The sequence below is a fragment of the Hypanus sabinus genome, chromosome 17 (genome assembly GCF_030144855.1).
Source record: "Hypanus sabinus isolate sHypSab1 chromosome 17, sHypSab1.hap1, whole genome shotgun sequence".
NCBI lineage: Eukaryota > Metazoa > Chordata > Chondrichthyes > Myliobatiformes > Dasyatidae > Hypanus > Hypanus sabinus.
In genome coordinates, this window is record NC_082722.1 from 47,369,377 (window position 1) to 47,820,521 (window position 451,145).

At 39.5% G+C, this 451,145-nt stretch overlaps 5 protein-coding genes and 2 long non-coding RNA genes across 12 annotated transcripts; 4 read left to right on the forward strand and 3 right to left on the reverse strand.

The window, feature by feature from the left end:
• Positions 1 to 9,026: 9,026 nt before the first annotated feature.
• Positions 9,027 to 28,035, forward strand: pdcd5 (programmed cell death 5). Its single transcript, XM_059992993.1, has 6 exons — positions 9,027 to 9,183; positions 16,996 to 17,039; positions 20,868 to 20,929; positions 23,656 to 23,747; positions 24,556 to 24,627; positions 27,234 to 28,035. The coding sequence occupies exons 1-6, from the start codon at positions 9,118 to 9,120 to the stop codon at positions 27,279 to 27,281; spliced, it is 384 nt and encodes a 127-aa protein (XP_059848976.1). The 5' UTR covers positions 9,027 to 9,117; the 3' UTR covers positions 27,282 to 28,035.
• A 992-nt stretch (positions 28,036 to 29,027) lies between these two features.
• ankrd27 (ankyrin repeat domain 27 (VPS9 domain)) lies at positions 29,028 to 134,661 on the reverse strand. Of its 6 annotated transcripts, none has more exons than XM_059992988.1 (30): positions 134,541 to 134,661; positions 129,950 to 130,081; positions 127,291 to 127,410; positions 126,814 to 126,970; positions 121,819 to 121,970; positions 117,806 to 117,865; positions 117,639 to 117,692; positions 117,477 to 117,542; positions 117,188 to 117,264; positions 116,255 to 116,376; positions 112,814 to 112,892; positions 98,675 to 98,807; positions 90,851 to 90,943; positions 85,810 to 85,937; positions 84,513 to 84,595; positions 84,179 to 84,294; positions 83,525 to 83,617; positions 76,878 to 77,075; positions 75,590 to 75,649; positions 75,360 to 75,479; positions 74,735 to 74,854; positions 64,172 to 64,216; positions 57,205 to 57,321; positions 53,980 to 54,177; positions 49,605 to 49,724; positions 47,063 to 47,236; positions 39,181 to 39,295; positions 38,795 to 38,879; positions 36,433 to 36,505; positions 29,028 to 32,326 (listed from the first exon to the last, which is right to left on the reverse strand). In XM_059992988.1, the coding sequence occupies exons 2-30, from the start codon at positions 130,049 to 130,051 to the stop codon at positions 32,015 to 32,017; spliced, it is 3,372 nt and encodes a 1,123-aa protein (XP_059848971.1). In that variant the 5' UTR covers positions 130,052 to 130,081; positions 134,541 to 134,661; the 3' UTR covers positions 29,028 to 32,014. The 6 variants fall into 6 exon arrangements, with proteins under 6 accessions (XP_059848971.1, XP_059848970.1, XP_059848973.1 ...); XM_059992987.1 differs by having other exon boundaries at positions 121,819 to 121,973; XM_059992991.1 differs by having other exon boundaries at positions 32,184 to 32,347; positions 121,819 to 121,973.
• Positions 45,723 to 60,043, forward strand: LOC132406885 (uncharacterized). Its single transcript, XR_009516300.1, has 2 exons — positions 45,723 to 46,781; positions 59,180 to 60,043. It is a non-coding gene; the product is annotated as an uncharacterized LOC132406885 (long non-coding RNA).
• A 194-nt stretch (positions 134,662 to 134,855) lies between the features above and the next one.
• si:ch73-167i17.6 (regulator of G-protein signaling 9-binding protein) lies at positions 134,856 to 136,892 on the forward strand. Its single transcript, XM_059993484.1, has one exon. It carries the CDS (start codon positions 135,179 to 135,181, stop codon positions 135,893 to 135,895), a length of 717 nt encoding a protein of 238 aa, XP_059849467.1. The 5' UTR covers positions 134,856 to 135,178; the 3' UTR covers positions 135,896 to 136,892.
• A 10,747-nt stretch (positions 136,893 to 147,639) lies between these two features.
• On the forward strand, positions 147,640 to 340,215 carry tdrd12 (tudor domain containing 12). Its single transcript, XM_059992994.1, has 39 exons — positions 147,640 to 147,692; positions 182,791 to 182,861; positions 185,391 to 185,555; positions 186,188 to 186,324; positions 190,486 to 190,605; positions 202,795 to 202,850; positions 204,204 to 204,289; positions 205,594 to 205,792; positions 205,996 to 206,158; positions 221,710 to 221,791; positions 225,924 to 225,983; positions 227,041 to 227,154; positions 230,899 to 231,081; positions 233,854 to 234,010; positions 241,020 to 241,147; positions 249,961 to 250,152; positions 252,402 to 252,530; positions 268,897 to 269,014; positions 269,992 to 270,131; positions 275,431 to 275,633; positions 278,972 to 279,074; positions 281,690 to 281,904; positions 284,193 to 284,403; positions 285,145 to 285,237; positions 287,501 to 287,673; positions 300,681 to 300,797; positions 303,005 to 303,146; positions 306,507 to 306,596; positions 308,255 to 308,390; positions 316,695 to 316,878; positions 323,736 to 323,811; positions 327,930 to 328,024; positions 328,198 to 328,319; positions 329,226 to 329,280; positions 329,393 to 329,506; positions 329,700 to 329,853; positions 332,345 to 332,417; positions 333,104 to 333,209; positions 339,073 to 340,215. The coding sequence occupies exons 2-38, from the start codon at positions 182,838 to 182,840 to the stop codon at positions 333,199 to 333,201; spliced, it is 4,707 nt and encodes a 1,568-aa protein (XP_059848977.1). The 5' UTR covers positions 147,640 to 147,692; positions 182,791 to 182,837; the 3' UTR covers positions 333,202 to 333,209; positions 339,073 to 340,215.
• A 13,982-nt stretch (positions 340,216 to 354,197) lies between these two features.
• slc7a9 (solute carrier family 7 member 9) lies at positions 354,198 to 428,811 on the reverse strand. The gene is made up of 13 exons (XM_059992995.1): positions 428,654 to 428,811; positions 411,834 to 411,984; positions 409,606 to 409,753; positions 401,447 to 401,689; positions 399,788 to 399,913; positions 398,021 to 398,120; positions 397,254 to 397,298; positions 395,447 to 395,570; positions 379,238 to 379,341; positions 375,959 to 376,055; positions 369,001 to 369,150; positions 366,745 to 366,919; positions 354,198 to 354,859 (listed from the first exon to the last, which is right to left on the reverse strand). Exons 2-13 carry the CDS (start codon positions 411,954 to 411,956, stop codon positions 354,798 to 354,800), a joined length of 1,497 nt encoding a protein of 498 aa, XP_059848978.1. The 5' UTR covers positions 411,957 to 411,984; positions 428,654 to 428,811; the 3' UTR covers positions 354,198 to 354,797.
• LOC132406889 (uncharacterized) lies at positions 402,125 to 409,181 on the reverse strand. Its single transcript, XR_009516301.1, has 3 exons — positions 408,907 to 409,181; positions 408,349 to 408,484; positions 402,125 to 403,039 (listed from the first exon to the last, which is right to left on the reverse strand). It is a non-coding gene; the product is annotated as an uncharacterized LOC132406889 (long non-coding RNA).
• Positions 428,812 to 451,145: the final 22,334 nt, after the last annotated feature.

Consider the following 451,145-nt stretch of genomic DNA (forward strand, 5'->3'; position numbering starts at 1 on the left):
ATGCCCGACTGCTTAATGTTTCTAGCATTTTCTGTTCTTTCAGATTTTTATTTATGTCTTGCACAGTAGTACAACTGGTACTCAGCTTAAACAACCCAGGTTCAATCGCGAACTCCAGTGCTGTCATGTGGCGTTTGCATTTTCTCCTGAATATGTGTGTTTACTCTGGCTTCCTCCCACTTCTCAGAGGTGTTCACGTCGTTTATTAGCCTCTGTAAATTGCCTTGAGTGGTGGGATCTGAAGGAATGTGGTTGGAATGAAATGGGATTAGTGTGGTTTTTTTTTTCATTTTCAGTGCAGAAGAATCATTTTGTATGCTGTTTGATTCTGACTCTAAGCTGGGGCGTGCTGCCCTCTGGTGCGAAGGCTCAAGCTGTTTCTTGATTAATTTTGAAGTGAATTGAGATGGTGTTGGAAACTTTGTTCAGCTTCATGAAACATCTTTGCAATTCTGTATTGTGATCCATCAGAAAGACAGTTTGCAAATATACTTTTTGAAAGTAAAAAGGACATTCGCCCAGAAGACCTAAAATTTACGCAGGATTTTGGTGAGAATCATTTTCTTTTATATATGTTTTATTGACACCTACAAAACTTGATTTGCTTTAGATTTTGTCTTGTAATTATTGTTTACAAATACTGTCTATTCATTTACAGTGTCCTATCCTATCTTCTGCCACCCCTTCCTTATGTTTTATTTCTGACTTCAATGATGTTTTGTATATGTAACTTCATTGGAGAAGAAGTGCTACCTCAGCTCATCAAGCTTTCCTGTATCAACGCCGACAACCTATAGCTCTCTCTGATACCTTCTCCGACTACCCTAGTTTCTTTTAATAAACCACAGATTTCCTGCTGCCCCCACCACCATTCAGCTCTAACTATCAATTATCAATTTTAATCTCTATGTTTATTAATTAGATGGCTCAGTTTAGATGGCTTAGATAGCATTGAGTAAGAAAGTTATGGATTCAGATCCCATTCTACTGGCCTGGAATCTAGGGTTCCAAAGGATTTAAGTGCAGTGAGGAGGAGGACGGGGGAAAGTGGAAGTGAGGTAAATCAGTCATGAATTTTTGGAATTTCAGAGCATGCATATTTTGAATTATTACATTGCTAGTAAAACCTACATCTCTAATTCTTACTGAAGCCATATTCCAAGAAGCACTCAGATGCAGAAAGTTTAATCATAACATCTGTAAGCCACAATTTGAACTGACCGTTCAGCAAAGACTACAGGACTGCAGTGATTGAAAGAAGTGATTTTTTGTGGAAGGTGTCTCCAGTTGGTAAATGGATCGGGTTGCTGTCTATTCTACATTAGATTTTACTGTTCCTACAATCTTGGCTGGTAATTTAAAAATTAAAGAAGCAGAACTGGTCAAGAACAGGTCAGTCGGTTCTAGGTGTAATGCTGAATGGCAGGAAGGGAAACCAGAAGTACATGGTGCTGATTATACATGTGTAGGAAAACTTAGAAGCAGAGGAGGGATTTGCAATAGTAGGTCTCTAGTGGAGGGGCCTCATTTGGATGATGTAGTCAACTACAACAAAGGCTACAGAAAGGTTGAAAAGATTTGCAAAGGATTGTGCACCAGCACAGTAGGAAGATGTCATTCATCACTTTTATTAATACTTTATCAGGCCTGTGGTAAGGTAACAGCTGTTTGCTGCAATACCTGGTTAACTATTTTTTTACCTAGAACAAGTAGCCTACATACACGTGTATCTTTTTGTGGCAAGCATTTACTTGAAAGCAGTGCAAATTACATCTATATCAGTGCAAGCTTAGCCCATGTTGCTCTGTTTGATGTTGTGATTTCAGAACTAAATCTATAACAATTCCCTCAATCGCAGGACTCTGCAGGGAGTGGTGTGGACAGCCCTGCGCATCTGTAGGTGTGAACTTCCCACTATTCAGGACATTTACAGAGACAGGTACGTAGAAAGGGCACAAAGGATCATTGGAGACCTGAGTTACCCCAACCACAAACTGTTCCAGCTGCTACCATCTGGAAAACGGTACCGCAGCATTAAAACCAGGCCAACAGGCTCCAGGACGGCTTCTTCCACCAGGCCATCAAATTGATTAATTCATGCCGATACAATTGTATTTCTATGCTATATTGACTGTCCTGTTGTACATAATTATTTATTACAAATTACTATAAATTGCACATTTAGATGGAGATGTAAAGATTTTTTACTTGTATGTGAAGAATGTAAGAAATAAAATCAATTTAAGAAGAAATCATTACAACTAATTTGGTTAAATTTAAACTATGTTTTGTTTCTCTTCCTGCATTCAGCGTTACATCTGGAATGTACCAATGATCTGTTCATGCCCACCTGTCTTCAGTTACAGGTTCTCCTTTGCAGAGTTTGAGTCAGTTTGTAAGTAGCAGGATTTTACATGAATTTTGATTTGTGTAGTGGGAGAGACCTGCCAAAAAAAAATCACTGGAATAGTCAAGTATAATGTAGTAAAGGTAACCCTGGGTATATTTATTTACAATACCATCTATACAGCTTCAAATGAAAGTAACTTTAGTGTTAAATGCTTCAAACATCTGTTTAGATGTGTCTGGGGATCCTTAAATTCTACACAGAATATTGAGATTGATTGAAACTTTAAAGAAATCAATTTATCTCAAGTGATTTTCAAACATCTTTCCTAACTGTGTTGTGATTGAATCACTTGTAAATTGAAACTAATTTATGAATATTGTAATTAAAACAAATTTCTTCCCTGTTATATGTGTAAAAATTCAAATATCTGCTGTCTGTGCTCCTAATGCATGGACTCAAGATTTTCACTATCATTCTGAAAATGACTTTGCACTTTGATTGTGGAACCAGAGATTTCCAAATGTCTGTAGGGATTAATTGGAATTGGTTTATTATTGTCACATGTACCAAGATACAGTGAAAACCTTACCTTGCATACTGTTCATACATATCAGACCATTACACCATTCATTGAGGTAGTACAAGTTAGAACAAAGGTAATGCAAAATAAAAGTGTAGCAGGTACAGAGAAAGTGCAATGCAGTTAAGGTCATAATGAGGTAGATTGTGTGATCCATCTTGTGCAAGAGGTAATGTATATCAGAGAGAACAAGCCCTTATACTCTGTCAGCATGTAACTTAGAGCTTGGGTGGCCAATGCAATTTCTTTTCCGTCCCATTGCCCCACTGATCTGCCCATCTGCTTTAATCACTGCCGGGATAAGGGTCAATGCAAATAGCAAAATATTCACCAAGCACCTCTGACCTAGTCTCACCACGTTCCCTTTCCTCTCTTGAGCCATTAGACATAAGATCTCCCCTCTCTGCCCTTAGTCCAGATCACTGTTCTGTCTAAGCTGCACAGACGCGTGGCCGCACAGTAACTGAAATGCTCCCGTGCACATAGCCTTTGTGGCCATGCAGCTGAAATTTCCTTTGATATAATAATATCATTTTGAAATCTGTTAATATTGACAATAAGTGGAACTTTTGGATGATCTAATGAGGATTAAGACATATCCTTCATCTGGATGCAAAATTAATAAGGACTGTTTATAAACAATGTTTTTGTAATAAAGACAGATGTGAAAAAGTTTATGAAACATGCAATAATTTCTTTATTGTATGTTTCATTATATCTTTCAATTAATAAATAAAATCAAAAGTATATGATTTTTAAGTGCCCCATAGTTTTCAGGCTGTGTAAAACTGGGAAAATTGATGGTCCTTGCAGCTGTAAAAAAAAATTAGAGGGAATGTTGGTCTTGATAAAATATTGACAATTCTTCTCGCACTGCGCTCCCAGATGCTGGTTGAGCTGCTGAGTTCATCCAGCAAATTGTTGGCTATTTAATGGTTTGGATGATGATTTAATTATATAGGTCCCCCCCCCCACTTTACAAAGGTAGATTGTTCCTATGAAACCTTTCTTAAGCCAAAATGGCATAAAGCAAAGAACCATTAATTTGTATGGGAAAAATTTTTATAAAAGCGAAAATCCTCTTTGTGATGTGAAAACTGGTTACTAATGTAGGTCTTTTGTAAAAGCGAAGTAGCGTGAAGTGAAATTCGTAAAGCAGGGGACACCTGTATACAGAATACTGAGACTGCTGATCTATCCTGACCAAATTGTGTAAGCAGTTTCTCAAGTGTATGTTTCTGAATGAACTGTCTTGTGATTGAATCACATGGAAATTGAATTTAAATTTGTAGTAATATTGTAATCACTATGAAAGCTAATATTCTCCCTGCTAAATGTAAAATTTGTAATAAAACCTTAGATATAAGGAGCAGAATTAGGCCTTTCTCCCACTCCTTCATGGTTGATCCCTCACAACCCCATCCTCCTGCCTCTCTCTGTAACCTTTGATGCTCTGATTCATCAAAGATCTATTAATCTCCGCCTTAAATATACCAAATGACTTGGACACCATAGCTATCTGTGGCAATGAATTCTACAAATTCATCATCCTCTGGCTAAAGAAACTTTTCCTCATCTCTGTTGTAAATGGATGTCCTTTGACTCTGAGGCTGTGCCCTCTGGTGTTAGACTCCTCCACTGTAGGAAACATCCTCTCCATATCCACTTTATCTAGGCCTTTCAATATTCGATACATTTCAATGAGATCCTGTGTCATTCTTCTAAACTCCAGTAAGTACAGGCCCAGAGGCATCAAACGGTCTTCATGTGTTAACCCTTTCCTTCCTGGGATTATTCTCATGAACCCCCTCTGGACTCTCCCAAATGCCAGCTCATCCTTTCTTAGGTAAGTGGCTCAAAACTGCTCACAATACTCCAAGTGTGGTCTGACCAATGCCAACATTGTATTTGCCTTCCCTACCACTGACTAAACTTACAAGATAACCTTTCGGGAATCCAGCACAAGAACTGCCCTTTGCAACTTGAATTTTTGAATTTTCTCCTTATTTAGAAAATTGTACATGTCTTTATTGCTTCTGCCAAAGTGTAGGACCATGCACTTCACTACACTATATTCTTTCTGCCACTTCCTTGCCCATTCCCCAATCAGTCTTAGTCCTTCTACAGACATCCTGCTTCCTCAAAAATACCTCTTTCCAACTACCGAAGTCAGGCTAACTCGCCTATAATTTCCTTTCTTCTGCTTCCCTTCCTTAAAGAGTTGAGTAACATTTGCAGTTCCCCAGTCCTCCGGAACCATTCCAGCATCTAGTGGATTTTGAAAGATCATTACTAATTCCTCCACATTCTCTTATACTACCCCTATCAGGATTTAGGGGTGTAGTCCATCTGGTCAAGGTGACTTACCTACCTTAAGAATTTTCAGCTTCCAAAGCACTTTCTCAGTAATAGCAACACTCACTTCTGCCCCTGACACTCTAGTACTTTTGGCATTTTGCAAGTGTCTTCCACAGTGAAGACTTTTGCAAAATATTTATTAAGTTCATCACTAATTCTTTATCCCCCATTACTATCTCTCCAGTGTCATTTTTCAGCGGTCTGATATCTGTTCTCATCCTTCTTTAACACTTTATATATCTGGAAAAAATGTTTTGTATCCTCTTATATTATTGACTAGCTTACCTTCATATTTAAACTTTTCTTTGGCTTTTTAGTTGCCTTCTGTTGGTTTTTAAAGGCTTCCCTATACAGCTGCAACATTACCTTTAGTCTCTTAAACTCAATCCCACGATTGATGAAAGCCAATGCACCGTATGCCTTCTTAACCACAGAGTCAACCTGTGCAGCAGCTTTGTGTGTCCTATTGACTCAGACCCCAAGATCCCGCTGATCCTCCACATTGCCAAGCTAAAAAGCCATCTCACAGGCATTCTACAAATTCCACCTCTTGGGATCCAGTATCAATCTGATTTTCCCAACCTACTTGCATATTGAAATCCCATGATTGCAGCAACATTGTTCCTTTTTCATTCCCTTTCTATTTCCCATTGTAATTTGTAGTCTACATCCTGGCTACTGTTTGAAAGCCTGTGTATAACTCTCATCAGGGTCTTTTTACCCTTGCAATTTCTTAACTCTACCCGCAAGGATTCTATATCTTCTGATCCCATGTCACCTCTAAGGGTTTGATTTCATTTTTTTAATCAACAGATCCACCCCATCCCTGCTGCCTACTTGTCTGTCCTTTTTAATACAATGTTTATCTTTGGATGTTAAGCTTCCAACTCTGATCTTCTTTCAGCCATGACTCAGAAATGCTCACAATGTCACCTGCCAATCTCTAACTGTGCTACAAGATCATTTACCTTATTCTGTGTATTCAAATATAATACCTGGGTTCATCACCTTTTTTGATTTTGTCCCCCTGTTACACTTTAACTCATTCCACTGCCTGCAATTTTGCCTTATTATTTGCCTGTCCTTCCTCACAGTCACAACTGTGTCTAGTGGTATACCAACTGACACATCCTCAGCCCTCTCACTGTGATTCCCATCCCTGTGCCAACTTAGTTTCAACCCTCTCCAATGGCTTTAGTATACCTGCCTGCAAGGATATTGGTCCCACTCTGGTTCGGGTGTACCCCATCCTTTTTGTATAGGTCACACCTTCCTCAAAAGTGATCCCAATGATCCAGAAATCCGAAACGCTGCTCTGCCCATATTCTTCAGCCACACATTCATCTGCTAAATCATCCTATTCTTGCACTTACTGGCACACGGCACAGGCAGCAATCCAGAGATTACTATCTTGGAGATCCCGCTTTTCAGCTTTCTACTTAACTCCATATATTCTCTTCAGGGCCTCCTCCCTTTTCCTACATATGTTGTTACGACCAATATGTACCTTGAGTTCCAGCTGTTGACCCTCTGGATTGCTGTGGACCCGATCTGAGGCATCCCTGATCCAGGCACGTGGGAGACTACATACAGTATCTGCTTTCTGCTCCTCTAATTATGGAATCCCCTATCACTAGTACACTTCTCTCTTGCACCCCACCCCCAGCACACCTTCCTTCTGAGCCACATTCAATGCACTGAACATTTTGTTGTTTCAGTAGGGCTTGTGTGTTTTCCTGATGCATAGGCTCAGAATTCTCCCACAATTCTAAATGTTCCTTTCCACTTTGAGTTTTCATGGGTCAGAGATTCCCAATTATCTGTGGGCCTGGTGCATTTTTTAAAAACAAGGCTCCTGGCTCATCCTCGAATTGTTTTCTCTATCTTCTTGGTAATTTCTTCTCTGATTGTATAAAATGCCGGTTTTGGGGAGCAAGGCTTTGGGTATGTGAATTCTAGCTACTTAATAAAGAACTGACTGTATACAAGGCTTAATTCTTATGAGTATTGGTCTGGGGAGTGCACTGATTGATTGATTTATTTATTTGATTATGCTTTCAGTGAATTTGGAAGATTTGTAGAGAAGTTCTTGTTGTTTTTCCCCCCTCTAAATGTTTTAAGGTGTCTACTGTAGGTATCCAACTCTAGGACAGGACAGATCATTGGTGCATGATAAACTAAGTTTTGTGTTAGGTGTAAGGTTGTGCTAGAACACTGCAGGTGATAGTGAAATGCATCATTAATGTCTAACTTGATATCGCCTCTGACTCCTCTGTTATCTGTGACACAAGAGATTCTGTAGCTGCTGGAACTTTTGAGCAACAAACATGTCCTCTGAGTCTTGCTGAAGGGTCTGAACCCAATATGTGACTGTTTATTTTCATCCGTGGATGCTGCTTGACTTGCTGAATTCTTCCAGTACTTTGTGTGTGTTACTCTTATGATATTTCATTGTCCACGTCTTATACAATCTTGCTGTGAACCTTCATTGACAAAGGCCAATATTCTACACCTTGGCTAAATATCTAAATGGTATTTGACTTACAGATGTTGAGTACAAGGCCTATCCTTTCAGGCTTCAGTGAATTCTATTTCTGTATAGTTTTTCATTAATTCAGTTGTATTTTTTGTTCTACTGTGAATGTCTGCAAGAGAGTGAATCTCAGGCTATAATGGTGACGTACTGTATATGTGTGTTGATAATAAGTTTACTTCAAACCTTGAACAAGTTAATGGTGGCTCACAATGTGGCTTGCAACCATGCAACAAAAGGAGTTGGCTCCATTTGGCAGTTGAGTTTTCTTGCCCTTAATTCAGGATATGCATCACAGTAGGCTCATAGTTCAAAGGAAATTTATTATCAGTGTTCGTACGTATCACCAGATACTACACACAAACATTGACAAGCAACCAATCCACAAAAGACGACAAATGGCAGATACCGAAAAATACATTCAGAACAGCTTCTTCCCCTCTGCCATCTATTTTCTAAATGGACATTGAAACCATGAACACTACGTCACTACTTTTTTAATTTATGTTATTTTGACATATTTATTTTAACTTAACTATTTAATAGACATGAACAGCAAATATATTTAATATACTTGATGTAACTCAGCTTTTTTCACTATATTTCCCACGTATTTCATTACCTCCTTCTCGATTGAAGTTTCCTACTAGCTTAGAAGATTAGATTTAGTTCCTCAGTACTGAGTGATCTTTACTGTGTAACATTACACAGTAAAGACACCCTGCTTGCATACCGCTGTCCAAGTATTTTATCCGCATTTTATGCCTGCATCATTGTGGCATGCATGCTATTATTTCAAAGTTCAATGTAAATTTATCTGAGTCCCATATACAACCCTGGAATTCGTTTCTTTGCGGACAAACTCAGTCAATCCAAATATCATAATCGAATCAATGAAAGACCGAACCCAACAGGGCGGACAAACAACGAATGTACTTAAGACAACAAGCTGTGCACATACATAACAAAATAATAATAATAATAATAATAATAAATAAATGAGCAATAAATATCGAGAACATATTATTAAGCTATGCAATTGTCTATAGCATAGTCGGGCGTTACAGACAAAACACGATAGTACTGGCAGCGAAAGCTGAGGACGCAGCCGCTGCAGACTGAGGACAGTAGCCGCTAGGGGCGGTGTTGGCGGAGGTTTGTCCGACGTGGGCTCGGTGGCTGCTGACAGCGGGCAGTAGCCGCTAGGGGCGGTGCTGGCGGAGAGCGCACTCTGGCTGGTGCCTGCTTGGAGTCCTGAGCTTTTCAGGTTTTCTTGGGGATTCGAGTCCGTTCGCGATGGAGGATCAGGAGCTGGAGGCGATCCGGCGCCAGAGATTGGCTGAGTTGCGTGCTCAGCGCGGGGTAAGGCCGTGAACACTAGCTTTATCCATTTCACCTGGAACTGGGCCTGGTGGAGACCAGGCTGCTTAATTTGCCTGGTCTGCACAGCCGGGGCCCAACATGGGGGCGAGGGAAACGGGACGCACATGTGCACTTCATGCAGCTGTTGCATATTTATATATAATGTCAATAAAATCCTATAAGATGTAAAGGCCAATATTCACTGCCCGGAATCTGCCTATTTCCGATCCCCCCACCCCCATTCTCACCGGACAGTTGAAGATCAGGAATGAATGAGCTGCTGCTTCACGTAGCAGAGAAATTAGTTGCAACTTTTTGCACCTCTTTGGAAATACAGAAGATTAAACGCGTCTAGGGTGCCGAAACTGCATGTGGTCTGGGAGCCAGTGAATGTACTTAGGAATTTATAGGGTGGAATTCATCACAAAACTTCCCCCGCCTCCTGGTAAAACAACTCCAAAAGAATTCTCTGCTCAAAATAGCAACATTAGGTTTAATCACTGGCTTATGTTTTGAAGTTTGTTGTTTTACAGCAGCAGTACAACTAAGTTACAGTAAGTATATATAAAACAAATAAGTAGTGCAAAGGAGACAAGAAACAGAGCAACTGTTCTTGGGTTCATCATCCATTCAGAAATCTGATGGCAGAGGGGAAGAAGGTGTTTCTGAAACATTGAGTGTGCATCTTTAGGTACCTGTACCTTCTCCTTGATGGCATCTCCTGGATAATGGGGGTTCTTAATGATGGATATCCCCTTTTTGAGGCGTCATCTTTTGAAGGTGACCAGTGTGTTGGGAAGGCTAGTGCCCATGATGGAGCTGGCTGAGCTCAGAACTTTCTGCAGCTTTTTCTAATCTTGTGCAGAGGCCTCTCCATACCAGATGGTGATGCAAACAGAATGTTCCCCTTGGTACATCGTGAGAGTAAAAGTTCCTCAAAAAAAAATTAAAACAGAAAATGGTGGAAACGCCTAGGATCAATTAGGGTAAAATGACTTTTCATTATAAAAAGATTTGGAGGTGATTTGCAGAGAAGGGGCAGGAGTGAAGAGAACAATATCTGAAAGAGTCTAAACCAGTGGTTCCCAGATATTGCTGCTCCCGGGGGGAGGGCAGTGCGGGGTGCTCAATAGCAAGGGGGGCAGCTGAGGGATTACAGGCTTCATTTAAGAAATTACTTATAAGCATTTGATATTCTACCTCATAATTGATTACAATGGTCACATAATTGCCTCATCTCTTGCTAACCCACTGTTTTCTTAGACTTTGTTTGAAGTGCATTATAGTTGTTGAAAGGAAATGTGATACTTGTGTATTTGGCATATGAGCAATCCGGACTGAAAAATAGTCTTTTTCTGTGCTCCACATTATTGCTGTTCACTACTGTAGTACAGTGTTAGCTAGTACAATTCCCATATAATTACCCTGTGGCGCAATTCCTGAGAATTTAGGATATGACGCACAATGGGATAAAGTTCAGGATCTGCCCTTTTGATTCTCTAGCCCACGGTCCAACTGAGATGATGTTGTCCTACTTCATGTACCTTCAGGCAGAGTCAGGTTTTGCCTGAGCTATGATGATGTCATAATTAACCCTTTATTGATTGCAGCATTTGTGGTTGGACTTAAAAGGTGATTGACCGTGGTTGCTAATTGGCAATGGCAGAAGCAGACCAAATGAAAAAGAAGAGTAGACAGTGTAGTGTAGAGTATCTGAAAAGTTGGCTTATACCAGCACCAAGCAACCAACAGCAGCCTGTTGTAAGGAAAAAGTTTATTTTCCAAATGAAACATTGAAACCATCAAGGTTACTTGAACATTTGAAGAGAATACTTTCTGATAAAGCAAACACAAAATTGTCTTATTTTTCAGTTACTTAGTGAAAACTGTCAGAAATGGAGAACATTTCAAAACATGTTTGCGAGCACTTCACAACAAAACAGTGATGTACATGCTTCATGCAACATTTTATCGCTCATTGCTGATCTAGAAAGCTCCATACAAATAGAGAACTGATTCTGCCAGCTGTAAGAGAGGTTCTGAATACAGTTTTACATAAGTCACCGGTCTAAATAATTAAAGCAATTGCACACAGTGACAACTCTGTTCAAAGACGAATAGATGAAATGTCTGAGAATGTGGAAGACATATTGCCCAACATACTTGGGACAACAGAATCTGCTTTGCAGTTGAATGAGTCAACAAGTATCAGGCAATAAATCTTTGCTTTGTTATGGTTGCTTCATAAAGGATAAAAGCATAATTCAGGAGCTGTTCTTTGCAAGGAGAGTAGAAACAGACATGAAATGGGAGTCAATATTTGAAATTTTTCAAAGAGAAAGATATTTTGCTCACCAACATTCTTGCTTGTGCAACAGATGGGGCACCATCAATACCAGCATGCCACTGGTTATTACTGTCCTGAAAAAAGCTGTATTTAACATACTTACCATTCATTGTAATTCACAGACAACATCTTGTTGCAAAATCTTTTCCACAATTCATTAAATACTGCTATCACAGCAGTAAATAAAATTGAGTCTCGCATTTTCACTTCTCGACTATTTAGAGAGCTTTGCATTGAGAATGATGAACAGTTTGAATGCTTGCTGTTGCACACAGACCTCAGGTGGCTCTCAAAAGGAAACTGCCCGAGACACTTTTATGCATTTCTTTGAAACTGTGTGAACATTGTTTGAGGACATGAATGTTTAATTCATTGATTAACTCAAGAATATTTATTTATCAGAATTATTTGGAAAGTTTAATGAAATCAATCTTCAATTGCAAGAAAATTATGAAAATCTTAGTAAATTCTGTCCAAGTTAACCTTGTTTAAGTGCAACATTGTTCAATACTACCTTTTCCAATTTTTGAACCTCTGAGAAAAAATACTGGATGATTATCTGCAAGTATACTAGGCCCAACAGGTTGGGCTGTATAAAGATATATCAGAGAGATTTCAGGATCATCTATCGATCCAAGTTACAGACTGGGTATTCCGAAGACTTGTAACAAGGAATTAACAGGAAAGATGGAGGAAGAACTGACTTCACTACAAAATGAGCTGAAGCTGAGGTTCAAAATACAGCAAGGCATTTGGTTGTAGAAAGAAATCTCTGAAAGTACCCTGCACTGTGAAAAAAGGTGTGAGGCTCTCTATTGCTTTTCCAATATCGTATTTACTGGAGCATGGTTTCAGTGCAGTTGCCCAACTTCTTTGAAAACAATGAAACAGACTGCAAGTTACTGCACATGGGGATCTGAGGCTCCTTCTGAGTGATGTTGAGAAGCTGATATCACTGCACCAAGCCCATCCATCTCATTGAAAGGTGAAAAACTAATGAAGTCGTGAATAGTTGGACTACTAATATACACTAAAACTGTTGATGAAAATTGCTTTTACTGTAATTAAATAATTGTATTTGTAGTTTTAAATAGATTTGAATAATTTTTGCAGTTTGTCACTACTTTGAATTTGCAGTTCCTGTTTTATTTCACTGTGCATCGTAAATCTAAGTCCTTTATAGTTTTTACATATTGGCTGGAAATGGAGAAGGGGACAGTGGGAATGTGGTCTGAAAGCCAAGGGGGCAGTAACCCAAAAAAAGTTTGGGAACCACTGGTCTGAACCAAGAGAAGCTGAACAACACAAAGGCTGGTAAGGATAGTGAAATCTTGTTAATTGCAGCTGATCTTTCTAGAGGTGTAAATAAGAAACAAATGAGAACTGGAGAGAGAGTAAAATGCCAGAGCTTTGAGATACAAAATAGCAGTTTTTGGAAATCTGAAATAAAAGTACTCATATTTGCAGAGAGGAAAACTGAGTCAGCATTCCAGAATATTCTGTTAGACTGCAGGAGAGGAAGCAGAAATTTTGCTCTGTTTTCACCCAATTTGGTCATCCAACCAATGATATCAATCACTTTGTTGGCATCCAACTCTGTAGAAGATTAGAGTGTTTTCTCTCATCTTAGGGATACGCATGAACATGGCACACTCATAGTAATAGGAAGAGGAAGCAGTTTTCAAGAAGAAGTCTCCTAGCTGAGGGTGGAGGGGATCTGTTGAAATTCAACATGGGAGAAACATGGACGTACCAAAGTTCTGACTGTACAAAACTAGTCCTGACTCATGAGAAGGAAAATAATAGCAAAGACATGTCTGGATTAGACACTCAAATCTTTTAGAAACATCTGAGTATTTTCAAAACTATAGCCATCTGAAACTCTTAGCTGTATTTCTCATAGCCGTTTTCTGAAGTGTTGGCTTCGTGGATGCATTTAGCACAAGTTCCCTCTCCTTTGCTGAACTCAGTGTTGAGTCCATACTCCATTGCTTTATGGCACATTGCAGAGATTACTTCTGGATTTCCTGGCTATATACATGTGCAGAGAAATCAAAGTTGCTGCTGTTATGAAGGGCATGTCTGTGAGGTATGAGTTAGTGTTCTACTGGCCAGTAAATGCAGAGCTTAAGTAACACAAATGTCTTTCAAGTTAATGTACAGTTTTATATTAGACCAGAAGTTTTCCATGACTGCTTGATGTATAAGATCATCTGATCCTAAGACCCCAAGACAGAAACAGGATTAGGGCATTTGGACATTGAGTCCACTGCCATTCCATCATTGCTTATTTATTATTCCTCTCATCCCCATTTTCCTACCTTATCCCCAAAACCTTTGACACTCTTATTAAGCAAGAACATGTTAACCTCCACTTTAAATATTCCCAGTAACTTAGCCTCCAGAACCATCTGTTGCAATGAATTCCACAGATCCACTACTCTCTGGCTAAAGAAATTGCTGCTCGTCTCTTCTAAAGGGACATCCCCCTATTTTGAGGCTGTGCCCTCTGGTCTCAGGCTCCTCAACATAGGGAACATCCTCTCCATATCCACTCTGTCGAGGCCTTTCAAAATTTGATAGGTTTCAATGAGGTCCTCCCTCATTCATCTAAGCTCCTGTGAGTAGAGGTCCAGAGCCATCAAACACTCCTCATTTGTTAACCCTTTCATTCCCAGACTCATTCTTGAAAAACAACCTCTGGCCCTCACCAATGCCAGCACACCTTTTCTTAGTTAAGGGGCCAAAAACTGCTCACAATACTCCAAGTGCCGTCCGACCATTGCCTTATAAAGCCTCAGCATTACATCCTTGCCCTTATATTTTACTCTTCTCAAAATCAATGCTAATTGTATTTGGCTTCCTTACCACTGACTCAGCCTGTAAGTCAACCTGTGGGGAATCCTGCATCCTGCTCTCTTTGCATCTCTGATTTTTAAAATTTTCTCCCCATTTAGAAAATAGTGTTGCCTTTATTCCTCCTTCTAAAGTGCATGACCATACATACACTTAACTACACTATATCCCATCCTAATCTGTCTGCAGATTTCCTACTTTCTCAAAACTAGCTACCTTTGTATTGTTTGCCAACTTGGCCACAAAGAGAAAAGAGGCAATCCCAAAGCCAGCCCCTGTAGAACACCACTAATCACTGGAAGCCAACCAGAAAACATCCCCTGTATTCTCACTCTTTGCTTCCTGCCAGTCAGCCATTCTTCCATTCGTGCTATTATCATTCCTGTAATATTATCTTGTTTAGCAGCCTCGGGAGCGGTCTATCCTGCTTTTTATTTCCTCGAATAATTCTAACAGATTTGTCAGGCAAGATTTCCCCTTAGGGAAACCATGCTGATTTTGACATATTATATCATGTCCCTCCAAGTACCCCAAAACCTCATCTTAATAATGGAATCCCCACACCTTCCCAACCACTGAGGTCAGGCTAACTGGTCTAGAATTTCCTTTCTTTTTACCTCCTTTGCTTCTTAAAGAGTGGAATGAATTTGCACATTTCCAATCTTCTGGAACCATTGTAGAATCGTGATTCTTGAAAGATTATTACAAATGCCTCCACAATCTTTTCAGCCACCTCTTTCAGAACATCGGAATGCAGTCCATCTGGTCCAGGTGTTTTATCTACCTTCAGACCTTTTCAGAATTTGGATTCAGGATTCAGAATTAGCTATCCACTGTCTTTTACTACATATAGTACTGTGTAAAAGTTTTAGGCATCCTAGATTTTTTGATATAAATTTAGATGTTTATGTTTTGTCTTCTGCATTAGTATGTCAGCAGAAAAGAGCAAATTTTGGTTTTCCAGACATTGTTATCAAAAAAAAGTAGAGATTTGTTTATATTTCATTAAGGAAAGCAATGTATTAATTAATGGAATAATTTTCAAATAAAAACTTTGTAGGTATATAGCCCAGTGTATGATTAAACAAAGATAATAAACAGGTGCTAATGATCAATGACATAATGAGTTGAGCAAACTAAACTGATTAACTGAAACAAACAGGTGTAGAAGGAATCAAACAGGGTGAAGGACAACCAAACTAAAAGGTGAGGGTGAAGCAAATGTGACAGTTTAATCTTCAAAATCATCAATTCTTACACCGTGGCAAGAGTGAGCATTGCAACAAGACACTAGGTGGTCATCCTGCATCAGCAAGGTTTCTTCTAAGCTGAAATTTTGTGGCAGACGGGAGTTTCAAGATGTGCTGTCCAAGCTCTTCTGAAGAAGCATAAAGAAACGCAGTGGTTGTCCATGGAAACTGAATGCAGCAGATGAGAGCTACTTAAACTGATGTCCCTTCTAAATCAGAAGTTATCTAGCACTGCTATCAATTCTGAACTCACAGAAACCACTGGAACTCAAGTACACCCTCTAGAGTCCAGAGAAATCTTGTCAGAAGTGGTCTTCATGGAAGAGCTGTTTCTAAAAAGCCATTCCTCCAATGTGAATAAAAAGCCAAGAGACTCACCTAATGCACAAAACACATAAAGAAGAATGGTAACAAGTGCTCTGGACTGACGAGTCAAAATTTGACTTTTCTGGCTCAGCATGTAATTTGTCTGAAGAAGAGCTGGAGAGTGCTAAATGGATGAATGTGCACCAAGAGTGAAGCATGGCAGAGGTTCCCTGCAGGTTTGGAGCTGCATTTCTCAAGTGGAGTTGGTAATTTTATCAGAAGTAATGGGATCCTCAATGCTGATAAGTACAAGTAGATTCTAATCAATCACACTATACCATCAGGGAGGAGTCTGATCGGTCTCAACTTCATTGCAGCAGCACAATGACTCCAAATACATGGTCAAGGTCATAAAGCACTGTCTTTAGCAAAAAAAGAACAATGAGTTCTACAATAGATAAAATATCATTGTGGCTCTCTGGGATTACATGGAGAGGCAGAAGCAAGTGAGACAGCCGAAGTCTGCAGAAGAACTATAGCAAGTTCTCTAAGATGTTTGGAACAACATCCCAGCCAATTTTCTTATAAACCTGCACAACCATGTACCTAAGACATTGGAGGCAATTTTAAAGGCAAAGGGTAGACAAACCAAATATGATTTAATTTTTTACTGTATACTGCACTTTATAGTAATTTTTTTGATATTTAGAAACTTTTCATTTTTAAAACCTGCTTCATTTTACAGAATTTTTTTTACATGTGCCTAAGACTTTTGCACAAATACTGTAATACATGTAAAAAGTGGTGCTCCGATTATTTTATTTTCCGGAGATTGCAGCTCTTTTATCACTTATATCAGTTGTTGACTGTGGTCATTATATATGATGTGTCAATTCTTTAAAATATTTTGTGAATTATATAAAATATCACTGTGCAACAGTACAGGATTCTTCAGTAAATGTCACATTTACATGATATGTGATTTGCTTTTATTTAAAAATTAGGATTTTTTAAGAACCTTCTAACCTTTCTAGTGTACCTATTTTTGCACAGGATGCACCAGATGATCAGCAAAGCCAGCAAGAGGCTAAACAACGGTAAGGATGCCATTTGCTTTAAATACAACTTTTTAACTACATTACTTACAATTAGCTCTATGTTTTACAATTAGTTCTATGTTTTCCATCTGGTAGTGTACAAGTGCCTGTTGGTGGCAAAAGGAAGGTTTGTAAGATTCACATTTGTAAGAACGACCTGCTCTTCACTTTTATCTCTTTTTCTCCCTGAAAAAAAGTACGTAGCCCAATCAGATTTGTTTGTATGAATGTGCTTTATTCTAGAGCAATTGTACCATTGTTTTAAAGCCATAAGAGATAGGAGCAGAATTAAGCCATTTGGTCCATCGAGTCTGCTCTGCTATTTCATTATGGTTGATCCATCACAGCTCAACCCCATTTGCCTGCCTTCTCCCCGTAACCTTTTACACCACGACTGAGTAAGAACCTATCAACTTCTGTCTTAAATCCATCCACTGACTTGGCTTCCACAGCCGCCTTTTGCAACGAATTCCACAGATTCACCACCCTCTGGCGTATGAAATTCCTCCCTATTCTTGTAAGTTTCAGTGAATATAGGCCCAGAACCATCAACTGCTCCTCATACGTTAACTCTTTCATTCTCAGAATCATTCTGGTGAACCTCCTCTGAACCCTCTCCAGTATCAATTCATTCTTTCTTAAATAAATGGCCCAAACTGTTCACAATACTCCCAAGTGAGGCCTCATCAGTACATTATAAAGCCTCAGTATTACATCCTTGCTTTTATATGCTTGTCCTCCTGAAATGAATGTCAACATTGCATTTGCCTTCCTCACCACTGACTCAACCTGCAGGTTAATTTTTAGGGAATCCTGCACAAGGACTCTCAAGTCCCTTTGCACCTCAGATTTTTGAAATTTTTGCCTGTTTAGAAAATAGTCAATGCTTTTGTTCCCTTTACTGAAGTACATGGCCATACACTTCTCAACATTGTATTCCAACTGGCATTTCTTTGCCCATTCTCCTAATATGTTTAAGTCCTTCTCCAGCCTCCCTACTTCTTCACCACCACCTGAACCTCCACCTATCTTCATAACATCCACAAACTTGGCCACAAAGCTATCAATTTCGTCATCCAAAACTCCAACGTAAAAAGAAATGATCCCAACACCAACCCCTGCTGAACACCTTTAGTCACTGGCAATCAACCTAAAAAGGCTCCTTTTATTCCCACTCTTTGCTTCCTGTGAATCAGCTAGTCTTCTAGTTTCTTTCCTATAATACCATTGGCGTGTAAGCAACCTCACAAATGGCACCTTGTCAACGGCCTTCTGAAAATCCAAGTACACAACATTCACTGATTCTCCTTTGTCTATCCGGCTTATTATTTCTTCAATGAGTTCCAATGGATTTGTCAGGTAAGGTTTCCTTTTAAGGAAACAATGCTGACTTTGGCTGTTCTCATCACGTGCCTCCAAGTACCCTGAGACCTCATCCTTAATAATTAACTCCAACATCTTCCCAACCACTGAGGTCAGACTAACTGGCCTATAGTTTCCTTTCTTCTGCCTCTCTTCCTTCTTGAAGAATGGAGTGACATTTGCTAATTTCCAGTTTTCCAGAACCATTCCAGAATCTAGTAATTCTTGAAAGTTCATTGCTAATTCTGTCATAGTCTCTTCAGCTATTTCTTTCAGAACTTTGGAGTGTACACCATGTGGTCCAGATGACTAATCTCCCTTCAGACCTTTCAGTTTCCTAAAACCTCTCTCTAGCTATGGTAACTCACACACTTAATGCTCCCAAGACACCTGGAACTTCGACCACACTGCTAGTGTCCTCCACAGTGAAGACGTAAAATACTTAATCAGTTCGTCCACTAATTCATTGTTCCCCCATTATTACCTCTCCAGCATCATTTTCTAAAGGTCCAATATCCACTTTAGCCTCTCTTTTACACTTTATGCATTGGAAGAAACTTTTGGTAACTCTTTAGTATTATTAGCTAGCTTACTTTTGTATTCCATCTTACCTTAATTACTTTTTTAGTTGCCTTCTGTTGGTTTTTAAAAACTTCCCAGTCCTCTAACTTCCCACTAAATTTTGTTCTCTTAAGCTTTTATGTTGGCTTTGACTTCTCTTGTTAGCCATGGTTGCTGTAGCCTCACTAGCACATTGACATGGGCAGCAGTCCTAAGATCACAACCCTGGAGGTCCTGCCCTTTAACTTAGCATTTAACTTAGCATTTAACTTCCTGAACTCCCTCTGCATTACCTCATCACTTGGCTTGCCCATGTCATTGGTACCTATATGGACCACAACTTCTGGCTGATCACACTCCCACTTAAGAATGCTGAGGACTCTATCTGAGATAGCCTGGGCCCTGGCACCTGGGAGGCAACATACCTTGTGGGAATCTTGTTCTCGCCCACATAACCTCCTGTCCATTTCCCTAAATGCCCTCTCACCACAGTGTGCCTCTTCTTCCCCCTTCCTGCCTGAGACACAGAAGCAGACTCAGTGCCAGAGATGCAAACACTGTGACTCTCCCCCCACCCACCCTGACAATATCCAATAAGCTGTTGTTGAGGGGGATGGCCACTGGCTCCTTAACCCCTTACCCCATCTTGGCTGTCACCCAGTTTCTTGCACTTTGGGTGTAACTACCTCTCTATATGTCCTATCTATCACCCCTTCAGCCTCCCGGATGATCCGGAGTTCATCCAGTTTCAGCTCCATCTCCTTAACTCAGATTGTTAGAAGCTGCAGCTGGACTCATTTCTCACAGTTGTAATAGTCAGCGATACTGGAGGTCGCCCTGCCTACCCACATCCCGCACTCACTTCTACCCCCGACACTCTAGCTTCCGGTACTTGGCTAGTGTCTTCCAGAGTGAAAATGGATGCAAATTACATATTCAGTTTGTCTGCCATTTCCTTGTCCTCCATTACTGCCTTCAGCATCTTTTTCCTGCAGTCCCATATTTACTTTGGCCTCTCTTCACTGTTTACATATCTGAAAAATCTTCTGATTTTATTAACTAACTTACCTTCATATTTCAACTTTTCTCTCCTCTTGATATTTTAGTTGCCTTCTGTTTTTATATTCCACAATGCTCTAACTCCCCTTTATATTTTGCTGTATTATATACTCTATTTTGCATTTATGTTTTTTTTTACTTCCTTCATCAGCCACAGCTGTCATTCAGTCTTTAGAATACTTCTTCTTTGGAATGTATTTACCTGTGCTTTCTAAATTGCTGCCAAAAACTCCAGTAATTGCTGTTTTGCCATCATCTCTGCTGGTGTCCCCTTCCAGTCTACATTGGCCAGCTCCTCTCTCATACCTCTGCAATTACCTATACTCCACTGTAATACTGACTTCTGATCTTCTCCCTCTCAACTTGCCAAGTGAAGTCTATCATACTATGATCACTGACTTCTAAGGATCCTTTTACCTTAAGCTTCCTAATCAAACCCAGTTCCTTACACGACACCCAATCCAGCATACTCTTTCCCCTAGTGGGCTCAACCACAAGCTGCTCTAAAAAGACATCTAGTAGGCATTCTACAAATTCTCTCTTGGGATCCAGCACCAACCTGATTTTCCCAATCTCCCTGCATATTGAATTCCCCCATGAATTGTAACGTTGCCCTTATGACATGCATGTTCTTCGTTTTATTGTATTTTTCTTTATCAAAATTTATAGTAGAAGATACCATTTTTTTAAAAATTCTGAATTGTAGTCCTCATTTTGCTTCTGGTGCAGAAATGTAGTTGCACTTTTCAATGTAATCCAGTGTTTTTATTTTCTTGATTTTGTTCAGAAGCAATGCAATACTGTTCTTATTCATGCCTCCTTAATATGAACAAATTATGATTGCAGGGAGACAGAAATGAGGAACAGTATTCTTGCTCAGGTTTTAGATCAGTCTGCTCGTGCCAGATGTAAGTAACAGAAATCTCTACCGTATAATTTGAATGGAAAAAATGTTGAACGGTCAAGTAGATTGTGTCAATCATCGGTTTAAAGATTATATGGTTAACATGTAGTGATCAGTTTTATATTGTCTAAAGTCAGCTAGAAGCAGGTCAACAAATATAGAGCAGATTAGACACGGTCTTGACCCTTTTGTCGACTTCTGAGATTGTCAAGAAATGTGAATTTTAATTAATAGATCAAATATGTCCTTTAGATTTAGAGACTTTTCAGAAACTATTTAAAAGGAAATTTTAAAATTAGCTAAATATTTTAAAACTAACATTATCCAAGACCTCCTATAATACATACATAACAATAAAGGAAATAGGAGAAAAAAAGCAAGCAATAATGTGAGTAAGACTGGGCTCCTATAGAGTCCAGATTGGCAAATTAGGAATACCAAATCTGTTACTAAGACCAAATATGTGCAAATTTCTTTTCAAATGAATGCTCTTCCAAATGTTTTAATATTGCATCCTTCCTTCAACACTTGCACATAGCAGACTTTATCCTCAGTGACTTCAATCTCCACTGCGTGCCTTTTCTGACTTCACTGTTCTCCTATCATGCTTGAAGTTTTCTTTATTCATTTTTTCAATATGGGAGTGTTGCTGATGAGACCAGCATTTATTCCCCTCACTAATTGCCTTTGAGGAGGTCGTAATGTGCTACCTTCTTGAGCTTCTGCAGCTCTGCTGTTGAGGGTACTCATGCTAAAGACTAGCATCTGTTATAGTAAGGATCTTGGGAAGAAATGGAGATGGACCATTCTCTCAGAACATCTATTAGAACACAGCTGTGAATGCTCAGCCTTGTCTTTTTGCGTATATGTCTGGCCTTGCTGTTGGTGAGGATGGGATGTTCTTGGAGCCAGCCCCTCTGTTAGCCCTTTAAATATCCCACCACTATTCATAACCTCACAGACAGGACTGCAGAGCTTTGATGTGACCTATTAGTGGGAGATTGCATGGCTACGTCCTTTGGGCTTTATTTTCATTGTGTAACATGCATGTGTTGTAGCTTCATTGGGCTGACAATTCACTTTTGGATGTGCTTGATGCAACCTCCTTTATAGGTTTTACTATATATTCATGCCAGTCCTTTTGACCATGTCACTTATAGTGTCTTTCTATTATTTTTGCTTTTCATTATCAGTAATACTTCCCTTCCTGCTTTCAACCCCACATTTTTCTGCATCTTATTTCTGGAAACTGTTCCCTAGCTACTTCATCTTACTTCAGTATACCGGCTGTTAATTTTTGTCAGTGCATTCATCACAGTAATTAAGAATTTGACTGATGCCCATGTATTCAGCACACTCTTACTGTCTGCCTTGGCTACATAGTGATTGGCTATACTATTCCTCAGCTAGAGCTGCCCACTTCTGCACGATCCTAGAATGCAAAGGTACAATCAAACAACTATTCTGACATTGCAGTTTCTCTTACTGACCTCCTTTCAAATCAGCCTTTAAATAACAACTTTAACCTTTCTATTCTCCTAAGCTGCTGACCCATGATAAAACCCTCCACCTCACAAAATGTTACATATGTTGCCCTTTATTTGAACTCTTCTAGCATCTTGCACCTTTTAGTTTTTCCAATCAGATTTCTGTACTTGCTACAGTATTAATTAGATGATATCCTCTGAAGTGGTGCATTATTCTGTTATACTCAAATCTTTTTGTTGCCTTTGGCAGGGTTGATCACACCTGTAGTCTCTGTAGTCTGTTATTCTCCTCTACAGTGGTACCTCGGGAGTTCCCTATATAAGCCCTCTTTATCTACAGACTTTCCTTTGGCCACATTATCCAGACAAAGGGACAGTTTCTCGTGTGCTGCAAGCACCCATTTTTGCCTCTCAACCAATTCCTAAGAAACATTTTATGGCTCTGCATTGTTATGCTGCAAATACAGATGAGTTAGGGAATAGGGATGCCTGTATCACTGCACCTGTCTTTGGCAGCTGGCTAAGTCAGAGTTGTGATTTACCAGCTGTTTAAAGCATTTTCGTGCTTCCATCTGGAGGGGTGGTGTGGGACGGGTGTCAGTAATGCATTATTTAAATACTATGTCAAATATTTAAATACGGATTATGTGTCGTGTATTTCTTGCCAATGTTGTAATCTAACCCCACGAACCAAGACGGCTGTAGGGTGGTTACCTTTACCTCACTGACAGTGCCAGGAAACAAATAGGTATGATGCTAAAAAGCTGAAGTACTGTTTAATCTACTGCTATCAACCATGTGATGCCTGTACTGTTGTAATTAAAAAGACCAGATCTGCAGTGTTATAAAAGGAGCATATTACTGTCAATGTTTTACATCTACAGTTGTAAGTACAAGTGTATTTCTGGTATTAGCTATGTAAATAAGTTTTGTAAGACTTGCTCATTTAAATTTAAGAACAAACTTAAAAGTTAACATGTTTATTAACAGGCAAGTTCAGACTGTTTGCTAAATAGTGTTTTGGACATTGTCAACTCTAGTTTTCTGCTTCTCATGCAACAAGTGAACTATAAAAGTAAAACATAGGCATTGAAGTAAAACAGTGAATTGAAAAATTAAATATAGTGGTACAGTAATCTTTTAATCTCAGAAAACTTGAATCAGTTCACAAACCTGAGCATTAACTGTATCAGAGTATTTTGTTTTTAAGTCCTATGTGATTTTATTTTTGTTTCATTCTCAGTGAGTAATTTGGCTCTTGTAAAACCTGAGAAAGCCAAGTCGGTGGAGAATTACTTGATACAGATGGCAAAATTCGGGCAGCTTGGTGGAAAAGTAAGACAATCAATCTGAATATAACTTAAGTTATATTAACTTAAGTTAATTCGTTTAATTAGATAAATAGCTTTGAGAAACATGTTCATGTATTTGTTTAATACAAAAAATATCACTTTCAGACAGAATAGTTTTTAAACTCGCAAGTTTGGGAATCCAGCATTTGCTTTTTCAGCTCCCCTACCCAGGAAAGGGGAAGGGATGAGACAGGGACTTCTGTTCTGTGCTCCCAATTCTGATACAAAGTCTTGACCGCACTTGTCAACATTTCCTTTCTCTGCATAGATGCTGCTTGACCAGCTGAGTTCCTCCAGCAGACTTGTTTCATATTCCACCATCTGCATTTTCATAAATGTGCCACCTGTCTACTTTGTGGCCTCATGCCCACACTTTCATGGTACACTATGGTTAACAGTTTCACAAATGTAAGGCAAAATCCTGTATTTATCAATCAATGGGAAAGAATTTTAACTTGGAGGCATTTAAGGAACTGGTTTTTGATGTTCTGATTCTAAATAACTAGTGGTGAGGTAGTTTGCGTATTTTTGTATCATCCAATGGCTGATGCTTAAGGGGAAATGTTTTTCTGATTACAGATCTAAGTTTGTCTTGTCAGTTTTGGAAAGCATGAGATGCTATAAGGGTTCCAGAAAGGGAGTGGAGAAAAATTCAACAATTGAAATAATTTTGTGTTTTGAAATGCATTTCTACTAATTTTTAAAAAGTGATATCACTCTTCTGCAGAAGTGAATGAATCCAGCTGCATTCAAATATATCAAACTTCACCTGTCTTTTTAACTGTTTTTAGATTTCAGAATCAGGTTTAATTGAAATCCTTGAGAAAGCTAACCAACAGATGGGAAAGCAAACAATGGTCAAGGTAATTGCAGTTATTTGTAGTTGCTTTTATTTAGTTTGACATTCCTTTGATTTATTTTACCCAACAGGTTTAAAACTTTTCTTGCTATTTCTTTGGCAATCCCAATGACAATTCCATTAAAAACCACATCTGATTTTATCATAATGGCATTGCAGAGATGTGCATCAAAAATGAGTATAATACATCCTTTAAAATATATTTGGTGAATTTGAAGGAAACGTTCAGCTTTTATTATAAAGAAATAGATGTCAAATACAGTCAAAAGTAGGGTGATCATGAACAGGAATCAAAAGTGCATTAGGCATAGGGTCAAAATAATACAGCAAGGACGCACACCCTTCTCTCCAAGTCATCTGTACTGCCTGTTTGAATTATAACATTTGGGCCCATATTCCTTTAAACCTTTATCACCTGTGTACCTGTCCAAATGTCTTTTAAATTAAATTATTTGTACTTGCCCTAATCACTTTCTTTGGCAGCTTATTTTAGATACACTCTGAAGTTGACACCCTTTAGGTCTTTAAATCTTTTCTTGTTGATTCCCCTTGTCTAGAAAAAGACTCTGCTATCACCTTTTTTATGCTCTTACACTGCTGTAAGGTCATCCCTCCGTCTCCTGCATCAAGGAATAAAATTCTAGCCTGCCCAATTGCTCATTATGGCCGAGGCCTTTGAGTCCTGGCAACATTTATAAATTTTCTTTGCATTCTTTTCAGCGTAATGATATGCTTCCTATTGTAGAATAGCCAAAACTGTACATAAGCACAGCCTCATCAACATATTGTACAACTGCAACACAACTTTTATACTCATTGTCTTGACTGATGAAGGCTAGTGTGCTAAATGCCTTTTTAACCACCTATGATACTGCTTTTAGGGAATAATGTGCTTCTACTTCTAGGTTCCTCTGATCAACAATTCACTCCAGGGCTCTACCATTCACTAAGAAAGTAATTCTCTGGTTTGACTTCCCAGAATTTAACAATTCACAGTTATTTGAGTTGAACACCATTTGCCGCTCTCAGCCCACTTACATAGCTGATCAAGATCCCCCTGTAACTTCTAGTAAATAGCCTTTAATGTCTACACCATCACCTATTTTAGTGTCATCTGCCTACTCACTAACCATGCCTTCTACATTTCTGTTCAAATTATTTATATAAATGACACATAATATTGGGCCCAGCACCAATCCCTGTGGAATACTACCAGACATCAGACCTCCTGTCTGATGAAGAACCTCCTACGTTACCATTAAGCCAATTATGTATCCGTTTAACTAGTTTTTCCTGATACTCATGCGATTTATCCAGGCCTTTCAGTATCTAGTAGGTTTCAATGAGATTCACCTCTAATCTTTTTTAACTCCATTGCATGCAGGTCCAGAGAGATCAAACACTCCTCATAATTCAATGCTTTCAATCCTGTGATTCTTATAAACCTCCTCCAAGCTCTTTACAGCCAGTATATCTTTTCTTGGATATCAGGCCCAAAAATTCATATTCCAAATAAAGTCTGACCAATGCATTATAAAACCTCAGCCTTACATCCTAACATAAAATGTTCTAGTCCTCATGAAATTACTATTAATATCTTTACTACCAACTTAATCTGCAAGTCCTGAACTAGGACTCAAAATCCTTTTGCCCCTGATTTCTGAATTCTCTCCCAGTTGGGAAATGGCCAACACTTTATTTTTCTGACCAAAATGCATAACCCCATAGTCCCTTATGCTGTATTCCATCTGAACTTTGCCCAATCTCCCAACCTGTGTCCTTCTGCAGAACCCTGCTTTCACTTTACTCCCTCCACCTATCTTGTATTGTCTGCAAACTTGTACAATCAATCTTTTCAGCCAGATCATTATGTATAAAGTGAAAAGTTGTGATCCCAACGCTGATCCTTGTGAAACTACTTGTCACTGGAAGAGGATCCCTTCATCACCACTCTGTCTTCTGCCAGGCAGTCTTCTATCCATGCTAGTACCTTGCCTCTTACTACCATGAGCTCTGATATGAGATCTTGTCAACTGACTTGCTGAAGTCCATACAGAATATTCACTACCCTTCCCTCATCAATCCTCTGTTACCTCTTCAAAAAACACAAGATTTGTGAGACATGATTATATTGAGATTTTCAAAATTCCTTTGGTAGTATGTTCATTATCCAGTGCTGATATAAATTTAATTGTAGGTATTAAATGTTGAGAGAAAAATGCTTCAAAGAGCTCAGATTGTACTCGAGTTATGTTTGTATCAGGTTCAAGTATTGAATGGTCAGAGAAATCAAAAATAAAAAAACTATGCTATGTATAATTCAATTTTTTTTGTAGTGCTGTTCTTGGTACATTTGAAGTCAACAGAACATTCAAGGCAATACTGCGGTGTTTAACCACTCCTAAATGGCATCTGTAAAGAAAACAGTTGAGGTTTTCTAATGTTAACAGAATTGTCTCCTCAGGTCATCTTAAATTTTGAATTTTGGAGCTGTAACTTTGTTCTCTGAGCGGTAAAATAGAAAGAAAAGTTTGAACCAGGAATTATATAATTGTAGAATACTTGGAAATATTTTTGGTGTAACTTACTTTCATATCTTGTAAATTTCAGTTCAACAGAAGAAAAGTAATGGATTCAGATGAAGAGGATGATTACTGAATTCTGAGCATGAGCCTAATTTATATATAACAAGGAAAATTGAAGCTAGAACAGCGATTGAATGGATTTATTATTTTTCCCCTTGTTTGCAGGAAGAATTCTTTACAGTTCTGTATCGCACAACTATGTGGTGGTTCTAAACACAGTTTATAGTGTATGAATGGAACCACAACAGTTATTTGTGGAGATGTGCTCCAAGATGGAATTTTTTAAAAATGCTTTGAGAACTCTGAATCAATTTGATTTAAAATGCATTGTGGAATATCAGAATAATTGAGTTCTACAATGTGGATATTATAGAAATAAGTGGTTTACAACTTATTTTGCACTCCTGTAATATGGTTTTGTCTAACATTAGTTTTCTGTGCTAATCTCAGGTTGCTGAGAAAGTGTTCCCTCCAGTCCAGTGGGAAAGCCAGCACAAAGCATTTTTTCCCCTCAAATCATCTGGTCACAGTGTGCTTCTCGCTGTGAATACAAAATGAACCATTTTTATTGGAGTTTGTAATATACCTATTATCAGTAATTTCAATTTAAATAAATATTATTACTTTGCTTTCAGGAAAGAAACATCCCTAAAATTAATCCAAACCTCATTGCCAGTAATAACATGTGCCAGTTATATTGTGTTCTCTCTGAAATATTGTTCCCTTGCATCCTGAAGTTACCCTTTAATACTTCATTACCTTTGATTTTGCAACTGCTGGCATTTACCATTTATGAGAGAACCTAGAAATAAATCATTACAACATTCTTCACTGCCTCCTTTTCAATTATCTCTATAAATAAACAGATTAAGTAACATAAGAAATAGAGAGTAGGTCATCTGAGACGGTTACTTCATGGCTGAACTTCCACAGGAGTACCATTTTCAAACACCAAGGGGAAATGTCCAGAAAGCTATTGATCTTTTTTGACAATACAGTAACAGATCCTCAGCTTCCTGGGGCAAAAATTTCTAAGAGAAATTTCTCCTCTGCAGCCAGAAGTGATTAGCCTCAAGTGTTTTAAGTTTTGACAAGGTCTTTTAAAGAAAACTATACCAGTACCTTTAAATCACTTGCATAGTAAATCCAGCATTCCCAGAGACTGCAGATGCTGGAGGCTGAAGCAAAAACATTGCTGAAAGAGCTCAGTGCGTTGAACATCTGGGAGTGGTGTATAGACAAATAACATTGTTGACAATCTGGGCTAAGATACTAATCCTAATGCAGAGTCCCAACCAGAAACCTTTTTCTTTCCCTTACCCTCGCCCCTCCCCCCATTTCTGACCCTCAGCTGATCAACCTGCTGAGTTCCTATAGCAGTGTATTTTCTGCTCCCCCTCCCCCATCATTCCTGGAACCAATTTAATGATTAAGTCAGCCTACAAAGCACCCCCTTTATTGCAAGTACATCCTCTCTCAGGTAAAGTTTCACAGGCCCTTTACCATGCAATATCTCTTCCTTAGCCTTAAAAGCTCACCCTCTTATGATAAAGTCCACCTTACCATGCATATCCCAGACTGCTACTGCAGCCACAGGTGGCTTTCCATGACTTGGGTAGAAGCACACCTACATTATTTGGCCAGTGACACTAGAGTCTCTCACCATTTAACATCTTTAATGTTATACAGTCTTTATACAGAAAGCAAGATTGGTCAGAAAAAAGATAGTCGACAGGTGTCGAGTATGTTTCTACTTGACATCTCCCAAGATTTGGATTCTGTTAATATCAACAAAGAATTAGACAGTAGAAAAATAATATGGGATAAAAATAAATTTAATAGACTGGCAAAGTGGAAAAAAAAAGATCTCCTGATCCGAATAGGGTGCAAACAGTAGTACTTTTAAAGAGTTTCTAATTGCAACTCTTCAATCCTTCTATGGGATCAGTCAGAACAAAGTTTGTATATTTTGTATCCTGTTATATGAAAGAATAACAAACTGTTGCCAGATTTAATCAGCCTACCATCGATGATGTGAAAATAGAAATTTCTCACTTGCAAAAATATAGGTTAATAAAGCCTGATCTCATTTAACTAATTTTGTTTAATTATTTACAATAAGGAATGTTCAATGTACTATAATTGATAAGGTGAAGGTACCCTTTAAGAGTACTTTTATAGATGAATAAACTCTCCTCAGGTTTTCAGCCAGGTACAGTTATCAATTTTAACCAATGTTTTGGTGACACAAACTGCTGTCTTCATCACAGACTATGCCTAGTCTGGTGGCATATATACCCCATTGTCCATCCCTTCTGATTGGCTAGTCCTCATCCAATCAGGTTTCCGCTGGTCCACCTTGTTTACAATGGCATTGCAGTTCTTACTTGGAGCAAGACCTTCATCTTTATTGAAATTCTTTTTCTCTAGTTTTATTTCAGTGGCTTCCTTCACCAGGCGGTCCCAAAAGCCATTGGCACAGCACAGTAGTTTTGTGCTATCAAAGTCAATCCCATGGCTATTAAGAATACAATGTTCTGCCGCCGCCGATTGTGCCGGGTAACCCAAATGGCTACACTTCCTGTGCTCCTTGATGCAGATTACCACCATGCGCCCCATCTAGCCGATATACACTGCTCTGCATTCTCAGGGGATCCTGTAAACGTCAGGTGTCCTGAGCCCCAGGTCACTTTTGACCCACTTAAACTGTGATTTGAGCTTCCTTATGGGTTTGTGGATGGTATTATTCTGGTATTTCTTCAGGAGCCTGGTGATCCTTCCAGAAACCATGGAAGTTTAGGGAAGATGGGCAGCAGCAACAGGTTCCTCGAAAGGAAACTTCTCATAAGGAAGCTCAAATCATAGCTTATGCAGGTCACCCAGATAAATCAGCAGTAGCAGAACATTGCATTCACAATGACCATAGGATTGACTTCAAGGGCACAGAACAACTACTGTGCCAATTATTTTTGGCTCGCCCGATGAAGGAGCAATTTTAACAGACGTAGGTTTCGCTCCAAGTAAGAACTGGAATTTGACTGTAAACAAAGTGGGACAGCAGAAACCTGATTGGTTGGTCCTCAACCATTCGGGAAGGACAGACGACAAGGGCTCATACCACCAGACCAGACGTGCTTTGGCATCATCTCTGATGAAGATGGCAGAGTTTATCACTGAAACATAAGCTGAAATGAATACCTGGACCTGACTGGTAGGCTGAGATGAGTTTATTTATCATATATGTCAGGAAAGCACTTGATACTTTTTTACTTTTACAGATGTTAACAAAATTAAAGTCCAAACTATTAAAGTAGTCGTAACATGCATTTAAAATTGGCTAAGCAAAACACTAAATGATTTTTTTCCCCCCATTCTGGAGGGTATTGTCAGTGGATGTACTGTTCAAATACTAATGCTTTGGGCAACAAGTACTCACTGTGATACTAATGGCTTGAACTTGGATATGAACAGCACAATTACAAAGTTTGCAGATGCAATGATACTAAAATTAGAAAATAGTAACAGACAGGGACAGCACAAGTTTGATGAACAGGAAAAGCAAATGGTGAAAGCAGTTTAATACAGAGAAATGTTGCATTTTGAAAGGAAGATTGACAACCTTTCATTTTATAAGTTCCCAAAATGCTTTGCAGATTTCTAATAATCCCATAAACAAAAATACTTTCTCAATTGTTCCATTTCATTTTGAGCATCGCCATGTTCAGGGTTTTTCCCCCATAACTTATTTGTAGATACCAACGAGATCTTTGGGTATCCCAGCTAATTAAGCAATAATGATTGCTTAAAGGTAATCATTACCTTTGTTGCTAATTGGAAGATATTAAAATAATTTTAGATTGTTGTCTACATTTTATAATTTCTGAATGATATTAGGATTTTCTTAAACATTCAGCACAAAAGAAATTATAAAGGCTCTACCCCTTTAAAAACAATGCATTTCCTTTCATTGTTTTTAAAAACTAAAGTGAACAATCTTATTACAATTTTAAAAGTGAAATCTTGTACATTGAGATATTTACAAATGTACCTTGATACACGCCAGTAACGTGAAAGATTGTATAAAGCTAGTTTGAATTTATCTATAGATATATATCGATAAAACTGTTTTGATAAAGTGAGTCATTAGCTTTTACCATTTAAAGAGTCAAAACAAATGGGTCTATAGAGAAGTGACCTGAATTTATGATTCAGGGACACCTATCAATAGATTAATCTTGACTTGGACTGTCTATCCTTAAAACCTCACTGAAGGGGGGGGTGGTGAAGTAAAAAATTAAATTTTATTTTGAATATGTATTTTTTCAGTCACATTGCTTCCACATATTTATAAATTAAATATAAGGCACATATAGTTATAGAAAGTTCCCTTCAAAAACAGACACAAGAGAAACAACCTTTACAGGAAGATTGGCAAGAGTTTAAAAATACACTTTTGATATGTTTAAGTCTTAAAGTTAAAAACACTATCAATAATTGGGAGTGAATCGTTTTTATATACATATGCACAATACAGATAGCATGGAATACTACATAGCAGCTTATTGATGAAGCTCCATTTCCCTATTCAAGTGCAAAATAAAATATTGCTGCTGCAATACCTTTACCCTTTTGGTCTGAAGTGCTTTTCCCTTTGTGACCTCAGTGGAAGTGTTTTTCCTCGAATTGTGTTCATCTTTATCCAAGGCTTCAGTTTTGAAGTGTTTAGAAGGTTAAACAAGGTGCATTCTTTCTGAATACTGCTGAAATCCACATTAGTTGTCTTATGTTTCTTTTCTGAAGCACCTCTTATTTTTTAATTTCAGGAAAACTTGAATTGTTGTGGTTGTCTATCTTTGCATCTTGAGTCATTTCAAAATCTTCTGAGTGATTACAAAATTCTCCAAGTTTTCCCACAAATTTATTGTTGCCATTAACATCATCCACTTTATCAGATAAACTTGTGTGTCTCTTGCTTGGGTAGTCAGTTTTGCCAATAGTTGTAGTTAGCCTTTCTCTCTCAGTTTCATGTTCAGCTTCGGAAATACAAAGTGATGATCCACTGTGATCTTCCGTTTCAATTTGTTTTAATGTTGTTTTGTCAAAAGTCTTGATCGCCAACTGTTAGAAGAAAAACAGAGTCTACACGAATTAGTTAGAAAATTAATGATTCATTAAAATATATTTATGTTCTTAAGTCATTTTGCTTCATTTTAAAATTACACCAAATCCAAGTTGGCAATAAAGGCAAATGCGAAAGTATCGTTAAAAGATTGGTGTTGAGGTCACAGTAGCTCCACTGTTTCACTAAACAATTTGGGTGCGGCTCACACAGAAATTATTAGATCAGAACATCGCTAAGCATCATCCATTGTATAATGCTCAAGAAGGTGGATTCATAAGGTTTTGATACATGATGGTGGACCAAAATCTGCAGGTTTGGACAATGGTAATTGTGAAAGGCAAAACTGGTCTGGCTAATCACAACCAAAATAGTCGAAGAGACTTAAATTAGAGGTGGGATGGGATTGAAGCGGGGGCACATTCAAATCTAAGAGTCTGGAGCAATTTGTAAGAGTGCAAAAGGAAGAGACAGTTATCAATGAATGATGTCAACTCTTTGGGGGGGGGGGGGTGAAACATTAAAAAAGAAAAATTGGGATTGTTTTACCTAAAAGTGTGAAGCATTTGAAGCACAATTAATAAATGAATGGTGCAAAGAGACACGATTAGTTTTAATAACAATTACACATATGATTGGTTTCCGAAGTCTGAACCAAAATATACTGGGATAGTTCGTTTTAAAATGACACAGGAAAAGACAGCAGTTCTGAAAACAGTCTAATAACTGAGAGCAACGATAATCTCTCAAACAAGACAGAAACAGCATGGATATAGGCAAGACAAATATAAAAGCACAAGAGATTCTACAGATGCTGGAAATCTAAAGGAACAAACAAGATGCTAAACTCATCAGGTCAGGTAGCATCTATGGGAGAAGAATGTTTCGGGCTAAGACCCTTCAGGATCAAGGCATAAACCTGTTGGAAATAGATAACTGCCCCCAACAGCAGGTGTATTGATTAAGGTGGACAGTACATTGATTAAGATAATGAAGGAGAGATCTGTAATTAAAGTGCTATATGAAAGGAAGTTATGGCTATTGAAATTCATAGACTGGACAGATGAATCTGGAAAGCTGAATTAATAAAGTAACTATTTCCTATTACATTCAAAATCAAACATGTAAAGCTACTTTCAGTCATGTCTTAATAGTCTCAGAGGAATCACTAAATAGGAAGTGTGATTGTAATGGTTGTATTTAAATACATTACTCATAAATTCAAACTTATGATAAGAGTTGACACTGATTAAACAGATATAAAGGTAATTACAGTTCTGTGAAATATAGTTTAAAATATATCATTAAATCAGAGATACCTAGCATTTATAAATTATGAGAATTATAACTTAATGAAAGGGAAATAGTGTAAAATAAATATAATAATCACTTTACAATATAGCTGCTGTAGATAGAAGATTCAAAATGGATTCAATAAGATGCCAAACAAGATTACCATTTGAGTTGGAGGTTTAATATTAGCTTAGTTAGAGTATTAACTCGGGAGAAAAAGCAAATCAGCTAAATGGATTTATTTCAGGTGTGAGGACTATTACTGGGGTCTCACCATCAGGATCAGTACTGAGGTTTCAAGATATAAAATATATTAATGATTTGGATGAGGAGTTAAGTGGGACAGATTCAGAATTTTGTTTTTATATACGAAGTATATAAGTGGACAGAAAGCCATTGAAAGAGTGTAAAGGGCCTGCAAAAATGTGGACATGTTAATTGTGTAAGCAAAAGAGCTGGCAGACAGAATGACGTGGGGAAGGAAGAACAGCATAGCACATCAATTTTTAAAAGCGTTTAGAAGACAAGCACATTGTTTGGTTTTACTACAATTCAAGGTTAATGAAGACTAATTTGATGTTCTTGATTTTGCTTTTACTGTTAAAAACAAGAGAGGCAACACGAGTGAATCTGCAGATGCTGGAAATAATTAAAAACACAAAATGCTGGCAGAACTCAGCAGGCCAGACAGCATCTATGGGAGGAGGTAGTGACGACATTTTGGGCCGAAACCCTTCATCAGGGATTGTTTCTTCCCTTTCAACAGCTGCTGTCTGACCTACTAAGTACTTGAGCATTTTCTATCTTTATCTTTAATGTCCAGCATCATAAGATTTCTGTTTTCCAATAAATATAGTTTCCTTAGAGGCAGTTCACAAGATTCCTGGGACATAATAGTTAAACTAATGAGAAATTGTATAAGAATAAATGATGCACCATGGACATTATGATATATTACAGTGGCATGAAGAAGTTTGGGCACCCCGGTCAAAATTTCTGTTACTGTGAATAGCTAAGTGAGTAAAAAATGACCTGATTTCCAGAAGGCATAAAATTAAAGGTGACACATTTCTTTAATATTTTAAGCAAGATAACTCTTTTATTTCCATCTTTTACAGTTTCAAAATAACAAAAAAGGAAAAGGGCCCAAAGCAAAAGTTTGGGCATCCTGCATGGTCAGTACTTATTAACACCTCCTTTGGCAAGTATCAACAGCTTGTAAACTATTTCTGTAGCCAGCTAAGGATCTTTCAATTCTTGATTGGGAGAATTTCTGCCCACTCTTCCTTGCAAAAGGCTTCTAGTTCTGTGAGATTCTTGGGCTGTCTTGCATGCACTGCTCTTCTGAGGTGTATCCACAGATTTCAATGATGTTTAGGTTGGGGGACTTTGAGGGCCATGGCAAAACCTTAAGCTTGTGCCTCTTGAGGTAGTCCATTGTGGATTTTGAGGTGTGTTTAGAATCATTATCCTGTTGTAGAAGCCATCCTCTTTTCATCTTCAGCTTTTTTACAGACGGTGTGATGTTTGCTTCCAGAATTTGCTGGTATTTAACTGAATTCATTCTTCCCTCTACCAGTGAAATGTTCCCCATGCCACTGGTTGCAACACAAGCCCGAAGCATGATCGATCCACCCCTGTGCTTAACAGTTGGAGAGGTGTTCTTTTCATGAAATTCTACACTCTTTTTTCTCCAAACATACTTTTGCTCATTGCAGCCAAAATTCAGCATCAGAAGTTTGCAAAGGAACATCTAAACAAGCCTGATGTATTTTGGAAACAAGTCCTGTGGACTGATGAAGTTAAAATAGAACTTTTTGGCTGAAATGAGCAAAGGTATGTTTTGATGAAAAAGGGTGCAGAATTTCATGAAAAATACACCTCTCCAACTGTTAAGCACGGGGGTGGATCGATCATGCTTTGGGCTTGCGTTGCAGCCACTGGCACAGGGAACATATCACTGGTAGAAGGAAGAATGAATTTTATTAAATACCAGCAAATTCTGGAAGCAAACATCACATCATCTGTAAAAAAGCTGAAGATGAAAAGAGTAAAAACACAAAATGCTGGCAGAACTCAGCAGGCCAGACAGCATCTATGGGAGGAGGTAGTGACAACGTTTTGGGCCGAAACCCTTCATCAGGAGGGTGATGAAGGGTGTTGTCTGGCCTGCTGAGTTCTGCCAGCATTTTGTGTTTTTATTTATTTCCAGTATCTGCAGATTCACTCGTGTTGCCCTTGAAGATGAAAAGAGGATGGCTTCTACAACAGGACAATGATCCTAAACAGACCTCAAAATCCACAATGGACTAACTCACAAGGCGCAAGCTTAAGGTTTTGTCATGGTCCTCAAAGTCCCCCGACCTAAACGTCATTGAGAATCTGGGATAGACCTCAAAAGAGCAGTGCATGCAAGACGGCCCAAGAATCTCACTGAACTAGAAGCCTTTTGTAAGGAAAAATTGGCAAAAATTCCCCAAACAAGAATTGAAAGACTCTTAGCTGGTTACAAAAAGCATTTACAAGCTGTGATACTTGCCAGAGAGGGTGTTACTAAGTACTGACCATGCAGGGTGCCCAAACTTTTGCTTCAGGCCCTTTTCCTTTTTTGTTATTTTGAAACTGTAAATGACGGAAATAAAAAAGTAATCTTGCTTAAAATATTGAAGAAATGTGTCATCTTTAACTTTATGCCTTTTGGAAATCAGGTCATCTTTTACTCGTTTAGCTATTCACAGTAGCAGAAATTTTGACCGGGTACCCAACTTTTGCATGTCACTGTATTTGGTTTCTTGTTTACAAGGTTTCTTACCTGCTGGATTAATTGTTCATCAAATTTAGGGATACTTCTATCTCTTGTAATAGTCTTCCTTAAATTCCTGGATCTAAAAGAAGATTACTTTTGTAGTTTAAAAAGTCATGTGCAGAACAAAACAGAAACACTTAATCGGAAAAAGTTCTCATTCTGACAAAACAATATGTGGACACACATTATGTAAATTAGGGAACACAACACATTATCACAGTTGGATTTTTTACTGCAGAGTATTTTCCCCAAGTTCTTCATCTGGGATCACTCCAGGAAGCTCAACTTTGCACCTTATGGTGTGAAATATACAGTATACTTAAATCCACAGTGTGGAGAGGTTAGAAAATCCTACCTTCTCCAGTGCATTTCAAGCTCCTTGTAAAACGAGTGCAGTGAGACCACTACGCACTAATGGAGTGATTGATTGAAAGCACTGAAGTGAGTGAATGTTTGCCACAATGCTACTTAATGAAACCAAGATGACCGAAGTTTGCCCATTATAATTTAAATCCAAGTATCTAATCAAATGGAGATTCCTATCAGACATAATTTACAAACAAATTCCACCAGGTAGATTGCATTTAAACTTTAATTTCTGCCTTTGTTAAAATGACAAATGAGAGGCATTTTTCAAGAGGAGGCAATGTTCAGTCACCATCAAGAGGGCAGTAAACCTCTTCACTATTATGTTTCAGGGAAATAATAAACTGCAAGAATGCAGAGATTTAGGCATTAAACAGAAAGAATGTAGCTTCAAGATCAACGAAGATTTGGATAAACAGCCTACATCAGACATGTTGTCTTGCTTTCATTAATTTCAGTCAGTTAAATCCAATTAACTATTAGCTTTTCTGGCAAGTGCATCTCACTGTCCTCATTTTGCTGTGAATGGGTGTGTAAAGTAATTATTGATTATGGCTGTAATTTCATATTACCATTGTCAGCCATCAAGAGAACACTTGGTCTTCACCACTTCCTACTTCTTCATACATTTATAGTTCTGTGTGATATCCTTTTCATTGTGTTTCTGGCAGTTTTAGCAACAGTCTTCTTTCCACATCCCTCCCATTTGCCAAGATCTGCAGTGGTCTGTGACTTTCCATGCAAGACTTTTTTTGTTCTTTATATCCTAGCTGTTTGTAGCTTAGTTCTGGAAAGAAGATCACTTTTCCTCAGGGACACAGACTAGTACCCTACAATGTTAAATTCTGGCTGTTGTTTTGAAAACTTCTTGTTAGATTTTCCTAGTAATCTCTGACTACTTCTGTCACATGCCACTGAAGTCAATTTTACCATGATTTAGTCGCTTCGCATTTCTCTCTTAAAACACCATTTCTAATTCAGTTTATATGTTTGCTGCCCCAGAAATGTTTGCATAGCATTAGATGGTTAACTAAATATGACTCATCGCTAAGTTTAATAATTTTGCTTCTCAGTTACATTGTTATTAAACATTCAAGGAATTTACTAATTCAATGACTCAAGATAATCTACTTACACCAGACATTCTGGATGTTAACATTCCACATTAACGTTCTCCATTTTTGCTTTGCACTATTAAATCTCTGCATTCATATTTTATACCACTTGTAAGCTGCTACTAAGAAACAACTTCCACAATATCATTGTGTTTTTGTCATTACAGTACAAAATCTAACCACAACCTCCCCCCACTGACTGCATCTCTCTCTACATCCTCTATCATTGAATTAATTTCATCCTTAATCCATGGTTTCTTAACTACCTCAAACATTTTAACTGTTGCTAATTGACCGTATGTGTTTTGTATTGCATTTCAGTGCCAAAAGTTCATTTAAAATGATAGCAAATTAATCTCAATACTCTGAAACAAATTTGATTGAATTAGTAATAAACTGCAGATGATCTAAGGTGTTTTCTCTGTTACATGTAGATGTATAAACAGGACGTAAAGATAAGGTTGAGTATGCACCTAAATTATGTGCTGAATCGCCAATTGAAAATCAATTGGATTTTATCTCTTTTAAACAGAATGGACACTGCTGAAATTTGGTGGTGTTGCAACAAGATCTGCATATTTCCAAACAAACACTATTTTAATTGGCTTAACATTACAATTTTGATCGTAATTATAATTTGGGATAAAATGAGCCTACTAACTCAGGAACCAGTCAAGTAAGAATAAGTAAAGACAGCGATCACTGATTTGGACTGCTTCATTTCAAGCTGTAGTGGTTTCCCTCTACGTTTGAATTGGCCAATCCATATCCTCCATTTGAAATACATCCTTAAGTTTAGGCTTTACACTTAAAAAAACATCTTGAAAATGATCAATATCACTCAGTCCTAATTTACTGTATATTTCTTATATTTGCATTTTACCTACTTGTCAAATTGATGTATGGATTGTGTGAGCTGTATTCTTTTACTCTCTGATTCATCAGCTGCTTCTAGCTTCTTGAGTTTATCAGCTGAAAAGAAAAAGAAATAATTTTTTTTAACTATATCAGACAAACAAATAAGTTCTGCCCACCCCCACCCCTACTGAATCTTTTTGGAGTACAGTCCAACTCAGCTTGATAAGGCAGTAACAAGTGAGAACCTCTTGCCTTGGAAACCTCTGTAATTCTTTCAGTAGTTCATACAGGGATACAACTGCCATTATTAACATCAGTAACAAGCCTACACAAGTCAACAAGTGACTTAATAAAATCTACAAGCTAAGCTGCTGCCTAGGACAAATTATCTGATTAACGATGAGAAACAGCTTACATTTCTTTTTGACATTTGCAAGCACTGGTTTCCGAACAGCATTTACTCCATATACATTGTCTACTTCCGTTACTTGAGTGGGTACAGTTTCGAGAATCTTCAGAATCTCCACACTCTGAACAAGTGAAAGAGAATACAAAATGAAATGCATTTCCTTTGGCATTCTGTATTATTACTGTGTACTCACATTAGCCTCCATTTACTCTTGTTTTAGCCATTTTAAATGTAACTAATTTGGGTTCCCACAATAGCAGCAGCTGTACATCTTTATAGTAGTTAAGTGAGTTAAAGATAAAGATGTGAATCAATCCTTGTGTCAGGTATTCAGATTTGTTTCTCAACTACGCTCTGCATCCATTAGTGTTCATATATTAGACTAATCTGTTGGCCTCCAATGTTAACTTAGCTGAAATATGGGATGATTCTTTTCAGAGAAGAATTTTTCTAGATTTCCACTAATCCATGAATTTAGTGCTTCCTGGTTTCACTCAGTCTGTGCTTCTTCCTCTGCATATCTTGCAGGAGATTTCATATCAAGGGAATACAAGCAAATCATTACAATGCAAAATATTAACCACTTTCATAAAAAATAACTTGGAACTTCTAGAACCACTGATGTGGTAAAAGTCTCCAGGCCACTTCAAAGGAAGGTTATTAGATAATCAGATTATTACGCGGTCTCATCAGATCATTAGAAGAGATGATACAAACTAGGTATGGTTTTACTTTGGTACATCTTTACAGTATTTCAGCATGAATAAGCTCCCAAGTTCTGTGTCCAGAACTGAATGGAGTCTTTTTATTACCCTGATTATTTTATATAATCCAGGGGAACACAAATAGTTATATCCCATGTAAGACCACTTGCTGTAGGCACCAAGTGTTTTATTTTTCAATTACTTATTAACTGTTGCCAAAGACAGAAAATATGACTGCCATTCTGTTAGACTACATGATATACAGTGCCTATAGAAAGTATTCACCCCCCTCTCCCCAGAAGTTTTCATGATTTATAACTTTGAATCAAAGTGGATTTAATTTGGCTTTTTATTGACACCGATCAACAGAAAAAGACTCATGTCAAAGTGAGATCTCTACAAAGTGATCAAAAAAAATTACAAATATAAAACACAAAAAAATTGATTGTATAAGTATTCGCCCCCTTCAAGTCAGTATTTAGTAGAAGCACCTTTGGCAGCAATTACAGCCACAATTCTGTGTGGATAGCCTCTACTGGCTTTGCACATCTAGACACTGCATGAGAATGGGAAAAATTGATAATCAGTGAGTTAGAAATTTTCTTGTATCCATCTCCTGACTTCTGCTTTTGGATAACCTCTTTACGGAGTTGCTTGGAGTGTTCTTTTGTCTTTATGGTGTAGCTTTTGCTGGGACACTGACTCACAGGCAGTTGGACCTTCCAGATACAGGTGTATTTTTACTACATCGAAATGAAACACCTTGACTGAACACGGTGTCATATTAAGGGGGCAGGGCAGTGAAAACTAATGCAATCAATTATTTTGTGTTTTATAGTTGTAATTAGTTTAGATCACTTTGTACAAATCTGTTCTCACTTTGACACAAAACTGCCTTTTTCTGTTGATCAGTGTCAAAAAAGCCAAATTAAATCCACTGTGATTCAATGTTGTAAAACAATAAAGACTTTCAAAGGGGGTAAATACTTTTTACGGGCACTGTAGCAGCAGAATTAGGCTATCTGGCCTATCAAGAATGTTCCGTCATTTCATCTTGACTGATCCAATTTTTCTCTCAGCCCCAATCTCCTGCCTTCTCCCAGTATCCCTTCATGCACTGACCAGTCAAGAATCTATCAACCATTACCTTAAATATACATAAAGACTTGATCTCCACAGCCACCTGTGCCAAAGAATTCCACAGATTCACCATTCTCTGGCTAAAGAAATTCCTTCTCAAATCAATTCTAAAAGGATGCCCCTCTATTCTGAGGCTGTGTCGTCTGGTCTTAGACTCATCCTCTCCACATCCACTCAAGGCCTTTAACCTTTCAATAGGTTTCAATGAGGTCATCTGTCATTCTTCTGAATATTCGTGAATACAGTCCCAGAGCATGAAGGGATACTGGGAGAAGGCAGGAGCTCTTCATATGACAAGCTATTCAATCGTCAAATCATTTTCATGACCCTCCTTTGAACCCTTGCACTTTCAGCACATCCTTTCTCGCATAAGGGGCCCAAACCTACTCACAGTGCTTTATAAAGTCTCAACATTACATCCTGGCTTTTACATTTGAGTCCTCATGAAATGAATGCTAACATCACATCTGCCTTACTCACCACAGACTCAACCTGCAAATTAATCTTTAGGGAATCATGCACAAAATTTCCGAAGTCCAGCTGCACCTCATTTAGAAAATAGTCTGTACACTTACTTCTTCTACCAAAGAACATGACCATGCATTTTTCAAGATTGTATTTAATCTGCCACTTTCTTGCTCATTCTACTAACCTTAAGCCCTTCTTCATCCTTTCTGTTTCCTCAACACTACCTGCCCCTCCACCAATCTTCATATCATCCGCAAACTTGGCAACAAAACCAAGTCCCAACAGTGACCCCTGCAGAACATCACTAGTCACTGGCAATCAACTCGCTGTCCCCTACCAATCAACCAATGCTCTAACCATGCTAGTAACCTTCCTGTAATACATGGGCTCTTCACTTGGTAAGCAGCCTCATGTGTGGTGCCTTGTCAAAGGCCTTTTGAAAGTCCAAATATACAATATCCACTCCATCCCCTTTGCCTATCCTACATGTAATCTCCTCAAAGAATTCTTACGGGTTCATCAGGCAAGATTTTCCCTTAAGGAAACCATGTTGACTTTGTCCAATCTTGTCCTGTGTCTCCAAGTACTTCATAACCTTATCCTTAACAATCGACTCCAACATCTTCCCAGCCAGTGAAGTCAGGCTAAATGGTCCATAATTTCCTTTCTGCTGCTTTCCTCCTTTCTTGACATTTGCAATTTTCCAGTTCTCTGAAACCATGGCAGAGTCCAATGATTCTTGAAAGATCATTGCTAATGTTTCCACAATCTCTAACGCTACCTCTTTCAGAACCCTAGGGTACAGTTCATCTGGTCCAGATGACTTATGTACCTTTAGGTCTTTCAGCTTTTTGAGCACCTTCTCACTTGTAATAGTAACTGAACTTACTTCTCTTTCCTCACAGTCTTCAACATCTGGCACACCGCTAATGTCTTCCATAGTGAAGACTAATGCAAAATACTCATTTAGTTCATCTGCCATCTCCTCGTCCCGTTATTTCTCCAGCTTCATTTTCTAATGATCCTGTATCTACTCTCAGCTCTCTTTTATTTTTTAATATATTGAAAAAGCTTTTTCTATCCATCTTGACACTGTTTGCTAGCTTGCTTTCATGTTTCATCTTTCCCCCCAATGATTCTTTCAGTAACTTTCTGTAGGTTTTTTATAGTTTCCCAATCCTCTATCTTCCAGTTGAATTTTGCTTTGTTTTATGCCCTCTCTTTTGTTTTTAACATTAGCTTTGTATTCCCTTGTCAGCCACAGTTGTACTATTTTGCCATTTCAGTACTTCTGTTTGTTGAATACATCTATCCTGCAACTTTCTAATTTTCCCCAGAACTCAAGCCATTGCTGCTCTGCTGTCATCCCTGCCAGCAGCTCCTTCCAATTTACTTTGGCCAACTCCTCTCACACCACTATAAATTCCTTTACTCCACTGAAATACTGCTACGTCAGACTTTATTTTTTCCCTATCAAATCTCAAGTTGAACTCAATCATATTGTGACACTACCTCCTAAGGGTTCCTTTGCCTTGCTCCCTAATCATCTCCAGTTCATTACATAACACCCATTCCAGTATAGCCGAGTGGGCTCGAGTACAAGCTGCTCTAAAAAGCCATCTTGTCGGCATTCAACAAATTCACCCTTTTGAAATCCATTGCCAACCTGATTCTCCCAATGTACCTGCATGTTAAAATCTCCCATGTTTATGGTAACATTCCCTTTTTTAACACACTTTTTCTATTTCCTGTTGCAAACTGTAGTCCACATCCCAGCTACTGTTTGGAGGCCTGTATATAACTGCTATCTGGGTTCTTTTACCCAGCAGTTTCTTAACTCAACATCATCTGATGCAAGTCACATCTTTCTAATAATTTAATGCCATTCTTTACAGCAAAGCCACTCCACCCCCTCTAACTACCTTCCTATCCCTCCAATACAATGTTTAACCTTGGACATTCACCTTCCAACTACAACCATCGTTCAGCCATGATTCAGTGATGGCCACATCATACCCCACAATCTGTAAAAGTGCAACAAGATCATCCACCTTATTTCTTATACTTTGTGTCTTGAGATAAAACACCGAGTACAGTATTTGCTTCCCCTTTTAATTTACATCCTAAAGCACTGATAATCGTCCTACTGGCTGCAATTCTGTCCTATCATCTGCCTGCCCTTCCTGACAGTATGAATGGATGCTATTGTTGCTTTTTTACCATCCATCCAATCCTGAGTCCCTTCACTCCTGTTTCCATTCCCCTGCCAAATTAGTTTAAACCATCCCCAACATCTTCTAACAAACCTGCCCATGAGAATATTGGTTCCCCTCAGGTTCGGATGCAACCTGTCACTTTTGTACAGGTCATACCTCCCCCGGAAGAGATCCTAATGATCCGAGAACCTGACCCCAGATGCTTAGTTGACCTGAGCCACAAAGAAATAATGAAAAGTTGTGCACTGAGTTTCTGTGGGAGGCCAAGTACAATTTAAACCAGTTAGGGGATTCAGACAAAGAAAGTTTTGTGAGATATCAAAGAAATGCTTTAGGTACTATAACAGAAGCCATTTGCAACAATCAAGGAATGAACAGGAAAAACTTATTAATCTACTTTGACATAACATTCAGAGACAAAACATAATTGCCCTGGACACAACATCATTAGGCATTGTTTCAAAACTTGATTTGGGGAAAACACCCTTTAAATTCGACAGATTCCAACATGTAACATTCCTTGGAGACTGGAAAGGAAAACAAAAGTCTACATCATCATCAATATTGTCTGGGATGAATTTTCAATGGCTCACCAAGGAGCCATTGAAGCATTAGACTGATCTTTGCAAGATGCAATATACAATATTAATGGGAGGTGTTACTTTAGTGCTAGCATCAAATGCTAACAGTAATTCCACTAGATATTGAAGTAGATGAACTGAAAGCCTGTATGAACTATCATATAATTGTGAAAATGTTCAACAATTACATTTGAAAAAATATGCAAAGACATTTGACAGATGATCCACCTGTGAGTGTGCTTCAACTTTACTCAAATTATGAAATGGAGGAAACAACTGACATGGAATGAAATGTTTAAAATTGAAAGTAAATGTTATCAAAGTACATGTATATCGCCATATACAACCCTGAAATTCATTTTCTTGGAGGCATGTTCAGTAATTCCAAAGAACATTATAGAATCAAAGAAAGACTGCACCCAACAGGGCAGACAAACCAATGTGCAAAAGACAACAAACTTTGCAAATAAGATACAAATAATAATAAATAAATAAGCAATAAATAAGGCAAACATGAGATAAAGAATCCTTGGAAGTGATTGTGGGAACAGTTCAGTGAAAGGGCAAGTGAAGTTATCAACCCTGGTTCAAGAGTCTGATGGTTGAAGGTAATAACTGCTCCGGAACTTGGTGGTGAGTGTCCTGTGGCTCCTGTACCTTCTTCCTGATGACAGCAGCAAGAGGACAGTATGGCCTGAGTGGTGGGGGTCCTTGATGATGGATGCTTATTTCCTGTGACAGTGCTCCATGTAGATATGCTCAATGGTTTGGAGGCTCTTTACCCATGATGGACTGGGCCACATCCACTGCTTTTTGTAGGACTTTCTGTTGAAGAGCTTTGGTGTTTCCATCTGAGGCAGTGATGCAACCAGTCAAAATACTCTCCGCCACATATCTATAGAAGTTAGTCAAAAGTTTCGGGTGTCATGCCAAATCTTCAACAACTTCTGAGGAAGTAGAAGTACTGTTGCGCTCCATTCGTAACTACACTTACATGCTGGGCCCAGGACAGATCCTCCAAAATGATAAAACCGAAAAATTTAAAGTTGCTGAGCCTCAACAGCTCTGATCCTGTGATGAGAACTGGCTCATGGACCTCTGGTTTCCTCCTCCTGAAGTCAATAATCAGTTCCTTGGTCTTGCTGAAATTAAGTGAGAGGTTGTTGTTGTAACACTACTCAGCCAGATTTTCAATCTCCCTCCTTTATGCTGTTTCATTATCATCTTTGATTCGGCCAACGACAGCAAACTTAAACATGGCATTGAGCTTTAATTATAAAGCAAGTACAGCAGGATGTTAAACACACAGCCTTGTGATGTACCTGTGCTGATGGAGACTGTAAATACCATGTTGGCCAGTACTATAACCCAAGTAACACCATGTATAATAGATATTTTATAACTACACACACACACACACACACACACACACACACACACACACACACACATATACGGCAAGAATCACTTGCCTTTCATAGGAAATTATTTCATTAATGATGTAAACTAGCTAAATGATTTTTTTGGTGAATAGGTATTCTGGTTTCGACATTGACTAGATAGGCTGAAGGACCTGGTTCTGTACTGTACTTTTCTTTGACTATGCTTAAGTTCAAGCGAAATTCTGCCCAACTGATATTTTCTTTGCTTTAATGATGACTAAATTCTTCCAACAACAGCATTGAAACTTTTCATAGAATTGAACTTCATGAAATATCAATGAACACTGCTGTGGGATTTCTCTGATACAAATATATTGACCACCAATCCTTTCTGTATCATCTTAAATTAATGTCAAATGACAATTTCAGAAACATTTTACACAAAGTTAAATTAAAACAAAAATTGGTGCAAATACCTTGCAGGCCAGGCTGGACATCACAAACAAGAGGGGGTTTTTTTGTACTTTTAAACTGGGTGTTAACAGAAAGTAAGGTTCAGATCTGAATTAATTAATTTATTCACCAAATTTCTGAAATTCTCCTTCGACTTGCCATTTTAAACACGGATTAACATTACTTTCTGAAAATGCAAAATGATGCATGTTATGGCTGTATGAGTAAAGAATGGATTATCCTTTTTTGTTTGAAAATAACTTTGCAATTACACATAATTAGGCTCATTAGAGACTCCAAAAATATTTACAGGGTATTAGGAAAAAAGAGGGGCGTGAAAATAACTGGACTGATAGTTCCAGTTGCAAATTGCTTTCTTCTGTATTAAATACTGTTCAGACATATCCTAGTATATGAATCGCAGTACATTAACAGCTAGGTAAGGCAGAGCTAGATAATTGTGTGGGCAAATAGAAAGCTGGCCTTTAACTCTAGAAATTGTCAGCAGGGGCTAGTTACAATTCCACAAGGCTTTGTAGATCACATCTGAAGTACTTAATACAATTTTCACTTTTTTTAAACCTCAGAAAGCGAACATCTGTCTTGTAGGCATCAAAAGATTTATACATTGATTCCAGGGACGAGAAGACTGTTTTAACGAAGGTGGGTTGAATAAAGTGGACCTATATTCTCTGAAGTTTAGAAGGACAAAATGTGATCAAGGTGAAGCACATGAAGTTCTAAGGAAGCTGAAAGGATGTCTGCAATGTGACCATGACCCTTGATCAGTGATCCAGGTATAAGGGGTCGTAGTTTTAGGGAACGGGTTTGGCTACCTAGCGACTATCAGGAAGATACGTTCCATCTAGACAGTTGTGAAACTTCATGATGGCATCAGAGGACAATGACTGTTCCATAACAAGCTGCCAGTTTCAAGCTTTTACCTTCCCACAGACTGCTTCTGCAAAGTCCACTGGTGTACACTGTTGTTTATTTCTCAAACTGACTGATGCTCCATTGCACACAAGAAGATGGACAAGAGCTTCATACTGTCCCTTTACAGCCTCATGCAGAGCAGTGTTTCCTTGGTTGTTGGCAACATTAACAGAGGCGCCGTGCTGAGGATTTGGAAAGTAAAACAACATTAGCACAAGTCTGAGCCAGCACACATTTACATAAAAAAGACAAAAAAAAATTGTCAAATACGTCAGTTATTCCTTTACTGCAGGATATAAACAAAAACTGTTGTACGCAAAATTATAATGCTTAGTTCAACTGCACAGAAACAAGTGAAATTTAAATGGAAAGAAATATTGCAAAGCAGCTGAGAATGTGTTCCATGTCTCTCTAGGAGATCAGGGAGAACTGAAGAGGATACATGTACTTATAACAAGATAATATAGTTCAAACAAACCTAGATCTCATTAGTTAAATGCCTTTCACATCCTCAGAACTGAATAAAAACACAAGAATCTGAGCAGTTATTTGGCACCTCATGCCTGTCCAGTCATTCACCGAGATCGTAACTTATCATTTGTCTCACCCCCACTTTCCTGTACGAGCCCTCCAAAAATATCTTTGTTTTGAAAATGCTCAGTGATTAAACCACCATAATCCTACTGTACGAAGAGTTTACTACTCTCTGAACGAAGAAACCTCATCTCACCTCAGTTCTTAAACGCTGATCCCTAATTTTCAGAGCATGAACCTTGGCTGTAAGTTTTCCAGCCAAGGGCAACGTCATTCTACCATCTACTTTATCAAACCCAGTAATAATTTTGTTTCAATGGGATTATCTGCCACTTCTCTGAAATGCAGATTATTCAATAGTCAAGGGACCCTTAGAGAGAAATAATCATAATATGGTGGAGCTGTATGCAAAAATTGGAAGTGGTTTCATTGAATTCAAAATAAGTTTCCTTAACTGGAATAAAGGCATGAAGCAAGAGCCAAGTATGATAGACAGGAAAATAACATTAAAAGGCAAGATACTAAATGAGCAATCACCACTATTCTAAGAACCTCCTCCGATTCCCAAATAGAGTCGGCCCTCCTTATCCGCGGGGGATTGGTTTCCGGGACCCCCCTCCACCCCCCCACCCCACGTGGATACCAAGAAACACAGATGCTCAAGTCCTCATTTAATCTGTCTCAATATGGTGGTCTTTAGGACCCAGTGGAATCCTGGACCTAATTTGACCTGTCTCAGTGCGGTGGACTTTAGGACCCGGCGCAGCTCTGAATCTGCAGTGTTTCTGTTCACAAAAATAATCACGATTGAAAATAAAGTGGAAGTAATAAAGCGATCGGAAAGAGGTGAAACGCCATCAGTCATTGACAAAGCGTTAGACTACAATTGGTCAACAATCGGAACAATTTTAATGGAGCATTTGAAAGGCTCTGCCCCAATGAAAGCTACAATTATTACTAAACAACTCAGTGGATTAATTATTGAAATACATATGTTTCTTAAGTGTTTTATATGCATAGAAAGGTAAAATATATACTATATACTAAGACAAACATTTGACTAACTGACACTAAATAATACCGGCTGTACCTGTTCTGACTTCAAATCCGACTTAAAGACTGACTCAGGAGCGGAACTTGTTCATAACTCGGGGACTGCCTGTACTTTTAAATCAATAGACAATAGCTGCAGGAGTAGGCCATTCAGCCCTTTGAGCCAGTACCACCATTCACTGTGATCATGGCTGATCATCCACAATCAGTACCCCTTTCCTGCCTTCTCCCCATATCCCTCGACTCTGCTATCTTTAAGAGCTCTATCTAACTCTTTCTTGAAAGCATCCAGAGAATTGGCCTCCACTGCCTTCTGAGGCAGAAATCATCTCTAAATTACCTATAATACCTAATACAATGTAAATGCTATGTAAATAGTTGCTATACTGTATTGTTTAGGGAATAATGACAAGAAAAAAAACAGTCTGTACATGCTCAAACACCAAGTGTTGGAGAGAGAACTTCCGGGTTTTCCCGATCCTGATCCGGGTTTGGTTGAATCTGCGCATGCAGAACCCGTGGACAAGGAGGGGCGACTGTATTGAAAGACAGCATATCCAGTCCCACAATTCGAGAAAGGCAAAAGAAGAAATGGAACCATAGATCTGTTAATCTGAAATTAGCAATACAAAAACCACTGGGGGTGCTCTTTGCATATAGAGCCATATATTCAATCCAGCTGAGGGCCAAACAAGCACTGAGAACTTTTGCTATTCAGAGGTCCCTCTCTATTTGCACTGTACTGACACACTAGATTGTGCTGAAGTCTCTGGAGTGGGATTTGAAATACAACTTTCTTATCTAGTGATGAATGCCAGCAAAAATATCGAACTGTACAAATAAATTAGTATGCTTTAACCATAGAGTTTAAAGTGCTAGAGAAAAAAAGACAAAAATTAGACCACCAGAATTAGAAGCAATATCTTAACTATAAAAACAAAATTGACAAAGTGATGTCCCTACCTCCAGCAGCAACTCAGCTATTTCCAAGTAGCCTCGAAGACAGGCATGCAGCAATGGCGTATTACCATACAAATCTTTCTTATTCAATTTTGCATTATAATTCAGCAAGTACTTTACTATCTGTTTAAAACAAAATAAAAAGCTCTTAGATTAAAATATTTCAATGGTAGCCCCATAAGAAAAAAAAATTCAAATGAAATAGGTCCTAAAGGGCAAGACTTAATGGGGTTTCAGATAGAGCACAAAGGACAATGAGGATTCTAAACTTCATACATGCGCTATATAGAGTGAAAGAATGACAAGTTTGCACAAGACAATAACAATGTGAGTATTACATGCTAATTTGCCCATCTCATTACATGCAAATTGGAGTGCAGTTAAAAACTATAGGAAACTAATTCCAAATGTTATAGTTCTACTAGCTTGAAAAGTCAGGCCCTTCTGTCCATTGAATAAGGGAAAATTAAAGTAAAAGCTTATAAAATGTTTCCAAAATCAAGCTTTCGGAGATGGTAAGATTTGAAAGAAAGGAACAGATCACTCAGCCTGATATGTGCTAGCACTCACCATCTACTCACAAGCTGTGGACAATGACTCCACTCACAAACACCAGGCAATCATCTCCCATACTGTCACAGATCTCATTACATCAGGAGATCTCATGCACAGGCTCTAACCTGATGGTGTTACAATCCTGCACTTCCCATTTCTATTCCTTGCCCAAGATCCACAAACAGGACTGTCCTAGGAGACCCAATGTTTCTGCATGTTGATGCTTCACTGAACATTTCTCAGGTCAGACCTCCACTCCATCCTGCATTGCCTTCTCCATTCCCTTCCCACCCATGTCCGGACAAGTCATATTTCATCTGCCATTTAGACAACTTCAGATTCTCTGGCCCCCATTGTGGCATCTTCAGTATGGATGTTCAGTCTTTCCACTTGCCCACCCCCATCAGAAAGGCATTAAAATCCCTCCGCTTCTTCCTACAAAGATCCACCCAGTTCCCCTCAACCAATACTCACATCTACCCGGCTGAGCTTGTTCTTACCTTATATAACAACTTCTCTTTTGTCAATTCTCATTTTCTACAAATCAAAGGTACGGCCGTAGACATTCACGTAGGGCCCAGGTATATACTGGTTACATGGAAAGTCCCCATTTCAAAGCAGCTCTGATTGCACTCCCTAACTCCTTCTCTGTTACGCTGACAACTGAATTAGTGCTGCTTCTTTAACACGTGCAGAACTCAATCTCATCACCTATGCCACTGACTTTCAACCACCAATTCACATGGATGATTCAGGACACTTCTCTCTTTTTTCTTGATCATTCAGTCTGCATCTTAGGAAACAAACTATCTACTGATACTTGCCATAAATCTACCAAACCCATCAGCTACTTAAACTTCATCTCTCTGGTACTAAAAAAAGAGACTACCCTGTCTCTTGTAAGGATGCCATACTTTTTCTCCCTGCTCCTCCATCTCTGCACATCATCCTTAATCATTCCATCAACTACAACGAGATGCCATCACCTCCAACATCTTCTGCTCCGTCCCTTTCCCCCTTCTGAAGGGACAACTCCATCTGTGACTCCCTAGTCCACTCAGTCCTCCACTCCCATTCCCCCTGACCCGTCGCATTTCCTCCTGCGACTATAGTAAATGTACACTTGTCCATACACCCTTCCCTCACCACCATCCCAGGACCTAAAGAGTCCTTCCAAATGAGACAAAGGTTCAACTGCATCTCTCCCAACCTTGTCTACTGCATTCGGTGCTCCTGAAGTGGCCTCCTCTACAACGGGAACATCATGCAGAGATTTTGTGACTGTTTCATATGCTCAGTCTGTAATAGCCATCACGGACTCCCAGTTGCTGACAATTTCAACTCCCCTCCACATTGCCGCACAGATCTGCCCACCTTTGGCCCTCTCTACTGCCAGAATGAAGACTGACACAAATTGGAGGAAGCAACATTTAATACTCTACCCGTTTTTTTGTTTAAAAACACTCTGAAAGTGGTGGGTGGATGAAACACATTGCCAGGGGTGCTGGTGGAGGGAGATACAATAGGGACATTGAACAGACTCTCAATATAGGCACAAAGATGAAAGAAAAATGGGGGATTCAGGGGAGAGGAGGATTAAGTTAGCCTTAGTTAAAATGCTAGCACATCATTTGTCCCGTTTATTATTTATTGTAATGCCTGCACTGTTTTTGTGCACTTTATGCAGTCCTGTGTAGGTCTGGTGTAGCTTTCTCTGTGTTGTTTTTTTTAAACGAAGTTCAGTCTAGTTTTTGTACTGTGTCATGTAACATCATGGTCCTGAAAAACATTGTCTCATTTTTACTATGTACTGTACCAGCAGTTATGGTCAAAATTACAATAGAAGAGACTTGACTTGACTTGATCACAGGCTGAAGAGCCTATACTGTGCTGTGCCGTCTGTGCTATGTTTACCATTCTCTCACAGAGGGAAACGTCCCGGCGGAACGGAGAAAGGGACGGGGAGCAGAAGACATTGGTGGTGATGTCTTCTCATTGCAGTGGATGGATTGAGGCGGGACTGGCCCAAAACATCAACAATTTCTTTCTTCTCACAGATGCTGCATGACCCACTGAGGTTATGAATCATATTAGTATGGTCATTGTAAATATCTGTGAAGGAGGAAAGTCGGTCCAAAAGTGTCTACGATCTTAAAGCAGGATAACAAGGGTCCGAGGGTAATTCATGGATCCTGCTGCCACACAGGATCACTTCTGATGATCCATTTGATTTGCAGATATGCGATTCGATTTTTGGTTAAATTCCATTGGAATAATAACAATGAATTTCTCCAGGAAAAATGAAATTAGACAAGAGGGAACTATTAATTAACTACACACACCTGCTACATAATTGTATTTGAATGTTAATGAATTATTTTATACTATATGGTAGGTACATACAATAATTATATTATAGTAATTATACATATTGATGTGTTGATACAATGAGATGAAATATTAATAGTAATTTTTACATATAGTAATTGCATTTGGCAGTTAATGAGTTGAATTTTTCCCCGCTACATGGTAGAGACAGAGTTACAACATTTCAGGAGCATCAATATGTACACTTGAATACCAATATACAAAATGCTATGAGGTTAATATAGATAGATAGCTGATTATCAACCTCCAAGCAAAGAAATTTATCCTCATTCGGTTCTAAACTGCCCAGTCCCTCCTTTTGAGATTGGAAGCTCTAATTCTAGAATCCTTGGCCAGGGCGAAAGTGCTCTCCATATCTACTTACACCCCTCAAGGATTGACTCACAATTCTCCAGATGCTGCAGAAGAGGCCAAATTTACTTTATTATGCTTCTAATAGGAGGCCTGTCATCTCAGAAACCATGCTGGTGAGTCTTCTCTGGAATAAATATATCCTTTTTCAGGCACTGGAATTTTAACTATTCACTATACTCCAGCTGTGATCTGAGTAGCATCATTTTATGACCTCCTTCAAACCTGTTCTTCTTATCATCACAATCATAGCTAATCCTCACATCATGACAATGCTCCTTTCAAAATGCATTGCTCTATATTCCCTTACGAAAGGCTGTTACAATTTGTAACTTACTATTACTCCCCTTTTCTGGATTTAACTAATTTATTACTATGTTTACTCTATGTTAATATATTTGGAATATTTTAGGCCTCTTCTTTCAACCTAATACCATCCATTTTTCTTCCGTTAATAATGGGTGAGCCATGGTTGGACAGTTTTCCTTTTGTTTAATTATTTGGGAGAATTTGCACTAGCGCAAAATTCAGAATTTTTTTTTAAAATGCTCCTCAACCACTGTAATTTTAATATAATTCCTTAAATAAAGATAGCCTTCTAACCTATGTATCAATATAATTGGTTCAACTTAAGACCGTAATTTTATTTTTAATTACAATGTTCTCAAACTCAAAGAAAAATTCCCTTAATCTAAAATCACCCTTCCTTAGTGGATTCCCCCTATTAAGTACTAATTAACTAATTCAGACCATCTTCTTATACAATACTAAATGTGAAATAAAGGGGCCATAACCATTACCTCAACATATTGTTTTTGTTCCAGCTATTGATACTACTTGCATTTCCCTGATCTAAAACCCTATAGAATGAACAGAATCACAGTGGAAACCCCTTATTTGGAGTTTTGACCTTGACAACCCTGAGAATATAGCTGGCAAATGAGAAACACTTTTTCTTAGATACAAAAGCAAAGGATGTACTACTGCAAGGCCCAGGAGTACTCTTTTTAAAGAATAATCATTGTCAGGAAACTGAGATCCAGTATAATGCACATACAATATACAACTAATTTTCTTTCCTTACCTGCACGTCGTTGTATTGACAAGCCAGGTGGAGTGGGGTTGAATTATTGGAATTCTTCAAGTTTACATTGGCGCCGTGGCACAGCAGTAGTGAAACCAATTCAAAGTGCCCGTGTAGAGCTGCCACATGCAATGGAGTAAACCCATCCTGGTTGGCAGAATTCACACTCAATCCATTTGTAGTAATACTGGAAAGTTTCTATAGAAATTACAATAATGATTAGTCTGAGAATTAACATGATGCACAACAAACCTCAATTGTAACATAACAACGCTAGTTCCAAAAGAGGTGGAACACATTAAATAAGATATAATAAATTGTGATTATTTATTCCGAGGTTGATATTACAGTTAAGTTAAAATAGCCAAATATACATTCTCTTTAATTTCAAGTGTAGAAAGCTTCATTGACCTTAGTAGAGAAAGGCTTTTATACCATAAGATACAGGAACAAAATTAGGCCAGTTAATCCACCAAGTCTGCTCCCCATTCTATCGTAACTAATTTATTAACCCTCTCAACCCCATTCTCCTGCCTTCTGCCCGTAACCTTTGACTTCCTGACTAATCAAGACCCTATGAATCTCCATTTTAAATATACTCAATGACTTGACTTCCACAGCCATCTATGGCAATGAATTCCACAGATTCACCACACTCTGGCTAAACAAATCCCTTCTCGTCTCTGTTCTAACAGACATTCTTCTATTCAGAGTCTGTGCCTTCTGGTCCTAGACACACCCACTGCAGGAAACATCCTCCCCACATCCACTCTATCCAGACCTTTCAATATTCAATAGGTTTCAATAAGATTCCCCATCATTCTTCTAAACTCCAGCCTCAGAGTCATAAAATGCTCCTCATTTGTTAACACTTTCATTCCCAGAATCATTCTTGTGAACCTCCTCTGGACCCTCTCCAATGCCAGTATATCCTTTCTTAGATAAAGAGCCCGGAACTGCTCACAGTACTCCAAGTGTGGTCTGACCAATGCCTTTTTAAGCATCAGCATCACATCCTTGCCCTTATATTCTAGTCATTTTGAAATGAATGCTAACATTACATTTACCTTCGTTACATTTACCTTCGTTACCATCACCGAACCTACAAATCAACCTTTAGTGAATTCTGCACAAGGGCTCCCAAATCCCCTTGTGCCTCTGATTTCTGAATTTTCTCCCCATTTAGAAAATATTTTACATCTATATTCCTCCTAAAGTGCATGACCATATACTTCTCTACACAATTTTCCATCTGCCATTTCTTTGCCCAATCAGCCAATCTGTCCAACTCCTTCTGCAGACTTCCTGCTTCCTCAATACTAGCTGCCCCTCTACCTATCTTTGTATCGTCCGCAACCCTGGCCACAAAGCCATCAATTCTGTCATGCATATTGATAACGTATAACATGAAAAGAAGCGGTCCTAATACCGATTCCTATGGAACACCAATAGTCACCAGCAAACAAACAGAATAGGCCCCTTTTAGTGTGACTCTTTGCCTCCTGCCAGTCAGCCAATATTCTATCCATGGTGGCATCTTTCCTCTAATACCCTGGGCTCTTATCTTGTTAAGCAGCCTCATGTGCAGTACCTTGTCAAGGGCCTACTGAAATCCAAGTAAACAACATCCACTGTCTCTTTGTCTATCCTGCCTCTTACTTTCTCAAAGAATTCCAATAGATTGTTCAGGCAAGGTTTTCCCTGAAGGAAACCATGCTTACTTTGGCCTACTTCATCACACATCTCATAGGAGTAGCATTTGTTATGAGTGATGACAATGGGGTGCAGAGTTAACCATTCCCAACCCCCCCTCCCCGAGAACTACGAACTATTGCTGTTGTTATGTTACTATTGAGAGAGAGAGATAAAGCCCAGACAAGAACATTTGCTACAGATAAGAGGGGGGAGAGAGAATGTTGATTTACTGTATTATGACTTCTACAAGGATTATTTACCTTCTACTACTTTGCTTGTTAACATTCCTCAGGAGATAGCAGGAGTGGCCTGATTTGATAGACACAGTCATTCAGAGTTGATGGATAGCTGAGACCCCGTGAGTGGGGATAAAAAGGCAGGTCTGGAGAGACACCCTTCAGACACACCAGTGGACACTGACTGAGTGTTGGGAACCCACAGAAAGGTGGGGGCTTCAAAGACCCAACCAGGAGATCGGTCAGTAAAGCTCACAATGTTACAGCAGGGCCGGTGGGGACGTGCGTGTGTGTGTGTGTGTGTCCACTCATGCCAGAGTGACGAGTCCACCACAGAAGAACGGTCTAGCTGAAGACCAGAGGGGTCATAACTGAATGACCACAACGATACGACGGATTAAGAAAACAAAGGAAGGTTTGGCTGCTGTAGCTGTTACCTCTCGCTCGCTGACTCTCTCTCTCTCTCTCCAATTACAACACAACAACCATAATTACCTCAGCATGCATGAACTGAACTGAACTTTATACTTTTCTATGACATTTCATTTATCCCTAGACATCGATAGAGCTTGTTTATTATTATTATTATTCCTACACTTTTAGGTTTATTACTGCTAACTTGTTTTATACATATATTTGCATTTTTGATATTGTATTGTGTAGTTCACTAATAAACACCTTTAGTTTGGTACCACCAGACTCCAACGGATACTTCTGTCTTTGCTGGTCTGACACTCAGTTACAGGGTACGTAACACATTCTAATGCCTGAGCTACCATTCTGCCTACAACTTGTTATGCCTCTAACTTCTCAAACTTAACTTCTAGCCCGTGCCTTTTCTCACCCCCAAGCCTGATGAGCCAAAAGCTCTAACACTGACTCATTCATACAATGGCCGTTCCACTTACACCTCCCTTATTTTTTTATTGGCCCCTTGCTAGGTTACGATTAACCCAGGCAACCTCCCACTCTGCAGCAAATGCCAACAGGCTTTGCTCATTTTTTAAAAACTGGCATGTAAAGTCCACAATGAACTGCCTCCAACTCACTCCGTAATTTTCGCCTCGCAGACAAGCCCTGACAGGTCCCAGTTGCTTTTTAAAACTGGCACGTAAAGGCCACATGGATCTGTGTCCAACTCATTTGTGATCCACTGTTCGGCAAACAAGTTCCAATAACTCTTGGGTAAATATTACCTACAGTTCTGAAAATACTCATTTGCTGTGATTATTGTTGTAGAAACTACAACCCTGCATGAATAAACAGCTAGCAGCAGGTAAAGCTACAAAAATACCTTCTGTGCAGGTTCACACTTTGGACACCGACACAAAGGGTGGCAGAATTCTGGTTTCAACACAAGTCCATCTTCCTCCTCTAGATCTTCATCCACCCATTCTAACAGATATCGTACCTGCAGAATATAGCACAGTGGAAAGTTATACTGCAAACAGAAGGGACAGTATACTGGATGAAAAATGCATTAATTAAAACAAAAACTTCATGCCATCTTAAGTTTCTTTGCCCGAGCAATTAATCTGACCAGCCATTCTAGTTAGCTATCCCCACTGTTCTTCCTCTCAATGCCTCGTGGCACATCGGGCAGAACCTTGCTGTTTCTTTAGCAATTGACTGTTTTGTTTTTACAAGGCCGAGTTGCTAGCTCAATGCTCAACCCAGCACAGATGGAAACCGTGCAAACAGCTGACTAGATACGAACCCAAGACCACTCACCTCAAAGTCTGGTGTTGATGCCACTAAAGCACCGGCCTGCTTAAACCATCCCCACCCCTCTATCTATTACCTCAGTCACTGTATACACCTTAAACCATTTTTATAATGCTGTTTACAGTGTAAATACATGATGGCATTTATGCACATTTTATTCCATATCCATATTTTAATCTCCAAGTTTATTTTATACAATCCTTTATCCTTACAATAGTTGAATGTTGTTGTCTTTTTGTTGAATGTCATGCCAACACAGAATGCTGCCACAGAACATACCTAATGCATGTAAATGTATAGGTGAATAAAGTTAATCCTTGTAATTTTTCTCAGGAGGAAAATAATCTCCCAAACAGAAAAATGAACATTTGCTCTATACTTGTACCTATACAGAACACTTGCAACTACCTGCATGTAAACAGGCATTCATAAAATGTATTTAATTGTATGATGTATAAGAGGTACTCAACTTGAAAACTGCTATATATTGTTGGTAACCTACATTCTAAGGATGTGCTACAATGCTTATACTTGTAAACTACTTATTTTTTGCTCATTTTTCTTTCAAAGAATCAACAAATGGCATCTGCGTAATTGTACAGCTCATCATATGTTTTTTTTCTCTGTGATATTATGTTGTCTGTGTAATGAGCTACAAGGAAGAACCAATTCCAAAGTCTTTAAAGAATTAAGAAAATTTACGGTTCATCATTTTATTTATCTTAGAATTTTAAATCACAGTAAACAAAACTGATGCTTGATGCTATGAAAATACTTGAGCTTTTCTATAGCAGCTTCTAAAAATGAGTCATTGCAACACACACAAAACTGTAAAGTTTAATTAATTGCTGAACTCACACAAAAAAATCTTAAGTTAGTCAAGTCAAGTTTATTGTCATTTCCACCATAAACTGCTGGTACAGTACACAGTAAAAATGAAACAACATTCCTCCAGGACCCTGGTTAGTTTCAGAAATGGGGGGAAATTATGGTAAATGAATTATTCAAGAACCTATTTTCAATTTTTTAAAATTTCTATCTCAAACTTCCTGAAGATGGTAGTGAACAGCCTTCATAAACTTCTTTATCCTTTGCAAAATTGGAGTTCTAACACACACACACACACACACAGTTGATAGTAGAGATCCCAGGTTTAAGAGGTACTTTAGCAGCTCCTTGGGCAGTTTTGTATTTGGTATGCACTGATGAAGGTCGCAAGAATTTAAGGTGGTAGGTAGAATGCCAGCTCTGATGGGTTGGTTTAATTAGGGAACGTTAAGTGTTATTGCTATTGGACTACACACATTCTGGTATGTGAAGGGCTTGTCCCTCTTGGATGGCAGACAGACAAGTTATCCACAGCTGGAAACTCCTCATCTCAATCACTCTTGTAGCCACAGTATTTAGGCCCAGCTAGGTTTGTAGTTAATGTGAAGCTTCAAGATAGGGATTACAACAGTTGTAACCCATTTAAGTGGCAAAGTGCCATTGTTACACTCTTTCGCTTAGCATTTGGCTAGTGTGTATAAAATATTATTTTTCAGATCATGCCCTAAAGATCGTGGAACATACAGCTTTATCTGAAAACTTGCACAGGTATAGCCAACAGTAAACATCCCCACTTTTAGCCTCACAGATAGAATGAAGCAAATGGATGAAGCAGCTAAAGACAGCTGGGCCTTGCACACTGCTCTAAGAAACTTCCGCAATCATCCTGGGACTGAGATAACTGACTACCAAGATGGCTCCTGCATACAATGCTCCCATGGTCGGCATCTTCTGGATAAACAATAAAACCATTTATTTCACTTCTTTTATGTCTTTAACGTCTGTTTTTCATCTTGAACGTGTTTCTGGAATTGTTGGAGCCTGTGATTTGCAATTTGGAGATCGTTTGTGTGATACAATGCTTTACTGTCTCCAAGAGAATTCTGGGAGGTAACAAGCGCAGGCCTTGTGGCCAGAAGACTGCAAGGGCACAAGCCAATGCTTAACTCCATTTTGCCTATTAAAGCGATGAGGGAGATTGAAACAGCGAGGCGAATATGGACAGTGAACGCTGGCTGCCTTCTGATCGCTGGTGGGATCGCTCTGCTGCTGCAGACTGTGTGGCCTGCTGAGAACATTACCGAGGTTTTCTGCAGTTATGGATATGGATATGGTTTTTGGACTATGAACACTTTTTTTCAGTCTTATGGTTTTTTTTATATTCTGTTTTTCTTGGCCATTCTTTCTCTCTTTTTTGTGTGGAGGAGGGGAATTTGGATCTGATGTTCTTGCGGCATTTTGTGCAGGGAAGGGGGAGTTGATGATCATGCTATTGTTCTCTTTTTTCTTGGTTTTGTGGCTATCTGGAAAAGAAGAATCTCAGAGTTGTATGCTGTGGTAATAAACAAACCTTTGACTCCTTTGAATTTCTTTCGCTTTTCATAATGACCTAACCAGTTTACACAGAATAAAATCATAAATCCGATCATAATCAAATAAAAAGAAAAATATCTAATGTAATCATGTAGCATTCTTAACCATTTTATATGCTCTTTCTCTACGACATTTTATGCTAATACAACAAATCCCTCACTCACAGCCTACACGACTGATCCAGATTCTCAAGCATCTGTACCACAAGAATAAAATATTATCTAACCAACAGTCAATTTAAGCTACTGCCCTTCTGCTGCAGCAGAAAAAGACCAAGAGGATTAAACGTTAATTGATCTGACCTAATGCTGATGAATTTTCAATTAGTTTATGGAAGGACAGTGATTAGCAGTTGAGTGAGGCTAAGTTCTGCAGAAATCATAAATTGGTTTAGAATGTATTTGTTTTTTCATTTCTGTATTGTAATACCATTCCTCGTACTTTCAGACCTCCTCCCCAACCAACTATATAGTTTGGCTGTACTGTTTTAAGGGAGGTTTTTCTTTGGGTCTGTGTTAATGCTTGCAAAGATACTTACCACACAAAAAAAGTTACTGCACATTGTGCATTTGCACCACTAGAGGGAATTCCATGCCAATATATGTTTGCATTATTTAATTTGTAAATAGATTTACACAAAGGGTCTGTTTATATTTTACATTTCTGAAGAGATACTGGGATATGGTCACTTTGGTGAACTATACATTAGGGAGGGAATCAACTTCCAACTTGGACATGCTGAGTTATAAATGGACCATGTAAAGCTCCACTTTTCCTATCACGCTAAATTCAATTCTTTAATCAGTGATTTGCCATGACTGCAAGACCAGAGAGTTTAAATTTCAGGATATTTGCTTCTGCTTATTAAAACTGATGGAATAAAAATGTGTACAAATATAATCTGCAAAACATGGCTTAATGGTATAAATGTTTAAATTAGGCTAGTTGTATGGATTGAGTATGTAACTCCTATAAAGTTAAATGTTGTAAAACAAAAGCATTAATGCCAAGTCAAACCTAACAATTTTCCAAGTTGCTAACCTCTACCCTTGCTCAAAAGGTGTAAGCTCATTACGTTAATTATAGGGCAGAGGAGCCGGAGGATACAGAGTTACCTTTCATGAAATAGTAATTAACTTCTCTCTGATCAGTCAACACTGTTCTTCCCCCACCCTATTTTAAACTCCAAATGATTACCTTAAAGTGGATACCTTAGATCATGGCTTGGTTAATACAGGTCTGAGCCATGTTACATCGGATACCTGCTGTTCTTATTCTAAACTGAGATAGCTAGTAATTATAACTAATGGAAACCAACCATTCAAGCAACACTGGGCATGTTACCCTTCACTAGACTCTACTTAGAGATTGGAATAAACTAAATTATCTGCTTACATTCACATTAGTCACATGACATGTATGATTATACCCAGTGATACACAAGACAATTATGAAATTAATAACAAGTAAATTAAATAATTTTAATAACCCACATCAGGCTGACAACCCAAAATGTCAGAGTTCTATTCATTAAGATTAAAAATTTTCAATTTTAGGTTTATGAAGAATGGTACAATGAAAGTTGTGCTCCATTAGCCTAACTACATTGAATTTATGTTTGAATTCTCTGATATTTTCAGAAATAGGATTGGTAAAGAATGACATAATAAGAGAACAGATGTTTCTAACTTACTGCCTAGCATTTCCACGATGGCCAGCAGCTGTTGTCTGGTCATGGCTTTGCTGTCATTGCCTTCACTGCAACCTTTCATTGCACCAGAAGCTTGACAAGGCAGTTGACAATCTGCCACTCTATCCAGAGGGGATCCAGATGGCCTGACTGGGTTATACTGTGGCTGGGAGAACCAAGTGAACAGGAGCCTGGTGGCAACAGGTGATCACCAAGGAAGCAGTAAGGAAATCAAAGGCCAGTACTAACAGTCTTGCAAGATAGAGATAGGGACGGCAGTTGGTAATGAAACATCAGGAACATGAGGAATCGCTTGGGAGGAGGAAGGTCATTCTAGGGATGTGTCTATAGTGTTGGATACTCAGGGAGGACTAGGTTTGGAGGAGAGGAGATACTGATTACAAAGATATTTTTTTGTTTCAGATGCTCCAAAAGGAACGTTGCAATGAAAATTATATCATGCTGTGCAACTTAACCAACACAATACTCCCAATGCATGTAGATTTAATGAAGATTTGACAAGTTATAAATGGACAAAATAATGGAAAAAAAGGATTATTTTTAAGGAATTGTGTCACTACTCTCAGATAAGAGATGCAGTTCACTAACGGAATACTTGGGGGAATTATTACTGGAACTTGCATTTATTTATATCCTTTCGCAACCTCAGGATACTCCAAAATGTTTAATAGGTGAAGAAATACATTGTAAGAGTATCTTACAGCATTTTTCACATTGCAATATCCCTCAAAGAAAAATGTAATATTGACTTTCTAATCTATTTTAATATGATGGTTAAGGGACAAATATTAACAAGACACCAAAAATAACTCCCCTGTTGCTTTCTAGAATTCTGTCTCGGGATCTGTTGTCAAGTTCAACCATACATGGATACCCATGAATACAGCCAAACAAAACAGCTTTACTCCAGGGTCAAAGAGCAAAACACAGTACCAACAGTCACAAACAGCACAAGGCACATAAAAGATAGCCAGCACATACAGTCGGAACAAAAAAATATAGTCCTGGACTCTGAGTCCATGAATGTTGTAGTAGTCTGCAGTTGAACAGAATACATCTTGTCGTCTACTGAGCAAACACTGGGGGGAGGGCAACGCCAACTCCAGTTTGGACTCCATGCCCTACTACCCCGGTGGAGTGTGCCAACTCCAACGCTTCTCTCTGGGAGGCTGTGAACAGGTGACACTGTGGCTTGAGGCTAGTCCTTGCTACGACCTAGACCATGGAGCTTCCCCGCTGGGTCGCCCCTTTCCTCTCCACCAGTAAATCAGAGAATTGAACTTGCAGCATTCCACATTACGAATATCCAACAGGATCTTGCGATCACAAGAAAAGCGGTCAAGACAATCACTCACTGTTATAGACTGCACATTGCCTTCTCGTACCGACTCTTCTGACGCAGGCAGCAACATCATCCACACCGTTTCCAGGTCGTTTGGTTTTTCAGCCAATAAACAACTCGCTGGTGGGGTAGACTTGCCGTACTTAAGTTTTTAAATGTGCAGCAGAGTCTTGCCATTGTAACAAGTATGTTTGAAAAAGACACTAACACCTTTGGTTGACCCTGTAGAAGCCGCCGTAATCAAATGCACTACCATCTTACCAGAAACCATGACTTTGAAAGAAGATAGAATTTAATGTTTGAAAAGAATGGCACTGCATGCCAAGCCTAACTGTGTTCTTAAATTTTCTAGAGTGAGATACGAGCCTTCAGTACCACTGAATCAAAGCTAACACCAAATTAATTCCCTGACTGGGAAGTAAAAATGATCAGTGCATAGTGTAGACAACACCATGGTGCAAATACCTCACAGCTTCAAAGAACTCCGGCGCTATCTGTGCAGTTTTCATGTCCTCACTACAACCACCGATTTTCCTCTAGATGCACGGGCCTCCACCTCATACCCAAAAGCATGTTGGAAGACTAACTGGCTGCAGTAAGTCACACACTGTTGCAAGTTAATGGATAAAAGAATGAAAGGGGAATTGATGGGAGTGTGAGAGAAACAGAACCAGTTGCAGGGGGTAAAAGGAAGGAAGGAAGGAAGGAAGGAAGGAATGGGTCTAATCTCCCCTGGGTTCCTTTAGCGTTGTGAAAACGATACTAAATCCTAAACACTTGTTAACCACGTGGGTTCAAAGAGTATTTTTCAGCAATCTTTATTTATGATACTCCTCCACTTCCACTCAAACAACATTATTAGACATGATTTCTTTGCCGAAACCAAATATTAATCCTAGAAAATGTATAATGTGCACAACTTGACTTTTGCTATCAACTATCAGTTTTTGAAAGCACTAGTGTGGATTTACATATTAACACAAAGAAAACCAGAGAAAATCCCAAATTACTCTTCCAAATAATATACAGATCCGGCTTCAAGACTGACAAAATTGTACTTACCATTTCTACATCTCCATCCGCTACAGCTCGCAATAACTTTTCCACCTATAAAACAAGTAAAAACAATATACTAAGCTCCTTCTCCTAAAATAAGAACTGAAAATTAGTGATCTGGTTTAGAACAATTCCTTCCAGTTTATCTGGTCAGCAAGAGTTCAAAATAAATTTTTTATCACTGTACACATGTCTTGTGATTTGTTTTCTTGCAGGCATACTTAATAAGTCCAATAACTATAATAGAATCAATGAAAGACTATACCCAACAGGGCAGACAACCAGTTTGCAAATACATAAGAAAAAAGAAATAATAATAATAATAATAATAAATAAGCAATAAATATCAAGAACATGCAATGAAGAGACCTTGAAAGTGAATCCATCGGTTATGGGAACAGTTCAGAGATGGGCCAGTCAAATTAAAGCTAATGATTTGTTCAGTCTTAAAATAAAAAGCACAACTCTAAATAGGAACAGAAGATTGATTTGGTTTGGAATACAGCTTTAAGTAGTTTAAATGCATCAGGTTAATAGTACTTGAGGATTTGAAGACATCTGTAATAAATCGAAGTTAATTCATCTTTTGTTTTGCTAATCATACTTTTCTGTATTACTTTAACTCAAAAAGTGAAGATCATTTATCACAATTTAAATAAAGCAATTTAATTTTGCACTGTTATTCAGGCTGACCAATAAAATGGAGATAAAAGGATATTGTGTTGTTACATATCTTTTACTTTCTACAGAAGTTTCAATTGCTTTTTCAATTGCCAAGTTTAGCCTTCCAATATTGCCATCACAGTATAAAAATCTCCACCTCACAGAGATAGGTGTTCCATGAGCTTCTAAACAATAAGACTTTAATTTTACATCTGTACCAATCTGAATTTACAGATTACTTGTAGTTCATGTTTTTCATAACAACAGTATTAAAGTTTGCCAAATGCACTCAAAATAAAAATGAACTTCCCTGCCATCCACTATTAATGGGATACAATTTTATGTTGGCATTTATATTGATTGTGGGTAGATATTCATTAGCTCTTTTATGTCACTAGTTACAAAAACAAAATTTTATTTCATTGCAACAATAATATGAAATGACATTCTTACTTGGGGAAATGGTCTGTTCAAATGATTTAAGATCCATTAAAATTCCTTTCTTCCTCCTCCTTGTACGTATATATAATTATACATTTCATAGGAATATAAATTATATGATTATTCATAATTTTGGTTCACTCTCATGATGTGGAAATTGCTGCAAAGGCTTGAACATACTGTCTCTCTATCAATACCCTTGAAGTCAGCTACTTACAAAGGAATGTTAAAGGAATGTCATTCCACCAGAGTTTGATTTCAGATTGTTTATTCAATTAAATCTCAATTTATCAGCTGCTGTTGATTGCAAACTATATTTTCAACCCTTACTCTTGCCTTTATTGCTTGTTAATCCAATAATTTTACAATAATTCTGGTCTACAGAAGAACATGATAACGATTTCTAAGAAACACTGACTCAGGTGATTCATGGACAGCAGTGTTTCAGAAACAGAATTGTGCTCCATTCACCTTCACACCCCTGGATCTTATTACAAATGGTTATAACATACCTGACCAAGAAACACACTGGTAGATAATAAGATTAATTTGGTTTAGTCCACTAGATTAGGCTTTTTTTAAAAAAAAAATTATTGAATTTTCAAATAGGTTACAGAAAGAAAAAAAATTATCAACCCTTACCCCCCCTCCCCCTAACATATCCCGGAAGGGAGAGAGGGAGAGAGGGAGAGAGGGAGAGAGGGAGAGAGGGAGAGAGGGAGAGAGGGAGAGAGGGAGAGAGGGAGAGAGGGAGAGAGGGAGAGAGGGAGAGAGGGAGAGAGGGAGAGAGGGAGAGAGGGAGAGAGGGAGAGAGGGAGAGAGGGAGAGAGGGAGAGAGGGAGAGAGGGAGAGAAAGAGAGAAAGAGAGAAAGAAAGAATGAATGAATGCCTGGATATCGGAAGTCCCCACATGCTCCATGGAGTTCATAATAGCTTTAATATGTATATTTATTTCTTTCCCCAAATAACCAATAATTTTATCTTCGGAGCACCTATATACTTAATCCCATTTTTTTTTGTAAATAAGGGCTCCAAATTTTCAGAAATATTTCATATTTATCTCTTAAATTATAAGTAAATTTTTCAAGTGGAATGCAGCTAAAAATTTCATTCTTCCATCGATCTATACTTAAGTATGAATCCGATTTCCAAGTAACTGCAATAGCCTTTTTGGCTACCGCCAATGCAATTTTTATGAATTCTTTCTGATATTTATTCAATTTGGATTTCGATTTTATCCCTTCAATATCGCCTAGTAAAAATAATGTTGGATTATGTGGAAGTTGTATTCCAATAATTTGTTCCAGTAAAACTCTTAAATTTGTATAGTCAGGGGGGCGGATAGGAGATTTTGTGGGGAAGATCGGGAGTCTCGGATGGTATGTTGCTTCCCTGGTGCCGGGGTCCGAGACATCCCAGATCGGGTGCAGGTTATTCTCAAGAGGGAAGGCAGGAATCCAGATGTTGTGGTCCATGTAGGGACCAATGACGTGGGTAGGATGAGTGAGGGGGTCCTGCATAGGTAGTTCAGGGAGTTAGGTGTGAAGCTGAAGAGCAGGACTTCCAGGGTAACAATCTCAGGATTGCTACCTGTGCCACGTGCGAGTGAGGAAAGGAATAGAAAGATTATACAGATTAATACGTGGCTGAGAGGATGGTGCAGGAGGGAGGGCTTCAGGTTTTTAGATAATTGGGCTTTGTTCCAGGGAAGGTGGGAGCTGTTCCGAAGGGACAGTTTATACCTGAACTGGAGCGGTACTAACATTCTTGCAGGGAAGTTTGCTAGTGCTTCTTGGGGGGGTTTAAACTAAATTTGCAGGGGGCGGGGACCACACGGTTCCGGTCTATGAAGTGCGTAGTAGAGAAAGGTGAGGCGGAACAAGTGATAAGGAGGACACATGTACAGAGGGATGGTCTGACGGAACATGGAGTTAAATGTGCAGAAAGAATAAGTAAATTTAGGAAGGACAACAAAATTCTAGGGGCGTATAGCCCGATGGGAGTTCGGGGAGCTGGGTTAAGCACAATAGGCAGCGATTCAAACAGAGAGAGGGGAAATGGGCTAAAAATTCTATATCTGAATGCACAAAGTGTCAGAAATAAGGTGGATGAGCATGAAGCTCAGGTGCAAATGGGTAACTATGATGTTGTTGGGATAACGGAGACATGGCTGCAGGGAGATCAGACCTGGGAAATGAACGTACAAGGGTATACGTGCTATCGTAGGGAAGAAATGTGGGCAGAGGGGGTGGGGTAGCCCTGTTGGTGAGGAATGATATTCAGTCCTTTGCAAGGGGGGGACATAGGATCAGGAGAAGTGGAGTCTGTGTGGATAGAACTGAGGAACAGCAAGGGCAAAAGGACCCTAGTGGGTGTTGTCTACAGGCCACCAAACAGTAGCATGGCTATTGGGTGCAAGTTGAATAGGGAGTTAACATTGACATGTGGCAAAGGTAATGTCACAGTAGGTTTGGGGGATTTCAACATGCAGGTGAATTGGGAGAATCAGGTTGGTGCTGGACCACAGGATAGGGAGTTTGTAGAGTGCCTACGGGATGCATTCTTGGAACAGCTTGTACGAGAGCCAACCAGGGACAAGGCTATTCTGGATTTAGTGTTATGTAATGAACAGGACTTGATAAGCGATCTCGCAGTAAAGGAGCCATTAGGAGGTAGTGATCATAATATGATAAGTTTTTATCTGCAATTTGATAAGGATAAGGGCAGCTCGGAGGTGTCAGTGTTGCAGTTGAACAGGGGAAACTATGGAGCCATGAGGGAGGAGCTGGCCAAAGTTAACTGGACGGATATCCTAGCAGAAAAGACAGTGGAACAGCAATGGCAGGTATTCTTGGGAATAATGCACAAGGTGCAAAATCAGTTCATCCCCCGGAGAAGGAAGGATTCAAAGGGGGGGGAAGGGGCCACAGTGGTTGACAAAGGAAGTCAGAGATTGCAAAGCATTAAAAAAAAAGTAAGTATGACAGAGATAAGGTGAGTGGGAGGACAGATGATTGGGAAATTTTTAAGGAACAACAGAACTTAACTAAAAAGGCAATACGGGGAGAAAAAATGAGGTACGGACGCAAGCTAGCCAGGAATATAAAGGAGGATAGCAAAAGCTTTTTTTTTTATAAAGGTATGTGAAGAGAAAGAAGATAGCTAAGAACAATGTTGGGCCCTTGAAGAATGAATTGGGTGAAATTGTTATGGGAAACAGAGATATTTTTAGATCTGTCTTCACTAAGGAAGACACTAGCAATCTCCCAGATGTATGGATGGGCCAAGGACATAGGGTAACAGAGGAAATGAAACAGACTGACATTAGGAAGGAAATGGTGATGAGTAGACTGATGAGACTGAAGGCTGACAAATCCCCAGGTCCGGATGGTCTGCATCCTAGGGTACTAAAGGAGGTGGCCCTTGAAATTGTGGATGCATTGGTAATCATTATCCAATGTTCCTTAGATTCAGGATCAGTTCCTGAGGATTGGAGAATGGCTAATGTTATCCCACTTTTTAAGAAAGGAGGGAGGGAGAAAACAGAGAATTATCGACCTGTCAGCCTGACATCAGTAGTGGGGAAGATGCTAGAGTCCATTATTAAAGATGAAATAGTGGCATATCTAGATAGCAGTGTTAGGATTGGGCCGAGCCAGCATGGATTTACCAAGAATAAATCATGCTTGACTAATCTATTGGAGTTTTTCGAGGATGTAATCAGGAAGTTAGACAAGCGAGATTCAGTGGATGTAGAGTATCTCGATTTTCAGAAGGCATTTGATAAGGTCCTACATGGGAGATTGGTGGGTAAAATCAAAGCTCATGGCATTGGGGGGAAGACATTGTCATGGGTAGAAAACTGGTTGGCAGATAGAAAGCAAAGGGTAGCGGTGAATGGGTGTTACTCGGAATGGCAGGTGGTGACTAGTGGGGTGCCACAGGGCTCGGTATTGGGACCACAGCTGTTTATGATTTACGTCAACGATTTAGATTATGGCATTGAGAATAACATCAGCAAGTTTGCTGATGATACTAAGCTGGGTGGCAGTGTGACATATGATGAGGATGTTAGGAGAATTCAGGGTGACTTGGATAGGCTGGGTGAGTGGGCAGATACTTGGCAGATGACGTTTAATGTGAATAAGTGTGAGGTTCTCCACTTTGGGAGTAAGAACAGGAAGGCAGATTATTATCTGAACGGTGCAAAGTTAGGTAAGGGAGAAATACAAAGTGATCTAGGAGTCCTTGTTCATCAGTCACTGAAGGTGAATGAGCAAGTGCAGCAGGCAGTGAAGAAGGCCAATGGAATGTTGGCCTTTATTACAAAGGGAATTGAGTACAAGAGCAAGGAAATCCTCTTGCATTTGTACAGGGCCCTGGTGAGACCACACCTGGAGTATTGTGTACAGTTTTGGTCTCCAGGATTAAGGAAGGACATCCTGGCTGTAGAGGAAGTGCAGCATAGATTCACGAGGTTAATCCCTGGGATGTCTGGACTGTCTTACGCAGAGAGGTTGGAGAGACTGGGCTTGTACACGCTGGAATTAAGGAGATTGAGAGGGGATCTGATTGCAACATATAAGATTATTAAGGGATTGGACAAGATAGAGGCAGGAAATATGTTCCAGATGTTGGGAGAGTCCAGTACCAGAGGGCATGGTTTGAGAATAAGGGGTAGGTCATTTAGGACAGAGTTAAGGAAAAACTTCTTCTCCCAGAGAGTTGTGGGGGTCTGGAATGCACTGCCTCGGAAGGCAGTGGAGGCCAATTCTCTGGATGCTTTCAAGAAGGAGCTAGATAGGTATATTATGGATAGGGAATTCAAGGGATATGGGGACAAGGCAGGAACCAGGTATTGATTGTAGATGATCAGCCATGATCTCAAAATGGCGGTGCAGGCTCAAAGGGCCGAATGGTCTACTTCTGCACCTATTGTCTATTGTCTATTAAATAAGCCCTTAATTGGAAATAACAGAAAAGAGTGTTATTTGATATTTTATATTTATTCTTTAATTGGTCAAATGACATTAATATACCTCCTTCAAAACAGTCTCCTATATATCTAATCCCTTTGTGAAACCAGTTATATAAAAGTTGATTATCCATTGGAAAAGGGATAAGTTTATTTTGAATTAAAGGTCTCTTTGCTAATAAAGATTTCTTTATCTCATCATCAACATTTATCTTATTCCATAAAATCAATCAGATGTTTTAGTATAGGAGATTCTTTCTTTTCCCGTATCCATTTAGATTCTCATTTATATATTAAATCTTCTGGTATATTTTCTCCTCTTTTGTCTAATTCTATTCCAATCCATGCCGGTTTATTTTCATCAAAAAAAGATGCAATAAATCTAAGTTGATTTGCTTTGTAATGATTCTTAAAATTTGGTAATTGTAACCCTCCTAGGTCAAATTTCCATGTCAATTTTTCCAACAATATTCTTGACATCTTACCTTTCGAAAGGAATTTCCTCACACATTTATTTAACTCTTGAAAAAATTTCTGCGGTAATTGTATTGGTAGTGTTTGGAATAAATATTGTAATCTAGGGAATATATTCATTTTTACAACATTTACTCTACCTATTAATGTTATTGGTAACATCATCCATTTATCAAGATCTTGAATTTTTTTCAATAATGGCAAATAATTTAGTTTATATAAATTCTTTATATCATTATCAACTCTTATACCTAAATACTTTATACCATTTATTGGCCATCTAAATTGAGTTATTAATCGACATTGACTATAATCTCCTTTAGTAAGGGGTAGAATTTCACTTTTGTCCCAATTTATTTTGTACCCTGATATTTTCCCATATTCTTCCAAACTAGAAGATAATTTACGCAATGAATGCAATGGGTTAGTTAGGTAAATCAGAACATCATCAGCAAATAAGTTAATATTATATTCCTCTTGATTAACTCTGAAACCCATAATATCTGAGTCAGTTCTAATTAATTCAGCTAATGGTTCTATCGCCAACACAAATAAAGCAGGTAATAATGGACAACCTTGTCTAGTTGACCTTGTTAACGGAAATGATGTTGAAATTTGGCCATTTGTCACCATTTTAGCTTTGGGGTTAGTATTTAAGGTTTTAATCCATTTTATAAAAGATACTCCTAATCCATATTTTTCCAATACCTTAAATAAAAAATCCCATTCCAATCTATCAAACACTTTTTCTGCATCCAAAGCAACTGCCACACTCACTTCTTCCCTCTTTTGTGCCAAATGAATTATGCTAAGTAACCAAGTTACATTATCTGCCAATTGTCTTATTTTTAATAAATCCTGTTTGGTCCATGTGTATTAATTTTGCTAAGTATTTAGATAATCTATTAGATAAAATCTCTGCTATTACTTCATAGTCTGTGTTCAACAAAGAAATAGGTCTATATGATGTTGGCTTTAAAAGATCTGTCTTTTTTTGGCAATACTATTAAAATAGCTGTCGAAAAAGATTCTGGAAGTTTATGCATTCTTTCCGCTTGGTGTATTAGCTCCATAAAAGGAAGAATTAATAAATCTTTAAACTTTTTGTAAAATTCAGGAGGAAAACCATCTTCTCCTGGAGATTTATTACTCTGAAGTGATCCTAGATCTTCTTCGACCTCTTTTAATGTAAAAGGCACATCTAATCCCTTCTGTTCTTCTGAATTCAATTTTGGGAGAGTTATTTGTGATAAAAACCTTTCTATCTCAACAATATCATTTTGTGATTCTGATTGATACAGTTCAGAATAAAAAATGTTTAAAGTTTTATTGACTTCTAAAGGTTTATAAGTAATTTTATTTACACTTGTTCTAATTGCGTTTATCGTTTTGGAAGCCTGGTCTGTTTTTAACTGCCAAGCAAGAATCTTCTGTGATCTTTCACCTAGTTAATAATATCTCTGTTTAGTTCCCATAATTGCTTTTTCTGTTCGGTATGTCTGAAGTGTATTATATTTCTTATTATTGCTTCTTATTAACAAGTTGTCTTTGTTTTTCTTCTGTCATATATCTTTGAGATTCTTTTACTAATTTTGTAGTCTCTTTTTCCAATTGATCTATTTCTACCATATATTCCTTCTTAATTTTAGAAGTATAACTTATTATCTGGCCTCTCAAATATGCCTTCATCGCTTCCCATAATATAAATTTATCATCAACTGAATGTGAGTTTGTATCCAAAAAAAACTGAATCTGTTTTTTCATAAAATCACAAAAATTTTGACGTTTTAATAATACTGAATTAAATCTCCATCTGTAAATCAATTCCTCCTTATCCATCATTATCTTTGCCATTATCAAGGGGGAATGATCTGACAATATTCTTGCTTTATATTCCATATTTTTCACTCTGTCTTGAATATTCGCTGATAGTAGAAAAAAATCTATCCTTGAATAAGTTTTATGTCTATTTGAATAAAATGAATAATCTCTTTCTCTTGGGTTAATTCTTCTCCATATATCAATCAAATTTAAATCTTTCATCAATGATAAAGTTAATTTTGCTACTTTTGGTTTTGTAACAACCTTTATTGACCTATCTAAAACTAGGTCTAGACAAAAGTTAAAGTCTCCACCTATTAATATTTTATCATGTGCGTCAGCCAAATTCAAAAAAACCTTTTGTATAAATATTACATCGTTTTCATTTGGTGCAATAAATATTCATAAGAGTCCATCATTCTGAAAAGATTTGACAACGTATAATTACATATCTTCCTGCAGAATCAATTAATACATTTTATATTTTAATTGGTAAAGTTTTGTTGACCAAAATTGCAACTCCCCTTGCTTCTGAAGCTGCTATAACATTTCCGACCCAATCTCTCTTTAATTTCTGATGTTCTATTTCTGTTAAATGTGTTTCTTGTATAAAAGCTATATTTTTACTTTCTTAATGTATGTTAAAATTCTTTTTCTTTTCACTGGTCCATTAAGCCCATTAACATTAAAATTTAAAAAATTCAGTAAATTAGTCATTATTTTTAACGGGGTTACTCCAGTCTATAATACTACATAATATTTCAACTCTCATAGTACCTTGGGGAATTATTTTAAAATTCTCCATGTTGCTATGTGTCTCCCCTCCGATCATCCAGGCAAAGTAAGAAAGATAAAAGAAAAATAGATTATAAAGAAAAAAAAACAAAAAACCCCCCTGCTAATGTTGTGAATGAAAAAAAACACATTACCCCCCCTCCATTGTGCGGGTCACAGAAAACGCCATGATTACACACGTGAATCCCGTAGCGATCGATCCAAAGTTCCCCCAGCTCCCCCGTAACATGAAAAAAAAATCACTACTCTCGATTAATATTTCTCAAATTTTTACCTTTCTCCCCCGTATCATATAATTAAAAGTATATTTAAATATTCTTCTGTCCTTAATGTCCATCAACTCACTTCAGTGTCTCCGTCTTCATCTTTAATCTGTTTCACTTTTAAATCTTTACTGTGTCCAGCGAATATTTGGGAGTTCTTGTGTAAACTCCTCTTTATCCCGATGATCAGTAAAAAATCTTCTTTTTCCGCCATCCAAAAAAATTATCAGTGTTGCTGGGTGGTGCAATATAAATTTATAACCCTTTTCTCATAAAACTTTTTTCGCTGGGTTAAATTCCTTCTTTCTCTTCAAAAGGTCATAACTTATATCAGGATAGAAAAGAACTGCTTTCCCTTCTATCATCAATGGCTCATTTCTCTTTCTGGCACATTCGGCAGCCGCCTTCAGGATCTTTTCTTTATCTTGATATCTTAAGCATTTTATCAAGATTGGTCATGGGTTTTGATCAGGTTGAGGTTTTGCTCTGTGAACCCTTTCGATTTCAATCAACTGGGTTCCCTCTTCCATTTCCAAATTTTTCAGGATCCATTTTTGAAAAAATTTTATTGGATCCTCTCCCTCTATCCCTTCTTCAAGACCAACAATTTTAATATTATTTCATCTACTAAAATTTTCAAGCACGCCTATTTTTTCCAACAGTCGTTTTCTTTCTGATGTCCAGGCAAGAATATTATCTTCCATTTTATTCACTCTATCAATAGTGTCTCCCGTTATTTGTTGATGTTGCTGCCGATTTCTGTTCTGTGTTGCCGGAGGTAAGATGCACTTGAGTCCGAGGCTGCTTCATGGTGGCCGGCTCAGCTTGTACTGTCTTCAAAGTAGAAGTTTTCTTCTTTGCCTGTTTAGGAGGCATATCTAAGGAAAATCCTGAGTAGTTTAGACGTAGTTTTTAGAAAATATTTACTAACTTTTCTTCACTTAAACATTAATTTATTAGTTTTTTTTTACGGGAGAGCTGGATTTCCACGTCTCGATCCTACGTCATCACGCGACAACCCCTTAGATTAGGCTTGAAGTCTTTAAAAGATTATGCTTGTTGCTTAGTGGATTTTTTGACTTGAAAACTAGAGACATAAAATTGTCAGACATCATATGAAAGAAAAACTGCTTTCACCTCTTTGTACTTTCCTTTCTCTTCCTCTTGCTTCATTTCAACTGATATGGATGATGTAGTGGAGGTAGTTGATTTCTGACTACCAACATCAGTGGAAGATTGAGGAGATCTGCTAATAGACTAAATTTCCATTTTTATAAGTTACTTTCGATTCGTATAATTTTCAGATGTTACTAATTGAAACCTCACTCCACTAGAGTTTGATTTCAGATTGTTTATTCAATAAAATTTCAATTTATCAGCTGCTGTTGATTGCAAACTATATTTTCAACCCTTACTCTTGCCTTTATTGCTTGTTAATCCAATAATTTTACAATAATTCTGGTCTACAGAATAACATGATAACTATTTCTAAGAAACACTGACTCAGGTGATTCATGGACAGCAGTGTTTCAGAAACAGAATTGTGCTCCATTCACCTTCACACCTCTGGATCTTATTACAAATGGTTATAACATACCTGACCAAGAAACACACTGGTAGATAATAAGATTAATTTGGTTTAGTCCACTAGATTAGGCTTGAAGTCTTTAAAAGATTATGCATGTTGCTTAATGGATTTTTTGACTTGAAAGCTAGAGACTTAAAATTGTCAGACATCATATGAAAGAAAAACTGCTTTCACCTCTTTGTACTTTCCTTTCTCTTCCTCTGGCTTCATTACAACTGATATGGATGATGTAGTGGAGATAGTTGATTTCTGACTACCAACATCAGTGGAAGATTGAGGAGATCTGCTAATAGACTAAATTTCCATTTTTATAAGTTACTTTCAATTCGTATAATTGTCAGATGTTACTAATTGAAACTTTAAGTTTAAACTTAACTTTCTTCATTAAAATTAAAGGGATTTACCTCTTGATTGCTCTGTTGCCTGTCAGCATTAATGAAGGTAATTTCCAGCAAATCTAATATCTATAAAGGTAGATAACAAATTTAATAAAAGCACATCTATTAGCAAAACAGTGCAATTAGAATGGATTATTAATGTAAAAAAAAATCAACATCTTATACTTAACACACAGAAAATGCTGGAGGAACTCAGCAGGCCAGCAGGATCTGTGGAAAAAAGTACAGTTGACTTTTTGGGCCGAGACACTTCAGCAAGCTCTTTTCCACAGATGCTGCCTGGCCTGCTGAGTTCCTCCAGCGTTATGTATGTGTTGCTTGAATTTCTAGCATCTGCAGATTGTCTCTTGTTTGTGATCTTGTACTTAAAGCATTTTACTGCACAAGAAAGGCCAAAACTAAACATGAACCAACTGGACAATATTATACAATGTTCCTTCTAGCCACATGCTTCAATTTCCTTTGTTTTACTTTTTTTAAAACATTTTTAATCTTTGAACATATTACTTTTTTAAAAACATGTTTCGAATCTTAGCAAGGCTGTGCACATCCCATGGCAGTTGAAATTTCTTGCTGACCAACTGCCTTATAATTATAGTCTCTTCCAGCAAGGAAGGAACACTGGCAAACAATCTTAATTTAAACTACTGTGGGGATATGCCAAGTCTTCTGATTATAATCTCACAGAAAGCAATCCCAAAGAACAAAATAATCAAATCCCACAAATTAATATTTTCCTGTTAGTACTTCATATTCAAGGTTTTACTTTGAAATTCTGATTAATATCTGTAATAGTTTTCTCTAGGACTTTGAGATTAGAATTTTGGATGCATGAATACACAACCCTCAACTGAAATACTACTCAATGATAAATGAAGTTGACTTCCTGTCAAAATTTTAGTTTAATCAATTTTATTGAAACTCCAACACATTCAAACTACTTCATCCTTCCCCTTTGTCTTTGATGACAGATTTAATCAAATGAACAAGTTTCAATCAGTCTTTGTGCCCAAAATATATAACTACTAATTGGAATGTTTTAACAGTGAATCACTGTGCTTGTAGCACAATGAATGAATTTGGAGAAACAAAAAGTACAGACTTACTAAAATAACCACAATAATACCTCTCACAACATTGATATAGGTTCTGCAACACAGTAACTTAAATAACTCACATTTATTGATCTATATTAATGACTTTTTCTCCTAAATAGTATTGCCAAATGATGTGATCTCTATAAAAGCACCTTCAGGATAAAGCTCTAAGTAGATCAATGTAAGCCTCTAGCTACCTTAGAATTGAGTGCACAATGCAGTGGAGTTTCTTTCATCTTGTTCTGTATTTCAGTATTAGCTCCATTCTCCAGTAGAACCTGAATGATACCATCATAACCCCATCGAGCTGCAATGTGGAGAGGTGTATCACCCTTGTCATTTGTCATGTTTAAGTTACAGGTATATAATTGGTAATATACCAGGGCTTTGACACACTGCAAATAATAAACATAAAACTATTAAATTTCATTGAAAGAGTGACTTTCTATATTTAAATCTTTGCTTATAAGTTTTATCATTCAAATTACAATCAAAAGGGAATTTTAAAGCTGAACATGCAGAACAAACGATATATGCTTGTAAACTGTTTCAGTAAAATTCACTTATATTCAACTTCCTTCATCACGAAATACTTGTGACAAAGATATTGATGAATTTCGATTACATTGCATTAGGTTTACAAAATAGTACAGCTGTACCCCTCCCCCCCTTTATAAAGGTAGAGCGTTCCTATGAAACCTTTCTTAAGCTGAAATGGCATAAAGCGAAGGACCATTAATTTATATGGGAAGAATTCTCATGAAAGCATAAATCCTTTTTGTAATGTGAAGACAGGTTACTAATGTAGGTCTTTTGTAAAAGCAAAGTGGTGTAAAGCGAACATTCATAAAGTGGGGGACCTGTAATAGAAAATTTCAGAACCTAGGCCTCTATACCTCCCTCCGTAACTGGATCCTCAACTTCCTAATCTGATGACCACAATCAGTGTGGATTGGTAATAACAGCCCACCTCACTGACAATCAACACTGGTGCACCTCAGGGGTGTGTGCTTAGCCTACTGCTCTACTCTCTCTATACCCGTGACTGTGTGGCTATGCACAGTTCAAATGCTATCTGTAAATTTGCTGATGATACCACTATTGTTGTCTGAATCTCTGATGGTGACGAGAGGGTGTACAGGAGCGAAATATACCAGCAAGTTGAGTAGTGCTGCAGAAACAATCTTGCACTCAACGTCAGTAAGACCAAAGAACTGATTGTGGACTTCAGAAAGACTAAGATGAAGGAATATACATCAGTCCTCAGAGAGGAATCGGAAGTAGAAAGAGTGAGCAATTTCAAGTTCTGAGGTATCATCTCTGAGGACCTAACTTGTCTCAATACATCGACGCAGCTCTAAAGAATGCAGGACAGTGGCTACATTTCATTAGGAGATTTGGTATGTCACCAAAAATACTCGCAAATTTCTAGCGAGACCGTGGATGGCATTCTAACTGGCTGTGTCACTGTCTGGTATGGGGCAGAGGGGGCGGTGCTACTGCACAGGATCTAAGTAAGCTTCAGAGAGTTGTAAAATTAGTCAGTTTCATCATGGGCACTGGCTTCAAAAAGACGGCATCTGTCATTAAGGACCCTCATCACCCAGGACATGGCTTCTTCTCATTGCTACCATCAGGAAGGAGGTACAGAAGCCTGAGGGTACACACTCAACAATTCACAAACAGCTTCTGCCTCTCTGCCATCTGATTTCTGAATGCACATTGAGCCCAAAAATTCTCTAACTTCAGGTAATATCCTTTTGAGGAACAGCAAGAAATATCCGTAGTCACATTTATTATCTACCAACATCTAAATTAGATGATCTAGTCAGTTACATCATTGTTAATTGTAAGAATAATACACTGTATGCAAATTGATTTGTGTTAGCAGATCTCCTTTGGCAAGACCACTGCACAAGTCAGGAAATTTCATACAGTCACAGAGCATTACAGCACAGAAAAAGGCCCTTCAGCCCATTCAGTCTGTGCCAAACTATTACTCTGCCGAGTCCCATCAACCTGAACCTGGGCTAAACCCTTCCATTCTTCTCCCATCTTATCCAAATTTTTCTTAATGCTCAAACCAAACCCATATCCACCACTTCTGCTGGCAGCTCATCCCACACACTCATCATCCTGATTGAAGCTCCCCCTCATTTTGCCCTTGCATCCTTAACCCACGACCTTTAGTTCTAGTCTCACTTAACCTCAGTGAAAAAAGCCGACTTGCTTTTACCCTATCTGTACCCCTCAATTTTATATAGCTCTATTAAATCTCTTCATTCTCCTTTGTTTCAGGAAATAAAGACCCAAACGATTCAACCTTTCCCTATAAATCAAGTTCTCAATTCCCGGCAACATCCATGTAAAGTTTATCTGCACTCTTTCAATCTTATGGATATCTTGCCCTGATTGTACTGGGTTTTCTGATTTCTTCTAGGATAGTTGTAGGGAGTCACCATCATTAATTTGAATCTCCATTTTTGCTTTCTAACACTATTATTAAGGGGGCTGAGAGAAATCTTATTTTGACACTACATGGTACTTTTAAATGCCACTTTAGTTATATTGCAATTAATTACCAGTCAAATTCAGAAGACCAACTATATCTTTTCCTCATGGTATTTTAAACTTGACAAACAAATCAAACTCTATAAAATCATATGCAGTTTCCTTCCCAGTCAGAAACCCATTTTTGTAATGTCTGCTGATTAATTAAATGTAGTTAATTATAATTCTGGCACTGACTCAAATCAATTATTCTGTACTTAATTAAGTTTTAGATCAAGACCTACAATGGGGGAAGGAGAAACAATTTACCACATGGATCAAACTTGATGTGTCAAATCTTACATCAGTATTTGCTATGCTTAGTTGAAAATGTGTGTGATATTTGGTGCTTACAGGAAGTCAAGAGCACAAGCCACTGATACTGGATTAATAATGTTCAGAAAAGGTAAAAATCTACAAAAGAGAACTAGTGAATTAGAGTTGAGGAAAAGCAGAATACTTCAATCTCATATCAAATGTTTCGGCCATACCCAGCTCCTACTTTGTAATTAGTTTTCATAAATGCAGTGGATTCTGGTTAATTGGACTGCCACATATTTGGGACAGCTCTTAAAAGAACAAAAAAAACAAAAAACAAAATTGAGAAAATAGCTGGGATTGACTTCAATAATTTGAGACACTATGCCACTTAATTGGGCAGGAATCTGTTGCCGAACAGATTTGAGCTAGCGTTAGTCACATGGATTTGCGTGGTCATCGGGTACAACACAGTGCTTAGATCAATTAATTCCTAATTAGCATCAGTTGTTTGTGTTTGTGTTCAAAAAGCAGCAATTTTTAATCACTGATAGTTGAGGAGAAATAAGCAGTACAAGCATTCAGAACTGTTTTGCTCACAGTGGTTTCAGGAATTCAAGCTTGGAGATGCCAGAGACGGCAGGGAGTGAAAAAGAAATGATTCACTATTTCAACAAGTTAGAAATTCTAAAGAATTTTAAGGTAATGACAATCATCTTGAATGGTACAATGAAAATGAAGATTTGAAGGATACAATCGTCAACAGCATTGTAAGAAGCCAGTCTATTATCTGCATCAGGTGTCCCAGTGATTTTGTTCATTTACAGTCAAAAGGACAAGATGTGGATGAATTCCTTTGTTGGTAAGTTTTAAGAACTAATACACTGTTTATGGTACTGCAGTAGTATTGGTAGTGTTTAATTTATTCTGTATTTCACGTAAAACATTGTTTTTTTCAGTTTGTCTTTTTTATACCTTTTTAAACTCATCATTATATGCTGTGTCTCTTCAGAGATTGTCTGCCTGGTGTCACATAACCAGCAATTGTGATATGCACCATCTGCTCATCAAACCTGTAGACTAAGGGGTGCTGTCGTAGTGTGCTGGACTGACCTCTACCTTGCTGAGGCCAGGCTGCAGCTTTTAGAGGCCTCCTCCTACCTATCCCTTGAAGAGAACCCCACTCCTGACCATCAGAAAACTGTCTCCGATGCCATCACTCACCTCATCAAATCTAGAGAACTCCCATCAATTGCTACCAATCTCATAGTCCCCTTACTGCACACTGCTCACTTCTACCTCCAACCCAAGGTCCACAAACCTGACTGTGATTGTCTCTGCTCCTGCTTCACCAAACTCGTGTCCTCATACCTCGACGCCATTCTATCCCCCTTGGTTCAGTCCCTTCGCACCTATGTCCACGATGCTTCTCATGCTCTCGATCTCCTCAGTAACTTTTAATTCTCTGGCCCCAACTGCTTCAATTTCACCATGGAGATCAAGTCCCTATACACTTCAATCCCCATCAAGAAAACATTGTCACTCCGCTTCTTCCTCAATAAAACAATCAACTAGTACCCATCCACCACCCCACTCCGTTGTCTGGCAGAACTGGTCCTCACCCTCAACAACTTTTCCTTCAGCTCCTCCAACTTTCTCCAGACTCGAGAGGTAGCTATGGGCACCTGCATAGGCCCTAGCTATGCCTGCCTCTTTGTCGGCTATGTAGAACAGTCCATGTTCAAAACCTTTCCCAAAAATGCTCCCCAACTCCTTCTGCGATAACTTGACCACTGTACTGAGGCTACCTCATGCACCCATGCTGAGCTCACCAATTTCATCAAAATTGCCTTCAACTTCCACTCTGCCCTTAAATTCACTTGGTCCAGTTCTGACACCTCCCTCCCCTTCCTCAATCTCTCTCTCCATCTCTGGAGAGAAACTGTCACTGGCCTACCAATTCCCATTATACCTCTTCCCACCCAGTCTGCTGTAAAAATGCTAATCCCTTTCCTCAGTTCTTTCATCTCCACCACACCTGCTCCCAGGATATGACTTTCCTTTCTGAGACATCTTCAAAGAACAGGGTTTCCCTTCCTATGCTTTTGTTGCTGCCTTCGCCTGCAACTTCTCCGTTTCCTGAATACCCACGCTCACCCCATCTTACCACCACCTTAACAGTGATAGAGCCTCTTGTCCTTACGTCCCGCCCCATGAGCCTCCGCATCCAAAATGTCATTCTCCACAACTTCTGCCATCTCCAAAAGGATCCTACCACCAGATCTTTACCCCCCCCTCCCACCACTCTCTACTTTCCATAGGAATCGTATGTGATTCCCTTGTCCATTTGTCCCTCCCCATTAATTTCCGTCCTGGCACCTATCCCTTCAAGTGGTGTAAGTGCTACATCTGCCCATTAACCTCCTCCCTTATCATTATTCAGGGCCCCAAACAGTCTTTCAGGTTGAGACAAAATTTCACCCGCAAATCTATTGGGGTCATCTATTGTGTTCCATCTGGGTAGCCTCCAACCTGATGACATGAATATCGATTTTTCCTTCTGGTAAAAAAAAATCCCTCCCCCTTCCCCTCATCTCCTACTTCCAACTCTGGCCTCTCACTTGCCTGTGCTGTCCCCCTTCCCTTTCTCCTACGGTCTACTCTCTCTCTCTCCAATCAGATTCTTTCCTCTGCAGCCATTTCTTTCCTACCCACCCGACTTCACCTATGACCTTTCAGCTACGCTCCTTCCCCTCACTTTACTGGTGCCTTCCCCCTTCCTTTCCAGTCCTGAAGGGTCTGGGCCCGAAGCGTCGACTGTTCATTTCCAGAGATACTGCCTGACCAACATTTTGTGCATGTTGCTTTGGACTTCCAGCATCTGCAGACTTTCTCATGTTTACCATTCATCACCTGCTTGCATGGCTTCAAGTGACCCTGCTTGGGGGGGGGGGGGGGGGGGGGCTAAAAAAGGCACACCTTGCCCAAGGATGACCTACAGACTAGCAGAGGGAAGGAGTGCCTTGCACTTCCTTGGGTAAAGATGTATCTCCAACCTGCCACCCTCCTTTTAACTACTTCCATGAAACTTCTGCTAACTGGGCCAAAATGTGCATGTCCTCATATGTCCCAGTGAACCAGAATCCACTGCTGTACATTATGCTCAACACAGAGCAGTCTTTCAGTCCTAGCACTTCAGAGTTTATGTTAAACTATGCTAAAATCCTCAGTAGTTGAGAATGAGACAGAGGTACGATTCTGACTGAGAAAGCATCATTGCTGATGAGCTTGGATGTTCTTAACAACATTTAGGACAGAATGGAGACCAGACCAAAAAATTTAACAGAGTGAAGCAAAAGTGGACGACAAAGACAAATGTGACAGCGGACAGTGATGCACAAGGCAGAGGTGGGGGAAAGTATGTGGAAAATTGTAATGACTGAAATTTGAAAAAGAAAGGATATCCTGGCCAAGTTAAAAATTTGGAGACAATTCCTTATCATTCTCATGTTTAAATCTCTTCACGATTTCAACTTTCCTAAAAATTGACACTGAAGAGGTGTCCATCAACATTTCCTTTCCTTCTTTAAAAACTGCCATAAAACCCTGTCACCTTGTCAAAACTGCTGATAAACCAACTTTTAATTAATCACCTACTTTTGATCCCCAGCCTGTGAAATGCTTAGAAATGTTTTTCTATGTTAAGGTATTTTATAAATGCAAGCTTTGTTGATGTTGTCACTGATATCTTTAAATATGAGTGTAAGGAGTGATTATTCAAACACCACAAAATCAAATGCTTAACCTATGGGAGCTGGAGGTAGAGAGAGTGAAAGTGGGAAGGGAGAAGAAGATGTATAGAAGGAAAGAAGCAAGTGGGGGAGGCTGAAAAAGAGACAGAGCTAAACAGTGGAAAATTACAGAAGGGGAAAAAAGAAATGAAGTCAAATAACCAAATATCAATTTCCTATGTAGAAACTAGAACTATTATGTACATCACCAACAAACTGAATAATAGACTTTTGTTAAAACTTACATCTTCATGACCATGCATGCAAGCCAAATGAAGTGCTGTATTTCCATTATTATCTTGTATCTCAGTGCTGGCCTTGTAATCTAGCAGCAGCAACTATATAGTAAAAGAAAAATAATTAAAACTGTTGTGTATTAATTGATTAAAATAAAAATAATACAGTTTTACTTTAAATTAGAATTGAAGTTATATTGTTGAAGACTGAAAATGTTGGGAAAACTCAAATCAGTTAATATTTCAGTTCTAACAGAAGGATTATCAATCCGAAACATTAATCTGGTGCCTTTTTCCAGATGCTGCTTGACCTACTGAATATTTTCAAAATTTTCAGGTTTTCCAGCATCTGGAGTGTTTAATTTTGAAAAGAAATGTTATATAAACCAAAATATTCTGGGGTGAATTTCTTACTGCTGTATGTGGATTGGAGACAGTGGGCAATATTATATCACTATTTCTCCAATTACAACTCTCGCATACTTTTCTTTGTTTACATCCAGTGCATTACACACTTATTAGAGTGTCTTCATGGTTAAATAATTTTCCTGTCAAAAACACAATAGAAATATGAGGTATTTTGCTTTACTACATTTACTTAAAATGGAAATACTAACAATAGTTTTTAGGCATGTCTTGAAAATCTTAGTCAAATTTACTTACAGTGACATTTTGATACCCCTTCTGACAAGATAGGTGAAGTGGGGTGGACCCATGATAGTCTGTAGCATTAACAGCACCTCCTTTTGACACCAACACATCAATCATCATTGGTTGACCTTGAGGATAAAGCTCATTATTAAAAGACCATTCCAAACAAAACTATTGTCCATCAAAGCCAAGTTAACAATGTGCTATGTATATGGCCTAATACATAATATTATGCTTAAATTTAATGTTCAGTTTCAAATTTTAAAAGCATTTTAAAATGTAAGGATTAAAAATGTAGTAGAAGTTTGCTAAACATAGATGTCTGATCACAGTAACAAATGCTTACCACAGAAAGCAGCTACATGCAATGGTGTGTAACCCCGGTCATCTCGGGAAGATGGAGTGACAATAGATGGATCATTCATCCTACTACAAAATAGAAAGTTTATCAGGCCAGCTTTCCCACTAACCAATTATTTAAAACTGAAATTTATATAAGTAAATACAGAAACCTAATAAATGGGTCACCAGTATGATGTTTCTGGTAAGGGAGATTCTCAATCAGAAATTCAGTAATAGGCACATTCAATGTTAGTACTAAAAGTGATATCGTGAACATGACAACAATGGGTTCTGGAATCAGGAGTATAACATGTTCATTCAACCAGGACTTAAAACCCATGGTCCCTTCATGATCTCTTCCCCTTCTTTACAGTGTTACACTGCCACTTATTCACCTCTCTAGTTCCTAAATCAATTCTTTATTAACCTCCATTTCCTAGTTTCCTGCTGTCTTCATAGACTTCAGTTAGTTCAGAGCAATTATTTGTATTTTTCTTGCCACTGTCTGAAGCAACCATCGTTACAAGAAAGAACACCACTCTCCTCCTTCCACACTCATTCCCATTCCCTCTTCAATCCTCTCACAAACCAAACACAGTGTTCACTGGAAATTATACCAATGGCTTTCACTTGTGGTATATTTAAGCACTGGCAGGTAACTTGGGTCTTGGCACCAACCATCAGATTCAGTAGTTTCAGGCAAGAGATCTCAATTGCAATATATAAAATAAGGCATGTCATTGTCCTGCTTGATGTTATCAATGAAATAGAAAAGAGTCACCAAAGTGCATTGCACCAGTACCAAATGACTGGATTCACCCTTTGTAAATGGACACCTGTGCCTATTAAGCTTAATTCTACAAAATAAACCCCCGATGGGTCAATACAGCAGTCAAAGCTAAATGAATGCATTTGCTCTTTCCTCTACAGAATATAACTTTCATCACAACTGATAGGTCCATGATAGTCTTGACTGACATATTGCAGTTGCAAAAGACATGGACTGTATATGAACACCTAGAGTCAGCAGTCTAGAGACCTCCCTTGACATCAGTCTCTATTACGCTTCCAGAATATCCTACAGGAATACAAGAGTTGGTCACTTAGTCTTCTAGTCTACTCTGCTATTCCATAAGATAACTGTTCATCTGATAGTAACGTTAATTTTGAACTCCGGCCAACCCTTTCACACACCTGCTAATAAAACATATATCTACCTCTACATTAAAATATTCAAAGACTCTGCTCCTATGACCTTTGTATAAAGTTACACACACACAGTTACTTTATTACCAGCTTACCCTGACACAATCTTTTCACAGCTATCACAGAAGCAGAGGGGATGGCACATCTTTTGAACACTGTCTTCACTGGGTTCACCTTCACTCAACAGTGTTTCCACTTCTGCCTGATTACCAGCTGCAATGTGCTACACGAAACAAGTAGGAGATTAAATTATACAAAACATTTATAAAAAAGATCATATTATAACATAGTATAACTATTTTTGATTTTTTTAGTTTATCATCTCTTTTGCCCATGGTGTCTCACACACACACACACACACACCCCCCCCCACCAAAAAAAAAGGGCAAAGCAATTCAGATCAGTGCTGCTTTCTCCTGTAGCTCAAGATGAATGCAGACTGTTAAGGTCAAAGGATCACATGGTGGCTGAACCTTCCTGAAAAAGGGTCTCGACCCCAAACGTTGACTGCTTCTTTCAATGGATGCTGCCCGACCTGCTGAGTTCATCCAGCTAATTTATTTGTCTTCTGGTGGCTGACTTGCTATCCAACTGCAAGGGGCCATCAGTACCTCCTCCGCCACTTCAATTCTATCACAACATGTGAAGTCATATGACCAGCGGCACACAATGACACCAGAGTGCAGGAATTATCCACCTCTACCGTAAAAGCTTATTAAACAGAAGCAGTGCCTGACACCTGAAACTTCAGAAACTCCTTATGCGTCACAGAAATAACTAGATGTACAGGATTATATACTATTACAGTCAGTTACTTGTGATCTCTAACTAACAGATTGACTTAACAATTCAGAATTAAGATTTAATTTAACTCTTTATTTCAGCCAGTATAAGAAACAGAAACATGATTAGACAGAATATAAGATAGTAACTGAATTGTGATCAGTTTCCAATACTGCCAGGAGTCCCTAAGACCAGAAGGTCATAACAACTAGGAGCAGAATTAGGCCATTCAGCCCATTGAGTCCACTCCACAGTTCTATCACGGCCAATTTATAACCCCTCTCAAACTATTTTTCATTCCTTCTCCCTGTAACCCTTGATGCAATAACCAATCAAGAACCTCTCACCTCCACATTAAATATACCTAATGACTTGGCCTGCATAGCCTTCTGTGCAATGAATTCTAAAGTTTCACCACCCTCTGGCTAAAGAAATTTTTCCTCATCTCTATTATAAATGGATGTTGCTCTATTCTGAGGCAGTGACCACTGGTCCTAGACTCTCTTAATACAGGAAACTTCCTCCTTACATCCACTCTATCAAAGCTTTTCAATATTTGATAGGTTTCAATGAGATCCCCCTTTCTTTCTTCTAAACTCCACAAAGTACAGACCCAAAGCCATCAAATGCTCCTCATATGTTAACCCATTTATTCATGGGATTATTCTTGAGAACCTTCTCTGGATCTTCTCCAGTACCAGCAGAGCCTTTGATAGAATTGGGGGGGGCACATTTGTTCACAATACTCCAAGTGCAGTCTCACAAATGTCTTATAAGGGTTCAGCATTACATCCTTCCTTTTGTATTCTCGTCCTCTCAAAATAAATGCTAACATTACATATACATTCCTTACGACTAACTCAACCTTCAAGTTAACTCTCAAGTCCCTTTGCACATCTGATTTTAGAAAATAGTCCATGTCTTTATTCGTTCTACCAAAGTGCATGGCCATGCACTTTCATACACTATATTCCATACGCCAATCCTTTGCCCATTCTCCCAATGTGTCCAAGTCCTTTTGCAGGCACCCAGCTTCCTCAACACTACCTACCTCTTAATCCACCTTCATATCATCTGCAAACTTGGCCACAAAGCCATCAATTCCATCATCCAAATCATTGACATATAACATAAAAAGAAGTGGTCTCAACAGAGACCCCCATGGAACACCAGTAGTCAGTCACTGGCAGCCAACCAAAATAAGTCCCTTTATTCCCATTCTTTGCCTCCTGCCAGTCAGCCAATCTTCACTCCATGCTCTTAACTTTCTTATAATAACATGGGCTTTGATGTTGTTTAGTAGCCTCATGAGAAGCACCTGTCAAAGGCCTTCTCAAAATCAAAGTAATCAACATCCACTGACTCTCCTTTGTCTCTGCTGCATATTATTTCCTCAAAGAATGCCAATAAAATGGTCAGGCAAGATTTCCCCTCAAGGAAACCATGCTGACTTTGGCCTATTTTGTCATGTGCCTCCAAGTCCCCTGAAACTTCATCCTTAATAATGGACTACAACATCTTTCCAACCACTGAAGTCAGGCTAACTGGCCTACCATTTCCTTTCTTCTTCCCCACCCTCCCTTCTTGAAGAGTGGAGAGACATTTGCAATGCTCCAGACCTCTGAAAACATTCCAGGATCTAGTGATTCTTGAACGATCATTACTAATGCCTCCACAATCTCTTCAGCTACCTCTTTCTGAACCCTGGTCTATAGTCCATATGGTCCAGGTGACTTATCTACCTTCAGAATTTTCAGCTTCCCAAGCATTTTCTCCTTAGTAATAGCAATGACATTAACTTTTGCCCCTTAATACTCTCGCATATCTGGTATTCTGCTAGTGTCTTACACAGTGAAGACTGACACAAAATACTTGATAAATTTGTCCACCATTTCATGGTCTCATTGCAATTACTACATCTTAGTCCTGCTGAAGGGTCTGAGCCCGAAAGATCGACTGTACTCTTTTACTCAGACGCTGCCTGGCCTGCTGAGTTCCTCCAGCATTTTGTGTGTACTACATCTCCAGTGTCGTTTTCCACCAGTCTGATATCTCTTTTACTCTTTATGTATTCAATTTTTTTTTATCCCTTTTTATATTATTGGCTAGCTTCCCTTCATATTTCATCTTTTTTCTCTGGCTTTTTTTTTTAAGTTACCTTCTGTTAAAAGCTTCCCAATCTTCTACCTTCCTTCTAATTCTTGCTACATCTCCTCTCTTTTGCCTTTATGCTAGGTTTGACTTTCCTTCTCAGTCACAGTTGCCTCTTTCTCCCTTTAGAATACTTCATCACTGGGATGCACTTTTCTGTGCCTTCTAAATTGTTCCCCAAAACTAGCCATTGTTGTTCTGCTGTAATCCCTGCTAGTGCCCCCTTCCAATCAACTTTGGCCAGCTCCTCTCTCATGCCCGTGTAATTCCCTTTACTTCACTGTAATATCAATACATCAGATTTTAGCTTCTCCTTCTCAAACCACAGGGTGAATTCTATCATATTATGATCACTGCTTTCTAAGGGCTTCCTTTACCTTCCCCTCCTTAATCAAATCTGTGTCATTACATAAAAACCAATCCAGAATTGCCATATCCTTAGTGGGCTCAGCCACACTACTCTAAAAAGCAAATTCCCTCTCTTGGGTTCCAGCATCAACCTAATCTTCCCAGTCTACGTGCATACTGACTATCACAACATTGCTCTTTTTACATGCCTTTTCTACCCCATTGCAATTTGTAACTCACATCCTGGCTACTGTTCAGAGGCTTGTGTATGACTCCCATTAGGATCTTCTTGCCCTTGCAGTTTTTTAACTCTACCCACAAGGATTTTACATCTTCCAATCCAACGTCATCTCTAAGGACTGGATTTGTTCTTCTCTTAACCAAGAGCCACCCCACCCCCCTCTGCATACCTGTCTATCCTTTTGATACAATATGCATCCTTGAATATTATGCAGCTATGATCGTGTTTCAGCCAACACTCAGCGATGCCGACAATGTCACACCTGCCAATCTCTAACAGCGCTACAAGATCAGCAACCTTCTTCCGTTTTCTGTGTGCATTCAAATATAACACCTTCAGGCCTGCATTCGTCACCCTTTTCAACTCTGGCACCCTGTTACACTTCCATGGTCCACCAGTGTGTTATCTTGTTACATCACTTCAGTCACATGAATATGCTTCAATAATTCTAAATATTATACAATAAGTTTCTTAAAATTCAGTTTATTGAAACCAGACAGTGAATCAAAGCTGTTGCACTTTAAGATACAGTGCATAATACTTCCTGTGGTCTGAATCGAGTTACCGCATCATTAGTATGCTTGAAAGGTTTAGGAGTACAACATTTATCACTATTCTATTTTTGTGATAAATAATGAAAACTTATTTTAAATATTTATGTAATATGACAGCATTTTAGAAAGGGTTTTTAGAATAGGAACAGAACATTTGACTTGAGGCATTTACTAGGAGAGTCATGGAAATGAGAAGCGTGACATCTTGTATAACACAAATATTAACAGCACAGTGTGAATGCTGATGTTCCAGGTTCAATATTCAAAGCTGCCAGATGGTTAATCAGCAGCACACTCGTATGCATTTTGCCCAGAGATTAATGGGTGCTACTGATGACTCCAATTTACATGCTCTTCTGATACGTTGCATTAATTTAAGTAACTACTGAGGAGGGCACATGAGGGAAGTTTAAATTCAATATAAAACTATAACCCAAAATGTAAAGAACTCTCATTTATAAAGAGCCAGGTCTTAATTTTACTACAGGCTTCCTAAATACTCCTCCCACCAACTCTTCTACCAAACCACAAACCCAATTCCTTCACAGGTTCATGCTCATTCAAGAGCCTCCTACCTTTCAGTAGATTGGATATGTGGAGAAATCTTGGCAGACCCTGGGTTAGTGCTAACAAGGCTACCCACAAGTGCAAAGGCTGGGAGATATTAGCTCCAGCTGTTTTATCAATGGACCAGACAATGAGAAGGTCAGCAATTCAGCAGTCGTCTAGTAACCCCACAACTGGACCATCCTCAGAATGAAAGCAAATATCTATACTGACAGCGGTAACCACTAGTCAGTGGGCCATACATTCCAGCCCATTCTTAGAAAACCAGTGCAAATTCCTTCCCCATTACTTTATAATTAACATTAAGAAAATTACTATATTAATTTATAATTCCATTAAGTTCACTCATTTTAATCACATGTAATAAAGATGATTAACTGCCATGCCAAATATTGATCAGTTGAAGAACAAGGCAGAGCACAATGAAAGTACATATCAAACATTTTAAGCAAATACCAGAATTGATTTGTATCATAAATAATTCACACTCACCTCAAACAAAATATCAATTGGGGTTGATGACGGCTGATACAGCAAGTTCATTCTTTCTCTAAAAAATGTTTTATCATTTAGTTCTCCCGATCCCTGTAAATGAAAAAGAGCTTTTAAAAAGTTTAGTTCATAACAATGCAACCTTATTATCTACACAATCTGATTTTTGGTGTAATACATGTGAATTATTAGGTATACTCAACCCTTAAATACAAATCACAGGCCATCTCATATGCAGCATCAAATCATAATCCAATATTGCAAAAATTACTAAGTAAAAATAAACAATACATTTTCCAAATGATATGGGGAAGTACATCAACATTCACAAAAATAAATGCTTTTTTTCTGCTATCATCACTGAAAAAAAACTGTGGATTGAATAGCAACAAAAAGGAACAGGGGGATATTAAGATTTTTTTCCCCCAACAAGACTGAGTAATTTCATGATAACATCTTGCCATAATGGTGCTCTGAGTAGCATGCATGTTTCTGGAATCTGGTGTTCAGCACACAGATGATCAAGCTAGCTGTAGTTGAAGGCTTGAATGCAGTTTATGTTGGCATCATAGAAGATACAGATTTAAATTCACTTACGCAGCCAGGCCATTAAAAAAATTTCAGAGGTATCATTAGTAGTACCTCTCCAGTGCATGTGGATCACCAAATAAATCTCTGAAGCATGCCATTGCTACCCATGAGTTTTGTATCTGAAGTAATGATCTTTTATGTTGCCAAAGGCTGACGTTCTCTGAGGCAATGCTGAATGTCATCACTGACATGTGCTTCAAAGATGACAGAAAGTGGTCATGTTTTCCAGTCTCATGACAGTTTATTGACCCAGAAGGGGAAAAACAGGTTGAACACCCACTGGAAGATGCACTTTGAAAAATTCCTCAACTGAAACAATCCTCGATGTGAGTATCCTCAACTCCAGAACACATGAAATAATGCCATCTAAGTCATCGTCACCCCAGAATGACAACTCAAAAAGCCCACAAATCAACTGAAAATAATTGGCAGAGAGGAACTTCTGTCACTACTTAACAACCTTCAAAGCTCAAAGTAAATTTATTATCGAATTATGTATATATTACCATATACTAACTTGAGACTGATTTTCCTGCGGGCATTTTCAGGGAAAAAGGAAATACAATAGAACTTATGAAAAACTATACATAAACAAAGATTGACAAACACCAAAGTGCAGAAGAAAAAAACCTCTACAAGTAAAAATGATAACAAGAACATGAGTTGTAAAGAGTCCTTGAAAAGGAGTCTGTAGTTTAGAGTAGTGATGAATGAAGTTATTCATGCTGGTTCAGGAGTCTAGTGGTTGGAGTATATTAACTGTACCTGAATGTGGTGACATGGGACCTAAGGCTTCTCAACATCATGCCCCATGGTAGTTGCAAAAAAAAAAGGACAGGTTGGGGTCTTTGATGATGGTTGCTGCTTTTTTATGGTTGTGTTCTTTGTAAATGTACTCAGTGCTGAGGAGGGCTTTGACTCTGATGGACTGGACTATATTCACATCTCTAAGCAGCCTTTTTCCTTCCTGGGTATTGATGTTTCCATACCAGGCTGTGATGCAACCAGTTAGGATACTTAGCTCACAGAAAACTTTGTTTCTTCCAAGAGGCTGTAATTGTGACTACCTTAAAGAAAGGAGATAAATGCAACAGTGGTAACAACAAAAAGAATCTCCTTGTTGTTTAACACAGGGGAACTTATCACAAAGGTCCTCCTCAACCAAATCCTCTGATTGGCACTGAATCATATTGTAATTCTCACCCATTTAGAGAGACAATAGATGTGATCTACTCTGGTTGAAGACACCTAAATAGACATTAAGCAAAGCTGTTTTGTATACTTTGCTTTTGACACTACTAATCCTATTATTTAAAACAATTTTGTTGATAAGATTGCTAAATTGAGACAAATGGTTAACCACAAAAGGTTACTTTCCAGACTTCTTTGAAGGCAGATGTCCCCCTCCACCCCCGCAACAGCAACCAAGAACAGGTGGTGATTTCTTAAGTATATAAAAGCTATAGGTATGATTAAAACACAAAGGCTTTAGAATTCCACTCCTGACTATCCTGCTAGTGAAAGTACTGTCTCTGGAAAGTAAAATTGAAGACTTCGGAGCTTAATTGCTGTACCAGAGGGACATCAGGAACTAGTGTGTACTTTGCATCATGGAAACATGGCTATTCCACAGCACTTTTGGCCATAGTACTGCAGCTCAATGGCTTCACCATTCTCTGCAAAAACAGGATAGCTCAGTCTTCTAAAGGCAGAGAGACTGGACTATGCTTTATGATTAACTTAGCATGGTGCACATAGTGGTTCTGTCTCAGTCCTGCTTATTTTTAATCTGCTGAGGGAGTTTCCACCATCATCCTGGTAGCAGTGTACATTCCACCTCATGCAAATGTCAGGCAGGCACTAAAAGAGCTAAGCAACATAATCAGCAAGCATGAAACTGCACAACTTGAAGACTTCCCTATCATTGCAGTAGATTTCAATCAGACCAGCACGAAGAGGTCCCTGAACAACTACCACCAACATATCACCTGTAGAACCAGAGCAGCCAACACACTGGACTTGTTATACCACCAAGAACACTTACCATGCCATCCCACTTCCTCACTTTGGGAAGTTCAATCACCTGGCTGTACTTCTAATCCAAGTGTAAAGACAGAAACAAAAGACCACAGCATCAGTGGTAAGGACCAAGAAGAGATGGTTAAGGGAGGCAGAGGAGTGCTTATAGGACTGCCTTGAGTCAATGGACTGGTCCATATTCAGGAATTCATCTTCAAGTCTGAATGAACGTGCCACAGTTGTCGCTGACTTCATCAAGACGTGTCTGGATAATGCGTGCCTTTGAGAATATACCGATCATACCCAAACCAAAAGCCGTGGATGAAGAAGGAGGTTCATGCTGAGGGTTAGATCTGTGATTCAGAACTATACAAATAGTCTAGTCCAAGGATGACCTACCGAAGGCTATTTTAAGGCTGAGAAAATAAATCTGATTGAGGTTAGAGACAGAATTGGGTGCACGTCAGCTCTGACAGGGTTTGCAGGCCATTACTTTCTACAAAGCGAAACCTCACATCATGAATAAATGTGATGCTTCACTCCCAGATGAGCTCAACACTTTATATGCACACTTCAAAAGGGAGAATAAAACTACATCTGTGCTAATCCCTGTAGCATCTGAGGATGATCACCCTGTGATCTCTGTCTTGGAGGCTGACATCAGAACATCGTACAAGAGGGTGAATCCTTGCAAGGCGTCAGGCCCTGGTCAGACTCTAAAAATCGGTACCAACCAACTGGCAGGAATGTTCAAGGACATCTTCAATCTCTCACTGCTGCCTATAAAGTTGGAGGTTCCCACCTGCTTCAACAGTCATATCAGTGTGCAAAAAGAGCCAGTGAGATGCTTCAACAACTATGGCCCAGTGGCACTCACTTCTACTGTGATGAAGAGCTTTGAGAAGTTGGTCATTGCCAGCATCAACTTCTACTTAAGGAAGGACCTGAACCTACTATAATTTGCCTGTCACCACAATAGGTCTACAGTAGATACAATCTCACTTGTTCTCCCTTCGGCCTTGGCTCACCTGAACTATAGTAATACCCATGTCAGGCTGCTGTGCATTGATTACATTCAGCTTTCAACACAATCATACCCTCAGTTCTAATCAACAAGTGCCAAAACTTGGGCCTCTGTTCCTTCCTCTGCAAATGGATCTTTGACTTCCTCACCAAGAGACCACAGTCTGTGTAGATCAGAAATAACACTTCCTCCTCACAATCAGCACTGGCACATTTCAAGAATGTGTGCCGAGCCCATTGCTCTACTCTCTCCACAGTCTCAATTGTGTGGGTAGGCACAGCTGAAACATCATCTACAAATTTGACAATAACACAACAATGGAGAAGAATTTCAGATGGTAACGAGGAGGAAAACAGGAGTGAGATAGATCACGTAAACACGAGGAAATCTGCAGATGCTGGAAATTCAAGCAACACACACAAAATGCTAGTGGAACACAGCTGGCCAGGCAGCATCTATAGGAAGAAGTACAGTCGACGATTCAGGCCGAGACCCTTCGTCAGGCTGCGTTCCACCAGCATTTTGTGTGTGTTGCGTGAGATAGATCAGTTGCTTCAGTGGTGTCACAGCAACAGCCTTGCACAAATGTCAGTAAGACCAAGGAATTGATTGTGGACTTCAGGAAGGGGAAATCCAGGGAACATACACCAGTCCTCACTGAGGGATAAGAAATGGAAAGGGTGAGCAGATTCAAGTTCCTAGGTGTCAACATCTTTGAGGTTCTACCCTGAGCCCAATGGCATGGTAGCATAGTGGTTAGGCACAACACTTTACAATACAGGCGACCTGGGTTCAATTCCTGCCGCTGTCTGTAAGGGGTTTGTACATTCTCCCCATGACCTCCTGGGCTTCCTCCAGGTACTCCAGTTTCCTCCCACAGTCCAAAAATTAATTGATTATTGTAAACTGTCCCATAATTAGGCTCAGATGAAATTGCTAAATGGCATGGCTTGAAGGGCTGGAAGGCCTATTCCGCGCTGTATCGCAAAAAAAGATTACAAAGAAGACATGGCAGTAGCTATATTTCATGAGGAGTTTGAGGCGAATTGGTTTGTCACCAAAAGCACTCAATTTCTACAGATGTACTGTGGAGAGCATTTTAACTGGCTGCATTGCAGTCAGATCTGGAGGGGCCACTGCACAGGATTGGAAAAAGCAGCAGTAAATTGTAAACTCAGCCAACTCCATCATGGGCACTAGCCTCCCCAGCATTCAGGATGACATCTTCAAAAGGCAATGTCTCAAAAAGGTGGCACCCATCATCAGGGACTCCCCATCATGTGCCCTCTTCTCATTGCTACTATCAAGGAGGTGGTACAGGAGGCTGAAGGCATACACTCAAAGTTTCAGGAACAGCTTCTTCCCCTCCACCATCAGTTTTCTGAATATGAACACAACCTTAGCTTTTCTCCCACTTTTTTTTTGCACAAATTTATTTATTTATTTATTTTTAAAAACACTGTAATTCATTCATTTCTACAGCACAGGACCGAAAGAAGCTACAGAAGGTTGTAAATTTAGTCGGCTCCATCTTGGGTACTTGCCTACAAAGTACCCAGGGCATCTTCAAGGAGTGGTGTCTCAGAAAGGCAGCGTCCATTACTAAGGACCTCCAGCACCCAGGGCATGACCTTTTCTCACTGTTACCATCAGGTATGAGGTACAGAAGTCTGAAGGCACACACTCAGCCATTCAGGAACAGCTTCTTCCCCTCTACCATCCGATTCCTAAATGGACATTGAACTCATGAACACCACCTCACTTTTAAATATATATTATTTCTGCTTCTGCATAATTTTTAATCTATTCAGTATACATATACTGTAATTGATTTACTTATTGTTATTATTATTAATATCATGTATTGCATTAAACTACTGCTGCTAAGTTAAGAAATTTCATGACACATGCCGGTGATAATAAACCTAATTCTGATCAAGATTTTTTTATTATTTTGTATTGCAATGTACTGCTGCCACAAAACAACAGATTTCACTACATATGCCAATGATATTAAACTTGATCCTCATTTAAATGTGACACAAAATTCCAGGAAGCTTCGAAACAAATGGACTGGATCATCCTTGAGCAGCCCACCACCCAGACTCGATAGCATGGTCTCCACTCATTCATTTTTATTTGCCAGATTCACATAACCAAGCAGACCCTCTGCACCAACGGGGCCCATGCAAGACTAAATAATCTTCAATTAGCAACTTATTATTAAAAATCTAAGACATTCTTCAACTAGCTATAAATGGATTATTTATAAACTCTTAGAATGTAACTGATAAGCAAGGACATTTTAAAAACTATTCAAGAAGGTATTTTTAAAAAGAGTTAAACAATAAAACTAAAATTTAGTTAAAATGCATTAAAGCTTTCAGAGAAAATTTCAAGTGATAACTTGTAAGTACTTTTCTTTAAGATGGCAAACCTATTAAAATGAAAAGGGCCCATCATTCACATGCTAGCCCTCCTTGGGGTAGAACTGAGGGCCAGATACAAGGTGTATCCTAACCCAGTCTTCAGCAAGTTACTGCTGTATCACTAGACTCAATGGGCAGTTCGAGAACAAAGCAGACGGTCAGAGGTATTGGCCTTTGACCTCCAGCTTATTTTGAATTTCCACTTTCAAATACATAAAACCAAGATTTGCTGAACCCCCCCGTCAAAAGTCAACAGTCCCTTTGGAGTCTCCAGCTTTTACTCAATTTAAGTTGCCCCAAGGATCCTGGGAGGAAATAAAAGATGAAAACAGTGCTAAAATATTCACCTTTAGTATTCATCAAAGCAAATAATTAAAAATGTCTGTTCTTAACAGATAATCACTACATAACTTGCAAAAATATTAATCTGAATTTCATTCAATGAAAGAGAGAAGGGATTATAAGGTGAAATAACCCAAGCTTTAATCTTTGGATATTCACTGAAGTTCATAAACTTTGAATATTAAAATCTACAACCACCTTATTTGTACATTGGTGTTAATTGCAAAATCAACTAGATGTACAATTTATGCTTCTTAGCACATTCTGGCAAGATTTAGAAAACTGACATTTAAATTATAGTTACTATTCTATAGATTTGCTGAGTATACCCATAGGAAAATGAATCTCAGGGTTGTATGTAGTGACAACATGGTGCTCCGATAATGAAATCTACTTTGACTTTAACTAAAAATTCTGTTAATATGAACACTTCCCTCCTATAATACTGAACATTTCTGTTCCCAATACACCTGGCACTAAACTTACCAATCATCCACTTACTTCTGATCAAGTGCAATATTCTTGAGTTTTGTATGTGGGAAGTACCATTGTTTTCTTACTTACCCACTAAACCATTCAGTGCACTTTAAGAAACTGCTTTTCATTCCAACAACCAATATGGGCAACTAAAAATCAAGCTTTCAGTTCACTTCTATTTGCTCTGTTCCTGCTGCTCCTTCCACCCCATTCCATCAGATGCCTGCCCCCATTCCCTTTTGCTACCAACTGAATTCAGCTTGCATCCATGATGAGCCTAGTTCCTTCTACTTCTTCCCGTCCCATTCTGTAAAGATTTACCACCTCCAGCCACAACTCCACCACATCATCAATCACACAATTTTTATTACAATGTCTACAGCTCCACTGCTGGTTCTTCCATGTGCAATCCCTCATATTATTAGTGGAAGGCCTTGTAAAACTCCAACACACCAAATCTAACAACCATCCAATCATACCAGCAAATTACACAGCAAACTCTAATGCAGGCCAGTGGTAATGAACACTAACATGCAGAGCTACTTCTCTTCGCACCGTGAACCACTAACCTTCCAAAACTCCCAGAGAATTCAAACCAACACCATTCCACGCACTCCCAATCTGTGTATTCCCCACTACAATGTAGGACTGCTTTCCTAATACTACCACCTCAGCTTGCTCTGCAATTTACCTTCATTCTATTATTTTCCCTTATCTATAAGCTAATTCTTCAGTATTCAGGGTGTTGTTTAATTTTTACTTAAGGCATTGCTTCTTCACAAAGTGCAAGAAAACCAAGATTTAAACCTGAGATTATCACTCATTCTAATGAAATTGATTAGAGCCACTCAATCACTCAGCTCCTATTTTGAGTTAACATTCACACAAAAAAGAAATCCATTGAAATTAACAGATTGTTCAATAATGTAGAAGTGTTCTTACAGGCCGACCAAGAGTCAGGTTGCCCTGATGAATATAATCTACTGCGGCCTCAAAGGAAGTTAAACAGTATCCGAGTTCATCCTTGACTGGACTGCAAAATCGAAAGTTCTTGATATAACTGAGATTAGCCATCCTGTAATAAGAAAAATAAGTTATATAAACATTTCATGAATAGAGTTTTTAAACCACACACATTAATCATGTGCTTCAATTCATGCAACTACTTTCACTGTAGCTCTGTAGCTCTATATTGGATATTGCAAAATACCCCCATCATAAAAGCAGAGCTCAGAGCAGTTGCAGTCAATATCGCCAGGCAAGAGGGCAGGACTGATGTACAGACTTTAATATTTCAAAATTCTTCCTTATCACAGCTATTCTGCAAATTAAAGTGTCAATTAGTACAGTTGTGAATGACCATATTTTAGGCAAAGCTGTTTGGGTTACAAACTTACTCAATATTCTACTGAAATCTTGAAATCATGGGTGTACAAAGTACTGATGTAAACCTTGTGGTTGAGACTGCATTCTTTTAATATTTTGACTGAATCTTTAAGCTACATTTTGCAATGTTTCCAACAATGTGACTTCACTTCACAAGCCAAAGGCACAATAGTGAGCGAAGCTGATATGTACAATTCAATTTACTTTTTTCGGATAATAAAACATCCACAAATTTAAAAGCAGATAGAAACCAACTGCAAGTCCTCCAAGTCAGCGCACTCAAAACCAATAAACAAACCAGTATTAGTTCTGATTCTGAACTAATATTCCTTCCTGAATTATTTTCTTTCCATGGTGAAAATTTCAGCTCATTTCCTGTCTACAAGTTTTTTCATGCATCTCAGCAACATTCCTCCACTTTTTTAATAAAAAAATAATCATCTATTGTGTTATTTAAGTTGAAAAAACAAATTGATCTTCAAAGCACATGAAATACAAGAGCTATAGATGGGAAACAGGCTAACGTCATTCTATTTTCAGGAAGAATAAAGTCGAAACTGATCTAAAAGTTCTAGTATTTTATTTATAATCGTTAGCAAAAAACAAACTAATGAGCTACAGCTTACAATTGTTCCCATTTTACTAAACTGTTATTAGTATTCCATTTATTTATACTAGGCCATCAGCCTGATTAACTTATGCTGATTTGAGTGCATTTCTAGGTTACACTGACTGATCTATTTATTAGAAATTACTATGATTGCACATTTAGATGGAGACATAACGTAAAGATTTTTACTCATGTATGTGAAGGATGTAAAAAATAAAGTCAATTCAATTCAATATTGAGAATATTGAGAATCAATATAGTTTACTTTAGCTACATGCATCAGAAGAGTAGCTAAGTAAAATAGCATTAGTGACAGAATTCACAATTTTTGTTATCTGGCAAAAAAGTATATTTCAACATTGTTTGGTTGTCCTAGCATAAATTACAATCTGGTTTGGTCTAACATAGAAAATCTACATCAAATGCAGGCCCTTCAGTCTTCAAAGCTGTGCCGAACACGTCCTTAACTTAGAAATTACCTAGGGTTATCCACAGCCCTCTATCCCAGATGATGTTAGTTTACTTCCTGATGGTAAATTCCGTGTTCAATAAATCTACCATATCATCCTTCATCTTTGGGACCAGCTGCAACAAGAGCCCACCACTAGCCACATCTTCCCCTTCACACTCCTCTCGTCTTCCACAGGAATCACTCCCTCCAACGACTCCCTGATCCAAATATCTCTCCCCATCCAGCCCCCAGATCATTAGCACTTTCCCCCTCTGAAGGATGTGCAACATTTATCTATACATCGTCTTCCTCACCACCATCCAGGACATAAAATCCCTTTTCAGGTGAGGCATGTACTCATGTGCACCTCCATCAACCTCTTTTCCCAACGTGGTCTCCTCTACATTGGCAGGATCAAGTGCAAACTAGGGATCATATACAGAGCATGTGCACTGTCTGCAGTGGTCATCCTCAGCTCCCAACTGCACGCTATTCCAATTCCCCTTCGCGGTCCTACAATTTCCTTGCCATCCACGGCCTCATCCACTGTCAGGGTGAAGCCCAACGTAAACTAGAGGAACATTTCACATTCCACTTGGATATTCTACAACACTGAACTTTCCAATCACAGATACAGTAACCCTCACCTCTGTTCCCAGCACCAATCACCAGTCCTTCTCTGGAGCACTTTGCCATTCTCCACCACCAAACACCAAACCCAAGTCATGAATCAATCCACCACTCCCATACATTTCAGCCATCGTATTTTTCCCCTGCCCTTCTGGTTCTGGCTCCTCTGTCTCTCACATCTTCCATAATAGTTCTCAGATGGCATCTTCCTTACTCATCACATTCCAGCACCGATAGCTTTTGTGTTTCCACTTACTACTCTACAGCCAGTCTTCAGCTTCACCCTCCCCACATCCTCCTGGCTTCATCATCTATTTTTTGTCTGCCTCATCTATCAGGTCTTCTACCTCCACTTCTTTCCTTCCCTTACCATTTTTCTAAAGAGGAGAGATAGAATGGTGAGACTGAGGGCAGAGGTGATTGGTAAACTGACAGAGGACTTGGTCCAAGTCCCCTGGCAGTTTACCAATCACCTCTGCCCTCAGTCTCACCATTCTATCTCTCCTCTTTATAGCAACTATTTCCCCTCTGCATTCTTAGTCTTAATGCAGAGTTCTGACTGAAAACATCGAGAATGTCTACTCTTCACTTTGCCCCAAATGCTGTTGCTCAACCCGTTCAGTTCTACGTGCAAAATTAACCAGGGAATACATCTGTCATCCACCTGGTGAATGTTTATAATCCTCTGCAAGCAGAAATGCCGAAGGGTTTCGGCCCAAAACATCAACTGTACCTTTTTTCCATAAATGCTGCCTGCCTGCTGAGTTCCAGCAGCATTTTGTGTCTGCAAGCATTGTTGGATTATTAGTGAATGCAAGAAATTAAGACCCTTTCTCATCTTTCAGACATTGTTCAAGCTTCTCAATTGTCAGAGTATGCAAACTAGGAACAGGAATATGTCAATTGTACTTTGAGCAGCTCCGCTGTTCAACATGACAGCCAATATTCTAGCTCATTGCCATCTGCCTGCCCTATCCCTTAATTCCCTTAAATGTTTCTATCTATTTAAATTAATTCAGTCAGTCTCCACAGTTTTCTGGAGTAGAGAATTCAAATGTTTCACTACACTTTAATAAAGAAATTTCTCCTCATCTCAATCATAATATCCCTTATTCTGAGACACTGACCCCTAGTTCTAGACTCCTTGGCCATGCAGAACATCCTCCCTGCATCTATCTTGACAAACATTGCCAGAATCTTTTAAACACTAGAAAAAACAGGTCTAGTCTATTCAATCTCTCCTCATACAGCAATAGAAGCAGCAGGAAATCAGTTTAATGAATCTGTGTTGCACTTTCTCTGTAGGAGGACATCAATTTTTAAGTAAGGGCACCAAAACTGTTTCCTTATTTTCTGCGAAGTTGATGACCTCACATTTTTCTACATTACATTCTATATGCATGAGCTGCCCACTCCATTAACCTACTTGTAACCTCAACAAACCTCTTTACATTCTCTTCATTATTCACAAGCCTGCCTTGCTTTCTATTATCAGAAAACTTAAAAATGCATATCTTGTCCCTTCATGTAACTTCAAGTTCCACTAGTTAACAAATAATAAGGTACATTTGCAGCACAAGTTAAAAATTAAACAATACTAATGGAGCTTCATGCACAGGGCCTGGGTGGCAGATGGGCACTGGGGGAAGAAGCTGTTACCCACACTAACAGTTCTTGTCCAAGTGCTATGGCACCTCCTGCCTGATGGTAGGGGGTCAAAGAGATTGTTGTATGGACAGGAGGGTTCACCGACAATGCTAAGGGCCCCGAGTAAGCAGCGGTCCTGATAAATATCTCTGATGGATGGAAAGAGACCCCACTGATCCTCTCAGTAGTCCTCACAATCCTTCGTAGGGATTTGCTGTTAGACTTACAATCCCCATACCAGATTATGATGATACTGCTGGTCAAGAAGATGCTCCTGTTAGAATAGGAGGGAAAGGGGTGGCTGGAGCCTCACTCACCCTGAACTCTTCAGGAAATGGAGATGCTGCTCTACTTTCTTAACCAAAGAGTTGGTGTTGAGGCACCAGATGAGATGAACAGTTAAGTGCACTCCCAGAAACTTGTTGCTCCTAACTATCGCCGTGGAGGAGCAGTCGATGTGCAGCCAGGACCTTTCTCAAGTCCACGATCATCTCTTTGGTCTTGTTCACATTGAGACTCAAGATGTGCTCATACCATACTACCAGCCACTCTACCTCCTCTTTTTATGCCTTCTCAACATTGTTGCTGATGAGGCCAACCACTGCTGTGTCATCAGTGAACTTGATGATTTGGTTTGAACTCTATTTAACAGTGCAGTTATGTGTCAACAATGTCAACAGCAGCAAGCTGAGCACACAGCCCTGGGTGCGGGGGCGGGGGCGGGGGCGGGGGGGGGGGGGGTTGATGGTGGAGCTAGAGGTGTTTCTGGCAAAATGGACTGATTGTGGCTTTTCTATCAAGTTGTCCAGGATCCAGTTACAGAGACAGATGTTGAGACCCAATGATGACAGTTCACCCACCAGCTTCTGAGGGATGATCACAATAAACGCAGAGTTGAAGTCGATAAACAGCATCCTAGCATATGAGGCACCATTTTCCAGGTGGAACAGGACAGAGTAAGCAAACTGGAAAGGGGCCAATGAAACAGGAAGATGAGATTGAATGCAATACCTAACCAGCCTCTCACAGCACTTCAACATTTTGGAGGTCAGTGTCACTGGATGGTAGTCATTGAGGCCAGTTACTGTCGCCCTCTTGGGCACCAGGATAACAGTGGCCATTTTGAAGTCAAAGGGGCCAATGGATTGCTCCAGAGAGATGTTGCAGATGTTTACTAGAACCTCTGTCATCTGAGCTGCACAGTCCCTTGGCACCTGGCCAGTACACTATCAGGCCCCACAGCTTTACGTGGGTTAACCCTGGCTAGGATCTTCCTCACATCAGCTGCGGCTAGACAGAGTGGCTGCTCCTCGGGGCAAGGGTTTCCTCACTGGCACACCATTCTGTGCATTAAATTGAGCGTAAAATATATTCAGCTTATGAGGAAGAGAAGCATTGCTGTCACTGGCACCCAGGCTGGACTCGTAGTCCATTATGGACTGAATGCCCTGCCACGTGTTCCTCATACCTCTGGTGCCACAGAAATAGTTGTATATTCTCTGTAAATAATCGTGCATTGCTTTCTTGATAGTGCAGGAAAGTGCACCCCTGTTGACCTGAGTGCGTTCTTATCCCCCAATTTGAAGGGAGCCTCCCAATTTCTCAGCTGTGTACAACCTGCGGCTGTCAACCATGGCTTCTGATTTACCCTCACACAGATGTGTTTAATAACAGTGACGTCCTCAATGTACAGATCTTGCATATTTATCAATGTTAATGAGATTGCCGTAAGTAGCCATCTCCCTGAACATGTTCCAGTTTGTGTTTTCAAAACAGATGCAAATTATTGATATAGGTTGTGAATAGCTAGAAGCCAATCACTAATCTCTGTAATAACCCACTTGGTACAGCCTGCTAACTCGAGAAAGATCCTCTTATTTTTATTTCCTGTGTTCCAACCTTGATCTGTGTAGGGTCATATAGACAGCCTTCTGAAGTTCTAAATACACAACATCCACACCTACTAATTACATCTTCAAATAATTCCAATAGATTTCCATTTCATAAGCTTCTGTTCAACTATTTTACACAGTAGATGTTACGTACTTCATTTCATTTCTATCATTTTTCCTACTACTGATTTTAGACTAATAGTTTCAGAGTTCCTGTTTATACTCACCTTAAACGGTGGGGTCAGATTAGATGCTCTCTGATCTACTTATGTTTTGAAATTATCTGTATAAGTGGCATTCAAAACAATGTTTTTCACTGTATTTCAGTACGTGACAATAATGAACCAATTACATAACCATTCTAGAAATTTATATAAATTTTTTAAATAATCAATTCTATTGTCAACTCTTTCAAAACACTAGGATGTAGATCATGAGGTCTCTAATTTTTACCAATATTCAGTCTCCTCAACTTCCCTAGATCTCTACTTTCACTAATATTAGTTTCTTTTAGTTCCTCAATCTGATTAGACTTGGTTCTATTAATAATTCAGGTAGTTTTTTTGTGTTCTGTGAAGACAGACAGGAAACATTTGTTTAACTACTATATAATTTCCTTAATCTCCATTATAAGGTCCCCCATCTGTTTGCAAATGAATCATACCCTCCATGAGAACCACTGTCAAATTTACTATTTTACTTCCTCGTTTTATAAAATTTAACATATATTGAAGTGTGATTTTTTTGAGTTAACCTACAAAAACATTGTGCATCATGTCAAATCAAAAATTCTAAAACCTGTCAACAATTTACTAAAAATTAAAAACTAAAATTGTGAGGATGCAAAAGTATTCATCCCCATTGTAATTATGTTAACTTTCCTCAGGTGCAATACTGTATGTTACCTTACAAATTTGTTGATATAGAAAATTGAAGGATCACCTGTTTTCAATGAATTCATAAGAATGAATAACCCCTCTTTCTATAATGGATTTTCAAAATGCAAATGGATTGTGAAAATCAGGCTGGCAATGGATCTCAAGAGAGTGAGTTTGTTGAATGCCTATGAGATGGCTTTTTAGAGCAGTTTGTCATTGAGTCTACTAGGGGATCAGATATACTGGATTGGATGCCATGTAATGAACCAAAGGTGATGAGGGAGCTTAAGGTAAATGAACCTTTAGGAGAGAGTAATCACAATATGATTGAATTCAACTTGCAATTTGATAGGGAGATAGTCTTACGTAGCAATATTTCCGTGGAGTAAAGGAAATTATAGTAGTATGAGAGAGGAGTTGGCCAAAGTAAATTGGAAGGAGATGGTGGCAGGGATGACAGCAGAACAGAAATGGCATGAGTTTCTGGGAATAATGAGGAAGGTGAAGGATAGATGTATTCCAAAAACAAAGAAATACTCAAATGGCAAAACAGTACAACTGTGGTTGACAATGGAAGTCAAAGTTAATGTAAAAGCAAAAGAGACAGTATACAACAAAGCAAAAATTAACAAGAATGTAGAGGATTGGGAAACTTTTTAAAAACCTACAGAGAGCAACTAAAAGAATCATGAGGAGGGAAAAGATGAAATATGGAAGTAACCTAGCAAACAATATCAAAGTGGATACCTCTTTTTCAAATATGTAAAAAAATAAAAGAGTGGATATAGGACCACTAGAAAAAGAGGCTGGAGAAATAATAATGGGGGACAAGGAGAAGGCTGATGAACTAAATGAGTATCTTGCATCAGACATCACTGTGGAACACACTAGCAGGGTGCCAGATGTTGAAGGATGTGCATTTCTATTAAAGAGCAAAGATACTCAAAAAGCTGAAAGACCCAACAGTACACAAGTCACCTGAACCAGATGAACTGCACCCCAGGGTATTGAAAGAGGTAGCGAGAGATTGTAGTGGCATTAGTAATGATCTTTCAAGAATCATTGGACTCTGGCATGGTGCCAGATAATTGGAAAATTGCAAATGTCACTCCACTCTTTAAGAAACAAGGAAGACAGCAGAATGGAAATTATAGACCAGTTAGCCTGACCTCAGTGGTTGGGAAAACATCAGAGTTAATTGTTAAGCATAAGTTTATTGAGTACAGTTGTCCCCCCCCCACTTTACAAAGGCAGAGTGTTCCTATGAAACCTTTCTTAAGTTGAAACGTCATAAAGCAAAGAACCACTCATTTATATGGGAAAAATTTTCGTAAAAGCGAAAATCCTCTTTGCAATGCGAAAACAGGTGACTAATGTAGGTCTTTTGTAAAAGTGAAGTGGCGTAAAATGAACATTCGTAAAGCGGGGGACCTGTACTTGGTGACACAGGACATGATAGGACAAAGTCAGCATAGTTTCTTCAAGGGAAAATCTTGCCTGATGAACCTGTTTGAACTCTCTGAGGAGATTACACATAGGATAGATAAAGGGGATGTTACATATTTTGATTTTCAGAAGGTCTTCGACAACACTCCACACATGAGACTGCTTACCAAGAGCCCACTGTATCACAGAAAAGTTACTGGCATGGTTAGAGCATTAGCTGATTGGTAGGAGGCAGCAAGTAGGAATAAAAGTATCCTCTTCTGATTGGCTACCAGTGACTAGTGGTGTTCCGCAGGGGTTGGTGTTGGGACCACTATTTTTAGGCTGTAGATCAATGATTTAGATGGTGGAATAGGCTTTGTTCCCAATTTGCAGATTTTACATTGATTTGTGGAGGAGCAGATAGTGTTGAGGAAATAGGCAGGATGCAGAAGGACTTAGACAGATTAAGAGAATGGGCAAAAAGTGGCAAATGAAATATAATCTTGGAAAATGCATGGTCATGCACTTTGACAATAGACAACAGGTGCAGAAGTAGACCATTTGGCCCTTCGAGCCTACACCGCCATTTTGAGATCATGGCTGATCATCTACTATTAATACCCGGTTCCTGCCTTGTCCCCATATCCCTTGATTCTCCTGTCCATAAGATACCTAACTAGCTCCTTCTTAAAAGCATCCAGAGAATTGGCCTCCACTGCCTTTTGAGGCAGTGCATTCCAGATCCCCACAACTCTCTGGGAGAAGAAGTTTTTCCTTAACTCTGTCCTAAATGATCTACCCCTTATTCTCAAACCATGCCCTCTGGTATTGGACTCTCCCAGCATCTGGAACATATTTCCTGCCTCTATCTTGTCCAATCCCTTAATAATCTTGTATGTTGCAATCAGATCCCCTCTCAATCTCCTTAATTCCAGCGTGTACAAGCCCAGTCTCTCTAACCTCTCTGCGTAAGACAGTCCGGACATCCCAGGAATTAACCTCGTGAATCTACGCTGCACCTCCTCTACCGCTAGGATGTCCTTCCTTAACCCTGGAGACCAAAACTGTACACAATACTCCAGGTGTGGTCTCACCAGGGCTCTGGATTTCCTTGCTCTTGTACTCAATTCCCTTTGTAATAAAGGCCAACATTCCATTGGCCTTCTTCACTGCCTGCTGCACTTGCTCATTCACCTTCAGTGACTGATGAACAAGGACTCCTAAATCACTTTGTATTTCTCCCTTACCTAACTTTGCACCATTCAGATAATAATCTGCCTTCCTGTTCTTACTCCCAAAGTGGAGAACCTCACACTTATTCACATTAAACGTCATCTGCCAAGTATCTGCCCACTCACCCAGCCTATCCAAGTCACCCTGAATTCTCCTAACATCCTCATCACATGTCACACTGCCTCCCAGCTTAGTATCATCAGCAAACTTGCTGATGTTATTCTCAATGCCATAATCTAAATCGTTGACGTAAATCATAAACAGCTGTGGTCCCAATACCGAGGCCTGTGGCACCCCACTAGTCACCACCTGCACCATTCACCGCTACCCTTTGCTTTCTACCTGCCAACCAGTTTTCTATCCATGTCAATGTCTTTCCCCCAATGCCATGAGCTTTGATTTTACCCACCAATCTCCTATGTGGGACCTTATCAAATGCCTTCTGAAAATCGAGGTACACATCATCTACTGGATCTCCCTTGTCTAACTTCCTGGTTACATCCTCGAAAAACTCCAATAGATTAGTCAAGCATGATTTACCCTTGGTAAATCCATGCTGGCTCGGCCCAATCCTATCACTGCTATCTAGATATGCCACTATTTCATCTTTAATAATGGACTCTAGCATCTTCCCCACTACTGATGTTAGGCTGACAGGTCGATAGTTCTCTATTTTCTCCTTCCCTCCTTTCTTAAAAAGTGGGATAACATTAGCCATTCTCCAATCCTCAGGAACTGATCCTGAATCTAAGGAACATTGGAAAATGATTACCAATGCATCCGCAATTTCCAGGGCCACCTCCTTTAGTACCCTAGGATGCAGACCATCTGGACCTGGGGATTTGTCAGCCTTCAGTCCCATCAGTCTACTCATCACCGTTTCCTTCCTAATGTCAATCTGTTTCATTTCCTCTGTTACCCTATGTCCTTGGCCCATCCATACATCTGGGAGATTGCTTGTGTCTTCCTTAGTGAAGACAGATCTAAAGTACTTATTAAATTCTTCTTCCATTTCTCTGTTTCCCATAACAATTTCACCCAATTCATTCTTCAAGGGCCCAACATTGTTCTTAACTATCTTCTTTCTCTTCACATACCTAAAAAAGCTTTTGCTATCCTCCTTTATATTCCTGGCTAGCTTGCGTCCGTACTTCATTTTTTCTCCCCGTATTGCCTTTTTAGTTAAGTTCTGTTGTTCCTTAAATACTTCCCAATCATTTGTCCTCCCACTCACCTTAGCTTTGTCATACTTCCTTTTTTTTAATGCATGCAATCTCTGACTTCCTTTGTCAACCACTGAGGCCCCTTTCCCCCCTTTGAATCCTTCCTTCTCCAGGGGATGAACTGATTTTGCACCTTGTGCATTATTCCCAAGAATACCTGCCATTGCTGTTCCACTGTCTTTTCTGCTAGGATATCTGTCCAGTTAACTTTGGCCAGCTCCTCCCTCATGGCCCCACAGTTTCCCCTGTTCAACTGCAACACTGACACCTCCGAGCTGCCCTTATCCTTCTCAAATTGCAAATAAAAACTTATCATATTACGATCACTACCTCTTAATGGCTCCTTTACTTCAAGATTGCTTATCAAATCCTGTTCATTACATAACACTAAATCCAGAATAGCCTTGTCCCTGGTCGGCTCTCGTACAAGCTGTTCCAAGAATGCATCCCGTAGGCACCCTACAAACTCCCTATCCTGTGGTCCAGCACCAACCTGACTCTCCAATTCACTTGCATGTTGAAATCCCCCAAACCTACTGTGACATTACCTTTGCCACATGCCAATGTTAACTCCCTATTCAACTTGCACCCAATAGCCATGCTACTGTTTGCTGGCCTGTAGACAACACCCATTAGGGTCCTTTTGCCCTTACTGTTCCTCAATTCTATCCACACAGATTCCACTTCTCCTGACCCTGTGTCCCCTCTTGCAAAGGACTGAATCTCATTCCTCACCAACAGGGCCACCCCACCCCCTCTGCCAACATTTCTGTCCCTACGATAGCACGTATACCCTTGTACATTCATTTCCCAGGTCTAATCTCCCTGCAGCCATGTCTCGGATATCCCAACAACATCATAGTTACCCATTCGCACCTGAGCTTCAAGCTCATCCACCTTATTTCTGACACTTTGTGCATTTAGATATAGAATTTTTAGCCCATTTCTCCTCTCTCTGTTTGAATCGCTGCCTAGCTCCCCAAACTCCCATCGGGCTATACGCCCCTAGAATTTTGTTGTCCTTCCTAAATTTACTTATTCTTTCTGCACATTTAACTCCATGTTCCATCAGACAATCCCTCTGTACATGTGTCCTCCTTATGACTTGTTCCACCTCACCTTTCTCTATTACACACTTAATATTCTGGAACCGTGTCGTCCCCACCTGTCCTTTATTCTTCATCTCGCTATCCTCTCTCACATTCTGGATCCCTGACCCCTGCAAATTTAGTTTAAACCCCCCCCCACCCCCGCCCCAAGAAGCACTAGCAAACTTCCCTGCAAGAATGTTAGTACCGCTCCAGTTCAGGTGTAATCCGTCCCTTCGGAACAGATCCCACCTTCCCTGGAACAAAGCCCAATTATCTAAAAACCTGAAGCCCTCTCTCACTTTGGTGGTAGAATTAAATGTGCAGACTATTTTCTGAATGGGGAGAAAATCCAAAAATCTGAGATGCAAAGGGACTTGTGGGTCCTTGTGCAGAACTCCCTAAATGTTAACTTGCAGGTCAAGTCAGTGGTGAGGATGGCAAATGCAATGTTAGCATTCATTTCAAGAGGTCTAGAATACAAGAACAGGGATGTGATGCTGAGGCTTTATAAGGCACTGGTGAGGCCTCACCTTGAGTATTGTGAACAGTTTTGGGCTCCTCATCAGAAAAGATGTGCTGGCATTGGAGAGGGTTCAGAGGAGGTTCACAAGGATAATTCTGAGAATGAAAGGGTTATCGTACAAGGAACATTTAGTAGCTCTGGGTCTATACTCGCTGGAATATAGAAGGATGGGGTGGGAAAGGGTAATCTCATTAAAACCTTTCAAATGCTTTAAGGCCTAGATAGAGTAGATGTGGAAAGGGTGTTTCCCATGGTGGGGAGTCTTGGACAACAGTGCACAGCCTCAGGTTACAGGGAGTCCATTTAAAACAGAGATATGGAGAAGTTTCTTTAGCCAGAGGTTGGTAACTTTGAATTTGTTACCACACACAGCTGTGAAGGCCAAGTCATTAGGTGTATTTAGGGCAGGGCTTGATGGGTTCTTGATTGGACATGGCTGGGGAGTGGGGCTGAGGAGAGGGAAAAAAGACCAATCATGCCTGAATGACGGAGTAAACTCGATGGGCCAAATGACCTAATTCTGCTCCTATGTCTTATGGTTTTATTATGATCAAACCAAAATGAGGTAAAAGAGCATTCAAATCAAATCAGAGATTTCAGGAAGAGTACAAGACCATCTCTAAGGCACTGAACATACCTCGGAGCTCAGTGCAGTGCATTGTGAAAACATGGAAAAAATATGAAACCACCGCCACATTGCCTAGGTCAGGACACCCCTCTAAAATTACTCTCCAAAGAATGGCACTTGTAAAAGACTACTTTAACACCAATAGTCAGAAGTCAGTGGCTGCAAATGAAGTTCATGGCTTGACAATCTCTAAGGCCTTGCGCAAAAAGGGTATTTAAGAAAGAGTGACAAGGAAGAAACGCCTTGGCTTAAAAAAAAGCATATCCTTGTCTGTAATGACTTAGTAAAGCCTCACTTAGAAGACACGCTAAAGATGTGGAAAGAAGTCTTGTGGTTGGATGAGACTAAAATGGAACTTTTTGGCTTCAACACTAAGCAATATGTGTAGTGCAAATCTAATACTGTGCATCAGCCAGGTAACACCATCCTTACTGTAAAATATGGTGGAGTTAACACCATGCTGTGGGGATTGTTTCCAGCAGCAGGGACTGGAAATCTGGTCAGGATTGATGAGAAAGTGAATGCTGCTAAATACAGAGAGATCCTGGATAAAAACCTGCAAGCCTCTGCCAGAAAGCTTAAACTGGGAGGAAGTTCGTCTTTCAGCAGGACAACAATCCAAAGCACACTGTCAAAGCGACCATGGGGTGGCTTCAAATGAAAAAAACTGATGTTCTTGAGTGGCCCAGTCAAAGACCTGACCTTAATCCAATTGAATATCCCTGGTAGGACCTCAAGATTGCTGTCATTGTCACTCCCCAACTAATCTGGCACAGCTTGATCAATTTTGCAAGGTGGAATAGGCAAATCTTGCTCCATCACATTGTGCAAAGCTAACAGAGTCTTATTCAAAAAGACTACTGGCTGCAATAGCTATGAGAGGTGGTCCAGCTAAGTACTGAGCAAAAGTGTGGGGGGGGAATACTTTTGAACTGCTGAAATTTCAATGTTTGAACTTTATAGTATAGGGTACTGTATAGGGTGCCTCAGAAAAAAACTATATGTAACTATATTAAAAAACTCAGTGAACGGCAATGGATATTCTTTCACTATTGTAAGTTTTATTTTTGGGATTTTCAAAACCTGAGACACAATGGGCGAATTTAGCAAGATTCAATCCTTGCCTATTTTATAGTACAAAATAAAACAGCCAGACTTTTAAAGAGCGTAAGAAAAATATTTTCTATAACAGTACTACCTTTGGTTCTTAACACAAAATGAAAAAAAGTTGCTGATGCAGGTCAATCAGCATTAATGATTATTGTGCATGTGGCACCGACAAAATAAATATACAAGGGTTATCACAGGGGAGAGACAGAAAAAGCTACATCATTCTGGATAAAGACTACAATTTTACTTGCAATATATTGATAATTCACAGTACAAGAATGAAACAGTCTGTCAAGAAACATGCAGTTAACTTCGAGTAATCGTATTTAATTTGAATATTCGTACACTTACCAGTTTGGGATTTCTGTTTTAACCAGTAAATAAAGCAAAACAGGTAGCAGATCATCAGCTGACATAAAATGTTTGTTAACTGAAAACAGAAAACAAAACAAATTAGACAAGAAATTGTACGATCATGATGGTTAAGTATACTGCAGTAATGCAAGGAAGATTCCTAGGAAGTTCTGGGCATAAGTGCTACTAAAATGGCCTGAGCACACTGTAGGTTTCATTTTGAAGTGCAAAACATAATAGCATAAGTCAGTGATTCCACAATTTCCTCAAAACTTCAAACTGGTCCTTAACTTCCCGCTCCAAAACTATTATTAATTGATATAACTTGCAACCTCCACAATGGTGATCATGAATTTGCTCAATTTGTCGTTGTGATGAATAATGTCAGTTAAAAATAAAAACCCTTATTACTTTGATATAAAATCACACAGAAATGCTAGCTAATTAGCATATGCAAATACTATTTGCTCATGGTAAGGTGGATGAACTGAGGGGATGGACTCAGCTTCTACTGAATGAAATACTGAGTCTATATCAGAAACGTGGCTGAGAGAAGGCAACTCAATATTCCAAGATACCAATGCTTTAGTTGTGACATTGGAACAAGTAACAGTACAGGGCTTGTTGCCTTTTCGATTAGGGAGGTCATAACAGCAGATGATATTCTCGAGGCATTACCTAATGAGCCCTTTCAGTAGAAATAAGAAAGCAATTAGCAGGGCTCTACTATAGAGTTGCCTATAGTTGGTGGATACTTGAGGAACAGATATGTTGAGATATTGCATGTAGTTGTGAGAATAGCAGGATAGTACTTGTGGGAGATTTCAAATCTCTTGGGATCATTTGGGCCACCCAAAGTGCAAAGGGGATCCGGACGGGGCAGAATTTATGCAGTGCATTCAAGATAGTTCCCTCACCTAGTACAAGAAAGGATTTCCTTGGGAAAATGCAATACTAGACCTCTTCTTAGGGAACAAGATGGGCCAAGTAACTGAAGGGGCAGCCGGGGAGCAAATGAGTCCAATGACCACAATTCTATTAGTTTCAAAACGACGATGGAAAAAGATAGAATAGGCCTGAAGTGATACAGAGTCAACTTTGAGGGCAATAGGTTGGATCTATCTGGAGTTAAATAGGCAAAGGAACAATTGGCAAGAGGGAGGGCTTTTTATAAGAAAAAGTCCAGAGCAGCAAGTTCCTGTTAGGGTGAAAAGTAGACATAATTAAGGTGAGCTAACCTGGCTGATGAGACATAGAGGCTCTGGAAAGGAGAAAGGATGCCTTACTTGCTTTTCAACTGCTGAGTACAAATTAATCCCTCAATTTACATAAAAAGTTCAAAAGCGTGTTTAAGAGGGAAATCAGGAAGGCAAATCGAGGGGATGAAATGGTTTCTGCCAGGTTAAAGATAATCTCTTCTTCAGTTGTAATACCAGGAGATGAGATTTTTAATGTCTGTTTCTCTATTTATTAAGGAGAATAATCATGTATGCCAAAAAAATTAGGGTAATAAGTGGAGAGGTCTTGGAACAAATGTATGTTTTGAGAAGGAGGGATGTGCAGCCTTTAATTGCATTAAGGTGCCCAAATCTCCAGGACTTAACCAAGTGCATCCCTTGATCATTTGTGTGAGGACATAAAAGAAATTACAGAGGCTTTTTTTTAAAAAGCTATTTGCTTCATTGTTAGCCAATTGTAAAATTCCAAAAGACCGGAAGATGACTAATGTTGTTCCATTCTTCGAGAAGGGTAGCAAGGACAAGCCAGTGAGCCTGTCTTCATTTGTAGGGAAATTACTGGAGGAATTTCTGAAGGATAAGATCTATCATCACTTGAGTAGGCAGTATGATTCTGTGAGTGGGAGATCATATCTGATGAACCTTTTGGAGTTTTTCGAGAGGTAACTAAGGGAATAGATGAAGGTAGGGCAGTGTTTGTTGTCTATACAGATTTTGTTAAAGCCTTTGACAAGGTCATGCATAGCAAGCTGATTAGGTAGGTTAGATCACATGGGATTCTGGAGGAGCTACCGAGATGGGATTCAGAACTAGTTTAATGATGAGAAGCAGCGGGGGTGAGTTCAGGTTGTTTCTCTGGCTGGAGGCCTGTGACTTGTGGAAACCCCCAGGAGTCAGTTTGGGGGCCCCAGGTGTCTGTTATTCATTATTTATGTAAATGATTTGAATGTGAATATACATGGCATGATTTGTGGATCCCACTGATAGTGAAGCAGATTAAAATCAATAGCTAAGAGATCTTGATTGTTCAAGGAGATGAGCTGGTGCTCAGACTTTGTGGCATGAATGTTACTAGCCATCTCCAACCAGAGAGTTCAAGCACTACCCTTTATATTCAACAGTGATACAATTGCTAACTCCCCCATCATTAACATCTTGTTAATGATCTTGTAGAGCTGGGATTTACCAATGGTCAGAAACTCAATTGGACAAGCCATATAAATACTGTAGCTGCAGGAACAAGTTAGAGTCTAGTATTCTGTGTCAAGTGATTCACCCACATTATCAAATCCTTTCCACCCTTTGCAATGCACATGTGTGGAACGTGAAAGAATACCCTACACCTGTCAGGATCCACGCAGTTCAAACATCATAGAACTATCCCTGACAAGGCAGCCGATGTGATTAGTATCCCATTTACTACCCGAAACATTTCTTCTACGTACCACTGGGTGTACACTGCAGTCAGTGTTCTTATACAAGATACAACAATTATTCACCAAGGCTACTGCAACAGCACCTGGCACCCCTGCGATCTCTGCCAATAGGAGATGTTGTCAACAAGTTCACAGGAAGACCACTATCAGGAGCTGATTGATTTTTCAAATCATTTAAATTGGAGCTGCATCATTCTTTCTTCATCTTTGCTGGATCTAAATACTGGAACTACCTTCTCTCCCACAACATTCTCTCCAACCTTCATCAGACAGACTGCAGTGACTCAAGGTAGCCACTCACAGTCAATTAACAATAAAAATGCTGGCCCTGCCAACAATGCCCAGATCACTTCAAATGATATTTTTAAAAATGTATCATTGTTTCTCTTTGTTGCCCTTCACCTTCAAAATAAATTAAGTAGATTCCTTGAATATGTGCGGGTACTACAGTAAGTTGGTATTCCATCACTGGATTCTGTGAGGATTACAATATTGGAGAGTACACAGTAAAACTCCAGCTAGGGGCTAAAATATTTAGGATATATTGGCACAGTAATCCTGAACTTATGACAAAAATGGCAGAAATTGAGCACAGAACAGCTTGCAATTCACAGTAAGTTTGGCTCATCTATAATCCTTATTATAGACCTTGTGAGTTTATATTTCAAAGTAATTGTAACATACTATTCTAATATGGAGAACAAAACTAAAGCAAAACAGGAACAGTACTCACAGCTTTCTTCAACCATTGCTGAAATACTGACCTCTTTGACTTGGGGCCTGCATGATCATATGTATTACATTTCGTAAGCAGATCAGTTTGTGTTGTGGACTAGTACACTGGTTCAGATGACTCAACTCCCGTTTGGCACGAGGTATATTTATACTAAAACATTAAATAAAGTCATTAGGTTAGAACATTATTCATTTACATAACTACACTATTGCAAAAATAGGGTCAAAATTATACTGCTGCAAATGACATTACAAAAATTATATTGGATTTCAAATTTGGCTGGCATTTAGAACATACTACTTAGCAGTGAATTTACAATCATCAGTATTCTGCAGGTCATACTACATCAGTGTAACAAAAATTCACGTTACATATGTGTTCCAATCTGACATATATCATAATGCAAAGTCTTGGCCCAAAACACTGACTGTTTATTCCCCTCCATAGATACTGTCTGAATTGCTGAGTTTCTTCAGCAATTTGTGTATGCAATGCAGTTATTTCCACTCAAAAATTTCTTACCATGGCATTGAAGGTGAGAGTTAATTAAACTTACCATTTACCAAACAAATCACAATCTCTTAATCAGAGCCAAAAAAATACTTCCTCCTAAGATCCACTCTCATCTCCTATTGGATTCCTTCTTCTCCAACACTTTGCTTTTTCCACTTGTCACTTCCCAGCTTCTTACTTCATCCCTCCTCACCCACACTTCTGGCTTCACCCATCACCTTCTAGCTTGTCCTCCTCCTCCCCTACCTTTTTTATTTTGGTTTCTTCCCCTTTCCTTTCCAGTTCTTTCCAGGCGTGGTGTGATGACACGCGAATGACATAAAAGAAAATATAGGTAATTAAATGGAATACAAAAGGAATTCCAGTTGCATACTTTACAGTATCCAACACAGGTCTGTGTGATTAAAATAACCAAAGCTCAGGGTTTAGATTTATAATGAAAATCTACCTGAATTGTGACTTGATTCCTAAATCTTTCAGCTGAAGATCTTGTAGACTTCGGGTAGTTTTATTAAAAGCTGCATCCTTTAAGTAACCAGACAACACAAACCAGTCAAGAGTGATATCATGCTTTACTCTAAAATGTAGTTACTACAAATATCCACCTACATTCAATTTATTGAAAGATTGTAACAATGATACAAAAAGCTTAAAAAATTGGATTCAAGTTTAGATCACAACTTTATCACATTTTACTTTTAATAAAACAGATTTTATGTTAAAAACAAACGTTATACCTGACTGGCCTCAATAGTTCCCACACTCTTAAAAATCTGATCATGGATACCATGTAGTACATACATCTGCAAAATTAATTAATGAAAGTAATGGAGAATTAATTCCACTATTAACAAATGTGAAAATTGGTTTTCAATGTGAATTTTAAAATGCTTACATACTTCAACAGCTTGTTTCAGCAAGGCCATTTGCACTTCCTGCTTGATCAAGATTTTCTTAATCCCGAGAAAGAAAAATACAATTACTGACGAACAACTTAAACCACTTTATCTAATGTAATTTAACCTCAAGACTACAAGAAGTTCAATAGGATAGACTAATAACTCACCAATTTTGAGTCTCTCAGAAGATACTGAAGGCATTTTGTATAGAGTGCATTTACTTCATCCTGTTTTTTTCCCCCAAAAAATAAAACACAAACTTCAGGATTTCAGCTTTTACAGTCCAATTTTCAAAGCCTTAGCACCAAATGGGAGTTCAACTAACTTGCAACAATATATGAGGAGCTCAACAGGTTCAGGGCTTTCAAACTGGAGTCTAAACCCAAGTACTACTTTGTTCATACTTTTTCCACCTTGCAAAAGAGGTCCCAGAATGCTTTTCTCGTAATGCTCAGTTCTAGAATTTTGTCCCAGTTCCAAAATTAACTGAGAACGTATCTCTACCACTTACTGTTGCTGGCTGGCAAAATTTGATTTATATATTTGTGATGAAAACCAAAATGCACATTTTGTAAAGCATTTGGCCAAATTTAAAAAAAAAACAGATTTGAGGATGTGATTTTCTGCAATTAACTATAGATTATTTACAATAAAATCTACATTAAAATTGGGATATCCAAATACCTTTTTGCTTACACGGTCTTATTTTGATGAGTTACACAAAAACATTTTTAAAGAAAAGCACTTCACAGAGATATTCATTAATTTTCAAAATCTAAGGCCAAAAAAAAGAAGCTGGAAAAACTACAGCAAATCACCCAGCATCTGAGTAGGTAAAGGGATAGTTGGTGCTTTGTGTCAAAATTTCAGTTCTGATGCAAGGCCACAATCGAAAACAATGACCACTCATTTACCTCCATAGATGTCGCTTGACCCAGCAAGTTCTTACATTAATTTTTTTAACTCCCGATTCACGCACCTGCAGTTTCTTATCTCCATTTTAAAATTTATCCTTCTATCACCATTAGAGATAGTTAAGCAGAAATACCTCTTTAAAAATATTTATTTAAAAAGAAAGGATAACTTTAAATTTAGCATTATGCTTCCAGTCACAAGATGAAAGACAAAGAAAATGATAAGATTAAATTATAAGTAATAACAGAATAAAGTAATTGAAGGGAATAATCTAATCTAAGATTTGAAATGACATGCTTAACAATTTTAGCTTTACTTCCATGGTCTAAGTCATCTGAACTCCTAAATTAGATTATAGTTGTATAGCGACAAAAAAAAATCAGGGCATTAAGCCATAACTTTAGAAATTGCTGTCAGTTATAAATGTCAAGCTCTCTGAATGGGCACAGGCCCACTAATACAGAGCATCTGCTGAGGCATAAGGTTTGACGGCACTAGTTTACAGCTTCTGTGGTAACAGCAAATAGTGAATGCATTCTCTGAGGAGGTCTTAATCATCTGTATATGACTTACTTACAATACTTGTGACCAACTGTCATTGATCTAAATGCTGACATTTTCAAACTCTATGTGAAACAGTTACAAAATCAGTCTTTTCTGTGATACTTTATATAACATTCCTATCACTGCTCTGTACGGAAGTCAAGTTAGATATCATCACACAACCACAAACACAAGAGATCCTGCAGATGCTGGAAATCCAGAGCTACATTCAAAATGCTAGCGAAACTTAACGGGTCAGGCAGCATCTACAGAGGGGAACAGTCGATGCTTTGGGTCAAGACCCTTTATTAGGGCTGGAAAGGAAGGGGGGAAGAAGCTAGAATAAAAAGGGAGAGGGGAGGAGGACAAGCTAGAAAGTGATTGGAGAAGCCAAGTGGGAGGGGGATGAAGTAGGAAGCTGGGTAGAGTTGAGTTGAAAAGACAAAGGGTTGGAGATTTGATAGGAGAGGAGAGCACATCATGGGTGAAAAGGAAGGAGAAGGTGATAGCCAGGTAAGAAGAGGCAAGAGGCCAGAGTGGAAATGAAGAAGAAAGGAGATGGGAAAGAAATCACCAGATGTTCATACCATCAGGTTGGAGGCTACCCAGATGGAATACAAGGTGTTGTTGCTTCAACCTTACAGTGGTCTCATTGTGACAGCAGAGGAGGTCATGGACTGGCTTGTCAGAACAGAAATGGGAATAGGACATGAAATCGTTGGTCACTGGGAAATACTCCTTTTTGCGGATGGAGCCGAGGTGCTCGACAAAGTGGTTCCCCCGATCTACATTGGGTCTCATCAATGTAGAGCAGGTCCCACTGGGAGCACCTCAACAGATTCACATGTGAAGTGTTGCCTCACCTGGATCAATTGTCTGGAACCCTGAATGGAAGTGAGGGAAGAGGTCATCACACTGTGTCTTTCTCTGGCTCAGTTTCTCAGCTTTTCTAAAAATATTTTGGCTAATCACATGCTCAAAGTTATAGTCCAGCTAGCATTAAAATAATTGTCAGAAATGTAAAATTTTAAATAATAGTCTTTATTAGATTATTATGATGTGATAAAGAGACTGGTATACCCTCAGCTTAAGGAATCATTCTAACATTGTTTTGATTGATAATTTCCCACCTTTTCAGTATGGATTTTTGGTTTGCTCAAATCAATCACGTGGGCAAGTAAGGGATACTTTACAAATGCTTACATATTAACTTTAACAGTTGCAAAACAAACACAAAATTCTATAATGAGGGACTTTAATTGTAATATTGTGATACATATTCACTTCCAGTGCTAGGGGCATCTTCGTTTTTGCAAAGTTCGGCTTTCTAAAGATGTTAGCTGATGCTTCTGAGGATAAAAGGTTTGTTTTTGAGTAAGATAAACTTCCAACTAATATCTTTTTATTCACCTTCTTGTCAGAAATGGGAATCTGCCTTCTGTTTTTAATGTAAATGGCTAGGAATAATCAGTTTGAAGTTGGAAGGGCAGCTTTGCAAACAGACACATTATCTATAGAAAGCAGGAGGCTGGGTCACTGCACCTGGCTTATTGCTGCTCAAGAGGCACAGTATATGATTGTTTCAAACAGAACAACTCTGGCCAAGTTATTTAGTTCAAGGAAGCCTGCACACCAGATGAAGACAATCACTTAGCACATCAATGACTGATCTATTAATAAGTTGGACGGTTTATGTACTCAGAGAAGTTAGCTTCACAGCATTAACTGTGGGTAACTGGGAGCTGCATCTCACAGAAGCTTTTAGAGTGTTTACGTAAAAAAGAGATATTTGAAGAAATATGGTATACATGTGAAGTCATCCAAGTGGCAGAAAAAATATATATAAATGGAGGGAACAGTTCACGCTTATTAGGAATGGGGTAAGGAACATAAAGCAGCATGAAAGAAACACGGGGTGAACCAGAGACCATTCCCATGGCTGATTTCTGTGATGGGCGATTTGTTCGTCTGCATCATTGGATGTCCTTTTAGCTCATAGGAATTGTACCTGTGTTTTGGAAATCTTGTTTGTTTAAGAAATTGTTTGTAATTTGGAATATTTTTTTTAAAAAGACAGAAAATTCGCCAAACGTTTTAAATTAAGAGTTTTTTTCTGGATTTAAACATGTATCACAAAAAACTTCTTTGTAGCTGGAAATCTCTTCCTTGGTGTCACAACCATGGATTCGGCAGCGCAGTAGATACGACAATTGCGATTGTGAATTTTCAAGTGTCAGTTAATTATTATTTAATCGCGATAGTATTTAACTCCATACTTGTCGTAGTGCTTGTCTAGACTTGGACAGAGCACAGCAACGTTTCGCTACATGTTTGCTTTTGGCCTTCCCTGAGAGAATTGGACTTTTGAGTCAACTGACTCTGAAGACGAGTGGTATTCGTTAACGTTTACATTTTCTTTTCAGCTGCCATGTAGGCTTCGTTTGTCATTTGAGAGTTTTTAAGTTAACGGCCCTGTTTGGCTTAGCGTTTATTGTTTTATTTTCCCTTTAACACTGTTTGCATTAAAGTTTGTGAACCATTGACCTGCTTCAGTGTCTCTCACTCTGCACTTGGGCCATATCTAAACCGGGTAACACTTGGGAGGAAAGGGGGACCCACTGTTCAAATAGGTGCACTAGAAATGAAATGAATTCACCATTCAACTGTAATAATGCAATTACAAGAGAAATTACAACTTATAGAACAAGAACCAGTTACTCACTATATGATGCCGTAGACTTTTTATTTTAAGGTCTTTAAAGGAGTTTCGGAAAGCATCGATGTACTTATCAACTTTGAATAATTGTCGACCCAAAAATTCTTTAGCATCCTCAAAGTTTTTCAGACAGTAGGAATCGAAAGTGGAGGGATTTTCTTCTAGAAAATATTATAACAGGCATAGACATATAAAAGATCTACCACATGGACCACTACTTTCAGTCCTCAATGGTGTGCCATACTTTTAATCTATTCTAAGATCAATCTAACACTTCCCCACCCATATAGACCTGCATTTTTCTTTCATCCACATGTCAGTTAAGTGTTCTTAATGTATTTGCCTCTACCGTCACCCCAGGCAGTGCATCTACAGATTCACCACTCTGTGTAAAAAAAACACTTAACTCTGACATTCCCTCGTATACTTTCCCTTGTACTAGCCATCTCTAACCTGGGAAAAGGTTGCCAGCTGTCCACTGTATCTGTGCCTTTTATCATAATATAAACCTTTATCAACCTAGCTCTCATCCTCCTTTGCTCCAAACAGAAAAGCCCTAACTCACCCAACTATCCTCATAAGGCATGCTCTCTAATCCATGCAGCATCCTCTTAAATCTCCTCTGCATGCAACACCCGGGACATGCTCTCTTCTCATTGTTACTGTCAGAAAGGGGATGCAGAAGCCTGAAGGCAATCACTCAGCAATTCAGGAATAGCTTCTTCCCCTCTTCCATCCAATTTCTGAATGCACATTGAACCCACAAACACTACCTCACCACTCTTTATTTTATTTATTTTTGGTTCTGCACTACTTATTTTAAATTAACTATTTAATATACATACCTATACTTGCTGTAATTCAGTTCTTTTCTACGTTTACCATGTGCTGCATTGAACTGCTGCAACAAAGTTAACAAATTTCACAACATATGCTGGTAATATGAAACCCAATTCTTTTTCTAAAGCTTCCACATTCCTCCTTTAATGAGGCAGTCAGGACTGAACACAACATTCCAAGTGTGGTCTAACCAGAGTTTTATACAGTAGCAACATTACTTCATAGCTCTTGAATGCAATTCCCCCAACTAATGAAGGCCAACCCACCATACACCTTCTCAACTACCCCATCAACTTGCGCGGAACTTTGAGGGATCTATGGATGTAGACCACAAGAACCCTCTGTTCCTCCACGCTGCCAAGAACCCTGCCTTTAACCCTGTACTCTGCCTTCAAGTTCAACCTTTGAAGGTGTATTACTTCATACTTTCCCAGGTTGAACTTCATCTGCTACTTGTCAGCCCAGCTCTGCTTCCTACTAATGTCCTGTTGTAAACTATACCAGTCTTCTACACAATCCACATTTGCAAACTTACCACACCAAACTTCTACTTCCTCATCCAGGTCATTTATAAAAACCACAAAGGGCACATCTCCAAAAACAGATGCTTACAAAACATCACTGGTCACAGACCTTCGGGCAGAATAAACTCCATCTACTACACCCCTCTGCTTTCTGTGGGCAAGCCAATTCTGAAGCCAAGTTTCCCTGGATGCCATGCCTCCTGACTTTCCGAATGAAAATACCATGAGAGCCTTATTAAATGCCTTACTAAAATCTATATACACTTTATCCACTGCTCCAGCTTCATCAATTTGTTTTGTCACTTCTTTGCAGAATTCAATTCAGTTTGTGAGACATGAACTACCCCTCACAAAGCCAAGCTGACAATTCCTAATGTACTGCATATGTTAATCAAAATGGCTTCTTTGTTTGTTAAAAGTAAAACTTCTTCTTTGTTATGCTAACTGTTGAGGGAGTGTTTTTCTTGCAGAGCATTCTCGAAGCTTGTTTAGGTTAAAGTTGCTGATAACGGGGATTGTATTCATTTGTTAACCAATTGGGTTGGATGTTATTTTCTCTTGTGGGTCTGGGAGCTGGGATTGCACGGTCTTTTTCAGGAGTCGGGAAGAAGATGGTGAGGAAGACGGACAGGTGCGGCACTGATGGTCAATCACCGAGGGTGGTCCCAAGTGCGCAGGTTGTGGATGTCAGAGAAGAGAGAAGAATGGTTGGAGGGTTGATGATTGAGCTCCAACGATGTGCACAAATTGACTGAACTCTGATAAGTTTTGGCACATTTTCTTTCCCTTCATATATATTGTATTGTTATTAATCATTTAGTTCTAGTAAGATTTATAAAGTGTATTCTGTAACCGTACCTGGTGTGAGCTTGATATTGTGCGTGCGACTTTGTACTAGCGTGTATTCCACAGCATCCACGTATATGGGAGGCAGGGTTTGGCGGGTGGCTGGAATTTTCCCCTAGACATACACCAGCCTGTCGCGTAAGCGTTACACTAATCAGACTATGCTTCTCCAATTACTCATAAATCCTGTCTCTAAGAATCCTTTCAATAGTTTGCCTACTACTGATGTGAGACTCTGGTCTATAATTTCCAATATTATTCCAATTATCTTTGTTGAGCAAAGGAGTAATACTTGCCAATCTCCAACGTTCTGGTACTACTCCTATGGCCAGTGAGGACACAAAAATCATTGCCAAAGGTGCTGCAATCTCTTCTCTGGCTTTCTGTAGTAACCTGGGGTATATCCCTTCTGGCCCCAGGGAGTTAGCTATTCTAATGTTTTTCAAAAGTTCCAGCACATCCTCATTCTTAAAGTTGACATACTCCAGCACATAGGCATGTTTTAAGCCATCCTCACATTCATCAAAGTCCCTCTTAGTGGTGAATAATGAAGTAAAGAATTTATTAAGGACCTCCCTTACCTACTCTCAGGTACATTGATCCCTGTTCAGTCCTACTCTCAATCTGGTCATCCTCCTGTTCTTCACATATGTATTGAATGCTTTGGGATTTTCCTCAGTCTTACTTACAACAGCTTTTCCATGTCCCTTTCTAGTTCTCCTAGGTTCCTTCTTAAGCACCTTCCTGGTGGCCTTATAACTCTCTAGAGCCCCATCTGATCTTTATTTCCTAAACCTTAAGTATGCATTTTTCTTCCTCTTTATTAGATGTTCCACATCTCTTGTCAGCCATGGTTCCTTCATCCTACCACCCTTTACTGGCCTCAATGAGCGAAACCTATCTAGAATACTAGGCAAGTGCTACCTAAACAACCTTCACATTCCCCGAGTACATTTTTCCCCAATTCATGCTCACAAGTTCCTGCCTAATAGCATCAGAATTCGTCCTATCCCAATTAAATACTTCCCAATACCATCTACTCCTTTCCCTGTCCAAGGCTACAGTAAAGGTCAGAGCTGTGTTCATCACCTTCCGAATGCTCATCCACCGACAGATCTATTACCTGACTAGGTTCATTGTCTAGTATTAGATTAGTATGCCCCACCTCAAGTCATCTGGCTAGTCCAACAGATAAACAAAAGAATACTGTACTATCATGCATTAATTGAGTATTGATTTATGAACAGTATACATATATGGAAAAATAAACAAGGCACCAAGGTATGATGATGGTTCATTAACAATAATGTAATGAACAACAAATAATTCAAATATAATGGCAGAATAACTTATTGCCAGCTGAATGAGCCACCTACAAATCGATGAGAACAATATGCCAGCAGTTGTTCAAATTCCACAAGTTTCTTGATTATCAGATAGTAATAATCTCACTTCCTGAAAACATTTGCCACCTTTGAAAAACTGTGGTTGCCTTTATCTTAGCAACCACTCCACTGGTATCATTCACTTTCACTGCAATCAGTCTCTCCTTTACCACTGTTTTCATCGTGCCCATACTACAATCATGTCCCTCACTGCCACGTCAGTTTCTGCACAAATCTGGAAGTTCACGCATAATGATTATGTTGTCCACCAGCACTCAAAAATACAAGTTCTTGCAAAATACTCAACTTCACAACATGCAGCAGAATTCCATATTTTTCAATCAAAAGATGAAGACTAATCAGTCAAGAACTCCAAATATTCCCAACACGTGAGATAACAAAAGGCCGTGGTAACTCAACACACATCACACACGAGGTCATAAACAGAGAACAACATACCACAATTGGTGGAACACGAATAGGACCAGATATGGTAGAGTAGTCCACTGACCCAAGAAACTGGAGATTCTTGTGTGAGATAAATAGTGTACATTTATTCTTGATGGTCTGTTTTCATTTAGTTTACCATTATTAATGGAGAAATAAAACAAACGTATGATATGTAACATTGGTTTAGTGCTATGCCATGTGGCATCTGCTCTGCGACAACAATAGTGTTTACGGAAGCTCCAGAAAAAAAAGTTACATTGCAATGTCCTGGCTCTAATTTGTAGATTTTAAAACCCCAGATAAATTAGCTTTATTTTTACCCAACGTTACAAGCCACAACCAAAGCACCTCATTATCTTCTGATTTCCATCATCTATTTCTGTAATCTCTCCTCATAATTTAACTTTAGAAAATCACAATAATGCTAGGAGAGCTATACTGAAACCACTCCAAGTCCTGTGTATCCTTCCTAAGCTATGGTGGTCAGAATGTTTACAGTACATCATATGTAACCTAAACAGAAATTGAAAGAGTAAAAACATGCCAACTGTTGAAAATCTGAAGTAAAACAGCAACTGCTGGAAATACTCATCAGATTAGTCTCGTCACATTAATCCTTTCACTTCCTTTTTCAGGCACAATTTAGCAGCAATAGTCTTTGCAACTACCAATTTATTTGAAACAGATGGTGCCCATCTGATACCACCAGAAAAGTTTATCATTCAAATTAAAGTAGGTTAAGATAGCTAAAAGAAAGAATCAATGATGTAAAATGCAAGTCATCTTCTCACTTATATCATTCCATCTTATTCAATACAAACCTTTTCCAAGTTGTCCTGTCCTAATGCGGTACTTACAAAAATTGCTGTATGTTTAACATATACACAAGTTCCTTTCATTTATTATCAAGATAGGCTGCAGTAGCAGGTAAAATGCAAAGTTTCTAATTCACTAACCTGAATAGGAATTCTTTTCCAATGGTCGGGCAATACATAGAATGCTAAAACTTTCTTCTTTCTCATTGTAGAAAGTTTCTTCGAAAAGAATACGTATTGTGCATGGTGAGCTAAATCCAACACCCAGACTAATTAGGTTTCCTCTGATGGTGACTTCCTGGAAATTCAGATAGTATACAGTGAAGGGGGAAAATAATATCTAAACAAGAAATTAAAATCTGGATGCATCTGAAAAATTGACAATATACAAATCATTAGAGCACAATTAGTGTCACTTAATTTCATAATTTTAAATCAAATGTGTAAATCAGAGGGAATTTTCTTTTGCAAATATTTTGCATAATTAATAATTCTGTATTTTATGCTTATAAGCAATAGAAATAAAGGCATTGCAAATTTTAAAATCTCCCAGTAGATATTTAAAATAAGATTGCACACAATGAAAAAACAAACTCAATATATTAGTACACCACTTACTTTTCCATTTAATGTCTGGTAACTGCTACCAGCTTCATCCACAGGATACAAGACATAAGATTCAAAGTGGGCAGCAGCCAGGCTGCCTCTTGACAAGCTGGCTTTGCATGGCACCAATACCTAAATGTGTAAAATAACAGTTAACATACATGACAAGGGTCTTAATAACCAAAGGAAATGAAGACTTTAAGACAAATGTGTAAAATGAATTACTGAAAACATTCTTTTTAAAATATGCATCTTATACAGCAGAGAACCAGATAAAATACAATATTGCATCTTATACCATACTGTGCAAAAGTCTTAGGCACATATATATTGCTAGGATGCCTAAAGCTTTTGTACAGTACTGTAGTAATTTTATGTATTGAACTTTTTGCTGCCCAAAAACAACAAGCTTCATGACAGATGTGAGTGATGATAAACCTGATTCTGATATGGGCCTCTACTGTAGACTGAGCGTAGGAATGAGTCAGGGAGAGGGGAGAGAGCAGGAAGTACTCATATCCAGTCCAGGCCAATGTAAACAGACAGGGTCCTTGGTCCTTTAGATGAATCCAGCTATATTCAGCCTGTTATTTTTCTGTCCATTGTGCTGTAGAAAGGGCTGTCCATGTATTCTTGGAAATAATATGTCGTAGGAAGCTGTTTCCAACACAGAATTTATCTACAGATCTACCCATTCACCAGAAGGCTCCAATTAAGTTAGTACTTTTTAATTATTCTGCTGCTTACATTGTGGCCTGTATATTATTATTACTTAATTCTAAAGAACAGTTTTTCTTCTGATTTATGTTATGACTTTCATTGTTACTTATACGAATTCTGCTAGGTATTAAATTCAAGATGCTGCACAAAACAACTCAGAAATGAATGCTATCAGATCATTTGTAATTGCAAATTTGAATTGTCCACTTTCAGTAAGGATCTTCACTAACCTTTATTTGAGTAAATACTCTGGTCAATCTCTTTCTTGAAGCCATTCTCAACTAATATTGCTTCTTAGCTATAAGCTCACTATACACATTTAATACATGGCTCTTCTGTGTAATTCACTTTTTATAATTAATGTTGCACATGATGAAAAGGTCAGGCTTTTGATACAAATAAACATGATGATGACGATAGATCTTATATTTTTCAGATTTCTTTATAACATAAATGGACATTTTGCATTTCAAGTCTATCACAGCTTTCAGAGCAACTCCATCAATTTCATTTCATTTCAATTTCATTTCTCCCAGCATAATTCCCATGACCTATTCTCTCTCACATGCTCATTAACACCGTTCCAATTCTCCTACAATCAACTACACTAGGGGTTATTTACAGTAGCTAATTCACCAGCACGTCTTCAAGTTATGTGGCAAAGCACCCAGGGAAAACACTCATGGTCACATGGAAAATGTGCAAAATCTTTTCAGACAGCAACCGAGACTAGAATCAAACCCCACTTTATAGCATTAAAAAGATAGATTTTAACTATTATTTTTAGCTTTGAGAAATAAGCATAACATTACGTTAAAATATTAAGGATTGGTTCAGCCTAATCATACAAGTTCCTTATACAGTGGACCTCGTGCTTTCAAAATGCACAAGCAGAGAATGATTTTTTTTGCTTTTTGGAACAATTTGCTGAGGTAACTGGGCAAGTCCATAATTGCATCATCAGAAGGAACTTAAAGTTCCTTAAAGGATTCCAGGAAAAGTGAACATACTTCTTGTTTGTTGAGTTTAAGAATAACTATCAGCAGTCTTAAACTCTCTCCAGTTGGTAGTGGTTGCTTGATACTCTAAAAAAAACTATGTAATATTTCTTCGAAATTGGCAACAGAGTTCACAACTATTTTTGCTTTTCTCAGTAGGGTCCACCTATTTTTAGAGGTAAGAGAACTTAGGTTATAACAAAATTACAATTCCAATTTCATGGGTACATTGACTTTCCCCTGATCTTTTTATTTATTTGCTCATTTCTCTGCAAATGCGTATAAATTAAGCTCATACTGACAGAATCAAAGGTTACAATATATATGGAGGGAGAGTAGAGAGGAGCATGGCCATGGGCACAGATCTCTGCAAAGCTGGGAAATGCAGACCTTGTAACAGATTTAGTATCAGAACCTCAGTAAAATATTCCACTTCTTCTCTTGGCTATTACCTAGCCAAAATGACAGAATGGATCAGAGAATGATCAGGGAAGTTGTACTGAGTTAAATACGTTGAACTCTGCTGTCACCTTATCTGACCTAAATCCTACTGCCATAAATACATTAGCATATGGCTAAACTCTAAATCTCCTATGACCCTTTCCTACCTATTGTGGCAGCTGAGCAGGGAGGTAAAGAAATTTAGAATCTGGAAAACTTGTATTCACTAAAAGTGAAACCAAGTTTAAATAAAATGAAAACAGTAACAACAACTGATATTAAGTGAGAGATTTAGGGCAAAAATACCAAAAAGAAGTTGGAAATTCATTGATGCTGAAGGCCATGAAACACAATACAGGATAAAACCTGAAGAGAAGAGATACGTTTGACCTCCAAATGCTGACTTTAATATCAGCGGAAAAACTGAAATGATTCCATTCCGAACTAGAAAATCTTCCTTTGTGTAGGCAAGTCTCTTCAGACTTTGTTACATGAATGAATAGATTACTCACAATTCCATGTAGTTCTGCTACACGGTTGGCGGCATCAGGTTTCTGCTTCTGAAGGGCTAAATAGAAAGGGTTTCTCGAAATATCTTCATCATACATAGCCATGGACACCAAACACTGTGCACTAAATTTCAACTGTGCAAGAAATGAAAAGTTGTAATTTATTTACAAGGTGCAATATCAATACAACATTTTGTAGCATTATAACAACAGAAAAAAAAAGAGGTTTATGATAGAAAAATGGCAAAATATTAAGGGAGTTTAATTAGGTAACACCTGAAATAGCAGCATTAAAAAAGAAATCCAGGAAGAGTTCAAGTCCCACAAGGTATGCCCAACAGATCAAGTGTATCTACACAAGGAACAATGGAACAATAATGAATGCAATAGGTTTTATGACTACAGTTTCTACTTTTACTTTCATACATTTAGCATAAAAAATATTTTACTGCTTGATTCCCTGTCATCTTATCACCAATTCTACATTCCCTTGAATAACAAACCTAGAAGCAAATAATACTGAATTTAAGGGGCACTTAATAGTCAGAAATCACAAATTTTAATACTGCAATAATTTACTTTGGAAATAATACCAATGATCTCACAGCTCCAGGGACCCAAGTTCCCCTATGAACAATCCCAAGCCCGAAAGTGAAAGGACATGAGGCTAGCAACACTATCCTGTTAAAAACCCAGAGCTACAGAAGTTCCAAAGACCTCATCCCTGGGAGAGGAAGAATCTTCACCTTGCCAACGCATGATGTTATGTGGTGAAAGCAGCAAGCCCATGGAAGCCGCAGGGCCGATCAACTTTCTATCATTCAGGAAAAGTGGCCGCAGGACACCTAGCAATGTGACCTTGAAGCTGACACCAAGAAGTTGGACTACACCTGCAGACAACTCGAAAGGCTGACCCAGGGCAAAGCACTCTGGTGAGCTGCTGTTGGCGGCCCATGCCTCAGTGATTTGCTTAACTAACTAATGCTAGGGTCGCAGGTTCGATTCAAACCTTGGATGCTGTCTGTGTGGCTTTCACATTCTTTCAGTGAACAAATGGGTTTCTGTTAGGTGCTTTGGTTTCCTCCAACATCCTAAAGAAGTACTGGTAAGTTAACTAACTTCTTGTTTATTACAGGTTAAAATAATCAAAGTGAAGAAGTTTTTAGAAATCTCAGGAAGAATTATTTGCAGGGCTACAGAGACATGAGGAGGGAATTGTATTCATGGAAATTACTGTGCTGGGAGCTGGCATAAACTTAATGAGGTTAATGGCTACCTTCTGCATCATAACAAGGAGGTGGATTGATGCAGTCAACAGGGAAATGAACAGTGTGAGCATTTTATAAATATGATAGGAATAGCTAATCTGAAAAATTAATTTTTAGATTATGACTGGAATAACTGCCATTCTCTTCTGAGCATTATAAATAAACTAACAAAGGATTCTTAAATACATATGCTAAAACACTGTGTCCTAAAATGATTCAGGAAGAAGATTACAAAATTACAGTCAAAACAAAAAAACAGGAAAACTTTAAAAGGCTTCTAAACAGATCACACTGAAAAATCTCAATAAACATACATCGCTCTCAGCTGTTGTTTATCCAAATGCTCTAGCTTGTTGCATTCAATATAATGAAAAACCTTTGAATAATCATATGGACATCTAAATTCTTAATGACATTTCTAATTTTTGCCACTAAACGAAAGAAAACATGGTATTGAAAAATTAGTCACTTCTAGCTTGAATTAATTAATTTCCCGAAAACAGAACGTCACACTGTTATAACAAACACTACAGGTGAAAAGGCAAGTAAGTGGGTGGATAGCTGGTTAAAAAGAAACATGCTTACATAGTAGCACATCACAAACACAATTAATATGTAATGGGATCCCACTACTAAAAACATTTTTCCCTCCCCCCTCTTCTGATTTTCGCAGGGATCGCTCCCTACGCGACTCCCTTGTCCATTCATCCCCTCCATCCCTTCCCACCGATCTCCCTCCTGGCACTTATCCTTGTAAACGGAACAAGTGCTACACCTGCCCTTACACTTCCTCCCTCACCACCATTCAGGGCCCCAGACAGTCCTTCCAGGTGTGGCGACACTTCACCTGTGAGTCGGCTGGTGTGGTATACTGCGTCTGGTGCTCCCGGTGTGGCCTTTTATATATTGGTGAGACCCAATGCAGACTGGGAGACTGTTTCGCTGAACACCTACGCTCAGTCTGCCAGAAAAAGCAGGATCTCCCAGTGGCCTCACATTTTAATTCCACGTCCCATTCCCATTCTGATATGTCTATCCATGGCCTCCTCTACTGTCAAGATGAATCCACACTCAGGTTGGAGGAACAACACCTTATATACTGCTGGGTAGCCTCCAACCTGATGGCATGAACATTGACTTCTCTCATTTCTGTTAATGCCCCTCCTCCCCTTCTTACCCCATCCCTGACATATTTAGTTGTTTGCCTGTTCTCCATCTCCCTCTGGTGCTCCCCCACCCCTCCTTTCTTTCTCCTGAGGCCTCCTGTCCCATGATCCTTTCCCTTCTCCAGCTCTGTATCACTTTCGCCAATCACCTTTCTAGCTCTTAACTTCATCCCACCCTCTCCGGTCTACTCCTATCATTTTGCATTTCCCCCTCCCCCTCTACTTTCAAATCTCTTACTATCTTTCCTTTCGGTTAGTCCTGATGAAGGGTCTCGGCCCGAAACGTCAACATCGCTTCTCCCTGTGGATGCTGCCTGGCCTGCTGTGTTCTACCAGCATTTTGTGTGTGTTGTAATATGTAAAGTACAACATTTGGTTAATTTGAAAATCTTCATTTCTGTACTGCGATTGTAGGCATTGTTATCGTATTGTGTGCATCATGAACAAACTGTAACCAAAAATGCTTCTAATGTACATTTTATAAATAGGCTGTATTGGTACAATGGGAACACTATCAAGCTCTACTTCTAGGGGATGGGAGGAAGAGGAGGGTTGGGAAAGCAGCCTAGCAGATAATAAGTTAAAGAAATTGGAGAAGCTATGGAGTGTAGCATCTTCATTCTGCATCATTCAGAAAACAAGATGAGGAGTGAGATAGGGAATTTAAGTGACAGGTAATGGGAATCTTGGGGTCACCTTCATGGACTGAATGCAAGTAGTTCTTAATTGTTGAGCTTTGGACAACAACAACTGGTACTGATTTTACAAAAGCCATTACAAAGGGATAAATTAGGAAGCTACACAAGGACGTTCAGCCCTGACACAGTAAGGTCCCACGTGTGAACTAGAACATGGCTCAACTTGCCCAGTGAATCCCTGTTTGAAGCACAGATATTCTTCTTCCAATCACTCCCTTAATCTGTTAGGTATAAGAGAACCAAGCCGTGGTATAAAACAACTTAGATGTCCAGACAATATGCACAAAATGCTGGAGGAAGTCAGCAGGCCAGGCCTGAGTTCCTCCAGCATTTTTGTGTACATTGCTTAGATTTCCAGCATCTGCAGATTTCCTCTTGTTTGTGATTAGATTTCTAGATATGTTCTTAATACTTAAGGATAAGAGATTTTTTTACGAATCCAATTAGACTAATACATTACTGCGAGATATGCGAATGTCAGAAAATGCTAACACAAAGAATAAATTTCTATTTTTATAACATATTTTGCATAACACCTTTCATGACCAGGAGATCTCCATGCACTTTGCAACCAATGAAGTACTTTTGAGAAGTAATTAGATGTTCTATCGGAAAACATGACTGCAAATACACATATAACAAGATCCCACAATATTGATATTCAATTAGTGATAAATATCAAGCAAAATCCTGCCCATCCCCAAACAGGATTTTTCAAATCAACCGATGAGAACAGAAAAGGTGTTCATTTGAAGTTTATTTCAAAGCACCCCCCAAATGGTGCAGTACAGCCCCCGAATTTATCAAGATTAAGTGCTTACATGTTTGGTGGGGTTCAGGAACCAAGCTCTTGATTTAGATAATAGTAAAGATTGACGTCCCAAAAACAACTGTTCACTGAGAGAAAATTCAGTGATATATTCTTTAGCTGTATCATTTTCTGTAACAATACCAACATGACGTCTATGCATGTTCTGATTCCCAGAGTCAGCTTCTTCTGACATCATATGATCTCTTTTCTAGAAACAGCTCGCAAAACTATTGTAGTTAATTGCGACTCGACGGTCAATATAGTTTGTTAATAATATTAGCAATTAAGTTCAACTGTGGGCCTATTCGTTTCCTTAACGAGCGTTGCAACACACTTCCTCATACATCCAGTTTAAAACGTCAGATACGTCTAACCGAAATCTAGATTTCCCTGAAACATTATCTGACATAAAATTATGTTTTCGTATTTAAATATTAAAACAATATAACCATACCTAGCTGGTGATGCCGCTATCTTCAGTGTGTTCATTGAACGTAGCCAGGCCCGTCAACGAGTCGAACTTAACCCCAGAAAATCCTGGCCATCACTTGAACCCCCCCCCCCCCCACAAACACACACACACACACACACACACACAGAGCCTCTCCTTGATGTTCCGTTTCAAATTCCGACACAACACACATCACTTACCAAATAGTAGTACACTGAATCATTTCACCCTCACTTCGGGTTTAACTTTCCAGCACTGTTTCGTTTTCTTGACAGCGGAAACAATGTTGCTAGCCTTGTGACTGACAGTCCTATTAACCAGTCAAGTGTCGACGTGGAGAAAAAAGTTGCAATCTCCCCCAATGGCCCCTCAACCAACTGGCGCCCCCGTGAGACAGCGCTCTGACTACCAGCTACAGAGAATAGAAACATTCGGCGACAGGTTTCACTTCCTGGTTTAGAGAGCACATGATACGGTGCTGGTATTTAGTGACGATTGAAGCCGACGAAGCTATGTATTGGTTCATGCAGGAATTGCGGCTCATTGTTTCTGTTGTCATTATACGCAGCTATTTATCTGAAATCAAGATATTGTCATGAATCTTGCATGCTACAATAACTTAGAAAGCTGACGTAAAATAGTCAAAAGGCGAGAAAAATCACGATTAACCCGATATGCAATTGGATAAATGGCTAACGGTGGTAAGATTATTGGATCTAGGATAATTACGCAGTTTGAGTTCGAATGCGTATTTTAGAACTATTATCAAAACATCGCACTAATATATTTTGTAGTGATATTATAAACGAATCTGAAAGGATCGTGGCTGGGTATTAAAATGGTGAACGATGAATGTAAAACACTTTTGGATGCCCTAAACAAAGTGTCAGCTTGCTATCGGCATTTGGTTATCTGTGCCGGTGGGACATCCGATTCGCAAAATTTACGAGAAGAATTAAAGAAAACCAGACGAAAAGCACAGGTGCTTGCAGTTGCTAACAGAAACAAGCTAATAACTGTTTTAAAGGACAAAAGTATAAGCAAAAATGATCGGGCTGAATTCGAACGGCTCTGGGTGCTGTTTTCAACGTGTATGGAAGTCTTAGAAGTCGACATGAGAAGGGCTTTGGAACTGGGTCAAGAGTTTCCACTGAATGTTCCCACAAAACATCTGATTCAAACGGGGATGATTGGCGGGACATCTGCTGTAGCCGCCCGTGCTATGAATATTCAGAACATGAACTACGAAGAGGGAAACAACATAGACACAGTCGATCTAAACGATCTGGAGCAAGAGATCTATGAAGTCGGGGAAATGATACACGAAATGGAGATGAAAGTGAACGTCCTTCAGTGGACAGTGGAAGCAAAGCAAGGCCCCGGTTCTGAACTGAAATCAACCGCTAGTGCTGGTGTATCATCACTAGCTGTCATGTCCGTGAGCGGAGATGGCGATAAACTATGCGACACCAGTAAGGTCTTTGCCGGAGCGATGTTCAGCGCTGTATTAATAATTGCCATTGTTTTAGCTGTTTGTATTGTAAAATTTGCTTAACATTACTGTGTTCATTTCTATTTTGTGTAGGAGGAACTTAATTTGGACTCTTTTGACCATGTGAGGTACGATTTGCCTGTGGGAGAAATAGTGTTACAAAAAGTGTGTACGTCGCTGCTGTTAATGCTACAGAGAATAGCATAACGTAAATTTTCGTGTATATCATCTAACATGAATTGTGGCAATACTTAATGTTATTAACATTCAGTAGCAAACGCCACGTTTCATTGTACCTACCCTTAGAGTCGAGTGTTGTTATAATAAATATTTATTTTGATAAAATAGCCACTTACGACAGGTTAAAAATTCGTTCCCTTCAGCTCAGTATTTGCAAAATGTCTTTGGTCCTGGTCACTTGGCGTGATTTGTTCTATGTGTATATGGTAGCGCAAAGAATTTAAAAACGAACTTCACTTGCTGTAGCTAATAGATCAGAAACTGTCTCGACTTGTAGTCAAAGACATAACACATAATTGTTTGGCAAAAGTAACGTATTTTTCCTTAAAGATGTTTTCAACAAGCAGGGTATTTTGTAGATTTTTCAATGTACAAACTTATTTTAAAGTGAAGTTTATATGAGATTTCCATTGAGGAGACCAGCATTGTCTGCTGATTTATCATGGAAAATTGGGAAGAAAAATAACCACGGAATGGAAAGCTAACTGTTAGAGAGCGGTTGGGATAAAATTAACATTTTATGTGATCAAGTAAGCACAAAGCAAAAGGAACCCGTCAAAGTGAGAATGGGAAGAGACTCATGGAACGTACCCGTTGGCTACGCCATAAACATTTTTAAACCCCGGTGAATGGGAAATATAGTGGTTATCTAGATAAATATTAATTTAGGAGCAACGGATCGCTTCTAGGTTTGGACATTCTCTTAAAAAGATCTGAAGACAAATACAATAGCACATTTAATTTGCAAGAATAAAATTGTGAGCTATTCAATATTATTTCCTATATGTTGTTCCTTTTATTTTAAATAAAGTACAACCTAGTCCCTAAGCCTCTCTAATATTGAATACATATTTTACACCTTCCTACATACAAACACACAAGATAATTTTATCAGTGAGATGAGACTTCAGTTTAATCCCATTCTCTATAGCACAACCTACCTAGACACCATTGACAGTGTGAATGGTTCACAAACTGAGTTTCGTTAAAATCCTTGACACGTTATGCTTGCTATCTTCCGCCAACTTCCACTTGTGTTGACTATGTGCTTTCATACAATTCCCTATATCGTTGTTCTACCGCTGAAGCATTTCTAGTTACAGATAATTAGTAACCAATGAACTATGTTCAATTTCAAACAGTCAGATAACTACCAGTGCCACATGTCCAACTAAGTGTTATCATCTATTGCCTTGTTTTCACCTCTGTCTAGCCAATCATAACCAGAGAAACAATTGAAATTACTTCGTTAACACTGACCCTTCATGGTATCTCTGCACCATTCTTTTTCTTAACTTAAGTGCTTATTTTAAAGGTATCACTCAAAGAATTCTACGTGTGAATTGAAAACAATCAGTTATGTTTCCGTTACTTTGATCCCTACTGCTGACTTTGGTCTTTGAAATGCCTTCCATCATTGGTCGCTACACAAAATCTCTCCAGAGATTTCGGCCTCCTCCCCCCATTCTGCCATTTTCTCTTCCTCTGGTAGTTTCTAAACTGTCGATTGTTTCTAGTAGAAATTTTAAAAGTATTTTGGACCCTTTTCCCAAAATAAAAGCCTAAAATAATGCAAGTTTATGTCAAAAGCATTTCACACGTCCCCGTCTATTAATACAGCTGAGCAGCTTTAACAGCCGCAGATCAAAATTCATTATGTCAAAAGCAACTCCAGCCAAAACCTCAGATTAAGCCTCAGAAAAGGCCCTCAATACGATTAAAAACTAATACGGTGTTTCCAATTCAGGACGATGTGGATAATATCTATTGTTTATACCGTTGCGTGGAATTTCCACCGTTTTGTTTTTTTAAGATGCTAGGATACTTGTTTTTCATGGTGTTATGAACGTCAATCCCATGCCAAATGTGATTCTGGAGCAGTAGCGCTTTGGTATAATCTACAAATAGTGTTCTAATTGGATAATATTTGCGACTGTGAACAATTTAGATAAGTACATTACCTCTAAATTAAGATTCCCATCAACTTAGAATGCTGCTGTTCCTGCATATGCAAAACACAACAGTGACGATCGAATAAATTCTGCGCCGCTAGCATTTGGAGTACTGGTAAATTAATTCTCGAAATAAATGAGCTTCGAATGATTCAGAACTTCTTTTCATTCATAGAACATTTCATAATTCTACGTAAAGTATTTAATATTGCAATTTAAATTACAAATTATGATTTGGCTTCAATGATGCCAAGGATCTTTATGGAGGAATTAAAACATCAGCATTAGTTTCCCGTACATTTAAGTTACGTACTGTATTTGTGCTGAATTCGATTTCGCGAATTCAAATATTCAGATTTAAGACGAGTATTTGGCTAAAGTCAACCACGCCATCAAGTGTATAACTAAATCCTATATTTTTGCTTGTTACATACATCTGTTAAGGTGCATTGTCCAGATACCTTATGAGGTAACCGTAGCCTTCAGCCAGGAGCAGATGTCATCAGGTGGTTCCCAACCTTCACAGAGTGTTTTGACCCTTAACCACGACACTCTCCAGTTGTTGGACCAGCACTGGTAGCCAAATCACTGCCCATCTGCTCCTGGCTTCCAGCTTCCCTCCTCTTGCCTACTCTAAATCCAACAAGAGGCTCGTTCGGCCTCTTCGCCCATCCTATAAGCTGCTTGATTTTGCTCCTTTTGTTCAGGCCCAGAGCTGACAACAACCGCCATGCTGATTTGGCTGGGAAACCTCTGCAGCCGATCTCCACAGGGAACAACTATGCCTGCCATCCCTTGTCTTTGCAATCCTGAACTAAGGCCTGGTACTTCAAGGTCTTTCTCTCGTGGGCCTCTTCCCATCCCTCCTAGCACGGCACCGTCAGCTCAACCAGAATTATTTTCCGATCTTCAGTTGACCACAATACAATGTCCGAGCAGAGGGTTGTGTGCACCACCTCCAGGAACTGCAGCCTCCTTCCCACATCGATACATATATACATATTACATGAATGCATATAATATTTAATGCAATACACGCACTTATTCACACATCCATCTCATACATCCAATTTTACACAACAGCGCAATGAAATTGCATACAAAAGAAACTCTCCTTTGTCTGTGACCTATAACTTTATCAGATATATCATCTATAGGCATTTCGAGGGAACGCTGACATTGGATAAATTCCAAAGCACGAAGTATAGTTCCTGTCACGTAAGGACCTCGTAGTCTGAAACAATTTTAAATCACGGGCCAGAAAAGATCGCAGGAGATAAACAGTGGGCCAGAGGTAGCTGCAAAGTTGGAAATTACTCATATAATGCGGCTGACCGGGTTCAGTCTGCGAAGGGTGACCTTCTCAGTGCCTGCCTCTTTAATTTTCCATCCTACTCTCCACTCTGATTTATTGGTTGGTTGTATTTCCGCTCCGTTACAATGACATCCTATGTAAGCTTGTGGAGGTGCATTTCACCTTCCATTTGAGCACGTTGCAGCATTCTAATCTCAATATTGAATTCTACTTCAGATAACCTACTTTCCATGTCTGCATAAGAATTCAACTGTGATTTTGAATCGGCTTATTTAACACCCCCCCCCCCCACCTGTTTTCCTCTGGAAGTGAGGGGCATGTCCAGGCTCACCTGCCAGTCATATCTTCTGCTTCTGTAATTCACAATTCCTACATTCTTTTGTGCATGTTCTTTTATCTATGTCCTGGCTCTCAGACTACTCCTCTTCACTCATTGACAGTAATATTGTTTACAGTCCATCCCTACGCTTCCCATGCTTTTAACCTTGCAGCATCTTATCCCTCCTCCACCCTCCTTGTATCTTAATTGGTTGCAGAAACTTCTTCGTATTTCATTTTGGTGCTGAGAAAAGGTCTTTGACCTAAACCATTAACTCTTTCACTTCCCATTGTTTAGTATTTCTAGCATTCTTGTCTTTATTTGAACATTCAGTGTTTGATTATTGTAACACCAAATATGGAAATGGATTTCTAAATCCAAATCTTGCAGAAATGTTTGTGAAATAGCAGATAACATAGAAGGCTGCCGCAAGTTACAGCAGGACATTGAAAAGTTGGACCCAGAAATGGCAGATGGAGTTCAGTCCAGACAAGTGTGAAGTGATACACTTTGTAAGGTTGAATGTGAAGCAGAGTACAAGGTTACTTGTAGGATTCTTAGCAGTGTAGAGGGATCTAGGGCCTGCAAACACAGATCCCTCAAAGTTGCGTACACTTTGGTTGGATGGTTAAAAAGCACTTATTAGTCAAGGGATTGTGTTCAAGACCACGAGGTAGTGTTGCAGCTCTATAAAGTTCTGGTTAGACCACACCTAGAATGTTGTGTCCAGTTCTGGTAGCTTCATTAGAGGAAGAATATGGTAACTTCAGAGAGGGTGCAAAGGAGATTTACCATGATAAAACCTGTTTTAGAAAGCCTGGTTTATGTGGAAAGTTTGAGTGAGCTGGGGCTTTTCTCCTTAGAATGAAAGAGGATCAGAGGTAATTTGATACAGGTATAGAACATGATAAGGTGCATAAATAGAGTGGACAGTCAGGGAGGCAATGGTTAAAATAAAAGGGCATAATTTTAAGGAAGATTAAAGAGGTAGGCTTTTACACAGGGAATGGTGGATGTGTAGAACGCACTTCCAGGGATGGTGGCAGAGGCAGATACATTAGGAACATATAAGAGGTCTTAAGTACAAGGATGAAAGAAAAATGGAGAGCTCTATGGAAGGGAAGGATTATGTTGACTTGGAGTAAGTAGGGTAGAAGAATGGCATAGCATTGTGGACTGCTACTATTTTATGTTCTATTGTTATGAAGATAGTTAATGGGACCTGCAGTGATTTATTAAATATAAATAGTTCAAACTCACAAGAAATGAGTTATAATTGAAGTTCGATTTGTTACAATCTATTTGTTGTAAAGATCACAATTCATTATGGGTACAGTAGAAACACACTGACCATTAATGGGCGTGAGTAGTTACAAACTATTATCTACAATGTGGCTGAACATACATTTGAGAAAGAGAGAACATGTGAAGTGCCCCTGAGGTCAGTGTTACAATCTGTTATTCATTATTTATGTACATATTTTGGATATGAATCTACACGACATGTTTAGCAGATTTGCTGATGACACTAAATTAGTGGCATTCTCATTACCCCAGGGTTAAAGAGTCTAAAATTAAAGACAACTAAGAACATAGAGTAGCACAGCACAGTACAGGCCCTTCAGCCCACAATGTTGTGCCGACCCTTAAACCCTGCCTTCCATATATCCCCCCACCTTAAATTCCTCCATATACCTGTCTAGTAGTCTCTTAAATTTCACTAGTGTATCTGCCTCCACCACAGACTCTGGCAGTGCATTCCACGCACCTGAGTAAAAAAACCTTCCTCTAATATCCCCCTTGAACTTCCCACCCTTACTTTAAAGCCATGTCCTCTTGTATTGAGCAGTGGTGCCCTGGGGAAGAGGCGCTGGCTGTCCACTCTGTCTATTCCTCTTAATATCTTGTACACCTCTATCATGTCTCCTCTCATCCTCCTTCTCTCCAAAGAGTAAAGCCCTAGCTCCCTTAATCTCTGATCATAATCCATACTCTCTAATCCTGGTAAATCTCCTCTGTACCCTTTCCAGTGCTTCCACATCCTTCCTATAGTGAGGCGACCAGAACTGGACACAGTACTCCAAGTGTGGCCTAACCAGAGTTTTACAGAGCTATATCATTGCATTGCGACTCTTAAACTCTATCCCTCGACTTATGAAAACTAACACCCCATAAGTTTTCTTAATTACCCTCTCTACCTGTGAGGCAATTTTCAGGGATCTGTGGACATGTACTCCCAAATCCTTCTGCTCCTCCACACTACCAAGTATCCTGCCATTTACTTTGTACTCTGCCTTGAAGTTTGTCCTTCCAAGGTGTACCACCTCACACTCCTCCGGGTTGAACGCCATCTGCTACTTCTCAGCCCACTCCTGCATCCTATCAATGTCTCTCTGCAATCTTTGACAATCCTCTACACTATCCATAACACCACCAACCTTTGTGTCATCTGCAAACTTGCCAACCCACCCTTCTACCCTCACATCCAGGTCATTAATAAAAATCACAAAAAGTAGGGGTCCCAGAACCGATCCTTGTGGGACACCACTAGTCACAACCCTCCAATCTGAATGTAATCCCTCCACCACAACCCTCTGCTTTCTGCAGGCAAGCCAATTCTGAATCCACCTGTCCAAACTTCCCTGGATCCCATGCCTTCTGACTTTCTGAATAAGCCTACCATGTGGAACTTTATCAAATGCCTTACTAAAATCCATGTCGATCACATCCACTGCAGAAACAAACCTTAAACCTACAATTGACTGATTTTGTCACAGGACCTAGCATAATTGATAAAATTTGAATGGCACAAACGTATATTTTTCTGTTCCAATTATAAATATAGGAATGTGTAAAGAGCTGTAACAACTTAAATTCTATTAAGCATTTTAGTTATTTATTACCTCTTATTTGATTCTAGGTTGCAATTCAAAGCTTCAAAGCTAATCTGTTTTGTACATAAATATCTTATTGATGATGTATAATAAAGATGTAATTAACTTTCTTTCTATTACTGAATGTCTTATGAAATTATGTACTCAAGCAGTCCAAATTATTTGTAAAGATTATAATTTATGTCCAGAACATTTGCTTTTGATTTTCACTACTTGCATCATTGCCATGTAAATATATACATTAATTGTCAGTACCTCCAGTCGAACTCTGTCTTTTTGTGAGTTTCGCCCTAGCCATCATTCTGTTTTAGTAATGCCATGTGCTTCTGTCCCTGCCCCGCTCCACTCCAGCCCCTGTATCACTAATTACTCCTCTCTCACCTGTTTCTCATTATTATCTGTATTGCTGCCACCTGTATCTCATTGTATCTCAATCATCTGCCTCTTGGTTTATTGCTCCGTTTATTTTAGTCCTGTGTTTTCACCTACGTTTTGCCAGATTGTGCTAGTGAGTTTTCTGGGCATTCATATCTAAACTCTGTCTTTCCAAGTACTGACCCTGCCTTCACCTACTTATCTTGATTGTTCTGGTTTTTGACACTGCCTGTTTCCTGTTTCTGATTTTTGGATTTCTCTGGATTTTTTTGATCTCTGTCTTAACTTTGATGCTGACTTTGTTGCCCCTCTGGATTTATTGCTCTATAAATATCAGTGTGCACAGTACTTGGTCTGCAATTGAGTCCTTGCTCCAGCACCCTGACAATTAATAGTATAATTTTCTGTGTGAAACTATGAATTTATGCCTATAGTTAATAACCCTACATAATTTGAGGTATCACTTTGAAAACAGATTCCAAAATTGAATTTTGGAAAGTTATGATGTTGCTTGAAGCATTTCTCAAAACATACCATTCAAGCAGTAGACATAACATCTGTGGAAATTATTTAAGTCTGAGGACAAAGGCAATTAATCAATGTCAAAATATTCATATTAGAGTTTTTGGAGCTAATTAAACTTTAGCCTTAAACAAATTTAGTGTATATTTTTATAATATGTTTTTGTAGATGATAATTCATTGCACTTGTATTAAAGTTGCAGATTGGTCAATTGAAAAATTACAGATCAATAACAAAATGTGGAAGTGTTGCAATTTACCATTGTCACATCCACTTACAAGACAGCAAAATGTCTGGAAATCTTTTCAAGTTATATTAAACAAATAACATTTTAATACAATTTCATTAGTAAGTTTCAACCATACAAATTGACTCCATTCATTTTGGACTTTACTTTTATCATATTATACCAACATAAATTACTGAAGGCTACACTCAAACTTCAAAGTAAATTTTATTATCAAAGTACCTAGATGTCACCATATACAACCTGGGGATTAATTTTCTTGTTGGCATTCTCAGTAAATCCAGAGAATAGTAACTATAACAGGATCAATGAAAGAGCAACCAGAATGCAGAAGACAAATGTAAATATAAATACATAGAATTAAATAGTGAGACTTTGAAATAATGAGATAAAGATTCCTTGAAATTGTTATAATTTGTTATGGTAACATTTCAATGAAGGGGCAAATTGAAAGTAAGTGTAGTTATCCTGTTTATTCAAGAGTCTGATGGTTGAGTGGTAGCAACTGTACTTGAACCTGGTGATGTGAGTCCTGAGGCCCTTGTACCTTCTACCTAATGAGAACAGCAAGAAGAGAGCATAGCCTGGATGGTGGGATCTCTGATTATGGATGCCGCTTTCCTACGACAGTATTTCATGTAGATGTGCTCAAAGGCTGGGAGGACTTTACCCATGATGTACTGGACCGAATCCACTACTTATCGGAGGATTTTCCATTCAAAGGCATTGGTGTTTGCAGCCATGTTATGATGTAGCCAGTCAATATACTCTCCATTACACACCTATAGATGTTTGTCAAAGTTTCAGATGTCATGCCAAATCTCCACATACTCCTAAGGAAGTCATGCCTCATCCTCACCCTGCAGTACTTAATACTCAAGAGACAGTGAACAGCGGCATATGATATCAGTAGGGCCACACAGGCATAACAGATGATAAACACTTTGTGCATTTAAAGGAGGACAATCGTATCAGTACGTTATTTGTTCTTCACATGGGCTAGTTTCTCCACTGCAAGTCATCTTTCTTTCTCTTTAATGTTCCTATAAAAGAACATTCTCATATTGTCAAACAGGTTTCTCTGTATTTCACTTCTTTATCTTCTACAAATGTAATTGGCTTATTATTATTTTGTTCTGCTGTATTGTGTATTGCATTGAACTGCTACTGCTAAGTTAACAAATATCATGACACATGCCAGTGATAATAAATCTGATTCTGAAATGAAGTAAAAGGCTTGATACAATAGCTCCTTTTGTGATCTTTAAAAAATCTCATCAAGAGTGCTATCAATCACTTGATCCCAACCTTGATCTAAACATGACAAAGAGCTAAATTCCAGAGTTGAAGAGATAATTCCTTCCCTTGATATAAAAATAACAATGGACTAAAATCTGTTAGAACTAAAATCAGTGGGCATCATTGCAAAACATTATCTGAGGTCAATCATCATGGATTAGGAAATCACTGGAGTTCCTTGGCACATCCAGCTGCTTCATCAATAATCTTTCTTCTATTGAAAGGTCAGAGAAGAAGATGTTTGCTGATAATTCCAAACACACATTCCCAGCAAATGAAGCAGTCCCATCTCTGAGTGCGGTAAAACCTAATGGCTTTCAAGGTTGGGCAAATATGGAGTTAATGAGACTGCAATGACCATCTCCATCCAGCAATGGTCTAATGTCCTTGACTTTCAGTGGTATCATAGAAACATAGAACATAGAAAAGCTACAGCACAATACGGGCCCTTCGGCCCATGATGCTGCGCTGAACATGTACTTATTTAGAAATTACTTAGGATTACCCATAGCCCTCTATTATTTTGAAGCTCCATGTACCTATCCAGGAGTCTCTTAAAAGACCCAATTGTATCCACCTTCACCACCGTCACTGGCAGCCCATTCCATGCACTCACCGCTCTCTGTGTAAAAAACTTATCCCTGACATCTCCTCTGTACCTACTTCCAAGCAACTTAAAACTGTGCCCTCTTGTGTTAGCTATTTTAGCCCTGGGAAAAAGCCTCCGACTATCCACACGATCAATGTTTCTCATCAGCACATGCCCAAAACTGCACAAAATCTCAGTTTAACTAGTTAAGTAGGTCAGAGGCTCATTTACTCCCATCCCATACCCTCACCATAAAGCACTGCCAGGAGCATGTTAGAATTTACTACACCCCACTTTATTTGGGGGGGAAGGGTTTGTGTTCCTAGAAAACTATCTAATTTGCGATTTTCCATAACAACATTCAAAAGTTGACATTTGTTTGTTCCTGTTGCATTTTGTGTTTATTTTTCTTTTCTGCACATAAATCATTTCATATCTCAGATTTTTAGTAGTGATTAGTGAATTTCATACTTCCAGCTATCATAAACAGGCATACATTGTACTATCCTTTTTCCTGGGTGAGTGTTGCTCCAATAAAACACAAGCAGCTTGACATAATGCAGCTCACAATTGAAATCCCACTCACCACTGGCTTACCCAGGATGCCATGAATGTTATCTACAAAACATATTCCGGGTACTTATCTAGGTTATTCCTACAGCACCTTCTGAAACCCATGATCCTTGTCACTAAGGACAGCAGGAATATAGGAAAAGTAGAAACCTACTGTGTTTTCCTCCAAATCACACATCATACTGTGCCTTGCAACCATATCAAAATTCTTTCATTATCACCAGATCCAAACACAGGAATTCCCTACCCAATAGCACTTTGGGAGTACCTTCATTTCCTCTAGGCATTCCCTTGAGATGAAAACAACTTTCTTCCCATGTAGATCAGTTATACCACACAGAAATAGAAAACTTCAGTTCACCAGTTCATGCTAAGATCAAGCACCTACTTATAGCAAACTAAATTCTCTCTTTTTCTCCTGTATCCCAGTCAACCCCACCATTGTAACTCCAACCAGCTACCGCAGACACTGAGGACAATTTAGAAACTCTGTTATCTCTTCTAATCTGCACATCTTTGAAATGTGGAATAAAAGAACCATAATCCTTGGTGGAAACCCATGTATACAGAGGAAGAATGTGCAAATCCTACACAGACAATACTGCAGGTCAGGACTGACGCAAGCCCCCTGGAACTCTAATGCAACAGCAGTTCTATTGACTGAACTTCTATATCACCCCAAAGTTCTGTGGGTCATTAGCTGGCTGGTAAGATACACAGATTCGGCCACTGGTAGGATTGGGGCAGGCTTGCTGAGGTGGTTGGGCAGGTGGTTTGACAGATGGTGTTATGGCCCAGTCTGTGAAAAAAAAACCTTGAATTGTTTGTCCCCTTCCTTTGGTAATCTGTTGTTAAGATGGAGCTCAGATTGTCTACTTTGAAAGTTTGGAATTGGGCTAATGGACATCGTGGCATACATCAAGCTTACATGAATAAAATTAGGGTCTCACTGCGACGCGTTGGCTTTGATAACAATCATATTGCTTCACATCCTGCTTCGATGTACCTTTAACAGAAGAACTACAACAGTTACTGAAGACCAATAAATAAATGCTGGTTTTGTCTCCTACACTCACATCTGCAAAATGTGGATAAATAAACAAAACCATTGTACGAGAATTGCATGCCAGAAACCAGGGATGCAATAACTTAAATGTCTTATCTTTACGTTTGAATCATTAACGCGTCGGCCACTTTCTCGCCGACACCCCTATTTGAGCCGGAAAAACGTTTTCTGAAAGACAGAAATCTTTTATCATAAACATGAAGCACCTGACAGAAGAAGTGCTTCGATCAACAAGTATGTAGAGACACGGAACCAGCAGTCGGGTTGGCGTGAATGGCCTTATTTTCCCAATCAATATGAACATAGTTTGACTGCACACGACTGAATTAAACCGCAGGGTTGGTTACCTGGCATCGAGCGGAGAGGCCCCCTAGAGCTGGCCGAGGCGCCTTTAAGAAACTGCGCGTGCGCGTCGGGAGAGCAGGCGAAGAAGGCGCAAAGAGAACGAGATGGTGCAGTAATACTTTGGGTGGGTATCGTTGGATGAAGAAGTAGTGCGAGGTGTTTATCACGAGAGTGTGTCTTTATTGTTAACTTTTCTCTTGTGAGGCTCAGCAGGTGCTGTCGTCCGCGGGGTCATTAGAAGAGTGGCGAGGCCTGAGGGGTGGAGGCACTGAGAAAGCCCGGTAACTTCAAAGTTACTTTTCTCCGACGCTGTATGAAGCATATCGCACTGAGGTTATGTTCATTTTTTTTTAGGAAAGAGGAAACTCTCTATTGGTCTTATTTCGTGTGGAGAATGAGTTCAAATTCTGAATTCTGTTTTTATGGAATGTCTCCTAGGATATTGCCGTAATAAAAGAAAACATTGACTTGAAATGCAAAAAACTCAACCGGAGAAGTAAAATAACGTGTAGTGTGTAAAGGTGAGGAATGGAGAGCTCATGTCCAGGTGAAAATGCTTCCAGTTTAGAGCAGAATAGAACGATTTGGCCCATTGAGTTTGTTCTGCCATTTTATTATGGCTAATCTATTTTCCCTCTTAGCCCCAATCTCCTGCCTTCTTCTCGTATTCCTTCATGCCCTGACTAATCAAGAAACTATCCACCTCTGCCTTAAGTATACCAAGTGACTTGGCCTTGGCAGCTGCCTGTGCCAACAAATTCCACAGATTCTTCTCACTCTGGCAAAAAAAAATCCTCGTCATTCTAAAAGAAACTCTTTCTGTTCTGAGGCTGTCCTCTTGTGTCTCTGGCTCCCCATTATAGGAAACATCCTTTCTATCCAGGCCTTTCACCATTCGATAGGATTCAATAAGGTCACCTGCCATTCTTCTGAATTCCAGTGAGTAAAGGCCCAGAGCCATCAAGCAGTCTTCATATAACAAGCCTTTCAGTCCTGGAATCATTTTCTCAAAACTCCTTTTAACCCTTTCCAATGTTAGCACATCCTTTCTTACATGGGGGTCCAGAACTGCTCAGAATGCTCCCAGTGAGGGTCAACATTACATTAACATTACATCTTTGCTTTTATATTCTAGTTGTCTTGAAATGACTGCCAATATCACATTTGCTTTCCTCACCACTGATTCAACCTGCATATTTACCTTTAGGGAATCCTACTTGAGAACTCCCAAGTCCCCATGCATCTCAGATATTTGAATTTCTCTCCTTTTAGAAAAGAATCTACTCTTTGATTTCTTCTACCAAAGACCATACCCTTCTCAACACTATTCCATCTGCCACTTCTTTACACATTCTCCTAATCTTCTTATGACATTTTGTAACCTCTACTTCCTCAAAACTACCTGCCCCTCCACCTATCTTGGTAACATCCACAAATTTGGCCACAAAGACATCAATTCCGTCATCCAAATCACTGACATACAACATTTTTTAAAAAAGTGGTCCCAAAGCAGACCCCTGTAGAACACAACAGAAAAGGCTCCTTTTATTTCTACTCTTTGCCAATCAACCAATGCACTTCCCATTCTTTCTTCTGCCTCTCTCCCTTCTTGAAGAATGGAGTGAAATTTGTAATTTCCCATTCCTCTGGAACCATGCCAGAATCAATCGATTCTTGAAAGGTCATTACATTACTCATGCATCCAGTATCTCTTCAGCCACCTCTTTCAGAACCCTGTGGTGTATTCCATCTGGTCCAGGTGACCTATCTTTTTTCAGACCTTTCAATTTCCCAAGAATCTTCTCCCTAGTAATGACAACTTAACATACTTCTGCCCCCTGACACTATCGACTTTCTGATATACTGCTCATGTCTTCCACAGTGAAAAATGATGCAAAATACCTATTTAGTTCATCTGCCATTTCCTTGTCCCCCATTATACCACTCCAACATAATTTTCCAGTGGTCTGATATCTACTCTCGCTGCTCTATTGCTCTCTATATAGCTGAAGAAAATGTTGGTATCCTCTTTAATATTATTGGCTAGCTTACATTCATATTCCATCTTTTCCTTCTTTATGACTTTTTTAGTTGCCTTGGTTTTTAAAAGCTTCCCAATCCTCTACCTTCCCACTAATTTTACTCTATTATATGTCCTCTCTTTGGTTATTTTGTTGATTTTGACTTGTCAGCCACAGTTGTGCCATCCTATCTTTAGAATACTTCCTCATCTTTAAGATGTATATATCCTGTGCCTTCTGAATTACTCCCAGAAATTTCAGCCATTGCCGTTCTGCCATCATCCTTGCTAGTGTTCCTTTCAATCAGTTTTGGCCAGCTCCTTTCTCATGCCTGAGTAATTCCCTTTACTCCACTGTAGTACTGATATGTCTGACTTTAGCTTCTTCTCAAATTGCAGGGTGAATTCTATCAGATTATGATCACTTGTCCTTAAGGGTTCCTTTACCTTAAGCTCCTAAACAATTCTGATTCATTGAAAAACACCCAATCACGAACTACTCTAAAAAGCCATCTCATAGACATTCTAGAAATTCCGCCCTTTGGATCCAGCACCAACCTGATTTTACCATTCTACCTGCATACTGAAATCCCCCATGACTATCATAATATTGCCCTTTTGACATGCATTTTTTATCCCCCATTGTAATTTATAGACTACATCTTGACTACTGTTTAGGGGTCTGTATATAACCCATCAGGTTTTTTTTTCCCTTGCAGTTGCCATGCAGTTCCTGAGCACTGCCCACAATGATTCAATGCCTTTGGATCCTATGTCACCTCTTTCTAATGATTTGATTACATTTTTTACCAATGGAGCCACACCACCCCTTCTGCCTACCTGCCTGTCCTATTGATACAATATGCATCATTGGACATATAGGTCCCAGGTATGATCTTCTTTCAGCCATGATTCAGTGATCCCCAGAACGTCAGACATGCCACTCTGTAACTGTGTTACAAGTTCGTCTACCTTGTTCTGTGTAATGCATATGTTCAAATAGAACACCTTCAGTCCTGTGTTTACTCTTTTTGATTGTAACTTATCCTGTTGACTGCAAGTTTGTCCTATCATCAGCCCCTCTTTGCTTCTCACTGCACACTGTCTCTGGTTATAAACCAACAAACTTCATCCTCAGCACTATCACTCCGGTTCCCATCCCCTAGCCAAATTAATTTAAATCCTCCCAGACAGCTATAGCAAACCTGCCCACAAGGATATTGGTCCCCCTTGTGTTCAGGTGTAACCTGTTCCTTTTGTACAGATTGTACCTTCCTCAGAAGAGATCCCAATGATCCATAAATCCAAACCCCTGCCCCAGCACCTGTTCCTCAGCCATGCATTCATCTGTATTTTCATAGACTCCCTTTTCATATTTTCTATACTAAAGTAAAACAATGTGGATTTGAAAAGCATAGCTGACTGAAGTTTAAAATGTATACAATGTGAATTGAGGAACAGGGTAGGTTGATGACATACAATCATTGGTGGCAAGATTGTACCTTAAATGTAGATTTTGAAGTTTGTTACCTTTATAATGAATTGACCATTGGTGTGTTCTGTTTTCCTGTTGCTTTGTTAGTGCTACTTTAGACTCCGCTCAGACCTACAGCATAAGTTAATGTTTCTCCGTTATGTCAGTTTGACTTTACCTGATGATACAAGCAGATTACAATGATGATAATAAATCAAAGTCAAGTTTATTGTCACATGTACAAAATGCAATGAAAACTTGTAAACTGGAGTGCTACAGGCATGTAGCATTGTTTAAGCAGCATTCACAAGAAAAACAAATTAAACATGTTATGTATAATTTTTATAATGAACACATTAAGAGCAAATGAGCAGCCATTTTAATGCCAAGTCATCAAAATGGTTATAGTGTTGCTAGACTGTAATGATTGAGGTTTTGCTCATTGGTTCAAGAACTGAATGCTTGAAGGGAAGTATCTGTTCTTGAGCCTCGTGGTGTGGGACATCAGGGTTCTGTATATCCTGTGCAGCAGCAGTTGTGAAGAAATGACATGGCGTAGGTGGTGGGGATCTTTAAATGCTGCTTTGTTGAAGCAGCACCTTCAGTTGACACTACCAATAGTGGAAAGGGATGTGACCATGATATTCAAATAACATGCTATTTCACTTATTTACTTAATATTTAATTTAATGCAATTGCAATATATACAGTGTAATTAGAGATTAAACTGCAACACCATTTCCATCATAATTCCAGATCAATTTGAATATTAGGTTTATTATCACTGTCATGCTGTGAAATTTGTTAATTGCAGCTTCAATACAGTGAAATATGTTAAAAATTAAGTTGCAATAAGAGATACTAAAGAATAAATAAGTGCAGAAAGTAAACAAAATAGTAAGGTAATGTTCAGCATTCATGGACCTTTCAGAGAGCTGATGGTACTGGGGAAAAAACTGTTCCTAAAATGTTGAATGTGTGTCTTCAGGCTCCTGTGCCACCACTCTAAAGGTAGTAATGAAAAAGGGTCAAGAGGCTTTTTAATGTTGTGTGCCATATTCTTGAGGCATTGCCTTTTGAAGACGTCCTCAATGGTGGTGGTGAGTTGGCTGAGTTTACATCTCTGCAGCCTTTTCCAATCCTCTGCAATGGCACCTCCATACCAGATGATGCAACCAGTCATAATGCTCTTCACAGTACACTTGAAGTCTGATGGTACTATTTTTAACAGTATTTATTGATAAAAATACACAAAAATAATATCAATGCAAACATACAGATAATATACGTTGTCAATACTAAATCTAAAAGCGTGGGTATAATAATAATAAGAAATAGCTCTATCGTTGTCTAGGGGATAATGTATTGTCCAATGGAAATATAAAAGTCACTTTAGTTCATTCAGGCTGCAGCCTTTGGTTGGAGAGAGAGAGAGAGACGATGTTTTTAGAACTTGCCCGTTTTCCTATTTATGATGTTGATCCTTCGAAATGTCGTCGGTGGTGATCTCTTCTTTAGCTAAGCCGTCTTCCGTGGTAAGGCTTCAATCCCGGGCAATGGGAAAGGACACATGTGGGTCTTCCACTGGCTGTCACTATTAAACACTGTCACGGGATTTCCAGTGTTTCTCCTGGTGCATCTAAAGGGGCTGTTCCCCAGACCCTCTTTTATCCTGACTCAGGGTCTCAGATGTCAATCAGGTTGGGATGATGCAATCCCTCCACCAACCCCCTCTGTTCATTGCCTGCGGGCTTCAATGAATAGTACAGTACTCAATACACAATTCTGTCTCCAAGAGATAATGGCCGTTATCCATGGCTTTGTCTCTTGCAGGCCCAGGACACATTCCAAACCTTGAGGAATCTGCGTGTCTCTCTCTCATTTTCTGGGTCCCAGACCCGAATTAATAGTGATCTTGTGATTCTCAAAAAGGAGGGGGCTACGTTGTACCCTTCGGCCCCTCAGAGTTGGGGCACAGGCGTAACACCAGAGAGCGGCAGCATTATCTTCTGGCTCTTCAATTCACTCCCCCAACTAAAGAAGGCAACCACCTGATCAACTTGTGTGGCAACTATCTGTGGAATTGGATCTCAAGATCCCTCTGTTCCTTTACACTGCTAAGAATCCTGGCATTAATTTTGTACTCTACTTTCAAGTTAAATCTATCAAATTGCATTACTTCACACTTTCCTAGATTAAACTCCATCTACCACTTTTCAACCCAGCTATGCATGCAGTCTCTGTTGTAACCTGCAATAACATTCTATGCTATCTACAACACCATGTTGTGTCATCTTGAAGAACGTACCCTTCCATTTTTCTCATCCAAATCATTTATAAAATTCACAAGGAGCAAAGATCCCAGGTCAAATTCCTGTGGAACACCACTAGTCACCAATCTAGGCAGAATGTGCTCCACCTACTCCCACACTCTTTATACTGTGTTAAAGAGACAGTGATAATAAATCTGATTCTGAATATGCTCATAAGGTAATGTGAGGTTAGTAGTGTTCTGACAAACTTGTGTCTGTATACTAAATGCCATGTAACATCACTAAGAAATTTATCAACGTTCATCTCTAATTCTTGACCATTTGTCATGGCAGTGGTTTTAAAACAAGATAGTCTTCCCTTACCTTACCTTCTACATGAACATCAAATTTTGATTTGGTTGGCTGCACTTCCTAAACTGTGTACAGTATGGTAATCACACAACAGAAAAAAATACGGTTGCAGTAGAGGAAAAGCAGAAAAGATTCACCAGAAAGTGGCCCCTATAGGGCTGTAGTTATAAAGAGAGATTAGAAAGCAGGTTTTGTTCTCACTTTAATGTAGAAAGCTGAAGGGTGACCCTTAGGTTTATTATACTGAGGAAGATAAAGAGGATAGATAATCAGTCTTATTCTCAGAGAATGGGAGCTTAGAACTGGAGGTGAAAGGAGAGAAATTCAAATGAGATCTGAGGGGTAAGCTTTACACACACACTTAAGTGATGGTTACCTGGATTGAGCTGCTTGAAGAATTGGTGAAGGTAGATACAATTGCAAAATTTAAAATATACTTGGACAGATACTAGGCATCTAGACAGGATACTAGGATACTAGACAGATAAAGGCATAGAGAGAAATGGACTTAATGCTGGCAAATACGATTAGCTTGGTTAGGCATCACAGCTGGCTTGGATAAGTTGGTCCAAAAGGATACGCTTCGACATTGTATAATTTTATGAAACAAAATGAGATACTACATGGCAGCTGCATCACAAATCATGATACAACACAGTTCACAAGAATGATATCCTTTCATTTCTCTATTGCCATGTGCTTTACATGAATAATTGGGAGTTTTATATATTGCATGTTTGATGGGTTTGCCTAAATCTAAATTGAATAGTTGTAAATGGAATTGTATGACCACACATAGGTGTTATTACTCGTATGGGATATTTGATTTATTATGTCCAAATGGGTTCTTTCTGAGGCAATCCACTCATTCCCATTCTCATAATCATTCCTTTTAGCTCTACAAATTGTTTTCTTTCAAGTGGGGATCAAATTCTCTTCAAAAAAGTTTGACTGTTTGTATCACTCCATGAGCAAGGAATTCCAGAACACACCTACTCCTTTAAACTTAATAAATCTTGTGTTATCCATTCTTACATCAGGTTACAACCATAAACTCTGCGAGATTGTCAAAATCAGCCAGTTCACTGCTGTACTGTATGAAAGGCAGTCTATTTCATTAGCAACTTCATTGCTTATCAGGTTCCAGCACAGGTAGTCATTGTTTTCCTGTTTTTCCACACACCAGCAGCTGTCTCTCCCCTTTCATTTTCCTCCACCCACAACAGTGACAACTGCCTTTATTTTTTTTCTGCCTTTATGATCTATCAGAATCGGGTTTATTATCACCGGCATATGACATGAAATTTGTTAACTTCGCAGCAACTGTCCAATGCAATACATAATATAGAAGAGAAAATAATAATAAATAAAATTAAAAATAGTAAATAAATAAATCAATTACAGTATATGCATATATGCAATAGATTAAAAAAGTACAAAAACAAATGCTGTATATCAAAAAAAAAGTGAGGTAGTGTCCAAGGGTTCAATGTCCATTTAGGAATCGGATGGCAGAGGGGAAGAAGCTGCTTCTGAATCGCTGTGTGTGTACCTTTAGGCTTCTGTACCTACTACCTGATGTTAACAGTGAGAAAAGCGTGCTGGAGGTCTTTAATAATGGATGCTGCCTTTCTGAGACACCGCTCCCTGAAGATGTCCTGGGTACTTTGTAGGCAAGTACCCAAGATGGAGCTGACTAGATTTATAACCCTCTGCAGCTTCTTTCGGTCCTGTGCAGTAGCCTCCCCCCCCACCCCAAACACACCTGAGATGCACCAGTGTTAATTGTTAGCAAGGAGGATATGGTATCACCAATCCACACAGACTGTGGTCCTCCAGTTGGGAAGTCGAGGATCCAATTGCAGAGGGAGGTACAGAGGCCCAGGTTCTGCAACTTCTCAATCAGGATTGTGGGAATGATGGTATTAAATGCTGAGCTATAGTTGATGAGCAGCATCCTTACATAGGTGTTTGTGTTGTCCACGTGGTCTACTGGCGTGCGGAGAGCCATTGAGATTGCGTCTGCCATTGACCTATCGTGGCGGTAGGCAAATTGCAATGGGTCCAGGTCCTTGCTGAGGCAGGAGTTCAGTCAAGTCATGACCAACCTCTCAAAGCATTTCATCACTGTTGATGTGAATGCTACCAGGTGATAGTCATTAAGGAAGCTCACATTTTTCTTCTTAGGCACTGGTATAATTGTTGCCTTTTTAAAGCAAATGGGAACTTCTGCCCATAGTGGTGAGAGGTTGAAAATCTACCTTCCTGAATCTCGGGTTCAGCCCTCTCTCTCCCTTATCATGCCTCAATCTGCCCATCATCCTTCAGCACTACCATGGTCCAGTGTCTGATTCCAGCATCTGCAGTCTCTTGTGAACCTGTTGTATTTGCCTACTGTGGCCCTTACAGACACTGCTTTATGCCCTTGAGGCAATACTCTATTTCTAGGACCTATGCCTCAAAAGCGAATGAAAAAGGGGCTTTAAAAATAGAAATGCAAGATAACGTTAAATAGCTAAGTATTTAAATAATACTCTGCAGTCTAATTACAGTTGAGTTGGTAATATGGCAGTGAGTTGCTTGGACCACTCTTTCAGGTCATAAATTTATCTCAACACCATTTTTCTTCAGCTATCCACTTGTATAGAAAACTTCCAAAAGATCTTTGCAAGACCAAGCAAGTATTATCTTCATCATTCCTGTATACCTTCACCAGCTAGGAGTCATACTTTGTCATGTTTATTCATTTGTGTACCATTTGATGTCCATTCACACATAAGTGTCAGCTTGTTAAAATGTTTAATCAGGAGCAATGAGAAACAGATGAAGAACATGTCAATTGTAACAGTGATAGATTAACCTGCAGTGATGAGTTAGCATTCTGTAACATGAAGCTTCTTACAAGGAGAAAAGAAACCATTTACAAGATGTCACCTTAAACAATTAAATGCACTTATGAGTTTTATTTTCCTTCTGTGTGATATGGGTTTGTTCTCCATTCCCTCATTGAGTCTGTCTAAACTTTTTGGTTACTGAGCCCTTGGATCCCAAACTACATTCCCACTGCCCACCCCATCCATTACATAAAAACTAAAAAAATTTTGATTTATGATGCTCAGTGAAAGACAGTATGAACTGCAAATTCAAAGCAATGACAGATAATTTCAGGAATCATTCATATCTATTTAAAGCTACAGTTACGTACCCCGTAACTGGGTCACTTACCAGCAAAGATAGAGAGGTCCGTTGAAGTCCGATGGTACTATTTTTAACAGTATTTATTGATGAAATACACAAAAAATAAGATCAATGCAAACATACAGATAATATACGTCGTCAATACTAAATCTAAAAGCACGGGTATAATAATAATCAATAAGAAATAGCTCTATCATTGTCTAGGGGATAATGTATTGTCCGATGGAAATATAAAAGTCACTCAAGTTCATTCAAGCTGCAGCTTTTGGTTGGAGAGAGAGACGGAGGTTTAGAACTTGCCCGGTTTTCCGTTTTATGATGACGATCCTTCGAAATGGCGTCGGTGGTGATCTCTTCTTTAGCTACGCCGCTTTCCGTGGTAGGGCCTCAATCCCAGAGCAACGGGAAAGGACACACATGGGCCCTCCACCGGCTATCGCTATTAAACGCTGTCGCGGAACTTCCAGCGTTTCTCCTGGTACGTGTCAAGGGCTGTTCCCCAGACCCTCTTTTATCCCCACTCACAGGGTCTCAGATGTCAATTAGGGTGGAATGATGCCATCCCCCAACCAGCCCACATTGACTGAGGGCTTCCATGAAGTGCAGTACTCAATACACAATTCTGTCTCCAAGAGACAATGACCTGTTCCGTGGCTTTGTATCGCTGGGGCCAGGACATTCCAAGCGTCTCTCTTTCATTTCCTGGGTCTCCTGACCTGACTTAATAGCGATCTTGCGATTCTCAAAAATGAATGGGGGGGGGGTGGCACAGGCATAGCACTACAAATAAAAGTATTTCTTTAATTAAAGTAAAAACAATTTTCATCAACAGTTTTTAGTGTGTACATTAGTGGTCCATCTATTCACAACTTCATTGCTTTTTCATCTTTCAATGAGTGATATCGGCTTGGTGCAGTGATATCAGCTTCTCAACATTGGGTTGTATGTCACTCAGAGGGAGTCTCAGATTCCCATATTAAATAATTTGCAGTCTGTTCATTGCTTTGAAAGAAGTTGGATGACTGCACTGGAATCATGCTCACTAAACATAAAGTTGGAAAGGCAATAGAGAACTTCTTTGTCTTTACCACAGTGCAGGATAGCATTCCGAGATTTCTTTCTGCAACCAAAGTCTTGATATGATTTTTTTTTAAATCTCACCTTCAACTCGAGGTCATTCTGTAGCAAACTCAGTTTTTCTTCTATCCTCCCTGTTAATTCCTCCATTATAAGTGTTCAGGAATGGATTTATTACCCAGTCTGGAATTTGGATAAGAGAAGATGTTGAAATCTCTCTGACATGTCTGTAAGCAGCTCTCCCATTTGGGCACAGTATATTTGAAAATCATCATCAGGTATTCTCTTCCATTTCAATTTCAATTCTTGCAAATTGGAAAAGCTTACAACGGCCATTGTTGCACTTAAATAGGGTTTACTTGGACAGAAATGTGGAGATAATGTTTGACTTTGATGAAGTTCAATCATTTCCTTGCAATTGAAGACTGATTTCATTAAACTTGGAGCATAATTCTGGCAAATGAGCAATGTTATGCCTAATATTCTTGAGTTGATTGATTAATGGAACATTTGTGTCTTCATTAATATTTTATCATGGTTTCAAAAAGTACATTAAAAACATCTTGGGCAGTTTCCTTTTGGGAGGCATCTGACTTCTGTGTGGAACAGCAAGTGTTCAAACTGTTCATTCTTAATACAAAGCTCTCAAAATAGTCAAGGATCAATAGCATGGGGTGTGATTTTATTTACTGCTCATAACAATATTAAATGAATTGTGCAGCTGATCACTTGAATTTCTTTTTAACAAGATTTCTGTCAATTATATAGTGAGTGGTAAATATAAGGTACAACTTTTTTCAGGAAAGTAATAACCCCGCGGTGGTGTCCTGTCATTAATGGTGCCCTATCTAGTGCACAGTAAAAATGTTGGTGAGAAAAATTAATCAACAATTAAAAATACTGACTCCCCCTTCATACCTGTTTCTAGTCCTCTTGCAAATAGCAACTCTTGAACTGTGCTTCCATCTTCTACGAGGCAAACATAACAAAGAAGCAAAGATTCGTTGCCTAGCAAACTTGACTCATACAACTGCAGAGCAAATTTTGTTGTCCTAAGTATGTAGTACAATGTGTCTTCCCCATTTAAAGATGTTTCAAATATTTGTTTATGAACAGAGTTGTCGGTGGATATAATTGCTGTAATTACATCCTGGTTAACAATTTTACTGCTATGCTGTAGATATTTCATTTTAACAGTTCCGTAAGAGCAGTCTGTTCTGCTTTCAGCCTATTTGGGTTACCATTGTTTAGGAATGTGTGTCATCCAGATAGTGGAACTGGAAGAAAGTTCCAGAGAATGCTGGGGAGAGAGGTTTTGTGAGGGGCACAAAGGTTGGTCTTGGTTCAGTGGGAGATGAAGAGAGAAGATGCTGGAGAGAACCTGTCGTAAGATTCGATCCAGTGGGGACAATGATTCGATGGAGCCAAGGTGCAGAGTCTACTGGGGATCGGTGAATATAACCTTTGGAAGATTTGAGCTCCAACCTGTGCACATTTGACTGTTTAATTATAAAGGGCCCTTTTTGTCTTTTTCTTTCTTCTCTCTACTAACTCTTTAGTTAAGTTAATATTCAGAAGTATACTTCTTTCCATTGTTTGCCATGTGCAATCTGTTATTTCCTGCTACGAGCTGTAACAGGACAACAGTCACAAAGCATTCACACAATCCGGGGCTTTGGTGGGTGAGACAGCCCGATCCCATGGTTTTGCTGTGACTGGAGACTAGACACACGAGGCCAGAGAAAGATGGGTTTCTCAGCACTGCGTTGAGCAACTGCCAGTGAGGGCTAACGAGCCATTTACTGAGGTGCCCAGAAAGAAAGGGGGTTTCCTTTGGTCTGGTAACTTATGCAAAACCATACTCAGAACCTTACTTCCTGCTAGCAGAATTAGTTCTTTTCCAATTGTATGGGGCTTTCCAGATTTAACAATGAGCATTGCAATATTGTATGAAGCACACAAACCATCACAGTTTTGTTGAGAAGTTCTGGCGAATATATTTTGTAGCGTTTTCTCTTTTTGAAACTTTCCATGAAATGACTGAAAATAAGTCAAGTTCTTGTTTGCTTTATCAGTGTATTCTGTTCAAATGCTCGAGAACTGTTTCATTCCCTCATTTGAAATTTTTTTTCCATACAACAGGCGCATTGGCTGCTGTTGGTTGCTCAGTGCTAGTATAAATCCATATTTCAGATACTCCACACTATATCATCTACACTTTTTTGTTTGCCATTTTCATTATGGATTAATGATCGTGGTCAATTGCCTGATAAGTCCAAGCTTAAGTTCTGCAAATAATAAAGAGTAAAGTTATGGCGTCAACAGAGCTCAGGCAAAACATGACTCTCTGCTTGAAGGTACATAAATTGGAGCAGTAATACCTTGGTTGGGCTGTGGGCTAGAGAAATGGGGTCAACACATTCAAAAAAGCACATTCTGAATTTTACACCATTGAAAGCCATGCCCTATTTTCTCATGATAAGCCAAATGCAGAAGTGTAGCGCACTTCAAGCAAAGTCTTAAAGGAATGGTGGATTAGCAAGAGTTGAGATGGTTATAATCAATTATGAGGCACTGAGGATCAAATGCTTATAATAAGTAATTAATATCTTAAGTTAAACTTGTAATTCCTCAGCTGCCCCCTTGCTACTGACTACCCTTCATCAACCCCGTTATTTTTATCATCCCCTTACAAACTCTCACTGCCCCTGGGAGGTGGGATGGGGGTACAATACTGCCCACTTTAGAAACCACTTGTCAAGAAAAATGGCTGAGTTTGAACAAGCAGAATTTTCCTGATGAAGGGTCTCAACTCGAAACATTGACTGTTTACTCTTTTCCACAGATGCTATCTGGCCTGCTGAGTTTCTCCAGCATTTTGTGTGTTGCCTAGACTGCCCTAGGTACATTTTTTGGTCCGACATCATAGTTACTTGAGTTCTGCATGATAAATTTGGCAAGTATTTCTTTAACTATTACTTGGAGACTGCAAAGTAGATTTTGTGGACTGACTGGCCTATTATCTTATGGTCTTATTCTAATTTTAAGAAGCTTTGGAGTGTCTCTATCTGATTTTTCTTACATATATTGAAAATACTCATGCAAATGCAGGGTCTCTCTGTTTTAATTTGTGATGTGCCCTGTTTCAGAAAAATTACTACACTGTGGCGGCTCATTTCCTAGCGTATGCGAACCGACTCACAATTAGATAGCCTACGGGGGTTTGCGAGCACAGAGCTTTGGAGCCTCTTCGCCATGGGGGGCCGGTTGACAGAGGCTTAAAAGTGAGGCTGAAGTTTTCGAATAAAGTTTTTCCTTCGACTGCAGTTACCGACTCCGTGTCGTAATTTTAGCGCTGCTTGTAGCACACCGCTACAATTGGTGACCCCGACGGTCCAAACGATTTTTGGACCAGAAATGACCGACGCCGCCTCTGTTCATGCGGTTTCGTTGAAACTGCCGGGTTTCTGGACACAGCGCCCGGACCTATGGTTCCAGCAAGCCGAAGCCCAATTCCACGTTCGCCGGATCACCTCAGAGGACACCCGCTACTACTACGTGGTGAGCTCCCTCGACCAGGACACAGCTGCCCAGGTCGCGGAGTTCGTACAGTCGCCCCCGGCAGACGGCAAGTACACGGAATTCAAAGCCCTGCTCCTCAGGACTTTCGGACTCTCACGGCGCGAGCGGGCTGCCCGTTTACTGCACCTGGATGGCTTGGGCGACAGACCTCCATCGGCTTTAATGAACGAGATGTTGTCTCTGGCCGAGGGACACACAGGCCTCATGTTTGAGCAGGCATTCCTGGAGCAGCTGCCCGAGGACATACGCCTGCTGCTGTCCGACGCGGATTTCAGTGACCCCCGGAAGGTGGCAGCCCGGGCGGACATGCTGTGGAACGCCAAAAAGGTGAGCGGGGCGTCCATCGCACAGATCTCCCAGCCACGCTCCCGGCAGCAAACCAGTCCAGGCCCGGCCGCAGAGCCCACTAACCCCCACTACAGCGGCTGGCCATCGGGATAGCCTCCTGTATGTGTGGGATAGAAGGTCGGGACGCCGGTTTTTGGTCGATACTGGGGCTGAGATCAGCGTTTTACCTCCGACAAGTTACGACACCCGCAGCAGGGCACCGGGTCCCCCCCTGAGGGCCGTGAATGGCAGCACAGTAAGGACCTATGGCACCCGTCAGGTGCAGCTACTGTTCGGCCCCAGCCAGTTCACGTGGGACTTCACACTGGCCGCCGTAGCCCAACCGCTTCTGGGTGCGGATTTTTTGCGAGCTCACAGCCTGCTGGTTGACCTGCCCAGGAAGAGACTGGTACACGCCGAGACCTTTCAGACGTTCTCCCTGGGCGCGGCCCAGTTGCCAGCCCCTCACCTCGGCTCCATCACGCTGTCCGACAACGACTTCACCAGGGTCCTGGCGGAGTTCCCATCGGTTCTGGCACCGCAGTTCACAGCGGCCATGCCCAGGCACGGCGTACAGCACCACATCCCGACACAGGGACCACCCCTCCATGCCCGTGCTCGGCGGCTTCCCCCGGACAAGCTCCGACTGGCGAAGGAGGAGTTCCAGAGAATGGAGGAATTGGGGATCATCCGGCGGTCCGACAGCCCCTGGGCTTCCCCCCTGCACATGGTGCCCAAAGCGACGGGGGGCTGGAGACCGTGCGGCGACTACCGCAGGCTGAACGAGGCTACCACACCGGACCGCTACCCTGTGCCGCACATTCAGGACTTTGCGGCAAACCTGCACGGCGCCCGGATCTTCTCCAAGGTCGACCTTGTCTGAGGGTACCATCAAATCCCGATGCATCCTGACGACGTCCCCAAGACGGCTCTCATCACCCCGTTTGGCCTCTTCGAGTTCCTCCGCATGCCGTTCGGCCTGAAGAATGCCGCACAGACGTTCCAGCGGTTAATGGACGCGGTGGGACGGGACCTGGACTTCGCGTTCATCTATTTGGATGACATCCTCATAGCCAGCGGCAGTCGTCAGGAGCATCTGTCCCACCTCCGTCAACTCTGCGCCCGACTGAGTGAGTACGGTCTTACAATCAACCCTGCCAAATGCCAGTTCGGACTTGATACCATTGACTTCCTGGGCCACAGGATTACTAAAGACGGGGCAACCCCTCTGCCCGCTAAGGTAGATGCGGTCCGCCACTTCCCCCGACCCACCACGATCAAAGGCCTTCAGGAATTCGTAGGTATGGTCAATTTCTACCGCCGCTTCCTCCCTTCAGCTGCCCGGATCATGCGCCCCCTGTTCGCCCTGATGTCGGGTCCGAGCAAGGACATTACCTGGGACGAGGAGTCCGCCGCCGCTTTCGTTCAAACGAAGGAAGCTTTGGCTGACGCCGCAATGCTAATACATCCCAGAATGGACACCCCTACCGCCCTCACAGTGGACGCATCAAACACGGCAGTCGGTGGGGTGCTGGAGCAGCTCATCGCAGGTCGCTGGCAACCCCTGGCGTTTTTCAGCAAACACCTGCGGCCACCCGAGCTCAAGTACAGTGCTTTTGACCGGGAACTGTTGGCGCTCTACCTGGCAATCCGGCATTTCAGGTACTTCCTAGAAGGTCGGCCCTTCACCGCGTTCACGGACCACAAACCGCTTACCTTTGCGTTTACGAAAGCATCCGACCCCTGGTCATCCCGCCAGCAACGCCACCTGTCCTACATCTCTGAATACACAACGGATGTCCGGCACGTCTCGGGTAAGGACAATGTCGTGGCGGATGCGCTCTCTCGCCCTACCGTTCATGCCCTTTCCCAAGGGGTAGACTTTGAGGCACTGGCAGAGGCACAGCAGGTAGATGAGGAGATTCCGAGTTACAGGACTGCAGTCTCTGGTTTGCAGCTCCAGGACCTCCCCGTGGGCCCAGGTGAGAGGACCCTACTCTGTGACGTCGCCACCAGCCAGCCCCGTCCGGTCGTCCCCGCAGCCTGGCGGCGACGTGTTTTCGACTCCATTCATAACTTGGCGCATCCCTCCATCCGGACAACTGTCCGGATGGTTTCCAGCAGGTTCGTTTGGCACGGACTCCGCAAACAGGTCAGTGAATGGGCCAGGACGTGCATGCACTGCCAGACGGCCAAGGTTCAGCGGCACACCAAAGCCCCACCGCAGCAGTTCCATCCCGCCCACCGGCGTTTCGACCACATTCATGTGGATATCGTGGGCCCCCTGCCAGTGTCGCGCGGAGCGCGTTACCTCCTGACTATCGTGGACCGGTTCACAAGATGGCCAGAGGCGGTCCCGCTCACCGACACCACCTCCGAATCTTGCGCCCGAGCCCTGATCGCCACCTGGATATCCCGCTTTGGTGTACCAGCCCACATTACCTCCGACAGAGGCGCCCAGTTCACCTCCAGCCTGTGGTCAGCTATGGCCAGCCTTTTGGGGACTCAGCTGCACCACACCACTGCCTACCACCCACAGTCGAACGGGCTAGTGGAGCGTTTCCACCGTCACCTGAAGTCGGCCCTCATGGCCCGCCTGCGAGGAGCCAACTGGGCGGACGAGCTTCCCTGGGTCCTTCTCGGCATCCGCACAGCGCCCAAGGACGACCTGCACGCCTCGTCGGCCGAGTTGGTATACGGCGCGCCCCTGGCCGTCCCCGGGGAGTTCCTACCAGCCCCGAGGGGGCAAGAGGAAGAACCCGCTGCAGTCCTGGGCAGACTTCGCGAGAAGCTCGGTAACCTGGCCCCCATACCCACTTCACAGCATGGGCGGCACCCGACCTGCGTACCCAAAGACCTACGGAACTGTAAGTTTGTGTTTGTACGAAGGGGCGGGCATCGGCCACCGCTGCAGCGGCCATACGAGGGGCCGTTTACGGTGCTCCGGAACAACGGGTCCACGTTCGTGCTGGACGTTGGGGGGAAGGAGGAGGTTTTCACGGTGGACCGCCTCAAGCCGGCCCATGTGGACCTGGCGCAACCGGCCGAGTTTCCGGCGCCTCGGCGCAGAGGCCGACCTCCCAAGCAGGCTGTGGACATTGGGGGGTGTATCGCCGGTTCTGGGGGGGGGTTATGTGGCGGCTCATTTCCTAGCGTATGCGAACCGACTCACAATTAGATAGCCTACGGGGGTTTGCGAGCACAGAGCTTTGGAGCCTCTTCGCCATGGGGGGCCGGTTGACAGAGGCTTAAAAGTGAGGCTGAAGTTTTCGAATAAAGTTTTTCCTTCGACTGCAGTTACCGACTCCGTGTCGTAATTTTAGCGCTGCTTGTAGCACACCGCTACAACACTTCAATTGAGACTAAACATGCATCTAAGTTTACAGATTTGTGTACAGACTTGTGCAAGTCTTTCCTAACCTTTTTGAGTTGAAAAATGAACTCAAATTTCAAGTAACTGATTAGAGTTTCATCTTATCTTTACACTAGTGATCCCCTTGGAGTCTAGACCTTCCTTGTATAAGGCACAGAAAAATGTTATTTTACCTGTCTCTGCCTCTTTGTGGAAAATGTTATCGCTCAGGTTGTGATTAAATCTTTTGCAACTCATCTTAAGCCAACATGCTCTATTTCTTTAATCCCCGACCATGAGTAAAAGGCTGTAAAAGGCCTATTTATGCCCTAATGATTTTTACAACTCTTTTAGATTAGTTCTGAATCTTCTGTGCTCCAGGGAATAAAGTCCTACTCTGTCCAACGGCTCCCTGTAACTGTGTGTTGTATCCTGGCAACATCCTTCAAAAATCGTTCTGTGCACTTTCCAGCTTTATTATAGCAAGTGACCATAACTGAACACACTTCTTCAAGTACAGCCTCACCAATGTCTTGTACAACTGAAATATAACATCCAGTTTCTGTACTTATTGTTGTGATTGATGACGCTTAGTGTGACAAAAGCCCTTTTCATCACCTTGTCAACCTGAGACACCACTTTCAGGGAACTGTGGACCTATGTCCTTTGAGAGCATTCTGACTGGTTGTATCACTGCCTAGTACGGGAACTACAACCTTGATCGCTGGACACTGCGGAGAGTGGTACGGATAGCCCAGCACATCTGTGGATTGGAGCTTCCCTCCATTGAGAACATTTATGGGAGCAGGTGCAGAAAGAAGGTCTGGGAGAACACTGGGGACACTAGTCAACCCCACCATTAACTGTTTTAGTTGCTTCTGTCTGGCAAATGGTACTACAGCATTAAAGCCAGGACCATCTGGCTACAAGACAGCTTCTTTCTACAAGCCATTAGACTTATAAATTCTCATGTCTATACATTGCAACGGAATCACAATGCAAAGGTTTTTACTCCCTCATGTTGCGGAATGGGTGTAAGATTTAAATAAATTCAATTCAATTCAAGTCCCTCTGTTCAACAACACTCCCCTGGGCTCTACTGTTCACTCATTACCATTTGTCACCTCAGTTACCCAGCTTACGATCTTACTGTAATTCTTGATAATCTTCTTTACAGTTTAGGGATGTTACGTACCCTGTAACTGGGTCACTTACCAGCAAAGGTAGAGAGGTCCATTGAAGTCTGATGGTACTATTTTTAACAGTATTTATTGATAAAAATACACAAAAATAATATCAATGCAAACATACAGATAATATACGTCATCAATACTAAATCTAAAAAGCGCGGGTATAATAATACTCAATAAGAAATAGCTCTATCGTTGTCTAGGGGATAATGTATTGTCCGATGGAAATATAAAAGTCACTTTAGTTCCTTCAAGCTGCAGGCTGCAGCCTTTTGTTGGAGTCAAGAGAGAGAGTTCAAAACTTGCCCATTCCTTTTATGATGTCGATCCTTTGAGAGTCATTGGGGCTGATTTCTCCTTTGTGTCAGCTAAAGCCGTTCTTCCTTGGTAAGGCCCACCAATTCCGAGGCAAATGGAAAAGGACGCACGTGGGCTTTCCACCGGCTTTCGCTATTACGCTGTTACAGGAGTTCTAGCGTTTCTTCTGGTGCATCTGAAGGGGCCGTTCCCCAGACCCTCTTTTATCCTGACTCACAGGGTCTCAGATGTCAATCAGGGTGGAGGGATGCCTCCCCTCAACCAGCCCACTTTTGGTCATTCCCTGAGGGCTTCAAATAAATAGCACAGTATTCAACACACAATTCCATCTCCAAGAGACAATGGCAGTTTCCCGCCGCTTTGTATCGCTGAGGGGCCAGGACATGCCAAACGTCTCTCTCTCTCATTTCCTGGGTCTCCTGACCTGACTGAATAGCGTTCTTGCGATTCTCAAAAAGGAGGGGGCTACTTTGGGACCCTTCGGCCCCTCAGAGTTGGGCACAAGCGTAACACCCTCTTTCTTCAACGAGTTTTTACCATCAGTAAAAACGAAGTAATACAGAGTCTTACAAGATTTTAGAATCTAACACCATACAAAAGGGTTTTTTTCCACTACAGAGTAATACAGTTATACATTCAATTCAGCATTTAAACAGTTAACGATTACATTGTCACTTCCTTTAATATCTTAACATCTTGTACCTTACTAAAGTCTTGTAGCATCAGACTCCAATTTAATAACCTCCTATTTTTAGGTCTTATTTTTCTTTAGCAAACAAAAACTAAAGAGTTGTGATCTTAGCTTACGGGTATAGTACAAAAGTTCATGCAAATACTAATCTTTATGTTGCTTTCAAACTTAACAGGCAGGCTTCCATGGGGTTGTCTTTTATTATTCACATGCTTTATCGAAATCCCTTAAAACCGGCTTCTGCTATTTAAAAATGGCGTCCCCATTAATCCTCGCCTCTTTTTCGGTTAATTCCCACATGGGCAGCTTGTGCACCCTGGCAAAATAGGCTTTCGTCTGCTCCTTTCATAGGAGTTATTTTATCAACAATGTGTTCCAAACTTAGACCATCTTCCAAATTTCCACCCAGTTCTTTAATTTTACGCAAGTTGCTAATTTTCTCTTCAGGACCCTTCAGGCTATTAGTTTTCAGTTTAAACTCTTTGTTCAAATGGCATTTCAAACTCTGCCTTTTCACACCCCACTCTGGAATAACAATAGCATGTGGGGCCCCTTTACCTTCCAATTCAACCTGTAATTGATTCACAGGCTTTCTGGTACCAAGCCATTGTCTCTGTAGCCTGGTTGTTGCTTCTGATATCAGTCCAGCCTTTAAATTTTCTTCATTCAATTTGGGAACTACATATTTCCCTTTTCCTTCAATAATAATATTCATCTCCCCACCTTTGATCTCCTCACTAACTTTTAACACACCTTCGAGCACAAACACCTGGGAACTCTCATTTCCTACTATTACCAAGGTTAACCCTTTTTTCACTGAACCAAGTCCATCTGACCCACAAGGACTGCATTCCTTTTTAACTGAATCAAATACCTCAGACTTTTTCTGAGCTCCATTACTAGGTTCAGTACCATGTGCATCCCCATCTTGGACACACTCAAACGGGACATTTGCCTCTTCCAGGCTTTCAATACCCGTACCCTCTTTAAATTCACAATTCCCCTGATCCTCCCAGCGACTCTCTGGGCAACTCCCTTCCGGAGTAAACTCAACCCCACGGGCTGAAACAACCTCATCTGCCAACCCAGCAGACTTCTTCGAGGTAATGGCATCCTTTTCATCTAGGACTGCCCTCATTTCATTATCGGGAACACCTTTAGAATTTTCAACTTCTTTAAACAGTTCTGCCAAACCAGACAGATCATCCATGCCCAACTCTGGACCTTTTAACAGCTTTTTCTGTTTCTCATCTTTATTTCGTGCCTCTAGAACTTTTCTCCTCGCTAAGGGCAGGTCTACCTCCTCTCCCTTACTCTTTTTCACTTTACTACTCTTTTCTTTTTCAATCTTTTTATTGAGTTTCATATATAAAGAAAAATAACATAACATAATATTGAATAGGATGTACATACATTAGGCTTGAAATTGAATTAGTAATAAGATATTAAATATCTTATTAAAATATCAGAAAAAAAACATCATATGATAATCAGTCAAACCTATATTGATTATACATGAAAAAGGATAATCACTAAAAGAAAAAAAATAAAAAAAATACAAGAAAAAATATATATTAGAAAAAAAAATAAACCTAGACTAACATGGGCAATAATAATAGTTTATATGTACATGATAGTGTCAAGAACTCTGGAACTCCATACCAGAACAAGGATAAAAAGAGAAAAGGTCCGGAAAAGGCCAAATTAACTCATATGAAAGTGTCGGATAAACGGTCCCCAGGTTTCTTCAAATTTAATTGATGGATCAAAAATAGTACTTCTAATTTTTTCTAAGCTCAAACAAGAAATAGTTTGAGAGAACCACTGAAATGTGGTAGGAGGGTTTACTTCTTTCCAATTTTGTAATATAGACCTTCTTGCCATTAGGGTTGCAAAGGCGATCATTCGTCTAATTGAAGGGGAAAGTCGACTATCATCTTCATTTGGTATACCAAAAATTGCAGTAATAAAATGGGGTTGTAAATCAATATTCCAAACTGAGGAAATGATAGCAAATATGTCCTTCCAATAGTTATATAAGGTGGGACATGACCAAAACATGTGGGTCAATGAAGCAACTTCTGAGGGACATCTGTCACATTGAGGGTTAATATGGGAGTAGAATCGAGCAAGCTTATCTTTAGACATGTGAGCTCTATGTACCACCTTAAATTGTATTAAAGCATGTTTAGCACATATAGAAGAAGAATTAAACAATTGTAGAATTTTTTCCCATTTTTCTGTTGATATAGTATATTGAAGCTCTTTTTCCCAGTCTTGTTTAATTCTGCCTGACATTTCTGGTTGTATCTTCATAATCATATTATAAATAAGAGCCACTAATCCCTTTTGACAAGGATTCAAGGTAAAAATCATATCTAAAAAATCTATCGGAGTTGAATTGGGAAAGGATGGCAAAACTTTATATAAAAAGTTTCTGATTTGTAAATATCTAAAAAAAATAAGATTTAGGTAATTTAAATTTGTTAGAAAGTTGGTCAAAAGACATCAAACTACCTTCAAAAAAAGATCACGAAAACATATTATACCTTTCCTTTTCCATACGCTAAAGGCTTGATCTATTAAAGAGGGTTTTAAAAAAAAAAGTTAAATAAGATAGGGCTATCAAGAACAAAATTTCTCAAGGTAAAAAACTTACGAAATTGAAACCAAATTCGTAATGTGTGTTTAACAGTAGGGTTAGATATCTGTTTATTGAATTTGACTAAATCAATGGGAAGAGAAGAACCAGGAACGGAGAATAAAGAATATCCTTGTGCATCATTACATTCCAAATTTACCCACTGTGGGCATAATGGTGAATCCAAATCTTGTTTCCAGTATATTAAGTTTCCAATATTATTCGCCCAATAGTAAAATCTAAAGTTAGGTAAAGCTAAACCACCATCTTTTTTAGGTTTCTGTAACTGTTTTTTTACTTAACCTAGGGTTTTTATTTTGCCACACAAATGAGGAAATTTTTGAATCTATGTTGTCAAAAGATTTAGCTATAAAAATTGGTAAAGCTTGAAATAAATATAAAAATTTTGGTAAAACCATCATTTTAATAGCATTAATCGGACCAACCAATAAGGATAAGGGAGACCATCTAGTAGTAAGTTGTTGAATTTGATGAAGCAAAGGTAAAAAATTCAATCTGAATAAATCTTTGTTTCTTAGTAATTTTTATACCTAGATAAGTAAAGTTATCAGTAACAACTTTAAATGGTACCCTGTCATTCAATAAAGTTTGCGCATTTAAAGGGAACAATTCACTCTTATCCAAATTTAATTTATAACCAGAAAAACTACCAAATTGAGCCAACAAGGTTAGAATAGCGGGAATAGACCTATCAGGATCAGAAATATATAACAAGTCATCAGCATATAGTGATAACTTATATAACTTCTCATTGCGGGTAATACCAAAAATATTAGGTGATTCACGAATAGCAATGGCTAAAGGTTCTAATGCAATATTAAATAATAAAGGACTTGACTTAAAGGACAACCTTGTCTCGTACCACGAGATAATTGAAAAAAAGAGGATCTATGATTATTTATAAGAACAGAAGCAACAGGATTATAATATATTAGTTTAATCCATGATATAAAATTAGAACTAAAATTAAATTTTTTTGACGCATTAAATAAGTAAGTCCATTCAACTCTATCAAAAGCTTTTTCAGCATCTAATGAAATGACACATTCTGGGGTTCTAGATGAACAGGTATAAATTATATTAATCAATTTTCTACATTGAAAAAGGAGTACCGGTTCTTAATAAAACCAGTTTGATCTTCTGAAATAATCTGTGATAGTATCTTTTCTAATCTAATAGTTAGAATTTTTTTAAGAATCTTAGAGTCTACATTTAGTAGTGATATAGGACGATAGGATGCACATAAGGTAGGATCCTTATCTTTTTTAAGAATTAGAGAGATAGTAGCTTCATAAAAAGACTGGGGTAATCTCTTCTTAGTAAATGCATCATTGACAATTTCACGTAACCATGGGGAAAGCAAAGAAGAAAAAGTTTTTAAAAATTCCATAATATGACCATCAGGGCCAGGAGCTTTCCCTGAATTCATTGATGAAATAGCCTCTCCTACTTCGGCCATAGAAATAGGACATCAAACAAACTCTGATCTTCATCTGTCAGTTTGGGAATATTCAAATTATTTGAAAAATTATCCATCATGGACAGAGCGCCATCAGATTCTGATTGATATAAAGATTTATAAAAATCTTGGAAAGTATTATTAATTTCTTTATGATCAGTAGTCAAATTACCATCTTGTTTACAAATTTTAATAATTTGTCGCTTAGTCGAAATAGCTTTTAATTGGTTAGCTAATAATTTACCAGTTTGATCACTATGAATATAAAATTGAGCCCTGGTCTTAATTAGTTGATTCTCAATTGAAGAAGATAATAATAAGCTATGTTCCATTTGAAGCTCAACTCTCTTCTTATAAAGTTCTTTGGTAGGAGTCACGGAATAAATCTTATCAATTTCTTTAATTTTATCCACCATCATAGCTATATCAAGATACCTTTGTTTTCTTTTACCAGCAGAATATGAGATAATTTGTCCACGGATAAAAGCCTTAAAAGAATCCCAGAGTATTCCTCTGTCAATCTCTTCGATATAATTTGATGAAAAAAACAAGTCAATTTGCTGTTCTATGAAGGTGATAAATTCTGGATCTTGAAGCAAAGTAGCGTTGAGTCTCCAAGATCTAGTATTAATGGAGGAATCCGATACCTTAATAGACAACTTCAAAGGAGCGTAATCCGAAATGGCAATAGAATCGTATTTACAATCAATAACATCTGTTAATAAATGGTGATCAATAAGAGAATAATCAATTCTAGAATAACTATGATAAACATGTGAAAAAAACGAAAATTCTTTGTCTTTAGGGTTCAAAAACCGCCATATTTCAGTAATTCCCGAATCAACCATAAAGGAATTAATAAGTGAGGCTGATCTATTCGGAAGAGTTCGAATAGGTTTAGATCTATCCATCACAGGGTTCAAACAACAATTGAAATCTCCACCCATTATCAACATATGTTCATTTAAATTAGGAAGAGAAGTAAATAATCATTAAAAAAATTCAGGGCAGTCAAAGTTTGGAGCATAAATATTTACTAGAGCCACTTTTCGATTAAAAAGTGAACCAGTAATCAACAAAAATCTGCCCTGTGGGTCAGAAATAATTTCATGATGTGTAAACGAAATTGAGGCGTCTATAAAAATAGACACACCCCTAATTTTGGCGGTAAAATTCGAAATTGTTGACCCAGAACCTAAAAAAGCGTTGATTATCCTCCCTCCTAATATGGGTCTCCTGTGCAAAGATAATATTAGCATTCAGTCTATGGAATACTTTAAATATTTTTTTATGTTTAATCGGATGGTTTAAACCATTTGTATTCCAAGAGATAAAATTAATAGACTTATCCATCATGCCAATATTAGTTGTATATATCATAAAAGGTTAAAAAGACACATAACCCATAATTCAGGAAGAAGGAAAAAAGATTCAGGAGCAACCGGAGAGCATGACACCTCAACAATATTAATAATTTAAAGTCAGCCCATAAACTAAAAGCAAAAAAAAAAGCAAAAGCATGAAAAAAGATCCCTACCCCCTCCCCCAAACCCTTGGAAAAAAAGCCAAGCGGCAGGCGCACGAACTAATACTAATATTACCCCCATTTCAAGATGGCAACTCCACGAAAAGGTAAAAAGAGACCATATAACACCCAGGTTTAGATAAAGGGTTGATAAAAAAATATATATCAATCCAAAAGAGGAAAGAGAAAGTAATATAATAAAACAAAAGATCATTAATAAAAAAAGAATAAACATTAGAGTTTAAAAAAAGTGTAATATGCCTTTAAAAAAAATTCCATATTCAAATACAAGTAGATGACATGTTCCAAAGGCAAAGACTTATGGGAAGAAGAAACGACATTTTGAAAAAACCATATTACAAAATATAAATGTAAATTCACCAATCTATTAAAAGAATTTAAAAAAAAAGTCATCAAAATAAAATAGAAAAAGGATTCAATAATCACTACAATATAAAAAAGGTCTAAAAATCTAAAACATTCGTCCCATGTTCAAGTACAAGCAAACAAATAAACGATCACGGAAAGCAAAGTCTTATGGGAAGAAGAAACGACATCTTAAAAAAAAATTAAATCTTATTACAAAGTATAGATGTGTGTATCCAATTCAGAGAAAAAAAATTAAGAAAAAAGACGTTATAGTAAAATTAAAAGAGCGTCTATAACCATGATAGTAAAAAAAAACCAGGTCTACAGACCAAAGTAAGAAGCTATAACGCGGCTTCATGAGTTAAAGCCCAAAACGAAATGGCATCTTCTCTCCAAAAATTCTTCAACATAACACATAGTTCAACTTATGGTAGAAGCTCGATATTCTTCGACGAATTTCTTCGCGTCTGTTGGAGTTTTAAAGAAGCGCTGGCTGTTGTCACCCAAAGTAACTCTGAGATTCGCTGGGTATCTCAAAGCTTGCTTAAGTCCAATCGAATAAATCTCTGCCATCACTGGTTTAAAGGCGATTCTTTCTCTCATCACTTCAAACAAATAATCTTCAACAATGCGAAACTTGTTGTTTCTGTGGAAGATCATACCTTTCTGACGAGCTAATTGGATTAAAAGCTCTTTCTGCCGAGGATAATGGAGGCGAACAATCACAGCCCGTGGCTTGTCGCTCGAGACCGAGAATCTCGAAACTCTGTGGGCGCGATCAATAGTAGGTTTAACTTGCAAAGCTTCAGCACCAAAAACTTCCCACAGAAAGTTAGAGAAAAATTCGGTTAAGTCACCAGACTCAACATTTTCGGGAAGCCCAATGATTCGCAAGTTCTGTCTGCGAGATCGGTGATTTTAAACTTATAATGCTCTACTATTTGAGCAGTCGACAGTACCTTTTTCTCCAATGTTTCAAGTGTACGTATTTTTTCACAAATTAAGTTTGCAAGAGCGTGATCTTAACTTCATGCCGTTGAATATCTGATGCCTGCGATTGAAGCTTGGTATCAAGCGATCTAACAACTTCTTCGAGCTCAGACATTTTCGCGGTAAGCTTATTCTCCAAACTTGCCGTTTTACTTTCCAAACTTGCAAGTTTAGTATCCAGAAGATTAGAAATTGCCTCGAGGGATAAAGGCTCTTTAGACGATTTCTTAGTTGTAGCCATTTTAAGTTTGAAAAGATTAGATCAAGTATTGTTTTAGAAAAAAGTAAGTCGTAAGTATCAACCCATATGATTAAGTACGGAAAGATTTGATTAAAGGGTGATTATAGTTTAAAAAATGAAGAGCGCCTAAAAGGCAGATGTCTATGTCGCCATCTTGAAACTCCGCCCCCACTTTACTACTCTTAGTTTTACCACCCTCTAAACCCTCGTGGTACAGGGTTGGTTAAAAACGTCTCGGCCAAATCGACACTGGCCGGATTTAAACTGCTCTCGTTCCCAGCTGCCTTTCTCGACATGCTGCGAGTGATCGCGCATGCAGGATAGATCTTGGAATCTAAGGGCGGAGCCTCCGCCGGCTGTCTCATCAGCTTCATTGCTGACCAAACCTTACCACCGGCTAAATCATTACCCAGAAGGATGTCCACGTCAGTTCTCGGGAATTCTGATCGCACCCCCATTTCATCTGGTCCAGATACCAGCTCACAATCCGTAATGATCCTATGCAAGGGCACCATTTCCGTCCCTTTTCCTATTCCTTTCACAGCTACCATTCCGGTCCTGCAACCAAAATCAGGTACCTTACTGCTAATCAATGATACTTCAGCCCCCGTGTCTCTGCAGATCCGTACTGGAACTGGTGTGTCTCCCTCCCTCACAGACACGGTTCCGTTTGACATACAAGTCTCAGACCCTTCTTGTACTCTGTCTACCCGGGGCTCCCTTGTCGATTTACCGATTACCACGGCACATCCTATAGGGACTGCTGCTTTCCCTTTTCCTGTCTCCTTCCTCGGAGCAGAGTACCTAGATGCAATAAGCCCCCCCTTTCCACAATTAAAACAGGTCAAGCCCGGAAAACTCTGGCCGTCTTGCCTTTCCCCCTCAATCTTACCACTAGCTCCCGGCGGGACCTCTGCCTCAGCCGGTGGGCTTTCTCTATTGTTCCCACGATCTCTCTGGGAACCTTTTTCGAGGAAAACTTTGTCTTGTGGGTTAGGGCATATTCATCTGTGAACCTAGCAAATTTGGAGATGGACTTATTCGGCTTCTCATGCAAATACATCCGGATATCCTCCGAAACACAACCTTTAAATTCCTCAATCAAAATTAACTCCCTGAGACGCCAAAAATCCTCTTCCACTAGTTCTGCTGTACACCAACGGTCCAAGAGCACACCCTTCTCATAGGCAAACTCGGTATACGTCTGATTCCACCCTTTCTTTAAATTTCTGAACTTTTGTCTATACGCTTCAGGTACTAATTCATAAGTCCAGAGAATGGCCGCTTTTACTTTGTCATAACTCTCCGCCTCTTTCTCCTCCATGGACAACGCCGTATATGCTCGTTGTGCCTTCCCTTTTAACACACTTTGTAACAATGCCACCCACTGCTCTTTGGGCCACTTCTGATTCACTGCCACCTTTTCAAAAAGCAAGAAGTAACTATCAACATCCGTCTCCTTGAACGGAGGTACTAACCTGAACTCCCGACTAACATTAAACCACTCCTCTCGGTCTGACCCTTGAGCTCTTTGCTCTTGCCTTAACTTTTCCATCTCCAAGTCATGTTTCCTTTGTTTCTCTGCCTCCCTCTCCTTCTCGGCTCTTTCCTTTCCTTTCTCAGCTCTCTCCCTCTCCTTCTTGGCTCTCTCTCTTCTTTTCAGCTTCTTCCAGCTGTTTTAACTGAATTTCATGCTCCCTTTGTTTCTCAGCCCTTTCTTTCTCTTTCTCTCTCTCGGCTCTTTCTTTCTCCTTCTCAGCTGCTTCCAGCTGCTTTAACTTAATTTCATGTTCCAACCTTAATTTCTCCAACTCTAACTGAGCCGTCCCACTAGCTGGTACCTTTTCAGGGATATTTTCCAATACCTCAGCTGCAAACACATTCTTCTCAATATAATATTGAGTTATGGCCCTTCGCACCTCCCGCTTTTTCATTGACAACCTCACCTCTGCGAGGTTTAGCCCCTTCGCCATATTTATCAAGTCTGATTTGGTGGCCGCCTCTAGAGTCGGGTTTTCTATAAATTCATCCATGTCCATCTTAGCTGGTTTCCCATCTGGCTACCCACGTAACCAGATCCAAGTTTGGACTTACAAGCCCGATTCACCGGCCTCCCAATTTGGTGTCATATCCCGGATGAGCCCCCAATTGTTACGTACCCCGTAACTGGGTCACTTACCAGCAAAGGTAGAGAGGTCCGTTGAAGTCTGATGGTACTATTTTTAACAGTATTTATTGATAAAAATACACAAAAGTAATATCAATGCAAACATACAGATAATATACATCGTCAATACTAAATCTAAAAAGTGCGGGTATAATAATACTCAATAAGAAATAGCTCTATCATTGTCTAGGGGATAATGTATTGTCCGATGGAAATATAAAAGTCACTTTAGTTCCTTCAAGCTGCAGGCTGCAGCCTTTTGTTGGAGTCAAGAGAGAGAGTTCAAAACTTGCCCATTCCTTTTATGATGTCAATCCTTCGAGAGTCGTTGGGGCTGATTTCTCCTTTGGGTTAGCTAAAGCCATTCTTCCGTGGTAAGGCCCACCAATTCCGAGGCAAATGGAAAAGGACGCAAGTGGGCTTTCCACCGGCTTTCGCTATTACGCTGTTACAGGAGTTCTAGCGTTTCTTCTGGTGCGTCTGAAGGGGCCGTTCCCCAGACCCTCTTTTATCCTGACTCACAGGGTCTCAGATGTCAATCAGGGTGGAGGGATGCCTCCCCTCAACCAGCCCACTTTTGGTCATTCCCTGAGGGCTTCAAATAAATAGCACAGTATTCAACACACAATTCCGTCTCCAAGAGACAATGGCAGTTTCCCGTCGCTTTGTATCGCTGAGGGGCCAGGACATTCCAAACGTCTCTCTCTCATTTCCTGGGTCTCCTGACCTGACTTAATAGCGATCTTGCGATTCTCGAAAAGGAGGGGGCTACTTTGGGACCCTTCGGCCCCTCAGAGTTGGGTACAGGCATAACAGGGATACCATCTATTTTAGTGTCATCTGCAAGTTTATGCCTTGTATATTCTCATCCATATCATTGATATAGTTACAAACAACAATGGATCCGACCCCTGAGGCACACCACTAGTCACAGGCCTTTGCTTCCTACCGTCAAGCTAATTCTGTATCCAGTTCGCTTGTTTCCCTGGATCCCATTTGATCTAATTTTCCAGAGCTTACAAATCCCTGCAGACTATCAGTAATCAATCTCAGTTCTTACGTTTTTTAGAATCCCCTACAATACCTACCACCGATATTAATCTTACTGGTTTTGCAGGTTCTTCTATGTAGCCTTACTTAAAGGCACAACATTAGCTACTCTCAATTCTTCTGATACCTAATCTATTATTTATGATAATACTTAGCCAGGACTCCTACAATTTTGTCTCAATCTTCCCACAGTGTACTTAAATGTACATGATCACGTGTTGGATATTTACCTACCTTGAGCTCCAACCAATCAACATGAGGAAGTGAGTAAATAGAGCTACCTTTTCAATCAGGTTCACAATCAAGATTTAGGTTGCAGGAGACAGGTAACCGGGTGACTGTCAGGAGAAGGAAGGGAAATGCTCAGCCAGTGCAGAGTACACCTGTGACAGTTCCTCTCAATAATAAGATACACCTTTAGATACTGTTGAGGGGGCACCCTATTGGAGGGAGCCACAGTGACCAGGCACTGAGTCTGGTGCTGTGGCTCAGAAGAGCAGAGAGGTGAATAGGACTACAGTGCTGATAGATTCAACAGTCAGAGGAGTGGAGATTCTGTGGGTGTGATAGAGACACACAGATGGTATGTTGCCTCTCAGGTGGCATGGTCAGAAATGTCTTGGATCAGGTCCTTGGCATTCTCAAAAGCGAGGGTGAATAGCCATATTGGCATCAATGACATTGATAGTCAAGGTGAGACAGTTCTGAAGAGAGATTTTGGGGAGCTAGGTAGAAAGCTGAAAAAAGGGACATCCAGGGTAGTGATCTGGCTTGCTGCCTGTACCATGTGCCAGTGAGGGTAAGAATAGGATGATCTGGTAGGTGAATGTATGGCTGAGGAACTGGTGCAGAGGCCAGGGGTTCAGATTTATGGATCATTGGGATCTCTTCTGGAGAAGGTCTGACCTGTATAAAACGGACAGGTTACACCTGAACCTAAAGGGGACCAATATCCTTGCAGGCAGGTTGGCTAGAGTTGTTCAGTAGGCTTTAAACTAATTTGGCAGGGGAATGGGAGTGACAGTGCTTAGGGTGAGATAGTTGGTTTACAAATAAAGGCAATGTGTTGTGAGGCACCTAGCAAGGAGAGGCTGATGATTGGGTAAAATTGCAGTCAACAGGATGAGTTACAATGTAAAAGGCAGTCAAAATAGAAAGGATGAATACAGGATTGAAGGTGTTATATTTGAATGCGTGTAGTATATAGAATAAGGTAGATGAACTTGTAGCACAGATTCAGATTGCCATGTACGATGATGTAGGCATTACTGAATCATGGTTGAAAGAAGATTATAGCTGGGAGCTTAAAGATCAAGGATACACATTGTATAAAAAGGGTAAGCAGGTAGGTAGAGGTGGTGGCATGGCTCTGCTGGTTAAAAAATTAAATCAAATCATTAGAAAGAGGTGACATAGGGTCGGAAGGTATTGTATCGTTGTGGGTAGAGCTAAGAAACCACAAGGGTAAAAAAAAACCCTGATGGGAGTTGTATACAGACCCCTAAACAGTAGCAAGGACATGGTCTATAAATTACAATGGGAGATGGAGAATGCATGCCAAAAGGGCAATATTACAATAATCGTGGGGGATTTCAATATGCAGGTAGATTGGGAAAATTAGGTTGGTATTGGACCCCATGAGCGGGAATTTCTAGAATGCCTATGAGATGGCTTTTCAGATCAACTTGTGATTGAGCCCTCTCGGGAATGAGTTATTGTGGTGGTTTGGGTATTGTGCAATGAACCAGAATTGATTAGGAATTTAAGGTAAAATAACCCTTTGTGGCAAATGATCATAATATGATAGAATTCATCCTGAAATTTGAGAAGCTAAATCAGATGTATCAATTATAGTGGAGTAAAGGGAATTACAGAAGCAGGAAAGAAGAGTTAGCTGAAAATGATTGGAAAAGAATACTGGCAGATATAACTGAAGAGTTGCATTAGCTGGAATTTCAGGAAGCAATTCAGAAAACGCAGGACATGTACGTGTCCTGACATGACATGACATGTAAGAGGAGGAAGTATTTTAAAGGCAGGGCGATGCAACCATAGCTGACGAGAAGTCAAAGCCAACATAAAAGCTAAAGAGAGGGCATATAATAGAGCAAAAAATTAGTGGGAAGTTAAGGAAACAGAATCTAGGACCAGAGAACACAGCTACAGTATAGAGGGACATCCCTGTAGAACAGAAGAAGAAAGCCCTTAACTCCGAGCGGAGTCAGCGGGATGCTGTCGTGATGACGTTATTTTAGAAGGCTTTCTTGTTTTTATGATGCCAAGTTGCTAGCTCAACGCTCAACCCAGCATGCAAGGGAGCCAGCTGGATTCAGACTCTGGAGCTTTGCTCCAGAGTCCGGCGCTGATGCCACTACACCACCAGCCAGCCCTGTAGACCAAAGGTGAGGGGGAATTTTATTAGCCAGTGAGTGGTGAATCTTAAGGAATTCATTGCCACAGGTGGCTTTGGAGACCATGTCTTTATGTTTATTTAAGGCAGAGGTTGATGGATTCTTGATTGAACAGGGCATGAAGGGATATGGAGAGAAGGCAGGAGATTGAGCTGAGAGGAAAAATGGATCAGCCATGATGAAATGGTGGAGCAGACTCAATCGACCAAATGGCCTAATTCTGCTCCTATATCTTGTAGTCTTCAGAAGTGTCCAGTACATCCCCTGCTGTAATGTGAGCTATCCTCAATATATCCCCATTAACCTTCACTAGACTTCATGACTTCCTTTACAGTAAACAGAACAGAAGTCTTCATTAAAGACTTGGCCCATTTCCTGCAACTCTACAGTAGATGTCCATTTAAGTCTTTGAGAAGTCCTATTCTCTCCCGTTACATTTTTTTCCTTCAGTATACATAAAAGGTCTTTGAATTCCCCTTAATATTTGTTGTCAAAGCTATCATATTCCTCCTCTTTGTCCTTGTGATTTCCTTCCAGAGTATACCACTGCATTCCCTGAACAGAGATTTCTTTGATTCCAGCTCCCTGTACGTGCACCTAACCGTGCCTCTTATTTTCTGACTAGAACCTTAATGTCGCTTTATAATCCAGGTTTCTCTACTCCTGCCAGCCTTGCCCTTCAGAGCAGAATCATACAGACCTCTTGCTGCCTTACTTTTAAAAGCTTCCCACTTGCCATGGTCTCTTCTTGCTGCTGCCACAAGGAAAGAGGTGCAGGAGTCTCAAGTCCCACACCACCAGTTTCAGGAACAGTTATTACCCCTCATCCATGAGGCTCTTGAACCAGAGAGTATAAATTCACTCACCCCCAACGCTGAACTAATTCCACAACATATAGACACTTTTGAACACTACAGCAGTTTTCGATTTTTATTGCATGCTTCTCTCTGTGTAAGTTGTGCATGTGTGGGTTTTCATTGATTCTGTTGTGTTTCTTTGTATTTACTGTGAACACCTGCAAGAAAATGAATCTCAGAATAGTATATGGTGACATATATGTACTTTGATAATAAATTTGCTTTGAACTTTGGGGTCTTGCTTGCACATAGTTAACTCCAATCAACTTTTGCAAGTTTTATCTAATGCTGTATAATTAGTCCTGTCCCAAATTAAAATTATAAATTGTTGACTAATTCTATTCTTTTCCATAACAGTGTTTAAAATCTAATGGAACTATGGTCATAGGACCCAGTTTTCCCCTACTGGCTTCTCAGTCACTTGCTCTGATGTATATCTGAAGAGTAGGTCAAATCTTTCCCTCTCCCAAAGTAGAGTTCTTAGTTTATTTCCAGAAGGAACTTTCTTAAATGCACTTTACAAATTCTGCTCCCACTAAAGCCCTTAGTACTATGGCAGTACCAGTCTATATTAGGAATGTCAATGTTTCCTCCTTTTGACAACCCTATTAACTTTACAAAACACAAGAGGCTGGAAAAACTCAGTGGACCATGCAGTATCTATGGGCAGAAGTGAACGGTCAACATTTTGGGTTGAGACCCATCAACTGCATGTGTTTGTTCATCGAATGACTGTTGACTATAATAAGATCATCCTTTGCTTATTTCTCACATACACACATAAAACCTCATTGGATGATCCCTCAAGAATTTAATCTCTGACTTACTGCCATGATGTTCTCCTCAATCAAAAATGCATTTCCCTTTCATTTCTTTCCTTGAATTCTATCTTGTCTACAGCAGCTCTACTCTGGAATGTTAAGCTGCCAATCTTTTTCTCTCTCTTAGCCATGTTTCTGTAAAAGCCCAGTTTATATTAGGAATGTTAATGTTTCCTCCTTTTGCCAACTGTGTTATTTTTGCAGGACACAAGATGCTGGAAGAACTCAGTCAGCCAGGCAGCATCTATGGGCAGAGGTGAAAGGTCAACATTTTGTATTGAGATCCTTCATCTGTGCAGGTCCAGTTGAATGGTCTCAACTCTCCATAGAGTTTCACAAGCATCTTGTGTACTTCATCTGCAGTCTTGTTTCTCTATTAGCCCAGTACCATAGATCTAGCCATGACTGAGTTTGTCCTCTTTTATAAATTCCCTTTTTACAATTCAGCTCCTAAATGAGTGATAGCTCTTGGTTTATCTTGGTCAGAAGAAAGGCTGGCAGTAATTGTATTACTGCACCACAAACGTTGGTATGAAAATTTCCAGATAATGCTTTGCAGATTCAAATCCCATTTCTGAAGTCACCTCACCAGCTAGATGGAATTGTTCCATATATCATAAATTGGTTGCTCTTGGTAAGGTTTATTAGGACATATTATTTTAAGAAAAAAGCCTTGGTGCAACTCTCAAAATGGTAGCCTATTTCTTTTAGTCACAGCACAGGAGAATGCACATTTTCACTTGAACTGTTTTATTGCTTCTCTAACATTTTTAAGAGGTAAGATTAATGTATTGTATTTCTTTTGTTCTCAAAACAGGTTTATTTTTCTTGAAGCATTTGAGATATTGTACTGCTGTACAGAAGATGATTGAAATTATCATTATAAAGGTAACAGTAATTATTGAGTATATTTCAGCCATGCCACCTGTTTAGGAAGATCTGAATTCATCTGATCAGACTGAAATTTCTTCTTGAACTGAGTTTTTTACTTCTGTGAAAGATGCTGTAACAGATATATTTGAACCCTTGTAAAAACAGATGGTACTTGCTATTATGATAAAAGTATATATATTTCTCCATTGTTAATGTGATGTTTGTAAAAACATCCCATTGTGATGTCCGTAAAAATAAACAGTTTCCAAATATTTAAATAAATTTACCAAATGTATGTCAAATTGATAAGTATGGATAAGCAAGTACAATTTGGCCATGATACCATGCATTTGTATATTTTCTACTTAAAATTTAAAAGTAATGGATAATATATTAATTTTAAAACTAAAAATGATTTATCATTCTGATTCTCTGAGGATCATGAAGTGCTGAGCAGTGGAAATAATTGGAAAGGGCCTTCAAAGCACAACATCTCTTTTTAAAAACTTCATTCAGGCCTTGACGCCCAGAAGTCTTACCCATTTTATGAGGAGGATGTGTTCATGGAAAGTATTTCATCAACCAGATTTTTGTATATTGAGAGGGTTAGTGTATTCTTATGGGTGGACAGCACTCTGCTATTCGTTAGAAAGAAAAATGAATCAGTGGTGTGTAATCAAGCAGGGAATGACATGTTATCAAATGTTTAAGGTTGAGTGTCCATGCATATCATAAAGTTGCACTACTTGGGCATCTACAGATGGTCATCTGTACACTTTATTTGTATGTAATGGAGGATTATAATGTGTGTCATTCATCTTCAAGATTTGATGCCAGGCCACATGAGATACTAAAACAAAAATTGTTCAGTTAGTAGGTTTTTAAATATTTCAAGGAAATCCCTTAAAAAGCAAAGAGAATTCAAGGCAGGTAAGTTGTATCTTGGCAGTTAGGTACAAATTTGCCTTTTGTGTGAGTAATTATAAATACATACACAATTGGAGACATGTTGACATCTCAAGAGGGTTGTAGAAATGACAAACATTATTCAGATGTGGATCTGGCAATGCAGGGATACGAAAGCAAGAATGAGAGTTCTGAAGTTGATGCACAACTCATATATAAGCAATAGAGATTGAAAACAGGTTAACATACTATTTACCTTCACTGGCTGTTCGCATACATCTGTATCTTGTCTATCACATCATCAATATTTATTATTTATTTACTAAAATTATTTCTCAGTTTTTAAGCAACATACATAATGTTATATTTTTCCAAGATGTACAATTACCACCTTGCCTGCTCATTTAATGTTTTTATTTTCCTTTGCAGGCTTCAAACATCCTCCTCTCCACTTGCTTTCCCAATTAGCTTGGTACTATCTGCAAGCGAGAATGCTCTGTCTTTTCATATAAATCATTAATGTAAATTATGAATAACTGAAGTCCCAATATGGATCATTCTAATGTGCCACTCCAGTGTCTTGCCATTTCTGCAGCAAATGACACCACTTAACATCTCATATCTTTTCACCATCTTCAAGCACAAGTCAGGATTACTCACTTGGATAAATGCACCTCCAATTCCATTCAGAACTTGATAGTATTCAGGACAAAGCAACCAACTTGTTTATCACTGCCATTCACTATGCCAAATATTCATCCCTTTAAGCTTTGGCACACTTTGGCTGCAGTTGGCAACATCTACAAAATGCAATGCCTAGGTGACTCCAACAGCATTTCACAAACTTGGGGTGTTTACCATCTAGAAGCAGTGTAGTGGTTTTACATCTATTGCATTCACCTTGGCTACTATTCTTAAAATATGTAATTTTAGATGATTATCATTAATGGACATTATTTCTGCAACCATTTCTTTTAAAATTCATTGTTGCAGACAGATGGCTCTGAAGATTTCTGATTTTTTTTTGAATCCCCTTTATTTTCCCAGTATTTGCTATTCAGTTACAATATTGTAAATAGTTCTTAATGTCTTTAGATCCTTCTCCTCACCCCCCTCCCAGCACTTCTATCTCTTTGTAGAGTAAAAATATATAGAATGGTTGGGGTATTAAACAGTTATTTTCTTATTTCCTTTTTGAATTGTCACAATTTTGAGGCTCTATGTACACTGGATATTGGTTGAAAATTAATGTGAGCATTCTGGGCACATTATAATAACTCCCGAATTACTTAATAAAAATTGTTTGAAATGTATATTCATCTTTGCTCCCTACATCATCCTTCTCTATTCCATTGCTGCAATGCTATAACATATGTAAATAGAATGACAGCTCTCCACACAGATTGTGACACAGCAACAGTAAATAACTTTGTTAAACTGGACTAATAAAACTGGAAAAAAAACATTCTTTACTCTTGATTAACATAAACTACCAAGATTGCGATATTGATCCAAACAGTTTCTTCATTTCTTCTGTTTGAAGTTGATATCGAAGGGCCTGTAATGTGCTGTACTATTCTATGTTCTTTAACGTCCATTAACAATTAAACCCAAAAGACTGTTTTTGTGTTTACTTAGGTGGAGGATTCGGGCATTTTCTGGGGAAGAATAAAAAAGGGATTCAATGATGTGGCTGAAAATGAAAATCAATATGAAAGATTGGAGGAACAGATGAACCACTTATATCAGCAGAATAGTGAGGAGCTAGAAGAAATTAAACTTTCTGTTCTGGAACAAGGCCAGGTAATAATTACTTAAAAATATTAGAAAGAGAATTCCATGTTATTCCTATATCAACTCAGTTCCCGTAGTTGCATGAGACCATGTGTCCTGGACATTTTGCTGCTGCAGCTGTCCCTCAAAGTGTAGTCTAGGGCAGCAGATCTAAGGGCCTGGAATGCTTTTGCTTTCTGACAGCTATTTAGCGATTTGAACTGCTTCTAGATGTCTCTGATAAGAAAGATTAAATGCTTAATATTTAGATGATAAATGTAATGCATTTCCTTTGTGCTATAAACTGATTATAAAGGGAGAATCCTTTGATAAAGGATAAGATCAGAGGTGTCAGAATCTGAGCTCCAGACCCCTCTGGTGCTATATGGCAAGGAAATCAGAGCAGCTGAGTTGTAAGGAACATCTCTAAGGCTTTGAAATTCTAACCAGTGACTGAAGGTTAGAATCTATGTGTTGTTTCAGGGATTGCTTGGACGATGTAAAACCTTTGTGAATAATCTTCAATGGTTAATTGTGTTCAAAATCCAATAAGCCTCTTGTCACATTTTTAATTCTGACAATTTTAATGTCTAGCCAGCTGAACAACTAAACAAAATGATAGTATTCAAACTGATATAATTGAGTAATGACTTTTTTTGCAGATCTGTGTTATTTATTGCCATGAACTTCATTGCTGGTGCAGGGCAGTACTGGAATCAATTATATCAAGTGGAATCAGTTACCTTGCAAAGTGTTTCCTAGTTGACTATGCCAAGCACATTTTGGTGAAAGCAAAAGAGTAAGAATTTAACTCTATCCATTTCGAGTTACTAGCAGTTTTGATGTACAAGTATTTAAATGAAATATCCTACTACAAATTGTATTGGTATTGTGTGCCCTTGACACCACACTTGAACACATTGACGAGGGAGGAGATGGTGAAGTGGTGATTTCCAAAGATTAAATGATGATCTTGAGGCTTTAATAAAATTTAATCTAACATAATTATAATACTGGCAAATAGCTGCCCTGCCCATGGGGAAAGAACACGTTTTAAAGTACATGAATAAGTGGGGCATTGATTTTTCAGGTGGAAAGCTTTAGAAATGAGATAGCCAGCATGTTCCTGTTGGAAAGTAGGGCACACCTGGTGAGATTAGAAAACATAGATTGACAAGGGATATTGAGATTGTGGTCAAAAAGAAAAAAGGCAAATGACAGACTAGAGTTAGCTGGGAACAAGTTTGAGGAGTATAATGGATGTAGAAGTACACGTGAGAGTGCAATTAGCAGGGCAGAAAGAGAGCATGAGACATCCTTGGCAGATGAGGGGAAGGAGAATCTCAAGAGATTCTATAAGTGTATGAAGAGCTAAATAGTAAGAATATGTTCCCTTGAGAACATATTTCCCAGTAAGAATATGGGCAAGAATATGTTCCCTTGAGAATCAAAGTGTTCATCTATGCATGGAGTCACAGGAAATCAGTGAAGAAGAATTTGGAAGCTCAGGAATTCATGGAAGAGAAAAATTATGTCATAAAATGTAATGACTTTACATAGAATAGTGCTGGAGGTCTTAAAGCACATAAATGTGAATAAATCCCCAGATTTGATCAAGTGTAACCTAGGACATTGTGGGAAGCCAAGGAAGAAATTGCTGGGGCTCTGGTAGAGATATTTGTATCGTCATCATTAGCTTTAAGCCTGTACTAGAAGATTGATGGGTGGCTAATATTATGCCTTTAATTAAGAAGGCTGCAAGAATAAGTCAGGAGCTACAAGCCTGTGAGCCTAACATTAGTGGTGGGAAAGTTTCTGGAGGAGATTCTGAGAGACAGGATCTATCTGCATTTGGAAAATCAATGACTGATTAGAGATAGTCAGCATAGTTTTGTATGTGGGGAATCGTAACAAATTCATTTAGGTTTTTTGAAGAGGTGTCCAAGCAGATTGACAAGGACAGGTTCAGTAAAGGTCACCTCTGGAACTTTAGCAAGATCTTTGACAAGGTCTCACATGGTAGACTGTCAGGAAGGTTGGATCACAGAGGATCCAGAGCGAGTTGTTCAATTAGATGCAAGATTGGTTTGTTGTTAGAAGTCAAAGGGTTGTAGTGAAGTGTTTTATATTGGTAACCTGTGATCAATGGTGTGCCCCTGGGATCTGTACTGTATCCCCTGTTGTTTGGCATCTATATTAACAATTTGGACATGAATGTAGTTAGCATGTAGTAAACTTGCAGGTGTAGTGTACATTGAAGAAGATCGCCTAAGGCTACAATGGGATCTGGTTCAAATGAGAAAGTGGGCCAAGGAATGCAAATGAAATTTTTAACTCAATTGCAGATTGGTGCATTTGGTAAGTTAAAACAGGGCAGGATGCACACAGCGAATACCAGGGCACTGGAGAGTGCAACATATACAGATCTAGGTGTACAAGTTCTCTGAGAGTGATGTTACAGATAGACAGGTTGGTAAAGAAGGCACCCAGCACACATTGGTCAAGTCATTAAGCACAGGAGTTTGAATATTATGTTGCAGCTATACAAAATGTTGGTGAGATTACATTTGCTGTATTGTGTACAATGCTGGTCACCTTGCCTTAGGAAGGTTGTCATTAAACTTGAAAGGGAACAGAAAAGATTCACAAGGATGTTACTAGAATGCTTGAGTTATAAGGGGAGAGTCTAGATAGGCTGTATTTTTTATTCCTCTTTTTTCTTGTTCCGGGCTGGGGTAGAGCAACAAACTTGGAATGGGGACACTGGAATTCTTTTTAGAGAAAGAAAGTTGAGAGGCAACACTGTTTTTTGGGATGGATGGAACTAATTAATCATACAAATTTTCTGTGTATATGCAATTTAAATTCAGTAGTATATTTGAATAAAACACTGAGACCAATGCACAAGAAACATTGGTAAAGGGCCACATTATTCTGTATGCCTCATGGCCCAGCAAAACCATCCAGATAAGTATTCAGAAAGTTAGGTGCTCCAGAAGTCCATAGTCTACATTCATCCTAAACGTCTGGTACTGTTTAGTGTGTACAATATTATTACACAGCTCATGTTTATTATTGTGATTTATAAAATTAGAGTAATTGAGAGAAAGCTATAGCAATTACAATTTTGCTCTTTTTAATTGAAATATTTAAAATTATAATTGATTTAGAGAGGGTTGAGAGAACCTATTTTTGTTGGTGGATGGTTCAGTGACCTCTATAAAAGTCACTCCTTAGTCTCCTATTCTCCAGGGGGAGAAAATAATCCATCCAGCTGCTCCTTATAGCTCAGGCCTTCCAAACCCAGTACCATCCTTGGTAGATGGTTCATTGTATTCAAAATAGGTAAAAGATGGGGCATGAATAGGGCCATGTGAGGAAAATCCTTTCAGAACAAATTTCATCTGAACTTCCTATCTGTAAGGATGGTCAAGCCTTTCAAAAAGAAATAGGATAGACACTTGAAGGAAATAATTTGCTTAATAATGGAGAAAGACTCTTGGAAGGGCACTGATTAGATTACTGAATTAAAAAGCCAGCATTGATGATGGCCGCTCCCTGTGTTGTAACAATTTGTTACATTTTAATTTGGCTCTAAAAGTTCAATATAAAATTTATTATCAGAGTACATACATGTCACCGCATACAATCTTGAGATTCTTTTTCTGTGGGCATACTTAGCAAATCTATAGAACAGTAACTGTAAACAGGATCAATGGATGATAATCTGTGGAAATGAAAATATAAATAAATAACAATAAATAACAAGCATGAAATAACATGATAAAGAGTGCTAAAAGTGAGACCATCGGTTGTGAAAATGCCAGGAATAGAATGAGTGTAGTTATCCCTTTTTGTTCCAACATTATTTGTTTCAACATTAATGGTTGAAGTATAATAACTGTTCTTGAACCTGGTGGTGTAAGTCCTGAGACACTGGTACTTTCTACCTGATGACAGCAGTTCTCTCTGGGTGCATGGCCTGGGTCATGAGGATCTTTGATGATGGATGCTGCTTTTCTGTAGCAATGTTTCATGTAGATGTGCTCAACGGTTGGCAGGGTTTTACTCATGATGTACCAGACTGAATCCATTATTTTTTTGTATGATTTTCCGCTCAATGGCATTGGTGTTCCCATACCTGACCGTAATGCAGCCAGTCAGCATTCTTCTCACCACACACCTCTAGAAGTTTGCCAATTATTTAACCAAATAATTACATATAATCCAGAAAAATATCCTCTAGAGTTAAATATTCTCTAGGAAAACATCATTGGTTGCTTTGAATAAGCAAAAGAGTTAAGTTATGAATTTTGATTTTCATAAATGCAGTTTGAAGCTGACACCTATTCTGTGTTTTGGTGAATCCATAATGAATTAAATTGTGCACTCCATGACCTTGATCTCTCCTCAAAGCTGCATGCACAAGAACACAAAATAGAAGTAGCTGTAGGCCACCTGGCTCCTCAAGCCTGCTCCATCATTCAATATATTGAGCTCAAAGCTTCCCTTCAATCTGAATATCCCAATCTTTCTACATCTTTAAATACCTCCGAATGACCTGGTCTCCATATATCTCCAAACATTACCTATCCTCTGTGGTACAAAATTCCTGGGCTCCTCAATGTTTTAAAAGATATTCTTCCCTTTGCTTGAGACTGTCCCAGAGTGGAAACATCATATATCTACTTTGTCACACTGCCCAAAGAGCAGTCTCTCAAATGTTGATACTGAGACAATACTAACTGGAGTGAGTTATGAGCATAATCTTATGAAGAAGTAAAGATTAAGGTTGTCCACAATTTTGCGCATTTTCTTGGGAATATATATTTATAATGATAATTTTCCTTATTAATTCCTCTTTAAAGCCACCATTTTATTTGCTTTAAATTATCATGTTACTGTTGTATTTCTGATTCCAATTCTTTCCATTGCCATGATATTCAATGTTTCTGTTTAGTGTTCGAAAGGCAGTTGATACTTTTTGGAAGTTACCATATCGAGCAAAAAAGTTCACATTATTTGGTATACAGCCAGTTACATTGAATATTAATGTTTGTGAGGAGAAAGCAATAATTGGGTAAGTGTGAATGTTCCAAAATGTTAATTATATTTTTATATAATGTTAAGATAAACTTTGATTATGTGATCAAATCTGACTTCAAATGTAAACATCTAGCAGAAATCTAGATGCAATCGGTTAATTAGCCCCTTTAAGCCATCTTTTTTGTAAGTCAGTTGATCTTTACTATCAGAATGTATTCATTTAAAGTGTTAATTTTTAAGCTTAAAATAGCTGCTATGAGTCTTGCTTTAAGGTAGTGTCGGATCTGGAATGTGGACTTCCAAAGTTCAAGGTAAATTTATGATCATAGTATCTGTATCTCACCATATATAACCCTGAGATTTATTTTCTTATGGGTATACTCATCAAGTCCTTAGAATAATAATCATAACAGAATCAGTGAAAGACTGCTCCAATTTGGGCATTTAGCCAGTGTGCAGAAGACAGTAAACTGTGCAAATACAAAAAGAAAGAAAGAAAATTCAATAAGCTATAAATATCGAGAACATGAGATGAAGAGTCCTTGAAAGTGACTCCAAAGGTTGTGGGAGCATTTCATTGATGGGGCAGGTGAAGTTGCCCCCTTTGGTTCAAGAGCCTGATGTTTGAGGGATAATAACTATTCCTGAGTGATTATTATCATACTTCCCTAATGGCAATAGCGAGAAGGGAGCGCGTTCTGGGTGGTGCAGTCCATGCTGATGGATGCTGCTTTCCTGCGACAGCATTTCATGTAGATGTACTTAGTGGTGGGGGTGGGGGGGATCTTTACTGTGATAGACTGGGCCATATTCACTACTTTTTGTAGGGATTTTCCATTCAAGGGCATTAGTGTTTCCATACCAGGCCATGATTAGGCAGTTAATATACTCTCCGTTATACACCTATAGAAGTTTGTAAACTTTTAGATGTCATGCCGAATCTTTGCAAACTCTTGAAGAAGTGGAGGCACTACCATGCTTTCTTCATTATAACACTTATCTGCTGGGCTCAAGCCAGGTCCTCTGAAATTGTCAAATCAAACTAGAGTTTCTAGAAAGTATTGGGACCTAGAGGCAAAAGAAAATAAAATTTAAAAGTAATAGCAAGAATCCACTGGTAGACTGGATAGAACCCACTGCCTGAGTGCTGCTTCTGTCTGGAACATTGGGGGGACCCGCAGTATCACAGTGGCAGTCCGGAAGCAGCGTTGGAATCTGAGGTAAGATGCTGAACTTTAAATAACTTGAGAGACTGTTTCATGGAAAAGAGCACTGCTGTCACTGCGTTTGGGTTAGCGCTAGCTTTGTCACGGGGTTCATTGTGTGCAGGCGCTTCTGGGAAATGACACAAGGTTTAAGAAGAGCTCGGGAACCTTCAGGAGGGTTCACCCGGTTTGAAAACATAACGGTCTATTAGGGAACGGACACTGTGCAGAAATCCATCTACAAAGTCCAGAGAGGCAATCAGTTTTTTCACCTAATGACTAATGGTTGATGAAACTATCAAACTGCCACACTTGTGAAAAATAAAAGAAGGGAAAAGGAAAAGTTGTTTGGTCATTGAATGGAATCCAGTTAAAAACCTTTGGGGTAGTGTTATGTGTGAAGCCAAGCAGAGCTGCAGAACAGATGCTGCTAAGGAGAGAGAGACACATAATTCAGTATTTTGGTGTCTGCTGTGATACTGCTACGGACATTTGCTTTGAACCTGAAATGCTCATTAACACTCCTGCTGAGACAACAGGAAGTGGTGAAGTTTGATGGACAGGTGATACTCCATCCGGGGTGGGGGGGGGGTGATAAAATAGCGGGTTTGCTAAGACACAGGCAGACATGCCATGAAACCCTGGAGAGAGCATTGTGCCCTCACAAGTTGGTGGGAGTTTGGAGGACCGATTCAGGGGAATCAGCCAGAGGCTCACAGGGTGTAAAGGTACGACCAGTGGGGACCTGTTGTGTGTCCACCCTTGGCTGGGTGACGGGTTCACCACAGAAGAATGGTCGCATCTGGAACGGAGGGGGTCACAGTCGGTGACCACAACGGGACAAGAAGACAATGGAAGGTTTGCCTGAAATTTCAACTGTCCCTCTCTCCCCCTCTCCCCCTCTCACTACACTAAACTGAACTGAACTCTGCTTCACTTGAAGACTGATCATTTACCCCTAGACTTCGATAGAGCTTGGCTGATTCCTATTCCCATATTTCTGTGTATATCATCGTTGCTAACCTGTTATGTTTATATCCTTGCATTTAGTGTACTGTATTACTTAATTTACTAATAAACTTTATTAGTTTCTAGTAATTACAGACTCCAATGAGTGTTCCATTTCTGCTGGTTTGCAACCCAGTTACGGGGTACATAACATAAGTGGAGGCTCGTCTGGGATTTTGAACGCCAAAAATTGGCACTGGTTGAAGTGATTGGGTTAAATTCCCATATCTGATTTGGTTGTGGAAAAAAAAAGCAAACTGCAGAAATGGAGATTGAGGAATTTCTAAAGGCGCCAACCTTGGAGGCGTTAAAGGATGCCAAGAAATCAGACTTGGTGAATTTTGCAAAACGGTTGAATCTTTTGAAGGGGAAGCAGGCAATGAGGAGATCGGAGATACAAGGAACCATCATTGAGTATTATGTATCTAAGAATGTGTTTCACGAAGGGGACCTGGAGGTAGTGTCTGAGAGCAAACCTGGTGGGGCTGCGATTCAGCTGCAGATGGAAAAATTAAGGCTTGAGCATGAGTTACAAGTAAAGGAGCTAGAAAGGGAGGGGAGAGAAAAGGAGCGCGAAAGGGAGTTTGAGCTGGAGAAGTTAAAGATAATGCAAGGGGGAGCCGAATGCCGGACCAAGGTGGAGGGTTCAAGGCGACCCAGGAGGTTAAGTTGGTTCCCCCATTTGAGGAGACAAATGTTGATCGGTACTTTCTACATTTCGAAAAAGTCGTTGTAAGTCAGGACTGGCCAAGGGATAAGTGGGCTGTTTTACTGCAGAGTGTGCTTAAGGGGAAGGCTCAGCAAGCTTACTCAGTGTTGTCAACAGAAGATGCAAAGAAATATGTGGTAAAAGAGGCTACACTCAGGATCTATGAGGTGGTCCCGGAGGCATACCGGCAAAGGTTCCAGAATGTGAGGAAGCAGTGGAACCGCACATATTTAGAGTTTGCCCGTGAGATGCAAATGTATTGTGAGCGTTGGTGCACCTCGAAAGGGGTCACTGGGGATTATAACAAACTGCTACAGCTAATGTTGATTGAGCAGCTTAAAGGTTGTGTCCCTGAAGGTATGCGGACCTATCTAGATGAGAAAGAGGCAGAAACCTTAGCTGTGACCGCTAAGTTAGCGGATGAGTACGCGTTAACACACAAAGCAAAGTTTACCTCGAGTAAGAGCTACCAGAAGGGTAGTAGAGAGGGCGGAGGAAGTCCGCCGGCTAAGCCAGAAAGTAAGCCGGGGACTAGTGAGAAGGGTAAGGAAGACAGGAAACAGTCTGGCAGGTGTTCTCTTAGTTCTGTGTGCTTTAAATGCGGGAAAGACGGTCATATTGCATCTAGGTGCTTTGCTCTGAAGGAGACAGGGAAAGGAAAGGCGACCGTGCCGACGGGCTGTGTTAATCCGGTTGAAATGCCATTTAAAGAGGAGGAGCTAAAAAAAGTTCAGGGGGGATGTGAGAAATTCCTTTCAACTGGGTTGTTATCTGTGAAGGAGGGGTCACCCCCAGTGCCAGTAAGAATCTGGAGAGACACTGGGGCTTTTCAGTCCTTAGTCCTAAACATAGTGTTGGAATTCAATAGTGAGACAGATACTGGTGATGTGAACATGATAGAGGGGGTTGGAAAAGGGACTGAGGCCGTACCGTTACATAAAGTATTTTTGACGTGTGATTTGGTATCCAGACCAGTCACGATAAGGGTATGGCCTGCACTCCCGATACCCGATGTAGATGTCTTACTCGGGAACGACCTGGCTGGTGGGGATGTGTACCCAGCAGTGAAGCTGACTAGCAAGCCTGCCAGGACTGAGGACCCGCCCATAGTTTCTGAAGTTAATCCGGTCTGCACAGTAACTCGAAGCATGGCCAGAAAAGCGACAGAGACAGGCGCCAGTTTAAATGAGTCCAGCGTTGATTTAGCTGAGATGTTTTTACCAGCCCTGTACCAAGAGGGGTTAGAGGGTGGTTAAAAGGAGAATAGTGGAGCTAAGGAAAGTAAGAGAGACGAGGCAAATTTAGATTTGTCAAGGAACAAGATTTTGAACCTTACCCATAAGCTACCCCTAGGTGGACATTTTGGAGTGAGGAAGGAATTTATGGAGGCACAGAGCTGTTTGCAGTTGAAGAACTTAAGTGTGTTCCCAATGATGTGAGGACAGTCCTAGATGAAAAGGATGCCGTTACCTTGAGGGAGTCTGCTGGGTTAGCAGACAAGGTTGTCTTAACCCGCAAGGTTGAGTTCACTCCGGAGGGGAGTTGCCCAGAGAGTACCTGGGAGGATCAGGGGAACTTGGAATTTGAAAGGGGCACTGGTATTGAAAGCCTAGGAGAGGCAGATGTCCCGTTGGCCTGTGTGCAGGTTGAGGAAGTACCTGTGGATGCACAGGGTACTGAACCTAGTGTTGAAGCTCAGGAAAAGTTTGAGGGGGTCTGACTTAGTTGGAAAGGAATGCAGTCATTTTGGGTCAGATGGACTTGGTTCAGTGAAGAAAGGGTTAACCCTGGCACCAGTAGAAAGTGAGGATTCCCAGTCACTTGTGTTAAAAGTTAGTGATGAGATTTAAGCTTGTGAGATGGATATTATTGAAGATATTGAGGGAAAAAGTGTTACTGGACTTTTGAATAAAGTAAATTTAAAGTCTGGTTTGGTTCCAGGACTGTTGATCAAAGTGAAGGGACCGTTAACTAAACAATGGTTTGTTAACAAGATGCCTGCTAGTCAATTACAGTTTATTTTGAAAAATAAGGATAAACGACGTGGTGATGTTGTTCAAGTATGTGATTTGGAGAGGAAAAACTTGAAGTGTTGTTTTGACCCGGAGAGACTATCTGCTAGTGTCATTAAGGAAACTAATCAAATTAAAGATCCTGAAGATAAATTTAATAACTTGCTTGAAATTAATGAGTTGTTTGGAAGTTCAGCAAATGGGCTTAGTCTGGACAACATTGGTGATAAGCTAACACCTGTGAAGGGAGTCTCTGAAAGCCGTATCCAGGCTGATAAGCTAGCTGACCACGCAAGGGTTAAATGTTCTGTTTCAGAGTGGGGAAAAAAGGCCAGGGATGAGCAAACACCATTTTTGAATAACAGGATCTGATTTTGCAGGAATTTGACTTTTTTTTGTTTGTAACAAAGCATGTGAAAGATAAAAGCATCATGGAAGATTGGCTGTTAGAATTAGGTTTAAAAGTAAACTGGAGATTAGAGTTTGCATACTCTTCTGTAATGTACCACATTATAATCACACATGTATTGGTTCACACTTTGTAATATACACCTAAGCTAAGAATTAACTCCACTGTAGGAAAAGAATTACTATCACTTATTCGGGTGTTACAACATTTTGAGCTTCATATTTGTCCGGCACGGAAGCCACTGATAGTTTACATGGATCACAATCCATTAGTGTTTTGACCACCATGAAGGATAAAAACAAACACTTGTTAAGTTGGAGTCTGATATTATAGGAATTTGGTATAAAGATAAAACATGTAAAAGGAACCGAAAATGTGATTGCTGATTGTCTATCCAGGTGTTAAATTTAAAGTTCTCTGTATTAGCCAAATAGCTGATGACTACCTGTATATTAGTGTGTATTTTGTAATGTGCATTCGTGTCCTTAATTTTTACCCCTAGTAAAAATTCTTTTCAGGGTGGGGGGTGTTATGTGTGAAGCCAAACAGAGCTGCAGAACAGATGCTGCTAATGAGAGAGAGATGAGGGAGAGTCATTCAAAATGCTAATAAGAGAGAGATAACGAGAGAGAGAGACACATAATTCAGTATTTTGGTGTCTGCAGTGATACTGCCATGGACATTTGCTTTGAACCTAAAATGCTCGTTAACACTCCTGCTGAGACAACAGGAAGTGGTGGTTTGATGGACAGGTGATACCCCATTGGGGAGAATAAAATAGTGGGTTTGCTAAGACACAGGCAGACACGCCACGAGACCCTGGAGAGAGCATTGTGCCCCCACAAGTTGGTGGGAGTTTGGAGGACCGATTCACGGGAATCGGCCAGAGGCTCACAGGGTGTACAGGTACGACTGGTGGGAATCTGTTGTGTGTCCACCCTTGGCTGGGTGACGGGTTCACCACGGAAGAACGGTCGCATCTGGAACGGAGGGGGTCACAGTTGGTGACCACAACGGGACAAGAAGACAATGGAAGGTTTGCCTGAAATTTCAGCTGTATCTCTCACTCCCTCTCTCTCCCCATTGGTACCACAGCAACTACCTTGAACTACACTAAACTGAACTCTGCTTCACTTGAGGACTGATCATTTACCCCTAGACTTCGATAGAGCTTGGTTGATTCTTCTTCCCATATTTCTGTGTATATGTGTATATCATCATTGCTAACCTGTTACGTTTATATCCTTGCATTTAGTGTACTGTATTACTTAATTTACTAATAAACTTTATTAGTTTCTAGTAATTACAGACTCCAACGAGTGTTCCATTCTGCTAGATTGACAACCCAATTACGGGGTACGTAACAGTAGACACATTCAATCTCTTTCAAGTGAGGAAGCTGCGCATGTTCAAAGAAGAAAAAGAAATCCAACTTGACAGTGAAAAAACTGGTTGACCGGGAAACTGGAGGACCAGAAAACAGAAATCTGGGAGTTTTTGAGCTGGAACAGCAGGATCAATAACCTGGAATCCTGAAGAAGAAATAAAATCAAGTTAAGATAAAACAACATCAAAGCATCATTAAAAAGTTGTACTTACCTTCTCACCTGTGAACAGCCTGCAAAGGAAGTCAAACATGGCTGATCAAGCTATTGCAAAATCAGTTGAGCAACTCAAGGTAGAGCGAATGACAGCAAAAAGATTATTTTCTCGTCTAGCCAACAGTATTACCAGGACCTATGAAGACATGTCTGAAGAGGAGCTCAGAATCAGTTTCAATAAACTCACAATAAAAGCCGAGAAAGTCATGGAAGCCAATGATAATGTGGAGGCTGGACTCATTGCAGAATGGGAGGCGGAGCTGAACACAGACGAAGTAGCTGTGTTAACTGAACAGCAAAAAGCCGACCTGGCAAAGACGGCAAATGAGTGAGTTGAAACTAAAGGAGGTGAGAAGCCTAATCCAGAAGACTCTTTGGACCAACTTTGGAAATGTTGAATTGTTCACAGCACTACAAGTTAGAAGAGGATGAATGTAAAAATGTCATTGCTGTACATCCCGATGGCAACCAGGAGGCATATGACTTCATGCTTAACCACCTGCAAGGACTGTTAAAGACAGCGAAGGAGGTCGGTGGAAACAATGGATCCCGCCAGGGGATCAGAAGGACCTTCAGAGTCACCTAAAGGGGCTCAAACTTCACCTCCCCAAGTTGGTTTCCAAGAAGGCCCACTACATACAGGCAAGAGAAAGGAGGATGCTGAAAGACTTAACACCTTAAATTTTCCTCCAATTTTCCCATGCCAGCCATCAGATTGAAACCGACAGCCCTTTCCAAGTTTACTGGCAGTAAATGGGAATTTCACAGGTGGAGAAAGGACTGGGAAGCACTCCAGAGGCAGGGAGAGCCGACCGGTTCAAGAGAGGTGAAAAAGGTTCAACTACTGGACAGTCTTGATGACAAAATCAGAAGAAACCTTCGCCTTACTACTTATAACACTGCAGATGATATCTTCCGTGTTCTAGAAAACCGCATGGAAATCAAACGTGCATTGCTATTGAAATAGTGGAAGAGTTACAGAAAATGCCAGCTGTCAGAAATCATCAGCCATGGAAAATAGTGGAATTAATTCAAGCTGTAGAGAAGGCACTTCAAGATTTGAGTGACCTTGGAGACACAGGTGCTATCAAAAATCCGCTGGTGACAAAATCAATTGAAAGTAAACTTCCAGAAACTCGAAAAGGAATGACTGGTATATGTCGCTGACAGGAGAAATGCTGTGGCACCAGATAATCGGTTTGACAGTCTCTTAGAATTCCTCAAAGGGCAAGAGAGCACATATGAGCAGCTCGAGCAACTGAGGGATATAGAAGAGAAGTCAAGGCTGAGACAAGACATGCCAGAACCAAGTCTACCAAGTCATGTGACAACCATGCAGGGTGTGTAGTCTGCAGTGATGGAAAGCATAAAAGGAAGCTGTACTTTTGCAAACAGTTTCAAGCGCTAAGGCTACCAGAGACAAAGGCTGCAGTAAGAAAGTTGGGGGCATGCAAGAGGTGTCTCGAGGTTCATGGTGATAGTTCATACTGGAAACCCGCCTATCTGTAAAAACCAAGACTGCAAGGATGTGCGTACTCCTGAGCATCATTACTATCTATGCCCCCAATGCTGAAATAAAGAAAAGCAGCACAGCTCAGAAAAAGAGCAGATTTGGTCCAGAGGAAGATAAAGGCAGGAAGAGACATACAGAGGATCAAGAGGAGTTCTTCAGCAAACTTTCAACAGAACTGGCCAAACAATGTCGTGATCTATTTTCAAACACTACATCCAGAGCCTTCAGCACTGTGAAAGATAAACCGAGCCTTCTGGTGGAAAGTGGATTGCAGGAGCTGCCAGTGATTACGATGCTTCTCGAGGTCACAACTAATGCTGGACAAAAAATCGGGACGTTAATTGACTTGGCTTCAGACACCAATTATATAACCCACAAGGCTGCAAGTGAGGAAATCACTCTCATTGTCCATGGATTTGGGGGGGGGGGTGGGGAAATGAAGGTTCAGGTGGAGGCAAAGCAGTACCTTCTAAATAAGAGTAAACACTCCCAAGGGCACTCTCAAATCACACCAATTGGTTTGTTATGGACTAGACAGCATTGCAAATGTCCACAAACATGTGACACCAAAGCAACTGCAGAAGTTCTTCCCAGACATACTGCTTGATGAACTTGTAAGACCCAGAGAAATAAATTTACTCATAAGCCATAGAGAAGGTCAGCTAGTGGCTCAGAGAACCAGAGCTGTTGGAGACCTCGTGCTGTGGGACGGACCACTGGGGAAAACGATTGGAGAAGCATAACCTGATCCCTTTAAGGAGTTCTCTGTGTCAGCCCACATGTTCAAGACACAGTTTGCAAGGTCAATGAGAGCGGCTGCTGAAAAGTACAAGGATTTCACCAGCAGAGTCCCAGAGCAATTTCTACCAGACAGACAGAATGGCTTCAAGCTCCAGGAGTCAGGTACTTCAACCACCAACCGGGACTTCCTAGAGTGGTGGAAGTCAGATAGTATTGGCGCAGCATGTGAGCCAAAATGCTGGGGTTGCTGCTGCTGAAACTGCCAGCCGGGCAGCAAAGGAATGACTCTTGCTGAAGAGAGGGAACTTGAAGTTGTAAGAAGAGGCCTCACCTATGTCATAGGTGACCACCACAGCAAAGAACCACATTGGCATGCCAGATATCTTTGGTTAGGAGATCCAGCTTCCTTGCCAAACAATAAAAGAACAGTTGAGGCTATATTTCTCAGGACAGAAAAGCAACAAGCCAAAGAACCCGAGTGGAAAGCTACCTACACTGCTCAAGTGCATGACATACATGGCCGATAAAAAGGCTGCAATGAAATTGTCCAAAGACACAGTCATCAGCTGGAGTGGACCAATCTAGTACGTGAGTCACATTATTGCTCTGAACCCGCACTCTGTCACGACCCCAGTGAGACTCGTGTGGAACATCAGCCAAAAGTTCAGAGGCATGAGCTTGAACGACCTGCTAGTGAAAGGTCCAGATGTCCTCAACCAGATTCGCACTGTCCTACTCAGATTCAGGGGTGGAGTATACGCTGCCCTGGGTGACATAAAAAAGATGTACAGTTCAGTTTGGTTGAACGACAGAGAAGTACACCTGCATAGATTCCTCTGGCGAGACTCCGAGGACGAAGAGCTGGGGGAAGATGCAATCACAAGAGTGAACATCAGAGGTAAACCAGCAGGGTGCATTGCGCAGCTAGCAATGCGTGAAACTGCTAACCTCCCTCCTTTCACCCACCTCAAAGAGGAGCAGTAGGTGCTCCAACACGACAGCTATGTTGATGACATTCTCGCATCCCACAACCTTGACCAGCTGAAATCCATAACAGCAAATGTGGAGCAGATCCTGAAGGGTGGAGGTTTCGAGCTCAAGCCTTTGTTCTTTTCTGGGCAAAGTGGGAGGAAGGAGTGCAATGACAAGTTGGAGAAGTCCAAGGCAGAAACCATGGTCTTGCCAAACCAAATGTGTGATGATGACAACAAGGCACTTGGCCTGGGCTACATAGTAGAAGAGGACAAGCTCCATGTCATGATTGCCATCAATTTCTCGAAGAGAAAGAAAAAGAAGAAACTTGGCCAAGACCTTCCACAAGAGCAAATCAGAGACCAGACACATTCAATCTCTTTCAAGTGGGGAAGCTGCACATGTTCAAAGAAGAAAAAGAAATCCAACTTGACAGAAATAATAATACTGAGGAATTTAAAGTTGCTGACCCTCTCTACCTCTGATCCTCTGAGTACTGGCTCATGGACCCTGGTTTTCTTCTCCTGAAGTCAATCAGCTCCTTGGTCTTGCTGACATTAAGTAAGAGATTGTTGTTATGGCAATCTCCCTCCTATAATTAAACTCATCAGAGCTTAAAATTGTATTATGTACAATTGGAAATTGCACTTGACGATGGCTAGGGAAATCTCATTATGTAGTCCGTGTAAATATGGAGTTTACAAATAGGCAAGAAGTAACTGAATGGAATAAAAAGAAAAAAAGGCTAAATACCTCAAATATAATCAAAACTATCTGAAGCTAGATAAATCAAATCAGCATTTGTAAAGAGGAAAGGACTTGAGTTAGGGTACCCAAACATTAATTGACTAGAGAAACACTCAGAGATTGACTTGTGTGCAATATTCTAAGTTGCATGTGATAGAATTGGCCATCATTTGTGATCTATTGCCATTATGCCAAAAGTGAGATGGGGAGAATATTGTATATGGGTGGGAAAGAGGGTGGAGGCTGTCAAATGGAAAATTATGAGAAAGGTTGCAAGCAAGTAGAGAAGGTAATGCTGATGATCAGGTAAGTGATTAAGGATGGTCATGGGTGAGTATGGGATAGTGTCAGACAGAACAGGTAAGAAAAAGATGATTGCAAGAGTCAACCGTCATCAGGTATGCGTACTTTAGTTTGGGTATGTGCGTGTATTTGTGGGAAGAGAGAAAAGAGGCTTGGCTATAATCAGTACTGGAAGTTAAAAGTAGTGCTCTCCTGAAGGAAGATGAATGCCTTATAATCTCTGGCATTAGCCAAATTAGTTGGTACCCATTATGGCTAAATCAAGCCTTAATCATGTGGTTAAGACCCCCTACCAGTGAGAAATTCTTGGATCTTCTACAGGCATTTTTTTTTTACATAGCCTATCTATAAGACCATAAGAATTAGGCTGTTTGGCTCATTGAGTCTGCTCTGCCATTCTATCATGGCTGATTTATAATCCCTCTCATATAAAACCAGAAGCATCTCATTGAGTATTGTTTATTATTATGATCAGCATCTTCCATGTGTATACGTAGTATGGGGTTTAATTTATTAAGAGATGACAGCATATGAAAACTCATGAAAGCAGAAATAATGTTTCATTGTCAAGAAAGTAGTCCAAAGGAATTGCATCTTTAGAAAGATTATGCTGACTGTTGATCTAATTGCTGGGGTAACAAATGATGTTGTTAATCATACCATTTTTGTGAAAATGAATAAAAATGCCCCTCGTCAATGCAAAATCAAATACTCTGTACTGGTGAATTGGATTTTCCATGTCTTCTTGAAGATGGTTGTTGATATGCTGAGTGTATCTGTTAATTTAGATTTTTTTGCATCATTTAATCTTTTTCAAGAATCTGTACTATTACACCAAAATGTTTTTAATGTAAACTATTTTGTGTTTTCTTTTTGGTAAAATGTGTCCAAAATAAAAAAAAGTAAATTACCTACTACTTAAAACCTTTTATTCACCTCTCTTTATTTTAATACTTTTATTATAAAAAGTTAAGCACTGCTTCTTTTCCCCCTAAATTTACAGTCCAGCAGTAAGATGGGATAGGGCTGCAATACAGTATTTCCAAAAAATGGCTCAAGGTATGTTGTTTTTGATTCCTTATTGATTTAAGACTCACAAAACATCAGCATGTATTACAGTTGAGTATTCAACTAAATGTTGGTGATTCATGCAAACAAACTTTGTATTCATGTTATGTTGTATTTTAAATAATCTTTTATCTACTCTTTGTGAATCCTACCCCTGCTCTTTGTGATTTTTATAAATGACCTGGATGGGAAGTGGAGAGATGACACAAAGGTTGAGGGTGTTGTGGATAGTGTGGAGGGCTGTCAGAGGTTACAATGGAACATTGATAGGATGCAAAACTGGGCTGAGTAGTGGCAGATGGAGTTTAACCCAGATAAGTGTGAGGTGGTTCATTTTGGTAGGTCAAATATGATGGCGGAGTATAGCATTAGTGGTAAGACTCTTGGCAGCACGGAGGATCAGAGGGATCTTGGAATCGAAGTCCATAGGATATTCAAAGCTGCTATGCAGGTTGACTCTGTGGTTAAGGGAAATGGTGCATTGGCCTTCATCAATCGTGGGATTGAGTTTAAGAGCTGAGGGTTAATGTTGCAGCTATATAGGACCCTGGTCAGACCCCACTTGGAGTACTGTGCTCAATTCTGGTTGCCTTACTGCAGGAAGGATGTGGAAACCATAGAAAGTGTGCAAAAGAGATTTACAAGGATGTTGCCTGGATTGGGGAGCATGCCTTATGAGAATTGGTTGAGTGAACTCGGCCTTTTCTCCTAGGAATGAAGGAGGACGAGAGGTGACCTGACAGAGGTGTATAAGATGATGAGAGGCATTGATTGTGTGGATAGTCAGAGGCTTTTCCCCAGGGCAGAAATGGCTAGCATGAGAGGGCATAGTTTTAAGGTGCTTGGACGTAGGTATAGAGGAGATATCAGGGGTAAATTTTTTATGCAGAGAGTGGTGAGTGCATGGAATGGGCTGCCGGCGGTGGCGGTGGAGGCGGAAACAATAGGGTCTTTTAAGAGACTCCTGGATGGATACATGGAGCTTAGAAAAATGGAGGGCTATGAGTAAAGCCTAGGTAGTTCTAAGGTAGGGACATGTTCGGCACAGCTTTGTGGGCCAAAGGGCCTGTATTGCGCTGTAGGTTTTCTTTGTTTCTATGTTTCTATAATTATTTCCAAATGGCACATTTTCCAGTTATTGTATCAGTCAATAGAACTAGATATTTTTTGCAGCTTTGTATAGTATAATAGCTAGTATTTTGCAAATGAAAGGAAGCTTAATAATAAATTTAGTTTTAAAAAATGTTTTGGTTTAGTCTGTCACAGATTATGCATAAATTTTAAACTGAGACTGTCATCCTGTGGGATTCCTGGTATGATTTATTTTATTGTCTGTAACAACAGAATCTCAGACTGCTGAGGCAAAATTAAAAGGTATTGCTGGGGATACTATTGCAGTTCAGCTATATCTCACTTTGAAGGATGGAAAGGTAAACTCTTCACTTACTCATCTATTTCTATATGTTTTAAAAAATTTAAAATACAAATATCTTTTAAATCAATAAAGCACTCTTCCCAGCCATTACATTTTTCATTATAAAGTGAGCCAGTTTGATTGCATGTATTCTTTTAATGATTTCATGAAATCAGAAAGGCACAGCCTCGAATTAGAGGGATATTCATTTAGAACAGAGATGAGGAGGAATTTCTTTAGCCAGAGGGTGGTCCACAGGCAACTGCGGAGGGCACGTCACTGGGTACATTCAAGGCAGAGATTGATAGGTTCTTGATTAGTCAGGGTGTGAAAGCTTATGGGGAGAAGGCAGAAGAATTGGGTTAAGAGGGAAGTGGATCTGTCATAATGATGGGCTGAATGGCCTAGCTATGCTTCCATGTCTTATGGTCTTATGAGGACTGTATTGGATAGAGCAAAGGCATTTTGTCTGAATCTGAAGAATTTTTGCCCAGAACTAGTTGCATCTCTACACAAGATGCACTAAGAAAGCTGCAGCACTGATATCTGCCTATTAATGTAGAAAATTGTTGTCCACTGTTTAAAAGACCAAGATAGAAGCATATCCTCCAAAGCAAGACACTGTGGTCATACATAGGAGAAATTCAATTTGATTACGACCAGGACCTCATTATTTATAGCTTTGGTCCAAACTAGATTTTTTTTTTAAAAACTTGAATTTCTGATGTGAGAACAAATACTTTGATATCAAAGCAATTTTGGTCAAGTGTGGATGGAATCAACCGAAAAACATTGAGGGAAAACTCCACTGGCTGGAGTCAAATGCAGCATGGAGTGTCATGATTGTGAATGAAGACTCAGTTTATAACAGTAATAAATTCCAAGGACAGCAAAATGGCACAACACCAAATCCTCGCACTGCCAAAGACCCAGGGTCTGGCTTGATCCCACCACTGATATCTTGAAAAGTAAGGGCATGCAATGAAATGCAGGCCCTGATGAAGCACAGTCCCACAAATGAATCAAGTATTCTGCTGAGATCATCTGAGTATGTCTATTTTACTTTTTGGCACAAAGATCATAGCAATAAATATTAAATATTAGCAAAATGTGGTTTATTTGGGGTCAGACCACAGTAAGATATCTGAATTATTTGCTCAAGCCACCCTTTTTAGGAGGCTGCTGATAGAGACGCTATTGTTCTACTTATTGCGGACAGTTTCAGATGTATCATGATTGCTGAGAATTATTGACAAAGAGCATCCAAAATCTTGAACATTGAGTTTTTGTTTATGACAATGTTCAATTTCCTTTCTGTAGGTGTGTTTGAATGATGATTTAGTTGCAAAAATGTTTGCACGTTACATTTCGCCAAAGAATCAAAACCTTGTAAAAAGCCCAAATTCATCAACATTGTGCATGAAGAATGAATCACCAGTTAAGAAAGCAGTTGGTCATAAACCTTTAGCCCTTTGGTCTGAAGTTTTAGAAATGTCGACAATAACAGAACAAAACCAAGGTGAGATACAGCTCTTGTTCAAATAATTGTTCATAATTTCTGGAATGGGTGCAGGAAATTTTAAATAGTATGAAAATTAGAATGTAAGTTATTTCTAAAGCTGCAAATTGTACAAGCTTGGTAATCAAATTGTCTTCACTAGTCATTTGGCCCCTATCTCTCAGCAGTACTCTGATACTTTGGATTTCCGAACTGTTCTATAGGTTTTTCAGACCAGGAATCAGTTGTCCAATGTTTAAAGGACGAAGATAAAAATGCATCCCCCAAATACGTCAGCAAGATACCCTCATCATTACATAGGAGAAATTCAGTAGAGCCACTCCAATCACTTTTTCTCTCAAAAATGCAATCAGATGAAAATTCGAGGTATGTGATGTGTCTATATATTTATAAATATCCAATTTCTGTCCTTGACAATATAATGATTTCACTGGTGCAAGCTGTTTAAGGTATTTTTCCATAATATTTGTTGGATTGTCATTGTGATGGGCTCTGAAATTGGACAAATGTTATATACTTATATCTGCAAGTTTCCAAGTAGAGAACCTAAAATGTTATACACAAATTTGCACATACCCATGTAGAGAACCTAAACTTGTTGGTACTTGCAAATAGCAATGTTGACAGGTACATATAGAACTACCAGTATTTTCCCATAAAATCTTGCAAAATTATGTCTGATAATCGCTTCCCTATGTATAGCAATTTCTTTGTTTTAGCTCTATAATCTGTTAGAAATCCTTAAATTTAACACCTACAAAATCTCTTGCTGTGCATCACAGTGGCATTATTATATTTCTTAATTGACATAGCCTCTATTCCCATCTTGGCACCGTGCAGTTCCCATCTGCAACTCTGACAAGATCCTTTCTCTTCCCTTCTTTCTCCTTAGTCATTCTGCATTCCCAAACTAGTGACCACAATGTCCAGGCTGCATGTGTATTTACATATTTATATGCCAATTTCCACTCAGAGCTGTTGGCTATTAAAATGTTTCTATTTTTCTGCTGTTAATAAAACATGGTTAATTGAATAACTAACCTTTTCTTCTATAGCATCCTACAATTTAAAAGTAGCCTACATTTCTGGAAAATACTTTATGAAGCAAAAAAGCCAAGACAAATTGCATTATCAGCATTTTGGCACAGTGAGCTATTTGCTATAGAAGAAATAGCTTTGTAAATTGAAGAGGTGCACCAGTAAGAGTTAATGATGTAAAAGTGAGAATCCGTTATTTTTGTAAATATAATACAGTGTTGATAGTATTACAGAAAATTGCCGGCTCCAGTATGCGCTTGATGTTCTCAAGATATTTGCACTTGCATTCTACAGTGCAGGAAAGTGAAACTCACATCTGACCACCTTTCTCTAGCACTCATCTGTGACATTCTCTAACATTCCTGGAAATAATGCTGCACTACAAGGTTGGTAATTGTGTGGTGTAAATGCATTGTACATCTGAGGAGCTTGCACAGTGGGAGAGTTGGTTTGTGTAAGTGATCTCATAGTTGAGTGGATCTAGTCAGCTATGATCCAGTCTATTATCTCAATTTCTTTTCATTTTTACAAGGTGAATTATCAATTTTACTTCCTGTTTGGTCCTTTATATCCCATGGCTGCTCCCCTCAATAACAAGTTTTTTTTGATATTGTTGGGGGAGGGTGGTAATCAAGCAGAGTGAAAATCACAGCAGTTGGGTCTCTGGTACTAAGTCTGGTTCTGTGGCTCAGAGGAGAAGGGAGGAGAATAGGCGAACAATAGTGTTAAGGAATTCACTGGTCAGTGGGGCAGACAGGAGATTCTGTGGATGAGAACAAGATTCCCAAATAGTATGTTGCCCACCAGGTGCCAGGGTCAGAGTTCTCAAGGATCAAGTCCATATCATTTCTTAAGCTGAGCAGACAGAGGTTATGGTCCACATCAGAACCAATGATATAAGCAGGAAGAGTGATAAGATCGTTAAAATTGAGTTTGGGGAGTTAAGTGCCAAGTTAAAGTACAGACCTTCCAGAGTGTTGACCTCCAGATTGGTATCTGTGCCATATGTCAGGGAGGCCACAAATGGGAAGATAATACAGTTTAACATATGGCTAAGGAGATCATGCAGGAGCGGTTAGCACAGGTTTTTATATCATTAGGCTGTCTTCTAGGGAAGGTTGGAACTATACAAGTGAGGCAATTTGCACCTGAATTGGAGAGTGACTAGTATCCTAGTCAGAAGCCTGTTCAGGGCAGGCATGGGGTAGAAGGGTTTAAACTAGAGCTACAGAGGGCAAGAACCAGAGCGGCTGAGGTGGGTGGGGTAAGTAGATATTAAATCTACATGTCAGGACGGGAATGGAAAGGCAGAGTATGGTGTAACTAATGGTTTGAGTTGCATAAGTTTCAGTGCAAGGAGTATTGTAAATAAGATGCATAAGATGAGCATGGGAAAGTGCATGAAACCTTGTTTTTTGTGGGATAATGAGGGTCCAGTTAAGAAAAAGGAGGTGCATGTCAGATATATGTGGTTAGGATTAAATGAGGCACCTGAGGAGTAGAAGAATTGCAAGAGAACACTAATGAGGAAAATCAGCAAGCCTAAAAGAGTACATGAGTTTGGTCTGGCGGACAAGGTGAACAAGAATTCCAGATATATATTAAAAGCAAAGGGTAAAATTGTTCATCCTGAAGAATAGTGTGGTCATTTATGCTTGGAGCTAAAAGAGATCGGGGGATCTTAAATGAATTTTTTGCATCTGTATTTACTTGGGAGACAGGTACAGGATCTATAGAACTGAGGCAAAAGAGTAGCGAGGTCATGGTCTGTATCCAGATTACAAAAGACGTGGTGCTTGCTGTCTTGAGGCAAATTTGGCTGAATAGATCTCAGGGCTGACGAGGTGTCCCCTCAGACCTTTTGGAAGGCTAATGCAGAAATTGCAGAAATTACCAGAGATATATAAAATGTCTTTAGCCTCAAATGAGGTGATGGAGGATTGAAGGAGAGCAAATGTTGGACTGTTGTTCAAGAAAGGCTCTAGAAGTAAGTCAGGAATTTATAATACAGTGAGCCTGACTTCTGTTATGGTTTAATTATTGAAAGGTATTATAAGGTTCCGTATATACAAGTATTTTGATCGAGGGAGCCTGATTAAAGATAGTCAACGTGGCTTTGTGCATGGTGGATCATGTATATCAAATCTTGTGTTTTCACTGTTACGAAAAAAGGCAGCGCGCAAAAAAGGTAGTGCAGGAAAAAAGGCAGCGCACACGCCGAGCAACCAAGCTCCTCTGCCCGGAACTGCATTCTAGCTGGCGTTGCTTAAACACGTGCCTGTGAGCATCTGTGCTTTATGTCGATTTATTTTGTGCATCCGTTAGCAAAATGAGTTCTAAGGTATCGGAAAAGCCTAAAAGAGCACGTAAGGGTGTTACACTTAGTGTAAAACCAGACATAATAAAGCATTTCGATCATGGTGAACGAAGTAAAGATATACTGAGTTTGTCTAAGGGTTTGTGGAAGTTGACAAAGATGATGTTGAAGAGGTTTTGGCATCCCATGACCAAGAACTGAGAGATGAAGAGCTGATGAAGAGGAAAGGATAACAATTGAAACCAAATGCGGTAGCGAACAGCCTGAAAGAGAAGTCATCCAGGAACTGAACGGGAAGCAATTGCATGAGATTTTTGCTGTGATTGACAATGCTACAATGATTGAAGAAAAGTATGACTTTAATTTTGAAAGGGTATGTAGATTTAGGGCATATTTTCAGGATGGCTTGAGTGCTTACAAAGAACTATATGATAGAAAAATGCGCAAGGCTAAGCAGTCAAGCATACTGTTTTTTTAAGCCTTCCACATCAGCCACAGCAGACAACGAAACTCGACCTTTGACATCGAGGCAGGCAGACACAGAAGAAGGTGACCTGCCTGCCCTGATGGAAACAGACAGCGATGAGAGGACACCCCAGTCTCCTCTACCTACAACCACCCCAACCTCTGACAACTCAGCCTAGCATATCATCATCAGTGTGCTCACTGTCTTCCCAATTCCGGTAAGTGAAACTACACTGTACATACATTATTTCTACTTTATATAGGCTGTGTATTTTTATGTGTTACTTGGTAGCTTCATAGCTTAAAGGTTACTGGAAAGAGTGCTTCTGCCGGGAGCGCTTGCGTCTTGTGTTTCTGCCGGGAGCACTTGCGCCTTGTGTTTCTGCCGGGAGCGCTTGCGCCTTGTGTTTCTGCCGGAAGCGCTTGCGTCTTGTGTTTTTGCCGTGAGTGCTGTCGAGAGCACTTGCGTAAGATTTTTGCTGCAGTGGACAGTGCTGCAATAATTGCAGAAAAGTATTCCTACATTATATAGGCTGTGTATTTTCAGATCATTCCTGCTTTTACTATATGTTACTGTTATTTTATGTTTTACGTGTTATTTGGCATGATTTGGTAGGTTATTTCTTGGGTCCGCGAATACTCAAAAACTTTTCCCATATAAGTAAATGGTAATTGCTTCTTCACTTTACGACATTCCGGTTTACGAACCATTTCATAGGAATGCTCTACCTTTGAATAGCAGGGTAAACCTGTATACTGCCGATGGTCTGTTTTGGTTTCTGCTAAAAGATGAGGGGCTTTGATGTTCAACTTAGAAATTTTGTGTTGGTCAATCAGGATGGTGGAATTGGGAGAAGGTTCTAGAGAGAACTGGGCAGAGTGAGATTTGTGACAGACAGTGTGGTTCACGGATCCTTTATTTGGGGAGCTGCGGAGAGAGCAGGAGGAAAGATGGCTGAGGAGGCCATGGGAAGGAGTGTCCCCCTTGCACAAAGTGCTTTGTGCAGATGAATACCTCCAAGGAGGAGGGCCAATACTCCCAAGAGAACATCCTTTTATTCGAGATGGATTTCGAGCAATGTTTGGAATGTTGTTTGTGCTTTCACGCAGACTGTGGGTTCCCCACATGTGTAAAATGACATTCAAGATGAGCTCCAACTTTATATGCATATTTGGACTGGGTTAACTGAAATAGGCCCTTTTATTTTTATTTTCTTTTGTTTTTCATACTAACTGTTCGATAAAGCTGAAATTTGTAAATATACTTTCTTGTGTTACGAACCCTGTAACTGGGTCACTTACCAGCAAAGATAGAGAGGTCCGTTGAAGTCTGATGATACTATTTTTAACAGTATTTATTAATAAAAAGACACAAAAATAATATCAATGCAAACATACAGATAATATACATCATCAATACTAAATCTAAAAGTGCGGGTATAATAATAATCAGTAAGAAATAAGCTCTATCGTTGTCTAGGGGATAATGAATTGTCCGATGGAAATATAAAGTTTGTTTCAGTTCACACAGGCTACAGCCTTTTGTCGATTGCTAGTGAGATGGTTGGAGAGAGAGAGAAATAGAAAAACTTGCCGGCTTTCCTTGTTACAATCTTTATCCGTATACGTCCTTTAGCGAAGCCGTTTCGTGGAGGACTTGTCATCCAGGCAAGGATGGACACACACACAAGCCCCCACCAGTCTCCTACATTTCTCCTGGTGTGTCTAAAGGGGTTGTTCCCCAGACCCTCTTTTATCCTTACTCACGGGGTCTCAGATGTCAATCAGGTTGGGATGATGCAATCCCTCAACCAGCCCACTCTGGTCATCCTCTGAGCAGTACAGTACTCAATACACAATTCCATCTCCAAGAGACAATAGCCATTATCAGGAGTTTTGTTTTCGCTGAGGCCAGGACACATTCCAAAACCTTGTGGATTCTCTCTCATTTCCTGGGTCCCAGACCCGAATTAATAGCGATCTTGCGATTCTCAAAAAGGAGGGGGCGACTTTGTACCCTTCAGCCCCTCAGAGTTGTGGGACATTCGTAACACTTTACAATTTTATGCAGTGTGCAATCTGTTATTTCTTGCCGACTGACAATTGTGTATGGGCAGTATTTACATAGTACTCGCTCAAATCAAGGTTTGTACACTACATCCACAATTTTCTCGATTTTCCTTTCTCCATCCTGCTTATTATTTCTTCAAAGAATTCCAACAGATCAGTCAAGGAAGATTTTCCCCTGAGGAAACCATGTTGGCTGAGGCCTATTTTATCATGTGCCTCCAGCTACCCTGAAACCACATCCTTAACAATCAACTCCAACATCTTAACAACCACAGAGTTCAGACTAACTGGCCTAGAACTAGACTAACTTCTTGGAGTGATATTTACAATTTTCTTGTCTTCCAGAACCATGCCAGAGTCTATTGATTCTTGAAAGATTATTAATAATGTATCCACAATCTGTTCAGCCACCCCTTTCAGAACCCTGGGGCGTAGTCCATCTGGTCCAGGTGGTTTATCAAACTTCAGACCTTTCAATTTCCCAACCACTTTCTCCCTAGTAATGGCAACATCAGTCACTTCTGCCCCCGATATTCTTGAACTTTCAACATACTTTTAGTGTCTTCCACAGTGAAGACTGATGCAAAATACTTCTTCAGTTCTCCACCATTTTCTTCTCTCCCATTACTACATCTCTAGTGGTCTGAATTTTACGCTCACTTCTCTTTTTACTCTTTATACGTCTGAAGAAACCTTCGATCTTAATATTATTGGCTAGCTTACCTTCATATTCTATTTTTTCTCTCTTGTGTATGTGGTCTGGTTACACAACAATGCTATTAATAAAAACACTGGAGAGGGGAGCTAAGTTTCATGGTTCTTTACTGGCAGAATCCGAACTCTCCACACATGAACAGATCAATATGTGCCTAATAGCGCTTGCTTAATATGTGCTTAATAGATTCCAACATAAAGTAGTCCCTTATTATACTGTTGGCTATATAGTACACTCCTCCCCTTTTATTAGTGTATCAACTGTTTGTTTTACTGGGGCACTATGCTAAACAAATATGTTTACCCTGAACAGACAAATGCCTACCATTTGTTTATTTAGTAACGTAATAATATCAAATTATAACAAGCCTTTTATTTTACTTTCGGTCTAAGACCCATTTATAACTCAAGTATCTGGTGGGGTCTTCTCTGCCTCTCCGGGTAATATCTGTCAATAAATTTGTTTGTTTTAATACAGATTTCCATATAAAAGCCATGAAAAGTTGACCTCTGAGCATAGGGAGTTAAAAAGATGTGCGCCTCCAACTTGTTAAGAGTTCTAGGCAGCAGATCAACTCCATATAATGAAGACTCCTCTGTGCAGCTGTCCTAGATATATATGCATCTTTGCACTATCACTTGTCTTCCTTACCCATATCCCATTTGTTCCAGCTGAGTTAATTACACAGCCAATCTTTGTGTTCTCCTTAGATTCCAAATAGGTAGCCTGATCTTTATGATGCCATTTCTTATCGTAATGTAACTTTCCACCTTCTTTTTGTGCTTCATATCTTTGTGCTGGTGATTCAGCAGGAGTGCTGGGAAAATGCTCAGGAGAAGACGGAGATGCTGATCTTTTTGGAGATTTAAGCTTATTGAGAGTTCACAGATCTTCTATTATCTGTTCATCTGTTAAGTAATTTAACTGCGCAGGTGCAGGTTTTCGTCTTTTGTCTATTGAGACTTAATGAACAGGGTCATTAATTCTCCTCAATTTCCTAGTCATTATTGGCTTTACCTCCATAGTGAGTTCCATTGTTAGCCTATCATTCTCAATCATCTTTTTCTTCTAACTCAATCTTTTTATCTTCAGATTCCTTCACTATTGCTTTCTTCTCATCAATATAATTCCTTTCCACTTGTTCAGTCTCCAGTTGCAGAAAAAGCTCTGCGTTTTGTATTCTTTCCTTATATTGTTGATCTAGTTTCTTCATCCTTTTCTAATACTCCTGCAAAGTGCCTTCTTGTAACTGCTGTAGCTGTCTTTTGAGAGATGGCAATTTTTCCTGGTATATCTGCTGTTTTACTTCCAGGTAGTCTTCATCATCCTGCTTATTGGCAATATCTGTCTCCTTCACATCCTCTGTATCTTCATCTGAGTCGCAGCTACAGATACTGCGTTCGTCCTCATCGTCGACGCTGTCTAGCGCCTCCTCGTCGTCGTAATAGTTGACAATGGGTGAAAGGAGAGCTGCAGACATCTTCCCTGCCGAGCTGCTCTCCTTTGTTGACACATCTAGTGCCTTGATGATGTGCCAATCCAACTGGATTTTCCTGAGCCATTCATGTCCTAGCAACGGTGATCCTCCATCTTTCAGTACATAGAGGTTCAGCTGCTGTGTTTTGTCTCCGTAGGTCACTGTCACTTTAATTTTACCTTTGGTATGCACTTTCTGTCCTGTGTAAGTCTTCAGCAGTAGTTTAGTTCATTTCAGAGGTATGTGAGAAAACAGTTGTTTGTAGTTGTGTACAGAGATCACTGTTAAAGTTGAGCCTGTGTCCAGTTCCATTTTCAGTCTCACGCCTGCCACTTGTGGAGTGATCCTTATTACTCTTCGATCATCTGTCTCTTTCATGCTGTGAAATTGCAGACAAGACATTACACTTTTGTCTGAGTCGTTTTCATCACAACTGTTTTCTTACATTTTGTATACATTGTTGGGTTTTCCTTTCTGGGGTTTCTTGTTTCTCTGTATTTTGTCCTTTTTCTGCTGTTTACTAGCTTTGCATACTCTGCCAGTACGGCCCTGTTTGCCACAGTTCCTGTATTCTTTCTCTTTAAACCAACAGTCATCAGGGACATGTGACATGTTCCCACAATGGTTACATTTCTTTCCTTCATTTCTGTTCAGTGACATTTTATTGGTAGCATATTCCAGAGATTTTTGTTGTATCTCTGAAGCACCCCGTGCTGCTGTTTCAGTTGATATTGCAATGTTTAGTGCTTTCTCGAATACAAGGTCTCTTTGACACAGAAGCTACTTCTGTGTGGTTTCACAGTGCATGCCACACACTAACCTGTTCCTCAATGCGTCCAGTAGACCAGCTCCCGATGTTCTCAGCACAGTATTCAGAAATACTTTCATTTTTGCTCTGATTCTGTTTGTGAAATTTAAATCTTTCAGAAATGACCAGTGGTTTGGGGTTTAAATGCTGTTGGAGAGTGTCTACTATTCACTTGAACGTTTTGTCAGCTGGCTTTTCAGGGGTTAACAAGCTCTGCAGAAGCCCGTATGTTTTTGCTCCCATAATACTGAGTAAGACGCTGGCTTTCTTGTCATCATTAATATGGTTAGCCTCACAATATAACTCCACTCTCTCAATGTAAGTTGCCCAGTCTACAATGCCACTATCAAATGCTGTAATGGTTCCAATCATCACCATCTTTGTTATGTTAATTTAGCCCTGTTTTCCCCTTGTTTTCTTTTTGACTCACGTGTCCTTCTTACTAGCGCCATGAGCACACTCCCTCTAGATGTGTGTGTCACTCCATTTTATTTCCCTTCTGGGGCAGGCAGACCCTCAGCCCCTGGGGGTCCATGCCAGCTATGGTCTCGCCTAGACATGCTGCAGCTCTGACTGTGTCTCTTGGTCTTCTGTGCTCCTGCTTCCTTTCAGACTCGCGGCCTCGATCTGCCTCCTTCTCCCACTCCTTGGCTCGTTCCTTGCGCTCTTCCTCTGAGTGTCGTTATCAACGAAAACCCGGCATTCTGATAAGATGTAGGGTCATTAACCTGGTCATCAATTTGTTGTGTATGTGGCCTGGTTACACAACAATGCTATTAACAAAAACACTGGAGATGGGAGCTAAGTTTCATGGTTCTTCACTGACAGAATCCAAATTCGAAACACACTTACAGATGAATACGTGCCTAATAGTGCATGCTTTGTATACAGCTTATAGCGCATTCAACGACGTGTTACTAATGCATAAAGTAGTCCCTTATTATACTGTAGGCTATATGGTACATCTCTTTATGACTTTTTAGTTGCCTTCTGTTGGTTTTTAAAAGCTTATCAATCTTCAAACTTCCCACTAATTTTTCCTGTATTATATGTCCTCTTTTTGGCTTTTATGTTGACTTTGACTTCCCTTGTCAGCTGCAGTTGTGTTTTCCTGCGGGAGGATAGGCGGGTGACAGGGGACGCGCTCAGACCAAAGGCTTGAGATGTGTCAATTTTAATGAGTGTTGTGAACAAAGCGGATGAGCTTAGAGTGTGGATCAGTACTTGGAGATATGATGTGTTGGCCATTACAGAGACTTGGATGGCTCAGGGACTGGATTAGTTACTACTTAGTGCCAGGTTTCAGATGTTTCAGAAAGGACAGGGAGGGAGGTAAAAGAGGTTGGGGTATGGCACGGTTGATCAGAGATAGTGTCACAGCTGCATAAAAGGTGGGCACCATGGAGGGATTGTCTACTGAGTCTCTGTGGGTGGAGGTTAGGAACAGGAAGGGGTCAATAACTTGGTGTTTTTTATAGGCTGCCCAATAGTAACAGAGATATCAAGGAGCAGATGGGGAAACAGATCCTGGAAAGGTGTAATAATAACAGAGTTTTTGTGATAGGAGATTTTAATTTCCCAAATATCGATTAGCATCTCCCTAGAGCAAGGGGTTCAGATGGGGTGGAGTTTGTTAGGTGTGTTCAGGAAGTAGATGACACAGTATGTAGATAAGCCTGCAAGAGGAGAGACTGTACTTGATTTGGTACTGGGAAATGAATCTGGTCAGATGTCAAATCTCTCAGTGGGAGAGCATTTTGGAGATAGTGATTATAATTCTATCTCCTTTACAATAGCATTGGAGAGAGATAGGAAAAGAAAGTTAGAAAAGTGTTTAATTGGAGTAAGGGGAATTTTGAGGCTATCAGGCAGGAAATTGCAGGCTTAAATTGGAAACAGATGTTCTCAGGGGAAAGAACATAAGAAATGTGGCAAATATTGAGGTGATATTTGTGCAGAGTTCTGTACAGGCACATTCCAATGAGACAGGGAAGTTATGGTAGGGTAAAGGAACCATGGTGTACACAGGCTGTAATAAATCTAATCAAGAAGAAAAGAAAAGCCTACAAAAGGTTCAGAGAGCTAGGTAACGTTAGAGATCTAGAAGATTATAAGGCTGCTTGGAAGGAGCTTAAGAAGGAAATTAGGAGAGCCAGAAGGGGCCATGAGAAGACCTTGGCAGGCAAAATTAAGGAAAATCCCAAGGCATACTACAAGTTTGTGAAGAGCAAGAGGATAAGACATGAAAGAATAGGACCTATCAGGTGTGGTAGTGGGAAAGCGGGTATGGAACCGGAGGACATAACAGAGGTGCTTAATGAATACTTCAGTATTCACTATGGAAAAGGATCTTACTGATTGTAGTGATGACTTGCAGCAGACTGAAAAGCTTGAGCATGTAGATATTCAGAAAGAGGATGTGCTGGAGCTTTTGGAAAGCATCAAGTTGAATAAGTCGCTGGGGCCGGATGAAATGTACCCCAGGCTACTCTGGGAGGCAAGGGAGGAGATTGCTCAGCCTCAGGTGATGATCTTTGCATCATCAGTAGGGACTGGAGAGGTTCCGGAGGAATGGAGGGTTGCGGATGTTGTTCCTTTATTCAAGGAAGGTAATAGAGATAGCCCAGGAAGTTATAGACCAGTGAGTCTTACCTCAATGGTTGGTAAGTTGATGGAGAAAAACCTGAGAGGCAGGATTTATGTACATTTGGAGAGGTATATTATGATTATGAGAGTTCAACATGGCTTTGTAAGGGGTAGATTGTGCCTTACGAGTCTGATTGAATTTTTTGAGAATGTGACTGAACACATTGATGAAGGAAGAGCAGTAGATGTAGTATGGATTTCAGCAAGGCATTTGATAAGGTACCCCATGCAAGGCTTATTGAGAAAGTAAGGAGGCATGGGATCCAAGGGGACATTGCTTTGTGGATCCAGAACTGGCTTGCCCACAGAAGGCAAAGAGTGGTTGTAGACGGGTCATTTTCTGCATGGAGGTGGGTCACCAGTGGAGTGCCTCAGGGATCTGTTCTGGGACTGTTACTCTTCATGATTTTTATAAATGACCTGGATGATGAAGTGGAGGGATGGGTTAGTAAGTTTGCTGATGACACAAAGGTTGGAGGTGTTGTGGATAGTGTGGAGTGCTGTCAGAGGTTACAGCAGGACATTGATAAGATACAAAACTGGGCTGAGAAGTGGCAGATGGAGTTCAATCCAGATAAGGGTGATGGTTTATTTTGGTAAGTCAAATATAATGGCAGAATATAGTATTAATTGTAAGACTCTTGTAGAATGGAGGATCAGAGGGATCTTGGGGTCTGAGTCCATAGGACTCTCAAAGCAGCTGCACGATTTGACTCTGTGGTTAAGAAGGTGTATGGTGTGTTGGCCTTCATGAATTGTGGAATTGAATTTAGGAGCCACGAGGTAATGTTGCAGCTGGTCAGACCCCACTTGGAGTACTGTGCTCAGTTCTGGTCGCCTCACTACAGGAAGGATGTGGAAGCCAAAAGGGTGCAGCGGAGATTTACAAGGATGTTGCATGGATTGAGGAGCATGCCTTATGAGAATAGGTGGAGTGAACTTGGCCTTTTCTCTTTGGAGCGAAGGAGGATGGGAGTTGACCTGATAGAGGTGTATAAGATGATGAGAGGCATTGATCATGTGGATAGTCAGAGGTTTTTTCCCAGGGCTGAAATGGTTTCCACAAGAGGACACAGGTTTAAGGTGCTGGGGAGTAGGTACAGAGATGTCGGGTAAGTTTTTTACTCAGAGTGGTGAGTTCATAGAATTGGCTGCCGGCAACAGTGGTGGAGGCGGATACGATGGGGTCTTTTAAGAGGCTTTTAGATAGGTACGTGGTGCTTAGTAAAATAGAGGGCTATAAGTAAGCCTAGTAATTTCTGAGGTAGTGACATGTTCGGCACAACTTTGTGGACCAAAGGACCTGTGTTGTGCTGTAGGTTTGTTATATTTCTATGTTTCTAGGACAAGCCCATGAATGGTAGGGCACTGGGGAGTGTGGTAGAACAAAGGGATCTGGGAATACAAATCCTTTAACGAGGCATCACAGGTAGATTGGGTTATAAAGTGACCTTTTGAAACATTGGCCTTCATAATTCAGAATATTGAGTATAGGAGTTGGGATGTTATTTTGAAGTTGTGCAAGACATTTGTGAAGCTGAATTTGGAGCATTGTGTGCAGTTCTGTTCACCTACCTTCAGCTTGGAAGAGTACAGAGAAAATTTACAAGAATGTTGCTGAGACATGAGGACCTGAGCTCTGGTGAAGGATGAATAATATCAAAGAAGATACTAAAAGCTTTTTTAAGTATATAAAGAGTGAAAGAGAAGGGGGTAGATATAGGACCAATACAAAATGACTCTAGAGATATTGTAATGAGAGATGCAGAGATGACAGAGGAACCGAATGTGTAATTTGCATCAGTCTTCACAGTGGAAGATGTCTGCAGTATACCAGACATTCAAGAGTGTCAGGGAGGTGAAGTCTGTGCAGTGAAAGTTATGACTGAGAAGGTGGTCAGGAAACTTAATGATCTGAGGGTGGATAAATCTCCTGGACCTGATAGAATGCACCCTCGTGTTCTGAAGGAAGTAGCTAGAGAGATTACAGAGGCATTAATGATGATCTTTCAAGTATCGATAGATTCTGGCATTGTACTGGATGGCTGGAAAATTGCAAGTGTTTACTCCACCATTTAAGAAGGGTGGGAGACAGCAGAAAGGAAACTATAGACATGTTAGCCTGACATCAGTGGTTGGTAAGTTGTTGGAATTGATTGTTAGGGATGAGATTATGGAGTACCTGAAGGCACATGACAAGATAGGCCAAAGCCAGCATGGGCTCCTGAAAGGGAGATCCTGTCTGACAAAACTGCTGCAATTCTTGGAGGAAATTATAAGCAGGGTAGACAAAGGAGATGTAGTAAATGTGGTGTACTTGGATTTTCAGAAGGCCTTTGACGAGGTGTCGCACATGAGGCTGCTTAGCCAGATAAGAGCCCATAGAATTACAGGGAAATTACTAGCATGGGTGGAACATTGGCTGGTCAGCAGAAAACAGGGATTGGGAATAAAGGGATCCTATTCTGGCTGGCTGCTGGTTGCTAGTGGAGTTCCACAGGGGTCAGTGTTGGGACTGCTGCTTTTTACGATGTATGTCAATGATTTGGAATATGAGATTAATGGATTTGTGGCTAAATTTGCTGATGGTGCAAAGATAGGTGGAGGAGTGGGTATTGTTGAGGAAACAAAGAAACTTAGATAGTTTGGGGAATGGGCAAAGAAGTGGCAAATGAAATACAATGCTGGAAAGTGTATGGTCGTGTACTTTGGTGAAAGAAATAAACGGGAAGACTTATTTAGATGGGGAGAGAATTCAAAATGCAGAGATGCAAAGGAACTTGGGAGTCCTTGTGCAAAATACCCTAAAGGTTAACCTCTAGGCTGAGTTGGTTGTGAAGAAGGTGAATGCAATGTTGGCATTTGTTTCTTGAGGTATAGAATATAAGAGCAGGGATGTGATGTTGAGCCTCTATAAGGCACTCATGAGACCACACTTGGAGTATTGTGTGCAGTTTTGGGCTCCTTATTTTAGAAAGTATTTACTGACTTTGGAAAGGCTTCAGAGAAGATTCACGAGAATGATTCCAGGAATGAAAAGGTTACCATATGAGGAATGTCTGGCAGCTCATGGACTGTATTACCTGGAGTTCAGGAGAATGAGTGGGGATCTCATAAAAACATTTTAAATGTTAAAAGGCCTGAACAGATCAGATATAGAAAAGTTATTTCCAATAGTAGGGGATTCTAGGACAAGAGAGCATGACTTCAGGATTGAAGGACCTCCACTTAGAACAGAGATGTGGAGAAATTACTTCAGTCAGAGGGTGGTAAATGTGTGGAGTTTGTTGCCATAAGCTGCTGTGGAGGTCAAGTCATTGGGTGTATTTAAGGCAGAGATAGATAGGTTCTTGATTAGCCAGGGCATCAAAGGGTATGAGATGAAAGCAGGGGAGTGGGGATAACTGGAAGAATTGGATCAGCCTGTGACTGAATGGTGGAGCAGACTTGATGGGCTGAGTGGCCTACTTCTGCTCCTATATTTTATAGTCTAAGTTGTGTCTTTATTCTCTGGAGCGTAGAAGAATGAGGGCGGATTGGATAGAGGTATACAAAATCAAGAGTGGTATAAATAAGGTAAGGGCAAGCATGTTTATTCTATTGAGCTTGGCTGAAACTAGAACTAGAGGCCTTAGGATAAGGATGAAAGGTGAAATATTTACGGGTAACCTGAGGGGGAAGTTCACTCATAGGAACAAAATGCCAACTAAAGTGATAGATGCATGTTCAGTGGCAATATGTAGGTACATAGCTGAGAAAAGTGTGATGGGCTGTGGTCTGGGTGATAAGATTAGGCAGAAAAGCACGTTGGCATGGACTAGAAGGGCCAAAAGGGTATGTTTCTGTGCTGTAGTGGTCTATGACTCTATTAGTGCCTTGATGACCTTTTTTCATTAAGACATATGCAAAGAGGAGTATCATAAGAAATTCAGCACATGTGTCTGATTGTTTGTAAAGCCAGGTTAAAAACTGGAAATTCTGGAATTATGTTTTTGTATCATTCAAAATTTTTCTATTCAAAACTAATATTAATTTTAGTTTTTCTTCTCTTACTTTCAATGTTTTCCTACATTTTGGAAACAAAAGCTACTCTTAGTTTTTATTTAGTACTGATTTTTAAGGTACTAGTCTCAAGTCGATATTTCAATAACCTGTTGATTACTCTTCCAACACTCCAAATAATTTTCAATATCTCCTTTCAAATCTGTTACAGAAAATGATCCACTAGCTTTCATCATTTCCTCTCAATAAAGTTTTTCACCAGTTTTTCACTCTTTCTGGCATTCCTAAATGAAAGAAACACAAGCTGTCTTTAATATTCCACTTCATGTTTAGTGAATAATTTTGTAGATTGTGTTATTTTGTTTTATTTTCATTGTAGTATTGACCTCCGTAATGACACGTATAAAAGCCAGATCCCATCCACATCAACTCAGATGAGCAATGAAAAGTCAGCATCTACAAGTTAAGTATTTGCTATTGTAATATAATTTTATTGAAAATCTTGTAAAATAGACTTCATTTTGAATGTTCTTCTGTTGAGTTTTAAGGAGTTCTGAGCTCTAAATTGCAAGTCGTAAATTTATCCTTGCTACAAGGTAAATGCATTAGCACAACAGGAACATTGAGTACCACAGAATTAGAGTGGGGAAAATTAATTGGGGTTTTGGCTCCTAAAAGTACTACTGCAGTCGACTTTGAAAATAACCACATGTCAAAATTGTGCTCTGTAATGATTTTAAAAAAGAGATTAAGCTTGCTATAAGACATAGGAGCAGAATTAGGTCATTTGGCCTGTTGAGTCTGCTCCGCCATTCAATCCTGACTGATCCTTTTTCTCCCCTCCTCAGCCCCATTCCCTGGCCTTCTCCCCGTAATGTTTGATGCCGTGTCCAATCAAGAACCTATCAAGCTCTGCCTTAAATACACCCAATGACCTGTCCTCCACAGCTGCCTGTAGCAATAAATCCCTCGTTCACCACCTTCTGGCTAAAGAAATTTCTCAGCATCTCTATTTTAAATGGATGCCCCTCTATCTTGAGGCTGTGCCCTCTTGTCCACGTCACTACCATGGGGAACATCCTTTTCACATGTACTCTGTCTTGGTCTTTCAACATTCGTAAGGTTTCAATGCGTTCCCCACTCATCCTTCTAAATTCCAGCTAGCTCACACCCAGAGCCATCAAATGTTCATCGCACCGTTTCATTCCCGGAATCATCCTTGTGAACCTCATCTGAACCCTCTGCAGTGCCAGTGCATCTTTACTTAGATGATCCCAAAGCTGATCACAGTACTCAAGGTAAGATGTCACCACTGCCTTATCAAGCCACAGCATCAAATCCCTGCTCTTATGTTCTAGATCTCTTGAAATGAATGCTAACATTGCATTTGCCTTCCTCACCAACAACTCCACCTGCAAGTTGATCTTTAGGGCTTCCTGTACAAGGAGCCCCAAGTCCCTTTGCAACTCAGATTTTTGGATTTTCTCCCCATTTAGAAAATAGTCTGCACATTTATTACTGCTACCAAAGTGCATGGCTATGCTTTTTCCAACATTGTATTTCAAATGCCACTCTCTTGCCCATTCTCCTAATCTACCCAAGACCTTCTGCAGCCTACATGTTTCCTCAACACTACCCGCCCCTCCACTAATCTTCATATCACCTGCAAACTTGGCAACAAAGCTATCTAGTCCACCACCTAAATCATTGAAATACAGCATAAAAAGAAGTGGTCCCAACACCGACCCCTGCGGAACACCACTAGTTACTGGTAGCCAACTAGAAAAGGATTCTTTTATTCCCACTTGCTGCCAATCACCCATTGCCCTAACCATGCCAGCAGCTTTCCTGTAATCCCATGGGCTCTTAACTTGGCAAGCAGCCTCATGTATGGCACCTTGTCAAAGAACTTCTGAAAGTCCAAATATACAATATCCACTGCATCCATTTTATCCCTCCAACTTGTAGTCTCTTCAAAGAGTACCAACAGTTTTGTCAGGCAAGATTTTCCCTTAAGGAAGCCATGCTGACTTTGTACTATCTTGTCCTGTATCACCAAGTACTACATAACCTCATCCTTAATTGACTCCAATATCTTCGCAACTTCTGAGATCAAGATAACTGGTCTATAATTTCCTTTCTGCTGCCATCCCCCTTTCTTAAAGAGTGTAGTGATATTTGCAATTTTCCAGTCCTCTGGCACCTAGCCAGAGTCCATTTATTTTTATAATATCGTTAATAATGTCTCCACTATTTCTACTGCTACCTCTTTCATAACCCGAGGGTGCAGTTCATCTGGTCTGGGTGACTTATGTACCCTTGGGTCTTTCAACGTTTTGAGCACTTTCTCCCTTGTAATAGTGTACGCTCACTTCTCTTCCCTCACACCCTTCAACATCTGGCACACTGTTAGTGTCTTCCACAGTGAAGACAAATGCAAAATACTTATTTAGTTTATCTGCCATCTCTTTGGCACCCGTTATTATTTCTCTGGCCTCATTTTCTAGCGGGCCTATATACACTCTCTACTCTCTTTTATTACAAGTATTCTACATACTTGTAAAAGCTTTTTCTATCCACTTTGATATTCTTTACCAGCTTGCTTTCATATTTTATTTTTTCCCTCCTCCTGATTCTTTCAGTTGTACTCTCTTTAGGGTTTTAAAAGCTTCCCAATCCTTTTTCTTCCCACTATTTTTTGATTTGTTTTATGCCCTCTCTTCTGACTTCCCTTGTCAGCCACTGTTGTACTATTTTGCAATTTGAGTACTACTTTGTTTTTGGAATACATCTATCCTGCACCTTTCTTATTTTTCCCAGACCTCAAGCTATTACTGCTCTTCTGTCATCCCTGCCAGCATCTCCTTCCAATTTACTTTCACCAATTGCTCTCTCATACCACCGTAAATTCCTTTACTCCACTGAAATACTGCTACGTCAGGCTTTACTTCTCCCTATCAAGTTTCAAGTTGAACTCAAATCATATTGTGATCACAGCCTTTTAAGGGTTTTTTTACTTTAAGCTTCCTAATTACCTCCGGTTCATTACATAACACCCAATCCAGTATAGCTGATCCCCTTAGTAGGTTCAATGACGAACTGCTCTAAAAAGCCATCTCGTAGGCATTCAACAAACTCACTCTCCTGAGATCTATTTCCAACCTGATTTTTCCTATCGAACTACATGTTGAAATCTCCCATGACTATCATAACATAGCCCTTTTGACGTGCCTTTTTTATTTCCTGTTGTAATCTGTTGTCCACATCCCAGCCATTGTTGGGAGGCCTGTATATAACTGCCATCAGGATCCTTTTATCCTTGCAATTTCTTAACTCAACCCACAAGGGTTCAAGATCTTCCAATCTTACCAACAGAGCCATGCCACCCCCTCTGCCTACCTTCCTGTCCTTCCAATACAGCATGTAACCTTGAATATTTAGCTCCCAATTACAACTGTCCTTTAGCCACAATTCAATGATGCCACAACATTAAACCTGGTAATCTGTAATAGTGCAACAAGATCATCCACCTTATTTCTTATACTCAGTGCACTGAGATATAACACTTTGAGTACTGTATTTGCTACCCTTTTTGATTCTGCAGCCCTACTGCACTGATACTCTGCTGACTGCAATTTTGTCAAAGACCTTCTGAAAGTCCAAATATGCAACATCCTCTGTATCGCTTTTATCTCTCCAATTTGTAGTCTCCTCAAAGAGTTCCAACAAGTTTGTAAGACAAAATTTTCTCTTAAGGAAACCATGCTGACTTTGTCCTATCTTGTCTTGTGTCACCAAGTATTCCATAACCTCATCCTTAACAATTGAATCCAACATCTTCCCAATCACTGAGGTCAAGCTAACTGATCTATAATATCCTTTCTGCTGCCTTCCCCCTTTCCTAAAGAGTGGAGTGACATTTACCTGTACTTTACTCACCCAATCTCCATATTTATATTCCCCCCTCTCCTGATGAAATCAAAAATGTATCTCCAAATGGATAGTCATGCCACAGGATGGACTAAGATATTTGAGTAACCATTACACTTTTGTTGTATGCTTCTTAGACAAGAGGAAACAAGGAAGTGAATTGGTTTGAGATTTGGGTTGGGGTTAGGGAAATGGGTCTTGTCATTATTTGCTACTGTTTTATTTAAAACAGTATGCTGAAATATTATAAGTACATTGGTTATATTAACAACAACACACACAAAATGCTGGTGGAACACAGCCGGCCAGGCAGCATCTATAGGGAGAAGCGCTGTTGACGTTTCGAGCCGAGACCCTTCGTCAGAACATTGGTTATATTCTCTATTCATGCATCTATTATTTTTGATTAAAAGAAATAAATACAGAGATTTTATAAAAGTGTGTGAAAAATATTAAATATGTTCATTTTGTTGCATAAATGCATTAAAATTTAATGTATCATTCTTGTAAATTCTCTATTTTCTATATATGCTAATAAAATAACTAAAATAAAAGGGATGGAATCATTAACCTTTACTCTCCAAAGGTGTTGCCTGGTGTGATTCTACTTCATTGTTTTCATATCTATTCTTCCCATTATCAGCATGTATACAATTGTTTTACAGACTTTTACAGTTTCTGAACCCAGATCCATTGAACACAGAAGTACTTCATCCACAACAGGTAACCTAATTATCCACATTCACTAAAATTTTATTTTATTAAATTTATTGAGATATTTGGTAAGCATGTGTCATGTAGTGGAGTACTAATGTGATGTCAGTGTTCAAGGATAATGATTATAACCTGGTAAGTTGAATATTCATAACTGAATATTAAAATCATGTTTGTATGTTGTTTGAAGGAGAATTTTTTTCTTTATCCTCTCTTGTCTCACCCTTCTCACCTACTACTTTAAAATTCTGCATATATGTTTTGTGTAATCTCAAGACTGTCATAGCAACATTTCTTTCAGGGAATAAACTGTTTAAATGGATGTTTCTGTTTTGAGGCCTGATTCCTTTGGCTAGTTTATGTTTGTGACATAGTTATAATGAGTTAACAATGTTTTTTCATACTGGATTAACTTGTATAATGCAACATTAAAGCAAGGTTGTGTCTATTCTCGCAGTTTGATGTAATAAATATCAGTAGGATTTATTGCATTGAAGGGCAGGAGCTTTCCTGTGTGTCTGTTCAGTATTTTCTCATTACTCATTATTACTGAAACATATTATCTTGCCATCGCTTTTTATGGAGCCTAGTGTGTATAAAGTGTATTTCCTGCATTATAACATTGACAATATTTCCAGAGTACACGGGACACCTTGAAAAATTAGTTTTCCTTCTCCAGTAATGATTACAACCAAGGTCATCAGTGCCCTTGGTTGCCAATACCTTCGGCTGTAAAATTACTGCCTGAAAATACTTCCTTCCTGTCTTTCCTCATTTAAGACACAATAAAATTTGCCAGGTCTGTGCCCTCGTCTTAGTGTAGATGGATTAAATTTACTGGACAACACTTGTGTGAAGCATCTTGGAAACTTTTGTTAAGTTAGGAGCACTTAGTAAATACCATGGATCAGTTTTCTAAAGAAAATCGATTGCTCTTTTTCGTTTAACAATTTTTGTGTTGGACGAACATGTTTTTTGTGTTGGCCATTGATTTTCTTTTTAAAGTTTTAGTAGTTAAGTATAAGTAAAACCCTGGTCATGCTAAATTCTGTATTCTGTTTTCCAGCCAACCTTGACAAATGCTTTTGACCATAGCAATGGACTCCTGGTGCATTCAGTTATCAAACTGACCCCATGTACCAGAATGGAAATGGCACCAATTTCTCTGAATTTAAAAAAGGTAGTTTTCTTTTTTAACACATGTTTATAGCTCACTGAAATTGAGACAAAGTTCAGTTGTAAGCTTATTAACAAAACATTTAACATACACAGCAAGTCCTTTGGTTGTCTCCAACATTCTTGTTTATTTCTATTAGTTTAGATCTTAAGTTGCTTAACCATAAGACATAGTAGCAGAATTAGGCCCTTCGGCCTTTTGAGCCTGCTCTGCCACTCCATCATGGCTGATTTATTATCCTTCTCAACCCCATTCTCTTGCCTTCTCCCCATAACCTTTGACACTCTGACTAATCAAGAACCTATCAACCTCCACTTTAAATACACCTCCGTGGCTGTCTGTGGCAATGAATTCCACAGATTCATTCCTCTGTAGCTCATGAAATTCCTCCTCATCTCTGTTTTAAATGGACATCCCTCTAACTCTGAGGCTGTGCTCTCTGGTCCTAGACTGTAGAAAACATCCTCCCCATATCTACTCTATCTAGGCCTTTCTATATTCAATAGATTTCAATGTGATCCCCTCTCATTCTTCTAAACACCAGTGAGTACAGGTCCAGACCTCCTTGTATGTTGACCATTTCATACCAGAATCATTCTTGTGAAACTCCTTGGACCCTCTCCAATGCCAGCACATCTTTTTTGTGATAGGGATCCAATACTGCTTGTAATATTCCAATTGCGGTCTGACCAATGTCTTATAAAGCCTCAGCATTGCATGCTTGCTCTTATGTTCTAGTCCTCGAAATGAAATGAATGCTAGCACTCCATTTGCCTTCCTTATCACCAACTCAACCTGCAAATTAATCCTTAGGGAATCCTGCACAAGAACTCCCAAGTCCCTTTGCACCTCAGATTTTGGAATTTCTCTCCGTTTAGAAAATACTCTACGCCTTTAATCCATCTACCAAAGTGCATGACCATAAACTTCCCTACTCTGCATTCCATCCGCCATGACTTTGCCCATCTGTCTAACTCTTTCTGCAGACTCCCTGCTTCCTCAACACTAGCTGCCCCTCCACTTTTCTTTGAATCGTTCACAAAGTGTGGCACAAAGCCATCAATTCCATTATTCAAATAATTAACATATAACTTGAAAAGAAGCAGTCCCAATACAGATCCCAATGGGACACTGTTAATCACTTGCAGCCAACCAACCAGATAAAGCCTCTTTTATTCCCATTCTCTGCCTCCTGCCAATCAGCCAAGGTTCTATCCATGTTAATACATTTCTTGTAATACCATGGGATTTTGTTAAGCAACCTTACGTGCATCACCTTGTTAAAGGCCTTCTGAGAATCTAAGTAAACAACATCAAGTTACTCTCCTTTGTCTCTCCTGTTTGTTATTTCCTCAAAGAATTTCAAAAGATTTGTCAGGCAAGATTTCCCTTTGAGCAAACCATGCTCCCTGGTTTACCGTGCCTCCAAGTACCTTGAAACATAATCTTTAATAATGGATGCCAACATCATCCCAACCACTAAAGTCAGGCTAACTGGCCTATAATTTCCTTCTTCCTTCCTCTCTTCAGTGACATTTGGATAAAAATCACGCAGCAGTACATTGTATAAACTTCACAGATGTAATGTAGAAGCACATTAACTCATGGGCTGTTGTTTCCTTATGTATTACCTGCCTTGTTTTACCTGAAGGAATTGTGCTGTAAAAGTACTGATTGACTTCTCATGCTAGCTTACTGCTGTTCAATCACAGACCATGGTTAGAATTTATTTGCAGTTTAGCAAATTTCATATTACTACCTATAAATATATTTATTTTGTGCAACGCAACTTTGGCAATGTTTAGACTAAATTTTAATTCAGTATTATATCTTAAATGGTATTAATTTATTACTGTCACATGTACCAAGATGCAGTGAAAAAGCTTGTCTTGCATATTGTTTATAAAGATCAAATAATTTCAACATGCATTGAGCTGGAAAAAGGTTAAAACAATATCAGTGCAGATTAACATGTTAAAAAATACAGAAAAAAATGTAATTATACAATAAAGTGTAAGATCATAACGAGGTACATTGTGAGGACAAGAGGGCATCTTATCATACAAGAGGTGTGTTCAAGAGTCTAATAACAGGGATAGCAGCTGTTCTTGAAAATGGTGGTATGTGTTTTTTGGCTTTGGTATCTTCTCAAACACAAGATAGTCTGCAGGTGCTGGAAATCCAAAGCAACACACACAAAATGCTGGAGGAACTCAACAGGTCAGGCAGCATTTATGGAAACAATAAACAGTCAATGTTTTGGACTGAGACCTTTCTTTAGGACAGAGAAGGAAGGTGGAAGATGCCTGAAGTTAAAAGGAAGGGGAAGGGCAAAGAGAGACTAGTTGGAAGGTGATAGGTGAAGCCAGGTGGGTGGGCAAAGTCAAGGGCTGGAGAAGAAAGAATCTAATAGGAGAAGAGAGTGGACAATAGGAGAAGCGAAGGAAGAGGGGGCCCAGTGGGAAGTAATTGGCAGGTGAGAAGTATCTTCTACCTGAGGGAAGAAGGGAGAATGGAATGAATGGTGTTTGTGATTATGTTGATTGCTTTACTGAAACAGTGAGAAATTCAGACAGAGTACATAGAGCAGAGGCTGGTTTCTGTGATGTGATGTGCTGTGTCTGCAACTCTCCACAGTTTATTGTGACCACGTGTAGAACAGTTGGCATACCAAGTCATTTTGCATCCAGACAATGCTTTCTATGGTGAATCGATAGAAATTGATTAGAGTTGCCTCCCGAGGAACTAGAGATGTTAGTGACCTTTCTTGGCCATGACATCAACATAGTTGGATAAGGGCAGGTTATTAGTGATGTTTGTACCTAGGATCTTAAAGCGCTCAACCTCAATGCTATTGTTGTAAACAGCAGCAAGTGCACTGAATCCCCTCCTCCGCTGTTCTGAAGTCAATGAACAGCTCTTTAACTTGGATAATATTTAGGAAAGGTTATTGTCATGACATGTCATTAGCTCTATCTTCTTCCTTTAATCGAACTCATTATTATTTAAGATGCATCCCACTACAGTGACATCATCTATAAATTTGTAAATGGAGTTGCAGCAGAATTTAGCCACACAGTCAAAAGTGTACAAGGAAGTAGAGTGAGAGGCTGTGGACAGAATCTAGTGTTTAGAATTGTCATGGCGGAGATGTTGCTGCCTTTCCTTACTGATTAGAGTCTATTGGTCAGAAAGTCAAGGATCCAGTTGCAGAGGGATACATTCACTCATGGGGTCTGGAGTTTGGTGATGAAATTACTTGGAATAATAGTATCAAAGGCAGGAATGTGGTCAATAAACAGTACCTGATGTAGGTGTCTTTACTGTCCAGATGCTCCAGAGGCGAGTGCAGGACCAGGGAGATGGTGTCTGCTGTAGACTTGTTTCAACTGGAGGCAGATTGCAGTGGGCTGAGGTTGACTGAAATGGGTAGCCACTGGGAGAATCTGCCTTTTGCGGCAGACAGAGCAAAGCTGCTTGTTACGAAAATGCAATATAAGACTGTGCATTTTAAAATAAAAATAATAGTCTCTCTTAGTGTTACGATATTTCCTTTTATATTTATGAAAAATATATTTCCTTAATTGCCAGTATTAATCTGTTGTTAGCCTTGCATTTCTTGGGAAATGATCATACTGCAGTATATTGTTTAAAATTCACAGATGATACACTGAATTATTGTTTTCTAAACACCTTAATTCATGAATGCAGTTCTTTTATACATCATCTGGCTTGTTTTATCTGAAGGAACTGAGCAAGAAAAAGATTGATCTTGATATCATCCAAGCTTACTGCTGGCCACCCATAGGCCGTGGTTGTGATTTAGTTGCAGTATCACAGAAAGGAGATAATCCTCTTTTGTACCTCCCTCCATTGTTGACATTTCTACAGTTGCCATCTGTGTACAGTTTCCAACCCAAGCGAAATTTGGTAAGGGCCTAAGTAGATTTTTTTTTGATATTATAATGGAAGCACAAACTTTGGTGTGTAAGTGATGCACTGAAATGTCAACTATTTGTTGCACCATAGATAAAATACAAGCTTCTTAAGAGTTACAGCTTCTGGTATTTAGCAGGATTAATAAAGATCATTCTCTTTGCTTTTGTCCATCCTCAAGTATATTTTTAGTCTTACCAACTGTTGCTTAACTTTCAGAAATAAGTACAGAAAATTCTGAAATACTCAGCAGGTTAAACAGCAACTTTGTTGAGAGAAACAGAATTAATATTTCAGCTTATTGTCCTTTCACCAAAAATAAGTATCATTGGAGGTTTAAAAAAGTTTTTAAATTGCAGAAGAAGTTTATGGGAAATGAAGGAAGTCCATAGCACTGGTGGAACCAGCTGAAGGAGGATAGTAAAGGATGATGAGTTGGAAAGGGTGTGTCTGGGATGAATGTTTCCGAGAGGGGATTTGTGTGTTGTTACCAGAATCAGAAGGTGTTGGAGGAGGAGCGTGGAGTTGTGGAAGTTGGATGTTGAGATGAGGAGTAAAAGGCTGGAGTGGCTGATTCTCTGAAATTTCTGAATTCAGTCTGGCACCCCGAAGGCTGTAATGTGTCAGAATTTGAGAAGTTATTCATTGAAACCATGTAAGCTTTGTGAGAACATAGTAGGAGGCCAAAAACAGAATGAGACCGGTTTTCAAAGCCAGTTAATGTTATAAAGCATTCTTTTCATTATTTTGCTTTTGGAATTGTTAAAGCAGCATATTTAAATTCATTTTAATTGAAGATTTGGTATTTTTAGCATAAGAGAATTATAAATCAGTTACTGCCCTTAATTATTTCCCTTAATTTATTATGTAAAATAGAATAGATTCCTGTAAATGAGTTAGCACAAGGAAATAGCATGTACACCACCTAGCCCCTCAAGTCTGCCCTGCCTTTCAACCTGATCCAGTTTAAGCTACTCTGCCTTAAGATCATCCACTCTGCCAGTTCCCCAAAATCCTGAATTCCCCATACTTTAAAAAACGTATCTGCCTTCATCTTAAATACATGTAATCATCTACTATCACAACCCAATGCGGTTGTAAAATCCAGAGATTTAATATACTTTGCTCAAAAGAAATTTCTGCACAGCTGTTTTAATTAACTTGGTCTTAGCTTGTTTTTCCCTTAATATACAAATTGGTGAAATGCAGCCAGTAACTAAAATGTCCTACAAAACTCTGGTGTGAATATTTCATTACAAGGGTAAATTTTTATTTGTGGATTTCATTGTGTAAAATTGTTCAGTTTAGTTCTTCTGAAATACTTGTTCAGGAGCTGACTTGGTTAACATAATCACATCCTCAACTTCATACAAGGACCTTTACTTTATGACTTTAATAAAATGTCCAAGACTGGTTATTCTTCAGTGGAAATTTTCCACATAGTGCCAAATGTAGTCAAATGCATTTTTATGTTCATATAGGTCCTACAATTCTGATTAGTGGACTTCACTTCCCAAGTTCTCATAGACCCTTCTGTAACCTTCTTTGGTTCTTATTAACAGTCAATATTTGCAGAGAACACTTTTTTCCATAAATAGTTTTTTTCCTTTATTTTTCACAAAATATAATATAGCCATTAATATCCACAAGTATTTCAAAGTTCAAAGTGAATGTATTGTCAAGTACATATGTCACCATATACAACCCTGAGATTCATTTTTGTAGGCATACTCAATATATCTATTGAACAATAACCATAACAGTATTGGTGAAAGATTGCTCAACTTTGGTGTTCAGAGTGCAGAAGACAACAAACTGTGCAAATAAAAAAGAAAGAAATAATAATAAATAAGTAAACAATAAATATTGAGAACCTGAGATGAAGAGTTCCTGAAAGTGAATCCATTGAGTGTGTGAGTATTTCAATGATGGAGCAAGTGAAGTTATCAAGAGCTTGATGGTTGAGTGTATGACTCTTGAGGCTCACCAAATGCTTGCTGCTTCCACAGGACTAGTGAGTAATCATTAATTTAAACAAATAATCATTTACATGTACAGGTTAAAATGTTGTAACCGCTATTGGACACAATGGTTATTATTTTTGCCTCATATATGCAGCCATCTCTATCCAAATTACTGCAGGTCTCTAATGATGGAATATTAAAGTATCCAAGTTAAGACTAGGTTTACTCTTCTAATGGTACGTGGTCATTCCTTTCCACTCAACCTTTTGCAGTAGGTTACTACGGTTAATATTTGAAGTTGGTGCCTAATAGGTTAAGCTTCTGTTGTATTTTTTGCAAGTATAACTAGCAATCTCACCAGTAAACTATTCCAGATATTTGAAAGTGCGGGTAAGTGAAAGGTCAAACATTTAGAAATGAACCTCGACAGTGGACACATTTTGGAGATGTCCAGGAAATTACACTTAAATACTGTAATGGTTTTATTGATTAATTTTAATTCCTCTCCACGACGGACAAATAATTAGATTTTAATACCTAGATTGAAGTAGTCATGATCCTTTTTCGCTGATAGTTTAATAAGATATTGTTATCTTGTTACTAATTTAATTTCAAATCTATTGTATTCATAACCTATTTAATATAATATTATGTTATGGTTTTTTTTAAAAAAAACTAATAAAAAGATTGAAAAAGAAAGATAGATTGAAGTAGTCATCAGTTGCTTTACTTTGTTTTTGAATATCTAATTTTACATGTTATATTAATAATTAGCCTGTATTTGTTTTCATTTGAACAATAGCCAGTAGCAATAATTGTGTGCCCTGGACAACAGAAAGCCCATTTTGTATGCCAGGAATTAATTGATTTGACGAAGTTTTCACGGCCACTTAATCTGTCATTGCTTTTGGGTGGACAAGATCCAGAAGAGAGTAAGAAAATCAAACTTGCCAGAGGTTGTAAGTATATCATTTTTAATTTCTAGCAGAATTGTTCCTGATTAGTGCTGAAAAAAAATAGCATGTGGATTTTAATGAACTCTGCTCAGTTCATATTTACTTAGTCTCGTAGAGTGGCATTAATTCATATGAAGCAAAAATGTAGTTGATTGGAACAAATATATTTTCATGTGCTTTGGCCAATCTTTCTAATTATAAGAGAAAACCAAAAAAAACAGCAGATGCTGGAAATATGAATTAAAACAAAATATGACTGGAAGCATTCAGCAAATCAGTCAGCATCTGTGAAAAGGGAAATGGTTAATTTTTTGGATCCAGAATATGGAAAGAGTGTAAAAGCAAGATAATTTTCAGATGGAGAGAAGATGGGTGGAGGGAGGTGGGAGAAGCGGTTGAGTAGACTAATTGGAATATCTCTGGCAGGGCAGGTCCAAATTGGGTAATGGCAACATTAATTTTCTTTGTGTCATATGTTGCAAATGGCAAATTTCTGGGATGCACACTTCAGATAGCAATAAATATTTTTTAAACAGTTAAATGATAAGTAAAAATCACATTCTGATCCAGAGCAAAAGGAAGTATGAAGTACCTTAAGAATTTGATACTGAATCCAGTGTTTTCTGACAGAGGGTAACATGTTGCAAGCTGGGCGTTCCAAGCATGCTGGAGGCCACTGTCAGAAAGGTCAGAGTAAATAATGAATTAAGTAAGAGCCAATCTGAAGCTCAAATCACATGTGTTCCACAAACTGATTGTCTATTTAGTCAATTGTATGGTTTTTCCAGTATAAAGAAGACCACACTGTGAACCACAAATGTAATTCACTAGACTAGAAGAAATGCTACTGAGTTAATTAGAAAAATTTTTGAGCAACTGGGTGACATGAAGAAAAAAGGACTGAAATGATGTAATGCAGTGTATAGGACCATAAAACATAGGAGCAGAATTAAGCCATTTTGCCCATTGAATCTACTATGCTATTTCATCATTTTCCCCTCGCCCCTAATCTTCTGCTATCTCCCCATATCCTTTCATATTCTGACCAAACAAGAATCTATCAAACTCAGTTTTAAATATACATAAAGACTTGGTCTCCACAGCAGTCTGTGGCAAAGAATTCCACAGAATGTTTGCACTTGAAGAAATCCTACTATGTTCCCACAGCCATTCAGCCTGTTCCTGAGTTGAAGATGAAATAGATGTAGTCTGTTATTCTTGAGTGTAAAATTTCCGTGATCATTGCAGCAGAAAGCAGACTACTGTGAAAAATGGACGAGAACAGCTGCAGCAAGAGATAGGTTTGATGTGAGTGCAACCATGGAGATCTCCATGGGCAAAGCAGTCCAGATATATCCATGGTTTCACTGGAAGTGGTGTCAATAAAACATCCTTTTAGTAAATAATAAGCATCATTTTTCAAATGATTAAGGTTGAAAAATAATTTTAGGTGTTGAGTTCTGGGTGGAAATGTCTTGACATAATATTGGGTAGGTTTATAAAATCATATAATTGTAGAATAGAAAGAGGCCATTTGGCCAACCTAGTAGGTGGCAACTCTTAGAGCAACCCTGTCATTTCTTTCTCAAACAATAGCAGAGATCTAGGGAAGATTGTCCAATTCTAATTGCTTTTCCAATTCCTTTTAAAATGACTCCTGTTCTGTGTTAGTATTCTAATCCGTTTCAGGTCCTCGTTCTGCTATTGATTTTGGAAATTATCCTTCACAATCTCTTTCTTTGTCTTCTCCAAAATTATTTATTTATTTATTTACTTTTACTTACACACACACACACCTACCTTCTAGTCCTTAAACGATTTCTTCATGGGGACAACTTTAATCTATTTATCTTATCTAAACCCATTTGATCATGTGCACCTTTATCAGATCACTCCTTGGTCATTTTTGTTTCAAGATAATAATCCCAACTTCATTCATATAACTCAAAGTACTGTCATTGGCAATGAAGTCTAGTTTGCCATTCAATCACAACTGATTCGGAAGAAGAAGGCAGCGAGAGAGCACCTAAGAATTTCCAGCGGAAAGACATTTTGAGTTCTCGGTGGAAGAGAGAGGCCAGACGTCACAGGCGCATGACATCAGCCAGTTGAGTGCAAACAGTTTAAAAAGAAGGCAACCATATCCAGCAGGCAGCGGAGAGAGAGGCAGCAGAGTGAAAGGGCTTTGGCTCCACAGGCTTCGGCGGTAACAGGAGGAGATGAGGCAGTTGTTGACTGCAATAGGAGGTAGTATGTGTGTGGGGCCAGTTTACTGTGGTCGGTGTCAGATGTGGGGAGTCCTGGAGTCTCACGGTATCCCGGACGGCCACATCTGCACCCAGTACATCGAGATGCAACTCCTAAGGGACTGTGTTAGGGAACTGGAACTGCAGCTCGATGACCTTCGTCTGGTCAGGGAGAGTGAGGAGGTGAGAAGAGAGGAGTTATAGGCAGGTGGTCACTCCAGGGCCACGAGAGACAGACAAGTGGGTCACAGTCAGGAGAGGGAAGGGGAAGAGTCAAGTACTGGAGAGTACACCTGTGGCTGTACCCCTTGACAATAAGTACTCCTGTTTGAGTGCTGTTGGGGGGGAGGGGGAGACAGCCTACCCGGGGGAAGCAACAGTGGCCATGCCTCTGGCACAGAGTCTGGCCCTGTGACTCAGAAGGGTAGGGAAAGGAAGAGGAAGGCAGTAGTGATAGGGAACTCTATAGTCAAGGGTTCAGACAGGCGATTCTGTGGACGCAGGAAAGAAACTCGGATGGTAGTTTGCCTCCCAAGTGCCAGGATCCGGGATGTTTCTGATCACGTCCAAGATATCCTGCGGTGGGAGGGAGAACAGCCAGAGGTTGTGGTACATATTGGTACCAATGACATAGGCAGGAAAAGGGAAGAGGTCCTGAAAGAAGACTACAGGGAGTTGGGAAGGAAGTTGAAAAGCAGGACCACAAAGGTAGTAATCTCCGGATTAATGCCTGTGCCACGCGACAGTGAGTATAGGAATAGAATGTGGTGGAGGATAAATGCGTGGCTGAGGATTTGGAACAGGGGGCAGGGATTCAGATTTCTGGATCATTGGGACCTCTTTTGGGGCGGGTATGACCTGTACAAAAAGGATGGGTTGCACTTGAATCCCAGTGGGACCAATATCCTGGCAGGCAGGTTTGATAGAGCCATTGGGGAGGGTTTAAACTAGTTTGGCAGGGGGGTGGGAATCAGAATGTGAGTGCAGGGATTAAGGTAGAAGGACAAGGGCATGATGCTAAGAGTTCTGAGTTGATGAGGAAGGACAGGCAGGGGACAGAACATAATTGTAGCCAGTTAAAGGGGTTGAAATGTGTCTATTTCAATGCTAGGAGTATTAGGAACAAGGAGGATGAACTTAGAGCATGGGTTAGTGCATGGAATTACGATGTTGTGGCCATTACTGAAACTTGGTTGGAGGAGGGGCAGGATTGGATGATGCAGGTCCCGGGGTTTAGGTGTTTTAAAAGGAATAGGATGGGAGGTAGAAAAGGGGGGGGGGGGGTTGGCATTGCTGGTCAGGGATAGTATCACAACTATAGAAAGGGAGGATGCTGCAGAAGGAGTGTCCATGGAGTCAGTCTGTGTGGAAGTCAGAAATAGGAAGGGATCAATCTCTGTGCTGGGAGTAGTCTATAGGCCCCCAAATAGCCCTCGGGACACCGAGGAGCAGATAAGCAGGCAGATTTTAGAATGGTGCAGGAAATACAGAGTAGTAGATTTCAACTTCCCTCATATTGACTGGCACCTCCTGAGTGCAAGGGGGATAGATGGGGCTGAATTTGTCAGGTGTGTTCAAGAAGGATTCCTGACACAGTATGTGGACCGGCCAACGAGAGGTGAGGCTATACTGGATCTAGTTCTGGGTAATGAACCTGGTCAGGTGACAGACCTCTTGGTGGGGGATCATTTTGGTGAGAGTGACCACAACTCCCTTAGCTTCAGCAAAGCTTGACTGGGGAAGGGCTAACTTTGAAGGGTTGAGGCAGGAGCTAGCAAGAGTAAATTAGAAACATATGTTCAAAGGGGAAAGCACAGAAGTAATGTGGGAGAAGTTTAGGGACCACTTGAGCTGGGTTCAGGATAGTTTTGTCCCACTGAGGCAAGGAAAAAATGGTAGGAAAAGGGAACCGTGGCTGACGAAACATGTGAGGCAACTCGTCAAGAGGAAAAAGGAAGCGTATGTTATATATAAGAAGCAGGTAGGAGGGGCTTATGAGAAATATAGGGTAGCCAGGAAGGAGCTAAAGAAAGGACTTGAGAGAGTTCGAAGGGAGCATGAGAAGGCCTTGGCATGCAGAATTAAGGAGAACCCCAAGGCGTTCTATGCGTATGTGAAGAATAGGAGGATGACGAGAATAAAGAGGCCTGGAGGCGGAGGCGGTTGGGGAGGTCCTAAATGAATACTTCAGTATTCGCAAGTGAAAAGGATCTTGATCAGGATGAAGTTGAAGTAGAGCGGGCCTGTGTGCTGGACAATGTGGAGATTAAGGAAGAAGTAATGTTGGATCTTCTTAAAAACATTAAGATTGATAAATCCCCAGGGCCAGATATGATACACCCCAGATTGTTGTGGGAATTGAGAGAAGAGATCGCAGGAGCATTAGTTATGATCTTTGAATAATCTTTGGCTGCAGGGGAAGTGCCGGAGGACTGGAGAATGGCAAATGTGGTTCCCTTGTTTAAAAAAGGTAATAGGGAGAAACCTGGGAACTATAGACCGGTGAGTCTTACGTCGGTGGTCTGCAAATTACTGGAAAGGATTCTTAAGGATAGGATCTACAAGCATTTGGAGAAGTACAGTCTACTCATGGATAGTCAACATGGCTTTGTGAAGAGAAGATCATGCCTCATGAGCCTGATTGAGTTTTTTGAAGAGGTAACAAAAGAAATTGATGAGGGTAGGGCAGTGGATGTGGTCTACATGAACTTTATCAAAGCATTTGACAAGGTCCCTCATGAGAGACTCATCCAGAAAGTCATGAGGCATGGGATAAGTGGAGCCTTGGCTGTTTGGATAAAAAAATTGGTTTAAAGGAAGAAAGCAGAGGGTAGTTGTGGAAGGAAAGTATTCTGCCTGGAGGTCGGTGACTAGTAGAGTGCCGCAGGGATCTGTCCTGGGACCCCTGCTATTTGTGATTTTTTTATAAATGACCTGGATGTAGGGGCGGAAGGATGGGTGAGTAAGTTTGCGGATGACACAAAGATTAGAGTTGTGCATGGAGCTGTAGGTGGTCGAAGGTTACAAGAGGATATAGACAGGCTGCAGAGTTGGACAGAAAAATGGCAGATGGAGTTCAATCCAGACAAGCGTGAGATGATGCGTTTTGGAAGGACGAACTGGAAGACTGAGTACGGGATTAATGGTCAGTTACTTAAGAGTGTGGTTGAACAAAGGGACCTTGGGGTTCAAATCCATACATCCCTCAAGGTCACTGCACAGGTTGATAGGGTAGTTAAGAAGGCCTGTGGGTTGCTAGGCTTCATTAACAGGAGGATTGAGTTCAAGAGTAGAGAGGTCATGTTGCAGCTCTACAAATCTCTGGTGAAACCGCACTTAGGGTATTGTGTTCAATTCTGGTCACCTCATTATAGGAAGGATATGGATGCTATGGAGAGGGTGCAAAGGAGATTTACCAGGATGTTGCCTGGATTGGAGAACAAGTCATATGAAGCAAGGTTAGCAGAGCTGGTACTCTTCTCTTTGGAGCATAGAAGAATGAGAGGGGACTTGATAGAGGTCTACAAGATTATGAGAGGCATAGATAGGGTGGGTAGTCAGTATTTGTTTCCCAGGGTACCAATAGCAAACACCAGAGGGCACAGGTACAAAATTAAGGAAGGGAAGTTTAGGGGAGACATCAGGGGTAAGTTTTTTTTACACAGAGGGTTGTGAGTGCCTGGAATGATTTACCAGGGATGGTAGTGGAGGCTAAAACATTAGGGGTATTTAAGAGCCTCTTGGACAGGCACATGGATGAAAGAAAAATGGAGGGTTATGGGGTAGGTTGGGTTTAGTACTTTTTTTTAAGGATTATATGGGTCGGCACAACATGGAGGGCTGAAGGGCCTGTACTGTGCCATAGTGTTCGATGGCTCTATGATTTTATTTTCTTCTCTCAACCCCATTCTGCCACCTTCTTCCTGTAAATTTTAATCCCCCTAACCATTCGAGAATCCATCATTCTCTTCCAAAATGCACCCAATAACTTGGCCTCCATGGCCCTGTGTGGTAACAAATTCCAGAGATTTATTACCTTCTGTCTGAAGAAATTCTCAGTTTTAAAGGGATGCCCCTTTGTTCTGAGGCTGTATCTTCTGGCCTTGACTTTCCTAATAAGGGAATCATCTCCTCCATGTCCATTCTACCCAGACCAATCAGTAGTTGGTTTCGAAGAGAACCCCCCTGCCCTGCCCCCCCAACCATCAATCCTTCTGATTTCCATTGAGTACAGGTCCAGAGACATCAAACTCTTCCTAAGTTGAGCCTTTCATTTCTGGGATCAATCATATAAACCTCTTCTAGACTCAGTCCATGGCCAGCATATCTTTCCTTAGGCAGGAAGCTGAAAATTGCTCACAATATTGATATGGACCCAAACTTTATGATTTTGATAATACTGTCACAAGTATCTTTGACAAACAGTGGAGGTTGCAGCACTCATCCCTGCATCAAACTGGTCAGTGGCCTTCAGGTTAGTGTTTTTATTTTTACTAAAGACAACTCTTCATAGAAGTATTCTGATAAATCATTTGGCATCAACAAAAGAACATTAAAACTTTGTATTTAATTTACAGAAATTATTGCCTTGAGGTTTTTTAAAATTTGCTAAAATTAGTTTTGAATTGTTTAGTTGTAAATCAGTAGCTGTCAAATTCATCCTTAGCACAATGATTTAGTGATCGTAATTCATTTCAGCAGAATTTATTCCAAAATACAGTAGCTAATTTCTAATTTTCATCTTCAAAATAAAAATTTAATTACAGGTAATGTAGTTGTTACTACTCCATACAGTCTTGTACGGATCCTCAAGCAACACTGCCTATTTTTCACCAGACTCAGCCATTTGATTTTGGATGGAGTTGATGTGCTATTTGATGAAGCAATAGATGAAGTGAGTAGTGTCACAATTAAATCAAAGGGGCAGTCATATTTTGAATATTTTTCTTGATTTTAAAGTTGAAGTATGTTGCTGAAGGATAGAATTTTTTTTACCTTTTGCACAATAGGAAGTATATTATGTGGCATATTTATGAAAAGATTAATGTGTTTTCCATGCAATTTCATTCTTAACAAGATTTCACATGTGGAGACAATAGACCAGTGTTTTGGGATTTTTGAAGAAACTCCCGTCTCTGGAATCTAAAATCTTCCTTTGGCATCCAGCACAGTGTAAAAGTCTTAAGACTTTTATTCTTACCCTAAGCCTAAGACTTTACCACAGTACTTTATTTGTCAATGTGGAGTGGAGAACGAGTTTGTAAATCTGGCAGGAGTAAAGGATATTGGGAATGGTGAGGGTGGAGCACAGTGAGAGGAGTGTGGACAGGTGGCAAAGTAGCGCCAGGGCAGGGGTGGATCAGGCGCAGACATTCCCAAACAATTGGTTTATTGATCATTACAAAATGTCTCTGTGGTGCTTCCTGCTCCCTACCATTTCCCTTTCCCTTTTCCGAACCATGATTCCCTTCCCCTTTTCCCAACTATGATTCCCCTTTCCCTGCCCCCTTTCCATTTTCATCCACAATAGAGCTCAGTAGTTGGGAAGATGTTGGAGTTGGTAATTAAGGATGAGTTCACAGAGTACTTGGGGATACATAATAAAATAGGCTGTAGTCAGCATGGTTTCCTCAAGGGAAAATATTGCCTGACAAATCTGTTGGAATTCTTTGAAGAAATAACAAGCAGGATAGACAAAGGAGAATCGGTTGATGTTATGTACTTGGATTTTCAGAAGGTCCTTGACAAGGTGCCATACATGAGGTTGCTTAACAGGCTACAAGCCCCTGGTATTGCAAGAAAGATTCTAGCATGGATAAAGAGGTGGTTGATTGACAGGAGGCCAAGAGTAGGAATAAAGCAAGCTTTTTCTGGCTGGCTGCCAGTGACAAGTGGTGTTCCACAGGGGTCTGTATTGGGACCTATTCTTTTTTACGTTATATTTGATTTGGATGATAGAATTCTCAATCCCATAAGGCCATGAGACATGGGAGCAGAATTAGGCCATTCAATCCATCGCGTTTGCTCTGCCATTCCATCAGGATGGCTTTGTTGCAGTTTGCAGACGATATGAAGATAAGTGGAGGGGCAAGTAATTTGAAGAGCAGAGAGGCTACAGAAGGACTTGGGTTAAGAGAATGGGCAAAGAAGTGGCAGATGGAATACAGTGTCATCAAGTGTATGGTCATGCACTTCAGTAGAAGAAATCAAAGGGTTGACTATTTTCTAAGTGGAGAGAAAATGCAAAAAACTAAGGCGCAAAGGGAATTGGGAGTACGTGTGCAGGATTCCCTAAAGGTTCGTTTGCAGGTTGAGTCTGGTGAGGAAGGCAAATACAATGTTAGCAGTCTTTTCAAGAGGACTAGAATATAAAAGCAAGGATGTAATGTTGAGACCTCACTTGGAGTATTGAAAGCTGCTTTGAGCCCCTTATCTTAGAAAGGACGTGCTGAAACTGGAGTGGGTTCCAAGGAGCGTCAGAAAAATGATTCCAGAATTGAATGGCTTGTCATATGAAGTGCTTTTGATGATTCTGGTCCTGGATTCATGGAATTCAGAAGAATGAGGGGTGACCTAATTGAAATCTATCAAATGGTAAAAGGCCTTGGATGTGGAGAGGATGTTTTCTATGGTAGGGGACTGTAAGACCAGAGGTCACAGAATAGAGGGGTGTCTTTTTAAAACCAAGATCTGAAGGAATATCCTTAGCCACAGAGTGGTGAATTTGTGGGGCTGAGAGAAAAATTGGATCAGTCATGAGGAAATGGCAAAGCAGACTCGATGAGTCATATGGCTTTTATTCTGCTCCTCTATCTTTTGGTCTTGTATCAGAATCAGATTTGTTATCACCCACATATGTCATTTTTTTTTTGGCAGCAGTACTGTGCAACTGATAAACTGACTACCTTTCCGGTTTAAAATGGCGCTACTGAAGTTGTGTGACAGGTTACTGGTAGATCAGAAAGCAGGAAATATGACTAAAAACATTAATAACACCTTTTCTGAAATAAATTGTGGTCAACTATCACCACAAGCAATGAAGAAGCAGGTGGTGGTGAAGCTGATTGAAAGGATGTGCCATGCTGGTGTATCACAAGCCTGGAACGCAACAATGTGTTAATGCTAGTGCCTCAAACGGAGTACATACTGCTGTTACTGTTTGAGTGAACAATTTGGACAAGAGTCAATGCAGTTGTTTCAATACCATCTATCTAACTCGGGTGCAAGGTTGGATCTCCAAGAGCTGAGCTGATTTAGTGAGATTGAGAACAGCTTCAGGCTGTGCAGTCCAGTTGAGTCGCTGCATTGGGGCCTGAGTCCAAGAGCGAGGCACTACTTGGTGCTTTGACAAAATAATATCAGCCCAGATAGACTGGAAAGCCTGAAAGCGGAGTTGAGGGTCATGCTGATTTTGCTCACTCTCCTGCGATGTTCATTCCCCTCTCCGGTGGCTGCCATCTTGCCGCATTTTTTGCCCCGCTAATATGATGAGCTTGAAATCGAGGCTTAGGCTTCAGGGAGTCGATCTAAGGACTCAGTCTGGTTCAGAATGTTTTCGTTTGCATGATGCATGTTTCTTTTCCTTCTTCTTCTGCGCAATGGTTATGGTCTTTTTTTAATTGGGTTCTTTGGATTTCTTGCCTTATGGCTGTCTGTAAGCAAACAGTTTTCAAGATGTATTCTTTACACGTTCTTTGATAATAAATGTACTTAGTTTTTTTTGATAAAAAGAAAGGTATGATTGGGGACCTCAAAAACAATCATTGCAAATAAGTAGAGGGTATGCTTTTGAGCTGCAGAAAAGGAGGAAGTCATGGAGTGGTTGTCAGTGGAGTCTCTGTGGGTAGAGATTAGGAATAGAAAGGGGTCGATAACTCTGCTGGGACTTTTTTTTACAGACCACCCAATAGAAACAGGGACATTGAGGAGCAGATAGGGAGACAGATTCTGGAGAGGAGTAATAATAACAGGGTTGTTGCGGTGCGAGATTTTAATTTCCCAAATATTGATTAGCATCTCCCTAGAATGAGGGGTTCAGATGGGGTAGAGTTTGTTAAGTGTGTTCAGGAAGGTTTCTTGACAAAATATGCAGATAAGCCTACAAGAGGAGAGGCTGTACTTGATCTGGTATTGGGAAATGAACCTGGTCAGGTGTCAGGTCTCTCAGTGGGAGAGCATTTTGGAGATAGTGATCACAATCCTATCTCCATTACCATACCATTGGAGAGGGATAGGAACAGACAAGTTAGAGAAGCGTTTAATTGAAGTAAGGGGAAATATGGGGCTATCAGACAGGAACTTGGAAACATGAATTGGATGTTCTCGGGGAAACATATGGAAGAAATGTGGCAAATGTTCAGGGGATATATGCGTGGGGTTCTGAGTGAGTACATTCCAATGAGACATGGAAAGCATGGTAGGGTACAAGATCCGTGATGTACAAAGGCTGTTGTGAATCTAGTCAAGAAGAAAAGAAGAGCTTACGAAAGGTTAAAAAAACTAGGTAATGATAGGAATCTATAAGATTATCAGGCTAGTTGGAAGGAGCTTAAGAATGAAATTAGGAGAGCCAGAAGGGACCATGATAAGGCCTTGGCGGACAGGATTAAGGAAAGCCCCAAGGCATTCTCCAAGTATATGAAGAGCAAGAGGATAAGACATGAGAGCATAGGACCCAATCAAGTGTGACAGTGGAAAAGTGTGTATGGAACCGGAGGAAATAGCGGAGGTACTTAATGAATACTTTGCTTCAGTATTCTCTATGGAAAAGGATCTTGGAGATTGTCGGGATGACATTGCAGCAGACTGAAAAGCTTGAGCATGTAGATGTTAAGGAAGAGGATGTGCTGGAGCTTATGGAAAGCTCCAAGCTGGATAAGTCACCGGGACCAGATGGGATGTATCCCAGGCTACTGTGGGAAGCAAGGGAGGAGATTGCTGAGCCTCTGGCAATGATCTTTGCATCCTTAATGAGGAGAGGAGAAGTTCCGGAGGATTGGAGGGTTGCTGATGTTGTTCCCTTATTCAAGAAAGGGAGTAGAGATAGCCCAGGAAATTATAGACTAGTGAGTCTTACTTCAGTGGTTGGTAAGTTGATTGAGAAGATCCTGAGAGGCAGGATTTATGAACATTTGGAGCGGCATAATATGATTAGGAATAGTCAGCATGGCTTTGTCAAGGGCAAGTTGTGCCTTATGAGCCTGATTGAATTTTTTGAGGATGTGATTAAACACGTTGATGAAGGTAGAGCCATAGATGTACTGTGTATGAATTTTAGCAAGGCATTTGATAAGGTACCCCATGTAAGGCTTATTGAGAAAGTAAGGAGGCATGGGATCCAAGGGGACATTGATTTGTGGATACAGAACTGGCTTGCCCACAGAAGGCAAATGGTGGTTGTAGATGTGTCATATTCTGCATGGAGGACGGTGACCAGTGGTGTGCCTCAGGGTTCTGTTCTGGGACCCCTACTTTTTGTGATTTTTTTATAAATGACCTGGATGAGGAAGTGGAGGGATGTGTTAGTAAATTTGCTGGTGACACAAAGATTGATGGTGGTGTGGATAGTGTGGAGGGCTGTCAGGTTATAACGGGACATTGATAGGATGCAAAACTGGGCTGAGAAATGGCATGGAGTTCCACCCAGATAAGTATGAGGTGGATCATTTTGGTAGGTTAAATATGATGGCAGAATATAGCATTAATGGTAAGACTCTTGGCAGTGTGGAGGATCAGAGGAATCTTGGGGTCCGAGTCTATAGGACACTCAAAGCAGCTACGCAGATTGACCCTGTGGTTAAGAAGGCATACGGTGCATTGGCCTTCATCACTTGTGGGATTGAGTTTTAAGAACTGAGAGGTAATGTTGCAGCTATATAGGACCCCGGTCAGACCCCGCTTGGAGTACTGTGCTCAATTCTGGTTGCCTCACTACAGGAAGAGCGTGGAAACCATAGAAAGTGTGCAGAGCAGATTTACAAGGATGTTGCCTGGATTGGGGAGCATGCCTTATGAGAATAGGTTGAGTGAACTCGGCCTTTTTTCCTTGGAGGGTTGGAGGATGAGAGGTGACCTGATAGAGGTGTATAAGATGATGAGAGGCATTGATCGTGTGGATAGTCAGAGGCTTTTCCCCAGGGCTGAAATGGCTAGCACAAGAGGGCATAGTTATAAGGTGCTTGGAAGTAGGTACAGAGGAGATGTCAGGGTTAAGTTTTTTACAGAGAGAGTGGTGAGTACGTGAAATGGGCTGCCAATGCAGCAGTGGAGATGGAAATGTTAGGCAGGGTCTTTTAAGAGACTCCGGGATGGCTACATGGAGCTTAGAAAAATAGAGGGCTATGAGTAAAGCGTAGGTAGTTCTAAGGTAGGGACATATTCAGCACAGCTCTGTGAGCCAAAGGACCTGTACTGTGCTGTAGGTTTACTATGTTTCTCTGTCAGGAAGGGAATGACTTGCTACCGAGTATCCGTTTTCTGACTTGTTCTTATAAGCATGCCGTTTTGAGTTTCTGTTCATTGATGAGCCTGAGGATATTAATGTTAAGAAATGGCAATGTTAATGCCTTAAAATGTCATGGGCAATGAATGTTGAATAATACTTTCATTACAGGTTATTATTTGCCACTTATTCCATCTGCTGTCAAGTATACTGCTTTCACTGGTATTGCAATATCTAGACAGTCAGCCAAACCCCATTCAAAACTGACATGAGTCAGGATATAGCCTCCTAGCTCCTTGATTGTATTGTAACTCAGTAGCATGACATAGTAAATGAGGAGTGAAACTGAAAAAAACATCAAAATAAAGTGCAATTACCACATTGTTACATTCACACAAGTTAACATACACAGATAATTAAGAACTTAGTTAAGTTTCCTGCAGGTAAATATTATAAGATTCCAACAAGTGAATACTAAAGGTAAATGGTATGTTTAAACCATTAGCATCTAGGTTAGTGTCTAATAAACTCAAAAATAACATTCTACTTCAGCAAAATTTTATTCATACTTTTAAATTGACTTCTAAACAATGTAACATCAACTTACAAGCAATGCTTCTAGGGAAATAACAAGGGATGACCTTAGATAGAAACTAATTTTGCTCCTAACATAATTCTCTGGCCTTCTGCCAGCCAATGTGCTTTCCTACTTACTTAATACAGATCTGAAACTGCTCATTTCAAAATAAAAGCTGAAAATTGTTTAGTTACATAGTTTAAAAAAAAAACAAACTAATTTCCTGAACATTCCCTGCCTGACCTTTTGTGAGGTAAGCACTAAATACTTTGTTATGATGCTTAACATCAATCTTCTTTGGTGAGGAGCAAAACAATTTCTGAGGCAGGTCTGTCCTTCAGTGAAATCAACAAGGCTGCCCAAGCACAAATTCTATCATAGTACTTTTCTGTTATATTTTCAAACAAATATTTTTAAGCAAGGTTAACAGTCCCCTTTATTACTGGGCATTTTGCAACATTTTGAGTTAGAGATAAAAAGTAGCTGGAAGGCATTAAACAAAATGTACAAATATGAGAACGAATAGAATGTATTTGAAAATGCTACTTTTCTTCCTCATCTCAGAGTAGCCCAAGGGTGATTTCCCATTGAACTGCATTTTATACATGTAAGGGTTCCTGAGGTTATAAATGATTTGACATATGGAAATCTGACAATGAAATTCTCCATCCATTTTCAAAGTTAGAGTATAACTACAATACCAAAGCACCAAATGCTAGTTGTATAGCATTATCGAGAAATGGTGCTGTAAAGGTTCTAGGAATGTGCAGCTTTTTAAAATCTTTGCAATGAGTCCCTCCAGGCTTCCCACTTGTCGAGTTTCTCCTTTGGGGGGAGGGGGGTAGATGGGATGTGTCCCCAGTCACACATGTCTATAGGAAGTTCCCTTAGAAGAGCTCTGCCCTAGATAGTGCCTGGAGCCACCAAATCCAGGGGATCAATCACAGTATTCACTGTGGACAACACTCTTTGCTGAATGAATGGATTATTAATGTGTGATACTGCAAAGGTGAAGGTGTCAGTCATCATCTTCCACAGGAGTCCCAAACTGCATTGTATTGGTTTGACTTCTTCACTGAGGTCCACGTCCTTAACAACTACTGCACAACCTCCAGGAGGGAACGCGTTCATAACAGCTTCACTGTTTGAAGCAAAATTATGCAGCTGCAGATTTGACTCTTCAACAAATGCTTTGGTCCTCTGCAGGAAGTTGATAGCTTCAGTATTGGTAGGTACAGGTGCAAGCCAGTGGTCAACATTGAAGTGATATTCCAAAAACTGATCGGTCTCAGCTCCATGTTCACCAGTGCCCTTGGCTGGCTCTTCTAAGCCCATAGGCTTTAGATAGATACCTCTTTCTCCCAACATAAACCCCCGGGTCTTCAGTCAGCCAGTGCTTTCTACTTATTAATTCCTGACTGCACAGGAAGTGACCTGATACAAATCTGAAACAGCTCATTTCAAAATAAAAGCTGAATGTGCTTAATCATGTAGTAAAAGCAAACAAATTGCCTGAAAGCCGGAACACCAAATATACCAACTTTACATTTATTGATGGATGGGACATGATTGATGAATCATTTGAAAATGCTCCGTCAACAATCCTGTGCTGGGAAAGGAATGATTAACTTTCAACCACAGTCATTTGCCTTGTGTGAGATAAAACTCCATCCATTAGAATATTTACTTGTAATACTAATTGGCCTCGGTTTTACCAGGCCACATTCAGCCATCAGGTGAGAGATGGGATTAAAGAATTCTGATTGGAAAATAGAATATAGTCAGACTTTGTCTATGTTATAAGAAAAATATGAGGAGAGTCATCATCGCATCATAATTCCTTCAAATGTTTCCTAAAGTGTGTGATATTCTCATTGCCACGCTTTAGGAAGCACATCAGTGCTCTTGAGAATGGAATTACTTGAATAAATCCAGTGATGAGAAATTTCAGATGCCAAGATTGACTTTGAATCTGGGTATGTTAGTCTTGGAGCAGAGAAGATTAAGAGCAGGTTTAATAAATAATCATTCTGGGCTTTAACTACAGTGAGTAATGAGCTTTATGATCTCCTCTTGTGCTTTATCAATTCTATAGATTTTCCATCAACCATACTTTCCAGTTCATTTACAACAACCTTTATAAAGCTAAAAGTTGCTGTGAAACTGTTTTCGGCATGCATTTTCGTTCTGTCACCAGTAGTGCATTACTTTTTTTTTTGGTATCACTTGTCCAAAATTCTGGCAGGGGAATTCTGGTTTTAACTGGCAAAACATGATTATTAATGGAAGTGAGATTAATTTTATTTCTGTGTGGTGTAGTATTAATTATTAGTAACATTTCAATTTTATTCACTTTAATTAGACTTAAAAGATTATTATCATTGATTATGCATAACTTCAGTGTTTGAATATAAACATGGTGATGCACCATCAATAACTCCCGGAGATGAGAGGCAAACGATAGACTTTTATTAGCTGCAAGATACCACCACACAACATCCTGGAGACTGAGGGGGGGGAGCATTGCCTCCAACCCGCCTTTATACAGGGGTCTGTGGGAGGAGCCACAGGAGATGTCAGCAGAGGGGCGTGTCCAGACAGGTATATGTAGTTCACCACACATGGGAATTCTGAAATATTGTTCTCAAGATGTATGATAGAAAAAAATATAATTTATTTTCAATCATAGACGACTACTATCTTACAACACTTCAAGGAGGCCACTAAGGTTCCGGAAAGATTTTCAACTCCACAACAGCTCATCGCTGTTGGAAAGCATTGGGCAAAAGAAATGGAAATTTTGATAAAAGAAAATCAAAGTGATCCTTATGTTGTTATAACAGACATGGAAGAAGCTGCACTTTATGGAAAAGTGCATCAGGTATGTACAAGAGAAACATGAATATTTTCAGAAGCTTTGCTGTGCTCACCTCATCGTAGTTAAATGCTTTTGTTTTGAAAATTATATCTTGGTTACTGTAATTTATGTACTATGCCTAAGTGCTTTAAACCAACTTGATTAAGGGATGGAAATTGCAAAGGAAAGAGAAAATAGGGAGGTGATGTTAGAGAAGTTGTAAGTGAACTAGGTTAAAAAAAAAACTAGGTCAAGCAGCAAACAGGAGTTAAACTACAGAAAATTGAGAGTGATAAAATGAAAAGCTCTATATCTGAATGCTTGTTATGTTGCAACAAGGGAAATTAATTATTGGCACAAGTATAAGTAAATTGTTCTTGAAATTGGATGCAAGGTGATCAAAGTTGGAAAAATAAATAAATGTGCCAGGATATTTGACATACAACGACTGGCAGTAAGGAAAAGGGGATGATAAAGAATTATTAATAAGGAATACAGAACATGCTTTAAAATTAGAATCAATTTGGATCAACCTAAGAAGCAGCAAAGGGTAGAAAACTTTGGCCCTTTATTTATCAGTTGCAATTACTGGCTGTAATATTAGGAGTGGCATGAATCGGAAAATCAGAGGCTCATATAACAGCAAAGACACTTAATTATTGGAGACTTTATTAAAGCAGATTTATTATCTCTCGGATAATATAGATCAAGTCATAGAATGTGTTCTAGGCACCCTTCTTGATTAATATTTTGATGAACTGAAGAGGAGAAATATTATTTTGAATCTTGTTTCATGCAGTGAAAAGAGGTTGGTTGATAGTCTTGCTTTCCAGGGTCCTAAAAAAAAAGTCTAAATTTTACAGTCAGTTTGAAAGTGAGGAAGTTGAATGCAAAACCAAGCTATTAAATCTAAACAAAGTTAACTATGCAAGTATGAAAGGAGAGTTGGTTGTGGTTGGTTAGGAGAACACACTGAACAACATGATGGTGGGCAGATAATATTGAGCACTTAAAGAAATGTGTATTTTGCAAAAATAAAAATCCTTATAGGCAGAAATGCCCAAAAGGAGAAATGATTTATCTATGACTGACAATAACAATTAGAAGTAGTATTAATTTTTTTTTAAAAGGTTTATAACTTAGTCAGAAATGTGACTAAGCTATTTTAAAATTCATTACTGGAGGCCTAGAAGCTTGATAAACAGAGAGATAGAATTTGAGTGTGAACTTGTGAAAAATGATGTTAGTGGCTGAATGGTATCATGGACAGTACAGTTGCACTGCAATGAGACCTGCTGCTTCACAGCTCCAGCCTGGTGCAGCCTATGTGGAATTTACATGTTAATGTGGGTTTCCTCAAACTCACACCTATTAGAAACATGCCCGATGAGTTCAAAAACCCTTTAACTCTACTACACTTTTTTGTTTCTCCACTTGTTCTCCTTAACTTCCCTCAGATATTTACTATTTGCACTCTAGAGTTAACTTACAGTGACCAATCAACCAGGCAATTTAGGTCTTTGGGACATGTGAGGAAAGCATGGAAAAATTTATCTGATCACAGGGAGACATGCAAGCTGAAAACATAGCACCAGAACTGAAGGCTGAACTGTAAAATTGGGATTGTGTCTGCAGATTCAACCTTGACCTTGTTTTTGCGAAGTCATTTTTTCCTCACTCTTCATTGTCTTTTTTGCAATTTACTTTATAATTTATATTCTGTGTGCTGCCTGTATCTACAGTATGTCTGTGACACTGCTGCAAGCAAGCCTTTTAAGTTCCGGTATCTCATTGCCCATGAAAATAAACTCAATTTGACTTGACTTTATAATTCTCAATCTTGTATCCAAGTACTTTATGGTCATGCCTCCTTTTCTTTGTAATTACCTGCAGCTCTATTAGCTTCCAGGATTACTGTGTTCCTCTAATTCTGTCCTAATGAGCTTTTCAATTTTTGAAAATTAAATATTTGTGTACCTGGTAATGCCAGAATTTGTTGCTCATCTCTTCTTTCTGTAAGTTTTTTCTCTTTCTGTGAAGTTAGTCATTAATATTTTTGTTTGACTGTGCTACTGCAAAGCCCCTTAAATTTTTAAAAGTTAAATATTAAGGCTGTTTTGTGAGTGGAAGTAATTGTGCCCTGTAATACTTGCACTTCATAGGTTCAGGAGAATAGCTGAGAAGTTACTATTATGTTCTGTTTAGTAATATTAAAGAATATTTTTATGAGTCCTGCTTGCTTTAACTGTATGTCAATGATATTTCTTTAATAGATAGTGCAGCTTTGTCTAGACGATGAGAAAACATCATTGTTGTTGACCATGTTGGACTTCACTTCTGAGGTTTTACAAAAGACTTTGATTTTTGCTAATTGTGCCGAGGAAGTTAATCATGTGTTTAAAGTAAGTAACTGTGATTTCAATACACTCTAACAGTCTCTGAGAATACAATGATCTAAGTTATATGTAATTGGCAAAAATAACACACAAAAATAACACAAAAATAACTCTCTGCAAAGGCTGATAACTGTTGTGCAAACATTGTTTTACTGCTTACTTAGTAAGTTGGAGAAAAAAATCTTTATGCTCCTGAAATTTTAAAGGGAATTTAGCAAAACAACATATTGAGAGGCTGAGAGGTAGATTTAGAGGGGATTTGATGGGGAATATTTTTCACAGTGTTTGGAATCTCAAATATGTTGCCTGATGAGATGGTGGAGGCAAACACTCTTATAACATTTATGAAACATCTAGACAAATACACGAATTACCAAGGCCTAAAAGGTTACTCATTAAATATGTATAAATAAATCTGCTAATTGGTATGGACATGGTAGCATGACGGACATGTTCCTGTGCTGTATGACTAATATTTAAAGGGATATATAAAGTTAAGTCAGCAACAAATGGAAAAAATCAATGCTACAGTCATCTTTTCTGAATGATGCTGAGAGATGCATTCTAGGACTTGCTGGGAGACATCATCAATGATGTAACCTGGGGTCATCGGGTGTTTCAGGTCTTTCAACATCAGACTCCCTTGCCCAGACGACCCAGCCAGGGTTGATCAGGCCGTGGCTTTTGTCTCGTCAGTGTTGGTCCACAGTTTATACCTGTTGATTCATGGCCATCTGGAGGCATGCTCAGTAGCCTCTGTGATGGATCTGCTGGTTCTTCTCTTTGCAATCCCTGTAATTCCAAAGAGAGAGTAGGTATTGCAGTGCAAGCAGCCAGCAAAACCTGATGACCAAGAAAGTTATAAGAGGTCAAGGTACAATCTCCAGAAAGCCATCTCACGGCAAAGTGGCAATTCTGGACTACAGATGTAGACTTGAATCAGTGAAGAATGCTTGACCGTTGTGGCAGAGCTTGAATGCTTTCATCTCTTAAAGTCAAGTTAAGTGACATCATTACCAGATGAGCTCAATGCCTTCTATGCTTGTTTGATGTCCAAAACATAGAGGAGCCATCATGAAGTCCCACAGCCCCTGACGATCCTGTGACTGCAGTCCCTGAGGCCGAAGTGCAAACAGCCTTCAGGAGGGTGAGCCCACGAAATTCATTCTGTCCAGACGGGTACCTGGTCAAGTAATAAACAATTGTGCCGAACATCTGGCTGGAGTGTGCACTGAGATCTTTAACCTCGCGTGTTGGCGATCTGAGGTACCCACCTGCTTCAAGCAGGCTTCAATTATGTTCAAGAAGAATGTGGTAACCTGCCTCAATGACTATCAACCAGCAGCACTTACATCCACAGTGATGAAGTGTTTAGAGAGGCTGGTGATAAAACATATCAGCTCCTGCCTGAGAAGTGACTTAGATCCACTTCAATTTGTCTGCTGAGCAACATCTCCACAGCTGATGCCATCTCATTGGGTCTTCACTCAATCCTGGAACATCTGGGCTGCAAAGATGGATACATCAGAATGCTCTTTATCAACTACAGCTTGGCATTCAGTGCTATCATCATCTCAAAACCAATCAATAAACTCAAAGACCTTGGCCTCAATACCTCCTTATTTAATTGGATGTTTGATTTCCTCACTTACAGATCCCAGTCAGTTCATATTGGCAACAACCTCTTCTCCATAATCCCCATCAACAGAGGTACCGTGCTTTACACTTATGACCGTATAGCTAAGCACAGCTCCAATGCCATGTTTAAGTTTGCTGATGACGCCACTATTGTAAACTGAATCAAAAGTTGTGACTGATCAGCATACAGGAGGGAGATTATAAATCTGGCTGAGAGATGCCATAACCTTTTACTCAATGTCAGCAAGACCAAAAAGCTGATTATTGACTTCAGGAGTAGGAAACCAGAGTCAGTCCTCATTGGAGGATTGGGTGAAGAGGGTCAGCAACTTTTAAGTTCCTCAGGTTTATTATTTTGGAGCTCTTATCCTAGACCCAGCGTGTAAGTGCAATTACAAAGAAAGCATGGCAGCTCCCCTACTTCCTTAGGAGTTTGTGAAGATTTGGCATTGATGAACTTCTATAGAGTATGTTGTAGTGGAGAGTATAGTGTCTGGCTGCATCACAGCCTGATATGGAAACACCAATGCTCTTCAATGTAAAATCCTTTTCTTTCTTTCTTTTTCAATCTTTTTATTGAGTTTCATATATAAAAAAAACATAACATAATAATGAATAGGTTATAAGTGCAATAGACTTGAAATTACATTAATAATAAGATAACAATATCCTATTAAAATATCAACAAAAAAAGTACATTAATCAATCAAGCCTATAATAATTATATATGAAAAAAATAAAAATAATCATCAAAAGAAAAAAAAATTAAAAATACAAGAAAAAATATATATTGAGAAAAAAAACACTAAACTAAACTAACATGGGCAATAATAACAGTTTATATGTATATGATAGTGTCAAAAACTCCGGAACTCCATACCTGAACAAGAATAAGCAGAGAGAAGGTCTGGAAGAGGCCAAATTAATTCATATGAAAATGTCGAATGAACGGTCCCCAAGTTTCTTCAAATTTAATTGATGAGTCAAAAATAGTGCTTCTAATTTTTTCCAAGCTCAGATAAGAAATAGTTTGAGAGAACCACTGAAACGTGGTAGGAGGATTTACTTCTTTCCAATTTTGTAATATAGACCTTCTGGCCATTAATGTTACAAAAGCAATCATTCGTCTAATTGAAGGGGAAAACTGATTACCATCCTCATTTGGTATACCAAAAATTGCAGTAATAAAATGAGGTTGTAAATCGATATTCCAAATTGAGGAAATGGTAGCAAATATGTCCTTCCAATAGTTATGTAAAGTGGGACATGACCAAAACATGTGGGTCAATGAAGCCACATCTGAATGACATCTGTCACATTGAGGGTTAATATGAGAATAGAATCGAGCAAGCTTATCTTTAGACATATGAGCTCTATGTACAATTTTAAATTGTATTAAAGCATGTTTAGCACATATAGAAGAATTAACCATTTGTAAAATTTTTTCCCATTTTTCTATTGATATATTATATTGAAGTTCTTTTTCCCATTCTTGTTTAATTCTACCTGATATTTCTGGTTGTATCTTCATAATCATATTATAAATAAAAGCCACTAATCCCTTCTGACAAGGATTTAAGGTAAAAATCAAATCTGAGAAATCCATTGAAGTTGAGTTGGGGAAAGATGGTAGAAATTTATGTAAAAAATTTCTGATTTGTAAATATCTAAAAAAATTAGATTTAGGTAACTTAAATTTGTTGGAAAGTTGGTCGAAAGACATCAAACTACCTTCAAAAAAAAAGATTACGAAAACATTTTATACCTTTCCTTTTCCATATGCTAAAAGCTTGATCTGTCAAAGAAGGTTTGAAAAAAGAATTAAGTAAAATAGGGCTATCAAGAACAAAGTTTTTCAGAGTAAAAAACTTACGAAATTGAAACCAAATTCGTAATGTATGTTTGACAACAGGATTGGATATCTTTTTATTGAATTTAACTAAATCAGCAGGAAGAGAAGAACCAAGAACGGAGAATAGAGAATATCCCTGTGCCTCATTGCATTCTAAATTTACCCACTGTGGGCACAATGGTGAATCCAAATCTAATTTCCAATATATTAGGTTACGAATATTATTCGCCCAATAGTAAAATCTAAAGTTAGGTAAAGCTAAACCACCATCTTTTTTAGATTTTTGTAATTGCCTTTTACTTAACCTGGGATTTTTATTTTGCCACACAAATTAGGAAATTTTTGAATCAATGTTATCAAAAAAAGATTTAGGAATAAAAATTGGTAAAGCTTGAAATAAATATAAAAATTTCGGTAAAATCATCATTTTAATAGCATTAATCCGACCAACTAATGATAAGGATAGGGGAGACCATCTTGTAGTAAGTTGTTGAATTTGATGGAGCATAGGTAAAAAATTCAGTCTAAATAAATCTTTATATTTCTTGGGTATTTTTATACCTAAATAGATAAAGTTATCAGTAACAACTTTAAATGGTATCCTATCATTCAATAAAGTTTGCGCGTTTAAAGGGAATAAATCACTCTTATCCAAGTTTAGTTTATAACCAGAAAAACTACCAAATTGAGCCAACAAGGATAAAATAGCGGGAATAGACCTGTCAGGATCAGAAATATATAACAACAAGTCATCAGCATAAAGTGATAACTTGTATAACTTCTCATTACGGGTAATACCAAAAATATTAGGAGATTCACGAATAACAATGGCTAAAGGTTCTAATGCGATATTAAATAATAAAGGACTTAAGGGACAGCCTTGTCTCATACCACGAGATAATTGAAAAAAAGAGGATCTGTAATTATTTGTAAGAACAGAAGAAACAGGTTTATAATATATTAGTTTGATCCATGATATAAAATTAGGACTAAAATTAAAATATCTCAAAGTGTTAAATAAGTATGTCCATTCAACTCTATCAAAAGCTTTTTCAGCATCTAATGAAATAACACATTCTGGGAATATGAGTGATGAAGTATAAATTATATTAATCAATTTTCTAACATTAAAAAAGGAATACCGATTCCTAATAAAACCAGTTTGGTCTTTCTAACATTAAAAAAGGAATACCGATTCCTAATAAAACCAGTTTGGTCTTCTGAAATAATCTGTGATAGTACCTTTTCTAACCTAATGGCTAAAATTTTTGTAAGAATCTTAGAGTCTACATTTAATAGTGATATAGGGCGATAAGATGCATATAAAGTAGGATCCTTATCTTTTTTAAGAATTAGAGAGATAGTAGCTTCATAAAAAGATTGAGGTAATCTCTTCTTAGCAAATGCATCATTAAAGATTTCACATAACCAAGGGGAAAGCAAAGAAGAAAAAGTTTTTAAAAATTCTATAATATAACCATCAGGACCAGGAGCTTTCCCTGAATTCATTGATGAGATAGACTCTCCTATTTCGGCCATAGGGATAGGAGCATCGAACAAGCTACGATCTTCATCTGTCAGTTTGGGAATATTCAAATTGTTTAAAAATATTATTCATCATGGACAGATCGCCATCAAATTCTGATTGATATAAAGATTTATAAAAATCTTGAAAAGTGTTATTGATTTCTTTATGATCAGTAGATTACCATCTTGTTTACGAATTTTAATAATTTGTCGCTTAGTCGAAATAGCTTTTAATTGATTAGCTAACAGTTTACCAGTTCGATCACTATGGATATAAAATTGAGCCCTGGTCCTAATTAATTGATTCTCAATTGAAGAAGATAATAATAAGCTATGCTCCATTTGAAGCTCAACTCTCTTCTTATAAAGTTCTTTGGTAGGAGTCACGGAATAAATCTTATCAATTTCTTTAATTTTATCCACTAATAAGGCAATATCTAAATATCTTTGTTTTCTTTTACCAACGGAATATGAGATACTTTGTCCACGGATAAAAGCCTTAAAAGAGTCCCAAAGTATTCCTCTGTCAATCTCTTCAGTATAGTTTGTTGAGAAAAACAAGTCAATTTGCTGTTTTATGTAGGTGATAAATTCTGGGTCTTGAAGCAAAGTAGCGTTAAGTCTCCAAGATCTAGTATTATTGGAAAAGTCCGAAATCTTGATAGATAACTTCAAAGGTGCATGATCCGAAATAGTAATAGAATCATATTTACAATCAGTAACATCCATTAATAAATGATGATCAATAAGGAAATAATCAATTCTAGAATAACTGTGATATAATGTGAAAAAAATGAAAATTCTTTATCTTTAGGGTTCAAAAACCGCCATATTTCAGTAATTCCCGAATCAACCATAAAAGAATTAATAAGTAAGGCTGATCTATTCGGAAGAATTCGGATAGGTTTAGATCTATCCATCAAAGGATTCAGACAAAAATTGAAATCTCCACCCATTATCAACATATATTCATTTAGATTAGGAAGGGAAGTAAATAAATGTTTAAAAAATTCAGGGCAGTCAAAGTTTGGAGCATAAATATTAACTAGAACCACTTTTCGATTAAAAAGTGGACCAGTTATCAACAAAAATCTGCCCTGTGGATCAGAAATAATTTCATGATGTGTAAACGAAATTGAGGGGTCTATAAAAATAGACACACCCCTAATTTTGGCGGTACAATTCGAGTGAAATTGTTGACCCTTCCAGAACCTAAAAAAAAACGTTGATTGTCCTCCCTCCTAATATGGGTCTCCTGTGCAAAAATAATATTAGCGTTTAGTCTATGGAATACTTTAAATATTTTTTTATGTTTAATCGGATGATTTAAACCATTAGTATTCCAAGAGATAAAGTTAATGGACTTATCCATCATGCCAATATTAGTTGTGTATATCATAAAAGGTTAAAAAGACACATAACCCATAATTCAGGAAGAAGGAAAAATGATTCAGGAGCAACCGGAGAACATGACACCTCAACAATATTAATAATTTAAAGTTGGCCCATAAACTAAAAGCAAAAAAATAAAAAGCAAAAGCGTGAAAAAAGATCCCTATCCCCTCCCCCAACCCCTCGAAAAAAAGCCAAGCGGCAGGCGCACGAACTAATACTAATATTACCCCCATTTTCAAGATGGCAACTCCACAAAAAGAAAGAAAAAAACTATATAACACCCAGATATAAATACAGGGTTGTAAAAAGAAAGAATATATATCAATCAAAATGAAAAAATAATATAAAAAAGCAAAAAATCATTAATAAATAAAGGATAACCATTGAAGTTTAAAGTAATATGCCTTTAAAAAAAAGATTCCATATTCAAATATAAGAAAATGACGTTTCAAAAACAGACTTATGAGAAGAAGAAACGACATTTTGAAAGGACCATATTACAGAATATAAATGTAAATTCGCCTATCTTTTTTTAAAAAAAAGGTCATCAAAATAAGATTAAAAAAGGATTCAATAACCACTACAATATATATAAAAAAAAAGGTCCAAAAATTCAAGACATTCGTCCCATTCTCAAATACAGGCAAATAAACGCTTACGGAAAGCAAAGTCTTATGGGAAAAAGAAACGACATCTTAAAAAATAAATCATTATTACAAAATCTTAACATGTATATCTAATCCAGAGGGAAAAAAACTTAATTAAAAAAAACATTATAGTAAAATTAAAAGAGCATCTGTAAATCATGATAATAAAAAAAAGCCAGGTCTACAGACCGAAGTAAAAAGCTATACCGCAGCTTCATAAGTTAAAGCCTAAAAGCGGAATGGCGTCTTCTCTCCAAAAATTCTTCAACATAACACATAGTTCAACTTGTACTAGAAGACCAATATTCTTCAACGAATTTCTTCACTTCTTCCGGAGTATTAAAGAAGCGCTGACTGTCATCACTCAACGTAATTGTGAGATTCGCTGGGTATCTTAAAGCTTGTTTAAGTCCAATCGAATGAATCTCTGCCATCACCGGTTTAAAAGCGGTTCTCACCCTCATCACCTCAAATGAATAATCCTCAACAATACGAAACTTCTTGTTTCTATGAGAAATCATACCTTTCTGACGAGCTAATCGAATTAAAAGCTCTTTCTCCCGAGGATAATGGAGACGGACAATCACAGCTCGTGGCTTGTCTCTCGCAGCCGAAAATCTCGAAACTCTGTGGGCACGGTCAATAGTAGGTTTAACCCGCAAAGCGTCCTCGCCAAAAATTTCCCACAATAAGTTAGAGAAATATTCAGTTAAGTCACCAGACTCAACATTTTCGGGAAATCCAATAATACGCAAGTTCTGTCTGCGAGATCGGTTTTCAAGATCGGTGATTTTAAACTTATTCTGCTCCACTATTTTAGCGGTCGATCGTACCTTCTCCTCCAAAGTTTCGATTGTACGTATTTTTTCACAAATTATCTTGGCAAGAGCCGCAATCTTTTCTTCATGCCGTTCAATATCTGCTGCCAGCGATTGAAGCTTGGTATCAAATGATCTAACGACTTCTTCAAGCTCAGACATTTTCGCAGTAAGTTTATTTTCCAGACTTGCAAGTTTAGTATCCAGTTTAGTATCCAGAAGACTGGAGATTGCATCGAGAGATATAGGGTCTTCAGACGATTTCTTAGGTACAGACATTTTAAGTTTGAAAAAATTAAATCAAGTATTATTTTAAAAAAGAAATAAATCGTAAATATCAACCCATGTAGTTAAGTACAAAGAGATTTGATTAAAGGGTGATTATAGCTTAAAAAATGAAGAGCACCTAAAAGGCAGATGTCTACGTCGCCATCTTGAAACTCCCCCCGTAAAATCCTACAAAAAGTAGTGGATATGGCCCAGTCCATCACAGGTAAAGCCTTCCCCACCAACGAGCACATCAACATGAAACATTGTCACAGGAAAGCAGAATCTATCGTCAAGGACCCATACCACCTAGTGCATGCTCTCTTCTCGCTGCTGCCATCAGGAAGAAAGTACAGGAGCTTCAGGAACATTTATTACCCCTTAAACATCAGGCTCTTGAACCAAAGGGGATAACTTCACTCAACTTCACTTGCTCAATCATTGAAATGTTCCCACAACATATGGACTCATTTTCAAGGACTCTTCATCTCACATTCTTGATATTTATAGCTTATTTATTACTATTATCTATTTGTTTGTGTATTTGCACATTGTTATTTTTGCACTCTGGTTGAGCACCCAAGTTGGCACAGTCTTTCATTGATTCTATTATTGATTTATTGATCATGCCCATAAGAAGATGAATCTCAGGGTTGTATATGGTGGCATATTTACTTTGATAATAAATTTACTTTGAACTTTGAACCACACCTCTTAGGTTCACAATGTGCCCTCTACCCCTGTCTATGGCACTGATCTACCAGCTCCTAGTATTTGGCCTCCTTTGCTCGAATGCATTGTCAATCTGTTTTTCTCAAAGCACTGCCATTTCTACTATGACTACTTGCTTCAAGGTTTCTGACAGAATGACCATGTCATCCTTCAGTGATGATGATGTGATGAAGTCAGGGATCTTTAATTGCTTGCCAAGATCAGCTTTCAGTTGCCTGTCAGGCACCATGGTGAACAAGCCTGCTGGTGATCTGGGCGGAGGCTGTGGTTGGTCTCCAGCTTTGAAGAAGGCTATGGGCTTTCTGTGTTGGTGGAGATGCTTATAGTTGTTAATGACCAAAAGTTAATTCAAAATAATGGTGCCTGTCTGTTGCCCAGAGCAAAAGGGCTTGCTGGACTAGGCAGGATGTCATACACAGCCTGGATCACAAACCTGATGTGCTGGGGTTCTGCCTGCCAGGTGTTAGTTCAGAAGATCTTTCACCCCAGTGCTCCCTTCCACCTTGTTCAAACTCCCTGCTATTCCATTCCTCCCATCCTGGTGGTCCACACTTCCTCAGCAGCTGCTCGCACCACTCTTCTTGCAAATGAACATCTAATAAACCTCAGCAGGCAATGATTTTTCCTAATAACTACATCTCTTTGATAATTGCAATTAGTTCAAATTCAAAGATTCACTATGTAGTCCAAACAAAGTTTATTACCTTCTTAGTTACTTAAGCCTTTTAGGTACTTGGGTTTAATTTTGCAACTTCCAAAAGCAGTTACAGGTTGAGTGACCCTTATCCAAAATGCAAAGACTTCTGAAATCTGAAGTTTTTTTGAGCGCTGATATGATATCAGAATCAGGTTTATTATCACCGGCATGTGTCGTGAAATTTGTTAACTTAGCTGCAGCAGTTCAATGCAATATGTTATATAGAAGAAAAGTAAAATAATAATAATAATAAATAAATTGCAAATTACATATATTCAATAGATTAAAAATTGTGCAAAAATCAGAAATAATATGTATTAAAAAAGTGAGGTAGTGTTCAAGGGCTCAACGTCCATTTAGGAATTGGTCGGAAGAAGGGAAGAAGCTGTTCCTGAGTTGCTGAGTATGTGCCTTCAGGCTTCTGTACCTCCTACTTGATGATATCAGTGAGAAAAGGGCATGCCCCGAGTGCTGGAGGTCCTTAATAATGGATGCTGCCTTTCTGAGACACCGCCCCTTGAAGATGTCCTGGGTACTTTGTAGGCTAGTAGCTAAGACGGAGCTGACTGAATTTGCTACCCTCTGCAGCTTCTTTTGATCCTGTGCAGTAGCCCCCCACCCCCCCATACCAAGCAGTGATGCAGCCTGTCAGAAAGATCTGCATGGTACATCTATAGAAGTTTTTGAGTGTATTTGTTGACATACCAAATCTCTTCAAACTCCTGATGAAGTATAGTCGCTGCCTTGCCTTCTTTATAACTGCATTGATATGTTGGGAACTTCAGAGAACTTGAAACTGCTCACTCTCTCCACTTCTGATCCCTCTATGAAGATTGGTATGTGTTCCTTCGTCTTACCCTTCTTGAAGTCCACAATCACTCTTTTGTCTTACTGATGTTGATTGCCAGGCTGTTGCTGTGACACCACTCCACTAGATGGCACATCTCACTCCTGTATGCCTGATGTCACAAATGGAAGATTCCACAAGGCGCTGGGAATGTTCCCAGGTGATGCGTAGATCTCTGTGCACCACAAACAATTCTGAAAAGTGACCTCACATATGTAATGGACAGAGAATTAATGAGAAATAGAAAAATATTGTATAAAGTGAAAAATGGAGATCTCGAACATGTATTGAAAGAGTGGATTAGTCTGTGTCAAAGTGAATGTATGCAACTGAACAGTGCACTTATCATGAAATAAGCCAAGATCTGTCGCATTTAACTGAAAATTGAAGGTTATTGTGAATATTCAGCAGGCTGGTTGTAGAAATTTAAGAACAGTTTTAAGAAATTTTGCAATATTTATGGTGATAAAGTGTCTGCAGTTCACGAAGCAGCAGATAAATGCATTCAGTTTTGCCAAAATCATTGCTGATGAAAGTCTAACATGCTGAGCGGCTGCATCACTCACTGCATATGTGTAATGAGCAAGTGTAAGACAAAGTCTGCTTACCAGTAGCACATAAATTCAGCGCCGGAAATGATGGCAGCCTTAAGCTATTTTATTACATATTCCAAAATCTGAAAAATATTCAAAACACTTGCAGACTTAAACATTTCAAATAAGTGGTCCTCAACTTGTATGTGTATCTGGATGGTATCTACTCAGGTGAACCTGACTGGGGTTCAATTCAGTTAATTCTTTTCCAAGACACGGATCCAAGATTGTTTTCTGTATTGTTTGGTCTCCAGAGTCATTCTTGTCAATTCGCTTGTGACACTCATTTTTATCCATTACCTTGCATGCCTTACATATATTTCTTTGACTCTCCTAAATTTCTCTTGATGCTGTTCCGTAAACACCTTGGACACCTGGTTCGTAAGAACTTTAGATAGTTGCTGTACATATACCAAAGTGTTTGGTTATGCTTTTATGATTTACCAAACTGTCTCTGGCACATGGTGTCCCAAGGTATCTTCTTCTATCAGAACATCCTTGTGTGCTTTTTCTGTGTTCAGGGAGTAGAGAAATGTTCAACACAGTTACAAAGCTACATCAACTACAAAAAGCTAAAGCATCTATGCTCCTATACTGACACTAACCAATTTCCCAATTTCGACATGGCCCAACTTCACTCTGTCCCATTTAATGTCAACCAGGCCTCTATTTCTGATTTATATTGGTTTATTTAACTTTTTTCCTCTCTTGATTGTGAATTCAATGCTACTGTTTACAGAAGTAAGCTCCTTTAATTTTCTTCAACTGGTAAAGTGCTTTTGTAGTCACTTTCTTACCCTTGCCTCAGCATTATTCTGTCAATCCTGATTTGTGGTGGATGCAGATCTCGGCAAGCACACTTCTTCATGTGCCTTGCGCGTTACACATTTGGCCGATCATGGCTCCACATTGAAAGGTCCCTCACAGTGTCAATGATATCTCGCACACCTAGGTCTGTTAGTTCTTTCACAGTGCCTTCCTCTACCTTATTTGCCTTCCTCTCCTGCCTTTCTCAGGCATTCTATTTCTCCCTTTCTGATGACATGGCCCAGGAATTTAAGTTTCCTCTCATTTAATGTTCTCATTAAAGATCTTTTTGTATGGGCACATCGGAGTACTGTCTCATTAGTCACCCTATCTCTGTATGATATTTTCAGCATTCTTCTAAGAAACCACATTTCTGTTGCTTCTAAGTTTCTTTGGAGTTCTGGTGTTATAGTCCATGTTTCAGAAGCATACAGCAAGATTGACCAGATGTAACGTTTTAGTAGCCTAAGTCTTGTTGTCACAGAAATGTGTCTGTTGGTAAAAATGAGTTTCATTTTTCGGAAGTTGATTTTGGCAATGGCAATTTTTTTTCTTCTTTCTCTGTGAGCACACAGGTTAAGAGAATTCTTTAAATAAGAATAGGCCACCTCCAATCAGTGTGCTCTTAATTTTTAAAATAATGAGAATATATTTTTATTCCACGCATGTACAAACATGATGATTCTTTTGGTGTGCAAAACTAATCCTGGAACTGAATATCTTCAATGAATGAAGATTAAAAATTTAAACACTCCTTGCTTTTTCAGAAGTTCTATGCATGTATCCAAGTGTTAACCCTGATCCTGAAATTCTTCCCCATTCTATTTACTACATCTAAAAAAAATTAACTTCTAGTCATCTAAAACCACCTCAGGGTCTGGTATGCTTTGCTGAGATTACTTGTCATTTTTTTTTCTGAAATTTCCTAGATCTCAAGAATTAAGAGATTCATTGTTCCGGATGTATGACTTTTATGCATTAAAGTCTGATTTGTGTCAAAACACACAACCTTTCGAAAATGTATTTGTTTAATCTGGTTATAACTTAGTCATAGCACAAACATGGCCACTTCAGCCTACCATGTTCATGTTGATTTTTTTTTTTCCCAACTTGACTAATCCCATTTAAAGAATTGGAAAAATTGCGAACAATCGTTTAAACTATATTGTTTATTATTGTTGCATGTACCAAAGAACAGTGGAAAAACTTTTTTCATCCTGTCCGTACAGGTCATTTCGTTAAAACAGTGTATTGAGATAGAACAAGATAAATCAATAACATTGCAGGATAAATACGATTACAGAGAAAGTACTGTGCAGGCAGACAATAAGGTCTAAGAATATAACAAGCTGGATTGTGAGATCAAGAGTCAATCTTATCACCATAGAGGACCACTCAGTAGTCTCAAAACAGGATAGAAGTTGTCCTTGAGTTTGGTGGTATGTGCTTCCTTCTGCCTGATGGGAGAAGGAAGAAGAGAGATTGTTTGGGATGGATGGAGTCTTCAATTATGTTGGCCACTTTTCGAGGCAGTGAGAAGTGCAGGGAGGCTGGTTTCTGCAATGTCTGATCTATGTTCACAACTCACTGCGTTTCTTGCAATCTCGGAGAGATTTGCCATACCAAGCTGTGATGTATCTGGATAGGATACAAGTCAAGTCAAGTCACTTTTTATTGTCATTTCAGCCATAACTGCTGGTACAGTACACAGTAAAAATGAGACAACGTTTTTCAGGACCAGGGTGCTACATGAACAATGCAAAAACTACACTGAACTACGTAAGCTAACACAAAAAATACACTAGACCACAGTCCTACCCAGGACTGCATAAAGTACACAGAACAGTGCAGGCATTACAATAAATAATAATCAAGACAATAGGCACAGCAGGGGGCAGTAGGTTGGTAGTCCGATGGCTTGGGGGAAAATCTTATTACATAAATAAACAGCTGAATGGCGGCATCTGGGTTTCCGTCCGTTTTTGTACTCCCGCCGAGTATTTTGTTGCCACAGATGTAGTCCAAATTAATGTCCATTGCAGAGCAGAATGGATGGAGAGCCAGCCAGCTAGGGCTTGCTTTTTTCCTGGCACAGACTTCTGCCTGCTCGCCTCGCTTCCGCTTCCTCGCACACCGCTTACGACATCCCCACCTCTGGCCACCGGCATCAGGTGACTCTGAGGACTGCAGGCCCAATTCCCTCAACAGGAAGCAGAATGGATGGGAGAGCCGGCTGGCTGGGGCTTACTTTTTTCCTGGCACAGACTCCTGCCCGCTTGCTTCACTTTAGCTTCCTTACGACGTCCCCAACTCCGGCCACCAGCATCAGGCAACTCCAAGGACTGCAGGCCTGAGTCCTTCAAAGCCAAGGTCGCGCAATCTAACCAGCAGATTTTCATGAAGGTTTGTTTTTGGGTGATCTCTGTATTGTAGCAGTATCTGGCGATGGTAGATAGTCGCTCTGTTATCAGTTGCCCTAAACCCTAATTGTGCCTTAAAATTAAATTTAAAAAACTAATTTAAAAGTAGCACCAGATCCGAAGGACCGTTGCTGTCGTGTGCTGCGCCGCCTGCTGGAATACATACTTTCATCAGTTAAAAATTGGTGAAGGCCGGAAAGGACATACCAAGTTTCTTTAACTTCCTGAGGTGGTAGAGAGGGAGAAGCTGCATGAAGTTATAAGACCATAAGATATAAGAGCAGAATTAGATCATTTGCCCCATTGAGTCTGCTCCACTATTTCATCATGGCTGATCCAATTTTCCTCTCAGCCTCAATCTCCTGCCTTCTCACCGTATCCGTTCATGCCCGAACCAGTGAAGAATCTATGAACCTCTGCCTTAAATATGCATAAAGATTTGGCCTCCCCAGATGTCTTTAGAAAAGTATTCCACAGATTCACCACTCTCTAGCTAAAGAAATTCTTCTTCATTTCCATTCTAACAGGACACCTCTCTATTCTGAGGCTGTGTCCTCTGGTCTTAGGCTCTCCAACCATAAGAAACATCTCCACAAACACTTTATCAAGGCTTTTCACCATTCGATAGGTGTCAATGAGAGTCACCCCTGATTCTTCTGAATTCCAGTGAATACAGGCCAAGAGCCATCAAATGCTCTTCATATGCCAAGCCATTCAATGATGGAATTCTTTTTGTGAACCTCCTTTGAACCCTCTCCTGTTTCAGCACATCCTTTCTAAGATAAGGGTCCAAACCTGCTAACAATACTCCTAGTGATCCTCACCAGTGCTTTATAAAGTCTCAACATTACGTCCTTGCTTTTATATCCTAGTCCTCTTGAAAAGAATGGTAATATTGCATTTGCCTTCCTCACCACAGCCTTAACCTGCAAACTAATCCTAGGAAATCCTGCACAAGGACTCCCAAGAATCTTTGCACCTCAGTTTTTTGTATTTTCTCTCCATTCAGAAAAGAGTCAACCCTTTCATTTCTTCTACCAAAATGCGTGACCATACATTTGCCGACACTGTATTCCATTTGCCATGTTTTTGCCCATTCTCCTAATCTATCTGTCCTTCTGTTGCCTCCCGACTTCCTCAAAGCTACGTACCCCTTCATATTGTCTGCAAACCTTGCAACAAAGCCATCAATTCCATCATCCAAATCATTGACATATAACGTAAGAAGTATCAGTCCCAATACAGATTACTGTGGAAAACCACTAGTCATTGGCAGCCAGCCAGAAAAGGTTCCCCTTATTCCCATTCTTTGCCTTCTGCCAATCAGCCACTGCTTTTCAAAGAATTCCAACAGATTTGTCAGGCAAGATTTTACATTGAGGAAACCATGCTGCAGATAGCCTATTTTATCATATGCCTCCAACTACCCTGAGACCCCATCCTAATTATCGACTCCAACATTTTCCCAACCACTAAAGTCAGACTAACTGGCCTATAGTTTTCTTTCTTCTGTGTCTCTCCCTTCTTGAAGAGAGGAGTAACATTTGCAATTTTCCAGCCATTCAGTATAATTCTAGAATCTAATGAATCTTAAAAATATCATTATTAATGCCTCCACAATCTCTTTAGCCACTTCTTTCAGAAGTCTGGGGTGTACACCATCTGTTCCAGATGACTTATCTTCCTTTAGACCTTTCAATTTCCCAAGAACCTTCTCTTTACTTATGGAAGATGGAAATTAACAAAAGGACATAATTAGAGGATACCATTCAGGCGGTATGAGCATAAACTAATTAGGTGATGTTGCCTTTTCCTTTAGCACATTCATTGCAATGTGGGTTTATTTCATTTTCTTTCAACCACCATCTTTTTTTTGTCAAATGTTGGCTTTGATTTTTTTCAAAAAATATTGTAATGTTTTTCAGAATATCTTGGGGCATATTTTTACTAATAAATACACAAAGTAAATAATCTCATTTAGCCTGCTAGCTGAATGTGCTTGAAATTTGTGAATTTTCAGCACTGAATTGCCATGTTTAGGATGTTTGCATGTGAGTGAATTTCTGGGCCACTGCATAATTTAAATATACTTGAACTTAAATTCATTACTTGAGTTCACAACTTTCTTCTAGGCTTTGGACAGCAATTCAAATTTTTGCATAAAAGCCCATGAAGGAATGAACTTGCACTTCAGCCAAGTAGTAGAACAGTGGAATAATAAATTCAGCCCTGGCACACATGTCATATTAGGTATGTAAGTTTATTCTATCTGTGCTCATTTCCAGAAAACATGACCGTAAATAAGAATGGTTGGCTCTAATTGGTCTTTGCTATGTCCAATAAGTTTAAAAATATTAATCTTTTCACTCGAACAAAAGCATTCCATCAAGTTTTCCCATGAAATGCAATGAAATTTAAACATTTAAAAGATGATGCTTTCTTGTTTGGTACTTATTATCTTGGAAGTGTATTGTATATACAGTAATGATAAAATGAAAATTTTTGTCATCTTTGCTATGCCAGGATATTACCCATCCACAAGATTCACAGATTATATTCCATAGGATCCATAGAAAAGTCAGCACAGGAACAAGCCATTTGGCCCACAATATATTGTGCTAAACCAGTTAAAATGCAAGTCAAAAGCACCCATACATTAACCCCTTCTACGCAGACCATGTCCATATCCCTCCATCTTCCTCACATCCATGTGCCTGTCTGTCCAAACATCTCTTTAAAAACCTCCAATGTACTTGCCTGTACCACCATACCAGGCAGTGCATTCCAGGCATCCACCACTCTGAGTAAAAAAACTTGCCCCTCGCATCCCTTTTGAACTTGCCCCCTCTCACGTTCAATGCATGCCCTCTGGTATTAGTCATTTCAACCCTGGGAAACAGATACTCTGACCACTCTATCTACGCCTCTCATAATCTTGTAAACCTCGATCGGATCTCATTCCAGCCTCCAGTGCTGCCGAGAAAACAACCCAAGTTTATCCAGCCTCTAAACCAGGCGGCCTCCTGGTGAATTTCTTCTCCATTCTCTCCAAAGCCTCAACATTCTTCCAGTAGTAGGGCACCAAAAATATATTCCGTATTCCAGCTCTGGCTTAACCAGTGTGCAGGCAGAAATCTTTGTGTAATACTATACCATATATTTTCCATATTTTCCATATTCATAAATAGTGAATAAAATTTTGTTTTAAATATTTATTTCCCTAACAGTTACAACAGATGAGTGCCTCCCAGTTCTGAGAATTACAGATGCCACCTGTGTAATCCATTATGGTTTTCCTCCATCTCACAAAATATTTGGAGCTCGTCTGTGTTGTATGGTTGACAATTTTAATAATCTGATTGTAAAGGTATTGTAAATTTTAAGAAAAAACAATTATTTGCAGATTTTATTATTGTTTAACTCTTATCATGAGGCAGTTCAGTTTTACATGTACATGTTGGATGCTGTGTCTTTTTTTTCTTTGAGTGCTAGTTGTTGCTGACTTTTAAACCTTCGAAGTATTTCAGCTAGAAAAATATTCTATAAAGGTATAATTGTGAAAGTAGAATTAACACTTCAGATTGTCTGGTACCACAATATGTTTTGGCATGTAAGGAGCTAAACAATGCTGCTTGTGTTGTTGAATCTCTAATTTGATCTATCTAATTCCATGTTGGTTTCTATTCAAATAACGTTAACTATAATTTGATTTCTCTGACATCTTGCAACAATTGTGCCAAATGTCACTTCATGCAAACTTTCAAAAATCAACCTTGCATTCATCATCGTTATTATCATCATCATATGCCTTAACAGATGACATAGGGGATCATGGTCTATGACTATAATAGTTCTAGGCAAGTTTTTGTGCAGAAGTGATTTGGCATTGCTGTCTTCTGGGAACTGCCTTTACAAGTTGGGTGACTGCAGCCATACTGGAGATAGTGATCACAATTCTATCTCCTTTACCATAGCATTGGAGAGGGATAGGAACAGACAAGTTAGGAAAGCGTTTAATTGGAGTAAGAGGAAATGTGAACTATCAGGCAGGAATTTGGAAGCATAAATTGGAAACAGATTATCTCAGGGAAATGTACAGCAGAAATGTGGCTAATGTTCAGGAGATATTTGCGTGGTGTTCTGCATAGGTATGTTCCAATGAGACAGGGAAAGGATGGTAGGGTACAGGAACTGTGGTGTACAAAGGCTGTTGAAAATCTTGTCAAGAAGGAAAGAAAAGCTTACTAAGGGTTCAAAAAACTAGGTAATGATAGAGATCTAGAAGATTATAAGGCTAGCAAGAAGGAGCTTAAGAATGAAACTAGGAGAGCCAGAAGGGCCCATGAGAAGGCCTTCGTGGATTAAAGAAAACCCCAAGGCATTCTACAAGTCTGTGAAGAGCAAGAGGATAAGATTTGAGAGAATAGGACCAAACAAGTGTGACAGTGGAAAAGGAACAATGAATACTTTGCTTGAGTATTCACTACGGAAAAGGATCTTGGCGATTGTGGAGATGACTTACAGCGGATTGAAAAACTTGAGCATATAGACATTAAGAAAGTGGATGTGTTGGAGCTTTTGAAAAGCATCAAGTTAGATAAGTCTCTGGGACCAGACAAATAGCACCCCAGGCTACTGTAGGAGGAAAGGGAGGAGATTGCTGAGCCTCTGGCAATGAACTTTACATCATCATTGGGGATGAGAGAGGTTCCGAAGTATTGGAGAGTTGCAGATATTGTTCCCTTATTCAAGAAAGGGAGTAGAGATAGCCCAGGAATTATAGACCAGTGGGTCTTACTTCAGTGGTTAGTAACTTGATGGAAAAGATCCTGAGAGGCAGGATTTAATGAACATTTGGAGAGGCATGATATGATTAGGAGTAGTCGGCATGGCTTTGTCGAATGCAGGTCATGCCTTACGAGCCTGGTTGAATTTTTTGAGGATATGACTAAACACTTTGATGAAGGTAGAGCAGTAGATGTAGTGTGTATGGATTTCAGCTAGGCAGGTGACAAGGTACCCCCATACAAGTCTTATTGAGAAAGTAAGGAGGCATGGGATCCAAGGAGACATTGCTTTGTGGGTTCAGAATTGGCTTGCCCACAGAAGGCAAAGAGTGGTTGTAGACAGGTCATATTCTGCATGGAGGTTGGTGACCAGTGGGGTGCCTCAGGGATCTGTTCTGGGACCCCTACTCTTTGTGATTTTTATAAATGACCTGGATGAGGAAATGGAGGGATGAGTTAGTAAATTTACTGCTGACACAAAGGTTGGGGGGTGTTGTGGTTAGTGTGGAGGCCTGTCAGAGGTTACAGCGGGACATTGATAGGATGCAAAACTGGGCTGAGAAGTGGCAGGTGGAGTTCAACCCAGATAAGTGTGAGGTGGTTCATTTTGGTAGGTCAAATATGATAGCAGAATGGAGTATTAATGGTAAGACTCTTGGCAGTGTGGAGTATCAGGGGGATCTTGGGGTCTGAGTCCATAGAACACTCAAAGCTGCCTTGCAGGTCGACTCTGGTTAAGAAGGCATACGGTGCATTGGCCTTCATCAATCGTGGGATTGAGTTTAAGAGCCGAGAGGTAGTGTTACAGCTAGATAGGACTCTGGTCAGACCCCACTTGGAATACTGTGCTCAGTTCTGGTCACCTCATTACAGGAAGGATGTGGAAACTATAGAAAGGGTGTAGAGGAGATTTACAAGGATGTTGCCTGGATTGGGGAGCAGGCCTTATGAGAATAGGTTGAGTGAACTTGGCCTTTTCTCCTTGGAGCATCGGAGGATGAGAGGAGACCTGATAGAGGTGTATAACATGATGAGGCATTGATCGAGTGGATGGTCATAGGCTTTTTCACAGGGCTGAAATGGCTAACGCGAGAAAGAACAGTTTTAACATGCTTGGAAGGAGGTACAGAGGAGATGTCAGGGTTAAGTTTTTTACACAGAGTGGTGAGTGTATGAAATGGGCTGCTGGCGATGGTGGAGGAGGCAGATACGATAAGGTCTTTTAGGAGATTCCTGGATAGGTACATGGAGCTTAGAAAAATAGAGGGCTATGGGTAACCTTAGGTAGTTTCTGAATTAAGTACATGTTTGGCACAGCATTGTGGCTGAAGGTCCTGTATTGTGCTGTAGGTTTTCTATGTTTCCATACTGTTCAGAGATTTCTTCCTGATGTTAGTGGTCACATAATCAGGACTTGTGATGTGCACGAGCTGCTTATACAACCATCCACCACCTGCTCCTATGGCTTCAAATGATCCTGATCAGGGAGCTAAACAGGTGTTATACCTTGTCCAAGAGTGAACTGCAGGCTAGTGGAAGAAAGGAACACCTTACACTTCCTTTGGTTAAGACATAATCTCCACCCCACTACCCCTTGGGCATTGGACAATTCATGTTCTTAATGGAAATTTCCCAAACTCATACTTACGACAAACCAACATATGCTTGTGGTTTCTGAAGAGTAAGAATTCTTTCAGATTCTCCACAAACACAGCTAGCTGTATGGAAACCATCAACATGAAATAAGATGAAAATTAACAATACTTGCTTTACTTGTCACATCTACATCAAAGCGTACAGTGAAATTTGTCTACAAAGGTCTTGTAATTCCATAGATTATGTCATCTTTTAATAACTAACACCAGCCAGTACCAGGAGTATCTGCAATTTGTCTGTTATGCTTCACTCTTCTTCAGCTAGATTAAGTGTTGTTTTAAAAAGATACTTTCCTCTGCCACTCCTTAGATTATACCTTCTACATGACACCAGGTTAATTTTTGGAAAATAAATTGTAAACTGGTATTTCTTGATCAAATTATTTCCAAAATTAAGACATTGCTTACTAGCCTTCTGCTCCTTTTAGAATGAGTATGTGGGGAGATTAATTCCAAAATATAATCATGAAAATTGTTCACTTTGTTGGTTATCTATGCAGGTATTTGTTGAGGCACGTGAGAGTCATCATTCCATTCCACAGGCTGCTTTTGTCAGTAATCTCACGATTAAGATCACAATATATTCAGTTTTGTTTACGTTCATTCATGGAATGTGGCATCACTGAAAGAGTCTGGATTTAATCTCATTCCTGATTCCCATGAGGAAGTGGTGATGTACCACTTCTTGGAGGTGTTTGTGAGCGCGCCTCCCACAGTTCTTTTCGGTAGCAGTTTCAAGATTAAGACCTAGTGATTTTTTTTCTACTTATCAGACTTCTGGCATTAAAGGCATGGCCAGTATTTATTCCCTATCTTTAATCTTAATCTTATTCCCTATCTTTCCCTTAAGAAGCATTTCTGGTTTAACATGATTTGTGAGTCTTTCACCTTTATTATTAGCATTCACATGCTGCCCCCTACCAGCATTGAGAATGGAAATACTTTTTGAGTCTCTTCAGGCATAAGCTATTTAATTGTTCATCATTGTTCAAATTCAAATATGGTAACATTGGAAAGTGATTCTTTGCTTATGATATCGCTTATCTCTGTTTTATGCTGTTTAGCATTCAAATAGTCCTGTGCTGCACCAGCACTAGGCTAGCATTTCATCAGTCTGCCATGAAGGCACCAAGATTATATGACCTATCTTGTCCCAGATCACAGGGTTAAGGGTTAGGGGGAGAGGATGGGAGAAAGGGATTAAGAAAAATGAAGTCTTAATTGAATGGTAGAATAGAATTGTGGGCTGATTAGCCAAATTCTGCTGCTGTATCTAATGATCTAATGTTTTTTATCAATTGCTTAACTATGGTTAATCCTGTGTTCATGGTAAAATGAGGACAGTGCCTGAACAACCAGATCATTCTCATAAAGTCCACTGCACATCATCAATTTTAAATTTTGCATCACTTACTTATCTATTTTAGATTAATAGTCATAAAGCAAAGTAGAAATTATCTTCAATTTAAGAACACAGAACAGTACAGTGCAGCATATATCTTTGGCTCATGAGTTGTGTAAATCTTTTAATGACACAAAGGTCAATTTAACCCTTCACTCCCTTACTACTCTCTATTTTTCTTTCATGTATGTCTCTACCACCATCACTGGCTGTATGTTCCATGCAGTTATCACTGCATGTATATTCTAACATCCTCCCTATACGTTCCATCAATTACCTTAATATTATGTTCTCTCATAATAGTCATAGCCACATTGGGGAAAAGGTGTTGGCTGACTACTCTATACCTCTTAACATACTGGCATAGATTAATGCATTTACAACAAATTGTATCCTTAATATTGATCTTATTGCCTGCTGGGGCCCAGATTGTCTATTTATTTACTGATTATTTAATAAATTTGAATTTATATTTCAAACGTTATACTACTGCACTAAATTTCCATGTTTTAACATCGTAATTACTGCTTAGAAATTGCCTTGAAAGATCCAAATAATATTACCTTGGTTTTTACTGAGATTCTTATTTTTGATAGCTAAATTAACTACTGTCTGTGGATTATCCTTTGGAAGAAGGAAATGGCTGTGGAGAAACTGTGAGGGATTGATATGAATTTAATTCAGATTATTTTGGAGGGGCGTATTTTTTTCTCATGCATTTTTATTTATCCTGATGTAGGCCAAGCTAGAGGTATGTTTAGAACCTTCAACTCAAATTAGACTCTTCTAATTGTGATATAAAAATGCTCTCTTTAACACTAGGAATCAACTCCTCAAAGTCAGTCGATCATAATAATGACTGACAAAAATGTACCTCAGATGATCTCCTTTCTGCACTACCTGGAAAGAGCAGAAGCTAACATCCCTACTGAACTGTATAAATTCATTTCTGATATGAATGACAAAGATGACATTTGCTGTGATGAATATTTATGTAAATACCTTAAAGCCTATGGAATTTGCAGGTAAGAAATTTATTTAACACTTTTCCTTTTGTCAATGAAAAAAATTGGGGTAAATGTCTTTGGGTGCTACAGTAATGAGGCTGTATTTTGCTCTTTGGAGAGCGATATCAAGATAATCCAATATATCTTTTGTTCTACGAAAGGTTAATAAGTGAATTGGCTAACATTACATGGTTTCTGCTGTCTGTGCATTGACCATTATATGACTAAGTATGACCTAATTTTAATTCAGAATTGGGGTTACTATCATCAGCATATGTTGTGAAATTTGTTGTCCTGTGTCAGCAAAACAATGCAATACATAATAAAAGTTTAAAAAAACTGAATTACTGTGTATGTTAAATTAAATAAGTAGTGCAAAAATAAAAATTAAGAAGCAGTAGTGAGGTACGAGGTAGTGTTCATGGGTTCAATGTCCATTCAACAATCAGATGGCAGAGGGGAAGAAGCTGTTCCTGAAATATTGAGTGTATGCCTTCAGGCTCTTGTACCTCTTTTGCTGATGGTAGAAGAGAACAGGGCAAGTCCTGGGTGATGGAGGCTCTTAATGATAGATGTCACTTTTTTTGAGGCTTTGCTCCTTGAAGATGTCCAGGATGCTGTGGGGGCTAGTGCCCATGATGGAGCTGACTAAGCTTAAAACTCTCTTCAGCTAATTTTGATTCTGTACATTAGCCCCCCCTCCTCTACTGGTATTATAACCAGTTATCTGTACATTTGTAGAGATTTGTATTTGTGAATGTCTTTAATCTCCTAAAACTAATTAAGTATAGCTGCTGTTGTGCCTTCTTTGTAGCTGCATCAATATGTTGGGGCCAAGATAGATCCTCAGAGATGTTGACACCCAGGAACTTGAAATTGCTCACTCTTTCCACTCTGATCTCCCTATGATAATAGTGTGTATTCCCTGGTCTTAGCTTTTCTGAAGTCCACAATCAGTTCTTTGGTCTTACTGACATTATAAAGTTGTTGCTACGACACCACTCAACTAGCTGATAAATCTCACTCTTGTGCACCTTCTTGTCACCATCTGAAATTCTGCCAACAATAGTTGTGTTGTCAGCAAATTTATAGACAGCATTTGAGCTGTGGCTAGCCACACAGTCATGCGTGCAGAGAGAGTAGATCAGTGGGCTTAGCACACACCCACGTGGTGTGCCAGTGTTGTAATTCAACAGTAATACAATATCAAATGGAAGAGCTAATGTATAATATGTTTATTTTCAAAATGAGACCTAGATTTAATATTTCAGTATTTGAGTAATCTTACATGTTGATTACGCATTCTTTGCTCAAATAATTCATCAAGGGTTATATGTAAAAGTACATAAATGACATACTTCATTACTCTACCACATAATAAGTGCATGCCTCACTTAAAGTAAAATAGAAACTAAGAATTGCATCTCTCGGCTCCCTTGTTTTCCTTTCAATTAATTTTTATGTTTTGGAGTTACAAAACGTAACATTGGTGACACAGTAATGTAATAGTTAGCACAGTGCTTTACAGTACAGATGACCCTGTTTCAATTCTCGTTGCTGCATGTAAGGAGTTTGTATGTGCTTTCTGTGACCTCGTGAGTTTCCTCTCAGTGCTCCTTGACTCACAGTCCAAAGGCATAGCAGTTGTTAGATTAATTGGACATTGTAAATTACTCTGTGATTAGCTAGGAATAAATTGGAGGATTGTTGGGAGCTCGGCTTGAAGAGCCTATTCAATGCTAAATGCCAATAAATTGACAAGGCCAAATATATTGAGTACCAGATGATAATAAATAAGTAAGTGGAAATGACTGGATACTTCAGAAAGATTGACATAATCTACTGCAAAATAGATAACTGGCTCATATATACTGAGTGAATTGAGCAGTATTTTGACGCTTATGTTTGCAGTCAGGAATTAAAGTGATGAGTGTGAACATAATTGCAATGCCTAAACAGAAATCAGCCTGGCCGAACAAATTATGTTACCGTTGTGGCAATGCAAATTTAAAGGTGAAACTTGCTGAAAATGCAACAAACTAGGACACGTATTAAGAGCATGTTAGGTAGACAAAAATAACTGGACAGAGAAGAGAAAAAGCTTAAAAGTCAACTTGCAGTTTCAAAATAGAGTACTCATCTGCATGGTGTTGATGAAAAATATGATAACAAAGAGCATGATGCAGAACTGGGTAACCTTGGCTTCATCTTGACAGTAGAGGAGGCCATGACCGTTTTGCTGAAAAGACCCGACGCAGACTGGGAGACTGTTTCGCTGAACACTTGCGCTCTGTCCGCCAGAGAAAGCAGAATCTCCCAGTGGCCACACATTTTAATTCTGCGTCCCATTCCCATTCTCATATGCCTATCCATGTCCTCCTCTACTGTCAAGATGAAGCCACACTCAGGTTGGAGGAACAACACCTTGTATACTGGCTGGGTAGCCTCCAACCTGATGGCATGAACATTGACTTCTCTAACTTCTGCTAATGCCCCTCCTCCCTTCTTACCCCGTCCCTGATCTATTTAACTTCCCCCCCCCCCCCTCTTTTATTCTCTCTTTCTGCCCATCACTGCCTGTTCTCCATCTCCCTCTGGTGCTTCCCTCCCCCTTTCTTTCTCCTGAGGCCTCCCGTCCCATGATCCTTTCCTTTAGCTCTGAGTCCCTTTTGCCAATCACCTTTCCGGTTCTCAGCTTCACCCCACCCCCTCCGGTCTTCTCCTATCATTTCGCATTTTCCCCTCCCCCTCCTACTTTCAAATCTCTTACTATCTTTCCTTTCAGTTAATCCTGATGAAGGGTCTCAACCCGAAACATCGACAGCGCTTCTCCCTATAGATGCTGCCTGACCTGCTGTGTTCCACCAGCATTTTGTGTGTGTTGCTGTTCATAAGCATTCTTTGTTTGAATAATTCATTGTTATATGTTTAAAAAGTACATAACTGGCATACATCATCACACCACCACATGATATGTGTGCATTTCGCTTAAAGTAAAAATTGAATGATGGATCTCAGCTCCTTTGTTTAACTTTCAATCAGTTTTCATGTTGTGGAGTTACAAAACATAAAATTTCTACAGGGAAAAAAAGGGTTTTATTAATCTCTTGTACATCTTCCAATATTCGGTAATGTGGGTCTGTTCTTAAAACAAGAGTAGTTTAGTAAAGGATAGAAAATGAATTACCATGTATCAAAGTAACTGTAAGCACTTTCAAAAATACCTTCAAATGATTTTTTTATGCTTATACATTAAGGGGATGTGTAAAAGAATTTTTATATTACAATCATACTTGATTATCAAATAAGCAACATTATGACAAAGTTTTAATTTAATGTGTTAATGTGCATTTCAGGGACATTAAAACTTGTGGAAGTCGTCATAAAATTCATGCAAATGTGGACAAACCACGATATATTTCGGATGAAAAAAGGTTGCCTTCTAGTGGATATGTTGAGGTAACTTTCTATGTGATTTACTTCTGCACTTATTTTTAAAAATTATTTCTTAAGGACAAGATTTTATCTTCTTATTACTTCATTCAGTTTTCTCCTTCAGAAAATAGGAATGTGAAGGTTATTTCCACTAAACAATTGTATTTGGTAATCTCAGTAATATTATAGGTTATGTCTAATTTGTACAACAGCTTCACTTAATCCAGTTGGAAGCTAATAATTAGTAACCCATATACATGCAATCTAACTAGGATGTTGATTTAATGAGTTTTATGTGTGGACCATATTTCAATGTCACTACAGAATGGATTTCCTGTGATCAGTGTGGCCCTCCCCATCTCCAAAGTTGCAAATCTGGGTTTTTCTTTTATATCCATTAAGTCTTGAGTAAAGACACACACTGCTTCAGTCTCCTTGGAGAATTAAGATCCCATCCATTGGTTCATTACTTCAGAACACAATAAATATTTGTTTAATACAGTTGGGTAGGGGAGAAGAAGTATTTATCAGCCTTCAGAATACAACTTTATAGGGAATTAAAACAAATTACATTCTCTTCGATTTGGCGATGTGTTACTGCGTTATGGGGAACTATTTGGGAGAAAAGATACTTGAAATTACTTGCAAAGATTATCAATATGTACTGAATTAGGGTTTCTTCAAATTTATTTACACAACTGACCTAGCAATAGTAGGTAGACAAGTTCCATACAATTTTGTATTGATGGCCAAAGATTTGCAAATCTTCTAAATTAAGTTATTTAAATCTAACATAGTACACATGAATTTAAAAGCTATTATCGAACAAGTTGAGATCAGAGGGCTGGATTAGGTTAGGTTTACAGATGGGTGGAGCTTTTGAGGGATATGGTAGAAAGTTTAAGTAATTTTGATCTCCACTTACCATTGTAATTTAGGTAATGTATCAATAAATTTGCCAGAAAATCACTAAACCATTTAAAAACAAGTTTATCTACTTTTTAGGTTCAAAACTTCTATCTAACAGTCCAGATCACTAATCTCAACTCATTTGATACTAGAAGTTTCTGCTATTCCAACTTAATTTGTTCCTTTATAAATAACAGATGTTCAAACGTTAAATTTTGCAATATTCTCTTCAAGTTTCTGGTGTATATTCTAGTGTGGCTTAAGATCTTGTGTGTTTGTTTAACAATACCCTATTCCAACTAGCTAGTTCAGTATTAACACTGAGCTTTTCAATTTCATGTAAACCTTACATCCTTGTGTTTATTCCCCCCTTCCCTAACCACCCTCTCTTTCTGATCTGTCTCTGGTCCTAGAAATTTTGTTCCCTTTGCTCTACACCCACAGGTTTAATCTACCAACTATCCTTACATTTTACCCACATCTCCCCCATCTGGGGTTCCTTCTGTCCTTCACTCCTTCCCCGAATAGCCATCCTTATCAGATTCTAGCACTGATACCCTTGACATTCCCTTTTATCATCTATGTACCTGTCCCCACTCCCTTTAACTGGGTCTATATGTCTGTCATCTTTTGCCCCTTCTGTCTCTTATCATCACTATCCTATATACTGGGTTTCATCCCTCTCCACTCTCAGTCCTGATCCAGTGTTTTTACCCAAAAACTTTGATTTCTATTCTCCCCCCACCCCGCCACCCCACCCTTGATATGTGCTGCTTGACCCATTGTGTTCATCCATCAAATTTTGTTATTCCAAATACAATGTTTTGGGAGTTGCAGTAAAGGAGTGTTTCAAGATGTCAGTATCAGATACCTGCAAAGAATGAAGTTCTCATGCATCTCTTGACTTTGATCTTGGTGGTAGACATTGTGAATTTGGAAGATGTTGTCAAAGTAGCCTGGTCAAGTGACTTCATTGCATTGTCTTGATTGTTCACACTATGGTCATAATACTGGGGATGGGGGTAGTGTGTTACTATACACATGCTGGAGAATATCAACCTAGTATAGTTGACTGCTTTGTTTCCGATGTTGTTGTCTTTCTTGGATGTTATTGGAGTTGAGCTCATCCAGATTGGATGCTATATTATGTTTCTGGCTTCTGTCTTTATTGTTGATGGGAATACTTGGGGGTGTTAGAAGTTGAATCACTTGGCACAGGATACCTACCTCAGACCTGCTCTGGTAGCAGGAAATTAATGTTATTTTCAGCTAAGTTTGTTCATTAATGGCTAAGAGGTTCAGAAATACAGCTAGAGAAAAATTTAATGTTTTTTTTTTAGCCGAAACAATGTAACATACAACAAATCATTACACCATATATGGGAAAATTATGACTTAATGACACTGCAACGTGAAATGCCCAGTGGTTCTCTGGTAGAGAAATTGTTGTCTAGAAAATCACAAATGAGAAAAACTCTGATAAAAGATAAATTCCTAAATTTCCCAATTTCCACATCCATCATCTACTGTCTTTGTACCTGTGGCTACAAACTTGACTCAATTGTTGTGTTCAGATAGACTTAACTATATTTTATGTGATTGATGCAAAAGATCAGTTGATTGCAATATTGCAATACTTTGTAGGCATTGTAGTGAGACAGAATTAATAATTATGCAGGGTATTTAATAATAAAATAACTTGTATGTGGATGGATTTGAAACTTCTCTAGATAATTCCAACATATGTCAATAATGCTTCCTGTTATTATGGTCGAATAATCCATACAAGAAAAAAATGGGGGGATTCTCCTACTTCAGTGGAAGACAGTTATCTAAGACTTCTGGAAGACATGGCTGAATACTACATGGAAGAAAATCACAGGAAATCGGTGAAGCAATTAAAAGTGTTTTCCCTGTATGCACTCAAGGAAAAAAAATACTGCAGGTATAGTAGGAAATTTTTATAGTTATTAGTAATTTTTTTTATTATAATGATGATAATATTGACAGCTTTGTAATATAATATTTCAGATACAAGTTGTACCACGAGGATTTTTTGGGGAAAAGTATCAAAAATTATGGCAGCTGAACATAATATTTTAATGTAATTCAAAAATTAAGATTGATAAATTAATTTATTAACCAATAGCTCTGTATATTTGGTTTGCATAGCTGCACTATTGTTTGTTATTTGAAGTTAAAAATTGGGACCAAATGTCTAATTCTGAATTGTTTGCAGACATATGCTTTGGAACTACTTGCATCTAGGAACAGAGTTTTCCTTCACCAGTGGAATTCCTTTATTGCAATGAGGCCTTGGGTTTATCGTCTACATTGGGTCCTTTGATATACTTCATTCTTGCCCCTGAAGTTTAGACAAACAAGTTATTAATTATGTGCAGACAATAACTAGTTGTGAACTATGCAAAACTAATAATAGGAATCGACACACATTGTGAAATCTAAAAGTGGATGTGTTAAAATACTATAATAAGTAAATTGTTAATCAGAAAAGTGCTATATATAGTCTAATAGAGCCTTATGGAGAAATTAGTTCCTTACTGTGATAAATGGCAGCGATGTTTTCCAAGGGATCTCTGCAAAGTTGTTCATTTTGATATTCATTCATGGTCAATGAGTGTTTTCCTGTGGTAAGTACAATTGGGACATTCAGCTAATCTCCATAAAATGATGCTAAATAAATTATGGTCAGATTTTATGCATTTTATTGAACAATTGTTATAATGAAATTAAAGCTAATGCACCATATTAAGGTTTGAGGAAATAAAAAACCATTTGAGTTGTAGACAGTTAAAAGTTTAATACCTTGCATTTGTCCTATATGCAAAGTTTAATTCTTATATATACAAAATTGATTATAAAGCATCACAAAGATCAGTCTTTCATAATAAAAAAAAATCTCCCATTGGATTAATGAACGGTGTTTGAAAGAGGATAGAAATGGAGGTTTGCAAAATCAGGGGTCAAGTAAATGAAGCAAAGTGAAGAGCTCGTGAAGAGCATACAAGTGGAGGAACAAAATTACAAAATCTTTTAGATTGATGAGCTTGAGGCCAGACCATAATATAAGGGTCTGCTAAATCCTTTAAATCAAATGGAATTGGATTGTGACAGTAGGGTTTGATGTTGAAAATAAATCTTTGCCTATGAGCCTAATTAATTATATTTAAAACATTTAAAAATGAAGGGGGAAAATCTAGCTTAAAAATGATAAATGCACCCATGTGTTTCATGATGTCCCACCTAAAGAAAAGAATTCTGAAATAACAGTATTACAGAAAATATGATGCTGGCATAAAGTGTTAATGTATAGCACTGGCTTATGAAAATTTCATTACAAATGTCCCATAAATAAGGAATAAAAGTAATTCCTCTGTCACTGTCTCTCTGAAACTAATAAGTATATAGAATGAATTAAACAGAAATGCTGGAAATGTTCAACTGTCACAAAACATATCTGAAGAGAATCAGTTAAAAGTCCAGCTTGGGGCTTTTCATCTGAAGAAGGAAGAGTAAGAAATCAAGACTCAGATAAGGAAATTAGGGGGAGAATAGTAATATATCTATGATTGTGTAAAAACAAAATAATTTAAATGATATAAATTACCACCAGGTTATGACCTAACTTCCACAAACACCATATGTATTATTCATTAAGACAAGAAAATTTGTTGATGCTGGAAATCCAAGCAGCACATACAAAATGATGGAGGAACTCGGCAGGCCAGGCAGCATCTATGGCAAAGAATAAACAGCCAACGTTTTAGGCCGAGACCCTTCATCAGAACCCTTTGTGAATCCTGATAAAAGATCTCAGCCCAAAGCATCGACTGTTTACTCATTTCCATAGATGCCAGAGGCCCAAAACATTGTTTGCTTACTCTTTTCCATAGATGATGCCTGGCCTGCTGAGTTCCTCCAGCAGTTTATGTATTGCTCGTGTTATTCGTTCTCTCCAGTCTTTTCCCCATCTCCATCTCTCATCCTTCTTTGCAACTTCAAACATATCTGATTTTCATCTTTTCCTTGTTTTGTTAAAAGGCCATGAAATGAAACATGAAACTTGTTTGTCTCTCCAGATATGCTGCTTGATCTGCTAGCATTTCTGTTTTTACTCAGATTCCAGCAGTTTTGTTCCTGATTTCAATTCCAATTAAAATGTTTGTTCGGAACATTTACATTTTCTTCATTGCTTATTTTGTATTTTCCAAGGGTCCAATTAATAGCATTACCACAGAAAGATAGAAGTTCAGTTCTTCGTAGTGCAGAAGTGAAATACATTGACAGTGGTCAAATTGGACATGTAATGCAAAAAGATCTTCTTGAGCTCCCTACCAAGTTCCAAGTTCTACCACCACAGATTGTTGAATTTATTGTATGCAATGTGAAACCTATTGACCATGAAAACGATTGGAATCCACAGGTAAAAAGAACAATTTTGTAGTCTGATAAACTGCATTTTGATATATTAGTTTTCATGAGATGTTCCAAGCATCATGTTCACTGATTTTGGTAGAAAGTAGTGCCTGGTAATAATGTGTCTGTATGGTTTGTAAAATGTGAATCTTGTAACTTAATAACAGCATGTTCATAAATGTGAAGTCCTTCATTCCACTGAATTCTCTGTAAAATACATCTGATTTGTTAAGCAAATAAAAGATACTCTTTTGACAGCCATGTAGAATTGATATGTGTGCATTAATTGCCTTGTTTATTGTTTCAAGCAAGCCGAATGGACTGGAAAATAGCTTCTTTTTCATCATTTGGAGAAACAATTCCTCTGGCTTAACTAGCCCACACCACCCAATTACCCACATGTGATTAATTAACCTACTAACCCGTTCATCTTTGGGATGTGGGTGGTCCTGGAGGAGTTGTCAGTGTAGAACTTCATGATAGTTTATCTTCTGTCACATTTTGACTTTTAGCACTGTTATCCATTGATTTATAATCAATTGAAAATTGAATCTTTCCCCATATCCTAGCTACTTTTCATTATATTGTAAAATGTAACTGTTGTCTTTGAAAATGAAAAATTAAATCCAAAGCATGTTGTTAAAGAGGAGTTTTTAATTTAGCTTATTAAATAAGCTGTATGGAGTAAGTTGAAGTATCCAGTAGTACAAATTGGTTTTAACAAAAAACTTCTGTTGGATTTAAACAGGTATCGAGATTTATTCAGCAAAAGATCATCAATAAACCACATGAAGCTAAAATTGCCCTTGCTCTTGGTAATACTTTATGGCTAAACCCTGTGGTAAGAATTAGAAATTAACTGTGTTGTTCTAGGTGCTTAGAGTTAAAATGGAGGACTCATGTCAAGCTGAATACCTTTTAAAGGCAACACGAGTGAATCTGCAGATGCTGGAAATAAATAAAAACATGTTTCAGCCCGAAACATTGTCACTACCTCCTCCCATAGATGCTGTCTGGCCTGCTGAGTTCTGCCAGCATTTTGTGTTTTTATGAATACCTTTTACTTTATTAGTTTACTAGAAAATGTAATTATTGAGAATCATAAATTGGTATGAAATTGTTAGACCTATCAGGTGTTGAAAGACAATTGAATGGATAATTAATATTAAAGAGATGTATAATAAGCAAAATGAAGCAAGAGTTTAGCGAGAATGAGGAATTGAAATAAATATTACTCAACAAATAGCACGTGAAGTTGGTGAGCTTGAAAGCGGTTAAAACCCAAGGCTATCGGAACTATGAATGCTTTAGTTATCTTTCTCCAAAATTCTTTAGACTCTAAAGCTATTCCTGTAGATTGGAGGTAATCACGAACAAGTTTGCTTAACATGAATAGTAGAGAACGTACTAAATTTTTTAATAAAGAATATAGTAAAAGTTCACCTTAAAAAGATAAAGTAGTATTGAACAAAAATGACATGGATACGTGAAAGGAAAATCATGTTTGACTAATCTACTAGACCTATGAAGGTGTGACTAGTGGCATAGGTAAGAAAGAGCAAGTAAATATGGTGTATTTGGATTACTGGAAGGTTTTTTATAAGTTCCCACAAAGTTGGTTATAAATAAGATTTGAGCACATGTAATTGAGGGAAACGTACCAACATAGACCAAGAATCGGTTGTCAAAGAGAAATCAAAGAGTGGGAATAAACAGATTCTTCTCAGGTTGGGATGTTTGTGAATATGAAGGTTACTGCAGAAGTTGATGCTTTTTGGCCACAGTGATTCAAAATCTGTCATTTTAAGTGTTATACTTGCATGTTTATTAGTGTTACTAACCTAGTTGGAATTGTGAGAATGGAGGAGGATGCAAAAAGACTTTAAGGGAATACGAACAAACAAGGTAAGTAGCAAGAACTTAGTAAATGGAATATAGCATGATAAAATTCGAGGGCATCCACTTAGATGAACAGAATATTTGTTAAATCTTGAGTGAATGTGAATATTGTTGTTCAAAAGGTGGGTTATATTTTTAAATGGCAGGCCAAACATGCAATTAGGAGGACAAATGGTATATTATTTCCGTCAGTACTTTGATTCACTCTGAGTTAAACATTCTAGTAAAGACTTGTCAACACTTCACTATACAGTCACCGTATCGTTCGCTGAGACACCATGGCATAATCAATGTACTAAATGCAAAATGTATTCATTTCCATAGATTGCTTCAAAAACTTTTCCCAAACCTCAGAATATCTGTGAAAAGAACAAGGGTAGTGGGCACATAGGAATGTAACTATTTGATTTGGAAGTGCATGCTGATCCTTTATTCTCACTGGATCTAAGCCCGAAAATTATTTTCCAATATATTGTGTATACTTACCAGGAAGTCTGCAGCAGTTAAAGATAAAGGCTCACTCCATGTTTTTATCAGAATTAAAGTTGATATCTTGCAGATTTTTTAAAAATATAAAACATACAAGTTTACTTTAACAGGCAACTCTTGACAATTAAGTAATAAATATTTACATAATGTATATATTGCCTTTATAATTAGTGGGAAATTTGAGACAAGAAGTGTTTGACAAATGCAAGAAAATTTTGTGCACATGTTTGGAAGATGTGATCAATATAACAGGTAACCATAACACAGTTAACGATGACATAGTATTTTAACTTGGTATTAAAACTAACAAAACTAGCAGATAGGTGCAAAGGTACTTGGGAGTCCTCATATATAACTCCCAGAAGATTAATTTACAGGTTGAGTCACACTAAATGTTGAAAGGATTAGATAAGGTGCATGTGGAGAAGATGTTTCCTATGGTGGGGGTATCCAGAACTAATGGGCAGGGGCTCAAAATTGAGGTGCAACCTTTTAGAACAGAGGTAAGGACTATGGTGGAGCAAGTCCAAGGGTATATTTAAAGTTGAAGTTAATAGTTTCCTGATTGGTTGAGGTATCAAAGGATATGGCAAGAAGGCAGGTGTATAATGTTGAATAGGATCTGGGATCAGCCATGGCCTAATTCTGCTCTTGTGTCTTATGGTCTTATCATCTACTTGGCTTAAGTTTTGTTGATTCTATTATTTCTCATTAAGGTACATCTGACTAAATTGCCTGATTTGAAAACCACAATATTTGACTATAACATTCGCTCAGAAATCATGAATTCTGGTTATGGAACTGATAATCTGGAGCACATTGAAAGGCTAAAAGACCTCTGCAGGGCAGCTGGATTTATAATTCGAGATAAGGATTCACCCCAGAAGAAGTAAGTGACTAAATACTCAATCAATCTAGTTGAATTTATCGGTTTTACAATTAATTATAACCATGTAATTTGACATGGGGGATCAAATTGTCCATTCAGCATTCTAAAACTTCTGCAGTGTTAAATGTAATTTGTATTCTGGACTGAATCTGGCACCCTAAGACATCTGATGAACTGCTTCAGCAATATGTGTTTAGATTTACCAATGGTAAGCTAGTAAGCATTTTATCAGTCATTTGGTTGTGAAATGTGTACAGTATATTCAGTTGTCTCAGTAGTACTGCCTGGAAATTCAAGTTCTTCCAAGTGGGCATGATTTGAGTATTACAATGGGATATAATTGCATTTTGTGGTGCTGAGCCTGTCAGTATAAATTTTAAAAGGGCATTGTACTTTTCCATAAAGGAAAATACATTGCGCCTGTCTTGTCCAGTTGTTTGGTGATAGTTGCAGGAAATGGTAGAGTTGTAGATTGGGCGATAGACTTGGGTCTATCAGACAATAATTGAGTGGGTCAAGTGGCATCTGAGGAAAGATAAATTACTGAACTTACAGTCTGAAACCCCTTCAGACTTCAACCTCTGGTGTCCCCCCCCAGTCCTTTACTCCCATGGCACACTCTCTTTTCCCATCAGACTCCCTCAACAGCACTTTAACTTTTCTACCTCTCACTTCTTCCTCTCTCTCCACACACCCATCCATCTTCTCCCTCCCCCAACCTTTTTATACTTATCACCTGCCAGCCTGTACTCTTGCCCTTCCCTTCACATTCTTATTCTGTCTTCTTCCTCCTTGCAGTCCTGAAGAAGAGTTTTGGCCTGAAACATCATCTATTTATTCCTTTCTGTTGATGCTGCCTGACTTGCTGAGTTCCTCCAGCAATTTGTGTATGATACTCTAGCTTTCTAGCATCTACAGAATCTCTTCTCATTATGAGATATTAGCTCTGTTTTTCATCTCACAAGTGCAGCCTGAACTGATGAATAATTCCATCATTTTTTGTCTTATATTTTGGTTGAGGAGATGGCAAAGAAAATTAATGAACTCAGTGAGGTACGTGTAGACTTCAGAAAGGCTTTTGACCAAGACCTGCACGGTAAGCTTGGTAAGTAGGTTAGGCCATACTGGATCTAATGTGTGTTTGGTAAGTTGGATCCGACATTAGCTTGGTGATAGGAGGCAGAAGGTGGTGGTCAGGAGGTGCACAAAGGGATCTTAGAGTGCTGAGTTACAGCTCTCGAAAATGGTAATTGTGGTGGATAGGGTACTGAGGAAGGTATTTGACTTGCTTGCCTTCATAAGCTATGGCACTGAGTCTAAGTATTAGGATGTCATGTTGTAACTACGAAACAGTGGTCAGTTACCACTCCAAAGTTCAAAGAAGATTTATTATCTAAATATGTATATGTTTCCATATACTATCCTGAGATTCATTTTCTTCCAGGCATCCACAGTATTACAAAGAAATACAACAGCATCAATGAAAAGCTACACACAAAGACTGACAAACAATGCACAAAAGAAGACTAATTGTGCAAATACAAAAAAAGCAGATAACAATAATAAATAGATAAATACTGAGAACATGAGTTGTGTAGTCCTTGTAAGTGAGTCCATAGTGAATCACTTCACTGTTGAGGTGAGTGAAGTTATCCATGCTGGTTCAGGAGCCTGGTAATTAAAGGGTAATAACCTGGTTGTGTGGAGCCTAAGGCTCCTCTGCCTTGTTCCCAGTGGCAGCAGCAAGAAGAGAGCTTGGTTAGGATGGTGGAGTCCTTGATGATGGATGCTGCTTTCTTGTAGCAGTGCTTCTTTTAGATGTTTTCAATGTGGGGCTCGATGTGATTGACTGGGTTATACATATTCACTACTTTTCGCAGGCTTTTCCATTCTTGGATCTTGGGTATTGGCCATATCCAGTCCATGATGCAACCAGTCAGAAAACTCTGTGCATCTACAGAAGTTTATCAAAGTTTTAGATGATATGCCTTTTCTATGCAAACGTCTAAGGAAGTAGATGAACTTGGCCCCAGACAGATCCTCTGAAATGATAATGCCAAGGAATTTAAAGTTAATGACTCTTTCCATCTCCAGTCCCCTAATGAGGATTGGCTCATGGACCTCCAGTTTCTTTCTCCTGTGATAAATAATCTGTCCTTTGGTTTTGCTGGTGTTGAATGAGACGTGCTTGTGGTCTCCTTTGATGAGGTTTTCAGCTCCCTCCTATATGCCATTTTGTTGGCCACATTTTTATGTGGCCAACAACAGTGGTGTCATCAACAAACTTAAATATGGTAGTGGAGCTGTACAGTCATAAGTATAAAGCGTGTAGACTAAATGGCTAAGCACACAGCCTTGTGGTGAATCTGTGCTGAACGTGATTGTAGAGGAGCTATTATTGCCAATCTGGACTGCAAGTGAAGAATTCAAGGATTCAGTTGAACAAGGAGATATTGAGGCCTAGATCATGGAGCATATTGATTGTTTCAAGGGGATGGCAGTGTTGAATGCTGAGCAATACTCAATTGAAGAGCTTCCTGATATATGCATCTTCACTGTCCAGATGTTCCAGGGCTGTATGACGAGCCAAAGAAATAGTATCTGATGTTGATCTGTTGTGATAGTAGGCAGATTGGAGCAGATCCAAATCACTCCTCAGGCAGAGGTTTCTTGACCAACCTCTCAAAACACTTCAGCACAGCCGCTGGATGATGGTCATTGAAACAGTTTACTATGTTCTTATTGGACACCAGTATAACTGAAGTATTGTGTCTAGTTCTGATCATCACACTACAAGAATGATGTGGTAGCAATAGTGACAGTAAAGACGAGTCTCACCATGTATTTGCCTGGAATGGAAGTTTTATTGATATACAGAATTTGGTAGGTTAATGTTATTCTTATGCAAGAGGGTGACCTCATGTAAGTTTATAAAATTGAGGGGCATAGTCTCTTTTTACTATGATCAGGGAGTCTAAAACTCAAGGACATAGGTTTGAGGTGAAAGGGGAAAAAGGTGAGGGGAAAGGTTTGCACAGAAGGTGGTGGTTAAATGCAGTAGTCTCCTGGAGGAAGGGATAGAGGTAGATACAATCACAATGTTTAAAAGACATTTTAACATGTACTTTGATAGGAATGGATCAAAGATTTATGAGTCTAATAAGGCTATGGGATGAGAGTAGGATAGGTGGGACAAGGTCTGCCATGAGACACATTAATTTGCTGTCCAACACTTACTGATTTTTGAGCAGTGACTAATCGGAGATCTGAAGTGTGAGAAGACGAGGCTCACTTAGGCTTGCCAATTGAGTACATAAGGCATCGACTCATGGCAATTTGGTGTTTTGAAGAGGCCAGTCAGCAATCAACTAAGTAAAATAAGGCAGGGGCAAGTGGAGCAGCCATCATTGGAGTGGACAGTGTTAGAGCGAGGATTTTGAGGCTTTGACTCTTTGAAGTTTCAACAAGCAGAGGCTTCAGACAGAAGAAGCAAGAAACTATCAGAAGATTTTTTTTCCACAGTTGATTTATTGCTTTTCCTTCTTTACATTTGCTCAGAAAAGTAAGGATGCCAGGTAGGATAGCTGAATGCTTCTTTTGTGGGATGTACAAAGGCAGGGAGACCTCCAGTGTTCCTGACAACTATACCTGTAAGAAGTGCATCCAGCTGTAGATTCTAGTACTCTGCTTTAAGAAGCTGGAACTGGATGAACTCCAGATCATTTGGGAGGTGAGGGAATGATGTGGAGAGGTCGTGACACCCAAGGTGCAGACACAGGTGCCTGGGTGACAGTCAGCAAGGAGAAAAACATTAAACAGCCAGCACAGAGCCACCCTGTGGCTATTCCCCTCAACAACAGGTACACACTTTGGATACTTTTCGGGGACAGGGGGATGACCTAGCAATAGAAAGTCACAGTGGTCAGGACTCTGGCACTGAGTTTGGCTCTGTGCCTCAGAAGGAAAGAAGGGGGAGAAGAGGCGACCTGTGGTGTTAGGGTATTCATTAGTTAGGGGGAACAGAAAGGAAGTTCTGTGGATAAGAATGAGATTCGTGGTTGGTATAGTGCTTCCTGGGTTTCAGGGTCCAGGACATCTCGGATTGAGTTCTCAGCATTCTTAAGTGGAAGGTGAACAGCCAGAGGTAGTGGTAGGTAAAAATGCATAGGTGGGAAGAATGATGATGTTCTGCAAAATGAGTTTAGGGAGTTAGGTGCTAAGTTAAAAAGCAGGGTCTCAGGATTGCTACCTGTGCATGTGCTAGTGAGGCCAGAAATAGGAAGGTTATACAGTTTAACTTGTGGTTAAGGAGCTGGTGTAGGAGGAAGAAACGATTTGCACCTAAAATGAAAACTGGAGGGGGTCTAATATCCTAGCGCCAAGGTGTGGTGAACTATGTGCCTGTCGGGACACGCCCCTGCTGACTGCTCCTGTGGCTCCTCCCACAGGCCCCTGTATAAAGGAGATCTGCGGCCTGACGCTCGGCCTCAGTCTCCAAGACATTGTATGATAGACACTCACTCCTGGTTCCTTCTTCCAGTCAATAAAAGCCGATATCTCGCCTTACGTCTCAGTGTGAGTTATTGATGGTGCATCACAAGGTTTACTTATGCTGTCTGGGGAGGGGGTGGGGGGTGTTAGTAAACTAGAGTAGCAGAGGGATGGTAACCAAAGTGCCAGAACAAATCATGTAGAGGTTGTGGAGACAGATCTTGTTAAGATCTCAGATAAAGTCTGAAATCAAAAGGATGAGCATGGTACAACTCGTGACCTGAGCTGCCTACATTTCAATGCAAGAAGTATCATAGGAAAAGCAGATGAGCTCAGGGTTTGGACACAATACATGGAATTATGATATTATAGCCAATACTGAGACTTGATGGCAGCAGGAGCAGGACTGGCAGCTCATTATTTTGGGGTTCTGTTATTTTAGACCTGACAGAGCAGGAGGGATTGAAGGAGGAGGGGTGGCATTACTAGTTAAGGAAAATATTACGGCAGTGCTCAATCAGGAAAGACTGGAGAACTCTTCTAGTGAGGCTTTATGGATGGAATTGAGGAATAAGAAAGGTATGACCTTGTTAATGAGGCTATATTATAGACCACCCAATAGTCTACAGGATTTAGAGGAACAGATTTGCAGAGAGATCACAGGCTGTTGCAAGAAACCTAAGGTTGTTTTAGCAGGTGATTTTAACTTTGCACATATTGACTGGGACCCCCACGCTGTAAAAGGACTAGATGGGATAGAGTTTGTCAGATGTGTTCAGGAAAGTTCGTTGAATGAGTACGTAGAATTCCCAGCAAGAGAGTGTGCGATACTTGATCTGCTATTAAGGATTGAGACAGACAGGTAAACACTTTGCATCTAGTAATCACAATGCCATTAGTTTCAAAGTAAATATGCAAAGAGATAGATCTATTCCACAGGTTGAAATTGTAAATTGGAGAAAGGCCAAATCTGATGGTATCAGAAAGGATCTTGTGTGGATTGGAACAGCCTGTTTTCTGGCAAAGTTGTACTTGGTAAGTGGGAGACCTTCAAAAGTGAAATATTGAGAGTACAAAGTTTATATGTGCCTGTCAGAATAAATAGTAAAAGACAACAGGTTTAGGGAACCTCAATTTTCAAGAGATATTGAGACCCTGGTTAAGGAAAAGAATTAAGGTGCATGGTAGGTCAGAACAATTGAGGCACTTATGAAATATAAGAAGTGCAAGAGAACATTTGAGGAAGAAAGCAAGAGAGCTGAAAGAAGGCATTAGGTTACCCTAGCAGACAAGGTGAAGGAGAATCCTAAGGGATTCTGCAGATACGTTCAGAGCAAAAGGATTGTAAGGGACAAAATTGGTCCTCTGGAATATCAGAATTGTAATCCATTCATGGAGTCAAAAGAGATGGGGGAAATCTTAAATACATTTTTTGTATCTATATTTACTCAAGAGACGGACACTGATCTGTAGAAGTGAGGCAAAGCAGCGTCAACTTCCTGAACCCTATACAGATTGCAGAGGAGGTGGCTTTGTGGCAAATCAGGGTGAAGCAATCCCCAGGGCCTGACAAAGTGCTCTCCCAGGAAGCAGAGATTCTAGCAGACATATTTAACTCAGCCTTAATGACAAGTGAGGTACCAGATGATTGAAGGATAGCTAATGTTGTTTCTGCTGTTTAAGAAAAGCTCCAAAGATAAATCAGGAAATTTTAGGCCCGTGAACCTGATATCAGTAGAGGGAAATTTATTGGAAAGTGTTCTAGGGCACCGGATACATATGAGTATTTGAAGAGGCATGGGCTGATTAGGGATAGGCAGCATGGCTTTGTGCATGGTAGGTCATGTCTAACCTATCTTACAGAGTTTTTTGAGGAAATTACCAGGAAAGTTGATGAAGTCAAGGCAATTGATGTTGTCTATTGGACTTCAGCAAGGCATTAAGACTATAAGATATAGGAGCAGAAATAGGCCATTTGGCCATCAAGTCTGTTCTGTCATTTCATCATGTCTGATCCAACTTTTCCTCTCAGCCCCAATTTCCTTCCTCCTCCCCATATACCTTCATGCCCTGACCAATCAAGAATCCATCAACCTCTGCCTTAAATATACATAAAGACTTGCCCTCTACAGCTGCCTGGGGCACAGAATTCTACAGATTCACCATTCTCTGGCTAAACAATTTCCTCCCCATCTCCGTTCTAAAAGCATCCTCTGGTTTTAGATTTTCCCACCACAAGAATCCTCCTCTCCACATCCACTCTTATCAAGGCCTTTCACCGTTCAATAGGTTTCAATGAGATCACTGCTTATTCTTCTGAATTCTATTGAATACAGGCCCAGAGTCATCAAACACTCTTCAAAAGTCATTCAATCCTGGAATCAATTTCGTAAATCTCCTTTAGTCACTCTCCAGTTTCAGCACATCCTTTCTAAGATAAGGGGCCCAAACCTGCTCGCAATACTCCAAGTGAGGTCACACTAGTGCTTTATAAAGATTCAACATTATAAACCCTACTTTTATATTCATGTACTCTTGAAATGAATGCTAACATTGAATTTGCTTTCCTCACCACAGACTGAAACTGCAAATGAGCTTTTAGGGAATCCTGTACAAGGACTTCCAAGTCCCTTTACACCTCAGTTTTTTTGTATTTTCTCTCCATTCAGAAAATAGTTAACCCTTTCATTTCTTCTACCAAAGTGTATGACCAACTGATTCTCTTTTGTCTATTCTGCCTGTTATCTCCTCAAAGAATTCCAACAAATTTGTCAGGCAAGATTTTCCCTTGAGGAAACCATGCTGACTATGGCCTATTTTTATCATGTGCCTCCAAGTACCTTGAGATCTCATCCTTAATAATTGACTCCAACGTCTTCCCAACTACTGAGGTCAGACTAACTGGCTTAGTTTCCTTCTGCCTCTCCCTTCTTGAAGAGTGGAGTGAAATTTGCAATTTTCCAGTCTTCTGGAACTATTCCAGAACCTAGTGATTCTTGAAGGATTATTACTAATGCTTCCATGATCTCTTCAGCCACCTCCTTCATAACTCTGGGGTTTAGACCTTCTGGTCCAGGTAAACCAGACCTTTCAGTTTCCAAGAACCTTCTCTCTGGTTATGGTAACTTCACACACTTCATGGCCCCTGACCTGGAACTTCCACCATACTGCTGGTGTCTTCCACAGTGAAAACTGATGCAAAGTACTTATTCAGTTCATCTTCCATTTCCTTGTCCCCATTAATGCTACAGCATTGTTTTTCAGCCGTCCGATTTTCACCCTCGCTTCTTTTATGAAGAAACTTTAGGTATCTTCTTTAATATTATTGGCTAGCTTACTTCCGTATTCCATCTTTACCTTCTTTATGACATTTTAGTTCCTTCTGTTGGTTCTTAAAGGTTTCCCAAACCTCTATCTTCCCACTGATTTTTGCTCTTCTATATGCCCACTGTAATACTGATATTTTAGCTTTTCCTTCTCAAATTTCAGGGTGAATATGGTCATATTATGATTATTTTTCTCTACGGATATCTTAAACTCTCTAATCAAATCTGGTTTGTTGCACAGCACCCAAACCAGAATATCTGATCCTCTAGAGAGCTGTACCTCAAGCTGGTCTGAAAAGCCATTTCATTGGCACTCTAGAAATTCCCCCTCCTGTCATACACCGCCTGCCTGATTTTTCCCACCTGCATATTGAAGTCCCCCATGACTACTATAACATTGCCCGTTTGGCATGCATTTTCTATTTCCCACTGAAATTTGTAGGCCATGCCCTTGCTGTTGTTTGGGGGTCTGTATACAACTTCCATCAGGGTCTTTTTACCCTTGCAGTTCCTTAGCTCTATCTACAATGATTCAATACCTTCCAACCCTGTATCATCTTTCTATTGATTTCATTTCATTTTTTAGCAACAGAGAAACGCTGCCCCCTCTGCCTTCCTGCCTACCCTGTACCAAACGCATGTAGTAAATGTAGAATAAATGATGTTGAAATTGATAAGGTATCCGAAACAAAATTTTTAGGAGTGGTAATAGATAAATAAAGCTGGAAACCAAATATAAATTATGTCAAAGCAAAAATGTCAAAATCTATTGCAATACTGTACAAAGTGAAAGATTTCTTAAATCAGGAATCTTTGCATACATTTTACTGTTCACTTATAGTCCCATACATGACTTACTGTATAGAAATCTGGGGACATACATACAAAACAAATACAAACTAAGTGTGAGCTTGATTTCAATGTTTAAGAGAAGTTGGATAGGTACGCGAATGTTAGAGGTATGGAGGGCTATGGTCCCAGTGCAGGCCGATGGGAGTAGGCACTTTAAATGGTTTGGCATGGACTAGATGGGCTGAAGGACCTGTTTCTGTGCTGTATTTTTATATAACTATTATAGCACCAACAGTTTTCTGATTTTCTTTATCAATAATTTGGTGAGAGTATCAGAGCTGAGAAGAAACAGAGCATATCTCTGGTAGGCAGGTGGTTGGGATGGATCATGTTCTGTACCTCACCATGAATGTTGCCTGGAAAACTAAGGGATTGCATTATTGATTGGAAGGAAGGCTTGGAAACATGAGATAAAGCGGAAAATGCTGGAAATACTCAGCAGGTAAAGCCACAGCTGTGGGAAGAGACACTGAGCTAACTCTTCAGTTCGAAAATTCCTTCATCAGAACTGGGAAGGAGATGCAGGAACTTGGATCGTCATAGTGGCCTCTCCAGGTCATAGAAATGGTGCAAGTGTGTGTCTTAATTGTTTCCCTTGTGATCGGAGGACCCTGTTGGACATTAGTAATACAAATTACTGTTAAGTCCGGTTCATTAGTTCATCGCAAAATTGCCGGAGTTGGGGGCTTCGTAGCCTGGGTAGTTGTGTGGAACTTGCCCTCATGCCGCAGCGTCGTCTGTTACAGCCACCCGGGGAGGAGGGGCTGCAGACAGCGTGAGAGTGAACAGAGGTATGGCGGCTGTGCTGGAATCTATGCAAGGTGGAGGTTGGTCCTTGCAAACCAGCTGACTCATCGGTACTGCTTTCCAGTGTTCAGTTCCTGGAAGACGAATTACCTTCGTCTGAACTGACTCAGTGCGAGATGAAGAACTGCCACATATTTGTTCTTGCAGAAATGTGGCTCCGGGACACCATTCCATGCGGCATCAATCTTCAGACCATGCCACTCAAAGACTTGTTGTAATATTATTTTTATCACCGTTTGTGCTATCATAACAGTATTTGCTGTTTGTCACTGTATGTGTTGTATTTTGCACCTTGGCCCAGAAGAACACTTTTGTTTAGCGTATTCCTGTGTATCATTGAATGACAATTAAACTTAAACTTGAACTTAAGTTGCTTATCCAACAAATCAAGCAGAGTGTGTCCTCCATTGTCAGAGGGGAAACAAAGTTCAAAGTGAAGTTTATTATCAGAGTACATACGTGTCACCACATACAACACTGAGATTCTTTTTCTGTGGGTATTCTTAGTAAATCTACAGAACAGTAACTGTAAACAGTAAACATCAGGAACTATAAACTGTAAAACATAGCAAATGCAGGTATAAGTAAATAGCAGTAAATAACAAGCATGAAATAACAATGTAACGGAGTCCTTAAATGAGTGTAGTTATCCCCTTTTGTGCAAGAGCCTGATGATTGAGGGGTAGTAACTGTTCTTGAACCTGGTGGTGCAAGTCCTGGGGCTCCTGTACCTTCAACCTGTTGGCAGTAGCGAGAAAAAAGCATTGCCTGGGTGGTGAGGGTCTTTGATGATGGATGCTAAATGAAAAACAAGCTGGGCCAATGTCACAGCTGAGTGACTGACATATGCAAATCAAGTTACCTTGATTTGTAGAATTCAATATTGAGTCCAGAAGGCTGCATCATGCAAAGGTAGGAGATGAGGTGCTGTTCCTCAAGACTGCATCGAGCCTCACTAGATACAATATGGTACAGAAGGCCATAGACTGATAAGGCAGAGTGGGAGGGAGATGGAGAATTAAAGTGGCAAGTAATAAGAAGCTGAGAGTCACCCCTGCAGGCTGAACATGGGTGTTCTGCAAATTGTTCACCTAATATGTGTTTGGCTTCTCCACTGAAGAGGAAACCACATTGTGAGTACCAAATGGAAGAAATGAATAGCTGCTTCACCCAGAAAGATGGGTTGGGTCCCTGAATGTGTGAAGGTGTGAAGTTGGTTTCTCAGATCCTCACAGATGCAGCCTAACATTCTGAATATATTCAGTATTTTCTGTTCTTGTTCCAGATTTCAGCGTCAGATTTCCAGAATCAGGCAAAATAACCAGAAATGATCAGTATCATGTTTCATTCACAGTATGGTCAATTCTCAATCGTGCATCAAAGAAAATAAAATGCATTATGCAATTGAGATCCCAGACAAAAGTTTCAGTTAGTAGCTACCTGACATTAGTGTTGGATCAAGATTAACTTAGGATAAAATGGATCATTTGTTTTGATTTAGCACTTCCAGTACAAATAGTAATAAGCAAGTTCCACGCAGTTCATTGTCATGCCTAAGGGCTCGTGCATGGTTTTGACCTAAGAATGTAACATAAATTAATTGACCTACAGCACTTTTGCTACTTCAGAATATTAAGACAATTTAACTGAGTTCAAAAACTTGCTGGGTGTGAGGAGTCATGTGATGAAGCCCCAATTTAAGCATTCTACAATACTAATGATTAGCTTAAATGGTATTAAACACCAATATTAAGAACGGAAGGTTATCAAAAGATGTCAAGATTAAATCAAAATACATGCTGCAGCACAGGTAATGTTGCATAGTGTATTTGAAGAAACTATTAAATCATGTTGGATGTCAAGAAAATATTCCTCTTTTAACAAATTCCAAAAAAAAGCATCAACTGTCATATCTCATAAAACCAAACTCTTTGTAAATTTTCTCATTTGCTTTATAGCCAATCTTATCATCTATGAATTACAGTGAATGGTAAATATGTTAGCTACAGATTTTTTTCAAGAAAGTGGTAGCCACACAGTTGCTTTCTGTCATTAATGGTGCCCCATATATTGCACAAGCAAGAATGTTGGTGAGTGGAATGACCTTTTTGAAAATTTGCTTAACAACCTAAAATATTGATTCTCCCTTTGTATCAGGTTCTAGTCCCCTTGTATAATAGCTCTTAAACCATAGTGTCATATTTTATAAAGTGAACATAACCAAGAAATGAAGATTCATTGCCTGGCAAAGTTGGCTCATCCAACTGCAGGGTAACATCTGTTGTCCTAAGAATGTTGCACAATTTGTCTTTCACGTTCTCAGACATCTCAGCTATTCGTCTTTGAACAAAGTGCAATTGATTTAATTATTTGATCTGTTGACTTATGTAAAACTGTACTCAGAATTTCCCTTACTGCTGGCAGAATCAGTTCTTCTCCATTTGTATGGAACTTCCCAGATTTGGCAATGAGCAACAGAATGTTGTATGAAGCACACAAATCATCACTGTTTTGTTGTGAAGTGCTGGCAAACATGTTTTGAAGTGTTTTCCATGTCTGAAAGTTTTCATAGTGACTGAAAATAAGTCAAGGTCTTGTTTGCTCTATCAGAGTGTATCTCATCACATGTTCAAGAAGCCTTGTAAAAGCTTTTTCACACAACAGATATATTGACTACTGTTGGTTGCTTGCTGCTGGTATAAATCCATATTTCAAAAACTCCACACCATACTGTCTGCACTTCCTTTTCATTTCTTGTGCTTCTGCCATCTTCGTTATAGATTAATGACCACAGTCAATCGTCTGTTGTTTAAGTCGAACCTCAAGAACTGCAGTCAACAAAGGGGATAGTTATGACGTCAACGTAGTTCAAGCTAAACCTGACTGTCTGCCTGAAGATACATAAAGTGGGACAGCAATATCTCAGCTGGGCCATGGATTAGGGAAATGCAATTAAAATCATTTGAAAGGACAGATTCTGAACTTTACCCAATTGAGCACTATGCCCTAATTCACAGGAATAGTGTCACTGTGTGATTAGAGTATGGGAATTGTACTGGCTAACACTGTCCTACAATAGTAAGTGGCAATAATGCACAGGCTATGCCCGGATATAACATGATTTCTTCAATCCAGATTTCTCATGATATGCCATATACAGAAGTGTCACATTGCTTTTCAACAACTTCGAGCTCAGTATAAGAGAGCTCTGGGTTAGCAAGATATTATGAGACTACAAGATCATTTAATCAATAATGAGGAACTGAGGATCAAATGGTTATAATAAGTAATGAATTTCCACCACCCCAAGGGGGCGATATCTCCCACTTTAAGAAGCACTAAGTTTATCATTTCTGATGTTTCTTCTCCAAAAGATTCTACTTACAGTTGGTAGAAAATCAGGAAAAGTAAGTAAAAGTAAATTGTGTTTCTACAGATACTTAAGAATTTCTTGAACAGTGATGCCGGTATTTTAGGAAAATTATTTCTGAAACTGAACTAATGGCTAAAGATTTTTTTTTGCATCACTAGATTCTCTACTCTGGAGGATGAAATTAACCAAAAAGCTAAAGAAAAACAAGATCATATTCCAAGCAGTTACATTCCAGTTGTTGGTGACATTTGCTTGGCACTCTGTACAACAAAGAGGTAACAATCAGACAACTTTATAAAATTTCTGTAGCTTTTTTATACATGTCAGATAGATAAGTGTTTAATTTTTGTTCTCATTCTAAAACCATTATAGTACACACAATAAACCCAACCCAGAACAAAAAGTGAGGTGCTGAGGTATGGATCTTCCTTTAAAACAATTTTCTGAGGAAACTGCATGGAACTTCTATGAAGCAAAAGCTGCTTACGGGTTTTACAAATTCTTTTAATCTATGTTGCATCATGCTAATCCAATAAGTTAAATTTAATGTGACTTGAGTTTAAAACAAAATAGCCTGGTGTACCATAAACACTAGATTTTGCAAGCTATTAGAGCATGTCCCTCCCCTCACCTTTTTCTGGATTCTGTCCCATTAATTTCCAGTTCAGATGAAGGGTCTCGGCCCAAAACGTCAACTGTTTACTCCTCTCCATAGATTCTGCCTGACTTTCTGAGTTCTTGAAGCAATTTTTGTGTGTAGCCTGATGTATCATTTTGATTTGTGCTTCATTAAGGGTACTGTGCCTTCCCCAAGAGCAGCTTCAGCAGAAGAATTCTGGGGTTAGAACAGGGGTTCCCAACTTGGGCTACAGACTCCTCGATTAATGCTAAAGGCCTAGGGCATAAAAAGGTTGGAACCCCTGGGTTAGAAGAATACTTTGATCTGTAAACTAACCTTGAATATTCACAGTACTGAATATTCATCCTGTAACAAAAGGCTCAGCACATGTCACAGTGCTTTAAGGCTCATGTATTCCGGCTGCTAAATATTGATGGCCATGTGGCCACTTCCTAAATGTCTGATTTAATTATTAAAATTAAATAAATAAAAATAAATACAATTAAAATTATTGAAATTTCTCAAGTCCAAGTGATATGTGTCAATCAATGCTTTGATCCTGCACTGTTAAAATCAAAAGTACTGCCTTAGGCCAAGTTCATTTGAAGGTCTAAAAGATGTGGTCCTCATTCCCTAATTGCTTTTGAAAAAATAATACCAACTAGAATATAGGGAATGAATGCTTTTTATAGTATTGTTTGTAGGTCAGCCATGTCATGTGCTTTGTTTAGAAATCTGTCAGTTGAGGTTTCTTTAGTTTCCTTAATCTCCTTTCTTTAAAAAAAAGTAAGTCAGTGGGTAGTGTTTACTTGGATTTTCAAGAGACCTATGGCAAGGGTGTTGCACATGAGGCTGCTCAACAAAATAAGAAAGATTGGCTGACTAGTAGGAGGCAAAGAGTGAGAATAAAGGGAGCCTTTTCTGGTTGGGTGTCATGACTAGTGGTGTTCCACAGGGTTGGGACCACTTCCTTTCACCTTATATGTCAATCATTTGGATAGTGGAATTGGTGGCTTTGTGGCCAAGTTTACAGATGATACACAGATAGATGGAGGGGCAGGTAGTGTTGAAGAAGCAGGGAGTCTGCAGAAGGAGTTAGACAGATTGGAAGAGTGGACAAAAAAAATGGCAGATGTAATATCGAATAGGGAATTGTTTGGTCATGTACTTTAATAGAAGAAATAAAGGCATAGATTACTTTGTATTTTCTAAGCTGAGAAAATTCAAAATTCAGATGTGCAAGGGGACTTGGAAGTCCTTGTGCAGGATTCCCTAAAGATTAACTTGCAAGTTGAGTCAGTGATAAGGAAGACAAATTCAATGTTAGCACTCATTTTGAGAGGACTAGAATATAAGAGCAACGCTGTGATGTTGAGGCTTTATAAGGCATTGGACAAACCACATGAGTATTGTAAGTAATTTTGGGCCCTTATCTAAGAAAAGATGCACTGGTATTAGAGAGGGTCCACAGGAGGTTCACAAGAATGATTCCAGAATGAAAGAATTAACGCATGGGGAGTGTTTGTTGGCTCTGGGCCTGTACTCCCTGGATTTTAGAAGAATGGTAGCAATGGGGTGGGGAGCCGGGAGGAATCTCATTGAAATCTATTGAATATTGAAAGGTCTGGATAGAATGGATGGAGGGAGCATGTGTTCTATCAGACAGCTGTGGAAGCCACATCACTGAGTATATTTTAAGTGGAGGTTGATAAATTCTCGATTAGTCAGGGTGTCCCAAGGTTACAGGCTGAAGGCAAGAGAAAGGGATTGAGAGGGATAATAAATCAGCCGCGACAAAATGGCAGGCAGATTCGATGGACCAAATGGCCTCATTCTGCTCCCATATTTTATGGTCTATTTAAGGTGGTGTAGAGTGAGAATTTTATCAGTGGACTCTTCAAACAAGAACTGCCATGTACTATTTGTGGATTTTGGGACATCCAGCTGGATTTCTTCAAACAGAATTCAACCTTTAATGACAGACGTCCCTGCACTTCCTTTTCAGGTCAGTCTAATTATTACTAATGGCATCAACGTAGACAAATTGTTTAACATGACTTACATATTTTAACCTTTTTAGGCTGGTTATGTGATTAATATAGCATACAATATATGGGGGCTGTGGGATGCAAGAAGTGAAATTGATGGAGCTTTGACATAGATTTCTGATTCTTTGAACCATGGGTCATATATTAGAGGACTAAAGGATGGCTAAAGTTGTACCTTTCTTTAAGAAGTGCTGCAAGGACAAGACAGTGAACTATAGGCTGATGAGCTTTGCATCAGTATTGGGAAAATTGCTGTTGGGGACTTGGAGACATGATTTATTTACATTTGATAAGCAAAAGACTGATGGAAGATTGCATAACTTTGAGTGTGGGAAGTAGCATCTCACAAATTTGATTGTCTTTATTTTTAAAGAGAGGACCAAGAGGATTGATGAGGGCAAGATGATGGATGTTGTTTGCATGGATTTGAGCAAGTCCTTTGACAAGGTCGCTCATAATAGGCTGCATCATAGGACAAGTAGGCAAAATTGATTAGGTGGTAGGAAACAGTGGGGGTTGTGGAAGATCATTGTTCAGATTACAGGTGCTTCTGGTAAGTGGCATGCCACAAGAATCTGTGCTGGGTTCACTCATTTCTGTCAATGATTTTGGATAAGTATATAGGTGGCACGGTTAGTTAATTTACAGATGACACTAAATTTTGGAGTATGGTGGACAGAAAAAAATTGTTCAAAGTTATATCTGGATACTAATCAAATGTAAAGTGGGCAAAGCAATACCAGATGGAATTGAATCCAGATAAGTGCAAAAATAATGTATTTTAAGAAGTTAAACCAGGGAAGGGTATACACAATGAATGACAGTGGTGATACAGACAAAGTGTTGAAGAAGGTGTGCTTGTCTTTATCAGCTGATGAACTAATGAATTGAATACAATAGTTAGGACAATGTGTTATAGTTGTACAGAACTGCAGTATGCAAGTCTGGTTGTCTGGGAGGATATTGATTAATCTTGAGAAGGTGGCAGAAGTGATTCACAATGACTGCCAGGACTGAAGGTCTTGAGTTATTAGGTGAGACTGGATAAGTTGGGGGTATTTTCCCTGGAGCAAAAGAGGCTGATGGTCAGGCTTTTAAAATTATAAGAGACATAGAAAAATACAGCACAATGTTGTGTCGAACCAATTAAATTGGTAATCAAATTGCCAACTAAACTAATCCCTTCTGGCCTACCTAAGTAAAGTTCAAAGTAAATTTATTATAAAATTACTTGCACACCATCATATACAACCCTGAGATTAATTTTCTTGCTGCAATTCACAGTAAATACAAGAAACATGATAGTTCAGTTTAATAGTTTCAATTGTTACATTTAGTATCAGAGAACATATGTAATATACAACCTGAAATTCTTGTTTGTCAAAGACATCCACAAAAACAGAATGCCCCAAAGGATGTGACAGTAAAAACGTTAGAACCCCAAAGCCCTTCCATGCACAAGCAGCAGCAAGTCATCAACCCTCCCCCCTCCCCCAATTACTTAAGCAAAAAAAAATCAGCACCCTCCACCCACCAAGCAAGCAATAGCAAAGCCCCCGAGAAAGACCATGATCTGCAGTACAACAAAAACAAATCATTTACCCAACAATTCCAACATACCCAGGCGTGTCTGCTCTCTCTCACTATCACTCTCTCCACCCCCTCCCCAATAAAGGGACAGAGAGGTGTCACCTTTCACTACGAGAGGGAGAGACATAACAAAACAGCTCACTGATTTGTGTTAAAGTCTGACGTCACTTTTTCTGAGATTTTCTACTCGAGAATTGGCAACAAACTCTCCCCCACCAATGAGAGCAAGAGAGAGAGCGCAAGATTTGTCGAGTACAGAGACCCCGACAGCTGATCCACTATTCCTGATGTTCTGTTTTCTCCCACGATGCTTCATTTGGTGACACCAGCATAGAATTGACTCATCTCCAGGGCCGCAAAGCCTTGGAACACCAAAAGCATGCTTGTCTTCTAGGCCACGTCCTTGGAATATTGAAAAAACAGCCACAAAGAACTAAAATTTGAGTGTAGCTCCAGGTTGGGGTCTTTGACAGGACCCCATCCACCTTGAAAACGAAAAAGAGACAGTCAAGGTAGAAACAAAGCTTTTTCTACAGATGAGCTCAAAGAAGTTGTGGTCGAGCAGCATTATAGCTCCGTGCATATCTGCCGATGTGTGAAAGACAACAAACAGTGCAAATGCAAAAATTAAGAAAGAAAAAAAAGAAATAATAATAATATAATAAATATCGAGAATATGAGATGAAAGTCCTTGAAAGTGAGTCTGTAGATTGGGGGAAACAGTTCATTGATGGGGTGAGTGAAGTTATCCTCTCTAGTTCAAGATCCTGGTGGTTAAGGGATAATAACTGTTTTTGAACCTGGTGGTGTGGGGCCTGAGGCTCCTGTATCATCTCCCTGATGGCAGCAGTGAAAAGAAAGCATAACCTGGATGATGGGAAAGGCTTTATTCACTAATTTTTTTGTTGGATTTCCCTTTCAAGGGTATTAGTGTTTCCATTCCAGGCCATGATGCAGCTAGTCAATATACTCTCCACCGGGCATCTATAGAAGTTAGTCGAAGTTTTAGATGACGTGCTGAATCTTTGCAAACTTCTAAGAAAGCAGAGGCACTGCTGTGTTTTCTTCATGATGGCATTTCTCTGCTGGGCACAGGGCAGTTCCTCTGCAAAGATAATGTGAGAAATTTAAAGTTACCGACACTCACCACTTCTGCTGCCCTGTTAAGGATTGGCTTATTGGCCTCTGGTTTCATCCTCCTGAAGTCAATAATCAGTTCAATATCCTTATCCCTCTATTTTCATCACATTCATGTGCCTATCTAAAAAGTCCCTAAAGCATCTGCCTCCACCACCCCAGGCAGCTCATTCTAGGCACCCACTACTGTGTTTAATATAAAAAAATAACTTGCCCCTCATCTCTTTTGAATTTACCCGCATTCATCTTAAATACATGCTCTCTGGTATTAGACATTTCAACATGTCCACTGAAGCTCTCCCTCTCAGATCTCCCCTCAGTGTCCACTGCTCCAGAGAAGACGACCCAAGTTTGCCTAACCTCTCATTGTAGCACATGCCCTCTAATCCAGGCAGCATCCTGGTGAACCTCTTCTGCAGCCTCTTCAAAGCAATGACATACTGCAGATATGTCCTTACTGAGTCTAATAAAGCTGCAGCATAACTTCCTGATTTTTGAACTCAATGCCTCAACTATAAATCAAAGTTTAAAGTACATTTATTATCATAGTATGTATGCAGTATGCAACCCTGAGATTTGTCTTCCCACAGGCAGCCACAAAACGAAGAAACACTGTGGAACACGTTCAAAGAAAACATCTAATGCCCAACCTGCAAAAAAAGGAACAAATCATGCAAACAGTAAAAAATGAGCAAAAAAACATCAAACCCCAGAGACATTGAAACAATCCAGGAATGTTCACTTTAGTTCATTTCAGTCCAATTTAGTGCTGTGGTTTGTTGACTGCAGACTACAGAGCCGGTCTGCTAGTCACAAAATAACAATCTTTAAAAAAGAGTAACCAAAAAACAGAAACACATATAACATAAACTGCAGAGTCCAACCACAGCCCCAGGTTGATTAAACCTTGCCTGAGATCCAAGACTCCAGCAGCATCAAGCAAGAGGGACAGGTCAAATGCGGGCACCCTTTTCTAAGAGCAATGAGAGAGGGTCCAGTCAAACGCATGCACCTTCCTCTGGCAGCAGTAAGCAAGAGGCAGAAAGAGAGAACTGTCAAATGCAGGCAGATATCGCTGAACACATCCTCACCTTGTACTCTCGTTCTCATTGATTTCAATCTTGCTTGATACTTTGGCGAGGAACGGAGTCGATCATGGGCTCAAGTTCCATCTCCAGGCTCGGAGACAGCAAAGCATCAGATTGCTCAATCAGCTCGAAAATACACAAACAAAATGCAAATTACAGGTTCCAATAGTAACAGAATCCTGTGTTAATTCCATTCTCTCTTTCAATTTAAAAATCTGACAAATTCTTCATTTGCATCTATTTAGCTGATTTGATCTCTGAAGTTCAAGTAAAAGTATTCTGGCTCTCCTTTCCCCTTTAAAAAAGAAAGAAAGAAAGAAAAAAAATGCTTATTTTAGGAGCAAAATTTCTGATCAATTCATACCAAATCAGGCACAAATTCATTAATTCTGCAACATATTAGGGAAATAATCAGAAATTCTGCATAAATAACTTGTATATAAACATAAGGGAAGAAAACATTACAAAAGAATTTCTGATTTATGTCTTCATATTTGTCATCAATTTTGAATGAAGAACATTTTCCTATTTGTAACTCTTTCCCACTAGTCAATGAATAACAAAATATTTAGTATAAATGCCTAGATGAGGGTTTGGATCTACCAATTTGGTATGGTATGTTTTTAGTTCTGGCAACAGTATGTGGAAGTGCATGTTCCATTTAGCTAGTTACAATAGCTATTTTGTAAAAAAAAAAAGATGTATGATTTGTGCAACTAGAAGGAATCCAAATATATTAAAAATACTCACTTGAGTTTTCTCCATGTATTTGCATTCCCCAGGTAGCCTCTTTCTACATTCGTGATCACCTTGATACAAGTGATTGTTGTATTTCTTCTGGTTAGACCATGAGCTTTACCATTCCCCTCCTACACTCCCTGACTTCATATCCAAATTACTGTTTCCACCAGGCCAGTGGATTGGCCTTCCACTCACTGCCTGAAAAAGTAGCAGAAGCAAAGTATCTCATCACATTTGAAAAGTACATGGTTATGTATCTGAAAAGCTGTGAGCTGCAGAATTATTAATCTATGATTGAATTAAACTGAGCACCTGTTTTTAGAACAGGCATAGGCATGTTATACTGACTGGTTTCTTCCTACAGCATGAATTTTCTTCATTGAATTCTTTAAATTGTTTTTAGCATATTTGAGATCCTGTCCTTGGAGCCATTTGACTTTGCCCGTTAGTTTTCCCAAATGATAATTAATTATTATGACTGTACTTCACTGTTGTGCTATTTATTGTAGGCTACGTGCTGTGCACTACCTGGTGTAGACGCTGTGGAAAAAAACTGGAATTCAGAGATTAAAGAGTTAATACGGACTAGTTTTCAGGGCAAGGAACTCCAAGCTAAAGTTATTGAACAGAATAGAAATGTATCAAGTGAGTTGATATCAAAATTCTACAGTAGTTCTATTACATATTTCAAAATAATAATTAGCCAGTTGAGTTCTTTAAATTTCAAATAAGTTTTCTTAACATTATTGAAACATTTTGACTTGAAGTTTACTGTATTCAGGTTGTTCTTCCCCTAGTGGAAGTGAAGGTAGGAGAACTATTTTATTTTGAATCATGGATTTATTTTCTGAAAATATCAGTTTTAACATATAATTTCCTTAATTTGAGAGTTTTTAAATGCCTCTTATGAGCAAAATGTTATGTCTGCATTAGCAATCATTATTCAAAATCAGCATTCTTTTTCTGGAGGGAAATTGCAGATAGTCATTTGAACTAAAGTTTCAAGTAGCCAATGAAAAATTTTTATTGTAATCTTAAGCTACTTAAATATTATGAATTGCAGAATATGAAAGTTTACTTTTTGTTCCTCCCAAGTGTATGAATCAGTTCTTTGGATTTTACAGATGTTTGTGAATTGTTACTATCATATTATAAATATGAGATTAATGACAAACTCTAAGACAGTTTGTTGTAGTACTGTTATGGGTCTTGGAGTAAGGATACTTGGAAAGAAGGATAGAGATTTTTTTTTGAAATACAGTAGTTTGTATATGCAGTGCTCCAAAATCATTTGAAATTCATCTCATTCCAAAGAAAGAACAATGTATTGTAGGAATTGCATGCGCCAATGTAAAGGAGAATGAGGGTTATGTTTTTGAGTTCAGATATTACTATAGCAAACTTTCCACATTATTACTAGAGCATGAAATGTATCATGTGCTCAGAACTACTCCATTTATTCATCAATTCTACTTAGTACACTTGAAACAGTATTTAAAATCCTTATCACTTAAGCATTTAAGAGATCACAAACTATTTTCATTTAACAACTTATGAATAAATGTCAAGTTGTTGTTTTGACCCTGCTTCATAAGATTAAAATGGTTTTTGTAGAAAGTGACTGAATATCTTGTCCAATTTCAGCTAAAGGAATTCATGGTCTGCTTTAATTGAAAGAAGTACTGCACATCACAGAAACTAGCTATTTGACCAATAGCCCACGTTCGTATTTATTTTGCATTAATCCACTTCCCAGCCTCACTCCATCAATTTATAATTCACTTTGAATCATAGAAAAGTACAGTGCAAGCCCTTTGGCCCATCTGGTCTGTGCCAAACCATTTTAACTGCCACTCCCATTGACCTGCAGCTAGACCATTGCCCTCCATACTTCTATCATCCATGTACCTATCTGAACTTCTCTTTATTTATTTAATTTTAGAAATTACAAGGAATAAATGTGATAATAAAATAGTAAGAAAAATAATATTGACCCTCCCCCCTCCCCTTAACCCTCCCCCCTTAACCCTTATCTAAAGAAAGAAAAAAAAGAAGAGAAAGATTGCCTGGATATCGGAGGATCCCCATGTGCTTCATGGAGTTCAAAATAATTTTGATATTTATTTTTACTTTCCCAATTACTATAATTTTATCTTCAAAGGACCTGTGTATTTAATCCTATCTTTTGTAAGTATGGGAGCCAAATTTTCAAAAAATATATCATATTCATTTTTTAGATTGTACGTAATTTTTTCAAATGGTATACAACTATGTATTTCATTATTCCAACGATCCATAGTTAAATATAAATCAGATTTCCAACTAACTGCGATAACTTTTTTGGCTACTGCCAATACAATTTTTATAAATTTTTTCTGATACTTTTTCAATTTAAGTTTCGGTATTGTCCCTTCAATGTCTCCTAATAAAAATAATAGTGAACTATGTGGGAGTTGTACTCCAATAATTTGTTCCAATAAAAGTCTTAAATTTATCCAAAATGGTTGAATTTTAAAACAAGACCAAGTAGAATGTAAAAAAGTACCAATTTCTTGATTACATCGAAAACATTGGTCAGACATATTTGAATTTAATCTATTTATTTTCTGTGGTGTTATATATAATTGATGTAAAAAATTATATTGTATTAATCTAAGTCAAACATTTATTGTATTTCTCATACTATCAAAACATAATCTTGACCAGTTTTTCCATCAATTTTAACATTCAGATCAGATTCCCATTTTTGTCTTGATTTATGAATTCCTAACTTAATTGTTTGCTTTTAAATCAAATTATACATACAAGATGTACATTTTTTTAATTTTTCCTTTCTGAATTAATATTTCTACTTCACTAGGTTTTGGCATCAACATTGTTTGCCCCAGCTTTTCTCGTAAATAGGCTTTTAATTGAAAATAACAGAAAAGAGTGTTATTTGATATTTTATATTTATTTTTTAATTGATCAAACGACATCAATATACTTTCAAAACAATCACCTATATATTTAATCCCCTTTTGGAACCAATTATGTAAAAGTTTATTATCCATTGTAAAAGGAATAAGCCTATTTTGAATTAAAGTTCTTTTTGCTAATAAAGATTTCTTTATCTCATCGTCCATATTTACCTTATTCCATAAATCAATCAAGTGTCTTAATATAGGAGATTCTTTTTTTTCCTGTATCCATTTTCCCATTTATATATAAAATCCTCTGGTATATTTTCTCCTATCTTATCTAATTCTATTTTAATCCATGCTGATTTTTCTTCATCAAAAGAAGACGCAATAAATCTAAGTTGATTTGCTTTATAATAATTCTTAAAATTTGGAAGTTGTAACTCTCCTAAATCAAATTTACATGTCAATTTTTCCAATGATATTCTTGACATCTTACCTTTCCAAAGAAATTTCCTTACATACTTATTCAGTTCTTGAAAAAACTTCTGAGGTAATTGAATTGGTAAATTTTGAAATAAATATTGCAATCTAGGAAATATATTCATTTTTACAGCATTAACTCTACCTATTATGTTATTGGTAACATCATCCATTTATCAAGATCCTCTTTTATTTTTTTTAATAATGGCAAATAGTTTTGTTTATATAAATTTTTTACATTGTTATCAACTCTATACCTAAACATTTTATCCCATTCATTGACCATCAAAATTGAGTTGCTAATTGACATTGATTATAATTTCCTTTGGTGAGGGGCAAAATTTCACTTTCATCCCAATTTACTTTATACTGATAGTTTCCCATATTCTTCCAATCTAAAAGATAATCTTTGCAAGGATTGCAATGGGTTTGTTAAATAAATCAAAACATCATCAGCAAATAAATTAATCTTATATTCTTCATGATTAACTCTAAAGCCCCCAATATCTGGATCTGTTCTAATTAGTTCTGCTAATGGTTGTATTGCCAATACAAATAAAGCAGGTGATAATGGGCAGCCTTGTCTAGTTGACCTCGTTAAGCAAAATGGTGTTGAAATCTGACCATTTGTAACTACTTTAGCTTGAGGATTAGTATTTAAAGTTTTAATCCATTGTATAAAAGATTTTCCTAACTAATATTTTTCCAATACCTTAAATAAAAAATCCCATTCCAATCTATCAAATGCTTTTTCTGCATCCAAAGCAACGGCCACACTCATTTCCTCTCTTTTTTGTGCAAAATGAATTATACTAAGTAACCAAGTTATATTATCCATTGATTGTCTATTTTTAATAAAACCTGTTTGATCCATATGTATTAATTTTGGTAAATATTTAGATATTCTATTAGATAAAATTTTTGCTAGTATTTTAGAATCTGTATTCAACAAAGAAGTAGGCCTATACTGGTAACAAAACCAACTTTATCATTAATGAAAGATTTAAACTTAATTGATATATGGAGAAGAATTAATCCAAGAGAAAGAGATTATTCATTTTACTCAAACAGACATAAAACTTGTTGGTTTTAAAGGGTCTATCTTTTTTTGGCAATATAGTTATGATCGCTGTTAAAAAAGATTGTGGAAGTTTATGCATTCTTTCCACTTGGTATATTAATTCCATAAAAGGAGGAATTAATAAATCTTTAAATTTTTTATAAAACTCAGGAGGAAAACCATCTTCTCCTGGGGATTTATTACTCTGAGGTGATCCTAAAGCTTCTTCAACCTCTTTTAATATAAAGGACATATCTAATCCTTGCTGTTTTTCCAAATTTAATTTTGGAAGGGTTATTTGTGATAAAAATTTATCTATCTCAGCAATCTTATTTTGTGATTCTGATTGATATAGTTCAGTATAAAAAATTTTAAAAGTTTCATTAATTTCTAAAGGCTTATAAGTAACCTTATTTACACTTGTTCTAATTGCATTTATTGTTTTAGAAATCTGTTCTGTTTTCAACTGCCAAGCAAGAATTTTATGTGATCTTCCACCTAATTCATAATATTTCTGTTTAGTTCTCATAATTACTTTCTCTGTACGATATGTCTGGTGTATTATATTGTAGTTTTTTATTAACAAGTTGTCTTCGTTTTTCTTCTGTCATATCTCTTTGAGATTCTTTTTCTAACTTTATGATATCTTTTTCCAATTGATCTATTTCTGCTGCGTATTCCTTTTTAATTTTAGATGTATAACTTATAATCTGACCCCTTAAATATGCTTTCATCGCTTCCCATAGTACAATTTTATCCTCAACTGAATGTAGATTTGTATCCAAAAAAATTTAATTTGTTTTTTCATAAAATCACAAAAATCTTGACGTTTTAATAGAGTTGAATTAAATCTCCATCTGTAAATCGATTCCTGCTTATCCATCATTATCATTGTCATTATCAAGGGGGAATGATCTAACAATATTCTTGCTTTATATTCCACACTTTTCACTCTATCGTGAATATTTTTTGATAATAAAAAAATCAATCCTTGAATAAGTTTTATGTCTGTTTGAGTAAAATGAATAATCTCTTTCTCTTGGATTAATTCTTCTCCATATATCAATTAAGTTTAAATCTTTCATTAATGATAAAGTTGGTTTTGTTACTTTTAATTTTATAGCACCTTTAGTTGATCTATCCAGAACTGGATCTAAACAAAAATTAAAATCTCCACCTATTAATATTTTATCATGTGCATCAGCCAAGTTCAAAAAAACTTCTTGTATGAATTTTGCATCATTTTCATTTGGTGCATAAATGTTCATAAAAGTCCATAATTCTGAAAAAATTTGACAATGTATAATCACATCTCTCCCCAGAATCAATTATTACATTTTGTATTTTAATTGGTAAAAATTTATTAACCAGAATATATTATTTCAATGAAATCACTTACTCTTTTTAAAATTGTAGAGAATAAATGTTAGTTCTACTCAATCTTTCCTGAAAGGACAGGTATCACATAAATTTAGCATAAAAAATTATGCCACAACAACCACTCACTGTACATCAGCAAAATCAAAGAGTTAATTATTGACTATAAGGAGGAAGAAACCAGAGGTCCATCAGCCACCCCTCATTAGAGGATCAGAGGTGGAGCGGGTCAGTAACTTTAAATTCCTTGGCATTATCATTTCAGACAATCTGTCCTGGAACCCAGCATGTAACTACCATTACAAAGAAGGCATGATAAAGCCTCTGCTTTCTTAGAAGTTTTTGCAGATTCTGTATGTCATCTAAAACTTTGAAACACCTCTATAGTTGCATAGTGGAGAGTATCCTGACTGGTTGTGTCACGGCCTTTTATGGAAACATCAATGTCCAAGAATGGAAAAGCCTACAAAAAGTCATAGATACAGCCCAGTCTAGCATAGGAAAAGCCCTTCTCGTCACTGAGCACATCTACAGGAGTACTGACACAAGAAAGCAACATTCATCACCACAGACATTCTCTACACAGACCATGTTCTCTTCTTACTTCTGCCATCGAGACTGAGTTGCAGGAGCCTTGGGTATCACACCACCAGGTTCAGAAACAGTTATTACCTTTCAACTGTCAAGCTTCTGAAACCAGCACGGAGAACTTTATTCACCTCAGCACTGAATGTATGGACTCACTTTCAAGGATTTTACAACTCATGTTCTCAGTATTGATTTGTTTGCTTGGTATTTGCACAGTTTGTCTTGTTTTGCACATTGATTGTTTGTCATTCTTTTTGTGTAGTTTTCCATAGATTCTATTGTATTTTATTTTGTGAATGCCTGTAAGAAAGTGAATCTCAGAGCAGCATATGGGGACATATACTGTGTGTACTTAGATAGTAAGTTTACTTTGAAGTAAGAAAAACGTCTGATCTCCAGCCTTCAGTTGTTTCCTGTACCCATGAATTTTGAAATATTGGGTTTTATTTCCACAGCCCTTCATAAGTGACATTTTGGCTTTTCACCCTATATGAAATGTACAGTGTGCAAAATGCTAAATTAAGTAAGCAACTAACAAGCCTGTTGGATTATTGTCAACAGTCAGTCTTTCACACAGCATTTTCCTGTTTCCTTCAGAATCTTCAAGTTTGATTTTTATTTAATGTACTTAAAGCCAAGAAATTACAATCTGTTCATAATAGACTATACTAAGAGTGAAATTACAGTACTTATTTCCTTCTTGGCACTAATTTGATTTCACTGAGAATATTTCTGCTGAAATAGCAAACTGAAGGCAACACTAGCTATTCACTGTTGCTAGGAATCTGTTATAACCAAAACATATAAAAAGGCAGTATTTGCCTTGTACTTTTAAGAGTTTTTTTTGTTGCAACCAATACTTAATGCTACTATGTTGCTTGCTAGATCTCTGTAATGTGCACTTTATAAAACTGTCAGAATGCATTATATCTAAGGGACTAATGGTCAGAGAACTCCTGCAGCTTTGAATCAATTATTTATGGAATAAACACCAGAAAATAGTCAGAAGGGCTCTATCCTTCACCTTTGTTCATCTGTGTTTGCACTTTTGTAAGATCAGTATTTTATGTGTTGATGTCTGTGTAATTATATGAAAAAAAACTAACTGTTCTAATGCTGTTATACAAATCTGTAGAAGTCAGCAGCCTTTGACCATTTCTGTACTTGGTCTCAACCAAATCTCTACTACCTGCACCCTAATTCTTACTATCAAGATTACCTAGCTTTCTCTTGGATAGTCCCTTGAGATTGAAGTTGACTTGTTCAAGGATCACTGATGAGGCCATATGGGAACTGCAGTTCTTGGTGGTGGTATCTCTCAAGTGCTTTAAGGTGCCTGCTGTAGATATCCCTGTTCTGAAAAGTGTATAGGAGAGCAGGTGTCACTACAGCACAGAAAATCATTAGTTTTGTTCAGATTCTCACTGTAAAATTTATTTTAGTTGCAGCAATATCAGGTTTAACCTTTCAAAGCAGTTTCAGCCTCTTCAGACTCTTGCCCTCACACCAAACCCTGCTTCCAGCCGCAAACCTAATCAGATTCCTGACCCTTGCTGTTGCTGACCCTGGCCCAGTTCCGATGACACACCTGATCCACACCCCCAGAAACCATATGGCTATCTTTGTAGGTATACAGATCCATGGATTGTAGATCTATGTATTACATGGAAATTAGGTACTAATGAGTGCAAGATGCCAAACCATTGAGACCACACAGTTAGATACAAGAGATCAAGATTTATTAACTCACCCACATGTATTAGCTTTAGAAAGTTTGTCTCCTCAAACTTTTTGGAGCATTTTGTGCGATCGTGATGTGCTCCATACCTTAATTCATCATTTCCAACATTTATGTACTTGAATTTTATTTAACAAATTCAATTAACCTAACCTTAAACCTGGTTTAAAAATTTTTCAGTTGTGCAAAAATACTACCTGCCATGGCACAAATCCAAGTTTCAAGAAGTTATTTCCTCTTGTTCAGAATTTCTACCTGCTTCTTTCCATTTATCCGTGTGATTCCTTTTTATCATTTGAAATTTTTCAGTTTAATCAATGCCAATTTTCTATAAATGAGAGAATAAAAAATACTTCAATGCAACCTGACATTGCATTTGATCCTCTTACTACCAAAATACTATTCTACTTAATTTGTGCCACATCCGTTTCTAACCTAGTACATCATCTTTGAGGTACAATAGCCAGAACTGAGCACAGTGTCCAAACAGAGGCTGATCAGAATTTTATACAACCTAACGTTTTCTCCTCTGTGCACTTTGCCTCTTTGCTCCTTTTCCCCTTTATAAGTTATGTTTTGAAAATTCAGCCTTTGATTTTTATTAAGATTGCAGTAGCTTTTAGGCAGGGAGTAAGATAGCTAGGCAGGTGGTTTCCAGATGCGAATATGATGAAATTATGTTAATTACAAAGATGGTTTGCTTGGAGATGGCCCTATTATTTCTTATTAATGTTTTATAAAATAATGTAAATGAATAACTTGTTCTAATAAAATGTAGTTTGAGCATTTTTTTTATTTCAAAGCATCTTCATTAAAAACTGCAATTGTGGAAGAACTCAAAAACTTAATGGTGCAATATCCTGCTGAGGGTGTACCAGAATCCGATTACTTACGCTGTCTCTGCAGATTGCTAAGATTTTTATCTACTCCAAAAGAACAAGCTGATCTAATGGTTGCAATGACTCATTTGGCAAAGATGCAAGTAAGGTAAATATAAAAAGTCATTTCCACACCTTCAATTTGAAGAATATGTATACATTTGATCATATTTTGACTTTTTATATTGGTTGAACTTTTATTTCCTATATTTACTAAATATAGCAATGAATAGCTCATGGAGGAAATACATTGGAAAGCATTTTAAGCAATTTGTGAAATCTGCTAACTAGGCTGTGCAGTTGCAGTATGAAATGTATGATTCCAAAGTCTATTACCAAGTCATTGACAGGAATAAAACAAATGGCAGGATATTTACATATGTACTCACTGTTGTTGATGAATTCTGAATGAAAGCATGACCCAGAAAACATACTGGAAAATTCTCCTGAATTGAGCTACTGTATTCAAACAGTTTGTTTAATAATTTGTAAATAACACTTTAAAAATAAAAACACTTTTCCCTTTTTTCTTACTTTTCCCTTTTGTAAGACTTTGCCCAGCAGGCATTAATGGAGAGCATCATTAAGGAGGCAAAGTCTAGCATTCACTTCTTTTAAAAACATATCACTAAATAGTGATCAGAATTCTGAAGCTTGATTTCTCCTTCTCCAGCCTTTGTTTTGGAGGCCACTTTGTAATGTTGTCTGAATGTGATCAACCAATCTAAAATAAACCAAGAAAATAACTCTAGCCTACAAGAGGAGAGGCTGTGTTTGATCTGGTATTGGGAAATGAACCTATCAGGTGTCAGGTCTCTCAGTGGGAGAGCATTTTGGAGATAGTGATCACAATTCTATCTCCTTTACCATAGCACTGGAGAAGGATAGGAAGAGACAGATTAGGGAAGTGTTTAATTAGAGTAAAGGGAAATATGAGGCTATCATGCAGGAGCTGGGAAGCATAAATTGGAAACAGATATTCTCAGGGAAATGTACGGCAGAAATGCGGCAAATGTTCAGGGGATATTTGGGGTTCTGCATAGGTACAATGAGACAAGGAAAGGATGGTAGGGTACAGGAACTGTGGTGTACAAAGGCTGTTGTAAACCTAGTCAAGAAGAGAAGAAAAGCTTACAAAAGGTTCAAAAAACTAGATAGTGATAGAGATCTAGAAGATTATAAGGCTAGCAGGAAGGAGTTTAAGAATGAAATTAGGAGAGCCAGAGGGGGGCATGAGAAGGCCTTGGCGGACAGGATTAGAGAAAACCTTAAGGCATTTTTACAAGTATGTGAAGAGCAAGAGGATAAGATATGAGAGAATAGGACCAATCAAGTGTGACAGTGAAAAAGTGTGTTTGGAACCAGAGGAGATAGCAGTGGTACTTAATGAATACTTTGCTTCAGTATTCACTATGGAAAAGGATCTTGGCGATTGTAGGGATAACTTGCAGCAGATTGAAAAGATTGAGCATATAGACAGTAAGAAAGAGGATGTGCTGGAGCTTTTGGATTGCATCCAGTTGGACAAGCCTCCGAGACTGGATGAGATGTACCCCAGGCTACTGTGGGAGGCAAGGGAGGGGATTGCTGAGTCTCTGGTAATGATCTTTGCATAATCAATGGGGACAGGAGAGGTTCTGGAGGATTGAAGGGTTGCAGATGTTGCTCCCTTATTCAAGAAAGGAAATAGAGATAGTGCAGGAAATTATAGACCAGTGGGTAAATTGATGGAAAAGATCCTGAGAGGCAGGATTTATGAACATTTGGAGAGGCATAATATGATTAGGAATAATCAGCATGGTTTGTCAAAGGCAGGTCGTGCTTTACGAGCCTGATTGAATTTTTTGAGGATGTGACTAAACACATTAAGGTAGAGCAGTAGATGTAGTGTATAGGGATTTCAGCAATGCATTTGATAAGGCTTATTGGGAAAGTAAGGAGGCATGGGATCCAAGGAGACCATGTTTTGTGGAACCAGAATTGGCTTGCTCTCAGAAGACAAAGAGAGATTGGAGACAGGTCATATTCTGCATGGAGGTTGGTCACCAGTGGTGTGCCTCAGGGATCTGTTCCGAGACCCTTACTCTTTGTGATTTTTATAAATGACCTGAATGAGGAAGTGGAGGGAGGGCTTAGCAAATTTGATGATAACACAAAGGTTGGGGGTGTTGTGGATAGTGCGGAGGGCTGTCAGACAGAGGTTACAGTGAGATATTGATAGGATGAAAGACTGGGCTGAGAAATGGCAGATGGAGTTCAACCCAGATAAGTGTGAGGTGGTTCATTTTGGTAGGTCAAATATGATGGCAGAATATAGTATTAACGGTAAGACTCTTGGTAGCGTGGAGGATAAGAGGGATCTTGGGGTCTGAGTCCATAGGACACTCAAAGCTGCTAGACAGGTGGACTGTGATTAGGAAGGCATACAGTGCATTGGCCTTCATCAATCATGGGATTGAGTTTAAGAGCTGAGATGTAATGTTACAGCCATATAGGATCCTGGTCAGACCCCACTTGGAGTTCTGTGCTCAGTTCTGGTCACCTCACTACAGGAAGGATGTGGAAACCATAGAAAGGGTGCAGAAGAGGTTTACAAGGGTGTTGCCTGGATTGGGGAAGCATGCCTTATGATAATAGGTTGAGTGAACTCCGCCGTTTCTCCTTGGAGCAATGGAGGATGAGAGGTGACCTGATAGAGGTGTATAAGATGAGAGGCATTGATCGTGTGAATAGTCAGAGGCTTTTTCCCAGGGCTAAAATGGCAAGCACGAGAGGGCATAGTTTTAAGGTGCTTGGAAGTAGGTACAGAGGAGATGTCAGGGGTAAGTTTTCTACACAGAGTGGTGAGTGCGTGGAATGGGCTGCTGGTGGAGGTGGATACGATAGGGTCTTTTAAGAGACTCCTGGATAGCTAGATGGAGCTTAGAAAAATCGAGGCCAATGGGTAACTCTAAGTAATTTCTAAAGTACTGTAAGTACATGTTCGGCACAGTATTGTGAGCCGAAGGGCCTGTATTTTGCTGTAAGTTTTCTATGTTTTCAATCAGTATAATTGTACTGTCAATACTATTCAAAGAAAATATTTTATCACTTTTTAAATGATTGTACGAAGTACACTATATACCACACTGCAGATGAGAGGACTTCCAAGCAATTTGCACGTAAACCTCTTTCAGTTCTGCTCTTTAATTGACCTCTAGGTCAAATATTTTTTGATGTCTTGATGGTCCACAGTAGTGCATATAGATGAGTACATTTGCTAAAATATAGCCATTAAATTAACAGTACCGTTAATCTGGAAGTATTGATTTGTCATCCATGTTGAGATATGACAAGTGTTTAATCATTTCTCAAAGTTCTAGTCTCATAAACACATATTTAATAATCTAAAAATATGAGCTGCTCACAAATGTTTCTGAGAAAACAAATAGACTTTATGGGTGGATGGTAGAGTAGGATGTCAGGTGAGGGAGTAGAGAAGTTATATGACCACCAGTTTATAATGTACCTTGTTTCTGTCCTGATCATCACTGGAGACTTCAACCAGGCCAGCTTGAAGTCTCCGACAAGCTTCCACCAGCATGTCCCCTGTGGTACGAGAAGATCCAACACACTGGTGCACCACCGTCAAGAATGTTTAATGCGCCATCCCACATCTGCCCTTTGGCAAGTTTGATCATCTGTCTGTACTTTTACTCGCAGCCTATAGGCAGAATTGGAGGACCGCAGTATCAGTGGTGAGGACCATGAACAAATGGTCAAAGCAGGCGCAAGACTGGACTATATTCAGTGATTCACCTTCAGATCTTTTTGAGTATGTGATTGCTGTCACCGATTTCATCTAGATCTGTGTTAATGAGTGTGTGCCTTCAAGGACATACCACACGTACCCAAACCAGAACCTGTGGATGAACCAGAAAATTTGTAGTCTGTTGAGTGCTAGATCTATGTCATTCAAGACCAGCAATCCAGAACCCTACAGAAAGTCCAATCACGCCCTACAGAAGGACATGGAAAGAATGAAAAGATAATTCCCTTTGAAGTTAGAGGCACAGTTGTACAACAGCTGTGGCAGGGTGTGTATGTTGTTACTTCCTAGAAAGCAATGCCTGTAAGCATAAATATCTGTCATGCTTTACTCCTTGACGAGTTCAATGCCTTTATGTGTGCGTTGAAATAGAATAAAATTACACTTATGCAAGTACCCACAGTATCTGGCAACCTTGTGATCTCTGTCTTCAAGATCAATGTCAGAACATCCTTCAAGAGGATAAACCCTTGCAAGGCATCAGGACCCGATGCTGAACCTGGCAGGTTACTAAAAATACCAACCAACTGGCTGGTGTGTTCAAGAAAATCTTCAAAGTTTCACTGCTGCAGATGGAAACCTTATTCAAAAGGCCAGCAATCATACTGTTGCTTAAGGTAATCAGGTAAGCTACCTCACTGACTATCTCCTGGTAGCATTCACATCCAGAGTGATGAAGTGATTTGTAAGTGGCTAGAATTAATTTCTGCCTGAGCAGGGACCTGGACCCAATGCAGTTTCCCTATCACCATAACAGGCTATAGTGGTTGCAATCTCAATGGCTCTCCACACTGACCACCTTGACAAAAGTAATACCTACATTAGGTTGCTGTGCATCGATTATAGGTCAGCATTCGATGCCATCATTCCAATAATACTAATTAACAAGCTTCAAAACGGGTCTCTGTACCTTCTGCCACTGGATTCTTGACTTTCTTATTGGGAGCCCATAAATAATATCTCCTTCTCGGTGTCAGTCAACATAGGGGCAACTCAAGGATGTGTTTTCAGTCTGCTGGTCTACTCTCTCTACACGTAAGACTGTGGCTATTCACAGTTCAAACACCATCTATAGATTTATTGATGACGCTGTTGACAATTTCAGGTGGCATCAAGGAGGTGTGTGGGAATGAAATTAATTGGCTAGTTGAGTGGTGTTGCAACCAACAATTTTACACTCAGCAAGTCCATGGAATTGATTGCGAATTTCAGAAAGGAGAAATCGAGAGAAGATTCACTAGTCTTCATTGAAAGGTCAGCAGCTACAGGTTCCTTAATGTCAACATCTCAGAGAATCCAACCTGGGCCTAACATATTGATGCAATCAACAAGAAGGCACACCAACACCTATGCCTCATTAAGAGTCTGAGGATATTTGATAAAATAATGGTACACCTTGAAGAAAATGTACAAAACCACGTCTTGGAGGGAATGGAGTTCAAATAGCAGCAAGGGGGAGAAAATTGATTAGGGCACCAGAAGAGCTAAATATGATTAAGCCACTTACCCAGTCTAGATGGAATACATCCTTAGAGGAGATGTTTTTTGGACAATTTTGGCAATAATTCAGACGAAGTGCCATATTATGAAGGACCCCACACACCCCTCATACAAACTCTTCTCTCCTGCCGTCTAGGAAAAGGCACCGAAGCATTCGGGCTCTCATGACCAGACTGTGTAATAGTTTCTTCCCCCAAGCTATCAGACTCCTCAATGCCTGGACTAACACCAACTTAGTGCCCTAATGTCTTGTTTATTATTTATTATGATGTCTGCACTGTTTTGTGCACTTTATGCAGTCCTGGCTAGGTCTGTAGTCTCGTGTAGTTGTTTTGTGTTGTTTTTTTATGTAGTTCAGTCTAGTTTTTGTACTGTTTCATGTAACACCATGGTCCTGAAAAACATTCTCATTTTTACTGTGTACTGTACCGGCAGTTACGGACGAAATGACAATAAAAAGTGACTTAACTTGATAATGAAATGCCCTTGTTCAAATGGACATAAGTGTATGCCAGAGAATTACAATCCAGTCAGATTCCAATGGCCACAGGGAGGCCTTGAATACAAAAATTATGAAAAGTACAACCAAGTACTTGGAGAAATTTATATAGATAAAGATCTAATACATGATTTGTTAAAAGCAGAAAGTTTTTGAAGTTAAGAGATTTGCTAGATATAAAAAGACATTATTAGATAGGGTATTTGAGGGAACAGATTTTAAATTAGGACTTGCATAGCAGAAAACCTTTTTACCTAGTTAACATATGGCACTTGCTGCCTGAAAGAGCAATGGAGGCAACCAATTGCTCAGGCCTTTTAGGAGAAAATTGGGTAAGTACTTGAGGAGAAATGTTTGTGGGGTTTAAGGAATCCTGACCTATTCCTGTGCTGTAACACTTCTAATGTTGAAGTGGTGCAATCAGTAAATGGCAATATTTTCCTTTAAATTATTCTGAAATTTTATTAACAGGTTTTCTGTAATCTGTAAAAAAAAGATTTCAGTGAATAAATCTTAAACGTTGAGTTCAGATTTGATTCAATGAATCTCTTTCCTCTTGATCACCTTGCATCACCCCTCTCAGTTTTTGTCTTCTGTTTGTAATAATCTTCTTTCCCACTGTCATCTTGTTACATTTACCTCACAGTTCTTCCCCCAAATCTTTTCATGTCATCATAATCATTCTTATTCTTTGGTGATACATACCTCTTTTCTCCCAAAAATAACTGGATGCTGACATACTGTTGTATCAATTTCATTTTGTCTCTGAACTTGGAAATCTCTTCAAGGAAGGCTTTGCAATGTGAATCTATTGAAATATATAGCTTTGTGTATATCTGGCAAAACATTCGTAGTTAAGGAAAGTGAAATGCTAAAGGAACTCTGGGATTAGTTTAGATTGCAGAAGTAGAAGACTATCTCCACTGATATTAATCCAGCTCCTCAAACTGTCCCTTAGTAATTCATCTCCCACACTGCCCTGCACTGACTGAACCTCCACTGACTAGATAGTAGATCATAACTTGGAGGTGCCATTCAGCTACAACTCTGCAAATGAAAATTAGTAATATCATGGTCTTCTTTCCTTCAAGGTTGATGAAATGAGAATTTCCTAATTTATGAATTTGTAGTAAAAGATTTAATATTACATGTTTTTCAGGGTTTGTGAAGAAGTTGAAGATCAACAGACTGTCAGCCTCCTTTGTGCAAAGGTTCAGCAGTCTTCAGAGGATGAGGTAAAAATTGAACCAGTTTGGTTTGTACAAGTAATTTGAATTTTATATCAGCACAATGGTGAAACCCATCATGCTTCCAAGGATGAGGCAATCTGGTTAAACTAATCAAGAAAGCTGCTATTACTCTCCTGGGAATAAAAGTGTCAGATAGAGACAAAGTATTTAAAGAGGAAGTATTCCTGTTAGTGGAAGGACCAAGAACTGGACAACGTTGAATAATGGAACTGTGAGAGGGGAAAACTACCTGTAACATAAGTAAAAACATTTTTATGTGATTAGTTGTTAGGACCTGGATCGTCAAGAGGAGCACCAGAGGCAGATTCAGTATGTTTAAAAGGGCATGGATAAGTAGTTGAAAAGGGGAATAAGAGCAGGGCAAACAGGAGAGTTTGGAGTAGGGTATAGCTATATTGCTCTTGTATGTAGCTAGGAGACAAAAAGTTAGGATCAGAGTTAAATAACTAGGTTGGTAAATTATAGGCCAAACACTGCAAAGAAAATTTTTAGAACTTCTGACTTATTAGATGCCTTATCATCTGGAATGTTTACACACCACCTTGTTGAATAACAAAAGTATTTATTCAGTATGCAATATCTTTATCAGAATTTCACTTGTGATTCCTGTATTTTAAGTATATCCATTTCCACTATTTACCACGCCACTATTTTATGATTGTGCTGCAAAGTCTATTTTTTTCCTTCTGAAGAAGGAACCCATTTGATACTTCCTTTGTTCATTTGATACAAGCAGACCAAACTTTCTGATAGTCAAGCACCACACATAATATGCTGGAGGAACTCAGCAGGCCAAGCAGTATCTATCAAAAAGAACACAGTCGACGTTTCAGGCTGTCCTAATGAAGGGGCTTGACCCGAAATGTTGTCTATACCCTTTTCCATAGATGCTGTCTGGCCTGCTGAGTTCTTCCAGGATTTTGTGTGTGTTGCTTGGTTTTCCAGCATCTGCAGATTTTCTCTTGTTTGTGATAGGTAAAATCTTTTTATTCCATTGTCCAGAATTTGTACTATTTTACTTTGTACCCAAAAACCCCCACTTTCCATCAGATTAGTTTTGGATATATTTGTTTTAATACCTCTTGATGTGACCTAACAGATATGTTGTTTTGATTACTAAATTTCTGGTTTTCTTATATGCATTTACTAAATTCATTTGTATCTAAGTGAGGGGAATGGAAAAATGCCTATTTGAAATGTTCTTAAGAATGGTAAATGATAAATAAGCAGTTAGGCCTATGAGCATTCTTAAAACAGTCAATTTCTATGGGGTTATCAATAGCATGGAAAGGCCCACATTTTTCAGTGAGGTAAATAATGAAATTACATTAGCTGATGGTGTTAATTGAAGGTTAATGTTGGTTAAAGTACTAGGAGAATTTTTCCTACTCACCTTCAAATTGTGGAATCTTATACCTCCAGCAACAGTGTCCTGGTTTAATGGCTCTTTTGTTTAATTTCACTTTAAAACTCCACTTCAAAACTCCACTGACTAAAACTGATAAATACTCACATTGGATTGGATTGATTGATGTGGATTACAAATTACAGCAGGAGATAGAAAAGGTGCGTCAGAAGGGCAATGTCATGATGATTGTTGGGGATTTTAACATGAAACTGGATTGGGGAAACCAGGCCAGTACTGGACCTTAAGTGGGAGAATTTGTAGAATGTCTAAGGGATGGCATTTTAGAACAGCTTGTTGCTGAACCCACTCAGGGATCGGCTGTGCTGGATTGGGTGTTGTGCTATGATCTGGAGGTGATAAAAGAGCTTAAGGTTAAGGAACCCTCAGGGAAGAGTAATCACAATATGATCGAATTCACTTTGAAATTTGAAAAGGAGAAGCTAAATTCCAATATGTCAGTATTTCAGTGGAATAAAGAAATTACAATGGCATGAGAGGTGAGCAAGCTAAGGTTGACTGGAAAGGGACACTAACAAGAAGGACAGCAGAACAGCAATGGCTGCAGGTTCTGCGACAAAAGAGGGAAGTGCATGGCAGATATTTTCCAAGTAAGAAAAAATTTTGAATGGAAGAAATATACTACCATGGCTGACAAGTGAAGTCAGATCCAAAGTAAAAGCAAAAGAGAGGGCATACAAGGAAGTCCAAGCTAGTGGGAAGATAGAGGATTGGGAAGCTTTTTAAAACACAGAAGGAAACTAAGAAAGTTATTAGGAAAGAAAAGGTAAATTATGAAAGGAAGCTGGCAACTAACATCAAAGAAGATACTAAAAGCTTTTTTTAAGTATATAAAGGGTAAAAGAGAGTTCAGGGTAAATATAGGACTGATAGAAAATGACGCTGGAGATATTGTAATGAGAGACACAGAGATGGCAGAGGAACTGAATGTGTATTTTGCAGCAGTCTTCACAGTGGGAGACATCTGCAGCATACAGGACATTCAAGAGTGTCAGGGAAGTAAACTATGTGCAGTGAAAATTACGACTAAGAAGATGCTCAGGAAGCTTAATGATCTGAGGGTGGATAAATTTCCTGGACCTGATGGAATGCATCCTCGGGTTCTGAAGGAAGTAGCCGAAGAGATTGCGGAGGCATTAACAATGATCTTTCAAGAATCAATAGATTTTGGCATTGTACCAGATGACTGGAAAATTGTAAATGTTACTCCGCTATTTAAGAAGGGTGGGAGGTAGCAGAAAGGAAACTATAGACCTGTTAGCCTGACATCAGTGGTTGGGAAGTTGTTGGAATCAATTGTTAGGGATGAGATTATGGAGTACCTGGAGGCAAATGACAAGACAGGCCAAAGCCAGCGTGGTTTCTTGAAAGGAAAATCCTGTCTGACTAACCTACTGCAATTTTTTGAGGAAAGTAGGAGGTTCCTAAAGGAGATGCAGTTATGTGTACTTGGATTTTCAGAAGGCCTTTGACAAGGTGCCGCACATGAGGCTGCTTAGCAAGATAAGAGCCCATGGAATTACAGGGAAGTTATTAGCATGGGTGGAGCGTTGGCTGATCGGTAGAAAACAGAGTGGGAATAAAGGGATCATATTCTGGCTGGCTGCCAGTTACCAGTGGCGGGGTTGGTGTTGGGACCGCTGCTTTTTACGATGTATGTCAATGATTTGGACTATGAAATTAATGGATTTGAGGCTAAATTTGCCAGTGATACAGAGATATGTGGAGGACTGGGTAGTATTGAGGAAACAGAGAGCCTGCAGAGAGAGTTAGATAGTTGAGGGAATGGGCAAAGAAGTGGCAAATGAAATACAATGTTGGAAAGTGTATGGTCATGCACTTTGGTGGAAGAAATAAACAGGCATTCTATAGATGAGGAGAGAATTCAAAATGTAGAGATGCAAAGGGACTTGGGAGTTCCTGTGCAGGATACCCTTAAGTTTAACCTCCAGGTAAAGTTGGTGGTGCAGAAGGCGAATGCAATGCTGGCATTCATTTCTAGAGGTATAGAACATAAGAGCAGGGATGTGATGTTGAGGCTCTATAAGGCACTCATGAGACCACACTTGGAGTATTGTGTGCAGTTTTGGGTTCCTTATTTTAGAAAGGATATACTGACTTGGGAGAGGGTTCAGAGAAGATTCACGAGAATGATTCCAGGAATGAAATAGTTACCATATGAGGAACGTTTGGCAGCTCTTGGGCTGTGTTCCCTGGATTTCAGGAGAATGAAAGGGGATCACATAGAAACATTCCAAATGTTAAAAGGCCTGAACGGATTAGGTATGGCCAAGTTATTACCCATGGTAGGGGATTCTAGGATAAGAAGGCACGACTTCAGGATTGAAGGACATCAAATTAGAACAGAGATGCAGAGAAATTACTTTACTCAGAGGGTGGTAAATCTGTAGAATTTGTTGCCATGAGCAGCTGTGAAGGCCAAGTCATTGGGTATATTTAAGACAGAGATAGATAGGTTCTTGATTAGCCAGGGTATCAAAGGGTATGGTGAGAAGGCAGGGGAGTGGGGGTGACTGGAAGAATTAGATCAGCCCATGATTGAATGGCAGAGCAGACTCAATGAACCAAATAGTTTACTTTACTCCTATATCTTATGGTCTTATGATTGGTGTTTTGCTGATGTAAATATAACTCCTTTTTGAATTGATTTTTTAAGGTTTTGGAAAAAGGCCTGGAAGTTCTGTGTCATCTCAGTGGGAGATCGGAGAGTGTGAATTTAATGTTAGCAAATGGAATTGAGTCAACAATCGGGTATGTTTTGTTAAAGAATCTGCCAAATCCATTTGTATTTCTACAGTTCATAGTAATTAGATGCAGTAATAATGAGTGGGTATGTAACAGATTTTGTATCAAATATCTTAGTTTTTGATTAGATGTTTCTTGAACTTTCACAGTTTGATTTACTATGTTTTCTTGACTTTCAGGCTATTATCAAGCACATCCAATGAAAGTGTTTTATGTGAAGTTGTAAATAAAATCAAGTTTTCACCGAGTTCACAAAATCTTCATCTGCAAAATGATTCAGTCTTTTCTGAAGGAAATAATGGTATAGTTAGCAAACTTATACTTTACATTTAGTTATGAAATAAAAATTATTCTATATACCTAAAATGTGTTTGTCAGGTGCAATGTGTTCTGCAGCTCTTTGAAAACTAAATTCCTATAACATATCATGAATAATTCAACAACCTTAGTGTAGATCTTGTAAAATTGAGAGGGAGAACCATTTTATGTTGCCATATAATTTCTTCACCGACCAGTTCCATTTTAAAGTCACTTGAAATGTACATTTTTTTCAAAGTTAAGTTTTATTTTTACTTTCAATAGTGTCTGAAAAGTTCAAACAGATCAGTACTTTTTGTTGCACTGAATATTCAGCTCTGCACAAAAATGGCAATGAGATTAGTTATCTCAAGCACTGTCCACATTTTGCTTGTATTGCCAATAGGATTTGGTTATGAAACCATTTGTTCAGATAACTGTAGACCCTAGTGGAGGATTCTCATCTAATGCATGGTGAAAATCTGATAAAAATTCTATTAAATGAAGACTCCAGAATGCAAAGTCAACAAGGCTCTTTATGTTACACTTTTCACTGAAGATTTAATGAGATGTCTTTCAGCTGAATCGAGGCAAAGCAGTTATGTGGAAAGTGGAAACTGTTGTCAAGTACTTTGAGGATGGCATGCTTGGTCAAAAATCTCTGCTGTGGGCAATATCCGAGAATTAATAATGGTTTATTGCCTTAGGGTTGAGAATGTCATACAAAGCAGAAACAGTGTATATCTTGTTTGGAAACATCAATGTTGTACCATGAAATAATGAATTGCTTAGCTAGTGTCAATAAAGTGCATCCATTTGACTTCATTGATAGGATTCCATGAACAGTATAAAGTTTCAAAGCATTGTACTATTTGAGTTCATCTTATGACATATTCTGTTCTGATCACAGATATTAAAGATATTCCCAGAGAGCAATCAAGTCGTTCGACAACAGATTATAAAAGGTTATGCATTTTGATAATGATTCATTCTGTACTTGGTCATTAATATGGTTATATAATTAGAAAACCTTGTATTTAGTTCAATGTCCTTAAATGACGTCCATTATTTCTTCAGCTTTCACCCTGAAATAAAGTGGCATCAAACAGATGATCATCTTGTGCTAAATATAAAATTGCAAAATGTTGCACAATATTCATGCAGATTTGATCAGTGCAGAGTAATATTCAGGTATGTAGAATAAACATTGCCTGCAAAATATTTGATAACCTTTGGTACATGCAGTAGGGTAATTCTAGGCAGTTTCTAGAGTAGGTTACATGCTTGGCTCAACATTGTGGGCCGAAGGGCCTGTAAGGTGCTGTAGATTTCAATGTTATATGTTCTTTAGTCAATTAATCTTACATTTCCCATTTAAATGCAGTGCCTCTGTTGATGCCAAATTGTACTTGGCAGATTTGGAACTTCAAGGCAGTATTTTAAAAGACAAGTGCTTATGTATCATAAAAAATGAAGAACCTGTCATTACACTGTTTAAAGAGGAGAGATCTGTGTGGAGCAGTTTGCTGAAAATTAAGGTAATAATCAAATAATTTTCTTCTATTAATCACACTAAACAGAATGAAATGTATTTGGTTTAAGATGGCACTGGTGAAACATAGAAATGACTTACTGGCAGCAAACAAAACTACCAACTACTTTATTAATCGCACTTCTTCTGAAAAACAATCACTGCAATCAGTAGTGTCCCATTTGGAATCAAAAGGGATCTGTACAACTGGCATATTTGCTGTATAATCTAAAGCCTTCAAGATGCAGGATGGTTGCACCGTGGCATCTACGGGCCAAATTGTGGTGGCAGGGCCCAGGTCCAAGCCCAAGAACATATTGAAGTGATGGAGCTGAAGTCTGAGAGTGAGGAATGAGCTGAGGTTTGGGTGATTTATGTGCCAGGCCAGATTGAAAAAGTCAGGGTGTTGAGCTGGAGGCAAAGGATGGGACAATGTTTAGCTCGCTGCTCGGCGAGGTTTACTTGACTCCGCATTGAACTGAGGCTGCAGTTCATGGGCTCCTGGATCAGCTGTGACTGGCTTCGTCGCTGTAAACTCAATTTTGTGAACTTTAGATCTGAATGTTATTTGCTTACTTCTAATTGTTTGCATGATTTCTTTTCTTTAGCATGATTTTTTAAAGGGTTCTATTTGGGTTTCTTTGTTTTTAGCTACCTGTAAGGAGACACATCCCAAGGTTGTATATAGTTTACCATATGGAACTGTTACGTATCCCGTAACTGGATCACTTACCAGCAAAGATAGAGAGGTCCGTTGAAGTCTGATGGCACTATTTTCAAACGTTTTTATTTATAAAGGGGGGGCACAAAAGTAAGGTTAATACAAACATTCAGATAATATACGTCGTCAATACTCAATCTAAAGCGTGGGTATAGTAATAATCATCATTAAGAGATAAGCTCTACTGTTGTCTAGGGGATAATATGTTGTCCGTTGGAAATATAAAAGTCACTCAGAAGTCTGCAGGCTTCAGCCTTTTGGGAGTCGCTGGGTTTCACGTGTTTGAGAGAGAGAGAGAGATTGGTGAGAAAAGGAAAACTTGCCCGGGTCTTTATGAAGCAACTCCGTTGAATCAGGAGAGCGTTGGTTCCCCGTTGTTAGTTCGAAGTCCTTTTCAGTGTTATCAGCCACCCGCTCCCCAGGCAAAGGTGAACGGAACGCACGTGGCTTTGAATGGCTTCCTGCTAGCACGGGAGCGCTGAGCGATGGTGTGTCCTTCTGGTGCGTCGCTGGGGTACCGCCTCCTGCAGTCCCCTTTTATCTTGACTTGCAGAGTTGTAGATGTCCATCAAAGTAGGGTGATGCAATCCCCACCCCCACATTGCCCGAGGGTGTCCATGTCCCTGGTAGCTGGCACGTAGCAGGGAGTTGCAATTCACACAGGTGTCTCTAAGAACAATGGTCAAGACCGTTGCATTGTCTCTCATTTCCTGGGTCCGAGACCCGAATTAATAGTGATCTGCCGATTCTCCGGAAGGAGGGGGCTGCTCCCGCCCCTTCGGCCCCTCAGAGCTGTGGTACTTTCATAACAGAACCTTATCAAAGACCTTGCTCTAGTTCATTGTGACTATATCAATTACAAGACTCTCATCAATACATATTTAGTACCTCTACAAAAGAACAATTAAACTGATCAGACAGGATCTCCCGTTTACAAAACTATGCTGACTATCTCTGCTTATCCCAAGTGCAGATTAATCCAGTCTTTGAAGTAACTATCCTATTAGTTTCATGAGACACTCATACCTGTGATTAAATGACTTATCCCTGGAATAATGTTGTTGTCCTGTATTACTGGTGGAAGGTTTTAAAACCTTTCTTGTCTCCCTTTGCAGCCAGGGAAATAACTCATCATGCCCTGGAGAAGTATCCACCTATAAGCTTGCTAACACGTGTACTAATTCCTCATTTTTATGATGAGCTGCCCTATAATTTCAACTGCCGCTTTAGAAGAAGTTTCCATTTAAGAACTCACCCACATCCTCTGATGTAACACACAAATTGCCATTTTGGTTTGCAGTGGACCTTCCCTTTCCCTAGTAACATTATTGCCCTAACAAATTTATAAAATACTCTGTGGCAGCTAAGTATCCAGAAAAGTGTGTGGGTGACAGGACTGAACAAAGAGACTTTTACTGTATCGTAGAAGGATGATGTAACTGAGAGGCCAAATAAGACACCTGTGGATGGATTTCAGGAGTAAGAGCATCTTTGTTCTACTGATTGTGCACTCAGCTACCAAATAGCTGGAAAGATGGGAAAAAAATTTAGAAAACAAAGATTTGCAAGAACAAGAATGTGCTATTGCAGGTACTTTATTGATGCATATTAGGATAATTTTGTAACCAACTGATATTTGGTAAAAATTTATATATACTGAACATTTTGTGTATTCCTTGGAAAGTTAGCACTTCCATGCAAATATATTGCCATTGTGTTGAATGCATGTCAGTCATTAACCCTGTTACTAAAGGGCTTTATTGCAATTTCCTTTCAGAATCCAAATGTTACTTTTGATTTCAACTATTTTGTGGAGTCGACGGATGATGGATCTCTTCCAATTTACAATGGTAAGGCCCTCGATTTGGGGTTAAAAACAGAATATTTTGCTTCATTAAATGTTATAGTGATATTAAAGATAAATACAAAAGATTTCATATCAACTGAATATGTATGCTAAGCCAGTGCAAGAAGGACAATATATTCCAACATAATGATAGTATTTTCAGCAGCAGCAGTTTCATTCCCTGATAATTGCATGGTTGGGAATCACTAGCTTGTCATGCACTAAAGGTTAAAGAAATGCATTTCGGCTGGACATGTCTGCTTTACACATAAAAGTGACTACCATAGTGGGAGCATGATATAGGGAACAGCCTACCGCCAACCTACACACCCACCCTTACTTCACTGATCCAGACATTCCTATCCTCAAGCACAAAATTGAGAGCTGTGCCAAAATGCTCTGCCACAGAAGCCACCAGGTCCGAGTTGTAAAAGAGCCAATAAACTATGGCAATTGAAATTAAGAGTGTACGCACATTAAGTAATGCAGGAAAATATTCTCTAACTTCAGCAAATTTTTTCAAAAGGTGAGTACTATAATTCAGAAGACATTTACCCACAAAAATATTACAAGTTCAGATACTGTATTTATTGAAATATTTAAAAGTTGACATGAACAAAATATTGCTGATATGATGAATTTAGATATTAATTGTTATGCATTGAGGGTTTTTCCTCTTTTATTTGATAGATATAAGAAGAAAAGAGCATCAGCTAGTACTAGAACCCGTGATCGATGAATGGAATAATTTTACAAATGTTTCTGACAGTTCAGAGGAAGATTACTGACGACTGTGGTATATTAACGTCTTGCATTAAATGTTCTCTGGGTTATACATTCACTACCGAATTGCCAAGCAGGCCACTTCAGATTAGATTTAATGTTATATAAGTAAATATCATCTTTGAACAACCAAAATAAAAAAATGTTTCTGCGCATTAGCGAATCATTGTTTATCTGAAACAAGATACAGTAACTCTGAACTGCCTGTAGATTAGATTTCTGATCTGGACCACAGCTGTTCTTGCAGTTTGTGTTTTAAGACTGAATGGAATACGTGTACATTGCTGGAGCTTGTTTTTAAGCATCTTGTATTACAATAGCATCATTGCTGAGAATGCCTAACAGATTACTTGGATTATTCCAAGAGAAGCAACATCAAAGCTTAAGTCATTATCATTTCCCCATCCATTCTATTTGTAAACTGAAAACTCTTTATCATTGCTTTGTAGAAATTGCTTCAGAAATCCAAAAGTGTGGTAGGCACATAGAGAACACACATTTTGGAATATCAGATTACCACACATTTTGCCAAATGCATTCTGTATTAATTGAGCCACCAAAAATCGATATTCTCCACCTCAAACTGAAAAAAGCTCCTCGGTACTTTTTTATTAAATGATGAATATTTTGGGTGAGCCAAGGTTGTGAACCTTAAGAAAACTCATGTTAAATTATTTCACTTAAAGATGACACCTGATATTGTTTGAAAATCTAAATATTTGGTGCAATACAGTTAAATGTACATGATGTGCAATACAGTTAAATGTACATGATTAATATTAATCAATTTTATAAGTGACATTTCTCCATGAGCAGCCATCTATGGTTTGTACATAATTAAATGCATAATCCTTAAATCCCCAAGTGGCATAGAAGGAAAAAGTGGGTACATGGATGATAGAAAAATGGAGGGGTATGTGGAAGGAAAGGGTTAGATTGATCTTAGAGTAGGTTAAACAATTGGCACAAACTCGTGGCCGGAAGGGTCTGTACTGAACAGTAATGTTCTATGTTCTGTACTCTGGCTTCGACCTTCTGAAGTATCACTTAACACTTTTCCAGGCCGAACTCTATCCACCACTTCTCAGCATCCTATCAATGTCCCATTGTAACCTACGACAGCCTTCTACACTATCCACAACAGTACCAACCTTCATCTGCAAATTTGGTAACTTTTCCATTTCCTCAAACATCATTTAGAAAGGTCACAAAGAGTAAGGGTCCCAGAACAGATCTCTGCAGACCACCACTAGTCAGGGTCCCAGAACAAATCTCTGCAGAACACCACTAGTCACCAATCTCCAGGTAGAATATGCACCATCTGGCACCTTCTGTCTTGTGTGGCCAAGCCAAGTCTGAATCCATGCAGCCAAGTTTCCCTGGAACCCATGCCTCATGACTTCCTCTGAGTATACCATGGGGAACCTTATCAAACACCATACTAAAATCCATCTACTACTCTACCTTCAGCAATTTGTTTTGACACTTCCTTGAAGAATTCAATCGCATTTGTGAGGCACAACCTACCCCTCACAAAGCTATGCTGACTATCCCTGATCAGACTATGCTTCGCCAAATACTTGTAAATCCTGTTTCTCAGGATCCTTTCTAATAGTTTGCCCACCAGATATGTAAGATTCATTGGTCTAATTCCCAGGATTAAGGAATAACATTTGCCACTCTCCGATCTTCTGGTACTACTCCTGTGGTTGGTGAGGACACAAAGGTCATTGCCAAAGGTTTAACAATCTCTTCCCCAGTTTCCTGAAATAATCTGGCATTTATCCCTCTAGCCCCAGGGACTTACTGTACCTACTCTAATAATTATAAAAGGTTCCAGCGCATCCTCTTTCTTACCATTAACATGTTCTAGCATAATAGCCTGTCTTCACATTCATCAAGGACCCTTTCACTAGATGAATACTGATGCAAAGTATTCATTAATGACCTTCCCTCCCTTCTCTGACTCCAGGCATGTGTTTCCTTTCATTTCTAATTGGTCCTACCCTCACTCTAGCCATCCTCCTGTTCTGCATAATCATGTAGAATGCCTTGGGATTTCCCTTAATCTTCCTTGCCAAGGCCTTCTCACATTCCCTTCTAGCTCTCCTAAGTACCTACTTAAACTCCTTCCTGGTTACCTTACCCAGAGCCCTGTCTGATCCTTGCTTCCTAGCTTTTAGTTTGCATACTTTTTATTTTCCTATTCCTCCTCCGGTGATATTCATCGATTCTTTTAAATGGATCTTGTTGATGTTGTTATATTTCCACCTATTTTTCTATTTATTACTAAATACATTTTATAATCACTTTTGTAAAATAGCTTGCTTAAGACCATGACTGGAAGAAAAAATATATTTGCACCCTCTGAAGCTAATTAGTGCCAACCTACTCTTGATCTGCATGTGCCCAGGAGGGACCATGGATTTAAATGAAACAAACCTTTGATGCACATAAATTTTGGTCAAGCACATTCTTGTTGTATTCCTTTCCTGTGAGCAGCATTGCCAAGGGGTCAGAATTTATTGATGTGTTGAGCTGTTGATTTGAAACAGCAATGCAGTTCTTCTGGTGAAAGTACTCCCACGAGAAGGAGCTGCTAATTTTGTACCCAAAAAACAATGAAAGAGTGCTAGTGTATTTCCAAGCCAGAATGGTGTGCATCTTAAAGTGCAGAAGGGAAGTAGTGGTGCTTAATTTTACCTTAAACCCATGTCTGCAGTGACAATTTATTGAGTTGAAGCAATAGTGTTGGAATAGCTTGGGTGAGTATTGTAGTGTGCTTTAGAAGTTACAGTGGCATGCAAAAATTTAGGCACCCCTGGTCAAAATTTCTGTTACTGTGAATAGCTGAGCAAGTAAAAGATGACCTGATTTCCAAAAGGCATAAAGTTAAAGATGACATATTTCTTTAATATTTTAAGCAAGATTACTTTCTTATTTCCACCATTTACAGTTTCAAAATAACAAGGAAAAGGGCCTGAAGCAAAAGTTTGGGCACCCTTTTTGAAGTCAGTACTTAGTAACACCCCCTTTGGCAAGTATCACAGCTTGTGAACGCTTTCTGTAGCCAGCTAAGGGTCTTTCAATTCTTGTCTGGGACATTTTCGCCCATTCTTCCTTGCATGCTCTTCTCTTTTGAGGTCTGTCCACAGATTTTCAATGATGTTTAGGTCGGACTGTGATGGGCATGGCAAAACCAACAGCTTGCACCTCTTGAGATAGTCCATTGTGGATTTTGAGGTGTGTTTAGGATCATTATCCTGTTGTAGACGCCATCCTCTTTTCATCTTCAGCTTTTTTTTTTACATACGGTGTGATGTTTGCTTCCAGAATTTGCTGGTATTTAATTGAATTTATTCTTCCCTCTACCAGTGAAATGTTCCCGTGCCACTGGCTGCAACACAAGCTCAAAGTATGATCGATCCACCCCTGTGCATTACAGTTAGAGAGGTGATCTTTTCATGAAATTCTGTACCCTTTTTTCTCCAAACTTACCTTTGATCATTGTGGCCAAGAAGTTCTATTTTAACTTCATCAGTCCACAGGACTTGTTTCCAAATTGCATCAACCTTGTTTAGATGTTCCTTTGCAAACTTCTGACACTGAATTTTGTGGTGAGGATGCAGGAAAGGTTTTCTTCTGCTGACTTTTCCATGAAGGTCATATTTGTGCAGGTGTTGCTGCACAGTAGAACAGTGCACCACCACTCCAGAGTCTGCTAAATCTTCCTGAAGGTCTTTTGCAGTTAAACGGGAGTTTTGATTTGCCTTTCTAGCAATCCTACGAGTAGTTCTCTCAGAAAGTTTTCTTGGTCTTTCAAACCTCAACTTGACCTCCAGCATTCCTGTTAGCTGCCATTTCTTAATTACATTACGAACTGAGGAAACGGCTACCTGAAAATGCTTTGCTATCTTCTTATAGCTGTCTCCTGCTTTGTGGACATCATTTATCTTAATTTTCAGAGTGCTAGGCAGCTGCTTAGAAGAGCCCATAGCTACTGATCGTTGGGACAAGGCTTGAGGAGTCGGGGTATTTATAAAGCTTTGAAATTTGCATCACCTGGCCTTTCCTAACGATGACTGTGAACAAGCCATAGCCCTAACAGCTAATTAAGATCTGAGACCTTGGTAAAAGTTACCTGAGAGCTCAAATCTCTTGGGGTGCCTGAACTTTTGCATGGTGCTCCTTTCCCTTTTTTCACTCTAAAATTGTACAAAACAAAAATTATACACTAATCTTGCTTAAAATGGTGAAAAGAATGTTTCATTTAACTTTATGACTTTTGGAGATCAGTTCATCTTCTACTCACTTAACTATTCACAGTAACAGAAATTCTGACCGGGGTGCCCACATTTTTGTATGCCACTGCACATGTGCAGCCAGTGTGCATTGGTACTCGAAGGAATGAAAGCTTATTCTTTGACAACCAATTAAGAGAATGTTTTGACCTGGATGGTAATGAGTATTTTAAGTATTGTTGGATCTTTGTAATTGGAGAGTATGACATCAGACTCAACCATCAATTAGATATTGTAATGGTTATGAAGAATTAGATTGTGACATTAACAAAATGTTATGCCAAGGCTCTGAAATGTGATTATTCAGTCAAATCTGTCAAAATTAGAGAAATTTTCCTGTTGATTTTTGTGGCTATTCCTCCATTCAATGGCAATTTTTAAAAATTGTGTTTTTTTTAATAAGTACTATATTTGATTCTTCCAGGAATTAGTCAGGGCCATTAATTGTATGAGAATGTAAATATTTGGAAAATTTTAATTCTTTGTGATAACTTCATTTATTGAGCCAGACCTATGACAGTTATGAAAGGATTTTCACATTTCAGGCTTTCTTCTTGTGAAAAGAATTGCAGCGGATCAGTACATTAACTCTACTTAGATGCCCTAATGTTTTTCTTGACCTTTTCAATTGACCTATACTCAACTTAAGAGGATATTTCAAATTTCTGAATAGCCAGTTAATAATTTTTAAGTTTAATTTTACCTCTCAAAAAAGGGAATAGTTATTCTCTTATTCCAAGATTTCATAGACCAGCTTTTTATTCCTAGTATCCAATTTGTAAATGTATTTACTCTTAAATATTGTCCTGCTTTCTTTCCAGAATTTTAACCTGCAAGTAGTAGTACATGAGCAAACATGAGGAAATCTGCAGATGCTGGAAATTCAAACAACAACACACACAAAATGCTGGTGGAACACAGCAGGTCAGGCAGCATCTATAGGGAGAAGCGCTGTCGATGTTTCGGGCCGAGACCCTTCGTCAGGACTAACTGAAAGGAAAGATAGTAAGCTTACTATCTTTCCTTTCGGTTAGTCCTGACGAAGGGTCTCGGCCCGAAACATCGACAGCGCTTCTCCCTATAGATGCTGCCTAGCCTGCTGTGTTCTACCAGCATCATGTGTGTGTAGTAGTAGTATATGGTTATGTTTACAAAAATATCCTTGATAGCTCCAAACCAAATTTACGACACAAATATTTCTTCTTAGCCCAAATGGTCTGTGCTGAGCTTATGCTCTGCAGGACCTCTCACACTTAATCTAAGAATACAATACTCCTAATGATAGCAAACTCGATGTTCTTACCATTAAGATAAAAGTTTCTTCTAAACGTTCTGTTTATTGGTAAATGTTCTGTATTGATGTACTTTGTTCCCATTTCCCATTATGAATACTATGAAAACTCCTGAATTTCCTGCAACATACTTCGCAGTACATTTACATATTATGATTATTGCGACAGCTGGTATTTGTACACGGACAAGGAGGATGTTACATATATGACCCTTGAGAGTGCCTGCTGTTCAGTCAGAATATAAGTAATGTGATTTTTACCTTTTGTTTTCTCTGTAATCTAGAAAGCAACTGTCTTAGCCTTCATTGACACAGACTCCACTACTTGCTGATAAGACCAAGGAATCTCAATCCTTTGGAAAAGAAATTCCACTTATCTGTTTAATCACTCCTTGTAAAATAATTCTCATTTTGGGATTCAACCTGGTAAATCTTCTCTGAGGTATTTTAAATGCACTTATAATCCTACTTAACTTAAGATATGCATAATATTCCAGCCATAATTTACTTCCACAAGGGCAACAAGACATCTCTTCTCAACTAACTTGCAATGAAGGCCAACAATTACTTGCTGTACCTGCATGCTCACAACGTATTTAATGTATAAGGACACTTGTCCCTTTGTACAGCAGTATTCTGTAAATTATAGCTGTTAGTATTCCATATTCACTCTGTTTACCCAGCTTGTGATCACTTCAGTGCTATTTTTTTGTCTAGGATGAAGAGTGGTAGATTGTCAAAGTGAAACTGACAAACTATTTTGCATAAATGTTGGAAAGTGAATGAAAAAGTACAATTTTTAAAGACGGGAGATCTGTCTGTAGCAAGTACCATTTTAAATTGCTCATGGATAATAACACCAATTATTTGTATTTTGCTTATTGGATGTTGACTGTCCATGTAAATGTAAACATTAGAAAACAGTTATTGGTTTTGAATATTTGCTTTTGCATTGGTTAAAGTAACTAGTATTTTCATCTTCAGTTCAAGATTTTTAAAAGGATATTGTAAGAATCTAGATGAAAATATGTGTGTAACTAAAACAATATTAGTGGAGAAATGAGAATAAAAATACATTATCTGAGGTTATCAAATGTTTCAACAAGTATTAAAACAACCACTGGTAAAGTTCATAACACTGCACGTTGTAGTATATGGTTCTTTTAAAAAAAAAACACAGGAATTATTTGGTTTTTAAGCAGAGTTTCCTAAGGGCTTGCAAGAAAGCCAAATTTGAGTTCAGTTGCTTTATAATTGTTCACTAGTGATATTTCTGTATACTGACCGGATCTCCCAAGGACTATCAGTATTTGCATGGCTTTTCCAGAACAACTTAAAAACGTTTGTAACTAAATTTTAATCTATGTTAACATTCATTGTGTGTTTTTCTTCATCAAAATAAAAAGACATATCCTCTTTGGGATTTGTAAGAAAGCTAAATTCTACTTTCCAGTTCTTTTTATTTTTCATAGGATAAAGGATTGTCCAGGCTGAGTACTCTTGTCTGAAAATCCAAAGTTTTTTGAGGACTGTCATGTCACAAATGGAAAATTCAACAAGCAAAGGTCCAGGCAATGCGCAGGTCTCTGTGCACCACAGATCTGAGAAGTGACCTCACATATGTATTGAAAAGAAGTTAATGAAAAATAGAAAAACTGCATAAAGGGAAAAAACAGATTTCGGTGTGTATTGAAAGAGTGGATTCGTCAGCATCAGAGTGAACATATGCTGCCCTACAGTATGCTGATCATGAAACAAGCAAGCATCTATCACGCCAAACTGAAAATTAAAGATAATTGTGAATATTCAGCAGGCTGGTTTGCAGAAGTTTAAGAAAAGGCAAGGCCTTGAATTTTTAAAGATTTCTGGTGATGGTGTCTGCTCATTACAAAGCAGCAGAGAAATTCATTGATAAGCTTGATGAAAATATAACACTGAATGGCTGCATCAGTACATATTTGCGATGAACAAGTACAAGACTAAGATTACTTACCAGAAGCACACAAATTAAGATTCAGGAATGATGCTGATGCCAAACAGCCACTAGTTGCCCACCTGGGTGGCTGAGGTAGTGGTAGCTATTAAAAATATTGTGTAAAATTACCTTAAGGGTTATGTGTATAAGCTTTTGATGTAATGTAAATGGATTTTGTGTTTAGACTTGAGTCCCATTCCCAAGCAAATATTCCAAAATCAGAAACATTTCAGGCCCCAAGCATTTCAGATATGGCAACACACACAAAATGCTGGAGGAACTCAACAGGCTAGGCAGCATCTATGGAAAAGAGTAAACAGTCAACGTTTCAGGCCGAAACTCAAGTCCTGATGAAGGGTCTTGGTTTGAAATGTCAACTATTTACTCTTTTCAGTAAATGCTGCTGGGCCTACTGAGTTCCTCCAGTATTTTGTGTGTGTTGCTTGGATATCCAACATCTGCAGATGTTCTTGACTTTGTGCTATTTCAGATATGGGGTGCTTAACTCGTACTCATCCTGGTAATACAATCTAACCTGGCATATTGTATGGGAATAAAAACATCCAAAGTTCTGTAAAATTGAGGACTTTGACTTGAGAAGTATCAAAAATTAAATCCAGCATTTAATGCATTATTATCCCACACACAATCCTTAGCTCCTACCAATATCTTGCTTCCTCTCACTTGATTTTTATTCCATCAGGACAACATGGAACCAGTCTTACTACCTGCTGTAAAAGAGAGCAAAAGTTCTAATTTTCAGATATGAGGTGAGGGCAAGTGGCCTGATATCAAATCTCAACTCATTAAACAGGATTTCCAGCAGAAAGCACCATTGCTGGAGACAAAGCTGGGACAAAGGAAAATTGTTGTGATCCAATTATGTTAGCTCCCCCACCTCCCTGCAAGCTGACAGTGGTTGTAGAGAATTTTGACATGCAAAGATATTACCATTGCTGAAACCTCCACTATAAACTAGCAGTGGCACACACAATTATCTAAAACTCTTCAGAAGTGGAGTAGAAACAAATTTTTCCTCAACTACAAGGAAGAAAAAATTGAAGCAGTCCTACACATATGCAAACACAAGGAAATCTGCAGATGCTGGAATTTCAAGCAACACACACAAAATGCTGGTGGAACGCAGCAGGCCAGGCAGTATCTATAGGGAGAAGCACTGTCGACGTTTCAGGCCGAGACCCTTCGTCAGGACTAACTGAAAGGAAAGATAGTAAGAGATTTGAAAGTAGAAGGGGGAGGGGAAAATGTGAAATGATAGGAGAAGACAGGAGGGGTGGGGTGAAGCTGAGAGCCAGGCAGGTGATTGGCAAAAGGGATACTGAGCTAGAGAAGGGAAAGGGTCATGGGATCGGAGGCCAAGGGAGAAAGAAAGGGGGAGGGGAGCACCAGAGGGAGATGGAGAACAGGCAGAGGAGAAAAAAACTAAATTTATCAGGGATGGGGTAAGAAGGGAAGGGGCATTAACGGAAGTTAGGGAAGTCAATGTTCATGCCATCAGGTTGGAGGCTACCCAGCCAGTATATAAGGTGTTGTTCCTCCAACCTGAGTGTGGCTTCATCTTGACAGTACAGGAGGCCATGGATAGACATAGTGGTTGACAAAGGAAGTCAGAGATTGTATAGCATTAAAGAAAAAGAAGTATGACAGGGCTAAGATGAGTGGGAATACAGATGATTGGGAAAGTTTTAAGGAACAGCATATCTTAACTAAAAAAGCATTACGGAGAGAAAAAATCAGGTATGAGCTCAGTCTAGCCAGGAATATAAAAGGGGATAGCAAAAGCTTTTTTAGCTATGTGAAGAGAAAGAAGATAGTTAAGAACAATGTTGGCCCCTTGAAGAATGAATTGGGAGAAATTGTTATGGGAAACAGGGAAATGGCAACAGAATTTAATGTATACTTTAGATCTGTCTTCACCAGGGAGGACACAAGCAATCTCCCAGATGTATGGATGGGCCAGGGTCATAAGATATCAGAGGAATTGAAACAGATTGACATTAGGAAAGAAACTGTGATGAGTAGACTGATAGGACTGAAGGCTAATAAATCCCCGGGTCCAGGTGGTCTGCATCCGAGGGTTCTAAAAGAGGTGGCTCAGGAAATTGCGGATGCATTGGTAATCATTTTCCAATGTTCCTTAGATTCAGGATCAGTTCCTGAAGAATGGAGAGCGGCTAATGTTATCCCACTTTTCAAGAAGGCAGGGAAGGAGAAAACGGAGAACTATCGCCCTGTTAGCCTAATGTCAGTCGTGGGAAAAATGCTTGAGTCCATTATTAAGGACGAAATAGTGGCATATCTTGATGGCAGTAATAGGATTAGGCCGAGCCAGCATGGATTTACCAAGGGCAAATCATGCTTGACTAATCTGTTGGAGTTTTTTGAGGGTGTAACAAGGATGTTAGTCGAGGGTAAGCCAGTGGATGTCGTGTACCTGGATTTTCAGAAGGCATTCGATAAGGTGCCACATAGGAGATTGGTGAGTAAAATCAGAGCTCATGGCATTGGGGGCAGGGTTTCAACATGGATAGAAAACTGGTTGGCAGATAGAAAGCAAAGGGTAGCAGTGAATGGGTGTTTCTCGGACTGGCTGGAGGTGACTAGTGGGGTACCACAGGACTCTGTATTGGGACCACAGCTCTTTACGACTTATGTCAACGATTTAGATGAGGGCATTGAAAACTATATCAGCAAGTTTGCTGACGATACTAAACTGGGTGGCAGTGTGACGTGCGAAGAGGACGTTAGGAGAATACAGGGAGACTTGGATAGGCTGGGTGAGTGGGCAGATACATGGCAGATGTCATTCAATGTGAATAAATGTGAAGTTATCCACTTTGGAAGCTGGAACAAGAGGGCAGAGTATTGTCTGAACGGTGTCGAGTTAGGTAAGGGAGAAATGCAAAGAGACCTAGGAGTCCTAGTTCATCAGTCAATGAAGGTGAATGAGCAAGTGCAACAGGCAGTGAAGAGGGCAAATGGAATGTTGGCCTTTATTACAAAGGGAATTGAGTACAAGAGCAAAGATGTCCTTTTGCATTTGTACAGGGCCCTGGTGAGACCACACCTGGAATATTGTGTACAGTTTTGGTCTCCAGGTTTAAGGAAGGACATTCTGGCAATTGAGGAAGTGCAGCGTAGATTCACTAGGTTGATTCCTGGGATGGCAGGGCTGTCTTACACACAGAGATTGGAGAGATTGGGCTTGTACACACTGGAATTGAGGAGATTGAGAGGGGATCTGATTGAAAAGTTTAAGATAATTAAAGGATTTGATAGGATTGAGGCAGGAAATATGTTCCAGATGTTGGGAGAGTCCAGTACCAGAGGGCATGGATTGAGAATAAGAGGTCAGTTATTTAAAACAGAGTTGAGGAAAAACTACTTCTCCCAGAGAGTTGTGGGGGTGTGGAATGCACTGCCTCGGAAGACAGTGGAGGCCAATTCTCTGGATGCTTTCAAGAAGGAGCTAGATAGATATCTGATGGATAGGGGAATCAGGGGATATGGGGACAAGGCAGGGACTGGGTATTGACAGTGAATGATCAGCCATGATCTCAGAATGGCGATGCAGACTCGAGGGGCCGAATGGTCTACTTCTGCACGATTGTCTATAACAGAATGGGAATGGGACGTGGAATTAAATGTGTGGCCACTGGGAGATCTTGCTTTCTCTGGCGGACAGAGCATAGATGTTCAGCGAAACGGTCTCCTAGTCTGGGTTGGGTCTCACCAATATATAAAAGGCCACACTGGGAGCACCGGACGCAGTATACCTATCAGCCAACTCACAGGTGACGTGTCGCCTCACCTGGAAGGACTGTCTGGGGCCCTGCATGGTGGTGAGGAAGGAAGTGTAAGGGCAGATGTAGCACTTGTTCCGCTTACAAGGATAAGTGCCAGGAGGGAGATCGGTGGGAAAGGATGGGGGGGATGAATGAACAAGGGAGACACATATGCAAATTATTTTTCGGACAAGACCTTAAAACTAAATTTGTTTGTCTTTAATCAAACTCAGTATTTACTTCAAACAATAATGCAAGCTGTATAGTATTCTGGATGAATGATATCCCTTGGACTGTTGAAATATATTATTGCAGTTGTAAATGCAATTATGTATGCATTGCTTTGAACAATCACAAATAATGCAAGCTTCTATTTAATATTTTAAAACTAGACCTTCACAGAGGTTTGAGCAATGTTGAACAGTAAGCTTTACTGATTTGCCCATCCTAATGTTTTTAATCTAGTGTTCAGGTGTCTAGTATCTGATAAAGCCGATAGATAAGTGGTACCAAACTCCTCTGAATCAATTTCTGTTAAACCCTCAAAATGTTAAGTCAATTAAATGGATTAACTAAATGAATATTGGCAGTTTACACCAGGGGGCAGTAGAGTATGCTAGCTATTCCCCAATCTATTAACATACAATGTAACTACAGCCACCGCATAGCATCTCCAGATATTAAAATATGTGACCCTTAAGTTCTAAGCAAATAAAATTCAAAATATCATGATTGATCTCAATCACAAATGAAAAAATCTGCAGATGCTGGAAACCAAGCAACACACACACAATGCCAGCAGACCAGGCCCGTTGCTTTCCTCCAGCATTGTGTGTGTGTTGCTAAGATTGAACTCAACACAGAATTAAATAGACAATCTAGGAAAGCTGAAAAGTTGCAGAGACTTGGGATTAAAACTATTTGATCAATTCATTTCACTAAAGTTAGCAAAATATAATTCTCTTTAATTTTTACTTAAATTAAAATGAGAATACTGAAAACAACATAAAACACTGGATACATTCACTTCCTCAGGTAGCATCTGTAGAGAGAAAATTGGGTCTTCAACATCATTTTCTTTGTTTTTTGTTCATAGGTGCTGCAAAATCTGCTGTGCAGTTTCATCGTTTTTCACCTTTATTGCCAGTTTTCTGCATCAGTGGTTCTTTCATGTTTAAGTTATGAGAATACTGAATTTCATGTTTTCATAGAGATACAGCTTGGAAATATATCTGTTCAACTCATAAATATGAACCATACAGTGCCTATAAAATGTATTCACCTCCCTTGGAAATGTTGATGTTTTATTGTTTTACAATATTGAATCACAATGGATTTAATTGGCTTTTTTGACACTGATCGACAGAAAAACACTCTTTCCTGTCAATGTGAAAACAGGTCTCTACAAAGTGATATAAATTAATTACAGATATAAAACACAAAATAATTGATTACATATGTATTCACCCCTTTGAAGAGACTAGTAAATGCACCTTTGGCAGCAATTACAGCCTTGAGTCTGTGTGGATAGGTCTCTATCTGCTTTGCACATCTGGACACTGCAATTTTTCCCCATTCTTCTTTACAAAAATGCTCAAGCTCTGTCAGATAACATGGGGATCATGAGTGAACAGCCCTTTTCAAGTGCAGCCACTAATTCTCAATTGAATAGAGGTTTGGAGTGTGACTTGGCCACCCCAGGACATTAACTGTTGTTTTTAAGCCATTCCTGTGTAGCTTTGGCTTTATGTTTGGGGTCATTGTCTTGCTGGAAAACAAATCTCCCAAGTCACAGTTCTCTTGCAGACTGCATCCGATTTTCCTCCATGCTTTCTCTGTATTTTGCAGCATTCATTTTACCCCCTACCTTCACAAACCTTCCAGGGCCTGCTGCAGTGAAGCATCCCCACAGCATGATGCAACCACCACTATGCTTCATGGAAAGGATGGTGTGTTTTTGATGATGTGTGGTGTTCATCTTATGCCAAACATAACATTTAGTGTAATGGCCAAAAAACTTAAATTTGGTTTCATCAGACCAAAGAACATTTTTCTAGCTGAATTCAGAGTTTCCTACATGCGTTTCTGGCAAACTATAGTTGAGATTTCATGTTATCTTTTTTCAACAGTTGTTTTCTCTTTGCGACTCTCCCAAAAAGTTATGTCTGGTGAAGCATCCGGTCAACAGGTGTTGTATGCACAGTCTCTCCCATCTTAGCTAGTGAAGCTTGTAACTCCTCCAGAGTTCTCATAAGTCTCTTGGAGGCCTCCCTCACTAGTCCCCTTCTTGCACTGTCTCTCAGTTTTTGAGGATGGCCTCTAGGCAAATTTACAGCTGTGTCATATTCTTTGCATTTCTTGATGATTGAATTAACTGTACTCCAAGGGATATTCAGTGACTTGGAAATGTTCTTGTATCCATCTCCTGACTTGTCTGTTTCAATAACATTTTCATGGATTTATGGAGTGTTCTTTGCCAGGACGCTGACTCACCAGTAGTTGGACCTTTCAGGTGTATCTTTACAACAATCAACTGAAACACCCTGACTGTACACGGGTCTCCAAAAACAACTCCATTTAACTAATTATGTGACTTCTAAAAACTGTTTGGCTGCGTCAGTAATGATTTGGTGTGCCATATTAAGGGGGGGGGGGGGTGAATATGTCATCAATTATTTTGATTTATATTTGTAATTAATTTAGATCACTTTGTAGAGATCTGTATTCACTTTGACACAAAAGACTCTTCCTGTTGATCACTGTCAAAAAAGCCAAATTAAATCCACTATGATTCAATGTTATAAAACAATAAAACATAAGGTTAGGAGCAGAATTCTGCTCTGCCGTTTCATCAAGGCTGATCCATTTCCCGTCAGTCCCAGTCTCATACCTTCTCGCCATATCTCTTCATGCCCTGATTGTTCAAGAATCAATTAACCCAAAGACTTGGCCTGTGGCATTGAATTCCACAGATTCACCACTCTCCAGCTAAAGAAATTCCTTCTCTCTGTTCTAAAGGACACCTCTCTCTTTTGAAGCGTTTCAATCCCAGAATCATTTTCATGAACCCGTCCAATGTCAGTACATCCTTTCTCAGACTGCTCACAATACTCCAAAGTGAGGCATCAGTCTGTGAACTTTTTAAGATGATGATCTTATTAAGGATAGAGAAATGATCAATGCCTTCTGAAAGACACAAAGACCTCAAGCATGGTACTGTCATTGTAACTGCCTTCAAGAACATCACATAGCAGCTTATTGGGTCCAGCCCTTCTGATGTTCCTGACCTACAAAATGTAAAAGCCATATTTTAACTGAAAAAAGCAAGGATTCAGGAGCAGACTGTATTCCTACTTAAGTTCTCAGCCAATTTCAATTCCTGAAAGACTGCTAACAAAATAAGTGTTAACAAATTATGCATCATGCTGACAGCTCTCCAAAGAAATGCTTCCATTAAGTACTTAAGTACCAGCAACTTCAAGACTCCAATGGGAATGCTGCAATCATAATATTGTAAGCCATACTTTACTGACAAATTTCTGCTCGGACATCTCCTTTGGACCCTGGATGGAGTTCACTGTTTGAGTAGCTTTTTTCAGTTGCCCAGTACATAAAGTAATGCCCACTATTGGGTCATGTACCACATTGTATCCAACATGCAATACATAAACTCATTAAAATACAGTAAAAAAAAGAGGATCAGAATAAAGTAGGTATTTCTTTCTTAGTTATTACACTTTAAGTGTTTAATCTTTTCAGGATAATCAGAAACATTGGGGAAAAAAAAACTTCTAACAGCAACCTAATCTCTATCTTTGCCATCCCAAGTTTCCTGGGAAATTTAAGTGTATCAGGTTTGCTCCAACCTGGTCATGTCAATTTATTTCAAAGATCAAACAAAGGCTCGATTGTTTTCAGGTCCTTACTGCTTGGTTCCCTAGTAGATTCCATAAGTAAATTGTTCTTTCATTTCTGAAGCCCATAAGTGGTGATTGCTATGGCAATTAGGCCTAATTAGGTTAGGAGATACAGAGTATCTGATGAAGAGTAGTAGAGAGTTCCTGCATGTGGGTAATTTAATAGGAGTAAAAATCACTGAACAAACAACTGTCATCTTAAAGTTTACAGAAAATACATTTTGCAGGCATTGAGGGAAGTACTAGTCCAATGTCAATCATCTTCTTGAATCCTGTCCTTAAATAATTCCAGAGGATCCTCCAGCATTGCCCAATACAGGAATAACATTGAAGATTGAACTTTCAAGAAAGCCTAGATTTGAGTGTTCTACAGAAAAAATGAGGTTCTTGGAAATCACTTTGCTAAACTTGAAATTCTATCATCTCAGAAATAGCAATACTTGATTACCAACAGATGATGAATGGTTAAAAATAAGAATACTAGAAGAAATGAAAGGATTGACTATTTTCTAAATGGAGAGAAAATACAAAAAAAAAACTGAGTTGCAAAGGGCCTTGGGAGTCCTTGTATAGGATTCCCTAAAAGTTAATTTGCAGATTGAGTCTGTAGTGAAGAAGACAAATGCAATGTTAGCATTCATTTCAAGAAGACTAGAATATAAAAGCAAGGAAGTAATGTTAAGACTTTATAAAGCACTGGTGAGGCCTCACTTGGAGTATTGTGAGCAGTTTCAGAAAGGAAGTGCTGAAACTGGAGGGGGTTCCAAGGAGGGTCATGAAAATGATTCCAGGATTGAATGGCTTGTCATATGAAGGGTGTTTGATGGCTCTGGGCCTGTATTCACTGGAATTTAGAAGAGTGAGGGGTGATCTCATTGAAACCTATCAAATGGTGAAAGACCTTAATAATGTCAAGAAGATCTTTCCTATGGTGGGAGAGTCTAAGACCTGAGGACACAGCCTCAGAATAGAGGTACATTCTTTTAGAATGGAGATGAAGAAGAATTTCTTTAGCCAGAGAGTGGTGAATCTGTGGAATTCTTTGCCACAGGAAGCTGTGGAGGCCAAGTCTTTATGTGTATTTAAAGCAGAGTTTGATAGATTCTCAATTAGTCAGGGCATGAAAGGATGCGGGAAGAAGGGAGGAGTTTGGAGCTGAGAGGAAAATTGAAATGGCAGAGCAGACTGGATGGGCCAAATGGCCTAATTCTACTCCTTTGTCTTATAGTCTGAGCAAAGTGAAATAATAAGGATGAACTTTTGCTGACTTAAGAATGCTTGGAGGAACTTGCAACTAGTTTAATACAGAACACAAAGATGCATTTGAGAAGGTAAGTTTCAACAGATGATTATAACATGAAGACAGTCTCTTTATAAAGTGAGGAAATTTTCATAAGTGAATTCTGAAATTAAGATATAAAGTCTGAAGATTCTGTCACTGCTAGTGGGGGGTGGTTCTGTAAAGCCAGCTCAGGTTACCATTGGACCTTTGTTTTGCACATGTTAACAATGAAAGAGTCATTTTCTAGCGTACCTTTAGGAAAGTGACTCTGACTTGAAGGTAATGTAGAGATATACAATACCAATGCTATTAAATCTTCATCTATACTATCCTATTTTGTCCATACCCTTTTGAGTCTTAGCAATTCAATGTTCACTGTGCATTATGAAGGCTCTGCTCTATCACCTGCTCAAATACCTTTGCTATGGGGATTTTTTTTAACCATCTACCCTATCTATGCTTTCAATTTTGTAAACCTGTAAGGGAGTTTGAACTGCACCCGATCAGTGAATGCAAGCACAAGAGGAGGAGGCAAATTCACTCAAGTCCGTATTAAAGATTGAAAAAGCAGTGCTTCACATCAGTTTTCGAGTTTGAACTGCACCCAATCAGTGAATGTGATTCATTAGCAAGGGTGAATAAAAACAAGGCAGGTCCAATCAAGGTGGTCATTGTATGAGTGGGCCAGTGTTAGACTTTGACTTTGGCTCCACAGGCTGAGCCGAGGTAAATTCCTGGTAAGTTTCTTCATTCCTCGTCTGTTAAGGCACATTTAGTACCATGAGAATGGCTCCAGGGGCTGTGTTGTATTTGTGGTGCAAAACTTGGGAAGTCTGGGAGACCTCCATCCTTCCAGATAACCACATCTTGCACCAGGTGCACAGAACTGCAGCTCCTCAGAGTGTGTTAAGGAACTGGAGCTTTAGCTCAATGACCTTCGGCTCATATGGGAAATTGAGGAAGTAATAGGTAGGAGCTGTAGGGAGGTAGTCACCCCGAGGCTGCAGAAGGCAGGTAACTGGGAGATAAGGAAGGGAAATGGGCAGCTAGTACATGGCCATTCCCCTCAATATGATTACAATTTTGGATGCTGTTGAAGGGGATAACCTACCATGGGGAGCCACAGCGACCAGGTCTCTGGCACTATGGCTCAGAAGAGGAGAGAGTGATGAGAACTGCAACAGTGAAAGTTTTAGAAATAGAGTCAAGATTCTGTGAATGCACTAGAGACACCCAGATGGTATGATCCTCCCAGGTGCTAGGGCCAGGGATGTCTTGGATCAGGTACATGGCATTCTAAAGGGGGAAGGTGAGCAGCCAGAAATCTTGGTACACGTTAGCATTGATGACGTAGGTAGGGAAAGGATGGAGGTCCTGAAAAGAGATTTTAGGGAGCTAGATAGGAAACTGAAAAGCAGGACCACCAGTGGTAGTAATCCCTATGCACCAACAAGAGAAAGAACAGGAGCATTTGACAGACAAATGTGTGGCTGAGGAACTGGTGCAGGGGCAGGGATTCAAACTTCTGACTCATTTGGGATGCCTTCTGAGAGAGGTACAACCTGTACGAAAAGACTAGGTTACACCTCCACCCGGGGAGGAGCAAAATCCTTGCAGGCAGGTTTGCCAGAGCTGTGTAGTGCCTTGGTTAAGAACATCTTTTAGTGTATTACTACTGTTGTGCTATAAAGTGTTTTACTTTCTGCAGCTTTTCTGTACAATACAGTGCATTCAGTTAATTAAGCTTCACAGTTCAGTATTTTGTTTTCTGCTGAACAAGGAACCATTTGCTTTGCTTAGGAATCCTGTGTTAGCCAGTCAGGTTTGTCTTGGTCACATTCTGTCCAGTGGGATGCCATAGAACATTCCAAAGAGCTGGGCAGGATCAGACCGTTGGGAGACATGGATTGGTTTTAGCAGTTTGTTGGCAGGGGTTGGAAGGAGAAGGTGCTCACAGAAACCTCCCTGAAGGAGAGACCCCTTTGTAAGAAGTGCTTTGTGCAAACAACTGGTTCCAAGGAGGAAGTGCCAGTACTCCTGAGTTCGTTAATTCATTCCTAATGGTCTTCGGGGGAAGTTCGAATTGTGGCTGGAGTCTTTCATAAAGAATGTGTGTTCAGTACATGAGTAATCAAACGCCTGACTATCCAGAAATTAACTTCAATATCTATGTGCACACTTAGATTGGTTTAACTTCAATGGGCCCTTTTTTTCTATGTACTGTTGTTAAAGTTGAACTATCTGTTAATATGCTTCCATTTTAATTTTATGCTGGTGTAATGTTTGTTATTTCTTGGCAAAGAATAACCTTGCAAAGGACAGTATTGATACAGCATTTACCACAATTTTCATTTCCTCACAGGACATCCCAACTTTCCTATTGGGTTAAATCCTAATCATACCAACCCCTAGACACGTCACTGTTATCCATGCAATACTGAGTCACGTGGCTGTTAGCCAGAGTTAGCTTACAAGCCTAGTTTGTTACATGCCTCAGTGAGAGGGTTACAGCTGTTTGGGAGGATTTGAAATAATTTGGTAGGGGAATGGGACCTGGAGTGATAGGGCTAAAGATGGAGCAGTTGGCTTACAAACAAAGGCAGTGCATAGTGAGACTGCCAGCAAGGATAGGCTGATAATAGGGCAAAATTGCAGTCAATGGGATGAGCTGTAATGTAAGAGAGGGACAAAATTGAAAAGAATGATGAATACAGGACTGAAAGTGTTATATTTGAATGCACACAGTGTATGGAATAAGGTAGATGAATTTGTAGCAATGTTAGAGATTTGCATGTAGATGTTGTGGGTATCACTGAATTGTGGCTGAAAGAAGATTATAGATGGGGGCTTAAAATCCAAGGATACACATTGTTTCAAAAGGACTGGCAGGTAGGTGGGGGAAGCGGGCACAGTTGATTTAAAAAAAAAATTAAATCAAAGCCCTGGATAGAGGTGACGTAGGATCGGAAGGTGTAGAATTGTTGTAGGTAAATAGACCATGATGGGAGTTATATACAGGCTTCTGAACAGTAGCGAAAATGGGGGCTACAAATTATAATGGGAGATAGAAAGGGCATGTTAGATAGACAGGCAATGTTACAATAGTCATTGAAATTTTATTATGCAGATAGATAGGGAAAGTCAGAATAGTGCTGGACCCCAAGAGGGGTAAATTTGTAGAATGTCTACAAGATGGATTTTTAGAGCAGCTCCTAGTTGAGCCCACTGGGGGGATCAGTTATTCTAGATTTGGTGTTGTGCAATGAATCAGAATTTATTAGAGAGCTTAAGGTAAAGGAACCTTTAGGGAGCAGTGATTGTAACATGATAGAATTCACCCTGCAATTTGAGAAGGAGGAGCAGATGTATTTGTAGTACAGTGGAGTAAAGGGAATGACAGAGGCATGAGAAAGAAACTGGCTGAAGATGATTGGAATAGAACACTAGCAGGGATGATGGCAGAGCAGCAATGGCTGGAGATTCTGGAAGCAATTTGGAAAGCTCAGGATAGAAGTATTCTAAAGATAGGATGACACAACTATGCTGGTAAGGGAAGTCAAACCAACATAAAAGCCAACGAGATGGTATATAATAGAACAAATATTAGTGAAAAGTTAGAGGACTGGGAAGTTTTTAAAACCTAGAGAATGCAACTTAAAAAAGTCAGAAAGGGAGAAAAGATGGAATGCAAAGGTCAGCTAGCCAATAGTATTAAAGAGGAAACCAAAAGTTTCTTCAGAGTAAAAGTGAGGAGAGAGTAAATATCAGACCACTGGAAAATGATGTTGAAGAGGTAGTAACCGGTGACAAGGCAATGGCAGACGAACTGAATAAGTATTTTGCATCAGTTTTCTCTGTGGTAGACACTAGCAGTATGCTGGAGGTTTGAAAATGTCGGGGGCTAGGATAATAGAGATGGATTAGTCAGTAATTAATCCAGCATCATAGCTGCCTGTAAAAGTGCAGAAGTTATAGTTAACTTTGAACCTTTTCTTTTGGAGTGCTTGGAACAGGAGTTGCTGGGAATTCATAATTTAACTGGGGCAGTTGCTGGACCAGCACTTTGAAAATGATGAAGCACAGTCCATGAAGACAACATTCCTCTTCCAGTTTTCTTGACCAAAAGGAGGTGCAACCAGTTGTCTTGTTCTTTAAATTGATCACCTCCTGCTGTCCCGTCTCACTAAAAGGTCGCAATGTCAAAGAATCTGAATTTTTGAGCCAGAACTGTTAATGAGGCTATGAACGTATCAGTTCCTGAACTTCACTTTATACAGTAAAAGTTGCTTGTAGGTTGCATTTGAATACTGAGAAGCTGTTGTGCACCTGCTATTACACAGATTCAACAGTGCAAGGTCTTAACTCAGTGGCAAGGGAGATGACTGGAAATCAGACTGCTATATGGGAATAAATGCTAACACAATGATGGTCATGTGCTTATTGATACTGTATTTCACATGTAGGCTTATACACACACTTTTAGACTTCCAGTATCAAATGCTATTCCCAGACTGATGCCACACAGTTCTCATATTTACAAAAACAAACAAAAATTCTCAGTCCCTACCACAAGTAAGATAACTATTGAAGTGGAAAGGATGATTTAGACCCTTCCAGAAAATATTTATTATTTTGCCCAATGCATTGCTCTGCAACTAGATTGAAGACCAGCATTTCCTGCATGGAAAAATAGAATGGTAAACCACTTGATGTTGGTACTTAAATAAATAAATACAGCTTTCAAAGTAAATTTTTATAACATCCACAAACATTCTACACCACATTAACTTTTAATATTAATGTTCTAAATGTACACTCAATTTGTTAATGAGATGGAATATATACAACAGAATGTTGTAAAGAACAGAATTTACTTAACTGTTAGTATATGTATACTCAAGATTAAGGAGTGAGAATTGGTGCTGTTCTCCAAAAATGATGCAGTTAATATATTTGCAAGTACCTTTCTTACCACCTTGAATAATTGAAAACATTAGAAACAGAATTAACAGTGTATTGATTAATAATTTTACTTTTCAGTCTCTTCTGGTCCCACCTCCATCAGCAGCTGCAAATGCATGGTAAAAGGCCCTGGAAATACAATTAATTTATCATCATTATTACAATAATGCACCTGATACAAGTATACAAAACAACTTTATATTTCAAAATTTATGCATTAAAAATATTTCACTGATGGTAAAGATTAGAAATAATCTGCATATGAAATATACACTCAGTGGTCACTTTATTAGGTACACCAGCTTATTAATTCAAATATCCAATCAGCCAATCATGTCACAGCAACTCAATGCATAAAAGCATGCAGACATGGTCAACAGGTTCAGTTGTTCAAACATCACAATGAGAAAGAAATGAGATCTAAGTGTCTTTGACCATGAAATGATCATTGGTGCCAGAGCGGGGTGGTTTGAGTATTTCAGAAACTACTGATCTCCTCGGATATTCACATACAACAATCTCTAGAACTTACAGAGAACGCTACGAGTAACAAAAACACAGAGAGCAGCAGTTCTCTGGGTGAAAGCACCTTGTTAATGAGAGAGGTCAGAGGAGAATGACCAGATTGGTTACAGCTGATAGGAAGGTGACTGTAACTCAAATAACCATGTGTTATAACAGTGGTGTGCAGAAGAGCATCTCTGAAAGCACAACACATCAAACGTTGAAGTAAGTGGGCTACAGCAGCAGAAGAGCACAATGGGTTGCACTCTTGTACCTAATGAGGTGGCCACCAAGTGTATACTCAAAACAAAGTTTGACATTGCAGTATTTCAGTGGAGTAAGGGAAATTACAGTGGTATAAAAGAGGAGTTGGCCAAAGTAAATTGGATGGAGCTTCTGGCAGGGATGTCAGCAGAGCAGCAATGGCATGCTTTTCTGGGAAAAATGAGGAAGAAACAAGATGTGTATTCCAAAAATGAAGAAATACTCAAATGGTGAAATAGTACAACCATAGCTGACAAGGGAGGTCAAAGTTAATGCAAAAACAAAGAGAGAGCATACAACAAAGCAAAGATTAGTGGGAAGATAGAGGATTGGGAAGTTTTTTAAAAACCTACAGAGAGCAACTAAAAGAATCATTAGAAGAGAAAACATGAGCTATGAAAGCAAGCTAGCAAATAATATCAAAGCTTTTTCAAGTATGTAAAAAATAAAAGAGAAGAAAATGGATATAGGACTGCTAGAAAATGGGGCAGGAGAAATAATAACTGGGGACAAGGAGATGACAGATGAACTAAACGAGTATTTTGCATCAGTCTTTACTGTAAAGGACACTAGCAGTATGCTATAGTGTGTTAAGGAAGAGGAGTGGGTGTAGTTACTATTATAAGAGAGAAGATGCTCAAAAAGCTGAAAGACCTAAAGATGCATAAGTCACCTGGACCAGATGAACTGCACCCTAGGGTTCTGAAAGAGGTAGCATTAGAGATTGTGGTGGCATTAGAAATGATCTTTCAAAGTTCATTGGACTCTCGCATAGTGCCAGTGACTAGAAAATTGCAAATATCACTCCATTCTTTAAGAAAGGAAGAAGGCAGGAGAAAGGACATTATAGACCATTAGCCTGAGATCAGTGGTTGGGAAGATATTGGAGTCAATTGTTAAGGATGAGGTGATGGAGCACTTGGTGACACAGGACAAGATAGGAAAAGTCAGCATGGTTTTCTTCAGGAATAATCCTGCCTGACGAACCTGTTGAAATTCTTTGAGAAGATTACAAGTAAGATAGATAAAGGGGATGCAGTGGATGTTGTAGAATTGGACTTTCAGCAGGCCTTTGACAAGGTGCCACATATGAGGCTGCTTACCAAGCTAAGAGCCCGTGGTATTACAGGAAAGTTACTAACATGGTTAGAGCATTGACTGATTGGAAGGAGGCAGCGAGTGGAAATAAAAGGATCCTTGTCTGGTTGGCTGCCGGTGATTAGTGGGGTTCTGCAGGGGCTGGTGTTGGAACCACTTCTTTTTATGCTATATATAAATGATTTACATGATGAAATAGATGGCTTTGTTGCCAAGTTTGCAGATGATACAAAGATTGGTGGAGGGTCAGGTAATGTTGAGGAAACAGCTAGGATGCAGAAGGACTTATACAGATTAGGAGAATGGATAAGAAAGTGGCAAATGAAATACAATGTTGGAAAATGCATGGTCATGCACTTTGGTAGTAGAAATAACTGTGCGGACTATTTTCTAAATGGGGAGAAAATCCAAAAATCTGAGATGGAAAGGGACATGGGAGTCCTTGTGCAGAACACCCTAAAGGTTAACTTGCAGGTTGAATCGGTGGTGAGGAAGGCAAATGCAATGTTAGCATTCATTTCAAGAGGTCTAGAATACAAGAGCAGGGATGTGATGCTGAATCTTTATAAGGCGCTGGTGAGGCCTCACCTTGAGTATTGTAAACAGTTTTGGGCTTCTCAAATTAGAAGAGATGTGCTGACATTCATTGGAGAGGGTTCAGAGGAGGTTCACAAGGATGATACCAGGAATGAAAGGGTTATCATACGAGGATCGTTTGATGTCTCTGGGACTGTACTCGTTGGAATTTAGAAGGATGACGGGGGATCTCATTGAAACCTTTCAAATGCTGAAAGGACTGGACAGAGCAGATGTGGAAAGGATATTTCCCATGTTGGAAGAGCCTAAGACAAGAGGGCACAGTCTTAGAATAGAGGGGTGTCCATTCAAGACAGAGATTCAGAGAAATTCCTTTAGCCAAAGGATGGTGAATTTGTGGAATTCGTTGCCACATGCAGCTGTGGAAGCCAGGTTGTTGGGTGTATTTAAAGCAGAGATTGATAGGTTCTTTATTGGACATGGCATCAAAGGTTACAGGGAGAAGGCCGTGAAATGGGGTCGAGTAGGAGTAAAAAAGGATGAGCCATGATTGAATAACAAAGAGTTGAACTCCAATTACAGTACAATTTATGATTAACTTATCCTATTGAAAGAAACTTGCTTAAATTGAAAAGTGAATTTTGTGTGTTTGGAGATAAAAATAATAAGCTATTAGCATCTCAATTAAAAGCAGCTAGAACTAAAGACAATTTTTAAAAATTCATAAGGGAGATGGTTGTTTAGCATGTAATTATGAAGATATTAATCAATTTTTTCAAGATTTTTATATTGAATTTTATAAATCTCAGTTTCCAGTTGATTCTTTTAAAATGAATGTCTTTTTACAAAAGATTGATTTTCCTCGAATTTCTGCTGAAGATCAACAAACCCTTGATGCTCCTATTACTGGAAGTGAAATTCAGAAAGCTATTTTCTCAATGCAATCTGGTAAAGCTCCTGGACTGGATGGTTATTCTGTCGGATTTCATAAAAAAATTGAAAAATTGCTCTCTTCACATACTGTATGTTGGAAACGCTTAAGGATTCTTTTTTGATAGGAGAGTTACCTCCTACATTTTATGAAGTTTCTATTTCTTTAATTCTTAAGAAAGATAAAGATTCTACTGACTGTGCTTCACATACACCTATTTTATTATTAAATGTGGATGCTAAATTTCTTTCAAAAATAATGGCTAATCAGCTGGAGAATGATATAGCTAAAATTATCTCTCAAGACCAAACAGGTTTTGTAAAGGGGTGTTATTCCTTCTCTAATGTTTGGAGACTGTTAAATGTTATATATTCATCTTTTTCTAAGACACCCCAATGTATTGTCTCTCTTGATGCTGAAAAGGCATTTGACAGAGTTGAATGGAAATACTCATTTAGTGTTTTAGAGAAATTCGGCTTTGGTATTAATTTTAATAAGTGGATTAGAATGATATATAAAAGCCCTATTGCTACTGTTATTACTAACAATTGCAGATCTCCTTTTTTCCAGCTTTCATGGGGTATAAGACAAGGATGTCTGTTAAGTCCTTTGTTATTTAATTTGGTGCTGGACCCCTTGGCCACTGCACTTCATGAAGCTAAAGATGTTCATGGAATTTTCATAAATGGGACTGTTCATAAGATCTCCCTTTATGCTGACGATCTCTTAGTTTATATTTTGAATCCTGAAGAATCCATTCCTAGTTTATTGAAACTATTAAACAATTTTGGAAAGTTTTTGGGATCTAAACTAAACCTTCATAAATGTGAATTATTTCCCCTAAATGATTCTGCTTCTATATATGAAGATAATCCTTTTAGAGTTACAGACTCATTTAAATATTTAGGTTTTATTATCACTAATATCATAAAGACCTTTATAAAGCTAATTTGGTTCTTTTAGTGGATGTTATGAAGCAATTATTTTGTAGATGGAATCCACTTACACTATCATTAGTCGGCCAAATTCAGGCAGTTAAAATGATGATTTTACCAAAAATTTTTAATATGTATTTCAAAGTATCCCTATTTTTTTAACTAAGAAGTTTTTTATCAGGTTGATTATTATTTCATCTTTTGTTTGAAATAATAAAAGACCAAGAATTGGTAAATATCTTTCACAAAAATTTAAAAAGATGTAGGTCTTGCTTTGCCTAATTTAAGAATGTATTATTGGGCTGTTAATATACATTATATGTGTTTTTGGTTATATTGGGCTGATAGAAATGAACGACCACCTTGGGCTGATTTGGAATTGAATGCTGTGAAACAGTTTCACTTAACCTCATTATTAGGAGCTTCTCTACCTGTACAGTTGGCCAAAATTAGTAATTTAAATTTATATCCTGTGATTAAGCAGTCATTGTGAATTTGGTTCCAGTTTCATAATTCTTCTGATTTCAAAAAATTTTAACTTTTTAGTTTAATTTTTCAAAATTATTTATTTAAACCTTCATTAAGTGATCATTCCAAGATGGCTGATTGATGTCTTTTGAGAAATTAGTAACTAAATACTCTCTCTCGTATTCACATTTCCTGCAATATCTTCAGGTGAGACACTTATTACAAAAATACTTAAGTAATTTTCCATATATACAAGATTCTGATCTGGTAGATATTATTTTTAAATGAATCTTTTAGTGAAGGGTTTTATTGGGAAAACTTATACGTTTGTAATTTATTGTTACAACAGCACAGTTATTCTTCCCTTAAGATTAAGCAAGATTGGGAGAGAGAGCTTAACATGACCCTGATAACAGAAGATTGGTTGCAGATTTTGATGTTGGTTAACTCTTCTTTGATTTGTGCCAATCACTCTTTAATTCAATTTAAAATTGTACATCGTTACTATTTAACAAAGGAGAGACTGCCTAAAGTGCTTTCTAATGTTGTTAGTCAGTGTGACAGATGTAAAACCGAGACAACTACATTGACACATATGTTTTGGTCATGTTCTGTGCTGAAACATTTTTGGAAGTCTATTTTCTCTACAATTTCTAAAGTTTTAAAAATGAATCTACAACCTAATAAATTGACAGTTTTATTTGGTATTATCCCTCAAAATATTCATGGTATTTCTCCATCAGACCAACATGTAATTGCATTCGTTACATTATTGGCCAGAAGGGCTATTTTGTTGAAATGGAAAGATGTTTCTGCTCCTACTTTGATACAATGGTTTTCTCAGGTGATGCTATGTCTTAGTTTGGAGAAAATCAGAAGTCGAACTTTTGATCCTTGATTTGATTTTGAGAAAAGGTGGGGTTCATTCACCCACTACTATCATCTGATTTGAGTTAATTAATATGGTTTCCTTTCGATTTTTCTTTAAGTGGATTTGAGTTGGCGGATTGATTTTTTTTAAATGGAAGCTTGAATGATATATAGCTCCGGAGTTGTGCTCCCAATGTTTTTTTTTGTTTTTTTCCAGTTAGTAGGGGTTTTTTTAAAGTTATTAGGGGTTCTTTATTTTTCTCCTTTTTCTTTCAAAAAAAATATTCTTAGCACTTTATATTTTTCTTATCATTATTGATATGTTGCTTAGCTTTGTTAATCAGTTATTTGCTAATTTAATTCCTCATTGTACATAATGACATTGATTTAATGTATCTTTTTTGTTAATCTTCAATAATAATTAATAAAATGATTTTAAAATGAAATGATTGAATGGCAGAGCAGACTTGATGGGCCAAATGGCCTAATTCTGCTCCTATGTCTTATGGTCTAACATTAAAAACACTTTGCACAGCAGAATACTATATATCCTCAAATTTATGGTTTAAATCAGACTGAATTTATTGAAGATGTTATTTGCCAAAATTCTAAGTAAATCTATATAAAAAAAAATCTTGCTGAGTTAGTCAAACCCTGTCAGTTATTTGAATTGAACTTTTGGGATAATACAAGTTCTTAATTGAGGGTTGTTTTATCAAGAAGATTCAAGTGGATTACCCAGACTACAAGATCAAGGAACACTGTAAAGGCAAATAATGAGTGAGTTTTTACCACCAGGAAACATTTTAATAGCATGATACATTTGTATGCTAATGAATTCTGGCATTCTAGAATTACAAATTATTTTAATTATCATTTATGCTATTACCAAGTGGTTTCTGTAATATGACCAAAACAAACACACTTTTAAAAATATAGTTTATCTAATCTGATAACTTTTCCTAAATAATGCTGAAAAAACATGATCTCAAAGAAAAAGCAGCAATTGAGTTCATTTATACAAACTCTTAAGCTAATTGATATTTGTTCGATGGAACTTTAATCCTGCTTAAAAATGAGCAAATACGGCTTAATGACATTTTATGACAGTATCCAAGTCTAGCTTCTTTCTGCCAGGGAAAACATTTTATTCGCTCTATCCAGACCCCTAAAAATCTAAACTATTTCAATCAAGCGCCCTCTTATAATTTCCAGCAGATGCGAAGCAAGCCTGTCCATCTCTTCCTCATTATTGTAGATAAACTATCCATTCCAGGCATTACTCGAGTCAACCTTAGCAGAAATGCTTCCAATATATCAACATCCTTCCTTAAATTAGGCGATCAATGCTGGACACAGTACTGACAATCTTGTCTCACTGATGCCATGTATAACTAATGTGTAATCTTTAATTCTGCATTTACTGCTCATAGCAAAGTTAGCTAGCTTTATGTTACTTTCTGATAGCTTTTCTGATTACTTCCTTCACCTGCATACTAATCCCTTTTCCTGTATTAGGACACACAGATCGTTTTTGCCTCAGAGCTCTTCCTCTCACCATTTAGAAAGTAAATGCTCTTTTTTGCTTCCCGCATTTCTTGCTTGAACATTTTTACATTTTCCCACAGTATTCTTCATTTACAAACTTTTGTCCGCTACGATGCAGATGCATTCTTAGACTTTGTATCATCTTTGCAACTTCAAGTTATCTTTCCATCTTACTTGCAAATTTAGGGAGCATGTCATTTTCATGTATGTCATTTTTTAAAAAATGGAAACCTCAGCATCCCACCTCAGGACATACCAGGAATTAATAAACACAAGAAGGTTTGCAGACGCTTGAAATCCAAAGCAACACCCACAAAATGGTGGAGGAACTCAATAGGTCAGGCAGCATTTATGGAAGCGCTTCAGGCCAAGACCCTTCTTCAGGACTGAAATGGAAGGGGAAAGATGCCAGAATAAAAAGGTTGGGGGAGGGGAAGGAGGCTAGCTAGAAGGTGATCGCTGAAGCCAAGTGGATGGGAAAGGCAAATGGCTGGGAAAGAAAGAATTATACAGACAGGAGAGTGGACAATAGGAGAAAGGAAAGGAGAAGGTAGTAGGCAGATGAAAAGAGGTAAAAGGCTGGAGAATGGAATAGGGAGGGGGAAGGGAAAAATGTTTTACCAGAAGGAGAAATCAATTTTCATGCCATTAGGTTGGAGGCTACCCAGACTATGAGGTGTTGCTCCTCTACCCTGAGGGTGGCATCATCACAGCACAAGAGGAGGCCAAGGAACAACATGCCAGAATGGGAATCGGAATTAAAACGTTTGGCTACCGGGAAGTTCCATTTTAGGCAGATGGAGTGAAGGTGTTTGACAAAGTAGTCCCTCAACTTATTTGTCTCACCAATGTAGAGGAGGCACATTGGGAGCAGTGAATACAATAGGCTACCACAGCAGATCCATAGGTGAAGTGTTGCCTCACGTGGAAGGACTGTTTGGGGCCCTGAATGGAGATGAGAGAAGTGGTGAATGAGCAGGTGTAGCACTTTGACCACTGGCAGGGTTAAATGCCAGGAGGGAGATTAGTGGGGAGGGACGAATGGACAAGGAAATTGTGGACAGAGTGATCACTGTGGAAAGTGGAGAGAGGGAAGAAGGTAAAAATGTTTAGTGGTAGGGTCCCTTTGGAGTTGGTGGAAGTTGCAGACACTGTTCTTTGAAGAAGGAAGACACCTCTGATGTTCTGGAAAGGAAGGCTGCATCCTGGGAACAGATGTGGTGAAGCCAAAGGAACTGAGAAAAGGGAATAGCATTTTTTTTTTCCGGGAGATAGGGTGGGAAGTAGTCAAGATAATGGTGGGAATCGGTAGGTTTATAAGAGATGTCAATTGACAGTTTGTCTCGAGGGAGATATATATATATAAAAGAAATGGACCGAGTGAATTAAAGGGCAGGGTGGAAGTTAGAGGCAAAGTTGATAAAATTGACAAGCTCAGCATGGGTGCATGAAGCAGTCACCAGTGCAGTAGAGGAAGAGTTGGGGAGTATTACTGGGAAAAGGTTCAAACATGGATTGTTCTACGTAGCCAACAAAGAGGCAGGCATAGCTGGGTCCCATGGCTATCCCTCGAATCTGGAGAAGGTGGGAGGAGCTGAAGGAAAAATCACTGAGGGTGAGGACTAGTTCTGCCAGATGGAGGAGGTGGTGGTGGGCAGCTGGTTGGTTCTTTTGTTAAGAAAGAAGTGGAGAGCTTTGAGGCCTTCTTGATGGGGGATAGTAGAGCTAATAAAACTTGATGTTTCAATTCCTATGATAAGTCAGCATTCTCGATGTTGACAGTGGGCTTGGAGTGGTGACAAGGAGGGTAGATACTTCATCGGGGTCATCAGATGGGCACCCTCCTTCTTTGATGTTTTGTTGATAAGCCCATGACGTCTCCAGAGGGCTCAACAGTGCTACCTGGCATCCCTTAGTTCCATACCCTCCTGCCTTCATTTGCAGCCCAGTTGTTGTCTTTCCTTTTAATCCAAATCCAATTACTGTTTTCTTCTGCTGCATTTGACAAGGACTTGATTGCTTGTTGGAGTGAATAACCCCTCACCCCCACCTTCCTCAATAGACTGGTCACAGATGTAGCCACAAAACCCCTGTATCCCACTTCTACAGGGGAAATCTTGGTCTTCCAGCCATTCTGGGCAGCTTCAGCTGCCAGTTCAGAGTACTTGGTCTTTTTCCTCTCATAAGCTTCTTCAACACCATCTTCCCATGGTACTGTCAATTCCACAACATATGCCAGCTTGGCTGTTGTGGACCACAGGACCATGTCTGGCCGGAGTGTTGTAGCTGTAATGTCTGGGGGAAACACAAGCTTTTTCTCCCAAGTCCACGTTGATTTTCCAATCCCGAGCAACATGCAGAATGCTTACCTCTGTGGATGTTATATGGTGCTCTGGACGTTGGCCTGCTGGTACAAATCATGTGATGTGAACATTTCTTGCCGATGTTTGTGGGAGAACATTTGTGGTGATTCACCTCTGGCCCAAGATTGAAGCCAGCTGTCTGAGAACTTGGTTATGCCACCAAGTGTACCGCCCCTGGCTGAGGCTCATGATGCATCCTGTTAAAATGTGCCTTAATGATCCAGGTGCTTGACAAAGAGAGCAAGTGGGGTCTTCTCCCCACCACTGGTTCAGGTTCTGGGGTGTTGGTAGGAGGTCATTAGTGGCTCTGATGACAAAACTTAGCCAAGATCCCTCCATCTCCCAAATGTCACGCCAGCTGAGTTTCCTGTTTTCCAGGCTCTCCCAATTAGTCCATTGGCCTTGCTTGGCCATTGAGACGGCCCTGGCATGTCACTCTGCCTCCTCTGTCTTCTCACCTCCTCCACCATGAGCCGTCTCTTCTGCACTGATGTTGCCTTGTGCCATTGAGGAGCCTTTGGGACAAGCCCGAGCCTGGCTCTCCCAAGTTGGACTTGGCCAACCACATCCCTGAAGCAAAGAGCAGACTTAGCAGTCTGAACGGCTTCAGATGGGGTCCACTTCCTCCCCGTTGCCACATGGGGGGCGCTGCTTGAATAACAGTATCTTCAGATTCAGTGAGGGTCATGACCAACCTTGCTTTGGTGCATTTGAATTCTTCCACAAGACTTGTAATTGGTAATTCTAGTTTGCCATTCCCGTACAGTCCTGCTGCATTATCAATAACTCGCCTCGAGCTATAGGCTTTTATTGGCGAGAAGAAAGAACAAGCAGCAAATGACCACCACACTACATCCTGGAGACTGAGGCCAGGGCTGTGTCTTCAATCCCCTTTATACCAGGGTCTGTGGGAGGAGCCACAGGAGCAGTCAGCGGGGGGGGGGGGGGGGGGAGGGCGTGTCCAGACAGGTATATGTAGTTCACCACAAGTCCAACAGAACTTAAGCATTGTTGAAGTCCAAGCCACTGTTTCACATGTGTGCTGATCACTCTTTTGAGCTTTTCCACCTTGTTGATGGGGATTTCATACACTGTTAAAGGCCGGAAGTATGCCTAACTGGAAGCACCACAGCTTGAGTTTTCCTGGCAACCAGGTCTTGTTGATGTGAGCTATGTACATGATAGTATCCCTTTTTGAGTTGCTTAAACCGCTCGGTGTCCTTGAACTTAGCATCATACCATTGGCCCAAGCTCTTCACTGGCATTTCTGACACAGCTGGGAAAGGTGTTCCGTTAATATGATATAGTATATAGGGACTGTACATTCATGGTGAAAATTGAGTAGTCAGTCCTACCTATCAGAAAACAAATGCTGTGTCCTATTAGCCAGCCTATCTCTACTAACCACACCAGAATGTCACCTCCTGCACCATTAGCATTTTTTTAACATCACCTTGTGAAATACTTTAAGAAAATCCAAGTATGGAGCACCCATTGGTCTCTCTTCCCAAGTACTATTCACTGCTTCAATGAATCCAATAATCAGACACAATTGCCCTTTCATAAAACCACATTACATTTATTAAATGACCTTTAATTTTTCTGTGGCTTGTTTTAGCTCTTTAATAACACCAACTTCTGATATTTTTCTATGACAATTGTTAAGCAAACTATCCAGCAGTTTTCTGCTTTTTATCTCGCTCTTTATTTTTTGAATAAAGGGAATCTTCTAATATAGTGCAATCTTCCATGAACCAAGGAAATTTTAGAACATTAAAATCAACACATCAACAATTTTATTAGCCTCTTCTTTTAAGACCCTAGGATGAATGTTGTCAACACCCAAAGAACTGCTCGCCTTTGGTTCCAACAGATCCCAGGTGACTTTAACTCACTCAAGTTCTTCCCTCACCTCTGAATCCCAAATTATAGATATTTTTGTGATGTTACTTGTATCCTGTAAAGATACAAGTAAAGATACAGCTTGCAAAGTACCTGTTCAATTTAGCTGTCATCTTTCTTTTCATTATTTAATCGATATATCTCCACCCACTGTTTCCTTAACTTAATTTGCCAATTAACCTTGGCTGACTATTTTTATTCCTCAAAGCTGTCTTTATGTGAATTCTAAAAGTACTGATATTACTGGTCATCACAAACATCTCCTTGCTCAATCTATTCCAAACAGTTGCTATCTGGTATGAAGTTTATATCTAATCTGTCCAATTAAACCACACCACCAACTTTTGGTTTTAAACCATGCCTCCTCAGCATTGCCCTCAATTTCTTACGTCTCTCTAATCTCCCTGCATCATTACAGTGATCACAACTCATTAGGTAAAAGTTGTGATACCAAACTACTTACAGCAGAATGTTTCTCCTATAATGAATCCAAATAAATCTAACTTAGATCATATCATATCATGTTTGGTCAGAACTTAACACGAGTTGCAAATTAACAATGAAGACTTAAAGCAACAGATATTTACTACTTACTCATTATTTTATGGATCCAACTGAAGTGAAAATAAATAAACAAGACATAAAACATCAGTCCTCCCACAATGAATAGTGCACAGTACAGGTAAGCCCAGTCTGGCGCATCAATGATAGGAGCAAGAACCAAGTAGACGGCAACAATAGTTACAATGACTGGAAAAATTATGGGAACCTGAAATGGAAATATATAGTTAGATATTAGGAGTTCAAACAAGCAGTTCAAAAGCAGCTAGAAATGTTTTTGTGAGTAGACGTTCCCGTTATTATTCCCAAGAATCGCAGCTAACTAAGTAATCTGTACCCACCTATAGGCTTTCTCTTTGACCCATGTGAAATGTACATAACCCCTTCAGAACACATTCCATTTTCAAAGCCGAAGGTGTTTAGATACAAATTGGCAGAGGCAGTGCATAAGAAAGGGGCACCGACAGATGCACTGAACTGAAACCAAGCAGCTCTAACTTGAACAGTTCAAAAAACCGAATGAGCAATGCTATATTCCAAATTCATTTGACAAATAAGGCAGCACGGTAGCGTAGCGCAGTACTACACCAGAGACCCAGGTTCAATTCCCGCACTGTCCTTGAGGAGTTTGTACATTCTCCCTGTGACCACGTGAGTTTCCTCTGGATGCTCTAATTTCCTTGTATATTTCAAAGACATACAGGTTAGTAGGTTAGTCAGTCACATGGGTGTAATTGGGCAATGCAGGGCAAAAGTGCCTGTTACTGCACTGCATCTCTGAAATAACTTAAAATAAAAAATAGATTGATTGCTAGGGACTAATTAAGGTAATTCGTAGTGTCAAGAGAAAGCCTATAAGATACTTAAGTTGCATGGTTCTGCATCAAGAATAGATAGCAAGTTGCTGAAAGACCATCCTGTCAAAGATTGTTTCTCACTTCAGCTGAGTCTTGGTATAATTCAGTCCCAAGAACACAACAACACAATTTAAAGAGAATGATATGGAAATAAATTCATAAAATTTAAGTGGATACATTATTGGCTGAAATGTAGGAAGCAGAAGATGATGGTGTAAGGTTGATTTTTGGAGGGAGGCTTGTGATTAATGTGCCTATTGTTGTTCATCAACTGCACAAACAATTTAGATGAGAATGCATTAGGCATGGATAGTAATCCTGCAGATAGTGAAATAGGGGTTATTGTCGGCAGTGGAGATTATCAAAAATTACAAGGGGATCTTAATCAGCTAGATAAATCGTTAGTGGGTTGGCAACTGACATTTGTTCCAGATGAGTGCAATGTGTTGCATTTTGGTAAGTCAAACCAGGCTAGAACAGGGGGATCCAGCAGAACAAGCACGCTGTTCGCTGAAGTAGCACCATAGGTAGAGAGAGTGGTGAACATGGCATTTTGACACACCTCCCTTCATCAGTCGTTAAACTAAGCATGAGAACTGGCACATGTATTGCGCTTTTCCAGGACATTGGTGAGGCCACATTTGCACTGTAGTTTTGGGTACCCTGCTACAGGAAAGGCATCATTAAGCTGCAGAGATTGACAAGAATGCTGCCAGGACTTGAGGGCCCGAGTTACAGGTAGAGGTTGAGAAATCCTGGACTTTATTCAGGAGACTAAGGGATGTTATTGTATGAAATCATGAGGGGCACAGATATAAATGCACAGTCTTTTTGCCAAGGAAAGAGAAACAAAAACTAGGTGAGAAGGGAAAATTTTTAAGGGGATCTAAGAGTCAACTTCTTTTCACAAAGGATAGTGCTTCTATAAAGCTACCTGCCAAAGAAAATGGTTGAGGCAAATACAGTAACTTTGTTTAAGTGCACTTGAGTAGATAGATGGATTGGGATATGGGCACTACATAGACAAATGGGACTAGTTCAAATGGACATGTTGGTTGACATGAATGAGTTGGGCTGAAGAGACTGTTCCATGGTTCTATGCCCATGACCATGTCAGAAGCATACTGTACATGCATTCTGATATGTTTTCAATAATGGGGACAATAACAGGCTGCAATAGCACATTTTTGTGGAAAACACAGGCTATGAATGTTGAAAATGAGTTAGCATTACCGTTTATCAGAAATGAAACATTAACTGCTCCATAAAATACAATCAACATGTCAGCATTTGTTTTTTTGTTCATAAAGCTAAAGATATTTTGTGAGCAAAAGTTCATTGAAATTAGAGGGTTGCTGAAAATAAGAGTAAATTTTAATTGACAAGTCCACATCATTACAGCAGAAGGAATGAAATATCATTTACACCTTACCTTTACTGGTCTTCTTAGAGATTTTCTTGTAAATCTCATGACGATCGCTGAGAATATAGTCAGTCCATAAAAAATCCAGGAAGCAAAGCTGAAGTAATTTATAAGGGTGTTGATATCTGCTGGAATTATGTAGATAATAGCTAGAATTCCCTGTAAAATGAAGTATAATACTAAACAATCTAGTGTGGAAAAATAATTACAGATTATTAATTACAGTACCAGTATTTTATTGAGAAGTATTGCATGATTCTTAACAACACCTCGATATTGAGGATAAGGGATTGGCATGAAAAGAATAGTGACTAACAAAAACAAGGTTTTTTTCAGCTGGTAATCTGTAACTAGCAGGGTCTCACGAGGATCAATGCCAGGGTCTCAACTAATTATAATTTATATGCATGAAGGCCCAAGTATGCTGTAGACAAATTTGCTGATGAAACATAGACAATAGACAGTAGGTGCAGGAGTAGGCCATTCGGCCCTTCTAGCCAGCACCACCATTCACTGTGATCATGGCTGATTATATACAATCAGTACCCTGTTCCTGCCCTCTCCCCATATCCCTTGACCTCGCTATCTATAAGAGCTCTATCTAACTCTCTCTTGAATGCATCCAGAGACTTGGCCTCCACTGCCTTCTGGGGTAGAGCATTCCACATATCCACCACTCTCTGGGTGAAAAAGTTATTCTGCATCTCTGTTCTAAATGGCCTATCCCTTATTCTTAAACTGTGGCCTCTAGTTCTGGACTCACCCATCAGTGGGAACATGCTTCCGGCCTCCAGCGTGTCCAATCCCTTAATAATCTTATATGTTTCAATCAGATCCCCTCTCATCCTTCTAAATTCCAGTATATACAAGCCCAGTCGCTCCAATCTTTCAACATATGACAGTCCCACCATTCCAGGAATTAACCTTGTGAACCTATGCTGCACTCCCTCAATAGCAAGAATGTCCTTCCTCAAATTTGGAGACCAAAGCTGCACACTATACTCCAGGTGGGTCTCACCAGGGCCCTGTACAGCTGCAGAAGGACCTCTTTACTCCTATACTCAATTCCTCTTGTTATAAAGGCCAGCATGCCATTAGCTTTCTTTACTGCCTGCTGTACTTGCATGCTTGCTTTCATTCACTGATGTACAAGAACACCTAGAACTCGTTGTACTTCCCCTTTTCCTAACTTGACTCCATTTAGATAGTAACCTGCCTTTCTGTTCTTGCCACCAAAGTGGATAACCTCACATTTATCCACATTAAACTGCATCTGCCATACATTTGCCCACTCACCCAACCTGTCCAAGTCACCCTGCATTCTCATAACATCCTCCTGACATTTCACACTGCCACCCAGCTTTGTGTCATCAGCAAATTTGCTAATGTTACTTTTAATCCCTTCATCTAAATCATTAATGTATATTGTAAACAGCTGCAGTCCCAGCACCGAACCTTGCGGTACCCCACTGGTCACAGTCTGCCATTCCAAAAGGGACCCATTAATCACTACTCTTTGTTTCCTGTCAGCCAGCCAATTTTCAATCCATGTCAGTACTCTGCTCCCAATACCATGTGCCCTATTTTTGCCCACTAATCTCCTATGTGGGACTTTATCAAAAGCTTTCTGGAAATCCAGGTACACTACATCCACTGGCTCTCCCTTGTCCATTTTCATAGTTACATCCTCAAAAAACTCCAGAAGATTAGTCAAGCATGATTTTCCCTTCATAAATCCATGCTGACTCAGACTGATCCTTCTACTGCTATCCAAATGTGTCATAATTTCCTCTTTTATAATTGACTCCAGCATCTTTCCCACCACTGACGTCAGGCTAACTGGTCTATAATTCCCTGTTTTCTCTCTCCCTCCTTTCTTGAAAAGTGCGACAACAATCAGCAGGAACTGTTCCTGAATCTATAGAACATTGGAAAATGATTACCAATGCGTCCACAATTTCTAGAGTCACCTCTTTAAGTACGCTGGGATGCAGACCATCAGGTCCCGGGGAGTTATCAGCCTTCAGACTCAACAGTCTATCCAACACCGTTTCTTGCCTAATATAAATTTCCTTCAGTTCATCCTTTATCCTAGTTCCTTTGGCCACTATTACATCTGGGAAATTGTTTGATTGTTTGTGTCTTGCCTAGTGAAGACAGATCCAAAGTACCTGTTGAACTCATCTGCCATTTCCTTGTTCCCCATAATAAATTCACCTGTTTCTGTCTTCAATGGCCCGATTTTGGTCTTAACTATTTTTTTGCTATTCACGTACCTAAAGAAGCTTTTACTATCCTCCTTTATATTCTAGGCTAGATTACCTTCGTACCTCATTTTTTCTTGGCGTATTGCCTTTTTTGTTATCTTCTGTTACTCTTTAAAAGCTTCCCAGTCCTCAGGTTTCCCGCTCATCTTTGCTATGTTATACTTCTTCTCTTTTAGTTTTATACTGCCCTTTACTTCCCTTGTCAGCCACGGCCACCCCTTACTCCCCTTAGGATCTTTCTTTCTCTCCTGCACCTTCTGCATTATTCCCAGAAATACCTGCCATTGTTGTTCCACTGTCTTCCCTGCTAGGGTATTGTTCCATTGAACTTTGGCCAGCTGCTCCCTCATAGCTCCATAGTTCCCTTTGTTCAACTGTAATACTGACACACCCGATTCTCCCTTCTCCTCAAATTATAGGTTAAAACATATCATATTATGGTCACTACCTCCTAAGGGTTCCTTTACCTCGAGGTCCCTGATCAAATCCGGTTCATTGCACAACACTAAATCTAGAATTGCCTTCTCCCTGGTAGGCTCCAGTACAAGCTGTTCTAAGAATCCATCTCAGAGGCCACAAACTCCCTTTCTTGGGGTCCAGTACCATTCTGATTCTCCCAGTCTACCTGCACGTTGAAATCCCCCATGACAACTGTATCATTACCTTTGTGACATGCAAAGATGTCCCAAACAAGGTGGGAGGGTTAGCAAGTGCCTGAACATAAGTAAAAGGGAAAGGCAATAGATGAAGTGAATTTATTTTTTTTTAAAGATGTAGCACAGAATAGGCCCTTTGAGTACACTGCCCAGCAAACCCCAATTTAACCCTAGCCTAACTATGAGGCAATGTACAATGACCAAGTAACCTACTTCCTGGTATGTCTTTGGACTGTGGGAGGAAACCAGAGTACCTGGAGAAAACCCATGCATTCCACAGGGAGAATGTACAAACGCTTTACAGAGAATGCCAGACTTGAACTCCAAACTCCAATGTCCTGAGCTGTAATAGTGTCACACTAACTACTATGCCACTGTGATGCCATGAATGGGCAAGTTGGCAAATGGAGTGTAATATGGGAAAATAAGGATTTTGTTTTTACTTTGGAGGGAAAAATGTACAAAGTAAATTAGAACTCAAATGGAGTGAGCACACTAAATGTGCTCCCAAATGGATCACAGGCCCTAGTGCATGAAACACAGAAAATTACCACAGGAGGTGCAGCAAATAATTAGGAAGTTTGATCACGTAACAGCCTTTACTACAAGGGATATTGAGGTAAAAGAAGGGGTATTTTGATGCAACTTCACACAGTGCTGGTTAGACCACAACTAGAATACTGCGTACAATTTCACTAAGGATATCCATAGAATCATAGAAACATAGACAATAGGTGCAGGAGTAGGCCATTCGGCCCTTTGAGCCTGCACCGCCATTCAGTATGATCATGGCTGATCATCCAACTCAAAACCCTGTACTCGCTTTCTCTCCATACCTCCTGATCCCTTTAGCCACAAGGACCATATCTAACTTCCTCTTAAGTATAGCCAATGAACCGGCCTCAACTGTTTCCTGTGGCAGAGAATTCCACAGATTCACCACTCTCTGTGTGAAGAAGTTTTTCCTCATCTCAGTCCTAAAAGGCTTCCCCTTTATTCTTAAACTGTGACCCCTCGTTCTGGACTTCCCCAACATCGGAAACAATCTTCCTGCATCTAGCCTGTCCAATCGCTTTAGAATTTTATACGTTTCTATAAGATCTCCCCTCAATCTTCTAAATTCTAGTGAGTATAAGCCTAGTTGATCCAGTTTTTCTTCATATGAAAGTCCTGCCATCCCAGGAATCAATCTGGTGAACCTTCTTTGTACTCCCTCTGTGGCAAGAATGTCTTTCCTCAGATTAGGGGACCAAAACTGCACACAATACTCTAGGTGCGGTCTCACCAAGGCCTTGTACAACTGCAGTAGAACCTCCCTGCTCCAGTGTAAAAAATGGCCACTTGAATGGTTTCTCAAATGAAGGGTTGACATATAAAGAGTTCAGTCTATATTTATTGGAGTTTGGACAAACAAGAGATTATCATCCTGAATCATGATTCTGAGAGGATGCTGAGAGAATATTTCCCCTTGTTGGGTGGGGGTTGGTCTAAGATTAAGAAGCATGGTTTCAGAATAAGCTGGCTTCCATTTAACATAGAAGGAAAAATTCTTTCCCTCTGAGGGTTCTAACTGTTTTGAACCCTATTCTCCAGACAGCTGATGGGCAGTGAAGTTAATTTTGCTGCCTCATACCTCCAGGGATCTGGGTTATATCCTGATCTTAAGTTCTCCATGTGACTGCCTGGGTTTATCCTTGGAGCTCCAATCTTCCCTGCAACATTCTAAAGACATGCTGGTAGGTTAATTATCTATACTGTAATATCATCATTTAAGTTAATGGATAAAAAAATCAAAGGGTGTTGATTGGCATGTAAGAGAAAGAGTGGAAATTAAGGAGAATAGAACTAATGTTATTTCTTCCCTGGAAACTAGCATGGATCCGATAGACCAAATGGCCTCCTTTTGTTTCCTTATAAGACTAAAATGTCAGAGACATTGAATATATTCCAAGAACGACAGACAACTGAGGATGGACTCAAAGGCAATGGAAAGGGAGTAGGAAGGTGGCATTGGGGTCAAGACTAAATACAGAGCAGGTTAAAGTGACTAAATGGTCCAGTCTTGATCTCATGTCTTAAATTCTTCTGTTTTAATGTTTACTGGCACCCAACTTTCAGATGTTCAGTGCCTCTATACTGCAGTACATGATGTGGAAATCAAAGACATGGTGAACAACAAAGAGTGAACCCTACCACTTGCATAAAGCATTATCCAGCACAACACATTGCCTTGGTCTACAGTTTTGGTGGTCAGAAAAGAATTAGAGTTTTATTCGGAATCAATTTTATTATTACTGCATATGTCATGAAATTTGTTGTTTTGCAGCAGCAGTATGTTGCAATACATTATTAAAAATCTATTAATTACAATAAACGTATATGAAAAATTAAAATTTAATAGTGCAAAAAGTGAGGGTTAAAAATAGTAGTGTTCATGGATCCATTGTCTATTCAGAAATCTCAGACTATGAATCTTCTGGTTCATCCATAGCATTTGATTTGGATATGTACAGCATATTCTCAAAGGCCAACACTCATCCACACAGGTCTTGATGAAGTCAGTGACAACTGTGGTGTATTCACTCAGATTCAAAGATAAATCTCTGAATATTGTCTAGTCCACTAACTCAAAGCAGTCCAGTAGGCAGGCGCTCTTCCATCTCCTTTGACCAGATCTTCTTGGTCATCTCCAGTGGTGCTGTGATCCTTAGTCTCTGCCTACACCCTGGGGGTAGGAGTGCAGCCAGGTGATTGGGCTTTCCAAGATGTGGCGTGGTATGGCACAGTATATGTTTTTGGTTTTCAAGACATACAAATTTCTGTCACAACGTACTTGCCCAATTGGAGGCATTGTCAATATGAGTCAGGGTATTGTGGGCTAAGGTCACCCTTCATAGAAAATATTATAAAGACTAATGGCGGATACACCAGAAGGAAGGCTCATCTGTTGGAGCTGCTGTCAATCAAAGGTAAATAATCTGATGGTGCTATTCTAAGGAAGAGCAGGTGAGTTCTCTTAATGTTCGATTTACCTCTCAAAGAAAACACCAAAACAGGTATTATCACATTACTATGGAAAGAACTTGCAGTACACAAATTAGCTGCCATGTTCCCTGAATTGCACCACTTCATAAGTATTTCAATAGCTGAAAAGTATTTTGATATGACCTGGGGGTATGAAATGTACAACTATTTTAACTTCTACCTTTAGTACCTACAGTACGTGATTCAAGCCTGATCAGGGAAATCCAAACCCAATTATTTCTTGGACTATGATTATGGTTTATTTTCAAAAGGGTGTGGAGTGGGTAATTGATAAGAATGAATGTTAGACAACTTCCAAACCTCTAATTATACACATTTTCACCTTTCAGTTATAAGGTGCTTCCCTGTCCAACTTTCTGATCAATTTCAAGTTCAGGCTTTATGATAAAAATACTTGTGTAAAGTTGTGAAAATACATTGTAGCTCAATCTCAAGACTGTATATGGTATACATATTTTGATTATAAATTTACTTTGAATTTTGAGCTCTTTTATGTTGTAAATATATTTTTATCTTGTTTAATACAATAGGCATTGCTGTGTAGTTAGTGCAGTGAATTCGGGATTTGGTGTCATGCCGACATGTGATGATGTAACAGATTAGTAATAACAAATATTAGGTACTAATTAACAAAACAGCATCTAACAGCCTCAATGTATAACAAAAATAATTCTGTTTGAATTGCTCTTTCATTTCTGAACATTAGAGTAACAACAGATAGAAGTTGCTGTCAATTTTCTGTTGTGGTGCTCCAGGTACCTCATGGGTAGGTACTGGCTATAAAACACCACTGGGTAGCTTTCACAAGTCACTGCTCTTCCAGCAATTGTGAGCACTGTCTATACTATCAATAATATTTTAATACAAATTATGAAAGCCCATCATTTCAGTCAACAAAACAAATACACAAATGGTTACATCTTACCAGCATTCTTTCCATTCACACAACAGCACTGTTGTTATTTTTTTTATTTGTAAATAAAAACATGAATTTCTTACATTGAACAGGAGAGCTGGTGCCGGTGTTAAACGTTTGATGTTGATGTATGACAACAACTTAACCATATGACCCTCCCGGGCTGTAACTAATGTAAGCCTGTTAAATAAAAATAAAGTCAAAACAGATCTTCATAGATATTTTAGTTCCAGCTACAACCAACTTGAATGATCTAAATGAAATTTAAAATCTGTCAGGTTTAATATCACTGGTATACATCATGAAATTTGTTGTTATGAGGCAAAAATTGCAATATATTATAATAAAAACTGAATTATACTATATATAAAATAGTTGAATTAAATAAGTAGTGCAAAAAAAGTAGAGAGGTAGTGTTCATGGGTTCAATGTCCATTTAGAAATCTAATGGCAGAGGGGAAGAAGCTGCTCCTGAATCATTAAGTGAATGTCTTCGGGCTTCTGTACCTTCTCCCTGATGATAGCAATGAGAAAAGAGCATGATAGGGGTCCTTAATAATGGGTGCCATCTTTTTGAGGCATCTTGAAGATGTCCTGGATGCTACCCTACCCCCCCCCCCCCACACACACACACACACACACACACACACACACACACACTGTCGTGCTTTCTTTATAACTGCATTGATATGTTGGGCCTGGGATGGATCCTCAGAGATATTGACACCCAGGAACTTGAAACTGCTCACTCTTTTAAAACATTCTGGTCAGATAAGGAGACCATAAGACATGGGCGTGGAATTAGGTTACTCTGCCATTCTATCGTGGCAGATTTATTAACCCTCTCAACTCTATTCTCTTGCCTTCTCCCCGTAATCTTTGATGCCCTGACTAATCAGGAACCTATCAACCCCTGCTTTAAATATACCAAATGACTTGGCCTCCACAATTGTCTGTGGCAATGAATTCCACGGATTTACCACCATCTTGCTGAAGAAATTCTACCTCATGCCTGTTCTCAAGTTACATCCTTCTATTCTGAGGCTGTGCCCTCTGGTCCTAGACTCCTCCACCATAGGAAAACATCCTCTCCACATCCACTCTATCTAGGTCTTTCAATATTTGACAGGTTTCAATTAGATCACCCCTCATTCTTCTAAACTTGAACAAATAAAGGGTCAGAGCCATCAAATGCTACTCATGTTAACCCTTTCATTCCTGGGATAATTTTCGTGAGTCTCCTCTGGACCCTCTCCAATGCCACCACAACTTTTCTTATATAAGGGGCACAAAACTGCTCACAATGCTCCAAGTTCACTCTGATTAATGCCTTATAAAGTGAATAAAACTGCTTTATAAGGCCTCAGCATTACATCCTTACTTTTATATTCTCGAGAGAAGGCATAAGTGTGAGAATATTCCAAATTAGTTTAGGTGGTGGTGGGTGGAAGAGTGGGCAATGGAGAAGTGAATCCCTGCACACCCCTGATAAATAGTTTTCACAGAGAAAAAATGTTTGGTTTGCTTTTTACTAAAATGAAAACCAAGTGCTGACCTCCCTGGAGCAAAGGAGGTTAAGAGAGCACATGATTAAGGTAATATAAAATTATGAGGCATACTATCGGGTAGTCTGCAGGAAACATTTCCCCTTATCAAACATAGACAAAACTAGAGGAGATAGATTTAGAGTGAGAAGGAAGAGATTTACAGGAGTTATGAGGGAGGCCTTCTTCTACCTGGAGATGCATTGCCTAATAGAGTAACTGAAGCTGGAACCATGACAGCATTTAAGTAGTGTCTGAATGAGCAGTGGAATCACTTTGGAATTCCTAAAATTCAGCAATAAATCTTCTCCCTGAGTTACTGGAAATAATTGATGTAAGTGTTGAAACAAAATGAGTGATAAAAACAAGTTTGCACTGAGTCTTCAATGTTGATGCATAAAAGTTTAGTGAAACCTGAAAATGTACAATTGCAGTTTAACTCAACAATCCAGCCACAAAGTACAGACTGTTGTGAGGAACTCAAACAGTCAGGTAGAGGGAAATGAACAGTAGATATTTCCTCCAGAATGAAAGCAAGTGGGGAGAAAGCCACTATAGAGGTGAAGGGGAAGGGCTGGAGCAATTGTAAGCTAGCGATGGGCAGAAACTAGTTGTGAACTTCTGCTGTCAGATATGATATCAAACCTCATCTCATAACTCTGCTGAACAAAAAACAATCCTTAATGAAGATTTGCACAATCTTTATTAGCATTTGATTGCTCAAGATGATATTCGAATCAGTTTGTGCGTCAGAACACCCAGGGTTTGGAGCACAAGAATAGCCTGAAGGATAATTTCCAATATCATTGCCAAGACCAGTGTCGGGATTTCCCCCAGGTCTCATTTAATATCCTGGGCTAGGCTAGACATTTAAACACAGAGTTGCCAGATATATAATTATATATTACAACTGGAAATAGACACCAATAATCTGTTATTTATGGGCTAGATAATTGACCAGGAAATCCAATAATCTTACTGAATTTAATAGACATCTTTATCAATAATTAAGCAAGACAGTGCTGAATTTAAATTTCTATTAAAATATTAACAACGTGGGGAGAAACCAGAACACCTGGTGCAAACTCAGACTGTCACAGGAAGAATGGGCAAAATCTACGCAGACAGCTCCTGAGGTCAGGATTGAACCCAGACCCGTGAGGCAGCAGCATTAATTGTTGTGGCACACTGTCCCACCAAGATGGATTGGCAAAAAAAAATCAATGTACTCCTATTTTAGACTTAAGAATAGCTATTAACAACTCCATGTCAGCTGGTGATGCAGCAGGATATATAACTCAAAACAACAGCAGAAAAATAAACTACTTCACCCAATACTTTCCACAGACACTCCTCCAATCCTCAAATGCATCAAGAGAAGGGGAGGCAAATAAAATTAATTTTAAAACAGTGTGGTCATCACATTTGACTGACAAGGCATTTAAACTATTATCACCTATTAACACTGTGACCGTACTGTGTCCAACAGTATGCAGCAATCCCACCACTGTTTGTAAGGAGATGGTACATTCTGCTCTCTTCGTGACTGTGTAGGGTTCCTCCAGGTGCTCCAGTTTCCGCCCACCTCCCAAAAATGGTTAGTAGGTTAACTGATCATGTGGGTGCAATTGGGCAACTTGGGGGCTTGTTGGACTGGAAGGGCCTATTACTGTGCTGTTTATCTAAATAAAATTATTGCATTCTTAGCAATCTTATTGCATTTGCAATGGTAACTTATTTGCGTAGACCTTCCATCAGAAAATAAATCAGTTAAATGGAGAAATACATATTTTGTTTGCTTAAAAAAAAAATCTTTACCTGCCAGCCGTGAAACAGGAACCATTTGCAGCTCCAAAGGTAGAAAATACAACAAAAAGTGGAACTATCCAAGAGACTGGTGTGAGTACCCGATCTCCAAAAGTCTATTGCAACAAATAAAAATGTTGACCAATGTTAGATGTTCCCGATAGAATGTTTCCGACATATCTATGTTCAAAATTGTCAATAAAACATTCCAAAATTTCTTTTATGTATTATGTATTCATCTATTGTATAGTAACAAACAACTTACAATTTATCAATCACAACTTCCGTGTTCAACACTCATAACCCAACTGGTTTCCCCTTTGCAGCTTTCCGTACAAGAATGGAAATACCTACCTGTTTCCAGGTGAAACAGTACTTCCTTCAGCTTGGTAAGAAGCATTCAATGTCCTCAGCAGAGAAGATAAGAAACTGAAGCACAAATAGGCTATTCAGGCCCTTGCCTGTACTCCACTATTCAACAAGATCATGGCTGATCATTTCCTCTGTGCCACTCTCCTACCTATATCCCTCTGAAACCTCTCTACCTCTGACACCCGGTTTTTTTATCATCAGCAAAATTGAATTTATTACACCTAGTTCTTGTATCCAAATCATGAATAGTGAACAGCTGGGGTCTCAGCAACAATCACAGAGACAACATCAATCTCCCAACCCAAAAATTACCCATTTATTCCTGTTTTCTGTTTGCAGACTAATCCTCAATCCCACCTTAATACATTACTCCCCTGTTCTTGAGCATTAATTTATTTAATAACATTTGGTATGTCATCTTGTCAAAGACTTTACTGAAAAAACAAGTATGATTTATAGCTGATGTGAAAATCAGTATTGCTGCTGATATTCAGGAGGATAAGTATATTGATCTGTTGGAAAATTGGGAAGGGCAGTGGCTGATGGAATTTAATCCTGATAATACAAGGTATTGCACTCTGAGAGGGTAGATCCAGTGCATGGTAGGGCCCTAAGGGATATTGAAAATAAAGGAACCTCATTGTATAAGCCCAAGGGTCCCTGATGCTGAATAAAATGTTGAAGTAACCCATGGAGCATATTCTGCCCAGAGGTCAGTGACCGATAGTGTTCCCTAGGGATCTATTCTGGGACTCCTGCTCTTTGTAATTTTTATAAATGATGTGAGTGAGGAAGTCAAAGAGAGGGTTTGTTATTTTGCAGGTGATGCACCATCAATAACTCTCTCTGAGATGTAAAGGCGAGATGTCGGCTTTTATTGACTGGAAGAAGGAACAAGCAGTGGTTGACCACCATACTACATCCTGGAGACTGAGAGGCCGGGCTCAGGCCTCAATCGCCTTTATACTGGGGTCTGTGGGGGGAGCCACAGGAGCAGTCAGCAGGGGGCGTGTCCAGACAGGTATATGTGGTTCACCACATTCACCCCCCCCTTTGTTTTAAAAGAGAGTCCCCATGTGGCGAAGTTTCTTACAAGTATGATAGACTTACAGGTGAAGCCTATCATTGACCTTGCAAGCTGGTGTGGGGTGCTTTGGTCGACGGTTATGGTGGCCAAAGTTGAACTGCCGTCTTGGTGCCCGGTAAGCACCGGTGGGTCGGGGGCGGGGTATGTTGACGCCGACAAAGATGGCCGCCCACATCTGGGCATGCAAGTTGGCGGCCCCCATGCCTCACACATAGCGCTGCCCGACCCCGCTCGTGGTTTAGACTTACAGACTTTGGCGAAATGGCCATTCTTCCCGCAGCTGGAGCAGGTTGCTTCTTGGGCCGGGCAGCGTTTTCGGGGGTGCTTTTCAAGTCCACAGAAGTAACACTGCGTGGGCTTTTGACTGGCTGCAGCTGTGGTCGGGTTCGAGGAGTTCGTGGAATCGCGACTGGCAGCGGTGTTGGCAAATTTGCTCCTGGGAACTGGCGGCGGCGGGGTCTGAGGCGTCCACAGGACCAGCGGGGAATCGCGCGGCTGGACAGCATCAGCATTGTACAGAGCAGCCTCCAGCGTGTCAGCCGTCTCGACTAGCGCACATACACTGACCTGATCCCCGTAACAAAGGCGCCTCATACTAGCAGCTCCGCATGTTGTTCCGCCGTGAGAGTTTTGCAGTCACAAGTTCGGACGAGTGTCTGTAGGGCTCGGAGAAACTGGGCGCTCGATTCTCCAGGCCGTTGTCATCGTGTAGTTAAGCGATGTCTTGCGTAGATGGTGTTCACCGGCCGTAGGTACTGTCTTTTGAGGGCGTCCAGTGCCCCTTCGTAGGTCGACAGGCCCCTGATAAGTGAGTAAACTTTCAGGGTGACCCTCGAGAGGAGAATTCGGTGCATAATAGCGGGTTCAGTTGCACTAACCTCCTCCAAGTATGATTGGAAGCATGCAAGCCACATGGGGACTCTCTTTTAAAACAAGGGGGGAGTGAATGTGGTGAACTACCTATACCTGTCTGGACACACCCCCTGCTGACTGCTCCTGTGGCTCCTCCCACAGACCCCAGTATAAAGGCGATTGAGGCCTGAGCCCGGCCTCTATCACCTTTATACCGGGGTCTGTGGGGGGAGCCACAGGAGCAGTCAGCAGGGGAACGTGTGGTTCAGTGTGTGTGTGTGGTCAGTAGCGGAGTATGTGGCAAAGACCCACCAAACTGAGGATTCCTGACAGTGAGTGGTGGGAGGGGCTCGTCATATGCCATAGTCACACTTTCGAGGTGGCTCTGGAAGTCCAGCCCCAATAGTACAGGTGCGCACAGTTGAGGCATGACCAGTAGCACAAAGTTCCGATATTCTGTGCCCTGCACCACCAATGTTGCTACACAACCCACCCGGATGTCTGTGGAATATGACCCAGAAGCCAAGGTGACCCTCTGGCTTACCGGCCGTGTCACGAGTCCACAGCGTTGCACCGTGTCCGGGTCAATAAAACTCTCAGTGCTGCCTGTACAGCAGGTGACAGAAAGGTTGGTTGTACTGTGGACAGTGTAGAACAGAGATTTCCAATCTTTTTATGCCATTGACTAATACCATTAAGCATTAAGTTAAAACCCCGTGGTACAGAGGGTTGTCACAGCTTACAGTGGAACATTGACAGGATGCAGAGCTGGGCTGAGAAGTGCCAGATGGAGCACAGCCTGGAAAAGTGTGAAGTGCTTCACTTTGAAAGGTCAAACTTGACGGCAGAATGCAACGTTAAAGTTCAAAGTAAATCTACCATCAAAGTACATATGTCACCATGTACAGCTCTGAGATTCATTTTCTTGTGGGCATACTCAATAAATCTATTGAATAATAACCAGGTTGACAGTGTTGTTAAGAAGTTGATGAAGGTGTGTTGGTCTTCATCAACTGTGGGATTGAGTTCAAGAGCCATGATGTAATGTTACAGATACATAAGACCTTTGTCAGACCCCACTTGGAGTACTGTGATCAGTTCTGTTCACCTCACTGCAGGAAGGATGTGGAAACTATAGATAGAATGCAGAGGAGATTTACAAGAATGTTGCCTGGATTGGAGAGCATGCATTATGAGAATAGGTTGAGTGAATTTGGCCTTTTCTCCTTGGAGCAAAGGAGGATGAGAGGTGACCTGATAGAGGTGTACAAGATGATGAGAGGCATTGATCGTGTGGATAGCCTGAAGTTTTTTTTCCGGGGCTGAAAAGGCTAACATGAAGAGGCATACTTTTAAGGTGCTTGGAAGCAGGTACTAGGGGGATGTCAGGGGTAAATTTTTCACACAGAGAGTGGTGGGTGTGTGGAATGCATTGCCGGCGACAGTGGTGGAGGCAGATACAATAGGATCTTTAAGAGTCTCTTAGATAGCTACATGGGGTTTAGAAAAATAAAGGGCACTGCGGTAGGGTAATTCTAGGTAGTTTCTAGGGTAGGTTACATGGTTGGCATGCACAACATTGTGGGCTGAAGGGCCTGTAACGTGCTGTAGATTTCTATGTTCTATGTTCCACATTCATAACAGAATCAATGAAAGACTGCACCAACTCAGGCATTCAACCAGTGTGCAAAAGACAACAAACTGTGCAAGTACAAAAAGAATAATAATAATAATAAATAAGTAAACAATAAATACTGAGAACATGAGATGAAGAGTCCATGAAAGTGAGTCCACAGGTTGTTGGTACAGTTCAGCAAAGGGAAGCTGAGTAAAGTTACCCCTCTGGTTCAAGAGCCTGATGGTTGAGGGTTAATTACAGGATTTTTAACAGTGTGGAGCAACAAAGGGATCTTGGGGTTTAGTCTGTAGATCCCTCAAAGTTGCAGGTTAAGGAAGAATGTGATATTGGATTTCATTAGTTGGGGAATTGAGTTCAAGGGCTGCAAGGTAATGTTGCAGCCTTATAAAACTCTGGTCAGACCACACGGAGCATTACGTTCAGTTCTGATCACCTCATTATAGGAACAACATAGAGGCTTTAGAGAAGGTGCAGAGGAGATTTACCAGGATGCTGCCTAGATCAGAGAGCATGTCTTATAAGGATAGGTTGAACATATTATGCTTCTTAAGGCATATAGTATACCTCAAAAATGGGCCTAGCCTTCAAGAACAGGTGGGTTGTGGCACAACTTTATAAACACCAGTTAGCTCACAGCTGGAGTACTGATTATGTTTCTGGTTGTCACACAAGAGGAAAAAAGTGAATGCAATCGAGTGGGTGCAGAGGAGATTCTGCCTGGGGTGGTGGAGGAGAGACTGAGTTGGCTGGGTTTGTGTTCCTTGGAGCAGACGAATGTGAAAGGATACTTGATAGGGTTATATAAAATTATGAAAGACATAGAGTAGATAATTAGAAACTATTTTCCATAGCAAATGTATGTAAAAGTAAAGGACATATGTTTAGGACTAAGGTCAAGTGTAGAGGAGAATCCAGGAAGAATGTTTTTTACCCAGAAAATGGTTGTAATCTAAAACATACCTTCTGAATTTCTGAAGTATCTAAGTGAGCATTTGAAATACTAAGACAGAAAAGATTACAGACCATGTGCTAGTAAATGAAATAAGAATAGATGATTAGCATGAATATAGTGAGCAGAAGGACCTATTTCTCATTTCCCTTCCTTATCCTTTCCTGCTGAAATACGTCATTATTTTCTGTCCTTCTACCACTTCCTTAATGATATTCTGGTATTTTCCCTACTACTAATGTTAAGCTAATTGGTCTGTAATTCCCTATCATCTCTACACCCCTGCCTGCCCATCACCTGTCGACATTAGGCTTTTGCTAATCTATTCCTTTTTACTCGCCTAAAGAAACTGTTACCTTCTGTTACATATCTTGCTAGATTACCAATTTGTATAGTATTTCTTTCTCTCTCTTGATCCTCTTTTGCTGAATTCTGAAATTTTCAGGATTGCCTGACATGTGCTATGATGAGACGGTGGACAAATTTGGGTTGTTTTCTCTGAAGCAGCAGAGGCTGAGGGAGATTTGGTAGAGGTTCATAAGAAGAGCAGCTTAGATAGAGTAAACAGACAATATCTGTTCCCCAAGGGTTAAAATGTCTAATACCAGAGATCATGCATTTAAGGTGAGAGGAGATAATTTCAAAGGAGGTGTGAGGGGCAAGTTTTCTTTACACACAGAGAGTGATGGGTGCCTAGAATACGCAGCCTGGGGGCAGAAGCATTAGAGATCTTTAAGAGACATTTAGACACATGAACATGAGGAAAATGGAAGGATATGGACATTGTGTAAGCAGAATAGATTAGTTTAGTTAGCCATTTGATTACTCATTTAATTGGTATGGTACATTATGGGCCAAAGTGCCTGTTCCTATCCGTACTGTTCTACGTTCTATGTTTGTTCCCAATATTCAGGCATACTGACATATTGTGTCTTTTTATTTGATCCAATACTATCTTCAGTTTCTCATTAGACACCACCAGACTACATTTCCTCTGGTTTGCATGCCTTAAAGAAATATATATTTTTGCAGTTCTTCAAAAGTTAGTGTTCCCTCTTAGTTTCCCAATCTTCTGCAGACAACTCATGACCTACATGTTCAGACCTCCATTCAATGTAACAGTTTCTAAGCTTTTAACTATGTGGCACTTCAATTCTGCTTCCTTGTCCCTCACAAATCTGCCCTTTCTCTCTCACTTCTCTCCTATCAGATTCCCTCTTCTCCAGCCCTTTATCTTCTCTGCATCACCTTCTAGGTTCTTATTTCATCCCTTGTCCCCCACCCACCTGGCTTTACCTATCACCTTCTAGCTTGTACTCCTGTCCTACCCTCACCTGGCCTCTTCCTCCTTCCTTTCCAGTTCTAATGAGGGGTCTCAGCCCAAAATGTCTGCTTTGTTTATTTCCACGGATTCCTCCTGACATGCTGAGTTTCTCCAACATTTTTGTGTGGGCTTCCTGTAGAATATCACATACCTTTAGACTGCAGACATCAAGAACCTACCAATATAATTTCTAAATAGTAATTCTGTTCATTTAATTTATATATTCTCTAGCCACTGCTTTATTTATTCCATTTCTTTCATGACAACACCCTTTTATCTTCCATTCTCTTTCCTTTCATCATTGACTTTATTTTGCTTTCGATCCTATCTCGAACCTCTCCCTCTGCACTTTTTTGCCCTTTCCCTTCACGTTAAAGTGTTGTATCCTTATACTTCCCGGTACTGATCAAAGGTCAAATGTCTGACACGTTAATCATGTTTCTCTCCCCACTGATGTGCTGGGATTTCCAGCATTCTAAACTTTTATCAATAATTTATAACTTCACTGGCACCATTCTCTCTCTCTGATGTATGAGTAGAAGAGCAGTGTTGGTACTGGATGAATTAAAAATAGATAAAGATATGGCACTTAAAAGATTGGCTGTCTACCAAATGGAGAAATATCCCAGTCTAGATGAAATAGATCTTGCTGAAGGAAGAAGTGGTAGAAGTTGCAGAGGTTCCTCACTACAGATATGGTACTGAAGGATTTCAAATGTTACATCATATTTAAAAGGGGAGGGGGAGAAGAATCAACCCAACAATAACAAGCCAGTCAACCTAATGGAAGGAAACTTCTACAAGTAATAAATTGATATAAAATAATCTACATTTGGAAAATATAGGCTGACAAATGGAAACCCATATGGATTTATTAAACATAAATCTTGTTTTACTGATGAAGTAACAGGAGGTTTGGGTGGAAGATGGCATTAATGTTATGTGGACTTACAAAAGCCATTTGTATCATATAATAGAATTGTTTGTAAACAATTGCAAAATGGATAGGGACAGAAAGCAAGAGCAATGTTTGGTTACTTTTCCAGGTTTGGTGGGGTTCTGAAATCCTTTTCCCCTTGGACTGACATGAGGGCCACTAATCTTTTTGAGAGAGTATCGGTAATAAAGGCTGTGTATTCCAGGCATAATTACCACGTCTGTTATTGTTAGGAATTCAAACACTGAGTAAGATGGGATAAGATTTAGAGACTCCATAAATTAGTGAAATGGGTAAATTATGTTTCAGGCAAAATAGTTTAAAGTAATACATTTTGAGATGGAAGAAGTCAGTAAGGAAATATGAACTACATGATACAATTTTAAAAGGAAACCCTGAGATTTGGAAATGTACGTGTATATGGCATCTAAACTAGTGAACTGAATTGGATACAATAAGGGAGTGGTAAATTTAGGGTTGAGAGTTGTGGTGAACTACATATACCTGTCTGGACACGCCCCCCCCCCCCCACTGACTGCTCCTGTGGCTCCTCCCACGGACCCCGGTATAAAGGCGATTGGAGACACAACCCCGGCCTCAGTCTCCAGGATGTAGTGTGGTGGTCATTTGCTGCTTGTTCTTTCTTCCAGCCAATAAAAGCCTATATCTTGCCTCAGGCCTCCAAGAGTTATTGATGGTGCATCAATAGTATAAGCCAGAATCCTGTGGCAGGCAGGGGGGTTAAATAAATCTGGCACTTGTTAAATTTGTGGCATCAGTATTGGTAACCACAAAAAGCACGCACACACATGTAAAGGGGGTTTCTTCTTTTTTTCTTTGTTACTGTTGGGAAAGGGTTTCTTCATTTTGTTAACTAGCAGGAATGCTAATTTACTGATAACGAGAATGGTATTCCTTTGTAAACCAAATGGGGATTAATGTTCTTTCTTCTGAGTCTGTAAGCTTTTGTTGATGGGCTTTTGGGCAGATCGGCGCGAGGGGGTCGAGAGAGAGGACGCAATGCTGTAAATTGGGCGAGGATCGGACCCCAAGCGGGGGTCCGAGGCCGGGAGCTACTCCGAGGAGGGGGGGATGAAGCTAGATGTGCTTGGTTGACCATTCGGAGGGTCCTCAGCTGCGAGTCGAGGAGTTCGGAGGGGATCGAATGGTGGCCAGAAGACTTCAGTAAATGAGCTCCAATGGTTGTGCACGAAGTGGTTTGGACTTTGATAAGTTTGGCGCCTTTTCTTTAATTTTCTCTTCATATATACTGTATCGTTATTAATCACTTAGTTATAGTAACCTTTATAAATTGTACTCATTTAATCGCTTATGGTGTACTGTCTGTTTTGGGCAAGGCGGGGACATCACACAGCATCCACACCAGCTGATTACCCAGTTTGGCGGGGCCAAAGGCTGCTCCCCCTAGACAAGAACGAGCTGAGCGAGCCTGAGGCGACCCAGGGGGTTACATTGTGGGGTGCTCGTCCAGGGTTAATTTCTGTGTAAGCTGTGTGATCACCCTCTTTGGATTGTGTCTGCGGTGAAGAGCTGGTGTGCCTTTGTGGGTATGTGATTGCTGGTTATCGCTGCGTGTGTGTTGGGTGGAGTGGCTGCTGTTGGTAGCCTGGAGGTCGTTGTTCGAGTTCCGACTAGTGCTGATGAAATGGTGGTGGGACCATGGGTTGTCCGTACTGTTTGGAGAGTGAGGAGTGACAGGTTGGGATGTTTCAGCAGTGGTGAGCTCCGCCCGGTTGTTGGAATAATGTCCAGCCCTAAAGGGGCGGAGGCGTGGGCGGAGCGGACCCCTCAGTTGTTGGGTGAGTGGCAGCGCTTGGCTGAGGAAAAGCGACAGGGACGGGTTGAAAGTTTGAGTAGGCGGGCTGGTGACTTTGTTAGAACTGTTGGGCGCAACTACCTCAAAGTGACCGCTGCCAGTTCTGGGAAAGTGTGGGAAAATGCGTGTGGTTTGACTGGAAGTCAAATGCCGCAGCTGGGGGGCTTATCATATCCGTGGCAGGAGATTGGTGGGAAGTTTTTAGGGTATCCCTTTTTGCCTAGGGGGACAGATAAATTGCTTGTGGTGCCAAGGGGATCTGTCAAGGGGATCAGTTGTTCCGTTGATTCGAGAGGTGTCGGGAAACTTAGAGGAGGACCAGTGGGGGAACAGCTTGGGGTCTCTGGGGGAGCACATTCCCAGCAATGTACCAAGGAACTCCCGAAAGGAACAGACTCTATTCCTGAAGGCTTAGAGGGGCCACGCGCACAGGTGTTGTTACGGATGGATGGAAGTCAAGTTAAAGCCATCTTCGGCACCGGGGCGCCGGTTAAGTTGCTGTACAGTTTGTTTCATAACCGTTATTGGAAGCATTTACCCTTGCCGACATTGAGGACACTGGAGATTCGGGGTACCAGTGCCGGTGATTATCCAGACGACGGTTGTTGGTCAGTGAAAATAGAGTTCTTAGAGGCAAATGTGGAGGAGACTGAGGTTCATGAATCGTTAATGCTGATGTGTCTGGACCCTGTTGAGACGGGCAGCGTTTCTGTTCTAGAGAGAACCAATATCCTGCTGGTGCGCTTGGGGGCCTGCCCGGAGGAGGCGGGTGAGCGTTTTTTGGAGGCATTGTCGATGCACCCAGAGTTTTGAGCTGCTTGTGCGGACGTGTGTAGCAGCATTGGGCCGATACCAAATTCAAACAAGAGCCAGTGGTGGTACGGCCTGGGGGAAGTATCTGGGGGTGAGACCCTCTTAGTGGACGCTGCGAAATACCACGAGGGAGAGGAGTTGACTGCTGAAGACACCTCGGAGAGAGAGAGGTTGCGGCGACTGGCCCCTACAGCCGTGGAAGACGTAGGCAGCGTGTGTGTGGATTATATTGCGCTGAAGAGGCGCACTATCAGTGACCAGAATATGGCCCTGAGGGCCGAAGAGGCAATGGCCTGTCTGAGTGGTGCGATGTGGTTTAAGGTGCTGGATCTGAGGAGTGGATGTTGCCAGATCCCGATGAGTGAGGCCGATAAGGAGAAGACGGCCGTTATAAATTCCCTAGGAGTCTTCAGGTCCGAAAAGATGCCACAGGGCATATCTGGAGCCCTTGCAACCTTCCTGCGGGGCAGGTGGAAGACCATAGGGGAGTTTTGGTGTATGTGGATGATCTCTTGGTATTTGGATTTGCCTCAGGAGAATATGAAGTGAGGTCGTTGCAGGAGCAGCTGAGAACTACCGAGTTAAAGTGTTTTCTGGACACGTGCCAGGGCTGGCGAAGGTTGCAGCTCATGAGTGACTGTCTCTACGGAATCAAGTTTGAAATGAAGACGGAGAGACTGGAGAAAGTGATCTGGAACCATTCGGAAGACTTACAAGTTGGAGAGAACGAAGAAAGTTGTCTGACTGAGGGTAATAGCAAACTGAGAACCCGGAGAGGGGAGTTTGCGGAGGTGAAGAAATTACAGACAAATCTCAGAAGAGAGAAGCGGAAGCTTGAAGGGAACCTGAAGATGACCATCGACAGTTCAAATGAAGTGCAAAACCTGAAAGTTGACCTGGAAGAAGTCATGAGGAAGAAAAAGCTGGAGAGAAGTGCAGTGAATACTGAACAGGAGGCTGAAGAGACTGCAGGAGCAGTGCAGGCCACGTGTTTCCGTTTGGAGAAGATCAAACAGCAGCTACCGATCACAGAAATGAGGAAGAATACAGATTCGATGGATGATGTGCTGGATGTGTGGTACATGCTGCCTTTTGCTGACTTTCCCTTGATCGAGGAAGAGACCTTTGGCCCTTCTCCCTTTGAGTCAGGTGTAGTGGGGAGGGTTAGCTGTGTGCAGTGTGGGGCATGAGTGAGAGGTTGAGAGAGGAGTTGGTAGTGGGCCCAAGGTATCCCCAGTTGTGTCCGAGCCTGAAGGGTTTAGGTGAGGGGGTACGGAGGCCTCAGAAGGGTTAGGGAACTCCCAGATAGTTGGCCTAAGTAGCGCCTGAGGAACAGGGCGTGAGGGTTACTGTGTGGGGAGGAGATGTCACTGTTTGTGCTTGGGTTACGGTGTGTTGGCAGGAAAGGTGGCGAGTTATTTAGTAGTCATGAGGACATGACTTTTATTTGGTGGAGGGAGAGTGTAAAGGGGTTTTTTTCTTTTTTTCTTTGTTACTGTTGAGAAAGGGTTTCTTCATTTTGTTAACTAGCAGGAATGCTAATTTACTGATAACGAGAATGGTATTCCTTTGTAAACCAAATGGGGATTAATGTTCTTTCTTCTGAGTCTGTAAGCTTTTGTTGACGGGCTTTTGGGCAGATCGGCGCGAGGGGGTCGAGAGGGAGGACGCAATGCTGTAAATTGGGTGAGGCCGGGAGCTACTCCGAGGAGGGGGGGATGAAGCTAGATGTGCTTGGTTGACCACTCAGAGGGTCCTGAGCTGCGAGTTGAGGAGTTCGGAGGGTCCTGAGCTGCGAGTCGAGGAGTTCGGAGGGTCCTGAGCTGAGAGTCGAGGAGTTCGGAGGGTCCTGAGCTACGAGTCGAGGAGTTCGGACGGTCCTGAGCTGCGAGTCGAGGAGTTCAGAGGGGATCGAATGGTGGCCAGAAGACTTCAGTAATTGAGCTCCAACGGTTGTGCACGAAGTGGTTTGGACTTTGATAAGTTTGGCGCCTTTTCTTTAATTTTCTCTTCATATATACTGTATCGTTATTAATCACTTAGTTATAGTAACCTTTATAAATTGTACTCATTTAATCGCTTATGGTGTACTGTCTGTTTTTGGGCGAGGCGGGGACATCACACAGCATCCACACCAGCTGATTACCCAGTTTGGCGGGGCTGAAGGCTGCTCCCCCTAGACAAGAATGAGCTGAGCGAGCCTGAGGCAACCCAGGGGGTTACACACACAAAACCCTGGTTACAAATGTCCTTCTGCAAAGGCAGTCTGCCTTCTTTACTTAGTTTGGCCTGGATGTGTCTACATGTCCATCAGTGTGGTTGACTCTTAACCACCTCCTCAGCTCCTCAAGTCAGTAATAATTAAAAGTGTAGGCTTAGCACATTAGCGCATAAGAGACTTAGCCCAAAGAACTGAATTCCATAGATAAGCTGACAGTGACTGCATTTGATATCACGGCAGTATTTGACTGAATGTGGTATCACAAAACGCTGGCAAAACTTCAAAGGGCATCAGAAGTGATTATACTTTGCACAAAGGAAGACACTGTGGTTGCTTAACCCTAGGACATCACTGTAAAAGTTCCTCAGAGTAGTTTCTTAGGCCCAGCTTATGATTATTCTTCAATCTAAATTCAGAAGTGGATACAATTTCCAAGAGTTGCACAACATTCAATTCTATTTTCAATTCCATTGAAGAAAGTCCAACATTTATACCACAGAAGTGCCAAGCAATAATAATCTCCAACAAGAAACAGTTTAACCATCTACCCTTGACGTATAATAGTATTATCCTTGCTGTGTTCACCGTTGACATTCTAGAAATCACCATTGAACAGATATCAAGGCAGAGAGGCCATATAAATAACAGGTCAGAGAAATCTTGTCAGCCAAAGGCTTTCCATCATCTATAAGGCTCAAGCCAGTAGTGCTTGCCTTGATGAATGAAGTTCCAACTATACTCAAAGTTTTACACCATCTCAAACAAAGCCAGCCCACTAGATTGATAGCAGAAGCATAACTAGAAATATCAGTTCCTCCTTTCACAGACAAACCTCTAGCTTTAGTGCACAAAATACATTGCAAAACTCACTTGGATTACTCTGATAGTACCTCACAAATCTGTAACCTCCACCATTCAGATGGAGCATGGCAGCAGGGGTTTTGAACAGAACCATCTGTGGGTTTCCCTCCCATCACACACCATTCTTACTCTGAAATATATCATGGGTACTTCACTTTTGACGGATTTAAATCCTAATATTGTTTTGCTAATAGCATTACCGGAAGAACTATTCAAGTTCGTCATTCATCACCCCTTTCCAAAGAGCAATAAATGCTGACCTTGCCAATGTCAATAAACAATTGAGGAAAAGCCCATTAAAAATCATATTATATTTATCACTCGAAGAATAGAATGGAAAAGCTAAATATTAATACATTGTGGTTGATTCATAGTTTTGGAAGGATGTCAAGGTTTTAGTGAAGGTACAAGAAAGATTTTACAAAAATGGTATCAGACAAAAGGGATTTTAATCTGCACCTTAAAAGCTGATTTTCTCCAATTATTCCTAGCTCTGATACAAGGTCATCAACATTAAAAACAACAGTTTCCATCACAACAAATGCTATCATATCTCTTCAGTATACCCAACAATTCTCAATTTTATTTCTGATTTCCTGCATTTGTCACTCTATCATTCTAGAGGATGTAGTGATATAGGAAACCTGGGTGAGTGGCAAAAACATGACAGATGGAACATAATGTGGAAATTTATGACAGCATCCATTTGGTGCAAATAATTCCATTTATCAAATGGTGAGTGACTGGACAATGTTGAGATTGAAATGGAACTAGATGTGTTTATACAGAAGTCATAGAAGGCCAGCATATAAGTGAAGTAAGCGATTAGGAGCAGAAATATAATGTTAGAGATGCAAGAGACTGTACATAGTGGAACCTAGAGTGAAAATAAAGTGCAGGAGAGGCTCAGTGGGTAGAACAGCATCAGTAGTGTGTGGGGTGGGAGGAGAAATTGTCAAAGTTTCAGGTAAAACCCTCCAAATATTATGTTAGTCTTTATTATGAAGTACTTTGATTTTAGGTGGCAGATCAGCTGATGATCCGACTGATGATAGCACAGGACAATTGTAGTCCAAGTGTATTTTCAATTCTGATTCTGGTGAGCCTTGGTGAGACCATACTTTGAGTATAGTGTACAAGATTGTTCTCCTTATCCCAACAAAAAGGATGCACTTATCATTAGTACAGAGAAGATTCAATAGAATAGTTTGCCGAATGGCAGGTTTGCCATTAGAGGAGAGATTGAGTAGAGTGGGACTGTATTCATTACAGTTTCAAAGAATGAAAAGTGACCTCATCAAAACAAATTCCCTGGATGCTGGAAGGATATTTCCCTTAACCAAGGAGTCTAGGATTACACAGATGAACTGCTTAGACTGAGAGAAGAAAATTCTTCACTCAAGAACTAGTGAACTTTTAGATTTCTCAGCCAAGAGGACTGAAGAAGATTAATTGCTGAATACAATTAAGACAAAGATCAATACATTTTTTGGATAATAGATCATTCAAGGAATACTGAGTTATCACAACAATGTGGCACCAAGATAAAAGATCACTGACTGTGAGGAATTGCAATGGCTGCAAGGCTATACTTGTTCCTTCTTACATCCTTTCACTCTTATTTCTTATTCCTTTATATGAAACATTCTGCAATAGCAGACTGTGTGCCTCAGAAACCAAGGTTATTGCCCCTTGTAGGGGCAATACTATTTTATGAAGCAATGCCTTACGCTTGGTTGCAGTTCAGCAAATGCTGTTCAGACCAAAAACTTAACAGGCCAAAATAATTACGTAGAATAGTGAAGCATAGAAATAGGCCATTCAGCCCACAATGTCAATGCGGACCATGATGCCAATCAAAACTAATCTCATTTACTTGCACGTAGTCTATACCCCTTCCTCATCTGTTTGTTCATAAACGCCACTCAAACATTACTCTCATATCTGCCTCACCGCTTCCCCTTGCAGCACATTCCAGTAACAGACCACTCTCTGCTTAAAGGAAATACTTCATAAATCTCCTTTAAACTTTCTCCCTCTTGGTTTGAAACTATGCCCTCGAGTATTTGGAGCTATATCGTCCAGTATTTCACCAACTGGAATGAGCTAATGGCTGTTAGAACAGTCATTGATAGTAATGTTCTCTCATCACAGAACAGCCTTCAGAACCAGAAATCCCCTGATCTTTTAAGTAAAGCTGCCTACCAGAACACATCATTAGATCAGGATCAGTGGGACTTGGTGGAGCAGGACAGAAGAGAAAATGTGGAATTTCTCTCTGGGTGACAGCTCATCAGCATATTTGGGTGAGTCCTGCACAGGGAACTGTGCATCAATACCAAAGGAGCTGACATGGACAAGCAATCTAGTTACTGTCTCCAGCAATATTCACTTTGGGTAGGTGAATTCCAAAAAATGTAATCATCCCATGAAGCCCTTAACTGAGAATATTTGTCGCCCTGTTTGTGAGTGGGCAGAAGCTGGTTTACAAACTCTACTGCATTTTAACAGATGTTTAACCTTTGTCACATAACTGTTAGTTTGCACTAGCAGAAGAAGTTATTATTATGCCGCATATTTATTGGAATTATCGTAAAAAGTATTTTACACATAGGTCAACTTTGAACAATGCATGCGAATTACTTACATGAATTCTTCAGAGATATTTCCTCAAAATGGATTACGATATTAACCACAGAAGACCTTGACTTTTTCCCAATTATACTTTCATAGAATCAGTATCACATTGGTTTGATGCAAGAAAGCAAACAATGCTTTAACTTTCACATTGTGTCCTGTTTCACATTGCCATGGAGACATAATTCTGAGATACAAGGATGATACTAAATCGAATCACTGTAGTAATTGAACTCCTAGGACAATCATTTTTCTCAATCAACCCTTAGCAAATCATTGCTGCCTGTTTTTTTTTAAGATATATAAATTTCAGAGTATGTGACCAGGTTCACATGATGTAATGCAAATATATTTGTTTGTAAAGAGAAAAATCCAGTAAATAAAATTAGGACTTGATTATCGGTTATGCTAAATCACTCCGTGTTTGGATAATGTTCTTAATCTCTAAGTAAAATTGTAACTGTGGGCAGTCACAACCTGAGATACTGTGCTAAAAAGGAATAGCTGAATTGTGTGTGAGCTTATGAGAAGAACTTAAATATTAGTAACTACAATTAACAGTGGCTTATGGATTTCTGTGGAATTCTATGGAATTTTTCCAACTGAAATCAGAAAAAGAGTGTCTGGAAAGACTTCCGTGACAGGATTTATTCTGTAGTTTGAAGACTGACTAACAATTAAATTGCACTTACTACAGCGACAGCAGGAGATTGTATTAGTTCAGTGGGAGTCATCGCTGTAAAATATGCAACGTTAACCAGGATGTAACAAACTGTGACCAAAGGAATTCCAATGATGATGGAAAGTGGTAAATCTCTGCCAAAAATAATCAGTTTTCATTAGAATTAGTGAGATCTTCAACTAATGAAAATTATTTTCTTATATAAATCAATGGCACCAAGCTTCAATCAGTCAGGTTAATGTCTTTTGCTTACAAATTTGCATTTGTTTGCAAATCACCAATTAATAGATTTTAGAAACAATATACTTCCTTTTTGTAGATTCCACTCTATAATACAATTAAGATTCCCCTAACTTCTAACCATAATCTAGGATAAATTTGACAATTTATATACTTCAGGTTTACAAGAGCATGTAAAGAAATTCTCTGATGACTCAGCAATAGTTGGCTGTGTAAAGGGAGGACGGGAGGATGAATACAGGCCCTGGTGGAGGACTTTGTCAAATGGTGCAAACGGAATCATCTGCAGCTCAACATTATTAAGATACAGGAGATGGTGATGGACTTTAGGAAGACTAAGCCTGTACTGCTCCCTGTCACTATTGATGGTGAGGATGAGTTTATGGTGAGGACCTACTAGTACCTGGGGGCACACCTGGATGACAGACTTGCTTGGAGTACCTACACAGAAGCTGAGTACAAGAAGGGCCAGAGTGGGCTTTACTTCCTGAGAAAACAGAGGACCTTTGGAGTATGCAGGCTTTTCCTTCAAATGTTCTACCAGTCTGATGTTGCCAGTACAATCTTCTATGTAGTGGTGTGTAGGGGCATTGGCATCAACAGGCTCAATAAACTGATTGGAAAGGCTGGCTCTGTTGTAGGAGACGAACTGGACACACTGAAGACTGTGGTAGAACTATGGAAAATCCTGGCAACTCTGCACCATGTTTCCCACCCTGGGCCTGCCACCTAGGCTGAACAGACGAGCACTTTTAGTAATAGACTAAGGCAACTGTGCTGCTCCAAAGAGTGAGGTCATTCTTGCCCTCAGCCATCAGGCTCTATAATGAGTCAACCAATAGTCAGGGAAGTGATTACTCCCTCCTGTTGGACTGTTTGAAGCAACTTTTTAAAATTCTTTCTTACTTCTCTTTCAGTATTTGTATATCTGTGCGCTTATAATGCTACTGTGACACTGTCATTTCCTTTGGGTTCAATAAAGTATCTAAGCTGTTGCTATCTTGACAGCAAAATTGCCCCATTTTATTTTCCACATAATATCTCACAAATTTTGCAACTGGCTGAAGCAACCTGTTGGGGACAGTGTTGTTGGCCTTTCTTTAAAGTTACCCAAGTGTTTTGTGTTCAGAAGTGTGGATCTTTACCACTAACCATGACATAAAATTATGTGTAACAGTAGATTATAGCTTTTTCAAATATCTTTGAAGCATAACAATCCTTTTTTTATGAGAAGATGCAAATAATCACTTTTGAGATAAGGGTAATGATTATTGTTGATGTATGGACAAATATTGATGGCACCTACACAAATGCCACTTGTAAAACAAAAAATAAGCAACCTTTGCTGTTAACTTGAGACAAAATTCCTGTTTTGAATGTTCATTTTCTGTCTAACCACCCAATGGATCAGGTAGAATAGCCTTAGTTTGCCAGTGAATTTACATCCCCCTGATGTTGCAACACTATTCAAAATTGTCAGTCTAAATTACAGTCATGATTTTGTGCCATTTGTTTTCATATAAACCTCCTGTGCTAGCTACTAATGTTACAGTTAAAGCTGTAAGATTTTATTTTACCTGTATGGATTCTTGAGTTCTTCAGTGATAAAATTGAGTTGATTCCTAGATGTAAGCATAATATGAATAATTTAATTTTAATCCAAATTATTTTGTCTATTTCATTTTTGTAAAATATTTTGGAGTGCTTCTATTAGTTAAAAACTGATGCATCTTGTATTAATAACAGTGTTTATTGATTTAGATTTGAGTTTAGACTTAGTTTTTTAAGCTGGGATATACCTGTATTGGAGGCAGATCTGAGAAGGTTTAGTAAGATAGTTCCAAGGATGATGGGGTATATTATAGGAAATGCTTGAATGCATTGGACCAATAGTAATTGTAGTTTAGAAAAATAAAAGGTATTGATCTCAAGACATCCACAGTTCTGATGTGCATAAAACAAGGTATACATGGAGAGGATTTCCATTTCAATGAGGAATCTAGAAATAGAGGGAATTCATAGTGAAAAGTGAGTGCCAATTTAAAATGATAAGGAAACAGGAATTTATTTCCTGAACAGGTCAAGATTGTTTGAAATTCTCTATCACAGTGATCTATGGGAACTGCATATCTGAATTTATTCAAGATTGGCAAATCAGGCTGTGAAAGCTAATGGTGAATGGGAAAGAAATTGAGTTGAGACTAGGATCAGTTCAGTCATGATCACAAAGCAAGCTTGCAGGTCTAATATGTGTTATGCTCGTCACTATTTCTAATATTATCTACCTAATTATACATGGAATTATGTAATGAAATAGAAAAGTATTAAAATAGAAGCCTCCTACCATCCATCATAAGCCCAGAGTCCATTATAAAATGCCAAACCAATAGAACCAAATGAGGTCTGAGCTCCATCAAAGGAATTTTTAAAGTTGTGTGTATTTCCTGCAAAGATGAATAGTACATTATGTTACTAAATTTATGCAGTAATTGATTTTTCAAACTTTGTAATGTACAGAACCACTATTAAATATGCACTGAACTATATAGGGTTCTCAGTAGTATTAACTGTAATGTTAACTGTTAACTGCTAATAATGAAATGACTTCTCTGTAATGTTAACTGATGAGGTAATGATCTTTGTAGCTGAAACGTTTGGGCTATACTTGTAGATAACGGGGAACTAACCAATGGAAGTCACGTTATTCTATCTGTATGTGTTGAAACCTGGGTGAGTGCACAGGAGATTGGCGAGGAGAGGCAAAGAGGAAGGACGTGCGGTAAGCGCTCTGGTCGACCACCATGGTTGGTCCCAGTCCGAGGGTCGTGGAGTTCGGAGGAAATCGAATGGTGGTTCGAGAATATTGCATGAGCTCCAACGTTGTGCACAAACTGTATAATCCCTATTCTTGGCGCCTTTTTATTTTATATTTTTGTTTCACTACTAACCCCATAGCCACAGTAAAAGTTATAAAGTGTAATCATTTAAACGTACATTGTGTACTGCCTGACATTTTACATTGTGAGTGGTACCAAGTTGCATTACACAGCATCTACGCAAACGTGAGACACAGTTTGGTGGGCAGATGGCGGTTTCCCCTGGACGAACGTGCGTTGATAGAGCTGAGTGTTACAACTATAATTTCATAAAATTACCATAGATTACCATAAATTCAAACCCATCATTAGGGATGGGCAATGGGCTCGATTTTGCTTGGATCACCTTCATTCTAATGACACAAGGATGTGTTATTTGTTTATTTTAAGTGGAAAGTAAAAATCTTGTGCCTCCACTTGAAACAGAACAAAGACTTTTATATTTAAACCAACACTTAGCCCTCACAGATTACAACTATTAAAGCCTTGAGATTACTTATCTCATGGTTTTGGCACAAGAACCGTTCTTAATTTAGTTTAATAATTGAAATATTTAATTGTTTTAAATTTTTTTATTATCCAATTGAATAGTGTATACACATCAACTATTAGCCACTTTAACCACAGACTACATTAATGTTTTACTAGATCTTCTTAACTAGCAAAAGAAGCTGTGAAAATTAATAAAAAGATAAAATGCATGATAAAATATGCCGCAGTCAGCATGGTTTCTCAAGAAAAATTCTTGCCTGACAAATCTGTAATTAAAATAAATTACATTTGTATTGGTTACAATGAATGAACAGACAACATTTTTACTTAAAATGACTTCAATTAGATAAATAATAGCTTGTTTTAACACCTGTTTGCATATTGAATTACTTTACTTAGAAAATAAAATCTAATTACTTGTGTTATCATTGAGACTGTAACCAAAACTTTGCAAGAAGTTTAAAAAACTTCTATATTTCAGACAATTGATTCATAAAAGGAATAATGAGTAACTCCTGGTTTATGGGTAGATTTCCTTTGGAATTTCAGAAAAGCAATTATTTAACCAATCATTAACTGACGTTTCCCCCTAACATCAACTCTGGATAAATCAGGTCAGCACTAATTAGAGGATGCCATTGTATATGATTTTAAGATAGAAGGATAATCAAAACCTATCTGTTCTGCAGAACAAAATGATTTTGTAGTTTATTATTTATTACTGCAGTTCTCCAACTTCCCACCTTGTGCAATCAGAATAATTCCAGCTACTGTGATGACAGCAACGATCAGCAGCTTAGCAGCAGTTAAAAAGTTCTGAAGGTAGGAAGCAAGCTTGACACTCAGGGAGTTCACCAATGTGATTAAAACTGAAAAAGTAAAAATAAAAATGTGTTACAATATCATGAAAGGGGTCAAATTTCTACTTACCAAACCTAAATTAGCAATAACAATATGAGATTTTTAACTGCAAAATACATGAGGCCAGAAATTCTTTCTCCCATTAAAGTGTTAAAATAGCATAGCTTGGAGAACTTGCACTTACCCAGGGCTCACTGAGAGAGCTGCAACATTGTTAAAAATGTGGACACTGATCTCTGTTTAAGAATTCACTACTCATCATTTTGCTAACTTACCTCAATCTGAACAAGGTTCAGATAGAGGGAAGAGAGCAGGGGCAGAGGTTCAGAAAAGGCTCCTGAAGGAAGAGGTACAGAAACACAAAAAGCTGACTTATACTAGAATGCTATGAGGTCCGAAAGCATCACCAGGATAAAGCAAGTTGAGTTGAGTGCTTCCAACAGATGGACGAAGAAACATGCCATGAGAGTACATAAATGCAGTCAGTCATTCCTTGGACATTGGCAGGCTTATAACCTGTTGGTCTCTATCTAAGGAGAGATGTCCTTTCTGGATCAGAGTGCTTAGGCACATCCCTGATTGTGTGCTGTTCTGCTTACTGGAAAGTATACTTTGGATCAGAAAAGACTTGTGGAATGTTTTGATGTTTAAGAAATTCAGGCTGAGATTGCCTTTCAAATCTACAACCCATTGCCCTGGGAGCTGGAGGAAGGGGCACTGCTCACTGTTGGAAATAAACTCTCCCGAAAAGAAAAGCCTTCTTCTACCCCTCCAGTCTTAACCAGCTTTTGAGAACCTTCCTCTGCTTCCTGATCATGATGCAGATACAGCTAAGGCCTGACTGAAGCACCCAAGGCAAAATAGGTACTAAATGTTCGCACTATGTTTACCAAGACCTAACAGTTCTTTTATCTGCAGCTGCCTCCCCAAGGAAGCAACCAGTAGATAATAACTCCATTAAGTAACTCAGATTCTCCTCATGATGTCAATATTGATTCTAATTACTTATGATGATCTGATCTGCTTTCTACTCAGAAATATGGGTCTGAATCTTAATAGAAAGGAAATATGTGAGCTTGGCGCAGTGGTGTTATTACACATATTGTATATATGATTTCAAAGCACAATACAAGCTGCACACAATAAATTTATTCTTCACACATGTCTATTTCTTTAAAATAGACAAGTACCACCTGATAGGATTTCTACACAATTATTTATGATGCTTCTGTTCCAAGTACAAATATTACTTTACACTTAATTACACTTGGAGAAAATATAATGTGCTTAAAGCTTATGTCCTATCCAAATTACAAAACTGTGCAAATTATTGGAAAGTCATAATTTCAGATGCTTTTTAAACTATTGTACTCAGTTTAAGTCCAAGCCTAATTTAAATGAGAAATTAGCTGTTCTGCGTTTGGAACTTTTTCTTCATGATCACTTTCAGAAGACTGCTTCATATTCATGCCAATATTTTTCAGATTTGATAAATAACCAGTGGATATGTTTGCTTAAAAGATTCATTTGTGTGAACTTACTTATAGCAACAGCAGCAAGGCACTTGATGGCAATATTTGGGGGTTCACAGCCAGGATAGAAGGGTGCTGCTGCATATTCAGCAAAACTCAAGGAAATGATAGCAAATGAAGAAGGCTTTACAACAATTATACTCATCCAAGAGTACAGGAAAGCAGGAATTGGGCCAAAAGCTTCCAGGAGATATGAATATTCTCCTCCTGATTGAGGAATCATTGTTCCCAGATCTGCATAGCATAGAGCACCTAGAAAATATAAAAAGCATACCATCATATTCTGCACTTCAAGATATTACATCTACAAGAAGCACCCTCTCATCTGATGTATTCCAGGAAAATTCAAGTTTAAGTTTACTAACATAAGCATATATATCCAGATATAAATTAGTTTTTTTCCCCAATAGCAGTACATTACAAATGTATCAGTTTAAGTTACCATAGAATATATTAACATAAATTATATATAAATTCATTCTGTGAACCATAATGTTCTTCATAGTCACAAAATAAGGGGTTAACTATTCAGGGCTGAGATGAGAAAATATTTCTTCATCCGGGGTTAGTGAACCTTTGGAATTCTTTCCCCTGGAAATTAATGGAAACTCTATACTTCAAACAGGATGATCAAAGCTTAGATATTAATGGAAACAAGAAATATGCAGAGTGAAACTGAGGCAAAAGGTTAGCTATAATCTTATTGAGTAGGTATGCAGCAGCAGAGACCTATTCCTCTTCTATTTCTTATATTCAAAGATTGAGAATTTAATTCTTACTAGTTTTTCTATTACTACAGCACAATAACAATATTAATTACTGTAAAGTAGATCAGTGTAGCACATTATCATTTATCTTTGTGTACAAATATCAAGAGATAAAATCACCTCACTTATGAGGTCTTTGAGGTAATTTATCTCATAGGATTTCAATGACTCCATTGGTGACATTAAGTTAAAATATTTGGGATAAAAAGTAGATACCAAGTCAATTTTAACATAGCATCCTGATCAAATCATTTGAAGTTTAGTGTCATAAGGTTATACAACCAAGAAACGGGCCCTTCAGCCAAAGCATCCATGGCAACCAAGTTGCCAACATAAACTCGTCCTATTTGCCTGCACTTTGACCATTTTCCTCTAAACCTTTCCTGTCGTGTACGGTACATGTCTAAATGTCTTTTAAACAATTTATTGTACCCACTCTGGGACACTACCCCCCCAGTGGAAATATTTGCCCTTTGAAATTTTCCCTCACACTTTAAATCTATGATCAGTAGTTTTAGACATCCCAACCCTAGGAAAAAAGACTGATTGTTCACTTTATCTATGCCTGTCATTATTTATATACTCTATAATGTTACCCTCTGTGGTGAACTACATATACCTGTCTGGACACGCCCCCTGCTGACTGCTCCTGTGGCTCCTCCCACAGACCCCTGTATAAAGGCGATCAAGGCCTGAGCCCGGCCTCTCAGTCTCCAGGATGTAGTATGGTGGTCACTCACTGCTTGTTCCTTCTTCCAGTCAATAAAAGCCGATATCTCGCCTTATGTCTCAGAGTGAGTTATTGATGGTGCAATCACCTTCTTAGCCTCTTATGCTGCAGAGAAAATATTATCAGTCTCTCCAGTTCTGATAATATTCTTGTGAACATTTTCAACATCACTTCATGCTTAAAAATATCCTTCCTATAGTTGGCTGACTGGAACTGCATGCAATAATCCAAGTTTGATTTCACCAGTGTCTCATACATTGTAAGATGAAATCCCAGCTCTTGTACTCAATGCCCTGACTGGTGAAGGAAAGCATAGCAAACACCTTGTTCACCACCCTATCTACCCATGTCTCTGCTTTCAGAAAAATACGTACTTATGCCCTTAGGCCACTCTGTTCTGCAACCCTTTCCAGTGCCCTGCTATTTACTGTGTCAGCCCTTCCATGGATTATTTGCACTTGCCTAAATTAAAATCCAGCTGCCATTCCTTAGCCTACTTTCCCAGTTGACCTAGATGATGTATTAATCTTGGATAACCTTCTTTACTGTCCACCACACTACCGATCTTAGAATTACCAACAGTTTACTAATTTCTTACTCAAATCATTGATGTCTATGACAAATAACATTGGCCCAAGTACTGATCCCTGCAGTGCATTGTTGGCCACATGTCTCCAATCTGAAAACCAACAGTAAGCTGCAACCTGCAACAGCAACCTGACTCCTGCAACCAAGTGAATTTTGTGATCAATTGCCTAGCTCATCCAAGATCCATGTAATCTAACTTTACAGACCAAAGAACTATGCAGGATCTTGGCAACGATCTTGTTAAAGTCCATAAAGACAGCATCTGCTGCCCTCCCCTTGTCAATTCTCATGGTGACCTCTTAAAACAAACACTCAATCAAACTCATGAGGCACCATTTCTCAAGCGTAAAGACAAACTTGACTACCTCTAATCAGGCTTTGCCTTTCAAAATGCAGCTAGATTCTGTCTCAGAATCTCCACCAGTACCCTTTCCATCACTGATGTTAGACTGACTGAACTTATCTCTGTTTGTCCTTGCAGCTGCTTTGAAATAAAGGCATAACATTAGCCACCCTCCACTCTTCCATTACATCACCTGTGGCTACAGACAATACAAATGTAGCCTGAGACCAAGCCGTTTATTTCCTCCCTTCCAACAATATCCTTGGATATATTTGGTCAGGCCCTGGGGACATACCCACTATGTGACTTTAAAACTGCCATCACCTCTGCATTTTAAATTTGGTTATGTTTCAAGATATCACTATTTTCTTTCCAGAATTCCCTAGTTTCTATGACTTCCTCCATAGTAAATCCAGATGAGAAATATTCACTTAAGACCGTATTCATCTCTTGTAGCTCCAGACAAAGACAGCCACGTTAATCCTTAAGGGAATCTATTCTCTCCCTAGTTACCCTTTTTTGTTCCAATATAATATACTCTTCGGATTCTCCTTTACCTTATCTTCCAATTCTATCTTTCCTTCCTGATTCCCCTCTTGTGTACTCCCGGACCCTTTAAATTCCTTAAAAATTTCCCTTGGTCCCAACTGCCTATACCTGACATAGGCTTCCTTTTTCCTGACCAAGGCCTCAATAGCCCTCGTCAGCTAGATTTCCCTCATCCTGTCAGTCTCACCCTTTACTCCAACAGGAACATATAGTAAGAGAGATACAACACAGAAAGAGACCATTCAGCCCACTAAATCCATGTTAACCATCACTCATTTTTACACTAATCCTGTCCTAATTGATATTATTCTCTCAATTTTCAACCATTCTCTTCCACTAGGGGCAATTAATTAATAACAATTAGTCTATCAATGTGCACATCTTTGAGACGTGGGATGAAACCAGATTCCCTGGAAGAGATCCATGGGGTCACTGGGAGAAGGTGCAACTTCCACCCAGACAACATCAAAAGTCAGGATTGAAACTGGCTCATTGAAGCTGTAAGCCAAGAGTACAATCTTAATAAAACTGATCAACCTCTTCTGATTTCTTAATTCAATCCTTATAGCCCGCATGGATGATCCCACAGGAATATCCTCTCTAAGTGATGCCATGATGTTCTCCATATTCAAAGAACTAACTCCCCTTTCTCTCTTACCCCCTCTTGTATCACAGCTATGGCATCTGTACCCCAAAATATTCAAGCTGGTTGTTTTTCCATCTCTTATTCTTGTTTCTGAAATAACTATAATAACCCACTGCTGTGGACCGATCCATGCACTACATTTACCTTCCTTACCACTCAGGCCTCTTGCTTTAAAATAAATATAGTTTAACCTTTCAGACCTCCCTGGCTCCCTGTCCTGCCTACTAAATCTCCTCACTTTAACTTCTATATTTGTCTCAATTCTCTCTCTGCTTTAGGTCCCACACTGCTACCAGATTAGTTTAAACCTTCCCAAGTAACATTAACAGATCTGTCTGCCAGGATATGGGATCCCCTCCATTTCAGGTGCAACCTGTCTGCCGCTGTCCCGGAAGAGATCCTGAGAATTACTCCCTCCTGCATCAGCTGCTCAGACACACAAAATCCTCTACCCTATCCTATTTCTATCCTCACTAGCATTTAGCGTGAGGAGTAATCCAGGGATAGCTCTGGATTTAACCCTAATATCTCATATCTCAGAGAATATTCTACTAATTGGTTTTCGAGAGATCTTTGAGGAGTCTGCCACACCACTAGCACAGAAATGAGTTTGTTATGAACTACAACAGAAAGAGAATTGGTTCACTGGGAATTTCGAGCTAATTTGAATTCTGTATGAGTTAATTACACTAATTTTTGAATGCACTTTACAAAAGCATTAGCCTGGGTTCACCATTCACCAAAAATGCTACTGGAGCTGGTGAAAGACTAGATATTCTATTGCACATGACTCACCTCTTGATGCTCCAAAACCTCTGCACTATCTACAAGCACAAGGCAGAAACATGATGAAATAGTGCCTAAGAAGTTCCAGGTTAAAGAAAATTGTTTGATTAGTAGCCTATCCCACTATCCTGTTCATTCATTTCCACCCTCCCCCTCCCACACTGTGTGTATAACACCTATAATGTATATAGGCTATATCAGGGCTGCAAACCTTTTTGACAGTGTGTACCCAAATTAGTGATAATATTCTAAAAAACTCCTTAGCATGCCATGTTAACTTTGAGCAGAAACCATCAATAAATAATGAATTAGTAACAATACTTATGGACTTTAAGGGAAAAGGATAAGTCCTGTTGCCTACTTATGTGTATTCATTAATAAAAGAGACAGATTGAAATAAATAGAGCATTTTAGAAAACCTGTTCAAAAGTTATTAATATTAATCTTTAAAAAGACAATTTAAGCATAATGTAATATCTAAATAATACTTTTTGTAGCCATTTTCTATCAAAATACTGATATGTACACCAGCTCTGAGAGGATTTCAGAACATATCCAACATCACATGTTCTTGGAAACACTTACTAAAGCAGTCTGAGAGGTTTCTTGTGAAATCACGTCACTGCTCTCAGGTTGTAAAAAACCATTTGATGCTTCATTTAGCACTAAAGATACTGATTATCTGCCTTTTTATTATAGGTGGGGTCTAAAGGACCAAGGGGCAGCACTGCTTACTAAGTGCCAACAAAACTTTTATGTGCATCATCCTGAGCAGACGTGCCAAAGGTTCAGCACCCCTAATATAGTTTACTGCAGCTACCCATTTTCCTATTATATAATCTCAAACATCAATAATGAAAAGAGCATTATGATGATAAAATCACTATCCATACAGAATTTCCAATCACACATCAGCCAGACATGGAACAGAGCTCTGCATATCTAGATGGCAATCACATGAGAATTTTCCCTAAAGTTAGAATTTATTTATCAAACTCATGTTCCTTTCAATGTTATATGAAAATGTGGGTTAGTATAGATTGTTAGTTCATGGGTCAAAAGATGAAAGAGGGAACTGCTCACAGAAAAAATAAAGTCCATTTAAAATACCCTTACAATACTTCCAGGTTATTGATAGCTTTGAAAAAGGTTGAATTATTACCAGGATATAAATAGTTTAAATTGATTAATTATTAACTGAACTTCTTGAAGTTTTTATTTTGCCAAATTATAATTCACCTGATTAATTACATTGGATAACAAAGATTTTGCGTATATAATAAATAAGTAGCCTATATTTGTAATTTCACTTTATAATTCAAATCAATTAAAACGTTGCCTGCAATGTAAGGTGAAATATTTTCTGCCTTGTCCAGGCATGCATGGGCACGCCTAGGCAGGACAGATGCTGCATGGCAGGACAGGTTTCAGAAAAGCTATAAATTTCTGTGAAGGATTTTAATATTTGGGACAGATGTTTCCCAGAATAACTGTTGCCAAGATTAAGGAAGGCATTTTTGTTGGTCCATAAATCAAACAGGTCATTAATGACAGGCAATTCAAAGAACTTCTAGTGGGACTGGAGAAAATCGCACGGAAGGCGTTCAAGTATGCTGTTGAAAATTTTCTGGGCAACTACAGAGCACCGAGCTATGTGCAAACTGGTTGACAACATGTTTCAAGTATACAGACTATGAAGTGCAATGTGTCATTTACTGTATCTTACTACTCAGAGACGAGCATGGTGAAAATTTTCACCAAAACATTGCAGTCATGGAGAAATGGTATCAGGCCAACTGGAATCCATCAGTGCTGGTTGATTATTGTTGGATATTTAAGCAAGACACCTCAGTTCACAGAGTACAAACAAAAATCTTCAACAGGTCATTTTTAGCTTAATTGAATTATTGCAAAGCATCAGCCTTATATTCAATAAAAGTTAATTTCTGGTTTCTCCAAATTCGTATGTGGGGGTGGAGCTAAGGTGGTGCCAAATTGCTGCTTCTTTGAGCTCATCTGAGCAAGCAGCTTAAATTCCTTTCTTTAATATTTCTTTTTCTTTCCCTTTCAAGGCAGCTGTGGTTCTGTCAAAGTCATTGATCTGCCACAGCACTCAAACTGCAGTTTTTCATGCCAGATGAGTTCCTGGTCTTGAAGCTCACCGACCGGCCACTTTTCCAATATTCTTCAGGTGCAGCCTGGAAGATGGCACCTATGGGGTTCAGCCCTGGGGCCTGGGAGAAGAAACACCAGGATTTCACAGTGGACAAGGGATCGCCCTCTCTCTTTCTCTCGATGGTGGGGAGAGTTTGCTGCCGATTCTCAAATCAGAGAACCTCGGAATTAAAAGTGATGTGGCAGATTGTAAGATTGCAGCAGTGACTGTTTGTCTCCCCTTTCGCTGTGAAACGGGTGACATCTTTTTGTCCTTTGTCAGTAAGAGTGAAAGCCTGTGGCACATTGAACTGTCAGATAAACAATAGTTTTATGTTGAATACAAACCTCTTTGGGGGCTTTGCTATTGCTTGGTGGGTGATGGACACTGACACCTTCTGCCAAAATGGGAGGGGTGGAGGGGGAAGTTTGTATGGGGGAGAGGGTAAAGGGAAGTTTGGGGCTCTTGTTTCATCATGGATGTCTACAAAGAGTAAGAATTTCAGGTTGTATATTGTATACATTCTCTGATAATAAATGAACCATTTGATACAAGTAGTCTGGCATTATATTTGTATTCAGCTTCAAGCAGTCTATCATAAACAAAGAGAATTCTGAGGAAGCAACACTTCCAAAAAAATTTGTTGTCTGGTGTTATATTTTTATTCAATTCTCAGAATACTGCATTAGGTTAGTATTCATAAGTAAGTTTTTCTGTAATTTAGATTCCCTCAGTACTAGAGAAATGGGTTTAAGAACCGCAAGAGCAAAAGCATTGGTTAATTGGAATTTTTGAGCTAATTAGAAGACAATATCATTTAAGCTCTTTAAATTTTTGTACAATTCGTTTATGATTGAAAGCAAGAAACTAGTAATGGAAGTTCCAAAATTTAGTGTGAGAGTTACCTTAATTGTTTAAAAGCAACATCTTTATCCAAAGGATGGTGAATTTGTTAACACAAGCAGCTGAGGAGGCCAGGCTGTTGGGTGTATTTAAGGCAGAGATTGATAGGTTCTTGATTGAACATGGCATCAAAGGTTACAGGGAGAAGGCCAGGAAATGGGGTTGAGGAGGAGAAAAAAAAAGGATCAGCCATGACTGAATGACGGAGCAGACTCACTGGGCCAGATGGCCTAATTCCTATGTCTTATGGAAAGTATTCATTCTTAGTTAATGGGGTTTTTTTTTCAGATAGTTTGTTTCGTGCATTACTTTATCTCTGTAGAAGGTATAAAACTATTAATCATGCAGGTTGTCAATGCTTTCCATGCCATTTATAATTTTCTTCAGCTGTTTGGGATGATTGACTTTTTGTAGTACTAGTATGCAGAAGAAGATGGTTTTTCATCCAAACGGTAATGGAGCCTGGAACTCAGTTCCTGAACAAAAACATCATGGCAATTTTTAAACGTAGCTGATGTATCAGTCAAAGGCTTGTAGGCCATATGAGTACAGAGGAGAACTGAGAAATGTAATCAACCAAAACAGCTTTTTTGAATGGCATAGACATGATGTGCAAAGTAATCTTCTTTTCAATGCTGCAAATTTCTATTAGAAATTATTTTTCAAAAATAAATTTTAATAAAATGTTACCAGTTACTTACCCATTGTTGCTAGGACTCCACAAGCTGCCCAGATAGTCAAACAAGGGCCCACCGCTCCAGTATTGGATAAGACAGATTTAGGTGATATAAAAATTCCTGAGCCAATCATAGTCCCTACAATGAGACTGATACCACTAATCAAGCCAACCTTTACATGAACAAAGAAAAAAGTTTTATGTAGAAAATATGGAAGGAACAAAAGCCATTTAGCTCAATTTGTCAATAGCTCATATATTGAGGTTACTCCGATTAAATAGGAAATATTTTAAATTGTCATGGTGCATTGCATGATAAATATGTATACCCATAGATAACAAAAAAATTATATATTTGCCATTGCAATTAGAAGACCAATATCATGTATAAAGATTAAAAATATTATATACTACTAATTTTAATTTCAAGTCTTTTTATTGTTTTGCCATTTATTAAATTAAATTGTACTTTTTCAGTTCATGAATGCCTGGGGTACCTTACAAACCCTTTCACAATTTAGCAATGATCTGGAGATTTTTAAAATTATTTTCTCTCAACTGAGATCAAATCATTTATCAAAAATTAAAAGAATCAGGGTTTGTGGCAGGATTGTTGACAGCTTAGAGGAACAGGGGGATCTTGGGGCTCACAGCCATAGGTCCTTTAAAGTTTCTGCACAAGATGTTAGGGTGGTTAAGAAGTTATATGGTATGTTGGCCTTCGTTAAGCAAGAGTTCAACAGCTACAGGATAAGGCTGCAGTGCTATAAAACTCTGGTTAGACTACACTTTGGAGTATTGTGTTGAGTTCTGTTCATCTCACTACAGGAAGGATATGGAAGAGGGTGCAGGTTTCTTCCAGCCATTCCACGGGATCCTACTTTTCTAACAGAAGGTATCAGATCCATACTACCTTCTAATCAAGTACTTGAAAGGAAGAAAGCCTTCCAGTGGCCTGCTTCTGACAAGCATCCTGTGTATTTTTTACTTGTAATAAGATTGATAAATGGGCTAGTAATGGGTGGTGCATATGAAGTGATGTGTAGCAATGGGTGGTGTGTATTACCTATTTGCAACTTGAGCTCTGTGTGCTTCAGCATGCTGCACCCACATATGCCACTCACTTCTCTTCTGAATACACACATAAGCTAACCTTGGACATACCACCAAAGATCACTGGTTGTTACAACCTTTGGAATAAAAACAACCTAGCTCAATTTGTTGACATATCATTGACACAAAATGATTTTATGAGTGTACTTAAGTGTAATTCAACTTTGTTTGGATGCTAGGTTATCATCCAAACACCAATTTAGAAACTTAATTCAGATAAGGCCAATGTGCAGACCATATTAGAAACAGGAGTATTAGGAGTGTAATTGTAATGGGATCGGAAGAAACTGCTACGGATCTTGTAAAGGAGATAATTAAAATCTGTAAGAGCATAAAATGTGGCAAGCGTAAGTTAATATTAATTAGTGAACTTTGGAAGAATAGATTATTTTTTATGCATATACATTATACCATTGATGATAATGGTTTTAAAATAATTAATAAAATGGAATGTAATCTAAGATCCAATAGCAGATTTTTTACTTATTATCAATGTGGAGTGACAATAAAGAAAGTGTTGAACTACATTGGAAAATTAATTTTAAAATATTAAAGTGTACTGGACAGTTCTCATCTTGGACTTTATTTTTGGTTTCCAAGGCAACATCGGTATTGACATTCAAGTCAAGATGGCCTGCAGAAAGGGCTGTAAGACTGATATGGGTTGATTCAAGATTTAAGTTAATTGAAATAGATCTCATTGGGATTATGAAATTTTGAAACTCATCACAGAAATTAGTAAAACTAGTAAAAGTATGACAATTCAAAGTGTTTTTCGGAAATAGCGTTATCAAAACCCAAGTGGTTTTCTGGACTTACTTGAGCAAGAGGAAAAATAATTTTATATGATGTAACATTTTCCTGCATTGATAGTTAGCCAATTCAAAAATGATATCTTCCTTATCTATACTGAAAACATGAGTTGGAAATTGATCAATATACAGAAAGTAACAATTTTGAATAAGGTGGCAACATCATTTTAATTATATTTTATATTTTTCAAAGAATCAACATTACAATAATTTCATTGCTTGAATAAAATAGGCTGATTAGCTAAGAAGAATCAATTATGCATCAGTTGCACAAGATTCTAAATAAAGTCAGAGCACTTCCACGAATATGTTTGGAAAGCATACTTACCTGTTTCTGTAAAGCTACACTTGTCGCTTTATTCTGTTTGAATTCCAACTCTACTTCAGTGGTTTCTAGGCTCCTGTTCTTCTCTGAGTCAATCTTCCTTTTTGCCACATTCGTTTCATCCATTGTCAGCTCCGAACAATCGCTTGAGTATCTATTGGTTACAAGTCAGCCAGTTATTAAGAAACAACCAACTTATAAATATTATAGTCATTGCTTTTGAAAGCACTGAAGTGGGTTTATATTACATAATAATGATTTATTGATGAAAATTAATTGGTGCAATTATAATCTTAGAAATAGAATGAGGTAGCAGATAAATGTGTGGCTGAGGAATCAGGGCAGGAGGCAAGGATTCAAATTTCTGGATAATTGGGACCTCTTCTGGGTCCAAAAGGGATGGGTTGCACTTAAATCTGAGGGGGACCATTATTCTTGTGGATAGGTTTACTGGAGCTGTTGGGAGTGGTTTAAACTAATATGGCAGGGAGATGGGAACCAGTATGATAGAGCTGTGAATGAGTCAGCAGATTTACAACTAGATGATGGATCTAACATGAATGTAAGAAAGGAGAACACAAAGATTGGGTTCAAATACAGACAGAACAAAAAATTAATTTGCACCACAGAAGCAAAATTCAAAAGGGCAATGAATGCAGGACTGAATGTGCTATGTTTAAATGTGTGTAGCCTTTGGAACAAGATGGACAAACTCGTGGCTCAATTAGAAATTGGTGGGTATGACATGGTGGACATCACTGAGTCCTGGCTGAAAGAAGGCCATAGATGGGAGCTTAACATCAAAGGATATACTTTGTATCAAAAGGACAGGCAAGAAAGGCATAGGTGTTAGCCTTAGGTTGGTAAGAGATGGAATTACGTCTTTAGAAAGAAGAGACATAGGGTCAGAGAATGCTAAATCTTTGTGGTGGAGTTAAGCAACTGCAAGGGTTAAAAAAAAAATTACAGGAATCATATATAGACCTCCAAATAGTAGCCAAGATGTGGGGCTGAGTTTGCAAAAGGAGCTGGAAAAGTCATGTAATAAGAGTAATGTCGCAATTGTAATGGGGGATTTCAATATGCAAGGGAATTAGGAAGAGAGGAAATTTGTTCAATATCTATGAGATGGCTTTTTAGAGTAGCCTGTGTTTGAGCCTACTAGGGAAAGACTATCTTTGATTGGGTATTGTGTAATAGCCCAGATCTTACTGGAGAGCTCAATGTAAAGGAACCAGAGTCAGTAATCATACTATGATTGAATTCATACTGCAATTTGAGAGAGAGAAGCATAAATCACTTGTATCAGCATTGCAATGGAATAAAGGGAATTCCAGAGGCATGAGAGAGGAGCTTGCCCAGGTGGATTGCAGGAGGATACAAGCAGGGATGAAGGCACAGCAGAGTTGGCTGAAGTTTCTGGGAATAGTTCACAAGGCACAAGATAGATATGTTCGTCCCACAGAAGTTGTTTTCAAATAGTATGGCTAGGCAACCGTGGCTGACAAAGGAAGTTAAGGACTGCATAAAAAACAAGGAAAGGGCATATAAGGAAACAAAAGTGTGTGGGAAGTTGCATGATTGGGAAGCTTCTAAAATCTAACAACAGCCAACAAAAAAGCTATAAGGGAAAAGATGAAATATGAGGGCAATATAGCCAATAACATAAAGCAGGATTCCAAAAGTTTTTCAGTTATATAAAGAATAAAAGGGAAGTGACAGTTGATATTGGATCAATGGAAAATGACGCTGGTTAGATAGTGATGGGGGGCAAAGAAATGGCAGATAAACTTATTGGGTATTTTGCATCAGGCTTCTCTGTGGAAGGCACTAGTAGTGTTCCAGAGGTCCGTGAGTCAGGGAGCAGGAGTGAGTGCCATTGCTATTACAAAGGAAAAAGCGCTAGGCAAACTGAAAGGTCTTAAGGTGGATAAGTCATCTGGACCAGATGGACTACTTCCCAGAGTCCTGAGAGAGGTTGCTGAAGAGATAACAAAGTTGTGCCTTCTTATCCTAGACTACCCTACCATGGGAAATAACTTGGCCATATCTAATCTGTTCAGGGCTTTTAATGTTTGGAATGAGATGCCCCCTCGTCCTCCTGAACTCTGGGGAATACAGCCCAAGAGCTACCAGACATTCCTCATACAGTAACCCTTTCATTCCTGGAATCATTCTCATGAATCTTCTCTGACCCCTCTCCAATATCAGTAAATCCTTTCTAAAACAAGGAGCCCAAAACTGCACACAATACTCCAAGTGTGGTCTCACGAGTGCCTTATAGAGGCTCAACATCACATCCCTGCTCTTATATTCAATACCTCTGGAAATGAATATCAACATTGAATTTACCTTCCTCACAACTGACTCAACCTGGAGGTTAATCTTTATGGTATCTTGCACAAGAACTCCCAAGTCCCTTTGCATCTCTGCATTTTGAATTCTCTCCTCATCTAGATAATAGTCTGCCAGTTTATTTCTTCCACCAAAGTGCATGACCGTACACTTTCCAGCATTGTATTTCATTTGCCACTTCTTTGCACGTTCCCCTAAAACTATCTAAGTCTCTCTACAGGCTCTCTGTTTCCTCAGCTCTACCCATTCCTCCACCTATCTTTGTATCATCAGCGAATTTAGCCACAGATCCATTAATCCAACAGTCCAAATCATTGACATACATCATAAAAAGCAGCAGTCCCAACACCGACCCCTGTGGAACTCCACTGGTAACCGGCAGCTAGTCAGAATAGGATCCCTTTATTCCCACTCTCTGTTTTCTGCCAATCAGTCATTGCTCCACCCATGCTAGTAATTTCCCTGTTATTCTGAAATAACTTGGACTGAAAATCCAAGTACACCACATCTACTGCATCCCCTTTTTCTACCCTGCTTGTAATTTCTGCAAAGAATTGCAGTAGGTTTGTCAGGCAGGATTTTCCTTTCAGAACTCAGCGGCTCAGGCAGCAGCTATAGAAATTAATGAACAGGCGACGTTTCGGGCTGAGATCTTTCCTTTCTTCAAGACTGGAAAGGAAGGGGGAAGGCACCCTTCCCCTGCATCAGATCAGCCATTCTGCTCATTCATGGGAGTAAAGATGGAACAGGAATGACTGATTGTGATTTGCATATTATTACCACCTATAGAAAGGTAATGCAAGCTCGGACTCTGATCTCAGCACACAGGGTACCACATACAATAGCTTTCCATTTCCTTTTCATTTGTTTTACTCTGAAGGAGATGATTGCTTATTCTTAGGTTGTACTGTCTGGAGAACCAAGATGCAGAGAAATGGCTAAGAAGGATACACAAATCTTGCTCGGGGCCCAGCACATCTTTCCTTACTCCCCAAAATATTCTTGGATACACATGGTGGGGGCTCAGAGTTATGTACACCTCACTACCAACGGCAGCATCTATTTCAGAATCAGAATCAGGTTTATTATCACCAGCATGTATTAACTTAGCAGCTGCACTTCAATGCAATACATAATATAGAAGAAAGAGAAAAGATAAGAATAAATAAAATGAAACATAATAATAAATAAACAAGTAAATCAATTATGTATATTGAATAGATGATTTAAAAATGTGCAAAAACAGAATTACTGTATATTAAAAAAGTGAGGCAGTGTCCAAAACTTCAAAGTCCATTTAGGAATCAGATGGCAGAGGGGAAGAAGCTGTTCCTGAATCGCTGAGTGTTTGCCTTCAGGCTTCTGTATCTCCTACCTGATGGTAACAGTGAGAAAAGGGCATGCCCTGGGTGCTGGAGGTCTTTAATAACGGACACAGCCTTTCTGAGACACCGCTCCCTAAAGATGTCCTGGGTACTTTGTAGGCTAGTGCCCAAGATGGAGCTGACTAGATTTACAACCTTCTGCAGCTCCTTTCGATCCTATGCAGTAGACCCTCCATACCAGACAGTGATGCAGCCTGTCAGAATGCTCTCCACAGTACAACCATAGAAGTTTTTGAGTGTATTTGTTGACATGCCAAATCTCTTCAAACTCCTAATAAAGTATAGCCGCTGTTTTGCCTTCTTTATGACTATATTAATGTGTTGAGACCAGGTTAGATCCTCAGAGATCTTGACAGCAAGGAACTTGAAGCTGCTCACTCTCTCCACTTCCGATCCCTCTATGAGGATTAGTATGCGTTCCTTTGTCTTACCCTTCCTGAAGTCCACAATCAGCTCTTTCGTCTAACTGACCTTGAGTGCCAGGATATTACTGCCACACCTTTCCACTAGTTGGCATATCTCACTCCCTGTACGCCCTCTCGTTACCACTTGAGATTCTACCAACAATGGTTGTATCATCAGCAAATTTGTAGATGGTACTTGAGCTATGCCTAGCCACACAGTCATGTGTATACAGAGAGCACTGCAGAGGGCTAAGCACACACCCTGAGGTGTGCCAGTGTTGATCGCCAGCAAAGAGGGTATGTTATCACCAATCCACACAGATTGTGGTCTTCTGGTTAGGAAGTTGAGGATCCAATTGCAGAGGGAGGTACAGAGGCCTAGGTTCTGCAACTTCTCAATCATTGTGGGAATGATGTATATATAATATGTACGTTTCGGGATACCTTCGTTCCCAGAATCAGAATCAGGTTTATTATCACCAACATATGCACTGAAATCTGTTGCTTTGTGGCAAAACTACAGTGGAGGACATAAAAATTAATATGTCAAAAAAATAAGATGCAAATGAGGAATGGTGAGAAAGTGTTCATGGACTGCTCAGAAATCTGATGGTGGAGGGGAAGAAGCTGTTCCTAAAACCTTGAGTACGGGTCTGCAGGCTCCTGTACCTCCTCCCCAAAGGGAATAATGAGAAGAGAGCATGATCTGGGTAGTGAGGGTCCTTAATGGTGGATGACCACTTCTTGAGGCACTGCCTTTTGAAAGTGTCCTTGATGGTGGGGAGGATTGTGCTTGTGATGGAACTGGCTGAGATTACAACCATCCAGTGGCCTCTTACAATCCTGATAATTGGAGTCTCCTAACCAGGTGGTGATGTACCATCCGAATGCTCTCCATGGTACATTTGCAGAAATTTGCAAGAGTCTAGGTCACATATGAAACCTCCTTAACTCCTAATGAAGTATAGCCACTGCCAGTCTTCTTCGTGGTTATATCAACGTGTTGGGCCCAAGAGAGGCCCTCTAAGATGTTGATGCCCATGCTCTCTGCTCACCATTTCCTCTGCTGACCCCTCAGTGATGATTCCTGATATTCATCACCTGGATGCTGGAATTAATAACTTTGTAGCCAAGTATGTGGATGATACAAAGATAGAACATTGAACGTTACAGCATTGTATGTGCCCCCAGCAAACAATGTTGTGCTAAACGTTTAACCTGTTCTAAGATCAACCTAACCCCTCCCTTCCAAATAACCCTCCATTTCTCTATCATCCATGTGCCTATCTAAAAGTCTCTTAAGTGCCCCAAATGTATCTGCCTCTGCCAATACCCCAGCAGTACATTCTATGCGTCCAACCCTCTGTGTAAAAAAATACTATCGCTGACATCCTCTGTAAGAAAAAAATCTGCAGATGCCAGAAATCCAAGTAATACACACAAAATGCTGCAGGAACTCAGCAGGCCAAGCTGCATCTATGGAAAAGAATAGTCGAAATTTCAGGCCAAGACCCTTCAGTAGGACTGGAGAAAAAAAGATGAGGAGTTAGAATAGGTGGGTGGGGGAGGGGAGGGAGAAACACAAGGTGAGGTGTGAAGTAAAGAACTGGGAAGTTGATTGCTGAAAGAGATACGGGGCTGGAGAAGGGGGAGTCCAATAGGAGAGGACAAAAAGCCATGGGAGAAAGTTAAATGGGGTGAAGCACCAGAGGGAGGTGATGGGCAGGCCATGAGATAAGGTGAGGGAGGAAAAAGGGATGGGGAATAGAGAAGGGGAGGAGGGGCATGAATGGAAGTTAGAGAAATTGATGTTCATGCCATCAGGTTGAAGGCTACCCAGACAGAATATAAGGTGCTACTGCTCGAACCTGAGTTTCGCCTCATTGCGACAGTAGAGGAGGTCATGTTTCCTTTCATCACATTAAAACTGTGCTCCCTTGTATTAGTCATTTCCACCTTAGGAGAAGGCACTGACCGCACATTCGATCTATGCCTCTTATTATCTTATACACCTGTGTCAAGTCACCTCCTGTTCTCCTTTGCTCCAAAAAGAAAAGCCCTAGCTTGATCAGCCCATCTTCATAAGACATGTTCTCCAAAACAGGCAGCCTGCTGGTAAATCTCTGCACCCTCTCTAAAACGTCCACATTCTTCCTTTAGTGAGGCAACCAGAACAATATTCCAGGTGTAGTCTAACCAGGGTTTTATAGAGCTGCAACATTACCTTGCGGCTCTTGAACTAAATCATCCTCTAATAAAGACCAACACACTATATGCTTTCTTATCAACCTGCATCACAACTGTGAGGGTTCTATGGATATTGATCCCAAGATGTCTCTGTTTCTCCAATCTGCTAAGAATCCTGCCATTAACCCTGCATTCTGCCTTCAAATTCAACCTTCCAAAGTGAATCACTTCACACTTTTCCAGCTGGACCTCTACCAGTCACTTACCAGCCCAGATCTACATCCTATCAATGTCCCATTGTAACACTTAACAACCTTCTACACTATCCACAACACCACCAACTTTCATGTCATCTGCAAACTTACTAACCCATTCTTTCACTTGCTCATCTAAGTCATTTATAAAAATCACAAAGACAGGGATCCCAGAACAGAATCCTACAGTACACCACTGGTCACCAACATCCAGGCAGAATACACTCTCATCTGTAACCATCCTTTGCTAATTCTTAATCCACACAGCCAAGTTTCCCAGTATTCCATGCCTCCTGACTTTCTGAATGAGACTACCATGGGGAAAATTTTATCAAATCCCTTACTAAAATCCACATACCTTCATCAATGTGCTTTCTCATACCCACAAAGAATTCAATCAGGCTCATGAGGCATGACCTACCCCTCCCAAGGTCATGCTGACTATCCTTAATCTGACTATACTTTTCCAAATGTTCGCGAATCTTGTCTCTAAGAATTCTCAGTGATGTGCAAAGAATCATTTGTGATGCACCTGTGCTGATGGTGATTGTGGAGGAGATGTCATTGCCAATCTGAACTGACTGGGGTCTGCAAGTGAGGAAACTGAGGATCCAATTACACAAGAAGGTATTATGGCCAAAGTCTTGAAACTTATTGATGAGTTTTGATGGGATGACAATAAGACCATATGACCATAAAACAACAGAATTAGACTATTTGGCCCATCAAGTCTGCTCTGCCATTTCATCATTTTGATCCATTTTTCATCTCAGTCTCAATCTCCTGCTTTCCCAGCCCTGTCTCCCACTTTCCCAGCCAATCTCTTCTAACCCCCACCCCCAGATCTCTTCATGCCCTGACCAATCAAGAATCTACCAACCTTTGCCTTAAATATACATAAAGACTTGGCCTCCACATCTGGCTGTGGCATAGATTTCCACAGATTCACAATTGTCTGGCTAAAGAAATTCTTTTTCATCTCCATTCTCAACAGACACTCCTTTATTTTGAGGCTATATCCTCTAGTCTTACCTCTCCCACCATAAGAAACATCCTCTCCACATCCACTCTATCAAGGCCTTTCACCATCTGATAGGTTTCAATGAGGTCACCCCTCATTCTTCTGAATTCTAGTGAATACAAGCCCAGACCCATCAAACACTTTTCATATGACAAGATGTTCAATTATGGAATCATTTTTGTGAACCTCCTTTGAAACTTTTCCAATTTCAGTACATCTTTTCTAAGATAGAGGACCCGAAACTGCTCACAATTTGCCAAGTGAGGCTTCTTTACAAGGTCTCAAAATTACATCCTTGCTTCAAATTCTAATCCTCTTTAAATGAATGCTAACATTGCATTTGCCTTCCTCACCACAGACTCAACCTGCAAATTAACCTTTAGGGAATCCTGCACAAGGACTCCCAATTCCCTTTGCACTCCAGTTTTTTTGTACTTACTCTCCATTTAGAAAATAGTCAACTTTTTTATTTCTTCTACCAAAGTGCATGACCATACACTTGACGACACTGTATTTAATCTGCCACTTCTTTGCCCATTCTCCTAATATGTCTAAGTCCTTCTGTAGCCTCTCTACTTCCACAAAACTACCTGCCTCTCCACATATATTGTCTGCAAATTTTGGCAACAAAATAATTTATTCTATCATCCATATCATTAACATACAACGCAAAAAGAATTACTCCCAACACAGATCCCTGTGGAACAGCACTAGTCACTGGCAGCCAACCAGAAAAGGCTCCCTTTATTCCCACTTTTTGCCTCCTACCAATCAATCACTGCTTTATCCATGCTAGAATCTTTCCTATGATACCATGGCCTTGTAGCTTGTTAAGCAGCCTTATGTGTGGCACCTTGTCAAAAGTCTTCTGAAAATCCAAGTACACGACATCGACATCAACCAATTCTCCTTTTCTATCCTGCTTATTATTTTTTCAAAGAATTCCAGCGAATTGCCAGGTAAGATTTTACCTTGAGGAAACCATGTTGACTATGGCCTATTTTATCACATGCCTCTAAGTACCCCAGAAACCCATCCCTAACAATCAACTCCAATATCTTCCCAACCACTGAGCTCTGACTAATTGGCCTATAATTTCCTTTCTGCTGCTCTCTCCCTCCTTGAGGAAACCATACTGGCTATAGCCTATTTTTCATGTACTTCCAAGTATCCCAAGACCTTATCCTTAATAATCAATCCAACATCTTCTCAACCACTGAGGTCAGATCAACTGGCCTATGGTTTCCTTTCTTCTGCCTCTCTCCCTTCTTGAAGAATGGAGTGGCAGTTGCAGTTTTCCAGTCTTCTGGAACCATTAAAAAATCTAGTGATTCTTGAAAGATCATTGCTAATGCCTCCACAGTCTCTTCAGAACCCTGGGGTGTACACCATCTGGTCCAGGTGATCTGTCTACCTTCAGACCTTTCAGTTTCCCAAGAACCTTCTGTCTAGGAGTGGGAACTTCACACACTTTATGACTCCTGACACCTGAAACTTCCATCATTCTCCTAGTGTCTTCCACAATAAAGCTTGATGCAAAATACTTAGTCAGTTCATCTGCCATTCCCTTGTCCACCATTACTACCTCTCCAGCATCGTTCTTCAGCAGTCCAATTTCCACCCTCGCCTCTCTTTTACACTTCATGTGTCTGAAGAAACTTTTGGTATCCTCTTTAATATTATTGGCTAGCTTACTTTTGTATTCCAATCTTCACTTTCTTAATGATCTTTTTCGTTGCCTTCTGGTGGTTTTTAAAAGCTTCCCAATCCTCTAACTTTCCACTAATTTTTGCTCTATTATATACCCTCTCTTTGGCTTTTACATTGGTTTTGACATCTCTTGTTAGCTAAGGCTATGTCATCTTTCCTTTAGAATACGTCTTCCTCTTTGGGATGTATATATCCTGTGCTATCCAAATTGCTTTCAGAAATTCAAGCCATGGCTGCTCTCATCCCTGCCAGTGTTCTTTTCCAACCAGTTCTGGCCGACTCCTCTCTCATGCCTCTGTAATTCCATTTATTCCATTGTAATACTGATACATCTGATTTTAGCTTGTCCTTCTCAAATTTCAGGATGAATTTGATTATATTACGATCACTTGCCCCAAAACCTAAGTGCTCTAATCAATTGCAATTCATTGCTCTACATCCAATCCAGAATATCTGACTCCCTAGTGGGCTCAACCCTGAACTGTTCTAAAAGGCCATCTCATAGACATTCTAGAAACTCCCCTCTTGGAATCCTGCACCAATCTGATTTTACCAATCTACCTGCATATTGACATTCCCTGTGACTATTCTAACAATGCCCTTTTGGCATCAATTTTCTATCTCCCATTGTAATTTGTAGATCACATCCTTACTACTTTTTGGGGATCTGTATACAACTCCCATCAGGGTCTTTTCACCCTTGCAGTTTCTTAGCTCTATCCACGACAATTCAACACCTTCTGAGCCTATGTCACCTCTTTCTAACGATTTGATTTCATATTTAACAACAGAGCAACACCACACCGTCTGTCTTTCTGCTTGGCCTTTCGATATAATGTGTATCCTTAGGCTTCCAGCTATAATCTCCTTTCAGTCATGATTCAGTGATGCCTACAACATCATACATGTCAATCTGTAACTGTGCTACAAGTTTATCAACCTTATTCTATAGACCGTGTGCATTCAAATATAACACCTTTAGTTCTGCATTCATCCTTTTCGATTTTGTCAGCCTTTTAAATTGTAACTCATCCTGTTGACTGCAATTTTACCCAATCATCAGCCTTTTCTTGCTAGGAGTCTCACTACTCATTGCCTCTGTTATAAGCTAACTACCTCATCCTCAGTGCTATTGCTTCTGTTCCCGTCCCCCTGCCAAATTAGATTAAACCTACCCAGTCAAATCTAGCCAACCTACCCACAAGGATACTGGACTCCCTTGGGTTCAGCTGTAATCTGTCCCTTTTGTCCAGGTCATACCTTGTCCAGAAGAGATCCCAATGATCCATAAATCCTAACCCTTCCCCCTGCACCAGTTCCTCAGCCACACATTCACCTGCCAAATTATCCTATTTTTACCCTCACCAGCACATGGCACAGTCAGCAATCCAGAGATTACTACCCTGGAGGTCCTGTTCCTCAGCTTTCTACCTAGTTCCCTAAATTCTCTTTTCAGGTCCTCCTCACCTTGTCTACCTATGTCATTGGTGCCAAGACCTCTGGCTACTTACCCTCACCTTTGAGAATGCCCTGGACCTGATCCAAGCCATCCCTGATCCTATCACCGGTGAGGTAACATACCATTTGGGTGTCTCCATACAACTTTTTTCAATTAATTTAAATATTTCCAAACAACTCTGAAGTTTCAACTGACTTATCTTCTCTCCCAACATCCTACAATTAAGAACATCTCAAGAAGCCCTGGATTCTTCCTTCTCAGAAAGGCTTTCATTCTATTTAACCAAACAGCATTATTTTGTGATTAGGCAAATCATTGGGAGTCCTAAATGGCAGTTTATACAAATATCATTTTCCTAAATTGGAAGAGTAGATTTTGTTGTGGTCACCAGCGTGTACCAAGCAGGCATTTTAAAAAAAGTTGGTAAAGGTTAAAGCAGATTTTCCTTAGAAATTCATGAACACAAGAGATTCTGCAGATGCCGTAAATTCAAAGCAACATACACACTCACATGTCTCCCCTTTCTCAATCTTTCTGTCTCCACCTCTGGAGACAAACTGTCTACCACTACCTTTTATAAACCTACCTATTCCATGGTATCTTAACTTAAACTTTTCCTACCATGCCTCCTTAAAAATTTCTAAATTCCTTCATCTGTTCCAAGGATGAGGCGATCCCATCCCTTCATCAAAGATGTCTTCTTTCTTCAATCTGGAAGACCGTGTGAGGAATCTGGAGCAGCAGCTGGATGACCTTCGACTCATAAGGGAGAATGAGGCAGTCATAGATGAGAGCTATAGGGAGGTAGTCACACCTAGGCTGCAGGAAGCAGGTTGTTGGGTGACAGTCCGAGGGGGGAAAGTGAAGGAGAGTAGACAGGTAGTGCAGAACACCCCTGTAGCCATTCCCCTGAATAATAAGTATACTGTCCTGGATACTGTTGGTGAGGACGACCGACCAGGTGTGAGCCATAGTGGCAGGGCCTCTGGCACTGAGTCTGACCCTGTGGTGCAGAAGGATGGGACAGAGAAGAGGAGAGCTGTCGTCATTGGAGACTCTATAGTTAGGGGAGCAGGCAGGAGATTTTGTGGACATGAGAAGGACACCTGCATGGTTTGTTGCCTCCCGGGTGCCAGGGTCCAGGATGTCTCTGACCGGGTGCATGACATACTGTTATGAGAAGGAAAGCAACCAGAAGTCATGATACATGTTGGTACCAATGACATAGGCAGGAAGAGGGATGAGGTCCTTAAGTGTGAGTTTCGGGAACTAGGCAGAAGGCTGAAGAACAGGACCTCAAGGGTGGTGTTCTCAGGATTGCTGCCAGGGCTGCGTGATAGTGATGGTAAGAATTGGAGGAGATGGCAGTTGAATGCGTGGCTGAGGAGTTGGTGCAGGGGGCAGTGTTTTAGATTTTTGGATTATTGGGATCTCTTCTGGGGAAGGTGGGACCTGTACAGATAGGATGGGTTGCACCTGAACTCGACGGGGAGCAATATCCTTGCAGGTAGGTTTGCTAGCATGGTTCAGGAGGGTTTAAACTAATTTGCAAGGGGGATGGGCCCAGAGCGATAAAGCAGTGAAAGAAGTGCACGGAGTAAAGCCAGATGTAACATATAGAGAGGCTTTGATGAAAAAGAAGCAGAATAAAGGGTGTAAAGATAGTAAGGTAGAAGGGCTAAAATGTGTGTACTTCAATGCAAGAAGCATCAGGAACAAAGGTGATGAACTGAGAGCTTGGATACATACATGGAATTATGATGTAGTGGCCATTACGGAGACTTGGCTGGCACCAGGGCAGGAATGGATTCTCAATATTCCTGGATTTCAGTGCTTTAAAAGGGATAGAGAGGGGGGAGAAAGGGGAGGAGGGGTGGCATTACTAGTCAGGGATACTATTACAGCTGCAGAAAGGGTGGATAATGTAGCAGGATCCTCTTTTGAGTCAGTATGGGTAGAAGTCAGGAACAGGAAGGGAGCAGTTACTCTACTGGGCCTATTCTATAGGCCCCCTGGTAGCAGCAGAAATACCGAGGAGCAGATTGGGAGGCAGATTTTGGAAAGGTGCAAAAATAACAGGGTTGTTATCATGGCTGACTTTAACCTCCCTAATATTGATTGGCACTTGCTTAGTTCCAAGGGTTGGCGCGTGGCCTAGTGGGCAAGGCATCAGACTAGTAACCTGAAGGTCACTGATTCGAGCCTCTGGTGAGGTAGCGTGTTTGAGCAAGGCACATTGCCCTGCGACGTCACCGGTGCCAAGCTGCATGGGTCCTAGTGCCCTTCCCTTGGACAACATTGGTGGCGTAGAAAGGGGAAGGCCTGCAGCTTGGGCAACTGCTGGTCTCCGATACAACCCTGACTAGGCCAGCGCTCTGGAAACTCCAGGCGCAGATCCATGGTCTCTCGAGACCAACGGATGCCACCAACAGTTCCAAGGGTTTAGATGGGGCAGAGTTTATTAAGTGTGTCCAGGATGGATTCCTGTCACAGTACGTTGACAGGCTGACTAGGGGGAATGCCATACTACAAACATGTAGATCTAGTATTAGGTAACGAACCGGGTCAGATCACCGATCTGTAAGCGGGTGAGCATCTGGGGAGCAGTGATCACTGCTCCCTGGCCTTTAGCATTATCATGGAAAAGGATAGAATCAGAGAGGACAGGAAAATTTTTAATTGGGGAAGGGCAAATTATGAGGCTATAAGGCTGGAACTTGCGGGTGTGAATTGGGATGATGTTTTCGCAGGTAAATGTACTATGGACATGTGGTCGATGTTTAAGGATCTTTTGCAGGATGTTAGGAATAAATTTGTCCTGGTAAGGAAGATAAAGAATGGTAGGATGAAGGAACCATGGGTGACAAGTGAAGTGGAAAATCTAGTCAGGTGGAAGAAGGCAGCATACATGAGGTTTAGGAAGCAAGGATCAGATGGGTCTATTGAGGAATATAGGGTAGCAAGAAAGGAGCTTAAGAAGGGGCTGAGAAGAGCAAGAAGGGGGCATAAGAAGGCCTTGGCAAGTAGAGTAAAGGAAAACCCCAAGGCATTCTTCGATTATGTGAAGAACAAAAGGATGACAGGAGTAAAGGAAGGAATGATTAGAGATAAAAGTGGGAAGATGTGCCTGGAGGGTGTGGAAATGAACGAGGTCCTCAATGAATACTTCTCTTCGGTATTCACCATTGAGAGGGAACTTGATGATGGTGAGGACAATATGAGTGAGGTTGATGTTCTGGAGCATGTTGATATTAAGGGAGAGGAGGTGTTGGAGTTGTTAAAATACATTAGGATGGATAAGTCCCCAGGGCCTGATGGAATATTCCCCAGGCTGCTGCATGAGGCGAGGGAAGAGATTGTTGAGCCTCTGGCTAGGATCTTTATGTCCTCGCTGTCCACAGGAATGGTACCAGAGGATTGGAGGGAGGCAAATGTTGTCCCCTTGTTCAAAAACAAGGATAGTCCAGATAGTAGGGATAGTCCGGGTAATTATAGACCAGTGAGCCTTACGTCTGTGGTGGAAAGCTGTTGGAATAGATTCTTAGAGATAGGATCTATGGGCATTTAGAGAATCATAGTCTGATCAGGGACAGTCAGCATGGCGTTGTGAAGGGCAGATCGTGCCTAACAAGCCTGATAGAGCTCTTTGAGGAGGTGACCAGGCATATAGATGAGGGTAGTGCAGTGGATGTGACCTACATGGATTTTAGTAAGGCATTTGACAAGGTTCCACATGGTAGGCTTATTCAGAAAGTCAGAAGGCATGGGATCCAGGGAAGTTTGGCCAGGTGGATTCAGAATTGGCTTGCCTGCAGAAACCAGAGGGTTGTGGTGGAGGAAGTACATACAGATTGGAGGGTTGTGACTAGTGGTGTCCCACAAGGATCTGTTCTGGGACCTCTACTTTTCGTGATTTTTATTAACGACCTGGATGTGGGGGTAGAAGGGTGGGTTGGCAAGTTTGCAGATGACACAAAGGTTGGTGGTGTTGTAGATAGTGTAGAGGATTGTCGAAGATTGCAGAGAGACATTGATAGGATGCAGAAGCCGGCTGAGCAGTGGCAGATGGAGTTCAACCTGGAGAAGTGTGAGGTGGTACACTTTGGAAGGACAAACTCCAAGGCAGAGTACAAAGTAAATAGCAGGATACATGGTAGTGTGGAGGAGCAGAGGGATCTGGGGGTACATGTCCACAGATCCCTGAAAGTTGCCTCACAGGTAAATAGGGTAGTTAAGAAAGCTTATGGGGTGTTAGCTTTCATAAGTCAAGGCATAGAGTTTAAGAGATGCGATATAATGATGCAGCTCTATAAAACTCTAGTAAGGTCACACTTGGAGTACTGTGTCCAGTTCTGGTCACCTCAGTATAGGAAGGATGTGGAAGCATTGGAAAGGGTACAGAGGAGATTTACCAGGATGCTGCCTGGTTTAGAGAGTATGGATTATGATCAGAGATTAAGGGAGCTAGGGCTTTACACTTTGGAGAGAAGGAGGATGAGAGGAGACATGATAGAGGTGTACAAGATATTAAGAGGAATAGACAGAGTGGACAGCCAGCACCTCTTCCCCAGGGCACCACTGCTCAGTACAAGAGGACATGGTTTTAAGGTAAGGGGAGGGAAGTTCAAGGGGGATATTAGAGGAAGGTTTTTCACTCAGAGAGTGGTTGGTGCATGGAATGCACTGCCTGAGTCAGTGGTGGAGGCAGACACGCTAGTGAAGTTTAAGAGACTACTGGACAGGTATATGGAGGAATTTAAGGTGGGGGGTTATATGTGAGGCAGGGTTTGAGGGTCAGCACAACATTGTGGGCCAAAGGGCCTGTAATGGGCTGTACTATTCTATGTTCTATGTTCAAAGAACAGAATTTCCCCTCCTCTACCATTGATGCTGCCCTCACACACATCTCCTCCATTTCCCAAAAGTCCATGCTCATCCCATCCTTCCACTGCCTTAACATGATGGAGTTCCTCTTGTCCTCACCTATCATTCCATGAGCCTTTGCATCCAACCCATCATTCTCCGCAACTTCTGCCATCTTCAACAGGTCTCTGTCACCAAGCACATACTTATCTCCCCCAATCTCCGTTTTCCACTGGGATTACTCCCTCCACAATTCCCTTGTCTATTCATCCCTCCCCACTAATCCCTTTCTGGCACGTATCCTTGCAAGTGACCAGTCCATTCACCTCCTCCCATACCCCATTCAGGGTCCCAAACAGTCCTTCCAGGTACCACCTCACTTCATCTATGAATCTGTTGGGGTAGTCTACTGCATCCGATGCTCCCAATGCAACCTTCTCTACATTGCTGAGACTCAACATAAATTGGGGGACCAGTTTGTCACGCACCTCTGCTCCATCCACCAATAAGTTGAATTTCCCAGTAACCAACCATTTTAATTCCTATCCCCACTCTTGTTCCACCATGACCTCCTCTTTTGCCACTATGTGGCCACTCTCAGGTTGGAGGAGCAACACCTCGTGTCCTTTCTAGGTAGCCTCCAACCTGATGGCATGAACATCCATTTCTCCCTTTGGTAAATTTTTTTCTCCTCCCCTTCTCTCTTCTTCTATTCCTCACTTTGGCTTCTTATCTCTTCTCCTCACTTGCTGATCACCTCCCCTTGGAGTCCCTCCTCCTTCCCTTTCTCTCATGGTCCAACCTCCTCTCCTATCAGATTACTTTTTCTCCAGCCCTTTGCCTTTTCCAAATTTCACTTCAGCTTTTTACTTCATTCCCCTTCCCCTACCTACTTGGTTTCACCTGTCGTCTTCCAGCTTGTCCTCCTTCTCCTCCCCCCCCCCCACCTTCTTACTCTGGCATCTTCCAACTTCCTCTTCAGTCCTGAAGAACGGTCTTGGCCTGAAATGTCAGCCGTTTATTCCTCTTCCTCAATGCTGCCTGACCTGCTGAGCTCCTCCAGCATTTTGTGCATACTGCTTCCTGAGGAATTACTGGGATTAAATCCAGACACAATCTGATAATCTACCTATGTCATTTAAATAACTTCTACATCTAAAAGTACTCAAAATCACATAACCTTACCTTAGTAGCAGTATTGAACAGTCTCTTGAAAGACAAAAAGAATGTACTTGGAAATCAGTGATTCTATGCTTGCAGTCGAATTGTAAAAGCTGGAACTCCTGTTTCCTGACTAAGACGTCAATGAGAGATGTTCTGAAACATTCTGCAGTGGTTCATTCCTGCTGACTTGGTTTTCTGTACTTTGCTGGTGCTGGATTACACATAAAGTAATGATTAATGAAAATGGTGTACTGTATTAACATCATTAAGATTTGTTCAGATAATACTCAAGGGTTGAAGAACAAAACTTTCTTTCATGGCTGATAATTTACTCATAGTTTCACGATGGATCTTTCATTTCATTTGTTAATGCTGTTACAGTGTGAGGCTAATACTGAGTTGTATTAAGACAAATATCAAGAGGGAAACTGTATCTATATTCACTCCAGATTCTTTACAGTAGGAAAACGAGTCGAGAAAGAATAAACACAAGTGATTCTCTGGATCTAGAGCAACACACATAAAATGCTGGAGGAAGTCAGCAAATCCAGCAGCATCAATGGATGGGGGATAAACAGCTGACATTTTGGGCTGAAACCCTTCATCGAGACTGGAAACGAAGGGGTAAGAAGGGGCTAGGGGAAGGAGTACAAGATGGCAGATGATAGGTGAGATCAGATGATGAGGAAAGTGTCTGGGTGTGTTGGGGGAGGTTTGAAGTAAAAAGCAGAAGAGCTTTGTTTTAGCGTGTCACACCAGACAGTCAGCCATTCTTGTCTGGTGCGTGGTGTCAGGATTTGTCTCCTTTCGGATTAACCGGGTCACAATATGAACATTCCTGGCTCAACCTTTTTTTTTTAAACGAGGCCAAGTGGCTAGCTCGACGCTCAACCCAACATGGATGGAAAGTACGCTCGGGGGTGGCCCGACTTGGATTCGAACTCGGGAGCCTTCACTCCGGAGTCCGGCGCTGATGTCACTGTACCACCAGCTGGCCGGCAGAAGAGATAAATGGCTGCAGAAGGACTCTAATAGGAGAGGACAGTGGAGCATGGAAGAAAGAAAAGAAGGAAGGGAACCAGAGGGCGAGGAGCTGGAGAGGAGAAAAGAGAAAGGGTCAAAGGGTAACCAGAATGGGGAATGGAAAAAGGTGGGGGGGGTAGTAATTACTGGAAGTAGAGATCAACGTTCATGTATCAGATTGAAGGGATCAGATGAAATATGAGGCTTCCCTCCATTCTGAGTTTTGCCCATCATGGCAGTAGAGGAGGCCATGCACAGGCTTCTCAGAATGGGAATGGGGAATTGAATTGAAATAGGTTAACCCAAAGTACAAACGTTTGTAGATTGAGGGACCGCTTTGTCACTCTGTTCACGCAAAAGGCAGGATCTCCCAGTGGTTGTGCATTTCTATCGACACAAAATGCAGGTGGATTTTGGCAAGTCATGGAGGGAATTTTGCAAGTCATGCAGGTGGATTTTGGCAGTCAGCATTGCAAGTTGAGACCTTCCTTCAAGTCTGGAAAGGAAGAGGGATGGTGAGTATAAATGGGGGGAGGGAGGGTGTGGTGAGAGAGCTCAAGTCAAGTCAAATTTTATTGTCATTTCGACCATAACTGCTGGTAAAGTGCATAGTAAAAATGAGACAAAGTTTTTCAGGACCATGGTTTACATGATACAGTACAAAAACTAGACTGAACTACGTAATAAAAAAAAACAGAGAAAGCTATACTAGACTACAGACCTACACTGGAATGCATAAAGTGCACAAAAACAGTGCAGGAATTACAATAAATAATAAACAGGACAGCAGGGCAAGGTGTCAGTCCAGGCTTCAGGTACTGAGGAGTCTGATAGCTTGGGGGAAGAAACTGTTACATAGTCTGGTCGCGAGAGCCCGAATGCTTCAGAGCCTTTTCCCAGACGGCAGGAGGGAGAAGAGATTGTATGAGGGGTGCATGAGGTCCTTCATAATGCTGTTTCCTTTGTGGATGCAGCATGTAGGGTAAATGTCCGTGATGGCGGGAAGAGAGACCCCGATGATCTTCTCAGCTGACCTCAATATCCGCTGCAGGGTCTTGCAATCTGAGATGGTGCAATTTCCAAACCAGGCAGTGATGCAGCTGCTCAGGATGCTTTCAATACAACCCCTGTAGAATGTGATGAGGATGGGGGGTGGGAGATGGACTTTCCTCAGCCTTCGCAAAAGGTAGAGACACTGTTGGGCTTTCTTTGCTATGGAGCTGGTGTTGAGGGACCAGGTAAGATTCTCCATCAGGTGAACACCAAGAAATTTGGTGCTCTTTATGATCTCTACCGAGGAGCCGTCGATGTTCAGCTGGGAGTGGTCGCTCCATGCCCTCCTGAAGTCAGCAACCATCTCTTTTATTTTGTTCACATTCAGAGACAGGTTGTTGGCTCTGCATCAGTCCGTTAGCCGTTGCACCTCCTCTCTGTAAGCTGACTTGTCGTTCTGGCAGGCAATGCACTGAAAAACTGTAAATTTCTAAATGGAGAAAGTGTAAAAGTTCTGAATGCTCACCTTATCTTATTGCCGAAATAACTAAGCAAAGATTTGCAGCAGTATACAAAATATACCAGCAAGCCAAAGCAGACTTCTCGGTGAACTATGTTTCTCAAGTATTTGAAAATGGTGAAAGAATTAACCAGAACTAATACATTTTATATAATGTTCTCAAATCTCCATATCATTTTACTATGAAGAAATCCTGGTTTTATATTGCTAACAAACCTTTCCACTCAATCAATTTAATCAGATAACAAGTGTAATTTGCTGACTTGGGGTAAAATTAAAACAAATGTGATAAGTTTATTGAACATTGCATGAAGTATTGTGTAACCATGTTTATTACTTTACAAATGTATAACTAACACACTGCAGAGTTAGCAAATGAGTTTCTCAGTCAGTTTCAGTATTCCCACTGTGATATCAGAGCTGGGAGATGGAGAAAATATAAAATTTAGCTCATTATTGATGGGTTACATATCTAAAGTGCAAGAATAGAACACAAGACATTGTCATGTGAATATACTGTATGTGTTGTGGGGTGGGGGTGGTGACATTGTCATTCTCTCATTAGAAGTTGCAAAGAAGGAATCTGTAATGTGACAAATGCATACTATTCACAGTAGTATCAGGGCAACTGTTTGTTATTTTGTGTATCATTGTAGACGCAGTGGAAGGTTGTTCCTTTGTTAAAAATTGAAGATGAAAGATGCCAGATAGTTCAATTATTCAACTTTCAGCAGTTCAAAAGTATTCATCCCCCTTTGCTCAGTACTTAGTTGAACTACCTCTCATAGCTAGTACAGCCAGTAGTATTTTTGGATAAATCTCTCAGTTTTGCACAACAGGATGGAGCAAAGTTTACAGTCAGGACTCTGACTGGACCAGTCAAGGATGTCAATTTTCTTCAGTTGAACTGCTCTTAAGGTTTCTCTAGCAGTGTGCTTTGTATCATTGTCCTACTGAAAGACAAACTTCCTCCCCAGTCTGAGGGACAGTGTCACCTGCCTGATGCACAGTATTAGAAGTTCCACTTCAGTCTCATTCAATCACAAGATCTTATTCCACACCTTTACAGTATCATCAAAGTGAAGCTTTGCAAAGTCTTGAGGGCAAGGTATTGTTTTTTTTTAACCAGAGCTTCTTCCTTGCTGGTTTTCCATTAATACCAACTTAGTTCAAGGCCTTAGCATGGAACCGTGAACTTCATCTCCAGTTGCAGCCTCTGATTCTGCAGCTCACTCAGAGTGATGGTTGGTGCCAAAGTAGCCTTGCCTACCAGTGCCATTCTTTTCCAGCAGCTAAGTTTAGAAGGGTGGTTTGACCTAGGCAAAGTGGCTGTGGCTTCATATTTTTCCACCTTTCACGGTGGACTGTACTAAGCTCTGGGGCATACCCAGTGCCATTGAGATGGTCCTGTTTTGTGCTTCTCTATTATAATTTCTCTGACTTGCCTTGAATGTTCTTGGTTTGGTTCATTGAAAATCTACCAGACTGTTGGACCTTACAGAGAGAGAGATTTAGCAGATCCTCCAATTTTCTACATCAACAAATTAGGTGAGTTGGTCAGATAATATATAGTATTGCACCTGAGGAAAGTTAGAGAAGTAATTACAAAGGGGATGAAACGTCTTCTGCCTCACAATTTTGGTTTTTAAGATTTAGCAAATTGTTGACAGGTTTTGGTATTTTTCTTTTGATTCGACATGATGGAAAATGTTTTGTAGATTAACTCAAGAACCATACTTCAATATATTTTAAATTTAGAAAATGAGACAGTAAAATGTGAACGTAGTTGTGGGTGCTGAATACTTTTTCCAGGCACTGTAAAAATACAGTAAGATATCAAGTGAATATTGATGCACCATCAATAACTCTCTCTGAGACGTGAAGGCGAGATATCGGCTTTTATTGACTGGAAGAAAGAACAAGCAGTAGTTGACCACCATACTACATCCTGGAGACTGAGGGCCGGGCTCAGGCCTCAATCGCCTTTATACCGGGGTCTGTGGGAGGAGCCACGGTCAGTGGGAGGGACCACAGGAGCAGTCAGCAGTGGCGTGTCCAGACAGGTATATGTAGTTCACCACAAATATATTGATACATGCTGTAAACAATAAAGTACAGTCTTGTTTGAAGTTTCTGGTGTTCTTTGGCTATTACTGGCAAGAGCTGGCTGGCATTTCAGTATAGTCCCTGACTCACCCCAAAATATATTAACTATGCTAAGAGCTTGTAAAATGTGTGCTATAATTATCCTTTAAAAGGGGTAAGGAAGCTTGCACAATGTATTAGCTTTGCTTTGCAACCCAAATTTCAATTAAACACTTTAAGAGGGCAGTGTTCCTTTTTAATCAATTTAAGCATCCATTATGAACTAAATTACTGTATTTTCTCAATTCCCTATGAACATGGAGAGACATCATATATTATCTGACAGAATGGTAAATCATATCTGTTCAATAAAATGAAATGCCACATTTGCAGCAAGAATGCTTTTGTGAAACTGGACTAAGGCATATTGTGTCTAGGTTTAAAGGCTAATACATGTTGAGTACTCATCTGAAATGCTTGGGGCTGAAAATGTTTCAGGTTTTGTTTTTTTTTCATATTGTCAGATAGCTCGGGATCACCATCATTTCGACTCTGAACTTACATTCTACCTGTCTTTGTCTTCCACTTGTTTATCACACAAATGCACTGAGCAGTAAAAATGATTATATTTTCATTATATTTACGGTCTGTGAGGTGTTCAGGGTGTCAAAAGCAGCATTGGGAGAATATCTAAAGCAGTTGTAGAACAATGAAAGACAACAGCAGCTTTCACAGTCCTATGTTCAAAGTTCAAAGTAAATCCAATAACAAGAACAGAATCAAGGGAAAGCCACACCCAAAAAGACAGAAAACTGTAAATATTTATAAAAAGAGGAAATAATAATAATAAATAAATAAAAATAAAGGACAAGAGATAAGGAATCCTTGTCCACAGGTTGTGGGAGCAGTTCAGTGATTGGACAAATGCAGATGAATGTAGTTATTCCCCCTGGTATCTTTAATAACCTGAATAAGAACACCAGCAGGTAAACATTTCAAAGGGCCTCACTAAACAGAGACAGTCAACATCCAGGAAAAAGGATATCTCACAGAAGATGAAGATATTCTCAACAGATGGACTGAGTATTGTTCAGACCTTTACAACGATCAGACCCAGGAGACCCCAGCGTACTCTCAACAGACAATGACTTTCCAATTCTGCTGGAAGAAGCAGAAGCAGCCGCAAGATCACTGAAGAATGGGAAAGCTGCAGGAAATTTCAACATCCTGGCTGAGCTGATAAAACATGGAGGAAAGACAGAGTTAGACATCCTCACCAATATCTACAACAAAATATGGCAGTCCGGGGAATGGCCAGCACCCTGGACAAAATCACTATCATCACTCTCCCCAGGAAAGGCAACTTACAGAGGTGCCACAATTATAGAATCATAAGTCTGATCAGCCATGCAAGCAAAGTGATGTTGAAAGTCATCTTGAAGAGACTGAAATCACAGGCAGAAGAAATGATCACTGAAGAGCAGGCTGGATTCAGAAGTGAAAGAAGTATTCAACCTCTGTGTACTGTGCCAGAAATGCAGGACACCTTCCACATGTTCATAGACCTCACGAAGACATTCAATAGGGTATGGCATGATGCACTATGGGCCACAGTAAAGAGATACAGCATGGGTCATGTTGGGCCTTTGCAAGTACCTATCAACTAAATAAAAGCACGCACTTGGGAGAAAGCTTTAACTGGTGTATTCACATTGCAATGAGACAGAGAGAGACCAATGTACATGTACAGCCAACAGAGAATTAATGGATATGGTTCAGTCCATCATGGGTAGAGGCATCCCCATCTACAGGGAGCATTGTCGCAGGAAACCAAAAGTTTGGGGAGGTTTGGTATGTCACTTAAAAGACTTGCAAATTTCTACAGTTGTACCATGGAGAGCATTCTAACTGGCTGCATCACTGTTTTGTATGGGGGTGGGTGGGCTACTGCTCAGGATCAAAGTAAGCTGCAGAGAGTTGTAAATTTAGTAAGCTCCATCATGGGCACTAGCCTCTGTAGTATTCAGGACATCTTCAAGGAGCAGTGCCTAAAAAAGGTGGTGTCCATCATTAAGACCAACCTCATCCAGATCATGCCTTGCTCTCGTTGCTACCATCAGGAAGGAGGTACAGAAGCATGAAAGCACACACAGTGATTCAGGAACAGCTTCTTCCTATCTGCCAAATGATTTCTGAATGGACATTGAACTCATAAACACTATTTCATTACGTTTTTGTTTCACTTTTGCACGACATTTAATTTAACTATTTTATATTTATGCTTTTTTCTATTATTATGTATTTTATTGCTGCAAGGTCAACAAATTTCACGATGTATGCCAATGATATTAGACCTGATTCTGATTCCATTGTCAGACACCCCAACTACCCAGGTTATGCTCTCTTCTCACTGCTGCCATCAAGAAAAAGGTATAGAAGCCTCAGAACTCACACTACCAGGTTCAGGAACAGTTATTACCCCTCAACCATCAGCCTCTTAAACCAGAGGGGATACAGTTTCCTCCTCCTGAAGTCAATAATCGGCTCCTTGCTTTTGCTGATATTAAGAGATTTTCATGGTGGCACGACTCAGCCAGATTTTCAATCTCCATCTAAAACACTGATCTACATATGCTGATATGTTGTCTCCACCTGTGTTTTGATTCAAAGGATATAGCTCACTGTATTTGTATTTTACTTTTTTTAAATGTTTTATGTGAGGTATAAAAACTATCAACTATATAACTTGAACAACACACACAAAATGCTGGTGGAACACAGCAGGGTCTCGGCCCGAAACGTCGACAGTGCTTCTCCTTATATATGCTGCCTGGCCTGCTGTATTCCACCAGCATTTTGTCTGTGTTGTTTGCATTTCCAGCATCTGCAGATTTCCTCGTGTTAACTACATAATTTGTTTTGGTTTTAGATTTTCATCAGCAATGATCTTTGCAAATTTAATGAATTTCTCTGCCGCATTGTGATCAACAGATACTTTATTTTTTTAATCTTTAAAAATTTAAAGCTGCACCTTATATTTCTGCAATATTCAATTTTCAGTTTGTACGACAGATCTTTGCTTGTTTCACGATCAGGACACCGTTAAGTAGCATATGTTCTCACTGATGCTGATGAATCCACTCTTTCAATGCACAATCAAGAGCTTCACTTTTCACTCTATGCTGCATCTTTCTACTTTCCATTAACTTCTGTTCATTACGTATGTGAGGTCACTTCTCAGAAGTGTCTGTGATGTGCATTGCCTGGGATCCTTCTCAATGCCTTGTGGAATTTTCCATCATTTCAGTGCTCAAAAAAATTTCGGATTTCTGAGGTTTCTGGATTTTGGTGTTTGGGGTACTCAAACTCTATATGTTTTACTCTTCTATGCAGCAGGCATTACTTTATCTTAACACTGTATACTTGGAAGTGAATGTAAGCAGCAATGATTAAATGGGTGTTGACAAAAGAATAGATTGACACCATTCTAGTACTTAGATAAGGTTGTTATTTCTGTCCTTCAGGAACAAGGTATCTGTAAGTATACACGGCCTTCAGGAGCCACTGATATTGGCTAAACTACTCCAGGAAAAAACAGACACAAGTTTGAATGAACTTTGCAAAGTCAGATTCAGATTCATTGATTTATCCTATGTACATCAAAACATGTAGTGAAATACGTCATTTATGTTAACAACCAACACAACTGAAGGATTGCTCGGGACTACCACAAGTGTCACCACACACCCCGTCACCAGCAGATAGTGCAAATGGACATTTGGAGTCAAGTCCTGCAGGGTGAGCTTGACCCTGAACTCTTCCAGCATTCTTTTTTGTTCTAGATTCCAGCATCTGCAGTCTCTTTAGGCTCCCTGTCAACAGCCTACCTTGAGTATATCATGAGCCTTGCAGAGAATAAACCACATATTTGAAAGATGTTGCATTAAACTGCATTCTGCTGTAGGGTACAGTGAGATATTTTGCAGGAAATGTCACTGGCATAGGTTAATATTGCCCTGAATATTCTGCTAACAATTTGTTAAAATGTTGCCAGACAGCCGCATATTCATTGTCCATTATTTCAGCTGCACATTAAGCTGGGAGGTACAAACAAGCAAGATAAACTGCAGAGATAAAAGACAATGAACATGCTTTGGAAATATTTCCAGCTGATACCCAAGGCTTTTATGCATATATTAGTGCTAGCTGTTACCATAGTAACAAATTTAACAGGAAGGGACGTAGATATGACACTACCAGACTTAAAGGGGGAAGAATAGGTTTCCAGCTGGGATCTGTGAAAGACAGTGAGGTGAAGTAGTAATCTATAAATATGCAGATGACACTGTTGTAGTGGTTGTATCTGAAATAACAATGAGTGAGAGCACAAGAAGAAGATGACAACAAATTTTTTCTCAATGTCAGCAAAACAAAAGATCTGATCACTGACAAGGAACTTGGGGTGGGAGAACGGTGCAGGTGCTGCTGTGTACATTTATTTTATTTAGAGATACAAGCGTGGAATACATCAAAGGTGCTGAGGTCAAGAGGGTTGAGAGGTTCAAGTTCTTGGAACTGAATATCACCTGCCCTGGTCCAACTGCATGCCCAAGAAAACGCACTGGCACCTCTACTTCCTTGGAAGGTTAAAGAAATGTGATGTCCCTTGTGACCCTCACCAATTTTTACTTAAGGCATCTATCCAGGTGCATCACAGCTTGGTACTGCAACTGCTCTGCCTGAGAGCGGAAGAAACTGCAATGAGTTGTGCACAGAACTCGGAACATCACAGAAACTAGCAACCCCCCCCCCCCCCCCCACAATCCGTAGGCTCTGTCTACACTTCGCACTGCCTCAGTAAAGCAGCCAGCATTTTCAACGGGCCCACCCAGCTCAAACATTCTCTCTTCTCCCCCCATTGAGCAGAAGATACAAAACACTGAAGGTATGTCCCACTAGGCTCAAGGACATCTATCCTGCTGTTATAAGACTATTGAATTGTTCCCTGACTCATTCAGATAAGACTCCTGACCTTACAATCCATCTTGTAACCTTGCACCTTATCATCTGCCTGCAGCGTACTTTGTTTCTAACTGTAACGCTTTATTCTGTTATTGTTGCACCTTGTACTACCTCAAACAACTGCGTAATGAATTGAGCTTTACAAATGGTATAAGTTTTCCACTGCTTATTGGTACGTGTGATAATAATAAATTAATCAAGTGTCAGCTTGAGCATGGATTGATTTAAGAGTTATTGTTTGGTACATTGCATTGCTCCTTTCACAAGTTAGTATAAAAAGTAGTATTAGAGAGGGTGGGCTCAGAGGATAGGTTGTGGGTTCTGGGACATCTCTACATTGCATGGAGTGCTATTTGGTCAATAAAGACTCTTTTCTTGCAATGAAGAACCATGTCATAATTGACTTTTGAATTTCCCACATCAAAGGGAAGCACAATACTTACACCAGCACTCAAGTGCGTAACCTAACAGATAGCTTGATGAGGCAAGCCTGCTGAATTAGTGAAGGTGTTGCCTTTGCAGGAGATATTTAAAGGCCTTCAATTCAAACCTTTTATATATGGCAGATTTGGGGTTCTAAAGTTCAAAAGATCAAAGAAAATTTATTATCAAAGTACACGTATGTCACCTTATACAACACTGGGGCTCATTTTCTTGTGGGCATACTCAATAGACGCAATAATCATAGTAGAGTTAATGAAAGACTGCATCCAACAGGGTAGACAACCAGGGTGCAAACAACAACAAACTGTGCAAATACAAAAGGAAAACAAAAAAAAATAAACAAATAAGCAATAAATATCAAGAACATGAGATGAAGAGCCCTTGAAAGTGAGTCCATAGGTTGTGGGAACAATTCAGTGATGGGGCAAGTAAAGTTGTGTTATCTCCTCCGATTCAAGAGCCTGACATGTGAGGGGTAACAACTGTTCCTTAACTTGAAGGTATGAGTCCTGAGGCTCCTGTACCTTCTTTCTGATGGCAGTAGCAAGAAGAGAGTATGGCCTGGGTGGTGGGGATCCCTGATGATAGATGCTGCTTCCTCCAACAATGCGCCATGAAGATGTGCTCAAAGGTGGGGAGGGTTTTACCCGTGATAAACTGGGCTGTATCCATTACTTTTTGTCGGGTTTTCTGTTCAAGGAAATTGGTGTTCCCACACGAGGCTGTGATGCAGCCAGTCAACCTACTCTTCACTACACATCTATAGTAGTTTGTCAAAACCTTAGATGTCATGTTTTAAATTACAATAGGCATTTGCTGTGGTGCTTATACGGAAGATGGATTATCACAGTGCAGAAAATACATTCTAGATTGAATCATGGAAATATCTCTGCCAACAACTCTCCATTATTTAAGTAGTTGTGTGGAAATAAGGTCATCCAGAAGTAGCTCAGTGTATATGTTCTCTGTATTTTTATAAAAAGTAATACTTGCTCTCAAATTCTTCAAACACAGATGAATAAACTTTAGCCTCCACTCTGAAAGAATACTAATCTGGGTAGCACCTGCAACATATGCAAGGAGTAAGATGCCTTGGGTGTTATGTACATTTGTAAAACCTGTTCATTATCATGAATTTCTGTACAGAGGTGGTAGTAATTACAACAATGTTGTAATTGTTGGACTTGCCAGCAAGAGATAGAAAAAATTAGCTTTGTTTGTCACATGTACATCAAGTATGCATCAACAAGCAACACAGTACAAGGATTGTGCTGGGGCAGCCCACAGGTATCACCATGCTTCCAGCACCAACATAACATACTCACAACTTACTAACACTAACAATACATCTCTGGAATGTGGGAGGAAACTGGAGCATCAGGAGGAAGCCTATACAGTCATCAGAGATCTCATTTATACTTCCCCAATCAACTCCTACCACATATTTGACTACTCTTCATTGCACACTGTCTTTTGCAAGGATTCTGTCTGGTTCTCCCAGTTCCTTTGTCTCAATTGTATTTGTTCCAGTGATTAGATTTTCAGTACTGCTGCCTCTGAAATGCCTTCTTTTTTCCTGAACTACAACTTCTCATCTACCATTGTTAATAAGATCTGCAGACCAAATCTCATTAATTTCCTGTGCCTCCAATCACATCCCCTCTCCTCCTGGAGATAGATAAAATTCCCCTAGCCATGACCTTGTACCCATCACCCTCCACATTAAACAAATTATTATCTGCAATTTCTGCTACCATCAGAGATTCTACCATCAAATATAATTTCACTCTTCTCCTCCCTTTTTATCATTCCCTTTGCAAATCCCTGTCTCCATTCTTCTTATCTAACAACCACCTCTCCCTGCCTGCATTACAACACTTTGGAACAGCCAGCAATGCAACACCTTTCACCATTTCCCTTCCCACCATCCAGAGACCAGAATGCTTTTTCCAGGTGAAGCAGTGATCCTTACAATCTGGCGAACCAAATCAGAGAAACTATATGCAGACTGCTGAATGCTTTGTAGAGCACCTACTTTCAGCTGCAATGTTGACCCTGTTTCCTGTTGCCTGCCACTTTAATTGTCCATCCAACACCAACCCATCGGTCTTGCCTTCTGCACCATTACAATGAGGCTGAACGCAAGCTTGAACAGCATTTCATCTTCCATCTAGGCATGTGGCTACTTTCTTGGCTTGATCAAAATTACAAGGAAGTAGTCATCCCAAAGCTGCAGGAGGCGAGTGGCTAGGTGACAGCTAGGAGAAATGGAAATAGGCAGTTAGAGCAGAGCACACCTGTGGCCATTCCCCTCTTAAATAAGTATATACCGCTTTGGATACTTTTGTGGGGGTGACCTCCCGGGAGAATTCCCCAGCAACCAGCTTACAGGCACTGAGCATGGGTCCGTGGTGCAGAAGGGAAAGACAGAGAAGATGGGAGTGGTAGTGATAGGGGACTCAATAGTGAGGGGAACAGACAGGAGATTCTGCAGACGTGAACAAGACACCCGGATGGTATGTTGCCTCCCAGGTGCCAGGGTCAGAGATATCTCAGATCCCATTCACGACATTTTGGAGGGAGGGAGAGCAGCCAGATGACTTGGTACATATTGGTACCAATGACATAGGAAGCAAAAGCAAAGAAGTCCTGAAAAGAGAATTTAGAAAGCTAGATAAAAAGCTGAGCAGGAGGACCTCCCAAGTACTAATATTGGATTGCTACCTGTGCCACTCGCCAGTGAGGGCAGACACAGGATGATTTGGCAGATAAATGCATGGCTGAGAAGCTGGTGCAGGGGGCAGGGCTTCAGATTCTTGGATCATTGGTATCTCTTCTGGGGGATGTATGACCTGTTCAAAAGTGACGGGTTGCACCTGAACCCGAGGGGGACCAATATTCTCGCGGGCAGGTTTGTTAGAGCTGTTGGGGAGGGTTTAAGCTAAGTTGGCAGGAGTGAAGGGACTCAGGACAGGACGGATGGTAAAAAAGTAAAGATAGCATGCAGTCAGACTGTCAGGAAGGGCAGGCAGGTGATGGGACTTAGTTGCAGCCAAGAGGCTGAGTATCAAATCATTAAGGATGCAGAGTCAAAGGATAGCAAATATGGTACTCAAGGTGTTGTATCTAAATGCATGTACAAATGTAGTATAAGAAATAAGGTGGATGATCTTGTTGCTCTATTACAGATTGCCAAGTATAATGTCACTGAATCACTGAATCGTGGCTGAAGAATGGTTGTAGTTGGGAGCTGAATGGTTACATGTTACATCGGAGGGATAGGAAGGTAGGCAGAGGGGGTGATGTGCCCCTACTGGCGAAGAATGGCATCAAATCAGTAGAAAGATGTGACATAGGATCGAAAGATGTTGAATCCTTATGGCTTGGATTAAGAAACTGCAAGGGTAAAAGGACGTTGATAGCAGTTATATACAGGCCTCCCAACAGTGGCTGGGAGGTGGACCACAGATTACAGCAGGAAATAGAAAAGGCGTGTCAAAACGGCAATGCTCTGGTAGTCATGGGAGATTTTGATATGCAGGTCAATTGGGGAAAATCAGTTTGGTAATGGATCTCAAGAGAGTGAGTTTGTTGAATGCCTAAGAGATGGCTTTTTAGTGCAGTTTGTCATTGAGCCTACTAAGGGATCAGTTATACTAGATTAGGTGTTATATAATGAACCGGAGATGATTAGGGAGCTTAAGGTAAAAGAACCCTTAGGAACCAGTGATCACAATATGATTGAGTTCAACTTGAAATTTGATTGGGAGAAAGTAAAGTCTGATGTAGCAGTATTTCAGTGGAGTAAGGGAAATTACAGTGGTATGAGAGAGGAGTTGGCCAAAGTAAATTGGGAGCTGCTGGCAGGAATGTCAGCAGAGCAGCAATGGTGTGTGCTTCTGGGAAAAGTGAGGAAGATGTAGGATGTATGTATCCCAAAAATGAAGTAATACTTAAATGGTAAAATGATACAACCATGGCTGACAAGGGAGGTCAAAGCTATTGTAAAAGCAAAAGAAAGGGCATACAACAAAGCAAAAATTAGTGGGAAGATAGAGGATTGGCAAGTTTTTAAAAACCTACAGAGAGCAACTGAAAAAATCATTAGAAGGAAAAAGATGAATTATTAATACAAGCTGGCAAATAATATCAAAGAGGATAGTAAAAATTTTTTCAAGTATGATAAGAATAAAAGAGAGATGAGAGTGGATGTAGGTCCGGTAGAAAATGAGGCAGGAGAAATAATAATGTAGGGTGGGGCAAGGAGATGGCTGATGAATTAAATGAGTATTTTGCATCAGTCTTTTCTGTGGAAGACACTAGCAGTATGCCTAATGTTATAGTGTGTGAAAGAAGAGAAGTGGGTGCGGTTACTATTACCAGAGAGAAGGTGCTCAAACAGCTGAAAGAGCTAAAGGTACATAAATCACCCAGACGAGATGAACCGTACCCTAAGATTCTGAAACAGGTAGCATTAGAGATTATGGTGGCATTAGAAATAATCATTCGAAAATCTTTGGACTCTGGCATGATGCCAGAGGACTGGAAAATTACAAATGTCACTCCACTCTTCAAGAAAGGAGGAAGGCAGCAGAAAGGAAATTATAGTACAATTAGCCTGACCTCAGTGTTGGAAAGATGTTAGAGTCAATTGTTAAGGTGATGGAGTACTTGGTGACACAGGATAAGATAGTACAAAATCAGCATGGCTTCCTTCAGGGAAAATCCTGCCTGATGAACCTGCTGGAATTCTTTAAGGAGATTACAAGTAGGGTAGATAAAGTGGATGCAGAGGATGTTGTATATTTGGACTTTTATAAGGCCTTTGATAAGGTGCCACACATGAGGTTGCTTACCAAGTTAAGAGCCCATGGTATTACAGGAAAGTAACTAATATGGTTAGAGCACTGGCTGATTGGTAGGAGGCAGCAAATGGGAATAAAAGGATCCTTGTCTGGTTGGCTGCCAGTGACTAACAGTGTTCGCAGTGGTCTGTGTTGGAACCATTTCTATTTATGTTGTATATCAATGATTTAGATGATGGGAGTAGATGGCTTTGTTGCCATGTTTGCAGATAATATGAAAATTGGTGGAGGGGCAGGTAGTGTTGAAGAAACAGGTAGGATGCAAAAGGACTTAGACAGATTAGGAGAATGGGCAAGAAAGTGGGAAATGAAATACAATGTTGGAAAATGCATGGTCATGTACTTTGGTAGTAGAAATAAATGTGCAGACTATTTTCTAAACTGGAAGAAAATTCAAAAAGGGACTTGGGAGTCCTTGTGCAGAACACCCTGAAGGTTAACTTGCAGGTTGAGTCGGTGGTGAGGAAGGCAAATGTCATGTTAGCATTCATTTCAAGAGGTCTAGAATACAAGAGAAGGGATGTGATGCTGAGGCTCTAGAAGGCACTGATGAGGCCTCACCTTGAGTATTGTGAGCAGTTTTGGGCCCCTCATCTTAGAGAAGATGTGCAGGCATTGGCGAGGGTCCAGAGGAGGTTCACAAGGATGATTCCAGGAATAAAAGGGTTATCATACGAGGAACGTTTGATGGCTCTGGGTCTGTACTCACTGGAATTCAGAAGGATGGGGGGGGGTGAATCTCACTGAAACCTTTTAAACCTTTAAAGGCCTAGACAGAGTTGAAGTGGAAAGGATGTTTCCCATGATGGGAGAGTCTAGCACAAGAGGGCACTGCCTCAGGATAGAGGAGCGCCTTTTCAAAAGAGAGACGCAGAGAAATTTCAGCCAAAGGGTGGTGAATTTGTTGCCACATGCAGCTGTGCAGGCCAGGCTGTTGGATGTATTTAAGACAGTGATTGATAGGTTCTTGATTGGACATGGCATCAAAGGTTATGGGGAGGCCAGGAAATGGGGTTGAGGAGGAGAAAAAAAAAGGATCAGCCATGATTGATTGGCAGAGCAGACTCACTGGGCCAGATGGCCTAATTCTGCTCCTATGTCTTATGGTCTTGTTGAATTCAACAACTTCAGGTAACTTGATTTCATTATTTCATTTCCCATCTGTGATATTTGCTCAGTTTCTTTGTTTCCCCCCCCCCCATGAAGAATATCTAGATTATTCATTGTTTCACACCTCAATTAAATCCACCCCAGCCTCCTCTATCTCTGATTAAGTAATACAGTGGATTCCAGTTAATAGGGAAACATTGGGACCAGTCTATTTGGGCCAATTAAGTGGCTGGCTTAATTAGCCAAAGTTTCATGGAAATAGTTAAAAAGGTATCAAAAAAGACAAGCTACCATTTAACTGAGTACCAAATTATTTATTTAAGTTAAATACAGAACAAACTAGAACACTATCAATACTACAGCCTAAATCAGTTGAGGGTAGCCAGTGGGCCTCACTCCACTGAAATAGGGACACCTGGCCATATCTGGCATCTCCCAGCCTAACTCCCAGCCTAACCACAGCGAGCAAAGCAATTCTAAAATTGCCTTGCTTATTTCGCGCCATCTATCAGTGACGAAACTCACTGCTTTTTGAACACAAACAATTGCAACTGACACTATTTAAAAACTGTTCACTCTAAGCTTGGCATAATGTCTAACAGCCACAGAAGTCCACACGACTGACGCTAGTTAGAAACTGTCCAGCAACAGTGCCTACCCCAATTAAGCTGCACAGAGTCCCAAATAAATGAAGGAAATCCTAGCTATTTTCTCGATTTTCACTCTTTAGGAGTTGTAACAAGTAAGTGGCTTCCTTGATTAACCGATGGACCAATTAACCAGAATCCCCTATACTATCATCTTCCCTCATAGATACGGTTTTCTAGTCCTGGCAACGTCAATGTAGTTTGCACTATGCCCAGCATAATCATGCCCTTCCTGCAACATGGTGACCAGGACTGCACACAATACTCATGCTGTGCCTTAACTTCTGCTATACAGCAGACAGCTCTAGCCCAGACAACACACACAAAATGTTGGTAGAACACAGCAGGCTAGGCAGCATCTATAGGGAGAAGCACTGTCCATGTCTCGGCCCAAAACGTCAACAGCGCTTCTACCTATAGATGCTGCCTAGCCTGCTGTGTTCTACCAGCATCTTGTGTGTGTTGTTTGAATTTCCAGATCTGCAGATTTCCTTGTGTTAGCTCTAGCCCAGCCTCCCTGTACTAGCTTGCTAAATCTTGAATATTTTTTAAAAATCATTAAATTACCTGCTTGTAGCCTTCAAATATTTGTGAACAAAGTACTTCTGTTCTTCCAAAACCCACAACTTCTTCTGAATTACTGCTTGTTCCTTTGCATTTTTGCAATCCTCAATTTCATTACCATATCCTTGGATTAAGTTCAAATTGACATTCCACTATAAACCTACCTAACTTTCTTCCTCACTGTCACGGACATGTCTTACTTGATTCTTTACAAATGTAATTATTCCTAACCTATTTATTCACCATGCGATATTTCTATTGCACATAGACAACATTCCTTATAGCTACTTCCCCACAAGATAGTGGCAGCAAGACTCTGCCTTGTACTGTGCCAATTCTCCTGGTGAATGTACATCTAGAGTGCTCTGGGGTACTATTTTCCAGGATTTAGCTTCAATAAAGAAATAAAGATCAACTTCCAAGACATGATGTCATGTGACTGGGTGGAACTCACACTTATCGGAGTTTCCATGCCCCTGCTGCCATTATCTTTCTTGGTGACTTGCAGATTCGGAACAGCAATCAGAACAGCTCAGGAGAGGAACTGTGCTGGGCTGGTATTGCTGAAGCTGAGGCCCATAGTTGGTGGAATGACTGAATATTTAGGCTCTGACTGGGATGCTACCAAACTGCATGGTGTTGTGTTTCTTATTTGTGTCCTACACACACACAGGCAAATATATTCCCTTCACTCTGCTTTATGTTTTAGGCTCTGAGTACAATAATAACTAGTCTTTGGCCTGCTCTTGTAAGCACAATAGCTATATGGCTAGATCAGTTAAGTGTCTGGACAAAGGTGACACCCAAAGAGTAAGTGGTAGATTTGAAAATGGGACTATGAATGAACTCCTGGGAAAATCAACTGATCTACTGATAATTTCATAAATTTTTAATTCCTGACATACATTCTCATATTACACATTCATTGTAAACTACCTGTGTAAACTGCACACTGTAAAATTCATCCTCCCCTTTTTTATATAAACAGTTGCAACAACAATTGTGGAAACAGTGAATTTAAGCCCCAAAAAAAGACAGAATACATGGTTTGGAGATCGCAACTGAATTAACCCTATGGATCCAATTCAAGTTTGTTGTCCATCTTGTTCTTTACATAGAAACATAGAAATCTACAGCACCTTACAGGCCCTTCGGCCCACAATGTTGTGCCGACCATGTAACCTACTCTAGTAACCTACTCTAGAAACTACCTAGAATTTCCCTACTGCAGAGCCCTCTATTTTCCTAAACTCCATGTACCTATCTAATTGGCTCTTAAAAGACCCTATTGTATCCACCTCCACCACTTTCACTGGCAGTGCATTCTATGCCACCACTCTCAGTGTGAAAAGCTTACCTCTGAAATCCCCTTACTTCCAAGCACCTTAAAACTATGCTCCCTCATGTTAGCCATTTCAGCCCTGAGAAAAAGCCTCTTATCCACATAATCAATGCCTCTCATCATCTTAAACACCTCTATCAGGTCACCTCCATCACTCCAAGGAGAAAAGGTGAAGTTCACTCAACCTATTCTCATAAGGCATTCTCTCCAATCCAGGTAACAGCCTGTAAATCTCCTCTGTACTCTCTCTATAGTATCCACATCATTCCTGTAGTGAGGTGACCAGAAATGAACACAGTACTCCAAGTGGGGTCTGACTAAGGTCTTATATAGCTGTAACATTACTTTGCAGCTCTTGGACTCAATCCCACGGTTGGTGAAGCCAAAACACCATACACCTTCCTAAGAACACTGTCCTTTGAGTGTCCTATGGACGTGGACCTCAAGATCTTGCTGATCCTCTATGCAGTCAAGAGTCTTACCATTAATTTTATACTCTGTCTTCAAATTGGACCTACCAAAATGGATCACTTCACACTTAACTGGGTTGAACTCCAACTGCCACTTCTCATCCCAGTTCTGCATCCTATTGATGTCCTGCTGTAACCTCTGATAACCCTCCAGACTATCCACAACACCCCAACCTTTGTGTCATCAGCAAACTTATTAACCCACCCTTCTACTTCTTCATCCAGGTCATTTATAAAAATCACAAAGAGCAGGGGTCCCAGAATAGATCCCTGTGAAACACCACTGGTCAGCAAACTCCATGCAGAATACAAACCATCTACAACCATCCTTTGGCTTCTCTGGTCAAGCTAATTCTGGATCCACAAAGCAAAGTCTCCTTGGATCCATGGCTCAACACTTTCTGAATGTGCCTCACATGGGGAACCTTATCAAATGCCTTATTGAAATCCACATACACTACATCCACTCCTCTACCTTCATCAATGTGTTTTGTTATATTCTGTTCTTGGTAAAGCCATGCTGACTATCCATAATCAGATTATGTCTCTCCAAATACTCATAAATTCTGCCTCACAGGATCTTCTCCACAACTTGCCCACCGCTGAAGTAAGACTCACTGGTCTATAATTTCCTGGCTTATCTCTACTCCCTTTCTTGAACAAGGGAACAACATTTGCAACCTTCCAATCCCCTGGCACTTCTCCCATCTCCATTGATTTTGCAAAGATCATCACCAGAGGCTCAGCAATCTCCTCCCTTGCCTCCCACGGTAGCCTGGGTTACATCTATTTCAATCCCAGCCACTTACCTCACTTAATATCTTTCAAAAGCTCCAGCACATCCCCTTTCTTAATATCTATACACTCAAGCATTTTAGTCCGCTGTAAGTCATCCACACAATTACATAGGTCCTTTTCACTGTTGAGTACTGAAGCAAAGTATTCATTAAGTACCTCTGCTAACTCCTCCAACTCAATGCGCATGTTTCCACTATCGCACCTGAATGGTCCTATTTTCACACGGCTCGTCCTCTTGCTCTTCACATACTTGTAGAGTGCCTTGGAGTTTTCTTTAATCCTGTTCACCAAGGCCTTCTCATGGCCCCTTCTAGCTCTCCTAATTTCATTCTTGAGCTCCTTCCAGGCACCCTGTTGCTGAGCGGAACGGCCACTGGGGGACCCTGCACTGACTTCCTTCTCCCTTCACATCTCTTGGTGTTCACCCATATGCTCCCCAAATTCTGCACTCTGGGTGTAACCTTACCTGCTCAAAAAATATATCTATCAACTGCTCTGCCTCCCTTCTCTTGTTAAAGCCTTGAGTCAAAGCCTGATGCTTCTACTCTCGCCACTGACCTACTTCCAACAATGTCCTCCCCACTTGTCCCTTCTGTACTTTTATTTACTTTGCAATGCTCTGCTTCCGGTGTTGTTTGGACTTCTGGAAATTCCAAACACCCGTGAAGCTCTCCTTTCATACTAGCCTCGCTGACCTGTGAGTAACCTCTCCAAAGTGCTCTGCTCCCAATGCTGATTGGACCGCTGGAATGGACATCTTTACCTGAGAATGACATGTTCACGTTTAACTAGTACTGAAATCCTTTTCACTGTATTTGTACTAAGCATGAAGCAACAGCAATTAAAATATTATTTATTAATACATTTGCAATAATTATTCTATTTAAATGAAAACTAATTTCTGCTGATCTCAAAAAAATCAAACACATAGTGGATTCTGTTTAATTGGTTCATTGGTTAATCAGAACAGCTACTTATTTGGGACAAATTTTAAAGAACAAAATCTAATCAAGAAAATAGTCAGGATTCTCATTTATTTGAGGCACTGTACCACTTAAATGGGATAGGTGGCTGTTGCTGAACAATTTCTAATTAGTGCCAGTTGTGTGCACTTTTCATGGCTGTTGGACACTACATCCTACCTAGAGCGAATAGTTTAGAAATAGCATCAGTTGCATGTGCTTGTGCTTAAAAAGCAGTGAATTTTGTCACAGATAGTTGGTGAGAAACAAGAGCTAATGCAATTCAGAACTGTTTTGCTCACTGTGGTTTTAAGCATTCTGGCTTGGAGATTCCAGAAACAGAATGATTGAAAATGAAACAATTTCATGACTTCAACAAATTAGAAACTAAGAAGAATTTCAAGGTATCAACAAACATGTTGAATATTACAATGAAGTTGAAGGTTTGGAGGATGCAATCATCGAAAGCATAGTATGAAGGCAGTCCATTATCTGCACTGATTTTCTTCATTGACAGTTAATCAAAAGAACATGACATTGTACACTGGATGAATTCCTCTGTTGTTAACTATTAGGAACTAATATACGGTTTCAAGTATTGCAGTAGTATTGGTAGTGTTTTAATCTGTTATCTATTTCATTTAAACACATAATTTGTTACTCAGTTAAATGGTAGTTTGTTTTTTTAGTACCTTTTTAACTATTTCCATGGAACTCTGGTTAATTGAGGCAGCTGATTAATTGGGCCAAAATGTAATGGTCACAATTTACCGTAATACACTGTATTGGCAAATTCTGTGCAATTTATTTTCCTCAAGAACTCTGGGAAGATGGACATAGGGGCATATAACCTTAAACGCCACCTCCAAGTTTCCAAAAAATATATTGTTGTTTCAATATCACTAGATCCAAATTTATTTTATTTATTTAGTTACTGAGATACAATGCGGAATAGCCTAATCACAGAATATTTACAATAACCAATTAACCTACCAACCGGAATGTCTTTGGACTGCGGGAGTAAACACACACGATCATGGGGACAATGTACAAACTTCTTATAAACAGTGGTGGGAACTGAACCCAGGTCACTTGTACTGCAAAGCTCTCTGCCCAACCATACTATGGACTACAGCATTTAAAAATCTCATCAACATCTTCTCAAGGACAATTAAGAACAGGAAATATATAATAGCCTTGAAAACTAATCTGTGATTTTTTTAAGGTGAGAAGCTTACTTTACAAGGATTTGAAAAACATTTTATAAAATGGATCTGAAATGCATTCAAATTCTCAAAGGGATAGACAGTATAGAGATAGTCATAATCCAATTTTTTTTAAAATGAACACATTCAAGTGACAATATTACTTGTGCAGTTCTTAATGTGTTAGAAAGCAAATTGTGTATTGGTAGAAAACATAAAAATATAAAAGAAATAATTTCAGGGAACCCTAAACTGGTTCTTTTTAAGTTAGCTACTTTTGGAACGTGAAATAGATTACACCATGTGCAGCTTTTCCAAATAAAAACAACATGGAAACAGAATAGACTTCCTTCTGACATTTTACTCAGAAATGTTATACTTACAGAGCAGATTTTATGCTTCTGAAATTCTAGCGTGCTTCCTAATGCTCCTCCAGGCTGTTGGTCTGATTTTGTCTGTGTTT

What these genes read in the sequence shown, in the direction of transcription:
- pdcd5 (XM_059992993.1), top strand. Translation starts at nt 9,118, where the DNA reads ATGGAGGATCAGGAGCTGGAGGCGATCCGGCGCCAGAGATTGGCTGAG. An exon ending in TCAGTCTGCTCGTGCCAGAT is followed by an intron (nt 20,930 to 23,655) that starts GTAAGTAACAGA and finishes TTTCATTCTCAG; the next exon opens with TGAGTAATTTGGCTCTTGTA. An exon ending in TCGGGCAGCTTGGTGGAAAA is followed by an intron (nt 23,748 to 24,555) that starts GTAAGACAATCA and finishes AACTGTTTTTAG; the next exon opens with ATTTCAGAATCAGGTTTAAT.
- ankrd27 (XM_059992987.1), bottom strand. Translation starts at nt 130,051, where the DNA reads ATGGCTATGTATGATGAAGATATTTCGAGAAACCCTTTCTATTTAGCC. An exon ending in ACCAGACATTAAATGGAAAA is followed by an intron (nt 126,971 to 127,290) that starts GTAAGTGGTGTA and finishes CTGAATTTCCAG; the next exon opens with GAAGTCACCATCAGAGGAAA. An exon ending in GGAATCAAGTCACAATTCAG is followed by an intron (nt 116,377 to 117,187) that starts GTAGATTTTCAT and finishes TTAATGTTTTAG; the next exon opens with TATAAATATACCTCGTGCCA.
- si:ch73-167i17.6 (XM_059993484.1), top strand. Translation starts at nt 135,179, where the DNA reads ATGGTGAACGATGAATGTAAAACACTTTTGGATGCCCTAAACAAAGTG.
- tdrd12 (XM_059992994.1), top strand. Translation starts at nt 182,838, where the DNA reads ATGATTGAAATTATCATTATAAAG. An exon ending in TTTCCAAAAAATGGCTCAAG is followed by an intron (nt 202,851 to 204,203) that starts GTATGTTGTTTT and finishes CTGTAACAACAG; the next exon opens with AATCTCAGACTGCTGAGGCA. An exon ending in AAAGCCTATGGAATTTGCAG is followed by an intron (nt 275,634 to 278,971) that starts GTAAGAAATTTA and finishes TGTGCATTTCAG; the next exon opens with GGACATTAAAACTTGTGGAA.
- slc7a9 (XM_059992995.1), bottom strand. Translation starts at nt 411,956, where the DNA reads ATGGATGAAACGAATGTGGCAAAAAGGAAGATTGACTCAGAGAAGAAC. An exon ending in GAACTCAAGAATCCATACAG is followed by an intron (nt 395,571 to 397,253) that starts GTAAAATAAAAT and finishes TATTTTTGGCAG; the next exon opens with AGATTTACCACTTTCCATCA. An exon ending in CACCAGCTCTCCTGTTCAAT is followed by an intron (nt 369,151 to 375,958) that starts GTAAGAAATTCA and finishes TTCATTTTACAG; the next exon opens with GGAATTCTAGCTATTATCTA.